Here is a 484575-nt window from a genome sequence, read left to right on the forward strand (position 1 = left end):
ATATCAACAATGATTTTTAAATATAACAAAGCATCTTATCCTCACAGTAAATTATACAATGAATCATTGAAATTTTAGAATGAGGAAAAATTTGTTTTATATTGGTTTGACTTTGTGTTAAAAATTTATGACTCATGGAGATGTGTCAAGTATAAAAATGTATTTACACTTACATGAATATTATAATTATACATTTACCTACTTTTTATGTCTTTAACTGGAGTAAACTTGTTAAAAATTAATTATATGTATTTATCATGGAGTAAGTAAAAGTTAATTCTTTTGTGGAAGCACTCTTGAGTTGATTCTTTTCTTACAAACTAACATTATCATTAATTATAGTAAGGGTGTTATTATTGAAATACATACTATTTAAAATGTTTCTACAAGAGCTAACAACTTATTGTATATTATATAATCTTGTTTATATGAAAAAAAAAATACTTTGTCATCTCTAACCTAACAAAGTTCACAGATAAATACATTTAAGCGATCATGTAATATTTGTATGTATGTAGGTATAAGTAAACAGATCAACACGGGTCCACCACTTATCTTTCCTTTTATTTATATTATTTAAGCTTCTGCGCCTAACTTGTACCAAATTTTTAATTACATTGGGAATTGTAGCCTAATTGAGAAAATGTATTTTAGCTTATTCATTTTATATAAAAAATAAACATTATTTAAAAAAATTTGAGATTTGTATAAAGCAGGACAAACATGCAATAGGAATGAATAGGGAAAAGAGATAAAAACAAGTTTATGGGGCAAATAAAGTTGAAAGGAGAAGCTGGGAAAGACTTGACGTGATCAAATATTTGAAAGTGGATGTATAAGGAGATACATGCATGAAAGCGGCAGAGAATGTATGACAGTGATGGGGCTTTCTAACCTCCACCTGAAAGCGATGTTATGGTCAATAAATTAGTTCTTATTTATTTCTTCTTTATTAAATTTATGTTGTCTGTTGAAGAATGAAAAATATATAGTAAATACTGTATTTTCTTGCAGGATATAGCAGCAGCCCAAGCGGAGCAAGCGTTTTCTAATAGTCAAGTAAATCGTACGGCTTCAAGTGCGACACTCCCTCCTGCGTACGACGCCCTCATCGGGGGCACTTCCGGGGGCCCCGAGTCCAGCAGTGGCGAGTTGCCTCCCCCCACCTATGACGAAGCCATGTTCCTCATCGGAGATGACAAGATCCGCGCCGTGATCGAGAAGAAAGTCACTCAGGATGGCGTCCTTAAAGATTCAAACCAAACTAGCAATGTTATGTGCCAAATTGCAGACAATACGAAGCCTTAAAATATAAATTTATTGTGATTTCATACATAATAATGTATATTTTTAATCCCCACTGAGTAAGCGTTGAGAAATACCAAAATGACTTGAATTTTAATAGAGCAAAGGTTCCCGACATTTAGGTACATTACCTCCTAGAAGATGTTTCATTTTCCAGTCAGCTATTTCTTGAAGGAATCAACGTTGTTTCACTTTTTCTTCCAAAATTTTCTGATTTAGTTTAATTTAGCCCTCTTTCAAATTTTACTATACCTAAAAACTTGGTAGATTTTTACTCCTCTTAAGTATGTATAAATCATAAAAATCACCCAGCAAAGATTTAACCCTTGATCGCATCAAAGCGACTTCAATCACCTATTGGTGAGTGATATCACCAACGTTGGGAATAACTAATAATAATAATAAGGGTAACTGTGTGTGTTTATATGGTTCTATCCTGCAATATACTTGGTTTTAACTGAATTGCATCTTGTCTCTTTCCGCTTGACTTTGGCTCATCAAATTGACAAATGGAAACAACCCAAGCGCAAGTCGGTTAGTCCAAATAAAGTAAAAAAACTTAGGAATTAAATAATGTATGCTAAAACATACAAATTCTTGTATGTTTGTATGATGAATATGACCTTTCGTATGCAGAAAATTCCTTTGGTTGAAAGTGAAATCAATCAAAATATCCACCCAACCGAGGTTATATGCTTTATTTCTTTGGGTTACGTCTACCCCATTTGCTGATTTTAAAACAAAAAAGCTTGTCTTAGAGAACTCATGAATAGCTTTTTGACCATTCAACCCTGCAGAGAACAATTTATTTGAGCTTTTGATATTCACTGGGGAATTTGTTGGAAAAAGATAGGATGATATATGAGTGCTTATTTACTTATGGCAATATTAATAATTTTAATTTTGACATTTGTGCAGCAAACCAAAATATATTATTTTTATAACAAATTAGGAAATATAGGTGATGTGAGTTTCACTATTGTGTTACGAGAGATAATAAATACATACTGTTGTTTATTTTTTAATGTATCTTAAATTACATAGTACTTAACTGGGACATCAATTCAACTTATTAATATTTTTAATACATAATTTTTTGTAGGACTCATCCATACTCTGGCCATGTTGTCTATGCAATATATGATCAATTTAAATAGCAGTTATTTTTAATGTTAACATTCAAATAATTGCACAAATAAGATTCACATTATTTATAAATAGTAAATATTAACTATCTGTTGTTTCATTATAATACATGTTATCAAACACAATGAGTTGTTTCTTCCTTGCAAAATACCTATATTCTACCAGTTTTCTAGTATTAAATAAGTATTTTTAACAAATGCCAATATTTGCATAAAGTGCAATATTCAATAGTTCCAGATGTGTTTTAATGACTCTGTCATCATCAATGATTAATTCACAGTAATTTTATGCTAGTGTTTTTTTTTTAAACAGAAGTATGACTAACACACGTAATTCTTGAAAAAATGTCACAATACGTATTTACTTTCATAAATTTATTAAGGTATATTTTTTCAAATTTCGTTTCAAAATAACGTGCCTTTAAAAAAAGTAATGTCACTGTAATTTTAATCAGGCCATTGTGAATTTCTGTGCTAGAATTAGATTTTCGAAACATGCTCTTTTTTAGTAATGCATCCATAATAGTGAGAGGAATAGCGATTTATTTGTTGATACGTCGAAAATTACACTGTTGTAAAGGTCCTCTTACCCTGCATTTTATGGATTGAAAGGCTACCACCCCATGAAAAAAGATTAAAATATCTAGCATCCCAGTGATTTGATTATTTTTAAATTTCATTTGTCATTTCTGATGTAAACCTACAATTAATTATTAAACTAACATATCTATTAAATCTGATAAATTTCAATATAAATTAATGTAATGCTGTTGAATGTGCAAATTTATTCTATATGGCCTTCTTCTTTAATTCAGATAGCATAAGAATACTCAAATGATAGGTTTTCATACATTACTACTTTGTATTAACAAAGCATTTGGATAGATTCTGGTTTCATAAAATTGCTTAATAAGCTTAGTTGTAAACTCAACTAGTTGTAAACTCAACTACAGTCAACCAGTTTAAAAACCGCTTAGATGATTTGGAGAAAGATGATCATGGATAAAATATTTATATTTAGATCATGGAGTTTTGGAGATAAAGGCACACCAGCCAAGGCTGCTTGCCCACACCAAAAAATAATAATAATAAAAACAAAACTTTGTAAATTCTATTTTTTATTTTATGTCTACTTGAAACACGTTAGCTTTATTTTGGTATTCTTTAATTACTTAAATTGTCTCATAAAATGTTTTACTAAACATACAATAAAATTGTAATAAGGTTGTTGCACATCAATTGCCTCGGCACCATATTAGTCTTACCTTGTCTCATCACCTTTGCATTGGTGCAGCATCCGTTAAGCTCAGTGACTCCAGTCTACAGGTTTAATATGGCTGGGCATCAGACTATTGACTACTTGTGCATCATCTTTTCTCAACTACGAGCTGTCAAACTCACCGTCAGCAAACATGCGCCCAATGAATTTTAGTTTATTGTTGATAATAAAGGGTAGTGTATGTTAATGTATAGCTTTGTCTCATTTTCACATTTGTATTCATACTTAAAAGTAGGAAAATATTACTCTTTTGAAGTTATTTTATTTTTATCCTTTTTATTTTTTCTACCTTTTTTTTAGTATGAGTGAAATTAACTCCATCAAATCTCAAATAAACTATTTCAAAAGTGCCTACCCGTAATTAAGTACCTACTAAGGTTTCTAGTCTTTAAAATAAAATTACCACCATAGACATTGAAATTGGAAGAATAGAAGATATTGGGCATGTGTGATGTGAGATGAAGACCTCAGTATAAAACTACATAGTAAGAAATCAGAATGTCTTGAGTTGAAGCAAAGCTGGTTAAGGTGCTGAAGCCGGTACTAAGCAATTAATCTGGGACAACCTTTATTGTACTATAGATTCTCTATGATAATTTAAAGATAGTCTTTTTTTACAAAATTAGAAAAAGCAATTTGTAATGAAGTAATCTGTGAATATAAATAAATTATACCATATTATGTATACATAGTATAATGCATTTGAATAAAAATTGGTGCTTGATTTTACAGCTTAATATTGAAATCTCCTTTTAGAAATTTAAGCTTTATAATAATTAGAAATTGTAGGTTGACAAAAGTCAGATGTTTTTAAAAATATATTGATAATTCAACATGTTTTATGATAACAAAAAATAAAATAAAAAGCTTTATTATTTACTACTTTCGTAAACACTTTATCAATATGAGCTGGTTTGTAGGGCATTATATCTGATTAAGCCCAATTTCCACTTGTGAGAAATTTCACAAAATTTCTCGCCATGATGCACTTCATCGTAATATTTATGGAGGAAAAAGTTCAAATTCTTTAATTAGTTAAATTTAAATCTTTAACTTTATTAATAATTACAAATTTTAGTAAATTTAAAAGAATTGTCACCTTCCAATTAACCAGTGTAATATGAAGGCCAAATTCTTATAATAATTTTTAAAACTGAATTAGTGATCTTGGTAAATTATTATTTATATAAATTTTTATATCACTGCTTGTAGAAGACTGCATTTTCGATCTTTATAACCTGGTATTGATAAAATAATTTGAATTAAAATGTGTAGAACCAATAAATATTACATGTACGCTTTGTTGATTTACTTGTAAATTTACAAATTGCATTGTACAAACACATCTATTGAGTATGTAAATTTTAATATACTTATGTAACGAGAATCTTCTAAGGAAGAAACCAATAATGCAAAGGTTTAGTTAGACCAGGGGTGGGGAATCTTTTATTCAAATAAAAGAAAAATAATTATGTTTTTATTATTTACAAAAATACTTCAATTTCATACTATTTCTATGAGACTAAGCAAAAACATTATTAGAAATAGGTATCGAATTGAGGTAGAGTGGTTTGAACCGAGAAACTCTGACTCATGAGTCCGGGACACTAACCACGGGACCATAACCCAAGGCTACGCTTTTCATTTCTAAAGGCCACACAATTGATCTGATTCAACATAAGGCCGCTATTGTAAAAAATTCTAGTCAATCAATCGACTACTTTTCGAGTTTTGCAACATGAATTTCCATGCACAAAGATATTCAGTTTTTTTATTTTTTTTTATTGGTACTTTGAAGTCAAAAGATGCCGCATGTGGCCTTAAAGCTACCGGTACCCTACCACTGGTTTAGACACAAGCTCGCGATGACTGAATAAAATTTATTTTATGAATTGCATACAGTATATTTATTTGTTGTTTTGTATGCTTTTTTCCTATTTACTTCAACATCCATTTGTAATATTTTTTACTTTACATATAATTTTTTTTTTTTTTTTTAAAACCCTTATCCGCACCCCAATGGTGCATAGGGCACTGCGTCATATAAACGCAGTGTTATCTTGATCGTTTACACATGAAGGAAAGGTGATCAGCCCTCCGCTTCAGGTACCAGTCCAGGGTAATATTGAATAAATATGACAGTGAAAAAATCACTTATATTTATTTTACCCCCCTTGGGAATCGAACCCGGGACCTCCAGAACGGTAGCCGAGCGTGCTGACCATTACACTACGGAGGCGGACAATATAATTTATGTAAATTATACTGTAAGACCCTTATAATGCTGGACATATGTTCCAATATGTTCCAGTGCTATATATTATGTTCTTCAGGGTTTCTAGTTGCTTGTGTCTTGTAATGGAATTAGTGATCAATAATGCCTTTTTGTTTAAAAAAATGTGATATTCCAAAATCTACGCCTTTTGAGACTGTGAAAATATTTGATGTGAACAATGTTATTTGTCGTATTACTAAATGAAATGAGAGCAAAGGGTATAATAAACCTGTTAATATTTACAGAAAACTCAACAGCCATAAAAACAAGTTATAAAATCGCTTAACTTTGTACTCGGGATCTCTAAATAATAAATTATTTATCTTTGATATTTATAATTAAGTTAATTTTTATAAGGATTTGATGTTTGATTAATTAAAATATTTAGAATTATTAGTACGTAAGTTATAAAAATTGATTATTTTTGACAAAAATATTAGTCAAGAGTATAGATATGACTGGTCCTTTTACTCAATAATACAGCACCTTTGTCCCATTTTATTATTTAGAGGTCTTGAACTTATCCCTGAAAATGATTCATAATTATTTTTTATCCTTAATTAAATATGTGCTTCTAATACATATAAATAATGAATTTATTACAGAACAATTTATTACATGTAATAACAAATAGACCCCCTGGATTTTTTTACCTTATGTTATATTTGATGATCAAAGTAATGATTGTATATGGATTAAATTGTGATAAACCGGATTGTCGGATATATCCTGTACTTATGAAAATCATTTCATAAAAATATTTGTGACAGAACTGAATAAAACATTGATATAAAATATAACCCCTGTATTTCATTATAATTTATTACTTGCAATAATAATAACTATGGATAATTTATGTACTGCCACTTTCACCTTAAGTATGCATGACTCTGAGGTTCATATAGTGTATACAATGAATTGAAATAACATAAAACATTGCAATGAAACAGATTTTTAAGTGTAACTTGGTAGTGTAATGGCAAAGGGGTATATCTGTCAAATTTTTCATTTTCTATGTTCCACAAAATGTCTAAAATAGTGTATTCCATATTCTAGCAAAGGGATATAGCTGTAGTTGCAATACTTTTTTAGTTTTATTAAGATATGTATATATAAAAATACATAAACAAATGAGTTATTTAATTTCACAAGTTTGTTTATGCTCTCCTTTAAAATTTTGTCTGAGACAGATATACCCCTTTGCCTTTACACTGCCAAACTGTGAAATAAAACTTTGCGATTTCATTTAAGGGAAAAATATGGAAATATTTTTCTCATAAATTCGAATTTCTGATGGGAGAGCAATGCATCCGAGGCTCAAAATGGCAAAGGCACGCTCTCTCTGTTAAGTATGCTGATTTCAAGATAATAACTTTATCTGTGACAGTTGTAGCTAATCAACGCATGAGAAGTCTGTTTATTCATCAGGAATGCAGTTTTATTTAATTTTTTTATTTGAGAACCTGTAATTTATACTAATTTATAATTTAGGTTAATTTATATCCTATATAGAGGTATGCGCTATAAACAAACTGTTCTGCAATGACACCAAAGCACATTTACACTGTCAGAAACTGGATTTAATATATTTATGATTTTTCTGTTTCTAGATTGCAGTTACATTTTTAAATTTATGTTTGAAGTAATAAGATTTGATGCTATGAGTAAGCAATAGCGATTTATTCTGCTATGAGCAAGCAATAGAGATTTTTTCTTCTGAATGGGTGGTGCATTTAAAAAAAAAGAGAAGTATTGATATTCTTATTATATACAGGAATATGTCGATTTCACACTACTTAGGTGTGTTGGTTTGAAAAATGGAAATCAAGTTGCTGCGTAGTAGGCTTCATCCTAAAAAATCTGATTCAGAGTCTGCAACACTTAGCACCCATGGGATTTAATGTATCCATGGTAAGTGAAAGTTTATCAAGTTTTTTTTTATTTGCATTATACTAGAAATAAACAAGCTATAGGATGAATCAAATAAACAATTGAATCATTCAACTTGTCCAAAAATATTTTATTTTAGAAAGTTGTTTTCATTATACAAAATATTAAAAGTTAATTTGAGAATTCATGCACATTCCTGCTGCAATTTTCTAGTTATTTTAACAAAAATGGAAATAAATATGGTGACAGCAGTAGAAGCACTTTATAATAAAGTTACAAATTATATTTATAGAACTTAATTTTTTTAAACAAATTTATTTTATTTTATTTTGAGTAATATTGAGTGTAAGGTAAGGCTTCTTACTTTAATTTTATTTTAAAATAACTCTTTTGAAAAGGTATTTCTACTATTTTATTTCTATTTTACTATCTTTATTATTTTTATTTCTACTATCTAAATATTTTCTCCCGGACATCCCGATAACTTTTGGTACCACCTGCATAAGTACCTATTTGTCTATGATCCTCTTTAATTTTTTTTTTAAAAATATCGTTGAATGTCTGTTATCAGATTTTATCCTTGCTTATAGATTAGAAAAATAATGAAAATGTCAGATTGAAAATGAGAACCGTAGTAGTTATGTGAAAATTAATGATTCACTGTTTTAAAAAAATCTGTGAAAATGGCAATTTTTAGTATATTTCAATTTGTTGCCGTCCTAACATTTTCGATTTTTTTAATTGGATTTCTAAATAATTTGTTGACTGATTCGGAAAACGAGTGTGAAATGACATACATGTTTGAATATCCACAGTTTGTTGTAAGATATTTTAAATATTACGCAAACCATTGCAAAATTTTGTATACCAGTATTTAAAAAAAAATTCAATCGTTTATAAATACATTACAATCGAGTGGCTGAACTTTTGTGTCATTCATTTCAAGTTTATGTTGAAAACTAGGCCTATTTAGTTATATACAGTAAACTCGATTTGCCGGGCGTTTCTTGAAAATACTCATATTGAATAAAGAGAAAAATCAAAGACTCACCTCTGAAGAAGATCTTGATGCGAAAACTGTCAAATTTGATTTAATAATGTTTATTCAATAATTTATGAGATCGTACCATCTGGAAGAATACACTGACTTAAAATCCCTAATTAGTTTCGAAGTTCAATACCATTAGAGGATTTTTTCAAAACTCAACATATGTTAACCAAAATTAGATGCATTTTTCTAATAAAACATCTTTTGGCAGTATATTTTCATTGTAGATAAAACAAAAGAACTATATACAAATAATTTAATAATGAAACTTAATTCGGAAAGCATATTTTATATTTTGAAGAAGTAATTATATCCCAAACACGAATCAGGAAATTAGACTATTTTTAAACTATGTAGATGTTGAGTTGATCATGTTTTTAATTTTGAAATAGGAATTTCTCAATATGGGATTTTTGCTTAAACTTTTTTTGCCACCAAGTAAAGAAGTACTATTTCAAGTAATGAATAAAATATGGTTATGAAAATATGTCAGGAATCAAATGTATATTAAAATTACTTCCATATATTAATTAGTTTTAATAAATATGGTTAAAATATATCATTATATAATTTGTATTTGTTGGAAACTGTTTATTAATGATTTTTACTTTCACCCCAATAATTTAAACCTCTACTATTAATACATTGATACTAAAACATATTTTTCTTAATTATTTTAGAAAATAAAGGTTCCCGATAATGAAATGTATCCCCAATATGGCCTATATGCATATAGTGAAGGAAGGTTTACGGAAAAAGCTAGGAAAATGAGGTTTAATTATGAGAATAATAATTGTTTTTATATTATTTATTATACTATTCAACCTTTCGGCTTCATGTAAATATTATATGTTTTCCAGATTTAGTGGTATACCCGTACTATTTATCCCGGGAAATGTCGGAAGTTATAAGCAAGTTAGATCACTTGCTTCAGTCGCTCTTCGGAAAGCTATTTCATCACCTAAGTATTATTTCCATTTTGACTATTTCACCGGTAAGTTATCAGCCAAATAATTAAGGCTTTATTCTGCTATCCTCAAAAAGAAAGGAACTATCCCCAAAAAGTGAAATGTTTACAAATAAATGTAAAATAAATTGCATACAAATAAAACTGAAATATTTTAGCTGTTATTTCTCACAAGCCAAAATTATTATGTATCGTAGAACGGGACTACTTGAACTTTGAAGTGTTACTTGAGCCCAGTACAAAAAAAAAAATCTGTATTTGGTCTACAATAATGAACGTATAAGTGTCACCTGTCAGGGAAACAATGAATCATGTCGATACGTTCATTATTGTAGACCAAATACAGATCTACATATTTTTTTCATACTGGGCTCAAGTAACACATCACAGTTCAAGTAGCCCCGTTCTACGGTACTATATTTTATTATTTTCAATGATATGTATTAACACACTTAAAACAGGAGTTTTTTATGCCTGCGGACCGCTGGTGACGAGATTTGATAACTATGCGCATATAGTTTAGACCTTAACAAAGAGATTGGTATTTAATATTCATATAAAAACATTAAATAATTCCTTCCATTCTGAATTTGAAATGAGGCCGTCGCAAAGGGTAAAAATACCTTTCCCATCCGTAGAATGATAAACATGGGATTCATGTGGTTCGCGATATATTTTTTTATTGTTCCGACTTATAACCTGTGGCTACCTTATTTCATGACCATATCGCAAAAATATACCACCCTAAAAATATATCTACTTAGTTCCATCTATTTAGTTATATCAACTCATTCTGGTTTTTTATTTATTTGGTCAGTATTTGCGTCATGTCAAAACATCTTTTTTTTCAATGTCTGAATTCTTCATCTGGGTATATTAAATTTATTAAAAATTAAAATCAGTATGTTGATGTAGGTTTTAAAATAATATTACTTTATTTTAACTTAATTTTTTTGTGTTTACCTTTTTAGTGGACTTTAATGATGAAAAATCAGCATTGTTTGGAGGTATACTCAATCGACAAACTAAATTTGCTTCCAATTGTTTGCAAGCAATTTTAAATTTGTACCAGACCAATTTTAGATTAGAGGGACCAAAACCAACCTCAGTTATAGTTATCGGTCATTCCATGGTGAGCTGTTTTTCTTAATAATGATCCCAATTACCTTAATCCAAGAATAATATTATTGATTACTTTCTTCATCCTATCACTATTTATTATTCTACTTAAATTTCAATTACACATAGTTTTGTATATGTCCGCAATTAAAGTTAAGTTTTTCACATCATGTTGTTGCATATCATTCTCGTAAATATTTCTTTACAGTTAATTTTCTTTTTTAGGGAGGAGTCATTGCTCGAGCACTACTAACTTATCCCGAAAATCGGAATATTGTGAACTTAATTCTGACATTAGCATCCCCGCATGAAATGCCGGTGCTAAATCTGGATTACTACTTCAAACGGTTTTATAATCAAATAGAGGAGCAGTGGGCTTTAAAGGCAATAAACATCACTAATATTGCCCCCAGTTCAAAGATGTGGAAAAATAAAGTTTTTATAACAATCGGTGGCGGCGCTAGAGACTTGCTGGTTCCATCTGACCTGACTTCATCAGCTCACAGTGACATTAGTACATTGGTATGTTAATTAAATCATGTACATATTGAATAATGAAGGGTTTCTTTGCCGTCTCTCCAGCCCTACTTATTTTTTATGTTAATTTTATCTGATATAAAACACATGTTTAAATTTTTAGTATATAATTTTTATGCCATGAAAATTCTGTTTTAAACATATCAACTACATCGATTTTGTCTAATTTATTTTTCTAGTTAAATTATTACATGCACATTGTTTATGGGGTTGATATATATCGCGCACTCCTTTCAAGAACGTCATAAATCAAAAAACTTGATTTTTCAGGAGAACGTTTTTAAAGTTTAAAAAGAAATCACAGTGCATTAAAAATAAACATCAAGCTACTTATTGAACTTTTTACTGTGCAACAGATCTTTTTAGGTAAAACCTGAAGGTTTTTTCTCCATTTGAAAAATATTTAGTATATTTAAAAAATTATTAAACAATAGCTTTTCATCAAAATGCAAAAACAACATTTTCTGCCCTGTAGCGGGTAAATATTAAGTTAAAAATATGCCGCTTTTGCTGGTATATAGTACATTTTCTAGGCATTCCGAAAACACGCACAACTCAAAATTCACAATTTTTGATTTATGACGTTCTTGAAAGGAGTGAGCGATATATCACAATATTAAACTTTATGGTTCTGATCTGATCGCCTTTCCTTCAAGGAATTCACTGTCTATTTAAATCCTCAGTTTAATGCAATACCCTATGCATTAATGAGAACAGGTAAAAGGAAGATAGAGAAGATATTTTAATGTTTTCTTTTCTTCTTTGTTGAATAAACATAAAATATTGGGGTTTTTTTGTAGTTTTAAACAATACCAACATAAACATAATTTTACATGTATATTATGAAATTAGATAATATACAATGGTACATTGTATATTATGAAATTAGATAATTATTATCATGCTGTTTTTTTATATATCTTGTGCATCTTTTGAGTATGACTACACTTCCCTATGAAAATTTTATATTTGAAAGGAATACGTAGTTGCTGATTGATCAACAGATTATATTTATTTCATTTCAGACAACATCCATTCCCGGAGTTTGGCTCTCGACTGATCACCTTTGCATTGTGTGGTGCAAACAGCTTGTATTGGTATTAAATAGATTTCTTTTCGGAATCATCAATCCATCCACCAAACAGTTGACTGATGAAACTTCTCATATTGTTAATATGGGAAAGCACTACTTGGAGGTTTGTAAAATTGCAGTTAAACTGAAATAAAATATTAGTGAAATGCATTTTATCATTATTGTCTACCTGTAAATGGCACAGTGCTGTTTTATTTATGATTTATTACAGTTTTTTTTATTAATAACAAATTCCAAAAAAAAAATAAAATAAAATATTTTAGATAATGTATATTAACACTAGATAACTAAACATTCGTCCACGCGACGACGCCCTTCTCCGAAAAAGTCAAGTGCACTTCCCTGCACCCCGCACCCGCCATGCTTTGTTTACGGAATAGTGATTTGTTACATGTCTCTTACATTCATTCCTAATAAACCAAACTTAGGTGTCATGTAACCAGTTACTATTTTTTATAAATACTTTTGATAAATATCACTATTTTAATTGCATAGTCCGCCTGACGAATGTTTAGTTACTATCTATCTACAAATATATTATTACGGGGCTCGGATATAGGTAATTATAACTCGTAATTAGGATGCAATCGGTTTATTCAACAGGTCGCCATGACAGTACAATGACAAGTGTGTGCAGTCCTCCCTGCCTCAATCTCATAAGGGATAACGTAAACATTCCCCACGTACACCCCGCCCTGCCCCTAGCAGGCGCTTGGGGTCATAGTTCATGTTGCTAGAATTATTGCGCCGTAACATTATTTTAGTTATCTAGGGTTAACACTTTGTGGAATCTCAAATTCATCAGATTTTTTTCCTGGTTTACACTTTTTATAGCATTTTACACTGTTTTATAGGTTGGCCACAGTAAGGAACCATCTTACTACAATAACCCCGCAGATTTTGTACCTGATGGAATTTGGCATGAAGATAACAGAAGAAGCTACTCGTTTACTCACGACAAAGGTGTTATGAAGTAGGTGGAACCTGATGTTTTCAAGGACTTATTATCTTCATTAGTTCAGTGATTATTACATGCTGCAGATGCTTTGAGAAAAGCTATTTCATCATCTTAATTCCTCTTTCATACTTCACTTCATCGATATCAAACATATTCCACTCCTTTATCCGAGAATCTGGAGTACAAGACTTAATCAAATTGAGGCAATGTCCTACGCACCATTTGCATGCGGATAAGGAAAACGTACACTTTCAAAAACATATCTCTTTTGGGATGAATCATCGACATCTCATCAAGTCATGTTTGAACTACATAAACTGTGGGAGCAAAGGTTGAAATATTTTAATTTTGATCATTGTTCTCTGAGAACTTTTATACTGAGATTTATGGGTATGTCCTTGTATTGCGTGAATGCCAACTTATTTCTTATATTACAGGCCACACTATTACATGATACGCCTTGTGGACTTGCCGAATTATGAAGAGGTATCTTTGGAAGCTGTGGATGTTGAAGACAAAGATTGGCTGTTTGGTTGTCAAGCTAAATATGTGCACGGACAATTTAGGATCTGGTAAGCTCAATTCTACAAGTGAATATCTTCAGATGAAAATCACTCTGTTTACCATCGTTGTCCACCTCCGTAGTATAATGGTCAGCACCCTCAGCTACCATACTGGAGGTCCCGGGCTCGATTCCCAGGGGGGGGGGTCAAAAAAATATAAGTGAATTTTTCACTCCAATGCTTATTCAATATTACCCTGGACTGGCACCGGGGGGCTGATCACCTTTTCTTTATGTGTTAATGATCAAGATAACACCGCATTTATATAATGCAGTGCCCTATGCACCATTGGGTGTGGATGAGGGTTTTAAAATTAAATTAAAAATTATCATATTACAGGGAGTAAAACAATCAGCAATTCCACTCAAACAATTTTCAGATTTTATATCAGTTTTTTGTGTATTATAATATTTTACTGTTTTTTATAGAATTTAAGGAATTGAGTTGATTTAAAAACTTGAATTGTTTTATTTTCATTAAAAACTTTTCAGTATGAATGGTCGTCATTTATCTGGGCACGGGTACTGGGCAGCTTCTAAGCAGGGAAAGAGGAGGTTGGCCACATTGAATCTGAAGGTTCTGCGCACCTCCTACCCTCAGTGGACACATGTCATTCTTAGAGTTTCCCCAACACATAAAAAGGTAAGTCTTTGTTATTTTTCATTTTAAGAAAATATAAAGGTTTCAGCAACAAACAAAAAATAAATCAATGAAGGTGGGAAAAATTCCAAGTGAAGTATTACAAAATCAGGTTTTTAATCGCTTATCTATGTATTTTGTGTCTCTTTTATCTAATCAGATAACCATTTGAGGTTTATACAAGGTACAATTTTATTTTTTTTAAATGCAAATTTGTACCCTCAGATCATAATGAATTTAAAAATAGTTATCCTAAACACAAAGTATTAAAAAAATAAATGTATTGGATTGTTTTGTTTTACTAAGTCCCTTAGGTCAGCTTCTACCCGGCTCATAATTTTTTTTCACTATTTTTCTCCTAATACAGCATAAAATCAGACGGTTTAAACATTTGTTGCATTAGCTGCATGAGGTGACATTGTCAAAAAAACGATCTCTTCACACATTATTAAAAATTAAAAAAGATAAATATATAAATAAATAGAAAATATGTTTTAAAGTTTCGGGATTCACTTTGTGGTATGACATGATTAAATTACAAATTAAACCCTTGTTTTTTACCACTTGAGTATTATATTTTGTTACAACTAATTTTGGAGGCTATAGAGGCTTCCATGTACAAGTATAAATGTAAACTTTTATTATTTAGAATATAATTTATATTTATACCTGTTGATGAAAGCATGTTTAGCTTCCGAAACTAGCAACAAAATATAACACTCAAGTGGTAAAAAACTAGTGTTTTATTTGTAATTTAAAAACATAATACAAAGTTTTCAAATTGTATGTATTTCTTTGACCTTAGGTTCAAGTGAATATAGACATCCACGGCAAAGATTCACGCACTGTTGAAGCCAACATTCCAGCGATGTACAATCCGGTGAGAAGGTCCATCATATCGGAGACTGAACCCAATGCGGTGAGGTACAACATCACCCTCCCCGGCCTCAAAATGCTGTACCAAGCGTACTCCCTTTATGTGACCCCAAAAGGAAGGTGTGATGGGGAAGTGACACATCACGCGAGTGCAAAGTTGTTTGTTCCATGGGCAGATGGACACGAAGTGTACCATTTCTTCACGTAAGTGAATACCCTTATCATTATACCTTTTGTGAATATAAATTTTTTTTAATATATTTTGGACGGGTGTTTTTTACAGGATTTGATAATTATGTACAAATAGTTAAGATCTTAATAATGCGATTGGTACATAATTTTCATATAAAAACATTAAATATGTGATTCCTTCCTTTCTGACTTTGAAATGAGGCCGGTGCAGAAGGTAAAAATACCCTTCCCATCCTTAAGCATCAATCGACCGAACAGGAAGAGATACCTTTCCCGTCCATAGTGTGTTAATATTTATTAGCTGCCTTAGAAAATTCTCCTTGCTTATTATGTACGTACATATAAGGATTTATAGCATATTTAGTTTATATGTCTTAAAAATAATAGTAGATGTGTATATTTAACAATAAATTTATAAGGTTGACCCCTAAAAACAATACAATAGACACAATGGATTCAATATCTTATATCAATCAAGATTTTTCGCATAGGTCGTTTATTTGTCTTATTTTTCTTGTCATATTTTCTAAATAAATATTGAACGTTAACTCAAAAATAGGACTAAATTTGAAACACTTTTTTTACATTTCAAAAGAGAGTTGGGTTAAAGTCTCTTCATTTTACCCCTCTCTTGTAAATGAAAGTATGGATGAGAAAAATGTCCCAGTCCCTTGAGCTTTTTTATATCAAAGTTGACAGTCGACTGGGATGCAAAAAAGAAATCCACCTATTTACCATATACGATCTGATTTTCAGCGATGTTTCTTTAATTTTCAAATATTATTGTAAATGTTCATTTCATGAGTGAAATTTAATTTTAAAAAAAATAAAATAATTTAAAGGTTTTTTTTTTCATTTTTCTTTAATACATTTAGGCATGTAATGTATTCTATTGACTTAAATAGTGGATTAATTCACTTATCCGTTTGTACTGACACCAAGTATTTAAAAGTTTTTGTTTAAAATAATTTTGGAGGGAATAATTTTCTAAATTCAAATTATTGATAGTTTTGTCCGAAATATCTTTGAAGGTTTAGAAATTTTGTAATTTTTTTTTAAATAATGGCACAATTTAAATTATAATTGTCTGAGCTTTTAGCGTGTTGTTTAAACAAATCTGTATTTTTAAAATGATTTCAGTAATACTCAACAATCACCAATGCGAGTCAGACTGCTAAAGGGAAGTCCAAACCTGAGGAACGTCACGCAGTACCCGAGTATTGAATTGTCTCTCGATCCTCAATGTACTTACAGTGTCAGGTATTAAAAAAAATTGATACATTTAGAAATGATTAGACGATAGAATTTAAGTATAAAGACTGCAATGTCTGAAATAACGAAGTTCCATTTTAATTCCTCATTACCATGTTCTAATTTTACTTAGTATCCTGTTTTTGTATTTTTCTATCCTTAATTCCTTGTTTAATTTTAGTATGATTAGTACTATTTATGTATAAATTTAACTTGTTTTTTATTGTATACATTTATTTAAATCACAATTTTAAACGTGTTTTTTTTTTAAATTGCATAGACCAAGCCACCTTGTGTGTCTTGTCGGTAGAGTTCTTTTTGAATACATTTTTCAAAACAAACATTAAAAAATATATGTTTATATTACAATTAGGTTTCCATTTTGAACTCACACAAAATTGAATCAAATAATATTTATTTTAATTTTAATGTCACTTGGTAAATATTACTTTTTCTTAAAATTAATTGTGATACATTCCGCATCATTTCAAAACATTTTCATTGTTTGAAAATGGTGAGGAATGCATTGAAACATGTGTCACAATGGATTTCAAGAAATAGTTGTATTTACCAAGTGAAATTTAAATTAAAATACATAGATATTACCTCAAAGTGGCTCCCGAATCAATTACTCAAATTATTCACTTATATTGATGTAAATACATAAATACCACATATTGTAAGAGAACAGGATTATAAAACGTCTACGGTAACTGTGATTCCAGTATTGCCCCATACCCGTATGACGCACTGGGCCAGCTGACCCGCCACTACGCGACCTCTCTGCCGGCCTACGTGGCCAGTCTCGTGCTGCTGGTCTTGCGTCACTGGTCCACGTCCATGGAGTTGGGAACATCGAACCCCAATTACATTGGCTCCTCCTCGTTCCATTCGGCGCTCTGCAGCGAACACGTTAAGCCGTATTACCTCATCTTGTCAGCACGATTGGGTACCATGCTTTTTTCGTGAGTATCATCTTAACCCTCTTTATAAAGTAAATGCTAGATAATTCCAGAAATATAATAATTATAATACTGACATACATACAATAAATATAAAACTCAGATCGTCTCAGTGATTATTCATTCAATTTTTTTTTTTTTTAAACTTTTTAAAAAAAAATGGAATTTATAGTAAATCTGCAAAATTTAACACATTGTTGTTGGGCAGTTTTGTTCATCAACCTTGACCCTAATTATACTCAGACGACAGTCTGCCGCCCAACCCTCAGTATACTAATCACAAGTAACCGCAAATCCAATTCTGATCTGTACAGTGTTTTTTGGCGTCTCTTGCTCTCTACCAAAAGTAAGCAAATAGAACGCTTATAAGCATCTCGTGCTCTCTACCAACAGTATGGAAAAGACGCTTTTAAGCATTTCCTACAAAACTGTGTTAATTAATAACAATAAAAAAGACGAAAGCGGAGGTATGAAAGAGAAGCGAGTTGAAGAAAGTTATTTCTTCCATAGTCGGACTGATACCAAGTGTTCACATAATCTCAAATTATTTAACCCTTGATTAATGTTGATATTGTAATGACAAAAATTATGAAATGAATCTATTACCAATATGCCTAAGTTACTGATTTTAATTCAACCCTTTACTTTTTTACTAAACGAAAAATACAAATTTCTTTTTTTGCCAAAATAAATGTAAGAGAAATATGTGAGATCCAAGACGTCGTTAGGTGGGGAAGACAACGAAAACGATAACGGTAAACGCAAGTGAGGAGAATGGAACCAACCAGACTCCCCCACATTACACTGCACAGCCATTGCTGAAGTAGACTACTCCCGGGCAGACCGCCAAAGAGATGGATTGACAGCTGTGAATCATCATCGCAGGCTAATACCTCTTAAAAACAGGCCTTAAGGCCTACACCAAGAAGAAGAAGATTATAACCAATTTACAGTGTCAACACAATATTTTTAAACTGTTTTAACTGTAAAGATTACGCTGGGCTCGGGCCATTCTGTCACAGATTTTAGCCTTCGGAAAGAAAGTTAAATGACAAATCGAATTTATATTGTTATTGGTGGCCCCAACTTACTTAAACCATATCCGCTCTCTATGTGTAGCATATGGAGTCCACAAACTGTCTCCGGGCTTTTCTGTCGGCTGCCAGGTCCCTTGCATCCTCCCAAGTCAGGTCGAGGTCAAGAAGCCATAAATATGGATATAATTCTTAATAAGTATTACATGTACCTGTTTATTTCCTTTCAGCATCGTTCCTTCCCTGAACAAGCTGCCTCCCGTCCTGGGGGTTGGCTTCACTTCCTCGCAGACCTTCCTGGTGCTGCCCGTGGTGCTGCACCTGGTGGCCCTGGGGGCTCTGCACCTCCTCGGAGCTGCTTGCTGGGGGCTTCTCATTTTCTCCGGCCAGCTGGCACACAAGATTCTGCTCAGGTCAGACAACTCAAAATAACGAGAAAATTCAATACCTTTTGTGTCCTTATTTATTTCTTCCATTTAAAACTGGGGTTGTGGTCCCGTGGTTAGTGTCGCGGACTCTTGAGTCAGAGTTTCTTGGTTCGAACCCACTGTACCACAGTATGATACCTATTTCTTATAATGAGCTGCTCAGGCTCACAGAAATTCTATAAAAAAAAGCATTTTTGTAAATAATAAAATCACAAATATTTATTTTTATTTATGAAAAAAAAAGTTAATTTCAAGTTTTGTGTTTTCGCTTTATTTTTTGACATCTCGACATAGACGAAGAAGAACATGGAAGTCTGGGCATTTAAAGGGCTTGTGACCGTCTTAGGCTTGGTTGAATGACCACTTGGTTAAGTTGTACACACATGTAACAAATTCACCAATAATTGACAACCACACTAATCAAATCTTCGATTCTTCTTGATACATATACACTTAAACCAGCCTATGACGGTTGTAAGCCTTGTAAATCCCCAGACATTCATATTCTTCTTCATCTATGTTGAGATATCAAAAAGTTCTTTAAAATATTTATACATATTGCATATTTTAATATGCATTTACAGACTGATAGCTGTTGGTAGGAGTGGTGGGGGTGCCCGCTTGTGGGAATGGGCAGCCGGGGGGCTGCGCAAGGCCCCAGGAGCCGGCGGGGCCCTGCTAGTGGCTCTGGCCACTGGGTCCTGCGGAGCTGTGGCCCTCGCTGCAGGAGCCGCTTTTTACTTCTTCCTTGTAAGTGCCACCATTACATATTACCTTGGCCCAATGATCAGGGCAGTGCTTTCTTATTTCAAATTATTTCTACACATCATTAAACCCAAATTATTTGGTGCATTATAAAAATCAAGCATGCAAAATGATAATTGACTTCTCGCCGTTTGCACGTAATAGCAAATTTTCATTACGTATGAATATTATTTTTTTCACATTCAAGGAAGGAGTCAGGTTGCATCTCAAAAAAAATGTTATGGATAGGAAATATTTTTATTTTTTACATTGACTACATTGCTGTGTTAACCACCGGAGGCTTTATAAGGATGCTGACTATGTATAGATTCATCCGAGTATATTTCGCTTCTGATATTTATTTATTTATAAAACTTCTTATCCATAATATATGTATGTTGGCAGGTTTTTTTATGGTTTCAAATTTGATTTCCATTTTATCTATCTTCAAAATGCACTTTCAACTTCCAGCTTACAAAAATGTATGAAGACTATTTAGAAGATTTGGTGTATAAAACCATAGCAAAAGTTGCTAAAAAATTCAGAGGGGGAAAGTCAGACGAGACTACAGAATCTGACGAAGAAATGAAAAAATCCAAAGCGGCTAGTACAACGGATGTGATCGAAGGCAACTTAAAAAGCATTGAAAGCGGAGATCCTAAACAAGTAGAAACCAGTGACCAGGCAGTAGAAAATGCAAAAATTGAATCTGTAGAAAGTATTCAAACAAAAGACGTGGAAAATGTGGAAAATGTTTTGAATGACGAGGAAAATAAGGGAGAGTCAGGAGATTCTGTTGACCTTAGGATTGGGAGAACCAAAAATGAGTTGAGGGAGGAAACCCCCGGTTCTGAAGAAGTTATGGAAAAAGCAACAGAGAAATGTAAATCCCAAAAATCAGAACAAATAAAAACTAAATTTGAAAGGAAAATTGAAGAGAATTTCTCTTTAAATCCCATCCATTTTCATTTTGCTATGTTCTTTCTGTGGTGTCTTGTCACACTCCTGAATGTTCCTGCACTACTCACCTGGGCTCATAATTACAAGTAAGCTTATATCATTATAATTAAAAATTGTACTATTTGATGTACAATTAATCAATATAAAAGAGAACATGAACTTGATATAAAATTATTGTTATTTTTTTAGATTCAATAAAATGTTAGAGCCGGACCCGTCTTACATTCCCGGTTTGATAATGTGTACAAGTGCAGCTATTCTTTGGCAAATTGACGCTCCTAAACCAAACATGTAAGATTTTTTTTGTTTTATTTAAAAATGTGTTTACCAATTCCAATTCAATATTATTCTTTAAATGTAAAAATAGCTTTTTCATGCTTCAAAATATTGTTTAAAATGAGTTAAAGAAAGAATAGTATGTATGTATGAAGTTGCTGTTTGCAAAATTTGAATTCTACAGTAAAGGAGTTTTCGAAATATTTTCTAAAATACTGTTAATCATTTTAAAAAACACAGATTTTAATATTATTGAACTTCGTTTTTAGTTTGCTCAAAAAATGTTTACAGTCTGAAATGTAGCTATTTATGTTAACTTTATTCTATCATCAATAACTCATTTTTAGATTTAGGTAAGTAATTCTAAGTTTGCTTCTTATGTTAAGTTGACATATTTTTTATTAGAGACTTCGTCATGATACTTTCATCATCTCCCAATAAAAAATTTTCCAATATTTTTATTTTTGTTTTATCGGTTGCATAACTGTTCACAACTCATGTTTGAATAAAAATTCACCATATTTCAACTACATAGTCCATTGGGACATTGCTGCTGTCAATTTGATGACACTTGCCAATGAATGATAATCCTATTTTATCACCCCTTTTTTTTTAAAAGAAAAGAGTAATGTTAGTGTTTTTATTAAATTATTATTTTATTACCCTTGTGTATATAGTTTTTTATGCAGTGGAAAGATACACGTTTTGTATTTTTTATATCCTTCATTATTAAGGTATGGCATTTTTTTATTGCAGAAAGTATTACGGTCTCATCGGTAAAATGTTGTACGTCACATCGGTTGTGATAATAATGATAACACCCATGGCACTATTCCGATTGAAATATCTTCTCTCCGCCATGTTTGCCATGATCACGCTGCATCAGCTGTTTTCCGTACCCATAGAAGCGAGTGCCGAAGAATCCAACGATCCGAGTAGCTCTACACCTGTTGATCCAGAGCCATCCTCTACTACTGAGCAAAACCAACAAGTACCTACGGAACCGACCCACGGGCATAAAATTGCTTCATCACTGCTCGAAGAAGAAGATAGTTTAGAAAAAATCAGAATTTTAAAAGAAAAACTGGAGTCTGAATGAAAAACAAACAAATAGTCAATTTAACACTTTACCAAATTTTGTTTTAAGTTTTTTTTTTACTGTTGTTTTCTTAATTATCAAATTAACCAAATTCAACCAATTATTTAAGAGATTAATCAAATTTAATTTTTAAATCTGTGGATTGTACTTTGTAAAATTCAATTTTAAATGTTCAACATGTTGATTGCCACAGTATTATTTCAAGGATACTGTGGGGACCGGGGCAGTGGCAAAGTAAAACTACCTTTGAGTTGCTTTTTTAACACCAGCGGCCACTATAGATTTACCTAGCGGGAATTTGTGGTACTTACCTATAAGCTGCTAATCTATTGGCGTCTATAAGGTGTCCAGTGTAGAAACATAAACATGACCATTATGACAGCCGGCGCACTTCAAAGTAATTAAATACCCGTACTATGACGGACACTTCATAAAACCCTTTCATTTTGTATAAAAAATATTTAAAAACAAATTATACTTTTTTGACAATACATAATTGGTTGGATTATGGGTTAATAAAAGCAGAAATCTAATGTTGACTTTACTGGTAATTTCCTTTATTAGAATCTTAGAGTTCATGGATTGAAAAAAAATCATTTTAACTGAAAATTATTTTGCAATATATGTATTAGAATCTGTTATTGAATATTTCAAAATATCAAAAACAGGAATTCTTGCTCAATTATGTATCAAATTGTATTATGTTATGTTTTTTTAGTTTATTGTGATCAGTAGATCAACGAGTTTTAAAAATTTAGTTAAAATATTTTTTCAACCATATATATAGATAAAACAGTGTTAACATATTATTAAAAACATCAATTTAGCATTGTAATATTTCAGTATTATGTGATTAGTCTGATAGTAACATAACATTTTTTATTCGAGTATTTTTTAACTGACAAATATAGTCAATAACTTTCTTCTAATATATACATTTGTAATAGAAAGTTATTATTTAATGGCTAATGTGGCTATACACAAGAAAAATGGTTAACACATTCTACTAAGCCGAGCTAAAAATGATCTCATAGGTATTCCGAGATAATGAAATATCCTCGAGACAATATTTCAAGTCATCTGTCACCAGACACTAATAGGTACCTAACAGAGTGCTATGGTGGGAACTAAAGTGCTAATTTTAATTGAAGTTGTTTGGTTAGTGTTGCCAACTAGATGGAGTAAAAATTAACATAGTTCAAGTATATGGTGGAATTTTCTCGCTACTGGCTTATGTGTGAATGTTATATCTCAAAATAGAGTCAGTCATCGGAATGTCTTAGTGGGTTCAGTGCCGGACCTACGTATATAAGTTAACTAGCACAAGCACCCCACGCACATGCTTACAAGAGAGGGGAGAATAATATATTTGTATTCATTTATAATCTGTTATATTCTAGTCCCTTTTCAGTGAACATCGCAGTTGTCCTTGTGTAAATGCCACTTTATGATATGTAGTTTATACATAAATACCCATTATTTTCAGAATTTGTACAATGCCATCACTTATCATTAAAATAAATATTGTATAACATTAATCATGCTAGTCATTCTTGCATTTATCTGCAAATAAACATACTTATGAATTATCCAGGGATGTAGATACATAGTTAGAATTTATTTGATGATGCGAATGGTTTATCTTCATAGTGTATTGGTTATAGCATTTTGCTACCATATACATACAAGATCTCGGTCTTTTGGCTCCCCTGGACTAGCACCTGAAGTGCTGGACTAATCGCCTTGCCATATAATTTACAATTTCAAAAAACTGCATTGATCCAATGCAGTGGTGTCCTATACATTATAGGCTGCATAAAAAAGTTACAAGATGTAAAAAATTGTGCAACATTACTGTAAAATGCTCTCTTTAATTTAATAAAACACATAATCCTTTTGTTTATATGGTATGTTATTCGAAATTGAAGGAACTGAAATTCAAATATTTGAAAATTCATAGTTTTTTTTGCTTATTTCCCATTTATAGTGTGCAGTGATGTGCTAAAAATCCTTCATTTTATATTTTTATTTCTTTATTTATCTAAGGTACATTCAATACAAACTATTTTTTTACACTTAATTTACATCATTTATTTTTAGATGTTACATTAAACAAAATATTTATTTTTATACTCTTTTTAGAATTCAGCGAATAGTAAAAAAGTAAACAAGTGTTATTAATTTATTTTATATGTTAAATGCATTGTTAACCTTGTGGTATGGTAATATAACATTCTCATTATCATTCATCGTTCAAATCGTTTTAAGTGGTACAGTAGAATCGCGATATAAGTAATCGCGATATATCGAAAAATGACGTATATCGAAAAAAAAAACAAATTTATTCCCTAAAACTAATTTTTCATACAAAAATGCATCTATATAACGAAATCCCGTTATTATGTATAACAAAATCACTTTTGTCCCGTACGAAAAAGTGCCAATACATTTAAGTAAATTTATAACAAATAAAAAATGTTATGATAAAAATATTTCAAAGCCGCGCCGCCACGCGCCGCCACGGCGCCGCGCGGAAATAAAAAATGTTAAGATAAAATTATTCAAGCCGCGCCGCCGCACCATATGCCTTATGGCGATTTTTAAAAGTAATTCAATACAATATCCCATCAGCTTGAGTAATTAGTAATTAGAGTCAATGAGTCAGTGAAATGATTTACTTTAGCAATAATAATTCTTTAGTTGTGTCGCCTACTTTCAAAATCCGCTAGATCCAGTTTTAAAAGATTTTAAAATAAATACTCTATCGGAATGCCAGTTGTGGGTTTTATTGTTCAAAAATTTTAAATACTTGAAAACCCCGCTAAAAAATACTTAAAAACAGCGTTGTATTTCAAATTCCGATATATTCATGAAACTTGCCTTCTGACCCATATCGGTCAATCAGAGAGCGGAGATAGGTCAAAAGTTAAGATGACGTCATTATCGATTTGTGTCTCGTGTTTTTTTTGAGTACTGAAAAACTTTCCAAAAAAATGGGAAAATTCTCTATTTTAAAATATTTTATATAAAGATAGATAAATCTTTGAAACATAAATGTTATCCGGAGAATTTGGATTTTTTTTTGTAAAATCGACTTATATGGATCTGGCGGATTTTGAAAGTAGGCGACGTAGTTATAATCTCTCTTCTTATTTCAATGAAATTATTTCTGTAGGCCATAAAAATTCTCAAGTATATTCTCTCCCATAATCAGTCCACCTGCTTATCTCAATGGTAGACAATAATAATTCTCAAATTACAATCCATCTTTTTATCTCAATGAAATGATTCTGTTGACAATAATAATCCTCAAATTGCATCCGTCTTTTATCTACATCGTAAGGGCATTTGTCCACTACACGGAATAATTTTACCATCCGTCCGACACGTCAGTTTGCGTTTTAAAACGACGATTTTACGATCGAATTTACGCGCAACGTGTTCACGCACCGATCAAGAGCTCCGATCCGAAGAAAGATGGACAAAAGCACAAGCCAATCCAAGCCAATCGTCATTTTAAAACGCTAACTGACGTGCCGGACAGTAAAATTACACGGAATTTCGGGTAGTGGACAAGCGCCCTAAGTGGGGCGTAGTGTCGGGTAAGACAATCTGCACACTATTGGACTAGCGGAGTAACGTGTTACAACGTACGACATGCACGCATACTTACAAAGCACGCCACACGCGCAAACACAGAAACGTTTGTGTATTTTTACGATTTTATGTTAAGATTTGATTCCCGATTTTTTTACAAATTATTTATTTCCGTCGCTGCAAATGAATGACATTATAAATAACATTTACCAGACCCAACATTACAAAATTGTTTTATTTAAACTTTAAATATGGCCAATAAAAGCAACTAGGAATATTAAATATGACGGACAATTTGGACAAATACGAATTTGTCCGTTTTATACGGATTTTGAAGGAATCAAGAGATCAAACGGAATTTGAAGGATTATAACGGAATTTTAACGGATTTTAGGAAATTTTTAGCGACGGCGAAAAAAAATTCATCGCGTAAATTTTGGAAAAAAAAATTTTTCCGTCTCGTAATTTCGCAATTTCGTAATTTCGCAATCTCGAAAACTACTCTTTGACGTCTGACAACACTGGCCGTCAGTAGCGCGCAAGCCGTTCTCGTTCTCGGCTTTGGCGGCTACTTGTGATATTATTATTATTATATTTGATGTTATTATTCTCATTTTCAGATACATATTTACCAGACCCAACATTACAAAATTGTTATATTTCAACTTTAAATATGGCCAGTAAAAGCAACTATGAATATTTACGTTTTTCCTGTTTTAAAATCACATTCTCATATTGTGTACAAAATACATACGAGTATCATCGATTCCCGCGGCACTTTTATCACCGTAAGGTTAATAAGAAAACTAGTGAAAATATGTAGATATTCAGTTCCCTATGGCCCCCTTCCTCCTTTGTTTGCAGAACTTGCGATCTTTTTGAAAAGCCGCGCAACATTTTTTGCAACGGCGCGCAACATATACATACTAAGTATGATTTAAAAAAATTCGTTATATGTGGGAATTCGTTATTACGAATTAATATTTTTTGGTCCCTTGGATTTCGTTATATCGCGATTCTACTGTATTACAAACAGTGAAGGATAACGAAAGTGTTGTAGTTAATTTCTTATACTATTTCAAATTTTGTGTAATTTTTTCCAATTATTATTAAAAAATCATCAAAGGATTAAAGGAGTACTCGCAAACATGCAATTCAATAAGCGACTGGCTGCGTGAGAGGCCATACGAGTCTCCACGCGCATTTTTTTAAGAATATTAAGGAAACTCCTTACCTTTCAATAACACTTTTATTTTTTCAAACCATATTTGAATGGATTTCGAAGAAAAACTTATTTCAACAATACAAAATCGGTGTTTTGAGAAAAGAAAAACAATTACGTAAAATGTAACCTGGGTTTAAAGAAAATTATGTAGAGGGTTATCGAATATCCCGGCTTAACTGTCAGTGATAATTTATTATACGTCATTATTGGTTTCTCCTGAACATTTGATATTTTGGACTGAATCATTTTAACAACTTTTAACAATTGAATAGTATTTTAAGTAATAAATTATTGAAGTAACTCAATAATTTCCATTTTATTCATCACTAATGTGATCCCTTAGCAACATAATTGTAAACATTATTTTCCAACTGAAAGGCATAAAAAATATTTAATTTGACCAAGAACACCCGTTAACGATCAAGATAACTCTGCATTTTTATGATGCAGTTCCCTGTGCACCATTGGGGTGCGGATAAGGGTTTGAAGAAAAAGAAGAAGACTACTAAGAAGCTTTTAACTGTATTGCTCTATCGAGGTGTGCAGCTAAAGATAAACTGTTTTAATTTGTATGTTTAATTATTATACAAATGTATTAATATATAGATTAGTAAGAAAAAATGTATATAGTGTTATTATTTTTTGACATCTCATCAAAGATGAAGAAGAATATGGAAGTCGGGGCTGACGACTGTCATAGGCTGGTTTAAGTGATCACTTTACACACGTGTAACATTCTTAATAAAAAAGGTTCTTAACATCTCACCAATAGATGTCTCTAGTGAAGTTCTAGTGATTCAAGAACAATGTTTGTAAATTGGTTCATATATATAGAACTTCCAAGAATACACACTACTCAAATTCTTGGAAGTTCTGTATATGTGAACCAATTTAGAAACCTTGTTCTTGAATCACTAGAACTTCACTAGAGACATCTATTGGTGAGATGTAAAGAAGCTTTTTATTAAGCAGAAACTCTTATATTAGTATGTGAGGTCCATATTCTTCTTCATCTTTGATGAGATGTCAAAAAATAATATGAAAATAACTCTTGTAATTGGAGATAATCCAGATTTTGTGAACAAGTATTTGGACACACTCAAAATGTTGTACATAATGTTAAATTCTACACAGTATAAATGTAACTTGTGTCTATCTACCATTAGTAAAACTTTCCCATGAATATTTTGAAGTGTATTATTTATTATAATATGTGCTCTATCGAGATGTAAGATAAACTGTCTAAAGATAAACTGTTTTAATTTGGATGTTTAATTATTATACAAATGTATTGATATATAGATTAGTAAGAAAAAATGTGTATAGTGTTAGATTCTACACAGTATAAATGTAACTTGTGTCTATCTACCATTAGTAAAACTTTCCCATGAATATTTTGAAGTGTATTATTTATTATAATATGTACCCTGAAACATTCGCCAGAAGAGATTTTTCTTACGGTGAATTTTTCAATCTGGAATTAATTACTTAAAAGTGTTATTGACTAATGGTATGAATCAAATAAAAATGGTTGATTAATCCATTCATTCTTATATTTGGTTGCTTAAAAGTCATTGGAATTAATAAATTAATTAATGGATTCAAATAATCCATTAGATCCCTAAAATAGTATTAGATCCAAGTAAGTAGTTGATTGAAATAAGTATTCTATTAGTAATTATTTTTTATGTTTAGTAATAGATTTTGATTTTTAAGAATGTTATCTTTGGATCATTGTAAAAAAAATCTGGCGACCTTCTTGTTTTTAAAGCGATGATGATTATTTCGGAAGGCCTTTTATTTGTGTTTTTTTTTCAAATAACTGAATAATATAATTTCAATACTAATTATTTTATTCTGAAAAATCATTTAATCAATCACACCATTAGTAATGACACGACATCATTCAGTATCCCCTCACAAAAGTAATGTGAGCGGATACTGAGAAAAAAACATTATTTTTTAACCCACACTGGCACTTGTGTGCAGTATGTGTACTTAGGAAGTGGAAATAAAAGTCTTTATTAGAGTAGGATTGTAAAAATAACAATTTAATGAAATAAAAACATCAAAATAACAACAGTTTCATTAAGATGCTATGAACTTTGCGGTTTCACGATTTCAGGGTTGGTTGTGGACAGTCTGGTTGGTGGTAGTGATCTGTGTAGTGAGGATCTATTCCTTGCTGCGCGGTTTTTTCCCTGTTGTTCGCTTGGTAATTTGACTTTCAGGGACTTGCCACTGAAGAGGTTTTCTTCTGTACATCGGCCATGGGGGAACAGTAAGAATAGTAGCCAAAATGAATCCTGCACCGAGGATGTACACAGATTGGGAGAACTGCTGTACAATATAACCCCACACTAACCCGACAATACTAAACAAGGTTATAATAAATCTGTACAATTGTTCTGCGCGAGCTTGTCCTGCGTAATCGATGTATGTAGGTAAAGATTTAAAGAAATCCATTTTTTAAATCAGTTATTTGGATAGCGGCTTATAAAAATTATAGACACGTCAGAAGATATCAGTGGTAAACGTCAAACAAACTGCATAATCTATGCAAACAACGTACCATAGACAACATTTGTGTCATTTTTTTTTCAATCATATCCTCGCTTTGTGGCACACGTAAGTATTTTGAATTCGGAATAAATTTTCGATATTTTTTTTCATAAAGAACTAGATTCTCTTTGTATTTAAAAAATCCGAAACATCATAATAAGAAACAACGTTTTTTGTTTTATAAAATTTGCGTTGATTATCTTTATATTTTGGTATTGTTAATAGACAAAAACGGTACATAAAAGTTTAAACATGAATATAATTGCCTTTGTAACCGGCGTGGGTTACGTGCGATGACTCTCAAAAATGTACACGCCTGGCCTTCTTCGGAATCTCCCAACTATGCCACCGTTGTAAGGGGTGACGTTCCAGACGGCCCCGCCGTACCGAGTTACCGAGTAAGCTGGATACGGACGGAGGTGAATGGATGTATGAGCGGAAGAGCGGGCACTGGACCGACAAGTCAACCTCAATAGCCCTGATAAGGGCTTTCCGAAACTGGTCCGTGAATCGGTATAATGAGGCGAAGCGGTCCAGGCTGGCGGCGCGGCGAGTCGTCCAAGGAGCGGGAGCGGAGAAATGAAACACAGGTTTCAACAGTCACACCAGAACTGGTTTATTATCAAAAAATGCGCCCTCTATATACCCGGCCGTGATCGCGTACCGCCCGACAGTGGGAAAGTACAGCCAATCAGCGGCCGGGGGAGAGAGACAGCCATATCTCTGTCTCTCTCTAATGGGCACCGGACGGGCTACACTTTCATACCGTACCGGTGCCGTTCCAACAGTTCGTTATTACATTACAATTTACAATTTACAAGTTTATTTTATCAGTAATCTATTTATACTACTTAGTATCTAGGCGTATTTATGTATTAACATTGTCTTATTCTTTCTTATATCTAATACATTCTGTAAATACATGAGAAATCGGTAGAATCCATAGAGGCCCTTCTTCGGGCCGCATTCCGACGGGCGACCGTTTCGCTCGCCGCCAGGCGCCTGGAATTCTTTTTCAGGGCCGCCGCACGGGGTGTGCGATCTGTCCGTAACAGCCTTAATTTAAATTTATTTATAATTGGTTTCAAATTTATTTTTCGTTCCTGAGCAGGTTATTTTTGTTTTACCATTCTATACTTACAATACGTATTTTGTGCGTTTAATATACATAAATATGTAGAACCATAATTACGATGTTCTTCTATAACAGCGTTTTAATAGCGCGGTTCAGTAATTCACAGAGAAACTAGAGTGCAAAATTTTTCTCTGTGATTTTACGCTTGTACAGCGTGTTGACTCAGTTTATACCGTTTTGATTGTGTGTAAGATGTATGCATTTTCATTAAGTTTATATTTGTACTAAAATACTGTTTTTTTCGTTTGAAATGCATCAGTTTTTGTATCATTAAATTGCAATAATTGAACACTGCGTACAAAAATGGTAGAAATTCATGAAAGGAAAGAAGCGCTAAAAAGTTTTTTTTTAATACTCAAATGGAACTATGTGGAAAATAGACTCCGCTTAACGCCTATTCGTTTAGCGTGCCATTTTGCTGCAGCGGATTAATTACCCGGGATAAGCGGGGTATTACAGCAAAAGAATTTTTTTTAAATGTAAAAAGAGATTGTTGATCAATAATTGGTGAACGCTGAGATAAAGATCGTCGGTGAAATTATTAGAACCTCACCCATTTTCTATGGTTATGTTTGTATTATAAATGTCAAATTGACATGATATGGCCGTCATTTGTTAATCATATATTACTAGTTTCTGTGTTTGTGATATCGGCAAGTGCCGCAAGTTACTTATTTGGCTGTAGTCACTGCAGCCCTCGCTGCGTTCGATTATTATTAATTTTGTGATACATATATGAGACGCTGTCATTATACTAAAGTACTTTAAGTATGGCAGTTTCTACTAAAGATGTGGTTTTGACTGAAGATCGTCCCACATCACTGTTGATTGAAAAACATTCGGAGTATCTCGCTGCTTATGGAACAAATAAAGATGATTATGAATATTGTATGACGGAATTTTTAAGAATGTCTGGAATGTACTGGGGGCTCACAGCTTTAGAACTGATGGGGAAGTCGTCCAAGTGAGTTTGTCATATTCATATAATAACTTTATCTTGCTAATTTGTAACACAATATTTTAATTAGCAATTTAGAAACTATCTATCGAAAAATCACAGCAATCAAATGGTCAATAAAAAAAATACTTAAAGGTAGAGTATTGAAATAAGAAATAGATTTAACTTTTTGTACGTCATAAGTTTTCCTCCTAAGTTACCTTATTATTCACATCAATCTGTTACATACAAAGTTTCAAAAAAATTACTCTCAAATTAGCATACACAATATTCCGTCGGGTAAGGATACATATAATCAAAGCTACTTGACAATTAATTGTGTTGTGTCAACTATCAAATCTGTGAATTGGTAAAGATGCCATTTATAATTTTATGTACTTCAGGCTTTTAAGGTTTACTGTAATAAAGTTTAGCAAAATCTGTTCAATTTCAATTAAAAGCATCAATTTTGATACTGCAGGATTCCTAGAAGTGAGGTTATACAGTTCATCAAGCAATGTCAAGATAAAGATACCGGAGGAATATCTGCTAGTATTGGGCACGATCCACACATATTATACACTCTGAGTGCTATCCAAGTGCTTAGCATGTATGATGAAATTAATGCCATTGATGTTAATGGAGTCATCAGATATATTTCATCACTTCAGCTTGAAGACGGCAGCTTCACAGGTAATATAAACATAGTAACACAATCAAATCTAGTAAAAAAAAATAGTAAATTATTGAAAACTTAGTACTAATACATTAATTTAGTAGCTCATAGTAGAAAATTCTTATTTTTTAATGCAGCTTTAAACACCTGGAAAATATCGTATGATATGTGTATGGAAATCTTAAGGGATTGGTTTTTTTATAATACTTGTTTCAGCATTGTTAAATATAAGTCCCAATTCATCACCTGGATGCAAAATTATCCTAACTGCATATTTACAAATTTTACAGGGGAGGCAATTAAACTTTTGCATGTAAACTGTTTCAATCATTTAGTAATATTTTCTTTTAAATAAATATATTGATAATGTTTGAATAGCTATTCATTTTAGTTAAGAACATTCTGCGCAACAAAATCAGTAGCAAAATAAACACAATGCGCGGATAAAAGTAGATTGACTTGTATGCGCCTTAGTGTGATAGTTCTGCATCCAGGTAACATATTTATTTAATTATTTTAAAACACAGTGGTAATTGATTTGGTCTAATTAACCCCGATTCAATAATAAAATCCTCCGCGCAACACGCAAAACAACTGTTGTTATTTAGTGCCAAAAGTAAATTGTTGCTCTATATACATTTTTTAATTTCCATTTTTCTTTGTTTGATTTTTTTAGGTGATAAGTGGGGAGAGGTAGATACTCGCTTCTCCTTTTGTGCTGTCCTCTCCTTATCCCTTCTCCATCGTTTAGATGCCATTCAACTCGACAGTGCTGTACATTTTGTTTTAAGTTGTATGAACTTTGACGGAGGATTCGGATCTCGACCTGACTCTGAAAGCCATGCAGGTATGATTTTGGTATATTTAAAGTTACAAAAGCTGACATTATTAACATGGATCAAAAGAGTTTCAAAAATAGTGGCAATAAGAGGAGGCTTTGACCACATAATCAGTCCCTTTAATTATGATAATTCTGTAGTAAGAAATCTCTGAATTATCCATATACACATCATAATAACTTAACACTGTTCTTGTTGTTATTTTGTTAAACTTTTAATTAGCGCTCCTAGAAAATCAATGTACTTGTAATTAGAATGTTTGTTCGTTAAGCTATTGATGTAATTGAAGTAATATCTACAAGGAAAGAAATAAAGCTTTCATTATTATCATCTTTTATTACCCCCTTAGGCATGGATGCTGAACAAAGAGCTATCCCATAAAGTCAAAACATTTGGGATATGGTTCTGTAGAAGGATCCTCAAAATATCCTGAGTGTGTATAGTCACAAATATTCAAGTCTTCTTGATTATGTCAAATGAATGAGCAGTACTTTCTAATATCAAAATACGGAAACTGCAATATCTCGGACACATTATGATATGATCATAATATAGAACCAACTACCTCGTCATGGAAGGCAGAGCATAGGAAGACGCCGCATCTCATCTGCAGAACCTGAAAGACTGGTATTGGTGCAGCTCAGCAAAACTGTTTTGTGTGCCTGTCAAAAAATGAGAGTCTTGATAGGAGGTGTCATTCCGAGAAAACCCCTCTATTAAGTAATTTTTTTATTCCAGGTTTAATATATTGCTGCGTAGGATTTCTTTCCGTGTGTGGAAGACTTGATGCTCTTAAAGCCGATGAACTTGGATATTGGTTATGTGAACGACAGTTACCAAGTGGCGGACTCAATGGACGACCAGAGAAATTACCAGATCTTTGTTACTCATGGTATGTGAAGTTATTAACACAGTAAGGACGGTAAAAGTATTTCTACCAGCTCAGTCGATTGATGCTAAAGGACGGGAAGGGTTTTTTACCTCATGCGCCGACCTCATTTCAAAGTCAGAAAAGAAGGAATCATTTAATGTTTTTATATGAATATTATATACCAATTTGTTAAGCTCTTGACTATATGTACACAATTATCAAATATCCTGTCCGAAATGTGTTAAAATACCTTAATGTTCTCTAATGATGAAGAAATAATAATATATTCAAAAATGTACTATCTATTACTCTTTCCAATATCCAGCAAACAAGAGTGATATTTTATTAAGTTGACTATCACTAGAGAGTAATTGTCCATGCTTGGTCAGCTTGCCTATAAATAACAATATTTATTTTATCACTCAAAATAAATGGCATTTTAAAAAAAAATAGGTAATTTACTTTTGTTTGTATTATTCGTTGGAAACTTTTTCTTCTATCCCTCATTCAAATTCATTGGTGTAAAAGGCCCCGCATAGGATTGACACAGTAATAACTTAGTTGTCAATTATATAGGGCGTGAAACCTACCCGCAGAGTATCAAATTGTGACAATCCTATTTATTCGCTCCATGAACAAAATATAACTGTTGAATTTTTTTTTAGGTGGGTTCTAGCATCCCTCTCCATGTTGAATCGCATTCATTGGGTCGACAAAGAGGCGTTAGAAGACTTTATTCTCGCCTGTCAGGATGCGGAGACAGGCGGATTTAGTGACCGACCAGGCGATATTGCGGATCCCTTTCACACACTATTTGGTCTAGCCGGATTATCCCTACTCGGCAATCCCCTCGTGAAGCCAATAAATCCAACCTACTGCATGCCGCAAGAAACATTAGACAGATTGAAATTAGAGCCACAAATTTTAGCTCTGTGATTGTCACAAAAGAATTTTGAAGAGTGAAAGAGTGAGATTTCCGAAAATTAGATAGAGTGATATTTCTTACATTGTCATATGGCATTTATGTAAGAAATATTTTTTTCCCATGTCTTCACACATTTCGAGTCACTGGATTCGCAATAAAAAGTTTTTCAATCAATAACTAAAGTATAAATACTTTGCACTACCTACTTGTTACCTTGATATACTACCTTGACAGTGCTTATAAAGACGTGGATGGTGATGTGATGATTATAATGATAGATAAAAAAAATTAAAACGTCGTCCGTCAATCTCCGATCGTCGAGTAAATGGAGTCTGGGAAAAAACTAGAGCCGATCTATTATTACGCCTTCTTCTCGGTCTTCTTCCGAGATATAATAGTTTATTTAATTAATTGATTATCAATATTTCAATTAATTATAAAATGATTTCAAGGAAAAGTTATTCACAGATTTATTATTTTATGTTGTACCTAGTGCAAATTAATTCATATTTTTTATTTATATTTAATTTTGTTTATGAGCTGTTTTATTTTTAAATGTTTCTTTTTTTAATTTGTGACCTTTTTATTATACTTATAATAAAAGATGTATTCATGGTGTGTAATTTTTTTCCTCCACCCCTTCAAAAAATCCTTTTCGGTGCATAAAAACATATTAATTATGTATTTTTCTTAGTTCTTGCCTGTTCAGATGCTAAAAGCTTTTTGTTGTTGTTGTCATAATGCCATGTGTTACCAATACTTACCGATACGTGTGCAGTTATATTAATTTAGTTTGTGAATATGAAACCGATTCAAATTTGAATGCATAGGATTCTTCTTCAAAACCCAGTTTTTAATTAGTCTTTTTTAAATTAATTTATTATTAATAAAATTCATATGATCTGTAAAAGGCAAAACTGAAGGAATGGTACTACTGCATGGAGGAATCTGAATATTTCATGGTTCTGGATAATCCTGAAATCATTCAATGTATCTGATACATCTTGCTTCATTCCAGGATGTAATTATAATATATATGGGTAAATACTTATTTTATTTTAAAAAGGGAGATATGTGTGTTCTTATTATTTACAAAAATATTTCAATTTCATGCTATTTCTGTGAGCTTAAACAGCTCTTCATTAAAAATAGAAATCAAGTTGTGTTAGAGTAAGTTCGAACCCAAAAACATTGACTCAAGAGTCCGCGATACTAACCCCGGGACCCGACCCGACACTATTATTTTTATGACGCCTACTTACCATTATTTATAGGTTAACATGTGTGACCACAAAATGATAAACATATTGGCCATCGACAATAATTATTTTTATCACCTCGAATGTCAGATTGACAGTTCAAAATTCAAATATGTGAAAAAGCGATAGATAAGGAATCAGAATTCCAAAAAAAAGCAACCGGTACATAGTTCGCTCAGTAATGTACAAATCACAATGGATATTAAACTAATAATAGTTTTATCATTTTATTCACTATCTCTTTATTTTCTGAATATTTATATATCATTTAATTCATATTTAGAATATTTTATTCATTTCTTCGAAACTGATTCTACCGATAATGTATACGACTTTATTATTAGTAAGTTTTTTTCGAATTGTCTTGATATAAATTTATGTAACATCTTGCTTAAAAGTTTGTTAATGTATTTTTAAATTTAAATAATTTTCAGTCGGTTGCGGAACAGCTGGGTCCCTTATTGCCCATCGATTAAGCGCACATAAAGATCTAACATTCCTAGTTTTGGAGGCTGGAGGAAATGGGGGTTCTTTACTGGATATTCCTGCTATGGGCCCTTTTCTACAAGGGACAATTCATGATTGGAGATATAAAACTGTTCCACAGGAAAATGCTTGCCTTGCTATGAATGGAAAGGTATGATAAAAGCATGTTATTAATTAAATTAAACACGCAATTTCCTTAAATTTTTATGACTGCAGGTATATTTTCGAAGCATATTTTATTATTCTTTTATTGTCAAATTAAACGAAGTTTGAAGGAAAACGTTAGTTTTCCTGTGAGTATTTCTATATAAGCTTAGCAAAACAGTTATTGTTTTTTTTTTACTAGGAGCCCAGACTGAGGTCTTTAAGATTTACCGCAAGGCAAGTTCCTATCCCAGTAGAACTCTGTTATCAAGGTTTTTTTTAAATGAACACGATAATATTGAATCTTTATTCTATATAATTTTAAATTTGTATAGTTAATTTGGATAAATGTTATAGAATGATGTTCTTTTTTCAATGGTATTGTTTTAATATATGGTAACATAAAATTAAAATAAGACACTTGAAATGCAAGACACCACCTGTATACTAGATATGTTTTTAAATGTGCCTCCTACATTTTGAGTTTTAATAAGTAAAAAATTCTTTCAGCAATGTGTATGGCCTATGGGAAAAATAGTCGGTGGATCGGCAAGACTTAACAACATGGTGCACATTCGAAGCTACTTAGATGAAATTCGATCATGGTTTGATAATAAATTAATTACGAGTGAGATACAGAAATATTTAGAAGAATTGGAAGAATTTGATTTACCATATGAAAAATTACCTTTTAAAACAGCCTTATCGGATTCTGTTTTGAAGGCTTCTGCTGAATTAGGATACGATGTTGATAAATTTGGAGACAGAGCAACCACTGGTTTTATGGAAACTTTGGTCAATCAGAAAAATGGTGCCAGATGGTCTACATCGCATACACTTAAAAGCGGTCATTTTGCTAACCATATGAGTAAATTAGTAACTAATGCTCTTGTAGAAAAAATTGTTATAGACCCTGAAATTCTTACAGCACGAGATGTTATCTATGAAAGATTTGGTAAAAAATTGAAAGTCACTGCTAAGAAAGGTGTCATCTTGTCATCTGGTGCCATCGGAACCCCAAAACTATTGCTACTATCTGGTGTCGGTCCTAAGAATCATCTCAACGATATTGGGATACCGGTTATACAAGACTTACCAGTAGGAGAAGGTTTACTTGATCATGTCACCACTGGATTAGACTTAGTTCTGTTAAATAATACAATTCATTTTGGTATATCGGATGTCCTCAATCCGATTAATGTTTGGAACTATTTTATTCATGGTGACGGCTTGTGGACAGCATCGGGATGTGAAACAGTTGCAATTTTAAAATCAAATATTAGAAAATCTGATAATACCCTTTTAAATAAAACTGATTCAAATTTACCTGATTTGCAATTGATGGTCTTACCCATCGGTGTTTCGACTGATCAAGGGAAACATTTGCGATCATCTCTAGGCTTATCGAGTTTAGTTTGGGATGAGTATTTTTCTAAAATAGTTAGAAACAATTCAGTTTCCTTTCTGCCTATTGTGTTGCATCCTAAAAGTAAAGGTACAGTTCGTCTTTCTAGTACAAACCCATCAGACCAACCTTTGATTGATCCGAAATACTTCTCTGATGAAGATGACATTGAAGTTTTACTGAGAGGAATTGATTTAATTAAAAAGCTGTTAAAAACTGAAGCTTTAACCAATTTAGGTGCTGTATTGAATGTAATTCCGTTTCCCGGATGTGAAAAATTTACTTTTGATACCAAAGATTATTGGAAATGTTATATTCGTCATTGGACATTAACAACTTATCACCCTGCAGGAACATGTCGAATGGGATCTCTAGATGATGTAGAATCGGTAGTCGATTATGATTTTCAAGTAAAAGGCATTAAAAATCTTTTCGTTGCCGATGCATCACTGTTCCCAACCTTACCGAGTGGAAATATTAACACGGCTGTTGCCCTCATGGCTAGAATATTTAGCAATAAATTTATGCAGTATAATTGAACATTTTTTTTTTATTTTCCAATAATGACATAAAATTTTTAAAAATCTTTCTTTGCGATTATCTAAAACACATAACATTCTTATAAGTCCCAGTTATTTTAATTGAATTCAAAAATCTTTTTCATGGCTCCATTTAGTTTAATAATATTGATAATTTATATAGCGCCATTTTCATAATATACTACCTCAAGTGCGCATCACTGAATGAATTTGGGAAAAAATGGTGGTGAAAATGATTTAGCAAACAAATACATTTTTAGTATTTTTCTACAAATCATCTCCAATTTAGTAGTAAAAAAAATTGTAGCAAAAAAATTATATTTGTTATTTTATTGCTGAATATTTTTCTCCCTTTAACCTTATTATATGTGATATAATTTATTAATTACTTTTAAGGCTCAAGCTATATTAACAATTTGTGATAAAACCCGAGAACTTTTTTTATAAAAAAAATAATCCGGTTAACTTATTCAAGCATTATTTTATATATTAAAAATAAGTTTTAAAAACTTGCTTAAAAGGGGAGTAATATTATATTGGTAATAATATTATCAATGTTTATATAAGGTGAGAATGTCAGAGGAGATCTATTATTTTTTCACTAATGCAAAATGTATAGTTTACTTTGTATTCATAAGTGGATATTTTACAAATCTATCTTAAAAGCAACAAAGCATAATTTATAAATGTACATATACTTTATCTTATTTTATATGTGTTTTTTTTACAATGTTTTGTATAATCACGTTTTTGTTTGTTTTATTTATAAGCATATTGAATACCTTTATACTTATTGGAGGATTAAGGGAGGTTTATATAGGTGCTACATAAAAAAAACTTTATTTCTTCCAATATTTTATTGTAAATAAATCACGTCTAATTTAAAATACCGATTTACAAACTGTAATATTGCATTTTATTTATTTTGAGCGAGTTCACACAAAAATTATATTTTTAAATACAAAAAGATTTTAACATGAATGCAGTTTTTATTAATACTTTATATGTAATACTTATCGTGCATTTGTCAAATAAATGTATCATCTACACTGTGTATTTATAATATAAACATAAATATAGAAATAAATTATTGAATATGGCTCTCATGAGGTCTTGATCTTTGGCAATCTGCCTTTTGCATCTAGTAATATGACATTTATACTTAACCCATTCTGGAGATTGTCTAAATTTCATTGTAATTAATATTAGAGATGCATCAATTACTGATTCCGCTGACTATCGTACGACTATTATGTAACATTATGACTGATGAGTTTTAATGAAGATTTCATTTGGAAATAGGGCAGGTTTTTTATTTGAGATTTATGATGCATGTCTATTTTTGAAACACACGAAATAATACCGACATCGGGCGACAGAGACCACTACAGTCCATACACATTGAGCTACCCTGCGAGAATTCATTCAACTACCTCATGAAATGATACAGTAAAATCAGTTTAGGCTATTTCTTCCCTTGGGTGTCCGCAAAAGCCTATTTTATTTACCCGGATGTGGTACCGGCAAAAAGTTAAAACACTCTTCTCAGGTGTGGGGAATATTTGTTAAGAGAAAAAAAATTGTCTTCAGAACAAGAAGATAAGAAACCTTTCATTACAATCTACCAAAGATTAAGTGTCTTTTATGTAAGATACAGATACTTTCAATGATTTTTTACTGGTTTTAAAACATTCTGTGCGTTGAACATGTCTTTTATGTCCATATAAATATTGCAACCACGCATTGAACACGGTTAAGCGTTGAGTCATGTTGAATAAAGATAACTATTCATGGTTGGTTTTATGTGTTTTGAAAACACAAATGAATACACTTTTTAATGATGTTTAAAAAGAATGTAGAATTTGGTTTTGAATAAAGTTATGGGTTTTCAAAACTTTGAAAATTTAAGTTTATTTAAAAGACTTTTTTATATGCATTGAACGACTAATTGGCCAATAGGCGATAGTTGGAAAAGTTGTCAATCTAGGCAATTTGTCAGTGCATCTTTAATTATTACAATATTTTGTTTTTTTTTATTAGTATGCTTTATGTCTTTTACAAAATAGGTAACTATATAAAAATACTAGATTTAGATTTTCTCCTAGGGTCTAGTAAATACACACTCACTAGTTATCAGATAAAACTAATAAATAATGTTTTATATAAACTTGTGCAAAAGTTACAAAAACAACCTTTGATATGTTTAACATAAACTTCTACATTTATTCACAACTCTTGATTGAAATAGTTACATACAAATTTACTTCATTATAAAGTATATTAGTTTTATATCATATGTATATGGTTTATTCTTAATATCTATATATTTGTAACTTTTTTTAATATACCAACATACCCAATGAATAAACTCAAGTCTGCAGATTATGTAAAAATCAATTATCGCTATTACATCATTAATCATTAGTAATCATAATTTACCATCAGCACATTGTCATTCATTAAAACAGGAAAAATATATACAAAATTTGTATGATTCTAGGATTTTGGTTTAAATAGATACTTAAAATATTTTAATTTTAAAAATAAATTTAAAATATATTTAAAACAATTACATAAAATCAGATAATGTGTAGATGCAACAAATTAATTACCTCTGAACTATATATGTATATATATTTATTTTAAATTAAAGGAATAACCCGCAAAGCGTCTGTATTAGATGTTTGTCTGCAGGTAGGATAGTAAAGATAGGGAAGGAAATGTGAAAAATACATCATCAACAACACCCAGACCAATTGAAAATAAATCTTTCTTGAATTCATTTAGCAATTGGCGGGGATCGAATTGCGACGCCAGCTTCGAAGTCGAGCGTCTACCCAACTATGCCACGGCATCTGTCCCTATTATTAATACTCGCAATAAAAAAATAACTCCACCCAAAATGCATAATATTTACATAGTGTTATATTTATTTATACCTTTATTTACCAATTTACACTGTAAAAAATTTAAAAAGCTTTTAATGACTTTTTGAAAAAAAATGTTCTTACGCAAATCACAGTTTATTCATTAGGCGTGTCCATATTATTAAAGAATGTTGCCAAATTGTAATGGACAATTTCAAATAAAGGTATTCTAAAAGCTAAAATGATTTGATTGCTTCTACTCTATTGCGAAAAACTTTGATATTGAATTTCCACGCTTACTTGAAACATAGAAGTTACCATTTTTCCATTCAGTAATACCAAATACTTAGATATATCGATACTCAAAACTCATTCGGTTTTATATGAAAAGGCACTTGGCACCAGCAGACTGCCATCTATGAGTAAGAGGATATATTGCTATCTTTCAACTGATGTAGATATTTGTTTTGACAGCTCTCAGCTTATTTTTTCATTTAAGTTTTTATTTAGCTTTCAGGTTTTTTATATTGTATAGTTAAATTTTATATTACAATTTTAGCATATCATGTTAAATTTCAATTTATAATAATATTTTTACACCATGGATTAGAAATTTTATTAAAACATAAGTCGGGTTGTGGTCCCGTGGTTAGTGTCTCTTAAATCAGAGTTTCTTGGTTCTAACCCTCTCTACCACAATTTGATACTTATTTCTAATAATGATCCGCTTAGGCTCACAGGAAAAGTATGAAATTGAAATATTTGTGTAAATTATAAAAACACAAAAATTTCTCTTTTATTAATAAAAAAAAATACATTGAAAATTAAAGGCAAGACCCTCTGTACAAAGATGTCAGACAAAAGTGTTTGTATAGTTGTACCTTGTGTTTTTACAAAATCTCACATACTAACATATAAAATCATTTGATAATACTACCCTTATCTTTTTCTGTTTATTTATTTGCATCTTTACTTTTTTTGTCTAATTCATAAATTAATTCAATTTCCAGAATACAAAATACACTACGAAAGAATCAATCTATTTCTACAATAATACTCACTATGATTTATTTAATTCACATATCTTAATCTATGACTAGACACTACCATAATCTATTTTTAGTACATTTTTTGGACGGAAGATTTTTCACATGTTGTTTTCTAATTTTATGGGATGCTAAAATAGGCACACACAGTGTTACAAATCACACAAACGTGATGTAAGGCACACGTACATAAAGTTTTCACAAGTACCTACATATCTTTTTTAAAATATTGGCCTGCATGCATGTTTCTTATTTTCATTTAAGTTCACTCTACTAGATATGTAAAATTTAAGACCAATTTCTTAGAAACCCATAAACTTTCTTAAATCAAAGACTGCAAAGTCTTTCTCCAAAGTGGTAGGTATATTTCCGCAGATTTGGCAAGGAAATTTAAATACAGACAATATTGTCCAATTTCTGTTTTCAAAATGGATTAAAATAACACAAGTATGAAATAACTTGTAATTTAATGGTTTTTTTTTTACCTCTGTCAAATTAAATAGATACATAATTACATGCCACAATATAAATATAACAAAATGGACTTTGTCGTAATAGACACTAATATTTTACAAAACTCATTAATTTGACTTTAAATTATTTTTGTATTATTACCATATTGGATTTGCAATTTTTATGGCAAAACTTTGCTACTTTGCATAACTTTATTTCACATATTTACAATATTGTATTTTATCATTGTTTGTTGTGCTACTCAAAAAATAACCCTTTGCATTGTTACTTTTCTCATTAATAAAAAATGTATATTTCAGAACACATTTGTCAATTTTTTCCACTCATTAGTGGTTTCTAACCTCACGTTTTTGCAGAAATGGCTTTATCTTAAAAGTAATAAACCCATTTTTTGTATTGCTTTTCATTTCAAACATAACATTGTATAAATATGAAATTCAATACTTAAGATATACAGATTTTATTAAAAAATTCTCAAAACGGTAATGTGTTTCTTTTCTTCATCATATTATTTTAAACAACTTATTTTTATTGTACTATAGTTCAAACCGATATAGGTCTGTTTAATTTTAGATTGAACAGCTTTTTGACTTTGATCAAAATTTAAAAAAATATTATCTTGAGTGTTTCACAAACTGTAATGAGCATTATGATACGAATGAGCAACTATAACGTCTACACTTTGTGTATTTTGAGCATGTAATGTTTATTTAACATAAATTATAAACCTCGGTCACAACATTTTATTATGCACCTTTCAGTGTATTTTTTTAAATATAAGAAACCCATGTGTAAAGTCTTTATGTTAAACCTACTTATTAATCATTATTTTTTTTATTTACGTAAAGACACATTTTTTGCTTTTAAGTTATTGCTCTTATTCCAGTTATCACTTTTTATGGATATTTTTTACTCCACCAATACTTTTTTTTTTATTAGTTTAGGCACATCTCGGTCTCCAAAAACTCGTGTTTCATATCTGCTATGGATAGGCCATATAAAAAACACATTGATTTTTTTAGTAATTGTTTTTAGCATTATATCAGTTACATGTTTCGCTTATATAAAAACAAACATATATGAATTTCCTTCAAAAAGCAAATTTTATGACATTTTCCACAATAAATACATTCCAATTGAACCATTTTTTACCCACGTAGGTTTTTAAAATCGGCATCATTCATTTAATTTATTACATCAAAACTGAAAAACCATAACATATCTTTATTATGTATACTTAAAAAATGTGCATTACTTAGAAATATTTGTGCATTTTAGTAGCTTTTGATATAATGATTACATTTATGTGTAAATATATACTTTGTTAATTACAAAATTGAGACAAAATCTTGGACGGATTATAAATTCCTTACAATGTTTAACATATTTGTATTAGAAATACTTCACATGATGTGATAATACTGAAACAAAATACATATTTATTTAATTCGAAAGAAATTTTAGAAATGCTTTTATGATATGACTCCAACATATTATCCTATTGTTGCCAAAAACCCTTTTTAATTTTATGTATTTTAAAGATAAAACATATCAAACAGCAGCATAATAAATTACTGTAATGCTACAATCAAAAACTGCAAACAAAATAATTTTGCTTGTACAAGTAGGTATTTAGCGACTCAACACTCATCATCACACAACCATGCAGCGCTCCACAACTCTCTTCTTTTTAGTCTGACATTAAACAGTTAGTTTTTTAAAAAATTTACAGTGAAATTAATACACTGTTAATTTGTCATTTATATTATTGTGTGTGGTTTAGTATACTGTTTTAGAAGTCAGCAGTTCATAATGTACCTATTTGTGTATGATTTTTATTAAACGGTTATGGTCAAATAATGAACAAAATACCAGGGTTTGCTTATTTTAGGCCCCCGTAAAATATTTTGCGATTCAAAAAGGTTCAGTTCAAAAAAAATAATTGAAAACCGCTGCCATAGACTAATAATGATTTGGAAAGTGATTTTTGTCAGCAATAGGACTCTATATAGGTACATATTTATAACCCAGAAAAAGATTTTATGTTCCTTTACTTGAGGTACGAATCCAACAAAGAATCCAGCAAATCTGGCTGTAAATCTTCCCAAGGGGCTGAGAGAAGCAGAGCTCCGAGTTCTTCATCAGGAACTACCGACTCCACAATAACGTTTGCCGAACTGACTTGGCACTCTGCATTTTGAGTGACCATGACTGGTTCCAGTCCATCGAGGCTGAAGTCCGGTAAGTTACTGGACAAGTCTCCCATCGCATTGATATCTCTGACCGAATCAAAAATGTCATTCTGTAGCTGATCTGATAGTTGATTGTCATCGAATTTGTTTTCTTCTATATGAGTATCCATCTCTGATGTCTCATTTTTCTTCTTTTTCTGTGACTTTGGAGATTTAAGTACCCGTTTGTACCGCCTGGACTCTTCAAGTCTCGCTAGATCTAACTTCCAGAAGCCACCTTTACCTGGTTCCTGTTTCGATCTTGCTATTTTCACAAATACCTTGTTCAATGATAAGTTGTGTCTGATCGAATTCTGAAAAAAAAGAATTATATTAGATAATGTGCATTGTTTTTTGCTCTGATAGCAAAATTGCTTCTGTGAAATAATTATTTTCTTGCTAAATTATTCATATAAAACTGAATTGATGAAGCACTATTATTTCAATAGTAAATTACCTTTGATAGAGGTATTAATTATATTAAAAATTAAATGAATAAAATGTTTATTAGATAATTTTGAACAAACTATAAGTAAAAATTGTGATTTATAATATTTAAAATTAGTATCTTTAAAATAAATGTAGGTGTATTTGAATTTTAAAAATATATTTTTATATCTGTTTTTCTAAAAAAATATGTTTCGCAGTTGTCTAGTTTGTGTGAGAACTGACGAATTTTAATAGAATTAAAATAAAACCTCGATTGTTGCATAACATGTAATATTTAAATAACCATGATGTGACTTTTTCAATAATATTAACTTATATTTGATTCTGTTCTGATGTTTGATTTAAAGATACGCAGTGCGCCTGTGTATTTTGTGTCCGGCAATTTGCATAGCATTATTATGTACTGCCGTTGGTATAACGCAGGAGTTAGCAAACTTTATGAACCAAACCTGAGTCAAATTTTTCATAGAGCCGCAATATAAAATTTACTGTGGTTTATCAATTTTAATGGCGAAAAAATGACAAATAAAATCAATTTTTGTTTTATATAAACTCAAGTGTACACTGCAATCGTAGGTTTCTTAGTATAATATATATATATATATATATATATATATATATATATATATATATATATATATATATATATATATATATATATATATATATATATATATATATATATATATATATATATATATATATATATATTTATCACATGACATCCATTATCTTTTCGTTTATACATAGGTAAAATATGACTATCAATTTGAAGTTTTTTTGACGTCAAAATACGTTTAATCAACGGTTATTCTAAGCTGAAACGATTTAATCTGCCATATTATATGTTACGCTGATGATCAGCCGACCGTAAACTACTCGTACCTCAAGTTCAACATCTGTTCGCTCTGCTCTAATCACTTTGTTTATGATAACAGCAGGTCCACGTCAGTAAAATAACGTTACACGAAAAAATAGAAACATAAAACCAGCCTCAAAAAAACCTATTTATATTGCCTGTGATTTAAAAAAAAATGAAATAAAAGGGAAATTTGACGTGTATTATTGCGTATCCACCTCCGTAGTCTAGTCGTTAGAGCGTTTGGCTACCATGCTGGAGGTCCCGGGTTCAAAATAAAAGTTAGTGTTTCACTCTATTTCACTCTAATATTTTTTGAAGTGAGAAGTTTTTTTTTTAAATGGGAGTTGCATTTATTATTTTGCCTTGCGTATTATGTACAAGCTTTATTGATCAATAAGTGGATTCTCATTTCTTACAACTAATATCGTGTTTTATTTTAATTTGTGTTGGGAACAGGAGGGATAATCAATTGTGGGCCAATCAGGAATATCTCAGCATTTGCTCATTACTGGGAGAAAACCACGTAAACTTCCTTAGGAGAAACCGGACTGTCGACTGTTGTCAACAGGATTTCCGTTCCACTAGAAGAGGGTTCGACATTTTATGTCCTAGCTTGATTTATGGTACCAATGTCCTTCGCTATTTTATTTAAAGTGTAGGACTGATCATGGAATTAACGATCACTGTCGATGAAATGCAGTGCCCTATGTTGCATTTGGTGCAGATCAGGGTTATAAGAAGAAGAAGAAGAATTTGAAAATAAATGCATTGTACAGCTCAGTGGCGTGTGAGTGAGTTTATAATCAAAGACATATCAAGTTTAATCAGCGTATTAATTAATATGTTAAAATTGACTCATATATTCACAGGTCTCGAAAATCAAATGATGTGTGTTTAGTTGTTTAAAAATAACTGAAAACGCATGTTTAAAAAAATATTTTAGCACAAAATTATTTCACTATCGCAGTTGTCCACGTTTTTTTTTCTTTATTTAACTAGGGTAGGCACTACTTATGTGTCTATATGGAATGTGTGCCACTGGTATAGTGGTAGTGTCGCTGATTGAATCTAATATTCCACAGCTTTATTCATATTTACATTTATTCATAGTACACTTTAATTTAATAATAAATTAATAATTGATACTTTTCTTAAAGAATTTAATTTTGTAGCACTAATAGATAATGAGAACTGTGTTCTTTCTTGGTAATTTACTTTTCACCTCCATTTTCATGATAATATTAAAAATGTTTCTTTGGCTTGGTATTTGAAGCGTTAGTCTTCTCTTTCAAGCCATTTTTAAGATAATACTGTTCATGTTCTATAAGGGGAAAAAAATAAAGTTCTTTTTATAATCTGCGCCTAAAAACGCAATAATAATAACGTTCCCGTCTGTATAGTAGATTTAGGAACACGTAAAAAACAGTATGAGTTCATATTTCGTAACAAATAACAAAAACATGAGTCGAGCAAAGGGTGGGCATTCCTTAGAAAAAAAATCACGCAGTGACATCATGGTTCATTTTTATATTACCCAACTAAATGAATCATAATATTATCGTACGAAATGCTGTAATGGTTGCATATGTAAAGGGCTGATACCTGATTCTTACGTTTTCCAATTATAATCCAACATAAGTGGTATATGTAATATAGAGGGAAATACGTTAGATACTCAGAAGAAGTCTTACCTGCCAACTTGGATCTGCGCTCCTGTAATATTTGAAATTCTCCCTTATCCACGTGTAGATAGCCGAGAGGGTCATTTTGTTCCCGTTGTAGCGCATGGCGAGGCAAATAAGGGCGCAATACGAGTATGGCGGCTTCTTCTCACTATTGGACTGATATTCCTCGATATTCTCCAAGAAGTCTTCTTGGCATTTTAGAATCGTCTGCTTCAGCTTGTGAAGTCGCGCGTTTTGGATTACCGGCTTCGCTGGCGGCTTCGGCACCAACGCGGGGAAAGGAATCGTCGGCACAGACATGATGTTCGTTATGTTTTGCAACCAGTTGAGGTTGGTGAGGTCAGTTTCTCCGGAAGTGTCCATGTTGCAGGAATCCGTGCTGTTGTCGTTAGAGCACGATGGAGGATCCAGCTGGAAATCTCTATCGCAAATTTCCGGGATGGTTTCGTTGGCCGCGACATCCTCGACGAACTCGCAGTACACTCTCGTTTCTTCGTTAGTCTGGAAGCAATTCGGCTCCGCGAATGACTCGTCTAGCATCACACCTTCTATGGAGGTGTTCGTATCGTATATGTGCAATTCCGGAACGTGAGATATATATTTGATTTCTATAGTGTGCGAGGACTCCGGCACGAAGTGCGCCGGCAGCTCCGTCGTGTCCGGCCCGAAAGCGCCGTCCTCCAGCAACTCGCCCGACGCGGGGGATGAATTCGACGTGATCAGCATTTTCGATAGAGTTCTTCAATTCATTCGAACGATATCTAGGAAGCTCGATGAAATAAATCAATCGGTCACCTCGAAACGATGCACCTTTTCACCGATGGTTCGCATATTTCGCAACTACGAGACGCCGCGACGAAGGAACTAGAAATTACCGCCCACGCCGTCTGAAGCGAGCGTTTCCGCGGGAAAACAACTGACAATATCGGCTCGTGTACGCGTAAATGCGTTTTAAATTGAAATTAGTAATTTATCGGTCGTCGGGATGAGGAACGAGATCCGTCGGACGGCTGAGGCGCCTGCGGGTAAAGACTGGACCTGATCGATCGCTCCGGCGGACAGCGGTCGCGTCCACTGACCACCCCACCCCCTGCACCTGTACCCCGCGGAGCAGGTGAGGCCACCCTCTCACCCCGCGAGCGTGGAGTCGCGCTCGGCCGCCATGGCTAGTCGGTCCGCTCGGGTCGGTGCTCGGGACTTGAATGAACGGGGGCCGGGCCCCGCGGCAGGTGAGGGCGCCTCGCAGGTGCTGCCCAATCGATATTCCCGCTGGCGCTCGGTATTATAAAAGAGTTGGGGCGTACTGTTATCTGCTACCACCACCGCCAATGGGGGTTTCGATCAACCGGCTCCTCATTTTCCGGCCAACTACTCACCTTCGTCCATAGTGTACACACGTCCGCACCGTACATCGATAGTACTTATGTATGTATGTATATGAAAACGGAAAACGTCTAATAACGACAAATTAATGATCGACTTATTCATTTTCGCGCCATACTTACTAATCAATTTATCGAATTTAATGCACTATATTGAATAATGTCACAAGTACAACGATTAATATGTTGTTGGCTAATTATATTGCCCTCCTTATTATCATCTTTTGTAATTTACGTTTTTTTAATGTCAATTTTTTATGTATATATATATTTTTTAATGTTCAAGTACTATCTACCCTCTGATTGCAAACAGCTATATATGGTATCAAACGTTTTAATCAATATCACTTGTCTGTTATTGGTTGGTTGGAAGATATTGCTTTTTAGCTATAAGCCCACCAATGTCCTTATTTATTTGCTGTACATGAAGTTTAAATAAATAAATATACTTATAGGATGTTATTTTTATATTCAAGAACGAAATATTCCGTGAATAAAATGACATGATTCCGATTAAATAATAGAACCACGCAAGTTTATTATATCGTCGATTAGACTCGGAAAGCATACACCTCTCTATAGATGAATATAATTATAATCACGATTTCCGAAGAAATTTGAGGGGCTAAGTATACCTAAGAAACATAAATATATTACAAAGTGTTATTTTTATAAAATTAATAGTATCTGGGCTTGCTTTACTGGAGAGAAAAACAAACACAATAATTTAATCATCAAACGGAATTTATCTATTCTAAAAATATAACTTTGCTAAGAAATGATATATTATACAATGTCTTTTCATGTATTTCATAGGTTTATTGATCAATCGGTATCTAGTGATTAGCATTAAAACTAATGTGAGATACAAAACAATGAGACTTTTTCTTAAATTGCTTTTTATTCTATAATTAAAATATAACTTTGTTTTAAAATCACTATAAATTTATAGTGATTTTAAAACAAAGTTATGTTTTAATTATAAAATGGAAAATCACAAAGTTATTGCTTCAAATATAATTTATTTGCTTTTTATTCACTTAATGCAAATACATAGATTCTTTAAAAAATACGGTCATATTTCTCAACTTTGTAAATAATTGTAAGGTTTAGAAATAAAAAACAATTTGTGATTTATTAAGTACTTTAATTGACGATAGTCGAGCTTTGGTCCCGTGGTTAGTGTCATAGATTCTAAGTCAGAGTTTCTAGCACCGCTTAAATCTACGAAAATATTATTTTAATTATATATATATATATATATATATATATATATATATATATATATATATATATATATATATATATATATATATATATATATATTAAGAATACAAATCCTTTTGATTACAATATGACCATAACAAAGGCACCAGGAGTAGATGTCTCTTCATATATTTTTCGCGCATTTCTTAGTACATGTTATCTAATTTTTCTAGGTTTAAATTAGGTAAGTAATGTTTTTAATCCATTATTTTAAACTCATTATTTTTATTCAATAAGGCTGAAATATGTTTTTTCCATTCTTTGTATTGTACGAACGAAGTTGGAATATCCTTTTTCTTATCTCTAACAGATGTACGAGTACAGTATGCATACACAACACAGCAGACACGCGCCAACATGATAATTTGAATTCAGCCGTTCCGCTGAAAGAATAAAGGATCTATTATTAAGGACGAATATCCTACCTGTAGTAGCATTACTAAGGTAAGGCAGCTGGTACCACCTTATTACGTCACGGAAGGTGATTCAGGGACATAGGGGTACAAGGCATTTATTGTCTGTCGTACAGGGAAGGCTTTAGATTTATGGAAAATATTATAATAACATATATTATTTTGAACACAGATATGTTATTCAAAATAATATACGAGATTCGTTAAACTCGTTACGTACAATGCGTAGAACAGTGGTCCAAATTTATTTTACTATCGTATTTTTCAAAAATTAATACTTGCCGTATAAATATATTCTAAGAATAATTTTAACCACTACGACATATCGCATTTCACTAGCAGTTAATTTAAATATTTAGGGTTCCAATATTCACAGAGATAATATTTGCGCCTCACCGCAATTGCACTAAATGGTGACCTTGTTAATCAAGTTTATAGATGACCCTAGGTATCTCGATGCTTTGAAATTTTGTATTGTGAGTTTTTAAATGTTCATAAAAATAAATGTCTGTAAGCTGAAGTAAAATAAAAATGGTAAAATGATATTTCGACCACTGTTTAGTACAAGCAGAGTAAACAAATTATAAGACTATATGCTTATAGGTCAAATTGTAAAAACAAAACTTACCTATTCAAAAACAAAGATAAAAAACAAATTAATCCATAATATTACAAGGGAGAGACCTAATGTTATAAAACCATGTTTTCAATATTAAAAAAAAAAACGATCATCGATTATTATTGGAATTAAAAACTGCCTTTTGAAAAATAATAACATACTTTAAAGGTTTATAAAAAGATGACAATGATGATGATGGTTTTTTTTAAATATGTGGATGTTTCTCCTTATGGCAGAATTATAATACGATATCTATCTATAAACTATAGGGAAAAATAACCTCCAAACTGAAATAGTAGCTAGCTTCTTTTAGGATTAATCTCAACTTTCTGACTAGAATGTCATTCCTCTTTGTATTACATCACTATCCGTATAGCCCTTTGGCCCATGAAATATTTTGAAGTAACAATTACACATGAATAAAAATAAGCTTGTGTTATGATTTTTTCTTGTGCTACGTAACATAAGTACGAGTAGTAACCATTTGAATGAAATATTTTGAAGTAACAATTACACATGAATAAAAATAAGCTTGTGTTATGATTTTTTCTTGTGCTACGTAACATAAGTACGAGTAGTAACCATTTGAATGAAATATTTTGAAGTAACAATTACACATGAATAAAAATAAGCTTGTGTTATGATTTTTTCTTGTGCTACGTAACATAAGTACGAGTAGTAACCATTTGAATGAAATATTTTGAAGTAACAATTACACATGAATAAAAATAAGCTTGTGTTATGATTTTTTCTTGTGCTACGTAACATAAGTACGAGTAGTAACCATTTGAATGAAATATTTTGAAGTAACAATTACACATGAATAAAAACAAGCTTGTGTTATGGACATATTTAAACAAGCTTATGTTATGTCCGCCTCCGTAGTGTAATGGTCAGCATGCTCGGCTACCGTTCTGGAGGTCCCGGGTTCGATTCCCAGGGGGGTTAAATAAATATAAGTGATTTTTTCACTCTAATATTTATTCAATATTACACTGGACTGGTACCTGAAGTGGAGGGCTGATCACCTTTCCTTCATGTGTAATTGATCGAGATAACACTGCGTTTATATGAAGCAGTGCCCTATGCACCATTGGGGTGCGGTTAGGGATTTATTATTGTGTTATGATTTTTTCTTGTGCTACGTAACATAAGTACTGCTTTGTAATCATATTATCAACCGCCACCGCGACCAGAACGTTATATGAGCATCAAGAGAACAATCCATGCGATGAATACAATATAAAATTTCGTATTATATTATTTTTGGTTAGTAAAAAAAGGGAATAATAAATCATATTTCGTATTATATTTTATTGTATCCAAAATCTATAAGAGGAATCAAATCACTAACGGTAGATTAAAATTTAATCAATAAAAGAGTACATTGTCTATCTAACAATTTGCGTATTTAATATAACATATTATTTTTCTACATCCGACCCTGTGAAGCATAATGACATTGAGATAAAAACCAATTTACGAACTAAAGAATATATACCTGACATTGAAATACTAATAAAATACATTTGATCGGGTAAGGATTAGTAATATTTAGAAAGAAGTTAAATAAAATTGATTTAAAAAAGAAAACGTTATCAGTAATCGCCAAGAATATCTATAAATATGTTACCAAAATCCAAGAAAAAAAAAAACTTGGCCTTGCCCATTTTCCCAGGTTTTTTGTGCCTAAGTCATATTGATGTTTTATAATTTTTTTCATGTAATGAAAAGAAGACATCACGACATGTTAAAAAATAAAATGTGAAACATTTGTAACAGGTGTCATGTCTGTTACATATTATAATAACGATTTTTAATTCATTACGTAAGTTAAAGTAAATTATTTGGTTCATTCGAGGATAAAAATTCCTTTTAATTTTTATAAAATTTATTTACACGGGTACTTAATTTGGAATATAATAAAGGAAAAATATTTATTACTCATAATATTATTGTAATTTGTATCTCAACAAAGAAAATTAATAATAAGTAAAGAAAGTTGCTATCTCTGTATGATTAAAAATGGACATTTAAAAAAATATTTCATGAAAACCGAGAACATGTAGGTACCGAGAACGAGAAGTGAAAATAGTACGAGACCTGCGTCCGACGTTTGATCTACAATGGGGGTTAGTGCATTTAAAAAGAAAATGAAAATCTGATTATATATCCTAGAAAATACAATAAAATACGCGCAACTTGTGGAGTACGAAAGGTGGTAATATAGCGGAAAGAACGAAAAAGAATACTGGCATACATATTGAAAGAATGGCTGGTATAAAACCCCATATCAATGCAATATCCGTAATGCACCATACCCTCTGGATGCCGCCTTGTCGGACGACCTACTAAGAAGATAGCTGAGTCTACTAACAAGAGGTACTATCGTCATAAAATAATTTTCCCTATAATGTAGTTATTATTATGACGATTTTATACAGTTCCAATTAAGAAATTAAATATAATTTTTAAATGAAGTAATTTGTAATATTATTAATATATTTTTAAATATCCTGACTGCTACATTGTCAATTTACATAATTCATTTGTGGGATTATCATTTTTTAAACCAATATGGTTTCTGAAAAAAAAAATCTTTCTTGTACTATACTGATTATGGAATGATAAAAGTTATTTTTACTCCTATCCGCAGCCAACGAGACCGACGGAGTGTTAACATATCGCTCACTCCTTTCAAGAACGTCATAAATCAAAAATCGACAATTTTCAGTTGTGCATGTTTTCAGAATGCCCAGAAAAATGTACTATATCCCAGCAAAAGTGGTATATTTTTAACTTAATATTTACCCGCTACAGGGCAGAAAGTGTTCTTTTTGCATTTTGAAGAAAAGGTATTGCTTAGTCATTTTTTTTAAATATACTAAATATTTTTCAAATGGAGAAAAAACCTTCAGGTTTTACCTTAAAAGATCTTTTACAAAGTAAAAAGTTCAATAAGCGGCTTGATATTTATTTTTAATACATTGTATTATATTTTTAAACATTAAAAACATTCTCCTGAAAAATCAAGTTTTGTTATGTATGACGTTCTTGAAAGGAGTGAGCGATATGTAACGTGATCAGTAATTACATTAAAACAAAGTCATTATCCACTCCAGATTCTTGTTTACAGGATACAGGAGCAGAATATGTTTTTTCATAAGATACATATAACGTAAGTAAGAGTTTAAATAAAAGGAAAAAATGTAGTGGCAGGAAATGTAATAAATCCGTTAAAACGATTTGAAAAAAAGAAAACTCATAAAATTTGGTTTGAAATAGAAAATTAATATTAAAAACATAACAACTTGATTAAAAAAAACTTTTATCAGATTTCTGTAGCAAGATAGTAAAATCCATTTACAAATTTGTATTTTATAGGTAGATACTGTATTATTGATTCAGAACTAACAGTTTATATTTTTAGTGCTGGTAACACTAATATTGTCAGCGCTAGTGTCACCAAGTGTCACTGTCACTGAATTCGACTGTAGAAAATTGAAAATGGAAATGTGTCAGAAGTAAAGAAAATGTGGTCAATGTGTTATAACTGTGGACACAATTGACTAAAAAATAATACATGAGATATTTCATTTATATTACATTAATTTATGGAATTGGCACTTGCTAGGTTTCGTGCATTCCATACAGTTTAAATCAAAATGAATAGAATTAACGAAGAACAGAAGAAAAATGTGATTTATGAATTAAACGCTTGTCTGGGAACAGATTTAAAAAATTTGGAAAATGTTTACAAAATTAGAGACCATCTATTGGCTAAGAAGAAGGATTTAGAAAAATCTGTAAGTATAAAAATATTTTTTGAATGAGAGCAATAATTTTGTAAATAGTTCATCTTTTATCGTATTTTTCTTACAGCTTTCATTAGCTAATTGCGAAGTGCCCTCTAAAGTATCTGCCGCTATAGCAAGAGCAGAAACCGCTTCGGAGAAAATTAAATCATTCAATGAAAAGGCGACTAAAGCCTGTGAAGAAAATGAAGAGTTCATTAAACAAATGACGCCGATAACGGAGAGACTTGGGGTTCTCGTGAATGATATTCGTTGTCTGGAAGCTACTAAGGAATATTTGGAGACATTGGAATGTGTTGAAACATTGAGGTATAGTTTTTAAATTTACACTTTAACCACCCTATATTTGGATTATTATCCAAAAAGAAGATGAAAAATCCTCGGGTTTTTTGTTATAAGATTTCTCGATAATGATACTTATTTACAATATACCAGACATTTTTTTAAACAATAATATATATATATACCTTTCTATGACATTTTGCAAGTTAGAGGCTCTCAACAAAAGATGTCGCTGTTTTTTTTTATTTGTTTGTCATGACATTCCATTGAATATTTTTACAAATATATTTTGTATTGGATGTAATATACCAATCTTCATAATCTCAACATATTCTGCAAACATTGCAAAAATAAGTAGCCAGTGATATTGACCTCGAAATGCTAAATATGCCGCATGACGTCTTCATATGCATAGGGCGAATAGAAACAATTTGACGTATCAAAAACATGTCTGTAATTGCGGGTATACTTTTTTGTACCTGAACGTACAGTATACGGCTTGTGCATTCGGGGGATGATATAGTGGACGTATTACGTACGTTCATATAGGTAGAACGGTTAAATATCTATATTAAAATAATGAGTTAATGAAACACCACAATTATAATGTTTTTACTCACAGATGTAGAATTGTGTAGATAACGATACGTCAATAAAATTTGTATTATTGTATAAATTTGTCTTTGTAAAGTTTTTCAATTATTCAGTATTTTATAGGAGAGAGATAGTGAAAGGAGTTTCCTTGTTTTGCATCTAATTTCATTTACATAATTTAATAGTTACTTTCTCACATTTTCAATATATATAAGGTTGTCTAAGAAATACTTATTTTATTTTGTTTATTATTATAACAAATTTCTTTTGTTTTTATACTGGTAGCACTTGAGCACTCAATATTTTTATTTTATTTTCATTTTATTTGCAGTATAATATGATAATATAATAGATCAGGAAATTTTGTAAAAAAAAAAAAAATTATGATATGTGATGGTGTACGAGTTATTTTATGATTCTGTATTTTCAGTATGGATTTGAAGAATTGCAATGATTCTGAGCAAAGTATCCTCTATCTCCAACGTCTGTATGAGCTGAAGTCTCTGTACAACACTGGCCACCGTGGAACCTTCATTTCCGACACTACGCACTACTGGTACAATATTCTCAAAGAGAAATTTTCAAAGTGAGTAGATTAGTACGATTTGCAAATGTTATCACAATTCAAGATATTAACACACTTCGGATATTTCTACCCGTTCGGTTGATTGATGCTTAAGTACGGGAAGGGTATTTCTACCTTCTGCGCCGGCCTCATTTCAATGGCAGAAAAGAAGGAATTATCCAATGTTTTTATGTGAATATTATATATCAATCTCTTTGTTAACACACTTTGGACGGGAAAAGTATTTCTACCCGTTGGTTAATTGATGCTTAAGGACGGGAAGGGTATTTTTGCCCTCTGTGCCGGCCTCATTTCAATGGCAGGAAAGAAGGAATTATCCAATGTTTTTATATGAATATTATATACCAATCTCTTTGTTAACACACTTTGGACGGGAAAGGTATTTCTACCTGTTCGGTCAATTGATGCTCAAGGACGGGAAGGGTATTTATACCTTCTGCGCCGGCCTCATAACAAAGGTTTCTGACCTAAGTATGAAGTTAACATCCATATGGAGTGTTAACATTCATATGGAATCCCAGCCCTGACCTTATGCTAATTTTTCATTTGGTACCATAATAAAGGTCAGAGACCGTCAGGTACTATAATTAAGGTCTCTGACCTTTGTTGTACCAAAAAAAAAATTTGGCTTCTCAAATCCTCTTTTTCACATTTAGTTATATTCATATTTATAGATGCATAATTTACATTTATAGATTCAGTTTTCCACAACTTATTATTTTGACATATAAAAAGTTTAACGCCAAAACTGGAAAATGTGTGTTCATATTGATTCAGTATTTTTCTTAAATCTGATTTAAAAATTATTAAAAATGATTTCAGAGATTTTGAAGACTGCCTTAAACAACTGCAATGGCCATTTACTTCCACAACCATGTCACTCCGTACCCCGGCATCACCCGAGGCCTTGGTTAAGTTAAAACTAATTGCGCAATACCTGCTACAAATTCAGATGCCCAAAGCTACGACTAATGCGCAAGACGTTAGTGAGGTGCAAACTGGTTAGTTACTTACGCAAGTACTTAGTACTTAATTACGCATGTAAATTGGGTTAATAACATTTTTGACATAGATCTCAACATAGATGAAGAAGAATATGGAAGTCTCGCCATTTACAGGGCTTACAACCGTCATAGTCTGGTTTAAGTGATCACTTTACATACATGTAACATTCACCAATTCTACTCGTGATTGACAACCACACTATGTATTAAATTTCGGAACCCATAGATATATTGATCGAACTCGTGATACAGTTCGTGTGAGTTCACTACCGACATCTATGTTGGAGTATATATTGGTTAGCCAAGCTTGTGAAGGGCATAAGCCCTGTAAATGTATAAAATAAGTCCTTAGTTGAGGTAATCTAGATTTGTGAAGTATTTGTACACAACAAGCAGCGCAGTGAAGGGCTAACTGGAGAAGTGTCATTGCTTCCACGAGAGTAAAATCCCTCAGTAATGAGGAATAAGACAGAGAAGAGATTTGGAAACACTTAATATGTTGGGTTAGTAATAAGAAGCTAGTTTCAATATATATTTTCAATTTTCAGAGCCGGAAACCAGTCTGCCTATACGCATTATGCTGAAATCTCTGAAGAAGCGCTTTACATTCCACTTCTCGGGCAACCGGAAGACTAATCGCCTCGACAGACCAGAATGGTTCATGACTCAGATCCTGTCTTGGCTTCGAGATCATCTTCCTTTCATTGAAAAACATATTCAACCCGTGGTGGACGGGTTGGACATGAAAATTGATGTTCAGGTTAGTTAAATCGAAAATTTAAGTAATGTATTGGTATCAACTTTCTCTATAATCCATTGCCAATACTGTATTTATTCCCTATGAATTCTGCTCCCCTCTTCTCCTGTCTTTTCCTAAGAAAAACAATTGATCGGTGTCGTCTCACACTTCCACTTTTATTGGCATTGATCTGGTAAAAATAAGTTTGACAATCTAATAATTTTTCCATATTTATTAAATTTCAGATTTAAAGCACTTGCTGTAGGGAGACTTATCCTTCAATATTAGTAGTTCATATTTAAAACCATATTAAAATAGTAATTTTAATACGTTAATTGTGAATAATCATCAGAAAACCAAAAGTAATAGTATTAGTGATAGTTCTGCACTGTCCATCCCAGACAATATAAAATAAAAAATTTTGCTCTTAAAAACGAATATGTGTGTGAATCAATCGACCGAACGGGTTGAAATACCTTTCCCATCCGAAGTGTATTGATAATACTAAATGTATCTTTATTTTTATTCTTTTTTTGAAAATAAGAAGAATTATATTTTCACATAAGATAAACCCCAAAATTCATCTATCAATTTAAAAAAATTTTATGTTTTAGACAACAAGACACACTTTATTCCATAATTTACGCGCATAATTGCGCACCTCTATTTTTCTTTGTATTTTTAGAGTAAAAAAGTGCGTCTTACAGTCCGAAAAATACGGTAATTAGTTATAAAGTTAATTTCACTAAACAATTTTTTTTTGTATTTCTCACTAATATTATTTGTGATTTCTACAGCGTGAATTCACTCATGGTCTCCTACACCTGGTTATAGACCGTCTGCACTTACTGTTTGGCACCATAATCTCGGATGATGTGCTCTTCTCCCACGCTGTGGATGAATGTCTCGGGTTTGAGCGGGAACTCAGATCTCTGGTCGGAGACGTTCCTTCTCCTGAAGGAGATTCGTCTCCTCGAGTCACATCGGTTCTCACAGATGCTCGATATCTACAAAGATGGCTGGCCGTTGAAAAGAAATGTAACCTTTATTTTATTTTATATAAATAGATAGGTAATTATAATGCACTGCTAGATTTGGACCACGAATTTTAAAAAAAATGGTGTTTTTAAAGTTCATTCAACATTCAATAATCTACTGTAAATATGTATACTGAGAACGACTGATTTTGTCCATTTAATTACTTTTTTATTTATCTTCTTAAACTAGCTATACCCGGCCACACGTTGCTGAAGCTAAATTAATGATTTTCCCTCTGTCGGTTATTATGCAAATGTGTAATATCTTTTAAATGTTTGATTTAGTCGCTATTCAAAAAATGGATGAAATGCTGAGCGGTGAAGAGTGGCTTCATGTGTTGGGATCACACGATGGTTCCGAGAAGGATGCTGAAGGTATTCCACAGGGAGCCGACTGGCTAATTTCCCTGCTGCACACCGTACATGACAGATACTCGGTGTTGCCACAGCCCGGACACAGGTTTGATATTGTTTTTACAATTAAATCATTGTTTTTTCATCTTTCCAGAAATTTAAAAAATAAAATTGTTTTGAAGTGTGTTGACCTGCGATAATCTGACAAACGTTTCACAATGCGTTGTCGGATGATGGAATTTGTCTGATTGTGAGTCCTGCCATACACTCCTTGTAGTCCGAAACTTTTTTAAAAAGAGTACCTTGTAATCCGACAAATTACAATGTACTATAAAACATACAATGTGGAATTGAGTAAATAAACACAATGGACAACATTAATGTCATTTATGCTATAGCACTTACATAAATGCATGCACAAATATAACAAATGAAAACTCAAAGTGTAGCAACACAGTAAAAAGATAATATAATTGTAAATTTTAATAAAATATACCCGTACTTTCTACAACATGGTAGTCAAAAATTCATTATACAAGTTATTAAAAAACCACGTTGACAAATTCTAGTGAAAGCTACATTATAATTGAAGTGTTTATTTATTATTCTATTCACATCTTCAATATTTTACTAGAATGGTTAATTAAAACCATAAAATAAGTCTTAAAAGTTTTCCAAAGGCCTCGAATCGAAATTCGAAATCAGATGGCTGATATCTGAAATTATTTAGAAAAATAATTGTTAATAAAATTGACAACTGTTTCTTTTAAAAAAATCCTAATGTTGCTTTCCACCTTACCTTTATTTGTCTCTTTTGGTTATTAAAAATGAGCATACGATATTTATGATTTTTCAGGTTACAGTTTCTGGAGCTGCAGATCGAGCTGTGTGAGGAGCTGAGGGTCCGCCTGACGCAGCTCATAGGGGAGGAGCTCCAGAGGGGCAGCGGGAGTGCGGGGGAGGGCAGGGGCCTAGAGGGCGGAGCTCCCGAGCTACTGGCTCTGCTCAACGTGGCCCATCACATCCGCCAAGCCCTGGTGGACTGGTCACACTCTGTGGTAAGTGTTGGGATTTCTTATAGAGAGTCTGAAAGCATTTGCATTACATCTATTTATATGAAAGGCTTTATTTACTATATGAGTTTCTCCAGGTTATGCTTGGCTACTGAGACTAGAAAGAATGTGTATTTGATTACGCATTTTTATCAATTATTGCGCGGTATGATCGATAATCCTGAAATTATCCGGAGCATTGGTCTGTATGTTCCCGATAGTTACCTAAGACAGCGTCGGTATAGATTGTTTCACATTCTTGTATACAGGACTAACCTGCTGATGGTTATGCCTGTGGGAAGAGCAATATCTCTCCAAATATTGATCTGTTCCATTTGTCTGAGGGGATATTCCGAAGCGGGATTCTTCTACATCTTTAACAGGAGTGTTTGTTTTCTTACTTACTTTCTAATGATGTGTTAATGTATACGTCTTGAATTTTAGTTTTTAATGTATATTTTTATTATTTTTGAATAAATAGAATTGAATATGATGTTCTGTAATATTTTCTGAATTTTTACAAAGCATTTATAAATAACAAATTGTTTTTATTTCTAGCCCTATCTCCAGCTTCACTATTACAAGAGGCAATTTCACTACTTCACAGAGTTGCAGCATATGCCCATACCCGACCTGGATACGACGCCATCTAAACCTGCCGTATCAAGTTTAGCACTTTCAAACAGAAGTAAGTTATTCTTCTCCCTATGTAAAACATTTGGTATCTACAGACTGCTTTCGGGCTCTTGTGCTAGCTGCCAGATCCAACCTTTTATCCTACAGTTCAGATCAGAACTACTGATAAAATGCCAGCATTGGAAGTCCTGGGTGACAGAAAACCGATGCCTTGTAGAAATGGCGCACTTGATGCCTTATAAAAATGGCTCTTGGGAGACATGCAAACTACATGGGCAACTAACTGAATCGCCTTTTCTTAACAAAAGTTGTGACTATAGGTTTCTGCGTTGTTGCCTTATTTCCACCTTTCTTGTAAAGTCAAACCACCCTATGTCTAAAATTCATTATAGGCACTATTCTTAAAGCTATACATAAACTTAGTTACAATACTCTGCCTCCATAGTGTAATAGTCAGCACACTCGGCTACTGTACTGAGGTCCTGGGTTTGATTCCCGGGGGGGGGGGGGTGAAATAAATATTAGTGATTTTTTCACTCTAATATTTATTCAATATTACTCTGTACTGGTACCTGAAGCGGAGGGCTGATCACCTTTCTTTCATGTGTTAATGATCAAGAATACACTGTGTTTATATGATGCAGAGCCCTATGCATCATCGGGTGCGGATGAGGGTTTGAAAAAGTTACAATACATCACTCCCATAGCCTAATCTATCTATATGTCTAGTCAGATACCAAAAAGACAAATTTCCATAGAAGCTGAGTTCTATTTTCCATTATGTGTTTACTATTTCTTGTTGTTTTTATGTGCGAAATTCATCTTATATTTGAAGATAATGGAATGATATTGTGAAGATACTTTCAATATGAATATATTATATTTGAATAAAATGAGGTTCAATTTCAGATCGTGGTGGTTCCATATCTCTCTTGCAAGTAGAAGCGGAGTCCCGACAGCTGGCCCAGCTGGAGGCACAACACCTGCAGCATGTCACGCAAGCTGCCGAAATAGTGGAAGGAGATCCTCAGAACCAGGTACTATTTTAGCAGAGTTCCCAATGAGAAATCGACTCGCTCAAGCTAATCTTCATGGTTTCCTGGTATGTTAGGCACTAGGTGTATGATTTGCCTTCATTCCTCCTGGTTTTGAGTTAAATCGAAGGCGATGTTCAATGAAAACTTCTTTGTGTGGTCGGTTCATCTACTATACTACTGATTTTTAAGACATTCCTTTTTCTTTCTGATAATGTGCAAAGAAAGAGGGGAAAGAGAGTGTAAAAGATATTTTCCTGCACACTGTGGAGAAGTGATAACTATTCACAACATTTCATGTTTGTCCAAATCAAATCTGGATTTCTCCATATAAGAGATATTTTTACATTTTAACATCTCAACATAGACGAAGAAGAATATGGAAGTCTATATATTTCCAGGGCTTATGACCTGCCATAGACTGGTAAAGTGATCACTTTATGCACGTGTAACATTCACCTATGGTTCATTCTAAACATGAAGCTACAAGATTTATGATATATGTATGAGTTCCAAAAAATTGAGTATTGTGGTTATCAATCATGGGTAGAAAGGTGAATGTTACAATTGTATAAAATGATTACTTAACCATCCTATACAGGTCATAAGCCCTGTAAATACCCACCCTCCCATATTCTTCGTCATCTTTGTTGAGATGTTAAAATGTACTGATGGCTGTGTTTACCAGTGTAACAAATATTCTAGCATCCTAATATGTGCTTAATTATTATTATTTTTAAATATTCATGTATGTAATGTGTTAGCATAATGCGTATTTGCTCCTTTTATAGCTGCTATTCAAAGAAGAAAGCGACCCGGATGCCGGTGTGTTTGAAGAGATACCGGGACTCCTGGAGCGGCTAGTAGATGGAACCTGTACACTCATTTGCGATGATCTAGTACTGGAAGTCAAGGCCGCTTCCAGAGACTACCGTAATCAGAAGTGAGAAAACTCTTCTTTTTTACTGACATAGCTAATGATTATTTTAAATTACCAAGTTAATGATTATTTCTAATTTATCAGGTGGCACTGTTTGCCGGAGGCCAGTGACTGGCGCAGTCGGACACTGTCGGGGGCGCTGTGCGGGGCCCTCGGAGCCCTGAGCTCGCGTCTTTTGAAACTACACTCCTCCCTGACGTCACAACTGTTCGCCCCCTTGACCAGAGCAGTCGCCAGAGAGATTGACAATTTTATATTTGAGGTATGTAAAATATTGGAAAACCTGTTCAAAAGTAAATAATAAATAGAGAGACAAGTACGTGTGTAATTGTTTCAAATTGGTTTTTGCAGGAAGTAGTTGTAGAATGTCTGTGGGGTCTGGGAGGAGCGCAGCAGTTTCAATTTGACATGACTAGAAACTTGATGCCAATATTTGCGCAATACACCGCCTCCCCTGAAGCTTACCTCCCCAAGTAAGTACCATTTGCAACATTATTTTATGATAAGTTCAATTTCAGAATGGGTATAAGTACCTAATTATTCCTTTCGACCTTTTGACAATAATAAAAATGAATTCTTACATGTCCTATATAATTATTTTGGAGATGCTGATGTTGATCAAGTAGTATGCTTTGACAAATTCATCTCTCAAATAGATAAATTTGTGTATAAGTCCATTGTCCATTATGGATGGCATAAACATGATTTTAACCATGCAAAAGTTGATATAAATGTATAAGAAAGAGGTAATATTCACTTTTGATATTTTACAAATAAGTTTGCAAAACTGAATCTAAGTCGATTTCTCCTTGGATCATCTTATTTTTACCGTGCAGTACTGCCAACATAAGCGATTGAACTCTATAATATTTATGATCTTTAAATAATAGCCATAGTACCAAAGTAGGTACTTGTAGTGCAAAAATCTTTGAAAAAATTTAGCTTTACTTTTCTTACCTATTGAAGAGATATGCAAGGATGACTGGCTGTAGTGAAATGCATGAAGAAGAGACAAATACTGCCAGGAAGAGAAACATCCCCGCACAGCTGTCATCCACACACATTTTTTTGTTTGTTATTTATTTTCTGATTGTTGAAGATGACCGAGAAAAACATGGCACAATCAGGTATGCCAAATACTTGAAAGTGGTCAGGTTAGGAGTTGTAATAATCGATGGGTATGTATGAGGAGACGCATGAACGTGGAAGAGGCGCAGTATGTTTGCGAAGACAGAGTGGTGTGGCGTTCTATTCTCGGGAAAGTGGCGTGATAGTTAGTTAGTTATTGTTGTCAACAATAGCATGTGAGCAATGTTAATTTTATAACATTATTCGTTAAAATTTTTCAGAATTAAGGAGTCGTGTAGTCTTTTGGGCTTGCTCCGAGGGTCTGCCATCCTGCTGCGTGAGGCCCTCACGTCGGCTGTGCATACCGGGAGCTCAGACCTGTCTGGTGATGACTGCGCACACCGTGCCCTCGCCGAGATATCCATCCGACACCTCTCCGTGGAGGATGCCATTCGCGTTCTAAACCAACGCATCGACTTAAACTTGAACCAGTAAAAGATGCATATATTTCATCAGATATCCTTGTTATTTTTATTATTTATTGTTTTTTTTTAGTTTTACAAATTACGTACACATAAATATAATAAGAAGGTATAATAAGCTTGGTGCTTTTAACCCAATTTGCCATAATGAATGCTACGGTTTTGGATGACAATGATGCTATCTACGTCGACGAGTCAAATGCAGATAATTGTAACTTTCCCTCTGGACTTTTATTTCTTACAATTTGATATTTTGAAATCAGTTTTTGATTTGTATTGTCAGGAAATTAATGTTAAATATGGGTATCTCTTTTTCACCAAATATAATGAAGTGAATTTATCTATGCAGATAATGCCATTGAGGGGTATGCAAAGTATTCTAGGTCACCAAGTGAGGTGAAGGTATTATCATCATAATGATGCGTGAATACCTCGTTTTTTGTACTCATCAGAAGATTGCTTAGAAATGAATGTCGTACTTACTTGCTTAAAGAATACTGTTTATTTATTTAAAATATAAATTGTGTTTTAAAATACTTGCATGTACAACTTACATATGAGAATAATGTAATATCACTCACTCCTTTCAAGAACGTTATAAATCAAAAAACTTGATTTTTCAGGAGATCGTTTTTAAAGTTTAAAAATATAATACAGTATATTAAAAATAAATATGAAGGTTTTTTCTTCATTTAAAAAAAATTAGTATATTTAAAAAATAATTAAACAATACTTTTTCTTCAAAATGCAAAAACAACACTTTCTGCCCTGTAGCGGGTAAATATTAAGTTAAAAATATGCCGCTTTTGCTGGGATACAGTACATTTCTGGGCATTCCGAAAACATACACAACTAAAAATTGACAATTTTTGATTTATGACGTTCTTGAAAAGAGTAAACGATATGTGTACAACTCATTTATGAAAGTTTTCTTAATATATTGAATTCTCACAATAAATTATTATCAAATATATAGTTATTAGTTATTTTTTTAAACCTCTGTTGCAATAAGTTAAACCTGATAAGAAAATTGGGGGAGAAACAGCGAGAAAAGATAGTCAAGAAGAAGAAGAAGGTTAATTTTGAAATATTTAATAAAGACTAAAGTTTTACAATTAATTCATATCATTATAATGTACATTATGAAGGTATTATGAGTAGCAAGTCTTAAAAACAACACAGACATTTTTTTTTCTTTTGGGGTTGTATAACTTCGCCATTTTGTGAGAATTATCACATATTTACATTGGGAATTACTATGGATCTTTGTTTTGATAAACAAAATTGTGTCGATTATATTTAATTATACGATTAAATGCCATTTCAAGATTGTAAAAAATAAAAATTGAAAAATACTCAATGGTCCAAATAAAAGTCCTCGTTCAAAACATTAAAATATCACAATCAATTAAATTGATACAATTTGAAGTTAAAAGACTAAAAATATAATTACAAACTTAACAACTTCTCAAAATGTTATACAATAATACGTAAGTACATTTCAAATTAATAATGTCAAGCGGTTATACGACATGCATTTTTTATGATTAAAAACACTATTCTAATTAATAATACATATAAATAAATTTTGCAAACTCATACAAAAAATATTTTATTGCGTTGTGCTTAGTATAATTTGTCCTTTAAAATAAAAGCTTTTAATTTGCGAGAAAAATTTGAGCAGTTCAAAATATATTTTGAATTTATGCATTTAATAAAATAATGCTTGCATATGGGCATTGTACTCGATGCAAACTAAATATTCATAAATTTTTGTGGGGATATATTAGATAAACATAAAAAATATTGCATTTTTTATTATTTTCTATCCTAAAAACTAAACAGTCCAGTCACTATGTACCATTAAAATCTATAAAATTGCATCAATTAATACAGCAAATTTTCTTTATTCTTCTTCTTCTTTTTCTAACTATCCACACCCAATGGTGCATAGGCGATCATATATAAAGTGTTATCTTTTAGATACATGAAGGAAAGGTGATCATCTCTACACTTTAGGTACTCCAGGGTGGTATTAAATGAATATTATAGTGAAACATCACTTATATTCATTTTGACATTGACCACTACACTACAGAGGCGGACTGATAATTATTGGGTAGCAAAAATTCTTTTTTTTGGGACTCTAACTCAGTGAGAGGTAATTTTATAACCTCCCTTTTTAATGGAAAAATTTTAATGATGAAAATTGTTAAGAATTAAATTTACTACGCATTAATTTACCAGCATTTCCATCCTAAAGTTGAAGAAGGGCATATTTTAACTGTGGCTAACACAAAAGGGAAATCCGGAGTATGACTACCAATGAGTGAAAGATCACAAAATAATTATCGCTGTATTGAATTAACCCAATTCCGAATGACACAGCGACTGGACTGAGAAGAGAGTCCTCGCTTACTCCTCAATAGTTAAGAATTTTTATCCATCCTGTTAAAAATGGTTAAGAGGGTATTTTTTCTTTAACTAGTTTTTTTTTTGGATTACCAGTGCTACAATACAAAATTAAAGGAGATGTGTTAATGCGTATCATTTCAAGTCAATATTGAGCTTGGTTTGTATGCATTAAGTAATAATAATAAATAAAAAATTGCACGGTTGAAGACTCCCTTCTTAAATTTGATATTAGCTGTGACCGCATAGTTAAATGCGCATAATTGAATAAATAACATACAATATTCACAACTAAACATGTTGCTATTCAAAGATATTTTTTACAGATATATGTATATCATATATGAATTAACGTAATAAAATAAAAAATAACATTTTTAATCAAGGAAAAGATGACAACAATATGAAATAATCATATCTTAGAAAAAAATAAGTGCTTTCCGGGGCTCAAACCCGTCAAAATATAAATAATTGATGAAGAGATAATGACTCTTTTCAAAAAATATGTGCAAAAAATAGATTGAATATTCAATTGTGGTTTTAAGAGTCCTGTTGTCGATACCTCCACAGGTTTGGCTACAATATTCATGCACCTCTTGCACAATATACACAATAATCATAATACGTAACTTCAATACTATTACAAACAATTATCACATGGGGGATTCATAATGCAAAGGTAGTAAGTGCTTTTTCCTTGTTTTTTTTTTCTAAAATTTTAAACAACTAAAATCAAAAGAAAAATAATTGATACCAAACCAAAGTTATGTATTTGACATTATTGTTTGAAAATTATTTAAAGGCTCCTTAAAGAATCTTGCAGACCTTTAAATAAAAATTTAAAAAATGCTTTAAAGAATAATAAAACTTTGTTCAATTGCAGATATATAATATAAATATATTCAGTAAAATTAATGTTCAGAAATGACGATAATAGCAAATATATTTGGTATAATTTAAATTAAATTTATTTGTACCAAAAATAAAAATAAAGTATGAAGAAAAATACTAAAATAAAGAAGGGTATTTTTTCTGTTCATTTCTATTTCTCAGCGTGTACGTAATTGTTGATTAATTTTTAATTTCCTTTAGGCCAACAAAAAAATAAATCGCAATGAAATACATTTATCAATACAGTTTACTGAGAAATGTGAAAATAAAACCTCTACATATGAACACAAATCCATTCTCAGAACTTCTTCAATTTGTTTGTAAGTCCGATAGATTTATCTTAGACATCCAGAACTAACAAACGAAAATATTTTATGGGGCTGCTGTATTAAAAAATGTAATAATAAAATTAATGACATAAATTAATTCAATAAAATGTGGCTCAATGAAGAGCATGCACGCTATTGCTAAAGAAAAATACAGTGACCACTGTACCCGTGGTAGAGATGTGAATCGACTTTATAGGCTGGAACCAATAATGAAACCTGGACACAAATAATTGTAAATGTACTTTAGAATGTTTTAATGTTCACATATAGAGAGGACTTGCCATAAAATGAGGATAGATTACCAAAGTTTGTTAAACACTCTTATGTAGTCAATTGTTTCCTTGTAACATTAGAATAACGCTTGTATTGGCTTTGCCATATTGCTGGTGTATTAATATTACAATTAATTTGTTCACATGTCATTAAGTTACATATCTATCTATGAAGAGTGCGAAACAAGAAAGTTCACAAGTAAAATAACGGTGGGGCTAAATATCAGTCGGATGATAACATTGTACGTGAGATGATTACATGAATTATGTTTGCTCGAACACCTGAGATGGCATAACGTGTGTAGAAGGCGGAGACACAGTTCCACGTCTACAAACCCACTGAATTGCTGGTTATTGTATTACGTGTTATAAAAATGAACAATTAAAAATTAAAACATCCATTACCTTTTTTGCTTAAATGTGTTCTTTTTAGTACTTAAATTTGTTGTAAATTTTTAGGTAAAATGTGTAAGTACATCTTTAAGTGTTATCAATAAAGAAAGTTGTTAAATTGGGGTAAGTTTTGACTTTCTATGTTTTCTATAACAATTTTAAAGTACGTTTGAAAGTAAAATTACAAACATACTTAAAAGTATATGGTAAACATTAGTACTCATTAGTAAACATAATGTTTATTAGTAAAACAAAAATCCTTTTGTGAATCGGAAAAAATAATTCTGGCACACTGTAAAATTATTACATATTATATTTTGTAAATACGAATAATCTGTTTCGATATTGAAAATATATTTTATTCCCCTTTGTTTACTGAATAATCAAAACATTACATTAATTTCTTTATCTGAGATATGAAAGGTAATGAAAAGTGTACTCCTTAATATGAATTGAGGTTTAACAAATATGAATTATTTTATTTTAATATGTACTCGCGAGTATATTAAATGCAATACAAGAAATTGAATGCAGCATTTTAGAAACCCACACATTGATAGCCCCATTTTGAAATGGAGAGTGAATAAATGTGATTGAATGCAATATCAGGGCGAGGCTGTTAGTGGAGCCACCTCAGGTGTCGGAGGAACAGAGAGATGAGATGTTTACAAGATCACAAACAGTAACGCGACTTATCCAACAATGTCAAACACGATACTAAAATATTTTTTGATCATTTTATAATGTTTTCCTCATTTAAATATATGTTTTGTTTAATGATTCTTATAACATCTTCCATTAAAAATGATTTATATCATGGATAACCTTATGTATACAATAATAATAATTGTCCATTATAAAGAAATATATGTGAATATGTGTGACACTTTGAATATTATACATATTTTTTTTTACATATTAACGAGAGCTTACGGAATCGGTGAGTCGATATCCGATATATTTCAATATCTCTTGTTTACATTATTATAAAAATGTTTAATGAACCGAAACTCACTTTGTTTTATAAGCTTTTTCCATAAGTCACTTTCACTTACGATAAAGCACTTTGTTTTCAACAAATGGGACTTCTTTAAATGTCTTATACTTATTAATTGTTAAAATGTGAATATTATACATTTAAGTTATAAGTGCCGCTATACGCAAGCTCACTGTTCACTTGTCATTGGATGCGAAAACACAGATCGTATCGCGTCTCCCCGGAGATTGATTTGATTGGCACTGTATGAATGTTCCCCGTTTGTTGACCATCATCCGATCAGCAAGTTAGACCACTCCGCAGGGAAGTGGCTAGCGTCCTCGCTAGGTGCGCCGAGTGCCCGCGTCCGCGCCCGCACTCTCGCTATGTACGCGGCGGCAGCGTCTCGCAGATGACGTCTCGCGGTGGTGAGTACGGCTGGTGTATGCGGCCGTTTCCTTTTTTGTCATACCACAGGCTCCTCCCGCTTGAAGTCGATGTTCTGCGAGGCGCAGAAGTCCCTGGTGAAGGGGAGGCAGGTGAAGTAGGTGCAGATCTCGCAGTCGTACACGGGGATGATGTAGAACAGGGCCACGAGAGCCACGAACAGGACGCCCGCGCTCAGCAGGCACACCCAGATCAGCGCCAGTTTCTTGTGGCGGTCGTAGGGCCCGAAGGACACAAACGGAAGAAGGGCGTAGGAAAGCAGGAAACCAAAGATGAAGCCGAAGAGATGCGCGTAATTGTCTATCCACGGCAGAAGTCCTAGTACTAAGAACAGGGCGGCTACAGATAGCAACCGCAGAAGAGCTCTCCGAGGGTGTTGCAGTAGGGGCCACGCTCCCAGCACCTCCACCACGAGACACGCTAGCAGCCCGAAGTGCGCCCCCGCAGGACCCACCTACAAAACACATACAATATTATACATATATCAGAGTGACCGTATTTTGAATAAGAACTTTTTTGATGAATACATTACCACCTTTAAAGTTGATATGTGATACAATAACAACATGATAATGAATATTGTTTAAATCAATATTGTGTGTGAGCGTGCGTAGGTGTGTGCATGTATTTATCAGCCATTTACAAATCTGCAGTTCTCAATAAAAATAAGTTTTTATAACTACAAATAGTAAAAAATAGTAACATGAAAATTCCCAGAATTCAATTATGTAACAAACATGATTAATTTGTTATGAACAACTTAACTTTTATTCGGATAATTAATAGTTAGTTTTTAACTAAACACTAACAAAGAATTTGGTTTACACGCTCACGTGGCTTCAATTGAGCTGGACAACTGGACAAAATGGAATTAAATGAAGTTAATCTTCATTATTTGATTTAGCAGTCACTTAAGGTTTTGGTAATATCCACCCATAATCCTTCTTCTAACCCTTATCCACAGGATAGGGGAGATGACAGAGCATACGGGACTGCATCTTGGTAAATACCACTATAAATAGTGTTATTTACCAAGTAAAACTGAAATTAAAAATGAAGTTTATGTTACCTCAGCCCTGTAGGGCACAAAGATGGCGCTGGCCAGGTTGCCCACCATGCCGGAGCCGAGGTAGATGATGCCGATGCGGAGCGGGCCGGCCAGCTTCTCGAGGTCGCGCATGAGGATCCACTGCAGCAGCAGCGTGCACAGCAGGTGCACCACTCCCGCATGGAGGAACAGCGACGTCCACAGCCGATAGAACTGGTCCGGGCGCCCCGGCGACACGAACGGCAGCATGCCGCACACGTCGTCCAGACATGACACCTGCAACCATTCAATTATTCAATCATTCATTTTATACTATACATTTTTAAATTCAGTTAAAAGTAGAAGCCGAGAAAGTCATGCCGTGATCAAGTATGTGATAAATATCGATAACTTGTACATGGATAGGTCAGGAGTAGTGGCGGATTTGAAGTCTTGACCACCCTAGGCCCTAGGCCAGGGGTCGGCAACCTCTTGGACCAAAAGAGCCAAACGTGAGTAGCAAAACGGTTTGTAAATTTTTGGGGTGCCAATTTGTAATTTACAATAATTTAATTGAAAATCAGGTCAGGAGTAGTGGCAGATTTGAAATCTTGGCCACCCTAGGCCCTAGGCCAGGGGTCGGCAACCTCTTGGACCAAAAGAGCCAAACGTGAGTAGCAAGACGGATTGTAAATTTTTGGGGAGCCAATTTGTATAAATAATATGGTATAAATAGGTATGTTTACTATCAAAGGAGCCTTTTATTGGCATATTAAACATGAAAGTGGTTTGAAACTAGTGTGATTTTTCAAAGGTTTTTTTTTTTCAATGTTTACATTTTAACACGAGAAAGGTTTTATAAGGGGTTATATGTGCTTAAACGGCACTATCTAAGGCACTGTAGGCCCTAGCAAATCCCTAGCAAATCTGCCACTGGTCAGGATTTAGAATAATTGGTGGGCATGTCGCTCACTCCTTTCAAGAACGTCATAAATCAAAAAACTTGATTTTTCAGGAGAACGTTTCTAAAGTTTAAAAATATAATACAATGAATTAAAAATAAATATCAAGCCACTTCTTGAACTTTTTACTATGCAACAGATCTTTTTAGGTAAAACCTGAAGGTTATTTCTCCATTTGAAAATATTTAGTATATTTAAGAAAATAACAAAAACAATACTTTCTGCCCTGTAGCGGGTAAATATTAAGTTAAAAATATGCCTCTTTTGCTGGGATATAGTACATTTTCTGGGCATTCCGAAAACATGCACAACTGAAAATTGACGATTTTTGATTTATGACGTTCTTGAAAGGAGTGAGCGATGTATGAAAGACAGTGTGGTGTGTGTTCTATGCATTCCGCCAACCCTTGTGTAGAACCGGTGTGATGTATACCTGAGATTTTTTGAAATTATACATGTGGAGCATATGCAAAGATGCTTATTTGAAAAAACATAGCAGTTTACATATTAGCGTGCTTGAAGCTAATATTAAACAAGGAGAGGATAAGAAGATAGGTCGAGGAGGAGATAGAATTTTCATTGTAATTTGTATCGTCGACAATGAAAAACAGCCAAAAAAGAATTTTTGCAGTATCAGCAGACTTTTTTGTAGTAAAACCTAAGGAAAATACTTGAAAATTTTCAAATAATGTTTTTTTAAAGCTCTTTTCCACAATTTCTGAAATCTGATGATTCATCGATATGATGCAATAATATCAGTGAGTCCATCAGTCAATGAATCGGCGTATCGATGAATCTATGAATCAGTAAGCCGGTGAACAGGTCTGCGTTTCCAAAGATTATTTACCCGAAATACGGATCTGGTTCAAAGCAAGCCAATCTATCTGACCCTTTAGGTACCACTCTAGGCTGATATTACAATGAATATACTTATATTCAATTTTGACCCCCAGAACGGTAGCCAAACTACACTATATGACAACAACAGGAGGTGCCTTGTAAGAACCTGAGTGAGGACATCAACATCGGATCCGTGATAGTTCATAAAGAACTCTCACGAGGGGTAGTATCATACATGATAAAAAAATAATGAAGGATATTGGTATCATAAACCAAGCTAGGACACAAAATGCCAATCCATCTTCTAGTGGAACGGAAGGACTGTTGACGACAGTCAACAATCCGGTTTCTCCCGAGGAGAATTACATGGTTGCTGCAATGACCAAATGCTAAGAAGTTCCTGATTGGCCCACACAAGATTATACCTCCTGTTCCCAACAGAGATTAAAATAAAACCTTTTTTTAGCTAGAAAAAACAAAAGTCCACTTAACATTTCCGGGAGCGTAAGCGTAAATCAACGTCTATGTCCATCTGTCAGTTTGTATGATATAACTTGTATAGCAATGACATCTGTTGATATTTGTATTAAATTTTGTCATAAAATAAAACCTAGAGATGATGAGTTTTTTTATACATATTTTGTATCTTCATAAAAAAGATTTCGTAAAAAAAAAATATTCATGTAAAAAGAAGACACTCCCCAGAGAAAGTCAGACATTATTGTACTCACGGAAAGGTTAACAATCCATAAACCTTGTACATAATAAGCAACTAGACTATGGAGTATGGAGCATGGAGTGAAGCGCCTACCTGGCTGCAGAGGCTGGCCTCCTCGTGGAAGTGGCCGCCCACGAAGTCGCAGTACTCGCGCGTGGTGATGCGGCAGGCGGCGTGCACGCCGATGCAGCACGGGTGCCCGATGACCTCGCAGGCCATGTGCTCGGCCGTCTTGTCGCGGTGGCGGCGCGGGAAGCCGTGCGGCTTGCGGCAGATGGGCCACTTGGTGATGTCGTCAGGCCACTCGAACGGCGCCACGGACGCAGGCGCGTCGCAGAACCTGGCGTCACAAGTATCTCACAATATAATCAAAGTCACAAGTTGAGGAAATCCAAACAACATTACACACCTTTATGATAGATGAACATAGACTATCTTCTAACATTTCTAAGAACTGTACTTTATAATAGAATAATAAAACAATAAATACATATAATTATATATTCACGTAAAGACTTCAGAACTTTCTCCCGAACACAGCGAAAATAAAATAGTCCCAATCTATTATTCTTTCTTCCATATGCTGTGCTAATGTTTACTACATTGATGCGAACGTTGATCTTATAAATCGTCTGGATTGTCTACAAAATCAAAGCATCTGTTTCATTTTCAATGTTAAAAAATATGACCATGTTTCACCTTCTCGCACGGAACTAAAATGGCTTCACTTCAACCAGCATATAAATCTTCAATCTCTCACACTACTTTATAATATTCTTTACAATCCCGATGCACCTAAATATCTTGCTGAAAAATTTATATACCTCTCAGATCATGGTCTATCACTTCGTTCTTCCCAAGAAAGAACACTTTTCATTCCTCGCCATAACACATCATTCTTCAGTAATTCCTTCTCTGTCAAAGCGGCCAGGCTATGGAATTAATTTTTTACTCTCCTTGTAAACATTTGTTTTTTAGAATTTATAAAAATTTACGGTGCATTTGCACCGTCTCTAATAACTTTTAAGAAACGTCTGAGACATTAGAATCCTAACTGTCCATGAAACCACCTCCCTTAGTTTTTCCCTCTACCCCCTTCCCTAAACTCCCTTTTTTCCTTATTATCATCAATTTGTAATTTATGTTTTTTTAAATGTTCAAGTACTATCTACCCTCTGATTGCAAACAGCTTTATATGGTATCAAACGTTTTGACCAATATCACTAGTCTGTTTTTGGTTGGTTGGAAGATATTGGTAAGCCCGCCAACGTACTTTTTTCTTTTCTGTATATGAAGTTAAAATAAATAAAGAGTATTAAGAATGTAAATGCCAGAAAGAGTAAAAAATTAATTAATGTCACTAACTGGACACAAACTCTAAAATTTAGACTTAGCTTCACATGCGGTGTTTGGAAATGAAGCGCAATTCATCGAAACACTTGTCACAAAAGATTTTAAGAATAAGTGGTATTTACCAGTTATATTAAATTTTTTAAAAGACATCTAATCAAGATTATAGTCATGAGACTACCCTACTAAGAAAATATATTTACTTTGGATCGAGGCCGCATACTGATCCTGATATTCTTCCCCCTGGTCCAGAATCACCCGCGGACCATTTCTTCCACGTTGAAATTGTATTCTGAAAAATATAAGAAATTATAAATTATTTACTGACATTAGTGTAATTTTAAACAGAACTCTTACATGTGTAACGATGAAAAATAAAAATGATTGAATACAATAATTTTTTATACAGAAAATAATATCCATCTCAGTTTAAAATGCAAAACTAAACAGTAAGTGTATAAGAATCACTAATATATAAAATAATTTATAATTTACATGAGATATGAATATTGCATCATGATAGTACAACGTAATATCATTATATGATGCTAAATGAGATTTCATTCTATTATGCTAAATGAGATACAGACTTAATTGTTAACGTTAAAATAATTTACAATTTTGTGCAAATCACATGAGATATAAATATTTCATCATGAAAGTAAGACGTTATGTCATAATATGGTGCTAAATGAGTTACAGATACGGTATGTACGTTATGGTATCAATATTGAATCAAAATTATTAAATCTTTACATATGGAAAAGACATCAAATACTTACCGTCATGGTTGGCCTTAATCCTCGTACCTTATGTTAGCAAGAACAAAAACATTTGACATTTATTCGACACATAAATGAAAGTAAAAAAGTGGATTTGGATTATTGTGCAGTGGAAGTCGGTTATAACGCGGGTTTGCGGGCAGCGTTTTTTCTATGAAAAACAAAACATGTTTCAATTTCCTTTATTATTTTTATAATAATAAAACCCTTATCCGCACCCCAATGGTGCATAGGGCACTGCGTCGTATAAACACAGTGTTATCTTGATCGTTTACACATGAAGGAAAGGTGATCAGCCCTCCGCTTTAGGTACCAGTCCAGGGTAGTATTGAATAAATATTACAGTGAAAAAATCACTTATATTTATTTGACCCCCCTTGGGAATCGAACCTGGGACCTCCAGAACGGTAGCCGAACGTGCTGACCATTACACTACGGAGGCGGACATTATTTTTATACATACATAAAATAGAAGTAAAAATCATAACACAATTACAATTACAATTTACAAAAAAATTGAGAATATAATTTTGCGGGGAAACTAACTGCATGATTTTTATTGGGTCAAAATTTTGTCTGCCGCGCGGTATATCCGAATAGGCGTTATAAATGACGCGTTATAACCGGCTTCTGCTGTATTATAACTCTGACTTGAAGTATTATTTTATTGAAACAGTAAAAAAATTAGTTTATTTTTAACCCAAAAAAGGGGAAGTCTATTGGGCCCACAAAGTAAACCGTTCAGGCCAACGAAATTTCGTCATAATTGACATCATCAGACTGTTGAGATAAAATCAGATTTAAAATAACTTTTCAGATATGTTAGTGTACAAGTATCTCCAATATCTTACCCAAATTACAACCAATAAAGTGACCTTCACGTATTTTACGTTGTAATAGTAATGTATTTGACATTTAAAAACGTAACAAAACAAAAACCTTAGAGATTACACAGTTTTTGCCTCCCCTGTAAAAATTATTAAGTGCCAAATGAATGATAATCAGACAAAATTCATCACCACTTAATTTATTCCACCGTTGATTTCTGAGTAGGTAATTTTTATGACTTAAAAATGCATTATGTGTACTAGATATTTCTAGTATATAATAATGTATTTAATACATTATAACGTACTGATACATGTAAATTAAATACATTACTAGATTAATTATTTATTAAATTTATTATTGTGTATTAGATATTTCAAGTGAATTTTTCATACATTTTTTTTAAAAACGTAATTACCCTCATCGCTAACATAATCATTAATAATCGTAATCTGATGTTTTTTTCGTTTCAATTTTTGCGTAAAGTTGTGTGTTTACACGGAGACTTTACACGCACGGAAATGACGCATCGATCATTAAAAACTACAATGGCCTATAAAAAATAAGTGCGTACCTACATACAATATTTTATGGGTTATTCCTTATTTATGAATGGTACGTTTTTTCATGCGTGAAAGGTTTCAAAAGTTCACAAAGATAAAATGAAGAAATGGTTATATAAACGCATTACGTAAAAAGCTACAACGTATAGACAAGCTTCACGAATAATATTTTTGCAACTGTAAAATACACGAGAATGAGCTTTCGATGGTTCATGATTAAAGCATAACCGTACCGTATAAACTTTTGTTTGAAAATGAAATCAGAGATTTTCAGTAACCATTGGGGACCCCTACATATATTGAGAATTCAGTGGGTATAACGAGAACTCAATAAATCGCGCGGAGAATAAAAACAGACGCACAAGTTCGTTTGTTTACAGATCACAATAAACGGTAAAACAACAAGAAAGATTTAAGTTTTGTACTGACATTTCTTGGTGGACTTGCATTTTTATAATAAAATAACAACTTTATATGTAGAAAAAAACTATATAAGATACAAGTGATTTTATTAAACAACAAAGGTGCCAATCAATGCTAGGAGTTTCCCAATATTTTTTTCAGTGTATTTTTCATAAATTAAGTAACAATTAATACAAAAGAAGAGCACTAGCCTACAAAAAAAATTGTTGCAATATTTTCAAAAATGTTTTTAACTTTATTTTTCAAACATTAAGTGATTTCAGGAGGTTAAAGACACCCCCTGGCGAGTAGTTGGAGTGGTGGAAAAATGAATTGTCAAAATAAGCTATGTCGTTACTTTGTAATATTTCTGAATTTATATCCATAGTTATCGATATCTAGTTCAAAACTCGATAAATAGCACGATTTCCAACAAGCGATGACATTTCCAAACAAACTGTCAGATCGGAAATCGGATTTACTCGTACGAGTATCTTTAAAAATATTGCATTCCCCGTTGCGGAAAACTTAACAAATTTATTTGAATAAATCTCGCGACGTTTTGTTGCAGAAGTTGAGAGTTCACCCGTTGTGAGTGCATGCGGCATGTGGCCCGTATCTCGCGTTGGCTTATATTTGTTCAGTTGTTATGCCACGGGATCAGTATTCATTGTTAGTTCTAGTTGTAGTAAGATTAATTCGCGACTGTGGATGCGTGGATTGCACTCTGCCCCGGCGCAGGGAGCTCGCGTGTTTATTATCTAGGTTAAGCTATAATATGTTCCGGAGAACTGTGCTCAGGAAGATGCTGTAGTGTTAATTGTTGTAGATGAAGTCATATACCAAGGCTGTAATTTCCGCGGAAATGAGTGGAGAAAGCTGGGAGAAAGGGGGTGAATTTATTAAAGATATAACGAGCAGTTATTGAAACAACAACGCGACATCCACTTGCCTATTTTTATTTTATTTTAATCAATTATTTAAATTATTTAGTTGAATTCAAACAATAATTTTAATTTTTTTATTTTTAGACAACCAATATTTTTAAACAGTTTATTAAAGATACAAAATTTACCCAGTATCCTTGCTGTATATGGGTACAAACGTTGACCACTACTGATGTAGTCTTTTTAGGTTGGTTGGAAGTTATTGGTTCTCAGAAATTAGCCCGACAATGCACAATAAGTAATAAAAATAAAATTAGCAATGACTATTTTGTATACAAAAATAAAGCCATCAAAATTTTAGTGTTTTCTTTCAAATTGTGTAAATTATTTTTCAAATACGTCAAATATTTTGTACGTATTTTTAACATATTTTAAAACGTATTTCATTTAGGATTTTTTTTTAAAAATACGTTAATAGAAAATCATATAAGATTGAAGTATTCTTACATCTTAGATTATAAATATTAATGGGCCTACAATTATAATTAATCAGTTATAATAAATAAACTACAAATTAGATATTCCCGAGTGGGTTTGATTTGTATGGAATGACCCTTGGTAGACTAGAGCTTTAAATTAAAATTTGATAAAGGCAATTTATGTATTTCTAAATAGCAGATAACGGGAAGGGGAATGAATATGAAATAAATATGAATGAAACACTATTATTAAAGGATTTTTTTTTCTTCAATTAATTAAGCTTTTAATGTTGTTTTTTATTCTATAAATGTATTGGCAATCAAGATAGATTGCTAACAGATGTAAGGGCTTAAAAAGACACGATTTTTTTGTTAGACATTTCTCTATGTGTTCTAGCTATTAGCTGATAATAAAATCCACCATACCATAGGATGATGATGTACTAACTAGCAGATAAACCTGAAAATACGGAATATTAAATAGTGTATAAACTGCAAAGTAATATCCGTGAGACACGGACAGTTAGTTGACAATAATAATCGGACATAGACATGGGAAAAAAGAAATGTGCTGTTTCTACTTATAGTATATTCATTATATCCTACTATTCACTGCATAAAATGCATCAAATTGCTTTCAGTGTTCCAACACGCCATTGCCTGTACAATCTCCGGTGGAATTTTGAGTACCTAATTTAAACATTAAATTGCATACTGTCATATTAACCGTTTTAGTGCAGTGATTTTTCCTTTTATGCATGCAAATAGCTGAAGACTTTTTTGCAAAAAATGTTATTTTTATTAGGCGTGTACTATCAATAACATTTTTCTCAAATATTGTCAGTATTTTATAATAAACAAATGCAATTTGAGAAAAAAACGAAAATTGTCATTCACAAGAATGTGGCAAGGCCGTGTGAAATTGGCTCGTCTTTGGAGTTTTCACTATCGATGCGCACCCTCCAATTGATTAATATTCAAAACAAAATTTTAAATGGTCATTACTATCGATCTGAGACAACATTTCTTATAAATAATTCATTTCTAATTTCATTTCATTTCATTTAAACCCTTATCCGCACCCCACCCAATGGTGCATAGGGCACTGCATCATATAAACGCAGTGTTATCTTGATCGTAAACACATGAAGGAAGGGTGATCAGCCCTCCACTTCAGGTACCAGACCAGGGTAATAATGAATAAATATTAGAGTGAAAAAATTTCTAGTAAAAAGATAAATAATTATGTTTTTATTATTTACACAAATGTTTCAATTTCATACTATTAATGTGAGCCTAAGCGGCTCGTTATTAGAGATAGGTTTCAAATTGTGGTAGAGTGGGCTCGAACCGAGAAACTCTGACATAAGAGTCCGCGACACTAACCACGGGACCACAACCCGACACAATTTTATTCCTCTTCCCTCTAGACGGGATGATATTTTGACAATTTCCTTCCTCCTGTTGACGAGAAATTTTGTCAGGAGGCGCTGTACCAAAAAAGGTTGGGAATCTGTGAATATATATGTACATATATCGCTCACTCCTTTTAACAACGTCATATATCAAAAATTGAAAATTTTCAGTTGTGCGTGTTTTCTGAATGCCCAGAAAATGTACTATATCCCAGCAAAAGCGGCATATTTTCAACCTAATATTTACCCGCTACAGAGCAGAAAGTGTTTTTGCATTTCGAAGAAAAGGCATTGTTTAATTTTTTTTAAACATACTAAATATTTTTTTAAATGGAGAAAAAACATTCAAGTTTTACCTGAAAAGATCTGTTGCACAGTAAAAAGTTCAATAAGTGGCTTGATATTTATTTTTAATATATTTTAAAACATTAAAAATGATCTCTGGAAAAATCTTTAAATTTTTTTAAATATGACGTTGTTGAAAGGAGTGAGCGATATATCAATATATATTGTTTGTTTGTGAAAATTAACTTATATTTTTAATATATAAACTGTTATTTCTTTTAATCACTTAACATATGTTTTGTGCTTATTTTTAATTTCATTTTAAATAATGTATGTACCATGGGAATCTTAGAGGGTTGACCACTTTAAATAAAGATAGATAAATAAAAAAATATTCATACGAAGAAATGATTTGAAAGAAAAGCACCTGTTAGGGGTTCAACGTCTTTTAGGGGCGTTTTTAATCGACCCAGTTAAGAGTTTAATGGCTTTCTGCAGGGTTCGTTTTAGGAGTTTCAACAGGTTATTAATTGACGGCATATCTGCCTACCCCTCGCGAGAACGGGTGACGGTACACGCGAGTGTAATCAATATCGCAGCGCGACCGGTCGGGTGCGGGTGTGGTGTGGGGCAGAGCGAGCGTGCAAATGATAAAATGTGGGTCACTCATATAACGTACCGCCCGTAGAAACATAAATTACATTAATATGTGTCGCAGGTGTTATGGCAAACTAAACTGGGTGGGTATAGGCAATGAGCACACTTCGTACCATACAGAGTCACTACTGCGAAGCGACTTTATTCATGTAGACGTTATAATATTCATCCAGCATCCATTTAATATCAGCAGATTTGGCGCGTAAACTGTCGGTTGGGCAAATTTCATTATTACCATCCTGCCTAATTCCAATGGGAAAAATATAGTTTCGTACAAAAAAAGGAAATCTTTGGCTTTTATAATTATATTTCACCAAGATTTTTTCAGCATAGATTTTCACAATACAAAAAAAAAAGTTTAAAAAAAATTGTATTTTATTTTAATACAGTATATTTTTGACACATCAAATGCCATCTCTGCATGTTGCCACAACCAGCTCATCACCGCTAATTATTATCAAAATCTAATAGTGGATGAAAAAAGGCGTAAACTACAATCGAACGTACAATTAAGATCGATTTAAAATGTAAAAATAACGCGAAAAAATCATCCATTCTTTGCCCCACTTTCAAGGAAGGACCCACTTTCATTGCTTGATTCGTACCATTTAACTGTTGACATCACATAACATTAGAATGCGTTTGCAAGCAGTTATATATTTTATTATATTAAAAATAAATCGTTAAACCAAATGCCAGAACATACGGAAACGTGTTGTTTCGTGTGAACGATTGTTTTTTAAACATTGCAGATAACCCCGGTTTTTTGAACATCCAAAATACATTTTATTAAAAAGTAATTTATATAAATAATTCTTTTGAATGTAACAAAAGAAAAACAATTTCTTCAAGTACGAAGGCATTTGCCTTAAAAAATAACTATATTGCTTTCAATTTTACGCAAAAACTGATGGAAAGCTTAACGACGTAGAAATCCGCCTTAAAATATAAATGGAAAAATAATTCTCGGGTTTTTTATTCAACAAAGGGACATTATTTTATGTGAAATGGAAAATATAATGGAAAAAAACTTAATCGAAAATACTTTACTAAATTTTATAATAATCATCGAGTCTAGGAGATTATTTTGAAAGAAAATAATACCCTAATAGTTGGCTATTCATCCGTAATATGAAATCCTCTTCAGTTCTCGGCTCTATGAAAGGTTATATAAAGCTTACAAAGCTGTCGAATTGTAATAGAATTAAGCTTAGGTGGATTTTCATCATATGAAACGAAATGGGGAATAAATATTTATACACAAGTTTATCTAACATATATTTATTATTATTATTATTTTATAAATATAAATATAAATATATATATATATATATATATATATATATATATATATATATATATATATATATATATATATATATATATATATATATATATATATATATACATATATATGTGTATATTTATATATTTATAATAATAATAAACGTACAGGAAAAAGTGATTAACCAACAAAACGTAAAATGTTCAGGAGGACCATTTAAATCACTTTTTGCTTGTCAAGAAAATAAACATCAATGCAGTTACAAGTCAATATATTATACTTCCAAGTTTAAAATCGCATTGGAATTTTTACACGGCAATATTAAGCTAGTAAGATATCAAATAGTTAATAATCACGTTTTTGTAAAAAAAAAATGCATTTGGTCACTTTCTCCTGTATGACTACGATATATGTATATAGTCGTAATTACCGGTTACATTTAATTGTGTATGATTGAACAACTTCATAGATACAGTTGACAACTACGACAAAGTTTGAAATCTTTACGTAGGTAGTAAAATTATTAAACTTTTCAATGTTGTAAAATTTCGTAAAAACGTAAAATACATATTGATATGTCAATATCAATCATAACTGAGATGAGTTGTTAATAGCGTATTTTGAAGGGCCCAGAATATTTCTTCCACTATAAATATTTACGATCTAACAGTATTATTAGGTGGATTTCGATAGACATCACTTGGATATTCATCACCGAGCTTTTCAAGTAGCGAAATCTAAAATTTTATGAAGTTTCAAAGTTTCTTCATTTGTTAAAAATCATAACTGATTTTATGTTTATTGATATGTTTTTAACAACAAAAACAACAACAACAACAGAAAAACAATTGAACACGAGAAGTAAGTGAAATAAATTAAATTGATAATGAAGTTATAAAAAACAAATGTACATTACAGTACAAAAACAAATGTAATCTACACTTCCTAGGAAAAATTAAATATTTATTCAGATCGATCGATGAAAAAATATATAAATATATAGGTCAATTATAAAAGGGAAATCTTTTTATTTGTAACGAACTCCTAATAAAGGTTTTTCGCAAATTATAAAAGCATTTTTTATTTCTGTAGCTATTCTAGATTGGCATTTGACAAAAAATGCCAATCGACAATAATAGCTAAAAGGTTTCACAAATAAATATTTTATGATATTAATAATTTACGTGAATTGTTTATGTTTGGTACGCGTGTAGAATGTTGGCGACCAATGCCAGTATTTGCCATAAATGAGATAAATCTGCGAGCGATTAATGGCCGCAGAGACTACGCCTAAATTGTAAATTCAGACGAAATCAAATTCCATACATTATGCATACATGTAAAATATAATACGATTATTACGTAATGCTCCATATTCCAAATCCGCTTGCGTAAGGATTAGGGGAGAGACTTCATAGTTTCCAGCTGAATAACGACGGAAAGTCCGGAATTAAAAAAAATTATAATATTTCGTTTATCTACAAATAAAACAGTGTTGCAGAAACAGAAACAAAATTAAAAACTTTGCGCCTTTTATTTTTTCATCAAAATTACCAACCGCTGCAAACAATCTTAGTGTGGTGACTAGGGTAGGTCCCTAAACGAACAGCGAACCTGTCAGGCTGTCAAGTTGGCAACAATATAGGCAACAATATTATAAAAGCCCTTACACACTTGCAATCGCTCTCTTTTCACCTACTCGGTTTTGATGCCTGCCATTTTTGATTGTGGCCTGATTTTAAGAGGGATTAGCCTCCTGCGATGTCAATTCCCAGCTATCGATCCATCTCTTTGGTCTGCCCGGGAGTCGTCTACCATGGGATTGGCCGTACAGTGCGATGTGGGGGAGTCGGGATGGTTCCATTCTCCTCACATGCGTATAACATTGTCTCCTTTGTTGCCTTCCCCACCTAACAACATCTTCGATCTCGCATATTTCCCTGATCCTGGAGTTTCTTATTTTATCTCGAGGACTCTTGCCTGATATGCATCTTAGAGTCTTGATTTCTGACACTCTAAGTGCGTTTTTTTGTGCCAACGGTGTCCGCTCTACTTTCGATCCCATACGTCATGACGTATGGGATGGGTCGGACATAAGTTTTGTAAATCTTAAGTTTGCTGCCGATCTTCATCTCAGAATTTTTCCATATAGAAATTTTCAGGCATCCTGAGATGGCTGCAGCCTTGTTTACTTGTTGTTAACTTGGTTTTATATTCCTTAATTTTAAATTAAATTATATAATATAATACATATAAATTAAATTAATAAACAGCGTTCTTTAAGCAAGTAAGTACACCTTTCATTGCTAAGGAATTTTCTGATGAATACAAAGAATGAGGTATTCACGCATCATCATATCGCTCACTTTTTTCGAGAACGTCATAAATCAAAAATCGTCAATTTTCAATTGTGCATGTTTTCAGAATGCCCAGAAAATGTACTATACTCCAACAAAAGAGGCATATTTTTAACTAAATATTTACCCGTTACAGGGCAAAAAAAATTGTTTTTGTATTTCGAAGAAAAGGTATTGTTTAATTATTTTTTTAAATCTACTAAATATTTTTCAAATGGAGAAAAAACCTTCAGATTTTACCTAAAAAGATTTGTTACACAGTAAAAAGTTCAATAACTGGCTTGATATTTATGTTTCATACATTGTGTTATATTTTTAAACTTTAAAAACGTTCTCCTGAAAAGTCAAGTTTTTTGATTTATGACATTCTTGAAAGGAGTGAGCGATATAATACCCTCATCTCAATAGTGATTATTTAAAACATAAATAGGTTAACGATAGAAAATTGCCTAAATATGTTTTAGATAGTAAAAGTCAAAATATATATACTATTCAATTTACAAAAGCACAAACTCCAACTCCTAATATGTATGTATTAAATTAAGCAACTATGTGAAGTATCAACCATTGCTTGATGTGTTTGTGTATCAGGGGTAAACATTACATGGCTGTTCCAAGGTTCGAAGAATTAAAGCCGTTATGAAAAAATAACCAAAGTGAAATTAAAACACAATGGGAAAATGTTGTTTGCGTAAAGACTCAATTTATTATTGCGAAGTAAATTGAACTTAGCAAAACATTTTATTGTTTAAATAGCCATAAAGATAAATTTATTAATTTTAAATGGCGTATTTTATTTAATGTCTCCTTTACAAAGGAGAGAATTATTTCGCTTGTTTTAATATGTTGTTTCTGAAAGAAATTTATTATTCAGTCTAGAGAGTATACGCATTACATATTTATAAATTATTTACCATTTTGAAATATGTAAGAATGCCATGAATTCAATTGTGGATTCTACGAAACAGAACGTACATATTAAAAATTTATTGTAGTGTTTTCATAAATTTGAGAATTTTTCGTTTTTATCAGTTTTATTGCAACGATCCTGGTGAACTATTTATTTGCGAATGAGCCAATAATACGCCTCATGTAACTTTACACAATTTTGATCAATACCCATGTACCCCCATGGGTACGAAAACGAATTACATTGTTAATATTATTTTATACAAATAGTATAGTTTTACATACAGAAAGATTTATACTAAATGAATCAAAGCCATCCTCGTTTTTAAATCGTTCTAATGATTCCTTAATTAAATTGTGACTTCGATTTAGTGTTGTCTTATTTATTAAAATATAACAAAACAAATAAATGAACTATATGACAAATCTTCATTGAAATAAGATATTGAATTCATTGTACCTATTGTATTATTTTTACAGATCAACCTCATTCATGTATTATTTACTGTACATAGTCTGCCTCCTCCGTGGTGTAATGGTTAGCGTGTTTAGTTAGCTACCGTGCTGGAGGTCGCGGTTCGATTCCCAGGGGGGAGGGGTGAAAATAAATATTAGTGATTTTACACTCTAATATTTATTAAATATTATTCTGAGCTAGTCCCTAGAAGCGCAGGAGTGATTACTTTGACTTCATGTGAGTAACAATCAAGATAACACTGCGGAAATGCGATACAGTGCCCTATGCACCATTGGGTGCGGATAAAGGCTAGAAACACATTCACTATAGTTTTTAAGATATCGCCCACTCATTTTAACAACGTCATATATAAAAAAAAATTTTTAGGAGATCGATTTTAAAGTTTAAAAATATAACGAAATGTATTGAAAATAAATATGGATCTTTTAAGGTATAACCTGAATGTTTTTCTTCATTTGAAAAATATTTAGTTTATTTAAAAAAAAAAAACCTTTTCATAAAAGTGCAAAAACAACACTTTATGCCCTGTAGCGGGTAAATAGTTAAAAATATGCCCCTTTTGCTGGGATATAGTACATTTTCTGGGCATTCCAAAAACATGCACAACTAAAAATTGACGATTTTTGATATATGACGTTGTTGAAAGGAGTGAGCGACATGTAAACTGAATATGCTTTACATCGTATGTTAGCATTAATTTATTATTATTTTTGGCTATTGGAGAATTTTATTAGGCAAGTTATGAATTCATTTTGTTTAATAGATCACCTATTAAAAAAAAAATTACATCATGCCGTGGAATGACTGCGTCGCTAGCTTGATAAATAATAAGATAAATAAAGGTGACTTTGCAGTATTAAACGAATTAATTTTGAAAATGTATATAAATAGTACCTGCTTTGTGCCATGCCACGATGAAACTACTTAGTGTTTAACAAAATATATACTGAAATCTAAATATTGTTCGGAGGAGAAATGTGAACAACCCCGACCTTGCGAAGATCGCGGCTTTAGATTTCATCAGGACGTAAGCCGAGATGATCCTTTATTCGGTCTCACAAAGAGCCAAACCCAGTGTAAGCCTCGGGCCAAACCCAGACGAGAAGAGCCTCCCCGATCCTGTTACCCGTTACCCACACGCCATGTCAGATATTTCTTTATGAGAGAAACTAAATTAATGTCACCGAGTAGACAGGCAAACTGCTCCTATCATTCCGCCATTCTAGAAATATTTGAGAGCCATAAACGCTATGGCACGAATCCCTTTGACGGAAATAAGAACAATTTCTTTTTTTGTAAAGCTCCGATTATCGGAATTAAAATTTAGTTAAAATAATCGGAGATCTACTCTTTTTTAACCAAGTCAGCAGATTTTTTTAATATTTGTAACTAATTATGAAACTATATATAATAACCGACGAGAAAGTATTCCTCATTTACTGGTAATAAATAAATAATACGAATTTGATCTTCGAATATTAACTTTGCAAATCGATTTTTTATCGAATAAGTTATTCAAAATAATAGATTAATCGAATGTTTTTTTACTGTTGTCATTAACAGAAATATTTTATTGGAGAGGCAATAGTTATTTCGGAGATTATATTATTAGTTCAGTCGTTAAAAATTATAGTCGTTAAAATTTGATAGAATAAAAACAAATCAATAAATGGACAGATACGTTTAATATTTCCGATGGATACAAATAAATATTAGGTTTTTTACTGATACATCAACACAGATAAAGTTGTTTGATTAATATATAAATTTAGATGTTTACATGGCTTGAGACCTGTCAGTGGCTGGTATTAATAATAAGTAATCACTTCATACATTCTGTAACATTCATAACTCTGCTCTTGATTACTTAAATTTCAAAAGGTTGTACACACCACATGCATATTTTCTAAGTAAGGGAAAATCTTCATATTTTCAATAAAAACTTTGTAATCGAAATCTATGGTTCAAAATTGTACTTTACCCTTTAATTAATTTATTAAACTAATATTTAGTTATTTTGGTAACGACAGTAACTGTACATATTACATTTAAGAAATATTATTTTTGGATCGTCTAATATCCGAGTCTATGGACGAAACATTATCAATTTTGTAGCGTGTAATTTGGTGGCTTTCGCGAAATGTGTTTGGCCCATTGTATGGGTAACAAAACGGGTCATAATTGTATTCATGTATTATGTAGGCATATTTATAGATTAAGATAAACCAGGTTCCTTAAAAGGGGGAAGCGATATAGAAGACAGATTTATATGTAGTACAAATAATAATGTAGAAAGCATCTGAGCATAAAAACATCTTTGTTTCGAATTTCAGCCCCTTCCGCATCATAATTATACGCGGACTATTTTCGGCCTAATCTTGGTACACCCTTTCATAAAAATAAAAATAATCAAATAAATCGTATCGCGATTACAACACCGAAATCGTTAGATATTTAAAAAATATTCCCCGTAACAATGGAAATAAAAACAGCGAAAAAGTTTCTCGGATAACGGTCGCCTCAGGAAGGTACCGCAGACAATATAGACTCGCAAATGGCCCGAGAGAGACCATAGACAATATAACTTTACAAATGGATTCATAAAAAAATAATCAAGAGGATTTTCGTCCATCATAGCTAAAAAATAAGTCATTTCCGTCGAGTTTATTCCAGATATAATGAGGGTCGTGTCAAAGGTTATAGGCAATATTTATTTTATTACTCTTTTTTACGGAGTTTTACTTTACGGGGGGCCATTATGGAAACGGTGGAAAATTCAGCCCTAGAAATGCTTGACCTTGTTCCCGGGGGATGTTTTCAGGTCAATCTTTCGCACTACATGCGAGGAGGGTTGTAAATGGTTTCCCCTAACTCGATAGGTTAACGTTTGAACACAGTTTTGGGGGTTCTTTTTCCAATTTCACTTTTATTCGCGTAACTAAAATTTGATTCAAGCGTTGCTTTGAAATATGCCTGGTGTTGTCATCTTTAATTCGACCCATCGCCGCTCGAGTTCCTCGAGTCAGGGTTAAAACGGTTCAAAGGCATTACATATCGATACGTCAATATATGCACTAAAACAGCTTACAATACATTTTACGAATATTACTCTAATACGCTTTTCTGATAAGGGCATAATAAATCGTTTAAATGACACGCAAATATGAATGTAAATTATATATACACACACACACATATATAAATATATATATATATATATATATATATATATATATATATATATATATATATATATATATATATATATATATATATATATATATATATATATATATATATATATATATATATATATATATATATATATATATATATACATAGAATAATATTGTATATAATCCGCGTGATGGTTTCGATTCTCGGTAATTCTCAATAACTAAAAGAGATATTTTCAAATACAAGGGACAAACTTTGACCATTTACACTCGACTGTTTTTGGCTCGTTGTTTGGACTTTTAAACAAGAAGTTTAAAATAAACAAACAATAAAAGGACTACTTCATTTAGTATAGTTTTGTTTTGGATTGAATAATCATAAGCGTAGTAGATATAAAATGAATAAAACATATTTTAGTCCAGATTATAGGAATCTACATATTATGTAAACCACAAAACCGTACGTTGTTATTTTGTATTGTATTTCAGTCAGATTTAACTTGTAGGAAATATCTAGCAAAATAGAAATGGTTTATTTATTTTAGTGAAACAATATCTTTCCTTTCTGTATTCTCGGTGAATGGAGAAAATTTCAGTTGTCATTTCAGTAACACAAGACGACAAACAAGCGCGGAGGGAAATATTTGCAAGTTCATTTCAATCGTCTCGCTTTTAGTGAAATTTGTGAAATTTCAGTTTTCAGAATGAGGCCGAATAAAATATTCATTCTAAGGGAACGAACGAAGTATAATAATATCAAAATAAAATTAACATAAACTGAATTTTAGATGAATCTTTTTGAAGTATTTTTAATGGCTTTGTTGGAAAAATGCTAATTATTAATAGATTCGAATATCTTCTTCTAACCCTTATCCGCACTCCAATGGTGCGTAGGGCACTGCATCGTATAGAAGCAGTGTTATCTTGATCGTTAAATACACGAAGGAAAGGTGATCAGCCTTTCGCTTCAGGTACTAGTCTAGGGTCATATTAAATAAATATTGTACTGAAAAATCACTAATATTTATTTTGACCCTCTTGGGAATCGAACCCGAGACCTCCAGCATGGGTAGCCTAGCGCGCTAACCACTACACTATGGAGGCGAACAAAATATCGTCTTTCGAATATACACATTCTTCAAAAAGTTCATTAAAAAAATCATCTCGTTAAGAAAACCTTTTATTTTAGAAATTGACAATATATCTTTATTTAAAGAAATACAAATAATATTTATTACCTTTTTAAGTGTGCAAAGAGTAAAGGTAAAATTTGTCAATACCCGGTAAGTATTGCGGTAAGAATATTTATTATTTTAACAAATATTCTTTGCGTAAGCACAGTTTCGAACGTTCAATGACCATTTTTTCAAATATAATTTAAATAAAATAAACCTCTACTATGAAAACTACAATACTGCGATTTTTTTAATCAATATTATATATTCATATTATTTTTAGGTTTTTGTATATGTTAAAATAAAGATTGGATTAGTTTGGATATGACCGATGTCTGATTCGAATATATTTTTGAATGAAAACTTGTATTAAACTCAAGATCAAAATAATTCTTAAGAAATAATTATTTTAAGAACCTCCATATTACCTTAGACTACAAACTTTCTTAAAGTTCAGATATTTTATCTTTTTTCAAAGCCTTACTTCAAAGTAGGGATTTAAAATTACTTTTAAAAAAAAATTAATTTATTACGGTAAAACTACTTGAAGAAGGTAAGTCAAATTACATTAATTTACAGAATTTTCCATATTCTTCTTCATCTTTGATGAGATGTCAAAAAATAATATGAAAATAACTCCTGTAATTGGAGATAATCCAGATTTTGTGAACAAGTATTTGGACACGCTCAAAATATTGTAAATAAATTATATGGTCAAATTATAACCTTAATAATAAAAATGAAAATAGCATTTTCTGGCGTTTCTCATGTGTGTGATTATAATCCAGGATTCGGATCTCACATACTAATATAAGAGTTTCTGCTTAATAAAAAAGCTTCTTTACATCTCACCAATAGATGTCTCTAGTGAAGTTCTAGTGATTCAAGAACAAAATTTCTAAATTGGTTCATATATATAGAACTTCCAAGAATTTGAGTAGTGTGGTTGTCAATAATGGGAAGAATTGGTGAATGTTACACGTGTGTAAAGTGATCACTTAAACCAGCCTATGAAGGGTCGTCAGCCTCGTAAATGCCCAGACTTCCATATTCTTCTTCATCTTTGATGAGATGTCAAAAAATAATATGAAAATAACTCCTGTAATTGGAGATAATCCAGATTTTGTGAACAAGTATTTGGACACATTTAAAATGTTGTAAATTTACAGAAGATTCAAAAGTAAATAAATGTGTCTAGTAACGATTTAAAAAGACGTTCAGAAGAAATTTGATAAAATTTTAATATTAAACTGTGAATTAACTCAATTCAGTTCAAAGGCTTAAATAATTAATGGAGGTATCATTACTTATGCACAGAAATATTTTAGCTGCCATCCTATCGACAAAATTTCAAGTCTCCTACATAATTATAAATCAATTTAGTTATTTTTATTTTTATGTGACATTTAATCGACACGATAAAAATATAATATTAAAAAAAATAATTAAAATAAAAATCAATACTTTTCGTCTGAAATTTGTTAAACTCTACAAATTAAAATTCCCTCAATAACACTAAAATGATAACGATAGTTAAACGATAAGTCACATTAGGTATCTTGCTGGCAAGGCCAACTCGTTGCCCATATACTCTTGTTCTGTATAATATAATGCCACGATGGAGTTTTTGAGCCATGGTCCGAATATTTAGTACCGGGAGCGGAAATCACTATTTATAACGGCGTTGGTACAAATATAGAAAAAACCGATAAAATAGCAATGATGCAATATGTCACTGATATACTAAAATATTGTATTTCGATACGCGAAAAAAATTAAATTATTGGTTTTTATGATTTTTATGAACAACAATGGGGTCGAAAAATCCCTTTACATTTGGAGTTTATTGAATCTGATATTCTTTCTGATTTTTTATTATTATTTTTTATTGAATCAATTATCCCACATATTTTTTATATTAACCCATATCTAAACGACATATCGTTAAAATATTCATATCTGACAGCTGTAAAATATATATAAATATATATATATATATATATATATATATATATATATATATATATATATATATATATATATATATATATATATATATATATATATATATATATATATATATATATATATATATATATATATATATATATATATATATTATTCACAATATATGAATAAAAAACCGGTCAAATTATAAGCTTCTTAAAAATTTTGTCATATTTTCAGGCACATACTGGGAGATATGTAATATCTGGAAAGGATCTTGCATACATTTCAAAATAAGGGTCTCTGCTAAATAAAAGCTTTCTCAAACATACCATAGACGGCTCCCGTGAATTCAAACTTGAAGCGTCATGAGATTTATGATTTAACAGATATAAACGTGAAAATTTTAGTAGTGTGGTTGATAGGTAAAATGGTGAATAAACCAGCCTAAAATGGGTCGTGAGCCCAGCACTTCCATATTCTTATTCATCTATGTTGAGAAATAAACATATTTATTCTTAATCATTTTTATTTGAGATGCCAAAATGTATATATCAATACATTAAATAAATTAAATAATTTTAATACTTTGTTATTAAAAAATACTACAATCTATTTGGGTGTGGGTATTTACCCAAGCTTATTTAAGCTTCCTGAATATTAATACGAATAAATAACTGAGTTTTCGTTATAGTGTATCTAAAGTTTGTTTTTAAATGTGCTTTACAACGCTTTCAGATTAAGTAATAAGGTTTTCGTTTCGGAATTATCCGAATGTTCCAAACAGCCTTCGAACTTCTGGCAGAAGTAAAATGGCACCGCTGTGTGGGTAGGCAGTAGGCAGAAGGCTGTAGGCTGCCAGAACCTCCGGAAGGTCTAGCTTGGTTTAATTTCCTTAATATTCCGATATGAATATTAAATTTGTATTAGAATAATGCTCTAAAACACAAATCACCGACCCCCTTTCGCTCACAATCAATCACAGACCGGTAATCCGTCCGAGGCTAAACCGAATTAATATAAACCCCTGTTAGTGCTGGTGCCAGAAGCCAGACTTATTAATATTTTACTAGTTGGGTTCATATTTTGATCTGGCAATTAATTATTTTTTGACATCTCATCAAAGATGAAGAAGAATATGGAAGTCTGGGCATTTACGGGGCTGACGACCGTCATCGGCTGGTTTAAGTGATCATTTTACACACGTGTAACATTCACCAATTCTACCCATTATTGACAACCACACTACTCAAATTCTTGGATTTTCTATAAATATGAACCAATTTAGAAACATTGTTCTTGAATCACTAGAACTTCACTACAGACATCTAGTGGTGAGATGTAAAGAAGCTTTTTTACTAAGAATGTTACACGTGTGTTAAGTGATCACTTAAACTAGCCTATGACGGTCGTCAGCCCCGTAAATGCCAAGACTTCCATATTCTTCTTCATCTTTGATGAGATGTCAAAATATAATATGAAATTAACCCTGTAATTGGAGATAATCCAGATTTTATGAACAAGTATTTGGACACACTCAAAATGTGTCAATAAATTCATTCGCAACATTCTGAGTGCGTCCAAATACTTATTGATAAATCTGGATTTCAAATAATTCTTTTCTTTTCAATAATGACATTGAAAGCTTTCCTGACCGCATTTCAGGATGTGATCCGGAAGTATCTAGGCTTTCTGACAAACCCTCAATTTATATATTACTTATAACCCTTATCCGCACCCAATGGTGCATAGGGCACTGCATCGAATTGAAGCAGTGTTATCTCGATCATTACTTACATGAAGGCAAGGTGATCACTCTTGCGCTTCAGGAACCAGTCCAGAGTAATATTAAATAAATATTACAGTGTAAAATCACTCATATTTACTTTCACCCCCCCTGGGAATCGAACCCGGGACCTCCAGCACGGTAGCTAAACACGCTGACCATTACACCACAGAGGCGGACGAAATTTATATATACAAAACAAAAAATTACATATATTTGCAAAACAAAAAATTATGAATATTTTGCATTTTTTTAATAAAAATTTTGCATATTTATTTTAATGAATATTTTGGAATTTTTTATGAATATTTTGCAAAAATTCTAGAAAATTTAAAACAAAATCGTATTTCGATTGTACTGTGAATTTATTTTTAAACGATTTCAATGTTTTCGTCACTGCCAATCTTAATAAATATTTGAATGATAAATCATGTTACATAGTTATTTTTTGGTTGGGTTAGGGTAGGTTAAATACTCCCTAAAGGTGGAAGAGCTCTAGCGGCCAATGGCATAGGAATCCAAGGGGAAACTACCACATTTCAGGCCCAAGCAACAACAATGGATGATGAACTGTCAAGTAAAATTATCCGGAGTTAAAACAATCCCCCGATCGGATCTCTGGGTGTGAACTACTCTAGATTCTGAGTCCGAAAGAGACAGCGCAATGGGCTGTTTAACGTATGAGAAGCTGATAGGCCGGAATGGCGAAGGAGGTTTCATTTGTAGCTGCAAACCAATTCACAAGATTGAGGCCACAGAAGAAGGTTATATCTGCCTCCGTAATGCTCGGCTACCGTTCTGGAGGTTCCGAGTTCGATTCCCAGGGGGGGGGGTTAAAAAAATGTTAATGATTTTACACTCCAATATTTATTTAATATTACCCTGGACTGGTTTCTGAAGCGCAGGAGTCATGCGTTGCCTTCATGTAAGTAACGATCAAGATAACACTGCGTCAATACGATGCAGTGCCCTATGCACCATTGGGTACGGATAAAGGATGGAATTTAGGTTATGTTAGGTTAGGTTTGCAATTAAGCATCTTTCATCACATCGCACGTCAAATTATGGTGAAAAGGCATCATCAATTCTTTCCAAAATAGGGTTGTCACTCACCGAACAGTCCGCCTTGCTGCTCTGCACGCAGCCCGAGTCGTCGTTGCGTATGCAGCACGCCGTGTCCCGCTCGCGCTGCTGGCCCTGCGCGACCTCGCGCACTATGCGCGCGTCGCGCCGCATGCAGGGCGCGAACTTGGCGCCCAGGTGGATCAAGTCGGCCGCCCGCGGCCCGAACCAGAAGTTGGCCGGCTCTTGGTACTCCACCTGAAACGCGTGCAAAATGTTAACATGATGGTAAATTTTAACACAACGGTTAAAATCTGTGACGTCTCGGTAGTTGTTTTTGACAGTTCACATAGAGTTTTGGCTTCCGGGGAGGAAAGCGATAATATCGTAGTCATACAGGAGAAAGTGACCAAGTGCAGTTTTTACAAAAACGTGATCGAAAACGTTATTTGATATCTTACTAGCTTAATATTACCCTGAAATAAACCCCAAAGGATTTTAAACTTGGAAGTATAATACATTGACTTGTTAAACATGACTAACTGCATTGATGTTTATATTCTTGCCAAGCAAAAGTGACTTAAATGGCTCTCCTGAACATTTTACGTTTTGGCAGTTTTTCACTTTCTCCAGTACGACTACGATATGTATAACACTCACTTCATTATCGTAGTAACCCATCGTTTATTATTTAAAAAAAATTAAACACTTGCATAATATGCCACTTATTGAGTTTTATTTCGTTACACACGACTAGTTTCGAAAACTACAGTTGTTTTTGTAATCACCTGTCGATCAAAACAACTGTAGTTCTCGAAATTAGTCGTGTGTAATAAAAGAAAAATCGTGGTGTCATTTTTTTTTAAACAATCAAAATGTCATTCCATAAAGTTAATGCCGAATCAATGATCAATATAATGATTCGTTAAATATTTTTCACGGAGAAAATTATAAATTAAATATATTTATAAATTGATAATAAGATATCTTTCAAAAAACAAGTTTGAAATTTTCAAAACATATCAACGATTTTTGAAAATATGGATAAAATGGATAAAACATAATATTTAAATCTCTTGATATTTAGGTATCTATTATACCTATTTACAGCAAATTCGGCAATACGTTTGAGTGGAGTTCATCCTTCACACATTTTTCGCATTAAACACTTTATGTTACTACGATTGAAGTAACAAAGTGTTCAATAACTATTTCTATGACTTTTTTGGCATTATTGTGAATGATAAACGAAAATAGCAGTCAAATACAAACACGTTTTTTTTAAAAGAAATATAGTTTTTGAAGTTGACATTTCAAGTAAATAAAATAATTATATGTTGAAAATGCTGACCATTTTTCAGAATATAGTTTTTGAAGTTGACGTTACAAGTAAATAAAATAATTATATGTTAAAAATGCTGACCATTTTTCGGAATATGGTTGTGTATGTTTAAAAAAATATATAGCCAATAAGGTCAGCCAATAAGCGATTTTTTTGACAGTTTGCCAAGTAAGGTATTGAACGTAAGTAAAATTCAAAGCTTATCCAATGTTTTTCAAGTCAGTCTGACCCACGTACAGTTGATTTATGAATACAAAGGGGATTATACGAGCAAACCCAGGCTATAAAAAATGGTAATTGATGAAAAAAACATGCAGAAGCAGTTCTAGTTTCAATTAGCAATTCCCGATTGCTCGAATTCGTAAAAATGTAAGCAATCCGAGTATGTAAATTAGCGTTTATTCGGTATTTTTAAGTAACAAAAGCTGTGCGCGGATTTTTCCCTCGCGGCGCAAGAGTCTTCGGGGATTTTTGAAACTTTAAATGAATTTATTGCTTATCGCAGACGTGTTCGGATACAAAACGGAAAAAGCGCCACGAAATTAAACCTTGTAATGGTAACTGTTATTATTCTTTTGTGTATTCAACAATGAAATAAAAACATTTGCATGCCAAATTATATCGAGCGAACTATACATTGCTTCAACTGGACAATTCTAACACTCTAGTTGCTATGCTATGAATCTTTTGAACTTTGCGTAAGAATTTGAAAAGAATATTAAATTCTGGGAAATTTAAATTCAAATACATAAGGTTGGCCCAGTCATTGATATTTTAAGTAGATTAGTTCAGTCAATATTCATTTACAAGTCAACTTTTCATTAAATCAATATTGATTCACATTTAGTATTCATTGTATTAATATAATTTTTATGTAAATGAGTATTCGTTAATTTTAAAGTACTTCTTATTTAAAGATTGTTTCAAGTTAGGAAGAAATACTAAAAAAACAATTTTTACTAATTATTGGCGCCCTTCATAGTTTGTATAAACATTATTTTTGAAAAAAAAAATCGCAAAGGCAGCGCCATCTGTTAAACGTAAAAGCAACATCTTCTATACTAAACATCGCTCATGGCGGACAGCGCGCTTCAATGCTTTCGATTGCATGGTTACAAGGATTTTTTATATATTTTCGGTGTAAAATAGAACTAATGAGAAAAGTGTGCGTTTTTTTTCATTTAACCATACTAAGCCACAACTATGCATGGCGAGGCACAGCTAGTTAATATTAAATTGAAATCATAATTTGCGATTTACTTAACGAGTATATAACAAAGGTCTTAAGTATGAAATCACTTTAATGAATAATTTAAATATAACTTATTTTTGAAAGCACTAAATATATGTATATAAATATATATATATATATATATATATATATATATATATATATATATATATATATATATATATATATATATATATATATATATATATATATATATATATATATATATATACATAGAAAAATATTTATGTTTTTATTATTTACACAAATATTTCAATTTCATACTATATCTGTGAGCCTAAGTGGCTCATTATAAGAAATAGGAATCAAATTGCGGTAGAGGGGTTCGAACCGAGAAACTCTGACTTAAGAGTCCGAGAGAGACACTTACCACAGGACCACAACCCGACACGATAACTTAATTATAATGTCTACTGGTTTCGAAGCTAACCGTTTCTTTTTCAAGACTGATTAATACTTGATAAAGAAGCGATTAGCTTCAAAACCGTTTAGACATTATAATTAAGTTATAATAAAATATTTACAGTGATTTCAAAACAATGTTATATTTTAATTATAAATTGTAAAATCACAAAGTTGTTACTTCAAATATAAATTACACACTTTAATCAAGTTTATCGAATCAGGAACCTCGTGTGCATTAGCCAAACGCGCTAACCGCTACACCACGCTTGCGGCTGTCCGTACGCCTTTATAGACATACCTCTATAGATATACCTCGACATACCTATAATATAGGCGAACTTCGTATCTAACAAATTAATACTATATACACTCTGACCATATTTTCCCCAAAGTAAACCCGATAATTACAGTTCTGTTTATGTTAGGAGTTCGCTAAAAATCAAGAAATAGACATTTTATCAAGTTTATTCGAGAAATTAGTAGTCTGAGTAAATTGAAGCCAAGCTTAATTACATTGAAGATACGGTAGTGGGCAAACAAGTTAGTTAATTATAAGTTACTTCATTTTGTTTGGTTGTAGAAAATTATATTGTTTTCGAACTCGACGTTTTTTCGAGAAATTTAAGGTTTTATTTGGTATTGTACGTAGGTACTGTAAAATAAATTGACCTGTAATTACAATAAATTACTGTAGTTTTTATTTTAATTTTTTAACCATGTTAAATTGTATGTACTATGTTTGATTTTTGTTCAAATTACTTTTTTATGGATTTAAAAAAAAAAGCATGTTAAATATTGTATATTTAATTTCTGATGAAGTCATGTTATGTATTTTTTTAATAAGCATGTAAAATTGTGCATATTATTGTCCGTCTCCGTAGTGTAATTGTCAGCAAGCCTAGCTACTGTACTTGAGGTTCCGGGTTCGATTCCCAGGAAGGGGCGGGTGTCAAATAAATAACAGTGTATTTTTCACTCCAATATTTATTCAATATTACCCTGGACTGGTACCTGAAGCGGAGGGAATCACCATTACTTCATTTGTTAACGATCAAGATAATAATGCGTTTATATGATACAGTGTCCTATGAACTATTGGAGTGCGGATAAGGGTTTGAAGAAGAAATATGGGCCAAAGATGTAGTCATTAAAGACTAAAAATCTACATACAAAAATCAGAATATTTATTATTATTAAGATAAATAATAATAATAAATATTATTATGTATCAAAATAATATAAATAATAATAATTATTCTGAATTCACTCCCTGATCCCTTTTGACTGTGACTGCTAATCAATACAAACAAATAAAGCCACTTGAGATCTACCCAAGCTCCTTTGCCTAACCGTTATAATATTTTGAATATTGTTAAGTATATAGTGTTTTAGTATTAATCAGTCTTGATAAAGAAACGGTTAGCATCGAAACCTTAGACATAATAATAAAGTTATAATAAAATATTTATATTGATTTTAAAACAAGGTTACATTTTGATTGTTATATCTCTTCTATAAAAGCAGTCAACGATTATTTGTATCAGATAGAAAAGCATTTTTTAACGCAACCCTGTTATGCTACAAGTCTTTGATCTACCATTGTGCCATCAATTTTCTCAAATTTTAGCATAGATCGCGTGTGTTTGACATGTTCAAAGAGTGAAACGATGACAAAAACCAAGGAAGTGACTCGGATGAACGAAAGATTTTTCCGAATTTCTATTTATTGTCGTTGGAAATTTCGTTGGGCGTAATGAAACGGGCTACGTTTTCATTGATTTTGAACACATACAGAAAGAAGTAATTACTAAAAAAATGGTTTCAAATATTAGAGGGTAAGATACAAGGGATGAGGATTAGTCTAATATCCATTTTTTGTCTAGAATTTACGTAACAAGGTCAAATATTGACAGGATTTGCGAATACGGACATTAGCGTACATCAATAAACTATACTTACGTGATTATATTAGGTCTAACCAACGTTTCCGTCAATGTTTTTTTTTATAATAATTTTAGTTACTAAAATTTGCATACAACTCTGAAATTTTTACCTGAGAGGTTTTTTTATAAACATTCCGTTGTGAAAGAATTAAGAATGGTTGATCTTTTGATTTTGAGTTGTCATTTTTGATTCTATGAGTAGAATGTTGATATGGAGGAATTTTAAAAGTAGATATTTTGGCATTTCGACTATTAAATAAAATACTTTTTCTTGGTAAGAATTATGTGGTACACACAGCTTGAATTTGTTCAAACTATTGGTAATGTAAGATGGTAATTTTATATAAAGTTATTATTTCATAAACCTTATGTAATGTTAATGTAATGTATGTAAACATTTTTCTATCGTTGTATGGCAACACTCGTCCTTTTGTCTCCTACGTGCGTTTCCCATCTCAATAGACGGTGAAATAAAGATACGAATTAGTACTCGTATTAAATTTGATATTAGCAATAGGCTCGAGCATTCTTTATTCTTAAGATTCAAACATGTTTGAACGTATTACATATATGAGGGGTTTCAGAATACAGAGTGCAAGCGTGTTACCTGTTGCAGGCTCAAGCTGGTGACCAGCACTTGTCCGGAGCGGCGCACGCGGTCCAGCCCGACAGGCCCGAAGCCGTAGCACACCAGGGCGGCCAGCATCACCAGCAGCTGGGCCGTGGAGACCCAGTACGTGAAGTAGGGTCTGTAGTCTCGCATGTCCTCCAGTTGCTTCTTCACAGATCCGCGTAACGCCACCGACTTCCGGACCGAACGACTGAACGAACAATAGAAATAAATAACATCAATAACAACGACAAAACGTTGGCGGATTATATATAATAATGGACGGGGTGAAAACATATCAGTAAAGTATGCAACAGTATATGTTTGATTTATTGTAACTGCATACAGTTGGTAGAATTCCATTATTAATTTTTGGGATTGAATTTTACTTATATTTACATATATCGCTCACTCCTTTCAAGAACGACATAAATAAAAAAACTTGATTTTTCAAGAAAACGTTTTTAAAGTTTAAAAATATAATACAATGTATTTAAAATAAATATCAAGCCACTTATTGAACTGTTTACTGTGCAACAGATCTTTTTAGGTAAAACCTGAATGTTTTTTCTCCATTTAAATAATATTTAGTATATTTAAAAAATAATAAAACAATACCTTTTCTTCAAAATGCAAAAACAAGACTTTCTGTCCTGTTGCGGGTAAATATTAAGTTAAAAATATGCCACTTTTTCTGGGATTTAGTACATTTTCTGGACATTCTGAAAACATGCACGACTGAAAATTGACGATTTTAGATATTTGACGTTGTTGAAAGGAATGATCGATATATGATACTTTTATTTTGATAAAGTATATGGTTGATCTTTACACTTCAATCTACAGAGATGAAAAAATGAAGAACACTGCATTATATAGATTAAAATTTTAGGTGACATTATATTGATAGGTTAACCTTTGTAATTTAGCGGTTAGCACATTTGACTACCATACTAGGGGTGCCGGGTACGATTCCCAGGAGGGTTAAAATACATATGTGTTTTTTCACTCTTATATTTATTTATTATTATCCTGGACCTGAAGCGTAGGACTGATCAATATGATCCCTTCATATAATAAAGGATCAAATAAATACTGCATCAATTTGATGCAGTACCCTATGCACCATAGGCTGCGGAATTATATTGATAATGAAAAGTTTTCATCAATGTACGGCCACAAAAATAGCTAGAAAACATGAAAACACCACCTGAATCCCAATGATTTTAAGGCCGTCAATGCATTTTTAAATAATTCTGCACAATTTACAGTAATCACCCTCAATGCTAAAATTATAGCATGTTACTATTATTTTGCATTGTTGCTTATATGTGAAACTCAATAATGGTATCATTTTGACAAAATAACATGCAATATATCAATTTAAAAAAGGCATATTTTGACTAATTGTCATCTATAGAAATAATCATGGAGTTTTTATTTCGACATCGTGGTACAGTAGAACCACTCTCTCGAATTCTGAATGCCAGGATATATGTCTTCGTCCTATGCTGCTATAACCTTCAAATTTGCCTTGTAATACAAAATGTGGTATTTTATATTTCTCTCCATAAAAGTATCAAAATACTATATATTCATTCTCTTTTCAATATCTATAACTCTTCTCACCTAAGCACGATAACAAGTGCAGGGATAAAGATACATTGTAGATAGCAAATATATATTTATGTGATTAGGTTTTTAAAAATTTTAAAGCGAAGGGACTATTTTGTCAGTTAAAATAATTGATAAAGGGTTTTTCATTATGAGTGATACAATTTAATAATAATAAAAAATACACATAAATTGTTCAGGGAGAGATTTTTTTTTTGTTTTATTTGAAAGGTAGTATTATGACATTATGTATGAAAAATAACAGCGTTCATGTGAGTGAGCACCACGACTTTTCTGGACATACCGCATTCTGTGAACCCAATTTTTCATCACTTTGTCATATAAATTTAGCTGTATTTCAGCAATAGCACATTCAATGGTGTCCTTGAATTGCTTATTTGTTGTTGGATTATTGGCATATACATACTTGTGATTTAACATAACTCCGAAGAAAGAAATCACAATGTGTTAAATCACAAGATCCGGGCGAATAATTGACAGGACCGTTTCAATAGTGAGTCGATTACCTGAATAATGTCATCCATAAATTCTTCTTATACTTCTTACAGTTTTCGCAAATGAACACTGATTTTGATAAAACAATTTAATAATTTCTCATAATAATTAATTCAATTTAATAACTTATTTCAAGCGTGTATCTTTCCATGATTTAATAGCATAACATACAAAACACAACTGACATAAGAAACTTCAAAAAATAATAAACAGTATTTCCATTATAACCATTTAAAATTGAATTATATTATATTGTGTAGTCATATTTTCTTATTTTGTTTTTACCTTGTGTTTTTTAAATTTTCTCATTTTTTATATTTTCTAATTTGTTTATTTTAAATATGCTTCTTACTTTGTGTTTTCTAATTTATTTCTTTTTAATATGCTTCTTATGCCTATTTATTACTTGTTTATTGTTTTCATATTTTGCCTTGTATAAGTATTAGTTTTGGTTATTTAAAAAAAAACTTTTTTGTTACTTTATTATTTGTGTTCCAGTCTTGTTCACCTTCATCCCATGTCCCAAAATGAGAAATAGAAATTACTCGCGGGAATATTATATATTGACTTATGTATGTAATATGTTTTGAAAAATAAATAAATAAAAGTATTATTGCTATTGGAAAACCCTTAACTTTCGTGAATACACTGTGTGAAATTTTTATTATTTTAACTCGTAATAGTCTCGTGGAAAATAGTTAGATATTTTAATAAAAAATTAAACGAGAAAACTCGATTCATAAACACTCTGTGTCCATCACCATTATCGGGATGCCGCTGAGCGAACCAGTCTGGCACTCTAACCATGAAATTAATGAATCCTTACCGTAGTAATGACTTTTAAGACCCTCTAAATATTAGATAGCAGGGGTAGCGAACCAATTTCGTCTGGTGTGCCAATTTTAAGCACTGCGTGTCACCAATATTTAGCTGTCGGGGGGTGGGGTTAATGCTTTGCGATACTATCAAATATAGATATTCTCAACACTCTCGCTACTGGTATTATTTATAAGGTACAAAAAAGTAAGGAAATCTTTAATTTTACAGTAATTATTCGCAAGTATAAATAATGTATTATCGATCAGTGGTATGCTTTATATACGTAGAAAAATGCTCAAACTTTCAAAATATCTTATACTAATGTAAACAGCAACGATTGTTGGACTGCACATCTAGCATATCTGATATTTATATGAAATACATTTGAATGACATAATTTATTTTTTAAAAACATATTACATACATAAGTCATATATTATATAATATTCCCGATGAGTAATTTATTTTTCTCATTTTGGGACGATGAAAAACTTTTTACCCGTTCTTCCATCTAATGAGTGGAAATTTCGGTAGAATTTTCGCCTTGTGAAAGGTTCAAGCTTTTACGTAATTTTATCTACGTTCAAATTTCAAAGACACAAAATTTTCAAGACTCAAAAAGTTTCAGTTTATTGTAAAGTCCTCAAATTTATTTAAATTGTACTAAGTGAATGCAACTATTTCTTAAAATCTATTTTGACACGTGTTTCGATGCATTCCGCATCATTTTCAAATAATTTAGTGTGAAAATGATGAGGAATGAATCGAAACACGTGTCACAGAAGGTTTCAAGAAATATTGGTATTTGCTACGTAAAACTTAAATGAAAATTGGACGAATTTTATCACAAAGAGTCTGGCGTATCATTTAATGGTATTATTGATTCTTGACCATGATTTTTACAGGACCTTTCAAGAAATTAAGCTTTTCTGTTTTTATGATATTTCAGGTATTTTCAGGACTTTCATATTTCTTGACAGAGGGTAGTGGGAATGATTGCACTGCATGAAAATTTAAGGTTTTAAATATTTTTCATGGAATCATCGAGTAAACAATATTTTACTCGAATTTGTAATGAACATATATAATAGTAATGTCCAGCAATCTATAATCCTTACTATCATCATTTGTATACTATCCGTGGTCCAGACAGAAGACAAACATCTTGGCTGCGCAACATAAGTGATTGGACCGGGATGAGACATGTGAGGGAACTGTTCCGAGTAGCGTAAGATAGAGATGCGTTTGCCAGAGTGATTGCCAATGTCGGAGGGACCTGATACGGCACAAGAAGAAGGAGAAGATACTATCCAAGATCTTTGCATCTGAAGCGCAAGATTGATCACCTAGTGATTGACACTCAAATAATGCAAGCAGGCAGGGACCTGATACAGAATAGGAAGAAGAAGAATATATTATCCAAGATTTTAAATCTGAAGTGCAAGACTGATCACCTACATCCAAGTAATGTTACATTCATACAGACAACACTCTATTATTGAAAGCTGTCCCACCGCATTCCCAGATCTGATACAGAAGCATCTAGGCTTCCTGACAGACCTTCTCTTGCAAAGCTTTTTTAAAAAACTAAGTTTTATAAGTAAAATCTAAACAATTTTTTCGCCACAAACATATCGTTGTTCAAACGACATACGTTTGAAAATGCCATAACTAGGCGAAACAATCGTCACAATATTAATTTTTATGTGTTTTTTAAGAATAAATTATAACTAAGTAGACTAAAAAATATGTGTTTGATTCAACAATTAATACATAAATGTATGATTTTACAAAGGATGTGAGTTTTAGAAGGCTGGTTGTACTGACCCGAAGAAGCTGCCCACGATGCCCATGCCGTACTGCCGGCGGTTGGAGTTGTCGGCCAGCCGGTCGAGCAGGGGGGCCGCCACGCGCCGCCCGTCGCCCACGGGGGGCGCGGCGCCCGGCGGCTCCCGCGGCCGGCTGGCGCGCACCCAGCCGCCGGCGCGCCCCTCCACCATGTCGTCGTCCGCGTGCGCGCCGTCCACGCGAAACGTTCTGCAATCAAACAAACAACTTTATTAATCAAACAAACAACTTCATTAATCAAACAAACAAGTTCATTAATCAAACAAACAAGTTCATTAATAAAACAAGCAACTTTATTAATCAAACAAACAACTTCATTAACCGTTGGAGTGCCGAGAATCGACATATTGACTCTGATAACTCCGAAGCGGAGAAGATTTGTAAAGAAGGATTTGGACTAACTAAGTAATTAATTTACCACCACGCCGCTTCTCCGCAGGAGTAGACAGAGAGAATAGAACCCCATACCACTCTGTCTTGCAAACATTCTAAGCTTCATTACATTAATGCATTTCCTCACGCCCGCCGATTATTTTCACTCCTGACATATCTGATATTGCCAAGTTTTTCTCGGTCTTCCTCTGTTTCTTTTTCCGACTACATTCACCTCATAAATTTGTTTTAAGGATTTGGACGTACCCAAAATGTTGGCAGTACCTTAATTTCTGTCATGCTAAGTTTACATATATTACATATATTACTGCGTGGAACCGTTTGCCTTCTAATTTAAAGATAATCCAGAATCCCAACCACTATCGATCACAACTTAAGACTCAAAAGCGTGGCTCTGGGCAAATAAAATAAATGTAAAAAAAAAACTTAAGAGTTAGTATTTTATTATATAAAAAAAAACACAGATATTTCTTTTGTGATAACCTATTGTTTTTGCCTTCTCAATGTCGGATTCGTCGAACAGTCTGTTGAAAGCGATTGTCAATCATCGTACGAATTTATTTGTTATGCTCAATGTTTTAATTTGGTAGAAGTATATCTATCTATCTAGATATATTTCTACTAAAATATAAATATTTCCATAATACGCATGTTTATTGCTGGCTGTGTTATTTAAGTTAATATTCGTGGCACTCTTATTGTTCTGAGAATGTATTATAATATAATGTAACATATGTTGTGATATAATAAGTAATATTATGTCTTGTTTAACAGTTGGTTGAAATCATTGTTTAATCATACATAATCAAAAACTAATCCTCAATATGTAATAACAAGTATTAGTTGTTCTTAGTGTAATGGTCAGTATCCCCTAATTACGAGTACAAGGGGCTAGTATGTTAACATAATAACAAAATTGATTTTTTGTCCGTCGCACTTTACCACTCAATCTAAATTAAAATGAGAATAAAATCAAGATAAAAATTGTAAAACGTGAGCTCCGTTCAGCTAATTTTTGGGAAAACTAAAAAAAAACAGCAGTTGAGAATTCCATTTTATTTGTAATTCAATGCTCTTATTTAGCAAGCGTTTACGTAGATTGTAAAAATATAAAATCCTTCATGCTGATAACTAAAGTGAAAGTAAAAAAAAAGTAACACGTAAAACATTTTAATGAAATATTACTTTTAAAAGTAGTACGTGGTCGAAATTGTTTCATAAACTCACACAGTGTACGTATCGTACGTACATAAACAGTGAATGTACTCGTATTAGACGCAAAAATACCCTAGTGCTTGTGCAAAATTTATTTTCCACAAAATCACAATTTAGGACATCTAAGTCTCAAATATGGCTATTATTTTTATGACTTTAATATTAAGCGAAAAATTGATGGGCCAATAGAAAACCCATTTAGAAACCAAACATAAATTGAAGAGAATAAACATGACATGTTATTTGTATGAGCTATATAGAAGACGATTGTTATTTTATTATTGACATTTAATGACTACAACATCGTATTTTATATGATTTGTCATCCGTCAAGAAGTCGTCATTTTGATTGCGTTTATTTTCTAGGAGGTTCTAGGGTTTCGTCGGCTTGTAAATTTTAATAAAGTAACGGTAGGATACAGAGAAAAAGAGATTTTATTAATTGTTTTTACTTGCATATATGTACAAACATATATCGTAACACTCCTCCTTTTCGTTTTGTGTTTCCTCTACAAAGATGATCTGCTCTTTTTTCGTCTCTCAATGAGCACTATTCAGCTGTCCAAACTCAAAACACAGTAAGGGACATTTTTTGGTGGTATGTTTTTTTTGCATTTTTGGACTAATTAGAGTAGAATCTACTTAGTCCAAAAATGCAAAAAAAAAACGTACTACAAAAAATTTCCCTTACTGTGTTTTAAGTTTGGACAACCGTATTTTCATGTATGCATATGAGAATCGCGAAGGAGAATTTAGCAACCAAGTATGGAAGGTGCGAATTGTAAAAATTGTATGTATGTAAATACTTATTAGGTACTTTATTATGCCTTTAAAATTTAAAGGTAGGATCTTACAATTTCACAAAAATTGTAGAAAAAATACTTCAAAAATCAGAAAATCCCATAAACCGCAAAACATACATAAACCCTGCGTAAAGAGATTTCTGAATGCCATGTCAACAAATTGCGTAAATGGAATTCAGGTTCCTCACAATATCGATATCCTAGGAATAACGTTACAAATACCATTTACGGACGGAGTAGAAAATTGAATATACACTCCTAAAAAACGTGCGAAGTGGTCGCAATCTGATTTAGAAGGGGAAAGAAAGAAAATTTCCATAGGATGTATTATGGAAACGGAATTTTTACTACTTTCCTCCAATACCCCAGAGACTGTAAATAAGAGTCTTTTAACCTTTTAAACCCGGATATTAATATAAATAACGAGGTAGGAAAAAAGGGTGAATATTATATACGAAAGAATATATAGTTTATTTATTTAAAAAATGTATTTCAAAGAGTAGTTACAGTATTATTATGATTAAAATAAATGTTTGGTTCGACCGGGGATTTATTGTACTGACAGCGGTTTGGCCAGTAAAAAAATTAAATGTATTTTCAAAAATACGACGTTTTATTTCAGATTCCCTTAAAAAATCGGTATCTAAAGATAATAAAATACTTATAATCACAATACCGTCTCCGATTTAAAAAAAAATTAAGAGTTTAAAATAGTGTATACCAAATAATTCCATTATAATCATAACAATGACAAAATAAAAACGGTGTTTTTTGTGGGTTTAAAGAAAATTACATTTTTTGTATATATGATAAACGTTTAAGATTATTTTGCAGGTATATTTAAAATGTCATTCGTTATACATATTATGACGTGTTCACGTGAATTATTGTTTAATAAATACATAAAAATGCTAGCATTAACACGCTCAATAAAGAAACTTTATTGTTAAACCTTTCAAAAATGTTTTAATAATAAAAATGGCAGTACACGTGAACAATGGAATGCAAATTTTTCAGTTTTAAAGTGTCACGTCCGATACAATCGCATTACGTGGAACCTTTCGCCCCCGACCTAAATATCGTGCAGTGCATGCAGCTAAGCGGTATACCCCCTAACTGCCTACTTTTTGAATTAGTAAAGCCACCAGCACCCACAAGGTTAAACGATCATTTGCTATATTTTATGTGCAATGGCTTTTCGACCCGCATACGCCCGTGATTTGAATAGTTCAAACTTTCATTATAAATTTGGACTGTTTTTTTCGGTATAGACTTTGAAAATTTTACGTTTTGTATGTATGTTTCGGAGAAAAACAACAACTGTAGGGATATAAAATAATGTTTAAAAAAAAATAAGTTTGAAAAATAATAAAAAATCTCAATAACAATAAGTTTCAAAAGGAAATCACGTAAAAATGCAAATATGCGATTTTTTTGATCGGTTGTGTCAAAATCTATCGTTGGACGATAAATCGATACCCAGCGGTAAAATAAATACAGGCTTTGTATGAAATAAATAAATATATATATATATATATATATATATATATATATATATATATATATATATATATATATATATATATATATATATATATATATATATATATATATATATATATATATATATATATATATATATATATGAATCCGAGTTTTTTTTCACAGTATGGTACACCAATATGTACAATATATCTGTCAAAAATGGTGGAGCCGATTTTTTTTGGATTTGGTTACAAAGTAAGGAATACAATTGGTGGCTATATTCAAAGAATGGATGTTACGCATGTAAGACAACTCTACGTAAAAATATTTTTCGCGCATAAACAAAAATCTGGTTAAGTGAAAAAAATAACGAACAAAATATTTAATGTACCAAAAATGCCAACTGTATTCGGCCAGAGAAGACACATATATAATATGTTATCTAGCACCCAAATCGCATAATGCTGTGCCACTTATAAAACTAAAAGAAAATCATAACAATAAAATAAAATGTCTTCTTTGTTATGAACAACACGAGAAATGTTTAAAGTTGCTCAACCCACCGAATTAAATAAATCCAAAAAATATTATTCAGATTATGATTATTATTGCTGTAATTTGTAAACCGATAACATTCTCTGTGTTTATTTATGTAGTTCAACGTTTTTGTTAAACTATATTTTATGTTACAATAATTAATGAAAACACTTTGTTTTTTACCACTTGAGTTTTTATTAAAGACTACATGTTTCAGAAGTTAAACTTCCATCATTCAGGTCTGTATAATAACTAAAATATAAAATATAAAATTTTTCTATAAATAAGGAGAGGGGAAAGTAAGGGGAAGGGGTTAGTCAAGGAACGGAGTTTGAAAACAAAGGAAAAATTGAAAGCAATGGCGAAGAATTTTGAAACAATATATTATTTAATAAATATTTTATATTTTATATTTTAGTTATTATACAGACCTGAATGATGGAAGTTTAACTTCTGAAACATGTAGTCTTTAATAAAAACTCAAGTGGTAAAAAACAAAGTGTTTTCATTAATTATTGTAACATGTCTTACCACAAAGTTAATGCCGAAACAATAAATAAAATATATTTTATGTTGTTTTTGTAATTCCTGGATGAACGTCTCCTCACGGGTTTTGCTTAGTGAGGTGATCGTAATAAATGGTATATATAATATATTATTAAACTAACTAACTAACCATCACGCCGCTTCCTCGCAGGGGTAGGCAGAGAGAATAGAACGCCACACCACTGTCTTTGCAAACATTCTTCGCCTCTTCCACGTTCATGCATCTCCTCATACATACCCGCCGATTGTTACGACTCCTAACCTGACCACTTTCAAGTATTTGGCATACATGATCGTGCCATGTTTTTTTCGATCTTCCTCCGCTCTTTTTTCCACTTACATTCGCCTCATAAATTTGTTTTACCGTTCTTTCCTCACTCATTCGTTCTACATGTCCAAACCATGTAGAACGAATGAGTGAGGAAAGAACGGTAAAACAAATTTATGAGGCGAATGTAAGTGCAAAAAAGAGCAGAGGAAGACCGAGAAAAACATATATTGTTTTAGAATAAAAATATAAATAAAAAGTTTATCTTTTAAACGTATAAGTCAAAATAACATAACAATATTTTGAGTTATTGAATCGAAACGAAAATATGTTTTCAACACCAATTAATTAAAATTAAGAGTTCTAAGACTACTTTAGTAGGGAAGGAGGTCATGAGTTAAATTATTTATTTATTACATTATTTAATTTATTTCCTTACATTGGGAAGTTTATTCTTTCGATTAATTCTTTCGTTTTAAATGTCTACAATAGCCTTTTTTATCCTATTATTCATTTAAAATAAATCGGATAAAAACGTTATAACGTGAACTGAATCGTGCTTTTTGGTAAAAAAACGTTTTACATTGTTTTCACTGTAGTACTTGCAGTCCTCTGAGAAAATTTATTTGTTAAGAGTAAAGTACGAACTGTGAGTATACATTGTGAATACAATATATTACTTTTCGGGAAAAGAAAATTGGGAATGTAAATTAAAAAGAAACATTTATGAAAAAACCAAAAAACATATGTTTTCATGAAACAAGAGATTATTTACATTAATACTAAACACGTGAAAACTGACACGTTTTGGTGTAAATATACATTTAGTATGGCCTTCGTGTTATCGATTTATTCAGCGAGCCTACGAAAAAACACCATCAAATTGTAGTCTTCTTCTTATTTCCTTATTGGAAGATACTACGGGTAATATTCACAACGAAATTTATTAGGCCTGTGAATTTTTACAATTCGTTGGATACTAACTAAATACAAATTATCGATCCCTCTTTCACACCGGGCAAACGATTATCAATAATATCAAAAAACGATTTCAGAATCAATAGATGTTTTATTTGACGTGGGAGCTTTTTTATACTTGCTTATTTTTTAGTATAAATATACTTGATCACAATTCAAATTAATATAATTATAAAATAATAAATGAAATAAATTAATATAATTTATAATTGAAGCAATAACTGTGACTTTCCATTTTATAATTAAAATATACCTTTGTTTTAAAATCACTTTAAATATTTTATTATAACTTAGTTATAATATCTACCAGTTTCAAAGCTAGCCGCTTTTTTTTAAGACTGATTGATATCAATCAGTCTTGAAAAAGAAGCGGCTAGCTTTAAAACCGGCAGACATTATAATTCAGTTATAATAAAATATTTACAGTCATTTTAAAACAGAGTTTTTTTTTAATAATAAATTTATTAAATTCAAAGAAAATTAATTCAAATTAAATACGATTAAATAAAAATAATTTACATTGATTTTGATTGATAAAAATGAATTCAAATGAAATTATTTAACTCAAATTGAATTTAATAAGATTGATTGAAATTGGTATAAATTTATTAAAATTAAGTAAATTTAATTAAAAGTACTAAAAATGAATAAAAACTATGAATAAAAAATAATTAAAAATAATTTAAATTGATTTCGATAGATTAAAATTAATTAAAATAAAATTGAATGAATTAAAATTAATTCAAATTAAATTAAATTAATTAAAATTAAATTCCATGAAATAAAATAAATAATAAAAATAAACATACATTCTCGGCGATGACTGCCTCCCGTCCGTGTCGTCCTCCTCGGGCTCCGGGGCGAACATCCGGTCCTCGTCCAGCGTCGGTGGCTGGCCTTGCGAGGGGGCGCCCGGCGCGGGGGTGGAGTCCGGCACGTCCTCGGCGGAGCCCGGCGCGTAGCTGCGCGACCACTGCCGCCCGCTCAGACGGGAACGGGGCTTGTGCTTCGAGAGACTCTGTAAAGAGAAAAAAATATTTCGTCAACCATTTCCATCGACCATTTGCGTCAACCATTTGTCCGCCTCCGTAGTGTAATGGTCAGCGAGCTCGCCTACCGTACCGGAGGTCCCGGATTCGATTCCCAGGGGGGTCAAATACATATAAGTGATTTTTTTCACTGTAATTTTTTTTCAATATTACCCTGGACTGGTACCTGAAGCGGAAGGCTGATCACCTTTCCTTCATGTGTTAACGATCAAGATAACACTGCATTTATATGATGCAGTGCCCTATGCACCACTGAGGTGCGGATAAGGGTTTGTGTTTGTGAATTCGCATCGAATTAATAAAACAACTGAATTCCATAACAACTTGATTTGTTTTGACCCTTATCCGCAATTTATGGTATTAACGGATCGGATCAAAGTAGTAAGATAATTTTTTTGAAAGGTGATCAGTCCTGCTAACATTAATGACCAGAATAAATTTTAATAAATATTATAGTGGAAAAATAATAATATTTAAATAACTTTCCTTACACCCGCCCACTCACCTACTATGAATATTTCGATGTTTTAGAATTAGTACATCTTTAACCCTGATGATGACAAAGTTCTTGTCGAAACTGGTTGGAGAAAATGTACCAATTAAAAAGTGGTTAAAAATAAATTTGTTTATTTTTCAAAATTATATTCGTTTTTAATCCTCCCAAAACTCAAACCGGACACCATTCACGGTACCGAAACGCATTAACAATTATTACATGGATGAAAATTATGTAATTCTCGTTAAGTATGTATTTTCTTCAAAAGCTTACAAGCAACAAAAATGCCTTTTTTAGCATAAGTACCTACATATCGCTCACTCCTTTCAACAACGTCATAAATAAAAAAAACATGATTTTTCAGGAGATCGTTTTTAAAGTTTAAGAATAAAATAAAATGTATTAAAAATAATTATTAAGCCACTTATTGAACTTTTTACTGTGCAACATATTTTTAGGTTAATAAAACCTGAAGGTTTTTTCTCCATTTGAAAAATATTTAGTTTACTAAAAAAAATAATTGAACAATACCTTTTCTGCAAAATAGAAAAACAACACTTTCTGCCCTGTAGCGGGTAAATATTAAGTTAAAAATAGGCCGCTTTTTGCTTGTGTACATTTTCTGGGCATTCCGAAAATGTGCACAACTGAAAATTGACGATTTTTGATATACTTATAACGTTGTTGAAAGGAGTGAGCAATATGGCAACCTATATCATATATTATTATAAAATAATAATTATACTATAAAATAATCGATAAAAATAAATAACGTGTTTTTTCCTTGAGGCACAAAAATGACTTAATTCGACAAATCAACAAATCGTGATATTTTTTATACATGTTATGTACACTTGCGGTAAACGTAAAGAACCATATTATAAGTTTATCTTGCAGCCCTAAAACAAATATTTTATGAAACGTTCCCAAAATATTTTCAAGAGATTTTATAATAAAGAAAGCGAAATGTATTTTTCATTTTCGTAATTAAGCAAGGCACTCGCTAATCATACTTAATTTAAACAAGGGATTCGAGCTCCCTCAAGTAGCCTCCATCGTTTACTCCAAATCGACAAAATTGTAACAAACAATTATATTTTGAAATTAATATCATATTTTTCTGGACTCGGGCAACTCAGGAAAAAAAATATTTGAATTATCTTTTTTAATATAAGTATAACCAGGAGGGATCTTTTGTAGATGGATCATAATTACTATTAACGTATTTAATATTTCTGGACAAGAAACAACACTACGTTATATTTTTCATAGATATTTCTCTTAGCGTATCAATAATAATTATAAATTTGAAAATAAAGACGAAAGATATTAAATAAAAATACGTTTATGAATTCTGAGTAACGGCAGTACTTTTTTTGGGTATTTTATATCCAATTTTTTAAAAGCATTACTATTCGTAATTTAAAAGTTAATGATAAAATAAAAATCTGTAAAAGTACTTTGATGGGATTCCCCTTTATTTAAATTATCACTACCCGTGTAAGACTAACTTTTATTAATTCCTTTTAAGTACCAATTCAACGCGATTCCTGATTTAATTTCCTTTACTTATATCGCTGCCAATAGATTTCTATGCGATAAAAAATACTGGTTCTTAAGAAAATCATGAAAACCAGGTTTAAGAAAATGAAGATGATACACTGATCTTATACCACAAATACTGTTTTAGAAATATATTAAAACCAAAAATAAAAGATTATTATTATACATATAGCTGTACTCTTTCACGCGTTGCTGTAGCTTAGTCAGATATAATGAAAAAGAAAGCACGCATTTCAAAAATGATTATGGAGTAACAAAAATATTTAAAATAAATTAACAATAATGCAATAAAAAAACGCGTACGTATTCGAATGCAACGTTGTGTCAAAATTTCAAAGAATCGCTGAATAACTTTTTTTTTTCAGATATTTATACGGAGAGATAAATAATTACTTAACATCTATTGTTTACATTTAACGTTCATATTTCGAATCCCTCCCAATCGCCAAATATTTGAATTTCCATTAATTAGGAAATTTTAGCATAAATGAGTTATGAGGAAGAAGCTGTTTGCTTGGAAGCCGGTCAATATTTTAATTACGTAGTTAGTGATTTTGAACAAAATAATTTGTTTGGAATTTTCTTCTTTGTGAGAGGTCGGGAAGTAAACATCATGTGATAATGTATGTCGTTGTGCGTGGGCTGTGTGCTAGGATTAAAACTTAATATTGTGCTAGAAAATAGAGGTATCGTCGGATTATGTCTACACGAAGAAATGATTTAACACAATACATGATAATATATTAAACCGCCAAACTGTGGCTGGTAAATATGAGGTAAGATTAATATTTATTCCAACAATTAATTTTAATAAATGATGTTAACTGCCGTGAAAATTTGGGAACAAGCGAAGTGTTCACGCGTAACACTACAAGTAGCAATTTTGTTAGATCACGAATAAAAACATCCTAAGTAATTAATACTGTCATCCTTCTATTTTTTAAATTTCACTTTAGTTATGGAAATTAATTTAATCACATTTTCGGAATTATTATATTCATAATATGACAGGTACCTACTATACAATATAATATTTTAAGCAAATTTCAATATAGCACTTTGTTTCTCGTAAGTAAAACTACGTACACTAATAATGGTTGTCAATAATGGGTAGAATTGGTGAATGTTACACGTGTGTAAAGTGATCACTCAAACCAGCCTATGACGGTCGTAAGCCCCGTAAATGCCCAGACTTCCATATTCTTCTTCATCTTTGATGAGATGTCAAAAAATAATATGAAAATAACTCCTGTAATTGGAGATAATCCAGATTTTGTGAACAAGTATTTGGACACACTCAAAATGTTGTAAATAAATTATCTGGTCAAATAATAAGCTTAATAATAAAAATGAAAATGGTATTTTCTGGCGTTTCTCATGTGTGTGATTATAATCCAGGATTCGGATCTCACATACTAATATAAGAGTTTCTGCTTAATAAAAAGCTTCTTTACATCTCACCAATAGATGTCTCTAGTGAAGTCCTAGTGATTCATGAACAAGGTTTCTAAATTGGTTCATATATATAGAACTTCCAAGAATTTGAGTAGTGTGGTTGTCAATAATGGGTAGAATTGGTGAATGTTACACGTGTGTAAAGTGATCACTCAAACCAGCCTATGACGGTCGTAAGCCCCGTAAATGCCCAGACTTCCATATTCTTCTTCATCTTTGATGAGATGTCAAAAAATAATACGTACACTACGTTGTAACTTATAAAAACTTTTTAACTGTTATAAAATAACTTTAATATAATGTTTTTCCACAAACTTAATACCAAATCAATGAATAACATAGTTTTGAATATTTAGAACGAGCTTTACTTTTAAGTTATTTAAAGGCAGATCAAAAAATTGTAAAAGGCAATTATAAAATACAAACTAGTTATTTTAAACTTAATTTAGACATCTATGTTTAGTATAATTTATATTTGAAGCACTAATTTTGTGATTTTCCATTTTATAATTAAAATGTAACTTTGTTTTAAAATCATTAAAAATTATATCTTAATTATAATGTGTACCGGTTTCGAAGCTAACCGCGTCTTTATCAAAAAGTATTAATCAGTCTTGATAAAGAAGCGGTTAGCTTCGAAACCGGTAGACATTATAATTAAGTTATATTAAAATAATTATGGTATAGTGATTTTAAAACAAAGTTAAATTTTAATTATAAAATTCAATATTAAGGTTTACGATTTTTATATACGAGTACAAGTTGTGAGGTAACTTTGTTTAAATAGTGATTAAAAGAATAGCAATCTACGATCCTGTTTCCAATATTTTTTTCAAAATTTTATTTATTCACGACTGAAGTTTGCATAAAAGTAGAAAAAGTTATAACAGATTTCATAAAACGTATTAATCTAACTTGTTAATAGTTGCACTGTGGCTACTGAATCGCGTTAAACTTATATGACTTAATTATAATATCCTACATAACCCGTACGTAGGAAACAGAGCACTAGTTCACATGGGAACTATTTCATACAAACAATAATAATTTCTCTGGCCACCCGGTAGAACAGGAGTTATGGACAAACTTTTGGTTATTATAATATACGGGTGCAGATAATTGCTTGCAATTATCAAAGCACAGTACGAAAGGAGACTGACGCCCGTCACTTTAAAATTAGGGAAATTTTATTTAAAATATTTAAACAAAACACTGATTTTTAGGGTCTACTAAGTTGTACATAATTTTTTTTTTAAGCTTAAAAATTTTAATTCATGACAATTATTTCGCCTTATAAAAGCATTATGAAACTACTAAAAATTAAACGCGAAATCAATAAATTAAACATGAATTAATGATTCCCTACTTTAATACAGAACTAATCTCTTTAAGTCTTTTTGGGTGTTAAATTCACACAAGAGCAATATTTTTTTAAACTGTACAGAAAACGTGCGATATTTTTTAATAAATTCTGTTAAACGTATATATATTTTTTTTAATTCGATAAACATATGATATTTTCGTACCCAAATAAGATCATCTAATATCATAATTACAAAATTTGCACTTAGGATATTACTGCATTCAGGTAACTGTAAAGGTTAATTTTGCCCTCAAGAGAACCACGTACATTTCAGTTAATTACTCAAGCTTGTATGAGTAAATATATGCAACACAGAGTGCCATAACCACTGTTGCTATTCTCTTTTTCCCACTTATAAATATTATTATTACTCCGATCATTAAAATAGAGCAGTAATAATGTATTGAATACCTGAATTCCTTTACTAACGTCATTTATAAGCTAACAAATTTAATCAATTTCTAAATTTAAAAAAAAATAATAAAAAATGTGAAAATGAAATAAACATGCGGTAAATGTATTTAAATTCATACTTCCATTCATAAATTGTAAATGCTTCTTACGCTTTCCAGTGATACGTTAAGATTTTGGTAAAAAGAAGAGCTAATAACTGAAAACCATACAGAGTAATTAGATATCGGCTGTAGTACGTACATTACGTCATAACCTAACAACTTTATAACGAGATATCGTTCAGGGAGATAACGTAAAGTGAGGTATTATCTACTCATATATTCACATTTAAAGTCAGCATATCGTAATTTCCGAAAGTAAGTACGTAGATAAAACGCAGTTAGTCTTCTAGTTACGACCGACTCATAACGATTATAAATGCGGGGGATAGAAATAATTTATTTTTCCAACTCCGGAAAGCCATCGTACGTAATTTATTTAACGGTAAATGTCGCCTAATGAATTTATGGATATAGTTGAAGACGTGAGCATTGACCGTTACGTTGTTATCAATATGTTACATCGTCCTTTGTGATGGCTATCGGATGCTTCATGAGCTTGATTTTACAAAGGTTTCTTTGTCTTTGTTCCAAGGACTCGTCTGATAACATTTTACCCCGTGATAATTGAGCCAGAAGTTTGGGAGTTAGGGTTAAAGTTAGATAAAATCAGACCATCTCGGGGAAACCACCCTCCTTTTACCGAAATCCTTTCACAATATGGTACTTGCCAAAAGAAAACTTAAAAGGAGAGACGTGTTTAAGCACACAAGCTAACTTTTCGGAAAAATAAAACATGATTTCACCTAAATGGAAACAATAAAGGATTCCATAAAAAAAAACATTTTAAATATATTTTAAGAAAGCTGTGTAAAAAATAGGTTGGTGCTCGACTGTCAAATAGTAACGTTTTCGATGCCCATCAGTGTACATTAATGTGTTCTATATCCATATGTCAACTTACGGGCATCGATACATTACAAACGACATATACTCGTACATAAGATTTTGTTTATTTTTAAATAAATAATATTATGTTATATACACAACTTGAATACTAAATCATATAGTTGCAATCATGATTATTGATATTTAAATCCTTTAGTGTCCAAAATCGTACAAATAATGATTTTATTTGCAAATTAAAATATTTTTTGTTAATAAAATAAACGAATTTCGTATTTGTTTTATCAAAAGAATTTCTAATTTCTAATTTATTTATTTTTTCTTTCATGTACATAACAATTCTCATCATAAATTACATGAAGAAAAAAATGTTTATTTTTATTTTACTGAAGTTATAGAGATAATGCGTATTTACGTTGGGATTCAATCATGGATTTTATGACTTCTATATCACACACACATTATTTTAAACTTTCATTAAGAAATTCTTAAACTAATGAGCATTTGTTGCTGTCGGGTGAATAATAAAATAAATTCAAATTAAAGTTAATATAAATATAAATATTTTGAAATATTTCTTTGTTTCTATTGCTAAAAGAATTAATAATACAAAAATCTTCTTGATGCAAAGTGTTCATCTTGTTTTAACAAATAAAAAATCATTATTTCGGAACACTGTATTCACTGAATTTATTATGACAACGAAAAGAATAAACGCGATTTAATATTCTAGACAAAATGTGGCTGTTTTCGCCAACAACGTTCTACAAGTTAAGGAAGCAGAAACCATAACTCAGTACCTTGTAGCTAGTTCCTAGTTCCTTGTACCTACATTCATCTTCATAACCCTCAGCGTCTTACTAATTAACAACTTGCGAAATACGCAGAAAGGGGGCCAAAAACTTAATACACGACGCGGAATAATTAAAGTGATTAAAACCAAAAGATGGACGGTCTTTAGCGCGCAGGACCTGCCGCGCACACCAATCTCGGTTTCATTAACCCATCCGCATATTAGTTTCTTTTTAAAATATGTATACGAATCGCTCATTTGGTGCAAAAATGGCGTAATTACACTATAAAAAATATTACAGGAGATGCCATTCAAACGTTGTAGAAACAGAAATAGCGCCATTTTACTTAATTCTACAATGACACTCGCGTTATCTCGCAGCATTTCACCACAAAATCAATTCTGTTGATGTAAATAGTCTTTTCGGATATTTTGACATATTCAACTTGTTTAAAAAGGTCAAATAACGTCATTGTTGCACCAAATGAGCGAAATATACTCATTTAATGTATCCCTGAAAAAAAAGGTGCCCGCAGGTGACATGGTTTGTCAACAATAATATTTTACACTAGATAAAACAAGAACAAACATATAAATAATCTTTAAATTCAGAAAAAAGGTTGCATGCGCAAAACAGATTTTTGTAGTATAAACCGGTCCAACAAAGCATAACGCTCACTTGTGATTCATACTATTGAAACGTCAAAGGCGTTCCAATTCAGCCGAGTTATAAAAATAAACTGTCTCATAAAATTATAACTAGTACTGTTTTTACCAATAATTATGGTACATATCACTATTACGCGCATAATTTATCGAGCATCTAAATCACAAATGCGATAAATTGACAAGAAGAATTGAAAAATAACTCAGTAAAACATTACGCCTGGGATGTAGAGATTTAAATTTAAACTGATTTTAGTTGGTATTATCAAAAGGATAACACTCTCTTTATCATTCATCGTTCACTTTGTGTATTACCACTTTAAAAATGCACTAATTCGTGACTACCGATTTCGGAATAATCATTCCATAATCAGGCCATTAAAATGAAATTACTACGGTCTGACATTTATACATTTTTATAAAAATATAACAAAAGGATAATTCTATCCTTACAGGGACATCTTTTGTAAAGTGACGTAAATAAATTTATAAAAAATATGATTTACCAAAAGTTTTCTTTACTGATTTGTAGAAATCGCTCGTAACTTTATTTATAACATGAACTACCCACGGAAGGAGGTGAGGCTTAAACCACGGCTGACATGCAAATGTAAAATATTCTAAAATATGTCGGCTGGTATGCCGATGGGTTAATGAATGAAATGAGCAATCTGGTAAAATATTACAGACGACAGCAGTCGCTCCGTAATGGTTCCAACTCCAAACCTTCGGCCGGGATCAGAGCTAATTTATCGATAGTTCAAATTGTAGGGTGAGAAGTTAAGATCAACTAACTGAACTGTTGCAATTAACAAAGTTTCGGCTGGTAGTACGGTGTGTCTACCGCTGGCGCTGTCATGATTCAAAATCTTGGAATCTTGCAAGAACCTACATAACTAGAAACGATGGCGAAACTTTGCCATACGTATCAGGAGGAATCACGAATTACACACAATAATTCGCACACGAATATCGAATCATCCATAAATAAGTAAAGTCATTTGAAATTATGACATCCTTAATAAATTCGAACTTAGTAGTGTGCAGTTTACATAACCTAATATGAGTACGGATATCCAATCCCGACTTACACGATATATATCTTCTTTATCTAACCCTATATACGTACTCAATGGTGCATAGTGCACTGCACCGTATTGATGTAGTGTTATCTACCGCTACTTACATGAAGGCAAGGTGTTCGCTCCTACAGTTTAGGGCCAGTCTAGGGTAATATTAAATAAATATTAGAGTGTCAAATCACTAATATTTATTTTCAACCCGCCCCCTGCGAATTGAACCCGGGACCTCCAGTACTGTAGCTAAATATACTAACCGTTACACCGCAGAGGCGGACATTTGACACTGTAAATGTAATAGTATAAAAAACTGACAGAATTAAATTGTGTAACAAAGATGTCATGATTGATTTGTTATGAACTATTGAACGTTTATTCAATTAATATATGTATCTAGTATGTATTATCATTTGAAATATAATAGTACAAATTCCTCTCCGAGCACAAGAGCAAGTCTCTTTTTTGGAAAGGTACGTGGGTAGGTGCGTTAAAAATGATATATGTTTTGTACGATTCGTAGATTCTATTATATATATGAAACCATGTGAAATGGAAGTAAAACAAATATTTAAGAAAAAAATGAGGGTGCGTTTGTGCGGATTTGAACGATATTTAAGTGCGATTGTTTTAAACCTGTTTTTATAAAGATATTACGGGCGCATAGCGGAAGTCTTGTGACTTGTAACACCCGATGCTAAATAATAAAAAGGCAAAAATTATTTTTATAATAATTTTATTTAAAATAATTGAAAAGACGTTTCTCCTCACAATGGAGTGCTACAGACCGAAAGTCCGGATAAACATGTCTTCCCAAATTATATTCTTCATACGAAAGATTAAACTTACAATTTATGCACCATATTTACGCTAAATAACGCACAAACTCAGTAAATACTGCTTAAGGTTTCTTTTCAGCGTTGGAAACGCCCGTAAAACGTACAGTACAATTATATAGATACCTATCTTATATTATCTGACAAATATATATATATATATATATATATATATATATATATATATATATATATATATATATATATATATATATATATATATATATATATATATATATATATTTATATATATAAATATATATATATATATATATATATATATATATATATATATATATATATATATATATATATATATATATATATATCTATATATATATATATATATATATATATATATATATATATATATATATATATATATATATATATATATATATATATATATATATATATATATATATATACATATATATATATATATATATATATATATATATATATATATATATATATATATATATATATATACATATATATATATATATATATGCAATAAAATACCTAGGTACCTACCTTTACATTTTATTAAGTACCTACATATAGTACAAATCTACCACCAGATGTCGCATGCGTCGCACTGAATAAACAAAAGACGTCAGATAGAAAAAATATAATATTGTTAACTGTCAGAATCAGATAGATAGAAAAATATTGTAAAGATTAATTAAGAATAAACTTTTATTATCATTACTTTAATTAAAAAGCAACACATTGTTTATTTTATTATTATACATCCACGTAGACGTGTGGGTGTAAAAATCACGAATACGAACGTGCACAAATCTACTGAAATTAATTTATTCAATATTTTAATTAATTTTAGTACCATTTTGCAATACAGAAGCTTTGATTTATTTAAAGCGCTTTTTTTAAATCATTATAACAAATATTGATTTCATTTAACTGATGTGGAGAAAGTAATACGTAAATGAGACACAGTTACTTTATTGATATCTAAATCCGTAATTCTTTAATGGGTAAATTGGGGTATATAAAACGACATAAAAAAAAATTGAAGAACGTGGTAATTGGGGACTGTTTTTTCGTAATTGTTCTGTTAATGGCAGACATTTTGAAGAGCCGCGATCAATTTTCGAACGCATTTCCCGCGTTTTAATAGCGTGCAGCTGGCGCCATCTAACGCCAAGTAATTGGAGTTGCCGGCAATTAAAATCCTTTGAACCAGTTACAATTTATAAATTCAATAAAAAAAAGTCAGCCTGCCCTATTGGCTAGCTCAGTTTCCAATGAAATTCAATGCATTTTTATCACGTGAGTTTAAATAATAAATGGATATTTCAATCAGTAAAACCTTTATTAAAATTATTGATGCATAAATTTTATTTTATTTATTGAACTCATTATACAGAACATATATGTACATCGGTAGGCTTTTTGCTCCAAAGCAATATCTTCCAACCAACCAAAAAAATAGACTTGTGATGTTGGTCAATGCACACCTTATACAGCCGTTTGAAATTAAAGGGCACATAGTGTTTGAACATAAGTATAAAACGAAAAAAAAACAGGAATCACAATTTATCGCACTATGAGTGAACAAATAATTACAACAATTTATATAAGTGAAACTCTAAATTTATGAAAATAAGGAATGCTAAGGATGTAGGATTAGGTAAGGAGTAGAGGGGAGAGAGGTAGGGGAAACTAAGGAAGAATTATATGATGAAAGATAGATTTTGAATAACAAAAAAAACTGCATAGTCATAAAGGGATTTTCATTAATGTATGAAATATATATTATATAAAATGTGTTCAAAATGATAAAATACGTAAAAGTCGAATAATCGAGAGTCGTAAACGGTCATATAGCGTTACATGTGTACGTGTATTTTATCACTTGTAATATAGTACTTAAGTGTGAAAAGTAGCGAGGGGTATATCTGGATTTATTTATTTACTTTGAATCTGAATATAACGTTTAATTTGGGTGAAAGTTTTATAATAACCTATAATATAAGGAAAAATATCATGTATGTACTTCACGTGTAATGTATGTGATATCAAGTTGATTAAAGGCATGTGGGAAAAAATAATGCTGTGCATTAAAAATTGGCAATTTATCGAACGAAAATAAGAAAGACCTAAGTACGTCAGAATATTATAAATACAAATAGTAAATTCGTCATTCAGAAAGTGTTTCCAAGAGGTCTCCCGGTATACGGGGGCGGTGCAATCAAACTTTAAAACTCCCCACGGGTCGGACATCGTCGGCGTTTTCAAACGTCTACAAATCTGGGCTTACACGACAACTTATTTCAATGCCCGAGATAAGTAATAAAGTAGGAATTCTGCGAGTTTTGTGGGAGATTTATAGTTTACTTTGAGTAAGGTTCTCTCTCCGGAGCAAATAAAGCTTTAATGTGTTATGCTTTCTGGGAAAAGAAATGTTTCAGACGTTGAAAATTAAATTATGTGTAAGTGCCGGTCGAAAAAACAGACTTTTTCTCATAACCTCGAAATGCCTTTACGCTTTCGACTTTCGGAACAGAAGTACGAGATTAATTTGCGACAGAGGTTTTATATTTCATTTCCTGTTATCTAAGTGGCTCTACAATCAAACTACAGTCATGTTTCTACTTGCATAAGTGAATCAGAAATAAGCATTTAACGCTTTATGATGTCTATTTAATGGTCTAGGGCAGAGGTCGGCAAACCTCGGCTTGCGGGAATTTTGAGTTCGGCTGAGCTACAAATATTTGCACGACCGACATCCTGTAGTGATATAGAAATATTGGTGGAAAAGAAATAACAATTTTGTTCCACACAAGTGGTCTGCTTAGAAAGAAACGGAGAAGAAATTATGATTTTCAACAATCGAAATAGTATTCTGAAATCATATGATCAACACAATCATTAGAATAGAAAACTATAATATTTTTCCCTTTTCAGTTGTAATGATATTTTTCGAGCACGAACCTTTTCAACAAAAAGAATGAAAAATCGTATAATTGATGAGAATCTGATAAACCTGAGTTACCTAAACTTTAGAATGTTTGCATAACTCACAAACGCTAAATTTGAACTTTGACTTAGAAGCGATAATTAAAGTTAAGCGTTTGTGAGTCATTGCAATTTTTAAACGATTCGAATATTTTTTTTCAATATATATTTAGGCAAAATAATCCAACAGATAGAAGTACACATTGGCATAATACCTGTAATTTCTTTAAGTAATTTAATATACATATTCATGTACTGAAAGAGATTCCTCTTCAATTCGATATCAATTCGATCTTCTAATATAATATAATTTCAATCGACTACTATGAGTCCAAAAAGCCACATATTAGAGAATGAAAAATCTAGATTAATAATTCTTAACTGGGAATTAAAAAGTAAAATTATTCCAAACAAATTATAATTGTTATTAAATGGAGGTACCTATTTGATGAAACTTGTTATTTGCAAATGAAATAATGCTGAAAACGATAAAAGCTGTGTCGGAGTGTGATATCGAATACAATTTAGTTCCACATTTCGGTAAATTTAACGCTAATATCCCTTATGCAAACGAGATCCTTTATAAATATGTATTTTTGTTGAAGAGTTAAACAAAACACTGAAATGTATTTATTAGCACGATAAATGGTAAGTTTGTGTTTTATGTAATGTTTATAAAATACATACAACAGAATTTGAAATACAATGTTAATATTTTAAATACAAGTGCCATCGCAATCCGAAGAGGTTAACTGTTTTACGATAGCTGGATTTATTTCACATGCGGAATAATATCTAAAATACTATTAATTTATTATTAGATTAAAACCAATATTTTTAGCTTTTCCACTTTTTTATTTGACCAGCGACCGGGTTTCGTCGTTACCGACATCATCAGACTGGTCTGATGATGTCGGTAACGACCAGTCTGATGATGTCGGTAACGACGAAACCCGGTCGCTGGTCAAATAAAAAAGTGGAAAAGCTAAAAATATTGGTTTTAATCTAATAATAAATTAAAAATGCAATTCCATCACGAAGTGTCAGTGGATAATATAAATCTATTAAAATACTATTGCTTCTTTTGCTACTGGCATGCGATTTCTCTGCAAGGGTATGCAGACAGGAAAGAACGCTATACACGTCTTTCCTGTCATACACTCTACTAGCTTCCTCGACCCTCTTAGCTCTCCGGTTATAAATGTTATATTCTGAATAATTAAATAGTGTGCCGAGTTTTTCTTAGCTGTCCTTATTCTGTTTTCTCATTAACATTTGTTAAATGTTTTTCATGGATTTTATTTTATTTTTTAACCCTTATCCGCACGCGATGGTGCATAGGGCACTGCATCATATAAACGTAGTGCTATCTTGATCATTAACACATGAAGGAAAGGTGATCAGCCATCCGCTTCAGGAGCCAGTCCAGGGTAATATTGAATAAATATTGTAGTGAAAAATCACTTATATTTATTTGACCCCCCCACCCCGGGAATCGAACCTGGGACCTCCAGCACGGTAGCCCAGGATGCTGACCATTACACTACGAAAGCGGACTGTGTTTTTTTATTCGTCATAAATTCGCTCCGCGAGTCCAAACCATATGTAATTAATAATTATTAGATGGTATATCAATATTGCATTTTTGGACTAAGTAGAATCTACTTAGTCCAAAAATGCAAAAAAAAACGTACTACAAAAAATGTCCCTTACTTTGTTTTGAGTTTGGACAGCCGTACACTTTGATCACTTTCAACATTCACCAATCCTACCCATTATACACTAGTCAAATTCTTGAAACTTCTAGATATATTGATCCTGCAAATGCCCAGACTTCCATATTCATCGTCATCAATGTTGAGATGTCGAATATAATGTAAAAAATAGCCCTTAATTGGAGCTAATCCAACTCGAAACACAGTGTGCGAGAGTTCCTAGAAACATCTATGTTAAAATGAGGGAAGCTTTTATTCAGCAGAAACTAACGCTAGAAAACATAAATTCAAATTTTTATTTGAACTTATAATTTGATCACTTAATTTATTTATAATATACACTTCGGAGGCGGACGATACAGTGTTTTATAGATTTCGTAAATGGCAAGTTATACGCCGCATACGTATAATTAAAATATATTTCTATGTATACTTAAAGTGCACGTATATTGAACTATGAATTAGACAGGGCGGAAGAACAAACCCGGAAGTAAATACGGTGACATAGTGATCATTAAGCCACAACCTAAGTCAATTTACAATAAGAAAAACAGCTAATTAAAGATGTGGTTTAGAAGAACCTTAATTAAAAGAGCGGCTTTAAAAATAACGGGAAGGAATATCTTCAATTACTTATTTAGAAATAATGTAACAGGTTTTATGTCTTTCCATTTCCCCAAAGAGAATAATATTATCATCAAGATATGACCCGTATTTCAAATTTTATTATCTCAGGAAATTGCTAGGGATGTAGTTTCAAATTAATGTAACTACCCTCGAAGTGGCTTTAATATTCAAGGTGGAAACCATGACGTATCCTTCTGGAAACCTGTTACAAAGTCACAGTTTTATTGATATATATTTTATATTTATTGATTGGGTTTATTTATTGAAACATAATAAATTGTTTACAACCTAAAATTGTAAAGCCCATGCCCAGACTTCCATATTCTCCTTTATCGATGTTGAGATGTCAAAAATAATGTAAAAAAAATAATAATTAAAATGTAACTTTGTTTTAAACTCACTTTAAATTTAAAGTGATTTTAAAACAAAGTTACATTTTAATTATAAAATGGAAAATCACAAAGTTAGTGCTTCGAATATAAATTACAAAAAAAAACTTGTAATTGGAGATAATCAATATTTGTAAACAAGTATTTGGACATTCTCAAGTCGTTGTAAAGAAATTGAGTGATCAAATTATAAGTTCAAATAAAAATTTCAATTTACGTTTTCTAGCGTTAGTTTCTGCTGAATAAAAGCTTCCCTCATCGTAACATAGATGTTTCTAGGAACTCTCGCACACTGTGTTTCGAGTTGGATTAGCTCCAATTAAGGGTTATTTTTTACATTATTTTCGACATCTCAACATTGATGAAGATGAATATGGAAGTCTGGGCATTTGCATGATCAATATATCTAGAAGTTTCAAGAATTTGACTAGTGTATAATGGGTAGGATTGGTGAATGTTAAAAGTGATCAAAGTGTACGGCTGTCCAAACTCAAAACAAAGTAAGGGACATTTTTTTGTAGTACGTTTTATTTTGCATTTTTGGACTAAGTAGATTCTACTTAGTCCAAAAATGCAACAACAAAAAAACATACTATAAAAAATGTCCCTTACTGTGTTTTAAGTTTGGACTGCCGTGTAAAGTGATCACTTTAACCAGCTTCTGATGGTCGTAAGCCCTGTAAATGCCCAGACTTCCATATACTTCTTTATCAACATATGTTGACATGTAAAAAATAATGTAAAATAATATATTGTTTCAATATTACCCTGGACTGGTACCTGAAGCGGAGGGCTGATCACCTTTCCTTCACGTGTAAACGATCAAGTTAACACTGTGTTTATATGAAGCAGTGCCCTATGCACCATTGGGGTGCGGATAAGGGTTTTATTATTATTATTATATATTGTATTTTGTGTATTAATTAATGTGGTATTACACAAAGTGGACGATGAATGATAAGGAGAGTGTTAATATATTGTAAACGACTTATTCATGTACAATTATCAATCAATGTGAATATGTATTCCGAATATTGACGTTTTAATATTAAAGTTACACAGAAGCGTATTATTAAATCCCTGTTTTATGGTACGGTTTAAGGTGGGTATAAACCACAAACATTTATAGCCCAGCGTCTAGCGTCTAGGGTAATATTATATTTATATAATAGTGTACCTTTCACATAATATAGCAATAAAGCTTTGTCTGCGTATAAAACTTACATGTGATACTCCTCATGACAAAGACAGTTTTTTTTAAATTTATTCCTTAAAAATGTAAAATTTATTTCTCCTATATATCTTGTCTGCCTCCGTAGTGTAATGGTCAGCACACTCGGCTACCGTTCTGGAGGTCCCGGGTTCGATTCCCAGGGGGGTCAAATAAATATAAGTGATTTTTTAACTCTGATATTTATTCCATATTACCCTGGACTGGTACCTGAAGCGAAAGGCTGATCACCTTTCTTTCATGTGTTAACGATCAAGATAACACTGCGTTTGTATGATGCAGTGCCCTATGCACCATTGGGGTGCAGATAAGGGTTGAATATATCTTGTATGTCTCGTAAATATTCATGAATAATAATAATAATAATAAAACTCTTACCGCACCCCAATGGTGCATAGGGCACTGCTTCATATAAACGCAGTGTTACTTCGATCGATTACACATGAAGGAAAGGTGATCAGCCCTCCACTTCAGGTACCAGTCCAGTGTAATATTGAATAAATATTAGAGTGAAAAAATCACTTTTATTTATTAAACCCCCCTGGGAATCGAACCCGGGACCTCCAGAACGGTAGCCGAGCATGTTTGAGACCATTACACTACGGAGGCGGACATATTCATGAATAATCAAATTAATCATAGTACGTTGCAAATGTCTAAAAACAATCTTTGTTAATAAATAACAATTACATAGTTTATACCACATAAATTTATGTATGCTTTCGGCATCGAAAAACATCTCCCAATAGATTTGAGAAATAGTGGTATTTACCAAGTAAAACATAAATTTAAAATGAATTGCGTATACTTTGAAACAAATATACAGGGTGGCACAAAATTAATCACCATATCAGAAGATTTTATAATTTTGAACTAGACAGCTGCAGTATACAAACAGATTGATAAAACGGGCACAAATGTATACACTGGCAGCAGCCACCTGATGGATATCATCTTTTCCACTAACAAGAAATAGTTGTGAAGATTCAACAAAGAATCCCATTACTCAAAATCATTGTTTTTATTTTTAAATATTAAATATTTTAATATTTTAAAAAATTAATTTGGATGATTAATTTTATACCACCTATATACTGCACCTGTCTTGTCCTCAAACGTCAAATATTATTTACGTACAAAGCCATTTGCAAAAATTATAACATCTTCTGATAGAGTGATTAGTTTTGCGCCATCCTGTAAAAAGGTACCAATAATACGGCTGTCCAAACTTAAAACACAGTAACGGACTTTTTTTTGTAGTATTTTTTTTTTGCATTTTACGACTAAGTAGAATCTACATAGTCCAAAAATGCAAAAAAAAAACCTACTACAAAAAATGTCCCTTACTGTTTAGAGTTTAGAGTTAGGACAGCCGAATACTCTAGTTACCAATATTTTACTTATATTCTGGCAGATCTCGTCCCCGGGCGATTCGAAGTACTTTTATTCAAAGTAGTAAGCATCCTTTTATTATCGCGAATGGTACAAGTTCGATCGCGGCCATAATCGTTCGGCGAAAGTGGAGCCGCTTTGTCCTGGAGGTGCCAAACCTCGTAAAAGTGAATCGGCCCTTAAAATTTGGCGTTACTGCAATTCCACGGCCCATTACGTCGCTATAAGTGGGCCTGGAAAAAATCATTCCTCCCGAGAGGGCGAGCTTGATTTCTCCACCGCCAATGATAATTTCTTTCAGACGGGTCTGAAAAATTTAGGATCGCAGAAAATGGCGGCATAAAAAAAGTATTTTGCTGAAATCTCAAAGATGTAAAAGTATGCATTTGCCCTAGGACCTTACCATATTGTGGGTAGCAGGATTCACAATACATTGCCAGAAATTATTTATTTCTAATATATACAAAAATATTTTATTTATTGTTTCGGCATTCACTTCGTGGTAAGACAAGAAGAAATTGTAAATGAGAACACTTCTTTTACAACATTTTGAGTGTGTCAAAATACTTGTTTACAAAATCTGGATTATCTCCAATTACAGTAGTTATTTTCAAATTATTTTTTGACATCTCATCAAAGATGAAGAAGGATATGGAAGTCTGGGCATTTACGGGGCTGACGACCGTCATAGGCGGTTTTTTTAGTTTTTTTTTAACACTTTAGTTATATTTATTTCATTGATTAATTTCGATTGCTGTTTTTATGTTCGGTTCTGAATATAAAATAAAGCATAAATAATTATCTGTACTGTAATATATATTGTCTCATCGGTGCTTATAACTTTTTGACAATACGAATAGACTACTGGTTTCAAAATACCAAAAGTTATTTTTTTAAAACCCGGAAGCAATATTCAGGCTACCAACACTACAAAGTCAACCCATTATCATTCTTTTGCGGTAGACTCTCAGATATGTACTATATGCAATGAGTTTTTTTTTTTTTTTTAGATGGGAATTGCATTTATTATTTACCTTGCTTATTATGTACAAGGTTTATAGATCATTTAGTGGATTTTTGTTTCTTCTAGCTAATTAAATATGTTTTTGTTTGAATCTGTGTTGGGAACAGGAGGGATCATCTAGTGTGGGTCAAATAGGAACTTCTCTGCATTTGCTCATTGCTGGGAGGAAAGCACGTAAAACTCCTCAGGAGAAGGCGGACTGTTGACTGTCATCAGCAGACCTTCCGTTCCACTAGAAGAGGGTTCGGCATTTTGTGTCCTACTTTGGTTTATGTTACCAATGTCCTTCACTATTTTTATCATATATGCAATGAGTTAGTCCCAACCCAACTTCACGTACAAAAATTAACATAACGTACTCAACTGAAAAAGGAGCGTTAAAATTTTACACCCAGTGGGAAGGTCCCTTAACATTGATGACAGGTATATTTGAGATGAACCAAGAAATACCCAAAGAGAATCTTACCACGTAACTTTTAGAAGAGAAAGGCTCTTTTATCCTCTCCTTTTCCGTTAGCCTCAGACGGGAATAGAACGATAACGTTCAATAGATGACCCAGTCGGCCTATTTCTATATGATCGCGTGGTAGACTAGCGACTGCTCCAATTCATCGAGAATACCTCTTTAAAAATATCTATCCTTCTACAGTTTACCCTACTCTTGTATACACTCTTCGATTATTACAAAGAGTATTTGAAATCCATAAATAAAACATGAATTCAATCAGTAAATTATTCGTTTTTGATATCTTATCAAAGATGAAGAAGAATATGGAAGTCTGGGCATTTACGGGGCTGACGACCGTCATAGGCTGGTTTAAGTGATCACTTTACACACGTGTAACATTCACCAATGCTACCCATTATTGACAACCACCTACTCAAATTCTTGGAAGTTCTATATATATTAACCAATTTAGAAACCTTGTCCTTGAATTACTACTTCACTAGAGACATCTATTGGTGAGATGTAAAGAAATCAGCCAAATCGAAATCGAAAAGAAATCGTCAGCCCCGTAAATGCCCAGACTTCCATATTCTTCTTCATCTTTGATGAGATGTCAAAAAATAATATGAAAATAACTCCTGTAATTGGAGATGATCCAGATTTTGTGAACAAGTATTTGGACACACTCAAAATGTTGTATATAAAACGATTCGCTACTAAGGAGTTTACGTGTTAGACGTAATATTTTCATTTGTCTCGTGTCACCAATTCGACGAACCTCGACACAGTTTATCATACTTTCACGTCATTTATTTTTGTGTTTACCAACTGAGTCACGAGACCTAGCGGAATGAAAGAGATAACGGTTGAATGTTATCAGATGACTCTTATTGTATGGGGAGTGTTCGAGGAGTGGAGGGACTGATCGGGTTTAAGGAAAACCATCGTGAATATTGATTTCCGATCTATTTGGCATAGAAATGACGTTGAAAAATGAGATCTGCCTGTTAGGTTGCGGGATTACTTGTAGAATTGAAAGCAGATAAACAACTTTTATGTAATAAACCTAGAATAAAAATATTATTTTTTGACATCTCATCATAGATGAAGAAGAATAAGGAAGTCTGGGCATTTACGGGGCTGACGACCGTCATAGGCTGGTTTAAGTGATTGCACACGTGTAACATTTACCAATTCTACCCATTATTGACAATCACAGTAATCAAATTCTTGGAAGTTCTATATATATGAACCAATTTAGAAACCTTGTCCTTGAATCACTAGAACTTCACTAGAGACATCTATTGATGTAAAGAAGCTTGTTAGTAAGCCATATATCTTCCATATTCTTCTTCATCTTTGATGAGATGTCAAAAAATCATATGAAAATAACTCCTGTAATTGGATATAATCCAGATTTTGTGCACAAGTATTTTGACACACTCAAAATGTTGTAACTAAAATAAACAGTTTAAAAGGCATTTTAAGGAATTCAAATATATTTGTGAGGATATGCAGAAATATAAAAACATCTAGAACGAATTAAATTAATGCGGTCCAAAATAGTTTCATAAAAAAAGCATTGGACATATTTTTACATAACCAAATTCATATATCACAATTTTTAGGTTTCTGTAAAATTTCCTCTTTCAGTGTTGTTTTCTGGAGTAACATTTTCATACATTTTTTCAAGGGAGGCCGTTTCATTCTCCAAAATATTTATGTTAGTTATGTTTTCAGTCGTAAAAGCGTGGTTATATTTCTTCCTGAAACATTTCTCTTCATATATCCACCCTTTTAACTGTTTCTATTCACGTTAACTTGATTATTTCACGTGTAACAGTATCATTCCACGTATGTTTCAAATTTCTCGTAGAATTACGGCTTTTTGTTTTGAGATTATCTAGGTACTAGAAAATATTTAATTTAAGCATTTAATTTTAGATATAACATTAGTGTATTTGAAGTATTTGCGAGTATTTGAAGTTAAATAAACAAAATTCTGAAAAAAAGTGTTTATTTTAATATTTTAGTGACGTTTTAAATATTTTAAGAATATGGCATTAAAGTTGTATTATCATCCATTTATTACTACTCATCTCCTTTTTTTCGATTTTTTACCAATATCAGCTGTAAACAATTAAATATATGAAATAAATAATGACGAGACGTCAGACGTTTAACGTACTTTTGCTAGAATACATAGTATTGTTACGTTTAATTTTATCACTAAACAAAATCAAAGGATTTCACAAAACGATAAATAATGGGAATATTAAATTGAAAATTTATAATATCAATATTAAAACGACTGGCGTTCAGAAAAAAAGAAAAATTGGTAAGAACAAAAGATAAATTTAATGACCATCAGAAGTGAATACCAAGGAGTAATTATTCATATGTTTTCTAAAAGACATAAATTAAGTAAAGTACAGATTTCGAAGAAAAATGTTTTTGTCTGTATACAGGGCTTTGATGAAAAAATGTTATCAAATACGAGAATATGGTAAAGAAGAATGCAAAAAGAAGTGATGGCCTATGTTCTGATAAATAAACGAAATTTTCCGTGAGATACTTTTTATACAAGTACTATAAAATAAAATCATTACGATCAATGAATAAAAAATGGATCGTAATAATCTTCTAAATCGAGAAAGATAATAAAATATTATAGAAAAGGGATCACAACATTCGTCGAGAGCAGAATAAAGAATGGCAAATACCCTCCTGATATTCGATATAAGGCCAATAATCTTAAAACGAGATTTAGTACAAGAGAGGAAAAACCCTCAGACATTAAAGAAATATGGTAAAAAGAGCGCGGGAGAAGGAAAAAGTTAGTTTTTAAGGGTTTCGAGCTATCTCTAATCCTGGGGATTTTTCTCGACGTTTTTCTCCCAAGACGTGGACAAATCCCGATTTCTGGGTTTGTTTTTCAGCACGTGTCTGTTCCTGCCTCCCTTCAAGGCTGCCTTGACGACCTAAATAGTTTTTAAGGGAAATACAACTAGAAAAAATATTTTACTTGGTGCAACAAAGTTTTTTGTGTCAAAAATAAAAGAAAATATGTCGTATTTCAAACAATAACAATATAATTAAAATGTTACTTCGTTTTAAAATCACTATAAGTATTTAATTATAACTTGATTATAATGTCTACCGGTTTCGAAGCTAACCGCTTCTTTATCAAGACAGTATTAATCGGTCAGTTTAATTATTAAATGGAAAATTACAAAGTTAGTGCTTCAAATATAAATTATAATAAACAATATCTTCGAACTAACATTTTAAAAGTAAAATCACGTTTTGCCATTATTTTCACTAATATAATATTAACTCTATAATAACAACCATTAGAATTTTAATGGTTTTAAAGTAGTAAATAGTTTAAAATTATCGCTCTTAAAATATCCTATTGTTAAGCTTGTATCATAAAAAGAATTTCATCGCAAGTGATTTTTCATGATATGCATTATAAACTGGTTATTTTTATGATTATTAGTATTGCTTAGATAAATAATAGCATAAGCTTAATAATGGCATTAGTATAAGCTAATCTGAACAAAAATATAAAATGTTTATATTTTTTCATTAACTTAAACAGTTTTTCTTTGCATTTAAATTTATTAGCAAATTAATAAATTAAAGCTATAATTTTTAAAAAAATATGTACATAAATAAATGAACAGCGTCAAAATGAGTCGGATTTCACATTGCCTCACCTTGTTATGTTATAAAGCTTGTAGGTCAATATCCTACATGGTCAAAATATAACACAAATATTATCATTAAGGAAATATACATACAAATATTCAATTACATTATTTTTTGCCTTTTAAAAGGGGTGAAAAGGGTTGATCAAAGTATATGGAACGTACTTGGTTGTTAGTGAAACACAGAAATACTAAAGTTTTTCAGAATAAATAATACACGTAACATAGAAATGAGGAAGAAATAACGGTGGTGTAAAACATTAACACGTCAGTCGTAAAGATAATAACGCCATTGTAGAGCAAGTGCTTTGTACCGTGCATCACGTACTAACGAGCTTAATGTACTTTACTTAAGACAAAACAAAGAAGGTACTTTAAAACTTTTCATTTCTTCTTATTTTGATGAATTTTCGTTCAAATACTAGTGCGCCTGGTAAGAGAATGTTTGTATGTGTGTAAGCGTATATATATTGATTTTTATATTATTTATTGATTCGGCATTAACTTAAGACAAAACAAAGAAGGTACTTTAAAACATTTCATTTCTTCATTATTTTCATGCATTTTTGTTCAAATACTAGTGCGCCTGGTAAGAGAATGTATGTATGTGTGTATACGTATATATTGATATTATTATTATTTATTATTTATTGATATTATTTATTGATTCGGCATTAACTTTGTGGAATCACATGATTATTTTATTAAAATTGAACACTTGAATATACAACTTAAATGAGTTTTATTTTATTTACGACTAGTTTCGAAAACGACAGATCTTTTCATCTTCTGGTACAAATAAAAACATTTTAAACAGTTTTAACTTGTACCAGAAGATGAAAACATCTGTCGTTTTAGAAACTAGTCGTAAATAAAATAAAACTCATTAAAGTGGTATATTCAAGTGCTTAATTTTAATGAAATATTAATTTTTAATATTTTTTCCTATTTAATATTATATTTGGTTCAGAAATTACTTTAAAAAACTGCGTATATTTAGCTTGTCAGATTGGTTTGTATTTCCGGATGTACAAATACCATTCGTAAACAAAGAAAATAACATTCTTAAATGCCAGTTGCAATGAAACCCGGTAATAAATTCTGGCATTTTGTTAAAAATATTATTTTGTAGTACCATTTACAAAAACTTAAAGGTTTGTTTAAAAAAACTTGAAGAGTGTTTAAAGTAATAATAAAATGTTGTACTTGTGCTGTGTGTAAAATAAATATAAAATAATAAAAATATATTAAGTGGTTATGTATTGGGGAAAATTCTGTTAATTGATGTTTTAATATTCTTAATAATGTGAAATTTCTTTTATTTTCATTGTATCAGATACCGTAAAGTTCAAAAATAAAGACCCAAAGGATGTTATTTTGATTTCATTAAGGTAATTATCAAATGACTGCAACATATTGAAATGAAATATTAACAAAACACAATTCACACGTAGTAATATCGAAAACCACAAACAACGAAAAAGCAGCGTCGGAATTAAAGTAATTGTACCGTACATTGGTTGAAAATTTGAATAGCATAACTATCATATCTACAGTTGACCTAAATGGGAAACAAAATGCACTTTGAAGCATAATTTCTGTGTGATTGTGCATTGCAATAATGAAATTCGGGCTGTGGAGATTCGCGTCAGTTGTAACGGCTAGGTGTTGGGATTTGAACACAATTAAAGTTAAACAAAACCGAGTTATATCCTATTTCAGTATCTGATTCATGGACCAAAGTTTGTAACTTTTCTCCCAGCCAGCGAAACGGTATAACGGGATTAACTAAACGTTTGGCGCAACTGGGATGAATTGAATTCAACTGTTTTATTTTCAGCGAAATCTGTTTCATAAATTTTTAACGACGCAATTCTAGGACTGAAAATCGCTGTGGCTGTTTTTTTATGTATACCAATTTAAAAATACAAATTAAACGTAATATAAAACTATAAATTATTAATACAATTTTCGTTATTCTTACGTAAGCGTTTCTTTTCTGTCCAAACTCATCATGAGCTTTCCAAAATGAAACAATTAGGTAAATATTTACAACATTTTGAGTGTGTCCAAATACTTGTTCACAAAATCTGGATTATCTCCAATTACAGGAGTTATTTTCATATTATTATTATTATTTTTTTATTATTTTTTTTTTAGTAGTTTAAGAATTTGAGTAGTGTGGTTGTCAATAATGGGTAAAATTGGTGAATGTTACACGTGTGTAAAGTGATCACTTAAACCAGCCTATGACGGTCGTAAGCCCCGTAAATGCCCACACTTCCATATTCTTCTTCATCTTTGATGAGATGTCAAAAAATAATAGGTAAATATTTCATAAGAGTAATTACGAGTATGTCTCAATATTTATTATTTGTTTATTCATCCTTGAGGTAGTATTTTACCAAAATGGCGCTATATAAATTATCCAAAATTATTATTATTAAATAAAACATATAACTTATATAAAAGTTTAACATGGGTGTTGTAATAAAATAAAAATTGATTATTTTTTCTATTATGTAATTAAAACACGTGTCATTATTTTCCTCTAAAATCTTTTGTAAACATCTTAATTACAGTCACCGTGGCATGATTAGATATACACTCTTCTGTAAAACGGAGGTTCCACACCAGCCAATTTCAAAATGAGTTCAAGAAATATTTTTTTGCAATTGTTCTAGGTGTTTGTGATGTATTTTTGAAATATACTTTCCATGTCCATAAGGATAACAATCTCCCTGCAAAAAAAGCTTTTAAAATAAAAAGTTTGCGAGTTAATCCTTTGAATAAATAATGTTTTTTTTTTAATGGAAAACAGATGATTATAACATAATATAAAAATGGTTTTGAGATGCATATTATTTATAAGTTTGGAAAGCATGTACATATAAAATTTTGATAAAAAAGGTCGTGGATTATGAAAGCGTGCAAAAACCAGAGTAGATTGTTTTTCCTCAAATTCCCTTTTGTAACGAAGATGCAGCTTTGATTGTTTAATTATTTCTTCTTAAATTAGAATTAATTAATACCTACTTAAATTAAATAAACATATTAAACAATATTTATTCTAAATAGAGTTAAAGTGTTTTTTCTAGTAATACTTACCTAAATAATTACCCAATTTAGATAACAATCTTTTTTCATTAAAACCAAGTAAAATATTATGTAACCAACAAAACAAAACGAATGTATTATTCATGATTAAATTGCAAAAGAAAACATATGTTTTTTACTACATACTACTTGAGTGTTATATTTATTTTTAACGACTAGTTTCAAGTGGTAAAAAACAAATGTTTTCATTTAAAATTTAATCATGTCATACCACAAAGTAAACGCCGAAACAATAAATAAAATAAGATTTTCTATGTTATCGTTTTTGATATATAAATTTGATAAATCGGTTTAAGTGATGGAAAATCTTAAAATATCTGTACATGCTTCGTGCACTTTATTTCACTCGCGACCTTACCCTAAATACGACGGCATTATAAATTGATTCATTTCTTTCAGAAGTTAAAGATCAATACGGTGCAGTTTGACCTAACTTCAGATCCCGCGCCAAAGGAAGTATATGGCCTACTTTATTTCTATTTTTATTATAAATTTCGTTTTCACAAACTTTATTTTGGCAGTACTTGTTTACTGTTATTTATTCAAGACCAATTTTGAGTTTGTTAGTGTGTAAACACGACTAGTTTCGAGAACTACAGTTGTTCTTATCAAGTGAAAATACAAACTGTTCAGTTTGAATTTTCATCCGTTTATGAGAACATCTGAAGTTCTTGAAACTAGTAGTGTTACAATTAAAAACTCAACGGTGGTTTTATATAAGTGTTTTTTTTTGTAAAATTAAATCGTCGTGTTATTCCACTAAGTTAATGCCAAATCAATCAATAATTCACTTTTAGTTAGTTGGAGGATATTACTCTCCAGCAGTAAGCCCGCAAATGTACATTATGTACTTTAAAAAAAAACCTTTTTGATCTCTTAGGTATCAGGTATGAATAAAAGGTTAAGAGTTCGCAAGTCATTAAATATAGTAATTCATATATTTTAAGCTTTCATGAAAACATTATATGTAAATAAGGAATTTTCGATACTCGGGTGTCCATTTGCGATTTCGAATAACAGGTTAAGAATTCACAAATCGAGTCCGAATCACATTAATCAAGTCAGTAAATCGAATATATTCAGTCCCAAAAAAGTCAACCCTTGTCATTAAATCTAACCTCGACCTAAATAAGGAACTCTGTGGGGGTGCAACGTGGAATAAAAAGACCCTTTTTAACAAGATTCGACGGTAACTTTTATTCGTATTTAGGAAGATACACCCTCCTCTAATAAAGCAAAGTTCAATAGAACCTTTGCGGAAGTGAATAAAGGGATTGACGAGGAACTTTTAAAGTAATTACGTCCAAAACGTCGCTTTGTTCTGTTTCGTTGAAGGCGTTTTTATCTAACTATTTTCGGAAGTTTATCGAGTTTGTTAGAAATACTATAAATTATTCAACGAGTTGAATGATCGGAGTACGAATGTATTAGTATTGTACTGGGTAATATATTTTGTGTATACAGTGTATAATTGCTTCAAACTCACAATCACCAACATTGGAGAGCTATTTTTTCCTTTCTTGAATGACACTTTTGTCTGATGTCAATTTTCTTACTTACATTATGGAAAATATTGATATCGAATAGTACTAGTGCCATATGCATTACTGAGAACCAAGAAACAATAACAAATAATAATAAATTAGGATATTTTATAAAGCGCCATTTTCGTAAAATACTATCTCAAGGGCGCTTCACTGTGAATTAATTGGGGAAAAGAAGATAGTGGAAATGATTTAGTCAACAAATGTGTTTCTGGTTTTTTTCTAAAATTCCTCTTTTTTCTGACTACTGATAGAAGAGTAGTCTATGCTATCGGTCTCGCAACAGCAAAGGCAAGCTTGCCAAATTAAGTGAGCTGGTTGCGAGCTAGTAATATCATTTTACCCATAGCAGTTATAGGCGATCGGAGCGTAAGACGTTTATCAACTGCTAATGCTAACTTATCGTATCATTTTGAGCACACTGCTCTTTTTTAAAAATTGGAAATCTGATTTTGTAAGAATTGCCAGACGTGATATAAATTAAACAGCATTAGGGAATTATCAAAAGCATTGTATAATTCGACTCTCCCGCCATTCAGTGAACAGGGGTCAAAATGACGAAATTTGATGGAAACTCTCTTTCTTATGTAATTAAAAAATAATAATAAAAACGTAATTGAATTACTAACAAAAATTAAATTGACCTAGAAATATAACTGTGGGGCCGGCCAACTTTTCAATAAAGAAACTGGAGGGTTTGTTACAAAAGAGTCATCAACGCGGAGTAGAGCAAATAAATTAAAATTTACTTCTTGACTTTTATTTCTATTAATTTTGCCATTTAGACAATTATATATCGACTTTATAAAAAATAAAAAATAAATTTAAAAGTGTTTTAAACAAAGTTGTTTTATTTTATAAAGTTTGTAAAATGTGCCACAAAGTATCTGCGGAAAACATTCAAGAAATTTAGATATCGGTTCTCGATATCGATCTTTATTACCGAAAAAATGAATATTTGTTTTTTTTGCCGAGTGGAATGAAAGTTAAATTTATCAACGCTCGACATGACTACATAGATAAAGCTAATTTATATTCTGTACGCTTTAATAAATATATAATTTATGAGTAACATAATTCATATTTTAGGCGCCAACTTATTTGTTTTTACTTTTTGTTGAATATCCTTAAAACTTTCTAAAATACTTAAGGTGTATAATAATTATTACGGATTTTACAGAAAACTTTCAATTTTTATCGTCAAAGGAAAAGTTTTATTTCCGGAGCATGAGAATCCCACTGCACGTGCAACGGTTTTCCGAGAGCTCAAATAAAACTTCATACAAGCATCGGGAATCTATTGATCTTGGGGTCATAGCCATAAATCAAGACTTTTTTTCTATTTCTCACTCTGGTATGGTTACCGGAAGCGAAGGACATTGCGCGCAATTTCCTCCGTTACAGGAAGTGAGCGGCGATTGTCCGCCATTGCTGTCTGCGAGCGCAACGCTTTGGTATTTCCTGTAGGCTGCAGAGGAAGGAATTCCAGATTGGAACAGGCATTTACAATATTTACTCTCCGCTTTGGTTTTGAAATACGAATACAGCAAGTGAAAAAATACACAGATATAAAATGATATTTATTATCTTGACTATCAAAAATCATGTTTAGGTACCTACTCAAAAGTTAATGAATTGAAATACGAATTTCTCTCGAATTCTAAAAGTTCTTAATAGCCCTGCGAATACTGAGGCAGCGTTGCTATGTAACAAACAGCACGTTTTCTAACATTTCACAATTCGCAAAATGTTAAAAAAAAAACTATTCTTATCAATATGTTAACTAATGCTCTTTTTTTTAGATGCACATGAACATATAATTTATATATTTTGAAAAATTATAGATATATTATTTTTTAATATATTATTAGATTGAAACCAATATTTTTTGCTTTTCCACTTTATTTTTATTTGACCAGCGACCGGGTTTCGTCGTGACCGACATCATCAGACTGGACCAGTGTGATGATGTCGGTCACGACGAAACCCGGTCGCTGGTCAAATAAAAATAAAGTGGAAAAGCTAAAAATATTGGTTTCAATCTAATAATATATTAAAAATGCAATTCCATCACGAAGTGTCAGTGGATAATATAAATATATTATTATTTCAAAAAAATGTTTGCCCAACATATTTGTTATTAGTGAAATATATTTTTGGGAGGATGAATACGATTAAAACCAGAGGTTTCTATCCTATTATCCCCTACGAGATGTTTTTTTTTTAATATCTATTTCTCAATGAAATACATATTTTTATTATTTTCCTATTAATCTTCTTCATATAAGCTTACTTTTTCTCTAAAAGTTTCTGGCAACCCTAAAAAAAAAAACAAAAAATACCCGATATTATTTTTTAATTATTGATCTCAATGCCTATGGGGGGATCCGCTTACGCTAAAAATCGTTGATTAAAGCAATACTGCAATAAAAATCGTTATTAAAAATAAAATTTAAAACAAAATATAAATAATTAGGAACACACATACCGTTGAAAATGTGTAGATACACTTTATTACTGAAAATGATCTAATAATATCTTGTAATAAGAAATTAAAAATATAATATTAATGACGTACGGAAACTTGGTATCAGAGTTTCCAAAAAAAGTTTTGATAAGATGGATACAAAAAAATACATGAAAAATTCATCCATCGTGTTTAGTGTTTAATTAATTTATGTGAATTATGCACAGATTCCTAAAGATTTCATGAGCTCGTGGAGAACCCGAAGGCCGCGTTTCCCGTGTACGTGGCCCAGTTTTTGATTGATAGTTTCCCTCTAGTTGTCCGACGGGAAGTTGGCGTAACTTTTAATAGACTTCTAGAAACATTTCGGTGCGTCACAAGCATTTGGGAACTTTTCGAATTGATCGCGAGTCATTGTGACCGCACGAATTCAATGTCCAAATTTAGTTTATCACTTATTGTTATTTTTCATTTCATCTTGTGTACAATATATCACGACAACTATTTTATTAGCTAAACGTACTTGCCGTTGGATATTCGATAACAAAAGGGTGTATAAAAAGGGAGCTGTTTTTACAGATATTGCCAGGAGAGCATGAATTCCGAGAGAGAAAGGACGATTCTAGTAATGCTGTTGTATATATACTTCTAAACTGTGGAAAGCCTACACGCGATCCGTATGGTATAAAATAAAAGCGTACTGTAAGAGTTTGTCGGAACGTATACAATAATAATGCGTAACGACAAATGTTCTAACTGTTCTAATTTTTATTTTACTAAAACACCGTGTTTCAGCCACATACTAAATGATATTTGAGAAAAATAAACGAAAAAAGATCGACAAAATATGTCCAAAAAATTAAAATTTCTCGAAATCAATCATAAATTTTACTTTCTACTTTAAAAACGTGTAAAATTTGAGAATGTTAAAATGTCCTTTTGGAAAAATATAATTTGAATTTTTTCACAGATTATCTTTACAAGTAAATGGTTAAAAATATTTTAAATGAGCATATAAAGAGTGTTTATTTGACTTTGATATTTTTTTGGCTCTTCATATGGTTTCAATTCATAAAAACCTCTTTTTTACTCTCAATTTTTAATTGATTTCTTCCAAGGCTAGGAATAAATTAAAAATATAGTTACCCGGAACACGTTTTGTTATTCTGATTTATTCGGCTATATGACCGAGTCATATGAAGTGGTAAAGATATTGAATTATCAAGATAAAATAATATCTCAAAGTTACGGCCAAAAGATCATTCTTGGCCGTAACATTCCAAAAGTTATGGCCAAGATAATAACGGCTTCAATCACTGTATCTTCAATCCGTCATATAGGTACTAACATACATATTTTTAGTTAATTTCCCCTCATCCTAAAAAACTCGAAAGTAACATAATTAATTTCTTCAAGTGAAAATAAAATTTAATACTGAAAAATAATTTGATTAGTTAAATTTTATCAGCGTTGAAAAGGTGGAGTTTTCGTTATTGATCGAGAGGTGTTTCCAATTTCCATTTTAAAATTATGATCTGTTCAAAGCCTACTTCCGTGTCTAACCCAAATAGATAGATTCCGTCTCAAACGAACATTTCAGCAAATCGATTACCATCAAATGCTTTTTTGAACTTAAATTTCCACGAATTCAGAAATCTGTGTAGACCTATTTTCCGCCATTGAGGAAAATTCCTTTCAGATTAATGTGAAAATCTGGGATTGATTCCATACAAATCACTTTCAATATGAATCATGAAAATATTCCTCCACAATGTTGGAAGATGATTATTATACTTTAATATTACATACTTATATAAACCGTTCCTCACCACAATATTACGATCACGTTTCTCCTTCACTTTCTATGAAGTATTTCGGAAATTGAAATTTGAAAATAAAATTTATAAATTCAAAGATATTTTTATGTAAAACGTTAACACCATATTTTATATATAAGAATTAAAAATGGTAGACTTTGCTACCCTGATTTACAGGGTAGCGATAAATTATACTTAAAAAAAATATTTGTATCAGACGTAGAATTTATAATATTCACGATAAGGCCCCCAAAATCTGTAAGTTATATTTAAGAATATATGTACTTCATACATATTTAAAAAGTCCTGGAGTGACTAAAGTATTTATCAGAGTTGAAATGCCTTCTGGAAAATTGTAATAAACCAAAAACGTTTATAAAAGTATTGAATTTCTACACGGTAGCTAACAGTTACGTTCTTAAAGGGACAACTAAAAGGTTGCTATCGAGTATGTTTGCTCAAATACTGTAACAGCAGGCTTTTTAGCCACGCCACTTCCTGTTAGGCTCTTATGACTACTTCCACCCTCCACTTCCGGAGTCATGTTCTATTAATTTACCGAGTTTCATACAGTGAAACAGTGCCACCCTAGGAAATTTTAAATAACTTGATATATTTCGTGAATCACAAATAAAATTAATAAAATAATAAATGTTTGCAAACCGACATCATTAATGTATTTTTATATATGTTAAAAAAACGAAGGTTTTTTTTTTAATATAAACTTTTTAAGTAATTCATACAGTCAATTTTGTAACTAAAAGCTAAAAACGACATAACCAAACTGGTAGGAAACAATTTTTTAAGCAATATAATTTTTTTCTCTAAGATCGATGTTTCTCGATTTTATCCTGAATCAATCTAATAGGAATAAAATCGTTATCATTAAAGTAGTACAGAATTAAATTTCCTTCAATTCGGTTAATCATTTTCAGTTTTACTCATTATCATTTATGTTTAGAAAATAAAGATAATTCTAAATGGAAGCTAGCACAACAAGGTTCCAAAAAATCTGGATGAAGGTCCTAGTTACATCTTTAAATGATAAAAATCGATATTGGTAAAACTTTGCTTCTACCACTGAAGAGAAAGTTTACGTAGATAAGAAAAATGTTAAAATATCAATAATTCAATATCGTTATCGTAAACATTTATTTTATACTGTTTCTAGTTCCTACCCCTTTAACGCATTTCATCTCTACTGGTTGAATATTGTTGAGGCCATAAAATAATATTGAACCGGGTCGATAAAGCACGGCCGGTAATGGAGGAAACTGCACGTCATCTTTACCGACTGGGTACAATGGGAACCAGCAATGGAGGAAAACTTGAGGAAATTGACAAAGTTTATAGGAGCGGGATTTGACACGTAAAATTGAAACATTATTAAATTACATTTAACCCATATTTACTTAGAGATTTGTTGTGAACTTTGCTAATATTTCAAGATTGTTTCGTTACATTACGAATTTCGTTCTAATTTTTATATTATGTTTTATTTGACTCAATATTATTTTATAAATGTCATAACACTTTAATAAAAAGGAGATCACAAAACTAAAAGCTTAAACTTATATGGTGCCCAAGAAAAAAATGTTAATTGGTAATAATTCTCTGAAAATTACTTTTGAAAATTTTGTCTTTTACAAAATTAAATTTAAATTTGCAAAAAAATATGTTAGATCAAATATCTGTGTAGATAGTAAATCATTTTAATTTTGAAACCGATTTTATCAGTGCTAGCATTTATCAGCTCAAAAAAAATAATTACATCAAACACAAAAATACAAATAATTATGTTTGAACTCATAGCTATAGTATATTAGTATATAGTATATATTTTCAAATAAATTATATTTCTGGATATTTTTACATTACGTGTCTTCGAAAAGATTTTGACGAATATTTTATTTTTTCGCCTTGGCAACTCCGCCCCATGCATATGTATGATTTTTCAGACCAATCACAGCCGCCCTACGACAAAGAACATTTTTTGTCATTCTTTATTCAAATTATGAATATTTTACGGGAATCGTTTGGCGCTAGAATAAATTTTAATAATAAGAGGTAGTCAGTCTTCCTGTTTTGTTGACGTGCTGAAAATAAATATTAAAAAAGTACTTAACTACAAATTCTATTTCTTTATTTTCTCAAATAAGTTAGTACTTGTTGCTTAGTTATGACATGACTTGAGTTACTAAATAAATATGATATATCTTATTCTAACCTTTATCCGCACTCAATGGTGCACAGGGCACTGCATCATATTGTTGCAGTGTTATCTTGATAGTTACTTACATGAAAGCAAGGTGCCCAGCCTTGTGCTTCAGGTAACAGTCCAGGGTAATTTTCCTTAAATATTAGAGTGTAAAATCACCCATATTTATCTTTACCCCCCCTGGGAATAGAACCCGGGATCTTCAGCACGATAGCTAAACACGCTAACCATTACACGACGGAAACGGGCATGTATGTGGAAGTCCTTACAAAATGTTTACATTTCCAATATTGCACACAAAATTCTTTGAATGCAAATCTGTTCTGTTTGCTGTATTCTATCGAATTCTAAACTAAAGTTGCGACAAAATGTGACCAATCCTGCGTTAAACCAATATAAAATCATTAAATCGCACCAAAACTTAACAATTTTACAAGCAAGAATTCCTAATAACTTAAAATGATTTATAATGGAAATGTAACGTTTTGGTGAGGACCACCACATGCATTGTACAAAACAAAAATAGTGTCATATTATTTTATGACATCTCATCAAAGATGAAGGAGGAAATGGAAGTCTGATAAAAAAGTTTCTGCTCTATAAAAAGCTTCTTTTCATCTTGCCAATAGATGTCTCTAGAGAAGTTCTAGTGATTCAAGAACAATGTTTCTAAATTGGTTCATATACATAGAACTTCCAAGAATTTGAGTAGTGGGGAGTTGTCAATAATGGGTAGAATAGGTGAATGTTACACGCGTGTAAAGTGATCATTTAAACCAGCCTATGACAGTAGTCAGCCCCGTAAATACCCAGACATCCGTTTTTTTCTTCATCTTTGATGAGATGTCAAAAAAAAATATGAAAAATACTCCTATAATTGGAGATAATCCAGATTTGTGAACAAGTATTTGGACACTCTCAAAATGTTGCAGAAATAGTGTTTTTACTATCCCAATCGAAAAATCTATTTTATGTATATTATATTAGCGACTTTGTTTAACTTGATATGTTTTTAATACAATTTCGTTATAGGTTAAAAAATGTTACGATTTCTTTGCGGCGCTTCCAAAAGCTCGCTTAATATTTTCGCTCTTGAATTTCCATATTTCTTTGTGTAGCGCCGCGGGGCGGTGGAATAAATCTAAAAGGGTAAAACAAAGATGGCGGTGACGTCACAGACGTGGGCCACCCTTTTGACACAATGCCCTTCTTCGAAATTAATTCATAAATTCTAAAAACGTAACTTACTACATTATTGCGTATGCTTATGATTAATGGCCATATTATACACAACTTAAACACGTAGACGGCTTTTGGTTTTTAAAAATCCAAGGTGTTGTATGGTTGCGGGTTAGTAATATACTTAATGCTAGTGCGAACGTTCGCTTATATTGTTTAATAGGGCGAGAGGCTAGGCAACGGTTAAGAGTTAAAGTCGATCGAAATTGTTCAAATTATGATGTTTACATGTTAACTTAGCTGATTTCCTCCGAATTTAACGAGATAATCTTATCTTAAAATATTTTTTTCATGATTTCTTATTTACAGCTGGCAGGAATTGAACCCGTGACGCGGTCGATCATTTACCAACTATGCCAATTTCTTTCTTTTAGATTAATACCTGTTTTGTCTTGCTGTAACAATGTCTAATTTTGTCGCAAACATGATTTTTTTCAAGGTAATTTCATGATGTCCGCCTCCGTAGTGTAATGGTCAGCATGCTCGGCTACCGTTCTGGAGGTCCCGGGTTCGATTCCCAGGGGGGTTTAATAAATGTAAGTGATTTTTTCACTGTAATATTTATTCAATATTACACTGGACTGGTACCTGAAGTGGAGGGCTGATCACCTTTCCTTCATGTGTAATCGATCGAGATAACACTGCGTTTATATGAAGCAGTGCCCTATGCACCATTGGGGTGCGGTAAGGGTTTTATTATTTATTATTAATTTCATGATACTTTTAATATATTTTTAATAATTGATGCATCACAAGCATTGCTTAAAAACATTTTTATTTTTGGTTTGATTATTCCGACCGGTTTCGAAAAATACCCTGTCTTCTATGAAGAAGACAAGGTAACTGTTGGAACCGATTGCAATAAAAGTGCCAAATATAAAAGTGGTTAAAACAAAGTTTGTGTTAATTTTATAAGTTGAAATTTCTTAAATGCTCGTTTAGATGCTGACACCGCGTTTCAGATTTTTTTCAAGTTTCAGTCACCAATACAAGGCACATCTTTAGGGCGCTTAGAAATTTCAATGAAAGATAACGTTAAGTATGTGACTTGGCAGGAGTTTACCGAAAGTCGAGGCTCCTACTTCGTAATGTACTTGCGTGTGGACCAAGTTCGATTCCTGAAGGGATCTTAATTTAACCCAGACCAATTAAAAAAATAAATATTTCTTGAGTACATTTTGCAATTGGCGGGAATTGAACCCCGGCGCCAGTTTCGCTGTCAAGCGTCTACCCAACTACGCCACAGTGCCTGTCTATGGATACGAGAGTAAAAAAATTTCACTGCCAGCTTCAAAGTACACTTATTTTATAATTGCACTGACTGAAACCTGAGGCCATCGTTGTCTCGGAAATATCAAAGTCCAAAAAACCTAACGTTACACAAGCTATATTTATTTTCCTTTATTTAAAATTCACAAATTTAAAAACAAAGTTTGGGACATTGCAATACTGCCTATGGAATAAAATGGGTATAATAAAGTTAATAAAAAAGTAACAAAACAGTTAAAATAAAGCGGTATGTGTTAAATTCAAATCACTGGGTTGATTGGTCTATTGTCTACTGGTCTACGTATTTTAAAGCGCGTTTCAGTCATATTTCAAGTTGCCCTAAAAACTCAACCGATATTGACCTACTATTACAAAGTCACCCGCCGTTGTAATTTTAATAGTTAAAACTAATTCTAAAACCATTAAGTCAAATCTAATTTTTAATAGGGTATACTTATTTGTGACCAATTTGGGTTAAATAAAAGTAATGTACTCTTTAAAAACATTTAATAAATCTAGTTTTGAATACAGAAAACAAATTTAATTTAGGGTTTTGACAAAAAAATAATGTACTATTTATGAATCCTTATAATATTTGAAATTTCCGATAAATATCGTAGTCGTACTGGAGAAAGTGACCAACTAACAAAACGTAAGATATTTAATTTAGGATGGCCATATAAGTCACTTTTGCTTGGCAAGAAAATAAACATCAATGCAGTCATTTTTAACAAGTCAATATACCATCCTCTCAAGTTTAAAATCCTATGGGATTTTTTTAGGGCAACATGAAGCTAGTAAGATATCAAATAGTCAATGATCACGTTTTTTGTAAAAAATGCACTTGGTCACTTTCTCTTGTATGACTACGATATGTGACTTAACTTTATATCATAAACATATTTATTGTTGTAGTTTTTTAAGAACTTAAATCAAACAATTAAAAAAAAAAACATGTAAACTACTTGAATCAGATCTTATCAGGTTTAGTGATCTTATATAGAAAATATGACAAAAAGAAAAAGACAAATAAATGAACTACGTGAGATTCGAAAACAAATAGATGTTTTCATGAAACTAGTCGTGTTTAAGAAATTAAACTCATTAAGTGTTTATTTTTTTAAGAAATAATCAACATGTCATTCCACAAAGTAAATGCCGAATCAATAAATAATATTACTGTGTAAGAAATCTTTATTGTATCGTTTCTAGGGATGAACTTCATTCACTAATTATTTACTATACACATTCACTTTCATTTTTAAGATACATGAACGAAATATGCTATAAATCCTTGTACATAACAGCCAAGGAAAAAAAATAGGCAACTAATATGAAATAAAAACTACTTGAATTGCACTTTATCAAGATTTTATAATTTACGCGTGTCAATTATAATTATGCACTTATTTAATTAATCTGTTCGCCTCCATAGCGTAATGGTCAGCACGCTCGGCTACTATTCTAGAGGTCCCGGGTTCGATTCCCAGGGGGGGTCAAATAAATATAAGTGATTTTTTCACTCCAATATTTATTCAATATCACCCTGGACTGGTACCTGAAGCGGAGGGCTGATCACCTTTCCTTCATGTGTTAACGATCAAGATAACACTGCGTTTATATGCAGTGCCCTATGCACCACTGAGGTGCGGATAAGGGTTTGTCTTTAATGAGTAAAATACTGACATAATAAAATAAAAATTCAAAGATTCGTGTCAAAGATTAATACCTCAGATGCAACTGCAGTACAGACTCTCGACTTAATATGATGATCCGACTCATGTCAAAATGTGAAGCGAGTCCAGCCCATATTTCCAAGTAGACTTAAGACAGAGTGAGATAAGGCACGACCCCAGAAGGCTGTAGATACGTATAATTATATAACTAGGCCATGCATTATGTAGGAAGGAGCGCACTCGGTATAGCGTATCATGGGATATGGCATACTGAGAATATCACACATCCGATGTGACGCGAAGAGGTTGTGCACTCACTGCGATGTGATGACATGCATTTAACAGAATGCAGTCAGCATTCAAATCTGTTATTTGGAGAAATAAAAAGACTTTGTTTTTTGATCCAATCACTTTTTTTTATCCAAAGTGGGTGAATCAAAATACAAAGTCTTTTTATTTCTCCAAATAATATAAAGCAATAATCCATAAAGTTGATGGTTTCAATATTCAAAATATAGCATTCAAATCACTTAGCAAAGGAACTTACCTATATTAACATATCAACATTAAAATAAAATGGAGGTATACACAAGGAGCACAACGAGAAATGCCGTTGCTAGTATGATTATTATTTCCTACGACATAAACTTATTTTATAAATCACGTGTACATTGCAAAAACTTCTTCTTCGCACCCAATGGTGCATAGGGCACTGCGTCGTATTGACGCCGTTCGCTTCAGGGACTAGTCCAGGGTAATATTAAATAAATATCAGTGTTAAATCACTACTATTTATTTTCACCCCACCCTTGGAATCGAACCCGGGACCTCCAATAAGGTAGCTAAACACAATTATTATTACACAACGGTGTCAAAACTAGCTAAGTATAAAAACAATCGCAATGTCTCAATGCCGCGTTAGCTCTTAAAAATACAATTTCCTTGAAAATAAAAATACAATAAAAGACTTGAAAATGCTCGACTATTATCGATACTATATTTTAGGGAAAATGTTCATTTATATAGGCTTTAAACATTCCCAATTCAAAGTAGCTAAGACGAAAAAACACTTTATCGTACATGTGTCAAAAATGAAAATTGCACACAATTCTGTTTTTAAATATAAACCCCCCTGAGGTCTCTACAAATTAAATATTTTTTTGTAACGGCTCACATTTGAGTTATTGCTTATCTGCCGTCTATTCCGGAGTACAATGTAGAATCCATTCGAAATTAATCATTCTCTTTTTAGATGAAAATTCCCGCGTAGGGGGAAATTCCAAATGAAAGCCAGGGAAATGCACTTCATCATATCACGGAGAACACTCGAATCCATTTTTTATTTCCCTCTCACCCGGAGAGTTGTATTATGCTGAAACGAGACCATGGCCCAATTTGTCAACGATTTGCATCAAAGTCTCTGATGGGGGAAGGAATTTCGTGAATTAAAATTCTTCACGAGCCTTCGATAGCTTTAATCAAATCCATAAATCATTTGCGCTGTAATAATAAATTTGAAGTGTTAAGAAAAATCAGTTTGAAAAGACGCCCTTTTGGGATTTTAACAGATTTTATTTGGGGTTGCCGTGAACTAAGTGAAACACTTTGAAAATGTTCCTGATCTGAAAATAAAAAAATCAAAACACGAACTTATCGTTTTTGTAGACTGTTAGGGTCAGCTCTCGTCTTCCTCAGGTTGTAGGTCCTTCTATCATATACAACGTCACCTAGATCATGCCTTCGAATCGTGTTATATTTTCGTAACATCCATGAATTTTTGGTCTTCCTCTAGATGTCTTTCGAAGAAGATCCATGACGATCGCATAGTTTACAATATGATCATGTTCTCTACGTCCTATATGCCCATATCATCTCAGTTGCCTTTCCTCTACCTTAATATTGATCTCGGTTATACCCAGGCTTGCAAGAATGCGTGAACTCTTTATTCTGTCTCTAAGGGTCACTCCAGCTGACCATCTAAGGATTCGCATTTCGGCAATTTCAAGTTGCTATAATGCACTGTATGATATAATTAATGATATTAATATATGTTTTGTATATTAAAAGCATCATTAACTTTGTGGTATAGTAATATAAAACTCAATTGTCCAGCCGTAAATTCAATATCAGAGTTTAAGAACATCTTAGGTGCCTAAATAATTTTTCGGAATTTACTAATGACCTTATATCTACATATATTTGAACGCCATAATTTTAATAAATCAACAGGTATAGAAATATTTCATGTAATTAAAACTTTTATATATTTAAACAATCTAGAAAAATAAGTAATAAGCCAAGCAATCAATAAAGACTTAGCCATAATAAATAACCAACTAAATTTAACTTCGAGTCCACTTTAAAAATATTCCCATTGTGATTCATTTGTCTTCTTTCTATATTTCAAAATTTTATTCTTATACAAATGTCAAATCGTAAAAATGTCATTTTAGTGACCTGATGATGGAATTATTTTAAATCGGTAGTCGCGATTTAGTGTTTATTTGAACGATGAATGGTAAGGAAAATGTGACATTAATAGTACTACGATAATAAACATTGTTTTTTTTAAAAGAGAAATATTAAAGTTTTTATTATTTACACAAATATTTTAATTTCATACTAATTCTGTGAGCGGCTTATTATTAGAAATAGGTATCAAATTGTGGTAGAACCAAGAAACTCTGACTTAAGAGTCCGCGACACTAACCACGGGACCACAACCCGACACATTGTTTAAAGACAAATGAACTTACCGTCACGACGTACGCAAGTCCTGATAGCGTCATTCTGGCCACGGAGTCCTTTCTCCTCAGCGGTTTTCTCAGGTGCGGCGACTCGTCGTCCAGGTCGGCGGCGTCCACGGCGTCCGCATCGGCGGTGGGCGCCGCGGCGGGCACGGCCGGCGCCGACGCGTGGCGCGCGCCGGGCGCCGTGCCCGCCGAGGGCAGCACGTCGGGCAGCGCCTCCCGCGGCTCGCGAGGCGCCGCGCCCGAAGCGCCGTAAACGCCACCAGCGCCGCCCCTGGTAAAAGAAAAATGAGTTAATATTTAAAATTTATATTTGAAGGACTAATTTTGCGATTTTTCATTTTATAATTAAAATGTAACTTTGTTTTAAAATCACTAAAAATATTTTATTATAACTAATTATAATGTCTACCGTTTTCGAAGCTAACCGGTAGACATTATAAGTTATAATATAATATTTATAGTGATTTTAAAAAAAAGTTACATTTTAAAGAGTTAATATTTTCCCAAATACTGTGATGGGTCGAAAAAAACTATATTTTTGTTTTTACTACTACACCCATCAGTCCGCATCCGTAGTGAAATGGTCAGAACGCTTGGCTACCGTACTAAAGGTCCCAGGTTCAATTTTCAGAGGGGTCAAATAAATAAAAGTATTTTTTTCAATACAATATTTATTCAATATTACTCTGGAGCGGAGGGCTGACCACCTTTCCCTCATGTGTTAACGATCAAGATAACACTGCGTTTATATGATGCAGTGCATTAGGCACCATCGTGTGCGGAATGCGGTTTTTTACTAAGTTGGATTTATTTTACATACAGAATAATATCTAAAAGTTGTATAATATCATTAGTACTACTACACAAAAAGCTTCCTTCAAGTCCATACGGGTACATCTATTTTAGTTATACGTGCCCACCGATCACGTTGAATTTTGACACCACCAGATTTTTTGTGTTTTTTGGTCGTCCGCATTTTGTTCTCGCGTTCACATTAGGCAAATATGATTTCTTTATCATTATCTTGTCATCGATTCGCTCCACACTTCCATACCACCATATATTTTTTTCATTTAAAACCGTGTTTTTTATTTAAAATTGTACTAATACGTATTATGGTGAATTTAAATAACGCCTTTTGAACGGTCTTCATTGTTATGTAATTTAATTGAGCTTGTTTTCTAAATACAACCAAACAAAATAAAATAAAAGCTTCGTCAGCACAATGCATTAACAAAACGATATTTTGTTCACCGCAAAAATATTAAAAAACGCTTCTTGTCGAACAACCCTTTTACGTGTACGTTTTGAGTTTATTTAATTGGATTATGTAACCCTCTATAACAAGGGTTTGTCGTAAGGGTTGATACCCATCCCGTAGATTGGTAAATGGTAAGTGTAATGGTGTATTCCCGCCACCGTATAGTAAAGGACTTCTAGCCACCTGCCACACGTCCTGAGGGCGGAATCAGACGAGACATCGTAGCTGTGAGGGATTATTTAGGACGAAACTAAAAATCAAACGTCTTTGAAATACGTACATAAAGATTTTAGTAAATTTTTTTTCAACAATTGATTCGGCAGTCATTTAGTGGTAAAATCCATTCATTTTTTATTTAAGTTATACTTAATAAATACCACTTTTTCTTACAACCTGTTGTGATACGTGTTTCGATGCATTCTACGTCATTTTCAAACACCGTATTCCATTTGAAAATTATGTGGAATGCATCGAGACACGTGTCACAATAAGAAAAAGTGGTATTTACTAAGTACAATTTAAATTTAAAACAGATTTTAGTCATTTATCCGTGTGTCATAGTCGTCGACTGATACGATTTTTTTACTTGAATGCTTTGATGTAAAAAAAAAAACAAAATTATTATAATGATAACTTTTACGGGAGAGAAATTTGAAAGTTTAACAAGATAACGAAAATAAAATGTCTGAAGATTATAAGATCATCAGTTGGATCACTTATCTATCTTAGTATTGTTACTTATCTAAGTATTTTTACTTATCTAAGTATTATTACTTATCTATCTAAGTATTATTACTGCAAGTATTCGTAAAAATACAACGATGCGTTTATTAAAAAAAAACTGAAAAATTTGCAGAAGATTAAAAAATAATAAAACGCATAATAGGGTTCAATTTATCAATACTTCTATTTCAAAGTAGAAACAGGGTTATCTTATCTTACTTCAAGTTATCAAACTTTTTGTGGCTTATGTTTCCATACTTTTGGCTTGTTGAATCCATTAATATTTTATTGTAAAAGACCTCTGGGCTATATCCTAATAAATGATCCCAAACCAAATGGTCTTACGTTTTTTGGTTATTTAGTCAAAAATTATTTGTTTTTAAACCTTCTTTAGTGTTCCATGAAATATCATTTCTCAGGACATCGATTATCATATTTCAATCAATATTTTCTCCCTTCCGTTTTTATCTCCGGGTGTGACAAAAGATCCTCTATTGGATCACATCATCCGTAATTAAACCGTATGATACATCGATACATCCGTTACTAAACCGTCGCTACATACTAGTGTGCACGTACAAATAAACACACATCCGTTCTACTGTCAAACCCAAATTCGATATTTACTTACATCCTATCACAGGATATTTACCCACCTCAAAAATCAATTAAAATACCCTTCCAATAAACTTTACCTAACGCAAAGAAAGAACAACTTGAATGAAGTTTCTAGAATTATTCTATTAAAAAATAAGCAGGCCTACAAGGTTATTTAAATATACAAACTTGATTAATAGATTATTACAAACATAACGTAAAAAGTTTTTTTGGTTTTTTTGTTTTCGTTTTTTTAAGTATCCCCGTTATTTCACGTATCTTCAAACTGTCATTGCTCCGTCAAATTTCGTAGGTTTGAGAACCGATATCTCGGGTGATTGATATTTTTAAGATACAAACGTTAAAAAACACTTTTTTTTTAATAAACAAAAACTCACTGTCAAACTGGCGTTTAAAAAACATATGAAAGCAGAGAGTAATTTTATTTTTGTTTAAAAACCTTACTTTAATTTTTGTTTCAAAACATCTTAGTGTTTTTGTGAATTACATTAAAGATAACTAACATAACATAATATAGATTAGTTTATATTGAGTTTCAACATACGAAGCACAAATTGACGATAGTTTTCGAGAAATTGGAATGATTTTTTAATTTATTTTATTTAATTTGATAAAAGGGAAATTTAGTATGCCATGCAAGCGTTTGCATCCCCCTCACCAAGGAAAACAATATACGTTACATTTTAACACTGTATATAACTTAACACGTCAGGAAATTAACCAAAGGGATGGAACAATACGTCGGGTGTTAGGAGACATTAAACTGATTATAATAAGACTTCCTGGGAAGTTGGAAGTTACGGTAATCTGGCAGTTAACTAAGCTACTTTGGTAACATGCAAGGCAAATTTGGTGCAAAGGTTTAAAATTTAACCCGTTTATACATCAAGGACTCCTCATCAATTCCTTTAACAGTTATTTCAATTCAAATTCAATTTCAATTTCAATTTCAATTTATTCAATAATCAATATATACATTCCTCCTTCAGACACATGGAACAGATCAATATCCAATGTGACATTGTTCAACATAGCGGTAGCTCTTCCTACAGGCATAACCATTTTCAGGTTGGTCCTGCGTATAGGAATGTGAAACAATCTATGCCGACGCTTTTTTAGGTAACTATCGGGAACATACAGACCAATGCTCCGGATAATTTCAGGATTATCGATCATACCGCGCAACAATCGAAAAAAATGCGTTAAAGTTAATATTGCAATGCGATATTAAAGTTCGTATATTAAAGAAAATTAAAAAATATCTTCATTAAAATGCTTTGATTCCCTTGAAAAATACAATTTGCCTTCCATAAAAAATTTCATGAAAGCCATATAATCCTGGTCAATGGTTGATTAATTCAATCACATACATCAAAACTGAAAAATAATAGCACTGCCCTTGAAATAATTGTAATAAATTAAGACATTTTTTTAATTCCAATGGTTTGACATTAACACTAGGAGAATGATTAATTTTATTTTCAAAAGGCAGAATAATGAAACAATGTAAAATATTTATTTTATTTGCTTTTCCTCTTATTTAAGAGGAAAAGAACATTAATAAAAAATAAAAAAACATAAATAAAAGAAGGCAAATAAGAAAAAGAAGAAATGGAAAATGAGTAATTTCAGATATCTACCAATGACAATAATGATAAACAGAAAAAAGAGAATCTATAAGAAAACAGAGAGAAGGCGAAGATGAGACAAATATAAAAAAGGAATATGAAAAGAAACAAGTAAAAACAAGAGTAAAAAAGCAGTAAGAAAAAGAAGAAGAAGGCATTAGTCAAAAAGAAGCAAACGACGAGGTAAATAAAGAAGAATAAGTAGAAGCAAAACTGGAAAAATAAGAAATTAATTATGAAGTATTGCTATAGATTCTGGGTGAAAGGGTTACCGCCGTACTTTCTTAATACATTATAGTCATAAAGTTGCATTAACGTAGAACAAATACGTATGAGTTTTATTAGAATCGTTTCAAAAGTAGTGTGCTCTACTACATACTATAAATGTGAATACACTAGTTCCAAGTACGTTTACTGTTCATGGGAACTAACATCATACAGGAAGTGAGAAAACTTTTCCAATAAATTTGGCGAAGATTGAATAAGGATTTTAAATTGATAAACAACTCAACTCGTAAGTGAGACGAAAATACATTTTAGAACTGCATATTAAATATAATAGATTATATATAGAATAGAGAATAGATTAAAAAATCACTCGGGAACTTACACCTGCACATATGTGAAATTAAAAAAAAAGACCTGTTAATATTATTCATTAATTCAAACCCTTACCCGCACCCAATGGTGCATAGGGCACTGCTGAAAGGTGATCACCCATCCGCTTTAGGTACCAGTCCAGGGTAATATTAAATAAATATTAGAGTGAAAAAAACACTTTACTTGACCCCCCCTGGGACTCGAACCCGGGACCTCCAAAACGGCACCCGAGCGTGCTGACCATTACACTATGGAGGCGGTTAATATTATATTTGCATAAATTCAAATTCAATTCCATTGAATAAATGGAAAGAGTCTTTGCTTAATAAAAGTTTTCCTCAACCCACCATAGATTGCTATTGTGAACTCGCGCATATTGTGTTACGAGTTTGATCATAATATCTAGAAGGTTTAAGAATTTGAGAAGTGTGGTTGTCAATCATGGGTAGAGTTGGTGAATGTTGCACGTGCGTAAAGTGATCACATAAACCAAGCCTGTGACGGTCGTAAGCCCTGTAAATGCCCACACATCCATATTCTTCTTCATCTATGCTGAGATATAAAAAAATTTTTTATAAAAAATAGATTTTTCTTTGCGTTTTGCATTATTTATTTATTTATAAATACAGTGTTTATATTTTTATGAGGTTTTTGATTTATTGTAAACCGATTTTTACATAACGGACTTTTGGCTTTAATGGACACCGCCTGCCCCCTATTAGTGTGTTATATCGAGGTTTTACTGTAGTTTTATTTTGAGATTGATATCTAATTTGCTAAGTCTTTATAGAAAAGTGAATATAAAACAGTGTTATGCTTTGAGAATAGGGTTCACAAGTTCGTTTATTTCGATTAAACTTTGTGTTTTGCGAGTGGCTCTCATTACACAAATTTGATATTAATTTTTGAACGTCATGTTCCATTTGCAGAGCCTCCGTCAGTGCTCAGTACTCGGGCCCCAGAAAGTATTCCAGCCGTCAATCAGAATGATCTACGGACTAAAATTAATCTCATCCGTCAAGATTGGTCTGCGAGACCCTAATCCGGGTCTGAAGTAATCCCCGCGGAAAAATTACGAAGTCTAAATTTAGCTTAAATCCAGGTCCGACTAAATTATGCGCGCGGGGCCGAAGCGAAAATTGAAATGTTTTGAGTAATGGCTTTTGTACAAAAACGGGAACAAAGGATGCACGGCTCATTTCTCCCTAAGTGCGTAGTCTGTATTTATATATTACCCAAGTCATTAGATACATAGTTATATTTTCAACACAATATTGTTGCTGAAATGAAAGTAATCCCAATTAAATGATGCAATTTTTTTTAAAGAGAAACGTTTGTGTTTTTATCATTTACAAAAATACTTAAATTTCATACTATTTCTGTGAGCGGCTAATTATCAAAAATAGGTTTCAAATTGTGGAAGGGTGGGTTCGAACCCAAAAACTCTGAGTCAAGGGTCCATGACACTAACCACGGAACCACAACCCAACACATTAAATTGCATCTCCGAAGAAATTTTACATTGTTTATATTTATATAAACAATTATTATATAAATTAAATTAAAATATTATATAAATATATAAGTTTAAAACCCTCTTTAGTTTTAAATGAAATTATCATTTTCCCGGACATGGTTGAATTTTCAGTAACGGTTTTCTCCATTCTGTTTTTGCCCTTGGGTGTGTGTGTGTGTTTGTGTGTGTGTGGGTGTGTGTGTGTGTGTGTGTGTGTGTGTGTGTGTGTGTGTGTGTGTGTGTGTGTGTGTGTGTGTGTGTGTGTGTGTGTGTGCGTGTGTATGTGTATGTGTGCGTGTGTATTTATGAGTGTCTGCGTCGCATTTACCTAATGCTAAAATGTTGTGACTGGTAATAACACGAAGAAAAGATAACCTTGTTTTTATACAATATAAACATTCTCCGTGAATCAAAGCGTGATAACAACATTGTATTTAAACACCTTTTAAAAATGAAGACTTCTAATATGAGGTATATAAATGTCTGGGCTTATATCAGCCAATGACAGATTAAAGTCATGTAAATGTATCAGCTTCCCATATTTCCATGTCAACAAATTTCGTCATCTTTATCAAGATATCAACAAAAATCTTGGTATGAATAAATGCTAAGTGGTACAAATCCAACATTCCTAAAAAAATAGACACACAAAAAAATATTTAAGTCAATTATCCATTGACATTTTGACACTTGATATATCGCTCACTCCTTTCAAGAACGTCATAAATCAAAAAACTTGATTTTTCAGGAGATCGTTTTTAAAGTTTAAAAACATAGCACAATGTATTAAAAATAAATATCAAGCCACTTATTGAACTTTTTACTGTGCAACATATCTTTTTAGGCAAAACCTGAAAGTTTTTTCTCCATTTGAAAAATATTTAGTTTTAAAAAAAAAATTATTAAACAATACCTTTTCTTCAAAATGCAAAAACAACATTTTCTGCCCTGTAGCGGGTAAATATTAAGTTAAAAATATGCCGCTTTTGCTGAGATATAGTACATTTTCTGGGCATTCGGAAAACATGCATTACTGGAAATTGTCGATTTTTGATTTATGATGTTCTTGAAAGCAGTGAGCAATATGGGAAAATGTATCTTTCTAATGATTTTATTAAAAATATACGTCAAAACCATAATGTAATATAACACAAAGACAGTCTATGATTTAAGTATTAATTTTATTTGGAATTCCAATGCATTAGGATTTTGCTCGTGGATATAGGGTACGAATTGCAAAAATATAAATATAAAATATTGAAAATTCGAAGTTCTTGTAATGAAGGGTTTACATCAGCATTATATGGCTTACTTTTTATTATTTCTATCTTTTACGATAACATATTTTCCCGTTTCTCTTCGCATTACTGTTTTAAAATAAGATTATGTTGTCTTCATCGATATACGAACGTATATCGTTTTTAGATTTACATAAATGCTTTCTAAATAACTGAGGTATTTTCAAAAAGGAATAGAAATTGCGTAAACGGCAGGTAGACTGGCGCCAGGATACTGGGTATAAGTTTCACTACAAAACTAGCATTCCATTACGAATTACAATTTTTATAATATGAAATAATATTCAAAAAGATATTCAAGTATGAAAAGGTATTCAAAAGATTTTTTACTTTAAATTTTGAAATAAAAATGAGTATCCAATAAAACCTTAATATAACGGACCTCTATTTAATAAATTTTAGATATAACGGACTAAAAATCCGAAAAAAAACCTCCTCTTTGTATTTATTATAGACGTTTTAATAATAAGTGTCGCCACATGTAAACAATTTTTAGCTGCCAAAATAATTATGTCATAGTCTAACACTAGAGTTTGAGACATAATAAAATAAAATAAAATTAATTAAAAAGTACAAAGTATTTGACATACCTGACCATGGCAAGTTTTTCTCGGGTATTACGTCACTTCATAAATTTGTTTTACCGTTCATTCCTCACTCATTCATTCCACTTGTCCAAATCATCTCAAGACACATTTCTTAATTTTATCGATAATGCTTATGCCTTACATCCCTTCTCCACATAATTCACCATTCAAACATCTATAATACATCGTTTTGCCGCACATTCGTCTGAGCGATCGATTTTGACTGCACTTAGTCTACTTTCATCCTTGTTTTGCCAACTCCATGCTTCACTTCTAAACACTCTCCTACAAACCCTGATTCGCACCCCAATGGTGCATAGGGCACTGCATCATATAAATGCAGTGTTATTTTGATCGTTAACACATGAAGGAAATGTGATCAGCCCTCCGCTTCAGGTACCAGTCTAGGGTTATATTGAATAAGTAAAAAATGAGTGAATGAAAAAAACACTTTTATTTATTTAATCCTTCCTGCGAATCGAACCCAGGACCTCCAGTACGGTAGCCCAGCATGCAGACTATGACACTACGGAGGCGGACAAAGAATCAGAGATATTTATATGCTAATAAAATTAATGCGATAATACCCAATTACTCTAAATTATCAAAACTTCTTGAATGCCCGTTTCAAAAGGGACTCGCACTTCAGCGAGTCGAATCGAAGGAATAAGACAATCAAAGACTTAACAAGTAGTAACTGGGCCAGACAGACCCCGCTATTTCCTAAGAAATTCTCTGTTGACCTGCCAAAATAAGATAGATTTTCCCTCCCCCCTCCATCAGCCCCTCCACGTGACACATTGAAAAGGCTTAAAATCAATTAACGTCCCGTTTTCCATAATACTGAAAATAAGTTTTCCATCAACCGGTCCTTTGTCTAGGTTGACTTTCAATTGTTTTTCCTGGGATGGTTCCAAAACCAATTTACGGCTCAATTATGGACCACAATAATGACCGGAAGAAGAGGGTACTCAGGACCTGAGGGGAAGTTTGAATTTCTGACACAGTTTGCACGTGAATCAAGCTTGGTAACCGAGAAATAAATAAAAACGTGAAACTTTAATACAAATTGAGTATTTTTTTCAAACGAACATTGATTTACAGCATTTAGAGTGTGTCCAAATACTTACTCACAAAATCTGGATTATCTTCAATTACAGATGTTATCTACTAAACGAAGATGAATTTACAATATTTTGAGTGTGTCCAAATACTTGTTCACAAAATCTGGATTATCTTCAATTACAAATGTTATTTTCATATTATTTTTTGACATCTCAATAATGGGTAGAATTAGTGAATGTTACACGTGTTTAAAATGATCACTTAAACCAGCCTATGATGGTCGTCAGCCCCGTAAATGCCCAGACTTCCATATTCTTCCTCATCTTTGATGAGATGTCAAAAAATAATATGAACATTGATTTATTCACCCTATGGATGATATAACTATTATATATTAAAGGTACCTCAATTTGATACGAAACATCCATCTTTTTTTTAAACAAAAGAAAAGATGGAAGTCTGAGCATCTGAGAGCTTACGACATGGCATTTGGCTGGCTTTAGTGATCACAAAAAAAACGATAGATGCTTCGTTTCAAGACGAAGCACCGATGTAAATATAATATATATATTTTTTAATTGTTTAAACATTTTTGGTTGAAAGATATTCCTACCCAGCCATTAGCCTGTCAATGTACATTTTTCCGTACATTAAGTTAAAATAAATAAATAAAAATAAATTTGTTAAATAAAATATTTTCGATTAACGCAATTTTGTTCAAAATACATTTTAGGACTTGTGCCATCTGAGGCTAGTGTAGTGAACCTAAATGCACGTGGTAAAATGTTTCAATGATATTTATTATAACATTTTAGCTAAAAACTAATAGGTATGTCATGTTGAATTTCACTTGTGACATATGCAATGGGTTATTACTTATAAGTAGACCATTTTTACTTAATTCTACAGAAAAAGGGCATTATTCACCAACTCTATCAATGTGTCTTATTTTAAAACATGATTTTTTTTAATGAAAATTGACATACTGATATGTAAATTGCATGTGCTACGCGTGCAACCCTTTCAAAAAATACAAGACGCAGCCAAGAAGTTTATGTCATCGTATAGAATATTTATGTCACCTGAATTAATTGTCCATGGGGAGCCAATCCTTTAGTCAGAATAAGCCATCCTTTAGTTTAGAAGCCCATATATATATATATATGTATATATATATATATATATATATATATATATATATATATATATATATATATATATATATATATATATATATATATATATATATATATATATATATATATATATATATATATATATATATATATATATATATATATATATATATATATATATATATATATATATATATATATATATATATATATATATATATATATATATATATGTATATATATATATATATATATATATATATATATATATGTATATATATATATATATATGTATATATATATATATATATATATATATATATATATATATATATATATATATATATATATATATATATATATATATATATATATATATATATATATATATATATATATATATATATATATATATATATATATATATATATATATATATATATATATATATATATATATATATATATATATATATATATATATATATATATATATATATATATATATATATTTATATATATATACATATATATATATATATATATATATATATATATATATATATATATATATATATATATATATATATATATATATATATATATATATATATATATATATATATGACTTCCAGAAATTTGAGTAGTGTGGTTGTCAATCATGAGTGGAATAGTGAATGTCAGACGTCTGTAAAGTGATAACCAGCCTATGACACTTCGTAAGCCCTGTAAATACCCACATTTCCATATTCTCCTTCATCTATGTTAAGGTGTTAAAAAAACCTAAGACTTCATTGATAATTCTATTTGAATTAACCCACTCCAACTTTACAGGAGAGCAAAAATACGTCTCCATTTTATATTTTTTTTAAAATAAAGAGAAGTTTTTTATCTGGCAATATACCAAAACATAAAAATAAACCATTCGCTTTTTTTCGAACGCGAATAGTAGACGGTAGGTACTTAAATGGGGGAAAAGAAGAATTTATCAAAGCGAGATTCGAAAGAGCAGAGGAGATTGTGCGGGAAGTCTGTATTTGATTTCAGAGAATTGGGATGTTCGATGGCGGTACAATTAAGAAAGAAAACTAACAAACAGACAAAAACACAGAGTGAAAAAATACGTGTGTTTATCTAATTCATCAATTGAAAGGGTCTATTTTTACTTAAGGATACGACAAAAAAACAATTCAGAAACAATAAGAAACTCGGTCTGCTTATGTACCTATATTATATATCGCTGCGTAAACCTAACTGAACACAGTTGAAAACAAAATGCGAATTTCATAAATATATTATGATTTCCGTACGCTTGCAATAAAATGGCGGACTATTGAGTATAGTCAGAATTACCAATAGAGCTTGTCCTTGTTACGCCATATTAAACCATTTAAATGAATAAGAATTCTTTGGTGACATCGCACCATCATCGTCTAACAAAAACAATAACTAAACTCCATGTTCTTACGAAAACACATATCGAACGGATTTTCGGCACTACCGGAAATCTCTGTACAACAGGATAACATAGTAACATGTCGATTATTTTTTTTAAATGAAACACTTGTATAGTGCCACCACTTATTGAGTTTATTTCATTATATATTTCATTAAATATATTTCAAAAACTAAAGTTGTTTGCATCGACAGGTGATTGTTAAAATTAACAAGTTTTTTTTACTCAGAGGTTGGTAGGGTGATAAATAGAGGGGGGGGGGTAAGGGTACGGGACTTCTTGTAAAAGGAAACATGGATAATAATGGTGACGTATTTTGTTAAAGCATGTATTATTTGTACGTATAAGCGTTTTTTTATTAAATCAATATGTCATCCCACAAATTTAATGCCGAATCAATTAATAATTTATCCATAGTAAGGCTCAATGCTTGATCTTAATAACCTTTTTTGAAGTCATTATTAAAAAAAAATTATAAGTAATATTATTGACTTGTAAAGGATTTATATAAATCTGTGGATACCTACCGTTCTGAGATATACACAATGAAAAATGTTATAAAAATAAATTCTTAAATCCACCGCATCAACATGGTTTAATAAAGTTTTCAGACGGTAAAAATTTGAATTACACACAAAAGGTAGCGGTGAAGGCCTAATTTCAAATTCACGGGACAGAGTCGTCGCCCGCTTAGACCGCATTTTAAAGATCAAAAGATTTTACGTGTCAACGCTCTGGCAACACATTTCAAGATGGTGTCCCACATTTCAAAATGGCGAATTTTGGCGCCATTATTCATGTTTAGTGTCCATAGTGTCCCGCAGCATAAATACAATAGACTCTCGATTAACCGTAATTGATTTTGAGTGAATTTACAGGATAATCGAATTGATATTTTTTTAATGTTACCATCACGCCGTTTTCCCCAATGGGTAGGCAGCAAGGATGAAACGCCACACCTTTTTGTCCTGACATACACTCCTAGCTTCCTTCAAATCCATACATTAAGTCATACATGCCCTCCGATTACGCAGATTTTTGACACCACCACATTTTATTTTTTGATTTATCTGATCATACTAAGTCTTTTTCGGCCATCTTCGTTCTGTTTTCCCGCTCACATTCGCCAAACATACTTTCTCAGTCATTTTGTCGTTTTTTTTTCACTAATTTTCGAAATACAATGAAGAATATTCCTGATATTAGCCTCCCGGTTAATCCGACCCAGCTGAATCGAAAGTCTGGTGTGCCATACGTACCACAGCCCATCAAAGATAGATAGATATCTTTAACGTTTGTTGCAAACTTTCATTAGGAACTTGAAATGTTAATTTCCCGCCTGGCTCGCATCACCGCCATCCGGTCGGAACCTAGCGGCGTAAATCAAAAGCTGCGCACACCGAACACGGTATCGAATATTTGATATACACACATTTACTGTCACACATTATCATTTAGGTACTAAGTGAAATAGAATGTCCAGAGATGAATCTGTGCTACATTTTGAATAAATATATTTTTTCAACGGAATGAGATTTACAGGAAATAAAACTACATAGAAAATGAGCAGATATTTTCAAAGTACATGGATGTGTTTTATTTTGTCACACATTTATTAGACATAATTATTTAGGTACTAAGTAAAATTGAGTACCCAGAGATGAGAATCTGATTTGTAATTTATGTTTTACTTAGTAAATAGCACTATTTCTTAAAATCTACTGTGACACGTGTTTTGATACATTCCGCATCATTTACTAAGTAAAACGTTAATTAAAAATGGATAGATTTTACCACAAATGGACTACCGAATCAATTAATGAAATGAGAATCTGAGTTACATTTTAAATGAATAAAATTTCAAAACAACGGAATGAATCTTACAGGAATAAAATTGGATAGATAATGACCGGATACTTTGGAGTACATGAATGTATTTTATTTTGTCATACAAACATTTATTAGACATTATTATTTAAGTACTAAGTAAAATGGAATATCCGGAGATAAGAATCTGAGTTACACCATAAATAAATAAATAAAAAACCGAAAAAAGATTTACAGGAAACCAAATTGGATAGATAATTAACGTATACATTAGAAGGTTGTTTTTTACATGGATGTGTTTTATTTTGTCGTACTGTGCTTATTATTTTTGTTTATTTCATGAAAAGATTATAATAAGTGGTATTATAAGAAACAAATTTAGAATAATACTACCAAAAAAACCCCAAAATGCGTCATTGATGTTAAAATACAATTAACATAAGTTACATTCCAAAATAAGAAGTGCGATTTGAAACTTTTTAAATAACTTAAAAATGGACTAAAAATTTGAAGAGCATTGAAAATAGTATTTTAAAATTATCAACCAAAGAAGTTTTATTATGAAAATAACATCCTTATATCGTATAACGTTACGTAAAAGAAGTCTTTTTCCAACTGTTTTTCTTAAATTAATTTTCTTAAATTATTACTTGTAATAATAATAAAATCTATTCGAATGAATGAAAGATCCCGTGACAGAAAAAATGCACTAAATAAAATGGTCTGAAGATAAGTCTGATCTTATTAAAAGAGATCTAGGGTAGGTACCTACAATGATAAACTGTGCTCTAAAAAGTTTTAATTAAAAGCATCTTCGCTTGACAACAAAGGTCTCGTATTTGAGGAGAATACTTTTAACCAATGAATAGTTTTTTCAACAAGAATTTGAAAGTCTAGAGTTTTTTCAATACAAAGAAGAAGAGACCTACAGTATGTTATGCAGAAGGTTGCGTATGAAAAGTGTAATTTAATTATTTCATAGTATAATAAATAGATTGTTTAGTAAATAATAAATGGATTAAAGAACTTTCTCTAAAACGAACAGTATGCTGCTGTATAAGAGAGGTAACTCGTTACACAAATATATAGTATTTATTTGTGTCTGTGTGTGTGTGTGTGTGTGCATTATTATTTTAAAAATAAGTCCCCACAAATCCCTCGTTATTTTGCATACTTTTTAAATTACGTTCATTATACGCAAGAAAGTTTGTACACTTTACCTAGCCAAGAGAAAAGCTACCACAGCTTTTTTTGACTTTTCTGGAAACTTGTCCAAAGCCTATAGATTTATGTATATCTTCTGACAGCAAAAGTTTTTTTCTGAATATCCCTAAATAACTCGCAAAACAAATGCTAATTTGGGACATTTTGGAAGTACAAATCCTCAAGATCCAGTGACTTGACATGTACTTGTACACGAATCTCGGTTTTTGAAGAAAAATGTACAGCTTGTAGTTAAATTATGCAATGCTAAAATTAGGCATCTTTAGCATTGATAACGGACTATACCTCTAGAGATTAGTAACTCAAGGCTTACACAATGTAAAATTAAAAAAAAACCTCATACAAGCCACCATAAAGAAGATTGAATTATTTGAAACGTGGCAGTACTGAAGGATGCTCAAAATATCATGGGTTGAGAGAGTTAGCAGCAAAATGTTTTATGACTGAAAGAAAATAAAACGTTAGTACTTCGGCTATTCTATAAGGGAAAACACGAAATTATACGTATAAGATTACGAAGCAATGTTTAAGGTAAACGCAGTTAGGAAGAAAACGTATATACTGGTTTGAAAACTCGAGAGATAGAGAAAATGGTTCTACTGTAATATAAACTTATTTTTGGATAAAATAGCAGTTGTGAGGGGCTCCAGACAAAAAAAAAATCCACGATGATTTGTAGAAATGAAAATCAGTCAAAATAAACCATGTATGGTATATTTCAAGTGAAAATTAGCACAATGATTACCAACCTTGGTTGATTGGAGCAGAATAATGAGAATATGAAGAATAATACAATATATTATCCTGTTCACCAAAAACAAAAGTTTTTCTGACCCCTATCTGTACCTAGTGGTGTGTTTAGACTGCTACTAGCGATATCCATATTACCGATATCACCATGTCAAGATACTAGGATACGTTACCTGTTACCAGATACTAGTCTGCTAACCAGACTCTGGTTCATGCTCCTCGTATCTCCTACTATGCGCCGCCGCGGTACGCTAAATTATTTGATATCGGAATACCTGTGATACTTCGCATCTCCGCGTATGTCCGAACCCGGTGAGTCCTGAGCCGAGCTATATTTACCATGCCATTACTTACATCGACATGTATATTTGCCTATGTTCATAATTTGTATCTAATAATCCAATAGACTAAGAAAGAGATAGCTTTACAATATACAATGCAAAACAACTGACCGGCAAGTCATTGATAAGCTAAAATTAGTTTTGTTTTATGAGTGACAGTGCTATCGCTGGTTATATTCGTTTGAAACAGATTTGTGAGATTTGACTAGTGGCTGGTGGCTAGTATATTGTACGTATTACAGCTCCATACAAGTATCTCGTGACGTATCATAGTATTTGTACCTGTGACTGATATATTATACTAGGAACACCTCTATCTGTACCCAGCAAGGCATAAGACACCGCGTCCGATCACGTTCTTATTCTTGGTGAAGTTGTACCATCCTACACACAGTATTTGTGTCAACCACTTATTTTTGGATAAAAAAAACTCTAGTAAAACTTCAGAATTTTGGTAAAGAACCACTATTCGCCCCCTTAGAGCAGTACAATTATAAAGATGCTGTTATTTTATAAAAATCGTAACAATAAGTAGAAAAAAAAAGAAAAGAAAAGAGTACCAAGTTATTCCCTGAAAGCAAGTGGTAACATTTTGCGTTACGTATTTTGCGCATAAGCTGTTTTCGGCCATCAAAAAATACATATATTTATTTTAATACACTGACGCGAGTCTTGTTTGATCCCTTATAAACATACGCATGAATAAGGAATACGTAGATGTACATCTTAATATTTTACGCCTACGATAAAGTAAAATATTATAGGCTGCCTAAATAAGGATCATCCCTTCGTTGGCGTAAGTGGGACACCTAACATAAAGTGGTCCATAGTAAATACGTATAACAAGAACCCAGTTAATATGGCCCGTTGCTTAGGAGCCATAACTCAAAGACTTGAGATGACGTGTACATTTTTGGAACAACCAATAAAAATGGAGGTTTTGATTTAAAAGTATGAGGGGTTAAAAAATCGTGTTTTCAAAATTTTCAATTTACCGTCGGCGTGTTTATGGTTCAGTTACTCGTAGTTCAGCGTTGAATTTGTGATCTTGAAAATTTACCATCCGTAATTTGACAATTTTTATTTTGGTTATGAATATTAAATAGCAATATTGTTCCATGTCAATGATATTTTTCCATGTTTTTTCTTATGTTTTTTTAAAATAAATATTTACTATTATTGCAAAATTATGTCTTAAAAGAAGTGGATAAGTGGGAAATTCACACTGCGCCATCATTTTTTGTTGAGTAAAACATGTTTTAAGAAAATATTATGTTGGTTATTCCTTAAACATACCGTGCGTATATAGGTATATATATATATATTTTTTTTTTGCATTTTGACACCATGCAAATATTGTATAGTTATGTAAAATTTAAATATTACAATAATACACTTCTTCTTCGAACCCTTATCCGCACCCGATGGTGCATAGGGCACTGCATCATATAAATGCAGTATTGTCTTGACCTTGATGACATGAAAGAAAGGTGATCAGCCCTCGCCTTCAGGTACCAGTCTAGGGTAATATTGAATAAATATTAGAGTGAAAATTACTTAAAATTATTTAACCCCTACCTGGTAATAGAGTCCGGGACTTCTAGTACGGTAGACGAGCATGCTGACCATTACACTACGAAGGTTGACATAATATACAATATTTAAAACGCGTTTTTTAATGCCTCCTAATTTAATGCTTAAATTAAGTTTAATGCCTCTTACCTGTATCTGATTTCTACGTCGTTGTCGTTGTCTACTCGAAGTGGTCCATATCTCCTCTGCGCCAGCCTGATCCTTCTCTCCCTCCACAGTTCCTGCTCTTCGTCTTGGTGCTCTTCTTCCACCCCGAAGAAGAGAGCAGTCTCCCTCTTCACGAAGTTTCTGACTTGTTCCTTTCTAGACATGGTCCTCCCCAACCTGGGAGTGACGTCAGCCGGCGGAGACGCGGGGGGAGTGGCTTGTATCATCTGTTGCTGCATCATCTGCTGTTGCTGTTGCATCATCTGCTGTTGCATCATCTGTTGCTGCTGGTTGCTGGCCTGCTGCTGCATCATCTGCTGTTGTTGGTTGCTAGCCTGTTGCTGCTGTTGTTGTTGCTGCTGCTGCTGTTGCTGCGAAGTCATCTGCTGCGTCGGGAGCGGAGAAGACATGGGCGGTGGATGGGAGGCTGGGGCCGGAAGTTGCGCCGGAGTAGATTGACGCTCGACTGTAGAATTTCCGCTACTCGATTGGTTTCCGCTTTGTGACATGTTGTTGCCGAGGGACGTCACAGGACGCCTGAAAAGAAGAGAAAAAAAAATTAGTGTCTAACATAAATTGTATGGAGCTTATTAGACCAGCATTAAATCATATGACAATTAATTCAATTACTTTTAAGAAGACCTGTCCTTAATTTTAAAAAATATGTCGACATGATATTTTTTTCTTTTAATTAGAGACATCAATTTAATGCTTTTGAAATGTATTTTTAGATATTCAATTCACGTAGTTAAGAAAATAATATTTGGAAAAAATGAAATTCAAATGAACCTTTCTAGTTTCTGGAGAGAAATCCTCCTATCTAAAGGGATATAACACTAAATATCATTTTATTATATTTAGTTTATATGTAATATTAAAGTTAATTCAATCATAAACAATGATGCAAGGTTACGAAGTTAATGCCAAAACGTTAAGTCAAATCAAAAATATTATTGTATTTATATTTACTCAATATTTTCACGTATTGTTACTGCCGCATTTTAAAACCTTTTAAAAAATAATCTTTTTTTAAAAATTATATATATATTTAAGTAAAGCATATATGTATTTCAGCTAAACACAGGCTATACGTAAACAGTGGAAATACGCATTTTTAAGATGTAATTTATCGTGTATATTAATAAAGAAATGTAAATAACTATAATCTAAATATTGGTTTATTTAAAAGGTAAAAAGAGGTAAAGAAACACCGTTCATATAAAATATACATATATTTTCACGTGCTTGTCCAGAGAACGTGTAGGTTTATTCAATTTTAATTTTTGTTCAAAGTTCAAACACATTTCAAGTTTAAACACATTTACGTGTCTGATATTTTTGCATGTCGCGTTTACAATTCTAAATATATACATCAAAACTTATTTAGAAGTAAATAATAACTCGCGACATTCTCGCGAAACTTATTTAAGGGTGCCACCATCCCTTATCTAACATGATCTCATCTCAGTTTGCAAAGAGACTTTATGACATGCTTCACGAGTACATGCATATTATATTGTTTGTGACTTTGTGCTTCACATTGTTTGACATTCGGGAGTAGGCATAAAATACATATTTGTATGGAGTTCTTTCAAAATTTAATACGTTTATGTATTGTTCCCGAAATGAAATAGAACTTTCTTGGTGTGACGTACGTGTAACAGAGTATGGACGTACTCGTAAGTGCATATATGGGTACAGTTAGTGACGTGCGTAGCTAAATAGTTATGGTGACATTAAACATTCTTGTTTAATGTAGGACGCAATGCCTTGGATAAGTTGACTGTTGTTCTCCAGAATCAGATAACGTCGTCCACAACTTCATTTCATCAACTCGATTGCACGCTTTTTCAAATCTACAAATGCACAAAAGAGTTTCGTATTTTTTACAAGAAACTTTTCTGTCATTGCGCAAAGCAAAAATTTGATCCGCACATTCTCATCCATTCATAAAAGCACTCTGAGCATCCTTTCACTTTGAACACATTTTCTCATTCGTTGTGGTTCTAACCCTCTCGATCAATATCCTTCCATACATCTTACCAACAACGCTCGGAAGACTAATAACTCAGTGATTCCTACACTCCTCCCTAGAACCTTTTTCCATGTACAGAGGGATAACTGCTCTTCTGCAGAGATAGGTTTAAAAGTCTAAATAGCTATATCAGAACGATTTATCCACCACTTGCACAGGCTTGATGACGTAAGCAAGCCGATAAATATTGAATAGTCAAAAGATATGAAAATTCACTATTTAATGCTCCAAATATGCTATTTGGATAAAGAATTTATTTTATGACAACCATAAAACAGTATTTTGTATATATTTTTTTATATATTATCGATATGTATTTACTCCACACATGTATATATCCTAACATTACAATTATACATATGTCAACTTAGCATTACATTTTACAATTGTTACAACTCTGTCAAAAATCTTTACTCAGAAATTTTCCAATTGTATATTTTAAAAAAATCAATCATACTTTGTTAGCGATGTCTGTAATTAAATCTACGAAACTATTATTTCTGAGAAAAAGCGTATTTAAATTTGGCGAAAATTCGTGATTTTTAGGTTTCGAATAAACCCTTCTCTGAAATTCCATCTCATGAAAAATTGTAACGAAACGGTAGAAGCTTTCTCTACGTGGGAAAAAAGCTTGTTTCAATGTAAATTTAGATCGTTGCGGTTAGATAGTAATTTCCAACCCTCCGAGCCGGGGGAGGTTCTCCTGACTAATGTTTTGCCTTTACACAAGCGTGAATTAATGCGACATATGAAGTTATTCCTATTCTACCACCCCTTCAAGGCGACAATTATTATCACAAAAGGTAATTTCTCCGCGTCAATTGGATTAAATTCCCTGGGGAACGGGTTCATGTTGATATGTGGATCCTAGCATAGCTTCCTAATTGATCCTCTTCTAGGATAATGTAAATACTAGGGCACTAGGAAAATTACTCATCCTTATATGAAAAGTTGTATCTACTTTGTGGATTCCGACGAAAATTATTACGACATGATCAAACCGAGTAAAAATTTCAGCTACTGAAAAAATCAACACGACCCAAGGCTCAATCGTAATCAAATTGCGTTGCGATATAAACTGATTTGAAAAAGAATCGAGTTTGGGTAAATATGCATGAGAATTTAAATTTTCGAAAGAACAGTAACGTAAAAAAAAACATATGATGGAGTTATTTTCAATTTCAATCTAGCATGATTGAATTGAATTTACTTATTTTCTTAATAAGGCGTTCGGAAAAACAATATCTTTTTAAATAAGGATTATTTTTTCTTTCCTATGTACTTAATTAGACTGATCATTTTTTTTTCTTCGTACATGAGACGCGCGCATTCAATAGCAATCATATTCATCCGAAATGGTAACAAAAATACAAAATACAAAAAAAAATGTTGTTTCTTGATTGTGTACGTGTAACAATGATTAATAACGTTTTGAGGATTTATAAAATAGCAAATTATACGAATGTAGAACGTTCAAAAGTCGAGGCACGCCTGGATATATTTCGAGGCGTTCGTTCTACTAGGTGTGGATATGATTAGAAAATCCTTTTTAGAAATATTATTTTAGGAAAAATCCATAGCTTTCCGAATTATATCGCGAATCGACATGGTTTTGATTAGCAAACAGGAAAACAATAACTTACGTCTTCGAGTAATTTCTGATGAAAAGAGTATGATGCAGTGGTTCAATAATAATTTTGTGCGAAATAAAGTTAATGAATAGAAAAAAAAGAGATTTAAAAAAAATGGAGAGCATTCTTAAGAAATGAAGTAGAATCACCGTTATTTTTAATGATACAGCCAAAATGAAATACTCGTCTGCAGAATAGTGACAATCAGTGGGATTTTTTTTCAGTGACATCGTGAAACAATAATAAAAGAAATAAATGTGCGGGAAATGTAAAAAAAGGAATGGAACCAATATCGAGGAATGGCGGAGGCTTCCGGCCGGCGCTGTGTATCGGAAGCAAGAAACAAATAGAAAAGAACACAGGAGAACTATTTACTCGGGCTCGTGTAAACACAGAGGAGGCAATATTATGAAGCAAGTGTGACGTCACCCGAACCGGGCGTAGCCGCTCCCTTGCGACAGTTTACACTTTTCCATGTCAGGGAGATAAGCCGCAGATATATCGTTATTCCACTATCGGTTCAAATGGATTAAGACCTGAATAAGAAAGTGCAGAGTATTGAAGCGCGTAAACATTGTACGTTTTCTATTGAAAATCACCTAAGAACTTTTGAAATTAACCGAAGAAGGATTGGAAGACTCTTTAAATGGAAAGAATGTATTTACAAATCAACCCGTTGTGATTAAGTATATTTAAATAGAACATAAAATATAACCCAGTCAGGGATTCAAAATAATAATAACAAAATCATTTAAAAGATAAATATTTGTGTTTTTATTACATATTAACAAAAATACTTCAATTCCTACTATTTCTGTGAGCCTAAGGGGCTCATTATTAGAAATAGGTATCAAATTGTGGTAGAGTGGATTCGAACCAAGAAACTCTGACTCAAGAGTCCGCGACACTTACCACAGGACCATAACCCGATACAATACAAAATTGAAAAATTACTTTTTGGAAAGATATTTTTGTTAGTTATGTGTTATTTGTTCTTATTTTTTCCATTAAACATGCTTCTTAACTTATGTTTTTTATGTGCCTTTTAATTGTACCTTTTATTTATATTTTACATTTTGCTCTTATTTGTTACTTTCTGAACTTAATCCCATGTCCCAAAATGAGTAGTGGAAATTTACTCATTGTAAATATTTTATGTGACTAATGCATGTAATTTGTTTAAATAAATAAATATATATGTAGGACAAAGTAACAGAAATAGTAATTATTATTCTAATATTATAACGAAATAAAGGAGGACAATAGTGCGCAGGCGCCAAGTGTGGTCACTATGACCCAAAAGTTATTATAGATAGAAGTTTCTATCAAATAAAACCTAAAATTTAATGTACTAAAATGGTCGATTCAGAGGCAGTAACGTTTATTTATTAATAAAGTAAAATATAACATAAATTTGTATTCAAACTCTATTCCCACCAAAAATTTAAAACAAAAATAACATTATGAACTAAAAATTACATTTCTTTTTGATTGGCCATATGTGTTAACTATAAAAAAAATAGCAAAAAAACATCAAATTCGCAATAATGTTAACTTTGAAATTATTTAAAACAATATACAAATTGAAGATTTAAGCAAATGACAGCAAAGAGACACTTCAAATATAAATTACACCGTTTCAAAAATAAATAGGTAAAATATAATTTCAAATTTCAAAGTCTTAGATTGCAAGAAAACTTGCAAGATCGTCGTTAGTACTGAAAGGGTAATTCCCTAAGTTGAACATCCGATTAGGAAACAGAGATCAGAGGGGGAGTTCCGGTAATCCGGTTCGTTATAAGCTGCAATCGGAAACTTTCAGGAAACGAATACGTTCCTAATGACGCTGCACTTTTACAAGCGACTTAACTTAATGCATTTACGCATTCTTTAATCGATTATACTTAACTAATTACATGCAAATCGACTTTAATATATCATGATATAAAGTTTTTTTTTTTAATTTTTATTATTAATCACATTTTACGTGTTATTCAAGTCAGAGAGTTGGATGTATCATGTTAGTTTTTGAAATATGAACTGGAAATGCGAAATTATCTGAAAATATTACTTGCATAAACTCAGCAAATTCAAAAATAACTATTAACTTATAACTATGAAACAGGAGTATTTCAAAAAAATATATTTATAAGTTATATAAAAAAATTAATGTCAAAAAGCTCCAGACCCCTTCAATACAGAATTTAGAAAGCAGTAACAATAATGTGAGCTAGAACTTTTTATATTTCGATATTTAAAAAGAAAAATTACAGGATTTACTGCACATGTGACTTCAAGAACTAAAATTTATTAAAAAATCAAGAAGTTTGTTAAAAAAATATGTTTTTGAACTTTAACTCCGTTTTGAAGTTATTTATAGAACGTTTTGAAGTTTATTTATTTTTTCATATTTAAATTATGGTTTTAATGTTTATTTTTAAATTGATGACAAATGAATAATGATTTTTATTATGTTTCCAATACCCTAAAATATACTAACATTAATATAAATAATTAATGTGTGTATAACAAACGTTCTAAAAACAAATTTACTATTAAGGCACTATTACTATTTACTATTGTGACACGCAAACCTAAAATCTTTTTTAGCGGATTAAAATAGTATGTAAGGGAGTAAAAATAGTGAAAAAACAATAAAAATATTTTCGGAACATCATAATTTCCCTTTGGGGAAGTCAAAAATGCGTTTCGGTACATTCAACAAATACAACAATTGCAGCTCTAATGCATTATGCGCATTAAAACCATCCATCACTTCTTATAAAACACTCGAACAATATCGCTACATAAATGTGTCACCGTTAACTAAAATGACAACAGTGATAAAAAGTACAACAACCATTTGCCTCTCGTTTTACAGCGTCAAAAACAATTCCAGTATCCCAAGTCCCATATATCACGGCCGCCATTTCGGCAGTTGAAAAATTGACCAATCAGTCACTCGGACGGGACGCCATTTTGTGCTACAGTTCGAAAAGCGCCTGCATGACAAAATGGCGGGAATTTACTCGCGCGTTCGTCATCGGACTCTATCAATCAAAAGGAAATGAATCAACGTAATCCACACTACAAAGTGCACTAACTAACTACTCCATTGCGAACGCAGTGCGTTTTGTTTCACTGCTATTTACATTTAATTTTACTAACTGTCGGTACACGCATTTGTACCATTCCGAAAATTGTACAAAATAGCGACGGTATCTCCTGAAAACCAAAACATCGAAATTGGGCTTATAAATAAGTCTTTACGTTTTTCATAATAAACATACATTAAAGACATTTTTATACACTTAACAAAATCTTTATTCATTCATTAATTCGGCGGGCATTTTGTGGTAAAATCTAACCATTTTTAATATAAGTTTAAATTTGTTAGTTTAACCAGTATTTCTCAAAATCCATTGCGACACGTATTTCGATGCATTCCGCATCATTTTCAAATACCACGGTTTTCAAGCACGGTGTTTATTACGCGGGATGCATTGAAACACGTGTCACAAAATATTTTAAGAAATACCGGTATTTAACAAGTAAAACTTGACTTAAAAACAATATCTTCATTTAGGGTAGGATTTCTCAAATAATATTATAAAAGGCCAATATTTGCCAAATTTTCAAAAACTTAACACTGTAAAGTATGAAATACCCCACCCAATGAGAGCTTTGCTTTTAATGAACAAGTTTTACTGCGAGAATAAGTCGATGTTGCTCTCAACACCTTATCATCAAAAGGAAAATATTTTATTGTGAAATACAAGTGACAAAACAAAATTCAATACACTGTTGAAACAATGAAGGAAACTTTCATACCATTTTATTCAACGAGAATTAATTTCTGAATATATATTTATATATATATATATATATATATATATATATATATATATATATATATATATATATATATATATATATATATATATATATATATATATACATATATATATATATATATATATATATATATATATATATATATATATATATACATATATATATATATATATATATATATATATATATATATATATATATATATATATATATATATATATATATATATATATATATTGACAAACAAAGCCATATAATGTTATTTATGTGGATACAGTTGTTCAAAATAAGTATTTGATAATATTAATCTTTGGGTAAGATTTTAACTGACTCAAAATAATGAATAAAATTTATTATGCAATTGAATTGGTTCGTGGTCCCTTAGGTGGTCGCGGACTTCTTCTACTGTTTTAATGTTCTAGCGCACTCTTTTTTGGCAAGATTATCCCAATGCAGAGGATCCTCTTATCCCTAGCATACTCGATATTTATGAATACTTCTCAATTGTGAAAAACTTTCACCAGTAATAAATTGAAAATGGCGTACAATAATGCCTACCGATAATTATTCCAATTACCTCTGTAAGCATAGTGCTTTTAAAATGTTGGACGCGTAGACTCTTGTACCACCCTATTACACCATAAATCATGAAAATATAACCATAAATCATGAGCTAGAGCAGAATGGACACAGTTCTCAATATGCACTCTGTGGACTAAGTCAACTTGGCTGTCGCCTCCCCATTTATTGTTTGCATTTTATATTTCTCTAAATAGTTTAATTTTACCTTTTTCGTTTATTTCTTAATTGCATCTTTTTTAATCCTATTCTCTTAATATTTTATATTTTGAAAGCATTTTTAACTTTATGGTATGGTAATAAAACACTTTCCTTATTATTCAACGTTCACTTTAAGTAATGTTTACGTTTTTTTAAGTGGTATTCCACCATGTGAAAGATGAACGATAAAGGAGAGTGTTTATTAATAAAAATGTGAAAAATATACAACATAACGATCAATTATTATTAAATCTGTTGTAGATAATTTTTGAACTGTGAGTTTTTAAAAAGTCGTTAAAACGTTATCACCATAAGTCATGTTACTATATATATAATAACTTTGAAATACTGCGATTTTTTCGTATCGCAATATTATTCCGTTAACTACATAATGTAAGAGAAAATATATATTTAATAACGATAAAAGGACCCAATATGTATTATACATAGACAATAATAGGAAGCATACCTTATGTAAGTTCATAAAAGCGAGGGCGTGTTACCCTTCCTGTATAATAAAACAATAAACGGAAATCATAAAAAAACGCGGGAAAGGTCACAACCTAATTTACATTTAGAAAAGAACGAAAAGATACAAATTTAAATCTGGAAGTCTGTAAATATACAATTTTATTTGAGTCGTTTCTGCAATTCACAAGAACGCAACTAATTCCAATATTTTATAATGATTTTGAAAGTTTTTTTTAAATGTTTGTTCAACACTAGACCAAAAAAAAATTAAAAAAATCTTATTATTTACCTTTATATGCCTTAAATTTTAAAGAATAGAAAAATAAAAATATTCATTAATCTAACCTTACTTTATTTGTGTATTCAGACATCGTCTAATGTTTCATTTGTTTCTACAGGAAACCAAAACTAACTTCAATGTTTGCAAAAATAAACCCCAAATTTACACTGAGCAAAATATCAAATCACTTTTTAAAAAACATTCATCAAATTTTCATGTCTCCATGATTACCTGTGGATCAAAAACACGCGAAATCCGCCCTTAAACTGAATTGACCGAATGAACACATTCACTTGTAATAAATTCAGCATGAAACAGACTTGCGTCGGATGAAACCAACGACTAGAGCCTTCAGCCAAAATGTTAATTACCTCTTCAATTATTCAACACACTTTAAACAAGCTCTGGAAACAAAATATGTAACATGTACATGCCAAACCGTGTTACGGATAAAAAAAATTACTGCATTCAGTTACGTTGAATAAAAAAAACATCAATATTAGATACAGAAAAAAAATCAAATATGACTTTTTGGAGGTAATCTAGATTTTTAAACAAGTAAGTGGATACACTCAAAATATTGTAAATAAATAAATTGGTCAAATTATAATCTAAAAATAAAAAGGTAAAGAGTGTTTTCTAGCGTTTCTCGATTATGTGAATATAATAGAAGATTCGGACGTCACATACAAATGAAAGAGTTTCTGCTTAACAAAAAGCTTCTCTCATCTCATCGTAGATGTCTTCAGTTAAATTCTAGTTGATTCAAACAGTTTGTTTCGAAATAAATCAACTTACTTAGAAGTTTCAAGAATTTCAGTAGTGTGGTTGTCAATCGTGGGTAGAATTGGTGAATGTAACACGTGTGTAAAGTGATCACTTAAACTAGCCTATGACGGTCGTAAGCCCCATAAATGCCCAGACATCCATATTCTTCTTGAGATGTTATTGATCTATGTTGAGATGTAAAAAAAACTCCTAATTAGAGAAAACACAGATTTGTGAACAAGTATTTGGACACACTCAAAGTGTTGTAAATTTATAGTAAAAAATAAAAAATTACCAGCGTGTGTGATATGCGCTTTCTACCCCATAAATAAATCACTTCCCTAACAAATTAATGAGCAAAACATACGATGGGAAACGGCGAAAATTGAAAAATCTGTTGATTACTTTTACGATAATTGTTTCCCCCCTAATGGATTCCATAATTCAGAATTGAGTTGAAGAATGTAGGAAGGCTGGATGAAGAATGGAGGGACTGAAAGGAAACCTGAGAAGATGATTGGGGAAGAAAATAGGTCAATGTGGAAAAGTGCGTCATTAACTTCAGACTTGTATAAAATAATGCGCCTTCGCAATTAACGGAGTACAGATTTATTATACTAGACATTGTACGCCTGATTCATTTATCTAGATTAGATGTCAAAACAAAGAATGGTCAATTTATAAATATAATAAATATGCAAAGACTAGATACTAAGATAGTTTGTACACATACTAAGATATTAAGCCTTAAGATATAATTAAGTCTTGGGGACATTCGACGAAAACAAAATTAAAAATGGTTCAAAATCTGCAATATTTCACAATCAAAAAAATTGTACCCAGTCGTATATATATATATATAATCAAAGGGACAATCCAATCTTGATATATTATGTTCTTCTTTGAAAAAAAAATATGAGAATCTCCAAAACGCTAAGGTCCAGTATTTGAAAAGTTTAATTTTCTCTTAATCCAAGTTACATTTCAAGTAATTGTTTTTTTTTCTTATACCACAATTTTGTTATTGTTTGTTTTGTTTTTCTTCAAAATAAATATATGATTATTGAAAGGTAAGGAGTTTAAAAAATATTTCTTTTTCAAAATATACATTCTAAAAAAGAATTTAGCGTGAACAAACGTCTAGCCTTCAGCGCGACCGAGCTCGTTGTGATTTGAACGCTTGAGATCTATGCCTTGACGCCGAATCAATAAACGATACAGGATCAATATAATAACAAGGATTATTAATTGTTTGCCTTGTGAACTTGAATAAATTTAAACGGATACATTTCCCATCAACAACTGTGAGCAAAGAGCTTGTTGTGCTCGTATTAATTACGTCGGTAACTGGATGCTTATTAAAATATTGAAATATTTATATTATATAACTTGTAGGTTTGTACATCCTTCCCCAAACAACAACTTCCAAAGTTTCGTCATATCTCTTACCGCTGTAGGTATGTATTCAAGATATCCAACTTTTATTGGACTAATTACCTTTACCTACAGAAGATAACCCAACTTTGGAGCGATAAACTTTAATGTCGATCGTTATTATTTTATACTGCTTGAAATTAAACCAAGAACACTTATATTTTAACTATTAAGACTGTTTATTTTTAAATATTATAATAATAAAATACATATTTATATATATATATATATATATATATATATATATATATATATATATATATATATATATATATATATATATATATATATATATATATATATATATATATATATATATATATATATACATATATATATATATGTATATATATATATATATATATATATATATATATATATATATATATATATGTATATATATATATATATGTATATATATATATAAATATATATATATATATATATATATATATATATATATATATATATATATATATATATATATATATATATATATATATATATATATATATATATATATATATATATATAAATACAATATTTATATTAATATTTCATTGTTTATGTAAAAAAAAAATTGTAAAACATATATGGCTAACTAAGTATTGCACCTATCACTAAGTCAAGCTGGAATAAAAATATATTATTATTATATGTATGTGTATATAAAAATTGGATCGTCACCTAACCCAATGTCACACGACGCCACTTGCAAAAGTTACAACATCTTACGATAGGTGATTAATTATGCGCCACCCTGTACTTTCATCATTTACACATTCATAAACATAATTTATATGTTTTTTTACAAAGACCCACCCAGCCACTTTTTGTGTCTTGTAGTTGCGTTCTTTTTAAAAGTTTTCGAGATTACATTAAAATTGTTAAAAGCTCACCATTAATATGAATTCTGTCTGTACATAGTAAATAAGTAAATTTACTAGTAAAATTATCTGATCCAGTGTCCTATGTGCCATTTTACAGGGATGAAAAGATAAAGAATAGTAAGAAGGCATTTTGAAGATATATTATGTTTAAAAATGATAATTCCTTCGGAGTTAGTTCAGAATCTCTTTGCCGTGGCGCTTTAAATATCTTATTACGGTAATTTAAGGGTTGTTTTCTCTTGCGTAACTTTTCGCCGTGCCAAGGCCGCCATATTTGATAAATTACCAATGTAAAGCAAACCTGAATACATAATAGCCGGGTCCTTAATTAACATAATAAATTTGATATAAATACGAGTAAAACGATTCCGCGTTATTAAGAACAGAGTGGAGGTCGCCAGCGTCACACAACAGGTAAATTAAGGGACAAAATTAAAACGTAAGTGTTTATTCAAGCGCAAGAACACAGTCATATTTCATTATTTATTGATTTGGCTTTTATTTTTAGAACTCCATTTTAATTTCCGTATTAATTTTAAATCAAACACAGATTTTTTTTAATCTACTTAGTTGTCTTTTACTAACAAAAACACATAAAAAATTAATGTAAGTACGAATGACATTCGTTTGATAATGCCCTAATAAGGCGAAACAATTGTCACAATATTAATTTTTAATGTATTTTTGTTAATAAAAACAACTTAGTACACTCAAACAATCTGTGTTTGATTTAAAATTAATACATAAAATAAATAAATTTAAAAAAAAAAATAAAAAAAGATATTACATATTGATGATCTTAAGAAGTGCGAAAAAACATTTCAGTAGATGACGTTTTGCTTATTTTTTTATCATATTATGAAAACTAGGTAATCGCCATGGATCTTCTTCGAAAGACATCTAGATGAATACCAAAGAATTCAAGAATTCTCCAGGGTGGCATCACCCTATCGGAAGATATTATAATTTTTGCAAATGGCGTCGTACGTCAATCATATTTGACATTTGTGAACTAGACAGCTGCAGTTTAAAAACAAATTCAATGTGACGTAAAATTGATCGCCCCATTTTGTTTTTGAATAACCGTGGTTGAATTTGTCAAAGACTGAAACAAAAAAATGTAAAATAAAGTTTGATAAAACTTTGAACTAAAGGCGTCATTCACAATTAACATCATGCGTTATTGTAAAAGAAAAACACTTGTTTATTACCACTTGAGTTTATTTTATTATGACAACTAGTTTCGGAAGCTATGCTTCCATCTTCAAGTCTAAATATAAGCTGTATAATATAAATATAGACATTTTAAACTAGTCGTCATAATAAAATAAACTCAAGTGGTAAAAAACAAGTGTTTTTCTTTTACGATTTCATCTTGTTTTACCACAAAGTGAATTCCGAAACAATAAATAAAATATCGTGCGTTATGGTTGGACCACACTTTATATATGTACAATAATTTCATACATTTCACTATTATTTCAATAGTCTTCATTAAAAAAAAAACATTTGGACTAAAACAAAGTCGTGTTAATAATAACCAGAATGTAATTGAATCTGAAAAGTATTTTTTAAGCATTCGTCAAATAAGTTCGTATGTACATATTATTTTCTAGCGATAGATAAAATACAATTCTTTTTATTTCTTTTTCGTGCGATTTCATGTTTTCATAATCCAATCCGTTGATTAATGATTCGGAGACATTTTAAATGGCTCTGCAACAAGCAGTTTATATCGTAAATACAGCAAGCAAGTCGTAATATAATTAATTCTGACGCTTAATGATAATTAATGTGCCTTAAAGACGTTGATTTATGTATCAAAAGTAATTACATTTGAAACTAGGTACCTACGTTTAATAATTACTATAATTGGCTTCTTTGATTAAGGGTGATCAAATGTTTATCTCATGTCATAAAGGACAAATTCCCTCACGTAACGCGGTCTGCGAACACATCATAAGACGAAAATTGGGGAAGTTTTCACGTAACACTAACATTGCTAATATAAACTTTTTACGGTGTCTAATAAATGTCTCCAATAAATTACTTTTTTCTAAATTTAATCGCCTTAACTGTCACTCTTATTATAGATAAAACGTAACATATTCATTGAAATAAATAAACATGTATTCATAATAATTTTGCCGTAATTACAACTGAGTAAATACAACTTTTTTTTTGTCCGAATGTTGATTCCATTTTTTTTACAATTAATTATCATAATTTAGTTTAGCTGTAACTATTTTACAAACTTAACGTATCTTATTTTCGTGTACTTTATTTTTAATTACTAAGCATATTTGGCATTGTATATACAGGAAACTGTAACTGACCGATAATTTTTGTTTTATATGTAAATATCGTATTTTTATTTATTATTAGGCGTTATTTTCTTTAAAAATATTATAAGTATACAAATACTGAACTTAACCCCGACGAGTCCTGTGAAGTATCATATTCGTCACGTAAGCCAATAAATTAAGCAGTATGTAACAAAACACTTAAACGGTTCCTCAGTGAGAAGCTTTTGCGCAAAGAAATATGAAATATTCCGATGGAAATTGTGTATTGTTCTGCATATGTTATAGTAATGGGGCTCCGGGTACACGAACGTGCAATGGTGCATTCTGCATTCCTCTCAAATATTTCACAGATGCATAATCTCGGTAGGATGTTGTACACTGAACGGGTGAGTGCATAAGGGAGAATTGGCAACGTCGAGCGACATAAACGGCCTGAAAACGTGTCGAGGAATACTGCTCAGCTGAAATTTTGGCAACGCTGCACCAATCTTCAAATAAAATCCACGGCGTTCATTGAATATGAGGTCGGCGTCGAAGATTTTGCGGCGAGCTGGAAAATTCGCTAGCCATATTTTCATTGAAATAAATATTTGCAGGCAGATTCAATTCGAAGGTTCAAAACAGAACATCAGCGGATTTGGAGGGAAATCGATTTTCTCGTTCCTACATTTTTGATACTGTCCCTTGTTGATTTACACATTTACGTTTACGTGATTTACACATACGAAAAAAATCCAAAAAAAATTATTCCTCTTTTGTTCTCTAATTGCTAATATGAAGATAATATCTAAAGATTCACTTTCCTAGCAACAATCAATCGTCGACTGCTGCGATAAAACTGATCGTACGGTGGTTCGCCCGTTTGATTTGTATAACTACTTTTTTATGTTTTTTTTTCTTAAATATTAATTAGTTGCATAAAAAATCCTACCTGGTTTGTACAAAGATTTAAAGTATATTACGTTTAAAAATTTACCTTTCAAAATAATAGTGAATGCGATAATATAAATAGTAAATAATAAAGGAATGAAGTTAATCCCTAGAAACAATACAATAGACACAATAGATTCAATATTTTATATCAATCAAGATTGTCACATAGTTTATTTATTTGCCTTATTTTTTACCACTAAACCTGATAGATATTTATACCCTATTGCCTCATAAATTTTTGTCAATTGCATACTTGAACTTTGATGTGTTACTTGAGCCCAGTACAAAAAAATCTGTATTTGGTCTACAATAATGAACGTATTGACATGATTCATTATTTCCCTGACAGGTGACATTTATTGTCACGATACTTCGATCGATATCACGATCAAAATATGTTTTTGTACTGGGCTCAAGTAACACATCAATGTTCAAGTAGCCCCGTTCTACGGTATCTTCTCTCGCATATTCTGTTTCCAAATAAAATTTTATTTTTCAAAAATTGGATTTATCTACACTAAGTTATGGATATGTAATGACCTCTTATCAAATTTATATAAAGAGTTATGTCACTTGTAATAGTGTTGGCCAATCAAAGCGAATCATTAAACAAAATGAGTACTTTATTGGAAAAAAGTACTCAATTCGTGCAACATTAACCGCTTGCAAATGCCGCGACTAGAAGTGTGAACCATTTGTCTCAAGGAACAATTAAAGAATAAGTACCTACGCCGTAAGAAAGGTTTTATTTCATAGTTAATTTTATAAGTTGTTAGAGAATGTTCTGAATAAATCAATAGACTAAGTATGAAGAATAGCAGCTGGTGGAAATAGGAAAACTGTGAATATCTTAAGGAAACAATTTTCAATGGAAAACTTTGAAGTTAGTGAAAGTTGTAATGGAAATTCATGTTAAGAACCAAAGTTACTACAGAATCTGCTGATGTCTCAAAAAGGACAAAAAATGTTTACAAGTACATTTAAAAAATGTATAGAAAGAAAAAGAAATATCAATTTATTATCGTTTTCACGGAAAACCCAAATGTGAAGTAATTGTTCTAGTTTTTATTTAATTTTCAAAATGTTTTGTAATGAAAACGAACTGACAAACTGGAGATGTGGAAAACGTGGTAGGAAAAGAGTCATCATAAAAAGAAATATCAATATATTATTTTTCTCACGATAAACCCAAATATTGAGTCATTGTGCTGATTTTCATTTTTTGAAGTTTTGTATCGGAAATGAAATAAGAATAAAGAGAAGTATTGTGCGCCGTGAAACGTAAAACGATTCAACTTGATGGATAATATGTATCACTAAATACCCGATTTATATATATATATCCTAAATAGAAAATTTTACCGGCAGTATTCTCCATATTTATCGTGTTGCTAAGAGTCAGATACTACAAATACAATACAGGATAATAAAAAGTTTTTGTTAAAAATAAACCACCTTATGATTTGAAGTTTGTTTACTTTCTGACTAACAAACTATTGTAGTCACAGTACACTCATAAATCCACCGTTCAGGAGATTCTTCGTTTCTGTTGGAATAATTTATAGTTTGTAGAAATGCAAGGCTCTTCCGTGTCTATGCTTAGGTCATTAAGGCGATACTAGAACCGCGAACCATAGCAACTTGTCATGAAGTTACAATTTATTGCCCGTTTTCATACAACTTCTGTTTACTTTACAGTTTTTTGAGGTATACGTTTTCGTGAAATTGGACTGAACCACGTTTGACGATAATCAACCCCGTAACGGACAGTTTCCCGAGGGAACGAGGCGGCATTTACTGGAATTCATCGACGAATAATAACTAAAATTATGCATCCAATTCAGCAACTAAATTTCAAAACGCATATACATTTTTGTACCTACATATTATGAAATAAACATATGAAGAGAATTGTTCATTTTATTATTTTTAATCATTTATACAGCGCTATTTGGGTAAAATACTCTACCTCAAGAGCGCATCGCTGTGCTATTATACGAAATAAAGTATATTCTGGACAAAACAAAAATAAAAGTTAAGTCAAAGGTTAATTTTCCTTTGGGTACAGCGTCAAATTGCCTGAGTACATTCGGGTCCGCTAGGGTTGTATAGCCATCGATCGCACTTTTACCCATACAAAAGTAATTATTTTAAAAATACGGGATTTAGCTAACAAAACTTAATTTTCACTTATTCAAATCATTGTGAAACCGCGTATTTTCGGAAATAAATTAATACAGTTATTTATTTACATAAATAGATCGTCTGTATATAAATAACCATTATGTCCTCGAAGGGATGTATTGAATTACCAAGTAATTGACACATTTAATTTATACCATCTTAGAAGGGATAAAATTATAATGTTTAAATAGCTAATCGAATTGTGGTATTTTTAACTGAATAACGATTTTATCTCATCTTGAAAATTATGAATTTAGTCGTTATGCCACTTGATATTAATTAATAAATTTGTTCGCATTTTCAAGAGACGTCGAAGTTCCATCGAACCGTGAGTGAAGTCCATAACGCTAATTGAAAATCGAACAACTTTATCCCGGCCTAACTTACAGGAGGTTTATGTAGAGGTATCGCAACGTACTATTTTTAGCACATTTTATTTTAAACTCAACATGTAAATAATATATTCGCCAAAATAACCAGTTAATTTTCAAAAATAACCAGTTAATTAAAATAACCGTTAACCGTATTTTATTATTGTACGAGTATCACTACAAAATATCCATCATTTAATTTCAAAGTTATTGATATTTACAGTTAAACTAACTTTTTTAGTTTGAAATTTTAAATTTTAATTTCTTAATAGCAGAACGATAGTGATATTTGATTTACGATAATATATTTTCTCGTATAATAAAATAACGACTGCATAATTTTTTCCATATTTATTTTATTTGACCTAGTTTTATCGTTACCGACATCATCAGGGTGGTGGGAGGCTAGACAAAATTGTTATATATACGACAAGGCCGGGGTTTAAAATTATGATTCATAATTTTTAGAGATTTTTTTTGCCCCAATAAAGAAATATTAATGACCAAGTCACACACATACATTCATCTTTACTAAACCCATTAGAAAAGGACCAATAGATATTGAAATGTCACGTCGATGAGAAAAAACTGCCGGAAATTTTATATTTCAAAGAACACAGCTTCCCAATACAAATGTGTAGTGGGTAAGAGTTGTCGACCAACGCTTCCAGATTCATCCATATATTATTTAAATGTACATATAACAATTCATTTCATAAATAAAATTTTACAAAATCATACCTAAAATCCTTGTCGTAACTTATATTTATTATCACACTACACTACTTTAATTTATTCCATTTCAATTCATTTTCTCCAAAAAATTATGTTAAATCATGGTTTTCAACCCCTGCCTTGTTGTTTGGCCTAAGATTTTGACTAGCCTCCCACCAGTCTGATGATGTTAGCAACGATGAAATCTGGTTAGTGGTCAAATAAAATAAATGTGGAAAAAATCAAATATTTGTTATATTATTACATAAAATACAGTTCCACCAAAAAATGTACATAACTCAAATGATATATTTTAGTGTTTTCTGTTTATTATTTTAAAATTTAAAGATCGAGTGAATGTCCTTCCGACATATATGGGTCAAGAACAGTCGGTAGTTTATTTAATTGTTAAGCATGTTTATTTGAAAATAGCTGTACAAAAGATCGAGCATTTTAATATGCTCTTAAAGCGATGGCTCTTGGCAGTAGGGGAGAGTGCCCATGGATGGGACGTTTTTGATTTTGCCTCTCTAGTTCTTCTCTGTAAAATAAATCACAAAAAGTAAACGTGGTTTCTCTTTATTCAATCTTTTAGCTACAAATATGCCGTACTTTGTTTTCTAAAAAAATTAACCTAACTGCCTGAAAAATCGATTTCAAATCATGTCCTAAAATGTCCCATTCATAAACACCCTCCCATGAGAGGGACACCAGTATACCATGAATAGGACATTAATTAAAATGCTAGATTGATGGAATAATTCTATTTTAAAACAAAAATCATCTGTAGACACTTTCGTATAATACGTAGACACATGTAAAAGAAATTTTATTTAACATTTTTGCAACATTTTTGGCAATTTTATTTTTTTTCATGGGCCACAAAATTTACATTTAAGCCATTGCATAAAACTATATTGATATTTTCCTTCACATATGTGACACTTATTATCCTCCTTTCCTTTTGTTTTTGTCAGTGATACACCTTCTATTTCAACTGATTTATCTGAACTGATCTCTGTCATCACTCATTGAAATATTTTGTTGAAAACTGAGTTTTTTTTAAAACTCTTTTAGCGTTAGGCTTATTTTATGGTCTATCTATAGGTTTTCATTTTCCATTCTTCAATAATTGTATTTTCAAAAACTTGTCCTTTTCTGAAGTGTCAGATATTATACTTAATTTCCCCTTACTGATTTATTTCTGTACTGTAGAACATATTCTTCCAGCTGAATTTAAATACGTGGAAAATATTTCTTCTCGCTTCAGACTGAACTAACTAACTAAAAAAACTAACTTACTATCACGCCGCTTCCCCGCAGGGATAGGTAGAAAGAATATAACGCCACACCACTCTGTCTTTGCAAACATTCTTTTCGCCTCTTCCACGTTTATGCATCTCCTCACTCATACCCGCCGATTGTTACGACTCCAACCTGACCACTTGCAACTATTTGGCTTACCTGATCGTGCCATGTTTTTCTCAGTCTTTCTCTGCTCCTTTTTCCAATAACATTCGCCTAGTAAATTTGTTTAACCGTTTTATCCTCACTCATTCGTTCTACATGTCCAAACCATCTCAACACATTTTTCTTAATTTTATCGATTATGCTTATCTCAGCTTTGCATTCCTTCCTTATTTCACTATTCGAACATCTATCATACATCGTTTTGTCGCACATTCTTCTGAGAGATCGCATTTCGACTGCATTCAGTCTACTTTCATCCTTATTTTGCCAACTCCATGTTTCACTTCCATACATTAGAGTTAGAACCAGGACTCCGTTATGCACTGCCAGTTTAGCTTCCGCTGATAGGCTCTTTTATTTCCTATCAGCCTTTACTTGTTTGACATGTCTATAAAGAGAAGATTTTCCTATTGCATATGTCTTTGCAACCGACCTAATATTTTGCTTTTATTTAAAACCTCTTCTACAGCAGCTTCAATTAGAACGTTGGTGATTGATGGTTGATGAACGATGCCGTGTTTTTGGCATTATAACCTAAAAACAATATAATGTTTACAATGCGTGTAATACAAACGAGTACAAACGATTTTTAATATAAATTAAAAGTATTCGCCATGAATGGGGCAATTTTCCCTTGAGTGGGACCGTCCCATTCATGATCACTGCGCGCGTCCCATTCAAGGAAATGCGTGATTTTTAGAAAAATAGATAAATCGATACATTTATTCTAAAGTAAATTTGATGAAACATACTTTATAATATCCTGAGAGAACCAACTTAAATAATTGTATTTATCAATTGCAGCACTTATCATAACCTATATGTACAAACAAAATCAAATTGCAATATATAATTTACTTTTTGACGCAAAAAAATTGTAACACGTCTTACTCGCTTTACTGTCAGTCGAGAACTAAGGTTTGAGGATTAATCTGTCTAATATCGCAGCGTTAATGTTGGGTAATTTTTAATTTTTTTTTGTAATAATAGTTTGGGCTGGAGGACGATTGTCCCATTCATCCTCTGTCCCACTCGTGGGCACTCTCCCCTAAGTAGTAAACTTGTCCATAATTTGAACAAATCCAATATTTCACTAAGTTTTATTAGTGAACTTTCCATTCAGGCACATAGAAGTACAAAACGACTCCTATCAAAAGTCATTTATTATAAAACTTGTATTCAGCAGCGGTCTTTGAGCCTTTGTATGTAAATATCTGAAAACATCGCTTTGAAGTGAGCTTTCGTTTTATTAGTTATTTAGCTAATATTTTACCAAAAAAGTCTTTTATACTTTGAAAATCATATCTTAAACCATGTCTTCTTGTTCATCTTTCTTATAGATGAATTATAGAAGATATTATATGTAGATATCAGAGATGAAACCTACAACGATTTGGCCGGATACGAATACCAGATTTCCGGCAATGCTTTTGGTCTGAGCGCCAAAAATCCGTCTCCCAGATATTCGGCACGAGAAGTATACGTTTTGCACGCATTTCAGTAACAAATTGTTGCTATCGCATTTTTTAAACAGCCAACTTATTGGCCTAAGTGATCACTTTATACATTTGTGTAACCTTCACCATTCTACCCATTATTGAACATCCGTATTGCGTGAATTTTTTAAAGTTTCATAAAGGCAATGTTGATGGATTATATACATTTCTTTAATTGAACATAGGTCCAGCCAAATGCCAGGTCAAAGCCCTGGGATACTTGGAGTTCCATCTTCATTAGTTTAAAGACGACAAGTTGAGACACTTAAATATTAAAATTTCATCCGCAGGGTGAATAATCCAGTGTCTAACAAAATAATAATAATAAAAAATAGTGATTAATATGAAGAAACTTGCACCTAAATAACATTACAAATTCAATTACTTATTAACGTTATTTTTTACGATACTTTGTGCAGATGAATATACTTAAATAAAGTGGCAGAAAATCTATGCTAACGTTATTATAAACCACTTAAGTGTTATTACGTATTTCGCTGAAACGTTATGAAATTCTGTAGTAGACAATTAAGTAGCGCAACATAATAGAGCACTTTACATTTTGATAATTTTGTTTATGGATATTGTCAAAATTTAATAACTTTGCAAATACAATTTTGTGACTACTACAATGTAGATAATAATATTAAATTCATGCATATTACGCGTCTATGAAAAAAAACTATTAAAATACATAACGAGTTCGGTAATGGCTACTCTTATTTTTGTAAAACGATTTTAAACTCTGCAAGCAATCTAACTTTTGATGAAAATAGTAAATTAATAGTTAGGATTAAAATACAACATTCGTTTGAAAATTTTTTATCACTCTCAGAGAAATCAACTATTGTAGAAATCCTAAGAGAAAAAGTAAGGCTAAGAGTTTTTTAAATTAAAATTTGTTTAAGGAGAGCGAACAGTTTTGCATTTCAGGCACCAGTCTTGGGTGATATTAAATAAATAAAAATAAAAAATCACTTACATTTAAGGTGATTTGTTTTGAGCATCGGTATAAAGAGTAGAATTAAATATAAAGCGAAATATTAGAATGAAATCAATTTTTTCAATACTCATTTTTAACCCCTGGGAATCGAATCCAGGACTTCTAGCACAGTAGAAAAATGCATTAATAACTACACTATGAAATCGGACTATGTTTAAATGATAGGCTCAAAGCCCTGACCCTCGTCACGATGTTACATAACCTTTTAATTTGATATCATTTTTGATGTATTTTAATTAATACATTTACTGGATGATTTTTTATCAAAATTTATTTTACTTTAGTGCCATTATCCAGCATTTTTTCCTTAATTATGATTGTATCGATCCGATCTGAGTCTATATTAAAAGAACAAAGAACAAGATTCTTAGGGCCTCTTTAATTACCCGAAATGACTTCTTTATCTTTATAGAGTCCACATGCCATCGGGCGGAAAGAGGGTGGGTAATCTACAGGCTGTTTCGAAAATGTTGACCTCCGTAAAAATCAATATTACTGTAAAAATAATACGAAAAATAGTAGATCATTTAATACAATACTGCAAATTAAGGAACACCAAAAAAGAAACTAGGTAGTATACTATCAACAAATAAAAGGGAATGTAAATGTTACGTATCATTAAAAGAAGACAAAATTTCTGAACATAACAGATAAGACTACAACAATCGAGATCCATAATAATTATAAACAATGAATTGAATTTTAACGTGACAAATACTATGATTCATAAGATTTTTTGACATCTCAACATAAATGAAAAAGAACATGGAAGTCGGGACATTTACGGGGCTCACAACCGTCCAAGGCTGGTTTAAGTGGTCACTTAACAGGCGTGTAAGATTCACCAATTCTACCTATGATTGACAACCACACTACTCAAATTCGTGGAAGTTCTATATATATGATCCAATTTCGAAACATTGCACTTGATTACTAGAATTTTCACTAGAAAAATAAAAAAATAACTCCTATAATTGGAGATAATCCAGATTTGTGAACAAGTATTTAGACCCACTCAAAATGTTGTAGATACTATTATTGTTGAAAATTCAAAATATAACATCAGTTAACAAAATACCCAACTTATTTATATATATATATATATATATATATATATATATATATATATATATATATATATATATATATATATATATATATATATATATATATATATATATATATATATATATATATATATATATATATATATATATATATATATATATATATATATATATATATATATATATATATATATATATTTATATATATATATAAATGTATACGTATACGATTGATGATATATATTCATTTTCAAAAAAAATTTGTCCCATTTAATATTATATTGCTTTTTTTAATTTAAAATCCATGTACAGAAAAGAATTAGGTACATTGACGATCTTGCTAAAAAGCGTGCTTTAGAAATTAATTAAGAAACAGCTTATACTTAGTATATCAGATCGATATGTATTTACGTATGTTTATATTTACATACATACAAAATTTATACATGTTCGACTAAAAACTATTGTCGTATAGACAACAGACTGGTAGTTCCTATTGACAGTATCTGTCACGAAACAGTACAATGTAAAAATAAGATTAGTTACGTTATCCGATTTCTGAGTTAATTGTGACCTACTTTTGGTGTACTCGTATAATATGGTTAGACTCTATTTGATTTTCCCAAAATATTACAACGAAAAAATTGCCAAGTTCTCTCCAAAGACCTAGATAAATATCTCTTTTTCCATTGAGATATAGATCTAATTTCAGTACATCATCGGCGAGGTTTATTAACAGTTTATTTTTTAATGTTAATTTTAGTTTTACGTGGTAAATATCTTAATATTTCCCAAATATTATCTTGGTATTTACCAAGTAAAAATAACGTTAAAAATGAATCAATTTTACCATAAAGTACATGAAATATAAATCAATGAAATCTTTGAAGCTTTCATATTAACATAACAACCCAGTAAAACCTCTGATTTACTTTAGAAATCTACCTTAGGAAAATAAAGTCCGAAAAAACTAAATAAACTTATAACTAATTTTATAAAATAAGAACCTCTAGTTTATAAGCTTTCTCTCTCTCTGTTAAGTGAACAGAGGAAGAAACTGAGGCCCCAGGCAGGTCCACTATTTGGTCACTCCAGCTCCTTGATATTATTATTTTATATTTTTCCTTCCATTTCTTTAAAAAGCAAAAACCTTTCAGGATTACCATTTTAGAACTCGTCAAAAATAAATGAAGGAGGGTCTGTGTGACATGTACTCGCATATCCAACTTTTCTAGAATGGACACATTTGTTTCCTTACCCGTCTAGGGGTTTCGTAACATGCGTCCCGCTATCACATTATAAATGCATCAATCTTCTTTCTTTCAGCAGCTAATTCGACGAGAGTGTAAAAAATGAGAATATCGTTTTAATTTCCACTCGTTATTTTAAATAAACATACGCGTTATTCCTTGCTTTTCTTTCAAAATTAATATTGTGATCTAAGCTTTGATTTTATGAGTGAAACCATTTTTTATTACTTCGTATTACATATGGTTTTATATAATATCTAGCTACTTATTGGATGAATTCTATGAACTCGTTTACAGTTGATAGTTTAACGAAAATTCAATACAAAAAATATTAAGAACATTACCCCCTGAATTTAAAATTATTTTTATTTCAAGTATATATCCGTCGTTTAGAACTCACGTACTAAAAAAAACGAAGCGAGCATATCTTTTTATTATGTATGGCTACTGACAAAGATTCGTTATGTTTAACAGTATTTCCGAGGACAATTTTTATCAGTACCTACCATCTAGTAAAATTTGCAATCTTTGATCTTAGATTTTGTATATCTGCAAAATATTAGGATAAGGCGGACGTACATCGTATAAAAATACATTTTAACCCTGATTTTATTTGCGGTAATACATAACAAAATCATTTGCTTATTATTTATCTAGCTTGTTTAAATCCCTTATGAATATATGATGAAAAAATGATACAATACAAAAAATAACAGATTGATCCGATAATATTTTACGATTACGTATGCTGAGTTCCGTTAACGGACCAATTTTTTAATTTGTGTTTAAAATAATTCGCTAACTAAACTTCAAGATTTTAACTTACCATATATATGGTATATTGACATATGTCAATCTGATATTTTTATATGCATTAACGCAATGATTCTGGATTGTCATCAAAATCCGTTATATTTCACATTCTTTTAATAAATATACCTTTAATCGATATATATCCAGTCACTCTCTTTTCATGGCTTTAAATTTGATAAATCGTATTTTTTAAGGTCATTAAAATCAAAATCTCGATCAGATTACTGTCAAGACACAGTTTTTTAGAAGAAAGTATTTTTGAAGACGCGATTAAGGCCACCAGCGGAAACTGTGTTATTGCAAAGGCTGTATGTGGAGGTTCTGTAAGTATGAAGGAAGAATGTTATTTATGTAAGAGGAAAGGGTGTAATAAAACAACCCCGTGAGCTACGGGCGATAAACAACCCTGCCGGGGGTAGGACCAGGAGAGCAAGTCGTATTTATTCCACTAATCCATAAGGGAAGTGGCTAGAATCACGGAAAATACTAAATACTGGCGTGTTGTTTGTAGTACTCAACCGTCAAATAAGTCATGCTAAGCCAAAGGGTTGTTTGGAAGGGCTGATACAGAGAAACGAATCCAGCATAAAAAGGATTGCAATGATGTAAATATATACGTACAGTTAGTAGTTAGTATTTTGATTAAAGGAACATTGGAACATACGAACAAAGCCAACAATTTTTTTCTTGAATATTTTCCCAGATACTTTGTGGCACATTTTATAAACTTAATAATATAAAACTTTTTAACCCGTTTTATGGGTACTTTTTCCAACCTGTTTCGCCAAGAACCTTGTCATCGTGAGTTAAACATACATGTTTAACCCTATTTACATGTTTAACCCTGAACACATGTTATACCCTAATTATGACAAGGTACTCGTACTTGTCGAAACCGGTTGGAGAAAAGTAAAAATAAAAAGTGGTTAAAAAAAATAGTTTAATTTTATAAAGTTTAAATATTTTTTCACAGACCACTTCGTCTGCGCATAAGGTACCAAATGTGTTTAATTAATTTATACACCATTAATCATGATGTATTACAATGCAACGTAGTTCAACTTTATATACAAACGCTGATGCTTACAGTCAAGGTTTGAAGAAAAATATTTAATCATTAGAGATAAATATTTTAAATTAACGTACTATCATGCCAAGTTTGCCTCGGTCTTCCTCTGTTTCTCTATTACCAACCACATTCGTCTCATAAATTTGTTCAACTATTGTGAAATAACTCTTTGTCTTTGATAATTATTATCATCCCATAAAAACGTTCTGATTTAGAAATTATTCCCAAGTAATTTGTAAAGTCACCCTTTCGGACCTGAATTTACTCCATCGGATAAAAAAATGTAGTACCATAGTGCCAAACCTAGTTTTCATAGAGTTGTACTATTTTTGAGTTCTTATTTTTATTTTTATACAATTATCGTAGTTTCAGAGGTTGTTTATCTTTGTCAATGAGTACTCAAGGGACTAATATGGATTAGAAAAAGAAAGGATGAAATCGGCAATGGTAAGGGTACTTGAGGTTGCATATTCATACTCGTGCAAACATGTGTAAGTTATCTATGCTTATATGTGCAAGTCGCATCAAGAATTACTTTCATAGGAAAAACAATAAAAAATATCAGCTTTTCAAAAACTTCAAATAATCAGCGTGTATGTATGAGAAGATGTATGAATGTGGAATAGGCGTAGATTGTGTGCAAAGACAGAATGGTGTGGCGTTCCATCCTCTCTGTCTATCCCTGCAGAGAAATGGCGTAATGATGGTAGTAGCAGTAGTAGTAAAATTAAATTTTAATCAACAATTAAAACCAAATTCCTAGTTAGCTTAAATGATAAAGCTCAAACAGAGACAGGCACAGCGAATCTAAAACTATAATTTCGGCATATGGATAAATGTTTGGAAATTGTATTATGTTGTACTTAAAAATGTAAATATATTAAATAATAAAAAATAAAATAAAATAAATCCACATTACCCACTGAATTACCCACCATTATATGTATCTACCACTAGACCTAATAAAATTCAATAATAGCAATCATTGTTATTATATTTTTGTAAATATTTTAGTCAATGTTTAATAACGTCTTAAAAAAACTAACTAACTAACCATCACGCCGCTTCCCCGCAGGGGTAGGCAGAGAGAATAGAGCGCCACACCACTCTGTCCTTGCAAACATTCTTCGCCTCTTCCACGTTCATGCATCTCCTCATACATACCCGCCGATTGTTACGACTCCTAACCTGACCACTTTCAAGTATTTGGCATACCTGATCGTGCCATATTTTTCTCGGTCTTCCTCTGCTTCTTTTCCCGCTAACATTCGCCTCATAAATTTGTTTTACCGTTCTTTCCTCACTCATTCGTTCCACATGTCCAAACCATCTCAAAACACCCTTCTTAATTTTATCGATAATGCTTATATCAGCTTTGCATTCCTTCCTTATTTCACTATTCGTACATCTATCATACATCGTTTTGTCGCACATTCTTCTGAGAGATCGCATTTCGACTGCATTCAGTCTACTTTCATCCTTCTTTTGCCAACTCCATGTTTCACTTCCATACATTAGAGTTGGAACCAGGACTCCGTTGTGCACTGCCAGTTTAGCTTAATAACGTCTTAATAAGACGAAACGCGTCACATATTATCATATACATGTATAAATAAAAGTAGAATTCAATCCAATAACCTTGTTTAATTTTGGATACATTACCCAAAAATTTAAAATGGAATTCCACCAACTGTCTGCAGTTAAAATAAATAAGATAAATCTCAAAATGATGTGGCTAAAATTATTTCTGTAGCCCAATTTAAAGAGAATTGTGTAGACATAAGTTTGACCAATCCCGCTACGCATAAATTGAATATAGCCCGTAAAATAATATTCCTTCTATGGCGAACAAAAACTATTGGAATTGATTACATTAGAAAAGTAAATTTCCCCGCTGAGGTGTCGCAGCAATGATTGATTGCGGAACGGAGACAGACAAAGGAAGACTGATAACTATGTGTTCCGATGGGGAAAGGGTGTGTACGAATCGACCCATGCAGGATGCTGTCAAATTTTATTTTAAGGATTCAAACTATTTTATAAACATACAAGTGTATATTTTCAGCCAACACTCGAATACAGTCGTACAGGTTAAAATAATGATGCCCGTGATGATAGGTCATAAGCCCTGTAAATACCCAGATATTTTTCTTCATCTATGTTGAGATATCAAAGATGGTTATTTTATTATTACAACTATAGTTAATTACAAAGTTTACTATATTCTTAAAATTATTAATATTTGAAGCATATACTTTGTGGTTAGTCATTTTTATTTTTTTATTTTTTTATAAAAATGTTAGTAATATTCACTCACGGCGAGTGGTTGTATACTAATATTACTAACATTTTTGTAAAAAGATAAAAAAGTACAAAGTTTACCACTACATAGTAATTTATTTATTGTTTCGGCATTAACTTTGTGGTAAGACATGTTACAATGATTTATTTTATATTTTATATTTAAGTTACTATACAGACCTGAATGATGGAAGTTTAACTTCCGAAACATGTAGTCTTTAATAAAACTCAAGTGGTATAAAACAAGTGTTTTCGTCAATCTACATAGTAATATTATTATCTACATAGTAATATTATTATATAACCATTGTAAAAACAGCGTGTTTAATAAATAACGAATACTGGAGAAAAGATGAAAGAAGATCAGCTCGCTACCAATTGCACCACTGAACTCCAGCGCTACCACACGACCAGCCCTCATCTGTGCTCCACAAGTAGTTTTATGATAAGGTTGGAGTTCTACAAAAAATACCCCTATTTCTTAAAATCTTTTATGATAGGTGTTTAGATGCATTCCGTATCATTTAATTAGGAAAATGATGCAGAATGTATCGAAATACGTGTCACAATAGATTTCAAGAAAAAGTTGTATTTACCAAGTATAACATGAATATTTTTACTGTATATGTACACACATACATATTTCTAGTGATTCGAATGCATCGAAATACATGTCACAACAGATTTAAAGAAACAGTGGTATTTGACAAGTAAAACTTGGATTTAAAATAAGGGAAAAGTGAGGAATAAGGAAAAATTAAAGTAAATATTTAATAACTATATATAATATTATACGCATACGTAAATATGGGTTATTACGTAAATACGCTATTTGCCTCATGTAATATTTACGACTGAAAGACCATATTTGTAAATGAAAAATATACAATCCCCCCGAGAAAACTTTATTCGATTCGAATATCTATTAAGATAAAAGGCTATTGAAGTTTTTCCCGACTTTGGGGAAATTAGTAACTTAGTTTTTGAGTACTTACACGAAGGCGAACGAACCAAACTTATTTGGGTCTCTGCTTACGTCACCAACGAATTTTACTGGACTACTGTCGGAATAGTGACATTCGAAGGAAAATCTATTCGTGTGTATTCATATTTTCCATGTAATAAAAAGACAATTCAAAACTGTGCTAAAAGGTTTTATTTTTAAGCTTACTAATCACGTAAAACGTTTTTAAATAGATTATAAATATATTTAGCTCGTGAAACATTTTCATCAAACAACGAAGGTTTTCAACAAAGCTCTAGAAAAGTCTTTGAGATTTAACCAATAAGAAATTTATACTTTTTATACCAGGATTCACTACCTCGAGTAAAACCAATTTTCTATTAAGATATCTTGTTGTTACTTTTTTAGGACGCCTATATTGGCATTACCCCGAACTAACAGCAACAACTATTTTTAAGAACATCTCACGATTTTTTTTTTAAAAACACACTTGTCCTGATGGTAAACTATACTATTGTAAATACACTATTGTAATGTTCTAAATACACTATTGTAAAGTTCTAAATACACTATTGTAAAGTTCTCAATACACTATTGTAAAGTTACTTCACTAAGGGATGGTTTTTATTTAAAGAAAAACTTAACAACGGTGTGTTCAAATTTATGTGATTACGAAGCCTATGGCGATGCCTTGTCTCTCTGGACCATGTTTTATGTAAATCATCTAAATACCTTTCTATAAGAGTAAGTTTATAACCTGTAAATTGGTTTTAAATAAAAAATATATTAAAACCCCAAGTATCCATTTACTTACAAATATTTGGTGATAGGCGACTGAGGATAGTTTATAAATGCAGATCTCATATTTCTCACACATTTTGAATCCATTTGTAAGTAACTTTCCCAATGAACCTTTTTTCGCATGAAAGGTATACTTAAAGGTATGTTTTTTTGATCGGAATAAACCCCCGGATAATGGAAATAACTTTTAACCAGCTTTTAAGATTCGAGCACTTATTTATTTAAAGATTTTTCAATAGATACATAGCATCTCTTTTACGACAGGAATATCTAGCAAGTCTGGAAACTTATTGAACTAAGATACAGAAAGCTATTACATATTAAGATTGGCCAATATGGATGTTCGATAATGGGCTGATTAATGCTTTGAATGGCCAGACTCCCATATTCCCGACGTATAAAATATGCTTTTTCTCTGCTGAGAATCTAAATAAATCTTGATACAAGGTTCTTTGGGATATTTGAATGTAATAAACGCTAGATCTATGCCTGTAAAAAAAATTGTCGGATAGAAGAGGTTTTTTTAATGATTAAATGATTTCAATGATTTCTTGAATGTTTTACGCAGATACTTTGTGGCACATTTTATAAACTTTATAGAATAAAACAACTTTGACTTTTTGTATTGGTACACTTTTTCTAACTGGTTCGACAAGAACCTTGTCAATGCTCAATAAAAGCAACATTTAGGAGTTTTTCCCGTTTTTTAAATAACATTTTCAAATGGTGTATGGAGTGCGTGGAAGTTTTTGGTATCGTAAGGGAAGGGTAATTAAATTTAACCTAACTATGAGTATTTCAATGTTTTAAAATTAGTACATAAACCCTGAGGATGACAAGGTTCTTGTCGAAACCGGTTGGTGTACCAATAAAAAGTGGTTAAAACAAAGTTGTTTTATTTTATAAAGTTAATTTATTTTATAAAGATTTCAATCACAATATTTAATATTTGAACGCATTTCACTGTCTAAAAAATAAAAGAAATCAAAATGAACATTAGAATATGAAACAATAATAATATTTACATAGGGTGTCAATTGTCTTATTCTTCGTAACTATTTGAACAATAAAATGATTCCAAGTACTGCTTTCCTGAGTAATCGAAATGACTAAACAAAGATTTCCGGGAATAGCGAATAAAACCATTTATAAAGCGAATTCCATGAAAACTATTCCATTTAGACAAAGACCTGAGGAGTATTGTTTTTTCATATATTATTTTTACGATTGTTAACAAAGTTTTGCTGATTTTAACATAATAACAATGCACAGCCGTATTGTTTCAATTTCAAATTAGTTATAAAATGTCTTTTTACCCGTATACCTGGTATACGTGCATTAAAATTTATGCCAATTTAACTATTTCCCTGTAAATGTTTAACTTCGATAAATGACTGAAAAAAATTTTATTTTATTTTTCTCAGTGGCGGGCATCCCATATTGACACACGTAATCAGAGCCTTTTTTTTACTTTAGTAGAAAACATGAAAAACCGTGATACGGGAAGAAATGTGTATTTATCAAACACTATTAAACTAGAACATTTTGAGTGTGTCCAAATACTTGTTCACAAAATCTGGATTATCTCCAATTACAGGAGTTATATTCATATTACTTTTTGACATCTCATCAAAGATGAAGTTTGGGCATTTTTCCGGACTTCCATATTCTTCTTCATCTTTGATGAGATGTCAAAAAATAATACTACACTTCTTAGTTATCTTTTGCCAAAAAAAATAGAATTTAAAAAACCGGATTGAGGGTATTCGTCAATGGGAAGATTTTATTGTATTATAAATTAATACGCTGTTTTCCCCACGGCTTGATTTATTTATTCTTTGTTCATTATTTCATCTTCAAAATACGTTCCCTCACACGAACGTGCGAAAAAACGTTGTATGATAGATGTTCATGAGGAAAGAATGCAAGATTGAGATAAGCATTATCGATAAAATTAAGAAATGTGTATTGAGATGGTTTGGGCACGTAAATCGAAAGAGTGGAGAAAGGATAGTTAAACAAATTTATAAAGCGAATGTGGTTGGTAATAGAAGCAGAGGAAAGCTTGGCATAATCAAGTATTTATTTTAAAAACTTGAAAGTGGTTAGTTCAGAAGTCGGAATAATCGGCGTGTGTGTATAAGAATATGCATGAATGTGTAAGAAGCGAAGATTGTGTACATCGAATATAATTAATGTCAAAATATCGATTGAACAAACATGTTTTTAATTTATTAAAGAGGTTTTAAATAACGCTCTGAATTTAATAAATTGCGTGTATTTTTTTATGTTTGCCGTTAAATTGATTCGGAGGATAAATACGTATTACTTATATTGTGACGTTGGACGTTTCCCTTACCACAGCTATTAAAAATATTTTTTGCTGGATATATTTTCCGTAATATTTACATTTAGCTAAAGATATATCTTTTGTTCTGTCCATGTTCGCTTTTAACTGTACAGCACTATAACAACACCTTTGAAAGTGGTTGGGTCAGAAGTCGGAATAATCGGCGTGTATGCATAAGAATATGCATGAATGTAGAAGAAGCGAAGATTGTGTATAAATACAGATAAGTGTAGAGTTCTGTTCTCTCTGCCCACCTCTGCGGAGAAACGGCGTGATGTTTGGTTAGATAGTTTTTATTTTATCTTATCGCAAGTAATTCGGCAATAATATTTTGCTATTTAATTGAAATGATTTAACCAGCCATAGCAGTGAGCGCTTACTGAAGACATAAAGCTGAAATAGACGTGGATTTTATTTTTATAGCTTCACTTTACGGCACAAAGCGCAGTGGAAGTGCAATTCAGATTATAGCCGATCTGTTTATCTAAGCATTGACCTCCGTGCCTTATGACTTACGAGAATAACGCCGATGTCAAAAGGTTTGCCGTTTTTAATACGAATATAGTTTGTATTATATTTTAAGCTACATAAAAACATGGCACTGGAAAATAATGTAAATTGATTAAACCGTTCATAAATGAAATTTTTACATCACTAAAATATTATGGAATATGATTATATGGAAAATTTTAACTGCTGGATACAACGATTGGAACTTTGTATTTCCAATCCACTGCTCATCCATATAAAAATAATAATCTTTTCAGAAGAATGCCGTGTCAAGATATGGTTGATAATTTTTTTTTTGAATCATGATTTCAGATTTCCACACAAAATCACCTCAAAAAATTCGAAGTTTATGTATTAAGTGCCACAAATGGTAGTTGCGTAGCAAAAAAATATATAATAAAAAATATATGTATATATATGTATATATATATATATATATATATATATATATATATATATATATATATATATATATATATATATATATATATATATATATATATATATATATATATATATATATATATATATATATATATATATATATATATATATATATATTTATTTATATATATATATACATATATATATATATATATATATATATATATATATATATATATATATATATATATATATATATATATATATATGTGTGTGTGTGTGTGTGTATATATATATGAAATATCAACAATATTTATCTTCTTCTGTTCAGGGAATGAAAAAAACATATTTCAGCGATTACTTTAATAATAATACTAATAATATACATATTTCATGGGGTTTCATTTAAGGGTGAGACGTTGAAAGCCTCGCGTCTTCACGTGGTGTCCTCGAGGGCCTCCCCTCTCAGCCTTACGTGTTCGGAATAGAGTCATCGAGGAAGCGACTAAACCTTCGTCAAATACCCTCGACACGAATCACAAAGAGAAATTAAGGACTAGTATTTGCGGCTGCCTGTTCACAATTTCGCAAACTAGAAAGGTATACAAACCCTGCTTATAACTTATACAACCCTGGCAAAATTATTACAGTCGGTTAAGAATAATCGGCTCTTTTAACTTTAATAATAATAAAAAAAATATTTCATTAATCAAAGGCTAAAAATTATAATTACGTTTCATTAATTTCATGGCGACATTATTTTCTTTCATTTTAAAATTTTAGCTGCAAAACAATATTTCATTCATTTTTAGAATTGTTTTCTTCATAAGGAAAACTTTTGAGATCTCTTTGATTACAAATTTTTTAGGAGTTTAAAAAATTGATACAAACTTTGTTTCTTTAATTATGTAATTTTAGCCGATCAAAAGCAATATTTATGTATTAATTTTTAAATCAATCACAGATTTTGAAAATTCCAAAACTAGATGAAACAATTGTCACAATATTATTTTTTTAATGTGTTTTTTAACAATAAAACACAACTTAGTAGACACAAAAATTATGTGTTTGATTTAAAAATTAATACATTATTTAAATGGAGTTCTACAAATTAAACGCCAAATCAATAAATAAAGAAAAGCAATTTTTCTTTTATTTTTTTATTTTTTTTATTTGTAAAGGAAACTTTTGAGATCTCCTAAAATCAGGAGTTTAAAAAAGGATACACCTTAGTACGTATTTTATGACAGTTTTCTTTTCTATATTTATTTAATTTTAGCTGGTCAAAAATTAGAAAAAAGACACCCCTATGTACGTCACTGCAACTTAATTAATTAATAAGTTCTGATAACATTACTTTGTATTCGTATTTTGTGCCTTACGGTCATCATATTGAATTTTCAATAAAAACAGGGGATTATAGAATAATAATTTACCCTTGGGCAAAACGTTAAAATAATAAACTTAATCGATAAATTAATTTACACAGACGAGGCCAAAGGGCTGATTAAGATTATAATTTATAGGTTGTATCAGAAACACGAATTTTATAAAACTCTAGCGCACTTAATATCAAATATAATTAATGTCAAAATATTGATTGAACTAATACGTTTTTCATTTATTAATGATGTTTTAAATTACGGTCTTAATTTAATAAATTGCGCGTAATTTTGTATGTTTGCCGTTAAATTTATTCGGAGGATAAATACGCATTACTTATATTGTGACGTTGGACGTTTCCTTATCACAGCTTTAAAAAATATTTTTGCTGGATATATTTTCCGTAATATTTACATGTACCTAAAGATATATCTTTTGTTCTGTTCCTGTTCTATAACAACACCTTTTGATGTTTTTGTATAGAAACAAAAAAAACATATATTTGAAAAAATATGTAATTTGAAAAAAAAAATTGCAATGAAATTGACGATATGAAACTCTTTCCCCGAATGTCGTTTTACTTGATTTTCAATTATAAATTTACATAATTATATTTTGAATATTTTTAAACGCCCTCATCAGTACAGAAGCAAAAAGAGACCAAGATCTGAATCCTTTTTACACGCACTACGTCTCTCTACGAACAATTTATAATTTTTAGTTTTGAATGATTAAAAATAACAACATCAATATCGCGTAACACAGGGAGCATGAAAACACTTATGAAACCTTGTTAGTACACGACACCATATGACGTGTACGGAACAATAATTAATCTTGTGGGTATTGTTTATTATTTAAACAATCAAACAAAAAACTTTTTACAAGGAGTGAAAATACATTTATTGATTGACTCGGCAGTCACTTAGTGGTAAAATCTATACATTATAATTTAAGTTTCACTTAGTAAATACCACTTTACTTAAAATATGACAATGATTAAAGCCCCCCCCCCCCTATAGTCTTTGTTCCCACTGATAAAATTTAAAAAATAAATACCATTTAAAAATTATAAACAGCTCCTACCCCCTCTTCAACCTTCAACGTCCCAAGGACCCAACTCTTTAAAATTTAAAATTAGCTTCACATACGGTATTTGAAAATGATGCGGAATGCATCAACCACGTATCACATTGGATTTTAAGAAATAGTGGTATTTACTTAGTGAAACTTAAATTAAAAATGAGTGAAAATACATTTGATTCCTAACAATCCTAAATATATGTGAAGGTCCTCACCAAATGGTTACATTTCCATTATAAATGATTTTAGGTAATCAGGAATTCCAGCTTGTAAAATTGTTACGTTTTGGTGGGATTTGATGATTTAACACAGGATTGGTTATGTTTAGTCGCAACTTCAATTAAGAATTCAATAGAATACAGTAAACAGAAAAGATTTGCATTTGATGTTTTTTTGTGATATATTGGAAATGTAACTTTTTGAGTGAGGACCTACACATATCGCTCACTCCTTTCAACAACGTCAAATATCAAAAAACTTGATTTTTCAGGAGATCGTTTTTAGTATTTGAGAATATAATAAAATGTATTAAAAATAAATATCGAGCCAATTATAGAACTTTTTACTGTGCAACAGATCTTTTCAGGTAAAACTTGAGTGTTTTTTCCCCATTTGAAAAATATTTAGTATATTTATAATAAAATGATAAAACAACACCCTTTCTTCTAAATGCAAAAACAACACTTTCTGCCCTGTAGCGGGAAAATATTAAGTTAAAAATATGCCGCTTTTGCTGGGATATAGTACATTTTCTACGCATTCCAAAAACATGCACAACTGAAATTTGACGATTTTTGATATATGACGTTGTTGAAAGGAGTGAGCGATATGTCACTACTACGAACTTTCGGAACCAAATTAGTATTTTAGAATGATGTTTCCGTTTTATAAATACTTTTGTGATAAATTATCGTAAGTGGCACGGAGAGACTCGAGACGTTACGACACTCTGTATGCTGGTAGCACTTTCACACATGTAAGTATGTATATTTTCTTGCGCTGGAAACAATCTAAAACGGTAATATCTCACTCGAGTCGTGTTTTGCTCGTGTTTTTCACGAATAGGATCTTTCAAAGGGACGTGTCCAATTTGGGTAAGTGTTTCTTTCGAGCGTGGGCGGATCACAGCCGAACTGATTACATATTTTCACTGCATTAATGGGGCTTAATCGATTTTCGTACGTGAGAAATGAGAGCAAATGGAGTTATTTACGAACGTTTTCTATGAAACGGAGAGTGCGTTCATAAATAAAAGAGGCTCAAGAATACAATTTTGGCACGGCCCTGAAATATCGTGCAATAAATAATTTCTTGGGATTGCACCTACTATGTATGTCTATTTTATTAAGTGAAAAGTGAAAACAGTCTGTATGAAATATGGTTTTTTGATATCAAACCCTTAACCACACCCAATGGTGCATAGGGCACTGCATCATATAAACACAGTGTCATCTTGATCGTTGGCACATGAAGGAAAGGTGATCAGCCTTCCGCTTCAGGTACCTGTCCAGGGTAGTATTTAATAAATATTAGAGTGAAAAAATCATTTATATTTATTTGACACCCCCACTGGGAATCGAACCAGGGACCTCCAGAACGGTAGCCGAGCGTGTTGACTATTACACTACGGAGGCGAACGACGATAGTGAATATAGCACAAAACAATTCTCAACCAGCGAAATATTCGTATAGATTTTTTACTATTTATTATTTAGCATTCGTGTAAACGTCAAGTTGTTTATATTCTCATCGCGAGGGTAGGGTTTTATAGGTTCTCAAACTATTTCAATGTTTCAGTTTTGTTGTCCTATAAATAAGGTAATGACCATGGAGTTATGCCAAACCTGCAATAATAAAGTGTACTGTATAGTTCACTTTGTTTTTGTGGCTATACTCCTACCAAGGCGCTGAGCTCGCAACTGTGTAAGTGCAACAACGAATCACGCTAATTCGTTGAACGATTCACTCAACTAATACACGAGGGTGTGCCTATCCTATTTTAAATCTAAAATATATCATAAATCTATTCTTAAAGGCTACATTTAGGGTATAAATATCAATCATTATTTTTAGAAGGGCTTATATACCCATACTGAAAATTTGTACAACTTATTTTTCATATGTCCGCCTCCGTAGTGTAATGGTCAGCACGCTCGGCTACCGTTCTGGAGGTCCCGGGTTCGATTCCCAAGGGGGGTAAAATAAATACAAGTGATTTTTTCACTGTAATATTCATTCAAAATTACCATGGACTGGTACCTGAAGCGGAGGGCTGATCACCTTTCCTTCATGTATAAACGATCAAGATAACACTGCGTTTATATGACACAGTGCCCTATGCACCATTTGGGTGCGGATAAGGGTTTTATATATATTTTTCATACATTAAGTTGTACAAACATCTCAGCATAGACGAAGAAAATTATGGAAGTCTGGGTACAAGGCTTATGACCTATATGCTGGTTGGTGTTCACTTTACACACGTGCAACATTTATAATTCTACCCACGATTTCGTAATCCGATATAGATGGCTCTTGTGAACTCAAATGTAAATACATATATTATCGTGAGATTAATGATATATGTAAATATATAGGAGTTAAAATTTAAGTAGTGTGGTTGTCAATCATGGGTAGAATGGTGAATGTTAAGTGATCACTTAACCAGGGTATCATAATATCTATGTCGTAACCCCAGTTAATACCCAGACTCCTGAATTCTTCTTCATCTATGTTAAGATGTCAAAAAAAACACAGTGGAGTGGAGAACACTCAGATTTGTGAAAAAGTACTTGGACACACTCTAAATGTCGCGAATAATGTTTTACAGTCGTGAAAAAAAAACGGATTTAAAAGGTTTGGTTTTAAAAACAACTATGTAAGTTAATACATCCTCTTGGTACCTAAAAAAAAAATTATAGCAACTGAGACTTTGTGTCGGGTTGTGGTCCCGTGTGGTTAGTGTCGCGGACTCTTGAGTCTGAGTTTCCCGACTCTACAACAATTTTATACCTATTTCTAATAATGAGTCGGTTAGGCTCACAGAAATAGTATGAAATTGAAGTTTTTTGTAAATAATAAAAACAAAAATGTTTCTCTTTTCAATTGAATAGCAACAGCACCTTAACTTTTTTTAAATGCTTTAAATGATGAAAAATGTTTAACTATTTCTACCTACGACTTAAAATTTAATCCTGATCGAAGAAGATAAGATTTAGAGGTCATAGAGGTTAGATTCCGGGAACGTGGCTTTAGAGGGACGTGACCATAGCAGGGGTTGTGTTGCTAGGGGGTTGTATGGGGGTGGGGGGTGGGGGGTTCTGGGGAGTGCCGAAGTAAATCATCGGAGAATGAAGAGATATAGCCCGCGGACAAAGGAATTAAGTTACATTATTAATTCCATAAATCGATTAAAAATTTTCATCCGTAAATTTTGCCACCGTCTTTACGCTGTGAGCGACAGTTTGTAATTTATCGCTGCTTTGGAAATTCTTAAAGCTAAAATTTTGAAATGAATTTCTAAAATGCGTATTGGATTTTTCGAATGCCTAAAATGCTTGAATATAAACACATCTTTGACATTAATAAAATAAAAATTGAAAAATAAAATCCTTTGATTTTTTTTTTATTTCAAGCTCGTGGGGAAAGTCTTTACTGCAAACTCATGTTGTGTTACCAATTATGTTGAGAGGGAAAAAAACAACAACAAAAAATAAATGGTCTATTTTGTGTTATTTTATGTATTTTCCCATATATTTTCTTCTACCTGCAGTTAACCCATTTACCATAAGGCTACGCAAATGACTCCATTTAAAATTCAAATAACACAATTATACTATTTTGTCCGCCTCCGTAGTGAAGTGTAAAGGTCAGTATGCTCGACTACCGTATTGAAGGTCTCGGGTTAGATTCCCAGGTAGAGAGAGGGTCAAATAAAATTTGAGTTATTTTTTACTTTAATATTTATATTATAGTATTTTTTATTATTATTCAATGTTAATTACCCTGGACGGAGGGCTGGTCACCTTTCCCTCATGTGTTAACGATCAATATAACACTGCGTTTATATGATGCAGTGCCCTATGCACCATCAGTGCGGATAAGGGTTTAAAGACGAAGAAGATAATAACATTTATGCAAATAGTATCAAATAATGATTTTACTCATATGCTGAACGATGTTAATTATAGAGCGATGTAATGTAAGTATTTCCATATGCCAAATAGCTTATTAATACGAGTAAAATATAACACTTTACACAAACTTAATGTTTTTTGAATATTTTGCATATCCTGTCAAGTTATAGATTTTTTTTTTAAAAATAATATTCGACGTCTTTTTGCCCAGTAAAACTTTCAAGGTTTCGAAGTTACGATCTTTTTTTTTTTTTAAACTTATTATTGGGTTGTTAGAAGAAAAATTAGTTAGTTAGTTAGTTGGAACTTGCGTAAAAATTGCTTTAAAAAATTATCGATTACCATCGGACAAAACAGTCCAAAAATGAACGTAATTTGGTAATCCATATTAATTCAAGACACGCCGCACCACCATGAATAATGGGATCTTATAGTTTAGAAACAAAGTAAGCAAAATTTCTTTGTAATAAAAGGCAGGAGGGACGTAAAGTTTGCATCAATTTTTACTTGCCAACCTTCATTTGGTACATCATTTATTAGGGAGGGGAAGTGTTTCTACAGATACAGACTGGTCACGCACTGCCCTACAAAACATCGCTATTTTAGGGTTTGTTCAACAAAAACGAGTTACGCTACCATTCGCCATGTACCCCTTTATGTAATAACATCTCATAATAACAAATATTTCCTAAATGCTTTTGAAAAATAAAACATTTAATCTACCTGTAGAATGTCTAAAGTCTTTACACTTTGATAGGCATCTTTAGAAAAATATGATATTTTAGACGGCCAGTGTCGAAATAATATTGCGTAAATTATTATTTTAAAGCACCTTCAAGAAATGCCCATAAACTTATCTTTCATGGTAATTGTGCGATGTTAATGCTCTGTCATTAAAGGTTGACGAAAAATCCATTGATTAAAAGTCATAGTTTTATTTTGAATAACCTAACGTCCAAGTGACTCTGAAATCTAGCTACGGCTTATGCAACACCGTTTATCATGTCCCCACTCAGGCTTCAACTTTATAAGTTTCATAGCCTATACCTACTCGTGAGTGGATCTACTCTTTATGAAGAGTGCGACTGAAAAAAATCGTTTTTGTGGTGTTACTAAAATTCAACAAGCATAAAGCAGGTCTTGATTTTTTATCAATTTCAATATTTAGCCTTATTCAGCAAAAAGGACTAAGGATCATAACACGAGGACCAAAAAAAGTGTTAACATAGCAGTTCCTCCATTTGAAAAAACATCCTTTGGACTAAAAGAGATAGAATTCTATAGACCTGTATTGTTCAACTCACTTCAATGACATTATCAAAGAATGGTGGAAAATCAGAATAAAAGATAAATGAATTTAATATAGAATACTAGTGATGTACAATTAAATTTTTCAATAATTACATTTTTCTTAAGCTTCCTCTGATGCGGTTGAATAAATAGTGTAAATTAAATTGTATACTTGAGCATGGCGGTATCATTGCAAGATACCTGAATAAGGGATCAACCAATAAATCCTGGGCGACCGATATTTTAATGTAAAAAATATATATACAATATATTGTATATTGAATCAGGTGGTTTGCGCACGTGGAACGAATGAGTGAGAAAAGAACGGCAAAACAAATTTACAAGGCGAATTTAGATGGAAAAATAAGACCAAGGAAACTTGGTACGATCAGGTATGTCAAATACTTGACATACCTGATCTACTACTACTACTACTATCACGCCGTTTCCCCGCAGGGATAGGGAGAGAGGATGGAACGCCACACTCTTCTGTCCGGACATACACTCCTCGCCTCTTTCACATCCATACATCTAGTCATACATGCCCTCCGATTACGCAGACTTTTGACACCGCCAGATTTTAGGTTCTGATTGATCTGATCGTGCCAAGTCTTTTCGGTCGTCCTCGTTCTGTTTTCCCTCTCACATTCGCCACATATATTTTCTTAGTCATTCTCTCGTTATCCATTCGCTCCACATGTCCACACCACCGTAAAGAACTCTTCCGGCGGGTATGTATGAGGAAATGCATGAATGTAGAAGAGGCAAGGAATGTTTGCAAATACAAAGTGGTATGGCGTTCTTTTCTCACTCTATACCCCTGCGGGAAAGCGACGTGATGGTTAGTAAGTTAGTTCGTATTTATATTGACAGAGCGACGAGATAAAGAAGTCCATCAAATCAAAGAAATTGATTTAAAAAAATCGTAACAGATAACTGTTTTTATTTTATAAAGCATAAGACTCCATCGTAAGAACTGACCTTCGAGTAAATAGATAGAATGACCCGTTTGTATCGGAAAAAGTTATGTCTCCATTACCAGATCTTATCAAGAAGAAAAACGTTATTTATTCAATACGAAAATTCCATTTCCCGTTCCTGGGACCAATTTCGCGTAATTTACCAACCACCCTAGCAAATAAAACATAATCCTTGGTTTGCAGAAAAAAGCAATTTCTAAACAAGAACTAATTACGCATTAAAACTTTTTTGGTAAAAAACGAGATTTCGTCCACCGAAATTAAGCTTCAAAAAACAGTTTATTAAAAAAACGAAGTTTTATTATACCGCCGTAATTATTTTTTTTTATGAAATAAATTAAACGTCTATTAAGAGTCCGGTTAAACTTGAAAACAATAACTTAAAAGAAAGACGATAAAAATAATTATATAATAATATTCGACAATTTACATAACCCCGTTTTCGTGAAAAATCACCGCAAGGATATATTTTAACTGAACATTGTTAAGAAGTGTGACTAATGGGTTAGTATTACTTCTAAATTAGTTTTTCGATGATAATTTCAGATAAATGTGCTTTACGTTACATTTTCGTTACATTTTCATATGCGTATTTCAAATCGTTTATTCCACTTGAATTTGAGAACGATTTATATTCAAAATATTTTTTTTAATAACCTCAATTTTTTTATTATACTCTGTGTACCAAATTGTTATATATCTAATTAATAATTAAACAGTGATTTTAATAATATTCTAGCCAAATAGAAAAGAAAAAAAATGAAAGCACACTTTTCCAATTTATTTAATTTCACAATGGTTGTGAGGCATTAATAATATCAAACATTTATCCAACAACAATTCAATAAAAATATCAAAAATGATAAATGACAGAAGCCGTCAAGAAGAACGATGTCTGCCCATGACCAATGTTAATTATTTTGTGTGTTGCTGATGACGTTCAAACGCTGATAGCGCTGCCATTACAGTCAAAAAGCTGTTTTGTAAAATAAAATTATGTTTAAATTAAAAAATAAAAAAACACCGGTCATCCGTGTATATGAAAACGTGAGAGTAATGCAACGTTCAGTCGATCAAAAAGTGAAGGAAATTTAAGATTTTAAACAAACGAATATCCACATTTTTATGAACATACATGAAATAATAATAATATTAATCTTGGATGATTTATATAGCGCTATTTTCGTAAAAAAACTACCTCAAGGGCGCTTATACAGGTATGGATTATGATATGAAAATGATAATGAGAGAAAATAAAAAAATATATTAATGAAAAACGTCGTCAATCGGCTGAGTAAAGTGAGTAATAGGCAGGAAAGTGGAGCCGCCGTATTGTCGCGCTTTCTTCTCGGTCTTCTTGGTTGGAGCATCGCCAAGATGTTGGGCAGGACGCCTCACTGTGTAATGGTAGTGCCGGAGAGCAGCTTGTTAAGGTCCCGAAAGATGAAAGATATATAATTAAGATGGTTGTCAAATAAACGACAACCAATAAAATCAATATCTCGTTAAATTTAAAGGTCGCAAGAGGAGTTAATTACCATACTAAGAAATGTGGGACGAAACTGTAGTATTTGGGGCACTTTGGTCTAATTCAAATATAATGGCTTTTATGCGAATGTTTTTTTTTACAATTCGTAATCGAATTTAAAGCGATTCGATAAATCGATTCCGACCCGTGAAATGTAACGAAATGAGCAAATTGACCGCTAGTGTCATCCATTGTCACTTTTACACGAAAAAATCCCACGGTTTGTTTACTGTACAAATATTTGTTGACATTTTCACTTTTAAATAATATTATATTTAAAGTTACGTGAAACGTTGTTACTTAAGTTATACATATAGAAAAGGGAATATTGAGAGGGTATTTTGGAAAATACACTGAAAAAATAATAATATCATTAGAATCAAAAGCCTGGTATCGATTTTGAAATCCTATAAAGAAAAACGTCAATTTGATTATAAAAAATACCTACAATGAATTTTTTTTAAATTACTTTAAATTACTTATAATGAATCGATTTGGATAAAAATTACAAATAAATTAGTCATAGGATGGCAAGTATTTTATACGCAAGTGAACAAATACATTTATTACATAGTGTAGATCAGTGTTCCGCAAACTTTTTCTATTCAAGGTACACCTACCAAATTAAGAAAATTCAGAGGTGCATATTTACCATATTATGGTAACACATTTAACATATTATGTTTAATGCGTAATGTGATCCTACGTAACTAAGCAATCAAAATTTGGAGCCATTGTGGTATTTTCACAAAACTAGACTTTTTTTCTGCGGCACACCAACTAATCACCACGGTGCACGATAGTGCCACGGCACACACTTTGCGGAACGGAACAATGGTGTAGATAACTCAAAATTTACTACACAATTGTGATTTTAGTAACTAGAGTTTTATTTGAGTTCATTTTTAACCGGTTGTCGATTTATATTGTCAAGAGGTCAAAGTTACTGACTTTTAAATTAATATTTAATAGTAAATTTACAGTTATATACTACGTAGTTAAAATATTAACTTCCATGTGTAATCGACGTCCAAAACTGTGGGAGTAAATATCATCGCATAAATGTGGAAGTGTAGAATTCCAGTGTATGGTGTCGCCAAACGCATAAACTGCGCAGACAAGATAAATTTGACTTCGTGATTATTCATTTAAAAAAGCTGGTATCTGAAGCTTTATGACAAAACGGATCAACGGAATTAAAAAAGAAAAAAAAGTTAAAGTTATCTTAACTACGTAGATAACAGTTGTTTATATAAATTTATGCCTAGATAAATATATGTTCATGTTTATCTAATGTAAAAAGGGTTTATTTATTTTAATTTGCTGCACTCAATGAATTTTTTAGATATATTTATTTTAAAAAATCAAATTGCTTTTCTTGGATACTAATACTTACTATAAACCTTAATGGATTTTAAAAAACTCGAAAAATACGTAATATTTTGTCCTTCACGCAAAATATAAAAAAAATCGTCTGTTGTTATGCCCCACCCTGTACATTAATTTATAAACCGTACTCGAAAATCTGGGCCTACGTTTATATCAATATTAAACATTTTAAGCCGGAACAAATCAATTATGTTACGGAAACTATCGTAAGGGGAAAAATGTAAGAATACAGAAAGCATTGTTCGTGAATTACAAGAATTCAAGGTGAGGTGTGTTGATTGGAAGTCGTGCTTGAAGAAGTTTTAGCGTGTAGAACGGTTCTACCTAGAACTTTGCTACACTGTTCGGAAAAGGAAACTTTCTCATTCTTGTGATGTACGCCAACATTTAGAAATTGAATATAACTTTCAAACTTAATGAAATTATATATAAAATGTAATTATAACCGTGTGAAAACCCATCATAATAACATAAAGAAATAAAACAAAGAAAATTCTGATGACTAAGAGTACAAACATACAAGTACTTATTACGGAAATGGCTTAAATTTACATTACTACAAAAAAATATATGTTTATAATATAATTTATATTTGAAGCACTAACTTTGTGATTTTCTATTTTACAATTAAAATTTAACTTGGTTTTAATATCACTATAAATAAATCACTATTATAGTGCTTTTAAAACAAAGTTTAATTTTAATTATAAAATATATATTTTATTTTTAGCAACATTTTTTACTTCGATAAGAAATCTATTAAATGATGGCGTAGTAACATAATACCATCACTCTTTTATTTCAAACCGATCAGTTCAAACGTTTTTATTGAAAAATTAGTACTTTAGTGCGCTAGAGCATCGATATGTGATATTTAATTCCCTTTCAAAGAGTTTCTTATCTAGATTCTTCTAATTTTTGGGATTATATGTTCAACATCATGTAGGAGTAATTATAAGCATTACATACGTATATCCCCGTTGATACAAAACAAAATAACCGTCAATTTTATAAAAATGCGAAGAAAATACAAAAAAATATAATTAAAATGTAACTTTGTTTAAAATCACAATAAATATTTTATTATAACTTAATTATATTGTCTACCGGTTTCGAAGCTAACCACTTATATATCAAACTGATTATAAGTTTTAATCAGTCTTGATAAATAAGCGGTTAGCTTCGAAACATTATAATTAAGTTATAATAAAATATTTTTAGTGATTTTAAAACAAAATTACATTTTAATTATAAAATGGAAAATCACAAAGTTACTGCTTAAAATATAAATTGTATACAAAAATACCTTGTTGAGAACTTTACTTATATTTTCGATCATGATATACATGTTCTCCTGATAAGTGTATCCATTTAACAGGAGAACACGCTTTCCATACCCCTATACAGCTCATCATTATTCAGTAATTTGATCTGTGTCTGAGCTAGACTAAAGTACAAATTACCTCTACACGAGAAAAGCGCACTTTATCTGACAACTTTCAAGAAACTTCTGAAACATTACTATCTTATTATCTAACTGTGCATAATATCATCGTCCCCTTTGAATTTTTCACCCTCTTAAATGATCGTAATACCTTTGATTTCCTTATATAATAAAATCAAAGGTATTATCAAAGGTATCCATAAAATAATGTAATTATTTATACTACGAGTACCTAACTCTATATTTAAGACGAATTATATTTGTTCTATCAACGTACTAATCTTAATAGCTTTAAAATGTATAAAACTTAACAGAACATAGTAATTTACTTTTTGTTGGTTGAAAAATATTACTTTATGGCAATAAGCTCGCCAATTTAGATAATTAATACGCAAGAAATTAAAAAAAGAAAGTACACAAGTACTTTACTCGTAAGACTTTTTTCAAGAAAATGGATTGTTATTAACTCGTGTTACAAAATCGAAAGTACTTAAGCTTCGATATGCTAACTATGTAATATAATTTAAGCTATACTAATAATTAGAAAATAACGCAAAACAGTTGACCCCAAATCAAGAGTTAATTTTTTTTTATATTTCCATATAAAACAATAGAACCCTATTAAAACATGTTTTCCGTCCAAACTTTAATATTATTTACATCAATTGATTTGGCAGTCACTTTGTGGTAAAATTTATCCATTTTAAATTTAAGTTTTACATTGTAAATACCACTATTTTTAAATGGAAATAGTGGTATTTACTAAGTTAAACTTATCAATATTTATTTAAAATATGATATTCCTCAATGGATGATTGTGCACTTTTCTCTATGACAGAACGTAATTTGTTCACAAAATAAATACAATCATTATTTGATTAAAATGTAATAACAGTCGTGCATTTCGATTTCACGCGTAAATCCTTTTTTCATCACAAAAGTATTGATTTTATATGTTTTAAAATCCAATTATTGACTTGTCAAAACGTTTTACTAAAGTTAAGGAAGCACGTGGGATGATCAAATTTAAAAAAAAAAACACAATTCAAAAAATAATTTGAAAAAATATCGGCACAATTTTCTTACCGAGTTATCTAGCAAGTTTTTTTGTTGCTACCTATTATGTTAAGACCGTTCAAATTAATAGTTTTATTCATGCATACCTTTATAGGAAAACGATCGTAAATATATACTTTGTAAAATCTTCCGTACTTATACTGTAAAAAAATGTTGCGTACAATTTATTCGTTGAATGCTGACATCCCTGAATTTTGATACCTAACTTAATGTCTCCATTTAACAATCCTCTTTGCATACCCTTGCAGAATACGCCGCGATGGGGGTAGCAACTTAATGTCGAGGACCACTCACCTGAAAAAAGAAAAACAAAACACATTAACAAATGAATTTAGAACATAAAACAAACTTTCATTTATTTTTTAAGTTTATGTTTGTATGTACCTTAATATGGTTTGTAATTAATTACGTATTTTGGGATGAGATACTTGGAGCATTTGCATGTTATTTATTTTCGTATTTAAGTAAAATATATGGAATTAAAACATGTATCATTTATGTAAGAGCTAATATAAAGGGTTAAATTAAGAATCGGACTGTTATGACAAACGGTTACCAATAGTTACAACCAAAAAAAAATTATAAAGCATTTTTTAAAGTTTTGTAAGTAATTACTTATTTTATAAACAAAATATGTTTTTGAAAATGTACGTCAGCAATTTTATTTATTTATTGGATAATTTTTATGGAAATACATTCAAGGGTCCTTAGCAATATATAGCAATCGCAATTTCACCATTTTAAACGACATAGCACACCAATAAGTAAAATTTAATATACATTGTAAGTAATAAAGCACCATTTTTACGAAAATATCGTCTCAAGAGCGCTTTAAATTGTCTCATTTACTATCTTTTAATTAAGATTAAAATTTAGTTCTTTTCTGTACTTAAAACGAATTTAATTACAATCTAAAGATAATTAATAATTAAGAGTCCATAGAAAAATGAATGAAAGAATTTTTCTTAAAGGAAGAAGGCTTTGAATTTTTAATTAAATTTTTATTTCAATTTAACGGAGACGATAGGAGATTTGAAAAAGATGAATCTTCAGTTGTGATCGAAACTGGTTGGAATTCTGGATGATTGTTCAATGGTTCCAGGCACCAGGGTCTGCCACTGCAAAGGCAAAGTTCATCTCTTCTCAAAAGCAAAGTCAGAAAATTTAAAAAGTTTTATTCAATTAAAAATAAAAATATTAAAAATATAACTTTCTTTTAAAATCACTATGAATATTTCCTTTATAATTGATAAAAACAAAGGACTAAATATAATACACACATGCACCAGAGGACTTAAATTAGATTACATACTTAGAAATATTAGAAATAAAAAAAAAAACAATTAATAATAATTTACAACTAATAAATATGATTTTTCTGAAAATCCGTTATTAAATATGTTTCCAATCACTCAACATTCCTGATCTTTTGACTATGACTCCTTATCAACACAAAAAATAAAGCCACTTGAGATCTACCCAAGCTCTTTTGCCTAACGGCCAAAATATGTATTTCGAATTTTGTTAAGTAGAGAGTGCTTAAGTATTAATCGGTCTTGACAAAGAAGCGGTTAGCTTCGAAACCGGTAGACATTATAATTAAGTTATAATTAAGTATTTATAGTGATTTTAAAACAAAATTATATTAGAATTGAATGGAAAATCACAAAGTTCAAATATAAATTATAAAAACATTTATCGTGGATATTTGAAACCACTTTTCACTTTTTTGTAAATACCCGGTAAAAGTGTCCGAAAAAAACATTTTAGATTTCCTTACTAAGGGACAAAAAGTTCTTTGTCACACGTTTTGTAACAATCCGTATTCTTTGCCCAAACTAGACACTTGTCTTTTTTTCGATTTGAAAATTTTCAATAAATTTGAATCTTCGGAATTGGGTGGCGAAGGTTCCGTAATAAATTATCACCCCCTTACTAGTGGTAAACTACAAGGGTCTAGAAGGCCACCATTACAAATAATGATCTTCAGATCAGCAGAAACCTCACGGAGATAAATTAAAATTATTGTGAACGTTTGATTTACGTAGCGTAAATCTTGATAATCCCTACTGACATATCGCTCACTCCTTTCAAGAACGTGATAAATCAAAAATCGTCAATTTTCAGTTGTGCGTATTTTCGGAATGCCCAAAAAATGTACTTTATCCCAGCAAAAGAGGCATATTTTAAACTTAATATTTACCCGCTACAGGGCAGAAAGTGTTGTTTTTGCATTTTGAAGAAAATGTATTTTTTTAAATATACACTAAATATTTTTCAAATGGAGAAAAAACCTTCAGGTTTCACCTAAAAAGATCTGTTGCACAGTGAAAAGTTCAATAAGTGGCTTGATATTTATTTTTAATACATTGTATTATATTTTTAAATTTTAAAAACGTTCTCCTGAAAAATCAAGTTTTTTGATTTACGACGTTCTTGAAAGGAGTGAGCGATATTAAAAATATGGGTCATATTTTGCTTTTCATGTTTTTAATAAAAATTAAAGAAGGTTTACATCAAAAGTAATTAAGATAATCGATGAAGCGTGATGTTTGAGAAGGCGGGATCATAAATTCAAACACTTATTCAATCAAACTTTATTAATCTCAAGCATTAAAAAAAAACCCTTCAAACCTGCATTAATTATTTTCGATAAAAAAAATGTCATGCAATAACGTAAGGCACATCTAGGAAAGCGTTTTTTTAATGCTGACAGGCTGATAGGGTAGATATTCTGGAATATTTACGGAGTCGCAACTAAAAACGCAACCACAAAAATATTTAGCCTTTATTTAGTCCCTGACATCTAAATAACGCTAAACACGACAGCGGAAATGTAACATTCAAATATGAGTTACCCACATAGAAAACTATGACATTTAAATATAAGTTACCTACTAGGAATACGAATTTTCCTTGACATTGTATAATTAAGCCATCAGAACTCATTGTTACTATTGTGGTTCAACTATTCACATTAAAAGTTAAAGACTGCAGTTCAGACTGGATGGCTAAAAAATTATGCCATCATAATTTTTTTACGTTTTCCTAAACAGAGCGATGACAATAAACCGTTTGAAAAAACTTATACAACGATGGATGTCGTTGATTTTAATATAATTATCTATCTGCAATGCAATATATGAGTCCAATTTAAATAGGAACATAATAAATTTATATTGTTAACATAAAAAAGTAACACTACGAAGTATCGTAAAATGCAAAAAAATCGAATATGTATGTAGATTTTGTGTAGTTTATAACTTGTTCTGTAAATGAAATATAATTTGATGCAATATTTTCATTTTAAATATTGTACACGTTCAAATCATTGACAACAATGTGTTTAAGATATTTCGATATCCTGTGATTCATATTATTTGTTTCATATCCTAATAAAAGAAAAAAGAAATGAGCAATGCAACGTTGAGATAGATGTTTCAGTTGGAGATTTTTCCCCTATTTTCTAACACAGTTATAAACTCATAACAATTATAATCTTTAATTTTGACCCTTATCCACATAAAATGGAATATAGTGCACTCCATTCGAAAAAAATCTTAATTTTTTTTGTAGATGACTTGTAATACAACTATTTTTTTTTTATTATTCCATAATGTGACATACTTTTACATCCGACGTTTCAGCCGCTATTGTAGGAAATATCAATTTTATGATTTAGAAAATTAAATAATGAAAAATATGCTTAAATTATTTTCCGACATTTTTGTTAACTCCATCGTATTAATATTTTTTGTCGAAAGCAAGAAAGGTCTTCAAGATCCTGTGTTTCAGGTACCAATAAAGGATACAGTTTTAAGTAACCGATTTTTAACAATTTATGAACGTCGTTTCCCAAGTTACTAAAAATCATATTGAATCTTTAATATTTAAATATGATTTTACAATTGAAACCTTCGAAATCACCGATTTATTTATACTTTTTTAATGTTTTTCGTAGATACTATGTGGCACATTTTATAAACTTTATAAAATAAAACAACTTTGTTTTAACCACTTTTTATTGGTACACTTTATCCAACCGATTTCGACAAGAACCTTGTCACCATCAGGGTTTATGTACTAAATTGTGAAACATTAAAATACTCATAGTTAATTACCCTTCCCTTACCAAAAACTTTTTAAAAACGGTTTATGTACTAAATTGTGAAACATTTAAATACTCATAGTTAATTACCCTTCCCTTACCAAAAACTTCCACGCACTCCATACACCATATGAAAAAACAATTTAAAAAATATGATTATAAAAACTCCTAAACGTTATTTTTATTGTGCATTGCGTAGCAAATACGTCAACTCCAAATGACAAATGACTTGTAAGCTACCAATGGAATCGCCCAAAAACATTAAATATAAATTTATTTATATGTTAGGCTATTTTTTACGTTAGGCCCCTTAGGTGAAGCGACACCGTGTTGAGGGGGGAATCATACATTAACCATCCGCCGGTTTGTCGAGGGTTGCCAGTAGAATAACTAAATTGTTCTTAATTAGCGACATGTCTTGCAAATGCCGCCATATGGCCGGCGACACAATGGCAATATAAGGCGCAAACTTGACGCTGGCCAACTTGAGACATTAGGAAACTATTCCTGGGGGACGCCGTATAGGAAATTGTTAGTGGAACGTGTTGGCATTGAAACTAATAACACGATACAGACATGTAGGGTATTGTGTTACACGAATAGCGACCATAATGACATATATTATTTTGTGTCCTGGAAACGATTTATGAAATCGGTCCTGGGCGTATCTCCTCCGTGCCTTTTAGCAAAATAGTATATATAAATAGTAGATATGTTTTATGTACAGATATAAATTTCCGGATTCTTCCATATCTTTTTCATTTTCCTCGTGATTATTTAACTCTTCAATTTCTGTTTCGATATCTCTGCCAATTTTATCTCTATCCTTTATCATTCTTATATTCAGCTTCTAAATAATTTCCGCTTTCGTTTTCTTTATCTGGGTCTCAAATATATTTTTCTGATTTACTTTCTGCATTATTTAACGTTATTTACCCCAAATAGGAATGGAATTGAAATGGAGTAAAAAATAAAAAATGATTATACATTTTTTAAAGAAATGTAAAAACATAATATGAGAATTTGAAAATGTTGATGATGTCTTGAAGTCTTCGAAAAATAAAATGCTATAAAATTAACAATTTTTTGTTTTTTTTTGTTTTAAGGATATTATTGCATACTCAAATTGTGGCTTGTAACCACATAATTTTGACATTTTCAACCTTTTTAAATTTTAAATATAACGTTTTTATTAGATACAGACTTTCAAAAAACAAGAAATAAAAATAATGCACAATAGTTAAAATATTTTAACGTACTTATACTCGACGTTAAAGCATGGTGTGGCGTATTGAGAAATGAAGAGACGTATTTTTCACATTTACCGTCTCTATCCTTGCTATCTTACCTCCATACAAGCCTCTATAAAAGAGGCTTTGCGGGTTATTCCTTTTTTAAATACGTGCCACATACATCATTGGTGTTTATCTGGTAAAAAAATATTTTCATTATTTTTTTTCTAGTATATAATAGAAATGTACTTTTTATACCGAATGAAAGTAAATGATCTAGCAAAATACATAGTTAAATAACATACGCTGAATGCTCAAATTTGCGCGAGAATGAAAGACATCACGCTCTTTAAGCGGGAATTTAAAATAGCATAATTCATTTAACTGAATGCGCTTCTCAGTTAATGTAAATTTAATGCGCGGAGTTTTCAAAATGGCTGAAAACAAATGCATTCGAGGTACATTAGCGGGTTATCAACACTTATATTGCAAGAACAATCCTGAAATTTTACGATAAAATACATAATTTAATATTCTATACGAATACATTTAATTATAAAATGAAAAATAAAAAGTCACATCATGTGCGAGTATATAATAATCAGCAATTTGGCAGAAAATCAATTGACTATAATAATAAAAATAAATAATTAAAATTAGCATTTTTTTAATTAAATAATTTAAATTAGCGTTTTTTTCTTCATTAATTGATTCGGCAAGTAAAACTTTAATTTAAAAAAAAAAAAACATTTTTTTCACTTTAATGGTATTTATGTAAGAGCAAAATTAAATAAGTATAGGATTTAAAAAATAAAAAACATAACCATTGAAGGGATATCAATATGTTTAACATAACGGATAGAGAATCAAACAGGACATCAAGAGGGTCAAGGGTCGAATTCTAAAATATGTAGGTTTAATATTAAAAATTTTCCATATTATTTATTCTACAAAACACTGGAGTATTAACCCTATGGATAATATATCTACATATGTTCATTATTGGTGCCTCAACTGGAGACGAAACATCTATGTTTTTTTTTATAAAAATAGAATACACAAGATTATAAATCAATCACATAAGCCAGCCAAATGCCAGGTCGTAAGCCCTGGGATGCTCAGACTTCCATCTTCTTTTATATAAAGAGGAACGATAGCTAACAGTCAGGGATCTAATATGAATGAACTGAAAAAATACTTTATGGAAAGATATTTGTGTTAGTGATTAGTTTTATTTTCTCGTTTTTATTCTTTAAACATTCTTACTTTATTTTTTAATGCCTATTTACTGTACCGTTTATTGCTTTATATTTCACATTTTGCCCAGTGTTTTCTTTTTTTCAGTCTTGTTAATCTTAGTCCCATATCTCAAAATGCGTAATGGAAATTACTCATCGGGAATATTATATATCGCTCACTCCTTTCAACAACGTAATATATAAAAAAAAACTTGATTTTTCAGGAGACCGTTTTTTAAGTTTATAAATATAATAAAATGAATTTAAAAAAAATATCAAGCCACTATTGAACTTTTTACTGTGCAACAGATCTTTTTAGGTTAAGCCTGAAGGTTTTTTTTTATTTGCAAAATATTTAGTTTCTTTAAAAAAAATAATTAAACAATACATTTTCTTCAAAATGCTAAAACAACACTTTCTGCCCTGTAGCAGGTAAATATTAAGTTAAAAATATGCCTCTTTTGCTGGGATATAGTACATTTTCTGGAAATTTCGAAAACATGCACAACTGAAAATTGACGATTTTATGATTTATGACGTTCTTGAAAGGAGTGAGCGATATGTGACTTATGTATGTAATATTTGTGCGTGTCATCCTCTTATCAATATTTTCCCAATCCACATTCTCTACAATTGTGACGCACTCGCTCGTAAACGAAGTCACATCCTTGGAGGACCTCTACTAAAGTCCGAAAGGAGTGAAGCTCCTACCACCAAGACAGGTCGTGAGTTACATGACTCACACAGGTCTTGGCAGTGAGCTGTAATACAGAGCGAGGTCAAAAAAAAATTATATATGTAAGTTATATTTTTAAATAAATAAATATCACATATCAAGTTGAGACACATATTTTATTAGTAGGTATTAATATTCCACCTACTTCATAAAACTCATTTGCTGCATAAACCATTTATTTGTTAAGGTAACCTGTTTCATACGGAAGTAAGCAAACTTTGTAATTCGAAACTTATCCACACATTTATAGATGGATATTTGGATCACACAAACGTAGAAATGTGATAAATATTTATGAAGGTAACTTTGACATGAAACGGATACGATGAATTTCAAAGGAAATTGTCTGGTTTGAGAGCTATGCATTCACCAAACGTGTCGCCTGTAAAATGCAATGAATTCTAAGCATTTTCATGCATTTATTACGAGTAAGTGCAGCCTAGAATATATTGTATGATAACCTACAAGTTAAAATGTTACAGAGTTATCTATATTTACATAATATATATACATATATATATATATATATATATATATATATATATATATATATATATATATATATATATATATATATATATATATATATATATATATATATATATATATATATATATATATATATTTAATCACTGATCGTCTGTTCATAGCGGTAACGACGAAACCCGGTCACTGGTTAAATTAAACTAATGTGGAAAAAACTACATAGTAGTTTTTTTATTATTTAAAATGCAGTTCAACCAAAAAATTTCAGCACAAATGTTTTATGTATTTAAAGCATTGTTAACTTTGTGGTATAGTAATATAACGCTCTCCTTATTATAATTTAATATTTATTTTATCTTTAAGCTATATTACTCAAATGCTGGATTTTACCCTATGTAGAAGATTTCATCAAGATATTTACTGATATCTCAACGTAGTTCACTTAAACCAACCAATGAGAGATAGTAAACTCTGTAAATATTCTGACTCAAGATAGAAGGAGAAAACATATTTTATACTTTTCGTGGAAAAAAATGACACCAATCAAAAATATTTGAATATAGTGATACCTTACGAAAATATAATAAAATATTGCAATATAATATAAAAATATTATATTTATCAGAAGTACCTTACCTAAGTATCTTAGTAGTAAAATGTCAGGTGTTGTATGATGACATTATTTGGCATTTTTATACGTGTACGTTCCAATTGAATTGTTTTAACGAGCGACAGTAAAAAGTAATGATTACTTTCATACAAAGGTATTTTTCACACACGTTTTCTGTTTAAAAAAATCTATCCGACTATTACTGGTTTTACTTTATATTATTTCCCGTATTCTTCGAAAAGCGTTTAAAGACTAAAAACGAAAAATAGTCAACAAACGTAACTCAACTATGTCACTAATTTTCGAACCGTGTTAGGACATAAATTTTCGCAATTTTCAATTGTTTGACATTTTGAGTGTGTTTCAAATTTTACAAGAGTAAAACGGTATTTTCTCAATTTCATTAATTGATTCGGCAGCCACTTTGTAATAATATCTTTCCATTTTAATAGATTTATATTATCCACTAACACTTCGTGATGGAATTGCATTTTTAATTTATTATTAGATTAAAACTAATTTAATAATAAATAAATTTAAAATTAAAACCAATTTAATAATAAATAAATTAATTTATTATTAGATTAAAACCAGACCAGTCTGATGATGTCGGTAACGACGAAACCCGGTCGCTGGTCAAATAAAAAAGTGGAAAAGCTAAAAATATTGGTTTTAATCTAATAATAAAAATTTCCATTCTTATTTTAAATTTTTCTTGGTAGCTATCACTTTTTCTTAAAATCTGTTGTGACGCGTGTTTCGATGCATTTTGCATCATTTTCATTGGTGTTTGAAAGTGACGTGGACTGCATCAAAATACATGTCACAATTGATTCTAAGAAACAGTGGTATTTACTTATTTAAACTTAAATTAAACTATGTTAATAAAATGTTTAATCAATGAGTTTTGTGAATTTAACTGTTTTTATTTGATTTTCTTTGCTTAAATATAAAAATATAATGTCAATAATATTATAAGAGGTCATTGTATTCATTTGATTGATATGTTATGTCTTTTTTAAAAAGAAATAGTGGTATTTACCAAGTAAAACTTAAAAAATTTAAATTTTTCCAAGTTAACATATATTGGTCAGGAATCTTGAAAAAAAGTTACATATATGTGTGCATGCGTACTGCGTGTGTGTATGTATGTGTGTGGATATTATTTCTTAGTACGATTCTTGTATTGCACACAATTTTCCATGTATGCATTCATCCATGTATGCATTATTTAAAGTACGCATTTTGCATGTATGTTTTTCCAGCATTGATAAATCACATCGAAAAGCATTTTTGCGGCAAAGCAAAGATCAATAACATAGGTTTGTTTGTCCAGCGCCCCATTGAGATGAAGCAGAATATAGCGAAATAGTTGAAAGGTGTTGGGTCCTCTCTGATCAAGGGGACCCCTTCAATAAAACACGACTCGAGCCCTCCATCCCCCACCACTTGTAGAGGACACTTTAGGCACACAGATATCGGGAGAGGGGGACAGAAGGATCGATGACGGGAAACAAAATATTTAACCATTTTATTCGGGATAAAATTTGATAGAATTCAATTGTACTTTATCCATACACCTATAACTCTGAACAGAAAAATTATTATCTTCAGCTTTAAAAATAATAATAAAAATACTTGTTTATTTTTTTACAAAAATGTTAATAATTTTAGTATTTAACCACTCACCGTATTTCGATGAGTGTTTAATATTTTAACTGCCGTGTCTTTTTTGAAAACGTGATTTAAATCTATGAGGTGATTGGCGAATTCGTGTTAAGACATTTTGTGTAGTTTTGAGTGTGAAATGGTTCTATGGTGGTGAAGGGTGGTATTGTTTGCATGCTGCGATAGTCATTGTCCTGACGAAGAGACGGGTACGTCTCGAAACCGATAGACATAAAAATCTCGGTGAGTGGTTAAATACTAATATTATTAACATTTTTATTAAAAAAATAACTAAGTTAAAATGACTAACCACATAGTAAATGCTTTAAATATTAATAATATTGAGAATATAATAATAAAAATGTTCGTTTGTTCAAAATCTTAAATCTTCTTAAGTTATTCAACGATTGCTTTGAAATTATGATGCAACAATATATTCATAATCCCAGTGGTTTTTACCTGTGACAGGTAAATGTATATATTTTAAATTTAAGTTAAGTTTAGTAAATACCACTATTTCTTAAAATCTTTTGTGACACTATTTCGATGCATCATTTTTAAATACAATTATTGAAAAAATATATTATTTTCTAAAAAAGTTTTTTTACCCCCAATGGCAGCGCCATCTGTTACGCAACAGCAACACAGACAATACTACATAAATATCGCTCACAAAGAACAACGTGCTTCTTGACAGATGCTAAAATGAGTATACCCACAAACAAGTGTTAAGAAATTAATATTATTGTAGAAATGTGAGCTTTCTTGTTTCTTTCCTTTCCATTTATCCAGACTGAACCATGGAAACGCGTGACAGGGTGCAGCAACTTTTAATAACATCTTTTCTATTATTTTTTTTTGATTTCTTTCATTGATTCGGTAGCTTCTTTCAGGTAATATGATTTACTTGGTAAATACAACGTTTTTTTTAATGGCGCCTAAGTACTTCTACAAGTAAGGATCTTTTTTTTATCTACATTTATTTACTTTAACTTACATATTTAACAATGAAATTGTACAGTGACCTTGGCGTAATATTTTCACGTAAACTAATAGTGGTATTAAAATAATTACTACTGGCTTTTGTAACTTTATTGAATTTCAGATAAGTATCGTAATTCGAGTGAACAGTAATTACTTTATAATTTATATTTGGAGCACTAACTTTGCGATTTTCCATTTTATAATTAAAAAATAACTTTGTTTTAAAATCAGTATAAATATTTTATTATAACCTAATTTTAATGCCTACCGGTTTCGAAGCTAACCGCTTCTGTATCAAGTCTGATTAATAGTGACTGTATTAATCAGTCTTGAGAGTGTTTAAGTGTTAATCAGTTTTGAAAAAGAAGCGGTTCGCTTCGAAACCGGTAGACATTATAATTAAGTTATAATAAAATATTTAATTCATTTTAGAAATTACTTTGTTATAGGATCGGTAATTGCGCTCCAAAACAATGTACATTATATCAAATGTTTCGTTAATGGTTATTAATACCTTCTCATACACGTAAAAATATATTTTCCAGAAATAAGTTATAGTGTTATTTATATCTTCTATGACTCATTTAATTCAAGCTCGATATTATTTAGGTCGTAAGATATTATATTATTTACATCGATATTGAATGTGAATAATAATAATAATAATAAAACCCTTATCCGCACCCCAATGGTGCATAGGGCACTGCGTCATATAAACGCAGTGTTATCTTGATCGTTTACACATGAAGGAAAGGTGATCAGCCCTCCGCTTCAGGTACCAGTCCAGGGTAATATTGAATAAATATGACAGTGAAACAATCAATGGTCAGCACGCTCGGCTACCGTTCTGGAGGTCCCGGGTTCGATTCCCAAGGGGGGTAAAATAAATATAAGTTATTGTTGAATGTGAATACTATAAATAAATTCGAGTAATGAAAACGACGTAACATAATTGCCCATATATAACTTAATTATTCAATTCAACTTTTTGGATAGGATATACGTACATCGGCAGATTTATTACTATGAAGCAATATCTTCCAACCATCAAAAACAAACTTGTTATAACTAAAGGTTGTAGAAAATAGTTGTATGAGATTGTATGAAATAACTTAAAATATGAGGAACAAAAAGGTTGTATGAAAGAGTGCTTGCACATTTAAGTGAGAAAAAATAAACAAAATGACGAGAATTTACTGCATAGATGATTACATAGGTAAAAAAAATATTAAAGGTCAATTGATAAGATCTAGGAAAGCGTGAGCAGTAGAATCAATTAAGAAATTAAAGGTAGCGAGGAAAAGAATCAAGGAAATTCTGTTACGGACATTTAGGGTTATTCCATAGTCTGGCTGCTTGGAAAGTATGTGTTATGTCAATGAAATATGTTCTCTTCTGAGAAGATCAAAGATAAAGACCAAAATTGTAAAGGCACATGAAGTTTTAAATAACGTATTTCAGTCCTCTGGAATTTAGAAAAATATTACCAAAAAGTGAAAATATGAACAATAATAATGAAAAAATCAATGAACAAAATTAAAAAAATAAAAAAAACAAACGTTTTCATTTACATTCTCAAATTTGCCGAAAAACAAAGCTTTTTCATTCACATTCTCTAAATCCACCAAAAACAAAGCGTATTCATTCACATTCTCAAATTCGCTGAAAAACAAAGCGTTCTAATTCATGTTCTCAAATTCCCTAAAAAAACAAGGCGTTTTCACTAACATTCTCAAATTCACAAAAATAAAAAGCGTTTTTACTCACATTTTCAAACTCGCCAAAAAATAAAGCTTTTTCACTCACATTCTCAAATTCGCCAAAAACAAAGCGTTTTCATTCACATTCTCAAATTCGCCAAAAACAAAGCGTTTTCACTCTCAAATTCGACAAAATGTCTCGTGACACGTTCGCGAGCCTCCTTTGTCCGCGTCCCTGTTAGGACTCGACAGAAGCAGTGGCGCCCAAAAACACGTGTATCGAGGAAATCGGGGAAATATCGACCCGACTTACCCCCAGATACGTCCTCCTGCGGCTCGAACTACCCCCAACCTTCCCTCGCTTCGGGAAACACATCCTTAAGTTAGGAGACTCTTCGCCGGAAGTATGTCCGCATACACACAAACCCGCTTTTATATTTCACAATACAACGAGAGCAAATAAAAGGTTAATTAAATTTTTGAGGTAAATAAACTATATTTTGTATATTAAAAGCATTGTTATCTTTGTGGTATGGTAATATAACACTCTCACTATCATTCATCGTTCACTTTGTGGTGATGGAATGATTATTCCGAAACCCGTAGTCACGAAATAGTGTTTATAAAAGTGGTATTATATAAAGTGAACGACGAATGATGAGGAGAGTGTTATATAAATTGTATTTATATTTTCTCATCATTCGATGGCATAGTTACTTATTTTTTTACTATTTCCTATTAGTTATTTTATTTCAATTTAATATTAGTATACGAGAGGTATGTGTAGTTGTAATAGAAGCAGAGGAAGACCGAGGAAAACTTGGCATGATTAACTATTTTTTATACTTGAAAGTGGTCAGGTCAGGAGTCGAAATAATCGGCGGCTATGTATTATAGAATGCGAAAATATGGAAGAAGCGAAGATTGTGTGCAAAGACAGATTAGTGTGACATTCTATTCCCTCTGCCTACCCCTATCTTAAAAAATTAAATACGCCAACAACTCTTTCTAAATTGACAAATATTTCTACGCTACAAATACAAATAGACAGGTTCTGAGCTCTATAAATATATTCTATATTCTATATTCTCAACTCAAAAAAAATTGTCTCTGTTGAGATGTTAATATAAATAAAGCTTTTTTAAAATTACGCTTTACTTAGTAAATACCACTATTTCTTGTGTGTTTAAATATTTATTTAAATCAATCGTGTTTAAAAGAAATAGAGATATGTATTTACTAAGGAAAACTTAAATTAAAAATGGATACATTTAACCAAAAAGTGACCGCCGAATCAATAAACTAAAAAATAAATCTTCCGAGAATTAGATCAATTCATTGTGTAAAGATTAAGATTCACTATCATGATAAATAAAATAAAAATATTTATTTAAAAAAGTACTGAATAAATATTTTTTTTTTTTTTTTTTTTATTGGAAGGAAGAACAACAGTTACAATATATGATACATACAGAATACAAAAAATAAAATCATGAGTACCAATTATAGTTCTTCACAACTATACATAAGAGAGGCCTATATAAAGGAAGAGACATGAGACAAGGATGGGATAAAGAGAAAAGGAGATGGCAGTGATAGGAAAAGAAGAAAAGGAAAGGACAGGGAATAGAATTACTTTTTTAGGTTTATAAGATTTCGAACAGTTTAGCTTTAAATTTTGAAAGATTGGAGTAGAACATATCAAGGTGTGTACAGTGTTAAATATAAAAATACCTATAGTAAATTTAATTATTTTACATAAAGTTAGTACACGATGAAATTATAAATCTAACATGTAATTTTAGTTAGATTTATAATTTTATTCTTTACAAATATCTGTTGCCATGAATGTGATCCCTAATTGTATGTGGGATGTTTGTATTGAGAATAGCTGGAAATTAAGGAATATTAACGTTTAATGTAATTGAATAGAACAAAAGGCTTCTAATGAAGACTAATATAATATGTTATTGCGTCATTCAGGAAACAATTTGTGAGAAAACACATATTCCGTATAATTTTGATATTGAATCAATGTTTTATCTCTGAATATGAAAAGCGCATTAAATTATTACTATATTATTTTTTGACATCTCATCAAAGATGAAGAAGAATATGGAAGTCTGGGCATTTACGGGGCTTACGACCGTCATAGGCTGGTTTGAGTGATCACTTTACACACGTGTAACATTCACCAATTCTACCCATTATTGACAACCACACTACTCAAATTCTTGGAAGTTCTATATATATATATGAACCAATTTAGAAACCTTGTTCATGAATCACTAAAACTTCACTAGAGACATCTATTGGTGAGATAATATAAGAGTTTCTGCTTAATAAAAAGCTTCTTTACATCTCACCAATAGATGTCTCTAGTGAAGTTTTAGTGATTCATGAACAAGGTTTCTAAATTGGTTCATATATATATATAGAACTTCCAAGAATTTGAGTAGTGTGGTTGTCAATAATGGGTAGAATTGGTGAATGTTACACGTGTGTAAAGTGATCACTCAAACCAGCCTATGACGGTCGTAAGCCCCGTAAATGCCCAGACTTCCATATTCTTCTTCATCTTTGATGAGATGTCAAAAAATAATATGAAAATAACTCCTGTAATTGGAGATAATCCAGATTTTGTGAACAAGTATTTGGACACACTCAAAATGTTGTAAATTATTACTAGCTTTCCACTAACAACATCTTGATATTTCAGCTTTTAAAACAACATCTTAATATTTCAGCTCATCAAATCTTTTTTTGGAAATATATTTTCGTAGATTGTTTTGTCCGCCTCCGTAGTGTAATGGTCAGCACGCTCGGCTACCGTTCTCGAGGTCCCGGGTTCGATTCCCAAGGGGGGTAAAATAATATATAAGTGATTTTTTCACTGTAATATTTATTCAATATTACCATGGACTGGTACCTGAAGCGGAGGGCTGATCACCTTTCCTTCATGTGTAAACGATCAAGATAACACTGCGTTTATATGACACAGTGCCTTATGCACCATTGGGGTGCAGATAAGGGTTTTATTATTATTATTATTATTTAGATTGTTATAATATATAAATTCAGTTAGTTTAGTGAACGCCGTTGAAATGCGTTCTCTCAGAGGAATATGTGAATAAATCATTGCGTGACAGAATTAAAAACGAAAATATTAGAAAGTAACGTAAGACTGAACTAGGAATAATTAAAAGATTTTAAAAAATTAAGGTGGTATGTGGTATGTGGATCGGATGGATAACGACAGAATGACTAAAAAAGTATTTTTGGCGAATAAGAACGGGAGAACAGAACGAGGACGGCTAAGTACGACCAGATCAATCAGAACCTAAATCTTCTTCTTCTTCTTCTTTATGTAGATCCTAGGGATCTGTTTGTGCCTCCGCATGTCACTCTTGGGACGTCGACTCCCAGCTGTCTTTCCATCTTTTCGGAGGTCTGCCTGGGGGTCTGCGTCCTTCAGGGTTGCCTTGGAGGGCGATACGTGGAAGTCTGTCTTCTGACACTCTGTTTATATGTTTAAACCTAAATCTGTTGGTGTCAAAAGTCTACGCAATCGTAGGGTATGTGTGACTGGATTTATGGGTATGAAGGAAGCTAGCAGTGTATGTCAGTATAGAAGAGTGTGGCGTTCCATCCTCTCGGCCTACCTCTGCAGTGAAACGGCGTGATGGTAGTAGTTATAGTAGTTTTAATCATTTTACCTTGATGTAATTCACGATTAAGATGGTACTTTATCAGTAAAATAATTTAAGCGTCATTAATTTTATATGAATTTAGAATTTTTTTTAATTATTTGGCAAAAAAAATAAGTAAATAATATTGACATTTTTATTGTTTGAAAGATGAGACATCAAAAACCAGAGAAATATTGTCCATTGTCACTTACAAAGACTTTCGTACTATTTTTATTGTAAGATAAAAGGTTTTGTAAAAATGTTCCCGCGATGAGATATTTTATACTCTAGTGACGTGAGAAAGCCATAGTTAAGATACGAATACAAGTATGCGTGTGTGTATTGATATAGAGTTATAGAGCAAACGAAAATAAAAGTGGAGATAACATTATAAAGGGTAGAGGTTCCAACACCGCATCATGATCTTTCTAAACTAATGTATTTAATCTTCTCTACACAATGTATAAAATATTTTAACTCCAAAATCGGTTGTGGAAATCCTGTCGATGAAAACGAATGTAGTTTTCGAAACTGGTCGTGTGTAATATATTAAACTGAATAAGTGGTATTATACATTTTTTGATAATCATCAATATTCTCTCCTGCCTTCTGACGCTATGTTTGAAGCAAACACAATCAATGCATATTAGTTTCTGGACAGACTAACAACGCATGTGATTAATATTTAGAATATTTTTAGTATGTGAGTCCCTTTATTTGCATCTGTATCACTTCAATATATTCCACTACTACAACCAAGGGACTGGAGCGCGAGCTACCTTCATATTATCCTACCTTCCTTCATATTACCCTACCTTCATATTACCCTACCTTCCTTCATATTACCTACCTTCATATTACCCTACCTATATTATCAAATCGATCCGATACAGTGCCCTATGCACCACAGATGCGGATAGGTTCAGAATAAAATCCACGTAGGATAATTTAATGTAATATGCTAATGTAGATACAGGCGCTACCCAGACATGCAATTCTTCAAAAGTCAATCATTCCCCGCTGAGATAAGTGAAGTAACGTTGAATAGAAATATTATTGATTCGTCGCCCAAAATGAATTTCCCATTTTCCTTCAGAAAAGCACGAATTCAAATAAAACCCGAAATAAGCATTTTTATGCTTGCGAACAAAGAACTTTTGACACGTGAGAAATGGTGAATGGAAAAACTAATCTTAAAAATGTGAAGGTGCTTTCCAGAGCTCGAATTTCGCTACCACATTTTTTTCGAAAAAGAAAACTTCAAAAATCTGCATATACGTCTCATGGCATCTGCGTAGTTAGGATATTAATGAATATTTCATTTGATCCTCTTTATTCATATTTATTAGTACCATGCACATATTGACCATTGGACCATGCACATTTTGTCCGCCTCCGTAGGTCAACACGCTCGGCTACGGTTCTAGAGTTCCCGGGTTCGATTCCCAGGGGGGGATCATATAAATATAAGTAATTTTATCACTGTAATATTTATTGAATATTACCCTGGTCTGGTACCTGAAGCTAAGGGCTTATCACCTTTCCTTCATGTGTAAACGATCAAGATAACACTGCGTTTATATGACGCACTGCCCTGTGCACCATTGGGGTGCGAATAAGGGTTTTTCTCTCTATTGACCATTTATTTACAATAGTGTGTCCTGTAAGAGCATATTTTACAATCCTTGAAGTTATTTGTGTATTATGAGCATTCAATCGTGGATGACATGGCCATGTGATACGATATTTTTTTTAAACCACCTACCTCCATTTCTTAATTATTTATAACGTTTTTATGTACGTATAAACTTTCGTTGTTCAATAAATTTATGGAGAATGAAAGCAAGTAATACAGCAACCCGGGACCTCCAGAACGGTAGCCGAGAGTGCTGACCATTACACTACGGAGGCGGACAGACGTTATTTTTTATTATTATTTATGTTCAAGGCACACCCTTCTCAATTTTGCTCACGCACTTTTCGATGCTTCATTGTGTATTAAAATCTAAAATAAATATGCATTTTGGAAAATCATAATAATGGAAAATCATAATAAAACATATATCATGATAAATGAATATATTGTTAATTCAGTTTTTTTAAATACATACATAGTTTTGTGCTAGGCTAAGGCTAAGATTCATCTGAAAATAACAAGTTTTAATAACGTACATATGTACGTATCATTACATTAAACGTATCACTTTAAACAATTGGATATAATGTCTTGGAAATGGGGAAAAAAGGGAAAAAACTACTTGAAAAGTATTTAGTGGATAAATTAATACTAAGAAAGCAAAACAGAAATAAGGAAATAACAGAAAACTTTCAATCGGAGAAAGGAAATAAAGAAAAAGAGAAGGGCGGACCGCACAAATCCCTTTATAAGAAGGAGTTTCTTACTTCAGACATGGAAAGCTGTTCAAATAATAAAACAAACATTTGCTACAATTTTGTATTTCAGTTTCAAAACTCATTCCATTATTTGTAGTATTTAACTATTCTCAACATTTTTCATGTCCGCCTCCGTAGTGTAATGGTCAGCATGCTCGGCTACCGTTCTGGAGGTTCCGGGTTCGATTCCCAAGGGGGTTTAATTAATATAAGTGATTTTTTAACTCTAATATTTATTCAATATTACACTGGACTGGTACCTGAAGTGGAGGGCTGATCACCTTCATGTGTAAACGATCGAGACAACACTGCGTTTATATGAAGCAGTGCCCTATGCACCATTGGGGTGCGGTAAGGGTTTTATTATTATTATTATTTATCATCAAATATTGCTAGATAAACAATACGTTTTACTGTCAAAGTAATAAAGGTAAAAAGGTGTAATACAGCGGCTCCACTTTCCCCCCTTCAGATTCAGCCGATTGGCGACGTTTTTCTTTGATATTTTTTCATCTATCATTATCATTTTCATACCATAATCCATATCTGAATAAGCGCCTTTGAGGTAGTATTTTACGAAAATGACTCTATACAAATTATCTAAAATTATTATCATTATAATTAAAGGTGCTATTAATATAAAAAATATATATCGTTCCACGATTTGAAGAAAGTGTTTTCAAATAGTAATAAGGAAAACTAAAAGTAAAATCCATATTATTTAGAATGAAAAAAGGACTAATAAAAATATTTTATGTTCCCTTGAAAATAATGAAGTTTAAAAGATAAATAATAATAATTTAAAAATATTATTATTAGCCTTTTTTCATCTAGTTTTTGCACTGAAGAGATGATCCCATGAATTTAAAACACATCGTTCAAAGTGTTTTTTCTGTTAAACAATATTTTGTTACATACTTTAACCTAAAGGTAAAAACTCGGGACAATCATTTTAATTTTTGTTGTTAAAAATATACCCTTTTATAAACCAACGTACTTTTTATGTTATATTTTTGTATTATATATGAATTAAGCGTTTAATTTCAGCATTGGTATTCAATATAAAAAAAAAACTTTTAGTTATCGAAAAACATTTTGATAGGGTATTTAGTCCAGTATGTTTGAAGCAGAAATACACCAAAATATTCAGAAAGGTGAGACAACTATCTCAGGTAAAGAATGGGCGAGGTACCCGAGGAATGTGAAACTTCAGGGGGATGGGAAACATTTCTAAGGGTGCATCCTCCCCCTCAACAAGTTTATTTATTTTGCTTACATCGGGAAACAGCGGCATACTTCTACCGAGAAGGGTAGTTTCCTTTGCCGTTAGATGTTTTCTTAAACCGCGTCTGAGATGCGAAAATTCTACTTCTGAATTTTCACTCAGATGATTTTCAGAAGAAGAGCTCTTTATATTTCAGTTTACAAAACAGAAATTGCATTTTCTATTTATAAATACGATATAATCATCTAATGCACAGTAAAAAGTTCAATCAGTGGCTTGATATTTATTTTTAAAACATTTTATTATATTTTTTAACTTTAAAAACGATCTCCTGAAAAATCAAGTTTTTTTTTTATATATGACGTTGTTGAAAGGAGTGAGAGATATGAAGCACTTACTTTGTGATTTCATATTTCATAACTTACAAAATAACTTTATAGATCCCCATTAATGCAATTCAATAAAATAAAAGCATCCGGTTTAGTCGCGACACACAATGTACGCTGAATAATTGACAATTTCCTTCAAAATATGGGACCCTCCCAATGTTTTCCACTAGTATAATAAATTGTTAATCCCCGATATTTATTCTCTTTCCAGTTCCACGCATTTCCACTATAAAATAGTATCGATAATTCTGCCGATCACAAAGAACTGCTATGAAACGATGCATTCTCACGCAATAGAAAACCACTAAGAAAGGTTGAAGGGAATCAGTGTGGGAAGAGCTTAAGAGGACAGTCGTAGAAAATATTTAATTTAACTTTTTTTTAAAGGAATAAACCGCAAAGCCTCTGTTAGGGGCTTATTAGCAGGTAGGATTGTAAGGATAGGAAAGTCAAATGTGAAAATACATCACAAATGCCCAGAATAATTGAAAATAAATATTTCTTGAATTTGTTTTACACTTGGCGGGAATCAAACCAACGACGCCAGTTTTGCAGTCGATAAACGATAAAGATAACACTGCATCGATACGATGCACCATTGGATGCGTATTAGGTCTAAAAGAAGCAAAAATATAATGGCCGCCACCAAGTAACTATTTTCATCAACAGGTTTGGATAGGTTTTTTTACATGTAAATATTACAAAATGGATACATTGAATGCAAACTACTTAGGATTTCATTTAAAAACTGCCCACATACAAACTGACCAGTAGCTACAGGCCATTTAAAAATATGCTCTTTATCATTAAAAAGAAGTAGGTACTTATTTTATACCGTTGTTGTACTGTGTCATTAGTACTTTTCGACATATTTTCGTAACGCATTCAATAATTTTGTGTGTATAACCCATAGCAGAATAATTGAGAAAAATAACAAAATCATACAATCTTTACAAACTATCAATATTTTTCAAAGTTCAATAAAAAAATAACGAATTCCATTTTTTTGCAACTTCGTTTATTTGTCTGACTAATAAAAGTCAGATATGAAAACAGTTTACAGCTAGAAATTATCGTAATACAGATGAGATTGCTGTGATGATAATTAGCAGTAATAAACACAGTATTTTCAACCAACTCGCTGGAAATTAATTTTCTTTGCCATAGACAAGTTTTCAAATTTACGGTTCAAGTATTACGCAAACATGATATTAGGTACGCGTATGTAAATACATATGTACACAAAAATATTTAGTTAGGATAAATTTGCAATGTGTGTTTTTTGAAAAGCCTATTTCGTAACAAACTTAAGTTTGTTAATGAATCAAACACCAACATATTAATTTTGAGAAACCAAAACTCTTAAATGAAAATTGTTTAGTTTCAGACATTGACTTCCCTCTTAACGGAATATACCACTTCTGACCTACTCATTAATTTACATATTTTATTAATATAAATATGCTAAATTAATTCTAAACACGCAAGTTGTTTGGCTTTACATTTTTAAAACAGCGAATTGATTCTAAATTATACTATCCGTTACTTATTTGTATGAAATATAAAATTACAATGATTCAGTGCACAATCAATTGATATGAACTTTTAAATAATTAATAATAAGAACTTCGGGACGTGGATCTGACTTGGGAGGATGCAAGGGAGCTGGCAGCCGACAGAAAAGCCTGGAGACAGTTTGTGGACTCCATATGCTCCACCTAGGGAGCGGATTTGGTTTATTATTTTTTTATTAATAATAAGAATAGCTTTAAAGAACTTGCATTGTATCTTGTTTGTAATTAGTTTATTCAAATTGAAGCGATTTACGTTGAAGTTAAAGATTTTTTCCGTGATATTTTAATGTATTTCATTAAAACTGAAGAAGAAGAAGGCTCAAAAATAAGAACGACTTCTAAATGGAGTAATACAATAAGATCTACTATAAAATACCTTGGTCACAACTGTCGTCAAGAAAAATCGATTCAGTTAGCTAGGCCATGTACTCCGAATGCCTCCCGAGAGCCTTAATCAAGCTTTCCTCTTTAACAAGACATCAGGTTCACTAGGATGACCACTGCTGATAATCTGTCAGCAGTTGTCGTCTGAACTTCGGAACGCGGGTCTGACTTGGGAGGATGCAAGGGAGCTTGAAGCCGATAGAAAAACCTGGAGATAGTTTGTGGACTCCATATGATCCCCATAAGGAACAGATATGATTGAATAGATATTTAATATCCTGTTCCAGATGCATTTCTGATAGCACAGGATTATACAACATGGAGAATTACATATATGCGTAATCCAAAGTATACCGAAAAATCCACCATTCACTACCCACGGTAAAAAGGAACAAGACAAAGAAGAAGAACAATATTAAAGTAATAAAAATATAAGCATGTAAGAGTATGAACGTATATTCCTGCGGTCGGAATACCGTCAAGAGCAGTTATTGAATTCTAAAAGTGACAAAAAAGTTTTCCTGGAACGAAATCGCGGCTGAGATTGAAATTTGTGAGTGCTTTGAAATTATTTCCGAAAAGCTCCGGGTAAAATTCAAATAAAGGGGAGGTTATCTCTGGAATCTTCCCCAGGATAGCGATAAGTCCCGGCTAATGTGCTCCCGTGCCCGTTCCATTAACTGCGTTACCCGGAGATGGAATAATACGCGCTTATACGTGTATACCATAGTTCCACAGCGCTTTGGGTTCTACGACTCTAGGGTACTTAACCCTCACAATCCGCTACCGACCGATGCAATAATACCAAAACTCTTTGTTTTTTGTGAACTTGCATCTAAGGAAATAAAGGTAGAGAGTATTGGATACGAATCAAAAATATATTACGGACATGATGTATTATTTCATTAATTGATTCGGCAGTCACTTTATGGTAAAATCCATACATTTTTAATTTAAGTTTTACTTAGTAAATACCACTATTTCTGAAAATCTACTGTGACACGTATTTCGATGCGTTCCGCATAATGATGCGAAAAATTAAATTAAAAATGGATTATTTATAATTATTAAGAAATGATCAACTTAGCCTTTATTAAAAAATGTTGTCTGATAACAACGTTATGTTTTCTTGTTTTGGGAAAGAATTTTTTTTTAAACCTCACATGTAACCAAATTAAATATTTTGCAGTCGAGCAGATACCTAACAGCACTACGGCGCTTATCATCCTATTGACTGTAAGAAGGATATCTGACATCGTAGAAGGCTAATCCCTCCTGCGAGGCCTACACCAAGCAGAAGTAGAAGGTACATATAATAATAATAATAATGAACCCTTATCCAAACCCCAATGGTCCATAGGGCACTGCGTCATATAAACGCAGTGTTATCTTGATCGTTTACACACGAAGGAAAGGTGATCAGCCCTCCGTTTCAGGTACCAGTCCAGGGTAATATTGAATAAATATCACAAGTGAAAAAATCACTTATATTTATTTTACCCCCTTTGGAATCGAACCCGGGGCCTCCAGAACGGTAGCCGAGCGTGCTGACCATTAAACTACGGAGGCAGACATTGCCATTAGTATATCAAATTTACTTTATCTGAACTGTGATTTTTTTTACTTTACTTGAATTAGCTTTTTTATATTATTTGGTGTTTTTTTAACAAATATATATTTTTTTAAAGAAGATTATGAAAAATTACTTTAACGATAATCATTAACTTATTTTGTGAGATATTAACACTAGGTTTTGTATTAAATACGCATATTTTCATCAACAAATGATTTTACGTTAATGATTTAGATTTAAAAAATAATTGACTCAATAAATGTGAGGGAGGAAATGTGTTTAGGATTTGGAATCCCAAGTTCAGTAATGGAATAATAATTCGGAAGGAACTAAATGTTAGTGAGCGATCCGATCTAAATATTCTTGGATTTAGAAACCTTGTACTTCAAACACTTTAACACTTGGTTTATCAGGGTTTTTATGGCTCAGACTAATGAGTATACCCGAGAACGGTTAATTTAACCGCGGAAGCTATAAAACGCATCATACAAGTGATAAACGGTACAAAAATACCCATACATCATCATAAATAACAACTGATATTACTATGAGCATTAAGAAATAATAATTTAATTTATATTTGAAGCACTAACTTTGTGATTTTCCATTTTATAATTAAAATGTAACTTTGTTTTCAAATCACTATAAATATTTTATTATAACTTAATCACAATGTCTACTGGTTTCGAAGCTAACCGCTTCTTTATCAAGACTGATTAGTACTTGTTACTATTAAGACTGATTAATATTGTAGTATGTTATAATAAAATATTTATAGTGATTTCACAAGAAGTGAAGTCACATTTTCATTAAATATATAATAATTTACTTAGATCTATCATGAATAATACAGTTTATTTTATAATACAATATTTATAATAACAGTGTATGGAAAATAATAAGAATGAAAATAATAATTTTAATGAATATTTAATTACTAATTTAAAACAATGGTTAAGATTCATTTTCAATATAATTTATATGAAAAAGCTTATAATATTTGGTTTTGTATTTTTGTATGTTATTTTCTTACTCGTTTTTCAGTATTGTTAACCTTAATGTCCCAAAATGATTCACGGAAATTACTCATCGGGAATATTATATATGTGACTTATATATGTATTATTATTAATAAATAAATTAAGAAAGTATTGTTTATTTAATTCATAGCCTTTTGAAGTATGTAACACTTTGAACTATCAATACAAAACTACGAAATAAATATTGAATAAATCTAGAAATACGGATGTACGAGCACAGGAATAATCCACAAGCGAAAAAATAATTCGCAAGAAAGAAAACACTTGACGTGTTAACAGCCAACGAGAGAATCACGTCATGGCTACATATGGGAGAGTTGATAGTTCGTGCGTCTCTCAAAAATCACTTAAGGCTATACTCGGCAGGAAGGCTTTCACCCGCTGCCCTCGCGAAAGGACGTGACGCAAGTACTAAACAATAAAAATCGCAAATTTAAATAGCGAGCATTCCTGAAACAACTGAAACCTGCGATTTATTTATCATGAACGGTGAGAGAAAATATTTTTCGGGAAATTTCCAGAGGTAAACGTTCGCCGAAAATTTATCTAACTTTAATAATAAAAACCTAACATTTTTACGGCGGTAAAAAGCTTCGCAGTTTAAATTCAATTTATCATATTTTTTACGAATTAATCTTGAAGTAAAGCGATAGAATAAAATGATAAATTTGACAAATTAACATGATAAATAAAAGAAATGTGAATATTTAATCATTTGCAGATTGAATGCAGCCAGTGATAAGTCACTAGTGCTCTAAGATGACCGAGTTTCATGTTTTCTTTTCAAAAAACTAATTAACTTCTTTTGAGACATTAATAATATCTAAATAATTTCACTATTTATACATTTTTGACATCTCAACATGGATGAAGAATAATATGGAAGTCTGGGTATTTATAGGACTGACGACCATTATATAGTAGACTTGGTTAAGTGATCACTTTACACAAGTCTACCCATTATTGACAACCACACTACTACATTTTTGGAACTCCTAGATATATTGATCAAACTTGTGACACCGGTTATTTTATTTCCAACATTTTATTTAAAACATTTTGAGTGTGTCCAAATACTTGTTCGCAAACCTGGATTATCAAGATAATAAATGATAATTATAATTGAATAATACAGATTTTTTTACTTGTATTTGGAAACACTCAAAATGTTGTTCATAATTTAAAATTGACCAGCGACCGGGTTTCGTCCTAATCAACTTGTCAAACTGGCGGTAGGTTTGGCAAATATTTTGTAAGATGATTTAAAGAATGATGAACTGCATTACCTTTATTTAAATTATCGTTCTTCTTATTAAATCGCTCCACGCTGAAGGTTAGCAAACAGCGACTTAGTGCTATAGTGGAACCCACTCTCTCGAGTTTTTTATAGGTTACGTTACTATATAAATGTCCGCGACACTAACCCGACTCAAACTTGCGATCCTTTAAAAAGATTAGAAAAAGTGGATGGAAGAGAACCAAATAACAAAAAAATGGTATCAAATACAATATTTTTAAACCGATAGTCATAGAGCAAAATCTGAGATTTAAAGGTCCACGACATACTGAAAAGGAGCAAGGCTTATTTTATAAGAGATAAAAATGCTGTTTATAAAGCTGCAAAAAAATGATTCAGAATAAAATAACTTTCTTTTGAGTCAAAGAAGTTGTGAAAAGACCCTCAACTCAGATGGAATTTCGATAAATGACAAAAAAACATACTCCCATTCCACTCGTATGAAGATACAAATACGTACATATGTATACACCATATATTTATGAGGTAAAACATCATACGTTTATTTTAATCATATATTTATAAAAAATATAAGGTAGAGAATAAATTGTGGGTATAAGAAATATTTCTTTCTAGAGAAGCGTATTTCATTCATTAACCATTTAAGGCGTACGATGAATTACGCATTTATAAACCCTCAATTTTCTTAAGCAAACTTAAAAGCACACGACGAATTTCTAAGAAAAAACTTCGCCTATTTAACTTTTATTCGCCAGAAGCGACACAATGTGGCCAAGAGCTATTTCAATTATTTATGTGTGAGGTGAACATTTTTGTTGTAAAAAACAAAGCTCGAAATTCTAAAAAAAAAGTAAACATAAAAAACAGAATAGACATCAAAATTAGTTTTCTAAAATCATTTGAAACTAAAAATGGATAAAAAATGATTCTGAAATATTTTCACAATTTCAGTAGCGAGATAACAGCACTGAAATTGGTGTATGAAAATTGAAACATACATGAAGCAATGGTTTTTTTTTAATATAGGGTTCCAATCACGAAAAAAAAGGTCAACTTTTTTTGTTTAGCCCTGAACGGACATCCGAAGCAAGACTGATTATCCTGTTTTCACTATGTTTTCAATATGTGTTCACTATCAAGTTTATGACTAATACAACAATTTATCAATACATTACAATCCGTAATTACCTTTGGGTGTGGAAAGGAAGAGATACCTGTACAGCTCCGGTCAAGTAACAATAATAATTCTGCAATATTATAAAATGACTTCTATAGTATGGCATTTCATTTCAATCGTTTAAATATTAAATATAATATATTTAATATTGAAAATATGTATATAAGTATTATGTACATATTTTGAATTTTATGATAGATTATGAACAAAAATTATAGTATTCATTTATTTCACTATTAATTTGAATTTGTTTTTTGTCATTAGTTGACCTCAAATAATGTGTACTAATACCTTATAAGAAATAAATTGAAAGTAATTTAATTGTTAAATGTTTTTGAAATAAGTTTTTATTGTGAAAAAAAATGCAAAACAATAAATATTTTTACTTTCGTATTTTTTAGCCTTCTCTACGTTTTCTTAAAAAATAGTTAGTACGTAAGTTTATAATTATTGTATTTTTATAATTTTTTAAAATTCACTTAACGATTTTATTAAATACAACATCTAAAATATTGAAAGGTAATTATTCCAAGGTATAAAATTAAATTATATAAACTCAATTTAAAATATTTAAATTTATTTTTAAGAAAGAAGATCCATTCCTAATAATAAACAACGCATGATATTTATGAAGGTCGCTCGTTTTTGTGTGTCTGGCAGAATAAAGTTAAAGACTTTTCTCCTTTTACGTGTGAAGAAAAGGAGAATATTTAAAGCTTTTAAAAATATGTTATAATTTTTATTTGTACATAAATAATTTATTTAAATCGTGTTACTAGGTCATACTTAAAATGATAATTTATCCCTTGATCTTAATCAAACAAAATCCAAACAGATGCTTTTAATAAAGAACTGATTTGTTTTTACGTATGTATGATAGAAAAATTCAATGCTGAGATAAGCATTATCCATAAAATTAAGAAAGGTGTGTTGAGATGGTTTGGCCATGTGGAACGAATGAGTGAGGTAATAACGGTAAAACCGATTTATGAGCCAAGCATAGTTGGAAATAGGAGCAGAGGCAGACCAAGGAAAATCTATAATTACCAATATGTCAGGTAAGGAGTCCGAATGAGGAGATAAATGAATATAGAAGAGGTGAAGAATGTTTGCAAAGACAGAGTGGTGTGGCGTTCTATTCTCTCCTACCGATTTACGAAACTAACGAATTTAAACAAGACCAGATGAACAGTGACAGGCCGTAAGCCCTGTAAAAAGTCAAACATTTATAATTTTATTTGACTTCTCCATAATCTTGCTTAAATATTTATTTAAAATCAAATTTAATCCACTTTCATACTTTTAAGAAACTTTTATTTTTCAAATCACGTGATTAGAATAACAATAAAAAAAAAATAATAAAACTAATAGCTACTAAAAATATATATACCTAGATCTGAATTGTAAATACCCCTTGCGTAATAAATATTAAAAATGTATTTTTTTAACGTTTATTTATTCCGATCAGGCAGCATTATTAGAGTCCTATTTATGTCGGGTCGCTGGAGGATCGATAGCGAGAGAGAGGGACGCGTGTATCTAGAGAGAGAGGAACAGGTGGTGGTTCTCAGCCCCGACCGCGCCTTCTACTGCGACCATACTTCACAGGAAAAGAGTCGAAACAAAATATGAAAGGACAAAATGCTCTTCAAACGAAAAAGAAAATGTTGAGAAAATAAGGTAAAAATGTTGTGAATGTGTTCATATCCTTGTACACAAATACAGGATTTTAACCCCAATGGACTGTGGTAAGGATTTTTTATTTATATCTCAACAAGACAATAAAGTTTTTAAGAAAGTTATTTGAAATAGGGGCAGTTATAAAGCTGACGATCTATAATCGACTAATTTAAGTGATTTTTTTTTTAAATCAAGCGTCAACAAGTGCATGAAATAATGTCGAATAACACATGGCCATACTTAAAACTGGTATGTTAAATGTGAAACATTTTTATGAAATAAAATATGTTTTAAAAATTTAGTCAGAAATTAAAGTAATTTGGTTGTTTAATTGCGTTTAGAATGGTAAATGTTACACAATGTATAATGTGATTACTAAAACCAACCAATGATAGGTCGCGAGCCCTATAAATGCACATTTTTATTTTTCCATCTTAAAAACATCTTTTTATCGGTTGAATATATCAATAAAAAATATAGTGACGTTTCATTGAATAATTTGTTCCGCCTCAACAGTGTAGTGGTGAGCGCATTTGGCTACCGTGCTGGAGATCCCGGGATCGATTCCCAGTGGGAAAAATAAACATAATTGTTTTTTCACTCTCAAAAATTCAAAGAAATATAAATATTTATAAGATACATAACAAAGGTAACTAATTAGAGTTGTAAGAAGAAAAATATATAAATTATTCTAAGAAATTCGCCGACAGTTGTTCCAGTATTGTCAGTAACACCCTTGTTCCAGTATTTCATTCAACTTTCCCGAAAACAGAATAATAAAACACTTATTCTACAATTTGAATGGATTTTAATATAAATACATTCCTTTTAATACACAAATAAGATATACAAAAAGATACATACAGACATCAAGTAATTTAAATCACTAGACAATTCACTATGTGACAACTGCATATGCATATAATAATTTTAAAAATATGTCGTTCGTCAAAAGGAGATTTATTATGAAAGAAATATGTCTCTTTTATTCTTCTATTTTGCGATGTTCCTTATAATTATTACGTAAAATTAACCAAACAATTGAACAAACTTGTAAATATGAATGTTATTTTTTTATATTTTAAAAATTAACTTATTACAAAAATCTTTAAAACGGTAATTCATTATTTATTTTTTGACCACTGCAAAGCCTATAGATGCATTACACACCGCATCGAATTGATCCAGTGTAAACTTAATCGATAATTATTGGATCTAGTAATGGAAAAATGTTAAAACATCACTGCTGTATGTAAGACGAAATGGAAGAAGAATAGTGGAAATGAAAAGAAGAATGTCAGCATTCGCTAAGACGCTCGGAATTGCATACGCGTTCTCGTGCAAGCGTGTCATACGACACTTTTTTATTTAAAAAATTATTTATGAAAAATAATTATACTAACGCACCATAATTTTTATAGTGATTACTTTGTAATAACTAAAATCAAAATAACTCAATTTGGTATTTCAACCCCAAAGGGTGCAGATAAGAAAAATAATAAAGTAAAATATTTATTTTAATTATAATGCTAAAGGGAGGTATATTTACATGCAGAGTATAAACATGTTTTCAAACCCTTACAAATATTTGCATAAAATATTGTAAAAAAAACATCATTTCCGCTTTTGAGCGCCACTGCACATTTTTACCGTATATATTTTTAACGCCGGCATATCATTTTCGCAACAGAGTGGGTTGTGTATGTGGCGAGGGTGGTATAAGCGTCGGGGTGGGAGTCGGGGTGGTTTACTCTACCGATCTGGCAACATCGCAGCACAGCGGTGTTGCCACGTCGATGAATATTTAAATTTACATTTTCAATGTTTCGGTCGCCGATCCGCGCGTAAAGAGCTTTTAAAAGCATTTATTAAATAATCGTATTAACGTCTGAACACAATTCGGCTATATGGGAATATGTATTATATATTACAGACTATTTTCGAAAATTGAGAAAAGAAAGAAAAAGTTTGCTAGCGATGGAAGTATTTATGTATTATTTATTGAGAATTTCGATGCCGCCTGGGATTAATGGTATGATGGACATTTCAAGAATGAGAGGAAAATTTAACTCAGTTTTATTCGCATTCTAGAGCATTTTCCAACCATCACAACACAGCATCAGTTTAGAATAATACTATGAGAAAATGAATACAGTTTTAAAACATCTTTTAACAACATAATTATACATTTTTCTTGTGACCTATATCTGCGCTCAATGGTGCCTAAGGCATTGCAAGAAATCAATGCGATATTATTTTGATCACTGATTTTATTGTTTACGCCTGCGGACTGCTGGCGACAGGATTCGATAATTATGTACATATAGTCAAGACCTTTACAAAGAGATTGGTTTATAATATTCATATGAAAACATTAGATAATTCCTTATTTTCTGCCTTTGAAATGAAGCTAGCGCAGAAGGTAAATACACCCTTCCCGTCCTTAGGTAACCAGCTAAACGCGCTAATCACTTCACAAGGAGATGGGCTATTATTACGCTCTTTTTTGTCATAAAATGAATTAAATTAGGTGCGACATTAATACGTTCTAACCTAAATTGATGATACAACATTTGGACAAGTAATAAACCATTGTTCAAAATGTTGTAAATTAAAATAACTAGTCAAATTATAAGCCGTAAAAAAAATTAATCATGTTTTGAGGCATTTCCCAGTATGTAAAAATAATCCGGGGTTAGAATCATGTGTACATCCAAATAAAAGAGTCTCTGCTAAATAAAAGCTTTCTCAATCTAAGATAGATGTGTGTTGTGAAGTCATGTGTAGGTACCTACTCCTACACATGACTGTGTTGTACAGTCATGTGTAGGTCTGCCATAAGATTAATCATATAACAACCAGACTACTCAAATTTTTGGAGTTCCAAAAATTTGAGAAGTGTGGTTGTCATTCATGGGTAGAATGGTGAATGTTAACGAATGAGCGCGTCTAAAGTAATCTGATAAACCTATGATAGGTTATAAGCCCTGTAAATACCCACACATCCATATTCTTCTTCATCTTTGTTGAGATGTCAAAAAAAATACCATTTCTCATACACAATATATTATTTTTCTCTACGTATTTAACTTTTCATACAACATATCTACTACACAAAATACATAATTTTTTTAAACATTTTATTTTATTTTTTACACCTATTCATGCGACTTTAAACAAAATTTCGTTGGTGAATTACCATTAGTACATTATCATATTTACTTAATATCGTACAAGTTTTTAAAATTATAATAAAGGTTTACGATTTTTTGTTGTGTAGACTAAGTTTATAAATTTGCTACGCTTTTGTGATTCTCACTTCGTTTTACTAATAAAAAAAAACATTTATTTAATTTGAAAAATAGGCTAAAGCCGAGAATGAATACTTAAAACGGCTAGTAAAAATAGCATTATTTTATTATTTGAAAAAAAAAAACATATTTTTCTCAAACATGACGTCATACTGATTGATTACAAATAATATCGATTCAATTTTCAATAGAATATTTTCTTTTATCATATTTTCTTATATTACACGGAATATTAAATTTGGCAGACACCTACCAACTGATATCGAATTAAATTATTATTGAATATGGTGAAAGAAGCTACCTCTCGTGGTTCGATATGCCAAATTTGAATATGAGAAGCGTATACTTTCATATTCAGTCATCTAATATAATTTTTGACAGACGGCTCCGAAATAGGATAGCTATATATAGATGATATTTGCAGGTCATATTTTACCCCTTTTTCTATTCGTTTTTTTTTAATTAAAACCCTGCCTACGATAACTAAAACCTTTCTTTAGAGTGACAACGCATTAAAGGGATATTCACTAATACAGAATTCATTCCACCGGACACCACCGGAGAGGTCACATGTCTGTTAACGCCCGATTTTTTTTAAACAATGTATATTAGATATATGTTTTGTTTTTTAAAATATATACAGAAAAAATATATTTTTACATATCGCTTAAACTCCTTACCTTTCCATATTCATTTTTTTTTCAAAACTAAATAATTTAAAAAATTAAAAAATATTCAATGCAATAACTAAAATATTTTAAGAAAAAAATCAACTATGTAAAACGTAACCTGGATTTAGAGAAAATTAAGTTGCGATTTAACGAATACTGTACCTTAATTAAGAATAATACGTTCGTATATGTTATTAAGGCTATTAAGGTTACTAATTAATATTTTAATACTTACGTACGTTGCTACTTTTCTTGAAGTAAGCATTATAAAAGGGCCTTACCTGTAACAAAAAAGAAAGTATGTTAAAATTATGGATCCAATCAATTAGTTATGTACCAAAAATAATATTAAATTCGACTGAAAAGAAAAGACGAGTACCTACGTTACTTTATTTTTCATGGAGACAAAATAAATAAATACTTGTTCATAACCCATCTATTGGATATTCATTTTTTTTAAACTACGTGTTTGGTTTTTTTCTTTTCCTTATTATTTTATCCTTAAAATATTTGGGTAATTTATCGTTTAAAAATTTATATAAAAAGATCAGGCATATTTAATTTTAGTCTCTTTTTTATAGATTGATTAGGTTTGTTGCATATGGCTATATTGCGATTTATTATCAAAAAGAATATATTTTACTAGACGTATGATTATTTCAAAAGATTTTTAGGATTAATGATATATGGTGGACAGTTCTAAGTAAAAGAGGAAATTTTAAGTTTTGTTCGCACTTTCTAGAGCATTTTTCAACGTAATAGTTTACAATACAATAGCTGAGTTTGGAATAATATTATGAGAATAATATATTTTATTAAAGGTGTGATTATCTGAAAAGTTTTCTCTCTCCATCGATTCTTTATTATTTCAAGCGATGTTTCAGCATATTCAATATTGACATTATCCAAAACTCTCGACCTTGATTAGTAAAATGAGAAGGGAGATCGTACATGTATGGTAAACACGGGAAATTCGTAGGGATGACGTCACGTGGACTACACATAACACGACTGCGGCTGTTCAAGGGTTAAAATATCATTTAATTAAAATGTAACTTTGTTTTAAAATCACTATAAATATTTTATTAAAGCTTAATTATAAAATCTACCAGTCAAGCTAACCGCTTCTTTATCAAGACTGATTAATACTTGATAAAGAAGCGGTAAGCTTCGTCCGGTAGACATTAAAATTAAATTATAGTAAAATATTTATATTGATTTGAAAACAAAGTTCCATTTTTATAATAAATTGGAAAAAGTAAGCGCTTCAAAAAACATCAAATGTAAAAATATCATTATACTTTGTGTACTCTTATTGTTTAGAAATATTTTTATTTTTTGATTCGGCAGTCTCTATATCTTTCCATTATAAAATTATGTTTTTCTTAGTATTTTTAAAATGTTTTTTTTATTATTATTTACAAAAATATTTCAATTTCATACTATTTCTGTGAGCCTAAACGGCTCATTATTAGAAATAGGTATGAAATTTTAATAGAGTGGGTTCGAACCGAGAAACTCTGACCCAAGAGTTCGCGACAGTCACCGCGGGACCACAACCGACACTCATATTCTTTGTATTTTTATTTTATTTTTATAAGTATATATTCGGTTACATTTTAAGGTGTTTGATCTAATCAAAGGAAAGGCCGTAAATTTTTTACTAGTGAAAGTAGTTAAGTGTACCAGTGAAAATGATGCGGAATGCATCAAAACACGTGTCACAATAGATTTCAAGAAATAGTGGTATTTACTAAGTAAAACTTAAATTAAAAATAAGTGTTTTACTTAGTATTTTTGTACAACGTTCACGATTAAAAGAACATTTTAATTAAAAGTAGAGCGAACAATTTTCTTCTCCCGTTTTCAATTCTTTCCTGTTTTAAGAAACCCTCGCTCTGGAGGTCTAGAGGAACATAAGAAAATTCACGCAGTGTTTGAAATACATTATTCATTTTCCGGGCGAAAAAAAGACCTGGACCGGCGGGTTGCGGTGAAGGGTGGGGCGACGGGGATGAGGGGAGGGTAGGGGAAGCAATGGGCCAAAGGGGGGATGCAGGGTGAAGTTTTGAGGCTGCAAGGATACGACGGGTTTTCCTCATTACAGATGATTTTAAACAGGGGTAGTTCAAGATATATATATACATATTTTTTAACTAATATACTTTTTTCTTAAGACCACTATTCTCAAAGAAGTTTGTCCGCCTCTGTGGTGTAATGGTTAGCGTGTTTACCAACCGTCTTGGAGGTCCCGGGTTCGATTTCAAGAGGGGGTGAAAATAAATATTAGTGATTTTACACTCCAATATTTATTTGATAATACCTTTGACAAAGCACCTACAAAAAATATCAACGATCAATTTGATATATTTATATGTATAACGAAAAGTAAAAAATTACTTAGCACCCAAAATCCGCCATCTGCAATACATGGTTACTCTCATTAAAAATATTTTGTTTTAAATAAATTGTAACACTTAAATTTCTAGCATGTCTTTGAATTAATACATTTTTTTGTGTGTTTACAACAAAAATTTCATTATGTTTATTACTTTTTTCATTCCTTTGTTTCCACGATTCAATCCTATAAAATACTCGTATAATTCTTCCTTAATAATACTGTATGTTTTCTTGTTTACGTAAAAAAAATTTTCAAGGGTCATTGCCAAAACAAAATTTAAATTAAAATTAGTTTTTCAATATTAGATATAAAATAAAACAATGTTTTTCATCTCGACAGTAAAAATTGGAGAATTTCAATTGTTTTTTATTTTGAATCAACATCGGCTTCAATTAAGTAAAATAATAATTTAGCGAGTGTACAATATTGTAATAACATTTAATAAAATATGAGTATTAGAGTGTTTTACATATTTTTTTATGAAACCCTTTAAACTGAATTTTTATTTTTATTGTACGAACATCAAAATCGTTTCTTATAAAAAAACAATGTATTACATACTACTTAAAAAAAAACAATATAATATGATTACATGTTTTCCAAAGTGTAGTTCATTTAGTCACCATGTTAGGGGCTTCGGGTTCAATTGTCATGGGGGTCAAAATAATTAAAAAGCGATTTCATAAACTTATTTCATATACCAACTGGTACCTGTAATCTCTGACTGATTCCCTTGCCTTCGAGCAATTAACGATATTGACAAAATATCTGACATTGAGTGTGGATAAGCGTCAGAAGAAGAAGAATGATATGAAAGAAAGAGGAATGACACGAAAGAAAGCTACTAACGCATGTGATTAGTATTTTATGTAGGTGTAAGTGTGTGAATAGACCAATAGTTATGAAGAATAGTATTGTTTCCATGCTAGTAAAGTGATTGGATACATCTCGAAACAAGTAGACAAAAATCTCTGTGAATGATTTAATACTAACATAGCCAACACTTTTTTTCTTATTTATTTATGTCATAGATACATACATTTTTCTATTATATGTATTACGGCTCTTTAGGTATGGCCTGTGTTGAGCCGAAATACTTAAATGTTAATACAACTTTTTTTTATTAGTAGATTATATATACATTACATACAATAGATACAATAACAATTTACAGCATAAAGGTTTTACAATAAAATAATTACACCTGGACTTTAATTATTTCACTTTCTACCTTGTCCCTTCCAACGAGAAGCAACCATCGACGTTGTTCTTAAAGACATTATCACTACTGGAATTTTTAATGGTTACGGGCAGCAAATTAAATATCTTTGACGCAAGGAATGAAAAGTTTTTTTTGCGTAAAACTTGTTTTAACGGATGGGCCAACAAAGTTTACATTTAATGCTGCCCGGGTTTGAATATTTACTATAATGTAAACAAAGGAAAAAATGGTATAGAATTATCAAAATCCATGAATTTACAAAAAAACTGTATTAAAGAAAATAATGTAATCCTTTCTGTGCCATTATTTTCCATCCAATATATAATTAACCAATCCGACTTACGCTTCATATGGCAGTCTGAGACAGGACATCCAATATCATGCCGAAATATCACTTGGTATAAATTAATTAAATTACAAAACTGGTGTTACGCGAATCGACTATCGTTATTGAAAGGGTTTAGAGGTTGAACCGCCCCAAATTCTTCACATAGCTGGTTTCTGAAGAGCTTGCCGTGGTTGTAGCTCTCACCCGACCCCACCGCATGATGGGTCGGAGTAGGGGTAAGCAGAGAACACTGAAATGTGAGTTATACAACCTCGTGACCGCACAAGCGTTGCTCACGTATTCATTACCACTGTACTTATGATATGATGCAAATCGATAAAATACACACACACACATAAAAGTTATAAATTCAAGATTTTTTATACTTGAGAAGGTACTTTAATAATATTGTATCATCCCTTTATCCCACAGGATTTTCAATGCGATAACAATTACAGTTGTATCTAGAAATAATAATAAAAAATACTAATAATAGATGTCTCTAGTGAAGTTCTAGTGATTCAAGAACAAGGTTTCTAAATTGGTTCATATATATAAAACTTCCAAGAATTTGAGTAGTGTGGTTGTCAATAATGGGTAGAATTGGTGAATGTTACACGTGTGTAAAGTGATCACTTAAACCAGCCTATGACGGTTGTCAGCCCCGTAAATGCCCAGACTTCCATATTCTTCTTCATCTTTGATGAGATGTCAAAAATAATATAAAAAATATTACATTTTGAGTGTGCCCAAATATTATACATACTTGTTCACAAAACTGGATTATCTCCAATTAGTAGTTATTTTTTTACATAATTTTGTGACATCTCAATGTAATAAAATAATATACAAAATAACTCCTAATTGTAGATAATCCAGATTTGCGAACAAGTACATATTTGGACACACTCAAAATGTTATAAGTAAATTAACTGGTCAAATTATAAACTGAAATAAAAATTTTAAATTATGTTTTCTAGCGTTTCTCAAGTTTGTGAGTATAATCCATGATTCGGACCTCACATGCAAATGAAAGAGTTTCTGCTTAATCAAAAAGCTTTCTTCATCCCACCATAGATGTATCTAGTGAACTCGCGCATACTGTGTTTCGAGTTTGAACATTTAAGAATTTGAGAACTGTGCTTTTTGTATCTAGAACTTTTAAGAATTTGAGTACTGTGGTTGTCTATCATGGACTGATCACCCACAAGTTCAAAAAGTATAATTGAAAAAAATTTTGACTACATGAATTTATCATCCCACTGGAAAAAATTAAATGCATCCAGCATTCGAACCCTGGTCGTAAGATGATTTTTTTCTATCTTTGTTTGTTAAATTCTGTAAAGAACGTTAAATTGTAAAAATTTTAATTATACCCTTATTGTCAAAGGAATTCGCAAAAAAGTTTTGATTGGTTAAAAGAAATTGCTTCTTGGCAGTACCTAATCTAGACTGAGTTTAAAAATATTTTGCCAAATAATTTATTAATAGCTGAAATTTCCGCGAAGTTCAACGAACTGATGTTTGAAACAAACTGAAAAATGTCGTTTCTCAATAATATAAATTCATTGATAAAAAATAAACTGTAAAATAGTTGATTTAAATTGTACATTATACGAAAGTTTCTCTTAACAAGATTGAAAAATGTATTGTAAAATATTTTTTCACCCCTAAATGAAATCGTTTTAACATTAAGTCCATGATTTATGGGAAAAGTTATAAGTTTGAGAAAAAGTTTGTAAAATATATAATATTTATTATTCATTCACGCGATTTGGAGAGGGTATGAAAGATTAAGATGTGTTTTATTCAAATGTATTTGGGTAAAGTTCGCTTCAATTTCAAAGTAATATTAGCAATGCGCGGTTGACGCATGTGGTGGGGTTTAATGAATTTCCCTATGAATCATAGTAATTTTTCAACGAGGCAACATTACCAACTCTCATATACTGTTACACTGCTATTACATGCTGCTTCCGAAGTAGACTGGTCATACATGTCTACTTGCTTAAAGGTCGACTTTCTTATCCACGGCAACCGCGTAGACGCAATCATTCACATTGGTGAAATGAATGCGTAATAATTCACGTAATTCATTGGAATTACGTAAACTATTCAACGAATCAACGTAACTTATTTGAAACGACAAATTTATGACTAAAAAAATCCCGTCGATTTATAACATAATTAATACCCATCAGTCGCTTCAACAGAAACAGAATAGCGGATATCATGGATCGCGTAGCAAAACTCAAGTGGCAATGAGCAAGACATGTTGCAAGACAAGACTCCATAAGATGGACTACTAAAATTTTAAGATAAAGTCTAAAATGGGAGAATAAAAGAGGCGTGGGAAGACTATAAAAAAATGGTCCGACGGCATAGTTGCTGTGGGGGGTAAAAACTGACTCCAAGCAGCAACAGACCAAAGACGGAAGAGGCCTATATCCAGCAGTGGAGAAAAGAGGACTAAATAAAGAAGAAGAAAGAATCGCTACAACTATACTGTTCATTAAACGGTTCGTCAGTAGGACTCTACTTGTCTACTCCTGCGATCCAATTAAAGAGTGTGATTAGAGACAAAAAAACATCGCGAGATATTTGTAAATAGGAGCGTCCACACCTTGCAATAAGAAAACAAACACTTCGTCAAATCTTCTAGACAATTACAGTGCATAAACATTTCGTCAAATCTTCTAAACAATTACAGTGCATAAACATTTCTTCAAATACTCTAAACAATTACAGTGCATAAACATTTCGTCAAATCTTCTAGACAATTACAGTGCATAAACATTTCGTCAAATCTTCTAGACAATTACAGTGCATAAACATTTCGTCAAATCTTCTAGACAATTACAGTGCATAAACAATTTTGTAAACCTACATCATTTATATTTTGCAAATTAGTTGTAATACTTTATTCACCGTTTTCAGTAATATTGTACTTCAATAGACGAAAAAAATGAATTCATCAGACATTAATTTCTAAGAATTCCAAAAAACCGTCTCATGAGTATTTGTAGTAACGGGTTGGTATTATTTACATGTACATAGATTTAATGAGTTTATCTGGATTTATTCTCTCTTTTGATTTGTTTATTTTTAGTGTAATTTAATATGAGAATTGTAGAAAAAGAATATGAGAAAAAATAATTAATCTTGGCAATGAAATATAATACTTCTAATTATTATAATTATTTCCAACAATCGACCTCTCGCTCACCTCCAGCCGAACCTAAATTCGAGTTTGTATCTTTCAATCGAATATTCTCGAGTTGAAAAATCTTCTGTTTTTTAAATGTCTTGAAAATAGATTATAAATTAAATGAAAAGTAAAATACGCCTACTTAATTTGAGCAGTGTATAACGAAACTCAAGATATAATTCTAAATCAGATGTAATGGAAGACCGAAAAATGCCTAAAAACCTTTAAATTTTTGTTTACTTATTTCTGTTTATCTATTGTACCTACTATAGATTTTAAGAAATAACGGTATTTACGAAGTAAAACTTCAATAAAAAATGGATAAATTTTACCACAAAGTGACTGACGAATCAATTAATGAAGTTATTTCTGTTTACCTGCTCCGAGACATGCCTGTCTCTTCTTCAGGACATAAATCTAACCGACATACAAATACCTAAGACTAACATGTACGTCTACGAACAGACTACTAACGCGTGTGATTAGTATTTTGTGCGGGTGTAAGTGTTATAAATAGGGTTGTAAAGAGTAGTATTGTTTCCATGGTATACTATTGTAGTGATTGGATACATTTCGAAACCAGTGGACAAAAATCTTGGTGAATGGTTTTATACGTACAAAGTTAACATTTTGTCAACTATTTACGATAATATCATTCAAAATGGTATCGATTTATCAAAGAAAATCTATCAGTAGTCAAAAACTGTATAAAAGAAAAGAATGTTACCCTTTCTGTGCCATTATTTTCTATCAAATATATAATTTACCAAATGGATACTTCATACCCCATTATAAAAAAGAAAAATATTAGCTTTATCAGTTCAGAAAAAGCACTGGGGACTCGTTCCTTTTCTGTTATGTCAAATATAGCAGAAGTTTCTGTAGTTCTCAACGAAATCTGTACTTTATGTTGCGTTATGAAAAAAGCCCTACGTCATGTGGATATATTGAAAACACATATTTCTTTTGCAAACTTGAACTTACGGCCCCAACCCACCCCCGGGTCGTGACGCTAATTCAAACATGGAGTTCAAGAGGCATATTTATGTATTTTTAAAAATATTTATTTGTGAGGGGGTTTGAAAAAAAAATCAGACATCCATCTAAGCGCATCATATCTCACTGCATTTTTATTATATTTCTTATTTTGTGGCAATGTAAAAAAAACTAACTAAGTAACTAACTATCACGCCACTTCTCCGCAGGGGTAGGCAGAGAGAATAGAACGCTGCAACAATCTGTCTTTGAAAATAATCTTTGCCTCTTCTACATTAATGCACTTCTCTTCACACACACACACACACACACACACCCGATGATTATCTCACTCCTGGCCCGATCACTTTCAAGTATTTGAAATACTTGATCATGCCAAGTTTTGCGAAAATATTGTCCAGGGTAATTAATATTAAGTAAATATAAGAATAAAAAATATGAAAAAAATGCTTGGATTACATGTTTGAGGTTTGAGGGTGTAAAAAAAATCACTTTGACAATGGGCTTTCCTCAATTTTCCAGTTTGTAAAGATGACTTCGTAGCTTACCGAGCACTTGGCCAGACAGAGGACTCGGGTTCAAGCCTTAGCCCAAAACAGTATTTTTTTCCTTGTGATGTGACACTATTATCATAGTGATCTTCCTCTAATCCTTTGTTAAAATACATTAAATTTTTACCATACCAATGATCGCTTTATTCTCTAACAATTTTATAATATTTATTTTTTAACAGTTTGTAAACACATTGAAAATGACAATGCATAAAAGAAAAAACACAAACTAAAAAAAACTTAAGCCGTCCTCACAAAAAGCTTTTCAATTTATGCTCAGGGAGTTAATTAAAAAGTAACAATGAATACGTTCATCGGAAAATGCAGCACGACTTCTTTTCACTAAATTAAAATAGATTTTAATTAACGACTTAAATGTTTTCTATACTCTCGTAAAGGTAAAATTAAAATAAGGCCGTAAAAGGAAATGACAAAATTTTTATAATATGAGGAGCGTTACTTTTTTCTTCTTACGGTTACCATCCAAATCTAGATTAGCGAATAGAAAATCCTGCAAAAAGTTGTAATTCAATGAAAATATTTATGTAAACGATAAGTTTTTCAATTCAATAAGCAAAGATTCACGAAAATTTTACAATTTATCGTTCCTTGTATATATTTCATACAGCAATATGCGATTCAATGGCTGTTGAGATAAAAGGCAATATTTTGTCTTTTCTACAATGTACACTAAGATTGTCTACTACCTTTTTTTGGACATTCATTCTGTTTCTTTATAATATATTCCCAATAATTTACTTTTTGAAAAAAAATATTTCATATATTTCATTTTTATATTAAAGTAACTTTTATGTAGTAAGTATTAAAATGTACATATTAATTTTGTTAATGTAGACCAAAAAAGTAAATGAATAACAAATTTAATATTTTGGTTTTTCAACAGCATTTTTAATATTTACATTATGAGTACCTTACTATAAATTATAAATTAATATTTCAGGTAATACAGTATTCGCCGATGGATGTTTTTAGGTTTTCTATTAATTTCTTTCAAACGTATAAAAAGAAAGATACTTTTTAAAAAGCACAGAAAAAGCTTGTTTCCGTTTTCAAATCCCACACCCACTCCACCGCTTCATGAATTAAAATTTTGTTATAATTTTTAAGCTTTCATTTCTAAGTTATTTATTAAAATTAAAATGCGTTGTAATAACAAAAATTCTCATAACACAAGTTGGAATTTGTCATTTTCAATCTTTCGTAAAAATTGCAAAATGAGTTCGATGTTTTTCACTAAGACTTTAAAAAAAGGGGCTGAATTTCAAATGTTGATATTGCACCACAGACAAATTTTAGCATTATTTTTCTGCAAAATTACAAAAGACAAGTGTTTGATATTAAATTACGAGTAGTTAATTTAAACAAAGCAAAGCGTGAACAATATAATTTAACACTGGGTGCTTATTAAACAGTGAGTTTTTGATCTTGAAATAAAACATAAACAGAAAAGTAATTTTGAAAAAGAAATGTCTGTAGAAATCGGCAATAGAAGTTGATTGAAAACGATAAATTGCTTTTATTTACACATCCACACAAAAAGTAATTTTAAATTAAAATATTCGACGGTGAAATTGGTTTAGGCCATTTCGTTCCTCTGAAAACAAATTTCCGCTTTTCCAATATTAATTAACAGAGTAAATAAGTACAAATGTGTACCTGAAAATTTTAAATACAAACATCGGTGATATAACACATACGTTATAAATTTATATTGATTTTGTAAATTAATTCGTCGTTGAAAATTTCCATTGAAAAATTTTATAAAATCTTTATTTATGAAGTTTCATTCCAAAATAACAAAAGCGTTTTAATGTTTAAAACTGATCAACAATTTCAACAACGTTCAAAACGTGTACGTGTTTTTGATAAAATGGTTGATAGTTTTTCGTGAATATCATAAACACTCGTTCACTGTGTTCCAATTTTGCACGTAATATCCTGAGTCGCAGGGAGACAGGAGAGTATGCATTTGAAATGTGGTTGGTCCCAGCGATACATGTTGCGATATTTTGGCAAAGAGAACATACGTGGTCGAAGTTAGACCATTTTTTCTCGGCGAATCCTTCAAAATGTCGTTCGCTGTACCGAAGATCTCAAGCTTTCGATAGTTTGGATAATAGGAGAGGAAAATAAGCAAAGCTGACTAGAGCCTCGCTTTTCTTCGCCATCAACATGGCTCAGGAGAGGACAGGTTGAAGAGAACCAACCAACCGGTTGTAAGAGGTCATGACCCTCAGTCATGAGAAGATAACAAGAAGTCATACGACCAAGAAGAAGGCCTTTATTATAATTTATTAATTGGATTTTTTTAACGGCCTTATTTTTAAATTATGAATGAAAACACTTGTTTTTTACATCTTGAGTATAATATTTATTTTCAACGACAAGTTTCGAAAGCTACAGTTACTTTCATCGACAGGTGAATATTAATACTAACGAGCAAAAAAATTATTCTGGTGTAAAAAGAGGTTGGTAGGGTTATAAATAGAGAGGGGGTTAAGGAACGGGGCTTTTTGTAAAAGGAAACAACAATAATAATGGTGACGTTTTTTTAAAAAAAGCATATTATTAATTAACGTTTTACCAGAATTTAAATTTTGATGTATGTATTTCTAAATTGTTCATGTTTTGATGTACATATGTATTTCTAAATTGTTCATGACTTGACCTTTATTTGTAAGTGAGTGTAATAATTTAACTGTACGTGAGTCAAATAAGTGGCTAGTTTCTATTTATTTAGCGTTATTTTTAAATGATAAATGTTTTCAAATGTTACGTGTCGGATTTTCGCGACGTAGAAATACGTCCAATTAAGTTCGTTATAAAGTTTATTTTTAAAACCTTGTGCGTCGCTTTTCGTCTAAACTAAGAGTGTATAAATAAAAAAAATTGCATGGCGGTAATTGAAGCTGAGGCTGATCTAGATCAGTGTTCCGCAAACTTTTTCTGTTCAAGGTACACCTGCCAAATCAATAAATTTTAGAGGTACGCCAAAGATAAAACAAAGTTTATTTAATATTAATTAATTATTAAAATTAATATAATGCGAAAATATATATTGCACAAAATCTAAGCCTGCTTAACAGAGTACAGGCGATAAAATTTTGGATCAATTGTTGATAAGGCTGCTCTCATCTCTTCGTTGATCGTCCACAGGCGTTCTCTTTTTTTCAATAGCAGTCAGAGTCGATAATCCCAATTCGCACAATTAAGTCGTGGTAAATGGTAAAAGAATGGCAGTAGCACGCTTTAAAAGCAGTGGATATTCATTTTTTATATGCAGCCAAAAATGTGCTAGCTGTGTTTTGGGCAATTTCAGTTTTAATGTCCGATCAGTTTTTAGCTCCATTCTTCTTGCTCATTTATCGGTTAAGTGACTTTTTTCCGCGGCACACCAACTAATCACCACGGTACACCAGTGTGCCGCGGCACACACTTTGCGGAACACTGATCTAGATAGTGGAGATTGTTCTTAAGAGCGTGGTCCCATTAGGCCGGAGGGGGGGAGAGTGGGTGGGATTTGAAACAGTGGCATAGTTGATACGGCGGGGCGGAACGGAACAGTGGGACGGGTGAGCTTTTTAAAAGCTTATGCATGTAGAGAACAATAGCGCCTGCCAAATAAAGGGTGCAGATAAACCTCGCTCATGATAACAGCTCGTATCTCGTTTCCGCACGAAAAAGATATTTCGGAGGACACAAATACTGTCCAAAAACTGGAATGTAATAAATGGTCTACTGAGATTATCAAAAGAAATATCGCAATATGTAAATTAAAAAATCTTTTACGTTACAATATTTCTTATCGTAATTTATTCAACGGATAATATCAAAACATGATTCATTAGGGTTACAATAGAAAAATGGATAACCTATTTATATTTTTTATTTAAGTTTTACTTGGTAAATACCGCCATTTTTTATGTGACACGTGTTTCGATGCGCTCCGCATCTTTTCATGCGGTGTTCAAAATTAAAAATGCATAAATATTACCATAAAGTGAATGCCGAATCAATTAATGAACATATTTTTATTTTACCAAGAAATTTTCATGAAACTCCTACGTTTTATATAATTACTGTATGAAAACATTGAAGGATGATATATTTTCTTAAATTCTAAGAGCTAAACTTAAATAAAAGGGTTTATGTCAAAAAAATTTACTGGTTTTGCGTCAAAAAAACTCAAATTTAAGACTCCAAAAAACAGTACCTATGTGGTGATACGAAAACCTTTTTTCTGCACCTATACTAGATATATACCGCAGTACCCTTTTGACTTGTTTATGACTTGATATTTTTATAGTGATTGAAGGCTTTAGAAACCTTACATTTGTAAATGAAAAAAAAAACTACAATAGAAAATCAGGAATGAACGTTAGCATTTTTTTCATGCATACAACGCAAAAAAAAGTAATAATAAATTGCCGATGAAAAATAAATATATATTTAATAACATGAAAAGATTAGACTCTTTTGTTAAAAAAGTAAAAAACAAACCATTTACAATTTCAGTCGCATAAAATGAATAAATCTTTATATGAATATACAAGTAATACTTCAATAATAAACAATTATAATTTCAAAAGAAAAATAAAAGAATTCATTTTTTAGTCAACATCTGTGACGAGCAATTTACGTACCACCTCCCTCAGCCTTCTCTCCCCCTACCCCTTCGTCCCTACGACATCCTCCCTCGGCTTCTGTGAGATGAATATGTTTCTTTACTCACGACTTGAGCTACATATTAAAAATCCTTGTTTTAGTACAAAACAGGTAATTGAAAAAGTTTTACTATTAAAAATTTTGTCCATGACAAAAAAACCTTCTAATCTTTTTAGGCTATTCCGTATAGTTTGCAGAATTAAAAAGCTGTAATATGATTGTTCATTCCTTTTTTATTATTATTCAACTAATTTTATTTTCTCTAAAATAGTACATGCACTGCAACAGATAACGCATATTTTAATTCAAAGAACATAAAATCGATATGATCAAATCTTTTGCTTGAGAGAGGATCAATTCCATACGGGAATTAACGTTTTAACACGTAGTGTAAATAAAATCGTATTTCCAGGCGTTCCCCAATACGTAAAAATAATCCGAGGTTCAGATCTTGCATACAAATAAAAGGGTCTCTGATAAATAAAAGCTGTCCTCAATCCAACATAGATGTGAACTCATATGTACTGTGTTATGAGATTAATCAATACATCTAGGAGTTGCAAAATGTGTAGTGTGTCTGTCTATCATGGGTAGAATGGTGAATGTTGCACGTGTGTAAAGTGATCACTTAACCAGCATATGGCAGGTCATAAGCTCTGACATTAATATTCTTCTTCATCTATGTTTAGATGTCAAAATGTAAAAGGCTTTAATTTTACTTCTATTCGATAAAAAGACAATTTTTCTTCTTTTCGGTAACTTTCTGACAAAACGGGTGAACGACCGACGTCGTAATGTCAAAGTCGTTAGAAATGATTATTTCTAACGACAAAGTTATTTTAAAGCGCAAGTTAACGCGTCACTGTAATTCTAGCTAATTCAGCAATACGAAACTCATAGAAACTACACCAGAAGTTATAATAAGGATCTGATTGCATTAATGACAGCTAACACGTCTTTGGCATGAAGACAGTCCTTTTACATTTTAAAAATAATTCATAATTATACATGTTATAATTGAATTTACTTACTAAATATACATGTATATACATATAATTAATCTGTTTTTTTGGCTCTTTAGGCAAAGCCTGTGTCGAACTGAAATACTTACAAGTTAAAGTCTAAAACAATTGATTTTTTTGGTCCACGAGATTTTTTTTCAGTACCTATAAATATATATGTATATTTAAATGACAAGATCGGACATTATGCATCATAAAAAGCCACTTTTAATATATTTGTTTGATTAGAGTCCAGATATAAAGCTTATGGCAACACTATGCCACTTATGCCTGAATCGTGGAAAAGCGGAAAAATTGTAATGCGAAAGATGTTGTAGGATTCGTTTCTTCGTGACATTGGTCGTGGGAATCCTAAAGAATTGATTACTCTTAACGGTTGTCAAAAAATGTTTTCTGATGATGATTGACGTGTAATTCGATTTCAACGATTCTTTGTCTCTTTTTCTTCTACAAGACTTATTTTTATGATTTCCTTAGTATGATTTTTATTTTAATTTTGTTGTGTGACTGTCTTAGAACGGAGAACTTATCTGTGTTGACGAGGGTTGTATTGTTTTTTCAAGAATTTTATCATATTTTCTGCACACAGATTACATGATCTACATATATAATTTAAAAAAAATTTAATTTCAATATGATAATTCTGATACTTACAAAAACGTCATAAAAACGAATATATTTAGTGGTATCTTTAGTTACGTTCTGAAGATATTTTCAAAATATCCGTATAAAATATCCGTAACAGCGATGGGGTCCAATGAACAATAACTATTATTGTATTACATTATTTTTCAAATAAGTAAATGACATTAATAAAGGGTCCGCCAAATAACTTTTTTTTTTTGAAAACAGGGCGCAAAACATCGAGTGTAGCTTCGGCTGTGTGGCACGTAGCGCCGTCCTGTTGAAACCAAATGTTGCCAATATCCTCCTCTTCAATTTTTGTGAACAAAAATCCGTTCAACATGGCCCGATAACGATCGCCATTGACTGTAACGGCCACTCCTTGCTCATTTTCAAAGAAAAATGGCCCAATTATGCCTCTGGACCAAAATCCGCACCAAACAGTGACTCGTTTTGGGTGTACCGGCTTTTCAATGTATGCGTGCGGGTTTTCTGTGCCCCAAATACGACAATTTTGCTTGTTTACATACCCGCCAAGATCAAAATGAGCTTCATCCGAAAAGATGATTTTTTTGGCAAAATCGGCATCTTCTGTAAGTCGATCGCAGGCCCACTCAGCGAAGCGAAAACGCATTGGATGGTCAGTTGGCTTCAACTCCTGAACCAATTGGACTTTGTATGGCGTCATACCAAGGTCTTTATGCAAAATTCGTCTCAATGATGTCTCCGAAATGTTCAATTGTTGAGAACGACGGTGAATTGATGTTGATGGCGCTTCACGCACACTTTCTGCCACAACATCGATATTCTCGGGTGTACGCACTGTTTTTGGCTTTTCACGCTTTGGTTTATCGATGAGGATGCCAGTTTCTTTCACTTTTTTCACAAGATAACGAACATACGGAGCTGACGGTGCTTCTCTTCTTCCAAAAACCGTACGCAATTTTCGCACACATTCTGCAACATTACCATGATTTTCAAAGTAATGTCGCAATATTTCCCAGCGTTGTTCAAGCGTATACACAACCATATTCGCTCAGCGGAAGGATAAAACTAATTATCTGTCAAATCAGACATGAGCTAAGTGTTACCATTCACGAAATAAGCACTAGTTGAAAAAAAAAACTTTAGATGGCGGACCCTATATTAATTATCATTCATCGTTCGCTTTGTATGATAAGGAAAGTTTTATATTATAATACCACGAAGCTCTTAATATACACAATATACTAAAATATATACGCTAGTTTGAACGGCATTAGTACAATTTTGTGAAAAAAAATCGTGCTAGATATGACGCAATATCCCATGCATACATACTAAAATGTTGTATTTCGGTAAGCGAAATTCCCAACAACAAATCAATGACGAGAGTCGAGTTATTTGCATTTAAGATGTTTATAAATAGCACAAAGAGAATGTAAGAAAATCCTTTTATATGTAAAGTAAGTAAAATAAGATATTTATCCTGAATGAAAGTACCTTGTTTGAGGTTTCCATAGAAGAACGAACAAAGGAAGATATAAATAAATAAGTACAGAGAAATTTCAAAAATATTTATATGAATATACGAGTAAACAATGAACTAAACACTTTCATAAAAAATATATATTGTAGTTTTGTGGAGCGTCAGATCTGACTATCGATTAAGCGAGATTTGTCAATACCCAATTTAAACCCCGCCCACTCCTTTCAACCTATATAAACCCGACGTACTTTGACTAACATCCCAGCGAGTGTTTTTGCCTAGAATTTTCACTCATATATTACATGAAATTATAGTAACTTTAAACATAAAGAGTAAATCCACTCACGAGTAGGCAAAGGCTAGGAATCTTAAAAAGTTGAAGCTTGAGACGGGTCATGATAAACTGTGTTGCATAACCCGTAGCTAGATTTCAGAGTTACTAGGACGTTAGTTAAAAAAAACTAGCATCCCTAGTGCATTTCAGACCTCGGCTCTTAGTGCATGTTTGGTCTGCAACCCCTAGTGCATGGGTAGCCAACCCGCGGCCTGCGGTCATGTATGACGAATATATATAAATATATTTTTAAATATCGGTCGCTTCAGAATATATGTTAAATCATATTATATTAAGTTATTAAAACCAATGTTTCTGTAATTACATGAAATGCATATATTCTGATGAAAATAAATTCATAAGTGACCATTGATAAATTGGTATTATTTAAAATAAAATTGGTAATATTGTTTGATTTATGGGTCCTAATTGATAATTTTGATAGTTAAAATTTAAATAAATATTTATTACTATACAAACACAATGTGTTTTCTTCTCACTTGTGGTTGTAGTATGAAATTCGTTGTAATATTTTTTAATTACTGTCTATATGCGGCCCTTAGGAAAATTTTAGGTCATGGATGCGGCCCGGGGTGCAATTTGGTTTGGACAGGCCTGCCCTAGTGCATATTGGTCCTCAGGTCAAGCAAAATCGCATGTCAACGTTTTATGTAGTAATAAGTGTGTGAATAATGCAATGGCAGTGACGTGCAGTATTGTTTGCATGCATTTGTAGTGATTGTCCTGTCGAAGAGACGGGTACGTCTCAAAACCGGTATACAGAAGACCTCGGTGAGTGAGGTGGTTAATAATAATAATAAAACCCTTATCCGCACTCCAATGGTGCATAGGGCACTGCATCATATGAACACAGTGTTATCTTGATCGTTTACACACGAAGGAAAGGTGATCAGCCCTCCGCTTCAGGTACCAGTCCAGGGTAATATTGAATAAATATTACAGTGAAAAAATCACTTATATTTATTTTACCCCCCTGGGAATCGAACCCGGGACCTCCAGAACGGTAGCCGAGCGTGCTGACCATTACACTACAGGCGGAGTGAGGTGGTTATACACTTATATTACTAACATTTTTATAAAAATATATAAAAGTATACCTTGGTATTATATTATTCGCCCCTCCCTTGTGATCAAGTGCCCGGGCGACTGTGCCACTTCGTGTCCGGCAATAAGTGCGTGTAAATACATCGTGAAGTATGTCGGCATAACTAGGCTGAGAAAACATTTTTTCTTAACAACAACAAACACCAATAAGACGCAACTAATGTCAATAGTTGTTCAGCAAAAGTTTAATATAACACGGCTCATAGAACATAGCAGGCTTCTTATTAAATTTTATAGCTAGGTTTACGTTTCATGTTTCCCGATAAAAACGTATTTTTTTCTTAGAATCTAATAACGTTTTACTGAACATTATGAGAAACGTTAAATAAACTGGTTTATACGAGGCTAAAAATCAAATAAGCACATTTTATCTGGAAATATGTAAGGGAGCCTTCACTTGAACTGCTGTTAAATCAAATTAATGTATTTTAGCGAAATGCGCATTAATTTAAAGGTTAAGAAGTGCGTATTAATGTAATCGTTATGTCGCAGAAAACTTCTACTTTATACAAATAATAACATACAAATATTACGAGTCATTTTATTTTCTCATGTGAATGCTAAACGCTTTGCAATACTGCATGGCTCATCTTGGTTTTTTTCTCATAAGCTAGAAGACTTCAGTGTTTGTGACTCTATCCACCCAGGAGATTTTAAGGATCCTTTATGCAACATATCTCAAACGCTTCAACTATACGGAACAACTCTTAGTTCAGCGTCGAAACCCCGGGACTCGGCATATAAGAAGAGCCAAGACGTAACAACGGACCTATTCTTAGTTGGATTCTCGGATCATAGTTTGAGAAAAAGAACTGCTATTTCTTTAAATGCACTCCGTGCCATCTCGAATATGAGTTTTCACTTCTTGTAAAAACGTTGATTGCGGCATACGCGCCAGGCGCGTAGATTTAGCATTTTCCTCGGTGCGGGATACGCGCCTAGTAACGATGAATCAAATTGCTTAAGAAATTGAAAGCGTACTCTTAAAATTTTGACACAATATTAGTGTGTATACAATGTTGGTGTGCAATGAATAAAAAATACGAAAAACTAATTTTTATTTTTTTTACGTTTGGATGCATAATGTGCGAGTGTGAACTCAGTTTTAGTCCTCTGTACGACTCATGTTTATACTCGCTTATCTCAAAGCGAGTATAAATATGAGCCACAAGTGAATGCTTTACACAAAGTAAACAGTGTGTATCGTAAAGTAAACAGTAAGTATTTAGTATCTACAAAAAATCTTATTTTTTTATATTTTTAGTTTAGTTTAGTTAAGCGTTTTGAAAATTGTGTTTGTGATATATTGAACGCAGTGAACGTGTTAAGAAAGAAATAATAGCTTTAAACCAACAAGCAAAAAAAAAATTCTACTCACGGTACTAAGCATATAAGTTCTTATGATCTAAAGTCAAAAAAGTGTAAAAATGTGAACGCTTATTGCGATACATTTATAATAATTATGCATCCATCTCTTTCCCTCGTGTTTTCCCCTTTGAAATATTGAGAGTGAAAAGTCTAGTGCTGTTGTGATCGCAGACCCAGTGGACAAAAGAATTGTGTCAAAACGGATGCACTTATTGTAGAAAGCGTTTAAGGTTGGTACCATTGCTACCCCTATACACAAGCATTTCCCAAACTATGGAGCAAGGCCTGGTACCAAGCAAGAAAGAAAAACCTGTATTTTAGAGCAGCTTTATGCTCCATGTTTAGTGTCTCGGATTCAGAGGTTCTGGCTTCGCGTTTACTCTTCCACAATTTAGTTACTATTTTAAATAACGGACCTCTTATCTTTACAAGAAAAAATACCGAAATTTAAATATGTATTCATTTACCCGTATGTAGTATAGGGCAAAAAAATGTGATTTTTAAAACAAAAAAGCAATTCATTTTCTACTAAGTGTAAGGGTGACAGCTGTTACGCCTTGCAAGGGCATTTTCTATGTATCAAAACAAGATGAGATGACAAAATTTAGCATGAATTTATTGTCACCCTAAGGGATTTGTATATCTTACAAATATCAATATTTTTTAACATATTTCAACGCTGACCTTTTTAGTAAGTATGGAACAGCATCACAGATGGCATAAACACGCTGTTAATTTTTTTAAATTTTTTATAGAGTAAAAATGAACCTTTACATGTAGACCAAAATAAATGCTAACAATTTTAGAGGACCACGAAGGGAAAACGTTTAAATAACTGGGTCGCGGGAAACAAATTTTGAGAAACTCTGTTCTACACCCAAACATGAAACACAAAGAAAATAGGCTAAATGTAACTTAGTTGGAAGGGTGGGGGGGCGAGAGACGAGGGGGGTGAAGGCGAGGGTGTGGAATGAAATGATGTATAGATAGAAAGTTATACAATACATTGTCAAATATGACTGTCAAAATGGATCTGTATACGACAGGTGTCGTGATGTAATTTAAATTAGATTGTGTACCTACTACATATGAAATTGGTGCTACGTGTTTAATAATAATAAATCCAATTTTTTTTATTCGTGAGAATGTAAGTAAGTTAACTCCGCATGGGTAGGCAGAGAGAGTAGAACGCCACACTTTTATTTATTACACTTATTTTCTTTTTTTTCTTTCGCTGTTTCTATTCATTATTTTTATTTTTATTTTAATTTCATTTTATAAAAAGAATGTTGTAAAATATATATGGCTGACTAAGTATTGCACCCACCACTTAGTCAAGATGGAATAAAGATTTATTATTATTATTATTATATATCTTTGCTTCATCTATATTCATGCATCTCCTCATACATACCCGCCAATTATTTCGACTCCTTGAACTAACAAACTTGGTCATGCCATGTTTTCCCCGGTCTTTCTCTGCTACTACATTCGCCATTTAAATTTATTTTACCGTCCTTTCCTGGAGTATTCGTTCCACTACCAAACTATCTTTTTTAATTTTAATTTTATCGATAATGCCTTTCTCAGGTAAAGGATAATTAAACAAATTTATGAGGAGAGTGTGATGGGTTATAGAAGCAGAAGAAAACCGAGGAAAACTTGACATTTGTATACAAGGACAGATTAGTGTGGCATTCTTTTATCTCTGCCTACCACTGCGGAGAAATGGCGTGACGGTTAGTTAGTTTTATTTTTACAGTTAACCCTTCACTGCATAGTGTATCAAATTTGTTACATACACAAAGGTTAGTGTTAAAACGTTATCTAAAAATATAAGCAACCATTCTTTGTTGTTACTGATTAGATCCATTCATAACTCACGTATATAGTTCATAATTTAGCCAAAAGACGCGCTATGAAGGCCAAAATAATAACTTCACTTGTCTCTCGAAGACAAACTGTCAATGCAGTCATGCAATCATGCAAAAAAAAGTCATGCAGTGAAGGGTTAAGTTTAAAAAAAATAGCAGTCCGAGCTTACATTTTTAATGTAAAGCAGTAAGTAGCGTTTTTAATAATGAAATAGATAGCTACTTTCGTGCGCGATGGTAGGTAGTGAACTGGGGGTGGATTTATGAACATTATGTAGGTTGTAAGTACGTAGGTACGCAGGGTGTGAATGCGACCACCCTCCCTTCAGCGTGACCCACTTTCGGGGATGAATGTAGCGAGAAATTCTCCAACTACTTCCCTTAACGATGGTGGATGAGCCAGTCGTTGAATACTGTTTTGCATTATTTTTCAAAATATTCACGTTCATTTGAGTCAAATAATTGAACTTACTGCAGTTTCAAAGTATTGTTGTTTTTAAAACAATTTTTAAAACATAACCCGCTAAATAATAATTATATTTGAAAGGTACGTTTGCGAACTTAAATATGAAAAATATATCATAAATACCCAAACCAATTATTAAAAAATCTAAATCAAACGGTGATTGAAAATGATGCCGAATGCATCGAAACACATGTCACTATTTGTAGATTTTAAGAAATAGTGGTATTTACGTAAGTGAAATTAAGTAAAATTTAAATTTACAACATTTTGAGTAGTCTGTTTACGGTTATTTTACCTCGAGTTTTTTTGTAATTATTATACTGCCAAATAAATAATTTAAAAAAAAACTAGAGGTAAAATAACTATGAACAGACTGAAAGTCCAAATACTTGTTCATAAATCTGGGCTATTTAATCTGTCACTGATAAAAACAAGTTTTTGGCCGAATTGGCAGCCCCATCTGTTGAACGTAAAAAAGACATACGCAATACTAAACATTTCTCATGGCTGACAGCATACTTCTTGGATGCATCATCAATGTTTTTTGAGTGCAATATTGTCATACATTTTTTATATATTTCCATTAAAATTAAACATACTAGAAAAGTGTACATTCTATTTTTTTTCTTCTACATTTAACCAGACTGAACCACAGCAATGCATGCAATGTACTTTTAGTAATAACCTAATAAAAAAAAGGGCAGTGACAAATGGAGTTGTATAAAAAATATGATTTTTATATACAAATATTTCCAAATATTTTATGTTTTATGTTGTACAAACAGTTTCCTGTGACTGGAATACCACCCCTTGTAGCTTAACTGATATTCCAGAGGTTACAGCTCCACATTCAGCTACCCTTATTTTTTGCACCCTCTTTTCTTTTATAGTACAGTGTGTTTTTGCGAGTATATATTCCATTTGACTAGCTTGTTTTATTTCCCTGACACTTGGCTTCATTTGGAAAAAAACAAAGCATTCGTTCTAGCCCAAGCTCCACCATACTAAATTATACCAGTAATAAAGCAACGAGTACATCAAATATACATTTTTATGTCGTTTTATCAATAAATTGGAACGTTAGGTTGACCCATAAAAATACTTTTTAGGTATGTAAGTATTCAAAAAAGCCTTCGGAGACTTTTTCCATTCATTTTCTATAGAAATATAATTCCTAACTATTTCTGAACATGCATTATTCATTTTTATATTTTGTTTTTATCCAGTTTTTTTTAATAAAGATAAACCAGTATGTATTCGAAATCAAACCTCAAAGGGAATTGCAATATAGTAACTTTATACATATCGCTCACTCCTTTTAACAACGTTATATATCAAAAAACTTGATGTTCAGGAGATCGTTTTTAAAGTTTAAGATTATAATAAAATGTATTAAAAATAAATATAAAGCCACTTATTAAACTTTTTACTGTGCAAGAGATCTTTGTAGGTAAAACCTGAAGGTTTTTGCTGCATTTGAAAAATTATAGTTTATTTAAAAAAATAATTCAACAATACCTTTTCTTCATAACGCAAAAACAACACTTACCCAGTTGCGGGTAAATATTAAGTTAAAAATATGCCGCATTTGAAAAATTATAGTTTATTTAAAAAAATAATTCAACAATACCTTTTCTTCATAACGCAAAAACAACACTTACCCAGTTGCGGGTACATGTTAAGTTAAAAATATGCCGCTTTTGCTGGGATATAGTACATTTTCTGGGCATTTCGAAAACACGCAAAAGTGAAAATTAACTATTTTTGTTATATGACGTTGTTGAAAGGAGTGAGCAATATTTCATTTACCACAAACTCTTTACTTACTCCCTTACTACTGTTATCCGCACCCACTGGAGAATAGGGCACTGTAATAAATTGATGCAAGTTGATCGTTAAATATACGTAGGCTAGGAAATCAGTCTTACGCTTTGAGTACCAATCCAGGGTAATACTTATCAGAGTGGTAAAACACTTAATATTAATTTTGCCCTCCGCTAATAATATAAAATTTATCAGAATTCAATATATATCTACAGAAGCGGATTTCTAATACTCTTAAATATTTATTAAGTAAAATAATAAAGCATTTCAACAGTACAAAAGAACAGCATATGGCAATAAAATAGGAATAAAGCACTAAATCCTCTCTATTGTATTGTACGAGTATTATATTTATTCCACTTAACAAGATCAGTATTCATTCTGCCAAGATTGTATTTCAGTCTTCAAACTTGCGTACCACTTTCAAACAGTTATTGATGTTTTTGTTTTCCATTACTGATTGTTTTTGTTTCAACGAGAGAACAAACAAACATAATTCATCATATCAGGCTGCCTTTTATTAGTCTGGAACTCCGTCCACCTTCATAATATATTTTTCTATTAATCATTACAAAATAATAATTCATCTAAATTCGCCCCTTCACTACGCAATGTCCTGGTTTATTGTCAAACTCTTATGTGACTTAATCCAGCAAGAAAAAAATGCTCCATATATTTTTGTATTAAAGTTTTCACAAAAAATATATTGTTATCGTCTAAAAAATGTTGATACGTATAAGTGAATCTGTTCTAAACTATAACGTATTAGTCATATCTCGAATTGTCGTTATCGCAATTGGAAATACAATTTTGAAAATGAAACAAATGAAAGAAAAATATTAACTCCCATATTATTTGTTGACATCTCATCAAAGATGAAGAAGAATATGGAAGTCTGGGCATTTACGGGGCTGACGACCGTCATAAGCTGGTTTAAGTGATCACACGTGTAACATTCACCGATTCTGGCCATTATTGACAACCATACTACTCAAATTCTTGGAAGTTCTATATAAATATATATGAACCCATTTTGAAACAATGTTCTTGAATCACTAGAACTGCACTAGAGACATCTATTGGTGATATGAAAAAAAGTTTTTTATTGAGCAGAAACTCTTTTATTAGAATATGAGGTCCGAATCCTGGATGATAATCACACACATGAGAAACGCCAGAAAATATCATTTTAGCTTATAATTTGACCAGATAATTTATTTACAACATTTTGAGTGGGTCCAAATACTTGTTCACAAATCTGGATAATCCAATTTTGTAAACAAGTATTTGGACACACTCAAAATGTTGTATATTAATTCCCAACTTACAATAACATTACACCTATGCGTGTAAGCCATAAGGCTCTCGTAGGTTTTAAGCTGGTTAGTACTTTTAGGTAAAATGCATCCAAATCGACATAAATAATTCATGTTTTTTTTTTTTTTTTTGCTATCCGAAAGAAACTAATCGAACCTCATTTGCAAATTGATATTTAATCAAAACGCAAAAAGATTAGGTATCACACAACTTTACAGGGTAAACTCATTTTTTTAAAAGGTCGACATTTCCAATCACACTGGATCAACGACTGTCTGGGTCAAATCTATTTGTATGGATTCAAGCAACTCCGAGATATGCTTTTTTGTCAAACTTGAAAACTTGTATAATTTTGACTTCAGAAAAATAAAATAAGATATTGGAAAACTTCTTGGAAAAATGATAGAAAAGAGAATTACGCGTAAGTCTGACTGAAAACCATATAGAATATAAATATTTTGTGTATCACAAAAAATATTATTTATGATTTGGTGTGCGTTTCAAATATACATATTTACATATTAGATTCAAGTTTAATTTTATTTTTAAAAGCTTCGATTGTACTTTTTTTAATTGAGAAATCATTTTTACAATTTTGCTCATTTTTGTACGTTATTCATTATCTTGATTCTTAACGGTAATACTAAGAAAGCCTTAAATTTATGTTTTGTTCCAACATATCAATACAAAGATTCTCCCATATTCGGCATCCCAACAAAAAAATGACATCTAATTTTTTTGTTAAAAATAAGATAAATTTCACTAACATTTTGGAAATTTTATTTTTATATGGGTAGTATGTTGGACTGAGAGTATTAACTATCTAATGAAGCTGCGTAAGACAATGCCGCGTCACCAATACCTCGTTGACAATCAAATAAGTAAACTACTTTAAAGTATCATTCTTGTTTACTTTATTTGGCAGCTTTGTCGAGATGCCGACTGAACTGATATTTTTTTTTAAATGTAAAATTTATAAATTTTCAAAAAATACTGGAAATGGTCGCTTTAAAAATTGGATTTTGTAACCTCAAAATTCTAGAGCGTGTTTTTTGCACTCTGTAAATTTTGCTGGAAAAGGGATAGTAAACAAAAAAGAAAAATAGCAGGAATACATGTATCCTGTTACACTAACTTTATTTACGTTATTCTAGGCTCGTGTTATTGTATTTCGGGGTGAATGTGAGAGATAATCGAATTTATGAAATTAGGTTAGGTCCAAAAAAGATGCCTTTTTCTCTATTCCTAATAATAAACAAACGCATGATATTTACGTAGGTAATTCGTTTTTGTGTGTCTAGCAGAATAACGTTAAGTTTTTACTCAACTATTTTTCTTTTTGTGAGTAAAGAAAAAGAGGATATTTATTATAAACATAAATATGTTTTAATTTATAATTGTGCACAATCAATATATTTACATCACGTTACTGGGTCATAAAATTATATTTTTATCCCTTGATCTCAATCAAATAAAATCCAAAATAATGCCCTAAATAAAGAACTGATTTGTTTTATTGTATAAATGATGAAGTGCTTTCTTCATAAAAAAAAATGATAAAAGATAAGAACTATCGATAAAATTAAGACAGGTGTTTTGAGATGGTTTGGGCATGTGAATCGAATAAGTAAAGAAAGAACAGTAAAACCAATTTATAAAGCGAATGCGACTGGTAATAGAAGCAGAGGAAGACTGAGGAAAACTTGGCATCATCAAGAATTTAAAACCTTTAAAAGTGGTCAAGTCAAGAGTTGGAATAATAGGAGGGTATGTATGAAGACATGCAGTCTGAATGTTGAAGAGGCGAAGATTGTAATAACAGATGGTGTGATGGTGTGATATATATATATATATATATATATATATATATATATATATATATATATATAAACTAATTTCGAAACACTGTTCTTGAATCACTAGAATTTCACTAGAGACATCTATTGGTGAGATCAAAACCCAGCCGTAAGACCCGTAAATGCCAGACTTCCATGTTCGTCTTCGTCTTTGTTGAGATGTTTTAAAAAAATAATATGAGAAATATCTCCTTTATTTGGAGATAATACAGATTTGTGAACAAGTACTTGGACACACTCAAAATGTTATAAACATTCATAAGATGTGAAAAATATCAGTGTGACCGTTTCAATGTGTTTTAATTAAGAAGTTTAGAAAACTTAATTCATGTTTTTTTTCTTCGCTTTGTACTATATATTCCATCGAGTCGACAACTGTCTGGACCGTATTTATTTATCACTCTCTCAGTACAGAAGTAACAAAACCCACTTTTTAATTAAAGTCTCCCTCGATCCAGACGCAGAAATAATTTTTCTTGTTAATTTGAAAACGTAATTATATTCGGGTTAATTACGGAGAAGTCGTAGGCGGGTTATATTTTCCACTCGGGGGAATTAAAAATATTCGCAGTTAGTACTTTTTTTGTGACGGGTCTCGGGAAAATGTACTTTTGCATTAACCGCTGTGGCATTTAGAGTTAGGGAAAAACTCGTTTTGAACAACAGCTAAGAAACATCTGATCCTATTTTTTTCAGTTTTCTATTTCTTTTTCAATTCTGTAAAAATAAACTAACTAACTAGCCACATTGTACGCCTCCGTTGTGTAATGGTTAACGTGTTAAGCCACAGTGCTGTACGTAGGTCCCGGGTTCGATTCCCACTGGGGGGGTGAAAATAAATATTAGTGATATTACACTCTAATATTTATTTAATATTACCTTGGACTGGTCCCTGATTACCGCAGGATTGATAACCTTGACTTCATGTAAGTAACGATCAAAATAACACCGCGTAAATACGATGCAGTGCCCTATGCACCATTGGGTGCGAAAAAGGTTTAGAAGAAGACAAACTAACTAACAAACCATCACGCCGCTTCCTCTCAAGGCTAGGCAGAGGGCACAGAACGCCACGCCAATCCGCCTTTGCAAACAATCCTCGCCTCTTCCACATTCATGCACCATCTCATACGTACGATTATTCCGACAGATTATATAAAAGCGGCTGCTAGGTCAGGAGTCAAAATAATCGGCCGGAATGTATGAGGAGATGCATGAATGTGGAAGAGGCGAAGAATGTTTGCAAAGGCAGAGTAGTGTGGCGTTCTATTATTTTTGCCTACCCCTGCGGGGAAGAGGCGTGATAGTAAGTCAGTTAGTTTAAGTTATTATATTACAACAGAAACATGTCTATAATCTTTCAGAGGCACATTCGTGTTAAATATTACTTAGAAAATATTTATAAACCAATAAAAAATATACTAAAAACAAACTGCTCAAATTCACGATTTCGCATAATCTAGTAACTTCAACCAGGATTAAGAAAATACTTTTCTGAATCTAACTGTAATATTTGGCGCAAAACATGCTCACACTAGCGAGTTTTACATGCTGAGAACACTCTTAGTCTTCTTAAAACATTTGTATTACCTTAGTAAAAAAAATCAAAATTTCACAATTCGCACAGCACTGATTTTCAAAAAAAAATTCACCCATTCGCTAAACTAGGATGAATGTTAACATTACAGCACTCAAATGATGCAAAGGGCACAGCATCAGATCGACGCGATATTAACTCGATCGTTAATTATGTAAAGGCAAGGTGACGAGTCTGTATTTTACTGGATAATGTAGTGTCCATTATAGGTTGAATGATATACGTATGTTATATAGTGTATTAAGTGCCCACACAAACCGACAAATGACAGGTAGTAAGCCTTGCAAATACCAAGACTACCATATTCCCATCTCCATTAACCACTTATTTTACATTAAATTTAAATAAATAACTAATTAATTGTTGTTTTGAATATTGAAAGCATTAACTTTGTGGATCATATTGATATATTATTTCGAGAAATAAAAATACTTTGTGTTCTGATCCACTCACTGTCTAGTGAGTGATCTGATCCACTCACTGATCCAGTGAGTGGATCAGAACACAAAGTATTTTTATTTCTCGGAAATAATACATAATTTATTGTTGTTTTAATTATTATTTTAATAAATTTGTGTTTAATTTGTTTTAAATAAATAACCATGTCAATCAATTAAATGTCATCCATAAATCGTGCAGATTTTTTTACTATTCAAAATTAGGTGAAAGCGATACAAATAAATCACAATTCTCGGATTTTTTTTATTGAATTCAACGATCTATATTTTCAATTTCACACAGCAAAATTTTCGTACGCACTACTTGCAATTATTTGCTTTAAATTCCATCACCTGACCTCTGACAAAACAGTGATCTAGTAGGTCAACTAGTCCATGATTTGCACTAATAATTTTTCCTATTAATGGACGATTACACGGTTTATAACGCGCCGAGGCATTACCGCTATGGTTTTATAAATAGGGTGACTCCCACAAATCAAACCGAAAAAAAGATCTATCCGAGAAAAAAATTTGAAAAGTCTTGAGAAAAAACTATCACGCATCATCGGATTAATATTATTTGAACCCTTTCAATAGCCGTGTAACAAAAAACACATTTTTAACGTCTTGAGACCAATCTTCATAACAATAAAGAATCTTTACTCTATATCAGTGGTTCTGAACATTTTTTAAGTCAGGGAATGAACTTTGGAAAATTTGCAGTACACCGAAAACAGCTATAACAGCTCTCTAGTGAAGTTCTAGTGATTCAAGAACAATGTTTCGAAATTGGTTCATATATATAGAACTTCCACGAATTTGAGTAGTGTGGTTGTCAACAATGGGTAGAATTGGTGAATGTTACACGTGTGTAAAGTGATCACTTAAACCAGCATATGACGGTCGTCAGCCTCGTAAATTCCCAGACTTCCATATTCTTCTTCATCATTGATGAGATGTCAAAAAATAATATCAAAAATAACTTCTATAATTAATGATAATCCAGATTTGTGAACAAGTATTTGGACACACTCAAAATGTAGTAAAACAGCTACAGTTAAAAATTATATTTAAAAAAAAAAACAAATAATAACAAAAATACTCCAATGAAACTTTTTGCGGCGAAAATTATTTAATGTGACACCTGCGCTTGTCGGATTTTACAAATTTCAGCGATAATTAGGTCTAATATTTGATATAGCTACTCTCATTTCTTCATCAAAATTGCTTAGCTAAGGGTCACAAATCCTTTCCATGAACCTACCATTGATAGAACACCGTCTCTTAAAATTGCTACACATAACTCCCATGATATTTTCAATTGTTCTAAGTATACCATATAAAATTTTGGTTTTCATAATTTCGCGGAACACTTGCAACAAGCTCGCGGAGCACCGGTTACGGACCACTGCTCTAGATACAAATTTATAAAATCGATAAATCTTTATACATGCATAGCCATTTACAAACGTAATTTGGTAATTGAGATAGCGTGAAACTTAATTTTGTACTAATTTGGACCGTGAATAATTTAATATAATATAAACAGGAGATATGTTACGAATACCTAAAATAAGCGATCCAAAAATCTAACAAAGAGACACGTTCAATGAGTTTACACTCAACCCATCACGAATAGAAATTCAATTTATTCATTTTGTTATAAAATACTATTTTTGAATACTTTATGACTGTCGAAAGAGGGCTTTAAAACAAACATAGAATTATCATTTCTATTTCTTTTCCTTTTTGAACTATGCACAACATACGATATCTTGAAGCTTATGTTGAACTTATTGATCATCTGGAGTGTTTGAAGAACCACAGCATTTGGTTCATTTACTTATCTTAGAAAATATGACCCTTTTTGTACTAAAAAGAAACGGCTTTATTTTACGCAGCGATAAATCTAGTCTCTCTAACTAATGTTCAACACTTTTTTTAATAACCCAAGAACTCAAATTTTCCTGAAGACGACGTATACCTCTCTAAACATGATCTGATCACCTCACTCTTCACAGTGTTTATCATTCTCCATTCCTTGCAATGCTGCATCATTCTTCACTTATGCCTTTTCTGTGTAAGCTGCAGGAATGAATTAACTCTCTAAATAACTCTTGAAATAACTCCCTAAAAGTTGAAAATTACTGGAATGGAATTACTTTTACTATCGTTGAATTCTTCTTTACAATACACTATATGCCTACTTCTAAAACAGATAATACACTATATAGAATTGTTATCCTTAACACATAACGTTTAATATATTGCTTTATAGCAATAAGCCTGCTAATGTACTTAATGAATAAAACAATAAGCATAAAAAATATATATCGTCAACTGAAATAGAAATATCGGTTAACGTCAAAATAAACTGAGCATAACAAACTACATTCCAGACTAACATGGGCGCTTTCGTCTCAAAATAAACAATACATAATATTGCATCTGAAACACGGGGAGTACATTTAAAAAAAAATATTTAGCAATAAAATGATTGACGGTAAATATCTAAGAAATCCTTTCAGGTTCTGGAGAGTTCTAATTCTGAAAATAATGCCCGCATTCATGTCCGAAAACGAAAAAAAACATAATATAAAATAAAATTATACGAGTAGATAAACTTCTGCTTCTTTTATATTTGCTTTGAAAAAGAAAACAGTGAAATATGGTTTAGTTAATTGAAAACGTGATGTTGTACAGAACACTTTTCGTATGACGTCATATGCGCAGAAGCAAGATTTTATTCGTGACGTTGGTATGTGATTCAGGCCTAAGAAGCTATTTAATCTCCTTGTGTGTACTGCTCTGAGCAAACTTAAAAAATTTCAAACAATTAAAGTTACCAATATTTTCACATTAATTAATTTTATGTTTTATCTTTATGTATATTACTATTGTACATGAATATGTGAAACTGGAGAATGGTCATTGCTACCACAAGGGTCACAACCCTCAATAATGAGGAGTAAGACGGAGAAGAGACATGAAGATAAGAGTATATTAGAAATCAATATATAACATTGACAAAATACAAACATCATTTGTTAAAAATGACCAGTTCCATATTTAATCACAATATTTTGAATAAATCCTAATTTTGAGGTGAACGTTACTCGTTTTTAAAGTGATCGCTTTAACCACCTACGACACGTCGTAAGCCCTGTGAATGCCCAGACTTCCAAATTATTTTCAATCTTTATTGAGATGTCAATAAAAATATTAATATAAATAACTCTTAAGTCCATCAAAAATCTGAAATCCAGAATTGGATAAAAAAAAATTGACACACGAAATATTGTGGATTATTTTTATTACATTAAGATTTTCACATCAAAATTCATGACTTTTGATGTGAATTTGTGATTTACTTTAAAAAGTTATAAAATCCAATATTATAATATTTTAATATTTTTTAATGGGTCTTTTCATTGGAAAAGCTTTGAAAAATGTAAAAGAAATGAAATACAAAATATAATTGAATTCATAAACTGCTTCTTTATAAAGCTAAAAGTCTCAACGAGATAAAGTTAGTATCCAAATACTTCTTTTCGTAGATATACAAATAAAGAATTGCGTAAAAACGACTAAAACTAATCTCTTCAACTTGAACAAATCTACGTTTATCCGGTTTTTGTAAGATTTTGACTTCCAATTACTATTCGTGTTTTTATCACAATTTAAAAAGCATGGAATTGGATTAAGTTATAAACATCGTATTGATTGTTCGTTTTATGGTGCAATCCTCAAAGACCTTTGTTTATTGAAAAAAGTTTGGTGAAAGTACATTTAGAAGAATTTATTAGGAGATTCTTTCCTTCGGCGATATTCTACACATACTTACATAATTTCATCGACAGTGCTTATCTCAGCTTCGCATTCGTCCCTTATTTCACCATTTGAACATCTTTCATACATCGTTTTGCCGCACATTCGTCTGAGAGATCGCATTTCGACTTCATTCGGTCTACTTTCATACTTCTTTTTCCAACTCTATGCTTCACTTGAATCATCAATGTGATTGAATTAATATCGGATTAATTATTTCCCACAGCAAAATTCGGAAATATTTAAATGAACTGTCAAAACAGACATATAAATTTTCTGCTTTGATTCCTGTAAAGGCCAGATTTCACACAATTCAGCATATATAATTAAGATCTGATCGCAGAAAATTATCGAAATAGTGCTCCGTCATTGTGAGACGTCCTAACCAAAAATATTGACATTAAAAAGCTGAAGTACCTCTTTAAATAAAAGAAATCCCAATATGTTTAAAATTGAAACATATTTCAATTGGATTTATAGAAATATAGGGAAAATAAGTGTCCTAGTTAGTCAAGTTTTGTTGGCCTTGGAGATATTCCTATCCTTACAAATCGTATGTAACCTAGTCATATATTGAATAATGTATTTTTAATTAATGAAAAAATGAACGTAGGTACATAACAATCATAAATAATCCATGGTAATCATCCATTTGTCGTATTTTAGATTGAGTTGTCACATACAATGTTAATAATAATAATAATAAGAGAAATTAAAGGTGGAAAAAAGAAACTATTTTAGTGGTATTCATATATGGATAATGGAGATGGGTAAATCTGAAACATATCGCATCATTTGTCCATGTCGTATTTTTTTATTTATTTTAAATTCTTTTGCATTTAACAATATATTATATTTACAAGTACACAAAAAAATATATAATATCAATACAAAAAAAGATCCCACAATGGCATGGCCTATGTGTGTGTGGGTATACATTTTATTTTACGTTATAATAGGGCACTGGCAAGAATGCAACAGATATCAGAAATTAAATTAAATTAAACGTGCTAATATGAACTACAAATATTTGATTTTAACAGAAAAAAAATCAAAAAGATGAAAATGTAAAAAGTTTGCAAATATATGTTATAAACAATTTTCCGTTATAAATTATAGTTTTATGAATAAGTATAGTAAAGTGTGCCCTCGGTATGGGAAAACATAGTGAGGGCACATTATTTTAATTGAAAATAATAATAAAAAAAATTAAAGAGTTACATATATTTAAGAGAATTTGACTAAATATGTTACCATAGCTTCTTCAACTTCGATCATCGAATGTGTCTATTTTCAAAGTGCTTTTTTTTCAAGTCTAAATAAAATACGTTTTAATTATGTCAATTTAAGAAATTTTTAAAGTAATTTTTAACAACTTGTAGAATTTGAACATCTAAAGATGAAATGATTCCACTTCCATTCGTGTACTTCCAGTGCCTAGTGCATGTACCAACCTCCACACAGCTTCTGGAACTAATCCAATAACCGCCAAGTGGAACAGACACAATGGACTGTGGGTAATTGAATAGTAGAACTCTTTCCAATCCGCACTCCTCCATGAGAGTACGGGACACTGTGCTAGGTAAACGAATCATATCAAATTAAGAGAATTTCGAAGTAAAAATAATGAAAAATAGCTAGGTCTTACATATCCACTTCAAATATTTATTTCGAGAGTAATAGGACAACTCGTAGAGGGCAAATGGACATACGTTATCCCTGTCTGTAACTGAGATAATATTATTTCTTGGCAATATAAAGCATCCTGCGATCATTATTGTTATTGATATTGTAACTATCATACATGTACTCGTAATATACTTGCAAATCCGAACGTACATCGTGCAATGAGTCTTTTGGATCAGGAAATTGTTCGGAATACTGAGTGTTTTAAAAAACAGTAGAGAAAAACGGAAATTCCGGAAGATGAAAATGCACCTTATTTTACATTTCTTGTGTCATGTAATTACTGAATGAATAATTTAAGAAAATTGAGTATTTTAGAGTGAAAAATTCAGATATTTTCTTTTGGGCCAACGAACCTAACAGTATGTACTTATCCACATTTTCCAAATATAAAATGGAAAACAGGATACAAAGAGATAAAACTACAAGTACGTGTTTTTATCAGCTAAGGCAAATGCCTTAGCTGATAAAATAGAATAGCATTTGCAAGAAATTGCCAGTGATACTCCCCATTAAGTGATAAATGCATTCGTAGTATCTAGAGGCGAATATTATATTAGTATAAATACAAAACTATAAAATGACACTAGAGCGAGACCAATTTATTTTAATTTCTAAATTTAAATAAATACTACACAGTTTGCTAAGTGATAATTTAAACCAGATAATAACAGGTCTTCAGCAAAAATAATAAATTAATTAATAATATACCCTGACTTTATATCACTAAATCAATGACTTCTTCTGTTGAGATAAAAAAAAAATATTAGAATGTTGGGATAAATCCAGTATTTATGTACGACGATTCAAACACACTTGAAATTGTCCAGAATGAGGCCAAAATTGTTGTGATTTTCAAGACAATAAGCAAGCTATAAAGCTGTAAGTGAAAGCATCCTTATATCATAAAACAACCACTCAAAACTATTTATATTATGTTTCCACATAAAATAGTAATATTGCAGATTCAGGCATCTAGGATACTTACTTTCAATGTGGCCATTCAATGGACATACTTAGCGGTAATTTATTTTACGACCCCATCTGTACTTTAGTAGTCTGCACTTTGCAGTACGTAATGCATAAGTACAAGGTACATGAACTCTATTGTACATTGTACGGCCGAACCTTTCAGCCCAACTCGGTCTCCTGATAATAAACGCTCAATTTTCAATAAAGTGAATTCGCTTTCAAACTTCTACAATAGTAGTTTTACTAGTTTCGTTAAATAAATATTTCGATTTATTGAAACGGTGCAATATATTAGAGTTATTTCAACTCAAACTTTCTATTGTTTCAAACAAAAATATATTATTTCATGTACATATACTATTCCAAGAGCTCACATTTGTTTTGAATGAAAATATTTTAAAAGAAATAAATTAACAGGAATGAAAATAGAGAAATTTGTCACGAGATTTTTTTATTTAAATTTTCATTTTCATTTAATTTAAACCCTTATCCGCGCCCCAATGGTTCATAGGGCACTGCATCATATAAACACAGTGTTATCTTGATAGTAAACACATGAAGGAACGGTGATCTTCACTACACTTTAGGTGCCAGTCCAGGGTAGTTTTGAATAAATATTAGAGTTAAAAAAAATCACTTATATTTATTTGACCCCCCTGGGAACGGAACCCGGGACCTCCGGAACGGTAGCAGTGCGTGCTGACCATTACACTACGGAGGCGGACAGTATAATTTTACTCGGTAATATACCACTTTTTTTTAATCGATAGTGACATGTGTTTTGGCGCATTCCGCATCATTTTTTTAACAGTTATTTTATATTTATATTATTTTTTGACATCTCATCAAAGATGAAGAAGAATTTGGAAGTCTGGGCATTTGCGGGGCTGACGACCGTCATAGGCTGGTTTAAGTGATCACTTTACACACGTGTAACATTCACCAATTCTACCCATTATTGACAACCACACTACTCAAATTCTTGGAAGTTCTATACATATAATATGAACCAATTTTGAAACATTATTCTTGAATCACTAGAACTTCACTAGAGACATTTATTGGAGAGAGACTTTCATATTCTTCTTCATCTTTGAGATGTAAAAAAATAATATCTATTACTTAGTTAAAGATTCGTAGCAATATTATGTATGTAAGTGTTAGACCTCCGGAAAGGTTCGTTCAACACAGAGATGTACCTAAGCTCGTGAAAGCTCAAAGGAGCCGGGTGAAGAAAGCACTTTATTGGAGTTCTCTGTTAGCGGAAGGAATCAAAGATATAAGCTCTGTATTTACGGTCTATCGGCTGCCTATTACCGCCAGTATAATGGACTGCAATATGCACTTAAGGCGTTTAATACTCGACTGTACAGAGCATATTGCTTTAAGAACTCCCGAGAGACTCAAAGGAGAGCGACGGCATAATGCGGGATAGAAACGGTATAATGACGTATAATGGTAGAATGACGTCGTAAAAGAATTGAATTATCTGTCTTTTTAACAAAAGCGGAAAAAAAATCTGTTACATGGTTCGCTTTATGTAGAAAAGAATTACAATCTACATACAACCGCTTACCCGAGTATTTTTCACGACTCATATATCGCTCACTCCTTTCAAGAACGTCATAAATCAAAAATCGTAAATTTTCAGCTGTGCATGTTTTCGGAATGCCAAGAAAATGTACTATATCCCAGCAAAAAAAGCATATTTTTAACTTAATATTTACCCGCTACAGGGCAGAAAGTTTTGTTGTGTACTGTGTAATAATTTTTTTTTAAATATACTAAATATTTTTCAAATGGAGAAAAAACATTCAGGTTTTACCTAAATGTATCTGTTGCATAGTAAAAAGTTTAATTAGTGGCTTAATATTTATTTTTAATACGTTGTATTATATTTTTTAACATCAAAAACATTCTCCTGAAATATCAAGTTTTATTTTTGTGTTTGACGTTCTTGAAAGGAGTGAGCGATATGTGCATAGAAATAGCAGCGGCAGATCCTCTATAATAATCAATTATATAAGTATTTATATTTTTATATGTTTAACGAAACAAATGTATATCTCATCATTTTGATTGTATCCGAATACTTTGTTCACATATGAACAAGTATTTGAACATACTCAAAATGTTGCAAATAAAAAAACTGGTCAAACCATAAGCTGCATAAAAAATTGTAAATCATGTTTTTAGGCGTTTCCCACTATGTAAAATAATCCAAGTTTGGATCATGCATACAAATAATAGGGTATCTACTAAATAAAAGCTTTCCTAATCCAATCATAGATGGCTGTTGTGAACTCAATCACGGAACGTCGTGAGATGGACCATATATCTATGACATCCAAAAATTTGAGTAATGTCGATCATGAATACAATGGTGAATGTTACACGTGTGTAAAGTGATCACTTAATCAGCCTATGACAGGTTAGACCCATAAATGCCCAGACATTCTTATATTCAAATATTCTTCTTCATCGATATTGAGATGTAAAAAATGTGAACTATTTATACTACTGTTTTACAGCATTCGATCGAATATAGTTAGTTTTAAAACAAATATATCACTTTTTTTTTTAAATTGACGCACACGTACGAGTTATGTACTAATTTTATTCATTGAATTACTCTTCAGAAATAAAGCTTGCTTAAATCCCTGTAGGTCCTTTCATTTTCTTTCCTTTCGCTTTGATTTTCTTTTTATGTATCATTCATTTATTATTATATTACAATAGTACAAATCAAAACACAAACATTTACGCTTTGTGCAAATTTTAAGCATTGTTTTTAACCATGCTTTTCAATTAACAGTGTGCATAGTGTTATAATTGCAGCAAATTTCTCGAATCGCTCGTGGCTTTGGCGTCAAATCAAGGCTGTCGCCGGTGTTAAAACTATTATTTTACACGTTTTTAATTATATTCTAAATATTTTCTGTCTTTTAATAATTTTCATTACTGCAGTAGAAGAAATCTTAATTTTTCTACTAAACGTGTTATATAAAAATTACTATCCTTCTTATTAAAAGGATTTGAAGAAATATATTTTTAAGCTGCCGAATTGTATTTCCTTTTTTCCTACTTGCCTAGCGGGGTATGAAAATTTTTCTAAAATTGACCCAGTTAGAAATCAAACTCTACTTTTGTAATCCGTAGTCATCTCCGCTTCTAGTATGACGAATTTTAATTAAAGTTCTTATTTTATTTATTTGTGCACTAAAATCATCGAACAAAATCATTGACAGCATTTTTTAAAACTGTTTAGAAAAACAGTTAACGAAAAAGTTGTTCATTTTTATGTTCACGTTATTTTTGCGGACGGGACGTTTCGGATCGTGTGGCAGATGTTCATATTCAGGGATTACTTGAGCGATGTATCTAATTATATCCCAAGTGATTAGACACGGGAAAATGAAGTTCCAGACTAATGCGTTCTATCTACTCGTTCGAGACATCAAAGGACGGATCTAATTTGTAATTGACAAAATTAATGTTGTAAGATTTTCATTGATCCTAAGAAAGAAGCGTTGAATTTCTTAATTCAATTGTTTTGAACTTTCCAGACGAAAATTCAATCACCAAAGTATATATCCCTGGACGGGTACAAGCACCGCATACAGATCAACTTGCATTCGTACAATTAACGATCAAGATAACATTCCATTGATACAACGCAGTGCCATGTACACCATTGGATGTGGATAAGTATCATATGTAAATAAAAATTAATCAATTTAAGGTAGCTCGCGAACTGTCACGTTAATCTTTAATAGTCTTACATGCATTTTTACGATAAAAAATACCTTGAATACAGACATTAAAAAAATTGTATCCTTAGTATAAAAATGTCAAAACTTTTATATTAACTTCGTGGCAGTATTTTACGATAGCGAAGCTAAATTAAGGTTGATAAAGCTCTTTTCTGGTGTAAAAGAGCTTTATCACAACCACACTGTGGTGTGGTTGTCAACCATGGGTAGAATGGTGAATGTTGCACGTTTGTAAAGTGATTACTTAACCAGACTATGACAGGTCGTAGGCTCTGTTAATACCCAGACTTCTATATTCTTCTACATCTATGTCGAGATGTTGAAAATATAATAATAATATGTTCTAGCCATGACAAAAATGGTGGATCTGTATTCACGAAGTTACGTCATAAGATCATACTGCAACATAGACATTGTCACCTATAATTAAAATGAGTACGTACCTACTGAATATTTCCCAAACATATTATAAAGTTTGAGAAAGCGGTTTGAGAAATGTTTGCATTCTGAAGATCCCGAATGAATTATTCTCGCCGAACTAGAAAATGGACGGTGGTACAATATTTCAGGGCGGTGAAAAACGCGAGCCCGGGAATATTATGGAACCTTTCTTCCTTTTCTTGCGCGAGCTTTTGAATATTTAATCTAGCTTTACGCGACAGGAAGTATTATACGGGAAATATAAAGGACACTCCTCACCAGTACACACAGCTATAGGGGAGGTTGAAAGACCTTTTATACCGGATGTACGAGAAGCTTTTACAAGCATAACTTTACGTTGTCAGTCTTGGAATACTTTATATATAAGAAATGATCATCACCCGTAAATAAATATTATTCGGTGATATTTTTCAGTTCCAATCCATTTACATTATCAAATAGAAAACACACGTTACTTTACAATTTATAAATACAAATCATCAAAAAATTAATTTTCACCTACATCATAGACCTTTGTGAAATTTCTGCATTCTATATTCTAAATTCCATGATAGCACTCAACTATATACAATATTTTCATTGGTACAAAGTACCTTCACAAAATTACGCTCTTTCTCTTGATTAGAGCAAACATCTTTAATTGTAACCGAATACATACTTATATTATAAAAATACTTTTTTGCAACTAAAACTCGACGATGAAAACATTAACAATCGATTTTCCGCATTGATTTTTGTGCATTACGTGTTTCCTTAGTGAAACACATCTATAATCCATAAAGTTATTGTTCTAGAAACTTCATATGGTGTTTCAGAAATTCACTCTGAGGGTAAAGGAACTCATAAATGTAACGCTCTCTGTGTAGCGCGCTAACGATCTTACCACATTTTACTCATTCAAAATTATAGATTATTAGCGATGCGACGCTACGGCGCTGCTGCTGGCAGGCAGGTGTGGTTTGAGAAAAAAGGGTTGTCATCATTGATACATTTAAGATAATAATTAAAATAATATTTTTTCACATAGTTTGAAATGTCATCACGTAGATGTCTTAACTTGATATGAAACGTGTATTGATCTTTATGCATAAAAGATGATGGAAGAAATGCCAGGTCGTAAACGCTAGGATGCTCAGACTTCCTCTTCTTTCATATATAAAGATCGACTGATGTTTCATGTCAAGTAGAGACATCTATAATATTGACAAATCATTCATAGGGTGAATAATCCAGTGTCTGATATAGTAAATAATACATATGAACATTGGCAGTCGATTGTTTTTACGAACCATTTTCCGGAATAAAATAGATTATTTGTTTCATTAATTAATCAATTATTGATTCGGCAGTTTCTTTGTGGTACAATCTATCCATTTTTAAGTAAATACCACTATTTATTAAAATCCATTGTGACACGTGTTTCGATGCTTTCCGCATCATTTTTAAAACACCGTATACGGTATTTCAAACACGTTGTTTGAAAATGATGCGGAATGTATTGAAACACGTGTCACAATAGATTTTAAGAAATAGTTATAGAGATATTTACTAAGATATATAAGATATTTACTAAGAATCTTTGTTATTTGCCAACACATTTTAATATTGTAAAAGGAGTATTTTCACCGGTCCTTATAGTAACATCATACATATATTACTTGTCGTTGTAAAACACGATAACAGAAGCGATAAAAAATAAGTATTATATATTTTATGATGTGATTTGTTATATTTACGCGTGTCCCAGACGGTACACTTACGAAAAAATCCAAGGTTGAGATAAGCACTGTCGATAAAAAAATTAAAGGTGTATAGAGATGGTTTACACGCGTAGAATGAGAACGAATGAATGATTAATGTAGGGAAAAAACGTATTAAGGATTCGAAGCTGTACGTATAAGACGAAGGTTGAAAAAAATAACTGGTTTTATTAAGTACACCGAATTCTATGACCGAGCATCTCCTATGCGAGACAAACCTCTACAAAGTCTTTAAAAAAATAATCACATCAGATTTTTTTCCTAATATTCAATTTTAAGTAATGAATCCATGCACAAATAATTCAATCGCTAAGCGAAATTTATCGCTTCCAAATTAACACGTTGTTGTATTTAATGTATAGTAAATAGGAATACAAAAAAACATATTGTCACCATTTATTGAGTGCGTTCAAATTTGTGTTCACAAATTCTGGATTCGATCCACTCAGAAGCTATTTTTGTCAACAAAAAACATATGGATATTTCTACAAAAATTAAGAAGAATTTGAAATCTGGGCACTCCGACAGGCCTAACGACGTACCATTGGTTTGTGTTAGTTTATACATTGAGTTTGTGTTAGTTTATACATTTATAACATTCGCCATTTCATGCATGATTGACAACCACACTACAGAAATTTCTGAAATTTTATTTATTTAGTCGAAGCGCACTACTCAAATATAACACATCAATAAGTCTCCAGTCTGACACATATATGGCAACACTGTTGACAGACCCATATGGTTCCTGGATAGAATATTACATTAGACCCATCCTCTTTATGTTGTGAAATTTGAATAGCGTGGTTGTCAATTATGAGTAGAATGGTGAATGTTATCACAGTTTTTAGGAGTGATGACTTAAACCAGCTAATGACAAGTCGTCAGCCTTGTAAATACCTAGACATCTTTATTCTTCTTCGCCTTTGTTGAGATATCAATAGTGAAAAATAAAATCAATCATATTTCCTTGAATATTGAAAAGAGAAATAAAATAACATTCGAATAAATCATAAATATATGGGTACATGTATGTATTTGCATGCTAATCTTATAAGTAGACAACAAGTTGGATTTCCAGAGGGCAATAAATAGGAAAGATTTCCCATAAACTTAACTTCTCGTGATTGGTCGAATGGACAGGGGATAAGAAATAGAAAATAAGAAAAGAAACAAGACGAAGTTTAAGAAGTGGCCTGTATATAAGACAAAGGCGAGGAAATAAAAGTATTCCCCCGGGCAAAGATGGCGTCGAGTCTATATTGACTGCAAGTCAGTATTGAAATGCATTTCATTTTATACCCGTACGTATTGTATATTCAAAGTATATTTACGTACAATGTTCCTAGAGTGTTGTATATTTTTAACCCTTTCAATCTGAATTATTTATTGATAAACTTGGGACAGTGGAGAATTTTCCGTGCAAGTTCCGACGAAATCCGCTGGGTGCGCAATATTCAACTTGACCGAAACTAAACCAGCTTTCAATTCTTAACATTTTCCTCCCTTATTGACTTTTTACCGTGCCAACCATTTCAATTTAATAGATAGGTCGTTTGGGAATCGTCTGTCGTAAAATTTGCATCTAGTTAAGTCAATGTTACTATGATTGATGACAGAGTATACCCTTTTTATAGTGAAATATCAATAAGGTTTTTTAATGCGATAACCTCCCATTCTGCCGTACATATAAACACTATGAATAAAATATGACGTTATAACGCTAGACCATGACTTCGCCAAAAATAAATACGGTCCCAATTTAAAGTATCCTTTCATGTGATGTAAGAAGATAAACCATACATGGGCAGATATTGTATGTAATAAATTATACTGTAACCATACAGACAGACATACATACGTGAAATATCTACTCATTGAATTATCGCATAAATCATTGCATTTTGTGTGTGGTATAGAAAGATTTGGATTTTAAAGATAAAATATCGACGACACTACACGCATTTATCAATACAAATGTTTTAAATGATTATTTATAAATATATCTTTACATGGTAATATATCTTTACATAGTAATATATCTTTACATAGTTATATATCTTCACATAGTAATATATCTTTACATTTTCTAAGTTAAATGTAAGAAAATATCTTTTACAGTAGAAATGCAAATACAAAGAATAAAATACTTTATTTAAAATTATGTAGATTACAGAAAAAAATTATAAATAATTGCCCTGGATATTTAAAATAAATCCATTAATTTGTGCTAGTATACTTATCCGTGTGTTTAAATTTTATATTTTTAAAACCAGTCTGATGATGTCGGTAACGACGAAACCCGGTCGCTGGTCAAATAAAAAAGTGGAAAAGCTAAAAATATTGGTTTTAATCTAATAATAAATTAAAAATGCAATTCCATCACGAAGTGTCAGTGGATAATATAAATCTATTTTAAAATCACATAAAAGGATAAAAATCTATCTTTTGATTGGTTTGTATGTTTTCTTAAGTTTAAAATAAATAATGATATTTATAGATGTCACAACAGATACAAAGGATATTTCATCCGAAGGGAATATGATAGTCTAGGCATCAAAAGACCGAGGAAAACTTAGCACGATCAAGTATTTAAAATACTTGAAAGTGGTCAGATCACATGTTGGAATAATCGCCGTGTATGTATGAAAAGGTGTATGAATATGCAACATGCGAAGATTGAATACAAAAACGGATTGGTGTAGCGTTCTATTCTCTCAGCCTACCCCTGGGGGAAGCGGCGTGATGATTAATTAGTTGGTTAGTTATAATTTTCAAAGAAATATCTTTAAATTTTCAGTAGACTTTAAAAGTGTTTTCTAAAAGACAAAGTCAACAAAGTGTGGAAAATTCTTCAAAAATTAATACATTTTTTTTTCATTTATTTATTTAATATAGTTACATTTTTAAGTACAACATAATACATTTTCTAAACATTTATACACATGGCAAACTTTTACTTTTAGATTCGCTGTGCCTCTTCAAAAAAGAGACTGAGTTCTTGTACTTGGAGAGGGACTTACACTCATGGTTTAATGTTTAATATAATTTATGGTATTATAGTATTTTTTTATATATTTTTTTTCAAATTTATATGAAATAGGCATTAATTTTGATTTCTATGTTTGGGACTTGAAATTTCGTAAATAATAATTTGCATTATTGTTTTCTGTACTTTTTTCACAGAATTGTTGTATGAGCCTCATATTTATGCTTTAATCGGTAACAAAATGGCCGGTAGTATTCTCCTATGGTTTGTTATTTCTCCTTCATATAATGCATCACACACGGCTGTAGACGCCGCGACGATTGGAGCGACCATTACTTCGTAACATTTCCAACCTTTTTGCCAACTCGACAGCCGCGGCGAGTGGCAAAAAGGATCCCACTAACAATGGAGAGCGTAAAACATCGCGGAATGGATGACCGGGAGAGCCGCCATTTTGCGGGGTTAAAAACCCTCTAAAGAACTCAATGGCGAAACTTTTGACCCCCGCATTTCCGGTGTCCGGGAAATTCGAATGATACCGTTTGTTGAAACGAATTTCAAATCGAGAAAAGCAATTAAATATGGGATTTTAAATGGAAATTGAGGGTTAATTTTCAGGTCGAGACTAAGGATCAAGGGTCGTCCTACAGCAACCTCTAAATGTTTATTTTATTTTTTACATCTAAACATAGATGAAGATTGAAAACCACACTAATCAAATTCTTGAAACTTTTAGATATATTGATCAAACTCGAAACACAGTATGCGAGAGTTCACAAGAGACATCTATAGTGGTATGAGGAAAGTTTTTATTAAGCAGAGACTTTTTCATTTGTATGTGAGGTCCGAATCCTGGATTATATTCACATACTTGACAAACGCTTGAAAACATCATTTTCAATTTTTATTTAAGTTTATAATTAAATTTAATCAGCACTCAAAATGTTATGTCTTAATTTTCGAATCATCCTGTAAATAAATCAGGAAAACACGTTTTTGTCGATCTTCTAAAAATATTGAATTATGGATCACAATGGTTTAATAATACTCGCAGTAGGTGCAATTCGTCAAACTTGTATGTAGAATAATGTAGCCAGCTCACACACGGCATGGTTTCCGCTTTCGGATTGTTTTTTTTAACTATCGGCAAAGCACCCAAAATTGAGTGATATTCGGAATTATGCTTTGCGAAAATATCCGGATTCAGAATATTTCTCGTTCATTCTATATAAGATTCTATCTCCTTACGTACTTAAATGCTGTTTATATTTTTTTATTGCTTTGAGAATATTTAAAAAAAATCGAGTCATGTGTAGTGTGTGTAAAATCTAATTTTACTGACTGGTGATAAAACCGTGTTCCGAATTCGGAATAAAAATTTCCGAAAGCGGAAAGCTCCCGTTTGCGGACAGATTTAGTGAAGGCACTGCTGTCGACATTTTTCGTACAAAATAATTTTGAACATTCGGGAAAAAGTCCATTTTTCATTCTAAAGATAGTTTTAATTTAACTTCTAGTACGTGTACTGCACAATTTACATGCATTTTTTTCATACACAAAACTTCAATTCGTATTATTTATCAAGAAGCTCTCATTAATCAGTTGTGGGGTCGAACAATGTATGAGTCGGGTGCACCACATCGAAATGTGTGAGATGAGAGTAAATGTATGTATCATATGTGGTAATGGAGTACCACATATTATAGGTTGAGTTGGTGAAACAGAATGCATTACTGTTCCTTGAAAGACTAACTGCATTGTAGTTGGAGGCAACCAAACTAACTTAAAACAACACTTGAACTTTGAACGGTTCGCATGGCATGGCGATAATATAAAATATATACATATATTTACTACTACTACAGTTACTGCTACAACAACCATCACCCCGTTTCATCGCACGGGTAGGCAGAAAGGTTGGAACGCCACACTCTTCTGTCCTGACGTACACTCCTCGCTTCCTTCACATCCATCTAGTCATATATGCCCTCCAATTGCGCAGACTTTTGACACCACCAAATTTTAAGTTCTGATTGATCTGATCGTGCGAAGACTTTTTCGGTCGTCCTCTTTCTATTCTCTTGCTCACATTCGCTACATATATTTTCTTAGTCATTCTCTCGTTATCCATTCGCTCCACATATCCATACCACCTAAGAGAACTCTTTGTGGATATATATATATATATATATATATATATATATATATATATATATATATATATATATATATATATATATATATATATATATATATATATATATCTCGTACAGTATAACATGTAAGATTAGTTACAAAGGAATTATACATACATATATCCTCATGACGATACTTCTTTTTCATAAAACATTGAGTGTTTTCATTCAATCATACTTATTGCTTAAAATTAAACCACCTATGAAGGTGGTTTAATTATATTATAATTATTAAAATTATATTAGTAAACATCTATGAAGATGTTTACTAATATAATTTTAAATTAAACCATGAAAACTGCCTTCGTGGAATGTAGTGGTTTTGAAGATTGTTGAGTATTTTTATACCTGTAATTTCTTAAGTATTTAAATATAGGAGTTAATCATTCTACAATTTGAGCCAGCAGCCCTGATGGGGAGGTACTGTAATGATCGCACTCTCCCCGTAGAGCTAAGGGGCTAAGTGCAACAGACAATAGACGTCTCTAGTCTCCCCAGGAGTGATGGAAAGGGTTGTTATTCCTGCCCCGAGGGTTTCCAAGATAAACTGTGACTCTACGAAACATTCCTCTATCAACAAGACAAATTCAAGTCGGATTTAATGAATTCCAAGTACCCAAGTTGCCATTGCAAGGGAAGTCGTTGAATATTGTTTTAGGAAAATTCGAATTATTCAATGTAGTCATTGCTCATTGCAATTCTCAAATATGATTTAAATGTTCAAGCTTTGCAGTCAGTTTCACCTAATTCATCAATTAAAATTATTACAACTTATTCAATTTTGTGAAATAAAATAATTGTTAATAGCTCTGTACAAATAGACTACAAAAAGCGCCCATGAGGTAGTTTTTTTACAAAAAAAGCAGTATATAATTTATCCAAAATTATAATTATTATTATTTCTATTATAAAAGAAGCTACAATTTGAACAATCAAAACAATTTGAAAGAATGTAATCACGTCCATTAAAATATTTTACTCTTTTAACAAAATCATTATCACAAATTTCATCAGATTCGACATGGTATTCAACAACAAAACAATAGTTACGTGCAAGTACGCGCAACGTAATTTAAATTTATGTAATAAAATAACAAGTATATATACGTAGTTTTTCCGTATATTTTTTATTTGACTTGTGACCGGGTTTCGTCGTTACCGACATCATGAGACTGGCGATCACTTTACACAAGTGTAACATTCCTCAAACATGAGTAGAATTGGTGAATGTTACACATTTGTAAAGTGATCACTTAACTAAGCCTACGACAGTCGTAAACTCTGTAAATGCCCAGATTTCCGTATTCTTCTTCATCAATGTTGATATGTTAAAAATATCTCCTAAGCGGAGATAATCCAGATTTGTGAACAAGATTTGGACGTGCTATGAAATCCAGTCATTTAAATTGTGATTCACTCTCAGAAAATATGAGTCACAGTTGCGTCCTGATGGCATCACACGCATCGCTCACTCCTTTCAAGAACGTCATAAATCAAAAAACTTGATTTTTCAGAAGAACGTTTTTAAAGTTTAAAAATATAATACAATGTATTAAAAATAAAATCAAGCCACTTATCGAACTTTTTACAGATCTTTTATAGGTAAAACCTGAAAGTTTTTTCTCCATTTGAAAAATATTTAGTATATTTTAAAAAAAATAATTAAACAATATATTTTCTTCAAAATGCAAAAACAACACTTTCTGCCCTGTAGCGGGTAAATATTAAGTTTAAAATGGCTCCTTTGATGGGATAAAGTACATTTTCTGGGCATTCCAAAAACATGCACAACTGAAAATTTACGACTTTTGATTTATTACGTTCTTAAATGGAGTGAGCGACATGTATTCCGGCTCAGTTTAATTTCACAAATAAATTTACTATCACTTCGTTATGTTTTTTTTTAAAGAATGTCCTTTTTTAATGCGGTTGGAAATATACATATATTAAGAATGTTGTATGCCTTTTTTATAATTTTTCCATTTGGAAATTTGTTACACCCGTTACTGTTATAATGGTTAGCACGTTATGAGCCTCGTATATCCCAGGAGATCAGGGCGACAAGGAAGTGAAACAGTTTAGCACGTATTCTTTTTATGTGCTGGGGGAATTATAGATGACACAATACATTCTTGTCTTTTAGAATAACAGCGCCTTCTAGGTAGGCAGTTCAACCCCTGTCGCCGCCCCATGGCACCATTACCCTTAGGCATTGGTGTGTAGTCGTCTTTACGACTCATCAGTTTTGAAATGATTTCTACCAGGCTGAGATCAGCGTTATCAAAAGATATAAAAGGGAATTTCAACATTTTATTATTTGGAAATAGGCATAAAATTTATGATGTCGTTCTTGTACTAGCAGTTAACATTTTTGAATCACAATCCTTGATTTGATATAATTATTTTGTATCTAAATTGTACGAAGCAAAAACCACTATTTCTTTAAATGGTGACACGTGTTTCGATTCATTCCGCATCATATTCAACATATCGCTCACTACTTTCAAAAACGTAATATCTCCAAAATCGTCAATTTTCAGTTGTGTATGTTTTCGGAATGCTCAGAAAATGTACTATATCCCAGCAAAAGCGGCATATTTTTAACTTAATATTTTCCCGCTACAGGGCAGAAAGTGTTGTTTTTGCATTTAGAAGAAAGGGTGTTGTTTTATATTTTTTATAAATATCCTAAATATTTTTCAAATGGGGAAAAAAACACTCAGGTTTTACCTAAAAAGATCTGTTGCACAGTAAACAGTTCAATAAGTGGCTTGATATTTATTTTTAATCCATTTTATTATATTTTTTAACTTTAAAAACGATCTCCTGAAAAATCAAGTTTTTTGATATATGACGTTGTTAAAAGGAGTAAGCGATATGTGAAGCTAAGTCTACATTTTAGTGTTGTGTTCTTGTGACGAAGATTGAAGAGGGAGTAGTTAGGGAGTAGCTGTTTCTTATTTTTCATTTTTTATCACTGGAAATATGTTTGTACATAAACAATAAAAATATTTAAGTTTTACTTGGCAAATACCATTTTTTATGTTAACATGATGATCAATATTCAATTTTATTTTTTATTTCGATGGAATTACATTGTAATTTTGTAATATAAATAAAAGGTTTACGGGTGAATATGTTTCTCCAGACAGTAAGAGCATGTGGAACATTGAATACAATACAATTAATGACTTGATAAGAAAAATAAAATAAAAACGACTGGACTAAATTATACAAAAAAATGTTCATAAACTTGATGTACAAAAGAGAGTTTCTACATTTTTGGTCACGCCATACATATTTCGTACTTCGTACTTACAAAAACAAAAAAATTAAGAAAATATACAACGGTTTGTAATAACTCCGCTATATCGCGATTTACGATTTCAGTAAACAAATCTCCATTGTAATTACTCGGAACAAAGGATAGTATTCAACATTTATGGTATATACATAAGCATTAAATAGTACAATGATTCCTGAAATAGGAAAATAAACAACAAAGCTTCCAAACAGCTCAAGATCTTTTCAAAATTTTCAAGAACCAGTTCGCCCTTTAGGTACTACCACTACCCCCCCCCCCCCCCTTCTATGAAACATATAGTTTTTTATATAATTAATGTTTCTATCTCCATCCGGCCCTATGGGAGACCGGCAAGTTATAGAAAGGAAAACTTTGTTTACTTGTTCATTTTTTGAAGCGTATATCATTCACGATATTCTTTTTACTAACTGTTTATAAACTAATAATAACTTAACTGAATTTTCACACTATTTTTTTTCATCTTTCCAATATTTTTTTCTCTTCGTGAAGTTCAAATATTTTTACAGCATGGTGGACCAAGTAAACCGAACGTGCTCCGATACATGATCTCAATCGGAATATTATTTGACAACAAAGGGTTAAGGACCGGTTCGGCGAACTCTAAAAAAAATAGGCTTCGGTTCTAGTGAACCGGTGCGAACCGGCTGAATCCCACCACTGGATCTTTTCTACAAATAGACTTACATTCACGGCAGTGCAGAGAATCTAATTAAATAACTTAAAATATAATTGTTAAGAATTTCTTGAAAACGCAACTACGCAATCTCGGTTTTACAAAAAAGTTTGGTATTTGAAAATGCATCCACTACATATTAGACATAACACGTTGTTACGCCCAACGCTCCGTACGTAAAAGGAATAGAATAAAAAATTATCTCGACCGATGAACGAATCGATCGCACGAAAAATTCGTCATTTCCCTGCCCATAAAACTAACACAAAAATAGTTTAGTAATCACTTGAGATGTTGTTGGGATTAATCATTATTGTATACATCGAAGTGAGGGCTAGGGAGTGTAAATCCGAATTTATATTCGAAAATCCGAATATGTTTTTCTCATTTCAAGCATTACGTTAAAAAAATACTGATTCTATTTTTGTGATAAAAATACAGATAAAAAAATACGTTTTATTTATAGGAGTAAAAAAATAATAAAAAGGCATATTTCATCTTTATTATAGGTAACAAACAAAGGGACCAAACGTCCCATAATAAGTATTAATTTCTTTCATTCAAACCCTTATCTGCACCCCAATGGTGCATAAGGCATCTGCACTGCATCATATAAACACAGTGTTATCTTGATCGTAAACACATGAAGGAAAGGTGATCAGCCCTCCGCTTCAGGTACCAGTCCAGGGTAATAATGCATAAATATTAGAGTGAGAAAATCACTTTATTTGACTTCCCCCCTGGGAATCGAACCCGGGACCTCCAGAACGGTAGCCGAGCGTGCTGACCATTGCCATAACATTGACATAATAAGTTTATATACGATTATCTTTTTAATTTATTGTTCTTCCAATTGCGCCTTGTAGAACCAATGACTAGAGAAGGGTCATTGCTTCCACAAGGGTCACAACCATCAGTGATGAGGAATAAGACGGAGAAGAAGAAGAACACTTCCAATTCATCTGACTACCATCAACACCAATACAATATCCTGAAACCCACCTCTGTATAGAATTTATACATCCCTCTTTACCTCGCTGCCGATTAGAGTAGCGTCGCTAGTGTGTGTGAACATTTTCTTGTCATTGTAAACTGAAAAATGTAAATAAAATATGAATCTAGTAAGTGCACGTGCTATAACTAAAAAATATAAAATGATCGTTTCCGAAAAGAATAATAATCATTCTGAACAACATTTTGAGTGTGTCCAAATATCTGTTCACAAATCTGCATTATCTCCAATTAGGAGTTTTTTACATTATTTTTAATTTCTCAACAGAAAGAAGAAGAATATGGATGTCTGGGCATTTATAGGGCTCATGACCGTCATAGGAATAAATACAAACGGATACAACAAATACGTCATACGAATGAGAGTTTCTACTTAATAAAAGCTTTCCCACCATATATGTCTCTAGTGACTCTCGCACACTGTGTTTCGAGTTTGGTCAATACATCTATAAGTTTCAAGAATTCTATAAGTTAAAGTGATCACTTCACCAGTCTATGACGGTCATAAGTCCTGTAAATACCGAAACATCCATATTCTTCATCTATGTTAACATGTCAAAAATAATGCAAATCATTCTGAACGCAAGCGGTCACCTGTCACATTAATGTTCCGCACTATTAAAAAATGACGCTAATAAATCTTTCACACGGAGCATACGGTATTCATTTAATGTGAAAACGCATGGAAAATAAAATAAAATAAATTTCAAATTCAGATAATCCGTAGTTTATTTTAAAAATCCAGATACTGAATCCACCCGGAATATTACCGGTGATTCGTGAGAATAATTCATGGACACGAATTACCGTAAATTTGTAAATCAAAATATCAGTCTACTTTTAAGAACTAAATTTTCATTACGACGAAGATTCCAATAAGTGAGCCTTAATACATTGCAAATATAAATTAATTTATTCGCGGTAACGTTTATATTTTCAAGTTCAAAATTATCTTCAAACATTTGAGCTTATCTGGCGCCGGCTACGATAAATAATTCTACGGAAAAGATAATAACGCATGGATGAAAAAATACCAGGAGAATTCCTGCAAAAGACTATGAAAAAATAATTAAAATGGCTTTATTAAAGTTTTATTATGTTGTCACATATACAGATATACACTGTACCTACATGTATACTACTTTAATATAATAAACTACGATATGAAAAATATAATTTTTTAATACTAAATGCATTTTCAATCTGAGTTTTCTCAATAAATAATTAATTCATTGCGTTATCAACACTGTCCGCCTCCGTAGTGTAATGGTCTGCACACTCGGCTACCGTTCTGGAGGTCCCGGGTTCGATTCCCAGGGGGGGGGTCAATTAATATAAGTGATTTTTTCACTGTAATATTTATTCAATATTACCCTGAACTGGCACCTGAAGCGGAGGGCTGATCACCTTCCTTCATGTGTAAACGATCGAGATAACACTGCGTTTATATGAAGCAGTGCCCTATGCACCATTGGGGTGCGGATAAGGGTTTTATTATTATTTATTATTTATTATCAACACAAATGTATATTTTTAAAGTATAATTTTGAAGTAAATTTTTTTCTATTTTAAGTCATGTTTATCAACATAGGTAAGTTATATACATATATTTTAATTCTATGCATCTTTTGTGACATGAAGTTTACTTATTGTTATGACTAATGAACTGAGCGATGGATGTGCGGAAAAAAATATTTAAGGAAAACGTCTTCTTCGTCGTCTTTATTATAATTAAGACGACGAAGAAGACGTTTTCCTAAAATAATTTTTTTCCACACATCCATGGCTCAGTTCATTAGTCATACAACTCAAGTAAAATGCGAGTAGTATAAAAAATATGTATGAAAAAAAATACTTTTTAAGGTTCATTCCTCAAATAATTCGAAAATGCTCCAATTCCTATACATATTATATTAACAATAAAAAAATGTAAAATAATTGGGACATAAGAAGAATATTCATTTTGCATTTTCTATTATGTGAAAAGTTCATAATTACGTAAGTATGTAATTCATCATGTATGAAGCAGCTTTATTCATTTGCGTTTCTTATTTGTTTTTATTTTTAGCAACATATGAAAACGAATATTACACTTTACAAATACTCACCACGATTACAGTAAATATTTAATTTTTGTGTTTAAACTTACATATCGCTCACTCCTTTCAAGAACGTCATAAATCAAAAATTGTCAATTTTCAGTTGTGCATGTTTTTGGAATGCCCAGAAAATGTACTATATCCCAGCAAAAGAAGCATATTTTTAACTTAATATTTACCCGCTACAGGGCAGAAAATGTTGTTTTTGCATTTTGAAGAAAATGTAGTGTTTAATTATTTTTATAAATAAATTAAATATTTTTCAAATGTAGAAAAAACCTTCAGGTTTTACCTAAAAAGATCTGTTGCACGGTAAAAAGTTCAATAAGTGGCTTGATATTTATTTTTAATGCATTGTGTTTTATTTTCAAAGTTTAAAATCGTTCTCCTGAAAAATCAAGTTTTTTTATTTATGACGTTCTTGAAAGGAGTGAGCGATATGTACATCATACATACATCGACACTACGAAATAATTATGAAATACGTATTGGGAAGGAAATTTAAGTAAAATCTTTAAGAAAACGTGTAACGTGTGGATCCCTTAATTAATTAATTAATTGGTTAATCTTAATATTCTAAAATCCATGAAGTACTTAATTATCTTGGACGCTTTGTAACAGAAGGTGTTTATTATGTAGGTTTTTCATACGATGTAAGTGTGGGAGTGAACTATTTTTTGCGATTTGAAAAATAATATAACGCAGATATTTCATTCGGGCGAAACGACAGGATGTAACAAACAAAAAGCCTGACCTATAAAAATTCTTAATTTCCACATGTGTAATGGTAAACCTTTCACGCAAAATTTGTTTGTTTTTTTGAAGAAAGTAACTAAATATACATTTTTTTAATACGAAATTTAGTGCAGCAAAATATATAATATTTTCCTAATATCCGCATACGATAATCAAATAATTCCTTTTACAATGAAATGGTGTAGACATTTTCAAAAATATAATTTTCTTTAATCAGAATTTTCTAGCTGTAATATACCAACTTCTTTATATGGAAGCCCGACTGAAGTATAATTATTGTTACCTACATAGTTTGTTTACGATCAAAATAATATTGAGTATAATTTTTCCTACTCTATTACTATCATGTACGTAATACATGCTTATACAGGCATGATTCATATTTTGTGGAGTGCCGTTTACCACATGGCTAGCAAGCAGTATTGAATTTGTTTTTTTAAGTATGCATGTTTCGACGCAAATTAAACACATGGAGCTGCAAATTGACTATGTACTTAGAGCCATAAGGATATATCGTTTAATACATTTGTAGTTTTGGAATTAATATACACATTTACCACTTCAATATTAGCACACAAAAAAACAATATTTTTAGTTATGCGTTAAATTATGCAGTACTTGTGTAATTTTATAAAGGTGTATCATTTACGTCTCTTTCAATAAATAAAAATATTTTTTTTAAAGTCACCAAAAAGTGGCATGTGAAGCGTATAAAATTGATTGTGTGATTAACGACGATCAAGATAACAACCGCATCACATTTCGAATGTGTCTGTGTGAATTAATGTATGTGCGGTTCACCTGCCGGTCTAAGAAACATTTATTATTATTATTTTTTTTTTTATTATTATTATAGTTATTATTATTTCGTGCGTTAAATCGAACCAATCACCAAAAATATGTTCTTAAAAATAACTTTAAACGGGCAAATATTATACAGAATCGTTTACGGTTACCTACATACATGAATAATATTTGTGAATAACTAAATAAACACACCATAACCTTAATAAAATGTAAACACATACCTTGGTCAACAAAAAAAAGTGAGAAAAAGAGGGAGTAACCGCGCCAACTTCACACATATGTACACACTTCTCTGTACTATCCTACGGGAACATGACTTGACACAATTGTTTTATTAATACAGCCACACCGAAACAAAAAATATTTAAAAACACACAACATTCGATTTTCAAGTTATCAGCCAATTTGCCACTTCAAATCCTCGAAGTTGAGGCGATCACTAAAGATTAAACATTACATAAATCGCAAGCTTACCACATACTTATCTCATCATTCAAATTCTTTAAGCTACAAACAAGGCGCTCGATTCTCAAGTGAAGAAAAAGATGGCGCGCTACTAAATATACTTCATCTCATTTTAACCATTCTGCTGTCAAAACTCACTCTACACAGGTAAAAGTCTTTGTCTCTTTTTGATTTCTTTATTTATATGGGGATAACAAGGATGGGTATATCCCTCTACCTATCTCTGAGCAGAAATTGAAGAAGCTTTAGGTACCTGGCGGTTACCTGTCTTTTTGCACAAGTTGACAGAACACTAACGAAAGTGACATTAGCTATGGTTAGTGCAGCGCCGCCACACACGTGACGGCGGAGTTTTAAACCAATCAGGCAATGACAATGATAAAATGATTGAAAATGTCTAAAGCCCTTTCCGCGGAAATATTTGTTATCTTCTAGTCTACCCACTTAAGCGAGTTTTAGCCGATGTTTTCAGAATGCATACAATTAATGATAAAATACCCAATATTCCTTTTGAAAAAGGCATCTTTTAGTTATTAATTTAAGCTGTCATGTAATTTTTATTTCTTCTCTTTGATTTTTTTTTCTTCAGAAAACACAAAAATAAAATTCGTGGATTTAAATGTGAAATACGTTTACTACCTATCTATTGATTTACATATTAAATTTTAAAATAAAAACACTGATTTTTAGAGTCTACCAAATTGGATTTTATTGGTAAAAGCACATAAATATAAAATTTGTGACAATTGTTTCGAATTGTTGTGGCATTTTCAAACTAATGCCCTTAACAAAGCGTAACAAATTTTCTGTTTATTAACAATAAAATTTAGTAAGCTCTAAAAATTAGTGTTTGATTTTATCATTTAATGTTTAAATTAAAATGGAATTCTTAAAATTAAACCCCTCATTTATAAGTACCTATTTGCGTATCTATTTTATTAATCGAACTAAAATGTTTTCGAAAAAAAGTGTCTTGCTCTGTCCTTGATTGGCAGGATGTCAATAAAGGGGGGAAAAACTACATTTTACTTACGTGACGAAACTAGAGGTATGAAATTTATTAAAAATATTTAAATCATTATTCTGTCCATTAGCCAACAATTTTACATCGAATAAAATTAAAAACAACATTTTGAGTGTGTCCAAATACTTGTTCACAAAATCTGGATTATCTCCAATTACAGGAGTTATTTTCATATTATTTTTTGACATTTCATCAAAGATGAAGAAGAATATGGAAGTCTGGGCATTTACGGGGCTTACGACCGTCATAGGCTGGTTTGAGTGATCTCACCAATAGATGTCTCTAGTGAAGTTCTAGTGATTCAAGAACAAAGTTTCTAAATTGGTTCATATATATAGAACTTCGAAGAATTTGAGTAGTGTGGTTGTCAATAATGGGTAGAATTGGTGAATGTTACACGTGTGTAAAGTGATCACTCAAACCAGCCTATGACGGTCGTAAGCCCCGTAAATGCCCAGACTTCCATATTCTTCTTCATCTTTGATGAAATGTCAAAAAATAATATGAATAAAATTAAAATTAAAAACCCCACGAATCGATTGTACTTGGGTTTATGGTAGACCAGTGCTCTCCTCGTCCCTATGGGAGACTCGGTACTTGTGATCAGTTGAGATAAGATCATCGGGCATATAAAGAAGTCGCGACAAGGCGGACTCACCAGTTGAGAGCCGGGGGCGCGCAGCGGCGCGCCTGCACGCAGCATGGCGGGTCGGGTGGCAGGCGCGCTCCCGGCGGCGTGCAGCTCACGTGGCGGCCGCCGGAGCCGCCCACGTACTCCACGTAGCCGGCCTCGAGCGCGGCCAGCTCCGGCGGGCAGGGGAAGAGCGGCGGCGCGGCCAGCGGCGGCGGGCAGCAGCGGCGCGCGGGCTGGCGCGCGCGCTGGTACGGCCGGTACTGGCGGAACGCCTCGCCGGCGTAGCGCTCGGCGCAGTAGTAGGGCGCGCCCTGCGGCGCGGGCCGCGGCACGTAGCGCTCCACGGGCACGTGCGCCGAGGGCGGCACGTAACGCGAGGCCACAGGGGTGGCGCCCGCCAGGTAGCGCGCGGAGGGCAGGCGCGCGCGGCGCGGCGAGCGCTCGGGCGAGGCGGCCGCGGGCGCGGGCGGCGCGGGCGAGGGCGGCGAGCCGCTCGGCGGGTAGCGGTAGGAGGGCGGCGGCGAGTAGCGCGCGCTCGCGGGCGGCGCCACGCTGAAGCGCTCCGCGGCGCTCGGGAAGCGCTCGCAACTGTAGCGGGCGCCCTGGCCGGGAGCGAGCTGGCCGTGCTGGCCGTGCTGACCGTGCTGCGCATGCTGGCCTTGCTGGCCGTGCTGGCCGTGGTGGCCGTGCCCGTGCCCGTAGCCGTGCTCCTCGGCCGGCATGCTGGCCGCGCCGTCAGGACATCTGCAACCGAACCAACAATTTAATTCATACGAGATTTACCGATCAATATTTAACTTATTATATGTTTTTAAATTATTTTGGTGAGTTGAGTTACGTTGACGTATGGATTGTCAAAGTGTGGCTCGGATGCCGCATACGGCTCTTTGACCTTTTAAGTGCGGCTCCGGAATAAATATCCACAGGCTGTTTTACTCTACATGTTCACACGAACAATATTTTTCAAACATTAATTTTAAAAACCAAACTGAGAAATCGTCTTATGTACGAGAACCTGGAAACGTGCTTAAAATAACGACATAATAACGACCTCGCCTGTATTAGACTGCAGTCCCATGGGGGGCACCGGTGACCTCAATTAAGAGCAACATTCAAATACTATAACTATGGAACCCAAACTCAAACCAAAAAAAATAATAATGAAATTCATCATATTAAAATACGTAAATTACTTATCTAAAAGTTTTTTTTTTTGGAAATTTAAAAATTTAACTAATTTTAGTATTGGCGTTCAACGTGTTGTTAATTTGCATATTTTGAGGGAAAACAAAAATTTAGATTAATATAGTAATTAGTATGGATAATTGAACCGAATGGTCAAGTCGATTTAAAAACTAATTTCAATATACAGAAGGACGTCGAAGATCAAAGACGAGAAAAATGAGAAAAATAAAATAAAATAATAAAAACAAAACGAATGCGAACAGGGAGGGGCATGTGCCCAGCATCCCATAGAAGCAATATAATTTTTATGATCTCCGATATTACGTTGCGCGTGATAAACGCCCTAACTTTCACAGAAATTATGTGAAATTTGTTAGGAGAAATAACTTTTATACATTTTTCAAAATTTTACGGCCATGTGTAATAGCCCTTTTTTGAAAACGGGAGAGATTAATGACTTTACGATGATTATTTTAATACCCATTTTTTAACGCCGTAGTAAAACTTGCGTTATGGTGTCAGCAAATTATTTTTTAAGCAGTTTTTTGAACTCAGCATTATTCAGTATACATTATTTTGTAATATTTTAAACAGAGTTGATTTTAATTTTTATAAATGTCCACCTTGTTCAATAGTTATCATGATTGGCTAACATGTGTTCGGTCATTGATTCGTTACCCAATCTATTCAGCATGATATTTAATTATTAACATTACTTTATATTTAGTGACAACTAATAATTTTTGTAAGTAATTCAATTTAAAAACACGGTCAATTATTTAGTGCAAATATATTTTGAGTGTGTCCGAATTTCAAAACGTGAATCCGAAAAGCGATTTGACTAACGACTTTTTTTAGGAAGTCGTTATCTGAGTCGGATTTTTAAATACGATCGTCCATGTCTTCATTATATTATACATATAAGATTTACCCTAGATTTAAAGGGTCAATGCAGGAGAAAAATACCCATTTTACACATTTAAAAGCACGCTTTTTGGTAGTGTAAAATGACCATTTTTAAAATTGCATTGATCCTAGAGACATAATTTATAAAACAAAGACCATTGTTCAAAATAGAGTTTCCTCATATTCCATAGACACAGTAATGGCGTTTTAACGTAACACGCGCATCGCAAATTCTACATTATACTCCATGTATTACCGAGAGTCTGGCGGAGTGATGAAATAACGTCGTTATGAAAACAAATCTGATTACTTATGTTTACGCGAGCTTAATGAAGCCATTTAATCTTGTCTGGGGTAACCAGGTGGAAGGCAAAACGGGACATGTCCTCCAATAAACGAATGCTGTATTTCGAAAAGGTTACAAATCAGTTTCACCAACGGTAAACATAACTTTATGAAAATTATACTGAAATTTACAAATTTAAAAATTAATATTTATATAATTAACAATAAACATACAACATTTTGAGTATGTCCAAATACATGTTCACAAATCATGAAACTTATGTTTTCAGGCGAGGGTCAAGTATATTAATTTAATCCAAGATTCGGATTTGAATATAAATACGTTACAAATTAGTTTCACTAACGGTAAACATAACTTTGTGAAAATTATACCTTAATTTACATTTTTTTTTAATGAATACTTTATTTCGTTAACAATAAACATACAACATTTTGAGTATATCCAAATACTTGTTCACAAATCATGAAAATCATGTTTTCAGGTGGGGCTCAAGTATGTTAATATAATCCAAGATCTGGACCTTGCATAAAAATAGAAAGAATCATTGCTTAATAACAGCTTTCCCTATTCCAACATAGATGGCGGTTGTGAACTCACAAGTACTGTGGTACGAATTTGATCAATATGTGCAGGAGTTCCAAAAATTGATTAGTGTGGTTGTCAAACATGGGTAGAATTGGTGAATGTTACACGTGTGCAAAGTGATAACTTAACCAAGCCCCTGTAAATGTCCAGACTTCATTCTTCTTCATATATGTCGAGATATCAAAAATGTATAAACAACAAACATGTTCATTTCTCTTTTTATTTTTTAAATGTATGTATAACTTTTTACGTCTCTAAAATGACATTCAAATCATATTTTTACTTTCACATGTAAACAGGAATACGAAAGTAGGAATCCATAATAATTTCCATCAACTCAAAATTACTAGTACAGGTACAACTTTTCAGACGCTTATCTCTGTCTCTTGGGCATCTAAATGTCGTAACTATTGAAAACGAAAAAAAATTTAAGGTGCAATTTTTAAACAAACAACACAGCACTTAGTAAATTTATTTTGCTCTTACGAAAAATTCATATTAATATACTCGTACATATCTGTACAATTTTTGAAATTTTTAATAATAGATCAATGCAGGAATTTTTTCCATTGTCAGAGTTTAATAGCTGAATACTCAATTTAAACACACATTTGTGTTTTTTTTGTCAGTTATCAAACAATTTACATTATTTTAAAATCAAATAATCATGAATTATATTGGAATAAGACGTCAATGGAAAAAAGCTCACCGCTTTGTCCCTAACAAAAAATTGCGGCACTGCTAAACCCCCATTCTTATTCCCCCCCTTCCGAAACTCTCCTGAAGGGCGAAGTCACTCACCAGGGCCATCTTAAGATATGTGCCACAGATGCGACCACACAGGGGCTTGCACATAGGGGCGATCCGCTATTAGAATCGTTTCCTTCTAGCCAACAATTTTTGAGCCATTGAATTTTAAAAACCTGCACACAAATATGATCGTAGGATTGAAAGAGCTCAAACGAGAAAAGTCTGGAAGGAATTAGAAGGGGCCTATATCCAGCAGTGTAGAAAGAAAATGTATGAGATACGGAAGAGGCAAAGATCGTTTGCAAAGACATTCTGTTCTCCGTTTACCCCTACTGGGAAGCAGTGTGATAGTTAGTTAGTCATATTTTTGACATCTCAATATGAAGAAGAATATACCTGTCATAAGTTGGTTAAGCGATCACTTTACACATGGGCAATATTCACCATTCTACCCATGATTGACAACCACACCACTCTTTATTTTGGAGCACCTAGATATATTGATCAATCTCATGACACAGTAAATACGAGCTCGTAACAGCCATCTATGTTGGATTGAGATGAGTTTTTATTTAGCGGAGACTCTTTTAAGCCCTGTAAATACCCACACTTAAATAATTCCTTAGTAAAAATAAGTTTAAAAAAAAGGCAAAAATAGCTCATAAGTGTTGAAAACCGAATTTGTAAACAAGTAATTGGACACATTAAAATGTTGTGAATATCAATATAATCTAATTTATAGCAGGATACGAAGATTTCCGCTTTTTCAGCCATTTATCATTCCTCCCTTCGGCCTCATTTGTCCTACGTTTATTTATTTTCCACCTGGTCACCCTACTCTGCGGATTGGCACTGTGTACATTTGTATATTTCCCGCCTCGGATGCAGCGCAGCGATATTTAATTATTAAATTTATGTCATTCCGAGGAACGGGCGAAATGGCGTCCACTCGTAAGGCAGCTCTAATTATTTCTGATTGCTTGTAACTTTATTACAGGCTTCAGTTAATAGGCACCTGGGACTTGCTCAGAAACCTTTTTCCCTTGTAAAGAAAAGAATTAGGTACCCTTTTTCATCTTTTTATTCCTACATTACAGAGCACTACTTGCGTTATATATAATTTCAACCTCATTATTTCATCCTATAACCATATACACGCGTTGAAATAGTTGGGACTTCACAACATTTTGAGTGTATCCGAATACTTATTCACAAATCAGGGGTTTAATCCACTCAGGAGTTATTTTCACATTTTTTGACATTTCAACATAGATGAAAAATAATATCTAATATTGAAGGTACAATGGTGAATGTTGCACATGTGTAAAGTGATCACTTAACCGGCTTCTGACATAAACCTTGTAAATACTCAGACTCCCATATTCTTCTTCATCTATGCTGAGATGACAAAAAAATGTATTTGGTACTTATTTATTTCAAACATACTTACTATTTTACTGGAACCAATTTAGGACGAGAGTTGTCTGTCCTTGTTTGTGAAAGTTCAATGTAGGTATAAATTTTAGTAAACATTTTCGTTCAACAGTTTACAGAAAGTATTAATCGCGGTCTATTAGTTTGTAAATGAGGAAGTCTGGTCTCAGTTAGTATATAGATCTTACTCATTCAGAAAAAAATCATAAAATAATGTGCATTGTTTTTTTTTATCCTGATACTCAAACGTTTTACGTGATTCTATAAACGCAAATGTGAAACTAAATTAAAGCTTTCAAATACGTACATACATACGTAAATAATGAATTCGTTATTCACTTAATTCTTGTACGGATGCATTTTCGCCAAATAAAAGTAATTTAAATAAGGCATCAGAAAAATAACTTTCAGGCCTTATCAGAGATCAACAATGCTTAAAGCACTGCACTGAATTGGAGTTAAAGATGAAAAAGGCATCATTATCAAAAACGTTTCGTGGTGGTTTTTATTGTGCGCTTTGTACAGACATTTTCGCGTTTTCTCTTATGTACCTTGTTACAGAAAAAGTTTATTTGAAACATTAATGAAATTTCAGAGCTAATTATTTCGCTGTTTCTTTTTAAACGATTTTGAAATATTATTGGTTGTGTACAGATACAACCCTTAATTGTGCATTCAAGTCGAGTTTTTAATTACTGGAGCCGATTAGCGAGGAGTTTTAGCGTTCCCATCCCATCAATAGTATTGATTTCCCTCGCAAACGTAGCATTCCGTGGGAAGAAGGCATTCGTTTGGAATTCCTAATATCTACAGAATATAATTGATTGGGACCGTTTCACAGTTGAATTCGTAACCGATACAAAATACGTTATCCCCAATAGTAAATAGGCCAACTAACGAACAGACATAAGTATGGTTTTATAAACGATGTCATAAATGGTTTTGCTATTTTTATTTCAAAAAGTCGATCTTGTATAATCAAAAGTCGATCATTGTTAAAGGTTCCCATTAATACATTTATTCATTATCAAAATTTACATTTCGAAATTCATAAAGTGGATCATACTAAAAGGTTATTTATTATTAATACATTGGTTCGTCATCAAAATTGACACTTCGATGTTCAAAAACTCGATCTTGTATGATCAAAAGTCGATTAATACATTGATTCATCATCCAAATTGACATTTCGATGCTCAAAAAGTCGATCTTGTATGATCAAAAGTCGATTAATACATTGGGTCATCATCCAAATTGACATTTCGATGTTCAAAAAGTCGATCTTGTTTGATCAAAAGTCGATTAATACATTGATTCATCATCCAAACGGACATTTCGATGTTCAAAAAGTCGATCTTGTATGATCAAAAGTCGATCATTTTTAAAGATTCCCATTAATACATTTGTTTATCATCGAAATTTACATTCCGAAATTCAAAAAGTCGATCTTGTATCATCAAAAAACGGTCGTTGTTAAAGGTTCCCCTTCAAAAATATTAAACGAAAAAATGAAGTATGAAAAACTGAATTTTAATCAACGAATACTCATATATTGAAGAAATTCGTGCCGATAGCAAATTTTATAATCCATGTTTGGTAAATCATTTATAAGTTACTTGTCTGTCACGAGTCATGCAATCATGTATGCATTATTTCACACTATGCTCGATTGCACGACCTATTTCGTTTATTAATTTATTTATAGCTCTTTCATTTTAAAAATCGTCTAGTTATTTTAAATGCAAAAAATAGCACTCTCCTTTTCATTCATCGTTCACTTTGTAATACCACTTTGAAAAACACTACTTCACTAAAAATTACATTAATTGATTGTCTGTGGATTGTTTTACATTTTAAAACCTTTTTGGACATTTGAATATATAATTTTAAATAGTTACCGTAGGTATGCAACATTTTTGGACTCGCTCAAATACAAAAACACGCCATTTCCATTTTATAATATTCTATTGCTTCTCTCATAACCGCGAGTCTTAATTCATCAAATTAAATTTCATATCCATTATAATTACCTTAGCAGATGTTAAGAACCGCAGTTCTCTGCGTTCATTATGTTCCGCTCTCCCCTTCTCGCGATTATCTCCCTTTAAAGGCAGACTTCCCAGAGCACAAACTTATCTACAACTTCCGACTCACGAATCACCTTCCTGCTTCCTAGTTAACTGCTCGCCTTAACTTGTATACGTGTCGGGAACTATTCGGGCCCCCTATGGATGGAAGTCGGAAAGGTCAAAACTCGTCCCGCAAATGAAATAATACAATTCAGGAACCCTCATTGGAAATTTCGCATTTAACTTGAGCGATATAAAGAGAAACGATTCAAAGACCGAAAATACTTGGCTGATGAATTCAAAGCATCCATCCCTCTACTTGATAATACAGCCATTTATGTATGTCGATACCTCTACAAATTAATGTTGTCACATCTAAAAAAGAATAGAAGTATAAATGTATATATGTAAATATATATATATATATATATATATATATATATATATATATATATATATATATATATATATATATATATATATATATATATATATATATATATATATATATATATATATATATATATATATATATATAAATTTATATATATATATATATATATATATATATATATATATATATATATATATATATATATATATATATATATATATATATATATATATATATATATATATATATATATATATATATATATATATATATATGTATATATATTTGTTACCGTTAAAGTTTGATTGTGTCACTGGCACAAAGTCAAGCTCAAATCTTACACCGTATTCAAGAGATGTTTTATTGGAAAAACACTTGTAATTTGGATTGATGATTTATCTCAAAAACGACTTACATGTTGATGCAACCCCTTCAGCAAATTGTATAACTTTAGTTTTTTTTTACTTTCTTATGTCACCAGTCTAAATATTTCCGTTGATAAATGAAAGCTCAAATTGATATTACCCTATCTCACATACTGACACGACGTGAAATATTCATTTATTTTTGGGCTTAAATTGTTTTTCTTAGGAATACGTTAATTTTCCATCAGTCGTGGGTTAGAACACTTTCGATATGCATCGGCTCTGATTATTACTAGAAAGTGGCATTATTAGTATTACCTGTTGACAGATGCAGGGCTGGTGCGGGGTGCGGGGCGGGGGCGGCGCCCTAGCAGAGGGGGCGCGGCGCCGCCCGGGGCCCCGCCACCATCAGTGCCTCATGATTCACCAACTGAAATATAAAAAATACTTAATTATCATAAGACAGACTAATACCGCTTGTGATTAGTATTTTGCATCACTTTAAGGGTGTGAATTGTGCTGTGGTAGTGGTGCATAGAGTTGTTAGCAGGTACGTCTCGAAACCAATAATAAATTATCTAGCTGAGCGGATGGTATTTTTTTTTATTTTTTTAGTTAAGAGTTTTTTATCATTAAATAAATTTTCTACGTATTTCTACTTTACAATCTTAAAATTAATAACACTGTTTTCTCTAATAAAGAGACTGCTTTTGTGCTTGGAGAAGGACTTAACTTTTTACTTTTTAAACAATAAACATGTTTGTGGGTGATAAAATTTTTGTATTTTTAATGTGTTGTTTTTCTTGGAACAATATGTTTTCAATTCATTTAATTTATTTAATGTTTTTTATTTATTTATTTATTTTATTTCTGCAGGAAGGTTATCGAAAATTTGATTCTCAAATATTTAAAGTTCTGTTGGAGTTGTTAGATATATAATAAAAATAAGACAAAAGATATGTTGAATGTAAAAAAAATCTCAAAAGACTATCTGCATTATAAATATACATATATATATATATATATATATATATATATATATATATATATATATATATATATATATATATATATATATATATATATATATATATATATATATATATATATATATATATATATATATATATATATATATATATATATATATATATATATATATATATATTTATATATATATATATATATATATATATATATATATATATATATATATATATATGAAAATTATAATCATATTGAAATTATTTATTATATCGGACTCTGGATTTTTCACCTTACGCATGATATCAATATAATAGGTGTATGTAACATATATGGCTTTTTCGATACGAAAGAAGATGGAATTCTGAGCATCCCAGGGCTTACGACCTGGCATTTGCATTTGGATAGCTTAAGTGACCACTTTACACACGCTGTGTAACATTCACCATTTTGCCCATTATTTAGCATCCATATTGCATGTAAGAACAATATATCAGCATTAATTCATACGCGACTGGTTATGCAATATATCGCCAGCTTAGTAAAATGTTCATTGAGAAAATCTTAAATAATTAATCGTTTCTTAATAGTATGAAGCTATAAACCGCAGACTCCCCCCTTAAAAGTACAGTAGAACGAGTAATTCGCAAAATAAGCAAAAAAAATGGTAGCTCCCTTAACGAGCGACATTTCGCATAGCGAGTTACAGAGTGAGAGCAAGTCCCTTTTTCACGGCCGGGACTTCCGAGCCAGTCAAAACCAAAAATGTTTCGCTGAACGAGTATGATTCTGGAACGAATTATGCTCGTTATGAGAGGTTCCACTGTATTATACTCTCGAACTAAAGTAGTGCCGTATAGACTAGCACTCATTCAGGCTTACTCCTAAAAGGGTTAAATAGAATAATTTAGTACATAAACCCTGATGATGACAAGGTTCTTGTCAAAACCGGTTGGATAAAGTGTGCCAATAAAAAGTGGTTAAAACAAAGTTGTTTTGCTTTATAAGGATTAAAGAGGAGCTGAAAATCACATTACATGTGCGAGTATGTTAAATCCGATACCCTTCCCTAGTGAACATACCCTATTTATGGATTTTTCTCTCCGCCTGCCCTAGCGGAAAATGGTGTAATCGCTGCTAGTTAGCCGGTTAAAAATATAAAATGTTGATAGAGGTTGACCCAAATAAATTACACTTGTATATTTTATTAACTGAATCCCTCGAGCCACCAGGCTCGCATCACACGAAAAATATTTATTTAGAGAATATTTTCCTTCTCTCAGAACCGTCATTAGTTCTGAGCGATCATTATTTACTCTGAGTGGGAGAGAGACGCTGGTAGTGGATAAAGTAGAAAGAACAGGGATGAAGAATTAGAATTGGAGACGGCTGAAAATCGTCTAGGAGCCCAGCACTTAGTTTTGTGTAAATCAGTATAAATATAACGTATACATTAGTATATAAGTATATATATATATATATATATATATATATATATATATATATATATATATATATATATATATATATATATATATATATATATATATATATATATATATATATATATATATATATATATTTATATATAAATATATATATATGTATATATATATATATATATATATATATATATATATATATATATATATATATATATATATATATATATATATATATATATATATATATATATATATATATATATATATATATTTATATATGGGGAAATAATGTCAAGTATGAAAAGGAGAATAGCAGTAATAGTTAGGGCACTCGGTGTCGCATATCCATACTCGTACTAACTTAACAATTTTAACGCCAACTTTTATAACACTTTTGAGAAGAAGCGAACATTATGTTAGTTTAAAAAAAATACACCCAGCATAATATACCACAGAGGCCTGCATTCTATATAGGCAGAAAAGCATTGCCTACTCTGGATTACTCTAGAAACACGACCAATGCCTACTATACCTTATTCTTACCCCACCCTACTGCCAACCCTAATTTAAAACTCTATGCACGCTACTGCATATACCATATACAATTATACATACTTTGCGAATTGTCAAATCGGTGAAACTTAAAAAAAAAACTAAATAACTAACCATCACGCCGCTTCCCCGCAGGGGTAGGCAGAGAGAATCGAACGCCACACCACTCTGTCCTTGCAAACATTCTTTGCCTCTTCTACATTCATGCATCTCCTCATACATACCCGACGATTATTACGACTCCTGACCCGGCCGCTTTCAAGTATTTGACATACCTGATTGTGCCAAGTTTTCCTCGGTCGTCCTCTGCTTCTTTTTTCAACTACATTCGCCTCATAAATTTGTTTAACCGTTCTTTCTTCACTCATACGCTCCACATGTCCAAACCATCTCAACACACCTTTCTTAATTTTATCGATGATGCTTATCTCAGCCTTACATTCTTTCCTTATTTCATCATTCGAACATCTATCAAACATCGTTTTGCCACACATTCGTCTGAGGAATCGCATTTCAACTGCATTCAGTCTGCTTTCATCCTTCTTTTGCCAACTCCATTCAATAAATCAATACTCCTTGGTCAAAAAAGTAAAAAGCTGAAAATAATTATTCAAGAAGAGCAATATTATCGTTCGCCACAAAAATACGTATTGTATGTCACGGTTTACTCATTCAACATTAAAAAAGGCATAAACTGTTTCATTTTATTTAAATTCAACCATAAACCGGCTCATACAAAAGTATCAAAGAAAGCATTTATAATACTCAGATAACTTCCATCTTATTGGCCGTAATATCATTATTATTGTAAATACATAATAACTTATTCAACATTCCAATTTGATGCTTTCATTCCCAATTTGCCTTCATTATTTTTTCTCAAAGGGAATTCTGTCTCTCAATATTTCAGTTTATTTCAGAAGACGAGTTTCATGTAAATTTATTACTTGGTTTCAGAATATCAAATGTGAAATATTACAGCATATGCCAATTTAATCTCTCGTATAATAATGTATTATATTGTTAATAATTATTTTCCATCCAACCATTGTTAATATCGTCAAGTCTTTGTAACACACAACTGCTCAAATATTATATTATTAATACAGCCCTTATTTCAAAATTGTTTTGACGTTAATCATTATCTAACCCCTATCCGCACAGAACCGAAAAGAGTACAAGGTTGAATCGATGCAGCGTTAGCTTGCTCGTTAACTTTATGAAGGTAAGGTAAAACATTATCAAAATAGGGTATCATTACTACAATAATCATACATCACAATTAATATACATATTTATATATTTTTCAATTTTTTAAACAGCATATCTTACTGCTATGGCAGCGCCATCTATTCAAAGTAAAAATCAACACACTCATTTCTAAATGTTGCCATAACAAACAGTGTACTTCTTGACAGCTGCTGTCTGTCATTTGTCATTTTCAATTTTCCCGAACGCACTGTCGTTTCAAAGATATTTTATATTTTCATTAGTTCGTTAGTATTGCGAAATTAAAGATATCAAAAATGTGTGTTTCCTATTTTCTTCCTTTTCCATTTAACCAGACTGTGCCACAGCAACTCGTAAATATCTTCTCTCCTCTGAAGAATAATGAAAAATTCGTACTTGTGCTTATTCATCTGATTTTCAGCTAATATATATCAATACAATATGCGAATAACCGCCTGCAATGACCTCTATTTAAAATCCATAAATAGAGGTCTTTGCCTGAGACCAAATACACCTCTAAACGCCTCCACATTTCTCTCGTTTCCTTTCTTTTGTGAGTGTCTTATAATTTTCGTGTAAACTTAAAGTTAAACATACCTATACATTACTACAACTATGTACAAATAATATAAAGAAGCGTAACTGGAAATCATATCAGAAAAGCAGTTCCCATTTCAAAGGTCTCAGATATTGAAGAAATCAATGTGGTATACAAAATGATACGATTGAGTAAGGACACTGTCCTCCCAATTTTTATTTCTATTGGCTAGTTGGATTAGGCTAAGTTAGAGGCTGTCTATCTAATATTTTGATAGCACCACAGATTGTACAAGAGCACTTTAAACAATTAAATCTCCTTTAAGTAGGTACTGCAACAATTTACGAATTTCGCTAAACTTTGAAATTTTAATAGGTTGTTTGATTTCGTAAGAAATAAAATAGGGGATGACTATCCGCTTATTCTCTTTTATTACCATTCGTTAATCGTTTTAACTTCAATACATTTGGCAAATATTTGTAAACCTTTAAATAAATTAACTAATTTAGCATATGGTAACAAGGCACGTATGGTTCATACTTCGTTCGAAGATATCTGAAGTAGGAACTTTGGAAAGTTTTAATCGTCTCAGGTCCTAAGCGTTTCATGCGCGACCTTCGGATTATTGATTTCCCGCTAAATTCTACTTTTATTTACATACAATGGTCCCATTTCCACCCCTTCATGTTACTTCATACCAATAATTATCTTTTTTTATATATTGCCACGGACGCGTAATCTACACGCTGTTAAGTTTGTACTGTTTTTTTTAAGTAACTTTTTTCATAAAAATTACTCCACAAAATGTTTAATTTGTGCTATTAACATAATCAATTTGAAAGCGAGTTAAAACTAAAATTTAATATATAATTTACGTTACTTAGTTACGTTTGATTTTTTTTAAGGATACTGATTGTTTTAAATCCGTTAGATTAAAGAAGGAAACAAACGTAGGTAAAATAATTTGGAAAGAATCTCACATACATAAATAGAATCTCCAGGGTGTCGATTCTAAAGGTAAGTCAATGCATTGATTCCGTAGTGTGGGTAACTTTGACTTTACTTCTATTCTGTAAATAACCAATTTTTCTTATTTGTTATCTTAAACTTCTCCTGGTCGATGACTAGATTCAAAATTATAGAAATAAATGTACAGAAACAAGGTAAAATTAACTACACTACGTTCTTAGAAATAGCAACTTAATTTTCTTTATACTCAGGTAACATTTGAAGTAAGTAATTAATTGCTTTTTTTTTCAAACACCGTTTTCGTATTGAAAAAATAAGTTTTTCTTTAAAATAAATACTTATTTGGTTTTGAAAAATTCAGTTACTGAAAGGTAATGAGTTATAAAAAAAATCAATAGATATTCTAAAAAACAATCAAAAATTGGGCGTGACCCGACGACCGGCTCTATGCGTTGCCGGAGGCCAACTGAGTTTTATTTATGCGAGTTTGCCCGTTTAACGCATTATCCATCTATTGTAATCGACGACAGGCAATGTTACATCACGTGAATTATAAAACCCCTTATTGATTTATTTGTTGACGTTCGACAATGTTTTATGAGTGTTTGTTTCGTGAATAAATAAAAACAAACCAGAATAGTATAACACATGTATAAGCATACTGAACCAAGAGTTTTAAAGAGACACATATTTATGAAAGAATATGCCTCTACCCTGAACGTAAATGGGTACTAAAATATTCAATATATGCATGTTTAAAAATTAATTAATATAGATGATCATACATTGGCAGAATGGTAAATGGTACACAAATTAATAAAGTGATCACATGAGCTTGTCGATGGCAGATCGTCAACCCTTTAAACGCCCACAACTTCACCTTCCTTTTTTTTTATAAATTACTTCTCTTTGAGACATTTATAATACATCTTTATTTCTATTGCAACATATTACGGGAAAATTAAAGATATCAAATCGCCAAAAAGGTATGAATTAATGATAAACCAAATTGATGTTCTTTATATCATCACATTTTTATTTTATATTAATACTAAGAAGATTTTATATTTTTTACTGGAAATCCTAATAATTAAATTGTAAACCGTCAGGGATTAAAATCTTTGTGTCCTTGATTTTATATAGAAATTACAAATATGATTCCCTCAAGGAATAAATCTTTTATTTATCTTTTGAAAAGATTTTGGCGTATTCAAAAAATATATTATATTAAACACTAGATAGAATGTAAAAGCTCTCTTGTGCAAATCATTGACTTTTTTAATGGACCTCTTCTAAAATACATGCTTTTATACGTCGAAAATTTAAAAAAAGTTTCTTGCAGCCAAAAATAAATTCTTTTGCACACTTAACAATGGTTTTATGGAAATCATCCTTCATGAGACGGAATGCTGAAAAAATATATTGAATAAACTCAGAAGTAACGTCTTACATAAATGATCAGTAATGTTTCAGCATTTGGGATGTAAAAACTAACATCAATATTGGACAGACTATGTCTTTCTTTTATTATGTGATTTAACGTTAGATGTATTAAAAAAGTTTTTAGAAAACCAAAGTACCAAAAAAACATCAGGTGTTATCAACTGTTTGAATAAAAAATATTCAGCAAATTAAATAATAATGAAAATATATAAATGGACCATTTTTCTGAAAATATCTTTGAACATACATAACAAAGACGATCGTTTTTGTTGAGAGGCGAAAAGGGAACTGTGACTTTTAGGGAATATAATGTGTTTTTTTAAGTAAATATGATTATTCAATATGGACAAAATGGTGAACTTTTTGGAGTATAAAGTAATCACTTAACATTGTTTTTACAAGACTTAAGACTAAAACAAATTTTCAGCCCTATAAACGTGTAAATAATCCTTTAAAATATGTATGTATACGATCCCAAAATTAGTGCACGAAATTACTTTGTAGGTTCTCTAAATATTGTAAATATAAACATTTGCTCAAAATGTGTAAACTTAATGTATTAATCTATGTTTTATTTTAAATGAATTTCGAGAAATCTCGATTTCAATCTTTTATTTATTGAATTTTATTGCGTTATTTATTGAAAAAATATTATGTCAATGAAAAAATCAACACAAAAAGTAATGATAATTAAAAGAAAAAGTACTAACAGTTTATTTTATTTTAATTCTTATTTTAACATTACGATTCATAAGCACAAAAAAAACATTAACCTTCAAAATTAATAACATCTTCTTATTTTTTCAAAAAACCCCGTAGACACAAAACATCAATGTTTAAAGCAAGTCCCATTAGTTTACGTGTCATTGTTGTTAATTAAATAAATATATATGAAAATAAAAACATATTCAACTCACCACAAATATATGAAGATCAATGACCGGAGTTTTAAAAATTAATCCCAAACCTGACACTAACACTGGCTTAACAGCAAATCACTTCATTTCGTTTTAAGTACAAATATTCATATCAGCGGTTAAACTCGTTTAATTTTTCTAAATGATCTAATTACTAAAATCTCGGTTATAAATAATCATTCAAATTGAAAACAGTTTTCATTATGGTAACAAATACAACTTAATTCGTAATCGATCCAACAATATTATTAAAAAGTCATAATTAATACGCGTTTAATAACTACGCTCCGTGTATATTAAGCGTCAAATATTTACTGAATAAAAATTGTATCCTGGAAAACCAAATAGTTTTCAAAAAAACTACGACAAGGCAGTTTCATGACGCAAGGCATACACATATAAATTATATTTACCGATATACGACGTGATCGTTGGCGTCTTTATGATGTTTACATAAAAACGTAAATCCCTTTAAGATAAAGGTCGAAGGTTGTAGATAGACTACATGTATAACAGTGGGTCAGATTATATTACATATTTGTGTACTATAAAGTTACGAGGCTTACGTCTTAAAAATAAGGAAGAAACAAGTGAAAACGAAAACTCCTCAACTTGTATTGCTTAATGAGTCATCTCCTCTGGCATACTTTAGGACTTATCAACAAATGTACTAGTATATTTTAATGGAAAACAACCGAGCTTTTATGTTTAATGCAGAAATCCTCATAATAATCTCTATTAATGGCACGGAATCCCTTAAAACCTAGCGGATCTCGCCAATATCGGCCTGCCTCGCGGAAAACCCAAAATGGCTACCCATTTTCCTGAAAGAAAACACTGCCCTCCGACACGCTTAAACCGAGTTTACATCCCGAATTACGACGTAATTTGAAAATAAATATATGAAGGATCGATTATCGGTCATATTTATTTATATTTTACGTACAATTATCACTTATTAGCGTTATTACCACAGTCACAAGAGGGCACAGTCGGTGATGCGGGTCGCGGTATTTACGTCACAAATCACTGATTTCCGTGGCTCTTTCGCGGGGCTCCGCGCTATGGTTTCGAGTCCTTTATCTCCGGATAGTCGGGGATTCGTTCAGGGTGCCATTTTGTGTGTTTTTTTAGTCTTTGACGTGTATATAGCGCGCGACGGATCCGCCGACGGCAGCGGAGAAGAACTGGGGTGCGCGCTGCTCGCACGGCCACCCGCCAACATGGCTGCCACGCAGACGCTCGATACGGCCGCAGGGGCGGACCGCCGATAAACCAACCCTTACCGCCTGGGCCCGTTCTGTTACCCGACTCTGCGGACCAATTCTATTCCCTTAATCGGTTACTTCATCCACTCAATTCAAAACACATTCATCCGGCATCAAATATTTATTATATGTCAATATTCGTAAAATATACAAAAGTATGTAATAATTATAAGTTGTATTTATGTTAAATGATATCTCCCCTACTAGATGATATTTTGCTAGCACAACAGAGTTTTTTTGTTTGGCTTTACGAATATTTCTCATTTTTAATTCCGATAAAGTTACAAACCACAATATTCTTAAAGGGGGATGAACGATTTGAAAAAATCAGAAATATATTTGAATTTTCCTTTTCTTCTCTTAAAAAGAAATATGTAATTTTTTATTTAAAAAGACGGATTTAGATTAAATTTAAATGAAAATATTTTTTTATTATCGTCAGACACTGGTGCCCAATTCGTGTCTATTCTTCCCAGTCCTGGGTCAAGTTTAAGGTTGAGTTTAGAGAGGATCCTGTCAAATATATTTTAAGTCAGTTCATCTTGTTGGAGACCTTCCACTTGTTCATTCACCCTCTCTCGTCCCTGTGACCACCAGCTTATTGATACTCTCGCCATTCCATCTGGGGATTTTCCCAAATTCGTAAGACTCGTGCTTGTTGTGAACTCTTTCGATTACTGATAGTTCCTGAAGGATGGAGACGTTTGCACGTCTTGCAGTTCTAAGAATGAGCTTTTCTCCAACACCACATTTCGAAACATCCAACATGTCATTCTTGGATGAGTCATCATCCAATGTGACAAAATAAAATTTTACAAGAGAGCGAAATCAAGTTCATACTATTTATTTACTATTTAAGAGGCTCATTACTAGAAATAGGTATCAAATTGTGATAGAGTGGGTTCGAACCGAGAAACTCTGACTTAAGAGTGACACTAACCACGGGACCACAACCCGACACCCGACAATACTTATTTCCAAGAAGCCAATTTCACAAATTATTTTTTTCATAGAGTATAAAAATGACAACATATTTTAAATTTAAATAAAATTAAACATGTAACATTTATTTTACATGTGTTACAATATGAAAAAAGGCATTGGAGGCAATGTTCTTTTTTGAAATGTTACTATGTTACATGAGAGTTTTTTTATTGAATACTTATCGTATTGTGAAAATTAACTTCTTCTCTGTCTTTATTTTATACATTTTAAAATCAACAACTTTGAGAAAGAAAATGAAAATTGTCCTCCAATGTGCCAATTCAAAAAAATGCTTTATTCATATTTTTGACCTGACTCGTTTTGTAAACCCCCCAATATGCTAATTATTACATAAATAAATATGTTTTCATACACACACCATCTGAAATACATATTTTAAAAAACAAACCTCCTATATGATGTCTCCCAGGAGTATGGAGAGATATATCACATTCGTGGTTTGTTTTTCAAAACCTTTCATTAAGTGATAGATACCACATTAAAGAGTATATAAATAGAACGATTCAGTTCAATGTCAAATACAAGAATATTAAAAAAGGACTTGCCGATATTCCTTACGTTATTTCTATGTCCATAAAATAGATTAGACTTTTAATACTAATAAAATGTAATAATAGAATATTGAAGATAAGTTTTCATAATTTACTCTCCACTATTTATTGAAAGCTCTCCCCGCATTCTTAGATCTGACACAGAAGCATCTAGGCTTCCTGACTTTCTCTTGCAAAGAAATTGTTTTTTGTTTTATGAACTAAGTTGCGAAATTTATAGAAAATTTGAAAACAAAATTGTATCCCGATTTCACATTAAAAGCTTTCAATATCACTTCTAGAATTGTCTCAACACTACACAGGCAGTGAAAAGGGTTAGTGGTTAGCTAGTTCAGTTAGTAAGCTAGATCCAAATCCAAAGACCAGCACAACACAGTCACAGTGCAAAGACATTTGAAGAAAATGCTCAGTCATCTCATTTCCTACTCAACCATTATTCATAGAACACTCTCTCTATCATTCATGGTTTACTTTGTATAATATCACTTTAATAGTTAGAATTTAGTATTACACAAAGTGAACAATGAATGACGATAGGGAGAGTGTTATATTACCATACCACAAAGTAAACAATGCTTTTAATATACAAAATAGATTGTTAATAATTTTTTAAACAAAACATTACCCACTAACGTAATTGAAATATTAAAAATTAAAAAAAAACAATGGGTGTACAATAAATTCATACTATTTAAACATTTTTTGATCAAACTTTATAAACATGTGTAAATATGTTTTAAATAATGCTTTTAATATACAAAATATATTGTTTATTTTATAAAATTGAATACTTGAATGTATAATTAACCACTTTAATGAGTTTTATTTATAAATACGACTAGTTGCGAAAACTAACAGATGTTTTCATTTTCTGGTACAAATTAAAACTAACGAAAAAAAATGTCATTCCACAAAGTTAATGCCGAATCAATAAATAATATAAATATATTGTTCATAGACACTCTATTACGGAATTTGCTGTTTACAGCGAGCAGTATGAAGGGATTGCTACGAAGAGATGGATAAAATATTTTTTTTTTCCCTTTGGGGGTCAAGGGATCTTGCATCCCTTATGTCACCGCGACCATAGCAGGTCGCGGTGACATAAGTGTATTGTGACTTCCCTCTGTATTACAGCTCACTGCCAAGACTTACATGAATCATGTAACTCATGACCTGTATTGGTGGTAGGAGCTTCACCTTCTCGGAGTCCAGTAGAAGTCCTCCAAGGATGTGACTTCGTTTGTGAGCGAGTGCGTCACAATTGTAAAGAATGTGGATTGGCGTTTCGCTATCCTCCATACAAAATCTGCATACTGGGGAGTCATGAAGAGAGATGGATAATATTAATATTTTGTATAAAATGTGCAGATCCGCGCCTGTGTTAGCGCGTGCGCGCTGTCGAGCTACCCCCTGCCGCCCTTCGCCCTCCGCCCGCCCAGCGCCTGAATCAGCAGGCGACCTCTCAGCGCGACGGTTGTACCCATTCAATTCCCCATCGCTGGTCACTCCACATCGCCCACTTCACTAATTGTCTCGCATTCTTCCCTCTGGACCTGCCTAGAAGCACCAGACTGTGGCTAAATCAAATCCTGCTGTAAACAAAGGCCACCCCGTAGCGCGTAGCACATAAAATATTGTATAATTAAAATGCAACATTGTTTTAAAATCCCTTTAAATATTTTATCATAACATAATTATAATTTCTACCGGTTTCAAAGCTAACCGCTTCTTTGTCAAGTATTAATCAGTCTTGATAAAGAAGCGGTTAGCTTCGAAACTGGTAGACATTATAATTATGTTATAATAAAATATTTATAGTGATTTTAAAACAAAGTTACATTTCAATTATAAAATGGAAAATCACAAAGTTAGTGCTCCAAATATAAATTGAATTATACATAAAATGTTGTTTCTAATACGGATTTTATTTTCTTTAACCCTTATTAAAATATCTTCGCTTGTAACTTTTTCCATCCAGTTAACTTTTTCTATCGTTCTCCAATACCACAAACAAGTACTTTAATATTTGTTTTTCCTTTTAAATGTTTGCTTAGTTTCACTATTATTCAGGTTGTGGTCCCGTGGTTAGTGTCGCGGACTCTCGAGTCAGAGTTTCTGGGTTCGAACCCACCCTACCAGAATTTGATACCAATTTTTAATAATGTGCCGCTTAGGCTCACAGAGTATGAAATTGAAGTATTTTTGTGAATAGTAAAAACAAATTATATCTCTTTTAAAAAAATAACATAATTGACAGATATTATTTACAAATATCAAAATTCAACTGTCAACAAATTCAATAAGTATGTTTATTATTTTCTCATTTTTTAACATAAAGTAAGTTTCTGTTCTACTATTACATATATATATATATATATATATATATATATATATATATATATATATATATATATATATATATATACATATATATATATATATATATATATATATATATATATATATATATATATATATATATATATATATATATATATATTTATATATATATATATATATATATATATATATATATATATATATATATATATATGTATATATATATATATATATATATATATATATATATATATATATATATATATATATATATATATATATATATATATATATATATATATATATATATATATATATATATATGTAATAGTAGAACAGAAACTTACTTTATGTTAAAAAATGAGAAAATAATAAACATACGTATTTATATGTATATATATATATATATACATATAAATACATATACTGTATACATTAATTTAAAAAATTATAAACACAATTAACTTTTTTTGCAGAGACCCACCAAGCCACCTAATGTGTCTTGTCGGCGGAGTTCATTTTACATATGTTTTTTCATTGTTTTTATATATTTTTACCTAGTATACACACAAACCCTTATCCGCACCCTATGGTGCATAGGACACTGCATCATATAAACGCAGTGTTATTACGATCGTTAACACTCGAAGGAAATGTGATCAGCCCTCTGCTACAGGTACCAGTCAAGGATAATATTGAATTAATATCATCGTGAAAAATCGTTTTTATTTATTTAACCCCCCCCCTCCCCACTTGGGAATCGAACCCGGGACCTCCATTACGGTAGCTAAACGTGCTGACCATTACACTACGGAAGCGGACTTTGATTTTAGATATTATTTACAAATATCAAAATGAAACTGTCAACAATTTCAATAAATATATTTGACCTTTAAGAAATTTTAAGGCGAAATAAAGTATTTGGTGTCAGGATTTTTAAAATATTTTTTACATCTCTTCTTCCCCTTCATCTTCTTATCTGCTTCTTGTGGCCTGCTTTAAGGGGGATTAGCCTCCTGCGATGTCGATTTCCAGCTGACAATCCATCTCTTTGGTGGTCTGCCCGGGGGTCATCTACCTTGGAGTTGGCCGTGCAGTGCGGTTTGGGGAATTATGGATGGTTCTATTTCATTAAATTCACATTTTGTATTTTTTAAACTATCTCAAATACAAAATATAACACATATGACCATATGATTTTTCCGATTCCTGACCTAACCAATTTCAAGTATTTAAATTACTTGATCACTCCAAGTTTTCCTTGGTCTTCGTATGCTCCTATTTTCTACTACATTCACCCAAACACACATATTTGTTTTATCGGTCTTTCCTCACTCATTCGCTCCACATGTCCAAACCATCTCAACACGCCTTTCTTAATCTTATCTATAATGCTTATTAAGTCAGCCGTTTATTTTTGCTTATTTCACCATTCGATCATCGTTTTGCCGCACTGATAATGAAGGATTTGATACTTATTTAAATATGTTTTTAACGCTAACGTAGATTTTTTCCTTGACCTCCACAATCGAAGACCATTCTAGATAGAATTTTATAAAAAATTATTATTTGCAGTCCTTCATATTTATGTGAAAAATTTAATTTCTTAAAGGGCTTCGCACTTAAAAAAAACAATTAAGACAAATCGCTCACTCCTTTCAAGAACGTCATAAATCAAAAATCGTCAATTTTCAGTTGTGCATGTTTTCGGAATGCCCAGAAAATGTACTATAGTACAGCAAAAGCGGCATATTTTTAACTTAATATTTACCCGCTACAGGGCAGAAAGTGTTTTTTTTGCATTTTGAAGAATAGGTATTGTTTAAGTATTTTTTTAAATATACTAAATATTTTTCAAATGGAGAAAAAACATTCAAATTTTACCTAAAAAGATCTGTTGCACAGTAAAAAGTTCTATAAGTGGCTTGATATTTATTTTTAATACCTTGTATTATATTGTTAAACTTTAAAAACGTTCTACTGAAAAATCAAGTTTTTTTTATTAATGACGTTCTTGAAAGGAGTGAGTGAAATGTTACCTAGGTTTTGAGAAAAATAAGTTGGGATTTATTGTTTTTTTTTTCTTTATTTAAAATTATTTTCAATATCACAATATATTATAATTACAAGTACAAAAAATATAATATTAATACAATAGATATTGTCAGACATAAAATTTGATTAAAAGTACTCAAATAAAATATTTTAACAAAAATTAAAAAGATGAACATGAAAAAAAAAGTGTTAGAAAATTTGGCCTTAAATAGCAATATATAGGTCGTATCAACTTACTAAAAGTGCATTATGTAACGAATCGAAATGTGTGGAAACAGAATAGTCACTATCACTATCTACTTGTCTACCTTTTCTTAAAATTACCAACCGCTACTTACCAAATCTGCCTCCGTAGCGACTACTAGGTTAGCTTTTCCGGCATTTGGCTACCGTTCCGGAATCCTCAGGTTCTATTCTCAGAGGTATCTAAATAAATGTATGTGATTTCATTGTAACAATTACCCCGGACAGGTTCCTGAAGTGGAGAACTGATCACGTTGCCTTCATATGATAAACGATCAAGTTAACGTTGCATCAATTTGATGCAGTGCACTATAAACCATATATGCGGATAAGGGTAAGAAGAAGAAAGAAATGAATATTTATATATGTTTATATATATATATATATATATATATACATATATATATATATATATATATATATATATATATATATATATATATATATATATATATATATATTTATATGTATGTGTGTGTGTGTGTGTATTCTATATATATATATATATATATATATATATATATATATATATATATATATATATATATATATATATATATATTCATTTCAGTTTCAATTCTACGAGTGTTTCAAATTTATTTAATACTGCTCGAAATACGTGACCTACAAGTCTTATGACTTTTAGTGTGACAAATTTTATAACCGGTTGCCCCATATTATTATACGACACATACTAAAAGTGTTTGCAAAATTGTTTTTGGAAGGAAAGAACAAAATTCGTTTTTGTTTAATTCTTAAAACATAACATTATCCCAATTAAAAGATGGGATAAGACAATATTTAAAATTACAACATTATTTGCGCCCGTTAAACTAATTCCTTTAAAATGGCTGATTTTTATTTAATTAGAGTAAAAATATTATCAGAGCTTCCTTGTATCTGTTCATGCAAGAAATTATTTAACATTCGAAACAATCAATTATGCGTTTAATTCAAACAAACAATTGTTATGTTTGCAGGCGTATATAATGTTTACAGTACTAGAAAAGGAAATACTTTTTAGTGCAGAGTAAATAAATCGTTTATAATTATTGTAGAACAATCAATATGACTTACAAAATATGATAAATAAAACTCGGTATTTCTTTTAATTTGATTATTTTTAATCGAAATAACATAACATAAGTCACTTTTCATGAACTTTAATACCAGAACATCTTTAAATAAAATACAATGTTTTCTGCATAAAATGTTAATAATAATATTTTGTATGATAAATATAATAAAATATAAATAATTTTGAATGATATAAGTAAAGTGTCAATCATAAAAAAATCACCTGGAAGAAAAATATTAAAAGTGTTTTATTTTAATGTAAAGTATGATATTATTATCGTGAATAAATTACTTTTTTTCATATTGAAGAATACGGTTTTAAAAGATTCAAAATATTTAAGGTCATATGATGTTTGCAAGCAACGGGATTTTTGTATTTTTACAAAATTGTTCATAAAAAATTTATGTATATTATTACTGATTTTATGCGACTATTTATGTAAAGATCTTTAGGGATTTTGAGCGACCGAAGCTAGATACTGTTGTTGGGCCGCAGTTATTATTCCTGTAATGGGGCTACCCTCCCACATAAACCACGTCAAAAATATAATGAGAAGATTAGAACCTATTAAAACAATAAACGGAACAATGCCTCTTGTAATGAGCACTCGGAGACCGTCGTTGATGAGGGAGTTTCCTGCAGACTGCACGAAGTTTCCGAGGATCAGGCCTGGAAGACGAAGAAACAGGCCTATCAATCCGGAACTGTTGCCACTCGCTATCATCCTCACGACTTCTAGAACAAACTGAAGAATCACTCCTACTTTTCCTCCCGGTACGAGGCTGCCAGGGGTGTTTTGAGGAACCCCCGAAAGTCCGCTGCCCAACTGCGCCAGAAAGTTCAAATGCTTATTGGTGTGCGAATTTCCTTGGTTGTATCCTGGCGGTCCGTATCCATACTTCTGAGGCTGGTAATAGCTGTTTAAATTTTTATCATAACCTGGTGGGTGATAATCCGGTTTCGCCGAGTATGAATTGTATTCTGAAGGCTGCAATTTTCCACCGCCATGATAAAAATTATTATTTTCATACGATTCAGGTTTATTCTGTAGAGGATATCCGTAACCATATCTGGGATAGTTATTATAATACACATTATTATGCCTTAAAACTGGCGAGTCAGGTTTGTAAGCTCCATTCTCAGTGTTCGTGGACTCTATATTTCCGAAACCTTTAAATCTTTCAAGTTCATTATTGATTTTTGGATTTTGATGAGGATCATTTAAAGGTTTTATCACGTAATCATATTCTGTCTCTTGCATCGATGGGTCGAAACCGGCAGATCTAAATTGAGGCTGTTCTTGATAATTATTTTGATTTTGCTGCTGTCCCGCGCTTTGATCGAAGTAGGAATGATGAGGAATGCTTTTATCACTTTGGAAATGATACGTAGTTGCCGATTCTTTCACCGGTTGAATGACTGGGTTATTCCGAGAATTTTCTCCTTTATTGCTGATTTGTTTTTGTAAAGCTTCGATTTCATTGTGTAAAGCGCCTATATCGAATTCGTCAACAGCTTCACTTTGTTCGATTCCCAAATTTGAAAACAAAGTATTAACAGCAGCTCCGTGTGAACCGCTATCGGGGGAAAATACTTTCGGCTTTGGAGTCATTTTCGTTGTGCTCGGAGGAGCTGACGAAGTCTCAGTTTGATCACTTTTAACAGAACTGTCAGCATCTATTAAAGCTTTCACCAACCCCCTCAGACGAACCAACTCTGACTGCAACTTACGAAATTTCACATTGTTGATGTCATTATCCTTCAAAGCCGCGGGAATTGGCGAGACACTGTTCACATTCGCTTTATCTGATCCTTGTGCCATTTTCTCCAATTGAGGAAACACGACATTCAACCGAGTTTCTTGACAGTTCACCAAAAATATTTGTAGAAATACACACATCACCGCGCTTATAACTAAATGCACCGGAGCGGCCATTGTCTAGTAATGCAATGAGCGCAATTAGTTCTACCGTATGTAAATGACGTCTCCAAATTTTCGTGTGTATTGAAATGCTGAACACAAATTTTAATTGATGATTCGTCACATAATGGTGTTTCAAAACATAGATGATTGTAATCAAACACATTAAAACGGAGTTCAATAAACCGAATAAATCAACATTTACTACCTATTTGAATTTTAGTATCAGCATTCACGGTTCATAGACACTGATCATTATTATTATTAATTAGTAATATCAGCAAAATTAAAGCACACCGTCACCATTGCAAAACAAAGGGGGATAATAAACTATATTGTATAAATTACTAAGAATTCTAAAAAACTGCTTGTTTATACAAATGTATAAATAATTTTATTTCGACGATTCTGTCGACGTAGGAATTTCATTATCGAGGCACACAATTTCGGCGCATTTTCTAAATTCACTTCTTTTTTCTAGAAATTTTAAAAATCTAGTAAGACCATATGTTTTATTAGAGAATAAAACTGCAGCCGAAGTAGCTATTTTGATGATGAGATGCTTTGAAGACATTGATTTTGATATGAAACATGTGATTTTTGCATCACAGTAGGGAGCCATTTCTTTAAATGGAGATTCCGGGTCACCATAAGTAGCATTGGAAATATTATCTATATCCAGATGTTTCATCATTTTGCTCGCATCGTTCTCTGCATATTCCGTTTGCAAAAAGTCGACAAAATCCCTCGCCGTCTCGACTGTCGTAGGCCCGGCGAGCTTCGCCACGACGCTTTCTGTCGGGAACGCAGCAGGAAAAACTCTCATCAAAAATGGCCACAGGAACATTAGTTTCAACAGCAATTTCGCAATAATGAAGAGTTTCAACGGGAACAAGAAGAGTTTTGCTAATATCCACGGTAAAAGTAATATAACAAACGCTCCGAATAACATTTTAGCTATCTTGGAAACGACATCAGCTATTTGTGTCAATCCGTCCTCTGACGATCTCGACTCTCGACATTCGTGAGTGTGGTAATCAGATTGTTCCGGGATTGTTATCCTGTAAGAATCGTGTCCGTATTTTCTTTCCGGTTCGATGTACACTCTTCTTTCGTTGTCGCCGGTATCCGTGACAGGATGATAGTAGTCCACGGGTTTGGAAATAAAATTCCAATGTTCCGGTATTTCTGTAGCCATCCGAGGACTCCGGGAATCGGGTTGGTGAACGACTGTTTGTGACACCGAATCCTGTTGAGAAACCAGTGCAGGACCCCACGACGCCATTTCACTACGCGCGGCGCTCAGGAACAACGAAAAGGTCCAAAATGCATAAATCATTTTAAACCCGAGAGATTCTTATCCGCTGGAGATTAAATCACAAAATGACTTCAAATTTCTAAGGCCTCATCTTAAATAGTGTTAATGTCTAATAGCTAATCTGATTAGTTTCGGTCACGGATTCAAAAGTATAGCGGATCGTTTAGTCTAGGTTCCAGGTTCTAGGTCTCGGTCTGTAGGCCGTTACTCATCTCTGGGAGATATTGTTAAACAAATAACTTTTTCATGTCGCTTTTTTACTCACGATTATCTAGATTATTTTTAATGCTGATTATCAATAAGTGATACGTTAAATTACATTTTAAAAAATCTTTCATGCGGCTGTATACCCTGCAATGATTTGTAATTTCAGATTTTCAAACGCTTATTTGTGTCCCTAAAGTTTATATTTAACGTGATTTTTTTTTAAAGCTTATTTCAACCATTTATAATCCTGCTTTATCGCCGACTGTTCGTAATGTTTTAACGGTTCAGCATCATTTACAATCATTGTCACGTTTCAAGCAGTAAATTATTTCACTTAAAAAATAGTTGTTAGTTGATTATTGAAATGTTAAATTTAATTAAAAAGCAAATTTTAAAAAGTGTAGAAACGTTAACATGTTAACATGAAAATTATGAAGAAAAATTTTTTTTTAATTACTACACGATCTAGGCACGTGGGGCGCAAATATCTCGCACCCAGCAAACAATTTAAAGTCTGTTTATTTTTAAGAAATAGCCCGAGAAGTCTCGTCTTGAAGAGGCTTGTCTTGTAGGTAGAGAAAAGGGGGGAGAACAATATAAAAAAGTTCATCGCGAACACTCAGACCAAATGAAAATAAATATGTACATATTACTAAGAGTGAAGGTACATACTTACCAATGCCTACGTAAACTTTTCAGTGTTTGTGTATAAAGTGAACTGTAAACCGCGAAACGAGTGTTTAAAAAATTGCATTATTTGAAAATTAAATCTCGAATTGAATTGAATTTTATTTGCTTTTAAGGTACGAAAACTCTGTACCTGATCTCAAGGTACCTACATAGGATTAAATTTTAGTATTTTTTCACAATTACTATGTAATTTATATTACCAATCTAAGTGAATTGACAACACTCAAATTTCGTCGATCCATCTACAAGGTGCCTGCGTTGATTTGAATATTTCAAATGTGCATTTAAAATGTAAAATACCTTTCCCATAATAGCCTATATGTCCGGATTGGATTAATTTCGGAAATATCAAGTTCAAATTTATTCGGCTTGGATCGGTGCATCCCTAGTTACATTTTTCGCCAGGAGTCGAACCCAGAACCTCATGACAGGCTAACTACGTATTACAGGGGCGAATAATTTTAAGTAAACTTTATGGATATACCTACCTTTCTATACTTAATAATAATAATTCACAAAAAAGTCCATACAACAAAAAAGATCCTCGGTCCCATATCTGTTATTAGCATTTAAAATCGTAATTTTCCCCTGTAAACAACCAGCGCAGGACCCATGTTATTTAAATATTAGTGAAAAAAAATCACATTTATTCTGATCTCGCTGGGACTCGAACCCTTGACCTCATGCATGGTTTAACTATTTACTATACTACGAAAACCATGTCACTAATGTAACTCTAGGATAAAACCATAGAGCTCAAAAATGTAACAATTTTTTAATCTGGTCTGGCTATTGATAAATTTTACATCGATAGAAAAAACGTTACATTTTGAGCCCTTTTATGAATGCGTATCCATATGTAGGAAACTAAAGTTAATAAATTTGACTTTCATCAACAACTGTGTAAAGTTATAATACATCACCGAACTAAATACAGTAAAACCTCGATATAACGGACTAATTAGGGTGAGATTTCCGTTAAAGCCGAAAGTCAGTATAAAAATTGGTTTTAAACATTTTTTGAAAATGTGAACATTTTATTAAGATATAAATAAACAACACAAAACACAAACAAAATTCTATTTATTGTCTTCGGACACTCGTCGTGAAGTGATGTTGCTATTTGATACCGACGCGATAGCTTTCTGTAATTCTGTTTTGATAAAGGAATCAAGTTTTGTTTGTACATACTTTTGAGACATAATTTGCGATAATCGTGGCCGCTAAAAATGGTTTACATGCGGCGAAACTTGAATTTAAGCATGTATAATATTAACAGGTCTTTTTTACATTTAGCCAGATTTTTGTCCGTTATACCTGAAGTTCGTTACATAGGGGTCCGTTATATCGAGGTTTTACTGTAATTTTTAAAAAAAATGTGTCAATATATCAATGTTTTAATATTAGGCTAGGACTTAGTTACGCATATTCAAATTTACGCTTTAATTTTTATCTTGCGGCGAAAATTCCATACAAAAAATAGGGCGGTCCTCACTCCCTACCTTTGAGTCGTCCCTAGTAAGGTATATTTGCTCTACACCAGGGCTGTCCAGAGAACGGCCCGGGGTCCGCATTATCTATCGTTTTTAAAGGGACCTTTTGAAATAAGCTATGAATGCGGGATTAAGAAGTCAATACACAAAGTGACACGATCGGGTAGATACCGTCCTCTCAATCTGCATAACCATTGGTAGGTTAAAATTCTATGTATACAAGTTTTAGATGTAAATAAATGTATTTTTTTTTTTTTAAATACGAAGCTGAACAGAACCAAAAAAAAATATTAAAAGTTTTTTGCATGGTAAATAATCGACTGTGATCAACATTTGTTTTTTTAATGTTTTATTGCAGTAAGTATGTCAACAGTGTATTTTCGGTTTTGCAATTTTTTTTTTCAGCATCAGTTATTGAATGTGCATAGTAGGAAATTGTCAATCTTTCAAAGAGTATGCATACTTCTGCAAATGAAGGTACAGGCAGCGGCTTCTCTTCATCAATGAACTCTTCTGCTGTATCAGCAAACATTGAGTCACGTAAGCTTTCTTTGGTTTCTATCCCACACGGAATATTGTCGAATGTAAAAAAATTGAGAAGAATGTGAAAAGCAGACAAAATATTTCAATTATGCAGCTTAATTCAAACGATGAATGCAGAAAAATTGTGATAGAGAAACGATCGATGCGATCTATTTTTGTTTGAAATGAATTCGGGGTAGAATAAATTAAGAATGCATCGGGAAAACAATTATTCGAGAAATGATAGAGGTTCCACTGTATATTAAAAGTACCCAAGTATCATGCCGCTTTCTACAGGGGTAGGCAGAGAGAATAGAATGGCCCGAGGCTTGTTTTTGATCTGCCACAAACATGAAAATATTGTAATAACACGCTTTTTATTTATTTTTTCTTTAAAAAGGTGAAGCATTTGTTTCTGCAGCATGCCATCGCCCAAGTTGAATTGGCCCAAGATCATATCTGCTTTGGACAGCCCTTTGAAAGCGGATTAAAATTGGGTAATGGTAAAATACAGAAGGTAATGGTAATTGGCTGTAATTTTTTAGTATAGTTTTGGTAACGAGGCAAAAAAATTATAGGATTTGTGAATCCGGATACTAAATAGCACAAACAGTACATATAATTAAAATATATCATACCTTTCGTCGAAATCTATTTCCACAAGTAAACGAAGAACTATAACACCATTATACATCTTGAAAGCAAAAATTAATACTCAACAGTAACATTGGTCAACCGAATATCTAGTGATTCCGACTCTCAATAAGTTCGAAATTATTGGCTTGTCTCATGTCAATACTTTTTTTTAGAACTGATTTTTTTTTTCTCAACTCTATTCAAATATTGTATGGTTCTTTTTCAACAAATGCTCAATATTTAGATCCCAAAAATTGTCACTCGGTGCATTCCTGTGCCAAGATTCTAACCTTCAGCCTATAGGTAATTTGGTTAAAACTAATTTACGATCACTTATGCAAAATAAAAAATAAAAATACTTTATTGTAAAGCATATTCATAACATCAAGTAGCAGTGAATTAAGGGGAACTCGCAATCAGTATGTGATCGGCAGCACTAAAAGCCAGTAGTCGTATATAAATTAGATTTTTTTTTAAATATATATTTGAATTAGACTTTTCTTTTAGAATATTTAAAAATATTTTTGTCATTCGTAACACGTTGATTGCCATGGCAATTTTTGGAATTCCGGTCTAAAAAAATATACCTTAAAAATATTATTTTACTTCCTGGTTTTGAATGAATTTTGAATAATTATATTTTCTGTTACTTTATTTAAAAAAATTCTATTCATGTAAGCCAGCATTGATTTATTGTTCTCTTCCCAGAAGTCATCTATCCATATTAGCACTGATATATGTACTAGGAATTTTATCATAGATGCACGAATATGGCAAGTAACACAGTAGGAGATAACTCGTAGTTGGAGGCCTAGCAAAGAACGCAATCTACGAGTTATCTTGTAGTTGGCAGTCAACCTGTTAAATACAAAAACGGTGTTTTAAGAAAAAAATTATTGCGTCAGATGTTAGATTGGTTTAAAGAAAATTAAGTTGCAATTTATCATATCTTCTTCTTCTAACCCTTATTCGCACCCAATGGTGCATAGGGGACTGCATTATATAGAAGCAGTGTTATCTTGATCGTTAAATACACGAAGGAAAGGTCATCAGCCCTCCGCTTCAGGTACCAGTCCAGGGTCTTATTAAATATATATCAGACTGAAAAATCACAAATATTTATTTTGACCATCTTGGGAATCGAACCCGGGACCTCCAGCATGGTAGCCTAGCGTGCTGACCATTACACTACGGAGGCGGATTTATCATATATTGGGCCTTAAATGTGCAACACACAGCAATATTGAAAAAGCGAGGGAAAGGGGGTAAAATAAAAAGCAGGAAGTATGACAATATTTTATCCTTTATTGTTGAATGTGAGCCCTAGTCGGTCCAGTTGGTGGGGGTGCCGCCCCACTGCGAGGCGGGCACGGCGGGTGCCGTCTCGGCCGCCCACTCGTCGTGCGCCTTCACAGCGCCTTCCACGGGCGCGGCCGCCGGGGCCACCGCCTCCTCGGACCACGACACGGCCGCCACCTCTCCCACCACAGCGTCATCCACCGCAGACATGATGGCGGGTTGCTGCAAACATAACATTGTTACAATTAATATACAACATCCAATATAAAAGAGAGTACCGCAATATTGCTACTTCTTCATGCCCTTATCCGCACCCAATGGTGCATAGGGCACTGCATTGTTATCTCAATTGTTACATGAAAGCAAGGTAATCATTCCTGCGCTTTAGGGACCAGTCCAGGGTAATATTAAATAAATATTAGAGTGTAAAATCAAAAATATTTATTTTCAACCCCCTGGGAATCGAACCTGGGACCTCCAGCACGGTAGCTAAACATTACACCACGGAGACGGATATCTCTTTGGCCACCAAAATCTGATATTTCGGCTTTGATTCTATCGAGAAATACCGGATCTGACGGATTTGATGTCATGATTTATAAAAGTATCAGGCACATTTTGGATAGTGTATTAGGGATTATGTCATTCCTTCAGGGTTGTGTTGCAAAATTTCAATTCATATTTTCATTTCTTTTTTTCTTTTCTTTTTTTCGTTTCGGCCCAAAAGTCCTGTTAGCCAAAGGGATATTGCTACATTTGAGAAAAACTATAGATGCACAAACCTCTGTCTTAGCGGGAGCCATCAACTCCTTGGCGGCTTGTTCCTCCTTCTCAGACTCATCGGGATCACGGTAGAAGAAGAGGTCCACCACCACGTCCCAGCGCCCCTCGCGCGGGATGGATCCGCGCAGGCGCAGCACCTCGCGTGCCAGCATCCACCACATGAGGCCGGCAGAGTGCGAGGCCTTGGTGTTGCACGGAATGGCGATGTCCACGAAGCGCAGAGGCGCGTCAGTGTTGCAGAAGGCAATGACGGGGATGTTCACGTAGGAAGCCTCAGTAACGGGCTGGTGGTCGGTGCGCGGGTCCGTTACGATGAGCAGGCGCGGCTCCCTGAAAGCGGCTTGCACCTGGGGAAGGGTTAAAAATATACAGTGAAACCTCTGTCTATCGTTCCTCGAATAATCATTTTCCCGGATGTGTCGTTTATTTCTTCTATCCCGAATTCATTTCATACTAAACTAAACCGCATTGATCGTTTCTCTATCACTATTTACCGCATTTATTGTTCGAATTAAGCTGCATACTTGATACATTTTGTTTGTTTTTTTACATTCTTTTCAATTTTCTTACATTCAACGGCAACGTATGGGATAGAAACTATCTAAAACTTGCAACCGGTAGCAGGAAAGGTCGATATTGATGAAAAGAAGCCACTGCCTGTACCTGCATTTCCAGAAGCATGCACACTCTTTGAAAGAAAACTTTCTACAACGCACATTCAATAACCGATACTGAAAAAAATACTATTTGCAAAGCCGAAAATATACTATGTATTGACTTAAAATAAAACAGTAAAAATACAAATTTTGATCAATAAACTTTAGTTTTTTTTTAAATTCTATTCAGGTTTGTATATTTTTTTAATAAATACATTTGCATCTGAAACCTGTATTCTTCTTAGAATTTTAACCTATGAATGGTTATACAGATTGGGAGGACGGTATCTTTACTCGGTCATATCTACTTGCGTATTGACCTCTTAATCCCGCATTCATTGTTTTCCCGCATTAATAGTTTATTTTAATAGGTCCCTTTAAAAACGATAGATAGAGGTTTCACTGTATTTAACAAATATCCTCAGTCTAGATTTAATTTTCGCTATTTTCCATACAGAAAGTTATGGCCATAACCATCTTGTTCCAGTAATGACTCTTATAAGGTGGGGACTGACCGGAGCATTTCATCGTAACGTAACATTCGCGGCGAGCATCCGAACATTGGATGGAGTACTCGGAACAAGCTCGGCTCACTGTACTGACTATAAGAATGCTCGCATCGTAACGTGTTACGTTACGACGAAATAACTCCAGTCAGTCCCCACCTTTAGGGTAAGCTGCGATGCACTCTTGACATCGATAAACCCAATCATCATATTAAAGACAAATTCATACTCTTCCTGAAGGTCCTTATGCCAAATTATCAATCATCTTTTACAAAAAGGAAGCAAGAACATATGCAATAGTTTAGTTAAAATTCTCTCTAGGTTCAATTCAGATCAACAGGTCAAATATAAATCGAAAGAATCACCACCAAAAATGAAAACGATTAAAACGATACAATGGCAGCTTTGTACATGTGAACACATTTAGTTAAGAGCGATGCATGTCAAGGTGTCAGTCATATTACCAAAGAAAAACTCAAATTAAGAGTTGATAACTCTTGTACTGTACTTGGATAAAACTAGAGTTAAGAACGCATTATGTAAATAGAAGTGAATTCAAACAATGATATAGGCGCTGCAGACTAGCAGGTTACATGCAAGCCTATGTTTGACATATTGCTCACTCCTTTCAACGTCATATTAAAAAAATTGTCAATTTTCAGTTGTGCATGTTTTCGGACCCAGAAAATGTACTGTATCACAGCAAAGCGGCTGATATTTATTTTTGAAACATTTTATTATATTTTTAAACATTAAAAGCGATCTCCTGAAAAATCAAGTTTATTGATTTATGACATTGAAAGGAGTGAGCGATATCTGAGTTTCGAGTACATTTCATATAATAAACTCTTCACATCACAAACTGCTTCTTGGAATGAACATCATTTGCGAAACAAATTCCCGCAATATATCAATCGATAACTACACTGTGAAAAGGTATTAAACACTTTTTCTAACCCTTATCCGCACCCAATGGTGCATAGGGCACTGCATCATATAAAGCAGTGTTATCTTGATCATTAACACACAAAGGAAAGGTGATTAGCCCTCGCTTCAAGTACCAGTCCAGGGTAATATTGAATAAATGTTATAGTGAAAAAAATCACGTATGTATATTTATTTGACCCCCCTCCGTGCAAATCAAACCCACGACCTCCAGTACGATAGCTGAGAGTGCTGCAGAACAGACACAAATGGCAAATTCAAAATTGTGTCTTTTCAAATATTTCGATGTTATAGGTATACCTGATTGGTGAAGGCACCGGGGGTGAAACGTCCAGCAATGGGTGTGGCTCCCGTGTAGGAGCTGAACTTGAGTACGGCGCGCTGACCAAAGGAACGAGAGGAGATGGCAAACACCTCCGCGGGATGCTCGATGGCCGCGATGGCGCGCGCCGCCAGCAGCAGCTTCTCCCACGTGCGGCGCAGGTTGATCACGTGCACGCCGTCCGTACGTCTCTTGTACACGTACTGCTCCATCTGGAGAAGGGGATAGATGGCTTCAGTAAGTTGGCTATGAGACATTACGCCTAACAAGGAATGTGAGGCGGGTAGCTCGTCAGTTGGGAGAATCATAATTCATCAATTGTCATCAGACATTAAGGAACATAGATTAATCATCATGTAAGCACCTTCTAATGTTATTTTTTCCTCAGTTATTTCACACATGCTTTTCACATATTAAGAGTAAAGACAAAAATAATTTTGGGTTATGTATATTGAGCCATTTTCGTAAAATACTACCACGAGATAGCATAGTGAAATAAGTGACTAAATAATTAGAGTAATACTTTGTATTAACCTTCTTCAAATCCTTATTTGCGACCATTTAGTACGAAGGTAAGCTTAATTTTGATTACTTGAAGGTGTGGTGATCTGTCATTAATGGCCTCAATCCAGGGTAATATTTAATAAATATGAGTAAATAAATCGCATTATAAAAACATTTATTTTAATTATGCCAGGACTTGCAAAACAATACACTATGGAGCAAATCAAGTGTTTTCAACAATAATATCTTAATAATTATTTAAAATTTAAAGTAACTACCAAGCTACCACTAATGTGTTGAATGTAGAAGAAGCAACATATTGCCTGCGGCTGGCACATGTTAGTGACATGACCAAAATGAGTCCGATGTGTGTATCACAGATGTTTGTGCTATTTGGCCAGATCCCAAAATTAAATTTTTGCCATTTTCTCAGAACAGATGCTAAGATTGTAATAATATTATGCTTAAAACTTGTCTTATTGTTATTACATCATGTTTTGACATTCATTTTAAATGATCGCAATGAAAAACATCCTTCATCGCTTGGCGGTAATCGAGCTAGACTTTAAAAATATACAGAGCATATTGGGGCCTTTTGAGTAAATATATAAAGCTAAGCTCGTGCTACAACACCTTATTAAGATCATAATCAGTGTGGTATAAGCCGTAGTTTAAAAAATAAAAATATAGAAAAGAGTACAAAACGCAGAAACAGTGTCAGTATTATTTGGCACAAATTTTGCTGTTCAATTATCTCCAATTATAATAATCACTAACCTGGAAGTTGACATTCTCAGATCCCAAATGAGTGGTAGCCGCCAACATCTTGGTGACGTCATCTTCACGAAGGGCTAACACGTCTAGTCCTCCCGACATTGTTACGTTTACAATGAGTTACGATGTAACCTAAAAAAGAAACAATAACAAAGTCAAAACTACAAATCAATGTATTGTCAGTGCACTTTTGACTACAGAAATATGGCGGTAACTCATCAGTTGGGAGAATCATAGATCATCAGCATCATCAGATATTTTGGAACAGTAGATTAATCATCATGCTAGAGTACCACCAATAAACTATAAACCCTAATCTTCTAACCCTTAACCGCACCCAATGGGCACTGCATCGTATTGTCGAAGTGTTATCTTGATTGTTACTTACATGAAGGCAAGTGATCACTCCTGCGATTCAGGGACTAGTCCAGGGTAATAATAGGCATTAGAGCGTAAAATCACCAAAAAAAATTTTAACCCCCCCCCTCTGGGAATCGAACCCGGGACCTCCAGCGCGGTGGGTAAACACGCTAACCATTTTGACACGGAGGTGGACAAAACCCTAATAGCCTAGCTAATACTGGAGTAGCACCAATACAGGTGTTTAAATTCATTTTTGAGTAACTTGAAATAGTTTTATAATATTTACGAGTATCATGTGACAATTAAATAAATAGAAGATAACCTCTTCAACGTATTATTTCGGTCCACGCGGGAAAAATTGTATTCAGGCAGCTAGATAAAGTTGAAGATATAACTCATCCAATAAAATACTGCCATTACGTTTAATGTTGAACATTTAAACCTAAAATAATCATTTTTAAATTTACAATACTGTTTGACGTTTCGGCGGGCAACATGTCAACAAAAGGTTGGAAATATCGAAATACATCTCAAACAAACTAAATCATTATTATACAATGTTGCAATAATAAACCTTGTATTGAAATCAGTATTTAACGAAACTGTAATCTATAGATCACGCAGATGACGGAAAATAAAACTTACGCGTGTAAATGCCACTGGGAGTTGGACAAAAATGGACGAGAAAAGGCAGTTTCCTTTTCCGCTTTCAATGTAGCAACATTAGTGTTGCAAGAAGTAAATTATTTTCAACCATTTATTCAGAACCTACGTACCAATAAAGCGAGACAACAAAAATATTATTTTCTTTTATTATTCTGGTTCAAATGGATTAAATTATAATAAAAAATCTTTTATCGCCGGAGAATAAAATTATGAGTTAATTGTTATTTTACGAATCATAATCTTTATTAGTAGCATTATTTTTTCCTCAAACAACTCGCACACAGCTCTGTATAACTTATACAAACTTGTTCACAAGCTCGTAGTATGCAAATTTAACACTGCCTCTTCCAGAAGAATTTCTTCATTTTTCAATAGCATTAATGTGATTTTTATAGATTTCTCAACTTGATATGAAACATCTATCGTTTCTCTTTGCATAAAAGAAGATGGAAGTCTGAGCATATCAAGGCTTACTGAGACACCTATGCATCTCATTCGTAGGGTGAATAATCCTGTGTCTGATATAATAAATAATATTAATATTGTGACTTTTAAAATTTAATATGCATACATCTCTCGCTTGAGATATTTGTAAACTATTAATTTTCCCATTTTGATTCATTAGCAGTTGGGAGACAAGGGAGCACCAATAAAGCTAATTCTGTAATATAATTATGTTTCAATTAGATAATTATTTCTGATCTGAACAGAAATTGAATGTCCGGCCAGTTGCTTTATGAGGCTTTTCATTAATTTAATAATAATATTAAAATAAAAACACATTTCACAAGCAAGAAATTTAATTTTCAAAAATCACCTTCCATAAGAGCATAGTTAAAAAAAAAACTTTTTTTAGCAGGCTAACAAAACATTTTCTATTTGTGCCTTGTGCTCACGAATTCTTGATTCATTCAATATAGCAGATTTATCCACTTACTCAGGAGATAATTTGAAATTAATCAGTTTTTTTCTTCTTTGAAATAAAATTTGTTAGGCAGTACAATAGGAAGAACTTCAGTAAAATTACATAGGGAGAATGGGTAAAAAGATCAAGCCGAATGTTACATATAGGTATTTATTAGTAAAAAAAGGAAAATATCATACATTGTCCATTCAGTTTGATTTTGAAAATTTAAAATTAGGTAAAATATATTTTTGCTAACAACTCTAAACTCAATATATATATCTTTGTCCACTAAATCGTAAAACAAAGGCAAGCGGTAGGATTCAGTGAAGCTAGTACATACATAAATATATATATATAATGAGATACACACTAAAGGCACCAACTATTGATAAAGCAGGCCGGCAACCGCTCACATTTGTAACACGTTCCAGTGGTCTCTCTTCCAAACACTTTAACTTGGCTGTGTCAGTACTGAGCCCCACACGCCACCTATATCTGTCACTACCCTACGCAATCTGACCCTTGCCATCTTTCATAATATAAAATCCAACTTATAAGCTATGCGTTATCAAACAGTAAAATGGTTAATGGCAACGGACAGAGCGGGAAAACCCCGTCAATTATATCCCTGGGGACATTACAATTATTATTTACAAAAGTACACAACATAAGTCAAGATGTCAAATGCCTATATGATAAAAAGACATAATAATACGAGAGTGAGAACTTGCTTTCTATTGTAAAAGCAGTTCCACATACTCCTTAGTGGATCAAATTGATTGAAAAAGAAAAAAATGCAATTTCTTAAAATAAAATGGAAATTAGTGAATGTCACTTTAAAAACGGCGTCATTAAACATGAAAAAATAAAGAAATACGCATACGAAGCACTTCAAACAAGGAGCATATTCTTAGTACCTAAAGGGAAATATATAATTTACAAAATGCCCACAGGTACAAAATATGTAAAATTCATTAGTTTTTATAAATAAAAGCAAATATCTGATTTACAAATCCAGTTCCATCGCGTGCTTTATTCTACATTGGTAAAACAAGGCGAAGATTACATATAAATATACAGATGACAAATTATCTCTTACGCTTGTTGTTTCTTGATTTACTTACTAGAACTAAACATTAAAGAAAAAATTGAGACAAAAATCAATATGAATCTTAACGTATTACAATCAAGGCTGAAAGTTGGGGAAAAGGCATAAATTATAATATAATTAAATCTACCTTCCTCTAACAGAATGACATGTGCTCGAGAAGTGTAACAAGTGTTATTTGTAAATATATTGAGGCGGTATCCCGGTTACATTCACAATGGGCTAGGCTGACAGCTGTATGTATTGAGGCGGTATCCCGGTTACATTCACAATGGGCTAGGCTGACAGCTGTATGTATCGCACACATCTAGTACAATTATTTCTCATTATGCAAACATTCAAAGGAAAATTATATTTTTTATATTAACTACTAATTGGTGTTGCTTGTATTCTGATAGGTTTCTTATTATATACCAACTTACAAAAAGTTTGATTACGAGTCAAACGTTACGCGACGATAATCCTAATTATAAATGTGTTTTAAATTATCGCCGGCATTCTTGCATAATTATGTATAACAATCAAATTTCTTTATTTAAACCAATTTTATCCGGGTTTACACTTTTTATTCTAGAAAAATATATATTATAATATATTGTTATCAAAAAGATTAAGTGGTTCAATTTCACAAAACATTTAATTATATTAACATAATTCTGGATCGCTATTAACAACTCAGACCTGTAAAGAGAAGCTAACACTCTTGTAATTACGTACTAGATTAAGTCTAATTACGGACCTCAGGAATCTTCTCCATCATGTGTTTAAAATAATACATTTTGAAATTGAAAATTTAGAAAACATTTAAAATAAGAAATCTAAAACATATAAATCTCGATTACTCCCGTGGTTAGGAAACTGTAATATTACAAATATGGATGGTAATTGTTCGTTAGTATGTTTCATCATAAAAATATTATTTATTTGCGAAAATTGCTTTTATTATGACATGAAATATTCAAAATCAAAGTTAACATAGAAAAATATGTTTAATGATAATCAAATAAAAATTAAAAAAATTACTTTTTGATAATTATTTTAATATAATCAATATTTGAAGCACTATTTTAATTTAACATTTCATAATGTACAAAATCACTATATATAAAATAACTATATAAATATAGTTATTTTGTAAGTTATTAATTATTCCGATGTTTAGTTTGAATGATAAATTATGAAACACAAATGCTTTGTTTTGTGATAATGGTATTATGAACATCGTTAATGCTGCCCTTATATTATTTTCGATAAATAAGAATAGACACCAGAGCACTTATAGCTAATTCATGTTGATTGTTAACCTTTACGCATCCAATATAGGATAGTTTAGTGTGCCCAAAACTAAGGAGTTCACATTTTTGAGTTCTACAAGAATATTATACGGAGACATGCAATATAAAATCTACATTTGTTGGCACAATCATTACTAAAAGTATGGAAAACAAAACAATTTAAATAGCGTGTTGTTGGCCATTATCTTACAGACATAACATCCAGTCAATGATCGTTTTATTTTACTCTATAAGGCCTCAAGAAACTGGTTAAAAACAAAAACTTGTCCAAACTATTGCCGAGCTAAACACACGCTTCTATTTATACTTTTTATTTAATGGGGTTAGAAAATGATTTTTAAAAAAAATGTCTTTGCCAAATACGTATGTCTGAAATTTGTCTAGTAAAATAAATACGGCACAAATCGAGGAATGGGCGTGGTAAAACAAAATATTACGAAAAAAAGTGGCACAAAAAACTCGCAGTAATTGTGACATTTACTTTTGCGTTAACGATCTTGAAATCCAAGTGCAATAGAGCGCCGATTATCCACGACTGAATTAACTCCGCTTTCTTAGCGAGAGAGTGGCTTATTCAAAAACTGAAACGTTGGAAAAGCAACAATAACCTTCCTTGCAAATGTAAAAATGATATTGCTATTTTTTGCTTGTTTTTTAATGTATAATTTTTTAATAAAAATTCAACCTCTGGAAATCATTTCAAGAGTTGCGATCCTGGTACTTTTAACCATCCAGATTCAAATGTAAAAATCACAAGGTTATCATAAGCTCTTACAGAGACTTTAAGAGATTGTACCGCAAAAAAGCTCTGCTTTTAATAAAAAAAACATGTTATGTTCCGCCGATAAGTATCGATTTGAAAAAAATTAAAACAAAATCGGTTTCTAATCCTATATAAAGGATTGTAGATAGGTACTGAATTAATACTTTTAATTATCCAGATTCGAATGTAATAATTTATCGTAATACATCGGGAAAATCGGCTCTATACTGCATCTTCTAACGGGACATGGTGGTCAAGAGGCGGGGGTTAGGTTGGGAAGGCACACTAAACTGGGAGGTGTACTATGAGCGGTAGGGGGTGACGTAGGTGGCGGGGAAGAGCCCTCGGCGGTTGGCGATCTCGCCGTGCCACCAGTGCTGGTCGGAGCGGTCGGTAACGGTGATCACATCTCCGCGTCGAAACTCCAGTTCCCCCGCCTCCTGCGGCGCAAAGTCGTACAGCGCCTGCACCAACACCTGCAAGCATTTCACTCATTACCAACTGTGAAAAATTGTTTTATAGAATAAGCGTAACAAGTCAAAGTGTAAATATAGATAATTATACCATATCGAGCCCTAATCCCATATTTATAATGTATCTAACTATTTGAGAAAAACCATAACAAGATTATAACTTTTTTTTTATATAGAAATAACCCACAAAGCCTTTATTTTTAGAGGCTTTCTGCAAGTAGGATAGCAAGGATAGGGAAGGTAAATGTGAAAAATACAACACAAACACCCAGAACAATAGAAAAGAAATCTTCCTTGAATTTATTTTTTACTTGGCGGGAATCGAACTCACGACGCCACCCCATATAACATGTAAATAAGTGGTTTCTAATCATTAAAAAAATGGTATTTTTGTAATTCTTATTAAGAAGATCATAATAATTTTAGTTAACGGATTTAAGAATTTTTTTCTCCTAAAGTAATCCACATAACAGTAATAAGTATTTTCAAATTAATGATTGATAATTGTTGAAAATTTTGCAATTCATACAGAAATACAGAAATTAAATTTAGTTTATTTATTTAATAAATTAATTAAAGAAACGGGTTTAGATAAAGGAAAAACTTGTGAAATCTTCAAAAAGATGGTTCATTTTCGTTTACTTCTAAATTTAAATTATTGCAAAGTGGCGCTTTGCTCTTTTTAAGTATTATACTCTTTATGTCTGATTATAAAAATTATATAATCTTTAAAATGAATACAATAAATTTTTGATAATGAAGAAAGTACAACTACAAATAAGATGGAATATAATATGAACAATAGTAAGAATTTTTTTCATCAATTATTGTTGATACCAACTATATTATTTTATTTAAAACAGTTATCGCTAATTTTGGAAAAACACGCTTAACATTAATGGGTTATCCACAAATGAAACATTCTAAACATGGAATAATTCTAAGACTCTAAGGTTGCAAATATAATACATTCTGTCAAATAAATAATGGGACAGAGTAAACAAAAAAACAACAAATTAATTTTATTTCCAAATTCATTGAATTTGCCTCAAAGTAGGCTCCTTCTGAAGTGATTTTAAAATCATACTCCGGACTCGCCTTAAGTTCCCTATGTTTTATTTTATTTCTTCAATTGGATAAAAACGAGTTCTATTCCCTGTATCATAAACCCATGTATCGTCACCGGTTACAATGCGCTTCATGAATGTGGGGTCCATTCAGGCTCATTCTAGTTTGTTCTCGGCCAATAAAGTTCATTCTTCATTTGAAAAAAAATTAGCAGCTTTGGAATAAGTCACATCGCGACGCGTGTTATGTCCAAAACATCAACCAAAATCATTGGAACTGATTTGAAAGAGATGCTTAGTTCACGCGCAAGCTATTTCAAGTCATAAAGACAATTTTCAAGCACGAATTTCTTCACTTGGTCGATATTTTCTTCAGTATTTGACGTTGAAGGAAGTCCAGGACGTGGCAATCTTCGACCACTTCACGACCCTCTATGAACACTTCAAACCACTCAAATACTCTTGTTCTCGATATAATAATCACCGTAGACTTTCAGCAACATTTTTAATGCTTTGGAACTAGAAATTTAATTCGCAACACAAAATTTAAGACAAATTCTTTGTTCGATTTATTTATCTATAGTAAAAATCGCAACATGTACTTGAGTACAACCAATGTTTTTGACAACCGATAACAAACTAAATGACAGAATACATTATATATAAAGTACATTTGTGACAAATTAGCAGCAATAACAAAAAAACTGAAAAATCATTTACGTGAGCCTTTTAAATTACTCGGTCCCAGTATTTATTTGACAGAATTTATATTCAGTAATAAATTCAGTTTATACCTAGTTGGTAGGGTGAAATGATGTTTTTTTCATAGAAATTAACAAGAGGGGAGAGGGTGTCCAATTTTATAAGTAAGAGTGTTAGTAGCAAACATGTATCAAAGAATCATGAATTTCTATAATATAATATTTCCGTAATTAACTAGCATAATTTTATTTTTGAAGCAGATTAGTCAACAAACACAAGCACATAGCTTTAAATAAAAATTAAAGTTATTATGTACTTCTCTTTATAGGTAAAAATATAAACTTTCTCGGGTATTACCTAGAGACACCCTCATTTCCCAGGCGAATGGTGCAAAATAAATAAATAAATAAAGAAATCTTGAAAAACAAGTTTCTTTCTAGCCCATATGTATACCCAAGTGCTGTGTATATTGCACACTGATAATATCTAGTCCGAACCCTTAAGGATGAATAAAACAAAAAAGCATTGAATTTTCCAAACAATAGTCAATCGGAGTTGAAATGAATATGGGATTGTGTGGTGTACTGTGTGATTCCTTAACCACGTTTGGTCTTCTTCCTCTGATAAATGATACAGTCGTACATAAATATAAACATTCAAAAAGCAACACACAATGCATTATTGGTAATGTCTGCAAGTTAGGTGATAATACTATGTTAAATGATCGTCAGAGTTCTTTTTTTAATGAAAAAGTTTAGTGCAGCCTAAAATTGAATTTAAAGAATATTTTTTTAAACATACAAACATTTACGAAATGGCGAAAAATTTAATTGAAAATCGATTAAAATGATGTATGAAAAGACATAAAAATTTACAAAATACTAGTGATTTTAAATGTCTGACAATATGTGTGTGCAATATATTTGCACAGCATGGACATGTCTATTTACAAGAGATAACAGTCTATATGTAGGTTATATAAACTAGTCTTGCACGGCAGGCTTCCCTTCTGATACAAGTACTGGGTTTAATCCCCCCGAGGATTGTTATCATGGTTTATTATTAATATCTCAACAAATATGAAGAGCTTTATGGAATGGGAAAACGTCTTTTTGTCATTGGCCTGTTAAGTGAACGCTTTTATCATATTCACTTTTCAACTTTCAAAAATGGTAAATGTTACGGTTTGTAAAATGATCACTTGATCAGCCGGGTGACAAATAATGACAAGTCACAAAGCCTGTAAATCCGCATAAATCTTCCATATTCAGTTATATAGTTCTATGTCTTTGTTAAGATATAATCATATCAAATTACGATCACTCCCATAAAAATATTCAATAACTTAAAATATTAATTTTCATATTGTATAGCCGTCTTAAGAATTTTAGACACCTTTTAAATGATGAATTTTTCTACATATTTTCTAAGTTCGATTGCATTATTGCCCGCTTTACAGTGGAAATATTTCAAATGCCATCTTATGCGTTCAGTCGTAAACGAATTTAAAGTCATAAATCTTGATGCACTATAAATTGGATAATTATGACCAATATTGTAAACAAAAATGGGTTTCAAAAAAATCATTAATGTTAGTAAGGATCGAAAATATTGGCCCACTTGCACTCATGTATTGGACCAATTACCAATTTCGCCCATCGACAAACGTTTCACACAGATAAATATAATAGAAATCGAAGTATAGTTAACGGGTAAAAGCACTTTTTTGATTAAATAAACAAAAAGCAGTAGGCAACTTATGGAAAAACGTAATGGTTATTCATTAATTATGATACTTTTAATACCTATTTCGTAAATAACACATCACTCGATAAGTCTCTAACTAAGAAAAACATTTTGTTTTTAGAAATTCAACTTTATTTATCAACATAAGGTTCTTGAAGAATGATACGTTCATTCCAATGCTCCTCGAACTTTTCAATGTCTTTTTCAAGGAACGATTAGTCATTACTCTATAAATATATTTCAGTTTCGGCAATCACTTCTTCATTTGAGGCTTTCTTCTCCCCGGAGCATCTTCTTTAGTCTGCAAAAAGCCAGTAGTCACAGGGAGCCAGATCTGGAGAGTAAGCTGTGTAGGGATGCGATTCCAAGCGTAATTCATTCAATTTAACCATTGTTTTCATCAACTTGTGACATGGAGTATTGCCTTGGTGAAACATAATTGTTTTATTTTGTATGTGAGCCCATTTTTTATGATTTCTACACTCAACAGATTCAATAATTCCGTGTAATACTCGTGATTGATAGTTTTATCTCTAAACCTTTAGGTTTTTGGTCGCTTTAGACAACTTTTACAGTATACTGTCAACTCAGCTCACAATCTTTTTGGTTCAGGTGTGAAGTAGTTGATCCATTTAAGGTCTTCCAAAACTGTTTTGTTTTATAAACTTTTATTTGTTTTTCTCAATAACTGCCGATTTTGGCCAAACAGGGCATTCAGTTTCGTCGGTGTTTGTACTATTCCGTTCAAATCCAGTATGTCAATAATAATTTCCCTAGTTCAGTCTTCATAATGCTTATCAAGCCACTGTTTGGCTTCAACAGTATTTTTCCAGATCAAAAAGCAATGTTTAATCAATACAAAATTGTTTTTTATTCATTGCTTTGAAAATTACAGAAGTGGGATCACTAAATCCACTTTAACCTGTAAACTAATTGTCAGTCACTGTCAGAATCCCATGAAATTTTAACACTCATCTTTCGAAGGTTGGTACTATTCAGAAATCATGGGACTGTCAACAGTGTTGTCACATACGCGTTAGACTAGAGACTTATGGGGTGAAGTGTTTTTACGTTACTGACTAGTCAATATGAATCAAATATTTTAATTTATTTGTTCAAGAATATGTGTAAATATCATTTAATCAAATTTTATCATATTTTTTAAAAAATATAATTAATCTAAATTAAGGTAATATTAAAAATTTTATTTCGTGTAAGAAAGTTACAGTAAGTATAGTTTTTTTTTTTTTTAATATACAATAACCTACGAAAAGATTTAATAATATGGATCTGCTACCCGAGTGGTAGAAAAATCTGAAAAAAAAACCTCAAAATTAAGTGAGAATAGCACAAATTAAAGCAAAAGCGAAGCATGCTTCGTGTGGCGGATGTAATCTGGCACGTGATAGACAACACATGGAAACACAGAGATAGCAGTGGCCGAATCGGTAAGGATTATCAAAAAGATTCAGTACCTCCGCATTGGGTACTCTCTGGGAGCATCAGACCTGAAGGAAGACCAAACATTAGGTGATGGAGCCAACACACTGTATCCTCCATACATTATCCACTACCTACATTCCCCGCTTCTCTGGCCGGCACTCGACCAAACAGAATAGGGAAAATCAAATCAGGAACGGCAAACCAAAATTTATAAAAAAAACACAAGCATTGTCCATAAATTTGTTTCATTATTGAGAATTTTTCAAATGTGGCAAATAAATCACATCCTTTTTTATTTTAATAACCATTTAAGAACCGCTTTGAGACGAGCCTCATTCATAAAACATGTGTAGCACTTTGGAACTTCATGCTTTAGGACAACATCAAAAAATGCACAATGACGTGTGATTCTCGTAGATACTGAACAACAAAAAGGTTTGGTTTTAAACCTTACAAATAAGTACAAATAAATCAAGTAAAATCACTTCTTTACCAGCTTCATAGATATGAACATTTTTTTTTTAAATACTGTTTAATTTGTGCATTTTGATCAAATATCCTATATTTTAAATATGAATAAGTAATCAAATACATACGTAGCCTTAAATATTAATCTCAAGATAGTACTACTTTTTTTACGAAAAAAAATAAGCAGGCCTAGAAATTCAGAAGACAAAAACCATATTAATAAGATCATCAATTAAAGTGTTGCTAGTTTATCGGAAAATTTCAAAAATTTTATTTATGTAAAATGACTGTTATATCCGAAGATGTATCATAAGAAATAGAATATAGAAGAAAGAAATATCGTAAGAAGATGAAAACTGTCTTTTGAACTTCATATTTACGAGTGTAAAAGAGAATTTTATTCCTGATAAGTACCTTATCAAGTAATAAATACAGATATTTTTTTGTCAATAGTTTTCAACATTGAACTAGCAAGAAATGATAGGTTTATATAATTAATTGGAACCTCCCACTCGTCCTATGTACTTACCAAATATAACCAGACGATAATAACGAAGGAAAATATTTTGTTGTTTTGCCAAATAATCACATCTCTTTATTTTACTCCAAAATTTCTCGTAATATGCATAAGTTTATGGACAGAACTAATAAAATTGCAAAATATTTTTTTAATAAAAAAAAACAAAATTTAATCACGGAGACAGAAAATAAAATATTGTACAGCTTCACGGATTTTAAGGAATAAACAGTAATGGAAAATAATTTGGAATATTGATGTATATACAAGTGTTATAACCAAACTCAATCTACTCTCAAATCAAACGGTTTTATTTTACTTATTCATTCTTGCAAAATATTCACACTACAGCATAAATCACAACTACTTTGCATTAGATGAATGTTTTGATGATAAACTTAATAATCACACATATCAAGAAATTGGTGTATTACACAGATTTACCACTTGCAGGAGCAAACTTAAGTATATCACATATAAGACAATATATTGGGTTGATGCAAAAGTTTTGACCGTTTTTTACATATATATATATTTTTTTAAATTTTTTCTTGTGTATTATTTATTTAATAAATTATATAATTTCCATCAGTTCTTATAACCTTCTTCCATCTTTCTATCAACTTATTAATACTAGTAGTATAAAATTCCACGGATTTTAATGCGAAAAATGAAGTAAGGGATGTTTTTACCTGCCCTATTGAATAATTTTTTTCATCATTAAAATTTTTTCGCAGTGATCGGAATAAATAAAAATCAGAAAGAACAAGATCTGGAAAATACAGTGGATGCTTGATAACATCCCAATTTAACTCATTTAGCTTGTGTTGGGTCATCATAGCCACATGTGGTCGCGCGTTGTCGTGATGAAACACTGCCCCTTTTCTGTTTACCAATTCTGGTCTATCCTTTTGAAGGACCATGTTCAATTTGGATAATTGCTGACAATATCGTTCTGCTGTACTTGTCTTATCGTATTCCAAGAGTTCAAAATACACAATACCCTTATTATTCCACCAAACACAAAGTATAACTTTTTTTTATGGATTTCGGCCTTCGAAGTTGTTAATGGGGCTTGTCCAGGTATAGTCCAATGTCTTTTTCTTGTCACGTTGTTGTACACGACCCATTTCTCATCTCCCGTCACCAAACGATGCAAAAAAGGTTCATGTTTTTGTCTTGCACTCAAAGCAACGCGCGTTGAAACACGATCCAATAAATTGGCAGCCGACAATTGATGAGGTATCCAAACGTCGTACCGCGAAACCATTTCCATACGCTTCAAATGTCTTAATGCGATTGTTTGGTTGACTCCCATCATTGACACAATCTCCCTGATGGTTAGACGTGGATTGGTGTCAATTATGACTTTTAATTCGTCGTCATCAGACTTCAATGGCCGCCCGGTACGTGGTTTATCAATGAGTGAAAAATCTCCAGATCGGAATTTTGCAAACCATCTTCGTACCTGTCGAACTTTGATGACATCTGCTCCATACACTTCACAAATGTTTTTGGTTGCCACACTCGCGGTATTGTCTTTACGGAATTCATAAAGTAAACAATACGTAAATGCACTTTATCGAACGACATTTTGAAAAAATACAAGGGGTTATTACTGTACTCTGGCCAGGCCAAAACTGAATAAAAAGTAGAGGGAAAGCATCCTTTATACAATGGAATCATAAAATAAGAAGATACTATTCATAATTTATGAAAATTTTTTTTTTACCTGGGATCATAAAAAACGGTCATTACTTTTGCATCAACCCAATAGTATATTTCAAAACATATATATAAAAACATAGGTGGTTGACTTACGGACTGTTGTGAGTTTGTATGGAAACATACGATAGTGCTCACACTGCGAAAACTGTTAACTAACTTAAAGGTCTGTATGAGTGCTGTCATTCTTTTCCATATAAATTCACAACAGCCCGGTTTATTTGTGGACATGCTGTGGTCTGCGTGTTGTAGGCCTAGGAATGCACGGTAAAGTGGGGTTATATTACCTCTTCAGCGACCATGTCCTGAAGCTTGACGTCCTGAGAGCGGGAGACGGAGGCGGTGCGGTGGTACTCGACCAGCTCGTTGAGGGAACCAAACTTGACCACCCACAGGAAGAATTTACCGCCCGCGTCTCTCAGCACCTTGAAGTGCTGCACGCCATCGGAACACCTGCAATAAGAGGGTCATTTCAAATACATTTGAGGGCGTTAGAACCAAATGGTTATTTCCAAACTAATCATCTAACTCCTTGGTAAAATAAATAATGGGTTAAAATCATTTATTTAGGTTTATGGATAGATGTACAATCATCGGGGATGATCCCTTTTTTACTTGTTCCGATTTTTTCCATGCTTACTTAAGACATTTCAGAAGGGTGTTTTTTATGCCTGCGGACCGCTGGCAACAGAATTTGATAATTATGTACATAGTTAAGGCCTCAACAATGAGATAGGTACATAATATTCATATAAAAACATTAAATATGTATTCCGTCTTTTCTGACTTTAAAAGGAGGCCAGTGTAGAAGATACCCTTCCCATCCTAAGGCATCATCCGACCAAACGGGTAGAAATACCTTTCCCGTCCGAAGTGTGTTTACACACTGATCTTGTAGGCACGCACACCCGTGTCACGGCACAAATGTGTCTGTTTTACGACATTCATAGATAGGTGTATGATTTGGCAGTATCCGGGATAAAAAAAATATTTCTTAGAACGGGATACTCAGATTGTAACGATTTTTGGCTTAAAACATGGATTATTATACATATTTTGAATAGACATTTGTAAACAGATGGAATACATAATATTCAAAATAATAATAAGAAAAAAACTAATGATAACTTGAGGTACAAAATAAATAAAAAAAACGCTTACTTGACAGACAGAGAGAAGTCTCCAGGGCTGGACTCGCTGATTCGGATGAGGAATTCGCCTTCACTCTTGTTCAGGAGGAGTTTCTCTGCATCAGCTCTCGTGATTCGGCCATAGTACCAGCTGGAGTGAAAATATACCCAGATTATTATTGTCCTATTTGACTCCAAGCATTAAGTCAAGGGCTGGATTCCTCTACTCGTCAAAAAAAAAAAATTCTCCATGTTATGCTGAATGATATATAAAAAGGAATAGTCTTGTCTATTTATAGCTTAGAATTAAGGTAATACCAAAATCAAATGTAAATTTTCTATCAATTATTAGACATGACTAGAAAGAGCAAAATTTTCTTTATGGTACAAAACTGGTTAAAAGCTAGACATAAAAATTAATTAAATCAGTCCATTTGCAAATTCGCTGATTTTCATCCAACATTAGAAAATTAATATGTTTACATTTGTACACTGGGTAGATTCCCAGGGAGACCAAATTAATATAAGTGATTTTTTCTTTCCATCAATATTAATTCATATTACCTTGGACTGGTACCTAAAGCACAGGACTGATTATCCTGCCTTCCTAAGATTTATGATCAAGTAAAGACCCTGTCAATTCTGTGCAGCACCCTAAGCCCCATCGGGTAAAGATAAGAATCAGAAAGAAAAAGATAGGTGTACATACAAATTATGTCTTCTATATTTGTGGTAATACTCTTTCACATAAATCTATTACACATACATTATACAGAGTGTAATTTTTTCTATATGGATTTTTTTTTAAAATTTATGTAGAGTTGAACAGAGTGCCTTACACAGATTTGCAGCTGCTCTAGCTAGCAATCCTCACAACATAATGACAAAAAACAATTAAATCATTATCCTTATTGTAACCCCCTTCATGTTTCCTTTCTTGGGATAACAATAATGAGTATTAGTCATTCCAAATAGGGGGGAATAATAACAATACAAATGCCAATCAACTGTTTCTGCAGTGCCTAAGTAGAATTTCAAGTGACAAAATATATATTTCTTTTATATGTACCTACATAAAAAATATAAAAACATGATTAAAAATAATGGTTTTCTTACAGGAATATATATGAAAACATGAATTAAATTTCCGTATCCTTTTGTATATGTTAAAGATAAATCTGCATGAATCTAACCCAGTACGCTATTAACCACTGGGTACAGCCAAACTACGAAGAATTACCATCTGACCATTATGTATGGAGATCCAGCTCTCTTCGAAATCGCGCACTAAAAAATATTATAGTTAAGCTTTAATGTAGTAAGTTCAAGAAGACACCTATAAATAAATATTTTTTTATTGAAACTGTGAAAAAAAAGTGTAAAAACAAAGCATAATTAATATATAAAACTACAATTACTCCTCACATAAACTGTTCACTACAATATTGTAATTGGCAAATAAAAAAACTCAAGAAGCTACAAATGGTCCAAAACATAGCAATGAGAATAATCGTATTTACTAAAAAAAATTAACCAGTTCCCAGTCTAACCCGAGCGTTCAGGCAAGGAATTTTTACTTTACTGACGATTTTAAATACTTCTCGGGCAAATCGAATTTCGTTTTGTCGGGAGTGATTTGCCCGAGTTAAATATACTGATGTATTTGTTTTTATTTAATAATCCAAAAGATGATTGAGCAGTCTTGGTATTATGACGACTTTATTATGACGATTTCGTATAGTGACAAATTTTCTTGCCAAAATTCAACTGTTGAGCGGTCAAATACTAAAATACAATAAAATTACACAAATAAGAAGGTCGTTTGGTTGTACTGATTATTTTATTACTGTATATTTTCATATTTGTGATCATTTATTTTTATTTTTATATAAACTATGCTAAAATATTTTCTAAGCAAAATTTAATAAAGTAGCGATTTCTATAATTATTAAACTAGAAATAGGAAAAAAAGAGTAAGATCATAATACAAGAAAAAAAATGTACAATGTACGAAGAGTTAAAAATGAATGATGAGATGCCAGAAAGTATGAAAAACGAAGACTGAATTAAAAATAAATGTTTTAATTACTGGAATAAGTTATATTATTTTGAGTAAAAAATTCAATCCTAGTAAATAATAATCATAAGTGTTAGATAATAGGATATTACAGTTAAATATTAGCTAATACATAAATGTATTTCTTTTTCAACCAGCTCCTTTTAGTTCATACACTTGGTAAAACAGAAGTGAGGTAGTTTTAAAATAGAAATTATAAATACAGCATGTTACAAGTTACAAAACAATAATGTATGCAAATGGGAATTATGAGAATATAGCTTCACTTTTCAATGGTCTCATAATTATTATTCAGAATATTGAATGTGTCACAAGAGTATATTGTGAGGGGAGTACAAATATCCTATAGACAAGGCCATCAAATAATGTAAAAGAATCAACAATGCATGTGAGAAGTAGGGCTTCCATGGATAAGAGAAATGATAATGATCCATAATGATTTATTCACTGTGAATAAATCATTGTACATTTTCCACTGCCAATTATTTGTACAAATAAACTAGTGATGCAGATGAGATGGCAGACAAATAGAAGACATAAAGACAAAATATCTGTTCCTGTAATGCCATGCCTCTTCGATATGTCACTGTGCAGTATTTTTTTTTTAAGTTTAGCCTAATACTAAAGAATTAAGAGGATAACACAGAATTTTGTCCAAGCTTGCCTGCAAAAGTAAGGGTTAAGGGTGTTTGAACCAAATTATGATTCTCAGATAAATTTTCTTTGGAAAATTATAGTTTTGCTTTGAACAATTTTAATTGATTGACGATCAAATTAGATTTTGCAGATATGAACATGAAAATTATTTAGTTCACTGATAAAAGAAGTATAAGAAATACAAATTGCTCATTTGCAAGAACAACATCACAATTCAAATTTGAAATGGTAAAGTGAGATTTTTTTATATTCTGGAGGAAATCACAGCTTTAGTATTACAAAGTTATAGCGGTTCAAATATGTCTGGTAAAAATTACCAAAGTCATGTTTCCCTACTACCTACCACCCCCACCGCATAACTCCGAACCATCTTAATAATGAATTACTATTGATAATAGGGATGCATTTAAAATTATAGATCAAGCAATAAGATAGTATGGAAATAGTAAACACATTAACATATACAAAGTGCACAGTGGCGTACAGAGAATTTATTAGGGTAGGCAGTAGAGGTAGGTAGTACGGTAAGCTAGGTATTACTTACTAGGGTAGGCAGTAAAGATAGGTAGTAAGGTAAGCTGGTACTATTAAGTAATGTAGGGTAGGTACTGGTTGCGTTTATATATGTCACGCGGGTAAGTTAGGATAGGCACTACTTTTCTGCTTATATGGAAGGCACGCCCCTGAAAGTACATACTCTAGGAGATTGAAAGTGATAACAATACACAGCGTAATAACCCAGAAAAGCTTCACTAAAATCAATACGCCTCCAAGGTGTGAAATGTATATAAAAATATAAAAGATTTTTGCACCTGGCAGGTGCTGTTTATTATTGATTAAGATGTTTATGTGCTATTTATACGTACTTACAAAGAGTATTATACAATTGACAAACTAGAAATGGGTTTCCTAATTAAATCTCAATTGGAAAGATTAATAAATATCAAGGCAAGGATTATATCTAAATATAAGGATATACCAAGGAGATAATTACAAATCTACATTTTTCATGGCTTATCTATATGCCTTCCATACTACAATATATTATATTATTACGGGAAAGGTATTTATACCCGTTCGGTCGATTGATGCTTAAGGACGGGAAGGGTATTTTCACCTTCTGCGCCGGCATCATTTCAAAGTAAGAAATGAAGAAATTACATATTAAATATTTAATTGGAATAACATATGAATATTATGTACCAATCTCTTTGTTAAGGTCCTAACTATATGTACGTAATTATCAATTCCTGTCGCCACCAGTCTGCAGGCGTAAAAAACACCTGTCTTTAGTGTGTTAATATGTTATCATAAAATTAGATTTTTAGAAAATTTTTAAGTCATGATATTTTACGTTCCCTTCCAAATTCATATGTTATGTTTCCACCTGTTTAAAAAAATATATTGTTAATGTTTTGTTAATCTGTCTGGGAGTACAGCAGACATTTACTATGAGACAAATTTATCTCATAAGTCTGCGTCATATGAATTGAATGTTTATTGAATGCGTAATTGAATGTTATCAATGTATTTCGCCAATTTGTTGTAACTCTTTGATGTTTTGACATTGTTGCAATATCAATGGAATAATTCACATTTTTCCGTGCACCACGTTAAATGGTTTTGTTTGCAGATACTCACTACTGGATAGTTTGAAATACCCAAAGCTATCTTACAACAAGTTGTAAATAGAAGACAAATCAATTAAGTGTTTAACTACTTTGTATTTGAAAAATTAACATCAGATATTTATGCAAAAAATTCAAATCATATCTCACAAGGATACATGGGATTTATAGTTCATTAATCTGCCAGTATATTGAAAAAAATAACTTAACATACAAGATTCTAAAGCCAAACAAATTTATAAATCTAAAAGAGTATCAATCTTTTTTTTCTTAACCTCGTTTTTAAATTTGTCTGTTGAAAATACAGTTATACAATGGTATAGTGAAATTAGACCAGAGAAAATTTTGATGCTAAATATATAACATAACTAACACACATGTGTTAGCTATAAATCAATATATAGTAAAGCAACATAGCCAATTTGTTAAAGGTCGTCAGATACAATAATTCAAGAATAGCTCACTCAATGGGAATATTATCTAAGATAACTTGAGTAACTGATTATTTATGTATTTATACCGATTACATACCAATGTGATTACTCAATACTGTCATCGGCTAATTTAGAAAGAGCAGCTTCTACAAAATATGGAATCTTAACAAAATCGACTAAATAAAAAACGGTTTCTTAAAATTGTGATTTTTTTTTGTTTTACTTAAGTAACTACTTTTAAAAATATACACAATATGTCACTGTATTATTTTCACTAGTAAAAATTATTTGTGCATAAAATGCCGTGACTCTTTCATTTTATTTAAATACTGATATACCACATTCATAGTGAAAAAAAGGCAACATGCAAATGAATAAAACAAAGATACATTTTATTTTAGAAAGAGAATATCTACAACAAGAAAAAACCTTAACAAAACAAATTACGTAAATCTGTGATTGCACATATGTTCCTAAATTAATTAAGAGTTCTACACTGCTATACGAAATTAACACCACTGATCAATAATCAATCGACTTGTAATTGGGATTATCGAAAAATATCTAGCATGAATCACTGAATATGATCTATAGCCCTCCCTGAAAAATCTAAGGAAGCATTTCCCAAATAAATCATTTGATTAATAAAATACATCGTAATTAATTTTAATTATGAATGATAATAAAATAATTGCGAAAGAATTAAATGAAAGTGACTGGGTCCATCATAAGGTCCTAATAAGTCTGTGGTAGCAGACAGTATCAGGATAGCAGAAAGAAGCAGCAAGTCTTTGAGAAAGGCCTGTATTCAGCAAATAGAGGTCGAAGTAGAACACTTTCTAACATGTCATGTTTATATAAATAGAATAATACCTTTTCCATTTTGTTATATTCTTACCCCAGTGTTGACGGAGGGTAAACCTAATATGCTAGCTTTGTTCGACCACTCTCGCTAATTGGAAGGTATGATGTCATACGGTGTTATTGATCTATCGTTTAACGACCATAAAAACTATCAGATTACCTCAATGTCATGTACTGTGGCTAAGTTACAACGCACACATTTTCGCTTTATATACGAAGACTTTGAGCCAAAAACAAGAAATCTTCAATATTTTTTTTTTAATCTTTTTTAGATTCCTTGTCTATGATTACACACAACTGCATTTAATAAACAATTGAACATTAGTTTATTTTTATAATTGTATTAGAGCATTGATAGGGCAAAAAAAATCTAGTTAGTATGAGTCAAAGAGTAAATAAACATTACATATCAGTAACTTTTATCAGCAAAAACATTTCAGGTTGATTACTTTCCCTGGTATTGGAAATTCATCCAAATCCAATTTAGCAAATGGTGAGCACTTAATAATATTTTTCGCCTTCAATGCAATACAAATGTTTATCTGTAAAGTTAGTAGGTAATTTCAGAATCACTTTGTTTTGTTTTGAAAAATGAAGTAGCTACCTACCTACAGTGGAAATCTTAAACATGAAATTACATTAGGTTTTTCTCAGCTCATATAAGAGTGGTTACAATCATATCTGCCAGGGCGGACGCTATCGATACTGGTTGCCAATAATAATCATTCGAACCCTTCATGTCTGGTGTTCTACAAGGCTCCATTCTCGGTCCTCTCCTTTTTACATTATTAATTATAATCTGTTATTAATAGTTCAGTCATTTGCCTTTAACACTGCTAGGCAGATCTTCAACAAGTATACTTTTTCTGTCCACCTGAGGATAAGAATACCTCAAAAAATAAAATGAATGCATTCATACATTCACTGAATGGAAGCAAATAAATTAAAATTTAACTAAGCCCTAATAAATTATGGACTATCGTTCTCGCTAAAACTTCCCAGGTACGTACTAGAGAACGATGGTTCATAATACAGTAGACGCTCTCTTGACCGGCCTTGAGGAGACCGACCCAGGGCCGGATAACGAAAAAGCCGGTTAAAGAGAAGGTAGTGAAAAACACATTTAAAAACACTTTCGCAAGTTTAAGACGTTCAAGTTGCTATTTGTCTGTGTGTATTTTGGGCACGAGGCAATCCTAGAAGAGGCCGGTTAAAGGGACAGGGCGGTTAGTTTTTAGACTGAAAATTCGCTAACAAAACCATGAGAAATATTGGCAGATTGATCAGATGCGAATTTCTAAGTGAATGGAAATATTTTCAGTTAAAATATCAACCCTATTTGAAAATATAAACATTTACAGCTTTTATATATATGAATAATTTTTATATTTCTCATGGGTAAAGTATTTTAAACGTTGGGACAAATTATAGATAATATAATAAATATCAGAAAGATAAAATCATAGGGATAAAAAAGAGCCACAAACTGGGAATTGCCTGTGCAAACATAAGTTTGAAATAATTTTTTCAGATTATTTTTCGTGCAAGATTGAAATGATATTGGAAAGAGTAAACGGGTATCTCGAGGCCTGACTTGAATGTTTACAAGTTCACTAAATATACGCGCTCGTGTATATATTTGGAGTAAACAAACTTTTACCTACAACAAGTTTGGTACCAAGGTGGCTATTTTAACTGCAAAAGTTTACAGAGTAAACTACACCACTTCTACTTTATGAGAAATGCTTGGACAGAATTTTATTTTATTCTAGAAGAAAATATGTGTGTGTGTATATATACAAATTTCATTCCGCATTATTTCATTTTGAAATGTAATGATAATTTTGTATCAAAAATGAGGAATAAAACAGATATTCGCCAATTTAAACAATAAAACAAAGCTTTGTTTTTCAGCAGTTTGAATCAAAATTATGCAATTCTTAATTTAATTTAAGAAGTCAGCGGTTTTAAATTAAATATTGATTAGAATTTTCTGAATTTATTTAGCATATTATTTTATAGAAACACATTTGTATTTGTAATTATATAATCAATGAAATATTCTAACTATGTATCTTACTGATATCTAATATGCAGTTAATCGAGGATTGTCAATTAAATTTTTTTTTTTTTTCAAAGTTAATATTATTGTTTCACAGTTATTTGGTGCAGAAAAGACAAATTAAAAGGTTTGAATAGCTTCGCAAGCATTAAATAACTGCAATAGGATTTTCTTTAAACCCATATCCGCACCTCAATGGTGCATAGGGCACTGCATTATATAAACAGTGTTATCTTGATAACACACGAAGGAAAGGTGATGAGCAATAAGATTAGTGAAGTAAATATTATTTAAAGATTTTAAAATTGATTATTATTATTGATTTATTATTATTGAAAGTATAAAAAATAAAATAAAATAAATTCTAAAATATTTCAATTTTTTGTATGTTTTTTATTGGTTTGAATAATAAAATAAAATAAGTGTAGGAAATTATACACCTTCCACAAGACAAACTTATATTCACATCCAATGGTCCATAGGGGACTACATCAATTGAATGCAGAATCATCTAGGTCCTAAATTATAAATGCAATGTGTACAGACATCAGTCCAGGTCAGCATAAAACATTAACGTTGGGCTCGACAAGAATTGAATCCGCCACCTTGTGCATGGTAGAACCACCAACATTTACTACTACTACTACTTCAACAATCACGCAGTTTCACTACAGGGGTAGGCAGAGAGGATGGAATGCCACACTCTTCCGTCCTGACATACACTCCTTGCCTCCTTTACATCCATACATCTAGTCTTACATGCCCTCTGAATACGCAGTCTTTTACCCCAACAGATTTTAGATTCTGATTGATCTGATCTTTCTTTTTCAAGTCTTTTTCGGCTGTCCTCGTTCTGTTCTCCCGCTCACATTCGCCACATATATTTTCTAAGTCATTCTCTCGTTATCCATTCGCTTCAACATTAATTTGGCCAATATCAACTGGTTTTAGTTGTGATAAGTAATTTTCAAGACATGTTAAATAATTAAATTATTTATGATGATTTAATAATACAAAATAATAAAAATAATTTTTGATAAAAATAGGTAGACATTGAAAAACTGTACCATTTAAATAAAATTAATTCACGTAATATTATTTATTATAAACACATTTAATATTTCAAGCAAACTTTAAAAATTGGAAAAGGAAGCTTCAACAAGCAAAGAAATGGTAATTATATTGAAATGGATCGAATTAATATGCATAGGTAATTTCCTTATTGACTTGAGATGATTCATCCCAATACAGGTTTTTGTACCAATGCAACGAGAAAGAAAAGAATTCGGTATGCGGTACAAAAAATATGTATGCTGAATCAAAATAACTGGAGTGAAAATAAAAGTGGAAACATAGCATCAATCGTAAACATAAAATTAAAAAAAAAACAAATTGTCATACATAAATTAATGACGGGTTAAGTAACGTTAAGTGTAAATATGTAATATGGAAAACTTACTTGTGTCCTTTCATGGATATATAGTTGCTAGGGATTAAGCCTTCCTTGCCGTCTAGCTCAGCCCTGTACCAGTTCATGTCATCTTCCATGTTCAAGACCTGAAAATCGGGGTGGGAATGGGAGATGAGAAAACTTGTCGACGAGAGATTTCACTTAAATGAGAACTTATCCGTAACATACAAACGTACCTTTAAAATTTGATTTTTTCTAAAGCTGAGCTCGTCATCCGCCGTCGCGATAAAGTCATGCTTCGCTATCGCTTCCATGTTATTTTATTTTGAGCACCCCGTTAAACGTCACTTTATAAAAATGAGTATGAAAGAGTTCACACCCAAAGTAATATCAAAACAACATAAAAAAGTCGTATACAGTTATCGTACATTCAAACACAATATAAAAAACACTTTTTAAACATTTTAATCACGCAATACGCACTAAACATTCACAAATCGTTAAGGGATGCCGCGAGCACCACACACCCACCAGCAGCCATTCCTTAAAAAAAGGCACCTACTGCACTTGCGCCCGACGAGCTACCGAGCCGCGTGACTTATTTTCGGAAGTTACGGAAAAACTATTGCAAAATATTATTCAATGATCCTTTATAGAATGTAATGTCTAATCCTATATCTGATATTTCATATTCCCGAACCGAGAGCAGATGTAAAAATCGACGGAATCTTGGACACCTTCCAAAAATTGCCGATAGAATTGGTTGGGATCAAAATTGCTAATTGGCAGCAATGGCGTCATGGATACCAAGTTTACAATGTTTCATTTTATTGTAGTATGTTCGAAAACTATGTGGAGCATAGTAGAGTAAACTCGCGATCAATGATTGTACGCTTTATAAGCTTGGGCTTGGACTTTCCTCTATCTCGGGCTGCGCTTGCGGTAATGATCATCAATCGGCCAAACACATCATGTGGTACTGTGTGCTATTGGATGATGCCAGAGATGAGATGCTGAATGGTTTGACAGAGGTGATGCGACCAGCGTGGAATGTGGATCTGATGGCCAATAGTACGAATTTTGCACTCTTCTGTCAGTTCGTCCGGACTTGAGTGTCTCGTTGGGAACTCCTCAGATGCGTGGACGCCTAGATGGGCTTAATATGGTGGGGCAGGCATCTTTGGAATGATGATAAAGGGGGGACTGTGCTTCTTTCCGAGCGAAACGCACACGTACTCTTGTTTTGTCCTCCCCTTACGGGGGTGGTATTCAGATCCTCTAGCTCTGTTCACCCGGGAAGTGTTTCTTTATTCGTTGTTCTCTAAGTGTAAATCACAGTGTATTTTTTTTCTAAAATTATTCCTCTATGCGCAGCAGTCCCTAGGACTTTATAACCGCTACGGGTGGATAGTGGGTTTAGAAAAAAAAATATACGCAAATGTATACTTTTGCATGTTATGTATAGTAACTGGTATCTTAAGTTCTCTGAATTGGTAAGTAGGTCAATTTGCGAATATGGTATGTATGTATGTATATATTTATTATATATTTGCCATACCACACCTTAAAATATTTCGCTCCAAAAACATTTTAAATATAAAATCAAATATTTCTTTTGTTTGTTCGTTTACATCTTAGGAGCCGTAAAACAGTTTAAATATTTCAAACACTCCGTTTACAAGCAATGTTTCTATGTTCAAGTCAATTCTAGTGACGTGACGGAATACTATCCATGAAGCTGATAGTGTTTCGATGCTGACATTTGTATGTTTTCCTACTTGTAAAAGTGTATTGTTATTTCTTTCAATAATTTTATATTGTACAATATATTTATATATATATATATATATATATATATATATATATATATATATATATATATATATATATATATATATATATATATATATATATATATATATATATATATATATATATATATATATATATATATATATATATATATATATATATATATATATATATATATATATATATATATATATATATAAATATATATATATATACATATATATATAAATATATATATTTATATATATATATATATATATATATATATATATATATATATATATATATATATATATATATATATATATATATATATATATATATATATATATATATATATATATATATATATATATATATATATATATATATATATATATATATATATATATATATATATATATATATATATATATATATATATATATATATATATATATATATATATATATATATATATATATATATATATATGTATATATATCTTTAAACTATATATATATATATATATATATTGTTTAAAGATAAATAAAATTTCATTTCTCTCCAAAATAAAAATGTTGCTTATTTTACATATTTCAAAGAAACCATAAAATTGTTATTTTTCCCAACATTTTGAGTGTGTCCAAATACTTGTTCACAAAATCTGGATTATCTCCAATTACAGGAGTTATTTTCATATTATTTTTGACATCTCATCAAAGATGAAGAAGAATATGGAAGTCTGGGCATTTACGGGGCTTACGACCGTCATAGGCTGGTTTGAGTGATCACTTTACACACGTGTAACATTCACCAATTCTACCCATTATTGACAACCACACTACTCAAATTCTTGGAAGTTCTATATATATATATGAACCAATTTAGAAACCTTGTTCATGAATCACTAGAACTTCACTAGAGACATCTATTGGTGAGATGTAAAGAAGCTTTTTTTAAGCAGAAACTCTTATATTAGTATGTGAGATCCGAATCCTGGATTATAATCACACACATGAGAAACGCCAGAAAATACCATTTTCATTTTTATTATTAAGCTTATAATTTGACCAGATAATTTATTTACAACATTTTGAGTGTGTCCAAATACTTGTTCACAAAATCTGGATTATCTCCAATTACAGGAGTTATTTTCATATTATTTTTGACATCTCATCAAAGATGAAGAAGAATATGGAAGTCTGGTCAAATTATAAGCTTAATAATAAAAATGAAAATGGTATTTTCTGGCGTTTCTCATGTGTGTGATTATAATCCAGGATTCGGATCTCACATACTAATATAAGAGTTTCTGCTTAAAAAAAGCTTCTTTACATCTCACCAATAGATGTCTCTAGTGAAGTTCTAGTGATTCATGAACAAGGTTTCTAAATTGGTTCATATATATATATAGAACTTCCAAGAATTTGAGTAGTGTGGTTGTCAATAATGGGTAGAATTGGTGAATGTTACACGTGTGTAAAGTGATCACTCAAACCAGCCTATGACGGTCGTAAGCCCCGTAAATGCCCAGACTTCCATATTCTTCTTCATCTTTGATGAGATGTCAAAAATAATATGTTATTTTTCCCAATGCAAGAAATTCAATCTAATCGCTCGAAGTTTCGGAACGCACCTTAACAGTGAAAAGCACAGTGGATAAATAAATATGCGATTTGATCTTATAGAATCTGTCAAATGTTGGAATTTGGCTGTTGGCCATGGTGGAAAAACTTTTTTTTAATCATATTTCATAATCAGAAATAATTTTACACAGCTGGTTGTGTAATTTATTAACTGATAACATATGATTTACTTATTATACTCAATAAGTATATTTTCAATGGAGATTTATTTAAATAAACTTTAGCATTTCATTTTCCATCACATTTATATACACTACTTAACCCGAGAATGCCTCCACAAACTCCTGTAATACTTCCCGAATTACCTCCGTCCCCGGAAAAAGCTTTAAGATGTGCGGACAAAATATGGTGCACGTATATGATGTCAGTATTCGCTGCCAGTATAGCAGAATTTGGTGAGTACACTAATTTGATTTTTCTTCCTTCACCGCTCGTTGCCACGATCACTTCATTAAAGTGTTTTTATTTTTAATATTTGGGATTTTTATCCACTGTCATGTGCCGAGCACGCACAACCCATTTCTTATCTCACACCATACGTTTTCACAACTGACTCACCCTAATTCCTTGTAATTTTTCATTGGCTTGAATCATTAAACCCAGAACTCGATTATGACATATTTAAGGAAAATGTATTAAAATTAAAATGTATCTCTTTCAGTTACATATCCCTTGGATTTAACAAAAACACGTCTTCAAATCCAAGGGGAAATAGCCAAGAAAGATGGATTATCGGTAAATTGTAATTTGTTCTTTTTTGTTTGTGTGAATTAAAGATTTTCATTCATTTTGTCTTGTTGCATCTCTAAAACATTCATAAACATAAATAAATTAAATAATATACACAACCAAATTAAATAATGTACACACAACCAAATTATTGTATACAGTATATTCAAACAGCCAATACAATTCATATGAATAACAAATTAATGTCTCTTTATTTCAAATAGTTATAAATTCATAATGAATTCTCGCCTATGATTAGACAGGAAAGCTGTGATTCAAAGCCGGTTGTTAAGATGCTCTATATATGCAACTTTCAAGAATTGAGGCTATACTATTGCTCAATACTGGGCAGAATGGTAAATGTTGCAGTGTATGAAGTGATCACTTAATGCCTTAAGTGATCACATACAAATAGTAAGCAAATACTAGGTTTTTAGCCCTGCAAATGCCCAGACTTGAAATTCCCTTAGTATAAAAAATGCTTTGTCTATGTTGAAACATCTAATTTATCTTGTAATAAGACATATTATAATCTAAATTAATAAATATCAATATTAAATAAATAATATATAAACATACAACTTACTAGATTTGTAAAACTTATTCCAGATTATATGTAGTTTTCATCAAAATCCATCTCGTAAAAAAATGTGGTATTTACGTCATTTTGAGTGTTTCCAAATACTTTTTCACAAATCTAGATTATACCACTTGGGAGTTATTTTTTACATTCTTGAAGAAGAATATGAATGTCTGGGCATTTACAGAGCTTACGACCAGCAATAGGCATAGTTGAGTGATCACTTTACACACATGTAACATTCGTAATTGCAGAGTTGATAGAACACTGTATAACATTTTTAATATACAGTTGCTTCTTTCAATCTTCAATATGTACATATTTTTTACATACTTATTAAATGAACTCCAAATGGTATTTGGTTTAACTGATGAAACCGTGCATTCTTGGAACATTTTCTTTAAGCACCTATTTTACCTATTTTTTCAACATCACACAAACCACCTCGGCAATACTTTCCTTTCATGTCATTGTGGTTTACATCAGCGTTTTAATTTTATTTCACATTTCTTTTCTTTTTCATACGTCTTTCTTTCTTTAGTGTGAAAATTCTAAAACATGATACACAACTTTATTTAACTGTAGTTTGTTACTGAATTTTCAGAAATATGAAATGTTGTTCAATACTGTAAAGTATATCAAACATCATGTAATGAAAACAGTTAGTTTCTCAATTAACATTGTTTTCCAATTTAAGGATAAAATTATTTTTTATAGATGAGTAATTGACTGTGGAATGAGGTACATGTTTCAATTTTACGGGTCGCGGTCCTGTGGTTAGTGTTGCATACTCTAAACCAGAGTTTCTAGGTTCGATCCCACTCACAACTACTCGATTGCTACTTTAAAAGAAAAACCGTTTTTTCAAACTTACCTAAAAATAATATTGATTTGAAATATTTGTGTGTATTGTAAGAACAAAAATATTTCTTTAAAAACCTTGAAACAACTTTTAAAACACTTTGACCATGCCAATTTATTATTAGCTGCATTGTTGAGATACCTTTTCATTGACAATTCACAAGCTCAATCGTAAACTGATCCAATCTAAAATTCGGGAAGATCGAGTTATGTATACTTTGAAGCATCTAGTTACGCCTTCTGTCTATTTATGATGAAAATATAACAAATTGACAAAGGTGTTTAACAACACAGTTTTTGTAATAGATGCATATGTAGAAGGCATTACAAGATGCCTAATTTTTGATAATTTATATAGAGCCGTTTTTGTAAAATACCTCAAGTTAAGATCGACTGGAAAAAAATACTTAATAATATCATCAGACAGTTTAGTAATTGTGAAAGATTACTATGATATTTTAAAAAATAATTTGTACTCAGTCTTTCTCAGTGTGAACTACGATGCTTTTAGAAGAATTAAAAAAATATATATATATATTCTGAAATCAAAATCTAACACCCTTTTCTGTAACAATGAATTACTTTTACTAATGCTATTATCTTAAGGCACATATTTTTGTTCAAAGGATTTAATAGAGACGTATAATTGTAGTAGTATTTTGCATAATTTGTTAGATGCCTCATATATCGCATTTCCTTTTTAGGTTCCATACCGTGGCATGCTAAAAACTGGTGTCGGTATAGCAAGAGAAGAAGGAGTAAGATGTCTGTGGAGAGGTATAGAGCCAGCACTCGCCCGACACTTGGTGTACTCTGGCTGTAGAATAGTCATATATGAACGCCTACGAAATGACTTCTTCAAGAAAAAACCAGAAGAGATTTTTCCGTTGTGGAAATCGGCTATTTGTAAGTCGGTAATTAAATGTTCCAATTTATATGTTACTAATTTTTTTTCAAAATCAACACAAATTCAAATAAAAAAATATAACAAAACAAAATTATAAATAACGTTAAATTTATCCTAGGCAGCTGATAAAATACTTAATTGGGGAAATATCAAAAATAATTTATTCGTAATGATGCTACCATACTTAACACTTTCGCTTTTATAGAGTGATGGTTACCATGTTTGACTACCTTAGATATGTTTGATTCTGATTCTAGTTGAGGTTCTGGGTTCGAATCGCAAGGTCAAAATGAATTTAAATGATTTCTGAAGTATGAGAATGATCATCTCGTTTTCATGAAGTTAATGATCAAATTAACACCATCAAATCGACTAATTTCCTTATTCACCTTAAGGTGAAAATCAGAATAAAAAAATCTGTTTAATGTAATAAGATGTATTTATTTCTGAAAAAAAAGTTCATATTGTAAATTGTTTCTATTCCAATACAAGTTGTTGAAAACGGCCGTTAACATTAGAAATTTCATGAACACAAATTTTTGCATAATATTACAATTTATATTGCTGTATTAAGCAAAAAAATTTGTAACAAGTTATATGCATTTTCATATTTTGGCAAATTTAGATTCTGCAATGTTATTACTAATAAAATCTAGGTAAGTAATGTGTATGTTCGTATATGATAAAATACATTAATAAAATAAATAAATGTATAGCTATTGATTAAGAAACTGTAGCTGTTTTATATTCATGAAAAAAATTTTTTAACGTTCAAAGAAAATATCAAAATACTAATTTAGTAAAATCATCTAATCCATCACCTTTGGGACTGGGGTCGGAACGCAAAAAATGTCAGATCATCAGAAAATACAGAAAAATACAGATTTACAGTTAAATAAATAGTCTGAACTCAAAACTAACTGCGTGTATTGTTCACTACACTTAAATCATTCCAATAAACTGCATAAAAGCTATTATTATTGAAAAAAAAATATACTATTTAAAAAGACGCATTCAAATAAAAATTAAAGTTAACCCATTGTAAAAAAAAGTCAGATTTAGTTCGTTAGAGTTTGGTCTGATCTACGCGAGTGGCGCACCAGCTGAGGGCGAACGAGTGGAGTTTAACTACAAATAATTGTTTTTTTTTTTTCAATTCAATTAATAAATACATATATATTTTTTAAAGCATTTATCTTTATGGTCAAACATTTCTTATTTGCAGGTGGCATGACTTCAGGCATGATCAGCCAGTGGCTTTCATCTCCGACAGATCTAGTGAAGGTTCAGGTACAGATGGAAGGTCGACGGAAACTGCTCGGCGAACCGGCTCGTGTCCATGGAGCACTGGATGCCTTCTTCAAAATCGTAAAATCCGGCGGCATTAGAGCTCTATGGAAAGGTAAGAAAAATAACACGCTTATGAATTAATTTGAGTTTAAAGCAATAATTAAAACATTTACAGCCATCATCTTCAAATCTGTTTTACAATGATTTTAAGACTAACAAAATGCTTGCCTTTCACCAAAGCTTCATCCAAATTTCATGTGATGTTGGTCAATTTTTATATTTTACCATTTTTTTACATCTAATATTAGTCAGGAAGCGAAAAAAAGTATGTGTGCATCTTAATCTAATATTTTTTAGGAAAAATATAACGTTAACTGATACATATATCTTGCACCAACCAAAAAAAAAATTCACTGAAAGAAAAATTATAAAATATAGAAAAGAAGATATACCACAGACAATTTATGGAATGTTAAATTTTTCCCCCAAAGAACTTTTTCACTAATTCAAATAAGATAATTTTTTTACTAAAAAAAAAACACTAAATAAAACAACATTTGACATTAGGCACCTATTTGTTTTTTATTTTATAAAAATGAATGATAAATAAAGTTTTATAATTCCACCAGTATTCATTTAATATTTTTGTAATAATTTCCTCTAACATATTTCAGCCTGTTCTTTGCTCTGTTGAATATTATGGGGGTACTTTATATAATATTACTTGATTCTATGTAGTACAAATGAAAATAATAACAATCCATATTAAAGTAAAAAAGATTACACATTTAGCCTTGTATGTTTTGCCTTAGGGCACTATGAAAACTTGTAACGTTTATTAATTACATAAATCATATCCATTAGTTATTTATTATTTATCATTAAATACACATCATCATTATTATATATGCCATATTTATAATTTGATAATATTTAACTACTTTTGGTGGTCTAGTTATATCCGTGTTATCAGTATTTGTGGTTTTTGGACAGCGCATATTACACTTTATTGAATTCATTTTACTTCCTATTTACAAATATATAAAATTTCTTAATAAATTTTTTTATAAAAAGAATACAACATATTTACATATTTATATATTGTCATTTGTCATCTAATTCTGAGAATATAACATCAAAATTTTTAATCACACTCGCCAACTACTGCATCTTGGTTTCCCAAACATTTTAATTGGTAAAAATTGGTTGAAACACTGAATAGATTAAATAAATATAAATTATGAACAATTTTGTAAATCTATGCCTAGAATATTTTATCAGATTTTCTTCTTTGTGTCATCAAGCTCGTAGATTATAGTCGCTCAATGTTTGGCAACATCAATTGAACAACTGATGCTCTCCATCAGGTCTTCAGTGGTGCCGTCTGTCAGGCGTAAATGTTTTAATTATTAAATATTTCAGATAGGTCATTATCTCATAGTCAGACTAATAAGATTATTCTCAAAACTACTTATTAATATGTGACCATCAAAGTACTAGTAAAGCCATTTAACGAATTTTGGTTTCTTTGGAAACTTGATATTTTGAGCTGCTATAATGACCGCATGGAAGCGTTAAAAACAAAAAGGAACTTACATCTGTTTTTTTAATAAATAATTTAGATTTTTTTTTTAATTGAAACAAACTTAAGGAATTCATGTCTAACATATAGTCTTTGTGGAATGAATTAAACAGTTTTAGAGCTATGAAAAATAAGTGTCGTTGCGCGAGTCTGGATTTGCAAAAAGGGATTTCTAGTAAATTATCCATTCATTGGCTAGATCTATTAATATTTTTAGGAAATAAATGTTAGCGCACAAAAACATATTTTAGACACTGTTGGCAATAGATTTCTCGTAGCTCCAATATTCTTTATTTCTTCTTGACACCAACACTTTCTGGTGGATATTGAAAAAACAGGTTGTACTGAGGTTCCAGGCGGGCTTTGCTGATCTGTTGTGTTGTTACCAGGGTCTGTCCCGAACATGCAGAGGGCCGCGCTAGTGAACCTGGGTGACCTGACCACGTACGACATGGCCAAGCAGCACATCCAGGCGGCTACGGGGCTGGCGGATACGTGGCCGCTGCACACCATGGCTAGTGCCTGCGCAGGGCTGGTAGCTGCTGGACTCGGCACACCGGCCGACGTCGTGAAGACCAGAGTCATGAACCAGCCTACGGATGAGAAGGGAAAGTAAGTTATACCGGCCATAGAAAGAAACGAGTAGGTAAAAAAAATCAATACTAGATTTCGAGTTTATGTATTTTTTCGGTGATTATTCTAATTTCTTGGGTTATTTCCAAAAAATGTTATATAATGTTTTAGAAATGCAGAAATATGAATTAATTATTTATTAAATGAAAATAATATTTTGACTAAAAATCTGTATTTGATTTAAATTTCCTGTGAACATAGAAAATAAACACCTATTTTCTTAATTTAACTGTTTAATGACTGTTTAATGCTCGAGTTTATTTTTATAAAAATGCACTTTCTTTTTGTTATTCAAATACAGTTTTTATTTTTTTTAAATATTTTACAGTACCTATGAGAACCATATCAAAGAGGGCAAATTACCACACCTTTTTTCACAGGTGACATCCTCGAGCATTAATTGGTTAACCATTTCATTGATAATTAATTATAAATGATTTAATTTACTTTTTCACTTACAAAATTGGCATCGAAGAACCCTTATTTAATTCCTGACTCTGTCTAATTATGTATTACACTCATATCTCTCCTTATTAATAAGTAATAATGAATTTGAATTCTTTTTAGGGGCCTCTACTACAAATCATCATGGGATTGCTTAAAGAAAACAGTTGGCGGAGAAGGATTTTTTGCTCTCTATAAAGGATTCCTTCCCGTATGGATAAGAATGGCTCCGTGGTCCTTAACATTTTGGCTCTCCTTTGAAAAATTCAAGACCATGCTCTCTCCCGTTGATGAAGCTTAAAATTTACAATTTTAATTCAATCTCGATATATTGCACAATATAACAGACATGCTTTCAATTGCAACCCCTCCTGTTTGAGTTTATACCAAAGCTATTGTTAATTTAAAAACATTTATTGAATTTGAATTATAAATATTTTGTAAATATTTACCAGAGTATAAGTACAAAGTCGTCTTTGTCTCTCTTATCTTCGATTTACTGAGTACATGCGTAAACAGCGAAATATTTTACTTAGGTATGTAATTTAAAGAACTGATAATTTTAAAATTGACAATTCTTTCTTTTTGGTGAAAACTGACGCTTTCGGCTGTCTGAATTGGAAATTAAATCTTAATTCTGCGGCTTGATAAAACTTAAAGTTATGATTTTGCTCAAATTTATTTCTTAAAATATTTTAGTTAAACACTTTTACCAAGCATAAAATTCAATATTTAGAATAATTAACAATTCTAGCTTCTTTCTGAAATGCAACAGTTGTTTTCCCGTATAAAATTTTTAACAACACAATCTTATTTTTGAAATGCTGTCTGTGTTGCCAAATTATTGTTATAACTTACTGTTTACACAACAATGGCTTAGATTTTTAATAAAAAAAAATATAACATACAGATTGTCAAAATAATTTCTTTGAATCTTAGTAAATTAGCATTCCATTACGCTATACTGCACCGAATAGTGACCTGCACATGGTGTTTAGCCTACATAATTATTTCAATCATTTTTAAATACATTGATTCCAATTTAAATCAGTTGTATGTACTTGTATAAGATTTACATGTGTGTATGTATATAATAATTTTGATGGATTTTTTTGGATTTTGTAACTTTATAAATTCAGAATTGTTTTTCAGTTTTTGCCATGTTGTTTTGTTGTTTTTCGTTATTCAAATCAAATATGATTTTTTTATACTTTGTAGTAATTTAGTGTTTAGATTTATTGGTGCTTACAATTCACAACCATTTTACAAATTATTATAAGATAAAATTAATAAATATTTTTTTGTGTTACATTTAAGTTTATATTGTTTATTGTTATGTAGTCATTATTATATAGAAATCATTTGTATGAAAAGCATTTTTTATTTATCCTTTTCGATGGAAATGCATTATCGATGGTCATTGCCACCACAGTTTGACATTTTGCTCCGAGAGTGTGATTGAGCTTAAATTTTCATTTATATAAATATTTTCATTTGATATTAGGCAAATACATGGTGTTATTTTTGTAGTAATCTAGTCACTTCCTTGGTACAATCGGATTTTTAAAAAAATCTGCAATATATTTTTTTTAACAACCTTTTCGAAGGTAGCACGATTCGACTTTTGGTATAGACCCTTGAACATCCAAACTATTTGGGGACAGGGTTGTCCAATAATAGAAAATCTGTCATTTAAAAAAATATAATGCTCCGGGGCAAAAAGAAAAATATATTTACATATTGTGAATATTTTTACATATGGCAGGTAGGGGCCGCGAGTGCGGGATTCGATTAAAACTCTCATCATATTTTACTCAATTCCATTTATTAAAATACTCGAAAAAATATTTAACTACACTACATTACTTAAATCTACCTTACTTAAAAAATTAATCTTTGCTTAATTTAAAATTACCTGAAATTTATCTTAACCTACACAACTTAAAATTCAAACTTTGATGCACAGTTTGGGTGGCATCGGCGGGACGTGGCCCGAGGGGAGGCCCTGTATGTTGGACAGTGGGACGGTCATTGTACTGATGGCTGATGAAGTCTCGATGCGTCCATTGTCCATCTTCACTTCAAAACTTTCACCTTACAATTTTATTGCAATTTAATTTTATGTTAATTTTTTTTTAAATCTTTGCTTCCTGGTCGAAACCGGGGGATAGTATTGATAAAATTTACTTTTAAATTTCGACTCGCGGGTAGAACACATCCCCCCACGGAAAGTCAAAGACACTATCTCTTTGCTTTACCAGCCTGTGGAGGGTTAAAAAAATATATACGGGCGGACCATACTTAGTTTCCTCCGCCTCCACGGTGTAATGGTTAGCGTGTTTAGGTCCCGGGTTCGATTCCCAAAGGGGGTGAAAATAAATATTAGTGATTTTGCACTCTAATATGTATTTATTTCATATTACCCTGGACTGGTCCCTGAAGGGCAGGAGTGATAACTTTGCTTTCATGTAAGCAACGATCAAGATAACTCTGCGTTAATACAAAGTTATACGTATAAGGGTTAGAAGAAGATACTTAGCTTGGTCATCCACATGTTTCGATTGATCCCATATCTCACTAACATGTGTTCCGAATGCCCTTAAACAACAGGCATACCTGATAGAAGCCTCCATGCTTCATTCTTCGGACTTATTACTGTGACAATCGGTGTAACAAATAATTTTGAATTTTAATATTTAATATTATTACTGAACTGAATTTTCAACCATTCTAAATTCCCCAATTCACGTCAACCTTAATTGATATCTGAGTACTGAAAAGCTTAAGGATGTTTAGAAACGTAACAAGCGATAATGATCTTTATTTACGTATTAAATTATATCTGTACAATTAAGATTCTACGGTATCTATAAAGTACAGATAGTTTAAGCATGTGAAGCAAAGGGTAAAACAGATTAACGATGCAAAGTAGTAAGAAGTGGAAGCTGAGGAATGCAGTATAAGAAATGGATGATCAGAAACCCCAAATATTTGAAAGTGAATGGTCAGGAGGAGTGAAGAGGAATGAAATAATTATTTGAAGCAGCTGCTCATGCTCAGCTGGTCAATATCCCATAACTTTAAACCTCCATTAAGGGAAACTCTAAAATTAGGTTCCTATTTAATGTAATGCATACAGGCTCTCGTCTCACATGTTTGATTTATTCAGTAAGTTTATCTAGGAAGTGCTGGTTACAATTTTAATTAATAAATTTACGTACATCTAAATAAATAAATAAATAATCTTCTTCTTCTTTCCATGTTCGCTCCCTAGGTGGAGCATATGGCCAACACGAGTCGTCTCCAAGTCACTCTGTCACGCGCCATCTCCTTGGCTTCCTCCCAGGTCAGTCCGGCGTCTCGAAGTTCCGCTGAGTATAGTCGGTGAATGGTCATCAGCGGCCTTCCGGGGCGCCGGAATCCTCGGGGTTGGAAGAAGAGACATGAGGGGTTGATGCCCTCAGGTGGCATTCTAAGGACATGTCCCAACCATGTCCACCTTCTTCTCTTCGGGACTTCCAGTATGAGGGGCTGTTGAGTTCTTCTCCTCACATCGTCATTCCTGACGAAGTCATACCACTTTATACCCAGTATTCGCCTCAGGCACCTATTTTCAAAACTTGCTAGTTGCTTGTTAGTTATCGTCCTCGCAAAGCAAAATAAATAATACAAATTAATAATCCTGAAAGAATAGAAAGACAGATGCCGTGGTGCAGTTGGGTAGACGCTCGACTGCTAAACTGGCGTTGCGGGTTTGACTCCTGCCAATTGTAAAACGAATTCAAGAAAGATTTATTTTCAATTGATCTGGGTATTTGTGATGTATTTTTCTCATTTACCTTCCTTATCCTTACTATCCTACCTGCAGACAGGCATCTAAAATAGACGCTTTGCGGGTTATTCCTTTTTATTATTCCATATTATACTTATTTATTATGTGATCTGGTCCATTTTGAAGATGATGAAAGGACAGAGTAATCAAATACATATGCATAAAAACAGCTAGTTTTTTTTTCTGTAACAAAAAAAAGGGCTCGAAACTCTAAATTAAAATTTTCCCCACCTAATATTTTAAAATTAAAGATTTTAATGTTTTTCATTTAAAAAAAAGTAATGGAAATGAATATAATATGGGTATGCTAGTATTTTTTTAATATTACCAAAACGTTCTTTTAATAGAATTTCTTGCCTAGTTCCCAGCATTCGTAAAAAATATTTTTTTGTAGTTTTACGTATTGCCATATACCTCATCGGTCTTCTCTGTATCGGAAGTAATGATAAAACATATAATTGAATTGGTATAAAGAATAGGTTTGACGTTTTTGTCAGTAGTACCGTGCGACAGCTGTTACTGCGACGTCTCCGTTTACCTCGATTTGTGAAACGTATTTATAATGGGGTTTCTATTTATTGTGTTATTTATTTAGCACTCCTAAATTTTCAATTTGAAATTTAAAGATGTTTATCAGATTTAGGGTCTTGATCAAGTAATAGATTTATTGACGTAATCTATGGACGCCTAAAGATTAGAACATGATGCAATGTTATTCTTTGCCAATGTTCGCGATTTTAATGAAAGAAGGGAATATATTCGTAAAATAAATTAAATATGCATATTTGAAATGACGCGAGAAGTCTTCAAATGTGAAGATAAAATATGGTGCTTGTATTCCACGGCCGTTTTTGCTGCCAGTATCTCAGAATTCGGTTAGTATTAACTAAATATTTCCCTAAAAGAGTTGTATTCTTTTAGTTATTATTTGTAACTACGCATTAAGGCACTAGTGATGTATATATTAAAATTCTTATGAAGTTTTTCTTAGTTCTACATCATCTCATTTCGGGGTCATGTTTTGTTTAATTTTGTCAGCTGATCAATCGATTTTTCAAAGATTGCCCTCTCCCGCTCAATTTTCAGGGTTGCCAAATATAAAACATATCGTGGTCTATTATTTGGTAAGGTACTTGAATTTACTTAACGGGGCACGTTGCTACTCAATATTTAATGATTGAATTCAAAATTGTGTAGTAACCTTTTTTGTAGTTTTATTAAATTGATATGGTAAAAAATATGTTTGTTTAATAGAATTAAATTAAGAATATTAATTTAAGTATACATATTATGCGATATTTATTGAAGAAATAATATAATTTATACTATCCTCAATTCTTCCATTGTATATTTTTATCATAGTATTAATCATCTCATGTTTAAAATATTTAATTAGGTTCTAATATTTAAAAAATTCTGTAGCTACATATTAATTAATTGTTTTAAATGTGTTTTCAGTTACATTTCCATTAGATGTAACAAAGACCCGTTTACAAATTCAAGGTGAAATAGCCAAGGGTGGGGGTCCAAAAGTAAGTTTATGTACTGCTATTTTATATATAAATATACAAAGTAATTAATAACATTTTTTAAGGCACAAGCTTTCACGTTTAATAAGTTCCCTTTTTCATTTCAGATAATTTATCGTGGAATGTTTAAAACAGCTTTGGGAATAATTAAAGAAGAAGGGCTATTTTCACTGTGGAAAGGAATTGAACCAGCTCTTATACGCCAATTCATTTATTCCGGTTCTAGAATTGTCATATATGACAAACTTCGAAATGATGTCTTCAAAAAGAAACCTGAAGAAGTATTCCCTCTTTGGAAGTCAGCCATTTGTGAGTTCAATAATTTATTTTTAACGGTAAATGTTTATATAATGATGTTAAAGATGGACACCTTTTGGTATCAATAAATTTTAGGTTGATTATTTAAAGGTAAATGGATTGATAAAAGCAAGGAAATAGAACACGGAAAATTTTTAAATTATGATATTTAAAGTGTGTATGTGATAATAATAGAATATTATAGTTAGTGGCGAACACCTGAAATACTTATTAATGGAACAAAGCTACATGTGCCATGATAGAAAGGAGGTTGAAAAAAGGGTGATTCTCAGAACCGTCAATCTGATTATGTAGTGTGCTGAAATCATGTCTTGTCAAGGGAGTTATTTTTACATGTAAATTTCAAAACTCTAGTGCAAATTGGAAATAACTTATAAAAAATTTCCTAAAAAAGATACAACTTTCTATATTTTTTCTCATTTTAAATGTAGGTGGGGATACCTACAACATTCCGAATATTCCAATCAAGAAATCCAAGAAATCAGTTCTTAAATTGTACTGGAACAAACTGCAAACCCACTTTAGTTCATGAAATGCTTCCAAATATACATGGTTTCCATCCAAAATTCGTCTTAAATTATCTACCCTTTCTTTACACTTTTATCACCACCACTTATGTATTAGATTATTTTTAGGTGGATTTTCTTGTGGCGTGATTAGTCAGGGTCTTGCTTCTCCAACTGACTTAGTAAAGGTGCAACTACAGATGGAAGGGAGACGGCGGTTCTTGGGACAGGCTCCTCGAGTCCATGGACCTATTGACGCTTTCATCAAGATTGTGAAGACTGGAGGCTTCGCTGGACTGTGGAAAGGTTGTTTTTTAAACTATGGATGAGACGCTGCTAAAAATGTCTACCAGACACATTTGTTGATGCTGAGAGGAAGTGCTTTTTCTTATTTTCAATTGATGATTTTGTGGCCTCATAAAACTATGCGCTCAGAGTGACTTGGACCAACCAGTGAAACACTGTCAATTATTTAGTCATTCTGATGTTAGTTAGACAATGTGATTTTTGAAAACAATTTTACAACCAATATACCATTCACAAATAAACAAATTAAACTTTCCATACTTTTGATTAATATCTAATGGTCTTATTTTTAATTTGCTGGATATATAAACTATCTATTTTACGAATGACTCTATTCTAAATAAAAAATAATTTGTTTTACAGGGTCCTTTCCTAGCATGCAGCGTGCTGGGTTGGTAAACTTGGGTGATATGACAACTTACGACATATCAAAACAGTACATTCGGATGCACTACGACTTGCCTGATAAATGGCCGCTACAAGCCATTTCCAGTTTTTGCTCGGGGTTCGCTTCAGCAGTACTGAGCACTCCTTCTGATGTTGTCATGACCAGATATATGAATCAGCCAACGGATGAGAATGGAAGGTACTAAAAAATTTTTATCAACTTTTTCTAACACTTGCCTATGCTATGTGAAAGTGCTCATTGGTCAATAAGTAATTGGAGGTACTAATTATTTTTTTTATTTTATTTGTAATCAATCGCTTACTAAAAACCACCTATTCTCAACTTGAATTTTTACAAACTAGATTTTCTTTATTTTTGGTCATGGTACAATAGTACTTATTTGTATCACAATTGTAATAAATACATACAATTACTTTTTATGTTTTTGAAGATCACAATGATACTAGAAACATTTATCATTAGATTTTCTTCTTCTTCTAAACCTTAGACAAACCTAATAGTGTATTGGTTACTTCAATGTATTGTCGCAGTGTTATCTTAATCAGTAATAACCACAGGATCAGGAAACTGATCAATCTTGCATTTCTGGTAGCAATCCAAGGTAATATTAAATACATATGAAAATAAAAATCGCATGTATTTATTTTGACTCCCCCGAGAATTGAACAAGAAACCTCCAGCATAGAAGTCAAACGCACTAACTACTACATTATGGAGGTAGACAGAGTTAGAAGATAGCTCCTTTTGTTATTTAAATATGATTGCTTTTTCCTGATTATTTTTCTCACGAATGCCTTATGATATTCAAATAAACAGTATTTTTATTTTGACCCTATCGAGAACAAGCCTATCAGGATCCATCTGAACTATATTTTATTTACAGAAATTTTCTTTCTCCAATAGGCGTAATTTTCAGAATTTTGTGGTATATTGGATTAATTTTAATAGATCGCTCACTCCTTTCAACAACGTAGTATATCAAAAAAAAAAATTTTTCATGAGATCGCTTTTAGTTCTAAGTTCAAAATAGAATCAAATGTATTAAAAAAAAATATCAAGCCACTTACTTTTGATATTTTTTACTACAGTACTAAAAGATTGTAAAAAGCTTTTTACTGTGCAACAGATCTTTTGGGTAAAACCTGAATGTTTTTTCTCCATTTTAAAAATATTTAGTATATTTAAAAAAATTATAATACGTTTTCTACAAAATGCAAAAACAACCCTTTCTGCCCTGTAGCGGGTAAATATTAAGTTTAAAATATGCCGTTTTTGCTGGGATACAGTACATTTTCAGGGCATTCCGAAAACATTCCGGCACAACTGAAAATTGATGATTTTTGAAATATGACATTGGTGAAAGGAGTGAGCGATATGTGATTTAAGTCTACAACATAATTTTTTTTTCTAGAGGTCTCTTCTATAAATCATCTTGGGACTGCCTGAAGAAAACCGTTAGTGGAGAAGGATTTCTAGCTCTCTACAAAGGGTTTATACCCGTGTGGCTACGAATGGCTCCTTGGGCCGTCTCCTTTTGGTTGACATATGAACATTTAAAAGTAATGATGGCTACTGCAGTATCATAGAGTATAAATGTAAAGCCTTGATTCCTTATCAAGTACTATTTAGAACAATAAATGTTCCAAAGAAAATTTACAAGCATGTCAAAACAGATATTTTGTAATGTAAAAATAGCGTTTTAGAACTAAAATATTGTATTATATCTCAAATTGTTCCTTGAGAAAGGTGTGTTGAGATGGTTTGGACATATGGAACGTATGAGTGAAGAGTGAACGGTTAAACAAATTTATGAGGTGAATGTAGTTGGAAAAAGAAGCAGATGAAGACTGAGGAAAACTTGGCACAATCAGGTATGTCAAATACTTGAAAGCGGCCGGGTCAGGAGTCGTAATAATCGTCGGGTATGTATGAGGAGATGCATGAATGTATGCAAAGACAGAGTGGTGTGGTGTCGATTCTCTCTCCCTACCCCTGCGGGGAAGCGGCATGATGGTTAGTTAGTTTTTTTGTTCCTTGAGATTTGCCGAAATAGGCAGCTGCTCCAATAAACCTATAGCCCAGTTAAGGAGAATCGACAGTAGGAAAATAAATGAGTGTTAATAATTGGCAATGTAAATCATTTTAGGCTCGGGTGGGACGCCAATTTTTTAGCAAGGGGCTCGCGGGTAGAGGGGTAGGGGTGGGGGAAGAGGGGAGGTATAGCATTTTGTTTTAACTATCTAAAATACAAAATAATTAAAAATAACAATAAAAAAAATAGTTAACATGCACATCAAACGACAAAATACAGATGACTTATTTTTTATGGTAGAAAATCTTTAATTCATCAAATAAAATATTTAATAGGTATTAGTAATAACTGTATTTACCTACCTCAAATTTCTGAGTGAATTGTTCCAAGATTGGCGCAGAAATTTAATGCTGATTTAAAATGTTTTACTATGTTATAGCAAAATTTTAATTACCAATTAACAAAAAAAAATTATCAATTTTCATCAGAAAATATACATTTCTTTTTGTATAACAAGGGGCTCAAGCGGGCCCCTCCGAGCCCCCTGCAGCCCACCGCTGATTTTAGGTAAAAGTCACTAATAAATGTTATGTTAACTATTCTCAGCTTATAATCAATACAAAGTCCTAAATAAATGATTGCAGCAAAAGAAGTAATATAAATTTTTGTGGCATTTATATTTTAATAAAAATATTTGGATTTGTTAACTATGTGGTGAGGTAAGGCAATTAATTATGTTATCTATAAGGTTTTTTTGAATGAGCAAATATTTTTAAAAATAATGATTTTAATACTCATGTATTACAAACAAAATGTTTTTATAAACCCATCAACAAAACAAGACAAAAAAATATTTTTCCTCCAAACAATTTTCGTTTTATTAGATTTAAGTTTTGTACTGACATTTATTGGTGGAACTGCATTTGATTGAATAAAAGAACAATTATATATGTAGTTTTTTCCACATGAATTTTATTTGATCAGCAACCGGATTTCAAACACAGTCTGATGTCGTTTACGACGAAACCCGGTTGCTGGTCAAACAAAATTCATGTGGAAAAGACTACATTGTAGTTGTTATTTTATTTTATAATTTTCGTTTTTTATTAAGGCTACCAGCATACGGGTGTTTTCCACTTTCGGGATTACGAGTACATAAAACCCATACACAATATTATATACCACGTACACGATCGATTTTTCGAATTGAACATTTTCCGAAAAAGAAACATAATTTCTTCGTAATCTCAAATCGCTACGCAAATCGTCGTAAAAAATATTCAAATTCACAGAATATTTTAAAGATATTCATTTTATTCTATAATATATCGTCGCTGTATATACAGGTACAATAAGTATTGTGTGATACGATTTTATCCACGTCTTAAAATACGGATCATGTATTTTTGTGTCTGTTATATGTTGAAATAAATTTTTAAAGGCGAAAATAATAAGTCAAATATATTTTGCTAAACGATTAAAAAAATTATGTTCAGTTATTATCCTTAAATGTTTTTTACTTCGATTTTGTCAAAATGCACTAAAGGACACGTGGTCTTTATTTACAATTAGTTATTTTGATCGTTTTTATAAATGGCTGTATTTTATTTTTTCACATAAAAAAATGTAAATAATTTTAATTATTTGTCTTCAATAAAACTAAATGTGCCTAGTATTTCATATTGATTATTTCGGAAGAAAAAAAACGTAATTCTATTGTCAATTGACTTAAATCTCAAACAAGCGCCTATGACTGAGAGTATGACTAAACACGAATAATAATGATTCAAATCATCTTGCCGATAAATCTTGAGTCACGCGTCTCGCCCGTGAGACATCGAGGCACAATTTACGTAAAAACGACGAGCAAAAATATAATATATTCTTGAATGAATGACCTCCCCTGTCCCCGGCGCTCGCGATTGGTTGAACTTTTTGTTTACTATCGGGAACCACGTGCGCGGTGCATTACTTGACAGGTGGCGGCTATATACCTACCCAGTGGCTGTACATAGTACCTATACACACGCACGTTAGGCGGTGGGTAGGTACTTTCGTACTTTGTAGTTCCGCATCGAACAGCTGACTGTTATCAGCGGCTAACCCCTCCCCCCTTCCCGCCGCCGAACACCCCCGCCCAATGCTGATCCCCCCCGCACCCTCCCCCGGACCATCTTACGACGGCCGATTGAAATAAATTTATTATTCGTCCCGGTCTCGGAATTTGCTCAGAATGTCGGAATGCGTCGACCATGTAGCACTGTAGCAGTACGTAAGAATCCCCCCCGGAATCGCGCTATGAAAATGTTATCATTTCGCGGAAATGATAATTAACCGGTTTTGAATAAACATGTTTTTCAACAAAAAAAAATGCTCCATATTTAATGCTGAGATTCTTCTTATTTCATTTTTAGTCATCACTCAATTGCGCATCATTACTCTCAAGCTACTTGGTAAATCAAATAAAAAAATCAATGGTATGTACATTTTTTTGTTATTTTAGAAACAATCAAATCATGAAAAAACGGCGAATGTTATAGACGGTACAAGTGATCACTTAAATCATGAATGACAGGTTGTAAATCCTGTGAATCCCCAGACCTAATCGTTTTCATGTAGAAAAATCCGAATCGTTAAAAAAGTACATATTTTTATGGCGTATGATGTGGTCAACTTTTATTGTTAACTTTGTTTAAATCGACTTTGAACTCTTCCAAAACCGAACAACTATGTATAGCCACAGTCGAACGACAATTTAATTTATAACACGACACTACCCATACGAGGAGTACCATTTCAGAGTTAAGGAGCTTGGCGTGTTCTTAAATTCTGATCTCTCTCCCGAGACTCAAATCAACAAAATAAGAAGCATATATTTTTATCAGCTAAGACAAATTAAGAGCATTCTCAAGAATTCGACAGTTAATACTGCCCTTTAATTGATAAATGTACTTGTAGTATCTACAGAAGATTATTACAACAGTAAATTTACGGGTCTATCAAACAACGACTCGAATCGGTATAAAACGAAATCATTTCTTAAATTTTCTTTTCTCCTTAATTCAATAAAAGTGAAACACCTTTCAGGAAGTATTTTACGAAAATGGCTCTAAATAAATTATTCTAAATTAATATTATTGTCATACCCAAGAAACCAAAATCGTAGAAAATGAAAGTATTTATTTCAGATTTGGAGGTCCTCACCAAAAAGTTACATTTCCAATATTGCACAAAAAGCTTTAAATGCAGACCTGTTCTGTTTACTGTATTTTATTGAAATCTTAATAAAAGTGGGGACAACACGTGACCAATCTTGTGTTAAACCAATATGAAAACATTAAATCGCACCAAAACCAAAAAAAATTATGCGCTACAATTCATGATTACTTAAAATCGTTTATAATGGAAATGTAACGTTTTGGTGAGGACCTCCACATATTACATGTCAAAGTTTCAGATGAATCATTCGTGAGCTGGGATTCCATACGGAATTAACGCTTTAATTACGTAAGATAACCTTAATTTGATTTCTGACCATTTGATTTCTGACCCTTAATTTCCAACGACTGGCATTTTGAATCTGCTCGTCAGTTCGTTAGCCAAGTCCAAAGAATGACATGTAGTGACGTAGTTCTTAGTCCTTTCTAGTCGACTCTACATCTGTAATTTACCAAGCAATAGGTTTTCCTCCCAGAAAAAAACAGCAAAATGCTTATAAATCGTATACATATTTATAAAATTTGATTAAAGAATGCCTTAACAAAATGATAACAATGAATCCAAATTAAGTTACTACTACATTAAAAACCCAAAAATCTCTTCAAATTTATCAATATTAACAGCATGTAATTTACTTTAATAATTATAATGTGTTTTGAATAGTTATTTGAATCAAGGTAATATTTTTCTAAATGTTTACGGTATAATGCTCCAAATTTATCAATCGTGAGTAAAAGCTCAGGACAAAAGAAACATCTTTGAAAATATTTACTACGTTTCGATGTGTTTAAATGAAATACCTTTAATTGATATATTTAAAAAAACGGTTATTAGATTTTCATGCAGTACCAGTATTTTTTCCACGTCAACCTTATCATGTCACGTGCTTCTGTAATAAAAAATATTGCATTTCAATAAAATGTATGACTCTATATTTCAAATAATTTATCCCGATCTATCCCGATAATTGATCTTGCGTAACCTTTTTAAAACTAGAGTGGCTATGGGCAAGGTTGCAGCAGTTTGCTTTTCTGCGTAGACGATATTTATTTTTCATTTTGATTTAATTTACTGACAATATTATAACATTACTGACATGACTGATATTATAACATTATATTTATAATTATATAAAATTATGCATTTTACATCTGTATTCGTTAATTCTACACAATATGTTCCTGAAAAATTCTGTTAAAACCATTTTTTAATTCTTTGTTAAAAATTTGCATCACGTAATTATTTTGCCTTAGAATACATACCTTAACTATATTTTTATTTATAAAATTCAAAATACCATTTTATCAAGTCACTAGAGCATGTGGTTAGAGGAAATGTAATAAGTTCGACACAAAAGAAGTGAAGGGTGAATTAAATTATAAAAGTTAGTACCTACTTACATTTCACTTTGAAAGTACCAACCGGCCATAAAATACTAAATGTTTACTGGGACAAAAATCTACAAAACTTGCATATGATTTGAAATAGAGAATATATGTTTTATATTCCTGGCATATATCGCTCACTCCTTTCAAGAACGTCATAAATCAAAAATTGACAATTTTCAGTTGTACATGTTTTCGGAATGCCCAGAAAATGTACTATATCCCAGCAAAAGCGGTATATTTTTAACTTAATATTTACCCGCTACAGGGCAGAAAGTGTTGTTTTTGCATTTTGAAGAAAAGGTATTGTTCAATTGTTTTTAAAATATATTAATTTTTTTTCAAATGGAGAAAAAACCTTCAGACTTTACCTAAAAAGATCTGTTGCACAGTAAAAAGTTCAAAAAGTGGCTTCATATTTATTTTTAATACATTGTATTATAATATTTAACATTGAAAACGCTCTCCTGAAAAATCAAGTATTTTGATTTATGACGTTCTTGAAAGGAGTGAGCGATATCACGAATATGAGAACCATAGTTTTAAACTATTTTTTTACTAAAAGTCTGGACGTTAGAGAATAGGAAACTGCTGAGGAATATAACATAATGTAGAAAAGTTTTTGTTTTATAACTAGAATTACCAATACAGATTTTTTACCAGTATTCGCCATAAGTTACACACACATACATATATATGAAAAATGTAAGTTTTCACTACATTATGTACTTAAAATCAAATCGTACTCTTTATTCTCAAATATCTAAACTACTTTAATCTATGTACGGCTCATAAAACACCGCATATGATCAAATTAAGCTTATACATTTAGTGCATAGCATAAGATATAGTAAAAAAGGAAAATTTTAGGCGCCCTTCAAACATCAAACATAGATTTTTTAATCAAACGAATGAAAATGCCATAACTAGGCGAAACAATTGTCACTTTCATAATTTTGATTTGTTTTTTTTTATAAAATACCACTTAGTGGACTCAAAAAATCAGTGTTTGATAAAAAAATTAATACATAAATTAAAATGGAGCCCTATAAATTAAACGCCAAATCAATCAATAAAAATACTATAAATCGATTCCAACTAAAATAGGATAACATAAAAATACGAATCGTTCTGGTTAGGCGTTTTTATGGACCCTCAAAAACCAAGTTAGATGCGTTTTTTAGATCCGACCAGCTTTATCTGCACTATCCCATACCTACCCCAATATCCTGTAAATTGTACCCCGACGAGGAACGCCGCAGTCTCCCTTCCTGAAACACCCTTCCGTATACATTATATTGCACCCCTCTGTAACGTCAGAAAATTTAGTTTGATTAATTTTCCCTATGCAGATTCATGCTTTAGGGATGATAAAAGCTTATAAAATTTAATGAATGCTTTCACCTTCCTTTTATAAAAAAACAGTAATTTAATTTTATAAATATTCGAAAGAAATAACTGTCTGTTACGGAAATATTTTTAGATTATGAGGTGTTCTCTTTTCTTAATTTGGTTTAAAATGGTTTTTAAGTCGTTGTATAAACCTCCTTAAAAATCAAAGAAAACATCGTTAGAAAATAATGTTTAAAGTGTGACGCACTCTTTTTGTCTGAGATTTATGAGGGCTTCTAATCAATAATTCTTATTATTTTTCTACTCTACGTTGAAGGTTGACACAAACATAGCAATTTTTACTTTGTAACCGCTCTGACTGCTATAGTGGTGTTATACTCTCAAGTTTTTAAGGCAGGATAAACGTCTTCTTCCTCTACTACGTTTACTGTCGACTTTGTCATGTACATACTATGTCGTATTTCTCTCCTTTCGTAAAACGGTCAAATTGAATACTTTGTTTCCTTTGCTTTATACTACCTATAATATCTCTTTTTTCACCATGCCTCTTTAAACATCTTCGAACTCTTCAAACGTTTTCAACTCTCCCAACCCACGATATTTTGAGTATTTTTCAATAGCACCACATGTCGAATGCCTCAATCTTCTTTGCGGCAACTCGGGTAAGAGTCCAGTTTTTGACGCCATTTAAACCCTGAAAAGATGAATACACCCATACCTCGTTATACGGCCGCTCTTTATACGGCATTTCGCTATAACGGCCCTCTTCAATTAAGGCACGTTTTCGATTTACGGCCTAAAATGTTTCGCTATAACGGCAAAAAAATCGATAGCGATATATCTTCACTGAAGAACGAAATAGACAAGAAGGCAAGACAAACAACGTTGGATATTTTTTTAAACCAGGCCCATCCTTACCAGCGAAAAATGATGACGACAGTGATCTGCAGGTTAGCATTTCTTCATCATCTTCAGATTAAAGCCATTTAAAAAAAATGTATGTACACAATATTTTATGTAGCATGTTTTTTTGTTGGTTTTTGGAGTCCGTTATTGTTTTATGTACAAATGTATGTACTTCTTATTTGTTATGTATGTATTTTTGATTTAAATGAAATGAAAAGGTAAAATGCATTTTGAATGATAAACCAAGTTACATATTTAACAAATTTGGAACCGATCCCATTGAATTTGTATTAGAATAATTGATTCCTTATACGGCTTTTCGCTTTGCGGCCAAGTTTCGTGGAACGTATCTAAGCCGTAAAGCGAGGTATTGGTGTATCGCACAATTCGCATGCGCAGATTGATTTATTATTGTTTTAAAATTTACCACTAAACTATAGAGGCGGATAAATGTTATGTGAACGAGTCCCCTTAATATTAGGTGATGGTTATTACTATTATATTACACGTTATATTTCAAATAAAGTCTTTTCCTTTAAAATCATTAAAAAAATACACGAAATGCACTGTTCGAGGTAAAACTTTCGAAGAAAACTGTAACTAATGCCATAACTGTATATAAGATTGGAAGCACAAATCTAAATTAGATCTAGTAAATATTTAGTCATTTTATTTAAATCATGACATTTCTCGTTTCTCGCTGGAGTACTGAAAGCCGATATATCGAATTTTGGTAATCACAGAGTTTACGTATCACTTTTTTAAACTGTCAAATTTAGACATGAAAATCACTAAAACGTAACGAATTTTGACCTCACCGGGAATCGAACCCGAGACCCCTTCAACGAAAGAGAACTACTGTAATTATTATGGAGGCGGACAAGCGGAAGTATTTATGTGTGCTCTTACTACTACTAATACTACCATCACGCCGTTTCGCCGAAGGGGTAGGCAGAGAGGATGAAACGCCACACTCTTGTGTCTTGACATACACTCCTCGCTTCCTTCACATACATAAATCTAGTCATACATACCCTCCGATTACGCAGACTTATGACACCACCAGATTTGAGGCTCTGATCTGATCGTGCCAAGTCTTTTTCGGCCATCTTCGTTCCGTTCTCCCGCTCACATTTGCCACATATATTTTCTTAGTCATTCTCTCGTTATCCATTCGCTCCACATGTCCATACCGCTTTAAATAACTCCTTATTAATCTTTTCTTTTTGATGTGTGTTATATTTAATATAAAGATAAGGAGAGGATGAATGTTATAATATTTATTATTATAACATTCATCCTCTCCTTATCATTCATCGTTCACTTTGTGTAATACCACTTTGATAAGAAGTGTTATATTACCATACCACAAAGTTAATAATGCTTTTAATATACAAAAAATATTATATTATAGTAAAGTTACATGCCCGTTAGTGTATTTTTTTCGTATATATATACTCGTATTATACATATTATTTATTGATTTGGCGTTTAATTTGTAGAACTCCATAATTTATATACTAGATTTTAAAATCAAACACTGATTATTTGGATCTGCCTACTTAGTTGTACATAAAAAATATATACTAACTAACTAACCATCACGCTGCTTCCCGCAGGGGTAGGCAGAGAGAATCAAAAGCCACACCATTCTGTCTTTGCAAACATTCTTCGCCTCTTCTACATTCATGCATCTCCTCATACATACCCGATTATTACGACTCCTGACCCGGCCGCTCTCATGTATTTGACAAACCTGATTGTGCCAAGTTTTCCTCGGTCTTCTTCCGCTACTTTTTCAAACTACATTCGCCTCATAAATTTGTTTAACCGTTCCTTTCCTTACTTATAGGTTCCACATCTCCAAACCATCTCGACACGTTTTATTTTATTTTATGGATAATGCTTATCTCAGCCTTGCATTCTTTCCTTAATTCATCATTCGAACATCTATCAAACACCTATCAAACATATACTCGTATAAAATTCGTAACAATTGTATTGCCTATTAGGGCATTATCAAACAGTTAGCAGTACTACTGTTGTTGCAGTAGTTTGATAATGCTCTAACAAGGCAAAACAATAGTCAAGATTTTTTAAATGTATTTTGTAATAAAATATACAGCTTAGTAGACCCCAAAAATCAGTGTTTCAACTTAATATTACTCTGTATTTTTGTGCAAATATAATTCTTTGTTCGAACAAAATATTCGGGGATTAAAATGCTTCAAAATATTTTCGTTGCTGTTGGTTCAGCGCTTGGCGAGATGACCTAAACATCGGTCGTTGGATGTTGAACCGCAGCGCTGTCGAAGTGCCGGAGCTGCGAGCGAGCGGGGGCTATACACAGTACGCCGCGCGGCTGTGTGCTGTGCCGAGTGCGAGTGTATGGTAACCCGTATACCGACCGCCCGTCCCTCGTCCCTGCGTGTGTGTGGGGCTTTATTTCGTGGGGCTCGGTCCAATGCTTTCGTGAATCATATAGCACGTTCGAAATATATAATTCTGTACTTTAATATTTATTTCTTTCATATTATTTTTTGACATCTTATATGGAATATTTTGTATATTAAAAGCATTGATAACTTTATGGTAATAAAGCACTCTCCTTGTCGTCCATTGATTATTTTGTGTAATACAACTTTTATAAACACTTATTCTTGACTGTAACTTTTATAAACACTTATTTTTTAAATACCCAGACTTCCGTATTCTTCTCCATCTTTGATGAGATGTCAAAAAATAATATGAAAAATAACTCCTATTGTTGGAGATAATCCTGATTTGTGAACAAGTATTTGGACACAATCAAAATGTTGTTTAAAAACACTTATAAGAATATGAAAGTCTGGGCATTTACGGGGCTTACGACCGTCACAGGCTGGTTTGAGTGATCACTTTACATACCTGTTACATTCACCAATTCTACCCATGATTGACAACCACACTACTCAAATTCTTAATAATTCTTAATGATCCAATTACGAAACATTGTACCTACTTGAATCACTAGAATTTCACTTGAGATATCTATTGGTGAGATGAAGAAGCTTTTTTTTAATACATATTTTAAATATAACTCCTATAATTAGAGATAATCGATATTTGTGAACAAGTATTTGGACACACTCAAAATGCTGTATATATTTTTTTTTATATAAATTAGATTGAGATTAAAAAGTAAAGGTTTTACATAAAAGTGTAAAGTGATTTGAATAAAGTAAGAAGCGCCCTTGAGGTAATATTTTACGAAAATACGTGTCGGATTGTAGTCCCGTGGTTAGTTTCGCGGATACAAACTGCAGGACCGCAACCCGACACATAATAATTATTTTTAAATAAAAAAAAGAGTTCTTTTGAAAACATTCGCTGAAAAAAATCTCAAATTTAAAATCGTACCTAGTGAAAGACATAAAACAATTTAACTTTTTTTACTAAATTTGAGCTACAAAATACCTGCTTGCTTTTTCTCTTTCCACAATATAAATAAGCTTTGACGTAAAAATTCTGATAATACTCGTATAAAAGTTTTGTAGTAAATTTTAGCAACTTTGTATCGAACAGAGTTTAGCATGTCGTCATTGGATACGAGATACAACCGCTGCGCGCTGGCTGGCGGTGCTTGCGCAGGCGTATAAACTCAGGTAGATAGCAAGCCGAGCTGCCCTATGCGCGGGGGCCAGGCGGTTTTACGATCTATTATACTACCACTTAGCAAAAATGATATTTTCATTACGCGACAAAACAAATACAGTAATATAAAAACTTTGTAACTTTTGCTATACTGCGAATTTTATATGGCAATTTTAATAAAAGTTTGCATTGTGCGGACTGAACCTCTAGCATTTGTATGGAATCCTAACGACTTTGAAGAACACCATATTATCTACTCGCTGTGAATACAAACTTCACATGGGTATATCTTTTGGGTCGAATTTTAAAACCAATATCACGTTTTTATACAAATTCCCGGAACAGGTATTTTAGTACCAAATCATGAAGAGAGTAGTAGTCATCTAGCCAAGGCCTGAATAATTTGTAGCGTTTTGTAATTTATTTCGTGAAGAAACTTTAAAATCCTGGGAGGTTTTGCTTAAAATTTCAAAAGATGTTTTGATTTTTTTGTTTATGTTCTTGGCTAGCGAAGGCACTGATTTATAAAAGTAATAAGTAGTGTTACACAAGCAGAATATATATACCTACTATTATATTATGATTTGATATTGTGGAATCTAGAAAAACGAACTGGAACAAAATTGAAACATTCAACCAATAAAGTCGGATCTGAAGAATCGCCATATGACAGAAGAACGATTCGACAAATTAGCGGCAAATTAATTGAAGAATGTAATATTTACGAGTTTATGGTTGTATTTTTTAACAATAAATTTGAATCCAGATTATCACCTCCTCTGCGATGGTGGGTCTGGTCAGACCCACCATCGCGGAAAATTATTGATTACGTAATAGGTAATTTGTTTACGTCGTTTTCCTAGAGTGTAATCGTTCTTCAAAAAATTACCTACAAATTGAGATACAAACGAAAATTATTGGACCAGATTCAAATGAGTTATTTAAAAAAAAAGAAAAAATAAAATATCAAAAATCATATTGAGTAAGGTCAGTTGTTCGCTATCAATGTGTTAGTGTGCCGTCTGCCGTGATTTTGAAATCCCAAAAACAAAAGCATACATTGTCAATCTTTGGCGATTGTTTCCGTTTATTGTTTTTTTTTATATTTGTTTTTAACTGATTTATTTGTTTACTTGTATGACGGATTAAATATCATATATATATAGACTATAAGGTAAATCTACATTTAAAAAATATTAATATTACAAAACACAGACCTTCACAATAAACTGTTTTATATTTGAACGATTTATAGTTTTATTTTTTTAAAATCTTTTCGACACTTTACCACAATGGCAGGAAAAAAATAATTATCTCATGACGAGATTGAACGACTTTTGGACAGTTCTAAAAGTGGAAGGAAAGTGAGAGAATAGTGCAGATGACAGTGATTTAGAATTCAAAAACCTTAGATTCAGAATTTGAAAGTGCAACGGAAAACGTGGTTTTATAAGAAATGTCAGTAAGTGATAAAAACATCGATTTCAACAAGAAAAGTACCGATTGTCCTCTTATTTTTTGGTAATAATTTATTGGTCAAAAATAAAATTAAATATCATACCTATTATGTCTAACGAACTTGTATATAAAATTTTTATAATAATTAGTTTTATTTGGTTTCGTACAAAATTGTATTCATAATTTCTAAAACCCGCAAAATGTTTATGTAAGAAATGGCGAACTTTAAATGAATATTTACACCATTTTGGGCAATTCCGTATATATTTTTCAATGAAAATTTAAATATTTTCACTGTATTTAAAATGAATTTTAATTGCATTATGGACAAAAATTTATCTTGAAACATTAACTCAAAATCCTAGAATCATTTTGTGGTTTTTGGAGCTAACTGCCACGTTTTATATTTGAAGATAATTACTTAGTTGCATTTTGTTAATAATTCTATCTGTTATGATGTTGACTTAAAATATAGTTATAAAATTAAAAACACAAATTATTTGAATTCAGTAAAAATAAAAATGTTTACAATCACTGCTTTATTGCCAACCATGCTACATGCGCGTGTGACATGCTCCGCGGTAGTAGCGAGTATATAAATTAGTTAGTCTGTGGTAGTGAGCCGCAGCGCTTGCGCAGCGCGCTGTCGCGTTTGGATGTAAAATAATGCGCTTGGATAATTTAATTTCAAAACTATCAAAAACTTAAAAATTCTCATACAAAACTTATGACACATTATCCTATTGCTATGTAGGCTATTTTGAATAATATATAAAATATAAAAACCCGACGAAAAACGCCTAAAAGGCGATTTCTGTACTGGGTCAGATCAGACCCACCACCGCTGGGCGCGTTTTGTTTGAGGCCATCGCGCTTTAGGTGTTATTAAAAAATCGATTCTTTTTTATTATGTCAAAAGAAGGTTCATTTCGATGGGAACTTATAATTAATTCCTCAATAACTCATTTTTAGTTTTTCTCTAGATACGACTTTATTATTTATGTGATGAACGTAGATGAAAATAGCTTCATCATAAATTAATAGATACAAGACTACAAAGGAAAAACTAAAGTATAAAAAGTTGCCTTTTGCTATAAATATAGTGGTATAATAATAGACAATGGTATTGTATATTCTAGGTAGAAATACATATGGAAAAGGATCAATAAACCATCTCGGCCTCATAAAGTTGTAAGTGAACGCCTTAAAAGTCGAATAATAAAAACTTACAATTTTATTGGCGCCCTCGCGAGACATGACAGAGAGGCGTGGAAAGTTTTTTAAAGTGAGAATCGTGGCTCAATGTATGCTATCTACGTAAAACGAATATCTTATCTGCCTGTTATTATGAGGAAACGCCAAAATTGTTAGTAAGGTTTAGGTATAGTCCTTTGATATGACTAAACCACCTTCCACAGCCGATCCAGTTTTTCGCTATAGCAATTATTCGTTATTTGGAAATTAATGAAGCAATTGGCTGACATTTATCTGTCATCTCTGTCAATTTGACGTTTTTATGTTAAAATTTTATTTGGCGCATGGTATGTAGTTATCGTTAAACAATAACCTACTTACGAACTTTGTATTTATACACATAAATATGTGAGTAGTATTTTTAAAGTCATATGTACTTAAATTATTTTTTCTTTGTCATCTGTAATATGTATAAACATGTTATAAACATCATGCGATGATATGACAGTTGATCCGAACCCAGATTGGTGTATAGGGCACCGTGCCGGTTCAATGGTGTTAACTTGATCGTAAATGTTATAAAAGTAATGCAATTAGTCATGGGATCCAGATTCTTATTAATAAAAATGTAAATGTTCGTTTTCTCATAATCTTGAAACTCCTGAAGTTATTCTCCGATTGCTTTGAAATTTTATCACAGCGCAAAATAAGCGCCTTTTTCTTTCTTTTCCGTTTAACCAGACTGAGTACAGATAGTACCCAAGTTAGTAAATAATTATTTTTATAAAATAAAACTCGAATATCGTTTTTAACCACTTTTATTTTTGGCACTTATCTCTAACCTGTTTCGACATAGACATTATGTAATGGCCCTGCCATTTCTCATTCCCACTTTTATTGTACTTTTTAGAAAGTCGAGGGACTCGTCACGTGTTGTCCGGCTTTAGATGCGTTCCCATGGCCATCATAAATCAGTACAGCATTTTATGATTCCCTATCCTAAAGGAAGAGGGCTTTTTAACATAGTCTAATTTGGTATTTTGTGAGAGTCGGGTGTAACATAACTTAACAGAGCTGTTTGGAAGCACATGAGTATTGACTGTCGTATTGTTGTTTTTAAATAAACAAATATATAAATAGTCAATACCGTGTTTTAATTAATACTCGCTTCAGTCCAACCTGCCTCCTGACAAAAAGGGGACTAAAGTGTCCTGTTTAATGTGGACGTCATCAAGTGCACGCGTACGCTGATCACCAAGTGTCTTCGCGGTCATCGCGCACGCGACGCGTCCGTCCATAACATTACAATTATCATCTTCAGAGATGGACATGTCCATCCCTGAAGAAAAAAAAGCAGTGCCTACATTGGATTACTCGCGTTCCATATAGAAACACGACCAGCGCCTACTATGCCTTATTAAGTATTGCCTACCGTATCTTACTACCCTACTCTACTGCCTACCCTGGTTAAAAACTCCGTGCACGCCACTGTCCGCAGCCAATGGAACGCAGGATTACCACATCCGACTGACCACCACACCGGATTGACGCGTCATTAACATAACCTATTTTTAAATGTTTTGAGTGTGTCCAAATCTTTGTTCACAAATCAGGGTTATTTTATATTGATATCTCAACAGAAATAAATAAAACTGAAGTCTGGGTATTTAAAAGGCTTACGACTGGCTGGTTTAAGTGATCACTTTATGCACGTGTGACATTCACCATTCTACCCATGATTGACAACCATCTATATTATCTCAAATTTCGGAAGTTTACTTTCTGGACGTTCTCCGCTTCTTCGTTCTCGTGAAAATTATATTACAGAGAAACCATATTACAGAAACTACAAGAACATCATTTCAATATTCATATTGATTTTTCCTCAAAGTTCTGTACTTGGACACCTGTGATTGACACCGTCGCTAGTTGTGTAATTCGACTTTATGTCGAGTATTCTCACGCATGTCGTATCTGTCCTATATTCATTAAAAAAAAAACTCGGTGCTAAAATAACTGCTTAGAGTAAAAACACATACAGCCTTTCAAACATTATTTAGAAATATAATAAATTTTTGGTGAAGTGCCTCCGACTCCGTAGAAACAAGGAACGTCGACTGTTCTAGAACGCTTCACATTTCCTACCAGCATGCGGTAGACCGCAACTGCTACAAAGTGACCTTTCGGAATATTAAATTAGCTCTTAAAGCAAAGCCACCAGTTAAAAAGGTTAAACTCACCGATAGTAATATTTCAGAAGTCAAATGCAAGGATGAGACATTGCGATGCACAGCTCTGAACTTACTACAAAATGGCAGCGTCGAGACTATACTAAAGTCTAGTTTTATCATTTTTATACTGAGTTTTATTACGTACAACTCAACTTCGTATAATTTCGCAAATATTCTCGGAAATTATAATGGAAAAGTATGTTTATTGTTTATAACAAGGTTTTATTTCTATATTGCGCAGCGAAAAAATGTAGAAAATAATAAAATAAACTTTTTCATTCGTATTTTTTCCAAATACAAGGCGCCAGATTCAGAATTTTGGTTCCGTTTTTCAACGGTCACTATTTTCGAGACAACTAATGATAGGGTCGGTTTTTACACCACAATTTTTCTTTCTGCCTTGGCTTCTACGTTCATTTACATCGATATTTTAAAGTGTTGATATTTTGAATTAAAGATTCTCGTCTCTAATTCGGTTTTCATTGGAACTTAAAATAAATCAACACAAAATAATGATCATCATCACCTGCAAAATTTCGTAAAATAAATAGACAAGGAGAATAGGTTTTTAATGGTTGACACATGAACATTCTAGAATATTATTAATAAAAGAAAACTTGGTTCAGAACGTTCCAGTAATGTCATTTTCGATCGAAATCTACATTAGCTATTTTACCCTTCTAGATCTTTTAATAAATGTGGTAAATAAAATGATGGACGATCATATTCATAAGGTGATTTCTATAGATAGGAGATAATGTAACGTCACTATAATACCACCGAGAAAAACTAAGATCTTGAATTTTTCTTGAATGAAGAAACCCATGTCTTTCTAATTTCGCTCCCACCGGAAGTCACTAGGCAGACCGGATGACGCGCCATTTTATTTTGTAATTTACTTACAGGTCGAAAAGGTGCTTATAATATTATACTTATTTGACGATATACTTATTTGACGATATACTTATTCGACTACTTTCCAGGAGATGCGTTTGAAGCGCTGAAAGTTTTTTAGGTAGCCACCATGTACATTAACTTGTTGTATATTTCATTCTATCTTATTATTGTCTCATTCGATATTATTATTTATAGGTATAATATTACTATTGTTTATAAAATATTCCCGCATGCGCGTTTTGCATTGATATTGATAATTAACTTCATTATAATACGTAACTTTCATTGGAATTCCTCACACCGAGCTGACGATTAATTCTGAATAATACTACACTGTAGCGGATCGTTGCGGCAGGCAGTCATGGCGCCATGTTGGAAAAACCTTGTTCGATTTTCCCGCTCTGTTGCGTGATTTCACTGTCATGCGCGCGCAGCCGTTCTCCATAGCAAGGCCGAACAACAATTTCTTGACGATTGTATTGCATTAGAAATTCAGTACTTACCTTAAATAAAAACCCCGGTACAAAAAGATATCACCTTTTCTTCGGCTATTTCCTATTCGTAATTTCGATGGTTTACCATTTTGATTATGTATGAAAGTTTAGTGATTAATGAAGAGTGAAAGTTTCCACGTAGTACAATTTCATTCATCGGTTAATTTGAAATAAATATAGTCTTTATGGCTAACACAAGCATTATCGATAATATTAAGAAAGATGGTTTGGACGTGTGGATCGAATGAGTGAGGGAATAACGGTAAAACAGATATATGAGGCGTATGTACTATAAAAATAGAAGTAGAAGAAGACAGAGGAAAACTTGTCATAATCAAGTATTTCAAATACTTGAAAGTGGTCAGGTCAGGAGTTGAAGTGATCAGCGATCTCATAATGCATACGTGTGAAGAGATGTATGAATGCGGAAGAGTCGAAGAATGTTTGCAAAGACGGAGAGGTGTGGGGTTCTATTCTGTCTGCCTACCAATGACCGAAGCGGCTCGATGGTTACTTAGTAAGTTTCTTTTCTTTTCTAAAACCTTAATATATACATACAAATAGTTACGTAATCCGGCAATATTTATCATACATAAATAATAAGTTGCTGAAATTGCCTTTTTTTTGTTAATTTAAGTAAACTTTGGAATCAAATTAAAATTGAATTGGACATCATTAACTTCAAATTTGAGGTTCTCAGTAAATCCTGAGATACCCTGGGAATAAAATCGTATGTAACCATTTGCTCGCAATGAATTATTTTATTGAATTTCACCTTTGAATTCCCGTGAATTATCTCTGAATTCCTGTAATTCCAGGTATTTTTTTTAAAGATTTTTTGTCGCTTAACATTGTAAATATAAAACATTTAAAAATATTTTCAAATTTATATTTACAATTTAGTTATCATTTATTCTTTAAACCTTCATTTGACCCAGGATGTATTTTTTATGTATCGTATTTAGATTGTAGAATAAAATAACAACTTTGTAATTTTTTCCACATGAATTTTATTTGACCAGCAACCGGGTTTCGTCGTAACCTACATCATCAGACCAGTCTGATGATGTCGGTTACGACGAAAACCGGTTGCTGGTCAAATAAAATTCGTATGGAAAAAATTACATATTTGTCATTTTATTCTATAAAATGCAGTTCCACCAAGAAATGTCAGTACAAAACTTTAAAGTATTTAGATTGATTCATAATGTTTTTTGTTGGAGCTGCATTTTATAATTAAAATATACAATGTTTTTTTTTATATGTAGATATTTTTTGACAACCGATGTGGTTTTGCTATAGCCGGTTTTGTTTTTCGACGTTTGTCATATATTTATCAGAGTAACAATTTTTATTTTTGTCATCTTATATGAATCTTGATGCTACATAATGTTTGTAATGGCATTTTATCGCCAAGAACTTCAACAGAATGAATATAAAACATATTTTATCCTGATTTTGCTCGTAAGAAAGTTCCTTGTTGGATTTACGGGAAGGTAAGTATTTCAAAATTTAGATATCTTTTCGCAAATGACAATAATTAATAAACGACGATTAATTGTAAAATTTGAGAGCTAGCCTGGCCTTTCAGAAGACCTAAACATTATTTCACTGTAAATGCTTTAAAATAAACAACAACAAAAAACAATATGGAATATAAACATTTGGAGGTAGTAGATATTTAGAAAATATGTTTTCTTCCATATTAAAAAAATAAAAAAAGATGATGCTTTTATCTATATTATGTATATAAAATGAAGAATTTCCATCTTGTCGGAATATTATCTTATGATCTACTTGCATTTTGTAAGATCAAAATAATTTATTACAATAATCGTAATAATAGAATACCATCACGTACCAATGGTTCAATAAATACTGATTTTCAAAGTCAATGCGATTTTGAATAGCAAGAATGTAAAAATTTCGCATTACACATTTTGCAGCTCGGTTGCGTTCGTTGAAATACAAAATTTCGCAATTCATTGCCGTGTTACTGAGAAGAGTGAATAACACAGTATGCAGTACGAGTAGATAGCAGATGACGGCCGGGCTAAGTACCGAGTAGGTACCGGGCACATAACGGAGTCGATATGCTGTATGGAAATAGGAGTGTTTCCCGCGGCCGCCGCCTGGCGGCGCCATCTTCTTCCGAGCGCGCGAAAGTGTTTTCGCGGAAAACGCGTGCACGTGTGTTGTCTCATTTGTCGGAGTGACACTTGTCCGACATTGTTTTCCTCCGGAGGCTGCCTCGGAGGGTGCAGTTCCGCTGTCAGGGGCTGTCGTGCGGGCCGCGGTCCGCCGGCCCTCCGTCCCGAGGGTAGCTGCCTGCGGGTTACGACTCACGTATCAACTTTGCAACAGCGTCAAATTCTACGTAATATTTTCATTTCGAATTTTTTTTGATGTTAGTATTATAAAATTATTTTCCACACGAAACGTGACGTGTGTCGCGTAAGCAAGTTCTGAAGTATCTTTTATTGTTATCCTTCTACTGAATTGATTCATTGTTTTATTTAAATTATATAAGTAATTATTAAAGAACGTGTAAAAAATGCGATTAGTTTTACTGCTTAGTTTTCTTTGCCGTATACCAAAATAAATTATTGTGAAAATAATTGAAAAGGATCGAATAACTATTATTGCTAAGTAAACATTTTTTGAGAAATTGTAGATTAGTTTCATGGTTATTTTGGTGACTTAAAAAAAATCTACAAATAATTATGTAAACATAAATGTTTCAGTTATAACGAAGAAATTTTTGAAATAACATTGTTTGATATTTTACGTTATTATTTGGAACATTATATTTTTAGTTATTATTATTGTTTGTAACGGTAAAGTACTGACGCAGGTTAAAGTTGTGCGGCCCAAACCGAGGGGTGATGGTGGGGGGAATGTTTGCTCACTTCACCAGGTGCTGCCGCCGCGCACAGTTCGGTGTAAAATACAACTACCGCAGTGGTCACAATGGCTTCCTCGACTAACACAGCGGCTTTTTTCCTCGAAGGAGATTCGAAGCAATTCGATCATGTATTAAAGTTATATCCTAAAGCCCTCAAGTTAAAAGCTGAAAACAAGGCTAAGAAACCCGAGGAACTCATCAAATTGGATAACTGGTGAGTAGAATCGTATTATTCGCGGAGAAAACGCGGCCGTGTCGTGTCAATGAACTTGCATTATGTGTGTATCTGTGCAGACTGAATACCGAATTGATAGCCTCCCTCGCGGACTGCATCTCTTCTAGACCGCGAACCGCTCATTAAAATCACCGCGTCACGTGGGATCGATGTCAAGTTGACAAATCGGCTATTCTAATATCAAAAATAAGATCAATTTTCACTCCGTCCGGTCGCCGTAAAATGGTGGAATCTTTCGTGCGCGTCATGGCTAGCCGCTTTTATTATATCAACGCGATACTTTTGTGTTTTGTATTTAAACTACCCCTAACATTTACTACACAGTTTAATAAAATTAGTTTCGAGCGGAATTTGTGATTAGTGGTTTACTTTTTACATTAAATGTTAACGGTATGTCGCGTGTAACCTAGCCTACATCCGTTCAAAATGGTGCCCGTCCAACAAAGCGACCCGTTTTACTATCGGTTTTTGTCGTTTTATCTAAGTATTTTTTTTCGGGTAGGCAGTGTTTCGATCGGCAAGGGTTACAGGAGGATCTGGAGATGAAAAGGCTCTTTTCTGGGGCCTTCGAGGGCGGCAGGCCCCCGACTTGTGCGTGTATTGGCGCGCCGTGACGGGCACGTACACAGTACACCGCTCCCTTGCTATTTACCTTCGAAAAAAATCATTGTCAGAAAGCGGGTAAATTTATAAAATAATAAATGAATTATATCTAGTACGATTTAAAATTATCTACCTAATTGTTCATTAGTTTTGTGATCCAACTGCAATACGGAAATATACAGGAAAAGGTATTTTTTGTAATAACGACAATAATTTCGAATCATAAAGAGACACTGTTCAAAAAATATTTTCTTTCCAAATATATATATTGTATTTACACCCATCGAAATGAAATAATTTATGTTACGTCTTTGTTCTCGGAAGAGTGAAAATTTTATACGAGTATTATATTTGTTTTCACAATAAAAATAATTTTAATTTTATTGTTTTACGAATTTAATAGAATTTAGCCTTTTTAAATAATTTGAGGAAAATTTGACATGAATATTTCAATAACTTGAAAGTGGCCAGATTTCGGAATAATCGGCGGGCATGTGTGAGGAGATGCGTGGATGTGGAAGAGGCGAAGATTATTTGCATAGACATATTGATGTGGCATTCCATTCTCTCTGCCCACCCCTGCGGAAAGCGGCGTGGTGGTTAGTTATTTTTTATTATTAAATAATTTTAGCCAAATTTATTTAGGATTGTTATCAATTTACCTATTGAATTATTCAGCCCCTTATTAGGAGGTGATAAATATTTAAATAGCCCATATTATATTGTTAAATGACAATATTTTTGTAATAATCAAAAATGTTGTGCGATCATTTTTGTGTTTTCACAGCTGTTTTTCCTTGATAAAGTTCACACAATTTATTAGTGAAAAATACTCGAAGCTTTATTTAAATTAAAGTTTATAATATAATGGCGATACATGCCTTAAACATTGGGATTTTTATTTAATATACTTTTTTATACAATCAAAAATCTTTTTGTAACGCCATAATTTTTATCCCTATTTTTTATTATTTTATTATAAATATATTAAAACAGAACCTCATGAAACCTTTAGAGAATTGAGTTCTTTTATCCATACATTTTTTTGTAAAACGTATAAATAGAATATACAACTATAAACAATACATAGTTTTTGTACTTTATTCAAACAATTCTTGCACTAATTTGAAAAAAAAAATACAGCCTTTGAAGAATTATGATAAGGCTTCAATCCCTATGCCTAAATTAGTTTTATTTTTATTTTTTTTTATCGAGGCTTTACTGTATTGTTATCTTTTAGTCAACATTGATAAACTGTTCCACAGTCAATATTGTTTATATCAATCTGTTATTGTGGCTGCATATTTTTTACATTCTAGTGGTATTGTTTTTAAATTATGTTTTGTGTTTTGGAGTCAAGTATATGCGATGATTTCGATTTTTAAATATTCCGAATTGCATTGTCTTCTATCATCATTGATAATCATGAATGTGAACACCGTTGATTCCGTTTAATTGGGCATACGGTATATCGGGACAGATCTAAAGAATCAAAAACCAAGGCAATAATATTTTACTTCCTTTTATTAGGTTGACTCCGAGTCAGAGATTCAAGATTCTAACCCATTCTGCCATAATTTTATTTTTAACTTTTAGCGGTGTGATGTTAAGTTAGTTTTTTTCTTATTACAAATCATATTTTAATTTAGAATTCTATAAAATATAAATATTTGAAGACAAATATTAATTTATTAAATCAAACACTGATTTTTTGAGTCTACTAGGTTGTATTTCAGTTTTTAAAAAAAACACTAAAAAATCAATTTTGTGACAATTGTTTCGTCTAGTTATGGCATTTTCAAATGAATGTAAAATACAACTTAGTAGACTCAAAAATCAGTGTTTGATTTAACATTTAATACATAAATCAAAATGGAGTTCTACAAAAACGCCAAATCTATAAATAAATATTAATTGTTTAAATATTAGGTTCACTTCTGTTTATCAGATGCAATTTCCTAATGTTTATGTGTTCTAATTGAGCAGAATTGACATTTGTGATAATACCCAAAAATTCACTCCTCGACAGCCTTACACGAATATATTTATATAACCTGCCTCCAGCTTACAATTATGCTTAAAAATAATTATACTATATAAAAAAACCCTTATCCGCACCCAAATGGTGCATAGGGCACTGTCATATAAACGCAGTGTTATCTTGATCGTTTATACATGAAGGAAAGGTGATCAGCCTTCCGCTTCAGGTACCAGTCCATGGTAATTTTGAATAAATATTACAGTGAAAAAATCACTAATATTTATTTTACCCCCCTTGGGAATCGAACCCGGAACCTCCAGAACGGTAGGCGAGCGTGCTGACCATTACACTACGGAGGCGGCCAATGTTTATTTATTATACTATATAATAAATAAAATTGGAACAGCAATGGACAAGTTCCAAAGGTGGTGTTAATATCATTATTGGAATATTGACTGCTGCACTTCTCGGCAGTAATGTACAACACGACCCACTGGAGTGTTCTATGTGAATATTTGATCAGCAGATTTGAAGTTGACTGTACACTAAAAAGGCGATGACTGGTTGGCACATACACACTGTATTGCATATTAAAAAAAAAAAAACAATGGGGACCTTAATCATCGTGTTTTGTATAAAATCACTTAATTTTTTTATTTTTCAACAACCTATATTTTAAACCCTAATTATCCATTTCACCGTTGGCAAAGAGGATAGAATCCTGTAATCTTTTATTTTCATAGAATTTTTTTATTTTTTCTTTAAGATGCGTCAACAATGTTGATAAAAAGTTGTTATTTTAGAATGTAGATGTAATTTTGAATATTGGTAGAAATTTCTAGTTTTACTTCCATCCCCCCTTATTATTACTATATTAAAAAGACTTCTTTAAATGATGAAATAATCTGCAAAATAAGACATTATTGGCATTGGCAGTCACTTTACTCTGCAGTTGGGGGAATAGTGTAGAACTGCTGTGTAACTCAGTGTGGGAGGGGGAGGGGGAGGGGGAGGGGGAGGGAGAGGGGCGCCACCTGTTGATGTCCTCCTTCAGAGATAACAGCTGTCACCCTTATCATTGCATCTCACCTCACCTCACACTCTGCTCTCCTCACTCTCCCAGCTGCACACTCACTCCACTACTAGTGCAATGTCCAGACTGAATGAAACAACAGTATGAATAGTTAACTTTACTCATGTATTTGCAAACATACATTAGAAATTAACCAGTCAAATAATTATTTTAGTAAATAACACATTATTTGAGTACATTGCAGATATAAAATAATTTAAGAAAATAGAATGCTAAAAAATTAATCAAATGAATTATGTACACGTTAATCATATTTAAAAAAATATATGTTGCCAATAAACATAAACAATAAATAATAAATGTAAGTCCCTCTCCAAGTACAAGAGCTAAGTCTCTATATTGGAGAGAACTGCATTATTAATTTTAAGATTGTAAAAGTAGAAATGTGTAGAAAATGAATTCAAAAAACTTTTATAACCATATTTGTTCATTTAAAAATAAATAAATAAAAATAAGATTCTGTAAGCCATCTACATAAACATTACCCAAGTTTATGTTACCCAAGTTTACATTACCCAAGACCTGTTGATTTTCGAGAAAATTATATGATTTTGTCCACTCGCATGTTAATTACAATAACTATTTCATCAATCGATTTATCTTTTACATTTTTTTAAAAACGGTTTTCTGGTTATTTTTACTAAAAAATATATATATATATATCAAATTAATTTTTCTCAACCTGGGATAAAATAATTATATTTTCTTGTCTTTGAAATTATTACTTTTCTTAATTCATAAAAATTCATTCCCTTGTTAAACCTTACAAAATATCAAAGCTACTTTAGTGTAAAGATGACTAAATTTACTTAAACTAAATTTATTTCAATTTCTTTTTGAAAAAAAATCTTCAATTTATCTGTAATACATATATAGCATCAGTTGATAAGCGTGCCTTATAATGCTCAGTGACATTTTTGGCTCCCCATTCTCCATTATTTTTATTTTTACTTTCCTACCAACATTCATAATTCTGTAATTCAGTTATACATCCACATTTTTTTATTAATCTCACTAATAATCCAAAAACTATAACGCTCATAGATAATTTTATTTATGGGATAGCTGTTATATGGACATTTCAAAATCTCAAATAAAAAAGTTGTTTTTTATGGAAGTAAAAGTCCACTTCTTAGTTGAAAAATAATTTAAAAATCGCTATTAATTGTATACATTACAAGTGACAGTATCTAATCACAATTCCATATAACTAGACGAACGACTGTCGCATAACTCCAAGAAGACTGTCCTTACATAACACAATGGGTTGCTCACAACGATCACTTAAAAAAAAAACAGCTGCAACTACTAACATTTCATACAAAAAAACTGATTAATTATAAATCTGATGTGCAAATCCCCCCCCCCAAATTTCAATAGAAAATTTTACAAATTCATTATACTTGGCTTGTTCAATTAATACGTAGACTGACATCATAAAACAAAACTTTATTTAAAAGTTACATGTCTAGTTCACCTACCTGACGCACAAACTTATTCCAACGGTGTTTCCACTTTTGGAAATTTCCTGGAATGCTTCTCTTGTGATGTCCTTCAGCTCTTTCGTTATATTTGCCTTAATCTCGGGAATTGTCTCAAATCTCCTTCCTTTCAAAGGTCTTTTGAGTTTGGGGAACAAGAAGTCAGAAGGAGCAAAATTAGGTGACAAGGGTGAGTGAGGAAGAACAGTGATGGAGTGTTTGGCCAAAAACTCACGAGTTCTGAAACCTGAATGGGCTGAAGCTGATGAAACAACAACGCTCCAACCCATTCAGCTTTCAGAACTTCCGAGTTTTTGGCCAAACACTTGATCGCTGTTCTTCCCCACCCACCCTACATACCTAATCTCGCTCCTTCTAGAGAATCCAAAAAACACTCTATTGACACGGCTATCAATTATATATATATTTTTAATATTCAAAGCATTAACTTTGTGGATTATATTGATGTATTATTTTGAGAAATAAAGAGACTTTGTTATTTGATCCACACAATGTGAATATATAATTTTTTTGTTAGGAAGGAATATTACACAGGCTCTGGATTATGTCAAGATATTTATTAATTAAAAAAAAAAAAAAAACATATTACATTCATAAGTCTATATATACATATAATATTCCCGATGAGTAGTTTCTATTTCTCATTTTGGGCAAAATTAAAGCTATGTATATATTTAGAGTCCAGTGTATTGTAAAATGCAACTGTGAAAAAATAAAAAGTTTTTTTTTGTGTTTGTTTCAGGTATCAAAATGAGTTACCAAAGAAAATAAAGTCACTAGGCAAAGAGGCACACTTAGTTCACGAAGAATTGGTACAACTAATGAAATGGAAACAAACGGTTAGTAATTTACGATAATTATTTGAGGGATCATCTTTGTGTTTTATTTTACTAAAAGTTAGATACTGAATTTGTCCACCTTTGACTACTGTGGGTAAGGTCCGGGTTTTGTAATGTGTTTCCCTTGGCTGGTACCAGAAGTGAAAGATTAATCACCTAGCATTAAATAATTGGCTATAAAGTTAACCCTTTGCATTTGAGAGTGTTGTTGGATCATTAACCTTTAGACTGCCAGGTAGGTAGTAATATGGTGGTTCACAGCACTCGGTGGTTTATATTAAAATGTCACAATTATTTCGAGAGATGTCTCCAGTTAAAATAAAAAAACTTCAACCTTGGCTAGTAAAATGGGTGGAAAAGTTGCATGGTTCAGCGGTTTTAATTCATACTGAATCATTTTGTTTTCAGCGGGGCAAGTTTTATCCGCAGCTATCATATCTGGTGAAGGTAAACACGCCACGCGCCGTTATGACCGAGACCAAGAAGGCGTTCCGCAAGATGCCCAACATCGAGCAGGCCATCACGGCGCTCTCCAACCTGAAGGGCGTAGGCACCACCACGGCCTCGGCTCTGCTGGCTGCGGCCGACCCCGACAACGCGCCCTTCATGGCCGACGAGTGCCTCAAGGCCATCCCCGAGATGGAGGGTAGCGACTACACGGCCAAGGAGTACATGAAATTCGTCACGCACATACGCAACACGTGTGATAGACTCAATAAAGTAAGTCTCTATATTGAACACCGTTCTTTTTGTTCAGTTTTAATACGGTTGTAAAGTCAAACGCATCTTAAATCGACAGATTTTTTTTTGTTATATGCCTTGTCAATGCTTTTCGGTTTTAGCATACTGTTTCCATAACCCCCATCATAAATAAGGAAAAATAAAAATAATCTTAAATATTACATATGTTTTGACCCCTCTTGCTATTGCTAAGTCACAAATCAACAATTTTGAGGTTCCTTTTCCAAATGTATTTCATCATATTTTTATTTCTAACAAAAAAAATTGTATTTGAATACTGATTTACCCTTTAATGTTTTTACAATTTGCAATGTTTAGATTTGGATTGCAGAATTGTATGCCTAGAGATGATTTTAGACTTTGTTTGAGCTTTGTAAAAGCTCGTAAATTTGAAATATTTTAGATTAGAGAAATAGATTACAATTTTATTAAAAAAAAATAACATTGCAAATTAACAAATCCAAAAAAAATTCTCATGGCAACAAGACACGCGCTGGTATATTTACGAAAAAGGCTCCGGCCGGGCCTTACAGTTGTAAACAAGCATCAATCTGATGCGCGACGGTCGGTCATCACGCATATGGAGGGTTACTAGGGAATTAGGAAGCTCGCAGTTTATTGCCTCGAGTAATTTGGCTTTCCCGGGATCCATGTGGCTCTGAGCCGTTGTGTTATTACAAACGCTCCACTGTTGGTGCAGGAACAAAACGGTGGCACCATCCCCAAGTGGAGTCCGCACCTGGTGGAGATGGCGGTGTGGGCGCACTGCGTCATGTCGGAGCTGCAGCCCGGGCTGCTGGGCGAGGCGGAGGAGGAGAGGGAGGGCTCCACCAACGGGGGCCCGCCGCCGCCCATCGAGACCAGCGACGAAAGCAACCTCGACCCTCCGCATATCACCAACGGTATGCTACTTCCTTACAACCTTATTTCAATAGAGTATTTTCAATTTAACCTTTCCCTTACGGTGCTAAAACTTCCGCGTGCACTGGTGATATGTATTTTGTACACCATATGAAAATGTGGTTTAAAAACGGGAAAAATTTGAATATTCCTAAATGTTGTTTTTATTGACTATAGTTGAAATGTAATAATTTTGTAATGTTAGCTCTGGTAAGTATCTAAAAAAGGGGGAAAAAAATACGCACACAGAAACGTTCGTGCACTAATGATTTAATCTCTGATTTTTTCACAAATTATTTATTTCCGTCGCTGCAAATGAATTTATATTATAATATTTTCATGGAATACATGATTATATTACGGAGGAATACAAAAATTCTGAGCCCGTATCTGTTATATTTTGTATTGATATTCCCATTTTAAAAGTCGAGTTGTAGTAAATACATATCACCGGGAGGGGAAGGTCAATAAAATCATTGTCAGCAACTAATTCATAGGAAAAATTCTATCTCAATATCATAAAATACAATCGTATGTGTAGAAATGTTAATTATAATTAAGGTTGATTGTTGAATTGTGCAGGCAAATTAGCGGCAGAATCCCTAGACGAGGCCACAACTTCCTGCACGGAAGACTCCCTCGACAAGGCAGCCAGCCCTCTCCCGCCCACCAAAAGGTAACGCACTGGCTCTTTATATTCTAGTCCTTTACATTTATATCAATACACGAGGACCGTTCAATTAATACGTACACTGACGTCATGAAACAAAATGTACTTTATTCAGGTACATGTCTGGGTCCCCTTGAAAGTGGTCACCTTCTCGACGCACACACTTGTCCTGATGGTATTTTCACTTTTGGAAACAGTCCTGGAACGCTTCTTTTGTGATTTCATTCAACTTCTTCGTTGCATTTATCTAAATCTCGGGAATCAGCTCAAATCTTCTTCCTTTCAAAGGTATTTTGAGTTTGGGAACGAGAATAATTTAGAAGAGGTGAAGTCAGGTGAGTAGTGTGGGTAAGGAAGAACAGTGATCGAGTGTTTGGTCAAAGACTCGTCGCCAAAAAGCGATGTTGTTTTATCAGCTTCAGCCCATTAGATTCCACTCAACCACTGTTCTTCACCACCCACCCCACTCACCTGATCTCGCTCTTTCCGACTTCTTGTTCCTTAAACTCAAAAGACCTTTGAAAAGAAGATTTAAAATGATTCCCGAGATTAAGGCTGATGCAATGAAGGACCTGGAGGACCTCACAAAAAAGCGATCTAGGACTCTTTCCAAAAGTGGAAACAGTCTTAGTAAAAAGTGGAAGAAAAACAATGTAAACAAATTACCTATTACGTAATCAATAGTTTTATGTACTTTCGGGTCAGATGGGACCCAGCATCGCAGAGTATGAGTTAAAAAAGAGATCTGTTTGTCAAAGTTGGTCATTAGTGAGTTGCTGTACGATTCTTCATATTTTTTTCCACCTTCGAGATTAAAATGGAATTTTTTTTATGTATTCTATAAAGTTTCAGCAAACATGTTAACACTATTTTATTGCTAAATTTGTGGTAAATAAAGAAGAACATTTAAAAGCTATCAAAATATTTAGTTTCAACTAGTAATGTGATGAATCATACTGGTTCCAGAACGTCAGATGTCTTGGACGGCAGCTGCTCAGAGGAGAACTCTCTGGGTGCGGAGGAGGAGGCGCCGCCCTGCAAGCGGGCGCGCCCCCAGTGACCCCCCGCCCCCCCCGCCCACACCCACTAGCGCCGCCCCCCAGACTACCGGACACCCCACCACCAGCTGCCCCACACCCCGTGACCTCACTCTTCCGTTCAATTGTTTATATATTTTTATCACTATTCTGCCAAAACTTTTTAATTGTCGCCAAATTTAGATATTCCCCTCTTTTGTTTGGAGAATATCGACCTTAGTCGCTTTATCCCGGCGATTAGTCAATTTCCTTACACGATTGACAATCAAAATGTTTTGGCACTATTCATAATTCAGTTGTTGAAGTTGATTGTAAAACTTGTGATAATACTATTGTAAATCAGATTAATTTAATGTTTTCTCGTCCCGAAGCAAAAGTTATCGAAATCAATATATTATATCTTTATTTTATTATGACTAAAAATGAAAGTTTTTTCATGAATGTGTAAATTATAATTAAATAGTAATTGTGATGTATACGTTTTGGACACAATTATTGTAGATTGCCCGTTTTGGTTAGGAAATGAAGAACACCAAGTGCACCGCGTCTGGGAGGGTGGTTAGTATTGTACTTAGTTGTGCGTGTATTGCGTGTACTGAGAGTTTGTGAGCCGGGAAACGCGTACGTGGAGTAGCGTTTAGGAACAAACATTGTACCTAGGTAATTTATTTTTCAATTCCATTATGTAATGTTAATTATTAATGAATTAAAGCCTAGAATTAAGCGGATGTAACGATTTTGTAAGTTCGTAGGTTAGGAATAAGTTAAGTTTTAATCAAATAATATTATCGGTTACAATAAAAGAATATATGTATATGAAACGTGTACGGGATGCGGAAGGCGGCGTGAAGATTGTAATGATTGATGTATTATTACAGTTTTCTTCTTTTATATATATAAATACATATATATACGGATTTACAGAAGTTGTTCCCGGCGGTGGATACACATTCCAATACAGTTGCTACAGAGTGGACGCTAAACACAAATTATTGCCTTTTAATGTAGTTTGTAACGTAACATAAAGAATACAATTATTTCTACGGAGAGCGGTGTGAATGCCTCTTGATAGATGAGTACCGACTGATCCAGTTAGATTTAAATATTGAGTGAATGCTATTTTTTTATATTTTACCACCAAGAGAGTCCTTTTTGCTGTGAACTTGAAATATATTGAATAAAAAACTGTAAACATGAAATGAATATTTGTCACAAATGTTAAACCACTCATTTACTACGTTACTACTAGCCGTCTTACTTAAGGTAGGATTATACAAATATGGCCTTACTATTTCTGAACAGAGTGGAGTCGGAGCATCTTACCCAACCATTTAGTCTTATTGGAAATATAAACCTAATACTTTTACACCTGTCTTTTATTTACAAAAAGTATAATACAAAATAATGCACACAATGTTCCCAACTCCAGTGTCACTCAGCGGCGTAAGGTGTTCCGGGTGATGCTGCATTATTCCATGTAGTGCCCTCTGAATAAGTAAAAACATTCCATGACGTATGACAATTGCTACTGACCAAATACATAATAATTTGACTGAAGACTTCACTTGAACCTCACTTCACTTTTGGTCATTTCCGGAATATCTTGATAAAATTGGTTTTTCAAAAGTGTTCTTCGCTTTAAAACTTTTGACGAGGCACTGAAGATTTACAAATCGCTACTATGTGATATTTCCGAATTAACAATTGCGGCCTCTTTGCTTTTAACACTGTCGATATTTTTCTTTGTATGGAAGTATGCCAGTAGGTTAGGCTTCAGTCTGCATGAGGGGCTGGTCGTCCCCCTTGCGCTGGTGCAGCTGCGGGTACAGGGGGGCCACTCCGGAAGGATGCGACAGGCGTCCCGAAAACTCCATCCGGCGCATTGGGGCGCGTGATGTGTCTCCACCCATAAACAAGTCCAAGACGGATCTAAACAAAATTTAAACAACCAGTATTAACTGTGTATTTTGTCGACGAGGGTATTGGTGACAAATCATTCACTCCTTTCAAGAACGTCATAAATCAAAAAACTTGATTTTTCAGGAGAACACAATGTATTAAAAATAAATATCAAGCTACTTACTGAACTTTTTACTGTGCAACAGATCTTTTTAGGCAAAACCTGAAGGTTTTTTCTCCATTTGAAAAATATTTAGTATATTTAAAAAAAATAATTAAACAATACCTTTTCTTCAGAATGCAAAAACAACACTTTTTGCCTTGTAGCGGGTAAATATTCAGTTAAAAATATGCCGCTTTTGCTAGGATAAAGCACATTTTCTGGGCATTCCAAAAATATGCACAACTGAAAATTGACGATTTTTGATTTATGACGTTCTTGAAAGGAGTGAGCGAAATGGCAATATCCAACCATCACTTAGCCTGGCTCAGCAGGCTCTTAGTGGGAATAGATGTGAAGTTTCAAACTCTGCTGTTTCCAATAACAGCCAAATATGTAACACAAAATAAATAAATTTTCACATACAACCCATGACCCACTAAGTGTTCATTTCACACCAGATACAGCTGCTGCTTTCACTCACATACCATATGTGAGCGGAGCATATTTGTTTGGTACTAGCGACATAAAAAAAAAACACGCGCCTACGCTACTGAAAAAAAAACTAAGTAAAAAATGCTCACAATTGAAAAGTATTCTTAAATTTCTGGTAAAATTTCTATCCTGCCAATGACTTTCTTTTTGTTCAGTTTGAATTTTAATTCATGATTTCAATGAAGTAAATACTTTATTTCTAAGTCATATTACATAGTATGGGTACTCTATTACATATAGCAAAAGTTGACAACAGATTGCGTGCTTTGTATTTTCTATTTTACTATTCAACCATACAGTCACAGCAATGCGTGGCCGGGTACAGCTAGTGTAGAATATGATTGAATATAAAATGTTCTCTGTCAATTCACTTTGGCTAGTCATATTGTCACGTATAAGCATTAGATTTTTGGATTTGATACTGTCGCAAGCCAATATGAAATCCAATTGCAATTTTTTAAATTAGAATATATAGACATTTATTAGGAAGATCAAGAAATACTAAAATATTATAAGTTACAGTCATCTTTCTAAAAGCTTTCACATTTTTGTTGAAAAAATCACCATACCCATACGGCCATATTAATACCTTCCGGCATCGAAAGGGTTAATTAAAAAATTATGCAAAAATATTTGTAAAGGGGATTGATTTACCTCGGAGTGTTGTAGATAGATGTGTGCGACACGATGGGCTGTGCGAGGGGTGGGGCAGCGGAAGAGCCTCCCGACGCGGGCGGGGACATGGGGCTGTCTGTGGTGGCTCGAATCACCGATGCGCGCACCCCTGACTCACTGCCACTGCCACCACTGGCCCCTGGAATTACTTATTCTTATAGCATCTACTACATACTATACTCAGTGGGTATTTGATTGGCAGTGACAGGGATATTGAAAGCTTTTAAATGTAAATTCACAGTAAAATCGGGACACAATTTTATTTTATTTCAATAAATTTCGTAACTAGTTAAAAAAAAAAAAACAATTGCTTTGCAAGAGTAGGTCTGTCAGGAAGCCTAGATGCTTTTGTATCAGATCTGGGAATTCGGTAGGACAGCTTTCAAAATACTCAGTGGCGTGGACAGAGAATCAATTAGGGTAGGTAGTAAGGTAAGCTAGGTACTACTTGCTAGGGTAGGCAGTAAGGTAAGCTGGTACTACTTAGCAAGGTAGGGTACTGGTTGCGTTTTTATGTTACGCGGGTAAGTTAAGATAGGTACTGCTTTTCTGTGTACATATATGGAAGGCACGCCCCTGACCATGCTATCATCCTACGTGTCTATCCTGACACAGCCATGCTCTCTGGTTACAAAGACTCTTGATATGATCGAATCTTTCATCTTGCATTCTCAAAACTACAAAATATACTTGTTTACCTATTCTTTTATTCAAATATGATATAGGATAATCATCTGTGAAACTCTAAGCACTAATTTTTACAATCATAGTTGTCTTAGCCTAACATTGATTTTTGCTTTCTCCATTTTTAAACCCAGACTTAGGTTAGGTTATTAAATATAGGTGCAGAATTGTGCACCCTCCAAGTAAGAAAACTGATTAATCATTTTAAATGTGACCAGATAATGGGGTTGATTGGAGCCTCGCTTTTCTTCACTAACCACATAGGAAACGGGGAATGATGGAGAGCTGATAAGTCAGATAAATCAGATCATTTCTCAGAAAGAGGTCATGATCCGGTCATCATAAGTATGTTACCAAGAAGAAATCCTACCATATTTTGTTTTTATTTATTAGCAATAATAGCAACAATTATAGTCTGCTAATAAAAAAATATATAAGACCTTAATATTTTTTTTTGCTACTTAATTTTTTTACAATTAGCAAAAAAAAACGAATTAAAACCTGAATCTGCAGAGGATCGGCAGTCTCTGAGGCAATTGAGCACTGAACGGTGTCCAGGAGAGCTCTGGTGGCCCCGCACCAGTGACTCCAGTTCTCCCCACACCTGGCGCCACTGATCCTCCCGTCTGACTCCTTTACTCCTGCATCACACATTTTCCAGATATGAAAAATACATGGGGTTTTGAAAAAATTTCCAAGCGAATCTTCCTGTGCTATTATTCTAATGCAATGCCCTACACATCGAGAATGTAGATAAGGGATAAAAGAGAAAACAGATGTGAAGATCTTCATCTATATTCTGGGTCATAGATAAAAATGACTCAATTAGAGACTGATGGCTGTTTCCATTTCTCTCAGAAAAAAACAATCAAGTAACATAAAAAATAGAATTAAACTAAATTAAAAAAAAACCCATCAAATAACACTCGAGTAAAAAAAATAATATATAAAGCTATAACAAGGGAATGGAGTGTTATTTAAGATTTCATAAAATTGACAATTCTATAAAATCTTTGGGGACCAAAAAAGAATTGTCAATTTTATCACAAATGAAGCTCTTAAGGTGGAGACTGACCGGAGCATTTCGTCGTAACATAACGTCGTAACATTGCTCGCGGCGAGCATCACCGAGCATCAGAAACTATGGATGGAGCGCTCGGCTCGCTGTACTGACTGCCTGAATGCTCGCATCGTAACGTGTTACGTTACGACGAAATGCTCTGGTCAGTCTCCACCTTTGGATGTCAGTGTCCAATTTATCATTGACAGATAATTGCGCCGACTATCATTTGTTACTTCTCATTGACAAAAAATTATGTGAATTTGGATTGAAGTGCATTGATAGGCTCAGTTGACACTTCTAATTGGTTGTTTCACTGTGTGATTGAATGTCCTTTACTTTCTTGCCAGGCAGTAAATACGCTAGATTTGCATAGCCTTTTAGAATTTAGTTATAAAAAAGTAAAATCAAAAGATTATCATACAAAAAAAAAATTGTTCAGTTTTTACCTGTGGCCCGAATTAGGTGTAGAAAGAGGTTCATGGCGGGCCTCCAGTCCCACCAGATTGAAGATGACTTGCTTACACTGCACCACTTCCTCTTCAGACAGCGTCTCTTTTACCATCAGTTGTGGCAGAGGATCCACGTACTGAAAACATCATACTGTCGTTTGAAAGGTAAAATTCGTCATGTACAGATCTATCTTTTTGGTGCATGATGAGTTTGACTTTTTAATTAACAAAATATTCCTCAGAACATAAATGTGTTATATTTTAATCCATTTAGAAATCAGTATTTATATTTCCAGATTTAACTATACAAATATTATTTAAATTCACAAAAAAAATCCATTTCTATCATAAGATTTTATCAAATCATGTCTAAAACCTTTACTATAACATACATGTAATTATTATTGTTTTTGTTTTTATATTTGTTTTTGTCCGCCTCCGTAGTGTAATGGTCAGCATGCTCGCCTACCGTTCTGGAGGACCCGGGTTCGATTCCCAGGGGGGGGTTTAATAAATATAAGTGATTTTTTCACTCTAATATTTATTCAATATTACACTGGACTGGTACCTGAAGTGGAGAGCTGATCACCTTTCCTTCATGTGTAATCGATCGAGATAACACTGCGTTTTTATGAAACAGTGCCCTATGCACCATTGGGATGCGGTAAGGGATTTATTATTATTATTAATTATTATTGTAATACCATACTTAAACTCATTCAATTTAAATTCATTTTGTCAGAATAATTATATAAAATCATAGTTTTCAACTCCTGCCTTGTTTTGTATATAACATAGAATTTTGTCTAGCCTCACACCAGTCTGATGATGTCAGTTATGAAAAAACCTGGTTGCTGGTCAAATAAAATTCATGTGGAAAAAATTAAATAGTTTTTATTTTATACTATCAATATTTACCTCGGAAATGTGCGAATTGAAGAGCAGAGTTGCGGAGAGGGTCAGAGGCCAACAGAGAGTGTGTCGGGTGAGGCGAGCCTTAGCACGTGCGAGGGCTCCGGGTCCTCGGTGGGGAACTAGCTTGTTCTGCTGCATCACCTCACCAAAGTGTTTTATTCTGGCCAAAAATAAAGTAATACCTTCATACCAAATCAAAAATGTTCACAGAACAATTGCCATTTGTCGTCATATAGCCACATCAGTTAGCTACCAGGCGCGGTCCGTCCATACATGCTGTGGATGCTCCGCATCCCTTGCATTTTAGAGTAAAGAGATTTGGACTTCTATCCGTAAACAGCAATACTTACTTAATATTTTTCGGTTATGCGAATAATACATTTAAGATGATTGTATCTGTAATTATTGAGTTATAGAGCTTAATGGATTTATGGAGATAATTTTATATTTATGTGAGTACGAGTATAACCATTTAGTGTCCAGCATCCCTTCTATAAAAAGTCACCGACCGAGACTGTTAGATACGTGGACTAACCTGTACCCAGTGGAGGCACATAACAATCTCTTACCTGTAGTCTGTCACGCGGCCCCCGGGACCTTCTGATACGCTGGGTGGGTCCTCTAGGGCGGAGCGCCCAGTACCCAGCCCGTGAATGAAGATCTCCCCGCCATGCGCCGCTAGCACGTGCGACATTACCTTCCCACCTCCTTTTCTGCGAGACACAGATATTCCAATGAGAGACAAAAATAAAAGAACATTATTTTTTATCTAATTTATTTGCGTGACAATTGTTCGACTTCAGGGCATTATGCTACAAGGATAAAATATTAAGTCACGTAGCATTGAAAATGCGCCTTATTATGCGATAAAGCAAATTGTTATTTGAGGTACATAGTAAGAATGTGCGATGGCACGTAAAACATACAACACACAGTTAAAGGTATCACGGCGGGGACATTGTACCTGGGCATCTCGAGCATGACGGACCTCCCGTTGAGCAGGAAGTTGACCAGACAGGCGGAGGGGCGCGAGGCCACGTCCAGCGGGGTCACACGGAAGAGGGGACCGCACGCGCCCCACTCCCCCCAGCTGCCGCGCGGGGTGCACCAGCGCAACGTCACCTGACACATGCCACGGGAAACTGTTAGTCAGGACAGAATACCCTCTGAAGAAAAAGTATCTAATGGTTCATAAAGTACATTCGATTTTCCATCAGAAAACAAAAAAATTCCAAAAGTTTGCATTCAGGATATGAAAAAAAAAACATATAAGAAAGACAGCCTTCTCACAAAAAAACCTTTATCAGCACCCGATGGTGCATAGGGCACTGCATCATATTAACGCAGTATTATTTTGATCGTTAACACATGAAGGAAAGGTGATCAGCCTCCCGCTTCAGGTACCAGTCCAGGGTTAAATTGAAGAAATATAAGAGTGAAAAATCATTTATATTTATTTGACCCCCCCCCCCTGGGAATTGAACCCGGTACCTCCGGTATGGTAGTCAAGCGTGCTGACCATTACACTACGGAGGCGGATGTACAAAAATGTTTCTATTATGTTTTGGAGGAAGACTTGTGACACTTGTGTAGTTATGTTTCCCAAAAATACCAAGTATGTATATAGAAAAACAGTTTTTTCTGCACTTGATTTTTTATAGTTTCCATAAAGTACATATAGGCATAAAGGCAATAAAATAAATCTTACGGTTTCATAATCAGTGTCGGGATCAGGGCGAGATTTGTCTGTGTAGTTAGGGGCGGCGGGAGCCCCTCTAGTGATGTCTGCATGGGCCCCCGCTCCGTGCAGTATCTCCACATCATAGTTGGCACTCGAACTAGCATTTTGTTCTTCCTATATTTCACATATATCAATATTTTTGTTACACTTTTCTTTTCCAAGATACTTCAAACTAGATTTACATTGATTTGTAAGAATTGAATAAATACTTGGCATTGTTTCATTATTATCTACCTTCATGGGGATTCCGGTGACAGTTGTGCTGGCGAGGTTGTAATGTGGCATGAGCAAACGAAGCAACCTGGGGACTAATCGTCCTGCTCCCACACTGTGGATTTCTACTGATAAATAGTTTCCCACCTTTAAAATAATACGCAATAATGAATATACATATTAGCCCAAACAAATTACAGCATTCTTTGACAAACCTATCTATAGAATTTCAAAAAAAAACTGATAGTATATCAGTTTTGTAGAGTAGAGCCCCCCAAAAAATTGACAGGTAAGTTTGATAGAGGTATGCTGTTACACAACCTGAAGTTATAAAATTATATTTTACAGTCAGCAAATTAAAACAAAATAGTAAAATGAATACATTACTTACTCCTCTAAAATAAATGTTGAGATTAATTTTGTTTTCTTACACCTCTCAACAACAAATATTTAATTACAAAAAATATATTTACATACTAGTAAATGACTGTTCAGTTCATATTCCCAAAATAATTTTACAGGTAAACATGTATTTCAAAATCAGTTATTATTGATAGTTACCTCTCTCAGTGGCTGACTGTTAACTTGAGATTCTACATTAACAGGGAAGACATTAATGATGACCAGGTGGCAGTGATTTATTCTAATCATCCTAAAACAAGGAAAATAGTGTGTGTTTTTTTAAAGAGCTTTGGTGGGCACAACATATGTAAATATAATTCTCACTTAGAGGTAATACATGACACAACAACCATACTGCCCTTATAAGAAAAAGAGCGGTATCTAAAAAAAAAAATATTTACACTTTTTGACGTATTTCAATTTAGTAATAAATTATTGACAGAAATATTTTTTATGCAGACAATAATGCACTCGAATCATGAAATTCTATTTATAGGATTGCAGTATCGCAAAAAATTAACACATTGTTTGTAGGAAACGCTTAAATGCGTCTTTTATACATACTGTTGGTAGAGAGCAGGAGACGCTTATATGTGTTCTATTTGCTTGCTTTTAGTAGAGCGCAAGAGAAATTAGTGAGTTTAATCTCATAAATACTCAAAAAATGTTCAGTGTAAATTTCATTTGTACGTCAAATTTGCTATAATAGTACGCATATATAATTTTATAAAATACGCACTGCGCATGTTGAGATTTGTTCTGTTGAAGCAGCACAGTCTGCACGATATCCACCAAACTTCTCATCGATGCGTCATCTCTAGCGCTAGTTATGCAGATAATACGGCATCTGAAATAATAAACAAAAAACCACACCTGAAAATGCCACATCTCAAGATTTTCAAAATATTTTATAAACGGCAAAAACATTTAGTTGATATTCTTTAATGGGTTTAATTATTATGATATTAACTTTCTTGACATATGTTGAAATTTCTTGATATTTCTTAATGGATTTAATTGTTATGATATTAGCTTTGTTGACTTAATTTGTAATTCATTGACATTTCTTAACACGTTGACTGCCAACTACGAGATAACTCGTAGATTTTGTTCTTTGGTAGGACGCCATCACGAAATATTTCGTACTGTGTTTACTTACCATATTCGTGCAGCTACGATAAAATTCCTAGTATATCAGTGCTAATATGGATAGATAGTTTCTAGGAAGAGAACAAAAAATCAATGTTGGCTTACATGAACAGAAAATTGATTAATAAATGCAGAAAATATAATTATAAAAAATTTATTCAAAATCAAGAGTAAAAGAATATTTTTATTGAAAATGAAATTGGCTTTTTAGACCGGAATTCTGAAAATTGCCGTGGCAGTCAACGTGTTAATTGATTTTATTGTTATGATATTAACTTTGTTGACATATCGTAGTCATACAGGAGAAAGTGACCAAGTGCATTTGTTTACAAAAATGTTATCATTGACTATTTGATATCCTACTAGCTTAATATTGCCCTGAAAAAATCCCAAAGGATTTTAAACTTGGGAAGTATTATATATTGACTTGTTAAAAATGACTAACTACATTGATGTTTATTTTCTTGCCAAGCAAAAGTGACTTAAATGGCCCTCCTGAACATTTCTCCTGTACGACTACGATATGTTTTTCTTCGAATGACTAATACAATATGTGTCCATTGGAGTCTCGATTGCCTCCGCTATCCACATGATTAGGAAAAGTTGAACAGAAATGACAAACCTGAGTATGTCAAGTGGACGAGCTGTTATGAGAGATACAACAAAGAAAAAAAAAACTAAGTGAGAGATGGAACAGGCTGTTAATTTATTACGGTTTAGTATGATTTTTTATTCTTTGTTTTTGTTAGCCATTTTATTTTTACCTGTTGAGTGTTTGTGTTTCCTTGTGAGCGCGGGCCTGCTGCTGTGTGGAGGGCTCGGCCAGGGCTTCCACGGCGGCGCGCAGTCCGGGAACCACAGAGGGCCCCCCGGCACCGGAGTTGCTCACTGAGCCCGGAACACCCATCAGGCACATGGCATTCAATATCTACAGTAAACATAAATATACATTTATTTCAAGGTTCCAGTCAACCGAGAAAAAGATAAAAAATTTAGATTTGAGTTTTTATCTCTTTTGCCTATACCACGGTTTTGCAGTATGCAGTTTGCCTGTACCTGGTAAGGTACAGTGTACTGGCGAAGAAATGGCTCAAATTTATTTTCCCGTATTATTTTATGAGGTAGCTGAATGTATTTTCACAGTATTATTTCGTGTGTTTCGACCATATCTTAATTTCATGTATTTGAAATGAAAAAACCTGCCTTTTTTTCAGATAAAACCATTATTAAAAGTCATCAGTCAAAGGGTTAGGTAAGACTTATTTTGAAATCATATTTTGTGTGAATTATCTGTTACTCTTTCTTACCCTTATCTGCACACAATGGTGCAAAAAGCGCTGCACTAGATTGACACAATGTTATCATGATTATTAACATAAAGGCGAGGTGATCAGTCCTACCCCTTAGGTTTTAGGTACCAGTACAGGATATTTATAATTTAAACCCTTATTCGCACCCAATGGTGCATAGGGCACTGCGTCATATAAACGCAGTGTTATCTTGATCGTTTACACATGAAAGAAAGGTGATCAGCCTTCCGCTTCAGGTACCAGTCCAGGGTAATATTGAATAAATATTACAGTGAAAAAATCACTTATATTTATTTTACCCCCCTTGGGAATCGAACCCGGGACCTCCAGAACGGTAGCCGAGCGTGTTGACCATTACACTACGGAGGCGGACGGATACGGGACAACATGAAATAAATATTAAAGTCCATAACATTTTGGGTGTGTCATAATCCTTCAAACTCACAAATCTGGGTTTCTCCACTTCGGAACTAATTGTACATTTTGACAACTATGGTTTAAGTTATTACTTTATACACGTGTAACATTCGCCATTTACTATCTACGCATGATTAATAACTACATTACTCAATTATTTTAAACACTATCTTTTAAATTCAAATTTAGCATGGTAGACAAATGCACTAATCGCTACACTGTAGAGGCCGAGAACTGCTAAAACCCTTTTTTTTTGGTCTATAAAGGTTATTGAAGTAATTATAGATAGAATTGATGAAATGATTATATCTTATGCAGTGTTTTCTCAAGAATATTATATTAGGACTTTACTTACGTGGGTCAAATTTTGTTGTAACGGGTTCCATGTGTTCAAAATATGAGCTGCGTTATCACTTACAACAAATCTGACCTAAAACATACACATTTGCAGTATATAATCAGTATAATCAAAACGAGGTTATAATTTAGATATAAAGTTAATAAGGGGTTATACCAATTTTCCTTGAGGAAAAAGATCCCAAACTATGCGGCAATATTCAACGGCAGCTTCCACGCTGCATGTCCAAAGAGATTTTGAAATCGGAGGCAAAGGAACATAGCCAGCTCCTCTAGACTTTGACAAATCAAATTCTATGTGGCTTTCAGATGAAATACCAAAATACGGAGTATGATCTAATACAAACACTGTTTTGTGACTAGATTGCATCATTTTAACTGAGGTGAATTAAATATTACATCGATATATTTTTTTAAAAATAAACTAACAAGTGAGGAAGTTATAAATACGAAGAAAAAATACTTTACAAGTAAGTACACAAAAAGGCAACAATATGTCAAACGACCGGCACCGTAGACAAAAGATTTAAGAAATATTTGCCAGATCGTACCATAGAGCTTCACCAAAGAGTTAAATATACTTAAATTTTTAATAGGTACCTACCTACGTATGGTAAATAAAACTTACAATGCTTTTTAGCAATAACTAGACGTCTAAAAAAAAATTGAAAGATGGAAGCCATAAAATACCGACAAATATAAAAATTACAATTTACAATGGTGACTGCAGGGATTCAAATTGCAAAAACTTATGTTCTGTTTTATGTCCAAAAGTTTACTATGCTATCGTACACTCACTACTACAGTATGGCATTATTGCATGGGGAGGCTCATACAACATACTGAACGCAGTGAAAATAGTACAGAAAACCATAATTAAAGTTATTTGGAAAAAAAACATATATCCAACAAAATTATTATTTAAAAAATTTCAAGTCCCAAATATGGAATCCATTTATAAAAAAACCGCAATTTTTCAAATACTAAAGGGTGACAACTATTTAAATTTAACAAAAAATTTATCATAGAGATTCTCAAACGATTTTTCTACTCCAAAATGCAACACCAAGCAATTTCAGCAAAACTTCAAATATTTGGCAATCAAACATTTCAATAAACTCCCTAAAGAAATAAAAAAAAAATAGATGATATAAATATACAAAAAAACCAATATATCTTTTATTATAAAACATTAAACCACGAGTGTAAGTCCCTCTCCAAGCACAAGAGCACAGTCTCTTTTATGGAGAGGCACAGCAAATTGAAATATAAAAGTTCTCTCTATGTTTAAATGATTCAAATGTATTATGTTATAAATAAAAATGTAAATATATTAAATGAATAAAAAAAGGTTTTTCACACATTCGTCTAAGAGAGCGCATTTCAACAGAGTTCACTTTGCTTTCATCATACCTTTGCCAGTTTTATGTTTCGATCCATATATCAGTGTCGGTGCCAGCACTTCGTTGTGAACCGCCAGTTCGGCTTCCATGGACATATTTTTATTTGCAATCACCCTTATTTTAATTGCGAAATAAACAATTATTAGTAATACCGATAATTACTCGTCCACCCAAGGAAAATAAATACTTTATATTTTATACTTTACTAGAGGTTTGGTTTTACGACCAAACGGTTTTCTAGCTTTTTTTGGTAAAAATATGTGATTTTCAATACGCACGTGATTATAAAGATTCAATTAGACCAATAATCCCTCCTTGTTGAACAACAATGACAGATTTCGTTAATTTTGTCCTCTTCTTTGAAAAATCCCTCTGGAAGTGATTTTCAGCGCTTTATCTAAGCTTATTTTCTGATCATATCATTCGATTTTCCCTTGTTTGCTGAATTGGCTCTTTCACACGGAGTCGCAGGCTGTTTTGAAGCGTATTTGAAAATGACTGGGTATTTTATATAAAGTATAAAATATCCATTCGTTCTCAAATTCGACGACATCATAGCATTTATATCATCTTGGTGTTTTCAAAAGTTCTGCATCTGGAAAGCAGCCGTTTATTATTACGACATTATTTTAATATTTTCATAACAAGGTAATATTTTACAAATATCTTTAACTCATTCTTTTCACTGAAAAATATTCTAGCTCGTTAGCAAGTTTCATTTATTTATTCTTATCTGTATTTCGCTTATAGGATACTGTTTTTAAGTGTAGGGATATATATGTTTTTTTTTACAACGAAGGGCATACTAGGTAAACACGGCTATGTACATACGGAACGGTTTTTTGTCCGAGTTTCTTTACCTGAAAGGAACGCATGTTTATTTTTTAGTCACCTTCGTTTTTAATATTTTATGGTAATACCACTGATATACATCTTATCAGGGAGTAATTTTTTTGTTGTTTTTTTTTTAATCTCTTATTTTTTAATGTTTTCGAGTATCGATACTCAGATTTTAACTTTGCGGAAAAATTGTATTTATTATTTATTGTTTAATAATTCTGACACACACACATAAGTGAGAGAGAGAGATCACTATTATGATTTATTTACGTATCCGGTAATAAATTATATTGTATAAATATCTTGCAATCTTAAGTGTATTAGTAAAAGTGTCGTTTTATATATCTTCTTTTTCAAACCCTTATCCGCACCCCAATGGTGCATAGGGCACTGCTTAATATATAAACGCAGTATTATCTTGATCGTTAACATGCGAAGGAAAGGTGATCAGCCCTCCGTTTCAGGTACCACTCCAGGGTAATGTTGAATAAATATTGGAGTGAAAAAATCACTTGTATGTTTTATAAATAACGTTTTAACTCGTTTTATGTATAATTGTATATAAATTTTTGCAATTCGATTTAGTCAATCTTTTTTTGTCATTTGAGTAACCTCTATTAAACTAATAACAAGATCATTAAATGTGTATTCATCCTATGCTTTTTTAAAAACATAATGTTTTGTTACCTTATGTACATAACATGAGCCTTTTGTTGTTGATATTGACGCATTAGTATATAAATAAGCTGTTTATATTATAATAAAAAAAAAACATTACGCAGTTCAACCAAAATTAAAGCAACAATCATCAAAACAACACTCTCTATGCTAAAGACAGTTATAACTGATGTAGAATTCAAGCAATCATATTGTGGTAAAAGACAGGCGCCATGGCGTAGTTGGGTAGACGTTCGACAGTGAAACTGGGATCGCGAGTTTGATTCCCGCCAAGTGCAATAAATTCAAGAAAGAATCCAGACCAATTGAATTATTTTCAATTCTCCATCCTTACTATCCTACCTGCATTCAAGCCTCTAAAAGTAGGGGCTTTGTGGGTTATTCCTTTTTTTTATATGTCGTTTTATAAAACATGTTCAGATCAAAAATATCTATGTGTGCGAGTTGTTGTAATGATTGTTTTTTGTAAACACGTATCTATACAGGTGACTCCTATATGGAAGAAGTGTCTTTGAAGTATTAAAAATAGCGCTTACCGTTGTAATAATTATGTTACAGGATTTGGGATCCACATAAGACATGATTGACTCAGAGGGTTCCGCTTCTGTGGGAGAGTCTCCGGAGATACGGCAGTCAATGACCGGTTTCAAGTTTCCCTCTCCACCGCGACTCCCAGCAGCAGGTAAACCTAAGATTATAACCTAACATAATATCCAAATATATCTGTCACATTCAACATAGATATGGTTATTATTAACCATTTAACAGTCAAATTTTGGCGAGAAAATTCGTTGGTGCAGGAAATCATCACCAAACAAGAAACATGACTACCCGAACACTGCTCGGGTTAGTCAAACAAACAAATAAATAAATATATTTGGCTCGTGTAAATCAATACCACCAAGTTGGAATGCGATTTGCTCGAGTAGCACTCGGACTCATCAATGCAACACAAACTCCTTGTCTAAGTCACGCTCGGGATAAACTGGCATCCGGTTAATGCAGTTAAACTTCTATGTAACAAACTTGTATTTAGCATGTGATCAAAAAATTTGTCTACGATAGCAATACTCAATATTTAATTTCAACTCGATAACTATTGCGTTATTTAGAAAAGTTCCGAATTTAATGTTTCTAATACTGGTAAACCTTTCTTTCACACACTTTTTGACTCTTGGTGTTTACTCCGTGAAATGAACGCTTTTTCATGTTTTTTTTTCACAATGGTTGTTCTTGGTCCATTTACAATAAAAATTTTAAACTAGATTTGTACCTGTCTACTGGGAGTGATGATGAAGAGGACTGGGCCAGTTTAGAAGGAGAAGAAACTTCCAAGAAGACTCCTCGGAAGCATTCCAAGTTTCCCATGGCCCCCATCATCTCTCCATTTCACAGATTGTCCACTGACGAACTTCCTCCCATCGGGTTCTTTTGGGATATAGAAAACTGCCAGGTGAGTGTCCTATATCCATAAACCCTTTTTTTATTTACAATACTGATAAATTATGGATTTCTGCAGAGTAAATGTCGATTCAATAAATAAATGACTGTTTTGAGGTAGTCTAGTTTTCCAGGCAACATTAAATTAATCAATAAAAGTAACCAATAAACAAAGTATATTAACCCTTAAAACTCCTGATGTCAAGTGGCTCGACATTACGCTGACACTGATATTGACTTTAGCTCGACATTATATTTCTCAATTTCATAAAAAAAAATAGAAAATTATACACACTACAATTTAATTATACAAAACTAATGTATAACCTCCTATTTTTAAACTATTTTGTAAATCGATTAAAGAATTAGTGCTAGGTAGTAAATAATGAATTCGGAATTGAGGACTGCTAAGTTTTATGACAATATTGCTTTTTTTGTTGCTGTCAAATTTCTTAGTTATAAAAAATATGTATTAAAAAATTATAAGGTTTTTATTTATTATTTATTAAGTAAAGTATGTTTCTTGTCACGATTGCTGATATTTCAAATGTTGCAGGCTTAGTTTCTGGTATATTGTGCTAGGTGTGTTTTTATTTTTCTTGTGTATATTTTATATTCTTTCAATATTATAAGATTTTTTAAAAATATTTTATTTATATATGTTTTACAATTAGCTTCAGTTGTAGACTTTTAGATAAGGTTAGCATATCAATCAAATGTTTGGCTAATTAATTTGGAATTAAATTAGGTGCCAAAAGGATGTTCCGCCATCACAGTAGTTGCAGCAATAAGGAATGCATTTCTTCCTGGAAGGAGAGAGGCAGAGTTCACAGTGGTGTGTGACGCTCGCAAGGAACAACCTTCTCTATTGCAGGATCTGAATGATTCACAGGTTTGCATGTTTTTTATTATTAATTTATTATTAGATTAAAACCAATATTTTTAGCTTTTCCACTTTTTTATTTGACCAGCGACCGGGTTTCGTCGTTACCGACATCATCAGACTGGTGTCCGATGATGTCGGTAACGACGAAACATCACCAGTCTGATGATGTCGGTAACGACGAAACCCGGTCGCTGGTCAAATAAAAAAGTGGAAAAGCTAAAAATATTGGTTTTAATCTAATAATAAATTAAAAATGCAATTCCATCACGAAGTGTCAGTGGATAATATAAATTTTTTATTATTATTTTTTTAAAGATAAATATTTGTGTTTTTATTATTTACACAAATATTTCAATTTCATACCATTTCTGTGAGCCTAAGCGGCTCATTATTAGAAATAGGTATCGAATTGTGGTAGAGTGGGTTCGAACCGAGAAACTCTGACTTAAGAGTCCGCGACACTAACCACGGGACCACAACCCGACACATTCTGAATAGCTTAAGGACTGGTGATACACTAGTGTGTAAATTAGATCAAAATGTTAAAGATTGGTCCAGTCATTACATATAGGGTTTATATGTACCTGAAATATTAATTCATCATTAATTTTATTTTTGTGAAAGAATTTATTTCCATTAAAAAAGGATGAAAAAATATATAAGTTTTAATTATGATCTTTGAATCGATGTAAATTTACCATGCGCATATTTTTAAAATGAAAATATTATATGTATATCTAGGTAAACTTACTTCACGTGTGCGGCACCCAGAAGAATGCGGCAGATGACAAGTTGCGGCAGTGCATGCGGCGCTACGCCGAGCTCCACGCCGGCGTGTCCCCCTCCCCTCGCTCCGTCAAGGCGCCCCCGGCGCTCCTGCTCATCTCTGGAGATGTAAACTTCGCCGCTGATCTCAGTGACTTTACACATAGGTAAACAAAGTAAATACTCCCGCTGAAATACCCTGCCGACAGCTTACAACCAATTTGTATGCTACCTATTTAATATGCACTGTACCTTTGTAAATTATCTTTGGTATTTAAAAAAAATATATGTATTTTTAAAAAAATATTGAAACAATTACACATTTTTATTTATTGTGGATTGTCGCTTTAATGATATTATTTTTATATTTTTATTCTTATTTATAAAAAAGTAGTATGGCATTGAATCGGCATGATTGATAAATACATAAGTAATATTATTTTAAAATCATCAACATTGACCTAACCTACTTTTTTTTACCAGTCAGTAACCTTAATTGTTAATTTTTTGCTAAGCTTTTTCATCTGAAAGTCATTTCTATAATATACTCCAGTTGAATGATAAATGCACGCTGAGGACAGCAGCAGTAAATTACTGCTCAGCATATTTCACAAGGAAAGATGAAAGTGAGGAGCGACATTGCGCTTTTTAGCGGTTTTAATGGTTAAAACGGAATCGGTTTTCAATTTCCTTATATGTAAAATGTTTTTTTGACAATATAAAAAATTTCCTCGTAATCATTTTACTGATAATGGTATTTAAAATATAATTTTTGTATCGCACAGATAACTGTATCTCTTGTAGTATTTTTTTTTGTCGGGTAGATTTGATATTTTTCTAATATTGCATTCAGAAATCGATAGGCTAAAATTACAAAGATTTTTTTGTTACCAATTATTTTACAGAAAAAAGATGGAAGTGATATTAGTACATAAGAGCAATACGTCCAAAGCACTCATGGCTTGTTCCACCCACCATCACTGCTTCACCACACTCACAGCTCGGCTTCCGCGCAATTCCAAGGTATCTTATATTACCACTTTTACTAGCTCTTGGACCCATACCTCTAGATCGTTCCACTCATATAGCTTGTACTGCTCGAGGCTTGTTCCACTCGTAGCTTGTACTACTCGAGACTTATTCTTCTCGCGGCCTGTACTACATGAAGCTTTTTTCATTCCAGCCTTGTACTACTAATCAATAAATAGGCTTAACTCAATCGTGACTTGTATTACTCGATGCTTATTTTATAGCTTCACAATACTTTTTATTAGGCTTTCGCTTTTTTATCTCTTGATCAATATTGGTTTAATGTAAATTGTTTGCAGAGGTTAAATATAAATCTTATTAATTTTATTTCACTTATTTATGGACTTTAAACCCTAAACAATTTCAATTGATCAAAGAAACATATAAAGAAGGAACGAAACAGGCGTTTTATATCAAATTCAGTGTGGAATTGTATATATTATAATGTAATTGTGGTTTGCAGCAAGTGGAGTGGTCGTGTTCGTACTGTGTGGAGGTGGATGGAGTGCCGCCGCCGCCGCCCGGGGGCTCGGCTCGCCTGGCGCGCCGCCTGCGCCAGCTCACCGACAACTGCGGGGGGCGCGTGCTCCACCTGAACCCCCCTCTGGCCACCATGCGCTTCCAGACTCACCACCAGGCCCTTCGGTAATATCCTCGTTGGTTCTTTTCTGTTATTCCATGTTTATATTTCTGATCATTTTTCAGATCAAATTGTATCGACATCTATCATCTGGCCTGATGGTAGATGCTGCAATGTGTAAAGCAAAAATTATCAATTAATTGCACTGACAAGCATTAGTGACATAAAAGTAATTTTTGGGGCACTACATATTTCTTAAAAAAAAGTATTTTTTTCACGCTTAAGGTGAAATTGAAAAATTCATTATAAATTCATGTATTTTTATTGAGATGATCAGTAATATTCTTCTCGATGGTTTTGCATTGATCGTCATCTCTATAGTATAACTATTCAATGGGGATGACATAGAATTGCGAATTTTTTTGAACAAACCTAATTTTCATTTACAAATTTTTAAATATCATGTTAACTTTTACATAACCCAAAATAAATTTTATCAAATACTCAAAAAAGGTTTAAGACCAATTAATCGTAGGCTAATATTTTTCTGTAAATTGTTAATTTAAAAAAAGAATATTACATATATTTTTACTTACTGTATGGGTGAGAGAATTCTCCGCATAACCAACATCTTAAAACAATGCACTCAAATAAAAACTTCAGGTAAAATTTTTTGTAGGTAGGAAGTACAAAGTGTGTATAATGCAATGTGTGACAATATTGGTACATTGGGATTCATTTTCGATTGAATTACTGAACACTGCTATTGAAACACAAGAAGCGCAAGTGTGCAAAGTTAATGTCATTTTGACAATACTCTTTGAAAGAAAAACACTAAAAATGATAGTTGATCAGGTGATAAATGTCAACGACCTGTACTTCAGCTGTACTTTGGCAATGTACCTAATCATTTTATTTCTACCCTATCATTGGCCGATTATGACGACATTTTTAAATGGAGCAACACAATTGGATGATCCGATGGTCTCCAATCAGTTTGCTATTCTGTTTGGTTTTCGTTCCCCCGCAGTAGTGCCAGTCTTGCTATAAACGAGTGCCGCATGTTTTTAAAAAGTGAAGTGTATTTGAAATGTGGACGATTCGCAAATATTCCATAATTTTATCTCTTTATATCACTCGACTGGCATTTCCCATCACCTCTAAGGTCAAATCACAAATTAAGGGCGCAAGATGATGCTGAACTATAATTTTTTCAAAGACAGGTGAAAAGTGTATGTCCATTTTATGTTTCAGGTAACATTACACATGTGATTTTAAATTTGAGATTTTTTCCAGAGCTTTGAAGAGGATGGATGGAGAGGATGTTTTTGGACACAAGATTAGAGTTCTGCCCCCGATTCGCACTTATTATAACGGTAGGTTGCTTTAAAATTTCATTTGAATAAAAGTTTGTGTGGATACACATGCCCCCCTTCAAACTGAATACTTAAAATATGTATTAAAGGAAAAAAAGATACGCTATACATTATAAATCAATTGATCAAGTGATTCATATCGGCATAAGTAATATCTATATATTTTATTTGGGTAATTTTATGAACATGTTAACATAAATGTCCACGGCATGATCTGTAAGATTGTTAATGTTTCCGTGAATGGGTTTATTCAAGTGATAATGACAGAAAATAATGTGAAAGTGAATTTTAGTTTGATGCATCAATCAAAGACGGATGAATCAACCTCTGCTGTTGTTCATATTTTGCATCTGGCAGCAAAGCAGTGTCAAATTACATCTGTTTTGTCGAAAATCAAAACCTTTCTTCAATTATCTGTTTGATGTGTTTGACTAAATAAAAAAAATTGCAATTATTCATTTAGCCATTATCTGTATTCTAATGGTGTATAGGGCACCAAATCGGATTGCACGGTTCTAACTTTATCTTTAATTTGAATTAGTTGAAGGTAAAGTTAGACCCGAAAGAGTGGAATATATATTTTTGAAAAATACTTATACATAGTATCCACCTAAATGTCTTCTAGGCACATCTACAGATACTGATGTCGTCAGTAATGGTCAGCAATGGTTACCAGACATGAAATCCATTTCAAACAAAGAAATCAACCATGATTTTTTTTTTGTAATTATGGTTTTCAGATAATCATCAAGTGAAACATAAAATAGTTTATATGTCAGTGTGGTTTAAGCATTATGATATTAATCACAGACAGAATTATAAAATAATTGTGGAATTTGTAAACAGGTTTTTAAAAATAAAAAAAATTAAAAGTGAAATATTTGTGTTTTTATTATTTAAAAAAATACTTCAATTTCACACTATTTCTGTGAGCCTAAGCGGCTAATTATTAGAAATAGGTATCAAATTGTGGTACAGTGGGTTCAGACCGAGAAACTCTAACTCAAGAGTCCACCACACTAACCACGGGACCACAACCCGACATGGTTCCATACAATCTTTCATAAAAGCCCTTATTTTTTATATAAATAATTAACAAACAAGAAAAATTATACCTGTAATGTTTTCAGAGACTATGTATTTGGATATTCTAATCAAGTATCAATAACGGCTTATAAAATAAAAAGGATCTGTAATTTTATGTCACAAGCAGTTTATGTTCTATCTCAAAAAGTTAGGTTAAAATTGATGATTGATAAATATTGATTAGAAAGTTTAATATTGAAAGTAGTAAAGTAGTAAACTAGTACTATTGGACAGGTTAGTCTTTCTGCAGGAATGAATGTATGAAGTATTTTCTGCTACAGGAAATATGAGGTCGTCAAGTGATGAGGGTTACCAGACGGGGAGACCTGTGAGCGCCCCCCCGGCCCCGCCGGCAACTCCGCAGGTGCTTCCCTTGCCGGCCTTCCCACCGCTGCCCGCGCATCCCTACTGCCAAAGTGTAAGTACCATACTTGATTTTCTTTTAACATGCCCACCCAATGGAACACGGAAGAATGCATCGATATAAGACCATGTACATGTGACGAGTGACTGTCGCAGTTACAACTACACTAATGTGTAAAGGCAACTAGCCGTAACTCAAGTTGCGGCCGTTTGGCGTAACACGGCTCGAAGCGTTCTTATAACTATTCTCTATCATATGCAATCACAGATTTTGCTCTATCTCTGTCCTTTACCGAGATATTCATTATCCAAATAGCAGCAAAATTGTATTCATTTGATACATGTGTTGGCAAAAAGCATAATTTTAAGTTAACTTTAAACTCGTTTATCTCAAAAATACTGTTTTTAACTTGCAGCTATTTGCCTTAGCAGATTAGTACAGAAGGACCTCTATAATCCGAATGCCAAAAATTTATCCTTTATTCGGACTAGTGGATTACAGTACATAGAATCTGTAGGCTATTTTTATCAAATAAAACTAATATGTAACGTGAAATTATTTATTCAACTTTTTTAAAGAAATCAAATATTTTAGTCGGTCAAGATTTAATTAATGACAAGTAAAAAGCTTTGTATCTCAATTTACGTAAAAGCAATGTCTCTGGCACAGCAATATGTTGGTGGTAGCACAGATCTCCGATTTATGAAGCGCGAAGGGATGAGTGGCCATTTGGATTAGGTGTTTGGATTAGCAGGGGTTAGAATTATAGAGGTCCTGCTGTATATTCGTAATGGAAAAAAACAACTTTTATTTTGTTTTCTTTAAAAAAAATTACATAAAAAAATTATGCGTAACTTTTCTTCAGAGGGGTCAGAATTATCATTATTCAAATGGAGAAACTTTTACTCCATGCGATGAGTATTTGTAGTGAAATCTGACTGAAATAGTATCTAAGATAGAATTATTCCTGTAACTGAAAAATCTATTACAATTTGGTTGGTTTACATTAATTTGTTTTACGTGAATTGAATGATGACAATAGGCCGAGACGTAGTTAGGTTGGGGGGCTCCTTGCAGCCAGCTGCTCGCTGTGTACCCACCCAAACTGTGATGACATGTCTTAAGCGAACCCCTGACATTTCACTTTGAAACAATTAATATATATTTATTCACCTTTTTAATGATATTTTAGGAGTCCTATTAGCTTTAAAGGTGAAATAATGTAATAGATTTGGTGAAAAATTAGCCCTTGACAAAATTAAAAGATAAAGAGATGCATGCAAAAGACCATACTGCCAGATGCATTTTGAATGTAGTTCGAGGCAATGGTTTACGCTTTTTCCCACCCTCGAAACATTTATATCATATAATATTTTTTTTACCTTGGGTTAGACATACATATTATGTCATAGGATATTCTTTATTCTATATTCACACGCATGTTACTTAGTTGCCAGTAAAGAAGAGTTAATTTTTACTGCTTTTCTTCTTTCCAATGAGTAAATATATCGCTCACTCCTTTCAAGAACGTCATAAATCAAAATACTTGATTTTTCAGGAGAGCGTTTTTAATGTTAAATATTATAATACAATATATTAAAAATAAATATGAAGCCACTTTTTGAACTTTTTACTGTGCAACAGATCTTTTTAGGTAAAAGCTGAAGGTTTTTTCTCCATTTGTAAAATATTTAGTATATTTGAAAAAACAATTAAACAATACCTTTTCTTCAAAATGCAAAAACAACACTTTCTGCCCTGTAATGGGTAAATATTAAGTTAAAAATATGCTGCTTTTGCTGGGATATAGTACATTTTCTGGGCATTCCGAAAACATGTACAACTGAAAATTGTCGATTTTTGATTTATGACGTTCTTGAAAGGAGTGAGCGATATGTTTTTTAATGATAAATTTATATTGATCAATATGAAGGTGAAATAGTAATAGAGTTTTACGCTTTATTGAACTACTTTTGTACTTCAATTGTAAATTGGAGCATCTGCCGTTCTTAATAAGTAAGCTATGGATTAGACCTTCAAGTTGTCTTAGCTTCACTCTAATGAGCGTCAATGTCAATTGCTTTGGATTATGATTTAATCTGGGCGTCATATTGTATTACCATTTTTACTTTTGACTATAGAAATATGCATACACACAATAAGAAGGATGTAGTAAAGTTGTATGTTTTACCCATTAATACCAGGCTATGGATCATGTGACAAATGAGGATACGTGGAGTAATCCACAATTGGGGCAGTCCTATTCCGAGGAGTTGTTGGGGGCCACCTTCCGCCGCCCTGTGGACCGAACACCCACTGGGTTCCGCAGTATCAAAGGAACGCATGGAAACCAACATAATAACAGTAAGTTACATCCTGCTACATGCTACTTAGAAATTAAGAAAAAAATGACAAAGACCCTTGTTAGGAAAAAAATATTGCAAACTTTAAAATTACAACATTTTGAGTGTGTTCAAATACTTGTTCACAAAATCTGGATTATCTCCAATTACAGGGGTTATTTTCATATTATTTTTTGACATCTCATCAAAGATGAAATAGATGTCTCTAGTGAAGTTCTAGTGATTCAAGAACAATGTTTCTAAATTGGTTCATATATATAGAACTTCCAAGAATTTGAGTAGTGTGGTTGTCAATAATAGTAGGTAGAATTGGTGAATGTTACACGTGTGTAAAGTGATCACCTAAACCAGCCTATGACGGTCGTCAGCCCTGTAAATACCCGGACTCTTCTTCATCTTCGATGAGATGTCAAAAAATAAAAAATAAAACTTTAAAATTAGTTTACTTCTTCTTCAAACCGTTATCCGCACCACAATGGTGCATAAGAGCACTACATCATATAAACGCAGTGTTATCTTGATCGTTAACACATGAAGGAAAGGTGATCAGTCCTCTGCTTCAGGTACTAGTCAAAAGTAATATTAAATGAATATTAAAGTGTAAAATCACTTAAGGTCAAAGGGGTCAAATAAATATTTATTTGACCCCCCCTGGGGATCGAACCCGGTACCTCCAGAACGGTAGCTGAGTTTGCTGTCCATTACACTACGGAGGCGGACACTAGGTATTGGATATTAGGCAGCTCAGTACTTATTTCTCATATTCTAAATATCAAACGTCTGATATAAAATTTTATATTTTATAGGAAAAAATATATAAACTATCTCAATTCATTCTTTTGTATTTTTGTGTTATTTAAAACTCAATTGTGAGGAATATTATTAGAATCAATCATCCAAAACATCGGTGAATGTTGCAATAAATGTTCACTGCTTAGAAAGTAACCTTTGTTTTTTTTTCAGGTACATCCCAGCTATCCTCCTCCCTGTACCAACCCTCTCCTTCTCCCTCCCCCTCCCCGCTCATGTCGGTCACCCCCTCTCCGTCCCCCAGCCCGACCATGTTGGACTTCGCGGCCTGGAACATGTCGGAGCGCAGCATGAGCGAACACAGGTAAATTTAATCTCTACTTCATCACTGCTTGAATACGTTCCATCCAAAAGCTGTTCACAATGTAAATTTGAAAGACTATCGCAGTTTGAAAAGCAATAGTGTTTTGTAAGTAGACATTATGTGAAAAGAATTGCGATAAAAGAAAAATGTTGAAAGAAATGTCTGATACTATATTATCGCAATGTAATTTAAAGGGAACAAAAATAAATAATAATAATAATAATTTTGGACAATTTGTATAGCGCCATATCTGTAAAATTCTACCTCAAGGGCACTCAAAAGCCTTATGGTGGGGACTGACCGGAGTCATTTCGTCTTAACGTAACACGTTACAATGCGAGCATTCGTATAGTTAGTACAGCATTCTGAGTACTCTATCCAATGTTCGGATGCTCGCCGCAAATGTTACGTTAAGACGAAATGCTCCGGCCAGTCCCCACCTTTAGGTATGAATGTTAATTTATTTACAAGAAAAAAAACAATGTTATTTAGGTTCATAAACAAATTGCCATTGCTTTTTAGAAAGTAAAATGAAAATATACAAAATATGTGTTCAACCAATAGCCACTTATGGGATTGAGGCAAGACCAGATACTTCTAGAACAAAATCTCGACTTCGAACCTCCGAGATGAAGACTCACCGATCCATAACCGGAAACACATTGCGAGACCGAGTAAGAAATACCGACATTCGGAGCATGTGTAAGACGGAGGATATTGTGAGGTGGGGACGACAACGAAGGCGATACTGGAATGAACATATACATAACAAAATGACAAGACAGACTTCCACGTATCGCCCTTCAAGGAATCCCTGAAGGATGCAGACCCCCAGGCAGACCTCCGAAAAGATGGAAAAATAGCTGAGAGTCAACATTCCAAGAGCGACATGCGGAGGCACAAACAGATCCCTAGTACCTACATAAAGAAGAAGAAGAAGAAGCTTTTTATTAATTTGCAGACTAAAAGATCTTTATTATTTGATTGGCAGCAGTGAAGCAAGATCCGGTTCTCCTCCCGGCTCTCCCCCCTTTGTGGATATCACAGTCACCAATCTGGAACATTCTGCCGACCCGCAGACTGTCAGGAATATGCTGCATCGGATATTCAGCGAACATGTCCCCGTGAGTCTTTCAAACTGAGTACAACGATTTTAGAATATTTACTGATATGTACTAGAACTTTACGCAATTACAATAAAGTGTTTTTATTTGAAATTTTTTTACGATTTCGCAAGGAATGCTAAATTTATGCATTTTACAAAATAAAAGGATATTTTTTTATTCTATGAATAATTTATCTTCATATACGAAGGTCGATTTGACCCTTACACTGAATGTCAAGTCAAAACCTGCAATGCACAGAGATGTATTTTCTTCACTGTTCTAATGCATGATTTGCCCCTATTAACGTAGTCGTGTCTCACTCATGTCGCCATTCCGAGAATTGCAAAGATTCTAGTATCTTGATTGTAGAGAATTACGTGCAAACTAAAATATGCATGGCAACTCATTTGCGTTTGCGCGGAGGTATAGAAGGTAGGTTGGCATTAGTTCTAATGGTGGAGACTGACCGGAGTCATTTCGTCGTAACGTAACACGTTACGATGCGAGCATTCGTATAGTCAGTACAGTGAACCGAGCTCATTCTGAGTACTCCATCCAATGTTCGGATGCTCGCCACAAATGTTACGTTACGACGAAATGCTCCGGTCAGTCCCCACCTCGTTGGGAATTTTTCTGTATGTAAAAAATACTGTATGTTGTAACTGAATCACAGATATTGTCAATTTATTATATGCAAATACTGTAATAATGAGACTGCGTATGATATAAATATGTGTATATAAATATACATATAATATTATATTACACAGAGGTCTTGCTGGCACTTTTGTTGATATATTTAAGATTGCAAGATATTTATATAATACGAATTATGACCAGATCAAATTGTAATAGTGGTCTCTCTTTCTCTCTCCATATTTCTTACGTAAAGTAAAACCTTTCCAAGAGTACATTAATTGATGCCCGACTTTCTCTGGGGAGTGGGTTATTTTTTCATAATTTTTCTTTTCCACAAAATTTATGTATTAGAAAGATAGAAATTATGTAAAAATAATTAAAAAAAATAAAACTCACCATCTCTAGGTTACATACAAATATCCAATGATGTCATTGCATTTTAATTACATCATACCATCTGACAAAGGGAATTCGATATTCATTAACGTCGATAATCATTTGAGGAAAATTCGCATCGCACTGACATTCATTTACTTACGGAAAGGTTAACATCTTATTAAATGTCAGATTGTGGTCCCGTGATTAGTGTTGTGAGTCAAAGTTCGGTTCGAACCCACTCTACCACAATTTTATACCTATTTCTAATAATGAGCTGCTTAGGCTCACAGAAATAGTATGGAATTGAAGTATTTTTGTAAATAAGAAAAACACAAATATTTCTCTTTTATTATAAAAAAAAAACAAAACAATAGATACAATGGATTCAATATCTTATGTCAATCAAGATTTGTCACATAGCTTATTTATTTATCTTATCCGTCTTGTCATACTTTCTAAATATGACACCACTAAACCTGATAGATCTTTATGCCCTATTATTACTTCATCAATTTTTGTAAAAAAAATATCATACTCTGGTCATAAATTGTTATAGATTTTTAAGTTAAAGAGTAATGATAACAGGTACCATAATTTGGATTTGTAAAATGAAGGAGTTGCTGGTGAAGGTTAACATATTATTAAACATCATACTCTGGTCATAAATTATGTAATAGATTTTTAAGATAAACAATAATGATAACAGGTATCATAATGTGGATTTGTATAATGAAGGAGTTGCAGGTGGTAGAGGTGAGTGTGCGCGGCGGGGCGGAGTCGCTGGCGGCGCGCGTGCGCGTGAGCGGGTCGGGCGCGGCGCAACTGGCCGTGGCGCGCCTGCACCGGCGGCGCGTGGCCGGGCGGCGCCTGCTGCTGTCCCTCGTGCCCCCGCCGCCCGCCACGCCCCTGCCGCTTCTCAAGAAGCAGGTGGCTTCGCTGCTGCAGGTGAGTCTTTTTCTAATTATACTGCCCAAATATATATATATTTTTTAATGGGAATTTCATTTATTATTTACCTTGCTTACTATGGGTTTATAGATCATTTAGTGGATTTTTGTTTCATCTAGCTAATTCAATATGTTTTTATTTGTGTCTGTGTTGGGAACAGGAGGGATAATCTAGTGTGGGCCAATTAGGAACTTCTCAGCATTTGCTCATTGCTGGGAGTAAACCGCGTTGCACTCCTCAGGAGAAGGCGGACTGTTGACTGCCATCAGCAGACCTTCCGTTCCACTAGAAGAGGGTTCGGCATTTTGTGTCCTACGTTGGTCTATGTTACCAATGTCCTTCACTATTTTTATCATGTATGATACTACCTCTCGTGACAGTTCCTTATGAACTATCACGGATTCGATGTTGGTCAGGTCCTCACCCAGGCTCCTGCAACGCGCCTCCAGCTGTTGTCTTTGAAAGCCGAAAAGGGGGCAAAGCATCAACAGGTGAGGGACATCTTGAGGTGTCTCATCATCACACGTACAGCTGTCGATCTTGGAGATCTTGAAACGATGCATTGTCCTCCATACACTAGAACTGTTTACTTATATTTTTATTCGCCTCCGTGGTGTAATGGTTAGCTTGTTTAGCTACCGTGCTGGAGGTCCTGGGTTCGATTCCCAAAGGGGGCTGAAAATAAATATTAGTGATTTTACACTCTTATATTTATTTGATATTACCCTGGACTGGTCCCTGAAACAGAGGAGTGATCACCTTGTCTCATGTTAGTAACTTCAAGATAACACTGCATCAATACAATGCAGTGCCCTATGCATCATTGGGTGTGGATAAGGGTTGGAAAAATTCATATTGCATTGCATTGTCATATTGCATATTGCAATATATATATATCGCTCATATTGCATTGTCGTCCATACATAAGAAGTGTTTACTTACATTTTTAATCACTTAAATACATGCATCATATTGTTTGTTATTAGAGCTAGCAATTCTGGCTACCATGGTGTACCTTTATTATCGATTTAATCATCATGCCAATACACCAAATTAAAAAACATATATTCATTTCACGCTGGTTATCATGACGTGTTTGATGGGTCTTTTTCAGAGTGCCCCGGATCAGCAGTTGCCGCTGTACCGTCTCCGGGAATTGTACGCCACCCGCTACGGAAGGACCCTTCCCGGAGGCGAGGTGTCCCGTCTGCGGGACACGTGCCTGCTGGTGGACAGCCCCCGCGGGCGCTCCGTCAGGCTACTGCGAGCCCCCCCCGACACCAACTCGCAGACCGAGGTACTAATATTGAAAACTTTTACTTTGTATGTAACAGATTTTAAATTCAACGTCTCATAGTCGTATCTAATGGCAGCCTTTATTAATCCTTTTTTAATTGTGACGTAATTTAAAATAATAGTTTTGGTTTACCCGAGGCCCGGTTTCCATTGCAACTTGCAAATAGATTACCCGAAATAAAAGTGTGAATGTATAATGGAATGCGTTTATATTGAGTTTATGTGAGCTCATAGTATCATAGAACTAAAATCATACACTTATGTAACTTCATCGCGAACTAATAATCATTTAATTGTATAAATTCATGCCTTTAGAAAGATAACGAGTGTTTTTGCCTAGAATTTTCACTCTTAAATTAAAAGAAATCAAAGTAACTATACACATAAAGAGTAAATCCACTTACGAGGCATAGGCTATAAAACTTATAAAGTTAAAGCCTAAGTAGGGCCACGATAAGCAGTGTTACATAAGTCGTAGCTATATTTCAGAGTCACTTGAACGTCAGGTGATTCAAGAAAATGTGTTTATATTTGCAGTGGTGGGGGGAGGCGGAGGTGTGTGGCATGCACGGGGCGCCCCCCGCGCCCGAGGGGGCCGGCGCTCCGGGCGGAGTGGGCGTGCTGCCCGTGTACGCGGAACTCGGTGCCTTCACGCAGCGCCTGCACTGCATGCTCGCTGCCCACGGAGGAGTCATGTTGCTCAACAGGTAACGCTATTTGTTTTTAATTTAAGTTTTACTTAGTAAATAGATACCACTGTTTCTTAAAATTTATTGTGACACGTGTTTCCATGCATTCTGTATCATTTTCAAACACCATATGTGAAGCTAAGTCTAAATTTTAGAGTTGTGTCATTGGGATGTTGAAGGTTGAAAGGGGGTAGAAGCTGTTATTTGTATTGATTTATTATTTTTTTATCAGTGGGAAAATAGGCAATAGGGAGGAGTTATTAGTCATTGTCATATTGTTAATAATGGGTTTATTATAATTTTTATTTTTAAGAATTTCTATTTCAAAATGTTGCCGTTTATGACTTTTCATATTGGTAATTTTTAACTCAACAAAAAAAATAATTAAAATGGACAGATTTTACCACAAAGTGACTACCGAATCTACCGAATTAATGAAATTCTGATTTAACAGTGATAATAATAATAAACCCTTATCCGCACCCCAATGGTGCATAGGGCACTGCATCATATAAACGCAGCCCTCCGCTTCTGGTACCAGTCCAGGGTAATATTGAATAAATATTACAGTGAAAAAATCACTTATATTTATTTTACCCCCCGTGAGAATCGAACCCGGGACCTCCAGAATGGTAGCCGAGCGTGCTGACCATTACACTACGTAGGCGGACAGAATTCTGATTTAGTCACGAATTAATGGAATATATTTTGTATATTGTGTATATTATTATATTGAGAAGTAATGAGCCTGTTTATGTCCAGTCTCCCACAGTGCTACGCCGCCCAGTTTGGTGAGGCGCTGTGTGTGGACGCTGCGCGCGGGGTGCCCCTGGAGCACCTGGTGGGCTGCGCGCGCGGAGTTGTGCTGCGTAGCTCCTCACCTCCGCACCCCAGGAAGCTGGTCATGTCCGTCAACAACGTGCCGCTCACCGCCAACGAATGTAATTATGTTTATTATTTATATAACACCTGATAATAGAGGGAACAAACGCCAGAGGACGCCCACATAGCGAATATCTTTGAGACCTATACGAGGATATGGGCTGTTCAACGTATGATGAGCTGTACAGGGTTTTGCACAATAGACCGGAATGGTGAAGGAGGTGTCATTCGGTGCTGCGGACCAATCCACAGGATTGAGACCACAGAAGGTTTATTTAACACTCAGAATCACTCATATGTACTGTCCATTTGACCATTTAACATTAGAATCACTCATATGTACTGTCTATTAAACGGATGATTTTAACCGGGAAATGGTTACAATCTCAATTAAATTCCACGTTTTAATTACATGCTCGATTTATGTATTAGTTACATTCAGCCAATTCAGTGACAAAATAAAATCCAAGGCAGTTTGGCTATATAATATATATGGCAGGCGCCATGGCTTAGTTGGGTAGACGCTCGACTGCGAAACAGGCGTCGCGGGTTTGATTTCCGCCAAGTGCAAAGTAAATTTGAGAAAGTTTTATCTTCAATTGGTCTGGGTGTTTGTGGTGTATTTTTCGCATTTACCTTCCCTATCCGTACTATCCGACCTGCAGACAAGACTATAATAAAGGCTTTGCGGGTTATTCCTTAACCTGTTAACCGGGCGGTCCGCTGTCCAATCACACAAATTGTAAAGACATGTATGAATGACTAATACGTTTGTTGTTCGAAAAATATATATCCCGCCTGTTCCAGGGCGCAACATATATTTCAAGGACGTATTCATTATCCTACCCGTACCTGATTTTTTTACGTTTGACGTATTTATGCGTCCCGCCTGGTTAACAGGTTAAAAAAATGTATAATATTTTACCGTTATGTTAATTGTTGGCAGTAATTTTATTATCAATTAATTATTTGGCGATTATATAACAAAATTATGACTATAATTAGAAATAATGACCTTTTGTTATAATTAAATTAGGAGAATGTCAAGTTATTGTGCCACAAATCCAGCTTCTCCCCAATTTGTATACTGTGCAATCATTGATGGATGTAATATTTTAGTGTCAGGAAGTACCTCCCAGGGCTCGGGATCCGGTCACGGAGACGAGGATGTGCCGGGTTCCCTCGCCTCCCTGCGAGCTCTCCTCGCCCGGGAGCTGTTGGACTTGCTTCGAACTGTTCCTAGGTGCCAGATGCCATTTAGCAGGTACCTTTACATTATTACATTATTATTTCATTATGCCTAGAGACTAGACTTAACTAGAGTGAAGAATCAAACCCTGGACCTCAAATCCTGTAAAACCGTCATTTTGTGATTGATTTTAATGGTCAGCACGCTCGGCTACTATGCTAAAGGGTCCGGGGTTTGATTCCCGGTGGGGGAGGGGTGAAAATAAATATTACTGATTTTACGCTACAATATTTATTTAATTATCCTAGACTGGTCCCTGAAGCGCAAGAGTGATCACCTTGCCTTCATGTAAGTAACAATCAACATAACACCGCACCTATCATATATTTGATACAGGTGTGGATAAGGGTTAGAGAGAGAGTAGTATGACGTTAGAGAGAGAGAGAGAGTGTATGTGGTTTTGGGCAGTGATCTTAAATAATGATAAATGTTGAAATAAACTGTAACATTTTCTTCCACAGATTAATCCCGAGTTATCATCTCCACTTTGGTAGGCAGTGTCGTGTAGCCGACTACGGATTCACCCGCCTCGCTGACTTGCTAGACTCCCTCAGTCATACTGTTCAGGTAGGCCCACTGATCCAGTTTATTTATGCGTTTTATTTCATCATTTATTGTTTACTGTGTCTTTGCTTTCTCATCGGACTAATTTTACTGCTGCCAGATAGTGCTAAGGTTAAAAAGGGTTGTTAAGTTTTAGTAGAGGGCTATTATTTTTAGCATTAACGGACATCGCTCACTCCTTTCAAGAACATCATATATCAACAAAACTTGATTTTTCAGAATGTTTTTAAAGTTTAAAAATATAAGACAATGTATTCAAAATAAATATCAAGCCACTTATTGAACTTATTACTGTGCAACAGATCGTTTTAGGTAAAACCTGAAGGTTTTTTCTCCTTTTGAAAAATATTTATTATATTTTTAAAAAATAATTACTTTACAATACAATACAATACCTTTTCTTCAAAATGCAAAAACAACAGTAGCAGGTAAATATTAAGTTAAAAATATTCCTCTTTTGCTGGGATATAGTACATTTTCTGGGCATTCCGAAAACATGCACAGCTGAAAATTGACGATTTTAGATTCATGACGTTCCTGAAAGGAGTGAGCGACATGTTCCTGAATATCATTGTCTGCGCTGTATATCTCACTGTAGAGGTTTTTATTCTCCAGGTGATGGGCGAGGGTTCAGGCCGAGTGATCACCTTGAGTCACGCGGCCCAGATAAAGAGGTTCACAGCTGACCTGCTGAAGGTGCTCCGAGCGCAGCCGGAGAAGACTCTCCTTATAAGCCAACTACCGCAACTATATCAGAGGACTCTCGGTATGTTTGCAAAAACTGATTAATTTTATCACGAAAGGAGGAAAACTGTTTTTAAATAAATATAGTCTTTAATTTTGCGCTGAAATTATTATTGTTTGTCAGTTCATATTTTGTGGGGATGCAATCGGAACAAAGAAGACGAAAAAGCCTTTCAGTTCCGAATGGGGTTCCGTTAGTAAGGTCTGTCTGTGGTACCGTTGTTAGTACACGGCCTATGTCAGGGTCTCTAAATTCAACCTCCCAATATCGCAATTTCTATTTTCCAATTACTATTTGTCATTTAATTTAATAATCTAATCAGTAATTTGATTTGTATATTGAATATTAAAATCAAACAGTGATTTTTAAAGTCTACTAAATTGTATTTTATTATTAAAAACACATAAAATTGGTGACAATTGTTTCACCTTGTTAAGGCATTTTCAAACTACTGTTTGAGAGTTCTACAAATTAAACACATAATCTATAAATAGTTATTTGATTATTGGTAAGACTCTTTTACTACTTATCATTCAATTAATCCCATCGTTAATTAAAAGTCATTTGATTACTTGAAGGTCGAGAGTTTGAAGCTGTGGAATACGGCGCTTGTCATCCTGAGGACCTTGTGGGGGGAGTGTCTCGCAGCTGCGTGGCTCTGGGGCCCGAGGAGGGGCGCATCAGTCTGCCCCGACATCGCCAGACTCCCGAGGAAGTCGCACGCATCCGACACTTTGCATCGCAGGTGAGATTCGTGCTCTGCAAGGGAGAGAAAAAACTACAGCATCAAACATGCTATCTCTTATTCATGGCAGTTAACAACAAATAAATCAGTACATTAAGGTTTTTTTTTACTTATAAAAAAGCACAAAATAGAAAGTGAAGTAATTGTATATAAAAAAATTATTCATCCGTGAAACCATTCCGTGTTTTTGTTTTATATAGATGCCGATAGAGACAATTTTACTTTAAAAACAAAAATTCTTGTTTAGAACTATTACATAAATCAAATAATAGTCAAATACACTTTAAAATGCTCTTTTTGCAAAATTATGCCACTTACATTATTTTTGTAGGAAATCAATTTATTTATGTGATTCACATGTTTTAACCCCCTTGCTTTCTTATCTTGTATTAGATCTTTCTCCTCAACTCTGTGTTTATTTTTTCTAAATGTTTGTTACACATAAAATCTCTTCATTTTTGACAGATATAAAGTGTTGCGTTTTGTCACTAAAACAACATATCTACAGTGAGAAGATCAGATAAAAATAAGCTTAATGAATCAAATGGTTTCAAAAACTCTTTTTTTCATTGTTTTGGCTATGTAAGTTTATAAAAAAAAATCCATCAATTGATATTTTTCAGGCTGCGGAGCTACTCCGTCATGCCCCCAACTGCCGCCTGGAGCTGTCTCGCTTTGTGCCGGCGTACCACACACACTTTGGCAGGCAACTTCGGGTGGCACACTATGGACTCCCCAAAGTGCAGGACTTATTCCACGCCATTCCTGACACTGTTGAGGTGAGTTTTATATGTATATTTGTAGAGAAAACTAGTAAATAAAATTATTGATCAAAAGTCAATTAATATCTGTGATTCCTCGTAATATTTAAAATATTATTAAAAAAATATCTTTCACAGTAAAAATTGTATCTAAAAACTAATTTTATCTCCAAAAGACCAGCATGCCTCCAACAGACCAGAAGCTTAAAGCATTTGAGGTTGACCAAACAAAAATCGCATTGTGTCCACTCAATCGCGAGTCAAGTCCAAATAGACATATGGGTATGACATTTATGTATCAACATTTATTGGAATGTTATGTAATCTACTTCTGTTCGTGTCATGTCAGGTCCCCCTGACGTCGACTATCACTTGAGAGTTATTGTCTTTGTCTTGGGCAGCTCTAAACAACGCCTCGACGGTCCCAATCCCTATCCAATCTCGTATATTCCGGAGCCAGGAGATTTGTCTTCTGCAATCTGCATTATGTTTTGTTGTACTGTTGTTATGTTATGTAATCAGCATTTTGTTTTGTTGCGGGCAGATGTGGTTGAACGAGGAGGGCGAGCGCGTGGTGGGCCTGCTGCCGTGTGCGGCGCGGCGCGTGCTGGCCGCGCAGCTGGGCTCACTGCCGCTGCCGCTGTCCTTTGCTGCTCTCCCGCACGCGTACCGAGCCGCTCACGGCCATGCGCTTCTGCCCGCCGCTTACGGCTGCCCGGACCTTATCACCCTACTCAGGACCCTCCCGGACATTCAGGTAAACTCAAGTCCATAACATTCCTTCATAATAATAATGATTTTTTTGGATAATTTATAAAGCGCAAGAGAAAAACAATAAGAATCTCACAAAACGGTAACATATTTGCAAGAATCTCACTAATCAGTTGATTTCGAACCCTGGATATAATAGCGGTAAACTTGATGAACTTTAATGTAGCTATTCTCTTATAAGGCTGTGAAACATGGGCCCTTACAAGGGCCCAGAGCAGCCATGCACTAAGCTTGAGAATGTCTGCGTAGAATTTTAGGGGTGCGGTGGTTCGACTTAGTGAGGAATGAAGAAATAAGGCTTAGGACGCAGCTAATCTTGCTCACAACTTCACGAAAAGGGGATTCTAACCCTTATCCGCACCCTATAGTGCATAGGGCATTGCATCATATAAACGCAGTGTTATAGTGATTCTTAACACATAAATGAAAGGTGATCAGCCCTCCGCTTCAGACACCAGTCCAGGGTAATATTGAAAAAATATTAGAGTGAAAAATCACTTACATTTATTTGACCCCCCCTATGGGAATCGAACCTGGGACCTCCAGCACGGTAGCTAAACATGCTAACCCACGGAGGCGGACAAAATAAAGATAATAAATAATAATAAAAATAAAAAATAATAATTTAGCCATGTTGTATCCAGTTGGTGGAGGGCGTCGGCGAGGGCGGGGCCACAGTGGCGGTGCGTGCGGGGGGCGCCGCCCCCGCGCCCGCGCCGCAAGGCTGGGGCGGCGCGGCGCTGCTGGCCTACCGCGTGCTGGCCGGGGACCGCTGCGTGTCCAGCGGAGGCCCGCCCCTCGACCACTTCCGGGACCAGTTCCGCGAGCTCGCCGGCTACGAACCGCCCCTGGACACGCTCAAGCGAAATAACTGTATCAAGGTAGGCACACAACATCCCATATATTATATTCTTATGTACCTATCTTAGCGTTTACTTACAATCTTGTATTTATTTAGATTAACAGTGACAGGTATATTGAAAGCTTTTAAATGTAAATTCACAGTAAAATCGGGATACTGGATAATTTTATATTGTTTCACATTTTCAATAAATTTCGCAACTTAGTTAAAAAAAAAAATGCTTAGCAAGAGCAGATCTGTCAGAAAGCCTAGATGCTTCTGTATCAGATCTGGGCATGCGGTGGGACAGCTTTCAATATCTTAGCGTTTTAAATTTAAGTTTTACTTAGTAAATACCACTATTTCTTAAAATCTATTATGACATTATTACAACATTAAAGGTTGAAGAGAGGGTAAGAGCTGTTTCTTATTTTCAACCCCTTCTTCAACGTCCCAACGACACAATGCTAAAATTTAGACTTAGCTTCACACACGTGGTTTAAAAACGATGCAGAATGCATCGAAACACATGTCACAATGGATTTTAAGAAATACTGGTATTTATTAAGTAAAACTTAAATTCAAATTGGATAGATTTTACCACAAAGTGACTGCCGAATCAATTAATGAAATTACCTATGTTAGCATTTAACAATTTTATTATTTCCTTTCTCATCAATTCTTTACCTACAGATGCCAAAGGAGTAAATGGCATTTTAATATTTCGATGATGTCATCCTTCTACCGGCAGTTGCGATAATTTTTTACGCATTTTACTTTGATTGTTGTTGCTATAATATTTTTCATTTAAAATAACTCGCCCTTATATAATTTACCATTAAGTTAACATCATGTTAATCTTATGCAGTGTATTGTGTACCATTGGAGATAACGTTTTAAATAATACTATCATCTCAATCCATTAAGTAGCCAACTCTGTCTGTGCTAAAATATGAGGGAACAAAGTCAATTTGCTAATCATTTAGTGGAAATTACTGATCTAATTTTGTCATATTAGTGTACGCAAGAATAGTACAAAATGTTTAAAAATGTATAAATTGGCATTCCCAAGTTGCATTTTAATTGAGTTGGTAATATTACGAGCAGGTGACTAACTGGCGAGTTAGTCTCACGATACTGTGGCGCTGTGTGGGGCGCCTGGCGGCTACTCAGGCAGAGCGAGCGCTCTCTTGCAGCGCCCTTCATCAGCTGTACCAGCAGCACTACCAACACCCGCTTCCCTTCAACCGCCTCGGTCAGTCTGCACACTCACTTATTTCCTGTATGCATCTCCTTATTGTATAAATGCCTCTGGAGTTCCAGCTCCCAGTGTGGTCAGAAATAAATGTTTTTTCATTTTATGGGTTACCCTGGACAGGTAGAATCCAAACCATGCAGTTTATAATATTTTTTTTGAAGAGAATTATTTGTGTTTATTATTTACAAAAATACTTCAATTTCATACTATTTCTGTGAGCCTAAGCGGCTTATTATTAAAAATAGATATCAAATGGTGGTAGAGTAGGTTCGAACCCAAAAACTCTGACTCAAGAGTCATCGACACTAACCACCAGACCCCAACCCACACTTGATTAATCATCCTAATTTATATAATAGGATTTTTTTTTTAAATATTATTTTGCCGTATTTATTGACACAATGTCTCAGAATGTTTTAAACATAGGGCGTTTGTGCACTACACGGAATTTTACCGTCAGGCTCGTCAGTTAGCATTTTAAAACGATAATTGGCTTGGATTGGCTTGTGCTTTTGTCCATCTTTCTTCAGAGCTCTTGATCGGTGCGTGAACACGTTGCGCGTAAATTCGATCACTCTAAACTGTCATAGTTGCTTTCATTTTTCAAAACCGGACTGCCGGACGGTAAAATTCTGTGTATGTAGTGCACAAACACCCATACTGTTTATCAATGTTACATATTGAACTACTCCATCGGGAATCAGAGTCATGACCTAAAGCTACAGAGACGGAAAATAAATCTACCACTAGTGGACTACAACAGTATAATTGTTTAAGATATAATTCAATGAACTAAGAAATTGTGTAAATGGTCATTTATATGTATTTATACATTAGCAGGTTTAGATTCAGTGGAAAGCATAGTAGAGCAGTGCCCGGAGATTTGGGAAAGGCAGGGAGATATGGTGCGGGTGCGTCCCGGGCTGTCTAACCTCCTGCCTCCTGCATCCAACCCCCGAGTGGAGTTGCTGCCCAACACGCCCCCGGGACAAAAGGTGATTATCTGGACCCTACATTGCTGATATACATTGCCACTTCGCAGAATTATATATGTAATTAAATATTTGGTTATGTGCAGTCGAGCGGAGTGTGGAGCACCCCGCCGGCCGTGGCTTGCGGACCCTGGAGGGCTCCCCCCGCCCCCTCCGCCCTCCCACTGCCCGCTCCGCAGCTGCTAATCAACACCAATACAAACAAAAGTAAGTACCACTGCATGCATATATACGTACCCGTGAGAGTACAACAAGCCCTTGTTAACTTAAGGTCTCATTATTTGCTCGGTTCATTCCCATAAAACAAATTCCTTTTCAGTTTTAACTTGCATCCTACAGCATATTGGATTCTTCTACGGCTACTCCATAATCATTTTCTCTTTTTACTATGAGGTAGATTTTTTCTTTCAAAAAACAGTTTAACATAATCTAAATGTAGTATGCTAAATTCTATTTTTGTACAGTGGATATGTTTCTGAGCCCCTTTTTTTAAAATTCTGTTTTTCGTGAAATAGAAGAATTAAAAAAAAAATGTGTGTAAAAATGGGATTTGATTTTTCAATTTTCAATAATACATTTGCAATAGACCTATAACTATATAATATAACTAAATATGCTAAAAGTCCGTTAACACACTAAGGGCAGGAAAGGTGTTTTTAGCCATTCGGTCAATTGATGCTTAAGTACGGGAAGTTTATACCTTCTGCGCCGGCCTCATTTCAATGTCAAAAATAAAGGAATTACATATTTAATGTTTTTATATGAATATTATGTACCAATCTCTTTGTTAAGGTCTTAACTATATGTACATCCTCAAAAATTTACCAAGCAATGGTGTCTAATGTTCTTTTACTCTGTTTTGCTCCAGGAAGGGTGCGGCTAGCCGCGCAGTTTGACAGCCCCGCTTAAGTTCTGATCTCAGCACGGACATTCCTCATCCGCTTCTTACAGCAAAGAACTGAACGTCCTTTATTTTAATTTAATTTGTGTTCATCTACTTTTAAGGAAAATTTGATGTGTTTTTAAACTACTTACCTACTTTTATGTATTAAGCTAGTCTTATTTTAAATCTATTACATAATGTCGATGTCAATTATAGGGACACTTAAAAGAAATATTATGAAAGATAGCTTATGTTTACACGACCAAAGTTTTATTGTATCGAGATTATTATTATACAGATGTAGCGTTAATTTATTTATGTGCAAATGAAACTAACTTTCATGGTATTTAGAATTATGTACTTACGCACAATGGCTATTCTGAACGTGTATAGCATGTTATCCTTGTCGGAATTATTTTATCTGTGATTGTTTCGAAACTTTATTAAAATAAATTTTAACGGAATAATTAATTCGAAGCAAAAAAGCGCAAATATTTTAGTTAGGTGTAATTTAGCCATTCCCGGCTCTGAGCCATTTTCGGTCAGCATTTTAAGACCCTAAAAGCTATCATACTTAGGAATCCTATTTCTAATTTATATCATACACTATTTTTAACATTATTTATTAATCTAATCAAGACAATCTCAATATCTCTCTTAAAATGTTGACCACAAATGTGTCTTACCGTCTAATTATATGTAATATTTCTGTGATTTCAGTACATAACCAGATTTATTGTAAATGTAAGCATCAATTTACTTGGATATATTTTATAAAATGTATTATGGTTGAAGCTTGATGGGAATTCCTCGAGCTAGCGTCCTAGATAACCTAAGTATAACCATTTTCGTGAACTCCATTTTGGTAAGCTTCGATACTCCCCGAGTTAGTTTACGTATTGGTCTTGCAAACCGAGAGAATATACGGGTGAGTAAAGAGCATAGTATGGAACCGCAGGTACTTCCTACCAGGAGTAGAGACTGATTACTCCATACTCCCAATTCTGCTGTCCTTATTGAGACAAATGGCACCTGTAATTTTGTAAATAGCAACTGAACTGCTTACCTATTTTATTATTTCTTACTAACGTTTGATGGCTACTAAATCTATCTACTTGAATTTAATAGAGTATGTATGTGCACCTTGGGAGCTCACTAAAATAGTGAGCAAAGACAGGTACAAGTGGATGATCTATTGAATCGTTCCTTTACGATTTTTATATTGACAAAGCGGTCGGAAAATTAGAGGTCACAGGCTATTAAAATGACAGAATTAGTTTTCGCATAATATGACATACTCACTGTAATTTTCGTCTGTCAAATGCAAAATGGAGGTTTTTTAATAATAGTAAAGTGATTGAATTTGTTAGATTATCACGGCCATTCATATTAGCAGGGGTTGTTTACCATTGTGCTTAGAAATTCACTTTTGCCGACATTTATAGACCCCTCTGGTGTTAGTCCCTGCAGTAGCGGCCTAAATGTCTACAAATAAGAGTTTTGACACACAATTACATAATAACCTAGATAAAAGTGATAAGAATGCAGATTTTTAACATTTGTATGAAAGTTTTTAACTTTTTTATGTTGTTGATGTTGATGTTGCTAATATGGAACACTTTGGGTATGATGCTCTTACTAAGGATAGCAGAATTGTTTCTTTATTATAATATTATCAGTTGTAAAACATTCCCCCTAATTTTATACTGCATTGATAAAATTGGTGTCTATTAAATAATAATAACAATATATACCGATGTGTAGAGGTAGCGTAAATCACTTCTTATTAAAAATTGGGGTTCATTTACTGAAATTAAAATTCTTTTGTGATGTTATTTTTTTTACAACTTTTATAATATTTTTATTTTATATTAATGTGTAATAAACTAAGAAGGTGGATTGTTGTTGTGTTTTTTGTCCTTTAAGTTTTAATCATTAGATTACTTACCAATATTAACACCATTTTAGTACAACTCGGTGAAAATTTTATCCATCAAACTACAAATGATATATATTTTTTAACAACTTTGGAACTTACAATTATAAGGTTCTTTTTATATTGTTTCATAAAATAAATTGATTTTAATTAACCCTTTTTTTATTTACAATATTTAATCATGCAACAACAAAAAAACTGTTGGAAAAAGATAATCATGTACCTCAAAAAATAATTAAATATGTATCGGACGATAGACTTTCCAATTGTGTTATAGTTGTGCCATGTTTATACCTATTTCCAAATTTTACTTGTTTTATGCAACTTAACTTTATTCTAATAGAGTTATTTAAAAAAAACAGCTGCATTAAAATTATCCATTTTTTTATATTTCTTATTCTGTTGTGCAAAACCAATCCAAAATGTCTTGGTAGCAAAAATACACTTAAAAACTTAAACCCTTACCGTCGAATGAGATTCGACATTGATTTTTTCCTCGTAGGTCCCATATCAAATGTTATTTAACATTTTCTTCATCATTAGTATTATGAAGTCAAAATGCATACTACATTTTTTTCACTCGTATCTATTAAAATAGTATGTGGAGTAAAGGACGGATGATTTTTTGCTCATTGGATTGTGTAACTGTCTACCTGGATTTTTTTTGAGGCCCGGAGGGTTAATATTATCAAACCAAATGTACTTGAAATTGTTTGTAGAACTTTTTTGAGTTCTTAATAAAAGTGTCTTTTTGCTGTTAAACATAGATGGTTTAAGTTTGCGTGACATTTTGTATTGGTATATTTTTAATTCTGAATTTTATCATAAAAAGCATTTGGAATAAGTTTACTTTTAAAATTATAAACCTCAATTATAATTATTTGTCCACCTCCGTAGTGTAATGGTCACCACGCTCGGCTACCGTTCTGGAGGTCCCGGGTTCAATTCCCAGGGGGGTCAAATATTTATTTAAGTGATTTTTTCACTGTAATATTTATTCAATATTACCCTGGACTGGTACCTGAAGCGGACGGCTGATCACCTTTCCTTCATGTGTTAACGATCAAGATAACACTGCGTTTATACGACACAGTGCCCTATGCACCATTGGGGTGCGGATAGGGGGTTTATTTATATAACCTCAATTATTGAGACATTTCAAAAGTTTAAAAAAATGAGGGAATTAGTTTATATTTTTATTGAATCTATTACATATGTACATATTGATGATAAATTAACATTTTTTAAAAATGAACTGGTGCGTTTATTAAGTTCAGATTTCTGGCTTCATTCCAGTTCCTACGGGTCCATGGCGGCGTTCCCACAACATACGATGCTTCTGCTTCATGTATGCCTTCTCGGCATTGGCGTACGCTCCCAATTCTCCATCTTTAGAAAGTGGAAAAAAACATACTTAGTTTATAAGTTTCAATTTGCAGTATAAATGTCAACTCCTGAGTTTTAGTAGTCACATTACTTTACATTACTTCCACGAAATTGTCACATGACAGACGCGCATCTTACTTGAATACCTAATAGACTAAAAAAAAAAGCATCATCTATGAACATGTCTTTTAGTTTTCAATATGCGCAACAGATCCCTTTTCATCTGAATAAGTGTACAAAGAACTAAAAAATAAAAACCATGAGATTTTTTCACCTTGAGAGTAAGCTGAAAATGGCATTGGGTATGATACGTATGAGGGGGGGTCAAAAAGTTCGCGGAATGGCGGGGTTAGCGAGGGTGAGTTTACTCATCCAGGTAGGCGCTAATTGAGTGACTCATTGTTAGTATATATACCAAGTTTCGCCCTAATCAGGTCACTAGCTTTTGAGTTATCGAGTAAACAACGGGAAGAAACTAGCCACTTTGGAGAAAATTGAATATCGCGCCGTCATTAAGTTTCTCACCTATTAAAGAAAAAAGGCGAGGAAAGCTTACAAAAGGCGTGCTCCTTTTGCACGACAATGCACCCGTGCACACAAGCCATGTTGCGACGGTTGCCATTCACCTGTGCGGTTTTGAACAACTGCGCTACCCACCCTACAGCCCAGACCTGGCCCCAAGCGACTATCATTTGTTTCCAAAAATGAAGAAAGAACTGCGTGACAGATCTAATAAATGTATTAAGGTTAAGGGAGAATACATTGAAAAGGAAAAATAGTTTAATGTTTCATTTCATTATCCTTCCCTGTCATTCCGCGAACTTTTTGACCTCCCCTCGTATATACAGGTTCCAGTGATTTCAGGAACATTGATAGGCAATCACCCCAACCAGAATAAGAATCATCTTGATATGCATTTGTATGCACAGCATTCTCTCAAACTCCCAGAAAATTATATTAAAAAAATAGATCTTTCTACTTACATTTGATAAACCAATTCTCCTCTGCATCTTTATGCGCGTCAAAAAGCGGTCTGCAACGTTCTACATCCGGACTTTCATGTATCATACAGTCCTCAAATCGTTTCTTTAGAATAAGAAGGATATCGCTATCAACGCATCTGGAAATGAAAACAATATATAAACCAGAATGCACGGAATCGAGGATTGCATTCGGATTGCATGCTCGAATAGTTGGGAATTTCAAAGTATTATATATTTTAGTTACACTTAATTCTCATCGTTAACTGATTTATTAAAAATTGCGCCCTATAGTATTCTTTTTATTTCAGCTCCTAGACTTAATTTCACATTCAGTTAGGTGCTATATCAAACGATCTAAAAAGTCTGGTGTTCTAAAGGTGAACATAATTAACGAGATGGTGCTGTCTGAATGGCACGCGAAATGTGTCACGTGTAGTTTATTGTTATTTTGTTTTGGTTGCTGGCATCGCATTATTTGTAAATAGTTTTTTTATTGAGTATGTTATATTTTTTGACGCGAATGAAAATTTTCATGCGCAAGAAATAAGTTTAAACAAAAATCTGAAACATGAATAGATTCAAAAAATAAAATAAACATTATAAGCCATTGTTGTTAAGCTTTACAATATATTTACCTATCTCTTTTGAATTGCACATTGGCTTCAAATTTGCACACCACGTCGTCATCGTAGCATTGGTCTATGGTCGGAACACGGCGGAACTTCTGGTGGTACCAAGCATAGTCTTTGCGATTCGGCTCTACCACCTTCTCTGCAAAAGCCAAAATAATATATCTATTAACATAAACACACGAGTGTGATCACACCACAAAACCACTTCGGTAATCAAACAATCACCATTGGGGTGCGGATAAGGGTTTTAAACCCTTATGCGTACCCCAATGGTGCATAGGGCACTGCATCATATAAACGCACTGTTATCTTGATTGTTAACACATGAAGGAAAGGTGATCAGCCCTTCGCTTCAGGTAGCAGTCCAGGGTAATATTGAATAAATATTAGAGTGAAAAAATAACTTATATATAATATTTATTTGTCCCCCCCTGGGAATCAAACCGGCACCTCCAGAATGGTAGCCGCGCGTGCTGACCAGTACACTAAGGAAGCGGATAAACAAAGAATCCATGTATGATCCTTTTTATATCCTTTGCGAGTCGGATGTTCTCTAAATATTCAAGAATAATTTTCAAATCAAATGTTTTCACAAATATATTTTCTATTGAATGAATAATTTTCTATCAATCAACATAATCTCAACGTATTCAGTGAATGAGGTAATCAGCGATATTGAACTAAAAATACTAAACCCGATGTATTCGTATGCATAGGCTAAGTAGGAACAGTTTCACGTATCACGAACGTACGGCCTATTGCGTTCAGACGATGATATAGCGGACGTATTACGAAAGTTCGTTTGGGTAGTAAAAAGTAAGTTAAAAGACACTAAACGGTTCGCAGGATCTTTGAAAATAAAAAATATAAATAAGTAAATCTATGAAAAAAAAGTGTCATTTGAATCCCAAAAAACACTACTGAATATTTAAAAAAAAAAAAAAAGTGATGTGTATCCTTAATGACATATTTGATCTCTATGGAAATCGATTTTAAAACCTTATAACCATTTGGTAACCACCAAAATTATTATTAAAATCGTTGAAATGAATACATTAACTCCAATATTACAAAAAATACTATATTTTTATAATGCAAAATAAAGAACTTGCATAATAAAATCATCTAGTTGAGTTTACTACTGAGTTTCATTGACAGTAAAATAACCTAAAAGTTATTACATAATGGGAAAATTCAAGTTATTAATTTTTTATCCATTTTATCATCTAGGCTCTGGTAAGAAATGATAATATGTAATAATACAAATGAGAAAAACAATATAAATCACTATTTAAAACAAGGAATAGAGGATTAATTATTTACCACGAAACCAAGTTATTGGTCCATCAATAACATTAGCAAGCGCATTCATAAATTCATCAAATACATCCCCAGAATTTTTCGCCATAATTTCCGGAGAGAAGTTTTTTGTAATTTTGACTGGTGACTAAATTAAAACGAATAATATATTTTACAACCAAGAATATTTCATAAATGACAGTAAATACATAGATAAATGAAATATAGATAAATGACTTAGTGTCTATAGGCTTATCAATTGGACCATAGACTATAGGTATACATGGGTAAACTGCAAATTCCAATTTGTTCCAATTTATTTTTGCCTGTTTTCGAACATTACCTACCCAACAGGATTAGATAATGCTAAGTTTACCTAGGTTTACTTCGTATTCTAGCATTATCCGTAACATATGAATAAAAGATCAATATTTTTGATTATTTTTCTCAGATAACAGCTAACCTTTAGAACTTTTTTTACCATGAACCAATTCAATTTGACTCTAATTTCAGCATACCTTTATATGCAAAAATATTGACTTAAGATGCAAATATTCAGTGAAAATTATTAAAAACTTTGAAGTTACTCTGGTCACCAGCTACAGAGAACATGACCGAGAGAATATTTGATTATTTACTTATCGTGATGACTCCTCTACAAGTTGGTATTACCTTTGAGCACCTATGTACTCTTTTGATGGGTTGAAAAGCCGACAACAGATAACCTGTAAATAATAATAAATTTAGATAATTTATAAAGCGCCATTTTCGTAAAATACTACCTCAAAAGGCGCTTCACCGTAATTGAATTTGGGAAAAGGAGAAAGTGGAAATGATCAGGCAAACTAATGCGTTTTTAGTGTTTTTTCTACAGATCTTCTCACGTTTGCTACTTTTAACTACTGGTGGAAGAGCATTTCACGCCGTAGGTCCCACAACAACAAAAAAACACTCCCCAAATTTAGTGCGCTGATTGCAAGCTGGAAAGTTCACTTTACCCATAGCAGTTTTTGTTATCGATTAAAGGGTGAGACGGCTATCAACTACTTCGTTTGGACACAGCTGTTTTAGATACTCTGGACCAATCTTATGTTTTGATTTAAACATAAGAAGATAGAGTTTATACTCAACCCTTTCGGGAAATTGTGCAGTGTAACGAGTGCAGTTGGTAAAGTAGCGGAGTGATCTATCTGAATTTAGAAATTCTAAAAATTGGTCTCGCTGCAGCGTTTAACACTGATTGCATTCGAGTCATTTTATTATTTGATAAATCCATCTGTATACCGTTACAATAATCGACTCTAGATACTTAAAAAAACATTTTTCAATTGACGGGCAGCATCAACTTCGCAGATTCATGCGAACGCTTTTATTTGCCTTATTTGAGTCTCAGTGGAGATCAGAATCTAACCACACCCAGCAATTTGACAGCCGGGGAATAGTACTCCTTGAATTGGGTGGTGTAGTGTAATCAATTAAATTCTGTCCTTTAGGTGTGGCTATCCAGAAATGTTCTGTTTTGGACGGGTTCAATGGCAATCTGTTTTCATCCATCCATTCAATAGTCATTTTCATATTACTCCACCGTTATAAAATAAAAATACATTTGCGTACTATCCGCATAGCAATTAGACTACAATGCATATTACTTTACTATGTTTTATAGCTTGTAAACGCGTAGGGTCTGCATAAAATGGTGCAGTTAATTTTATATATTTAAAAAAAGTATTTAAATTTTAAAACTCATTTACAACTCTAATAAAAGTACAAACTATATATTTTTTCAAAAAAAAGCTTTAAACTTTTCGAGGTGTTAAACTTCTTATTAAATTTAATTTTAAAAAAATATGCCTTTGAAAGTATACGATTTCTAACACTAAAAACGAGTACTTTTTTTAAATCAATTAATTTTTAGGTAAGTACTTACTTACGTTTTGTTAACTTCTAGTACCTCGTTTAGCGGAAATAATTTTATTGATTTTTGACGAGTTTCCGTTTCCGCAGACGCTTCTAGAAAACCCAAGCCCACCCAAGCCCCTCGATTCACCGCCCGGAGAAATCATTCTTCTTCGGGATGTCGCCGGGAGCAGTCGAGCCAGCAACTTTGCTCCGCTGCTTGGTGATGCAGAGTCCAAACAGCAAACAAGGTATGTAGTAATCTATGTTTATTTGGTCAATCTTTTCGCCTTTCTTGTTGCGTTCTTCAAACATTTAAGCATTTTGCTTTAAACTAACAATTCGTGCACTTATTTCGCCGTTGTGTCCGGCAATTATACCCCTTGTCGAATGACGCAGTGGATAGCTTTCACGCCCATACGCCATTTTGGACGCTAGTGAATTCTTTGTTTAAAACTCTTATTTACCTTCTCGAGTTTCATTTACAAATATTTTTATAACCTTTTAAAAGTTAATGGGTCTGCGTTCACATAAAATGATGAAATATTTTCTTATATGGTTAGCACTGAACATTCGTGTTGACGTCTATTACTACAGCGGTCTGAAGAACAATTTAAACTGTTTTTTTTTATTTTAAAGGACGAGGAAAAAATATTTCTAAGGAATAATTGTAAAAATTTTATATTCACAGGTTCTCCTTGGAATAGTAATGATCCACGACTACTAAACAATGGGTAATGACAAAATGGCCGACGCAATAAAATTTGCTCTAACGGAATTGAAAAAGAGAATTTGATGGGGTTTCTTTACCAGTTAAATTCTATAGGTAAATTTCAATTCTACTCTATTTTTTTTCCTGCGAACTTTTCAATTTCACTTCTTGCTGTAAAAATAACCTTGTCGGGGCATCCATGTTTTAAGTCTTTTTCTAGTTTAAATTCAGTAAATTAAACTTGTAAGTTTTTATCATATGGAGCCCCGATTAAAATTTCTGAGTTCTCGGAAGTTTTGCCCTATATTGATCCGATTTTGCTTGGTAGACGCCCTTCGTCATCCAAAATGGCCGACCTTTACGAATGGACTTTGTATATCTGTACTTGAACGTGACTAACGAAATAAAACATCGTTTTGACATCGTGGAAGTATGACTTTCAATGTTCTCAAGTTGCAAAATTGGATCAATATTAGGGTGTGGCTCTTACATGCGATTGCGTACTTGATAATTGCGGTTGCGTACAAAAGAACACCATTCCCTGGTTATCTTAATCTGATTACATAACTGTTCAATATTTGATTGGAGTAATATAAAAAAATGGAATGGTTTTCTATTGTAAATTGATATATTGTCCCCCATCTAATAGAAAGCCCATTAATTGAATTGTTTTAAAGTCTTTTTTGATTACATATACATTCGCTCCGCTGTGCCTTGCTGATGTCGTCGATCTAAAATATAAAGTAAGTACACTCTTTTACTAGAATTTTATTCCTCGTTTTTCTTTTTTGTGATGAAATTAACATAGAGCCAAAATTATGTATTTTATGAAACATACATGATATTATATGATAGGTCTGATATTTTAGTTTCTTGCGAAAAAATATTGACAATTTTAGATTTTTCCTGTTACTAATGACTTGTTTCCTTTGTTACAGATTTTCGAGGCATGCAGAGGAGCATTTTTAATAACCGGTGGCATGTTCTCATTTACATAGCGAAAATCGAAAAAGATTTTCGTGGTGAATGTTACAGCCGCCTTTCTAATTTTCTAGGCAACTTTCACCTGCCTGATTGCATTCCAGTTTCCCCTCTCCATTGAGAGCAATGGAGATGTTCCGTTGGCTTTCTATTTGATCTTTGTCCCATATGTTGAGCACTGAACTAGCATTTCATCGTTCTGCTCTCTTCGGCCCTTTAGTGGTCTCCAACCATATCACCTTTCTTTTTGATTCTGTTAGAATCAGACGGTCTGGTTATGACGTCGCAGGTACTCTAACCTGCCTGATGAGACCTGATGGGTCGAAACGTCATTTTAGGAAATAAATGTATTGTGAATAAAAATATTCCATTTTATTTTTCCCTGTTACCCTTTCCTTCCTGTCGTTTTGAAATTGAAATAGGCATCAAGAGTTTCGATTACGGTCACGTCGTACACGTATGCATATGGGAGGTAACATTTCAACTACGTAGTATAGATTATTACCAAATGGTAACGAAAAAACGTGAAATATTTTACATTTACTGAGAATAGCTTTCAGCATTTCAGAAGAGTTTTGCGAGTAAAAATACTAGATTGCTGTTTTTTTATGCGTCCGATGAGTATTCGCCCAACTGACCCGAGCATGTCTCGGGTCAGTTAGATTAGTCGTAGATACGATAAATTTGACCTACAATCTGACGCTGTACCCAAAGGAAAGATAACCTTTTGACTTATTTCTGTTTAAGAATAAACTCCATAATATCACAGCGAAGCGCCCTTGACGTAGTATATAACATAAATGGCGCTGTATAAATTATTATTAATTTACACTAGTAAGGTCTCTAGGATTTCACCGGAGATAGATAGTAATATCACGACCTTGGCAAGTTTTCTAAGGTCATGACATTCATTCCATAAATTGTTACGGCGGTCACTTTGTAGTAACATCTATCAATTTTGAATTTTAATTTTAATTGGTGTATACCATTATTTCTTAAAATCTATTGTGACGCGTGTTTCGATGCATTCCGCATCACTTTCAAACAACGACCAGTGTTTGAAAATGATGCGGAATGCATCGAAACACGCGTCACAATAGATTTCAAGAAATAGTAATATTCATTAAGTAAAAATTTAAATTAAAAATTAATCATGATAATAGTTTGATTTTTGCAATTTTTGAGATCCATACATCGTTTTTTTGTGATTTATTTTTCTTTGAAAATATTCCATAATATCTAATATACTCCTGTTATAATGAAATGTTATAAAGACTTGAGCCAACTAACTCATCCATAAAAAAATTCCAAAAAAGGATTTTTATCAGGATTTTATGTTTATGACTTCGCGGTACAAATGTTGGCACGTTTAGCTCACGACATTGAATTTGGATTCCGGCGAGGTGAACGAGTGATTTTACGCCGTAATATTTTATGTTACCACAGGTTGTCACCTAAAGCGTAAGACTGATCGTTCACATTTTAAGCAATGTATTACAAGATAACGCCACAGTGATGTGTTTCAGTGGCAATTAGGTTAGGATAAGAGATCTGATCAGAGATTAAAGTTTGCTCTACTCATTCATTAGCCTTGCTTCTTTTCAAGGTTAAGAGTTTGAACAGGATTTATTTTCAATATTTTGAAAGTCCATTTTTTGCGCATATGCTGATTAGTTTCACTTGGGAGTTGATCATATCAGGACTTTTATTGATATCTCAACAAAGATGAAGAAGTATACTATACAATGGACCTCATATAATTTTATTTGTATATTATATCTTTTCCTTGGTAAATACCACTATTTATTACAATCTGTTGCGAAACATTATTTTTGTAACTAGTTATAGTACTAACCATCACGCCACTTAACATCGGCAGAGAGAATAGGAAGCCGTACCACTCTTTGCAAACATTATTCGTCTCTTTCACATTCATGCATTTCCTCATACGTTACTTCGACTCCTGACGCTTTGTTCATATCTCTTTTTTTTCCAACTACATTCGCCTTATAATTTTGTTTTTCCGTTCTTTCCTCACTCATTCGTTCCACACGTCCAGACCATCTCAACACACCATTCTTTACTTTATCGTTATTGATTTTAATAAATAGTGGTATTTATATATTACCAAGTAAAAGCTTGGAAAAAATGGATAGATATGGTAATACGGCGGTAGCCCTTGAGGTAGTATTTTACGAAAATGGCGCTATATAAATTATCCAAATTTATTATTATTACCACAAAGTGACTGCTGAATCAATATAAAGATTCTACATCTATGTTCAATGTATAAATATTTTTTATTATTTAATGCATAATCTTGATAGGATTTATTTTATTTAATTGTAAAATATTTCGCTGGGTACGAATCTACCTCTATCGATTTGGAGCTAGAAAAAAAGACTTCATCCCAGCCCCAGGTCGCGGGTCGCGGTAGCTCTATTGATCGGGTTCCGGCGATGCGCCGAGCTGCGCGCGCACAGGCGAGGTCAATCAATACCGCCGGCTAGCTGGAGGATATTCTTATTATTATTATGACCTAACAACCTGACTGCTTATTTATTTACTCAAATTGCCAGTACGCTTGTTATTGATTGTAATTTATGACAAAGATAAAGATAATTCTTCAAATGGATGCATTTATATGCTGTACACAGGTGTCAGCACGTCATTTGACATGCCGACATCTTTTTTATTTATATTTATACATGGTATGTTTCTAGGCGGTAGGAAAAATAATCGTAAGAGCAATCATAATTACGCATGTAATATAGATGTATTGTTAAATGTAATATTTAACATTCCACTGACTTGGTTTATGTACAATCGCTTATCGTGTACTTGAGTTTATCGCTTGTTTGTTTGACACCTTTTCTATAGCGTCGATATCTAACGGAAAATTACAGAATAATATTTGTTGTTTCAACATTTCAAAATGTATTTTTTTTATTAATATTACTCATGTATTAATTAAGTTTTTTAGTAATTTAAATATTAATATCTAACATTCGCCGACATGATTTCATGTGGCTTATCATGTACAGTAAAACCTCGTTATAATGAACTATTTGGGGGCAGGGTATCCGTCAAAGCCAAAAGTCCGTTGTATAAAAATAGGTTTACAACAAACCTAAAAACTGTAAAAAATATGATCACTTTAAAAATGTCTAAATACACTGTAGTACATATCTAAATAGATATAAAAAACAGTATAAAACACAAACAAAATTATATTTATTGTTTACGGACACTTGTCGTGAAGTGACGTCGCTGTTTAATACCGACGCGATTGCTTTCAATAATCCTGCTTTGAAAAATTAATAAGTTTTGTTTTCACTTTTGAAGTTAGTTGTTTTTTTTTTTTAATTTTATAATGAACTCTCTAAGATTGCGAAAATGTGAATAATATAGTTGAACTTCGTTATCTGACAATAAATGTTTTTAGATCGTCGAGGTGTGATATAAGCACTGATAACTTCAATTTTGGCAGTGTTGTTGCTCGTGCTAGGTGCTAGACTCAAAATCTTTTTTTTTTAAAGATAAATATTTGTGTTTTTATTATTTACACAAATATTTCAATTTCATACTATTTCTGTGGGCCTAAGCGGCTCATTATTAGAAATAAGTATCAAATTGTGGTAGAGTGGATTCGAACCGAAAACTCTGATTTAAGAATCCGCGACACTAACCGCGGGACCACAACCCGACACAACCTGATGTAGTGCTAGACTGCGTTCACGACGTGATTATCATGACCGCTAAAAAAAAATACACACGGCGGCACTTGAATTTAAGAATGTATAAGCCGCGAATACCTAAGCGACTTATACGAAGACATGGGCTGCTCGACGTATGAGGAGCTGAAGAGGACTTCCGAAAATAGGCGAGAATGGATTGAGACCAAAAAAATTAATTATTAATACCACATTTTTAATGTTTTTTTTTAAATTTGAACGGATTTTTTGTCAGTAATATCCGAAGTTCGTAAAATAGAAACCGTTATATCGAGGTTTTACTGCACTTGTGTTTGACTTTGACACCTTTTCTATCGCGTCGATATTTTATCTAACGGAAAATTACAGAATAATATTTCTTGTTCTCTTTCAACATTTAAAAAATAGTTATTTTAAAGAATTATTGCATGGGTAAACACGAACTAAAAACGCTTACATTTTCTAGGCTTAAGTATGGTGTAAACCAGGAGTCGGGAACGTGTGGCTCTTTCATTCTCAAATTCAAAATGACATTTTTTACAGCAATTTTCATTATTATTATTTTGAATTATTCTTTTCATATTCATTTTCAATTCGTTTGGGTAAGGGGAGGTATGGTGCCGTTTAACTACATATGAGCCCTCATAAAACCTTTCTCTTGTTAAAAATGTAAACATTGAAAAGAAAACCTTTGAAAAACCACACTAGTTTCAAATCACTTTCATGTTCAATATGGCAATACATGGCTCCCCAAAAATTTCCAAACCGTTTTGTTACTCATATTTGGCTCTTTTGGTCCAAGAGGTTGCCGACCCCTGGTGTAAGCGGTAACGATTTTACCACGATTACAGTAGTATTATAGCTACGTAAAAAGATTATATAAATACTAGAAAGCTACGTGTAGGAATAAATTGCATCACAATGGTTACATCTATTGTAAATTTGGTAAAGTATTGAAGGAAGGCTTTTAATTCATCTGAATATTTGTTTCAATTTCAATATAAGTAAAAGAAATTTTTCACTTTTTACCTTTTAATTTAACCTTTTCTCCTTATGATGGATATTAACTCTTGTTGACAATTAGATGTGTCAACGGGGTTCCCTGTGAACACTGAAACTTCCATATTACCTTCACATTAAAAAGATCCTTCGTCTCTGTTGAGATATCTAATATATCTTGATATACCGCCCTTATAGGTTAAATCCAGTGTTTGATGTGTTATTTACTTAACAATGTTCTCAACCATTGGTAGTTCCATCTGAGATGCGATTTTTTATTGTTACATAATGGATATACGAGTGACTATATTAAACAACTTTCGAAAATTTAAGCAATATGGATATTCAATAATTGGCATAATGCATAGCAATTATACAGTGCATAAAGTGATCACTTAAGCCAGTCAATGCTAGGTCGTACACTGATCAAAAAATTATATTCCTTTGGTATAAAAATACGATTCATCCTCTGTTGAGACAACTATTAACCTTGATAAACCTTGTTAATGTTATTATTTAGCCATTTAAGGCCTAGATCTCAAGCGTTCAACTCAGAATGCACTCGGCCCTGCTCAGGGCTGGACGTGTCTTCACGTTAATTTTTTTTAATGAATGTATATTGGATTTTTTTGTTTTTGTTTTAAAGAAAAATATTTGTGATTTTATTATTTACACAAATATTTTATTTTCATACTATTTCTGTGAGCCTAAGCGGCTCATTATTAGAAATAGGTATCAAATTATGGTAGAGTATGTTCACACTGAGAAAATCTGACTCAAGAGTCCGCTACACTAACCTCGGGACCACAGTCTGACACAAATGTATAAGGTTGATCCCTAAAAACAATACATGGATTTAATATCTTACGTCAATCAAGATTTGTTACATAGTTTATTTATTCGTCTCATTCGTCTTGTCATATTTTCTAAATAAGACACTAAATCTGATGCCCTATTGCCGCATCAATTTTTGTCAACTGCATACCTTCTTACGTACATTCTGTTTCCAATTTAAGTCTTTCTTTTTCAAAAATTGGACATATGCACAATAAATGAGGGACATCTTGTGATTATGTTTCATTATATTCATCACAAGAGTGTCTAATTTTAAAACGGAAGAGATATTCACTAAATGCTCCATGACCCGTAAAAATTTGGGTCAATGGATAATTCAATTAAGGTTTTTTTTAAATGAAAATTCAGACCAATTTTTTATACTTGGGATGAAAAATTTCTTAATTTTTCCCTGTTCTGCTTCTATAAATCAACTATTTCAAATATTTAACATTTTCTCTTGTATCAATTTCTTAACAAAACTAAGGGAAAATCGATTATACTCCATTGCTGTCTTTTTAAAGTTGTTTATTTTGCTTTATCATCTGCTAATTCATTACGAAATATTCCTTTATGTCCTCTTATCGAACCAAGCTATACAGTTTGATTTCTTGCATATATTTTTTAAAAATCAATTCTCTTGATTGCATTATTATTGGATTTATTGATCTAACTTTACAAATAGCTTCTAAACCATATTTACAATCACTAAGTAATCGAGTACTCATCGAGTATTTTAATATTATATTTTAATGTTATACCTTAAACTTTTTTATATTTTAATGTTATACCTTAAAGATTTTTTACAAAAGTCCACAGTGATACCGGCGCACTACCATCTATGGGGAAGGGGATATATTATCAACTATCAACTGGTGTAGTAGGTGTTTGTACATATTTTCTATTTGACAGCTTGTTTAAATTAAAATCCGACTGTGGAAGTTCATACATTGGTATGACTTCCAGAAAATTCAAAAAGAAGAATCAGGGAACATGAATTATGTTTAAGGAATAATTTTTCAGAGTTCGCTTACCATTTAATAGATAATGATCAAAAATTTAACGTAGAAATCCTAAACATTATAATGATGAAGTCATAAACTGCAACATTTTGATAAAATAGAATTCATCAAAATAAAAATAATAATGAGCCCATAAACAACAACATTACAATGACTAAAGCCTCCCTCCTATTGTCTATGTTCCCACTGATAAAAAATAAACACAATAAGAAACAGCACCTACCTCCTCATCATCCTTCAATGTCCCAAGGACACAACTCTAAAATTTAGACGTAGGCTTCACATACGCTGTTTGAAAATTATGTGAAATGCATCGGAACACGTGTCACAATAGATTTTAAGGAAAAATATTATTTACCAAGTAAAACTTAAATAAAAAATGGATATGTATTACCTCACTGCCGATACAATTAATGAAATAAATATTTTTATTTGCAGAAAAAAATCAAGCAATACATAATGAAATATGTCAGTGTGTTGAAGCTAGACTGTAGTTGAATCAAGTTGAAGTTGAATTGGTGCCCCCTATTATGCAAGTGATGATAGATAGATAGATCTCTGCTAGATAGTATGGATATTAATTTTATTTTTTATTTTCTAATGTTCAAGTTAGTGACTCTGAAATCTAGCTACAGCAGCATTAGCGCATATAATACTGCTTTTCATGACCCTTCTTAGACTTCAACTTTTTAAGTTTTATAGCGTATACCTACCTACTTATGAGTGGATTTACTCCTTATGGTTAAAGTTACTCTTATTTCATGTAACTCATGAGTGAAAATTCTAGGCAAAAACACTCGCAATAGTAAAATTTATAGAGTATACGCCACATTATATAAGAGAGCCGGAACAGTCATCTGGCTATGGGCTTCATAGATTATGAAATGGCGTAATACAATCTACGATGCTTACGGGCGCCCTTTATATTAGTGGCCTAATCTTACCTAAATAGCGAATGTCATAGGCATTCATCCATAGATATTTTCACAGGTTGGTTTGACTCTCTCGCCTTCAAAGAAATGTTGATAATGAAACTTATCTCTAGGGCACCTTATTATAAAATATTATGGGTATTCCAATATAAATATTTCAAAAATGCATCTGTTGTGCTACCGCTCGTGCCCAGATACCCAGAAATCCTTAAGGTTAAGAAACTAGCTTATCGAAAGGGTTGAGAGATTCAAGTATTTGGGGATATATATAACATAAAATGAGAGACTTTAAAATGAACTGGGAGTTTGTTCAGGACTTACAGGCTTATGTATTCAACAGTCTGGACTGCCTGGAGATCGGATTAGTACTTGATGAAGACTAAATGCCGCCTATATAGTGCTTCTATCGATCCTACTCAAAAGAGTACATCCGAATAAGAATATAAATGTGAAACATGACACCATACTAGAGCCCAGAGCAGCCGTATACTCAGCTTTGAGAATAGATGTCTTCGAAGAATTTTAGACCTGCTGTGGCAAATCACATTCCCAATAAATCACAACGTTCCCCATATAGTTTTGACTTAATAATATTAATAATAAAACCCTTATCCGCACCCCAATGGTGCATAGGGCACTGCGTCATATAAACGCAGTGTTATCTTGATCGTTTACACATGAAGGAAAGGTGATCAGCCCTCCGCTTCAGGTACCAGTCCAGGGTAATATTGAATAAATATGACAGTGAAAAAATCACTTATATTTATTTTACCCCCCTTGGGAATCGAACCCGGGACCTCCAGAACGGTAGCCGAGCGTGCTAACCATTACACTACGGAGGCGGACAAAAACTGCGGTTTTTACTTAAAACGAGGAAATAAGGTGTAATTCCTTCATTACTTGAAGTAGGTATTCATTATTCGCAAATAATTTCTTCCTTCCTCTTAAACGTAAATAATAATAAAAACTTACCTTTGGCAGTCCAAATGTCATATTAAGGTACTTACCGAACTTACTTCTATAGCAACTTTATATGCAATAATCAATATGGTCCATGGTGGGAAACGACTTCAACATACCTGCTGTACAGCAACTTAGAAAAAAGGTTCAAAAGTTACAGGAATGCTGTCCTACATTCATCAAATAAAAATGATGTATGAATTTTCTCGGATTACATTAAGTGTGTAATTCCATCCAGGTTTCTTTCTCTGAAGAGCGTAAAATATAATTAGGTTTATATGATATAGTGAAAGTTACTCTTCTCTTTTTCCAGTCGAAACACAGTGATGTCTCGCAAAACGAACGCTGTGCACAAAAAAATCTGTTTGTCAATTATGCAGCTCACATGATGAACCTCGCTTCACACAACGGATTGTATCGTAAGGGAGTGTGAAAGAAGAACATTAAGAAGAGCTGACAACTATAAAGCTCCAAATATCTAGTCCAGCAACATGATGAAGCAATCAACCAATCTCAACTGCTGTCATCAGACATTCTGGTCATATGAGGAGAGATCCATCCTGGTCATAAGGGTTTACCAACAAGGAACGAATTAAGTTTATTGTGCGAGGTATCACTGTAGTATGTTTTGTCGTATGACATAAGGATTATGAGTTATCATTATTTATGGATTTAGTTTTCCCACATTTTTTATATTCATCCATGGGCGTTTATGGCATGAAGTTAAGGCAATATTAACCTGTCCGGGAGTATGGCCGTACATGTACGGCCATACCAAACTTTCCTCAAAGGAGTTTGGACGTACATGTACGGCCGATACAAAATATGATTTATGACACGATTTATATCAAAACATGTTAAAAACATGATTTATCGATATTTTGATAATTTTGATATAAATCATGTTTACTGGTGTAAATATCTTTGTTTATTCAAGAAAACATGTTGCTTATAGCATCGACTATAATATAAAAATTTAAAAGTAAAAAAAAAAAACAAAAACATATTCACTCCTCAGATACAGTTTTGTCCGGAGAAACTCACACCCAGACAGGTTAAATTTAAATAATGTTATTATCAGATTTATTTACAGCAATCAAATGGATAAAAATAGAAAATACATCAGAGCAGACACAGAAACATAAGAAATACAATTAAAATTCAAAGAGTAAGCAGTAGTTGATCTTTTTGAGATTTTATTTTAATCCGTGACATCAATACTATCATTTTTATAATGTGTTGCAGTACTGAAGGTACATTAGGTCTATGAAAAAAAAACAACAACAAAAATTCATTTATTTCAATTCTATGTACAAAAGATTACAAATTATCTATTTTAAAAAAAGGAAGAGCTAAATACATATTAAAGCGTACAATTATAATTTTTTTATATCAGTACATATTTTTTGCTTACATAAAATTAATTATAAATGATAACTAATAAAAATTCATAAAAGTGTGATTCATTCAGAAAAATGTATAAATATCTCTTCCTAAACAAATTTTCTTTCAAGAAATACATTACTACAAATAATTAAGTAATTATTTTTTAAAACATCTTTAATACAATAATAATTTAAACAGTTTAATTTGAATAATAAATTTTAGTTTAAAAAAAGTTATGCTGTTATAAAACAACTGTAAATTGAACTTGACCAATGACTGCTTGGAGAAGAAAAAATAAAAAGATGTGATATTTCACTGTTCATTATTTTGCACATATGTATTAAAATAAAAATTATTTTTGTATCCTGATTTTTGTATTTATAAAAATAAAAGGAAAAACAAAAAAATATAGATTTTCAATTGTTGTATGATGTTTCGCAAATATAATTAAAATTTACTTGTAGCTTAAATGATGCAAAATATGATGCTGAAAAACTCAAATATTTATATTGTTTATATTGTATTAGTATTTATATTGTATTATAAGAGATTTCTTGGAAAATTCTCTTGCTGCAGATGGTTTCCTCAAGTCAGAGTTAATATTATTCATTTATTTAGCATTAACTTTGTGGAATGACATAATGATTTAAATATAAAAATAAAACACTGATTTAAAGTAAATTTTTCGAGTTTATTAATGTAAACACAACTAAGTTTAAAACATACAGATGTCTCCATCAACAGGTAAAATACAGTTTGATAAATCATAAATAAACTCCAAAAAGTGGTCTTTTATATGTGTTTTATATTTTTATTCAAGTCAGAGTAAAGTAAAAATGTAGCAAAATGATGTTGTGCTACAAAATGAAAGTTGATATTATAATAAAACCAAATAAACTCGTTCCAAAACATAATCCGACTGAACAATGTATGTTGGAGATTTAATTTTATTTGAATGTTAACATGCCTTCAAATATAAATTAATATATAAAAGGAAAATACAAAAAAACAAGTTTAGCGGAACAGCAGGGATAAAATATATTTAATAAAAAACAAAAAGTTTTGCCTGGCTGAGATATCAGCCCAATGCTGGCACTGCTTGGAGAAGCCATTAGATAATATCATAATATTTATGCCTAACTACTCCCAAATTCATTTACAAACGATTTGATAAAATGGGCTCAATTTTTTTCAATGGGCTCAAATAATAGTTGAAAATAATAGCATAGTAGTAAAAATAAGATATATTATTTTAAAAAAAATAAATCATTTGCTTGCGATGTGTAATGTGGATAATGTAACATATCGTCGGCTCAATCTATAAATTGTCGACTCTGCTTCGGTTTACTTTACAGAAGAGAGTAAAAACATGACGAAATTTTAAAATTATAATATAAAGGAATTAAAGGCTTCCAAAAATACACCTTAGCTGATGAGTTTGAAAGAACATTTTATTTGGAAAAAAGGTATTTTTTATTATGTTTTTAAGATATCGCTCACTCCTTTCAACAACGTCATAAATCAAAAAACTTGATTTTTCAGGAGATCGTTTTTAAAGGTTAAAAATATAAAACAATGTATTAAAAATAAATATCAATCCACTTTTTGAACTTTTTACTGTGCAACAGATCTTTTTCAGTAAAATCTGAATGTTTTTTCTCCATTTGAAAAATATTAAGTATACCTATATATAAAAATAATTAAACAATACCTTTTCTTCAAAATGCAAAAACAACACTTTCTGCCCTATAGCAGATAAATATAAAGTTAAAAATATGCCACTTTTGCTGGGATATATTACATTTTCTGGGCATTCCGAAAACACACAACTGAAAATTGTCGATTTTGGAGTGAGCGATATGTTTGAAACATACAAAATAATACAGGCATAGTACGACAAAGTCCAGTAGTGGACTTTGTTGTCCAGTAGTGGACTGTAGAGTCCAAACACATAGAGCTCATAAAATAATACGATATAATCAGTTTGAGCTATTTCTTCACCAGTTACAGGCAAATCCACAAAGGCTCATTTTTTTTGCCCATATGTGGTGCAGGCAAAAGGGTCAATATTGTGTTCCTACATACGAATAAGAACAAAAAAAGTGTATTCGTAATCTATAAATTACACCTGATAATACATTACAATAAATTATATTGTATTATGTACTCTCTTTTGTAAAAGAATCTCAGGTAGAGGTAACTCCAAACTCTAAATGCTCTACAGATTGAGCCAACTATATTCTTCAATGTTAATAGATATTGAATATGCATAGTGAGAAAATAGTGATTTTGGTTTATTGGCTTGTAAAAAAGTGCTTTAATATCAAATTTATTTTCCTATCTACACATT

The 484575-nt window shown here is 32.3% G+C and overlaps 16 protein-coding genes and 1 long non-coding RNA gene across 29 annotated transcripts in view; 10 read left to right on the forward strand and 7 right to left on the reverse strand.

Moving 5' to 3' along the window:
- The window catches only part of LOC148305558 (uncharacterized), a 10426-nt gene extending 7850 nt beyond the window's left edge, over positions 1 to 2576 (forward strand). The window contains exon 2 of the mRNA XM_088266492.1: positions 1015 to 2576. Coding sequence (XP_088122618.1) covers positions 1015 to 1308 — 294 coding nt within the window. The 3' untranslated portion in view covers positions 1309 to 2576. The remainder of the gene's footprint in view (positions 1 to 1014) is intronic.
- Positions 2577 to 8455: 5879 nt separating this feature from the next.
- Positions 8456 to 23233, forward strand: PGAP1 (GPI inositol-deacylase). The gene is made up of 17 exons (XM_088266489.1): positions 8456 to 8715; positions 9623 to 9714; positions 9803 to 9936; positions 10881 to 11041; positions 11254 to 11550; positions 12591 to 12761; positions 13513 to 13631; positions 14054 to 14188; positions 14671 to 14821; positions 15624 to 15898; positions 17027 to 17146; positions 17863 to 18102; positions 19364 to 19546; positions 20146 to 20311; positions 20777 to 21351; positions 21455 to 21556; positions 22298 to 23233. Exons 1-17 carry the CDS (start codon positions 8578 to 8580, stop codon positions 22638 to 22640), a joined length of 3402 nt encoding a protein of 1133 aa, XP_088122615.1. The 5' UTR covers positions 8456 to 8577; the 3' UTR covers positions 22641 to 23233.
- A 6249-nt stretch (positions 23234 to 29482) lies between these two features.
- On the reverse strand, positions 29483 to 30017 carry Spase12 (Signal peptidase complex subunit Spase12). Its single transcript, XM_088266493.1, has one exon. The coding sequence runs from the start codon at positions 29926 to 29928 to the stop codon at positions 29638 to 29640; it is 291 nt and encodes a 96-aa protein (XP_088122619.1). The 5' UTR covers positions 29929 to 30017; the 3' UTR covers positions 29483 to 29637.
- Positions 30018 to 31733: 1716 nt separating this feature from the next.
- RabGGTb (geranylgeranyl transferase type-2 subunit beta) lies at positions 31734 to 36025 on the forward strand. Its single transcript, XM_088266463.1, has 5 exons — positions 31734 to 32123; positions 32578 to 32789; positions 33449 to 33619; positions 34350 to 34503; positions 35148 to 36025. Exons 1-5 carry the CDS (start codon positions 31930 to 31932, stop codon positions 35416 to 35418), a joined length of 1002 nt encoding a protein of 333 aa, XP_088122589.1. The 5' UTR covers positions 31734 to 31929; the 3' UTR covers positions 35419 to 36025.
- A 747-nt stretch (positions 36026 to 36772) lies between these two features.
- LOC148305562 (glucose dehydrogenase [FAD, quinone]-like) lies at positions 36773 to 40217 on the forward strand. The gene is made up of 3 exons (XM_088266461.1): positions 36773 to 37009; positions 37101 to 37303; positions 37807 to 40217. The coding sequence occupies exons 1-3, from the start codon at positions 36862 to 36864 to the stop codon at positions 39238 to 39240; spliced, it is 1785 nt and encodes a 594-aa protein (XP_088122587.1). The 5' UTR covers positions 36773 to 36861; the 3' UTR covers positions 39241 to 40217.
- Positions 40218 to 43626: 3409 nt separating this feature from the next.
- LOC148305563 (uncharacterized) lies at positions 43627 to 50059 on the reverse strand. The gene is made up of 2 exons (XM_088266462.1): positions 48862 to 50059; positions 43627 to 46172 (listed from the first exon to the last, which is right to left on the reverse strand). The coding sequence occupies exons 1-2, from the start codon at positions 49579 to 49581 to the stop codon at positions 45678 to 45680; spliced, it is 1215 nt and encodes a 404-aa protein (XP_088122588.1). The 5' UTR covers positions 49582 to 50059; the 3' UTR covers positions 43627 to 45677.
- A 5937-nt stretch (positions 50060 to 55996) lies between these two features.
- Positions 55997 to 66830, forward strand: Rint1 (RAD50 interactor 1). Its single transcript, XM_088266464.1, has 14 exons — positions 55997 to 56341; positions 56418 to 56659; positions 57657 to 57812; positions 58635 to 58813; positions 59365 to 59576; positions 60353 to 60593; positions 60878 to 61052; positions 61803 to 62004; positions 62557 to 62686; positions 63544 to 63671; positions 64460 to 64611; positions 64693 to 64870; positions 64960 to 65081; positions 65958 to 66830. The coding sequence occupies exons 1-14, from the start codon at positions 56201 to 56203 to the stop codon at positions 66169 to 66171; spliced, it is 2472 nt and encodes an 823-aa protein (XP_088122590.1). The 5' UTR covers positions 55997 to 56200; the 3' UTR covers positions 66172 to 66830.
- Positions 66831 to 67238: 408 nt separating this feature from the next.
- Positions 67239 to 329789, reverse strand: LOC148305565 (inactive rhomboid protein 2-like). The gene is made up of 15 exons (XM_088266450.1): positions 329627 to 329789; positions 328656 to 328809; positions 320896 to 321007; positions 312607 to 313326; positions 173853 to 174407; positions 156105 to 156372; positions 114632 to 114840; positions 107577 to 107786; positions 102798 to 103011; positions 97300 to 97506; positions 77558 to 77584; positions 76979 to 77067; positions 75519 to 75765; positions 72948 to 73202; positions 67239 to 72332 (listed from the first exon to the last, which is right to left on the reverse strand). The coding sequence occupies exons 4-15, from the start codon at positions 313302 to 313304 to the stop codon at positions 71898 to 71900; spliced, it is 3414 nt and encodes a 1137-aa protein (XP_088122576.1). The 5' UTR covers positions 313305 to 313326; positions 320896 to 321007; positions 328656 to 328809; positions 329627 to 329789; the 3' UTR covers positions 67239 to 71897.
- Positions 329790 to 345270: 15481 nt separating this feature from the next.
- Positions 345271 to 350816, reverse strand: sta (stubarista 40S ribosomal protein SA). Of its 5 annotated transcripts, XM_088266430.1 has the most exons (6): positions 350712 to 350816; positions 350460 to 350579; positions 349778 to 349906; positions 348475 to 348708; positions 346067 to 346414; positions 345271 to 345506 (listed from the first exon to the last, which is right to left on the reverse strand). In XM_088266430.1, the coding sequence occupies exons 3-6, from the start codon at positions 349874 to 349876 to the stop codon at positions 345309 to 345311; spliced, it is 879 nt and encodes a 292-aa protein (XP_088122556.1). In that variant the 5' UTR covers positions 349877 to 349906; positions 350460 to 350579; positions 350712 to 350816; the 3' UTR covers positions 345271 to 345308. The 5 variants fall into 5 exon arrangements, with proteins under 5 accessions (XP_088122556.1, XP_088122555.1, XP_088122558.1 ...); XM_088266429.1 differs by lacking the exon at positions 350460 to 350579 and having other exon boundaries at positions 350783 to 350816; XM_088266432.1 differs by lacking the exon at positions 350460 to 350579.
- Positions 350817 to 354176: 3360 nt separating this feature from the next.
- Positions 354177 to 374064, reverse strand: drk (growth factor receptor-bound protein 2 drk). Its single transcript, XM_088266460.1, has 5 exons — positions 373517 to 374064; positions 373329 to 373426; positions 364179 to 364298; positions 363305 to 363470; positions 354177 to 355352 (listed from the first exon to the last, which is right to left on the reverse strand). Exons 1-5 carry the CDS (start codon positions 373592 to 373594, stop codon positions 355179 to 355181), a joined length of 636 nt encoding a protein of 211 aa, XP_088122586.1. The 5' UTR covers positions 373595 to 374064; the 3' UTR covers positions 354177 to 355178.
- Positions 374065 to 376767: 2703 nt separating this feature from the next.
- LOC148305568 (mitochondrial uncoupling protein 4-like) lies at positions 376768 to 385119 on the forward strand. The gene is made up of 6 exons (XM_088266509.1): positions 376768 to 377115; positions 377382 to 377455; positions 379595 to 379796; positions 381023 to 381199; positions 383059 to 383281; positions 383870 to 385119. Exons 1-6 carry the CDS (start codon positions 376989 to 376991, stop codon positions 384045 to 384047), a joined length of 981 nt encoding a protein of 326 aa, XP_088122635.1. The 5' UTR covers positions 376768 to 376988; the 3' UTR covers positions 384048 to 385119.
- A 2915-nt stretch (positions 385120 to 388034) lies between these two features.
- On the forward strand, positions 388035 to 392316 carry LOC148305569 (mitochondrial uncoupling protein 4-like). Its single transcript, XM_088266494.1, has 6 exons — positions 388035 to 388453; positions 389037 to 389110; positions 389215 to 389416; positions 390061 to 390237; positions 390601 to 390823; positions 392058 to 392316. Exons 1-6 carry the CDS (start codon positions 388369 to 388371, stop codon positions 392230 to 392232), a joined length of 936 nt encoding a protein of 311 aa, XP_088122620.1. The 5' UTR covers positions 388035 to 388368; the 3' UTR covers positions 392233 to 392316.
- Positions 392317 to 411623: 19307 nt separating this feature from the next.
- On the forward strand, positions 411624 to 423343 carry Amun (protein amun). 6 transcript variants are annotated; one of them, XM_088266530.1, is made up of 6 exons: positions 411624 to 411825; positions 418510 to 418606; positions 419015 to 419326; positions 420048 to 420249; positions 420830 to 420923; positions 421884 to 423343. In XM_088266530.1, the coding sequence occupies exons 2-6, from the start codon at positions 418589 to 418591 to the stop codon at positions 421975 to 421977; spliced, it is 720 nt and encodes a 239-aa protein (XP_088122656.1). In that variant the 5' UTR covers positions 411624 to 411825; positions 418510 to 418588; the 3' UTR covers positions 421978 to 423343. The 6 variants fall into 6 exon arrangements, with proteins under 6 accessions (XP_088122656.1, XP_088122654.1, XP_088122651.1 ...); XM_088266528.1 differs by having other exon boundaries at positions 411706 to 411825; positions 420039 to 420249; XM_088266525.1 differs by lacking the exon at positions 411624 to 411825 and adding an exon at positions 412356 to 412567 and having other exon boundaries at positions 420039 to 420249.
- asun (integrator complex subunit 13 asun) lies at positions 423313 to 437467 on the reverse strand. Of its 2 annotated transcripts, none has more exons than XM_088266524.1 (14): positions 437341 to 437467; positions 433882 to 433956; positions 432564 to 432727; positions 431390 to 431497; positions 430810 to 430900; positions 430270 to 430395; positions 430003 to 430149; positions 429259 to 429416; positions 428864 to 429007; positions 428298 to 428454; positions 427377 to 427516; positions 426369 to 426508; positions 425163 to 425322; positions 423313 to 423883 (listed from the first exon to the last, which is right to left on the reverse strand). In XM_088266524.1, the coding sequence occupies exons 1-14, from the start codon at positions 437383 to 437385 to the stop codon at positions 423721 to 423723; spliced, it is 1818 nt and encodes a 605-aa protein (XP_088122650.1). In that variant the 5' UTR covers positions 437386 to 437467; the 3' UTR covers positions 423313 to 423720. The 2 variants fall into 2 exon arrangements, with proteins under 2 accessions (XP_088122650.1, XP_088122649.1); XM_088266523.1 differs by lacking the exon at positions 437341 to 437467 and adding an exon at positions 434041 to 434382.
- Marf1 (meiosis regulator and mRNA stability factor 1-like protein) lies at positions 437363 to 464646 on the forward strand. 3 transcript variants are annotated; one of them, XM_088266520.1, is made up of 26 exons: positions 437363 to 437486; positions 438070 to 438257; positions 438993 to 439136; positions 439872 to 440062; positions 440801 to 440918; positions 441388 to 441569; positions 442801 to 442880; positions 444248 to 444384; positions 446535 to 446694; positions 447657 to 447807; positions 448799 to 448931; positions 450666 to 450875; positions 451993 to 452175; positions 452712 to 452881; positions 453626 to 453804; positions 454865 to 455009; positions 455456 to 455561; positions 456174 to 456324; positions 456882 to 457048; positions 457672 to 457827; positions 458354 to 458566; positions 459225 to 459461; positions 460529 to 460676; positions 461517 to 461674; positions 461758 to 461878; positions 462540 to 464646. In XM_088266520.1, the coding sequence occupies exons 1-26, from the start codon at positions 437384 to 437386 to the stop codon at positions 462578 to 462580; spliced, it is 3972 nt and encodes a 1323-aa protein (XP_088122646.1). In that variant the 5' UTR covers positions 437363 to 437383; the 3' UTR covers positions 462581 to 464646. The 3 variants fall into 3 exon arrangements, with proteins under 3 accessions (XP_088122646.1, XP_088122647.1, XP_088122648.1); XM_088266521.1 differs by having other exon boundaries at positions 461520 to 461674; XM_088266522.1 differs by having other exon boundaries at positions 450675 to 450875.
- Positions 464647 to 465673: 1027 nt separating this feature from the next.
- On the reverse strand, positions 465674 to 469016 carry ND-PDSW (NADH dehydrogenase (ubiquinone) PDSW subunit). The gene is made up of 4 exons (XM_088266435.1): positions 468815 to 469016; positions 467495 to 467630; positions 466860 to 466996; positions 465674 to 465879 (listed from the first exon to the last, which is right to left on the reverse strand). Exons 1-4 carry the CDS (start codon positions 468897 to 468899, stop codon positions 465764 to 465766), a joined length of 474 nt encoding a protein of 157 aa, XP_088122561.1. The 5' UTR covers positions 468900 to 469016; the 3' UTR covers positions 465674 to 465763.
- Positions 469017 to 470802: 1786 nt separating this feature from the next.
- On the forward strand, positions 470803 to 472664 carry LOC148305574 (uncharacterized). The gene is made up of 3 exons (XR_015838129.1): positions 470803 to 470937; positions 471378 to 472141; positions 472337 to 472664. It is a non-coding gene; the product is annotated as an uncharacterized LOC148305574 (long non-coding RNA).
- Positions 472665 to 484575: the final 11911 nt, after the last annotated feature.

Source organism: Brachycentrus maculatus, unplaced genomic scaffold (assembly GCF_059751285.1).
Source record: "Brachycentrus maculatus isolate JH-2025_06_01 unplaced genomic scaffold, ASM5975128v1 h1tg000269l, whole genome shotgun sequence".
Classification (NCBI taxonomy): domain Eukaryota; kingdom Metazoa; phylum Arthropoda; class Insecta; order Trichoptera; family Brachycentridae; genus Brachycentrus; species Brachycentrus maculatus.

Coding starts and splice junctions, on each gene's coding strand:
- Marf1 (XM_088266520.1), top strand. CDS start 437,384: ATGATTGACTCAGAGGGTTCCGCTTCTGTGGGAGAGTCTCCGGAGATA. Junction 455,562..456,173: donor CCCTCAGTCATACTGTTCAG/GTAGGCCCACTG, acceptor TTTATTCTCCAG/GTGATGGGCGAGGGTTCAGG. Junction 460,677..461,516: donor GCTTCCCTTCAACCGCCTCG/GTCAGTCTGCAC, acceptor TTTATACATTAG/CAGGTTTAGATTCAGTGGAA.
- LOC148305563 (XM_088266462.1), bottom strand. CDS start 49,581: ATGCTGATCACGTCGAATTCATCCCCCGCGTCGGGCGAGTTGCTGGAG. Junction 46,173..48,861: donor GCGCAGATCCAAGTTGGCAG/GTAAGACTTCTT, acceptor CTTTTTTTTCAG/AATTCGATCAGACACAACTT.
- Rint1 (XM_088266464.1), top strand. CDS start 56,201: ATGAATAGAATTAACGAAGAACAGAAGAAAAATGTGATTTATGAATTA. Junction 60,594..60,877: donor GCTGGCCGTTGAAAAGAAAT/GTAACCTTTATT, acceptor TGTTTGATTTAG/TCGCTATTCAAAAAATGGAT. Junction 62,687..63,543: donor TTTAGCACTTTCAAACAGAA/GTAAGTTATTCT, acceptor GTTCAATTTCAG/ATCGTGGTGGTTCCATATCT.
- Amun (XM_088266525.1), top strand. CDS start 412,419: ATGGCTTCCTCGACTAACACAGCGGCTTTTTTCCTCGAAGGAGATTCG. Junction 418,607..419,014: donor TAATGAAATGGAAACAAACG/GTTAGTAATTTA, acceptor TTTTGTTTTCAG/CGGGGCAAGTTTTATCCGCA. Junction 420,924..421,883: donor CCTCTCCCGCCCACCAAAAG/GTAACGCACTGG, acceptor TACTGGTTCCAG/AACGTCAGATGTCTTGGACG.
- Spase12 (XM_088266493.1), bottom strand. CDS start 29,928: ATGGATTTCTTTAAATCTTTACCTACATACATCGATTACGCAGGACAA.
- sta (XM_088266429.1), bottom strand. CDS start 349,876: ATGTCGGGAGGACTAGACGTGTTAGCCCTTCGTGAAGATGACGTCACC. Junction 348,709..349,777: donor CTGAGAATGTCAACTTCCAG/GTTAGTGATTAT, acceptor CCCCTTCTCCAG/ATGGAGCAGTACGTGTACAA. Junction 345,507..346,066: donor TGGCTCCCGCTAAGACAGAG/GTTTGTGCATCT, acceptor TTATGTTTGCAG/CAACCCGCCATCATGTCTGC.
- LOC148305569 (XM_088266494.1), top strand. CDS start 388,369: ATGACGCGAGAAGTCTTCAAATGTGAAGATAAAATATGGTGCTTGTAT. Junction 389,111..389,214: donor CCAAGGGTGGGGGTCCAAAA/GTAAGTTTATGT, acceptor TTTTCATTTCAG/ATAATTTATCGTGGAATGTT. Junction 389,417..390,060: donor TCTTTGGAAGTCAGCCATTT/GTGAGTTCAATA, acceptor GATTATTTTTAG/GTGGATTTTCTTGTGGCGTG.
- drk (XM_088266460.1), bottom strand. CDS start 373,594: ATGGAAGCGATAGCGAAGCATGACTTTATCGCGACGGCGGATGACGAG. Junction 364,299..373,328: donor ATATCCATGAAAGGACACAA/GTAAGTTTTCCA, acceptor TTTTCACTCCAG/CTGGTACTATGGCCGAATCA. Junction 363,471..364,178: donor GACTTCTCTCTGTCTGTCAA/GTAAGCGTTTTT, acceptor CTCTTATTGCAG/GTGTTCCGATGGCGTGCAGC.
- asun (XM_088266523.1), bottom strand. CDS start 434,256: ATGATGCAATCTAGTCACAAAACAGTGTTTGTATTAGATCATACTCCG. Junction 433,957..434,040: donor TTTTTCCTCAAGGAAAATTG/GTATAACCCCTT, acceptor TGTATGTTTTAG/GTCAGATTTGTTGTAAGTGA. Junction 430,150..430,269: donor TCACCGGAATCCCCATGAAG/GTAGATAATAAT, acceptor TGTGAAATATAG/GAAGAACAAAATGCTAGTTC.
- LOC148305568 (XM_088266509.1), top strand. CDS start 376,989: ATGCCTCCACAAACTCCTGTAATACTTCCCGAATTACCTCCGTCCCCG. Junction 379,797..381,022: donor GTTGTGGAAATCGGCTATTT/GTAAGTCGGTAA, acceptor TCTTATTTGCAG/GTGGCATGACTTCAGGCATG. Junction 383,282..383,869: donor CCTACGGATGAGAAGGGAAA/GTAAGTTATACC, acceptor AATTCTTTTTAG/GGGCCTCTACTACAAATCAT.
- RabGGTb (XM_088266463.1), top strand. CDS start 31,930: ATGGCAGTTTCTACTAAAGATGTGGTTTTGACTGAAGATCGTCCCACA. Junction 32,790..33,448: donor TGAAGACGGCAGCTTCACAG/GTAATATAAACA, acceptor TGATTTTTTTAG/GTGATAAGTGGGGAGAGGTA. Junction 33,620..34,349: donor TGACTCTGAAAGCCATGCAG/GTATGATTTTGG, acceptor TTTTTATTCCAG/GTTTAATATATTGCTGCGTA.
- PGAP1 (XM_088266489.1), top strand. CDS start 8,578: ATGGCAATTTTTAGTATATTTCAATTTGTTGCCGTCCTAACATTTTCG. Junction 13,632..14,053: donor CACGACAAAGGTGTTATGAA/GTAGGTGGAACC, acceptor CTTATATTACAG/GCCACACTATTACATGATAC. Junction 17,147..17,862: donor CAATGTACTTACAGTGTCAG/GTATTAAAAAAA, acceptor CTGTGATTCCAG/TATTGCCCCATACCCGTATG.
- LOC148305562 (XM_088266461.1), top strand. CDS start 36,862: ATGGATATTAAACTAATAATAGTTTTATCATTTTATTCACTATCTCTT. Junction 37,010..37,100: donor TGTATACGACTTTATTATTA/GTAAGTTTTTTT, acceptor AATAATTTTCAG/TCGGTTGCGGAACAGCTGGG. Junction 37,304..37,806: donor GCCTTGCTATGAATGGAAAG/GTATGATAAAAG, acceptor AAATTCTTTCAG/CAATGTGTATGGCCTATGGG.
- LOC148305565 (XM_088266450.1), bottom strand. CDS start 313,304: ATGCCGGCCGAGGAGCACGGCTACGGGCACGGGCACGGCCACCACGGC. Junction 156,373..173,852: donor GACGTAGAAATCAGATACAG/GTAAGAGGCATT, acceptor TTCTTTTACCAG/GGGCGGCGCTGGTGGCGTTT. Junction 107,787..114,631: donor AGGCAGTCATCGCCGAGAAT/GTATGTTTATTT, acceptor GTTTGATTGCAG/AACGTTTCGCGTGGACGGCG.
- ND-PDSW (XM_088266435.1), bottom strand. CDS start 468,899: ATGGCGAAAAATTCTGGGGATGTATTTGATGAATTTATGAATGCGCTT. Junction 467,631..468,814: donor ACCAATAACTTGGTTTCGTG/GTAAATAATTAA, acceptor TGGCTTTTGCAG/AGAAGGTGGTAGAGCCGAAT. Junction 465,880..466,859: donor GGAGAATTGGTTTATCAAAT/GTAAGTAGAAAG, acceptor CACTTTCTAAAG/ATGGAGAATTGGGAGCGTAC.